General features: G+C 38.9%; 3 protein-coding genes, 1 non-coding gene and 1 pseudogene across 40 annotated transcripts; 2 read left to right on the top strand and 3 right to left on the bottom strand.

Moving 5' to 3' along the window:
* Positions 1 to 37,272: 37,272 nt before the first annotated feature.
* Positions 37,273 to 37,772, bottom strand: LOC133050115 (actin-related protein 3-like; annotated as a pseudogene).
* A 166,042-nt stretch (positions 37,773 to 203,814) lies between these two features.
* Positions 203,815 to 478,293, top strand: ABI3BP (ABI family member 3 binding protein). 33 transcript variants are annotated; one of them, XM_061133986.1, is made up of 65 exons: positions 203,815 to 203,997; positions 281,581 to 281,760; positions 304,156 to 304,224; positions 307,249 to 307,381; positions 320,822 to 321,003; positions 321,532 to 321,587; positions 330,818 to 330,866; positions 331,799 to 331,870; positions 332,484 to 332,576; positions 339,532 to 339,609; positions 341,498 to 341,572; positions 342,316 to 342,390; positions 343,230 to 343,301; positions 343,791 to 343,865; positions 351,637 to 351,702; positions 352,844 to 352,918; positions 353,476 to 353,550; positions 354,467 to 354,541; positions 355,666 to 355,737; positions 356,541 to 356,615; positions 361,031 to 361,072; positions 361,909 to 361,956; positions 362,622 to 362,702; positions 363,311 to 363,358; positions 364,584 to 364,652; positions 365,594 to 365,641; positions 367,129 to 367,188; positions 368,175 to 368,270; positions 369,598 to 369,630; positions 370,392 to 370,472; positions 371,447 to 371,506; positions 373,685 to 373,744; positions 376,290 to 376,349; positions 377,153 to 377,239; positions 378,546 to 378,605; positions 379,423 to 379,506; positions 382,508 to 382,567; positions 383,337 to 383,420; positions 384,992 to 385,048; positions 386,095 to 386,154; positions 386,822 to 386,902; positions 387,491 to 387,550; positions 389,758 to 389,832; positions 390,690 to 390,746; positions 391,416 to 391,487; positions 391,930 to 391,977; positions 394,793 to 394,867; positions 398,794 to 398,868; positions 405,477 to 405,536; positions 406,112 to 406,159; positions 406,962 to 407,042; positions 409,229 to 409,303; positions 417,489 to 417,554; positions 420,095 to 420,169; positions 431,802 to 431,879; positions 433,371 to 433,475; positions 436,847 to 436,975; positions 437,708 to 437,776; positions 446,404 to 446,613; positions 450,340 to 450,448; positions 472,249 to 472,328; positions 473,055 to 473,084; positions 473,855 to 474,013; positions 475,286 to 475,408; positions 477,059 to 478,293. In XM_061133986.1, exons 1-65 carry the CDS (start codon positions 203,919 to 203,921, stop codon positions 477,172 to 477,174), a joined length of 5,160 nt encoding a protein of 1,719 aa, XP_060989969.1. In that variant the 5' UTR covers positions 203,815 to 203,918; the 3' UTR covers positions 477,175 to 478,293. The 33 variants fall into 33 exon arrangements, with proteins under 33 accessions (XP_060989969.1, XP_060989967.1, XP_060989978.1 ...); XM_061133984.1 differs by having other exon boundaries at positions 473,852 to 474,013; XM_061133995.1 differs by lacking the exon at positions 342,316 to 342,390 and having other exon boundaries at positions 473,852 to 474,013.
* Positions 478,294 to 478,618: 325 nt separating this feature from the next.
* Positions 478,619 to 509,751, bottom strand: TFG (trafficking from ER to golgi regulator). 4 transcript variants are annotated; one of them, XM_061134022.1, is made up of 8 exons: positions 509,546 to 509,751; positions 505,266 to 505,492; positions 501,823 to 501,906; positions 495,218 to 495,364; positions 491,473 to 491,640; positions 487,457 to 487,597; positions 482,978 to 483,076; positions 478,619 to 479,432 (listed from the first exon to the last, which is right to left on the bottom strand). In XM_061134022.1, exons 2-8 carry the CDS (start codon positions 505,447 to 505,449, stop codon positions 479,053 to 479,055), a joined length of 1,203 nt encoding a protein of 400 aa, XP_060990005.1. In that variant the 5' UTR covers positions 505,450 to 505,492; positions 509,546 to 509,751; the 3' UTR covers positions 478,619 to 479,052. The 4 variants fall into 4 exon arrangements, with proteins under 4 accessions (XP_060990005.1, XP_060990004.1, XP_060990007.1 ...); XM_061134021.1 differs by having other exon boundaries at positions 478,619 to 479,435; positions 509,546 to 509,749; XM_061134024.1 differs by having other exon boundaries at positions 487,469 to 487,597; positions 509,546 to 509,749.
* Positions 509,752 to 515,524: 5,773 nt separating this feature from the next.
* Positions 515,525 to 575,461, bottom strand: ADGRG7 (adhesion G protein-coupled receptor G7). 2 transcript variants are annotated; one of them, XM_061134368.1, is made up of 16 exons: positions 575,104 to 575,461; positions 557,242 to 557,355; positions 556,100 to 556,204; positions 552,398 to 552,510; positions 549,551 to 549,700; positions 548,157 to 548,260; positions 543,806 to 543,945; positions 543,585 to 543,692; positions 540,058 to 540,221; positions 539,344 to 539,499; positions 536,387 to 536,499; positions 533,711 to 534,057; positions 532,904 to 533,000; positions 527,328 to 527,483; positions 525,097 to 525,253; positions 515,525 to 519,982 (listed from the first exon to the last, which is right to left on the bottom strand). In XM_061134368.1, exons 1-16 carry the CDS (start codon positions 575,216 to 575,218, stop codon positions 519,731 to 519,733), a joined length of 2,391 nt encoding a protein of 796 aa, XP_060990351.1. In that variant the 5' UTR covers positions 575,219 to 575,461; the 3' UTR covers positions 515,525 to 519,730. The 2 variants fall into 2 exon arrangements, with proteins under 2 accessions (XP_060990351.1, XP_060990352.1); XM_061134369.1 differs by lacking the exons at positions 543,585 to 543,692; positions 543,806 to 543,945; positions 549,551 to 549,700; ... (2 more) ...; positions 557,242 to 557,355; positions 575,104 to 575,461 and having other exon boundaries at positions 548,157 to 548,220.
* TRNAG-CCC (transfer RNA glycine (anticodon CCC)) lies at positions 560,564 to 560,636 on the top strand. Its single transcript has one exon. It is a non-coding gene; the product is annotated as a tRNA-Gly (tRNA).
* Positions 575,462 to 576,716: the final 1,255 nt, after the last annotated feature.

Raw genomic sequence — 576,716 nt, 5'->3', positions numbered from 1 at the left:
CACCCTCTGTTCATGGGACAGTGCTACTCTCCGTTCATGGGACGATGTTCCTGCGCTCTTGAACATAAAGAAAAAAAAAAAAGTTGTCCTGGTTGGTTAATTGGTTTATTTGATTATTTTGTCTGTAGAGTGTCACCTGCTAAAGCCAAGTAAGAGTCAGCCTTTAGGTTTCAGTTTTTATCGTCCAGATTTCTCACCTAGGATTAATTACATCCATTTCAGAAGGTTACTCATCAAACACTGGAGATGACACATAGCTCAAAGTATGCAATGTTGTATCGTGTGGCAGACACAGAGAGTTGACGCAGAAATCTCCAGGGGATCTTTATGGAATTTGGACTCAATATTAAATATATTACTGACATATGCTTTGTGTTATTTCATGCTTGTAATTATATGTAATTTGCAATACAATGTTTTGTTGCTGTTAACTCCGCAAGTTTTGGCTTATGGGGATTTGAGATGATGCAGAACTTTTATCTCCAAGTACTTAGATGTGAAACATGTCACTGATTTTAGGAAAGGTGACAGGACAAAGGCTCAAGGGTCTTTATCTATGGAATAGGAAGTGAGGCCTAGAGTTTAAAATTTTTTTTTTACTTTCATGACCATTTACATGAGCCTTACATAGGCTCCTAGTAATTAATAATGACTATTTCTTTTTATTTTCTTTGGAAATTAGGAAGTGATTTTCAAATGCTTTCAATCTGTATATTTATTATTCAAGTGAAAATATTTCTCTTTTTCTTTTTGCCTAGAGTATCCTAGCCCTTCTTTCTTTCTTGAACCCTCCACACCCTTGTTCTTAGAGACACATGCAGGATGGACAGAAAAGAACCCTATAACAGCATCTGCTTTCTGAGTTCACAGGTTTTATCATCAGGTATATGTGTGTGTGGATGCACACTCAATCATGTTTGACTCTTTGCGACCCCATGGACTGTAGCCCACCAGGCTTCTCTGTCCATGGAATTTTCCAGGCAAGAATACTGGAGTGGGTTGCCGTTTCCTTCTCCAGAGGAACTTCTTGACCGAGGGATCGAACTGTGTCTCTTGCGTCTCTTGCATTGGCAGGAATGTTCTTTACCAGCTGAGGCACTGGGGAAGCCCCATCATCAGGTGTAGATAGAGCAAAATCAAATGTCCTGGTGCTGTTTCTCTCACACTGTACCTGAACTCCAGGAGGAATACTGAGTCTCAGAATAAATACATCATCTCCTATTGGAGAATCAACTGTACTAAGATGTTTGGGAAATCGAATTTTTATATTAAAACATTCAGGTATATTATAGAGTAGAATATGTAATCTACATGACTTAAAACCCTAGTACACAATGGTGCCTGACTGCTTTTTTCAAGATATAAGCAATAAAATGTGATATATTTAGAGTAGAAATTCTGGATTCATGTGAACCACTCAAAGCCTTGCTAAACCTGGGACAAGATATTTAACCTCTTTGCATCTCAGTTTTCTTCTCTGTAAAATGGGGCTAATAGTCATATATAACTTACAGAGTAGGTAGAACATTAAAGGTGCTTAGCTTAATGTCTGGCACATGGTAAACACAGAAATTATAGCTGTGCTGCTGCTGGTGGTGATAGGGTCAGAGCCTTGGAGCTAAAACTTGATGCCTGTCAATCACTGCGGGTGGATATGCAGCACTGCTCTGGAGAAATTAAGCCCCCTTCTGCCATCTCCTTTGTGGGTCTGGGCATTCAGAACACCCTGAGAAATTAGCCCTCAGCACGACTAGGAAGGGACAATTGTTGCCCTTGAATTCAGAGCCAGTGGTGCTTGATGGATGATACACAGTCTCTGGACCACTGGGAGTTAAACATTATCACAAAGACAGAAGCTTGGACCAGATGGCCGGGGTGGTCAGTGAGTGGGGCAGGGATGAAGAGTCAAGAGTCTTTAGTTTGATGGTCTACAAATGGTGCTGCTTCCCTCCAGAACAGCATAAAGGGCTGAAGTCAAAGGAGTAGATAAGGATAAGAAATATGAGGCGTGGATCCTTCTACTGTCCTATTCTGGCCTTACAGACCTTACTAATGGATTACCACACTTTTTTGAATGGAGCTCAGGTATGACTTTAGAATCCTTCTCAATATGATGCTCCAGGTAGATCCCAGTAAGTGATTATCACTTGAGAAGTTTCTTTCCTAGCTCTTGAAAAGTTCTAGGAGTTTTGGACACTATTAGTAAGAAAAGTTAGCAACAGTAGTGGCTTCAAAGACTCATCTGCTTGAATGAGTGGCCTTCCATGACTCACCATATTTTAATCTCCCAAACAACTCTTTTAATTCAAGATGAAAATCAGTCAGATAAAACTAATGCATCTGGAAGCTGGAATGATAGATACCAGTGTCCTAACTTTCCCACTGTATTTGTATTTTAAGAAGAGGTTAATAAAAATGAGAGGATGTTATGCTGGAATTCTATCCCATGTGTTTTTTCATTCTGTCTAGTTGGTATTTTCTGTTCTCAGGTGGGGAGGGGTATGTACAGGCTACACCAATGCATAATCACTCTCACCAGTGCCAAGAGAGGCTCGGGGAGTAAAGTTCAGGTCATGAGTAAGAAGGGTAAGGCCATGTCCCCGTGGTCCGTGGGTGGAGCATGAACATGAGATATTTTTACTTTTTGCCCGTTATTTCCAGCAGCTTCGTTGAATTGAATCTCCCTTCCCTGCTGTGTAGTAAAGAATTCAACTTTGCTAGGGGAAAGGTCTGGCCTTTGCCCTCGACTCGTGGGAGGTAATCTCTAAGCCTTTGAAGTATTCTACCTAATAAAAGTGTCTTTGTTTATCTGGGCACCTTGGGATACACCAGAAAGTCTAACCATGTGGTCTGTGGTGGGGACTTTGGGTTATGTGGTGTCAAATCACTCTCAAGAGGGGCTGGAGGTGGAGGTGAGCCGTGTGATCCTGAGTAAAGACTCTGGATACCTACATCTGGGTGAACTTGCCTGTTGGTAACACTCTGTGTGTGTTGTCACACATCATTAATGGGAAAATTAACGCTGTCCATGGAGGTACTGAAAGAGATAACCGGAAGCTCTGTGTGTGGAACTTTCCAGGACTCTGCCCCATGCATCTCTTCCCTTGGCTTTTTTTTTTTCCCCCATTTATTTTTATTCTTTGGAGGCTAATTACTTTACAATATTGTAGTGGTTTTTGCCATACATTGACATGGATCAGCCATGGATTTATCTGCATTGTTTTACTGTGACGAAACAAAGCCATGTGTATAACAGCTTTCAGTGAGTTTGATGAATCCTTCTAGTGAATTATTGAATCTGAAGTAGTATTGGTGTCAATTAAGAAAGATGCACAACTTGAGAGTTGCGAGTTAAGTTTTATTTGGGGCAAAATGAGGACTGCAGCCCGGGAGGCAGCACCTCAGATAGCTCTGAGAGACTGCTCCAAAGGGGTAGTGGGGGAAGTTCAGTGTGTAAGGTTTCGGTGAATGGGGAGTTCAGTGCAATCAAGAACTTACTTAAAAGAAGTTTTCTCTTAGTCACAAGGATCTGATTTTACCATGAATGGATTTAGTGCTTTTCTAGATATGAGGAGATGAAAGTATGGGAGGCAGGGAAGGTGGTCTGGTATTCCCATCTCTTTAAGAATTTTTCAGTTTGTTGTGACCCACACAGTCAAATGCTTTGACCTAGTCAATAAAGCAGAAGTAGATGTTTTTTTTCTGGAACTCTCTTGCTTTTTCAATGATCCAACAGATATTTACAATTTGATCTCTGGTTCCTCTGCCTTTTCTAAATCCAGCTTGAACATTTGGAAGGTCTCAATTCACATGGTGTTGAACCCTCACTTGGAGACTTTTGAGCATGACTTTGCTAGCATGTGAGATGAGTGCAATTGTGAGTAATTTGAGCATTCTTTGGCATTGCCTTTCTTTGGGATTGGAATGAAAACTGACCTTTGCCAGTCCTGTGGCCACTGCTGAATTTTCCAAATTTGCTGGCATATTGAGTGCAGCACTTTAACAGCATCATCTTTTGGGATTTGAAATAGCTCAACTGGGATTCCATCACCTCCACTATCTTTGTTCCTAGTGATGCTTCTAAAGACCCACTTGATTTTGCACTCCAGGATGTCTGGCTCCAGGTGAGTGATCACACCACAGTGGTTATGTGGGTCATAAAGATCTTTTTTATATCATTCTTCTGTGTATTCTTGCCACCTCTTCTTAATATCTTCTGCTTCTGCTAGGTCCATACCATTTCTGTCCTTTATTATACCCATCTTTGCATGAAATATTCCCTTGGTACCTCTAATTTTCTTGAAGAGGTCTCTAGTCTTTCCCATTCTTTTGTTTTCCTTTGTTTCTTTGCATTGATCACCGAGGAAGGCTTTCTTCTCTTTCCTTGCTGTTCTTTGGAACTCTGCATTCTTACCTGCCTCCTGAGAAATCTGTATGCAGGTCAAGGAGCAATAGTTAGAACCAGACATAGAACAATGGACTGGTTCCAAATTGGGAAAGGAGTACGTCAAGGCTGTAAATTGTCACCCTGCTTATTTAACTTATATGCAGAGTACATCATGAGAAACACTGGGCTGGATGAAGCATAGGCTGGAATCAAGATTTCCAGGAGAAATATCAATAACCTCAGATATACAGATGATACCACCCTCAAGGCAGAAAGCGAAGAAGAACTAAAGAGCCTCTTGATGAAAGTCAAAGAGGAGAGTGAAAAAGCTGGCTTAAAACTCAACATTCAAAAAACAAAGATCACATGTAAGTCCATGGCTGATTCATGTCAATGTATGACAAAAACCACTACAATATTGTAAAGTAATTAGCCTCCAACTAATAAAAATAAATGGAAAAACAAACAAACAAACAAAAAAACAAAGATCATGGTATCTGGTCCCAATACTTCATGGCAAATAGATGGGGAAACAGTGAAAACAATGAGAGATTTTATTTTTGGGGGCTCCAAAATCACTGTAGGTGGTGACTGCAGCCATGAAATTAAAAGACGCTTGCTCCTTGGAAGAAAAGTTATGACCAACCTACATAGCATATTAAAAAGCAGAGACATTACTTTGCCAACAAAGGTCCATCTAGTCAAAGCTATGGTTTTTCCAGTAGTCATGTATGGATGTGAGAGTTGGACTATAAAGAAAGCTGAGCACCAAAGAATTGATGCTTTTGAACTGTGGTGTTGGAGAAGACTTTTGAGAGTCCCTTGGACTGCAAGGAGATCCAACCAGTTCATCCTAAAGGAAATCAGTCCTGAATATTCATTGGACGAATGATGCTGAAGCTGAAACTCCGCAACACTTTAGCCACCTGATGCGAAGAACTGACTCATTATAAAAGACCCTGATGCTGGGAAAGATTGAAGGCAGGAGGAGAAGGGGACAATAGGGGATGAGATGGTTGGATGGCATCACCAACTCAATGGCCATGAGTTTGAGTAAACTCCAGGAGTTGATGATGAACAGGGAGGCCTGGTGTGCTGCAGTCCATGGGGTCACAAAGAGTCAGACATGACTGAGCGACTGAACTGAACTGAGGGATTGGGATCATATAATCTGTACCTAACAATATCCAACTGTGTAAAGACCTGTCCGACCAGATTCCCTGGAGGACAGAGTGCCTCACTCTGCCCTGAACTCCCTCGGGGGGTGTTGAAGGTCAATAGCTGCAGCAGCATGGGCTTCAATCTCCGCAGAAGAAGATGGAAAATACCCTTGTTGCTATTGTTGTTTAGTCATGGGCAAATGCTCTTGGCAAGAACCAATTTGTAGTTGACATCAGGGATCTATGAACTTGTAATTGGTTCCTGAAGTGACAGTGGTCTTGAGGATGCTTGAACTCTGCTGCTGGTGTCAGAAGTGAGGGTGCTGCTGGGGGCAGTCTGCTCACCCACTGACTAACAGATTCCTTCCTGACATGTTGGATAGATGCATTAACCTCCAGACCCTTTGGTTGCTGAGAATCTGTCACATGCAAAGCTCTAATTTAAAGTTTCCATCTCTTCTATTACTGGTGGGGTTTTGTCTGCAGGAACTTGCCAGTGGGGTGGGTCTGGGTCTTCTCTTCTGGTCCTACAGCCTTCTCATTTTCATGGTGTGTGGGCTTCTTCTGGGATTCTCCCTCTTCTCCTTCTGATTCTCTAGCTCTCAGGTGGGTTGACACTCTGATGAAAGAGAAGGAAAGGGACAGATATCCCACAGTGTAAGTTGCCTTTGCCCTTCCAGCTCACCCTGGACCAGGGCTGATGCCATCTATGTGGCAGGGGTCACAGGTGCCGATGCCCACGTGGGGAACACGGCTGCATTCTCCCAGCATTTGGTGGGGGTAAGGGAACGCTTACTGCAGAGTGTCCACCTCTTCAGCCCCCTTCAGCTGCACTTGTGCTTGGCGGCCCTCTCCCTGGGGACGGGGCATTGAGAAGATGGTGCAAGTTGCATTTCTCAGGGTCACTTGAAATCATTGACTGGTGCCACTCTATCCTGCTCTTCACTTCTGTTTCCTACTCTGGTAGGCTTAGGGTAGGTTAGTGGTTGTCACCCCACTCCAGTACTCTTGCCTGGAGAACCCCATGGATGGAGGAGCCTGGTAGGCTGCAGTCCATGGGGTCGCTAAGAGTCGGACACGACGGAGCGACTTCACTTTCATTTTTCACTTTCATACACTGGAGAAGGAAATGGCAACCCACTCCAGTGTTCTTGCCTGGAGAATCCCAGGGACGGGGGAGCCTGGTGGGCTGCCGTCTATGGGGTTGCACAGAGTTGGGCAAGACTGAAACGATTCAGCAGCAGTGGTTGTCAAGTGATGTCAAGACCACTTTATTCTCTTAAAATTATTGAGGACTCTGAGTGTCTTTTGTTTATGTATATTAGAGCTCTCAATATTTACTGTGCTAGAAAATGCAACTGAGAAATTGAAAAATATTTATTAATTCATTGGAAAATAACAATGATAAACCCATTACATATCAACATAGTCAATTATTTTTAATGAAAAAAGCAACTGTATTTTCCCAAACAAATATCAGTAAGAAGAGTGGCACTGTTTTTCAGTTTTGCAGATATTTAGTGCCTGGATTACTAGAAGATACCTGGATTCTAATATCTCATTCTGCATTCAGTCTTTAATGTAGTGATCTTTTAAAAATTGAGATGTACAACAACAAAAAAATACCTGGCGTGACACAGATACACAGGTGGAGGAATATTTGGATAGCATCTTCAGGTAATTGTGAGTAGCCTTCTTTAATACTATATCAAAATTTGAAAGTTATAGTTTCTTAGAGGTTGGTCGCAATGGGGAATTTAAAACCGTATCAACAAACTTTTCATACTCTGTCACATTAAAATCCGTTGATGCCTCTTACACATTGAATATTTGTTTACCCATGCATGACTTCATTATATCATACAGTAAATCTTTGAAAAATGTTGGTTCATTTGGTTCAGGTCTTCCAAAATGTGGACATATTTCATTATTCATTATCCAAAATATCACACTACCAACCTCATTAGAAAAGTCCTTAAGTATTGGGAAGTGGTCAATTTCATTGTGGTAGACACAGGTTTTCTTAAATTTTAATTTTCACTTCAGAACTTGATTTTTGGTAATAAGTACCATAGGCTGTTTTCCTAGAAGTGACAGGCTTGTTTTGTTGATTTTGAGAAAGTATCTGCCAAATACCCAAATCTGAATGATCACAGTTTGGCTATTATTCATTCTTTCAAGTGAAAATAATGTTTGTGGAAAGCAGAATAATACCCACCCCCACCCCCAAAGATGTCTGTGATTAATCCCTGGAATCTGTAACTATGTTACTTTTGCTGGCCAAAGAGACACTGAAGATGTGATTCAGGTAAGAATCTGAAGATATATACACTGTCCTGGGTGAGGAGGCTGGGCCCAGTGTAACACAAGGGTCTTTATAAGTGAAAGAGGGAGGCAGGGGATTGGGAGATGCTATCCTGTCGGTTTTGAACTTAGAGAAAGAAGCCATGAGCTGTGGAATGCAGATAGACTCCACACTGGAAAAGGGGGGAATAAAAGAGGGATTTTTTTCCCCTAGAGCTTCCAGAAGGAATTTACTGCTGACACTTGGAGCCCAGTGAGACCTGCATCAGACCACTGACCTGCAGAAATGTAAGCTTGTAACTTTGTGTTGTTCTCAGATACTAAGTTTGCAGTTTTGTTTTGTTATAGCAGCTACCTCAGCTCATAACTTGGAGAAGGAAATAACCCACTGCAGTATTCTTGCCTAGAGGATCCCATGGACAGAGGAGCCTGGCAGGCTACAGTCCATGGGGTCTCAAACAGTTGGACATGACTGAGTGACTAAACAGACAACTTCACATAACACTTTTTTCTGAAGACAGCAGGGTCCTTCAGTATGCAGCTGAAGTGCTTTATGTGTATCTCATTTTCTCACAGGATATTAAAAACACTTGTAGCAAGTGATAGGATATAACAAAATGAATAACTTTTACTACTTCATCAAGGACATCTTTGTGGTATCATTTCCCCCTTCTTACTGTGAGTGTTGGAGGTAAAGGGTACAGTGATTAAATTTGGTGCCTTTGCCTTGATTCATGCTAAAGAACCAGTGGTTTTACTCTCCAGTGCTTTTGTACTAGCTGTGCAAAAATCAAGACAGTGAGAAGCCAAGCGATATCTTACGGTTCTTATGAAATGAATTTTGACCTTGTGAACCACTCAGAAATGTTTGGGAGACAGCCAGGGGCCCACAGTGGGAAAACTGCTGAGATAAATCCTCGTATTGTAAGACATTCACTTTTAGCAATACTGTTCCTTCCTCTCAAGGAAGGGTGGTAGAAGCCAAAATGCTCTACACAGACTTCTAGAAAATCCCATTCCTTCCCAAAAGTCTCTTTATACCTACCAGGAGGAGGGTGGTACTGGATTGGTGGCTGACAGTAGCCAGATTGGCTGTGGGCAGGTTATTTGTGCCCCAAAGGTATTGAATAGCTTTTCCCTCAAGTTTGAAGTCACTCAATAGTCAGTGCAAATGGCTCCAGATTTTGCACTGGGGCTTAAGTTACAAATGACAGTTCTATTTTCAAGAGAATTCCCAGTTCTGCTTTGCTGTTGTTATTGTTCAGTTGCTAAATCATGCCTCAGTCTTTGAGACCCCATGGACTGCAGCACACCAGGCTTCCCTGTCCTTCACCATCTCCCAGAGCTTGCTGAAACGCACATCCATTGAGTTGCTGATGCCATCCAATCATCTCATCCTCTGTCGTCCCCTTCTCCTCCTGCCTTCAGTCTTTTACAATATCAGTGTTTTTTCCAATGAGTCGGCTCCTCATATCAGGTGGCCAAAGTATTAGAGCTTCAGCTTCAGCATCAGTCCTTCCAGTGAATATTCAGGATTGATTTCCTTTAGGATTGACTGGTTTGATCTCCTTGCAGTCCAAGTTCTGCTTTTAGTATGAGTAAAATACTGTCCCAACACATGTTGTGCTTTAGAAACTGAATACAAACCAGGAAGTAATTTGGAAAAAGCTTTTTTGTAACCCAGTATTAACTCTGTTCAGAAGGCCAGATGTGCTTCTGCAGAAAAAGCCAAGGGGTACAAATGAAAAGTACTCTCAGCGGCCTGAGCTCCCGTGAGAGTAATTGTGGGCCTTTGTTTTAGTTCCTGTGTTTGGCCTTCTGAACACAGTGGGTGCCAAGTAAATGTCACTGACTGACTGGTGGAAGAACGAGGAGAGAAATTGGAGCTCTCTGATGGTGGCAGATTTCTAAGTAGGAAAAGCGGATCCAGCCCACTCGACCCTTCAGGGAGGCAGGAGGTTGTGTACCTGTTGTGTAGTTTGTGTCTGGCTCTTGTACTTCTTTGCTGCGTAATTTTTTTTAACTATTTTTTAAAAATACTTTTATTTATTTTTGGTTTCACTGGATCTTTGTTGCTGTGCAAGGGCTTTCTCTCATTGTGGAGAGTGGGGGCGTTGTTGTGGCTTCTCTTGTTGCAGAGCTCAGACTCTGAAGTGTGGGCTCAGTAGTTGCGGCGTCCGTGCTTAGTTGCTCCAAGGCATGTGGAATGTTCCCGGACCAGGAATCGAACCTGTGTCCCCTGCATTGGCCGACGGTTTCTTTTCCACTGAGCTCTCAGGGAGGTCCCAATAATTAACTAATAATTAATTATAGTTATTTATAGTTATTAATTATAATTAATTTATAGTTAATTAATAATAGTTAACTAATTTGAGTGTCATTTCAACCTCCTGTGAAATGAAGATACTAAAATTGCCTGATACTCATTAAGGGAGCCTAGTAAGCCAGGGGTGTATGTTGATGTATAATTTGCAGCGTGCCATTCAAATTTTAATTCTAGTGTCATTTTCACTTTGATGGTTTTCAGGGCGAGTGCAAGGGCAGCCTGATGGGGAGAAGCAGAGCAGAGCGTGGAGAGTCAGGCCCAAGGGCAAGGAAACCTTCCTTATCCCCGGTCAGCCCCCAGATTCTAAGCTGAGACTCTGCTGGTTTTGTTTTCCGTGACTCTGGGGCTGGTTTCAGTATCCTTTCAAAGTGCATTCTGGACACCACCTCCTACAGAATCACCTGGGTTGGGTTAAATATGTAGGTTATACCCTCCTGTTGGCGGGTCTCTGGTCCTCTCCTCCAGACCCACAGCAGCATCCTCTGATGCTGGAGTTGACACATCCCAGGAGATTCTGACACACATTCGGTCTGAGAGTTGCCGTCTTAAGCTCTTTGTGAGTCAAGGTCCTCATCTGTCATTACCATCTATAGATAATGTCAGGTCTCCTGCATAGCGCCAGAAGAGTCCATTTCACTTATTTTTTTCATGATTTCAGAACTGCCATACTTCTATATCTTGGTTAAGGATATCAGCTTATTTACTTTAAAAATTAAATGTATAGGTCCATGGTAGAGAGTAAGCAATGAATGGAAACAATGCTTAATTTTTGTAATGATTCTTTAAAGAAATGGAAAAATTCTCTATTTTTGCTCTGGCCAAAATGTTCATCTGCTGATGGATTAATTTGAGATGCAAAGCACAAAATGTAACTAACAGAATTGCAAACATGCAGAGAAGTCCATCTCATGGCTAGGTCTGTTGGAAAGAGACCTCAGACATCCGCGGAGCAGCACAAGGGTGCTTGGGATGGAGAGGAGCACGTCGGGGCCTGCTGACGGCAGATCAGGGACTGTCTGAATGCAGTCAAAGGAAACTGGATCCCAACACAGGCTTTGCTTCAGCCTGTGGAATCCTTCTTTTCTCATTATCGTCACCACATGAGAGTTAGGTCTTCCTTGGCACACGAGGCCGGGCTGGACCTTGCACTCACAGAGTGATCAATTTTCCGGAGGTAAGTTCCTCCACTGCCAGAAACTAGGGACAGTTTCCAAAGGACTGCTGCTCTCTCCTCTCCGAAGCCCAGTTTTCCTCGTGTGATGACCACATGTCCTGGATTTTCTTGCCGAGATGCAATTTCATGTAATTTAATTCTTTTCAGTAAAATGATTAAACCTCTAACTAAACCTGACACGTCGTTTATAACACTTTAAATACATATTTAGAGATATACTGCACAGATAAATTCACAAATCAGAAAAAAAGGACTCTGGTCATATCAGACTTTCTAGGTTGGTTTCAGACATCATGGTCATCTAAAAAGTCAGGCAAAAGCCAAAAATACTCAGTGGTGTGAAAATGGTAACACCACTGAACAATGAGCATATCAAATGAATACAGGCCAGTCCTGTCTACAAAGACAGCATCAATTTGTATAAGCATGTATGTCTGTTTTTGGTCGATGTTCCTCTAAAAGTGGTTTGGTTAGCAGAGTACATATTTTACAACTGTGGAGCCACTCTTGGTTAAGGTAATATCAGCAGGGAAATTTAAGAGAAACAGCAAGACATGCCCAGCTACCATTGGAATCCTTTCCACAGATCTTTCTTTGCTTCCCATCTGTTGCTTTCTCCTGCCCGATTCATTTTTTGTGGGCAAGACTTGACCAGCTCTTGTTGGTCTGAGTTCCTTTTATGCTCTTATATCCTAGACATGCCAAGTACTTTTTGTTTTTCCTTTAGATCTGAACTGAACAGTTGATAAAAGTCAAATCATTGGTTCCAGGTTTCAGCTCTAATCCAATTTTAGTTCCTGTCCTTCTCGATGCTCTTAGAACCAGTGAATAATTTTCTCTTTTGCCGAATTTTTTTGGTGACTGTGATCTCTGAACCCAAAATTGAAATGTGTGATCTGACAAAGGATGCATTTTTCTGATTAACGCATTTATTTTTTGCATATCTGACAAGTGGGGCACATTATGTCAGAGTTAGTTATTGGTTTAATGAATCACATTTCTTGTTGCTGTGTGTTGGGTAAGAGGCCCATTCAAGTCTTGGCTTTTATGGGTCTCTGTTGAGGTGCCCCTTGGCCATCCACATGGCCCTGGGCCCTCTGCTGATGCTGAGTCACACCTGGGGCAGAAATATCTGTGAGTCTGTCCGTGGTCTTTTCTGCTGCAGTTTTTCCCTCGCTGACCCTATCCCAACCCAAGCAGCTCTACCAGGAATCAGAAAGTAAGCTCCCTTTCTCTTTTTCTTCCATCCCAAGGAAAGAATCCCTTTTGAGGATGAAACTCTGCCTCCAAATTTTTGCCCAAGGTATTGTGGCTACACACATAATCTTCTTCTCACTCTGGAATATGAAACTCAGAGAGGCTCACTCTCTGCTGCTGTTTGCTGTGCTGCCAGAAGCTTCTCTTGAGGCAGCCAGCTGGCTGGATCCTGGGACAACAATGAGCCATAACATATCCGTATTTCAGAAATACCGCACTGAAGTGCTCTGCATCTCTCTGTTCATATCCAGAGTCCCCTTGTGTCATTTTTCACAAGTGTCTTCCCTCCCTCTGATACATGCTGTGGAAACTGAGAACAGATCTGTAGTCCTGACTGAGGATTTCCTGAGGAATCCCTCGGCATATAGAGCTGATTTACTGTTGACTGATGTGAACCCTTCAGACACCGTTTTCTTCATTTTGGTCCCTTTGCGGAACTTAAATTTTTGGAAGGAAAATTTAGAAGAAGAGTGTAAACTTTTATAGGTTGAATCATTTCCCTCCCAAGTGTATTATGTGTGTGCTTCAGTCGTGTCCGACTCTTTGTGACCCTATGGACTGTGTGGCCTGCCAGGCTCCTCTGTCCATGGGATTCTCCAGGCAAGAATACTGAAGAGGGTTGGCATGCCCGCCTCCAGGGGATCTTCCCAACCCAGAAATCGAACCCTTGTCTCCTGTATTGCAAATCCTTGTCTCCCGTATTGCAAGCAGATTGTCGGTAGATTCTTTACCCACTGAGCCACCTGGGAAGCCCTCCCAAGTGTATACTGAAGGTCTAACTCTCAGAACCTCATAATGTGACCTGATTTGAAAATAGGGCTGTTGCAAATGTAATTAATTGAGGTCAGATGGGAAGAGTGGGCCCCAAATTCAGTATGACTGGTGTCCTTTTAAGAATTTACATCCCTGTGATGGCAGAGACACAACGAGGACACCTTATGAAGACAGAGGCTTGGCATGATGCATCTGTAAGTCACGCAATGCCAGAGACTTCCCACCAACCACCAGATGCTAGGAAGAGGCAAGGAAGGAGTCTACCCTACAGGTTTTAGAGGGAGCCTGCCCCTGCTGACGTCTTGTTTTCAACTAGTGGCTTCCAGGACAGTGAGAGAATAAATTTCTGTTGTGTCAAGCTGCCGAGTTTGTGGTGCTTTCTTGTGACAGCCTTAGGAAACAAATATGTAGACCATTGACTTAGAATTTAGATTTTTTGGGGGGAGTTAAAAAAATCAAAGTACAACATACTACAGTAAAAGACAGAAAGTAAAAATGCACAAAATTTAAATGTATTGTTCAATTTTTTTTAAGTGCATTTCTTTTTTTTTCTTTTTTAAATTGAAATTGGAGGATAATTACAGTATTTTTGAGTTTTTTTTAATAGTTGCCTTTTTGAAAAGAATTTTTATTGGAGTATATTTGCTTTACAGTGTTGTTTCTGTTGCACAGCAAAATGAATCAGCTATTCGTATACACACATCCCCCATTTTTTGGATTTGCTTCCCATTTAGGTCACCACAGAGCATTGAGTAGAGTTCCTTATGCTCCACAGTACATTCTCATCAGTCATCTATTTTATAATAGTTTCAGTTCAGTTCAGTTCAGTCGCTCAGTCGTGTCCAACTCTTTGTGACCCCATGAATCGCAGCACACCAGGCCTCCCTGTCCATCACAAACTCCCAGAGTTTACTCAGACTCATGCCCATCGAGTCGGTGATGCCATCCAGCCATCTCATCCTCTGTCGTCCCCTTCTCCTCCTGCCCCCGATCCCTCCCAGCATCAGGATCTTTTCCAATGAGTCAGCTCTTCGAGTGAGGTGGCCAAAGTATTGGAGTTTCAACTTCAGCATCAGTCCTCCCAGTGAACACCCAGGACTGATCTCCTTCAGGATGGACTGGTTGGATCTCCTTATCAGCAGTATGTATATGTCAGACCCAGTCTCCCAATTCCTTGTGTGTGTTCTTTTCAATAGTTTCTTCCACATGCCTGTGCAACTGTCAGCCAGACCAATAGATAAAATATCTCCAAGAAGGCTCCCTTGGGCTGCTTCCCAGTCAATTCCAAGAGATGACCACTATTTTGATTTCCCTCCCTATTAGTTCTGCTTATTCTTGAACTTTACATAAACAGACTTAAAAATACATGCTCTTTTGTGTCTAGCTTATTCTGCTTAGCACAATGCCTATGTGATTTGTTCTTGTTGGTGTGTCTACTGGCAGTTCACTGACTTCAGATTTAACAATAATATAGTTCTTTATACTACTTTGGACAGAAATATGCTGCTTTTTAGTTTTACAAGGTTTAGCTGCTTTCATGAATTGATTTAATTTTGTAATACAGTGTAATGAACTGGAAATGACTGGAGCTGTCAGCATAAGAAAGTTGCAATAACTCTGATATTTTTTAAAAATTAAATAGACATGTGTTTAACATCTGCCACTTGGTAGAATGAAATTAGAAACTGTTAATGAATTATGCAAGAAGATATATGCATGTGAACTTCATACATCATCAAAATGTCCCATGTGGAAATCTTGCTTAATTCTAGAAAAATGCAGGAGAAAAGCAGAAACATTTGGTTCGGAAAGCATAGTAAATTTCCTTTGACCCAGCCGTTACACTTCTAGGAATTTATCTCAAGGAAATTACAAGATGTGTGATAAGCTTAGCTACAAGGATGTGATATTTACCTGCTTCTTGAAAAATCTGTATGCAGGTCAGGAAGCAACAGTTAGAACTGGACATGGAACAACAGACTGGTTCCAAATAAGAAAAGGAGTACGTCAAGGCTGTATATTGTCACCCTGCTTATTTAACTTATATGCAGAGTACATCATGAGAAATGCTGGGCTGGAGGAAGCACAAGCTAGAATGAAGATTGCCAGGAGAAATATCAATAACCTCAGATATGCAGATGACACCACCCTTATGGCAGAAAGTGAAGAAGAGCTAAAGAGCCTCTTGATGAAAGTGAAAGAGGAGAGTGAAAAAGTTGGCTTAAAGCTCGACATTCAGAAAACTAAGATCATGGCATCCGGTCCCATCACTTCATAGGAAATAGATGGGGAAACAGTGGAAACAATGGCAGATATTATTTTTCTGGGCTCCAAAATCACTGCAGATGGTGATTGCAGCCATGTAATTGAAAGACGCTTACTCCTTGGAAGGAATGTTATGACCAACCTAGATAACATATTAAAAAGCAGAGACTTTACTTTGTCAACAAAGGTCTGTCTAGTCAAGGCTATGGTTTTTCCAGTGGTCATGTATGGATGTGAGAGTTGGACTATAAAGAAAGCTGAGTGTCGAAAAATTGATGCTTCTGAACTGTGGTGTTGGAGAAGACTCTTGAGAGTCCCTTGGACTGCAAGGAGATCAACCAGTCCATCCTAAAGGAGATCAGTCCTGGGTGTTCATTGGAAGGGCTGATGTTGAAGCTGAAACTCCAATACTTTGGCCACCTGATGTGAAGAGCTGACTCATTGGAGAAGACTCTGATGCTGGGAAAGATTGAAGGCAGGAGGAGAAGGGGACGACAGAGGATGAGATGGTTGGATGGCATCACCGACTCGATGGACATGAGTTTGGGTGGACTCCAGGAGTTGGTGATGGACAGGGAGGCCTGGCGTGCTGTGGTTCATGGGGTTGCAAAGAGTCAGACACGACTGAGCAATGAACCGAACTGAACAGAATGGGGAGAGAAGAGAGTGTGAGTAAGAGCGAGGGAACTGCTAGTGGAGAATAAATAACAACTGGTTAAATAAATTAAGACACATCTGCAATTTATTGCTCTGTTCTCATCTTTCCTCAAATTTAGTGCATTGTTCACTTAAGGTCCACATGAGCTCTTTTACAGTACTTGGTTAACATATACACTGGAGAAGGAGATGGTAACCCACTCCAGTACTCTTGCCTGGAGAATCCCAGGGACAGAGGAGCCTGGTGGGCTGCCGTCTATGGGGTCGCACAGAGTTGGACATGATTGAAACAACTTAGCAGCAGCAGCAACATATACACATTATTACGTGTATAAAATAGATCAACAGCAAGGACCCCCTTGTTACGCTCCTATGCTATAGTATAGCACAGGGAACTATACTCAGTGACTTTTAATAACCTATGATGGAAGAGAAGCTGAGAAAGAATGTGTGTTGTGTTTAGTCGCTCAGTCGTGTCTGACTCTTTGCAACCCCCATGGACTGCTGCCCCCCCAGGCTCCTCCGTCCATGGGGATTCTCCAGGCAAGAATACTGGAGTGGGTTGCCATTTCCTTCCCCAGGGGATCTTTCCAACCCTGGGATCGAACATGGCAGGTCTCCCACATTGCAGGTGGTTCTTTACTGTCTGAGCCACCAGTCAAAAAGAATAGATACACGTATGTGTGTAACTGAATCACTGCTGTCTGTGTGTGTGTCGGGCGCAAAGTCATGTCTGACTCTTTGCAACCCCACAGGCTATAGCCTTCTAGGCTCCTCTGTTCGTGGGGTTTTTTTTTTCAGGCAAGAATGCTGGAGTCGGTTGCCACTGTCCTCCTGCAGGGGATCTTCCTGACCCAAGGATCAAAACTGAGTCCCCTGTGTCTCCTGCATTGCAGGAGGATTCTTTACCTGCTGAATCATCAGGGAAGCCCCACTTTTCTGTAAACCTGAAGCTAATACAGCATTTTAAGTCAACTGTACTTCAATTTAAAAACTTACCTACATGTTTTAAAAGAATATTTAATGATGCAAGCTTGTTGCCTGAACATATATTTATTGGTAAAGTTGTTCTTGTTCAGTTGCTCAGTCATGTCCGACTCTTTGCGACCCCATGGACTGTAGCACACCAGGCTTCACCATCTCCTGGAGCTTGCTCAAACTCATGTCCATTGAGTCAGTGATGCCATCCAACCATCTCATCCTCTGTCATCCCCTTCTCCTCCTGCCTTCAATCTTTCTCAGTATCAGGGTCTTTTCTAATGAGCCTGCTCTTTGCACCAGGTGGCCAAAATATTGGAGCTTTAGCTTCAGCGTGAGCCATTCCAATGAATATTCAGGACTGATTTCCTTTAGGATTGTCTGGTTTGATCTCCTTGCTGTCCCAGGGATTCTCAAGAGTCTTCTACAACACCACAGTTCAAAAGCATCAATTTTTCAGTACTAAGCCTTCTTTATGGTCCAGCTCTCACATCCATACATGACTACTGGAAAAACCATAGCTTTGACTATATGGACCTTTGTTGGCAAAGTAATGTCTCTCCTTTTTAATATGCTGTCTAGGTTGGTCATAGCTTTTCTTCCAAGGAGCAAGCGTCTTTTAATTTCATGGCTGCAGTCACCATCTGCAGTGATTCTGGAGCTCAAGAAAATAAAGTCTGTCACTGTTTCCATTGTTTCCCCATCTGTTTGCCATGAAATGATGGGACAGGATGCCATGATCTTTGTTTTCTGAATATTGAGTTTTAAGCCAGTTTTTTCACTCTCTCTTTCACTTTCATCAAGAGGCTCTTTAATTCCTCTTCGCTTCTGCCATAAGGGTGGTGTCATCTGCATGTTTGAGGTTATTGATATTTCTCCCGGCAATCTTGATTCCAGCTTGTGCTTCATCCAGCCCAGCGTTTTGCATGATGTACTCTGCATAGAATTTAAATAAGCAGGGTGGTGCAGCACTTAGGCAGCATCATCTTTTAGGTAAAGTTGTTACTAAACAATAAACACAGGATGATCTCATTTTTATAATAACTTTATGTAAATATAGAACAAAGACTAGGAGGCTGAATAGTAACATGTAAATTAACAGTGGTTACTTCCAAGTGGTAGAATTATGGGTGATTTAAATTTTATTCTCTGTTCTTTTGGTTTCCCAAACTTTTTTTTTTTTCATAGACAGCAGTAAATATTTTTTTTCCTAACAGTTTTATTGAGATGTAATTGACACACAGCACTGTATAAGTTTAAAATGTACAGCATAATGATTTGGCATAGATGCATCATGAAATGATTATTGCAGTAAGTTTAGTGAACATCCATCATCTCATATAGATATAAAAGTAAAGAAATAGAAACAAATTTTTTTCCTTGTGATGGAATTCTTAGGATTCACCCTCTTAACTTTTGTTTATAACACATAGCAGTGTTAATCACACTAATCAATATTGTACATTACATCCCTATTACTTACTTATCTTTTGAAATTTTTAATTAGAAGATACTTCGTATTATGATGGTTTTTGCCATACGTTGACATGAATCGGCCATAGGTATACATATGTCCCCTCCCTCTTGAATCTCCCCTCGCCCCGACATCCCTCCCCATCCTACCCCTCTAGGTTGTCACAGAGCACTGACTTTAGGTTCCTTGCAGCTTACATCATATTCCCACTGGCTCTCTGTTTTACATATGGTGATGTATATGTTTCAGTGCTATTCTCTCAAATTATCCCACCCTCGACACGACTGAAGAGACTTAGCAGCAGCAGCTCCTTCCCTCACTGTGTCCAAAAGTCTGCTCTTAAGTCTGTCTCTCCTTTGCTCCCCTGCTAATAGGACCATCAGTACCATCTTTCTAGAGTCCACATATATGCATTAATATACACTATTTGTCTTTCTCTTTCTGACTTACTTCCCTGTGTATAATAGGCTCTGTGTTCATCCAGCTCATTAACACTAACTCAAATGTATTCAATATTGTTTTGGAAATAAGAAAACTACTTCTTAAAAAAAGAAAGAACCGGAATTAAACACCTGTTTTTTTTTTTTTTTTTTCATTTATTTTTATTAGTTGGAGGCTAATTACTTTACAATATTGTACTGGTTTTTGTCATACATTGACATGAATCAGCCATGGATCCACATGTATTCCCCATCCCGATCCCCCCTCCCACCTCCCTCTCCACCTGATTCCTCTGGGTCTTCCCAGTGCACCAGCCCCGAGCACTTGTCTCATGCATCCAACCTGGGCTGGTGATCTGTTTCACCCTAGATAATATACATGTTTCGATGTTGTTTTCTCGAAGCATCCCACCCTCGCTTTCTCCCACAGAGTCCAAAAGTCTGTTCTGTACCTCTGTGTCTCTTTTTCTGTTTTGCATATAGGGTTATCGTTACTATCTTTCTAAATTCCATATATATGCGTTAGTATGCTATATTGGTCTTTATCTTTCTGGCTTACTTCACTCTGTATAATGGGCTCCAGTTTCATCCATCTCATTAGAACTGATACAAATGAATTCTTTTTAATGGCTGAGTAATATTCCATGGTGTATATGTACCACAGCTTCCTTATCCATTCATCTGCTGATGGGCATCTAGGTTGCTTCCATGTCCTGGCTATTATAAACAGTGCTGCGATGAACATTGGGGTGCACGTGTCTCTTTCAGATCTGGTTTCCTCGGTGTGTATGCCCAGAAGTGGGATTGCTGGGTCATATGGCAGTTCTATTTCCAGTTTTTTAAGGAATCTCCACACTGTTTTCCATAGCGGCTGTGCTAGTTTGCATTCCCACCAACAGTGTCAGAGGGTTCCCTTTTCTCCACACCCTCTCCAGCATTTATTGCTTGTAGACTTTTGGATAGCAGCCATCCTGACTGGCATGTAATGGTACCTCATTGTGGTTTTGATTTGCATTTCTCTGATAATGAGTGATGTTGAGCATCTTTTCATGTGTTTGTTAGCCATCTGCATATCTTCTTTGGAGAAATGTCTGTTTAGTTCTTTGACCCATTTTTTGATTGGGTCATTTATTTTTCTGGAATTGAGCTGCAGGAGTTGCTTGTATATTTTTGAGATTAATCCTTTGTTGCTTTGTTTGCTATTATTTTCTCCCAATCTGAGGGCTGTCTTTTCACCTTGCTTATAGTTTCCTTTGTTGTGCTAAAGCTTTTTAGTGTAACTAGGTCCCATTTGTTTATTTTTGCTTTTATTTCCAATATTCTGGGAGGTGGGTCATAGAGGATCCTGCTGTGATTTATGTCAGAGAGTGTTTTGCCTATGTTCTCCTCTAGGAGTTTTATAGTTTCTGGTCTTACATTTAGATCTTTAATCCATTTTGAGTTTATTTTTGTGTATGGTGTTAGAAAGTGTTCTAGTTTCATTCTTTTATAAGTGGTTGACAAGTTTTCCCAGCACCACTTGTTAAAGGTTGTCTTTTTTCCATTGTATATTCTTGCCTCCTTTGTCGAAGATAAGGTAAATACCTGTTTTAAGACTGTGTTTACTTTGCAATAAATGACTTAATGTCTGAAAGAACCATTTCATTTCTTTTTAATTCTTAATTTTATATTGGATTATAGTTGTCCTAGTACAGTATACCTATTTTTTTCAGATTTTTTTCCCATATAGGTTGTTACAGAATATTACATAGAAATTTTTCTGCTATATAGTATGTCCCTGTTGATTATCTATTCTATATATAATAGTGTGTGTATGTTAATCCTAAACTCCTGATTTATCTCTCCTCCCAACTGAAAACATGATTTCTAATGAAGCTTTGGCTCATTAGACCATCCATTAAAGGTAATTTTTAACATGACTCACTTCTATTGTATATTACTTAGACAAGCAAAGCTTAACTTTCCTTTTTCTTTATTATGTTTTTTAATGTCTCCCCGAAGTTTCTATGCTTTAATTATAAAAAATGTAATGTATATTCAAGTCTAGAGTATCATATGAACCTCTTGAATGAAAACTACTTTTTATTTTAACTTGATCTTAAGAACTGGGTGGGAAGATCAGCCTACATGGTTTGCTCGCTGCTCTGACTGCTTCAGGCGGTGTCTCTGTATTGAAACCTGGAACAAGTATACTTAGGTTTGCTTCCCTTGTGGCTCAGCTGGTAAAGATTCTGCCTGCAGTATGGGAGACCTGGGTTTGATCCCTGGGTTGAGAAGATCCCCTGGAGCAGGGAAAGGCTACCCACTCCAGTTTTCTGGCCTGGAGAATTCCATGGACTGTATTGTCCATGGGGTCTCAAAGAGTCAGACATGACTGAGTGACTTTCACTTTAATTTTCATACTTACGTTTAGGGCTTCCCTGGTAGCTCAGCTGATTGTGTACCTGACAAACAGTGAAGCCAAACAAGCTGAAATATAGATAAATCCAAGTCTGAAGCAGAGAATGGTTTATTGCAGGGCTGTGCAAGGAGATGGGTGGCCCATGCCCTAAAACGCCCTGAGCTCCCTGAAGGGTTTTGGCAAAGCCTTTTTTAAAAGTCTGGTTAGAGAGTGAGGTCGCAGGATATGTATTCAGCTGGTACACAATTCTCTGACTGGGTAATAGTGAGGGAACAAGGTGGTGTCACAGGGGTTAACTTTATCAGTCCTTAAACTCCTGGAACCCTGGGGTATGTGCTCATGGTCATCAAGTAGTGCATACCTTCCATTTGGTGGGGGGTTTCCATATCTGCGAAACAACTCAGAAAATGTGCATCAAATACTGTCATCTATTCAATAAGTCTTCCCTGGTAGCTCAGCTGGTAAAGAATCAGCCTGCAATGCAGGAGACCTGGTTTGATCCCAGGGTTGGGAAGATCCCCTGGAGAAGGGATAGGCTGCCCACTCCAGTATTCTGGCCTGGAAGAACAAGAATCCCATGAACAGAGGAGCCTGGAGGGCTACAGTCCATGGGGGTTGCAAAGAGTTGGACATGACTGAGTGACTCAACACAGTCACTTGAGGGAGGATGGATTGAAGGGGATAAGCAGTTGGAAGACAGATTTCTAAGTACTTCAGCTTTGAATAGTTTAAAGCTGGGCACTAGACCATAATTTCAGATTGGGATTGAATACTGAATATAAAGAACTGAAACTACCATGTCCTGGGGAAGCTGTAAGGTCTGGGACAGAAGCCTGGGGGGTAAGGCGTATATGGACAGAGCACCATGCGGGTGCCTCTCAATTTGAAACCTGGGGCTGTACCTGTGCACTTTGTCATCTCTGATGCTTCATTTTTTGTATCCTTTAAAAATATTTTGTCCATCTCTCTTGTCTGTTAGAGATAAAAGCAGATGTCTGGTTTGGTAAGACTATCAACATCTGGTGTTCGCTACAGTCTTATGAAATTTATTGGTTTTGTTCTCATCTGTCTTCAAGCTTAGTATATTTCCACTTAAGGTCAACAATTTATTCAAGCTGCAACAGAATAAAAATATTCCTTCTTCAGTCTTTCTCTCATGTCTGTCCGATTACTCAAGACCTCTCTGCCTCTGTCTGTCATACACACACGCACATACCCCTAAAGCCAGTCCAATGAGAGACCTTAAAAACTCAGATTTGCTACGTCTATCTATGAAAAATTATGACTTCACTTCTTCCCATTTAATTTCTTCATCAAACACTACTGTTATTCAGATCAAAACTAAGAAAGCAGAAAACCTTATTTTGCTATTTTATTCCTGATCTATTTTGTTTCCTGCTGCTTTAAACTTGTATTCTCCCAGTTGATGTGCTGATTCTCATCCATTTCTTTCTAGAGGTAGTGCCTATGTATTGGGACTGTACCATGAGACATGGGCTCAAGGCTGTATTATAATGAGCAGCCAGAAGACAAATACACATGCATGTAAATGTGCTTTCATCCATCACAATTCTTAAGAAGCATGATGTGGTCACTGCCTTGGCTGGGTGTGACCAAGAGGCCAAAGATGGTTGACCCTGCTGTTTGATGACTGCATTTGTCTCTTTTCTGTTGGCATCAGGTTCATTGGCTGGCCGACAGCTGCTAGTGAGTTGGGGACTCAGGGTTAGGGGTCCTTCCTCTGCAGTCCTCTCTTAGAAAGTGCGTCTGGCAGAGAATCCTCTATACACTATTGTAAGGCCTTCTTCATGGGTGTTAGTTGTTTAGAATTCAGACAAGAAAATTTGCTTGACTTACTGTAGTCCTTTTTTCTGTGAGCTGCATGCTTTTTATGTTTTTACCATTGATGTCTGCTTTTGTAATCTTATCTCTTCTTTTTCCAGTTGATCTTCCAGCAAATGTGACCAAGTTTGTGGTCACTTTCATGACCTACTGTTGCCAGATTTAGCAAATAAAAATACAGTACAGCCCGGTAAATTTGTATTCCAGATAAACAGCAAGTAATTTTTAGTATAAGTATATGTCATACAATATTTGAGACATATTCATACTAAAAATAATTGTTTTTAAATACTATAATCTGAAATTCAGATTTGTTTTTTATTTTTTTGGACATGGACCATTAAAAAAATCTTTTTTTGAATTTGTTGCAATATTGCTTCTGTTTTATGTTTTTTTTTTTTTTTTTTGACTGCAAGGCATGTGGGACCTTAGTTCCCCAACCAGGGATTGAACCAGTACCCCCTGCATTGGAAGGTGGAATCTCAACTACTGGATTGCTGGGGAGGTCCCTGAAATTCAGATTTAACTGAGGATTCTCTAGTTTCTCTGGCTTCCTTGGTGGCTCAGAGGATAAAGAGTCTGCCTGCAATGCAGGAGACCTGAGCTGGATCCCTGGGTCGGGAAGATCCTCTGGAGAAGGAAATGGCAACCCACTCCAGTACTCTTGCCTGGAAAATCCCACGGATTAAGGAGCCTGGTAGGAATACAATTCATGGGATTGCAAAGAGTTGGACACGACTGAGCAACTTCACTTCTGTAGCTTCTCTGGCAACTCTGCTTCCATCTGTCTGTAGAGCCTGTTCCTACTTAATTAACACCTTCTCAAAGAAAAACTCAGGAAAGCAAGCCCAATCAGTTGTTTTGTCCCCCTTCTGATGACACGTTATTGGTGTAGAAAGGTCAAACTTCTGGTGGAAGCCAGTCTTATGGGTTGTCTTTGGAATTTGAAATGTTCTACCTAACCTCTGAGACTTTGTGCATGATGCTAAAACATGTCTGGAGTTGCCCCTTCCTCATCCCACCTCCCAACACTCTCTCTCTCTCTGAGTGCTGGATCTTTCTCCACTTTGCCTGCCAAGCACCTACTCCTTCTTTTATTAAATCATTTATATTCCAAGGTCATTTCTTTCCTTTGAGAACTGTTCCTTGCTTACGCACATATGAAGAGCTCTAAGCATCCCCAAATTCCCCACCAGACAACTTGCTCATGGCCCTCAGTCTTCAGGGAAAGGACTATACCTGTCCAGGTCATTGTTATTCACAACAGTGTCTAACTGTTGAATGAATGAATGAATAATTTGGAGGACTAGGGGTGGGGAGGGATACATAGGTAAACTGAAGGGTCTCAATAAAAAATTTCATTGGAGAAAATGAAAACATAAAAGCTTGATTCTGGAAGAATGGTGCAAAGCCAAAGGGAAGGGATGATTTTAAATAGAGTAAATGCCTTTTGTCCATATTGTTCTTCAGCCTAGACTCCATGGAGTCATCCCAAGGTAAGGTTACCCTAAGAAGGAGCCAAAAGAGAAACAGCCCTTCTGCTAGAACCTCCACAGGTGTTGACTGCATCAGATGGCATCGGCTGTGTACTGGCAGCCACTCCAGGGATAAAGGTGGTGATGGTGTAGCTCTCAATTCTGGTGCTCTCCAAGACATGCACTTTAGCTTTACTGAGTTTGAGCAGGACAGAGGGAAAGAGCAGACATCCATAGCAAATACAAGCATCAGCTTCTATGGCCCCTGAAAACTCCCAGAATTCTTTGAGCATTATCTTGAGAGGACGAGAGTTTTGGCAGAGTAGATGGAGAACAAAATCAACAATTCCTGCTTATAACATATGGTGACCCTATTTTTACCCCCAGTTGGTGTGGCCTGGAAGACGTCGACTGTGTCCATATTTGCTAGCTTCTTTGTTTAGAATACTCATAAATAAAGATGATGGCTAATTCTTCCACAAGCACTCGGCAGGGTCATTTATAGTTTCTCCCTGCAATTAAATTGCAGGCTCTGAAAAGAGTGGAGAATTTAATGAAACAGAGGAAAATCTGATAAATTTGCCTTGTCCTCCCTTGGAGCAGGGTTATGACCATGTGTCTCATAAGGGTGTTATTTACTAATATTTTTAGGAGAAGTAACTTGCTTCCTGTAATAGAAGAAGAATCTTCAGATAATTATCTATGCTTGCTTCTAATTAAAATAGGCTATAGTTGCACAAAATAAGAAAACTATGACCGCTTTTCCGGCCTTGAATTTAGAGAAAAATGAGTGAATAGAAGAATGATTACATGATCGATACATTCTAATGTCCCTTGAAATGCTATCTTTTTACTGTAATAATGCAATGACAACAGTTACATCTTCCTACTGAGACAGTATCTGGAAGGAGAAACAGTGTTGTTTACCACAAAATTTTTTATATTTGCTTTCGACTGTAAGTGAAAAGGAAATAGCTGTAATTGGTGGGCAGAGAGAGTTAAGATGCTTATGGTGAGAGGAGTTAGCATCTCACTTTCCTCCCAAGTCTATTTGCAAATATGAATTTACAAAGAGACTGAGGGCCTTTGGAAAAAAGAGGCTGGAACTCTGACCTGCCCTCCCCAGTGCACCCCCTTCCCTGCCCCCCACCTCCGGGTTTACTTGACCTGGACTGTACATCATAACCTCCTGAAGAGTAATCCACGGATCCTAGAAAACCATTCCCAGTCAGTCAAACCAGAATCCCTAGAATGGGCAGGCATCACCTTTTAAATAAAACTTCTCAGGAGATTCTAATGTGCACCCAGGTTGAGGACCCACTGTTCTGAAAGGTACGGAATAATCTGTAGACCTGGAGATGACTCAGTGTAAAGGCCTGAAGGCCCGGCAGGACGGTGGCTGGTGGTTTTGGTGCCCATCAGCTATCTGGCCGGCTCTCTGTGTGTGTGTGCTGTAGCCACAGGCAGAGAAAGAGGGCTCTGCATATCGTAGTCATTGACACTCAAAGAGGTCAGTGCTTTTTTCCCAGTGTCTTATAAAATTTTTTGTTTGTTTTTTTAATGCTTGATAAACTATTAAATGAATGTGAGTTATGAAAAAAGGAAAAATATGCCAAACCAAGCCTCTCTAGTGTATGCATGCACGTGGGGGTAGGGGAGAAGGAAAGGGAAGGAGAAAGGGAGAAATTGTGAGAGTCTCTTGAGACTCAGTTTTGCTGGGAATTCGTGCTGACCAAATATAAAATAGGAGAAAGGGTAAACTCTTGCTGTGGCAGTTCTAGAACTCCAGTGGCTGTGGGCGGCATGTGGTGGGCAGGCCAGTGGGAGAGGGTTAATGAGCTGAGGAGTTCTCTCTATTGGACTCATGGGACTGATGTGAAATCTTTGCTCAGCTAGTCTTGAAGTAAGTGAAAGAGTTGTATCACCAGGATCTAGTAGCCATTCCCCTTTGGATTCTGGGATAATTTAGGGGAGGCAATGACTTCTTGGCTTGGAGAATCCCTAGGATTTTTTTTGATCATGTGGATTCTACTATATGATGGGAGACAGGCAATATTCTGGCCCAAGTCTGACTCAGAGAGGAAAATTTCCATGAAGATTTCATGTCTTGGTAATGTAACTTCCCAGTTCTGCTCACTTGGTACCATTACAACTCATATTGTACTAACAAGAGAAGCCAGAGGGGGACGTGTCTTGTGTGCATCTTGTCCTAACAGCATCTCCAACACTTGGTCCATAACTGCATTCTAGGTTCTTCCCTGCAACATGTTAGCTTTGCACTTGAAGACCTCAGGTTACCTACATTTTACAAAGAGCTGAGTCAAGGATTCTTACCGGAGACTCCTGAAAAAGGTATGGAAGGAATGCAGCTTACAGAGTTCATCTAAAGTCGTCGGTTGAGACCAAAGAAAGAAGAAAGGAAAGATAATTTGCAAATATCCATTCAAGGCCACTCCAATAAGAGAAAATATTTCCTTCATGCTTGGATCACAAAGGAAGATTGGAAGATTTTTCTTTTGCTATGAGTCTTCTTTTTGATTAATATTGAGCTCAGCAGCCTCAGACCTCTGCAACCCAAATTCATCAAAGATCTTCAATATCACTATCACTATAATGCTGTAGAAATTATAGCTTTGCTAGAGTTACTTCTCATAGGTCCCCTTTTTATTTCACAAAGCAATGACAAGGTGACTGTAATAGCTTTGGGGGTGGAAGTTTAGCGTTGAGCAGCACCACAGGGAATGACCTGCTCCCATTCATTCTATTCTAACTGGGCCATATAAGTTCAGCTTGTGACATATAGAAGGGGGGGAGTCTGCAGTAATGTCACTGAGATTTTTTTTTAAATTATTTTTAAATTGAAATGTAGCTGATTTACAATATTGTGCAAATCTCTGCTGTATAGTATTGGTGGTACTACAGCTGTGAGGCCCTTTCTCTTGGTTTATCTGATGCTATGCAGTAATTAAATATGATTTTGTCAAGTGCTTGCTAAATTTAAGGTTATATAGGTGTAACATAAGAATCTTTGTTATGAATCTTTGTTAAGAATCATGGAGCTTTCAATTTGTTTAGGGAAACAAGACATAGAGCCTTAAGTAGGAGGGGAAGACTGTATATAATACATGGTACAATGAACAGTTAAGAACGTAAGTGGATAGGAATAGCTGGAGAAGACTGATTGGAATAAGTAGGACTGAGAGAGCTCCCAGAGGCCAGGAAGGACAAGCGAAAAGGTGAAGGGTATGACATGTTGGGTGAAGGAATCATTAAGGAAAGGTGTTGAGGTGGGAAAGAGATTGATGAATTTCAGGGACAATGAGAGGAGTGTTAGTTAGAGTATTCTTCTCTAGGGCTGCTGTAACAAAGTACTACAAATTTGGTGGTTTAAAACCTCAGAAATGCCCTGTCTCACAGAGGCTAGATGTTTAGAGTCAAGGTGTTACAGAGCTGATTCCCTCTCAAGACGCTGAGGGAGAAACCATTCCATGCCTCTCTCCTAGCGCCTGGTGGTTGTCAGCAGTCTTTGGCTGCGTGGCTGGTAGGTGCATTATTCCAGTTTCTGCCTCTATCTTAAAATTCCTTCTCCTCTGTGTCTCTGTATCTTAAATTTTCTCTTTTTCTTATAAGGATACCAGTCATTGGATTTAGGGCTCACCCTGAATCCAAAGTAATCTCCAAAGATCGTTAACTTAATTACATCTGTAAAAACTCTATTTCCAAATAAGGTCACATTCATGGGTACCAGGGGTTAGGACTTAGACATATCTTTTGGGTAGACACAATCAACCCACTCCAGAGAGTAAAATGGATCAGGTTGGAGAGATGGAAGAGGTCTGATTGTGGAAATGGAAGGGGTCTGATTGTGGCAGGTCCTGAATTTTTTTTTTTTTTTTAATGTTGTAATGGGGATTCCAGTGTAAATATCTTGGTTATCAGTCAAAATGGAAGTGTTTGGGGAAAAGATTGTGGGTGGTCATTTGCATTTAGAACTAAGGACAAATCATTATGAAGGAAAGAAGAAGGTACATGTAATGGTTAATTTTATATGTCAACTTGATACCAGAGGGTGTTCAGATTAAGTGTTATTTCTGGATATGTCTTTGTGGGTGTTTCTGGGTGAGATTAGCATTTATTTTATTTTTTTTTAATTAAAAAAATTTTTTTTTCACCTATTTATATTAGTTGGAGGCTAATTACTTTACAATATTGTAGTGGTTTTTGCCATACATTGATATGAATCAGCCATGGGTGTACATGTGTTCCCCATCCTGATCCCCCCTCCCACCTCCCTCCCCATCCCATCCCTCTGGGTCATCCCAGTGCACCAGCCTGAGCACTTGTCTCATGCATCAAACCTGGACTGGCGATCTGTTTCACAGTTGATAATATACATGTTTCAATGCTATTCTCTCGGATCATCCCACCCTCGCCTTCTCCCACAGAGTCCAAAAGTCTGTTCTATACATCTGTGTCTCTTTTTCTGTCTTGCGTATAGGGTTATCGTTACCATCTTTCTAAATTCCATGTATATGCATCAGTATAGTGTATTGGTGTTTTTCTTTCTGGCTTACTTCACTCTGTATAATGGGCTCCAGTTTTAGCATTTGAATTGGTGACTCATTAAAGCAGTTCGCCCTTCCCAGTGAGGGTAGACGTCATCATTCAATCCATTGAGGATCTGAATATAACAAAAGGTAAAAGAAATAGGAATTCACCTCTTTTTTTTTTCCTGCCTGCTTGCTTGAGCTGGAACATTGATCTTCTGCTCTCAGACTGGAATTTATACCACTGGTTTTCTTGGGTCTTTAGGTTGCAGATAGCAGGCTGTGGACTTTTCAGCCTCCATAATCATGTGAGCTGATTCCTCATAATGACTCTCCTATTGGTCCTGCTTCTCTCTGAGAACCTTGACTAATACAGTGCATAAGCCTGGTCTAAAGACTGTAGGTCATTACCAGTGGTGAAGCATGATTTGAGTACCTCATGGAGTGATTTTCTCAGATGGGCCTTTAGCTTAACCCTTCTGGACACCTACCTGGGTCTAACCTAACAGGTGTGAGGTGGTATCTCGTTGTGGGTCTGATTTTCATTTCCCTGACGATGAGTGATGCTGAACACCTTTTTATGTACCTGTTGTTTGTCTGTATGTCTTCTTTGGAAAACTGTCCATTCATAGCCTCTATTTTTTAATCAGACTGACTTTTTTGCTTTTGAGTTGTATGAGTTCTTCACATATTTTGGATAGTATTCCCTTATCAGACATTTGATTTTGAAATATTTTCTCTCATTTGGTAAGTTGCCTTTTCATTTTGTTGATGATTTCCTTTGTTGTAAAGAGCAAAACCTCTCTGCTCTTTAATGATAGTATTAAACACCAAGATATCACAGTTTATGGACAAATCTTTTTCATGATAATTCTGAAAGTACCCTTTTTATTGCTCCAATGTTACAATAATATAAAATTTAATTTTGAGAAAGTTGTATGTAGGTTTTGGTGGTACTTGCATGAAAACATTAATTCTTAAAAAATTTTGCTATTTTTATTTTTTCCCAAGAAAAAGGTTATAACATTAAGTGAATCTGAACATTAAGGGGTCCCTGTGAAGCCTCATGCTAAGCCTCAGCTCTAGTGAACTTAAAGTCACATCTCACACATCCTCTAGCTACTTCTGAAAAGAATGAGAGCCCTTTAGTGAGTGAGTTTTGATATTCTCATTGGGTCTCACCATCATACACTGTCTCCTGACTCCATTAGATCAACCATAGTTTATGTGGTCAGTAGTCTGTGTGTCTGGAGAAGGTGACGGCAACCCACTCCAGTGCTCTTGCCTGGAAAATTCCATGGACGGAGGAGCCTGGTAGGCTGCAGTCCACGGGGTTGCTAAGAGTCAGACATGACTGAGCGACTTCATTTTCACTTTTCACTTTCATGCATTGGAGAAGGAAACGGCAACCCACTCCAGTGTTCTTGCCTGGAGAATCCCAGGGACGGGGGAGCCTGGTGGGCTGCCGTCTATGGGGTCGCACAGAGTCGGACACGACTGAAGTGACTTAGCAGCAGCAGCAGCAGCAGTCTCTGTGTCGAAGTCACTCGGTCTTGTGTGACTCTTTGTGACCCCATGGACTGTAGCCTGCCAGATCCCTCTGTCCATGGAATTCTTCAGGCAAGAATACTGGAGTGGGTTGCAATTTCCTTCTCCAGGGGATCTTCCCAATCCAGGGATTGAACCTGGGTCTCCTGCATTGCAGGCAGATTCTTTACCATCTGAGTAATTTATGCAGCAATAAAAAATTCCTACAGTGGCATGTCACTCTTCCACTTTAGAACAAAAACTCCATCATCATCATTGGTGTGCAGAGTTGAGATGTGTTTGTGTTTGTTTACAGTTCTGAAAAGAATGAGGAGGTTGGTAGATGACGTGGCAAACTGGTTATCTGTTTCTCAGTTACTAAGTGTGTATTTTGTGTCCAACATTGTACTAAAAGGCGAGAAATCTCGAATATGATAAGGTCCTCAAGGAGATTGCAACGCAGTTGGGGATTTAAGATATACACACAAGAACTTTTAGGCAGGAAGCAGCAGGCATCAGGTAGGGCATGGAATGGTGTCTCCTGGCTTAGCATATTGCGTAGCTGCATGCCTAGGTCTTAGCCAAACTTCTCCACCCCTGACTCTTGACTGCAGGTCCTCCATGATCCTGAATCTCCACTAACTGATGAGAAATCTTTATCCTTTTTGCTTCCAAAGCACCGTACTCCACTACTGGATGTTCTGAAAGCTGGAGAGGTCATTACTCCATCCACTCAGAATGGTTATTAGTAAGAAGACAACAAATAACAAGTATTGATGAGAATGTGAATAAAAGGGAATCCTTATGCACTGTTGGCAGGAATGCAAATTGGTGGAGCCAACATGGAAAATGATATGGAGATTGCTCAAAAATTGAAACATGGAACCACAATATGATCCAAGAATTCCACCTTTAGTATATATCTGAAGGAAATGAAAACACTAACTTGAAAAGATATAGGTGTACCCTCATGTTCATTGTAACATTATTTATAATAGCCAAGATATGGAAACAACTTGTATCCATCAATGAATGAATGGATAAAGAAAATGTGATTTATATATTGTTCAGCCATAAATCTGCCTGCAATGCAGGAGACCCTGGTTCAATTCCTGGGTTGGGAAGATCTGCTGGAGAAGGGATAGACTACCCACTCCAGTATTCTTGGGCTTCCCTTTTAGCTCAGCTGGTTAAGAATCTGCCTGCAATGTGGGAGATCTGGGTTCGATCCCCTGGAGAAGGGAAGGGCTACCCACTCCGGTATTCTGACCTGGAGAATTCCATGGACAGAGTAGTATATATGTATAGTCCATGGGGTCACAAAGAGTCGGACACCACTGAGTGACTTTCACTTTCACTTTTTCACTTTCAGCCATGAATATGAATGAAATATTGCCATTTGTGATAACACCAATGGAACCTGAGGGCATTATGCTAAGTGAAATAAGTCAGACAGAGAAAAACAGCGTATAATTTCACTTATATGTAGAATCTAAAAAATAATTAAAAACTGAACTCTTAGATACAGAGGACTTACTGGTGGGTGGCAGAGGCAGGAGGTAGAAGGAGTGCAAAATGAATGAAGGTGGTCAAAAGGTACAAACTTCCAGAATAAGTCCCATCAAAGTAATGTCTAACATGGTGACTATAATTAATAATACTATATTGTATATTTGAACATTGCTATGAGGGTAGATTTTAAGTTCTCATCACAAGAAAAAAATTTTTTGTAATTGTGTGTGGTAATAGATGTTAATTAGATATTGTGATGATCATTTAGAAATATATACAAATATTGAATCATTACATTGTATACCTGAAACTAATGTAATATTATATGTCTGTTAAAACAAAGAAGAAGGAAATGAACAGCTAAAAGTACACTGGAGAAGTATTTTAGCAGAAATGACTACAAGAGTGGTTCATGGTTGTTTCTGCCCATTTCCTTTCTTGAGGTAAGGAGAATTTATAAGCTGTGAACTTTGTATGCTCTGCATAAACTGTTATAAAAGTTTCAGATGTGTATTGAATTTAGTTTTTTTTTTTTTTCACTACCAAAGAGTCCAAAGGGAGTGGAGAAGTTAACCAGAAAGTTTTATTTCAAAAGCAACTTTTATTAATTAAAATGTCATTAGCAGTGGTTCAGTATATAAAGTTAATTTCTTTAATATAGCTATTTGTCATTTATAGATCCCTAGCTTTTAACCTGAGTAATCAACTCTGCTTTTCATTTAGTTCCACATAGTCAAGGTTAGAGGCAAGCATGGATTTTTTCCTCTCTGACTTGTGTTTATACAATAACTCCTTTCAATCTGCTTTATGTGCATTTACACATATGAAAAGAAGTAAAAATATATTACAGAGGCTCTAATCTTATATATTAACTGTGTGAAAATTCAATTTTCTGCTCATCAAAATATTTGCCCTTTGAATTATCATTAACCTTCTTGTTCTTCTTGTACTGTGCTCCTGAATTACCTTCCTACCTGCTATAAAATTCTATGAAAGTTTTCATAATGTGTTAAGAAAATATTACTCTGGATCCAGACATCCAAAGCTTTTTTAAAAAGCAATTTATCGTCAAAATTAAAAAAAAATTTTTTTGTGCTTCAAAGGACACTACTAAGAAGATAATCCAAGAGGGAAAAAAAATTTGCAAATCATATATCTGATAAGGGTCTTATATCTAAAATACAAAGAGCTCTTATACTCAATAAAAAAGAGGCAAAGAAGCCAATTAAAAATGGGCAGAGTTCAATAGACATTTCCCCAAAGAAGATATAAGCACAGGAAAGGTGTTCAACGTTGTTAGACACTAGGGAAATGCAAATCAAAAATCACAACCTACCACTAGGATGGAGGGTTTCCCTGATGGCTCGGCAAGTAAAGAATCTACCTGAAATGCAGGAGACATAGGAGATTCAGGTTTGATCCCTGGGTCGGGAAGATCCCCTGGAGGAGGAAATGCCTTCCTACTTCAGTGTTCTTGCCTGGGAAATTCCATGGACAGAGGAGCCTGGTGGGCTATAGTCCATGGGGTCACAAAGAGTCAGACTTGGCTGATCACTAGTGCTCACCACTAGGATGGATGGTTGTAATAAAAAAAGACAGACAATAGTGTTGGTGCTTATGAGATTGTAAAATGGTGCAGCCATTGGGAAATCAGACTGGCAGTTCCTTGAGTGGTTAAACATGGAGTCTCTATATGAACTAGCAATTCCTCTCCTGGGTATATACCCAAGAGAATTGAAAAATGTGGCCACATAAAACTTGTATACAAATGTTTGTAATAGCTTTATTCATAGTAGTAAAAAAGTGGAAATAACCCAAATGTCTATCAACTAATGAGTGGATTGAAAAAATGTAGTATTATGTATACAATGGAATATTATTGGGTCATGCTATGGAATGAATATTTCTGTCTCCCCTGATCCACCGTTGAAGCCATTACCCCCAATGTGATCATATGAAGAGGCGGAGAATTTGAGATGTAATTAGGTTTAGATGAACTCATGAGAGTAGACCCCCCATAATAGGATTGGCATCCTTATAAGAACAGGAAAAGACACTAGACGGTCTTCTCTCTGCATTGTGAGGATCCAGTGAAAAGTCTGCAAGTCAGCGAGAGGGCCCTCACTAAAGACCAAATCTTCAAATCTGCCAACACCCTATTCTTGGACTTGGCAGGCTTCATAGATATGAGAAATAAATGTTCTTTAAATCTAAATATTTTGTTATATCTATGTGAAACAACTAAGGTCAAGAAAAGGGATGAAGTACTGATATACACTGTTGTTGTTCAGTCGTTAGGTTGCGTCCAATTCTCTGAGACCCCGTGGACTGCAGCATGCCAGGCTCCTCTGTCCTCCTCTGTCTCCTGGAGTTTGTTCGAATTCCTGTCCATTAAGGTGGCGATGCTATCTAACCGTCTCATCCTCTGACGCACCCTTCTCCTTTTGCCATCAATCTTTCCCAACATCAGAGTCTTTTCCAGTCTTTGCTCATCTTCTCATCAGATGAGCAGAGTATTGGAACTTCAGCTTCAGCATCAGTCCTTTAATGAATATTTAGGGTTGATTTCCTTTAGAATTGACTGGTTTGATCTTCTTGCTGTCCAAGGGACACTCAAGTCTTCTCTTACACCACAACTTGAAAGCATCAGATCCTTGTACTCAGCCTTCTTTATGGTCTAACTCACAGTCTGTACGTGACTACTGAAAAAACGATAGCTTTGACTATACAGACCTTTGTCAGCAAAGTGATGTCTCTGCTTTTTAATATGCTGTCTAGGACTGTCATAGCTATCCTTCCAAGGAGCAGTATTAGTTGCTCAGCTGTGTCTGACTCTTTGCGATCCTATGGAATGTAGCCCGTCAGGCTCCTCTGTCCATGGAATTCTCCAGGCAAGAATACTGGAGTGGCTTGCTCTTCCCTTCTCCAGAGGATTTTCCTGACCCAGGTATAAAACCTGGGTTTCCTGCATGGCAGGCAGACTCTACTGTCTGAACCATCAGGGAAACTCAAGTGTCTTTTAATTTCATGGCTGCAGGTACCATGTGCAGCGATTTTGGAGCCCAGGAAAATAAAGTCTGTCACGGTTTCCATTTCTCCCCATCTATTTGCCATGAAATCATGGGACTGGATGCCATGATCTTAGTTTTTTGAATGCTGAATTTCAAGCCAGCTTTTTCACTCTCCTCTTTCACCCTAATCAAGAGGCTCTTTAGTTCCTCCTCGCTTTCTGCCATTAGGATGGTGTCATCTTCTTATGTGAGATTATTGATATTTCTCCCAGCAGTTTTGATTCCAGTTTGTGGTTCATTTAGTTCAGCATTTCACATGATGCATCCTGAATATAAGTTAAATAACCAGGGTAACAATATAGCCTCGTACTCCTTTCCCAATTTTTAACCAGTCAGTTGTTCCATGTCCAGTTCTAAGTGTTGCTTCTTGACTCACATGTAAGTTTCTCAGGAGACTAGTAAGGTTGTCTGGTATTCCCATCTCTTTAAGAATTTTCGTTTGTTGTGATTCACACAGTCAAAGGATTTAGCATAGTAAATGAAGCAGAACATTTTTCTGGAACTCCTTTGCTTACTGCATGATCCAATCAGTGTTGGAATTTGATCTCTGGTTCCTCTGAGTTTTCTAAACCCAGTTTGTAAATCTGGAAGTTCTTGGTTCACATATTGCTGAAGCCTGGCTTGAAGGATTTTGAGCATAACCTTGCTAGCAGATTCATGCTACAGGTGGAAAAACCTTGAAAACACTTTATTAAGTGAAAGAAGCCAGACACAAAGCCCAACAACCACCCCCCCCCAAAAAAAAAGGAAAAGAGAGAAAGAGAAAAGAAAAGAAGAGCAGAGAGGGAACAGATCCATTAGAGTCACCTCAAATCAGCTAATAGAGATGTAATTGGCTTTGCCAGTCTGCCCCATTTCTGCCATAGGAGAGGGTTAGAAAATTTGTCTGAGCAAACACTACGTGTCTGCCTCTCATAGGTTGGGTCAGTGGCATCTGCTTAAGACATGAACCAGAAAAAATTTCAGTAAACACAGGCTTAAACTGGTATGGTAATACCTGAATGTTGGAGTATTGCTTTAAAAAAAAGATCCAACAGGCTGTCTTTATTAATTAATTAATTAATTAATTTTTAGCAAGAAGGAGTCCAAGGAATTAGACTTAATCAAATACACGGTTGGTTCTTGGACAATATGGGGGTAGGGGTGTGGACCCTCTATTCACTCAAAAACATAAGTTATAGTGAGCGCTTTGTAGTTCCTTTATATATGTGGTTCCTCCACATATGTGATTGCATATCTACAAATTCAATCAACTACAGAATGTGTAGAACTGTAGCATTTACTGTTGAAAAAATCCATATATAAGTGGACCTGCACAGTTCAAACCCTTGTTGTTCAAGGGTCAGCTGTACTAGCTTCTCAGCTATAAAAACACTTGCAGCAAAAACCAATTTTCTTTCAGTGTGGTTGGTAGCATTTCCTAATTACTGGAATTCCTTGTCCCATGAATAAATAATGGCAAGTGTCATGAGGCCACTTAAATTAAAAAAATATATATATTTCTTTTACTGTGGTAACATATAGCATGAAATTTACATTTTAGCCATTTTAAGTGTTCTAATCAGTGGCATTAAATCCATTCACATTGTTGTGTATGAGGCTCCTTTCTGAAATATATCGTTTACTTGGTTATTTTTTCCTTCAAAATATAAAAGTGACTCTCAAAATCTCTGCAGGTCCAGTTAAGTGAGGTCAGTATTCTTACTCACTTAAGGGAACTCTGACATCAATAAGATAATGCTGAATTACCTCATCTACTACTTCTTAGGTAGGTAAAGTCTAAATTGGCGAAGTCTGGATGAAAAAAAGATTTCAGGTTCCAAGGATCTGTCATAACCAACATCAAGGGAAAAGTCTTTCTTTGAGATTTCGCCTTGATTCCATTGTACTTAGGCCTCTTTGTGTCATAGCTGTTAAATTCTTTTACTAAATCTGGGCAAATATAACTATAAACTCCTTTACTTCCATAGCTGTTTCCAGGGATTGCTCTAGAGGAATTCCTACTTCTTGGCCTCTCAGCAATCGCTGGATGAAATACAGTACAGCTTTCCTTGTGATTGGAATGTGCCTACTTCAGCTGCCAATCACATGTCCTATAGCCAGAGAAAGGGCGGGAGTGACTCCATCTCAATACCAGTCATGGTCAGTTTTCCTTCTTGTTTTGATGCTCAGCATGTTGTTAATGCAAGCATAGCCTGCATGGCTCTATATGAGCCATGAAGCACTCAAACAGTATTTTAGTAGTATATTTTATTTTCAGGAGCATTAAGTGGAGATTTAATCAGAAGAAAGTAATGACCTTCAAGTTATACTTTAAGTATTGAGACAATATTTTCTCCATAAGCCTTTCCACTAGGTAACAGTCTTAAACCATACCATGGTGGACTGGCCACTTTATGAAGCATGTGGCTTTTTCTTTTACTTCATTCTTTTTCACCTCTAATTTTGTTTATTTAGTCTCTCTTTTTTTCTTAGTAAGTCTGGCTGAAGGCTTATCAATGTTGTTTATATTTTCATAAAACCAGTTCTTAGTTTCACTGATATTTTTTATTGTGTGTTTTTTTGGGAGCTTTATTTTATTTATTTCTGCTCTGAATTATATTGTTTCCTTCCTTAAGTTTGGGCCTTTTCTAAATCTGTCAGATGGAAAGTTAGGTTGTTTATTTTAGGTTTTTCTTGTTTCTTGTAGTAGGCCTATATTGCTATAAACTTTCTTCTTAGAACTGCTTTTGCTGTATCCTATAGATTTTGAAAAGTTTAACTTCTGTTTTCATTCATCTCAAGGTATTTTTTGATTTCCTCTTTCATTTCTTTGTTGATTCATTTTATTAGTAACATGATTAATCTCTACATGTTTATGTTTTTTTCCATTTTTCTTCCTGTAATTGATTTCTAGTTTCTTACTGCTGTGGTTGAAAATGATATTTAATATAATTTCAATTTTTTAAACTTTTTGAGACCACCATGTTATCTATCCTGGAGAAAATTCCATGTGCACTTGAGAAAAGTGTGTATTCTGGGTTTTTGTTTGTTTGATGGCATGTTCTACATGCGTGCTCAGTTACTTTAGTCATGTCTGACTCTCTGTGACCCTATGGACTGTAGGCCTCCAGGCTCCTCTGTCCATGGGATTCTCTAGGCAAGAATACTGGAGTGGGTTGCCATGCTCTCCTCCTGGGGATCTTCCCAACCCAAGGATCAAACCCATAAGAGATCCCCATAAGAATCTCTTAAGTCTCCTGCATTGGAAGGCAGGTTCTTGACCACTAGCGATACTTGGGAAACTTCAGATATCTATTAAGTCTATGTGGTGTAATGTGTAATTAAAGCCACTACTTCCTTATTTTTTTTTCACTACTTCCTTATTAATGCCTTATTAAAGCCACTACTTCCTTCCTAATTAACAGACAGGCCATCTGTTTAGATGGCCTGTCCATTGATCTAAGTGGTATATGCAAGTATCCTACTATTATTGTATTACTATCAATTTCTTCCTTTATGTCTGCTAATATTTGCTTTACATATTTAGATGCTCTGATATTAAAGGGGTTAGACCTGGTAGACAGAGTACCTAAAGAACTATGGATGGAAATTTGTAATATTGTACAGGAGGCAATGACCAAAACTATCCTAAAGAAAAAGAAATGTAAGAAGGCAAAGTGGCTATCTGAAGAGGCTTTACAAATAGCTGAAAAAATAGAGAGAGCAAAAGATGTGGGAAGAAGGGAAAGATACACCCAACTGAGTGCAAAGAAAAGAGAGAGGAGAAGGCCTTCTTAAATGAACAATGCAAAGAAATAGAGGAAAACAATAGAATGGGAAAGACTAGAGATCTCTTTAAGAAAATTGGAGATATCATGGGAAATTTTCTTGTAAGGATGGGCACCATAAAAGACAGAAACAGTATGGACCTAACAGAAGCAGAAGAGATTAGGAAGAGGTGGCAAGAATACACAGAAGAACTATACAAAAAGGATCTTAATGACCTGGATAACCATGATGGTATGGTCACTCATCATGGTTTCATTGATCTTTTAGAACCAGATATCCTGGAGTGTGAAATCAAGTGGGCCTTAGGAAGCATCACTGTGAACAAAGCTAGTGAAAGTGATGGAATTCCAGCTGCTATTTCAAATCCTAAAAGATGATGCTGTTAAAGTGCTGCCCTCTATATGTCAGCAAATTTGGAAAACTCAGCAGTGTCCGCAGGACTGGAAAAGGTCAGTTTTCATTCCAATCCCAAAGAAGGACAATGCCATGGAATGTTGAAACTGCTGTACGGTTGCACTCATTTCACATGCTAGCAAGGTTATGCTCAAAATCTTTCAAGTTAGGCTTCAGCAGTACATGAACTGAGAACGTCTAGATATGCAAACTGGGTTTAGAAAAGGTAGAGGAACCAGAGATCAAATTGCCAACATTTTTTGGATCATGGAGAAAACAAAGGCGTTCCAGAAAAACATCTATTTCTGCTTCATTGACTATGCTAAAGCCTTTGACTGTGTGGATCACAGCAAACTGTGGAAAATTCTTCAAGAGATGGGAATACCAGACCACCTTACCTGTCTCCTGAGAAACCTGTATGTGGGTCAAGAAGCAATATTTAGATCTAGACATGGAACAACTGACTAGTTCAAATTGGGAAAGTAGTACAGCAAGGCTGTGTATTGTCTGCTTATTTAACTTATTTAACTTCTATTCAGAGTATTAACTTATTTAAATAAGTATTAACTTATTTAACTTCTATTCAGAGTATGCCATGTGAAATACTGGGCTGGGTGAATCACAAGCTGGAATCAAGATTGCCAGAAGAAATATCAGTAACCTCAGATATGCAGATGATACCACTCTAATGGTGGAAAGTGAAGGACTAAGGATCTTCTTGATGAGGGTAAAAGAGGAGAGTGAAAAAGCTGGCTTAAAACTCGACATTAAAAAGACCAAGATCATGGCATCTGATCCCATTTCTCCATGGCAGATAGAAAGGGAAAGAGTGGAAGAAGTGATAGATTTTATTTTCTTAGGCTTCAAAATTACTAAGGACAGTGACTGTAGCCATGAAATTAAAAGACCCTACTCCTTGGCAGGAAAGCTATGACAAACCTAGACAGTGACATCACTTTGCTGAGACATCAATTTGCTGACAAAGGTCCGTATAGTCAAAGCTATGGTTTTTCCAGTAGTCATGTACAGATGTGAGAGTTGAACCATAAAGAAGATTGAGGGTTGAAGAATTGATGCTTGCGAATTGTGATGCTGGGGAAGGCTCTTGACTTGGACTGAAGATTCCTTGGACTGCAAGGAGATAAAACCAGTCGATCCTAAAGAAAACCAACCTTGAATGTTCATCAGAAGGACTGATGCTGAAGCTCCATCACTTTTGCCACCTGATGTCAAGAGCCAACTCACTGGAAAGAACCTTAATGCTGGGAAAAATTGAAGGCAGAAGGAGAAGGGATTGCCAGAGGATGAGATGGTTAGATAGCATCATCCACTCAATGGACATGAATTTGAGCAAACTCTGGAGGACAGTTGAGGACAGAGGAGCCTAGTGTGCTACAGTCCGTGGGGTAGCAAAGAGTTGGACACGACTTAGCACCTAGACAGCAACAACAACATATTAAATGCATATATATTTATAAATGCTATATTCTTTTCTTGTATTGACCCTTTAATCATTATATAATTCTCATGTTTGTCTTTTGTACAGAATTGTTTTTTCTTGTATGAGTACTGCTATACCAGCTGTCTTTCCATTTCCATTTGCATGGGTTATTTTTTTTCTATCCCTTTACTTTCAGTCTTCTGTTCTTCCTTAATGAGAAGATGTCTTAATCCCTTGTTCCTCCCAGTTAAAGCTATAGTTCTCATAGCCTTCATTCACACTGAGTGAAAATGATGTCAATACTTTATGGTATTACTCTTCCAAGGGAATTTACATTTTCTAAATTGAAGGTGTAATGGCTTTGTATTGTAAGTGTATAATTATTTTCACAATGAGAAAAGATTTTTCAAAAATAAATAGTTTTTGTTTTGAAATTTTTATCAACATTCAAAGTTTTGAGAAATATTATGCAGTGATTTGATATACATTAGAACTTTAGAGAGAGACTAGAACTCTTGGGAGAAAAGAGAAGCTGTCTATTGGTTTACACAGGGTGGCATCTGACATTCTTCTTTCCTCTTTTTTTTTTTGGAAGTGGCAAAAAGTGGTTCCTTTTTCACTTTGGGTCTGAAGGATTTATTGTGTGTTGGTAAGTCTTCCGCCTGCTCATAAGGGAGTTATACTAATAGTAACCATAGCCTCATAATATTAGTGTTTGATTTGGTTCTGGGGAGAATTGACCAGGTCCCTTTCCACAATCAAACATCAAGCAATAGCATTTGAAGTAGTTACCCGTCTATGAGGGAAACTGGCCATAAATTCCATCTATTCCACAGACCACCCACCCAGATAACTCTGGTTGGGCACTTACGTACACAGGGAACCACCGCTGAGAGACGTGAACTCAGAATTAGGGAGGTCAGGGTCGTCAGCTGCTGGCAGGCTTTGGCAAAAGCATCAGTTGTCATTTCCCAACTATGAGCATTTGCCTTGTGTCCAGAGCCCACATCAAACACGTTGCTGCCATTGAGCAGATTGTCTGCCATAGTGTTTCCCTGAAATGTTTTGTTGCACTTCTCTGATGCATATAAGTAGAGTGAAAATCCTGCTTTTCTTTTTTCAGAGGTTGAAATGTAAAGATTATAAAGGGCAAGTGTGATCATAACAGCAGCTCTTAAAAAAAATTCTATAGCTTAAACCGAATAATTTTCTTCCCTTGAGTAAACTGCCTAGTGTTGTAAGTTTCTGAAAAGCCTGTATCACGAGAACACCAGAAATACCTGAACCCAGATGAATCCTGTCACCAAGCATGTTGAGACATATGCATCGTTATATGAGAGGGACACAAATAAAACTGATGTTGGAATTTGGTCTTAAGTTAGTTGTTTGTTTTCTTATTTATTCCCCTGTTATTTATCGATGAGTCAGAGTATCTTAATTCTTTCTTCTTCCCAGTTAAAGTTAATTCTCTCTTCTGTTATTCTTAATTGGAAATTGTGACACTTCCTGTCTTCCTTTCAAATGGGAAAATTGGTGAAAATATTTTGTAAACTGTGATGTGTTGTTATTTTTTAAACTTCCATGATTTATAAGGTTTTTAAAATTGTATTTGGCACTATTTACAGAAAGGATTTTTTCAGTGCTTAGTGACTATGTTTCTGGTAGTATTTCATCCAGAAGATGTCCCTGTCCAGGGCATATGTCTATAAGAAGCAAATTATTCCGTCTGCTTGCATTGCTGCATGCTTTGAAGGACGGGCTCTATAGCTACCAGCAGAAGTTAGAGCTCAATCTGCGATTCAAATAATGCCAAAGGCACTTCTGCTTAGATAATTATATGAAGCCAGGTGGGATTAATTAGGGGCACTATATACTCAAAACTGAAGCACCAGTTTTGGATCCAGCCCGGTGGCTCCCTGGCGCCACTATTAATCTCAGAATCTTAGGTAGCGATAGTAGAGTCCAGACTCACCACCACCAGAGAGGTTTGAGGAGAGTCTGAAGAGCCTTGCTTTCTCCCTGCTACTGTTTTTCTACCCACGTTTGCAAAGGAGTTGGCTCAGTGAGGAACAGAGCAGGGGGAAGCCCTGTCCTGAAGGCTGGCAATGTGAAAGGGCCAATTTTTCTGCATGGTGATCAGCTTGGGGTGGCAGCTGCTCCTACAACCAGTTGTGAAGCTTTGAGAGTTTTGCCCAGGTTTTTGCCCCAGATTTGTGGGAGACCTAGTCCTCTGATCCAGCCTGAGGTCTTGAGAGGTAGGACCTGTATGGAATGGGCTGAAGCCAAACCAGGAATCTGGGGAAAGAAGAAGTTTATGTTCTTGTTAAAGTCGAGGTTGACCTGGGATGCAAAGAAATGTCTGAATCCTGCAGTCCAAGCAGCAAAGTGATGTAAAAGGTTAACATCAGAGAATGGGAAAGAAGGAATAAGCTAAGCAGACCCCAGAAAGTCCTTCTGAAGCAATAATGCATCCCTCCCTTCAGTGCCTTTTGGCCTGAAAGGTGACTGATGTGAAAGCAGTGTTCCCTTTCCCTTAGGTTTTCCTTGCCTGTAGCTCCTTACATCTGGATCATTGGATCTGGGACCTTGTTGAGCTATGTGAGGACTTAGAAACCCCGTCTTTTCTTTTTCACTCTCACCAGGTGATACTTGATGCACCTGTCTGGGGAGTTTTCCTTATGTAAAGGTCTGAAATTAAAAGACGCTTGCTCCTTGGAAGAAAAGTTATGACCAACTTGGACAGCATATTAGAAAGCAGAGACATTACTTTGCTAACAAAGTCTGTCTGGTCAAAGCTATGGTTTTTCCAGTAGTCATGTATGGATGTGAGAGTTGGACTATAAAGAAAGCTGATCACTGAAGAATTGATGCTTTTGAACTGTGGTGTTGGAGAAGACTCTTGAGAGTCCCTTGGACTGCAAGGAGATCCAACCAGTCCACCCTAAAGGAAATCAGTCCTGAATATTCATTGGAAGGACTGATGCTAAAGCTGAAATTCTAATACTTTAGCCACCTGAAGTGAAGAACTGACTCATTGGAAAAGACCCTGATGCTGGGAAAGATTGAAGGTGGAAGGAGAAGGGCATGACAGAGGATGAGATGGTTGGATGGCATCACTGACTCAATGGCCATGAGTCTGAGTAAACTCTGGGAGTTGGTGATGAACAGGGAGGCCTGGCGTGCTGCAGTCCATGGGGTCGCAAAGAGTCGGACATGACTGAGCAACTGAACTGAAAGGTCTAGACATCAAGCTTTAGGAGTAGAAAACTCCCATGAAAATATCATACCAGATTTGTACCTTAAATAATTGTTTCTAAAGACAAATGCACACGTACTAGTTCACATGTGCAATCATAATAAATTAGTTAATGAGGAGGAAGAAGTTAATGTAGCTGGGCTGTAACCCAGTTTGCCCCAAGCTACCAAGGGTGCTCCACTTTGGACGAGGGGAGAGAAGGCAGGTTATCCAACTAATAGCCTAGACAATGTAATTCTGGACCTCCAGGTAAATAGGCTAATGACCTCTGCTAACAGGAGTGCTCTTAAGCAAGATATCCTTGAAAACTGATATGAAAGCTAGGGTATAAAACAGAGCTGTATCATGAATAAAATTTTCCCTTACTGTGTGAGATAACCCCATATATCCTCCATTGGCAAGCTCATCTATCATTCTGGGCCAGAAAGTGGGTACTCATCATAAGAATAAAGAGAAACCACCTCAGTGTTCCCAAATCCTCTCTGCTTTGTCTGAGCCCCTGGATTACCTGACTCTTTTACATGATTATGGAAACTTGATACTGGGTAGGATTTTGGTTTGTGTGAGTCTGATCCTTTGTAATAGCTGAAGCACTAAAAAAAATAGAGCAAAGAAAATGGTTCCAAGTACATGTGCCTGTCTTCTAAGATTCACTTTCTATACTTAGCTTTTGTTAAAAATTTTAATTTATGGGGAAGAATAAAAAAGGAAAGAAAAGAGAAAAAATTTCAATCAGGTTGTTTAAGTATTCAGTGGATTATTTTTTCTATTTTTATTGTGATAAATATATATAACTTAAAATTTACTATGTTAATTTTTTTCACTTAAAAATTTATTTAGTTTTAATTGAAGGATAAGTGCTTTACAATATCGGTTTCATCTCTGCCATACATCAACATGAATTAGCCATGTGAAGTCACTCAGTCGTGTCCGACTCTTTGTGACTCCATGGACTGTAGCCCACCAGGCTTCTTCATCCATGGTGTTTTCCAGGCAAGAATACTGGAGTGGGTTGCCATTTCCTTCTCCAGGGGATCTTCCCCACCCAGGGATTGAACCCAGGTCTCCTGCATTGAAGGCAGACACTTTACCCTCTGAGCCACCAGGGAAGTCCCAATTAGCCATAGGTGTATATAAATCCCCTCTCTCTTTTTTTTTAATTTTAAATTTATTTATTTTTGATTGAAGGCTAATTGCTTTGCAGAATTGTGTCGGTTTCTGCCAAACATCAACATGAATCAGCTATAAGTATATGTATGTTCTGTCCCTTTTACACCTCCCTCCCCACCCCATCCCTCTAGGCCGTTAACAGAGCCCCAGTTTGAGTTCCCTAAGTTATATGGCAAATTTTCTTTGGCTCTCTGTTCTACATATGGTAGTGTGTATGCTTCTAACCATGTTAGTTTTTAAGTGTACAATCCCGTGGCATTAAATACATTCATTCACACTGTTGTGCAACCATCATCACCATCCATTTTCAGAACTTTTTCATCACCCCTGACAGAAACTCTATTGCCATGAAGTAATTACTCCCCAACACTCCTCTCCTAGCATCTGGTAGCTCCTATTCTATGTATTGTCTCCATGAACTTACCTACTCTAGGTACCTCACATATGTGGGGTCGTCTTTGTCCTTTTGTATCCAACTTATTTCATTCAGCATAATATTTGCAAGGTTCCTCCATAGTATAATATGTATCAGGATTTCATTCCTTTTCTAAAGGTCAGTGTTGTTCCATTGTACAGATATACCTCACCTTTGTCTATCCGTTAACCTGTTGATCGACCTTTGGGTTGGTTCCTCATTTTGGCTATTGTGAATAATTCTGCTATAAACATTCAAGTATAATTATCTGTTTGAGTTCTTTTGGGTATATACCTGGGAGTGGAATTGCTGGATCCTATGGTAATTCTATACTTCACTTTTTGAGGAGCTGCCATGCTGTTTTCCACAGTGGCTATGCCAACATGGCAACTTTCTTCACATGACCCTCCTCTAGTGTGTCTTACTCAGCTTTGACTGTTCATTCAGGTGAAGAGGGATTTGACCTATCTGGCCATTGTTCTGTTTGTTATTCTGTTCGTTTTGGTATGGTTTACCCTCTAGAAAGTTAAAAAGATATATTTGTTTAAGGAAAGTGATTTCTATTTCCTAATAGAATGATTATTTGCATTTCAAATACAATATTCAGTATCATCGAGGAATTTATATCACTGATTGCTTAAGCCTTCATTGCCTTAAAAGTGCATGCAACATTCTGAATGTCAGAATTGTTTCCTTCATTATTGTTGTCTGTAAAAGCAGTATCTGTTCCTTTTAGGTTTTTAGGGCCTGTCTGCCTCTGTTACTGCTGAAGCCCAAACATTCAGACTGCAGTTGGCACTACAGGGAGGGGAAGCCAGGCTGGGGCCTGTTCTGCCTCCCGGTTGTTGATAAAGCTGTCAGCCAGGTTGCGGGGGCAGAATTCTGGCAAGACTAGTGTTCAGAATTTCTTAAGTTTAGCCAGCTGGCAGTGGATGTCATCCAGGAGATAAATATGACACCCTAACTCCCTGCTCCATAAAAATGCACACATACATCATAATATTTCATTTTGATTTTTCTATGATATACTGTGGGCTGCAAAAATCTCCAAGTAACATCAGTTAGGAGAAGCAGAGTACAATATGACATCTGCTTAACTCTTTTCTTTTTTGGTAGAAAATCTGTTAAATTAGGCCTGTCTCTCTGGCACTTGACATGGGTTGCCAGTTTTATAAAATAAATTTGATGGAATCGGAAATAAAAATTTAGAATGCTCACTTGAAAAAGTAGGACCTTGGGTTGAAGTAAAAGTTTCTAAAGACATTGGTGATTTTAAGAGACTCTAAGTTGGTTTGTCAGCTATTCAAAGTACCATTCAAAGTGTGGTCCAAGGACCATCAACATCACCATCACAGGGATCTTGTTCAAAAGGAAAAAAAGTCTTAGGCCCCTTCCCAGACCTGCAGGAAGTAGAATCTGCATTTTAAAAAGATCCCTAAATGATTTGTAAACACATTAAAATTTGAAAAGCGCTTGTCTAAAAGAGTAAGATTGATCCTGAAACAACACGGGGTATTAGAGTTGCTGAACTTCCGCACAGCTGAAAAGCCCCTTAGAGGCAATTCCAACGTATCCATGGTACTGTATTTGCTATTCAACCAATGGCAGATAGTGTAATATCGCAGTTTTCCTACTGTAAAAAATCCAAGTATAAGTAGACCTGCTCAGTTCAAGCCCTGTTGTTCAAAGTTCAAGAAACTGTTTCTACTGAAATTTAGAGGAAGATTTCCTTTTCAGTCACAAGCTGTTTAAAATGCACAAGATGTTCCTTCTCCTCTTCCTATGTAATTGAGTACAAGAATATCCTAAGATGAATTTTTAAATACTCTGTCTTCATTAAGTGACTGTTAATTAAATTTTGGCAGTATCTTAATTGAAATACTATTTCCAAGGTCTTCACAATTTCTCTGTAATATGCTCTACGTCAGTTGTAACCATAAAGTGAGTTTTCAGGGATATGATCCATTTTATGTCGGTTGGGGTAGATCATAAATGGATACACCTTTCTGGATTGTAGCCTGATTTCAGCTCTCACACAGCCTCTGGAGAGAGACTGAGGAAGATTATGCAACACGTTAATAGCTTATTGTAACATCTTCCTTCTTAACTAGTTTAACAAATACAAAGAGTTTCTTTTATTTAAAAATTTTAGGCTATATTATTTTTTAGGTTTCAATTTTAGATTTCCTGTATTCATTCATTTATGCACAAAACCTAGTGAATCCTAAAGGAAATCAACCCTGAATGTTCACTGGAAGGACTGATGCTGAAGCAGAAGCTCCAGTACTTTGGCCACCTGATGCAAAGAGCCAACTCACTGGAAAAGACCTTGATGCTGGGAAAGCTTGAAGGCAGAAGGAAGGGCAACATAGGATGTGATGGTTGGATGGCATCGCTGACTCGAGGGACTTTGCTCCAATGAGTTTGAGCAAACTCCTGGAAACAGTGAAAGACAAGGAAGCCTGGCATGCTGCAGTCCATGTGTTTGCAAAGGGTGGATGAGACTGAACGACTGAACAACATGGAACAAAATATTTATTAAGAGTTGGAAGACTTTCCCCCCCATTTTTAGATTTCAATACAAACACATTTGAGTGATATAAAAACGTAGCAAATTCACTGAGAATGAGACAATATATTTTATTTCTTGTCCTATTACTACTCAGTACTGGGTTTTCTATAGAAGTGCTGTATGAAACAATCATACATTAAAACACACATATCAAACAAGGTAGTTTTTAATTTATCTCTTTTAAATTTGGAATGGGAGTTTGCATTTCACAATATTTAGAATTTTCACCATTAGGTACATGTACATGATTCATTGTGTTTAATATGAAACATGTTTCATTTTTATTCCACAGCTTCAATAAATAGCTCTGACATGAGAAGAAAAGTTTAAGTCCACGTGTAAAGTTTGGCAATCGTGGGGCTTGACTTTTCCAACTATTTTTCCCACTAAAAGTGTCTAAATATGTTGAGTTATTGAAATATCTTTGCTACTTCACCTTGGTAAGTGTCTCATAGTATGCTTTGCAGAGGGCAATTGCCACATCTTTGGAAGAGATTATTATCTTATGAGGAAAGTATAGTTCTAATATGTACAGAGTTGCTTTGATGTTTAACTAGGAGACTGAAGGTGAAATTGAATACCATATTCTATCCTTTTTTTATAATGATCATCACATTTGTGCAAAATTAAGAAATCTCAGATTATTTCATGTGTTGGCAGTACTGTATTGTAGCCCTAAACATGCACATATACAAATGTCCTTTTTAGAAATGAGGTCATTTGTGATGAACATTCTGGTCCCAAATTATTTCAGTGTTTGCTGACACAATTCACACTAGAAAAAATCATTTGGCCACCATTACAGTTGTGTGTGAGCTGCTTGTTGTTAAGAAAATGTTCAGACATTAAGTTGTTACGGTTTTCAAGATGTTTTCATTGTTTTGTGCATTGGACAATCAGAGTCTGATGTGACTACAGTTCTTGTGTTTATAGAAGGGATTGTTCATAAATATCCCCAAGTAGAATACTGGGGTTTTGTTAGCTCTCACAACCTTTCCTAATATCTCTTTCCTGGAAAAAGTAAATCAATCAGACAAGCATAAGTAAATTGCTCAGTTTCATGTTGTTAGACATTATAAGTTAGAAAACAAATTAAGGAGCTTGTAGTTCTTGCTATTTGTAAACTACTTGATGTTTACCATGTTGAAAGAGCCTGGAATGTAGCTGCTTCTAACATAGCGGGGCTCAGTGTTGAGAATATGAGGAGGTCCCAAATATGAGGAGGCATGGAGAAAATCTGTGTCCCAGAACACACCTCGACACTTCTTGTGTCATCTCATTTTATATTTATGAGGATGAAATAAAATTCATAACCTTTTGGGTAATAATGAAATTACTGAGCACAAATTCCTTGTCTCTCCATAGTCTTGTGGTTTGCTGGGGTGGTTATAAAGGTGTGATGATGCATCAAACATGAGCTACCAGCTTTCAAGTGGTGTTCATCTCCATCTTGAGGTTGTTCAGCTCTACCCTTTGGCACATAAATATTGTCACCATGCCAAATTTTTGTATAAACACCCCAAAGTTTACTTTATTGTTCATTTCTCAGCAAAGGCACAATGTCAGCATGAGACACCTAGAGAATCAACAGGAATATTTTTGACTGTGTTTAAAAAATGGTTTCATAAGAGGATACACATTTCTGAATATGAATTCCAGAAGTGGAAAAACAACAGTTCTGGAAATCAAACACATAAAGACAGTCAATAAGATATATTAGTATATCTTGTCCCTTTAGGAACACTGCCACTTTCCCCTCAAGTCCAACTCTTTAAAGTTAATATAGTTTAAAAATTGAATTTTGGGAAGGACTAGTTGACATTTGATAATTAAATATATATATATATACACACACACACATATATACATATGTGTGTGTGTGTGTGTATGTATATATATATATATATATATATATATATATATATATAAAGTGAAGCAGGAAAAACCCCCAAGAAGGACAATCACATTGCTTTTTTTCATGGACTAACAGCTGGGATGTTCATTTACTGTCTTTTTTAGGCTAATAAAATTTATTCTAAAACAGCCTTCCAAATACCACTATGAAAGCCAAGAATATATAATTTTCTTCTGCTAGAAATCAAATGACTTCTTGCAATAATATTTTATGGAATCTGCTGATTATTTTACCATTTGGGCATAGAGATATAGTCTCAAGAGCTGTAGAAATTCAACCACACCAAATTAAAATCACTACTTCTTATGCTGTGTGGCTGAAAACATCTAACTTTAAATACATCTTCATTTTGTTGTTCACTAAAACCAAGGCACAATTATTTAGAAAGTGATCAGATGACAATTACCTGGTATTTTGCCTGGCTCTGGGTGTTCATCATTTGCCCATATTAAAAACAATCAAACTGATTGTTTTTGAGCTCCAATATTCCCCTCATACCTCTTCATTTTTTCCTTAAAAGACTATTGGTGGAATGAGGGGAACATGCCAGGCCAACCATTTATATCATATTAATTAGCCTGTCCAGAGTTTGATGGAGGATGAAAATACTAGATAAATTAAATGTGAAAGAGCTCTCCTTGGCGGTAACATGGAAATTGATATATTAACTTTTATGAATAAAGATATTTGGAATTTTTGTAAGATGAATCTGGTAAGTATAGATCTGGATTTTATTACTTTAATTTGAATTTTCATGATTACATGTGCAGATAGTCCCAATGAGAGTATCTGTCTGTCTTGATATTGTTGATTTTGGCATATGTCTTTTTATTAATTAAAACAATAACAATGATAATAATGAAAACTAATATTTATTTAGTGTGCTTACTATCATAGTAGCCAGTAACTATCATATTTTATGTAAATAAATTGAGTAATATCCTTAAGACACTTACAATAAGGGGGATAATGATGGTGGATATTATTATTATCCCCTTAGAAGAGGTGAGGAAACTGAGGCAAAGATAGGTTCAGTCATTCTCCCAAGGTTACACAACTAGTAAGGGATATAGTCAGAATTTAAATCTAGAACCTGTTCCCTTCACCATTACGTAATATAGCCATCCACTCATGGGCAGAGCATGAGGTGTTAGCCCTGGCTGGTGTGAGTATTGTCCACTAGCACACTATAGAGATGCACAGTGGGCATTGGCAGGGGGATGCTAATAAGTAAGATAAATTTCCTGCATGATATTCTTGGAATGTAGGTGATAGGAAATCATCAACACGGTCAATGGTGGCCTCAGCTTCCCTTGTCCGTCACACAGACTGTCAATTCATGACAGGTGAGTCATAGGTAGGCTCTCTGTGACTCACGGAATGAAAAGAAAGTGAATGTGTTAGTCACTCAGTCATGTCTGACTCTTTGTGACCCAGTGGACTGTAGCCCTCCAGGCTCCTCTGTTCATGGGATTCTCCAGGCAAGAATAATGGAATGGGTTGCCATTCCCTTCTCTAGGGTATCTTCCCAACCCGGGGATTGAACCCGGGTCTCCTGCATTGCAGGCAGAATCCTTACCCTCTGAGCCACCACTCATGGCATGTGCATAGATAATTCTGGTCCACACTGCCCTGGACAGTGTGCTAAAGATAAAGCACATGGACACCATGACACTGTTCCAGCCATTCTTCCCACTTTTGCTTGGCAAAGTCTCAGGAGGTTAGACCAAAGATTTTGAAATAAAAATTGTGAGAAGAATAGAATTGGTTTTGTCATTAACCATTTTGGCTCAGAGATTCACTTTTCTTTTGCCCACTTAGTAATTATTGGGTAGACTATGATATACATGAATTTAGAAACTTTCAAATTAAGAATGATGACCTTTCATTTAAGAACAATATTACTCCCCCACCCCAAACCCTTTTTTCTTGAGTTTGGCCTTCTTAGATTCAATTCAGCAAGTTATTGACCAAGATTCAGTAAAAGCAAAGCTCTGTGGAAAATGTCATGGGTATTTTGATAAGGATTGAATTAAATCTTTAAATTTCTTTGAGTTGTATGGCCACTTAAAAACATCAATTTTTTCAACCCAAGAGCATGGGACATCTTTTCATTCTAGTTGCTGCTTAAGGTCAGTTAAATATGAATATTTATTTTATGTTTACCAAGTCACATGTTTATATTTCTTTCTTGTCCAAGAAATCTATTAGTTAAAGCAAAATGACTGTTTCTAGGCTTAAGTGATTTCATTGTTGAAGTATATAGACTTATTGTTTAAATAAATCAGTAAAATTTTTTTGCACAATCTAAATACAGAATATTAAGGGTCTGAGATTTTTCACTTTTCAATTAATGTTGATATCTTCAATTCTGGGCTTCCTTTGTGGCTCAGCTGGTAAAGAATCTGCCTGCAATATGGAAGACCTGGGTTCGATCCCTGGGTTGGAAAGATCCCCTGGAGAAGGGAAAGGCTACCCATTCCAGTATTCTGGCTTGGAGAATTCATCTTCATTTCATGTCCTATATTATAAGTGGTATATTCTGATTGTAGAGCACATGTCATAAAATGGGCTACTACCAGTGATGTCTGGCTTTAGGTCTCTTTCATGTAGGAGAGTAAGTGGTCTAGAGTTCTGTTTCTACATTCCTGAGAAGTGACCCTTGTAGATCAGGTGGAGGAGCTGGTGTCCAAAGATGATCTCCCAGTGAGCTGTGTTTCCTGGTATGTGTTCATTCTGTGTTGGTTTCTTATTACTTATTCAATAGCAAATTGCCACAGATTTTGTGGGTTAATCAACACAAATCTATTATCTTACATTTCTATAGGTGATAAGCCCAACATGGGTCTCACTGAGCCGAAATCAAAGTGTCAGCAGGACGGTGCTCCTTTTTGGAGGCTCTAGGGTGGAATCTGTTTTCTTGCCTTTTCCAGCTTCTAGAGGTCACTTTGGCTCATGGCTCCCTCCCTCCATCTGCAGGTAAGCAACGACAGGCCAAGTCCTTCTCCTACTGCCATTTCTCTGGTTCTCTGGAGGTGAGAGAGTTTCTTGAGTTTGAAGCACTCACATTTTAGATTCGACACACCTGGATAATACAGGATAATCTCCTTATGTCAAGGCCCATATCCTTAATCACATCTGCAAAGTCCCTTGTGACATATTTACAGGTTCCAGGGATTAGAATATGGACACCGCTGAGGGCCATTTTCCTGTGTACCGTAATGACCTTATGTAAACCCCTTTCCTGAATCTTAGCTGTCCTTGGGACTCTGTCTTAAATAGGAATGATGCTATGTGACTTTTGAGCCCTTAACACTTCTACCTGAGCCTCTTGCAATTCTAGTTCTTGGATACTCCCTGTTGGAACACAGCTACTATGCTGTGAGAAGCTCAAACTGATGGAGATACCATGTGCATATGCTCTGGTTGACAGTCTGAGCTGAGCTCCCCTCGATACCCAGTAACAAATACCAGGTATGTAAGTGAGTCTTCTTAAACATCTAGCTCCGTCAAACCTTCATATGACTTCAGGTCCAGCTCATGGCTGGCTGCAAGTGCATGAGAGATGCCAAGTGACTTCCAGCTGAGCCCAGCAACTGTCCAAACATTGAGAGAGAATAAATTATTGTTTAAGGCCACTAGGTTTTGTTTTCAAGACTGTGTAACCAGAAAGTCAAGCTGGGATGAGGTTTCCATCCTTTGACAAATCAACTTTGGCCAGGGGTTAAGGTCATTGTATCTGTCAGGTATCTTAACTTCAAAGAGTAGAAATTAAATCTGGTTAATTTAAGCAGAGGAAACATTTCTCAGCTGCTTGCTTGGAAATTTCTGCGATTTGGTTTGGTTCTTCACTTTGGAATGTTTTGACAGTTATACTCTGGTGCTTTTCAATCTCTACTTCCAACTTAACAGCCCAATTTACAAATGAGATTGAGTGTCTTCTAGAATTGTTAATGAGGATTGGAAAACCAGGCTTGGAGTTATTGACCTAAATAAAGAGGTAAACTGGGACAAGATCAAAATTGTCAAAAAAAGATGAGTTTATTCAGGAATAGCAGGCAGAAATGTAATTCAGGACAGGCAAACCATAATCTATAGGTAACATACCTTGGCCTCAGAAATGAGATCCGAAGGGGATGACCGCTGAAGCAAAGTGACCCTTGGTATCAGGTGAGGTGCCCACAGCAAGTCCCTTGTGTTTATCACTCCTGTGCGTTACCATCTGCTCTTGGTTTGGGAAGTCTGTTCTCAGATTCTGAGCTCCCTTGCTTCCTCTCTCTTTTTTCAAAAACATTATGTATTTGGCTGTGTTGAGTCTTACAATGTGTGGGCTCTTTGTTGCTTTGGCTTTTGGGCTTCTCTAGTTGCATCTCGTGGACTCTGGAACTTGTAGGCTTAGTTGCCCCATGATGTGTGGGTCTTAGTTCCCTGACCAGGGATCGAACCTGCATCGGAAAGTAGATTTGTAACCACTGGACCACTAGGGAAGTCCCCTTGAACTCCTTTCCTTTGACTTGAGTTTTCTGACTTTATTTGGGGTCTGTTTGAAGGCTTTATCCTCTTTGGTGAGTACTCATTTGTTTTCTTATTGAAGCACACTGGAATTTCAGTATAATTCTTTGGAAATTCTTGACAGCAGCAATTAAAAACAGTATCAGTGGGTATGAGTGGACAAATAAATGCTATTAGAGCACTTTCACCTCATTATGAGAGACAAAGACTCCCATGAGAGGATAAGGCCAGATTGACATTAAGCTACCTCAACTGTTAAGACAATTTTCTTACAACAAGGGGCACAGGGTCATGGATCAGACAACCAGGGCAAAGGCCATCCCCAGGAAGAAAAATCAAGGGAATCTTGGGAAAGGCACACTCTAGAACGAAACACAACTCCCAGCTCTGAAAGCACACCCATCAGGCTATTTAGGAATTTTTCTTTTGCTCTCAAGAAAACCTATGACATGTGGGATCCCACTCATTTAAACACTCTAAGGGTGGCTGTCCTTCAGGAACTTCAGTCAGGTTTATGTTAAAGAATTGTAGCCTCTCTTCACATGCATTTTGGATTAAATGGGTCAACCTTAGTAAAGATAATTAGAAATTAAAGAGCTGTTATGAGGAATTCTCAATCTCCCCAAACTTGTTTTTCTCCCAGACTGAATTAGAAGACTGTGGCAATTAAACTAAACAAACTGAGATAGGTGTTTTAATTGGTACCTGGAGGCTTCTAAATGTTTTCAGGATTTTGAATTGCCTCTTTGCAAAATACTATTTCTGAGTTAACTGAAGCAAATAAACAACTGAAAAGAGAGAAAAAAATCTTTAGAGGTCTCTTCTTCCACAGCACCAGTGAGGTTTCCCTTCCCAACGGCTCCACCTCTATGTTCATCTTTGCCCTCTTCCGATCCCTTTCCTTTAATCTGAACTTTCCTTCTCTAGTGCTGAAGCTTTCCAACTCCCATTAAAAATTAAGTCTTCTGAGGATCCTGCTAAATCATTAATTTCTTAACATTCCATGGACCAAAGCTGAACCTCAAGCTATAGTAAAAGATTTTCCTAAGGTAACTGAGGATCCTTGTAGATGTGCAGAATTATTTAATATTGTATTTCAGACTTAACAACCTGGCTTCTCCAGGTTGCTTGTTGGAAAAGGTTAAACCCAGTATTGGATGAAAACTGCTAACTGAGAAAGCCACAAACAATCCTTGGAATTCCAAGTAAGTCAGCCAGTGGCTCTTTTATTTGACCAAGCTCATGGTTTACCCAAAAGGCAGCATCTTGCTATCCCAAGTGCTTTCTCTACCCCAGTGGAGTGGAACACAATTCAGACATGTACTCCAAAGCCTGCCAAATCTGTTTATGATTACTATTGCAGACTCCAAATTACCTTTAAAGAAAGTTTTGGATTCGTTATAGATGTTGAACCCAGCAGGGTGGCCTTTAAATCAATTTTTTATAAATGGTTTAAACAGGTCTATCTCTGTTAGTCAGGAGAACTTGCATAGAATGGGAAATAATGCCCACCTCCCTGATCTTGTCAATCTATCTAATCCGTTAGCCTGCACCCTAGAAGGTGATTCCAAAAGAAGGGCAACTAAAAATTTCAACTTCAACAAATGGAATCTCCCAAACAAACTCTCCCTACTAGGTTCTCATTATTGTGAAAGAAACTGGCCATTGGAAAAAGGACTTCTATAGATCAAAAAGGTCTAGATGATTACAACTTTTCAGGAACCAAGAATCAGACTCTTCCCAATGGTGGGACTCAGAGGAAACACAGGGACTGTTTCCCATTGCATCATTAAATAGGCTATAGGAAACTACTCTCTAGATTGGGGGACAGCATCCCTTACAACATGTAGCTGCCCTGTCTGTGCTACAACCCTGCTACAATGAACCGGTCTCTTTCTCAGAGTAGTACATTTATTCAAATAGAGGTGGTCTCAAATAAACTAAAACAAGTCCCTGTTTCTAAGCCTATACCCTTTTGCTTGGGATTTTTGAGAGATAACCATTCATTTATCCTCAGTGAATCATCTCCTGTCCCCTTACTAAGATGAGATTTCCTAGAGAAATATCGTGCTACTATTTCTTTCTCATGAAAGGAGAAATAACTCTTGAGTTCAAATCCCTTGAATCTCATTCCCGAGAAAATCCAAACCCTTTCTCTTTTATAAGTACTTTACAAACCAGGGAAGGTCAAACTTCAGACTAATCCCCATCATTAGATTTATTGTCCCCTACTATGTGGGCAAAATCTTCCACAGATATATTCAGAATTCATAGAGTCTCTCCCCCTCAACCCCATTTAGATCCAAATTCATTTCTTAAAACTTCTGCCCAGAATTGATACCCTATAAACAAAGAAGTTTTACAGGGCACAAGACCTATCATAGAAGACTAATAAAGTGCAGGAACTTACTGTGTCCTTTGCACCAGTCCTTGTAAAATCCCTATTTTACCTCTAAGAAAATCTAGTGGTGGAGGGTGGAGATTTGTCGAAGATCTCTGAGCGGTAAATATCATTGCTATTCTTCCCCATTCCATTGTTCTTAATTCCCACACAGTGTTATTAGCATCCATACCTACTGAAAACAGATTTTCCACTTTGATATATGCATGCATTCTTCAGTATTCCAGTGGATAAGGTCAGTCAGTATCCTTTTGCCTTTACTGGGGAAGAAAAACATACCTGGACAGTGATGCCCCAGAATTTTACTGAAAAGCCTTCTTACTTTTCACAAACTTTAAAAGCTGATCTGGATGATATAAAATTTTCTGGAGTCTCCACCTTCCTACAATATGTAGATAATTTATTTTTCTGCTCATTCTCTCAAGACTCCTCATAAGAAGATAGAATTCACTTTTAAAACTCTTAGCCACTCAGGGACACAGGATCTCAAAGGAAAAATAGCAATTTGTTGAAGCTCAGGTTGAACATTTAGGACATTGAATACAGGGAGGGTTATACCTAGATCCTGATAGGCTTCATACCATCTGGAGCTTCCCAAAACCTAAAACTGAAAGTCAGTTTCAGGGTTTTCTTGGGCTAGCTGGTTACTGTCACAGTTGGTTCCAAACCTCTCCTTAATTGCTATTGTAGGTCTTATTAAATACCGTAAATCTGATCCCATTATTGGGAAAACCAAGATGACCTGGCCTTTAAAACCTTGAAGGAAAGCTTAACAAATCCACCTGCTCTTAGCTATCCAAACTGTTCTTCTTTCCTTTCCGTATATGAAAAAGAGGGAGATGCCCTTGGAGTACTTGCTCTAAAACACAGGGACTATCACTGACCTCTAGGTCACAAATCCTAGATCCTATTGCCCAAGGTTAACCTCCACACCACAGGGCTGTCCCTGCATTACCCTTCTAGTAAAGGCCTTTGAAGAAATAGTCAGTGGATCCTCTTTGCCATCTTTCTACCTCATGCTATCTAAGCTATCTTGGACTCACATGACACTCAACATCTTCCAGTGAGGCATCTCACTTCTTATGAAATTCTCTTGCTAACTGTCCCCCCATCACTCTTGTTCATTGTAACAATCTGAACCCTGCTACCCTTCCTCCTTCTTCCATGGACAAAACTCCTTATGACTGTTTGACTTTGATAGATCACCTAGTAACACCTAGCTACAAGAAACCCCCTTTAACAACTGTTAATTTCCCATGGAATACTGATGGCCCTTACTTGAAAGATGAAAATGGTGAATACTCAGCTACACATGCAATATCAATTCCTTTTCAAATCACTGAGGCAAAGAACCTTAGGTTTGACTTTAGCCCAACAAACCAAATTATATTCTTTTACTTGAGCATGTATTCTAGCTAAAGGTAAAACTGCAAATCACTATACTGCTAGTTGGCATGCCTTTGGAGAAGTCTATGATTTTGGAATATTGTGGAAACAAGACTTCCTTACTTCCAGGGGAGACAAAATTAAAAGTGGCCGTTATGTCCCAAACTTATTAAATGCTATACTTCTGCCAGCAGCTCTGGCTATTATTTAAAGTTTTTGGGTATTCTAAGTCTGACTCTCTGGAAAACAAAGGAAATCACTTCACTGATTGTTGTTGTTGTTGCTCAGTGATGTCCAACTCTTTTCCATCCTGGGACTGCAACACACCAGGCTCCCCCGTCCTTCATTATCTCCCAGAGCTTGCTCAAACTCATGTCCATTGAGTCGGTGATGCCATCCAACCATCTCATCCTCTGTTGTCCCCTTCTCCTCCTGCCCACTGTCTTTCCCAGCACCAGGGTCTTTTTCCAGTGAGCTGGCTATGCGCATCAGGTGGCCAAAGTATTGGAGCTTCAGTTGTAGCATCCGTCCTTCCAATGAGTAGTCAGGGTTGATTTCCTTTACGATTGACTGCTTTGATTTCCTTGTGGCCCAAAAGACTCTCAAGAATCTTCTCCAGCACTACAGTTCGAAAGCATCAATTCTTCAGCGTTCAGCCTTCTTTATGGTTCAACTCTCACACCATACATGATTACTGGATACACCATAGCTTTGACTATACAGACCTTTGTGGGCAAAATGATGTCTCTGTTTTTTAATATGCTCTCTAGGTTTGTCATGGTTTTTCTTCCAAGGAGCAAACATCTTTTAATTTCATGGATGCAGTTTCCATCCACAGTGATTTCTGAGCCCAAGAAAATAAAGTCTGTCACTGTTTCCATTTTTTCCCCATCTATTTGCCATGAAGTGTTGGGACTGGATGCCATGATCTTAATTTTTCAAATGTTGAGTTTTAAGCCAGCTTTTTCACGCTCCTCTTTCACCTTCATCAAGAGGCTCTTTAGTTCCCCTTTGCTTTCTGCCTTTGGGGTGGTGTCATCTGCATATCTGAAGTTATTGATATTTCTCCCAGCAATCTTGATTCCAGCTTGTGCTTCAACCAGCCTGGCATTTCTCATGATGTACTCTGTATGTAATTAAATAAGTAGGATAACAATATACAGCCTTGATATACTCCTTTTCCAATTTGGAACCAATCCATTGTTCCATGTCCTATTCTAACTCTTGCTTCTTGACCTGCATACAGATTTCTTAGGAAGCAGGTCAGGTGGTCTGGTATTCCCATCTCTTGAAGAATTTTCTGCAGTTTGTTGTGATCCACACAGTCAAAGGCTTTAGCATAGTCCATGAAGCAGAAGTAGATGTTTTTCTGGAATTCCCTTGCTTTTTCTATGATCCAGCGAATGTTGGCAATTTGATCTCTGGTTCCTCTGCCTTTTCTAAACCCAGCTTCTACATCTGGAAGTTCTCAATTCATGTGCTACTGAAGCCTAGAATTTTGAGCCTTATTTTGATGCTTTTTAAGGCCCACTAGACTTCACACTCCGGGATGTCTGCCTCTAGGTAGAGTGATCACACCATCATGGTTATCTGGGTCATTAAGATCTTTTTTGCATAGTTCTTCCATGTATTTTTGCCACCTTTTCTTAATATCTTCTGCTTCTGTTAGGTCCATACCGTTTCTGTCCTTTATTGTGCCCATCTTTGCATGAAATGTTCAGCTTGGTGTCTCTAATTTTCTTGAAGAGATCTCTAGTCTTTCCCATTCTATTGTTTTACTATACTTCTTTGCACTGATCACTGAAGAAGCTTTCTTATCTTTCCTTGCTATTCTTTGGAACTCTGCATTCAGATGGGTATATCTTTCTTTTTCTCCTTTGCTTTTACCTTCTCTTCTTTTCTCAGCTATTTGTAAGGCCTCCTCAGAAAACCATTTTGCCTTTTTGCATTTCTTTTTCTTGGGGATGCTATCATACTTGAATTATCATTTGTCACCTGATAAATTGATAATTTTATGAATCAATGTTGGTAAGGTAATCAACATTGCAAACCTGTAAAAAGTACTTATCTTTTTTGTTCCATCTGTCCTGAATTTAACTCAAGGAAATCTGTTTGTACTGCCCCTGCATATTTTAAGTTACCATTTATTGGACCATTTGTGGTTTGGCAAATGGATTTCATACAGTCACCTCCATCTCATGAATATAACTATTTTAGTAATGGTTTTCATGTGTTTACATTGAACTGAAGGTTTCCATGTAAACAACTGACTGCATCTTCTGTAACTAAAATCCTATTCAAAAAATTATTCCCACTTGGAGAACCACCCCCTCCCAAACTTCCTAGTGACTGAGGAACCCATTTTGCTGATCAAAACTTGGCAAGTCTATGCTGTCTGCCATTCTGCAGCACTTACATTGTGCTTATCATCCTCAGTCCTTAGGATTGATCAAATGTTATAATTTTATAGCTTTTGAGCTTTTAGAGAACACACAGTATTAGGTATTTAATAACAGTTGAGCCTGAAGAAGAAATGATTCATTTCAATGGAAAGGTTTATGGTAATTTTCAAGGAGGAGATGATGTTTGGGCTGAATTGTAAAAGATGGGTAAAATTTCAATAATTGAAAAAGATAGGGAAGATAATAAGGGCATTCTAGTCAAGGGAACAACATAATCAGAGCATGCACCTGTAAAATTTCCTAACATGTTTGGATAATGCTGGGTAGCTGAATATGGCACAGCGTAGGTACCCAAAGAGACATGGTGGGAGACTGGGGCTAAGGGAGGTTTCAGGAATGTTATGTGGCAATCTGAAGTTGAGGCTGAGGAGTTTTCACTTTGGTTCATGACTGCAGGGAAGCACACAGAATGAGGCAGGAGGGCCCATTAAGGAGGGAATGTAAGCATATAACACAGGTGGCTATTTTAAAGTTGGAGTGGAAAGCAAGAGTCCAAGCTGGGGCCAGTTAGGAATCTTTAGCATCATACCAAGCAAAAGATTAACAGCTGGATTAGGGCATAGGGATATTCTGGGGAAAGGAGGAGATTGGCAGGTGGATGCAGGGGGAAAATATCACTGAAGCATAGTTGAAGAGCTTTGGCAACCAAATTGGTGTGGGTTGAGGAGAATTCCTTTAACTCCAATAGTTCAAGCCTGGGTGACTGTGAGGATACTAGTGCTGTTACTGAGAAAGGGACTCAAAGGGAAAGCATGTTTGGTCTGTCTTCAATTTTGCAAATTGAGCTTGAAGTCCAGAGGGCACAACTAAGTGTCAATAGCCATTGGGCAGTTGGAGATTAGAGTCTGGCCCTCTGGAGTGTGATATTATGGGCTGAAGCCTGAAAATTTCTGGTCTAAATTCAGAGTAATCAGATTATTTCTGAGTGGCAAAATTGCAAACATTACAAAGACTTTCTAAACAAGTAGTAAAATTTTAACGGGACATTATAACAGTCAGTATTTTTCTCTGATTCTTTTTTGTCATGCCATTTTAATCCTTTTCTTCTCTTCTTGGTCCTTCTCAAAGACCATTAACCAGAGAAGGAATGCTTTTCTTTCTGAGGTTCTTTCCCAATTTGGTGAGGTCCAGAGGAACAATATGTTAGGTACAGTTTGAAAAGTTTTGCTCTGTTCTTAAGCCGGATCTAAAGGTTCAGGACCATGTATCTTTGAGGTATATGCCTGTCTGTCTAGTGCGGCCTGGGAGGTGTTTACTACTGTCTGATATGTTTGTCAGGAATGGTGCCTCTAAACCAGGTCAACCACATAGCATTGCATGGTCAACTTCTGACAACAGTAAAATCTGAATATAAAACCCTGAATTTTAAAACATTCCTGGGCACTGTCCCTTCACTGCAGTCCCTGCCCCGAGTTGATATCTGTCCTAATCCTGTCTGTTTGGGGGTTTTGCTGTCCATTTTTGTCTTTACTGAATTTTTTTTTATCCATCAGTGTATTTAGCTTTCCTGTTTTGTTTTTCAACTGTGGTAAAGTAGATGTAAAATGTAATGCAAAATTTACCATCTTAACTATTTTTAGGGGTACCATTCATTCAGCAGTGCTAAGTACAGTCACAGTGCTGTGCAACTAATCTCCAGAACTCTTTTCATCTCGCAGAACTGAAATTCTACCCATTAAACAATAATAACTCCCTATTCCCTTCATTGCCTCAACCCTCTGACAATTTCTTCTATACTTCCTGTCTTTATGAATTTGACACCTCTAGGTACTTCATATAAGTGGAATCATATAGTATTTGTCTTTTTGTGATGCTTTCCTAGTTTTGGCCCAGGAAACTCCTTTGTTCCATCTCTTGGGATATGAACTCATCTTAGGCTTTGTCACTTTGTGTAACCATTGACATGATAAAGGCCTGGACCCCAGAACTCCACTCCCATTATGTTGGGCCTGTGCTGCTCCCCTGAGAGAAAATTCCATGTCGTGAGAGAATGTTTCAGCTGCAAGTAATTCCTCATATCCAGTCTGCTGTCATCCAGTCATGCAACTGAAAGGAATTCAGCATTCAGACCCCTGCTTTAGGGCAAGATGTGTCCCCCACCCCCAGCTCTGCAGTCGTATTAAATACTAATGGCAAGAATGCAGGATCTTGTAAGCAAAATAGCTTTTTAATGGCCACTCAGAGAGTTAGAATGTAGACAATGGAAAAAACCACACCAGGAGTTTGGTCTTTATGTGGTACTTTTCCTCTGAAGACGTAACACTCTTATCAGATACTTTCTTAACAGCAAAGCAAGTCATTCAGAAGACTGAGCTCTGACAAATTAAACTCCTCTAATAAGTGTCCCAACGGATGGCCTTATCTGACTTGGAACTGAAGCCGTCACCTTGAAAACTTGGAAAGGAGCCTCGGTCCGTTGATGCCGCACTTCGGTGTCACAGGAATCTCCCTAAGCCAGTGCTCTGGTGGATCTGGGCCTGTGGGGACTTCAAAGTCATGGCTTCAGCAAGAGTCTAAAAGGGTAGTATGTTTACTTAGCTCAGACCCATGCTGGGCATGGGAGAGTGTATCTTGTTTTTTGAGCTTTCCTGGGCAGCCCCTCGTGTCGGACTGGTTCTCGCTCATATCCCCAACTCTTGTTGCAATGCCTCACACACAGCATGGATTTGGTGAATATTTGTGAAATGATGAAAAAGAATACATATGAGGTCATCCTTCTTTATTTTTCAATCTCCAAATCTTTCATTTCTCCACCTGCAATTTGATCTCCTATTGACACTTAGGAAATTAGCTTAGTGCGCTTAAATAGTATTTTCAAGTTCCAAGGAGATTGAAAAGGTACAAATAGTGTCTGGGACCAGTATCTGCCTTCTGAGTAACTTAGGCTATTTGTTCCCTGGGATTTCTTGTGATCTCCCATCAATTGAACACTTTGTTCCCACTGCTCAATATTGGAAAAGATGGTGTAAATACTTTAGTTGTAGGAGAGAGAGAAAGAAGGGGAGGGTGCGGGAGGGAGATGTGGCCTCACTTGTCTGTTTTTTCTATTTAGTGGGAATACCGGGAACAGGAAGTACACTGGGGCTGGGTACACACTAGAGTCAAGGCCCTGGTTAAGATAGTTAACAATGCCTCTGCAGATAGCTGGGACCCACTTTCACTTCCAATTATGATACTCTCTGTACAATACAATCCCCCAAATGTGGGCAAAGCAATTCCCAACTAGGACTTGGAAACTCTGAAGAAAGAAGAAAAAATGTGACCTGGGGATTATGACATCCTGTAACAATGCAGTGAGGTTTTCATGCTTGGAGCAGAGGACAATAACGGGAAGTAGCCCTGGACTTTGAAAGTAGGTCAATTCATAAATGGAGAAGGCAACGGCACCCCACACCAGTACTCTTGCCTGGAAAATCCCATGGACGGAGCAGCATGGTAGACTGCAGTCCATGGGGTCTCGAAGAGTCGGACACGACTGAGCGACTTCCCTTTCACTTTTCACTTTCATGCATTGGAGAAGGAAATGGCAACCCACTCCAGTGTTCTTGCCTGGAGAATCCCAGGGACGGGGGAGCCTGGTGGGCTGCCGTCTATGGGGTCGCACAGAGTCAGACACGACTGAAGCAACTTAGCAGCAGCAGCAGCAATTCATAATAAGTCTGGGAGTCAGGCCTAGAAGTTTAGAGCCAGTGTCAAAATAGTGGGGGCTAGTGTAAGTTTGGAGAAGGCAATGGCACCCCACTCCAGTACTCTTGCCTGGAAAATCCCATGGACGGAGGAGCCTGGTAGGCTGTAGTCCATGGGGTTGCGAAGAGTCAGACCTGACTGAGTGACTTCACTTTCACTTTTCACTTTTATGCTTTGGAGAAGGAAATGGCAACCCACTCCAGTGTTCTTGCCTGGAGAATCCCAGGGATGGGGTCACACAGAGTCAGACATGACTGAAGTGACTTAGCAGCAGTAGCAGTGTAGGTTTGGATGCAGTATTGCATAGTTCTTCTTTCAGTTGACAGGATTTCCTTTTCATCACTCTTGGAAGTGTCTGAAATATGGAATAGACAGCCATCATAGATTTATGGGGCTTCTCCAATGGTTCAAGCAGTAAAGAATCCACCTGCGGTGCAGGAGACGTAGGGGTCACTGGTTCAATCCTTGGGTCAGGAAGATCCCCTGGAGAAGGAAATGGCAACCCACTCCAGTATTCTTGCCTGGAAAATTCCATAGACAGAGGAGTCTGGCTGGCTACAGTTCATGGGGTTTCAAAGAGTCGGACACGACTGAGTACCCATGCATGCATAAATTTATACTGATCAATCTAAGTATGACAAAATGAAATTAATTAGTGTTTCAACTAATTAAACACTGAAACACACAAGGCCACTATCTTTCTCGAAATGATCTTATATGAGTTATAGGCCTAGTTGATGTTATTTAAATATATAACTTAGGTGGGGGTTTCTTAATACCTAAGCCTGTTTCACGCTCAACCCTTCAGCTATTTTGTTTTCAAATGCATGGGTCCAGGAGCTTTCCTGTCATTGCAAGTAATTGCAGGGCAGGTTTGTTGAGGGCTGCTTTACTTATGTTGACTGCTGTGGATCACAGGCCCCCAAGAATGTTTTCTGATCCTTCCATTGATCATATGTGGTGAGCCAAGATTTATCTGTTTCTCTCTCTTTTTTTTTTAAATTTTAAATTTTTTTATTTTATTGAAGTATAGTTGATTTAGGGCTTCCTTGGTGGCTCAAATGGTAAAGAATCTGCCTGCAGCGTAGGAGATCTGGGTTTGATCCCTGGGTCAGGAAGATCCCCTGAAGTAGGAAATGGCAGCCCACTCCAGTATCCTTGCCTGGAGAATTCCATGGACAGAGGAGCCTGGCAGGTTACAGTCCATATGGTTGCAAAGAGTCAGACACAACTAATCGACTGACATGTTGACTTTCATCTAAAATGTTGTGTTAATTTCCGCTCTTTTCCAATCAATGATTTTTTTTTTTTTTTTTTTTTAAACTTTGCATTGTGGCAAATTTCAAACACATAGCCTTTTCCTGGGTATTTTCATGTTGGCCTAGCCTCAGCTTTGGTCAGTATTTTGAGTTCCTGATACCTTCATAGGAAGCCTTGGCTAGGTCTCAGAGGCCTCAGATTTATTTTATAGCTACTTGACACAGGCCTGGTCCCAGACCAGAGATTTATGCCAGTCCTGACAACGGGTGTTGAAAAAAATAGAGGTTCAGCATTGGTGTGCCTCCAAGAGAATTCCTGAAAGATGACTGAAAGAGGGAAATGTTGGTCTTACCTCTTTCTTAAGATACTACTTAGAAGGCTGATTTGGGGTTCAGATTAGATTCCCCAAAGTGAAGTTAATGCCTACATCTACTTTACATTTGCAGTTAACTGTCATCCAGCAAAGCAGCTGGGCTTATGCTAGGCCTTTCCAAGAAGGAGCTAATCCAGGGGAAGACAGTGGGAAGGGTAACGGAGGGTTACCAAGTGTGCTTGTGTCCCCTCTGTTTACAGAAGGGGCATGATGGTGTGGCCTCTTGCTGCACAGGGCTTTCCTGCATTAACTGAAGGACTCCGCTGAGGTTGGAGATGTGGAAGGCACAGCTGGCATCACACACATCCATGCCTTCTCCCACCCAATTTGGAGACAGTGCCGAACCTTTGTTTTTAGTGCTTCAGCTCCTGCTTCTGAGGAACACAGGTTCCTTTACTCGCCTCAGAATCATGTTCTTCGTCTGGGCTCTTTGTGCTCTGTGAGCGTAGTCACATAGGAATCAGTCTTATGCTGGCAACATCTCTTTCCTTTTTCATATTTCTGTAATTTAACCGAGTAGAGTATAGACAGTTTTGAAGCAACACAGGTATAACCTGATCTACATTTAAGTGACATGTGATCCAGCTCTCAGCCTCAGCTAGACTTCAACTCTTTTTTTCTCTTCTGGTAGCTTTTTATTGCAGGAGGCATTAACCATCAATCTGAATAATTTCTTATACCTGTCCATTAGGAAATGGATTTTTTTTTTTTTTGTCCTAAACCAGAGTTTCTAAAATAACACCAGCTCTTTCAGAAATAGCTGGGGAGTATGTAAACAAGTACATTCTCGGTCTCCAGCCCAACAAAGATACTGATTCAAAAGAGCTAGGATGGGACACTCCAGGTAGTTCTTAAGACACTCCAGAGCATCTGAAAACCTATGCCTTCAAGGGATTTAGGACTTGGCTAGGGTCAGGTTTGTCTTCAAATGGATGATTATGGTTGCAAAACATTTCAGGGAGATAGCGAAGCAGCTCAGAAGTGGGGGATGGCTTGACCTGCTGTCGTTGGGTGAGGTGAGTGATATTTATTTGTCAGCTGAGCTCCTTTTACCTAGTCATTCCCCACAGCTGAATATCTTTCAAGGCTTTCTGCATTGCTTCATGAAGACTCAGGGAACCATTCTGAGCCCACATGTTCCTGGTACTGATTGAGTCATCTCCGAAAGTCCTGATGTTGCCAATAACCTTGCTGGCAGAGTGTATCAAAGCCAAGAAGCAGGTAAGCAACTTACCTTCCTGTGCTGGTGAACACATATTGTGATAAAGCTATTGGCATGTTTCAGTTCTGTTCAGCCTCTCAGTCGTGTCCGACTCTTTGCGACCCCATGGACTGCAGCACGCCAGGCCTCCCTGTCCATCATCAGCTCTTGGACTTTACTGAAACTCATGTCCTTCGAGTCAGTGATGCCATCCAACCATCTCATCCGTGGCCATCTCCTTTTCCTCCCGCCTTCAGTATTTCCCAGCATCAGGGTCTATTCAAATGAATCGGTTCTCCAAGTCAGGTGGCCAAAGTATTGGAGTTTCAGCTTCAGCATCAGTCCTTCCAATGAATATTCAGGACTGATTTCCTTTAGGATGGACTGGTTGGATCTCTTTGCTATACAAGGGGCTCTCAAGAGTCTTCTCCAACACCACAGTTCAAAAGCATCAATTCTTCGGCACTCAGCTTTCTTTATAGTCCAACTCTCACATCCATACATGACTACTGGAAAAACCATAGCTTCGATTAGATGGACCTTTGTTGGCAAAGTAATGTCTCTGCTTTTTAATATGCTGTCTAGTTTGTTCATAGCTTTTCTTCCAAGGAGCAAGTGTCTTTGAATTTCATGGCTGCAGTCACCATCTGCAGTGATTTTGGAGCTCCCCCAAATAAAGTCTGTCACTGTTTCCCCATCTATTTGCTATGAAATGATGGAATGAGATGCCATGATCTTAGTTTTCTGAGTGTTGAGGGGTTTTTTTTGTGTGTGTGAATTAATTACTTTATTTTAATTGGTGGCTAATTACTTTACAATATTGTAGTGGTTTTTCTGCCATACATTGACATGAATCATCCATGGGTGTACATGTGTCCCTCATCCTGAACCTCCTTCCCACCTCCCTCCCCACCCCATCCCTCAGGGTCGTCCCAGTGCACTGGCCCTGAGTGCCCTGTTTCATGTATCGAACCTGGACTGGTGATCTATTTCACATATGGTAATATACATGTTTCAATGCTATCTCTCAAATCATCCCACCCTCACCTTCTACCACAGAGTCCAAAAGTCTGTTCTTTACATCTGTGTCTCTGTTGCTGTCTTGCATATAGAGTCATAATTACCATCTTTCTAAATTCCATATATATGGGTTTATATACTGTATTGGTGTTCTTCTTTTTGACTTACTTCACTTTGTATGATTGGCTCCAGTTTTATCCACTTCATTAGAGCTGATTCAAATACATTCTTTTTTTGAAAGCTGAGTAATATTCCATTGTGTATATGTACCACAGCTTTCTTATCCATTCACCTGTCGGTGGACATCTAGGTTGCTTTCATATCCTAGCTATTGTAAGCAGTGCTGCAATGAACATTGGCATATGTGTGTCTCTTTCAGTTCTGGTTTCCTTGGTGTGTATGCCCAGCAGTGGGATTGCTGGGTCATATGGCAGTTCTATTTCCAGTTTTTAAAGGAATCTCCACACTGTTCTCCATAGTGGCTGCACTAGTTTGCATTCCCACCAACAGTGTAAGAGGGTTCCCTTTTCTCCACACCCTCTCCAGCATTTATTGCTTGTAGACTTTTGGATAGCAGCCATTATTTTTTTTTTTTTAATTTAATTTTATTTTTTATTAGTTGGAGGCTAATTACTTCACAACATTTCAGTGGGTTTTGTCATACATTGACATGAATCAGCCATGGATCTACATGTATTCCTCATCCCGATCCCCCCTCCCACCTCCCTCTCCACCTGATTCCTCTGGGTCTTCCCAGTGCACCAGGCCCGAGTACTTGTCTCATGCATCCCACCTGGGCTGGTGATCTGTTTCACTATAGATAATATACATGCTGTTCTTTTGAAATATCCCACCCTCACCTTCTCCCACAGAGTTCAAAAGTCTGTTCTGTACTTCTGTGTCTCTTTTTCTGTTTTGCATATAGGGTTATCATTACCATCTTTCTAAATTCCAATTATATGTGTTAGTATGCTGTAATGTTCTTTATCTTTCTGGCTTACTTCACTCTGTATAATGGGCTCCAGTTTCATCCATCTCATTAGAACTGATTCAAATGAATTCTTTTTAACAGCTGAGTAATATTCCATGGTGTATATGTACCACAGCTTCCTTATCCATTCGTTTGCTGATGGGCATCTAGGTCGCTTCCGTGTCCTGGCTATTATAAACAGTGCTGCGATGAACATTGGGGTGCACGTGTCTCTTTCAGATCTGGTTTCCTCAGTGTGTATGCCCAAGAGTGGTATTGCTGGGTCATATGGCAGTTCTATTTCCAGTTTTTTAAGGAATCTCCACACTGTTCTCCATAGCGGCTGTGCTAGTTTGCATTCCCACCAACAGTGTAAGAGGGTTCCCTTTTCTCCACACCCTCTCCAGCATTTATTGCTTGTAGACTTTTGGATAGCAGCCATCCTGACTGGCGTGTAATGGTACCTCGTTGTGGTTTTGATTTGCATTTCTCTGATAATGAGTGATGTAGAGCATCTTTTCATGTGTTTGTTAGCCATCTGTATGTCTTCTTTGGAGAAATGTCTGTTTAGTTCTTTGGCCCATTTTTTGATTGGGTCATTTATTTTTCTGGAATTGAGCTTCAGGAGCTGCTTGTATATTTTTGAGATTAATCCTTTGTCTGTTGCTTCATTTGCTATTATTTTCTCCCATTCTGAAGGCTGTCTTTTCACCTTGCTTATAGTTTCCTTTGTTGTGCAAAAGCTTTTAAGTTTCATTAGGTCCCATTTGTTTATTTTTGCTTTTATTCCCAATATTCTGGGAGGTGGGTCATAGAGGATCTTGCTTGATTTATGTCGGAGAGTGTTTTGCCTATGTTCTCCTCTAGGAGTTTTATAGTTTCTGGTCTTATATTTAGATCTTTAATCCATTTTGAATTTATTTTTGTGTATGGTGTAAGAAAGTGTTCTAGTTTTATTCTTTTACAAGTGGTTGACCAGTTTTCCCAGCACCACTTGTTAAAGAGATTGTCTTTTCTCCATTGTATATTCTTGCCTCCTTTGTCAAAGATAAGGTGTCCATAGGTGTGCGGATTTATCTCTGGGCTTTCTGTTTTGTTCCACTGATCTACATTTCTGTCTTTGTGCCAGTACCATACTGTCTTGATAACTGTAGCTTTGTAGTGTAGTCTGAAGTCAGGCAGGTTGATTCCTCCAGTTCCATTCTTCTTTTTCACGACTGCTTTTTCTATTCGAGGTTTTTTGTATTTCCATACAAATTGTGAAATTATTTGTCCTAGTTCTCTGAAAAGTATCGTTGGTAGCTTAATAGGGATTGCATTGAATCTGTAGACTGCTTTGGATAGTATACTCATTTTCACTATATTGATTCTTCTGATCCATGAACATGATATATTTCTCCATCTATTTGTGTCCTCTTTGATTTCTTTTATCAGTGTTTTATAGTTTTCTATATATAGGTCTTTTGTTTCTTTAGGTAGCTTTATTCCTAGGTATTTTATTCTTTTCGTTGCAATGGTGAGTTTTAAGCTAACTTTTTCACTCTCCTCTTTCACTTTCATCAAGAAGCTCTTTAGTTCTTCACTTTCTGCCATAATGGAGGTGTCATCTGCATATCTGAGGTTATTGTTATTTCTCCCGGCAATCTTGATTCCAGCTTGTGCTTCCTCCAGCCCAGCATTTCTCATGATGTACTCTGCATATAAGTTAAATAAGCAGGGTGACAATATACAGCCTTGATGTACTCCTTTCCCGATTTGGAACCAGTGTGTTGTTCCATGTCCAGTTCTAACTGTTGCTTCCTGACCTGCATACAGGTTTCTCAAGAGGCAGGTCAGGTGGTCTGGTATTCCCATTTCTGAAGAACTTCCCACAGTTTGTTGTGATCCACACAGTCAAAGGCTTTGGCATAGTCAATGCAGCAAAAATAGATGTTTTTCTGGAACTCTCTTGCTTTTTCAATGATCCAGCGGTTGTTGGCAAATTGATCTCTGGTTCCTCTGCCTTTTCTAAATCCAGTTTGAACACCTGGAAGTTCACGGCTCACAAACTGTTGAAGCCCGGCTTGGAGAATTTTGAGCATTACTTTACTAGCATGTGAGATGAGTGCAATTGTGCCGTACTTTGAGAATTCTTTGATATTGCCTTTCTTTAGGGTTGGAATGGAAACTCACCTTTTCCAGTCCTGTGGCCACTGCTGAATTTTCCAGATTTGCTGGCATATTGAGTGCAGCACTTTCACGTCGTCATCTTTCAGGATTTGAAATAACTAAACTGGAATTCCATCACCTCCACTAGCTTTGTTCCTAAGGCCCACTTGACTTCACATTCCAGGATGTTTGACTTTACCTGAGTGATCACACCATTGTGATTATCTGGGTCATGAAGATCTTTTTTGTACAGTTCTGTGTATTCTTGCCACCTCTTCTTAATATCTTCTGCTTCTGTTAGGTCCATACCATTTCTGTCCTTTATTGAGCCCATCTTTCCATGAAATGTTCCCTTGGTATTTCTAACTTTCTTGAAACAATCTCTAGTCTTTCCCACTCTATTGTTTTCCTCTATTTCTTTCCATTGATCACCGAGTAAAGCTTTCTTTTTTCTCCTTGCTATTCTTTGGAACTCTGCATTCAAATGGGTATAATTTTCTTTTTCTACTTTGCCTTTCACTTCTCTTCCTTTCATAGCTATTTGTAAGGCCTCCTCAGACAACCATTTTGTCTTTTTGCATTTCTTTTTCTTGGGGATGGTCTTGATCACTGCCCTGTGTACAATGTCATGAACCTCCGTCCATGGTTCTTCAGGCACTCTGTCCATCAGATCTAATCCCTTGAATCTGTTTGCCACTTCCACTGTATAATCATAAGGGATTTGATTTAAGTCATACATGAATGGTCTAGTGGTTTTCCCTACTTTCTTCAATTTAAGTCTGAATTTGATAGTAAGAAGTTCATGATCTGAGCCATAGTCATCTCCTGGTCTTGTTTTTGCTGATTGTGTAGAGTGTCTCCATCTTTTGCTGCAAAGAATATAATCACTCTGATTTCAGTATTGACCATCTGCCAATGTCCATGTGTAGAGTCTTCTCTTGTGTTGTTGGAAGAGGGTGTTTGCTATGACCAGTGCATTCTCTTGCAAAACTCTGTTAGCCTTTGCCCTGCTTCATTCTGTACTCCAAGGCCAAATTTTCCTGTTACTCCAGGTGTTTCTTGACTTCCTACTTTTGCATTCTAAATAGAGTGTAATTAACTATTTAAACTCCATTTCACTCATTGGGACTTCAAAGTTAATATTAAAATGGTAAAGAGGTTTCTAGAGTTTTTCCTTGCCTTGAGCTTTGTTTGGGGTTGGTTTTAATAAAAGACTCTAGGAGTCAGCTGCTCTAGAAGGAAATCTGTGTCGTAGGAGTGAATTCACATTTGCTTAAAATGAATTCTGTTCAGGCGATTAGATTTAAAATATGACCATAAATTTAAGAATAATCTTTTAACATCAGAAGGAGTTGCTGTTTACTTAAAACTGTCAGATGTGAAGGGTATGATTTGGAATATGAAAAACTAAAACTCACTAATATGGATCGTTTTAAGAAGGACTCATGCCAGTCACATGGTGGGTACTCATAAATGATTATTGTTGAAGGAGGAGTGGGGTTTGAAGGATGAATTGAGTAACTATTCACTGAGAAGCAGCTTTGTGTTTTTTGAGAATAACAATTAATGTTTATGATGTAAAATATTTCCTGATAGTGCTTATGCAATAAATAATGGGTGTTTATTAGCTGGCCCATTTTAAGCACTTTATATTTTGTTTTGTTTTGGTAGTTGAATATAATAAACAGTATTGTTGACTGAACAGCAGCTGTGGTTTTATTACCCAAAAGGATGCTTCGTTTAGATTGCTATCTTGTGTAGCGTCCACTGGTGCTATTTGTGGATGACAAATACAAGCAATTCCTCTTTTAATGAGTTGGAAAGTATTATGAATTTGAGGCTGAAGGCTCTGAGTTGTTGATTAGGCAAATTAAGCTGTTGGACTTCTTTCTAACTGTTCTGTGTGGATGGCTGATTTTCCACAGGCTAATTTTCAACAAGGATTCTTAAAGCCATGAAGCTCTTTTATTTAAAAATAATAACAAATCCCTCTAATTTAAATAAACCAATGCTCAGGGGAGTATATTATTTGTGGTTTTAGGAAGCCAAAATGACAGACTTATCATAAATTAACTGTAGTCGTCTTTCTATAAAACTTTATAATTTCAACACAGTGAAGTCTGAATGAAACAATGTTTTCTACCCACTTGGAAAAAAAAGCAATGTGTTCATGAGAGGAAATGAGCTGAACACAACGTTACTTCAGCTAAGCCAGAGAAGTACATATTGTCATTGAGAGGTTCTGGGACCTCTTTAGGAGGTCCTAAGAGGAGTGTAAGCAAACTGCCCCAGACTGGGGTATGAAGAAGGCAGTGTTGGATCTCACAGGTCTTCTGTCCTTCTATATACCTTTGAGGACAACCTGACCTCCAGATATCCATTCTCTTTAGCTGATTTTATTGAGCTTGCAAGAACTGAGGTGTTGCCATACTCTTGTCATGCTGCAAACCAGTTGTGGACCAAGGGGAGAGAAATAGGAATTAGAAAGAGCCCACGTGAACAAGGTGTTCTTTGTTGTACGTAGGACAAGGACAACTACAATGTAAAGGGACTAGGGGAGGGATGGGCACATGCTCTTTTAGGCTATAGTTATTATGTTGATGGATTTTTCAGATGTTGAATACCCCTTCTATTCCCGGAATAAGTTCTATTTGGTCATAATATATCATTGTTTTCATTCATTGCTGGACTCTCTCTGGTAATATTTAATTTAGAAGACTGCATAAAATGGGTCAAAAATAAGTATTTCTAGAGGATCTATGTTAGAACCTCTTTGTCAGTTTTCCATGTAAACATGTAAATGTTTGAAGTTCTGCTTGCACCGGCTCGCCTTCCTGTCACCACTGGTGAAGTCTCATCCATGCCTCAAAGCTTATCTCAGGGCCATTTCATCTGTAAAGCCTTTTCTTTGTCTTGGTCCCTATTGTGTAAAAACACTTCCTATGCCAAAACTTCACAATGGGCTTTAGTGTCAAAGCATGGTTTTCCAAAACCTATCATGACACTTCTGTAAGACAAAGTGAGCACTTGTCAAAGATTTACTGAACTCATGAATGAGAGGACTGGCAGGATGATAACCTGGTCCAATAAATTCTTTGTTTGATGAACAGCAAATTATATAGTTTATTGGGCATGCCATGCTAAAATCAATTGGCTGAATAGAGACAAACTGGTTCATATCCTCAAGGACAATAAAATCATAATATTTGAGTTTTTGTTTTCTATTGAACAGGAATGATTTGCATCTCTTCTGGGCAAAAGTTAAGAAGTTTTTACATAATCTTGTAGAATCATATTAAATAGCCAGTCAGAGAACAGTATATTCTCACAGATAAAGAAAGAATCCTTAAGTGGGCCTGTTAGATGATGTTCAAGGATGGCATTGGAAAGATATGCAGGCTTCCTTTTGCCAAATTTTTATGTTTTGGATATTTTTTTCTTAAAAGTAGTAAATTCTGCAGAAGGTGCCCTCTACTTTATGTTTCATTTATTTGCACATCTGACCCACACAGGCGTAGTGTAGAGGAGAGCACATGGGTTTTGAATATCTCACACAACCTAAGGTTCAGCCTCAACTCCCCAAGCTCAACCCTTATTCACAAATGGCTTGTGCTGCTGGAGGAGGGGTCTGGGACAATAAAAATGGACAGAGGGTTTGGGAGCATCAGGTGAAAGGACGTGTGGAACATCTCTGGCATTCTCACATGGTAACAGCTCAGCACGATCACATTTCACCAGCATAGGGATACAAAGGGGAGCAAGGACACCAGTACACCCCCTTACTGTTTGTTCCTCCAAATGCTTATGTAGCACTCTGCACACCCATGATAAGAAGGGACCCTCTCCCCTGATATTTCTGGGTTTCCCCCAAAGGAATGCCCAGCTGACCACAGGTCAACATGAGAGCCACAGTCATCCAAACCTATTCTCCTTCTAGGCCTTGGGCTTCTCCCTTAGCAGTGTTTGTACTCTTGGTAGTCTCTGAAGTCCCCCAGGCAAGTGGAGAATGTTGGAAAATGGAGACGCCAAGGGAACTTTCTTCTGAGACCCTGAAGTCAAGAAGCTGTCTTTGCCACCACTTCCAGCTGCCTGTTCCCCTTTCTGCCCATAATTGAGTATCTTTTAAAAAGTTTTAGATTTATTTTTAATTGGAGGATAATTACTTTACAACATTGTGTTGGTTCTGCCATACATCAGCTTGAATCAGCCATAAGGATACATGTCTCCTCTCTCTTAAACCTGCTTCCCATCTCCCACCCCATTCTACCCCTCTCCATCACTGAGCATCTCAACAGCAGAGGTACCTCTGACAAATTGAATGTGGGCAGACTGCACTTCCTCGAGGATAGTAAATGAGGATACATATACATGTGAGCTCCTGCTTTAGGATAAAGAAGATTTTAGACAACTGTTATTTAGTGTTAACTGACAGCAGTTGTTTTAGGATAAAGATTTTTAAAAGGAATATTTCTGGCCCTTAAGAAACAACTCAAACTACATGGTATAACTACATACTAGCAGGTCAAATACTTATGCAGAACCCAAGAAACTGAGCAAAATGCCACAGGATGTAAACCCAGCCCAGTGCGTTTGCTTTGAGGCTTTCTGTGGCAATTAGGGATCACATTCCCTAATCAACAGGATAAAGCTGAAATCAAAGGGTGTGTTTTTCACCACAGAGAGAAATTGAGTAAGGTTTATTACTGAGTGTAAAGATGTCTGGGTGCTTATGTACAGAATGTTTAGGAATTCATGCTGAAGTCTCCTGTCTCCCTGACAGGTTTTTGTTGTTGTTTTTGCCCGGCAAATATATCGACTTGGAAAAAAATATATCGGCTTGGAAAAAAAAAACAAAAAAAACTCAAGAGCTCTGGTTGTGCCAACGTGAATGTGTGCCAAATGTCTTGTCTGATCTTGTAAGTCCTTTACATCAGTCTTCAAACATACAAATATGAAGCCTCTTTAGCAAATTCATCACTACATTGCACTCTCTCGCTATAGAGAACAGAAGATTTAAAATCACAATGATTAACTGTGAAGTTATAGACAGGAAAAGATGTTGATGGGTCAGAGGTTTCTAGGGTGCAGGGGGACTCATAATGGTAGAGTTTGAAATTATTTCTAAACCAGAAACCAGATCTGTCCCGAAGGAAGATGTATCTTTTTTTTAAGTTTTTATTTTATTTTAAACTGGAGGATAATCACTTTACAATACTGTAATGGTTTCTGCCATACATCAGTATGAATCAGTTATAGGTGTACCTATGTTCCCTCGCTCTTAACCTTCCCTCCCAGCTCCCTCCCTATCCCACCGCTCTAGGTTGTTACAGAGCGCCTGCTTTGGGTTCCCTGCATCATGCAGCAGATTCCCGCTGGCTAGCTATTTCACATATAGTAATGTATATGTGCCAATACTACCTTCTCAAGCCATCCCACCCTCTCCCTCCCCCACTGTGACCCTGAGTCTGTTTTTCATGTCTGTGTCTCCTTTGATGCCCTGCAGATAGGGTCATCAGTTCCATCTTTCTGGATTCTACATATATGTGTTAGTATACAGTATTTGTCTTTCTCTTTCTGACTTATTTCACTCTGTATAATAGGCTATAGGTCCATCCAACTCTTTAGAACTGATTCAAAAGTATTCCCTTTTATTTATTTATTTATTTTTTTGGTTTTTTTTTTTTTTTTTTTAGGTGTTCCCTTTTATAGCTGAGTAATATTCCACTGTGTATATGTACCACAATTTCTTTTATCGATTCATTTTTTTGATGGATATCTAGTTTGCTTCCAGCTCCTAGCTGTTGCAAATAGTGTTGCAATGAACACTGGGGGTACGTGCGTTGTTTTAAATTATGGTTTCCTGAGGATATATGCCCAGTAGTGGGATTGCTGGGTCATATGACAGTTTAGTTTTTAAAGAATTCTCCATATTGTTCTCTTTGGTGCCTTTTCTGTGCACCCTCTCCAGCTGGATTCCTTATTTCTTTTTCTTCTCTGATTGTTGTGGCTAGGATTTTCAAAGCTATGTTGCATAATAGTGGTGAGAGTGGGCACCCTTGTCTCAGTCCTGATTTTAGAGGAAATGCTTTCAGTTTTCAGAGTTGAGAATATTTGATGTGGGTTTGTCATTTGTGGGCTTTGTTATGTTCAGGTATGTTGCTTCTTGGGCTTCCCTGGTGGTTCAGAAGGTAAAGCATGTGCCCGCAATGCGGGAGACCCTGGTTCAATCCCTGGGTTGGGAAGATCCCCTGGAGAAGGAAATGGCAACCCACTGCAGTACTCTTGCCTGGAAAATCCCATGGATGGAGGAGCCTGGTAGGCTACAGTCCATGTGGTTGCAGAGAGTTGGACTCGACTGAGTGACTTCACTTCACATGTTGCTTCTGTACCTACTTTCTGGAGACTTTTAAAATCATAAATGGGTGTTAAATTTTGTCAAAAGCTTTCTCTGTGTCTACTGAGATGATCATATGGTTAGGAGGGTGTATCTTTACTTTCAGAATTATTGAGTAAGACCGTTCAGATTAAAGACTGCATATCTTTGATGAGAAGATAGCTCATTACTTTTTTAAAGGCCTTCTGTGCCACAGATTTGCTGCTGAGGAATAAATATGTCCATTTTGTTTTATGATGAAAGATTATGTAACTGGGAAGCTTAAAAAAAATATAGGCCCTTGGCCTCACTTCAAGTGAATTGGATTAGAATGTCTAGGGAAGGTCCTGCTCTTCCTCTATCAAATGTTTTAAAAGCCCTTCAGGTGATGTTCATGTGTAGCAAGGGTAGAGAATTATTGCCCTACGCCAACTACACCATGAATGACTCTCTGTTTATTTAATTGTTTGGGAAGTAATGAGGGCGTTGTGTTGCCAGCTCTTTATCACAGCATCTCATGCTTGTGCAACCCAGACACTCGTCCTTTATCAGAGGTGGGCAGGAGCAAAACACCCGGCCAGGTCCACGTGCAAATTCTGATGACTATTCAATCCTCTGCTTGGAGTGGTGTTCTGACATGGTCAGATTCTACCTGGTGGTAGAGAATAGGTCTAGTTTCCCTGTCCCTGGTTCTCTTTCATAAGAATGCCCCCTAATGGGCATTTGTTTATGGTAACATTGGCTGCATAGAAAAAAATTTCTACAGTCAAATATCTCTTTCTGTGTGTATGTGACTTGCTTTAAGTTTCATTTTTTCCTGTCATATTTTTTTTCCTTGATTTTTTTTTTATGGTTACTGGGAAAATGAGATTTTCATTTCAGGTTCTGTGTTATGAAATGCTGATGACTATACTTTCTGGCATGTGATCTGACTAAAATGCTGGTTGGACAACCTATTTTGGCTATCTGGCCAAACCATATTTTAAAAAGTTAACATTTTAGAGGCTAAAATCCTTATCTTCTGTCTAACTTTTCAAATTATTTAAATAGTGCTATCCTCCCTTAGTGGCTTAGATGGGAAAGAATTTGTCTGCAATGCAGGAGACTTGGGTTTGATCCCTGGGTCAGAAAGATCCCCTGGAGAGGGAAATGACTACCCATTCCAGTATTCTTTCCTGCAGAATTCCATGGACAGAGGAGCCTGGCAGGCTACAGGGCATGGGGTCATAGAGAGTCAGACCTGACTGAGTGACTAACACTTTTCACTGCTTTTCATTCTCCAAGTTCATATATCACAGCAAATCTGTTTCTTACAAAGTTGGGTATGAGAAGAGGAATAAGATATTATGAGCCTCCACTGAAGAATAGCTCATAATCTCTCAGAGTGGGTTTTTTAAAAATTTATTTATTTTTACCTGTACCTGTGTTGGTTGCTCAGTCGTGTCCAACTCTTTGCGACCCCATGTATGTAACCCATCAGGCTCCCATGCCAGTGGAATTCTCCAGGCAAGAATACTGGAGTAGGTTGCTATTCCTTTCTCCCGGGCATCTTCTGGGCCCAGGGATTGAATCCAGGTATCGTGCATTATGGGAAGACTCCTTACCATCTGACTCACCGGGGAAGCCCATTTATTTTTAGTTGAAGGATAATTGCTTTACAGTATCACATTGGTTTCTACCAAACATCAACATGACTCAGCCATAGGTTTACTCATGTCCCCTCCCACTTGGACATCCCTTCCACCCCCCCTCTCCATCCCACCCCTCTAGATTGTTACCAAGCCCTGGTTTGATTTCCCTGAGTCATATAGCAAATTCCCACTGGCTATGTATATTACATATGGTAAAGTATGTTTCCATGATTCCAGAGTGGTTTTTTTTTTTTGTATGAGTAGATGACTGAATGCAGGCGCCCCTGATGAATCAGCAATAAATAATCTACTTGTAGTGTAGGAGACATAAGAGACACAGGTTCGATCCCTGGGTTGGGAAGATCCCCTGGAGGAGAGCACGGCAAACCACTCCAGTGTCCTTGCCTGGGAAATCCCATGGAGAGAGGAGCCTGGTGGTCTACAGTCCATGGAGTTGCAGAGTCGGACACAACTGAGCAATTTAGTATACATGCACGCCAATGACTGTATAGATTAAATTTACTGCCAGATAAGAGTGTGTATTGACCTATATATTAGTTTCTTCTCACTGCTGTGACAAAGTACCACAACCCTGATAGTTTAAAGCAACACAATTTATTCTCTTACAGTTCTGGAGGCTCAGAAGCTGAAATGTTTCACTGTGCTGAAATCAAGGCGTCAGCAGGGCCACTCCCCCTCTGCACTCTCTACGTGAGAATCTGTCTCCTTGTCTTTTCCAGCTTTTGGAGCAGCCTTTCTTGCATCCCTTGTTGTTTGGCCTCTTCCTCCACTAGCAGAGCCTTCAGGAGCATAACATCTTAACTTCAGTTGTCTTCTTGCTTTCTAGTTCTGGTGTGTGAGGAATCCTTTATCTCCCTCTTTTAGGATTACCTGTAATTGCATTTAGGAGACACCTGGATAGTCCAGGTTAATCTCCTCCAGACCCTTAAATTAATCATATCTATGCAAACCCTTCTGCCTTGGAAGATAATATTCACAGGTTTCAGGGACGTTGTTCATTTGCTCAGTCATGTCTGACTTTTTGCACCCCCATGGTCTGCAGCACATCAGCCTTCCCTGTCCTTCACTGTCTCCCAGAGTTTGCTCAAACTCATTTCCATTGAGTCAATGATGCCATCCAACCATCTCCTCTTCTGTTGTCCCCTTCTCCTCCTGACCTCAATCTTTCCCAGAATCAGGGATGAGAGTGTGGATATCTTTTGAGGAACCAGTTTGCAGCCTACCACAACCTATTGATGACTCTTTGGAAATTTAAAATGAAAATGAAAAAGAAAGTTGTAAACATCATATGTGTCATTGAATCCTAGTTCCGTAAACAAAGTTTAAATCCAGCACAGTACTCCTGTTTTAACTGTGCCCACTGCCTTGCTTTTTCTTTTCCCATTTTGTTCTTAACCATCTGCAGTTTGGCTTCTGCTCCATGCTGCTGATACAGTGCTCTCAAAAGTTTGTCGGTGACTCTCAAGCTTAATCTTGGAGCATCTCTCTGGTTTTCATCTTCCTCATTCTCTCTGAGACACTCAGCAGAGACCACTCATTAATAAATATAACTCTCCCTTCTCTCAATGCCCACAACCCTCACTCATATATTGGCTCTTCTTCCATCATAATCATTGCAACTGGTCCATCTCCCTTGTTTGATGTGTTTTATGTTCCTAACCCACGATACTGAATTCTTTGAGGTTCTGTGCATAGCTCTGGTGTCTCCTCAGACCCCAGAGGCTTTATATGCTCTTGGGTTTAGCTCCTGTGTTGATGAGACTCACAAGTGCTTACCTTTAAACCTGAATTCTAACTCTGTGCCTGTGACAGCCGTCTATCTCCTGTCCTCTTACAGGTCATGGACATATAGATACCCCGTCATCTCTAATCCAGCATTTATAAAAACAAAATTTATCTTTCTCTTATACTCCTAATTGGTTTTCTTTTTTATCTCCAAGCAGGTCAGTAACTACCATTATTCTAGACATTTTGGTATCTTATTCCTCATAACTAGACATTGTTATTTCCTTTTGATTCTTAGTAAAAATAGCTTTTGGTTTTGTGTTTTTCCCCCATGTAGTCGAGAGCAGTGCTACTACTCAAAAGTGTGGTCTTGGACCAACATTATCATCACCTGAAAGCCTGTTAGAAATGCAGATCCTTAGTCCTATCCCAGACCTTTTGAATGACAATCTGTATTTTAACTGTGCTTTAGCAAGCTCTGCAGCTGAGTCTAATGATTAGCGGTGTCAGTAATGGCAATAACGACTAGAGCCGAGTGCGGACAGGCGTTGCTCCAGGCTTAGAATCATGCCTACAGCTTCTTAATAGGTGAGTCTCCCAGTTTCCAGTCAAATATCTTGTGGAGAGTTATTTTCTTTTTTAATTCCTATTCTCTTTGTCAACCTTATTTCATATTTTATGGTGTTATGTATTTCATATGTTTGGACTATCTGGAAACTGGCTGGGAGGACATTCTCAAGGGGAACAGACCTCTACAGTTAATTAATGCATTTCCAGGTTTCATTCCTGTTCCTAAAAAAAATGTTTATGTGTTTGGCTGTGCCAGCTCTTAGTTGCAGCATGCGGGATCTAGTTCTCTGACTAGGGATGGACCCCAGGCCCCCTGCACTGGTAGTCTTAGCCACTGAACTACCAGCAAAGTCCCTTCTTTCCTGTTTTGAGTGACAGGCTGTGGCAGTTTTTTTCCCCCTTTTCTTTTCTTTTTTTTTTTAATGCTCCCAGTTAACTGGACTTACCTCCTTCCATAGAAAACTTCAAAATATAATTCTTGTTCCAGCTAAGAAAGTTGGTGATGGGAAGGAGAATAAGAGAGGGAGAAGGAAAGAACAGCCACAAAAACTACATGTGGATTGCAAATATGAGGAGGCATTTTAGCATCGAATGCACTGCTGAGGTTTGTCATGTTATTAGTCTTTTTTTTTTTTTTAAGGAAACCAAAATTTCTAAGCCTTGTAAGCTCCTCCTAGTTTTCTTCATGCAGCTAGAATTCATGGTGGTGGTTTATTTGAAATAATCTCCTTTATTATTTTTCAACATTAGTTAAGGTCAAGGACAAAAGGAGGAGGTCCTTTTGTTAGATGATTGGCATTGGAAAAGAATTTGGAGAGAAGGGAGAAAATCTTCAAATAACTTAATTACACATTTGGTATCTGCCACATCACTCCTGAAGATATTGATTTAACTAAAATTTAGTATTCCACGAACACCTGTTACTTAAAAAGAAAAAGAATTAAACATTTTTCAGTGTTGAGATATATATTGGAAACAGATTACAATGTACAGAATATACAAGTCACATTGCTCACAGTTTAATATGAGAGATGGACTAGTAAATGGACACTTACAATGCCGCTAACATCCGTGTAAGTGGCCTAAGCCCTCTCTGCTTTTCAGACATCAGAAAAACTCTTAGCTCTGCCACTCAGGGTTGAGAGGTATAGCAGTGTAAAGACTGTCCTGGGAGTGGCTCGTCATCTCTTCTGCAGAAGCAGTGCAATAGAGCAAGAACTGCTGGGAAAACGGCAGTCAGAGGTCTGTGAGTTGGGTTTCAGTTATAAACTTTACTGACATCATGGAAGAAAGGAAAAATCAGAGCATGGCTCTTACCAATTCATGCCTATATAACTCCCCGTGATTGGAAGTTAAATTCAAGTGTCTTAGCAATGTGTCCAAGATAAGCGAGTTGAAATGATGCTCAACTTACTCATTTATGTAATAACTGAAGAGTCTGTCTAAACCAAGAAAAAATTGTTGAAGGATATGCTGAGGTGGCTTACATCTTTGGTCGTTTTGCTTTCAACAGCTATTTAAACTTGTGAATTTTCTTAGAGATTTCTTGATAAATTGATCATTTGTTCTTTTCCAAGAGGGTAGTAAGTTGTGATTGTGCTAATCTTATGTTTGACTCTTTGTGACCCCATGGACTGTAGCCTGCCAGGCTCCTCTGTACATGGCATTTCCCAGGCAAGAATACTAGAGTGGGTTGCCGTTTTCTTCTCTAGGAGATCTTCCTGACCCAGGGATTGCACCCGTGTCTCTTATGTCTCCTGCATTAGCAGGTGGGTTCTTTACAGCTAGCATCACCTGGGGAGCCCAGTAAGTTAATAAGAGCCACAGAAAATCATTTATTCAGAGGTTCCATTCTTAATAAATAAAACTATTGATTTCACATTGTCTAACAACAAATAAGAATTTTATAGTTTTCCATCTAGACATTATAAACCATTGAGAGCTATAAGGCAACAAAGTTGAAGACCTATGATCTAAAGAGATTACTAAATGCTCTTTAAATAGTGCAAAACTATTTTTTTCCCTTTCTTCCTTCCCTTCCTCCCTCTTGATTGTGAAAGTGGAGAAGCAAGGATCATCCTTTAAAAATATGTGAAAAATATAACTTGGTTAAGCATTATTCTACCTTAAATCTTTCTTGGCCACTTGTAGGAAAATATGATATGGAAGTAACTTATCTCACAGTTTGGCACTAATGCACTTAATCCAAGTGATAGGAATGAGGCTCCATTTTAAAAATTATTTCATGCATATACATTAGCAGAATCATATTTCAAGTGTATCTCCCATTGATTTTACTTACTACATTTATAAATCAAACTGCAACATTTATAGAAGATTGCTGAATATACAGAGCACAACATTAGCCACAGTTGACATGATTGGAGAATGGTCTTTCTTGTAAATTCATAATGTTTTTGAGAAACCTAAACTGATGTGCAAAACCATACAGAACGTGCATTGCTCCCTGAAAACAGAAACATTAAATGGGCATTCTACTAAATAAGTAGAAAGATGGACAAAGCTATGCTCAGTTGTGAAGGTTTGAGAGTAAAGTCCTTTGCCAGTTTGGTCTGCTGAGTATCTACCAACTCTGCACAGGTTGCTAGAGTCCCAGACTGATGTTTATAGAAAGTGGTGTTTATGTGACATTTAGGAACCACGGGCATGAATCTCTCTGAAGTTAATTGTAAGCAGCATAAATCAAATAAAAGTTTGTAACAAATTGTGGCAACTCTCAACTTCTGCTGGGACATTTTAAAGGCCCCACTTTTATTTTGGGGGGGACCTCATGTAGAACCTTTGGAAATCAGAGGATGGTAAGTGTTAGGGTATTGTTTCTTGCTTTTAACTCTATTTAATCCCACTTCATATCAATAGTCTGTTTTGTCATATCCTCTTAGAATTTTTTTCATGTACGTTAATCTTTGAAAAATGACTTTTTGCTAATATAGTGTTTTATAACCTCTCTTAAATTTTGTCCTATTGTGATAAACCTTGTGTCCTTTAATGTTATTAGAAATTTTAAAATAAAATACTGTGAAAGGCAGTGTTAATAATAACCAAACATTCTTGCACATTTCTATATTTCCCAGTCTCTGCAGTTACGGTGAGACCAGTGTGACTCCTTCAGGACACACACACACACACAAATGGTATCTTGGTCAGGGCAGTTAATGAGCAAGGTGCCTTCCCCACCTCTTTCTGTCTTTTATCTGTGTAACTGGAGGTGAAGAAATCCAAGATGCTAGAGTTGCATGACTGAAGAGCTAGAGCCCTGAGTCTCTGCTTGCTCAGCTGATTTGTGCTGGATTGATATATTAGTAAATAAAAAATAAACCCTTATTGTTCAACCACGTGGATTTCAGGATTTATTTGCTACTGAATCATAACCAAGAATTACTTAAATAGTACCAATATCCTAAATAAAATGTGAATCAGAGAAGTGGGATAAAAGACCATTTCATATGCCTGTTTCTCAAACACTGGTTGGGGTTTGGATTCAAAATCAGCAAGTTTCTAAGTGGCACATCAGGGCTGCTTCCAACTAATGAAGTATTTCCTGCCTGGTGATAAAGACTTAAACTGCCTAAGGAAGCCTGTCCCTACTGTTTTTTAAAATATATTGGGGACCGTATTATTGATAGCCAAAATGCTTTGTTGTTAAAAAAAAAAAATTACTACTGGTTTAAATGACTGGAAGTTATTCTTTCCAAAGCTTTCCTTTTTGTAATTTTTTCCTGGTTATAAAAGCAATATAGCCCATTATACAGAGTGAAGTAAGCCAGAAAGATAAAGAACATTACAGCATACTAACACATATATATGGAATTTAGAAAGATGGTAACGATAACCCTATATGCAAAACAGAAAAAGAGACACAGATGTACAGAACAGAATTTTGGCCTCTGTGGGAGAAGGCGAGGGTGGGATGTTTCAAGAGAACAGCATCGAAACATGTATATTATCTATAGTGAAACAGATCACCAGCCCAGGTTGGATGCATGAGACAAGTGCTCGGGCCTGGTGCACTGGGAAGACCCAGAGGAACTGGGTAGAGAGGGAGGTGGGAGGGGGGATCGGGATGGGGAATACATGTAAATCCATGGCTGATTCATGTCAATGTATGAGAAAACCCACTACAATATTGTAAAGTAATTAGCCTCCAACTAATAAAAATAAATGGGGGAAAAAAAAGCAATATAGGCTTATTGAGGGAGAAAAATTTTAAGAAATACAAAAGATGAATTTTAAAAGTCCCTCTGATCCCTCATAATCTTATACACCTAGAAACAAATGCTAGTATTCAGTTCATTTCAGTCGCTCAGTCGCGTCCCACTCTTTGCAACCCTATGGACTGCAGCATGCCAGGCTTCCTTGTCCATCACCAACTCCTGGCATTTGCTCAAACTCATGTCCATCCAGTCGGTGATGACATCTGACCATCTCATTCTCTGTCGTCCCCTTCTTTTCCCGCCTTCAACTTTTCCTAGTAGCAGGGTCTTTTCCAGTGAGTCAATTCTTTGCATCAGGTGGCCAAAGTATTGGAGTTTCAGCTTCAACATCAGTCCTTCCAATGAATATTCAGGACTGATTTCCCTTAGGGTGGACTGGTTTGATCTCCTTGCAGTCCAAGTGACTCTCAAGAGTCTCCTCCAACATCACAGTTCAAAAGCATCAGTTCTTCAGTGCTCAGCTTTCTTTATTGTCCAACTCTCACATCCATACAGGACTATTGGAAAAACCATAGCTTTGACTGTACACACCTTTGTTGGTAAAGTAATGTCTCTACTTTTTAATATGCTGTCTATAAAAGCTATATAATAGCTTTTCTTCCAAGGAGCAAAAGTCTTAATTTCATGGCTGCAGTCACCATCTGGAGTGATTTTTGGAGCTCACCAAAATAAAGTCTGTCACTGTTTCCATTGTTTCCCCATGTTGCCATGAAGTGATGAGACTGGATCCCATGATCTTAGTTTTCTGAATGTTGGGTTTTAAGCCAACATTTTCACTCTCCTCTTTCACTTTCATCAAGAGGATCTTTAGTTCTTCTTCACTTTCTGCCGTAAGGGTGGTGGCATCTGTATATCTGAGGTTATTGATATTTCTCCCAGCAATTTTGATTCTAGTTTGTGCTTCATCCAACCCGGCATTTCACATGACGTACTCTGCATTTAAGTTACATAAGCAGGGTGACAGTATACAGCCTTGATGTACTCCTTTCCTGATTTGGAACCAGTCTGTTGCTCCATGTCCAGTTCTAACTGTTGCTTCTTGATCTGCATACAGATTTCTCAGGAGGCAGGTCAGGTGGTCTGGTATTCCCATCTCTTGAAGAATTTTCCACAGTTTGTTGTTGTCAAAGGCTTTGGTGTAGTCAATAAAGCAAAAGTAGATGTTTTGAATGGTAGTATTACTAAGTAACATTTCCTTCCAATCTTTTTACTTTGTATATATAAGTAAATGGTTTCCTTCTGAAGACTTGAATTATTAGCTCCTCTTGGTTTTTCATGTAATTATGTCATAAACTCTTCATAAACTCTTCTCCATGTTATTTAAATACTTTTTGTAAATATTGTTTATTTATTTTGCATTTTAAGCAAAACAGATTTGAAATAGATTTCCTTCTGATTAAGACTTTGTGGGAATTTTCAGTCTGTTTATTTGTAGGCTTCATCTTGATAGCCACATGGAACTTCTGAGAAAAATATGAAGAATTAAGACTATGAGTGTGTGTGTGTACTTATAAATACACACATTTATACACCAAATAGATTTTCTGACAATTCTAGCTACCATCCATTTTTGAAAAGTTGACTTTATTTTAGGTATAGAAAAGCAGTCACTGTTTCAACTCAAGAAAACATATTTTGAACATCAACTTATGCAGGGTACTGTAAATTAAAGAAACAAAGATGATCATTCTTGCCCTGAGAGAACATACACTCTAGATTAATTCTTAAATAAATAGATCTTGAGTACATGTCTAGTAGGTTTGAGAAAATACCAGACAGTGACACTTGGATACATTACACAAGATGCACTTATCTGAGTGATAGAGGCAAAAGCTAGTAGACTTAGGTTACTTAGCAGAAATCCACAACATTTTCCCCAAAAGGCACAGATCTTTCTGTCCCATGGCAGAAAAAGCACCTGTGAACACAGAGTTGCAGATGGTGATGTCTGAATGTCTGAGGGTGTATTTTACTTTCTGGGAGTCTCACTCCTCCCCTTGTGTTCCAGCCTTCTTTATAATGTTAAATTAGGCTAGAGATTGTCTTACTTGGCAAGGCCAGCTTCATGGGTGTGTGATAAGTGCAGTGAGTTGCATGAGACCTATACTCGGAATGGGACTTTGCGCTTGGGATTTAATGCTTGGACTGCAAGGAGATCCAACCAGTCTATCCTAAAGTGGATCAGTCCTGGGTGTTTATTGGAAGGACTGATGCTGAAGCTGAAACTCCAATCCTTTGGCCACCTCATGCGAAGAGTTGACTCATTGGAAAGGCCCTGATGCTGGGAGGGATTGGGGGCAGGAGGAGAAGGGGACGACAGAGGATGAGATGGTTGGGTGGCATCACCAACTCGATGGACATGGGTTTGGGTAAACTCTGGGAGTTGGTGATGGACAGGGAGGCCTGGCGTGCTGCGATTCATGGGGTCGCAAAGAGTCGGACATGACTGAGCGACTGAACTGAACTGAGGCATCATCTTAAAATTCTTAATAATTTATTTGGAATCTGTGTTTTACAAGTAATGTCTGACAGGATGATGAAACATACACTGGGGACTTTGAGCTTTGGCTCATGTGAAGTCCCATCGTCTGGCAGCTTTCTGCCTCCCAGGGTTGGGTTCTCTGCTAGCTGTTCCCCTGATGTTGCCTTCCATCCCTGTTAAGGGTCTGGGCATGGAAAAGGTCAGTTTTGGGCACTTGTGACCACCTAGTCAGAAGGAAAGGACCCAGGCACTCATGATGCCCTGCAAGTGTGTTTGTGTTCAAGGGAGAGTAACATGCAATGGCAAAATAAAAACAACAAAAATCCACCATGACAGGTCAAATTGAGAGACAGCAGACAGAAAGAAAACATTTTTATCCTGTTTTCTGGACAAGTGGCCCTGAATTTTCATTTTGCACTGAGCCCTACAAATAGTGTTTCTGGCTCTGCAGCTTGGCCAGGGGTAGGTCATGAGTTTTGGAGTTACAGAACATTTGATTGCCAGACTAAAAGTTTATTTAAGTTGTAACAGACACTTCACCTTGGTTTCACCTTCAAATGCGTCTTTCCTTCAGAGTTTAGATTGTAACTTGAGACCTTTACCATAGTAAGCATTCTTTCCATGCTGACTCCATGATGCTCATGATTGTATGCCTGCCCTCTGGAGATCCAAGGTGAATGCTGCACAAAGTTTCACATAAAAATAAGCAAAATGTGAATATTTCAGTTTTTTTTTCATAGCAGTGCTGTCTGATGTAATTCCCAAAGGCTACATCACGGGGTTTGAAAGAAAATTGGTTTTAAGCTTTTTATGATTGCATGGATTTTTTTCTCCCCAATGGTATGCTTTTGGGGCTGATCACAGTGGATGAGTAAGATTTAGAATAGACTTGGCAGAATGGTTTTTAAAAATGTGCTATTGAAAGGTTGTTGCTGAGCCATGAAAAGACACTGGGATTCTTGGTCTCTGGAGGAAAAGAATTCAATCTGGGGCTAGTGATGAAGCTTGATTGCTCAGAGCTTTTTGTAACAAAGTTTTATTAAAGCATAAAAGATATAGAGAAAGCTTCTGACATAGATATTGGAAGGGGGCAGAAAGAGTGCCCCCAAGTAGTTTTTAGCCTGTTGTTCTATAGCTACTAGCAAGCTATATAGAAAGGAGATGTCTCAAAACTCAAGAGTGACACCAGGCCCCTTACCCACAACACGCATTTTGAAATAACACTAGCATCCCAGGCCAGAAAACGATTGACATGAATCTTTAAGAGAGGCAGGTTTCCAAGAAAATATATAGTTTAATTAATATAGATTAGGAGAACAATATATGAGTAAAACATACTGGTTTGTTGAGCCCTTATTGGTTCTGAGTCCAACTGACTTGAAGAGAATCTAGAGTAAATACATAGTTTATTAACATAGTTTAAGACAAATATTTCCGTAAGAAAAACACATTGATTAGCTCAAGGATTGAGAAAAGTTAAGTTCAGGTGGAACCAGGTATCATCATGGCAACACAGAATTTTAAAAGAAACCTCTTTCATAATTTGTTCAGTTCAGTTGCTCAGACATGTCTGACTTTGTGACCCCATGGACTGCAGCATGCCAGGCTTTTCTGTCCATCACCAACTCCCATGACAGAGCCTACTCAAACTCATGTCCATTGCGTTGGAGATACCATCCAACCATCTCATCCTCTGTCGTCCCCTTCTCCTCCCACCTTCAATCTTTCCCAGCATCATGGTCTTTTCCAATAAGTCAGTTTTTCCCATCAGGTGGCCAAAGTATTGGAGTTTCAGCTTCAGAATTAGGCCTTCCAATGAATATTCGGACTGATTTCCTTTAGGACGGACTGGTTGGATCTCTTTGCAGTCCAAGGGACTCTCGAGAGTCATCTCCAACATCACAGTTCAAAAGCATCAATTCTTCAGTGCTCAGCTTTCTTTATAGTCCAACTCTCACATCCATACATGACTACTGGAGAAACCATGACTTTGACTGTACACACCTTTGTTGGTAAAATATGTCTCTGTTTTTTAATATGCTGTCTAATTCTGTCATAGCTTTTCGTCCAAGGGGCAAGTGTCTTTTAATTTCATGGCTGCAGTCACCATCTGGAGTGATTTTGGAGCCCCCCAAAATTAAGGCTGTCACTGTTTCCATGGTTTCCCCATCTATTTGCCATGAAGTGATGGGACTGGATGTCATGATCTTAGTTTTCTGAATGTTGAGCTTTAAGCCAACTTTTTACTCTCCTCTTTCACTTTCATCAAGAGGCTCTTTAGTTCTTCTTCACTTTCTGTCATAAGGGTGGTATCATCTGCATATCTGAGGTTATTGATATTTCTCCCAGAAATCTTGATTCCAGCTTGTGGTTCTTCCAGCCCAGCGTTTCTCATGATGTACTCTGCATGTAAGTTAAATAAGCAGGGTGACAATATACAGCCTTGACGTACTCCTTTTCCTATTTGGAACCAGTCTGTTGCTCCATGTCCAGTTCTAACTGTTGCTTCCTGACCTGCATATAGGTTTCTCAAGAGAGAAACCCAAGTAAGATGGTAGGTGTTGCGAGAGGGCATCAGAGGGCAGACACACTAAAATCATGATCACAGAAAACTCGCCAATCTGATCACAGGACCCCAGCTTGTCTAACTCAATGAAACAAAGCCATGCCGTGTGGGGCCACCCAAGATGGTCAGGTCATGGTGGAGAGGTCTGACAGAATGTGGTCCACTGGAGAAGGGAATGGCAAACCATTTCAGTATTCTTGTCTTGAGAACCCCATGAACAGTATGAGAAGGCAAAATGATAGGATACTGAAAGAGGAACTTCCCAGGTCGGTAGGTGCCCAATATGCTACTGGAGATTAGAGGAGAAATAACTCCAGAAAGAATGAGGGGATGGAGCCAAAGCAAAAACAACACCCAGTTGTGGATGGGACTGGTGATAGGAGCAAGGTCTGATGCTGTAAAGAGCAATATTGCATAGGAACCTGGAATGTTAGGTCCATGAATCAAGGCAAATTGGAAGTGGTCAAACAGGAGATGGCAAGAGTGAATGTCGACATTCTAGGAATCAGCAAACTAAAATGGATTGGAATGGATGTATTTAACTCAGATGACCATTATATCTACTACTGTGGGCAGGAATCCTTTAGAAGAAATGGAGTAGCCATCATGGTCAACAAGAGAGTCCAAAATGCAGTACTTAGATGCAATCTCAAAAACTACAGAATGATCTCTGTTCGTTTCAAAGGCAAACCATTCAGTATCACAGTAATCCAAGCCTATGCCCCAACCAGTAACGCTGAAGAAGCTGAAATTGAACGGTTCTATGAAGACCTACAAGACCTTTTAGAACTAACACCCAAAAAAGATGTCCTTTTCATTATAGGGGACTGGAATGCAAAAGTAGGAAGTCAAGAAACACCTGGAGTAACAGGCAAATTTGGCCTTGGAGTACAGAGTGAAGCAGGCCAAAGGCTAATAGAGTTTTGCCAAGAGAACACAATGGTCATAGCAAACACCCTCGTCCAACAACACAAGAGAAGACTCTACACATGGACATCACCAGATGGTCAACACCGAAATCAGATTGATTATGTTCTGTGCAGCCAAAGATGGAGAAGCTCTATACAGTCAGCAAAAACAAGACCAGGAGCTGACTGTGGCTCAGATCATGAACTCCTTATTGCCAAATTTAGACTTAAACTGAAGAAAGTAGGGAAAACCACTAGACCATTCAGGTATGACCTAAATCAAATCCCTTATGACTATACAGTGGAAATAGTAAATAGATTTAAGGGACTAGATCTGATAGACAGAGAGCCTGATGAACTATGGATGGAGGTTCGTGACATTGTACAGGAGACAGGGATCAAGACCATCCCCAAGGAAAAGAAATGCAAAAATGCAAAATGGTTGTCTGAGGAGGCCTTACAAATAGCTGTGAAAAGAGAATCGAAAAGGAAAGATATTCCCATTTGAATGCAGAGTTCCAAAGAATAGCCAGGAGAGATAAGAAAGCGTTCCTCAGTGATCAATGCAAAGAAATAGAGGAAAACAACAGAATGGGAAAGACTAGAGATCTCTAGTGAGTTTAGGCTCTGGTCAAATAGTTTCCCCTGGGGGCAAACCTTATTAAGAAGAACAGTGTGTTCTGGTGTTTTTGAAATTGGTTTGTTTCCCTAATCCTTGCTGGAAGCATAAGGGGATTTCTCCCTGATATTTACTGTAAGAATCTGGTTGATATCCTAGAGATAAAAGCCATAAAAGAATGAATGAGGCTGTCTTTTTTTTTTTTTTTTTAATTTTTTTTAAAATTATTATTATTATTTTTTTCCAGTGGGTTTTGTCATACATTGATATGAATCAGCCATGGATTTACATGTATTCCCAATCCCGATCCCCCCTCCCACCTCCCGCTCCACCTGATTCCTCTGGGTCTTCCCAGTGCACCAGGCCGGAGCACTTGTCTCGTGCATCCCTCCTGGGCTGGTGATCTGTTTCACCATAGATAGTATACATGCTGTTCTTTTGAAATATCCCACCCTCACATTCTCCCACAAAGTTCAAAAGTCTGTTCTGTATTTCTGTGTCTCTTTTTCTGTTCTGCATATAGGGTTATCGTTATCACCTTTCTAAATTCCATATACATGTGTCAGTATGCTGTAATGTTCTTTATCTTTCTGGCTTACTTCACTCTGTATAATGGGCTCCAGTTTCATCCATCTCATTAGGACTGGTTCAAATGAATTCTTTTTAATGGCTGAGTAATATTCCATGGTGTATATGTACCACAGCTTCCTTATCCATTCATCTGCTGATGGGCATCTAGGTTGCTTCCATGTCCTGGCTATTATAAACAGTGCTGCGATGAACATTGGGGTGCACGTGTCTCTTTCAGATCTGGTTTCCTCAGTGTGTATGCCCAGAAGTGGGATTGCTGGGTCATATGGCAGTTCTATTTCCAGTTTTTTAAGAAATCTCCACACTGTTTTCCATAGCGGCTGTACTAGTTTGCATTCCCACCAACAGTGTAAGAGGGTTCCCTTTTCTCCACACCCTCTCCAGCATTTATTGCTTGTAGACTTTTGGATAGCAGCCATCCTGGCTGGCGTGTAATGGTACCTCATTGTGGTTTTGATTTGCATTTCTCCAATAATGAGTGATGTTGAGCATCTTTTCATGTGTTTGTTAGCCATCTGTATGTCTTCTTTGGAGAAGTGTCTGTTTAGTTCTTTGGCCCATTTTTTGATTGGGTCATTTATTCTTCTGGAATTGAGCTGCAGGAGTTGCTTGTATATTTTTGAGATTAATCCTTTGTCTGTTTCTTCATTTGCTATTATTTTCTCCCAATCTGAGGGCTGTCTTTTCACCTTACTTATAGTTTCCTTTGTAGTGCAAAAGCTTTTAAGCTTCATTAGGTCCCATTTGTTTAGTTTTGCTTTTATTTCCAATATTCTGGGAGGTGGGTCATAGAGGATCTTGCTTTGATTTATGTCGGAGAGTGTTTTGCCTATGTTCTCCTCTAGGAGTTTTATAGTTTCTGGTCTTACATTTAGATCTTTAATCCATTTTGAGTTTATTTTTGTGTATGGTGTTAGAAAGTGTTCTAGTTTCATTCTTTTACAAGTGGTTGACCAGTTTTCCCAGCACCACTTGTTAAAGAGGTTGTCTTTTTTCCATTGTATATCCTTGCCTCCTTTGTCAAAGATAAGGTGTCCATAGGTTCGTGGATTTATCTCTGGGCTTTCTATTCTGTTCCATTGATCTATATTTCTGTCTTTGTGCCAGTACCATACTGTCTTGATGACTGTGGCTTTGTAGTAGAGTCTGAAGTCAGGCAGGTTGATTCCTCCAGTTCCATTCTTCTTTCTAAAGATTACTTTGGCTATTCGAGGTTTTTTGTATTATCCGCAAATCAATCAATGTAATACACCACATTAACAAATTGAAAGATAAAAACCATATGATTATCTCAATAGATGCAGAGAAAGCCTTTGACAAAATTCAACACTCATTTATGATTAAAACTCTCCAAAAAGCAGGAATAGAAGGAACATACCTCAACATAATAAAAGCTATATATGACAAACCCACAGCAAGCATCACCCTCAATGGTGAAAAATTGAAGGCATTTCCCCTGAAATCAGGAACAAGACAAGGGTGCCCACTCTCACCACTACTATTCAACATAGTGTTGGAAGTGCTGGCCACAGCAATCAGAGCAGAAAAAGAAGTAAAAGGAATCCAGATAGGAAAAGAAGAAGTAAAACTCTCACTGTTTGCAGATGACATGATCCTCTACATAGAAAACCCTAAAGATTCTACCAGAAAATTACTAGAGCTAATCAATGAATATAGTAAAGTTGCAGGATATAAAATTAACACACAGAAATCCCTTGCATTCCTATATACTAACAATGAAAAAACAGACAGAGAAATTAAGGAAACAATACCATTCACCATTGCAACAAAAAGAATAAAATACTTAGGAGCATATCTACCTAAAGAAACAAAGGACCTATACATAGAAAACTATAAAACACTGATGAAAGAAATCAAAGAGGACACAAACAGATGGAGAAACATACCATGCTCATGGATTGGAAGAATCAATATTGTCAAAATGGCTATTCTACCCAAAGCAATCTATAGATTCAATGCAATCCCTATCAAGCTACCAACGGTATTTTTCACAGAACTAGAGGCTGTCTTATGACTAGGTTTTCCTGAAGTTTTTTCCACTGTCAGATGTGTTCAGTCTGAGCCTTCAGAAATTCATCAGTTGCCCTCCTGATTTTTCTACCATAGCACTAGTTCCTGTAGAAACTTCAGCTTGTGAGTTGAACCATAAGCTGTGATTGTTTGAATTCACTTGTCAGTCTCTCCAGTTTTGGGGGCACCAATTCGCCTCATGACTTTGCTTCTCTTGTACGTCTAAGACAAAATTTTAATACTTCAATTTGTTCTGCTTTTTGTTTATTGTTAGGATAGAGTGGTGGCTTCTAAACTCCTATGTTGTACCGGAAACCAGAAGTCTTGAATTCTTTTTTTATTGTACTCTACCAATTGCTTAATGTTATTTCCCCTTTCAATTTGCCACATATTTAGACTGTGACTTTTTGAAGAGATGGAACTTGGAGATTCTTATCCTCCACTATTTTTTAAAATCGAGCTTTAATTCATACACCATAAAATTTAACCTTTTAAAGTATGCAATTAAGTTGCTTTTAGTTCAAGACATTCACAAAGTTGTGCAACCATTACCACTATCTAATTTCGGAATAATTTATTATCCTAAATAAGAAACTTGTTTAGCACTTAAGCTAAAACTGTTTAGCAATCATTCCACATTCTTCTCTACCCCAGATGCTGGCAACCATTAATTTATTTTCCATCTTTGAATTTGTCTATTTTGAGCATTTCACATAAATGGAATCATAACACTATGTGAACTTTCATGTCTGGGATTCTTTGACTTAGCATAACAGTTTCATCCATGTTGTGACATGTTCATCCATAATATAGCATATCAGTATTTCATTCGTTTATGTAGCTAAATAATATTTCATTCTATGGATATGTTATATTTACTTATTCACTAGTTGATGGAAATTTGGATTATTTCCACTTTTTGTATACTATGAATATTGTTGCTGTGAATATTTGTATAAGTTCTGGTGTGAACTTAGGTTTTAATTTCTCTTGGGAATGGAATTGCTGACTCATGTGATAACTCTGTGTTAAACTTTTGAGTAATTGTAACTGTTTCCAAAGAAGCTGTATCCTTTTACATGTTTCTTTGAGGTTTCTGATTTTTCTACACTGTTACCCAAACTTGTCATTGTTTCTCTTTTTAATGCAGTCATCCTCATTGGTGTGAAGTGTTATCTCATGCTGGTTTTGACTGGCATTTGGCTAATGACTAATGACATTGAGTATCTTTTTGTGCACTTGGACATTTGTATACCCTCTTTGGAGACACATCTGTTCAGTTTCTTTGTGTATTTTTTAATGTGGTGTCTTAACGATAAGTTGCTAAGAATTTTTTTTTAAATTATTCTGAATTCTAGATTCTTATCAAATGTGTTATTTCCTATTCTCTGGATTGTCTTTTCACCTCGATAGTGTCTTTTGAAACACAGTTTCTAATTTTAATGAAGTCCAATTTATCTATTTTTTTTTTTTTTCTTGCAGTGCTTATGCTTCTGGTGTTGTATCTATGAAATCATTTTCTAATCTAAGATCACAGAAATTAAACCTATTTTCATCCAAGAATTGTATAGCTTTACCTCTTAGGTCTTTGACTCATTTTGAGTTAACTTTTGTATATTGTGTAAGATAAGATGTCCGATTTCATTTTTTCACATGTGAAGACATAATTGTCACACTGGGTGGGCTTTGGACTTCCCTGTTAGCTCAGATGATAAAGAATTCACCTGCAATGCAGGAGACCTGAGTTTGATGACTTGGTTGGAAAGATCCCCTGGAGAAAGGAATGGCTACTCACTCCAGTATTCTTGTCGGAAAAATCCTGGGGACAGAGGAGGCTGGTGGGCTACAGTCCATAGAGTTGCAAACAGTCAGACATGACTGACGGACTAACAGACTTTATGAGATTTGAAAGAAGATAAAAGCATCTTTGTGAGTGGGGTCTTCCAGGGCATGAGCATATAAGTCAAATAATAGTGTTCTGGGGAAGAGGCGCCCCATAGAGTGGCTGCTGGTTTTCACCACAATCATGGGTTATTATTATTTTTTTCCATTTATTTTTATTAGTTGGAGGTTAATTACTTTGCAATATTGTAGTGGATTTTTGCCATACATTGACATGAATCAGCCATGGATTTACATGTGTTCCCCATCCTGATTCCCCCTTCCACCTCCCCCCCATCCCATCCATTAAAAAGAATTCATTTGAACCAGTTCTAATGAGACGGATGAAACTGGAGCCCGTTATACAGAGTAAAGCCAGAAAGATAAAGACCAATACAGTATACTAACGATCATGGGTTATTGTTTTTCAAGCATACTGCAAAGTTACAGGATGAGAATTGGGCAAATTAAAATGCCACAAAACTCACTGTATTTACTAAGATTTGGTCACTTGTTTTGAACAAATGCTCCCTGGATTGCTACGAGTCTTTGGTTCATTTCCAGATTTCTCAAAAAGTTGGTTTTGGCAAATTTTACCAGTGTTCTTATTGCTTTTATGCAGGAGAGGCTTTTCAGATGTCCTTACTCTTCCATTTTCACTGATGTCACCCCTGCACTATTATTTCTTTATTGCATTATCACTACTTTCTGATCTCTCAGTCATATTTACTGTTTTACTGAGTCCATGCCCCTCACCCCACTTGGAGATAGAAACCTGTGTCCTCCTTAGCCAATCTTTTGATATTCTTGATATTCTCCCTGGGCCTAAAGCATGGCTTTTGTCCTGAAAATTCTGGATTGGATTCGCTGTTTTCTAGACACAGTGTCTTGTTCTGTCTTGCTTTGAATTTTTTCTGGAAAACATTTGTAAGTGATTTCTTAAGAAAGTGATACATGAAAAGCAATAGATATTTATTCTTGCATTTGTAAAATGTCTTGTTCTTGCCTTCACTCTTGATTGATAGTTTGACTAGGTATTGAATTTTAGGTTTAAAACTTTTCCTCAAATATTTGAGCACATTGGTCCTTTGTGTTTCTGTTATCTATTGCCGCAACAATGATGCATAACAAAATACCTTAAATGTGAAAGAGGCTCTGTCGTGTCTGACTCTTTGCAACCCCATGAACTATGCAGTCCATGGAGTTCTCCAGGCCAGAATACTGGAGTGGGTAGCCTATCCCTTCTCCAGGGGATCTTCTGGACCCAGGAATCGAACCGGGGTCTCCTGCATTGCAGACGGATTCTTTACCAACTGAGCTACCAGGGAAGCCACTTTAAATGTAGAAACTCAAATAAATCCAACCATTAAAAAAAAAACTATTTGTTTTTAATTGATTGATAATTGCTTTACAATATGGCAGAAATCAAACCAAACATTTATTATTGCTCCCAATTTTATGAATTGTCTGGGCAGTTATTTTAGTGTCAGTTGGGACACTTACAAGTCTGTGATCTCCTGGGGACAGCTGTATGACTGCTGATTTTCTTTTCATTTTGTTTTTTTGACTGCTGATTTTAAATGGAATCACATATTTGGGAATTGGCTAGTTGTAGGTTGGGCTAGGATGACTTCATCTGGAGTGACCGAGCTGCTTTCCATATCACTCTTTTATTTTCCTTCCAAGTTATCCTAATATGTTCTCATGATAGTGGTAGGGATCCAAGAGAAAGACCAAACATATGTAAACTCTTTTCACAACTCTTTTGCTAAAACTCAGTGGTCAATGTAAGCCATTTGGTTAAGCTAAGAGAAGACTACAAATTTATAAGGCAAAGAGTTTGATACAGTGAGATTATTATTTTGAGTCAGTAATGCACTTAATTTATGACAGCATTCTAGCTTCTAATGTGGCTGATAAGAAGTTTGGTGTCAGTATCAGTCATGTTTTTTTGTTTTTGTTTAGCATTTACTCTTTATCCTTCACCTAAAATTTCAGAACAGTCCATCAAGGTATATTTAAAAAATATTATTAAGAAATAATTTTAATGTATTCTTGGTGGGTCCTTTCAATCAGACAATTTATGTCTAGCTCTGAAATTGTCCCCTTTGATAACTTTTTCTCTCAATATTTTCTTTTCAATCCTTGAAGTTCCTGTTAATCGAATTTCCCGGATTGGTTCTGTGTGTCTCTTGTCTTTGATATAGTCCATGTCTTGGTCTTCAGGTTCTGGGAGATTACTAAAATTTTGTTCTCCAGTCATTATACCAAATATTTATCCTGGCTATTAAAAAATTCCTTAAAGTTCTTTCTTATTCTCTTCCTTTTTCATCACTTTCTGTTTTAGTGTTATGGATATAATGTCTAACCCCGAGTAAATTATAAGTTTTTTTTGTCTTAAAAGTTTTTTTCTTCTATACCTTGAATTGTTTCCACTAAGATCTGAAAATTGTTAGTTTTTGTTTTCTCTCTCTTTTGGGGGGTAGGGAGTCTTTCTCTTTTATAATGTTGGTTCTCTTCATATACATATACCTGATAGTCCTTGGTTTTCCATTTAAATTCATGAGTAAAGTATAGTATAACTGGCGTGGGCCTCCTTTATTATTTTACATATAGCTTTATTTTTTAGTTAAATATCTGTTCTGAATGGACATTCTTACTGAGTCTATGTGGAGTGAGTAATTTCCAACACCCGTCTTGCTTTATTATCAGGGATGGAGTTAAGGATAGTGCTGGAGGATGAAGTGATGTGCTTGTACTCAGTCATTTCTGAATCTTTTGTGACCCCATGGACTGTAACCTGCCAGGCTTCTCTGTCCATGGGATTTCCCAGGCAAGGACACTCACGTAGGTTTCCATTTCCATCTCCAGGAGATCTTCCTGACCCAGGGATCAAACCGGCGTCTGTCGTGTCTCATGCATTAGCAGGCAGATTCTTTACCACCGCACCACCTGGGGAGCATTTATAACCATAGTCTCCCTGTGGAGGATGGAGAAACCCTACTCAAGTGCACAGGAAACGTCATCTTTTCTGCCGCACACTGTTTTGTATATTTAAGTCTTCCTGTCTCTTAGATCTCTAACTAGGTTAAAGGGTAGCACCTCTATTATATACATACTTTACCTCCCCAAATTCTGCTTTGCATAAGACAATTGTGTAATTAAATTGATTAATTAACTTGTTCCCAGAAGACTTTAATACTTGAGCAAGTTTCCTTTTCTTGCTGGAAAATGTTAACTGATCTGACTTGGTTAAGAATAAAATAATCTCACTTCTAGTTTTACTCTAAATTGTTTTTCTTACTAGAATCCCTTAATTGGTTTAGGTATTTCCCATTCCAGTAACTAAATTTATTTTGCAACTTCAGATTTTCCTGGGATTTCCCATAGAGTCAGAGATATCTGCATAATAATCTGGGAAAAGTTTTGAAGTACATGAACATCTACTGAAATTCTAATTCACAGTGCTTAGAAATTAAACTTTATTAATTACAAAATCATTTCAAGGTGGTGCTAGTGGTAAAGAACCCACTTCCCAAAGCAGGAAACATAGGAGATGTGGGTTTGATCCCTGGGTCAGGAAGAGTCCCCCAGGAGAAGGGCGTGGCAGCTCACTCCAGTATTCTTATCTGCAGAATCCAAGGAACAGAGGAATCTGGAGGATTACAGTCCATAGGGTCGCACAGAGTCAGACACAACTGAAGCGACTTAGCACGCATCCCTGAAAATCTTCAAAATCAGTGTTTTCTAAGTTTTTATGTGTCTCTTTGTTTGTAAAGTTTATTTTGGAGAATGTCCGTAATGCAAATGTGGAGAGTATTATCATTAACTTCTACATCCATCATCCTGAATTATTAACAGTTCCCAATTTTATTTCATGTATCCCTGCTACTTTTTTTTTCTCCTGGAGTCATTTTAAAGCAAATTTTAGTCATCATTTAATTTCACCTGTATTTTTTTCTTCATAATCACTATGCCATTTTTGAACCAAAGAAAATTTAAATTTCTTAATGTCATCTAATACTACATAGTTGAACTTTCCTTATATGTCAAAAGTATCTTTTTTTTTATTTTTTAGAATTAAGATTCAAACAAGACACATTCACTACATTTGGTTATTACATGTAAGTTCCTCCCATCCAAGTACTAACCAGGCCCGACCCTGCTTAGCTTTATATGTAAGTTCCTATCTGTTCCTATCCAGGGCTTTTCCTGGTGGCTTAATTTGTAAAGAGCCTGCCTGCAATGCGGGGGACCTGGGTTCAATCCCTGTGTCAGGAAGTTTCCCTGGGGAAGGGAATGGCTACCCACTCCAGTATTCTTGCTTGGAGAATTCCACAGACAGAGGAGCCTGACAGGCTACAGGCTATGGGTTCCCAAAGAGTTGGACATGACTGAGTGACTAAAACTTTCCTGTCAGAGTTCTTCCTCCTTATTTTTTTTTCTTATCAGTGTTATATTAAGGCATTGGCTCTCAGTTTGTGTGAGAGCCTCAGGACTCTTTTACATTCTTAAAAATTATGGGGGACTCCAAAGAGCCTTAATTTATGTGAATTATTTAATAATTTAATTTGTTTTTAATTTATTGAGTTAATATTTAGCAATTAAAACAGAAAACAAATTTTAAACATTTATCAATTAAGTATTTTAAATGAATTCTTTTCATTAAAAATAATAATAGTAAGCCCATTGCATGTTAATATAAATAGTTTTATGAAAAACATTTTCCAAAACAAAACAGATTTAATGAGAAGTATAGCAGTGTTTCATATTTTTGCAAAGCTCTAATGTTTGGCTTACTAGAGGGCCACTAGATTCCATATCTGCTTCTACATTCAAACTACTGCATTATGCTGTTTTGATTGAAGAAATATATATGACTATATATATGAAGAGGTATATGTATATATTTATGAAGAAAATCTAGCTTTCATGTGAAGTCCTGTAGCTTTTGAAGAACTCCACAGTACTCTTGTCAAACAGTAAAAGTGCAAAAAGCAAATAATATCTTATTGTTATTCTAAAAATAATTTTAACCTGAAAGATCACAGAAGCAGGTCTCAGGGAGTGGGCTTCCACTACTTACAGTGAGACACTGTGGCTCCCCCATAACAGAAATGCTTGTCTTACTCTGGGCCATCTAATAGCTCTAGGACTAAGGTGTTTGGGAAGAAGAGCAGGACAGAAGAGAGATCTTAAAACTTCTATGTGTATCATATGAGAGAGTAAGTAAAAATATTGACATTGGGAAGAGTGGTTCTCACTGTAAGAAAAAGAGGCAGATATAGAATTGGAAAGGTGAGTCAGAATCTTGTGTTTTAATGAATTTGAATTGGAAATTCAAGTATCAACTAATCAATCTGAATCTGTAATGTTTAAAAACATAGTTCTTGATTCATCCATCTCATTAGGACAGACTGAAATGCGTTCTTTTTCATAGCTGAGTAATATTCCACTGTATATATGTACCACAGTTTCTGAATGCATTCATCTGTCGATGGACATCTAAGTTGCCTCCATGTCCAAGCTGTTGTAAAAATTGCTGCAGTGAACGTGGGGGTCCAGGTGTTTCAACCCAGTGCTCTGTGACAACCTAGAGGGGTGGGATGGGGAGGGAGATGGGAAGGGGGTTCAGGAGAGAGGGGGCATGCATACACCTGTGGCCGATTCATGCTGATGTATGGGAGAAACCAACAGAATATTGTAGGACAGTCATCCTCCAATAAAAAATGATAACAATATAGTTTCTAATTCTATTCAGTAGAAGGGTACAGAATAAATAGCCCCAGAGTAACAGTTAGTTTAGTTGGTGCCCAGATCTTGGCTACTGAATTCCTGCTTTGAAGAAATGTCTGATTACAGTGCTGGGAAAGGAGGGACAGGTGGGCCTGGAACACTTTGTGATACCAGCAGGCTGAGGTGTATACAGTGGCAGGTGGGACCCCCAAAGGATATTGACGCTGCTTGGATGGCCTTCTGCTGACTAACACTATCTGTTTTACTATTACTTAGTTATTGTACATTTGTACATGTGTATTACATGTGTATCAAGTCTTTGTATATATGACTCTTTACACAACTATGAAAGTAAAACAGATTTTCAAATAAGTAATATAAAATCAAATATAATTTAATGATGTATTTTAATATGCATGTTTTGCTGAAACAAAATTACCTCTTGTTAGGTGTGATATTTTTACCTTGTAGGTTTGAGCTTCAGTTCTACAAATGCAGAGAATGCCTGCTTATATAAGTGTTTTGAGTAGCATTAATAATTTCAAAGCTTTTAAAATTGTTCACCATAATCAGTTCACTCTTCTCCAACACTCGACCAATGAACAATCCTAAATGCCATTGTCAATAATATATCACTTTAAAACTTCCATGTTTATTCAAGACAAGATCATCAATGTTCTGTTATTGAATTCTGTATTCGGTTCAGTTCAGTTCAATCGCTCTTTGTGTCCGACTCTTTGCTGTGATCCACACAGTCAAAGGCTTTGGCATAGTCAATAAAACAGAAATAGATGTTTTTCTGGAACTCTCTTGCTTTTTTGATGATCCAGCAGATGTTGACAATTTGATCTCTGGTTCCTCTGCCTTTTCTAAAGCCAGCTTGAACCTCTGGAAGCTCACAGTTCACGTATTGCTGAAGCCTGGCTTGGAGAATTGCAATTGTATGGTAGTTTGAGCATTCTTTGGCATTGCCTTTCTTTGGGGTTGGAATGAAAACTGATCTTTTCCAGTCCTGTGGCCACTGCTGAGTTTTTCAATTGGGTGGTGTATTGAGTGCAGCGCTTTTACAGCATCATCTTTCAGGATTAGAAATAGCTCAACTGGAATTCCATCACCTCCACTAGCCTTGTTCATAGTGATGCTTTCTAAGGCCCACTTGACTTCACATTCCAGGATGTCTGGCTCTAGGTGAGTAATCACACCATCGTGATTATCTGGGTCATGAAGATCTTCTTTGTACAGTTCTTCTGTGTATTCTTGCCACCTCTTCTTAATATCTTCTACTTCTTTTATGTCCCTACACTCTCTGTTCTTTATTGAGCCCATCTTTGTATGAAATGTTGCCTTGGTATCTCTAATTTTCTTGAAGAGATCTCTAGTCTTTCCCATGCTATTGTTTTCCTCTAGTTCTTTGCATTGATCACTGAGGAAGGCCATCTTATCTCTCCTTGCTATTCTTTGGAACTCTGCATTCAAATAAGTATATCTTTCCTTTTCTCCTTTGTTTTTCACTTCCCTTCTTTTCTCAGCTATTTGTAAGGCCTCCTCAGACAGCCATTTTGCTTCTTTGCATTTCTTTTTCTTGGGAATGGTCTTGATTCCTGTCTCCTGTACAGTGTCATGAACCTCCGTCCATAGTTTATCAGGCACTCTATCAGATCTAGTCCCTTAAATATTTTTCCTCACTTCCACTGTATAATCATAAGGGATTTGATTTAGGTCATACCTGAATGGTCTAGTGGTTTTCCCCACTTTCTTCTATTTCAGTCTGAATTTGGCAATAAAGAATTCTTTTTTTTTTGTACTATAACATTTTATTTTTTTATTTTATTTTATTTTTGCCCACACATCAATAAAGAATTCATGATCTGAGCCACAGTCAGCTCCAAGTCTTGTTTTTGCTGACTGTATAGAGCTTCTCCATCTTTGGCTGCACAGAATATAATCAATCTGATTTCGGTGTCAACCATCTAGTGATGTCCATGTGTAGAGTCTTCTCTTGTGTTGTTGGAAGAGGGTGTTTGCTATGACCAGTGCGTTCTCATGGCAGAACTCCATTAGCCTTTGCCCTGCTTCATATACTCCTGTTACCTAATTTTCAGTCGTACATGAGAAATAAACACGGATGATTGTTACTCCATTTTTTCAGATAAACTGTCACAAGGAAGCACGACATGTCTTAGTGTTTGCTTTTTTTTTTTCCTTAAAGAAAATAGCATGTATCTATTTGGTCCCTGAGAAGTGAAAGAAAGAAGTTAGAAGTTAGAAAAGACTACTGTGGTTATCCAAAAATGTTATAGATATGTCATTGTTCTTTGCTTTAGTAGGTGAACAGGAAAGACTTGATTGGTTCCAAATGAGTTGAGCCAACATATTTGTTTTAAAATCTCAAAATGTTTAGGATGTCTACATAACTCTTTTTGAGGCTGGTTTTGAATATTTGTATTTCTGTCTCCTCATGTTTTCTGACTTGTGCTGAAGTGACCTGTCTGAACAGGGGACAATCTTGTTGTGTGCTTGTGGCTGAAAAGAGATGAAAGCTGCTCTTGGGTGAGGACATGGACTTGAAAGGAATGACTGTGTGATGTGTACAATTCCGTAAGCCCACTTGTGTCTTCCCTAGGACTGTGCCATTCTGACTAACAGCCATATAATTATTTGAAGATTATGGCTTATTCACTTAAGTAACAGAAAGGTTTGCAGACTTATAACTGAGACATTTAAATAATCCTAAAGAAATACTGGAGAGATTTTATCTCTGAAAAATAACTACTCATCATGTGAAAATGCAAGGTACTTCTCCTTCATGTTGGAATCAGTGGAGTTTCTCAACCCTAATTTGCTTTTCCTAGGCTATCATATCACAGTTTTGAGAATTTCCAATAAGCTGGATTATAGCACAGCTGCACAGTTTGGAAAGCAGCTGCCTAAATGGGTTGGATCTTGTCATGATTATTTGAAAGGATACTTGTGCTTATTTGACAAAAGGATGAGTTTAATCAAGGATAACACTTTAATTCTCTCTCCCTACTCTATATGCTGTCTAATATTTTTTATTAAATGACTTCTCTGATAATTACAAAGTCTTGGTTAATGTTAAAATATTTTAATACTTAGTCAGACAAGTTGACTTTTTGCCCTTTCTCTCCACCATTCCTCCCATGAGAGTGGTGGAGCAGCTACAAATATATCTTTTTGCCATCAACACAATTATTTTGTTGAGTGTATTTTCTGGTAAACCCATGCTCACTTTTGAAAAGAGACTTGAGTTAGAATTTTATTTAAACCCCCTTTGTGTAATGTAATTTTTACAAAACTAGACTTACTTTTTTAGAGCGATTTTAGATTCACTGCAAAATTGAGTGGGAAGGACAAGAGTTCCCATTTAACTTGTTCCCCTACACAAGTACTGTCTCCCCCAGTATCAATGTCCTGCACCAGATGGCTGCATTTGTTACAACCCATGAACCTATATCGACAAAAAATTAGCACCCAACTTTCATAGTCTTGGTGCTGTACATTCTGTGGTTTGGAAAATGTATAACGTCATGTATCCATCGTTACAGTATCATACGGTGCAGTTTCCCTACTAAAAATCCTGAAAACACTCTGTGCTCCATCTGGTCATCCCTCCGTCACCCTTCTTCCCAACAACCACCGATCTTTTAACTGTCTCCACAGCCTGTCTTTTCCAGAATGGCATATAGTTGGAATCATACAGTATGTCGCCTTTTCAGATTGGCTTCTTTTTTAAAAGATTTATTTTAATTGGAGGATACGTACTTTAGAGTGTTGTGATGGTTTTTGCCATCCATCAGTATGAATCGGCCACTGGCATACATGTGTCTCCTCCAGCCTGAGCGCCCCTCCCCACCCCATCCCTCCGGGTTGTCCGAGCGCGCTGTCTTTGGGTTTCCTGCTGCATACATCAAACTCCCACTGCCTATCTGTTTTATTTATGGCAGTGTGTACGTTTCAATGCTATTCTCTCAAATCATCCCACCCTCTCCTGTTCTACTGAGTCCAAAAGTCTGTTCTTTATGTCTGTGTCTACTTTGCTGCCTTGCACGTAGGTTCATCGGTACCCATCTTTCTAGATTCCATATATGTGCGTTAATATACATTATTTGTCTTTTTTCTGATTTACTTCACTTTATATAATAGGCTCTAGGCTCATCCACCTCATTGAACTGATTCAAATGCATTTCTTTTTATAGCTGAGTAACATTCCATTGTATATATGTACTACAATTTCCTTATCCATTCATCTGCCCATGGACATCTTGGTTGCTTCCATATTCTAGCTGTTGTAAATAGTGCTGCAATGAACACTGGGGTATATATGTCTTTTTTCAGCACTGTTTTCCTCAGAGTATATGCCCAATAGTGGGATTACTGGGTCATATGGTAGTTTTATTCTTAGTTTTTTTTTTTAAGGAATCTCCATTTTGTTCTCCGTAGTGGTTGCATCAGTTTGCATTCCCACTGGTAGTGTAGGAGGCTTCCCTTTTCTCCACACCCTCTCCAGCATTTATTTTTGTAGCCTTTCGATGATGGTCATTCAGATTGGCTTCTTTTACTTAGTAATAGGCATTTGTTTCCTCCATGTCTTTATGTGACTTGATAGCTCTTTTCTTTTTTAGTGCTGTATAATAGTCTGTTGTCTGGATGTGCCTCAGTTTATTTATCCATTAACCTACTGAAGGACATGTTGGTTGCTTCAAGTTTGGGCAACAATGAACAAGGTAGCTATACTCATTTGTGTGCAGGCTTTTAATCTGGATATAAATTTTCAACCCCTATGGATAAATACTAAGGAGTGAGATTGCTGGATCATATAGTAAAAAAGTGTTTAATTTATAAGAATCTGTTGTCTTCCAGATGTTCCAGCTGGATTTAGAAAAGGCAGAGGAACTAGAGATCAAATTGCCAACATCTGTTGGATCACTGGAAAAGTGAGAGAGTTCCAGAAAAAGATCTGCTGCTGCTACTAAGTCACTTCAGCCGTGTCTGACTCTGTGCGACCCCATGGACTGCAGCCCACCAGGCTCCTCCATCCCTGAGATTCTCCAGGCAAGAGTACTGGAGTGGATTGCCATTGCCTTCTCCAAGAAAAAGATCTACTTCTGTTTTATTGACTGTGCCAAAGCCTTTGACTGTGTGGATCACAACAAACTGTGGAAAATTCTAAAAGAGATGGGAATACCAGACCACCTGACCTGCCTCCTGAGAAATCTGTATGCAGGTCAGGAAGCAACAGTTAGAACTGGACATAGAACAGACTGGTTCCAGATCAGGAAAGAAGTACATCAAGGCTGCATATTGTCACCCTGCTTATTTAACTTATGTGCAGAGTCCATCATGAGAAATGCTGGACTTGATGAAGCACAAGCTGGAATCAAGATTTCTGGGAGAAATATCAATAACCTCAGATATGTAGATGCCACAATGGCAGAAAGTGAAGAACTAAAGAGCCTCTTGAGGAAAGTGAAAGAGGAGAGTGAAAAAGTTGGCTTAAAGCTCAACATTCAGAAAACCAAGATCATGGCATCCTGTCCCATTACTTCATAGCAATTAGATGGGGAAACAATGGAAACAGTGACATACTTTATTTTTGGGGGTTCCAAAATCACTGCAGATGGTGACTGCAGCCATGAAATTAAAAGATGCTTGCTCCTTGGAAGAAAAGTTATGACCAACTTAGACAGCGTATTAAAAAGCAGAGACATCATTTTGCCAACAAAGGTCCATCTAGTCAAAGCTGTGGTTTTTCCAGTAGTCATGTATGGATGTGAGAGTTGCACTATAAAGAAAGTTGAGTGCTGAAGAATTGATGCTTTTTGAACTGAGGTGTTGGAGAAGACTCTTGAGAGTCCGTTGGACAGCAAGGAGATCCAACCAGTCCATCCTAAAAGAGATCAGTCCTGAATATTCATTGGAAGGACTGATGCTGAAGTTGAAACTGCAATACTTTGGCCACCTGAAGCAAAGAATGACTCATTAGGAAAGACCCTGATGCTGGGAAATATTGAAGGTGGGAGGAGAAGGGGACGACAGAGGATGAGATGGTTGGATGACATCACGACTCAATGGACATGAGTTTGAGTAAGCTCCAGATGCTGGTGATGGACAGGGAAGCCTGGTGTGCTTCAGTCCACGGGGTTGCAGAGAATTGGACATGACTGAGCGACTGAACTGAATTGTTGTCTTTCAAAGTGGCTGTAGCAATTTATATTCCCTCCAGCAATGAATGAGAGTTACTAATGAGACATATTTTTAAGTATATTTATTTTAAATTTTCTAACAAAATTATAAGATGGATATTAATGAAGTACTATGCAAAAGTGATCAGGCTCAGGGAAACTGACTATTCTCAGGCTAAGTAACTACCCTGTAGTCTATTCTGGTTCTGGTTTACATCACTTCTTCTGTGCATGATTCCACTAAATATAAGCCATGAGGGACACATAAAGTATCTATAAATCCATTAAATTAAACAGTTTTTAAAAATGATCTTGAAATATTATAATCAGACATCCCATGCACTGCTCTATGTATGTTGAAATTGAGGTCTAGTTTGCTTAAGTGATGCAGTTACGGTGACTAAGCTAATTAGTGATAGAGTCGGTTTTGTTCAAGGTCTCTTGACCTTGGATTGTAGCACTGGTAAGATTGATCCGAAATATTGCTTATGAGATGTCTTGCTGCATTGTATTGGCTTTTACTTTTTTAAAGTTTTGTTCAATTTGATTTTTTAAAACAAAGTTTTGTTCTAAATGGTCATATATATTATTAGATTTAAAGGTAAATTCAGGTCTGAATAACTTGGAAAACTTGAGCATTTTAAAGTGAGAACTCACACAGAAAGGTGTATGGATCATGAAAGCAAAGAGATTTTATTCTAATTGCCAAAATAGATTGTTTCATTTACTTAGAACTCCTCTAGTATAGCTAGTGCTTAACTAACAACCAAACTTGTCTTCTTACTATTGCTTTTCTACTCCTCTCTGCTCTGCACATTCAGGTTCAACCAATATTTATTGGTCATCTACTTTGTGCCGTGTGAGTCAACGTATATGGCACAGTGCATATGTACTCAGCCCTTATGGCAAGCTGGCACAATGGATATTAAACTCATAGGAAGTAATATGGCTTCCTTTCTGTTCTTAACTATTAATTATTCCATGAATGTTTTCCTTCTTGCTAATGGTTCAATAGATTCTTACCTTAATTTTCAATACTTTCTTCCTTTAGTTTTCATTACTTTCTTACTTTAATTTCCATGATTTATATTCTCAACTAAATATGACATCATTTTCCTCCCATAAAATGTGTCTTACCGTGATTGAGCCCTTGGTTTACTGAACCTCAAAAAGATACATCTATTTCTTTTCACAATGCTTAGGCTTTAGCTCTGTATTCTCCAAGCCAGCACACTTCTACTGCATAGCATTTGATCAGCACATTAAGATTATGAATACATTATGGAAAAGAACTTTAGTAATGATGATTGTAAGCATTGCTTAAAAGTAACTTGTGGATAAAACTAAAAATAAAATGATTATTATGACATATTAAAGAATCATAAGTAAAAATGATGAATTTTCTTTCAAGAGAGTGAGCTAGAAAAGAAAGTTTAGTGCTCGTACCCACTCTATTCTCAAACCCAAATGAGGTGAGTTCCCCTCTAGACTGAGTGCTAGTTAGGAGGCAAGCGGTAGTGCTGGAAGCTCCTATCTTTTCTAACCTTACCTCCTTCATTGATGGCTTTTTTGTGTTCTCACATCAGCAGTCATGAGGCATTTTAATTTAAGGGGAAACAGAATCTGTGACCCACTTTTAAACAATTGAGACTGATTAACCTTTGTTCAGATTCATCTAATTTGAAATAAACAGTCTGGAAATAAGTTCTCAGACATTTTTTAGCAGGAAGTGGAGAAAGTGATCCCATAAATACAGAAGTGAGAGGAGATGCTGACCATGTCCCTGCTGGTGTGAACTGGGGGAAGAGTTTCGTTTTAAAAAGTTCTCTTGGCTCGTATCCCCGTATCACCTGGTTTTAGCAATAGATTATTTTTGCATGTGAAAGAAACCAAATAGAATCTTGACAAGTGTCTGAATTTTACGTATGATTAACTTCACAAGGAAAATACTTGTCTTTTCTTCATGGAAATTGAAGCTCTATTTTGCCTCCTTGTCCAAACCAAGGCCAGTCAGTCAGTGTTAAATACAAGACCCTTGGACAGAAGTAATCTGAGAGGATCTTTAACCTAAACCCCCAAATGCCTGAAATCTTACTGGGCATGGCATGAGAGTGTGTGGCATTCTCCATGGTATTCTGGTTTGCATAGTTTGGGTTATAGCAGAGAGTCGAGATCAGGAGTCGGGAGGCTTAACTGTGTTATCAGCTAGGTGAATGGTTTGAGCAAGTGTTTTAACCTCTATGTGCCTTAGTGTCTGTTGAAGAATAGAAAATAGAAGGGGAGCATGTCTTTCCTGAGGCAGAATCTCAGTATGAGCAAAATGTGTTTAAGTCATATATTTCTATAAACCTTCAAGAAGAATTAGGACATTAATCTTCAAGAGGTTGGCTTTGGTGATGATGTTATGAATTTCCATGGCAATGTAAACATACTAAGCTTTATCTTTAAAAATTATTGTTTCCATAAACTGAATGCCTTTACAGAAAAAACAATTATATATTTTGTTCATAGGCCATACGATACTTAGAATTATTTGAGAAATCTCTAAACTTTTGCAGTTGTTTATTTAGTCCTTGCACGCTTAGTCGCTCAGTTGTGGCCGACTCTGCAACTTCATGAGTGTAACCCAGCAGGCTCCTCTGCCCATGGGGATTCTCCAGGCAAGAATACTGGAGTGGGTAGCCATTCCCTTCTCCAGGGAATTGTCCTGACCCAGAGATCAGACCCAGGTCTCTTGCATTGCAGGCAGATTTTTTAACTGTCTGAATCACCAGGGAAGCACATATTTAGTGCTTACCAAGTATCAAATTAATCTATTCAATAGCATTTTATATCACTAATGTGATAGCTTTTTAGTTAGCCAAGAATAGTTTCAGTTTGGAACCAAGAACTCAGGCTGTTGTATATTGACGTCTCCTTCTCCTTCTTTTGCTTTAACTTACTTATTCTAACTTTCACTGAATGAATGTCATTTCACTGAGCCTTCTTAAGGCTTTTCTTCACAAATATTCCTAACTATAGCTTGTTTTAAATCTACTTGAAACTGATTATCAAAGACTTTCGAAGTCTAACTCAATAACATATAATTATTGGTAGTCTGTTGATAAAGGTAGTAGATTGATTTAATCTATTAGAGGGAAATATGCAATTTATATAAGAGAAAGTGGCAAAGAAGAAAAAATATGGATCCTTCGGAAACAACAGTTTTTTTCTTGGGCAAGATGTGGACGAGCTGATAGGAAGCAAAGAGATCTTTCTTTTCAGTTGCTCATGGATTCTCCAGAAGACTTTGAATGTTTCCCTCTAATAAGTTGCTCTGCATTCTGTCTATTAGTGCTCTTCATTAGCATCTCCTTCTTGGTTTTGCTAGGTGTGCAGATATTTTATTGAGCTTTTTTTTACATTCATGTTCATAAGGAATGTTGGCCTGCAGTTTTCTTTTCTTGGAATGCCTTCACTGGTTTTGGTATCAGGGTAGTGCAGGCCTTTTGAACTGAGTTCAGAAGTGTAAAACATAAAATATTATTTTATAGTTCTGTAGGTCAGAATTTGAAATGAGTCTGCAAGTCTGTGTTCCCTTCTGTAAGCTCTGGAGGGGATGGAGTGCAGCGATTCATTTCCTTGTCCTTCCTAGATCCTAGAGGTTGCCTGCATTCTTTGGCTCAAGGCTACATCACTTTGGCCTCTGCTTCTATCATTACAGAAGCAGAGCTTCCCTTGTGGCTCAGCTGGTGAAGAATCTGCCTGCAATGAGGGAGACCTGGGTTTGATCCCTGGGTTGGGAAGATCCCCTGGAGAAGGGAAAGGCCACCCACTCCAGTATTCTGGCCTGGAGAATTCCATGGAATGTGTAGTCCATGGGGTTGCAAAGAGTTGGACATGACTGAGTGACTCTATCACTCACTTTCTATCATTGTAGCTCTTTCTCTGACTCTGACACTCCTGCCTTCCTCTTATAAAGACCCTTGTGATTACACTGGGTTCACCCAGAAAATCCAAAGTAAACTTTTCATCTGAAGATCTTTGACTTAATTATATCTGCAAAGTCTCTTTTGTCACATTGTGATATATTCACAGGTTTTGCAATTTACAATAAGGATGTCTTTGAGAGGGTTCATTATTCTGCGTGTGTTAGCACATGACATGATCCATGGTAGATCCAAGGAGCTACAGTTTTTATAATGTGCCTAATTACCCAGGAGTGTAAAACAAAAGTTAATACTATTTGACATGTCAGTAATTGGTAATTATGCCTTTTATGATGACTAGTTCTCAGGCCTATTGACAAAATATAAATAGACTTTATAATACAGTTCCAAGGGGACCCATCAATGAGATCTTAATGTACTTTTACTTTTTCCATGAAATTCATTTATTCACATGTATATATATTTATTGGTTGATAATTAAAATTAACAAACTATGTGTCAGGTCATGCTGTCATAGAGAATTACAATACAAAGTAGAAAATAAGTATGGATGAAGTTATTACCTTTGGTGATTGATGTGATTACAGATAGCAGTGCTAGAAATGAGGGATGTAGAGGGCTTGATGAGAGTATAAACTGAGCTCCTCATCTGGTAGGTTTCAGAAGTCATTGAGACAAATGACCAAAATTTCTTGGAAAATAACAGGTTTACCTGTAGACATCAGTGTTCTCGGCAATTATACCATGAGAAAATCAGCTGTAAAAACTCTCTCTCATTATTCTATCCACACAGGGTATGTTCCATTGACAACTGTTGTTTTGAGTAAATTTTTCTTGGTTTTCAATAGTCCCGTGGTGCCATTTTTAGACAATGGTCTTATGACCACAAGGGAGGGAAGAACTGCTATCACTTCAGGGAGCATCAGGTGTCTAGTGAGACGATAGATGTAAAGTTGCAATTCTCATCTTCTCAGGTTACTGCCTCAGTGATGCTAGTCACTGCCTGAATATCCCATTTAAAAAAAAAAGATACTCAGTTTGTGTTATGCCTACTTGGACAGTGCAAGAAATTTTGGGCTTCCTGAGGCAAAGATTTCCTATGGAGTTTCTGCTACATTGAAAGCAGCTGTTGTCCAGCACCAGGGCACCTTCCTTAATGCCCAGGAGCTTTTGAACTGACCAGTGCTCCTGAGGGATATAGGCTACTCAGTACCGATGCTCTTTTATCTAATGATATTGAAATTGTCCTTGGGGAGGGGGTCGAAGAATGGCATTTAACTCTGGTACAACAATTATAATACAGCATATTACTTGCACATTTGTATATAAGTTCTTAAGTTCTGGTTGTTACTTGGAATCCTGACTATCTCCATGGTCATGTCTTAATAAACTGGGCTGATACCATACTTCTTTAAGAGCTGTTTTTCTCAGGGTGCATCTATGACTTTATTCTGCTCATTGGGCTACAGTTCTTGAAGCTTTTATTCCAGGCTTCTGTCCTGAGACATCAATTACAGGATTATAGATTTGGTGAAACTTGCCCAGGAAGTGTGACCATTTTAGAATCTATCTTAAGCGATTTTTCAGGATTATTACATGTATGGTGGATTACTTTCAGATTACTGGTTTGAAGAGACGAATGATAGATTACTAACCAGAAAGTTCCCAGAAGAATCTAAGCTTGCGTATCTTGTGCTTCCTCATAAAGATTACATTTTGTGGGGAAATGGACTTTATTTTCCCAAAGGTGGTTGCTGCATTGATCTTAGATGTTATTTACTTCCATAGGTTTTGTTTTTAAGTGTTTGTTTTTATCTATCTTTACTCTTTGCAGTCACATAGAGGATTTTGATTTACGTTATTCCAGAACAGATTTTTTAAATTGAGGAAGTACTGTTAAGGCAAATCTAGGTTTCATTTAAGCCTAATAACCCAGTTTTTTAATAGACTATTTTACTTTGTGAGGAAAATATGGCTTCTTTATTCTTTATTTATAGTGGTACTCATAGATATATATCTCCACGAAGCTAAAACAAATAGCAATTCCAGAGAGTCTAAAAGTTTCTTTAAAAAGGAGTCATTTAAGGTTTTGTGAACTTTCATACAAGTTACTTGCTATTAGATAAACATTCTAAGGGAGTATTTTTCTTAGATTATTTTGAGCTCTAACATGCTGCTTTCTGGAAATCCCTGGTGCTTATGAATTTGACATATCAGACCAAGTTATTAAGGAATTTAAAGTAGGTTTACCAGCCTGAATAAGTGGGAAAGTTAAGGAATTTCTCATGTAAAATGACAAACAACTTGATTATATTCTCTATAGTCTGGCTTTCTTACAATATAGTAGCTAACAAATGCAATTATAACCACAAGCTTATTTAGAGTAAATACAAGGAGTTAGTTGCTAGCTCTTTTTCAAACTAATTATTGCCTCTACAGTGTTATTAAGATTGACAAAGTTGTGTGTATTTAAACTGTATAACATGACAATTTGAAATACATGTCCATTGTGAAATGACTACCACAATCAAGTTAACACATTTATCACCTCACAGTTATTTTCTTTCTTTTAAATTTTAATTTTTAAAAGTTGTTTTTATGGAGGTCATATTGATTGATAACATTATATGCTTCATGTATTCAACATTATATTTCTACACCCTCCAAACCTGCTCACCACCAAAAGTTTAGTTTCCATCCATCACCAGTTAATTCCTATTACTCTCTTCTTTGTGTGTTTTATTTTTTATTGTTTGTTAGTTTTTTTACATTCCACATATGAGTGAAATTGTAAAGTATTTGACCTATCTGAAAGAGAGATCAGTACCAACAACCCCATTAATATTAGCATCAAAAAGAATAAAATACTAAGGAATAAGTTTAACCAAGGGGGTGAAAGATCTGTACTCTGAAAACTGGAAAACAGTGAAAAAAAGAATTAAAGAAGGCATAAATAAATGGAAAGATGTTTCATATTTATGAACTAGAAGTTTTATTATTGTTAAAATGTACCTACTACCTAAAGCAATATTCAGATTCAGTGCAATCTCTATCAAAATTTCAAAGGCATTTTTCACCGAAATAGAAAAAACAATTTTAAAATTCACATGGAACCAAAAAAGACCCCCTAATAGTCAAAGTAATCTTGATAAAGAACAAAGCTGGAGGCATCATGCTTCCTGATTTAAAACTCAACTACAAAGCTATAGTAATAAGTAAAGAAAGTGTGGTATTGGTATAAAACAGACACATAGACCAATGGAAATGAATAGAGAGTCCAGAAATAAGTGAGAGTTGGACCATAAAGAAGGCTGAGCACCGAAGTATTGATGTTTTCAAACTGTGGTGCTGGAGAAGACTCTTGAGAGTCCCTGGATGTGCAAGATCAACCCTAAAGGATTGATCCAGTCAGTCCTAAAGGGAATCAACCCTGAATATTCATTGGAAGGACTGATGCTGAAGCTGAAGCTCCAATACTTTGGCCACCTGATGTGAAGAGTCAACTCACTAGAAAAAGACCCAGATGCTGGGACAGATAGAAGGCAGAAGGAGAAGGGGGTGACAGAGGATGAGATGGTTGGATGGCATTACGGATTCAATGGACATGACTTTGAGCAAACTCCAGGAAATGGCGAAGGATAGGGAAGCCTGGCATGCTGCAGTCCTTGGGGTTGCAAAGAGTCGGACACAACGGAGTGTGAGCAATCTTTGACAAGGTTACTAAGGACACAAAATGAGGAAAAGAAAGTCTCTTCAATAAATGGCACTGGGAAAACTAGACAACTGTTTCATACCATACATAAAAATTAACTCAAAATGAATTAAAGACTTTAAATGTAAGACCTGAAACCATACAACTCCTAGAAGAAAACATAGGGATAAAGCTTCCTGACACCGGTTTTGACACAATTTTTTCAGATATGACACCAAAAGCATGGGCAACAAAATAAAATAAACTAGTCAGACTACCTCAAACTAAAAAGCTTCTGCATAGCAAAAGGAACAATCAGTAGAGTTGGAATGGATGAAAATATTTGCAAATCAGATACCTGATAAGGGATAAATTTCCAAAATATATAAGGAATCATACAACTCAATCACCCCAAATAATCCAATTAAGAAATGATCAAAGGACTTGCATAGACATTTTTCCAAAGACATATAAATGGGCAATAGGTACATGAAGAGGTGTTCATTATCACTAATTATCAGAGAAATGCAAATGAAAACCACAATGAGATATCACTTTATAGATGTTAGGATGTCTATAATAATAAAGTTATCAAAAGTAGGTAAAGATGTGGAGAAAAGGGACCCTTATACACTCTTGTGGGATTTTAAATCGGTGCAACCACTATGGAAAACATTCTGGTGATTCTTTAAAAAATTAAAAAAAATTTGCCATATTATCCAGCAATCTCATTTCTGAATGAAACAGAATCTCAAAGAGATATCTGTATCCCCATGTTCACTGTAGCACTTTTCTCAGTAACCATGACATTGTAACAACCTAAGTGTCCGTTGATGATTGAATGGATAAAGAAACTGTGATATTGATACCTATATCTATGTCTATAAATCTTTTGCTTTGATACAACATACAATAAACATGTGCCACTTTAAAGATTATTTTTTTCTTTCAAATAGAAGTATATGGTTATATCCAATTTGATTACTAGTACTGTCTCCTGGTTCTTACTTTCTAACCCTGCAGTGTTAAATAAAAAGAGATTCACGTATTGAACTTTAGAAGTCAAGTATTTACGTCCCAGTAAGAGTGAGAAGCAATATCCTGTTCTACCAACTAGGTTTTAGGCCCTAATGACACTAAGAACAACGATTCCTTTGGGTAGTGGTTGGTCACTTGGTTTTAGCACATTGTTTAGGATACTTATATGTACCAGGCTAAAGGTGTGAAGGTGGAGAGTCTGTCGGTTAAAATCACACAGGTAATTTAAGTGAATAATGTTTACAATTTGGAAGATACTTGTTTCATGTAAATGTGAGAAATTGCACCAGATAGTCTAAATCTTTCATAAGTAAAAGTCTGATCTTTTATATGATTTTTTTTTTGTCATTTAATACTGATAATGAACTAAACCAAAGCATTGCAGACCAAAGAAACTACTACTGCAAAACCAGCTGTCCAGTTGAAACCTTTGGAGTAAATGGTTTCTGGGTTCCTTCCAGCTGTGGAAAAAAAAGATATAATCAATAAATTAAACTCACCATTCCATTGCCCTGTCCTCCCTGGATCAACATAGAGTTTTAAAGTTTTATTTACTTATCGTTTGGCTGCACTGGATCTTTGTTGCTGCACAGAGGCCTTCTCTAGTTGCAGCGAGTGGGGGCGGCTCTATAGTTGCGGGGCACAGGCTGCTCATTGTGGTGGCCTCTCTTGTGGAGCACAGGTTGTAGGTAAGCGGGCTTCCGTAGTTGCTGCTCGTGGGCTCTAGATCACGGGCTCAGTAGTTGTGATGCATGGCCTTAGTTGCCTCAGGGCATGTAGAATATTCCCAGACCAGGCATCAAAACTGTGTCCCCTGCATTTCAGGTGGGTTCTTTACCACTGGACTGCCAGAGAAGTCCAACAGAGTCTTTTAAATTGAATAAGATACCAAGGCATGTTATATAGACAACTTGGTTATGTTTTTCTACACCACAAAGATGTAGTTTTGAATTTTAATTTAGTAGAATGTTGCTGATAAATGACTCTAGATTTTTGCCTAAGTGATGCTAATGGAAGTAATGGGGTTCCTTTTGTTAGAATATTTAATATCATTGTCAGAATAGGCACTACTCTGAGCATGAGGTTGTACTTTTAAGTAAACTATCGTGTCAAGTCAGGGATCAGGTTGTCAGCCGTCACAGGTCTAACTGATAGTTATCCAGAAAGCATAGTGACTTTTGTTCTAGGATTTTGGTTAAAGAAAACTTAGTATATAAAACTGTAACTGTAAAACTGCTTAATCATAGGGATTTTAACTCTTTGGGGGAAGTTTGTAATAAAATTGTAACTGCGGGAAAAAGTAAATCAGAATTTTTGCATTTAAAAATAGAATGAAGGGTTTTTTTTTGAGATATCTAGCATTAGCGTTTGACTCTTCTATTGGACTCCCTAATAGAAATAAGTTATAGAAATTGTATAACATAGTAAAAGAATATAAAAAGAAACAGCAGAGATTCTTGGTTAGTTCAGAGTCTTTACCCTTAGATGGAAGATGTTCAGTCACTAAGTCATGTCTGACTCTTTGTGACCCCATGGACTGCAGCACACCAGGCTTCCCTGTCTTCCACTGTCTCCTGGACCTTGCTCAAATTCATGTCCATTGAGTCAGTGATGCCATCCAACTATCTCCTCTCTCATCCTCTGCCACCCTCTTCTCCTTTTGCCTTCAATCTTTGGAAGATACTTTTCCGTGAATCCCTGAAACATCTGAGCAGAGCCCAAGGCTGTCCCTGGGTTACTGCATGAGGCAAAGTTTCGAGTCTTGACAGATTTATTTGAGTATCAGACATTCTAAAAGACTAGTTAAAGATTGAGTTCCAGATTCTTTCTGCGTATTAAGAAATACAGGGAAAACCCAGAGTACTGAATATGTGAGGAAGGCAGGTGGCGTGGGGGGCCTGGAGAGGGCCCAGGCATACTTCAGGTAGTTTCTGCTTCCTTTATAAAGTGGTAGCCTTTGTTTTAGGCGACTTCCCTGTCTGATAAATCTACTCACAGGTAACACTGTGGCACCTCAGAGCTGATACTCACAGAAGGAGAAACTGCTCAGAGGTCTGGGTAGCGATGGAGGACTCAAAGTACGCTAGACATGGCTCTTGGGCCTGCAAAGGAAACTCTTCTGGGACTAGATCACTCAGCTTTGCTGGCCCGCCTTGTTCAATTTGGAGTTCCCGGGGCCAAGGTGGAGGCATAGATGGGGAGGTGTTCTTAAGGACAGAAGCAGGAGTGTCCTGGGAGCGGCACCGGGGGTGGGGCTGCGGGAGGGGCTGTGTGTGCCCCTGGCTGGTCTGTGCTGGTCTCCGGTCGTGACCATGCCTGCAGAGCTTTCCTTTGCCTCTGCCTGTTCTGAATCTGATGTTTCCAGTCTCCCCCCAAATATGAAATGCTAATATCCTTTAGCATCATTTTTCTTTTCAGCTTACGTCAGATAGATTAGGTTTCCATTCTTTGCAACTGACTGTATAATACACAAGGGAACCACAGAAACATCTCCCACTCAGTTCCCTGAAGAAGAGAACTTGATGGTGTTTAGAAAGTTGGGAATTAAATTGAGCCTTTTCAACTACAGAACTTTTTAAGGAGAAGTACCACTCTGGGGGGTGGAGAGGGGGAGGGAAGGTGAGAGTATTGTTCTATGTGAAAACTCAAGAGATCCTAGCAGGACAAAAAGCAAAGGAATCTGACTGCCTAAGATTGCTTGGCAGCTTCTCTTTTCTTAGGAAGCTATTGCTGTCTTCTCTTACAGGCTTCCATTCTTACTTCTCTGGTGTTCCCTTGTAACCTCTGGTCCTAAGGTGATCCCTGGTAAAGAGTCGTTGTTGCAGGATTTAGAACCATTTTTTATGGCTCTGCAATTTCTTGACTCTTGGAAATAATTAGCCAAAATAATTTAAACAATAATGTATCTTTGGTTTGTTTCTTAATGAATGCTGTGAAATTTCTCCCTACTTAGAAAATAAACTGCTATTTCTCGTGGTGTCTTAAGGAATCCCTTCATGTGTCTTTTGCTTTGCAGAGAACTCTTTTCTACTGCAGACTCGTTCTTGCGGTTTGATCTTTGTGTAATTAAGTTGGGATAGGGAGACTTTCTGAAAGATTTACTTGTGAGTTTAGAACTATAGGAGAGTCCTAGAGGAAAATAAAACTTAGAAACTTGAGTGAAAAATGGCGAGACTTTGTTTTGTCCAGGGAGACAGAATCTTCATGGCATCATAATTCTAACCCAGAGCACTTGCCCTTGATTTTGGAGGCCAGCTGGCTGATATCTAAACATCCCAGCCTAAGACAGCCTCATAATCAAAGAGAAAAATAACTGAGAAACACTTTGGAAAGCCCCTAGTCTCTGTTTATGCTTAATCCTTTGCCCACCTGGTAATAAGAAAGACCTTTTACGTTTTTCCACAGTATTTGGTTTGGTCCTCTGAATGCTAACATTCATCCTTTGACCATACACATAATAGATAAATCTGGGAACATAAAGAAGTTTGTAAAGGATGAGTCTAATATTTTAAACAGCCCAATTCTTTGCTTTTAGGTAGTGACGCTAAGCTATGATCCTCGCGGCAGGGGTGGTTGGCAGTTATTTCACTGATGCTATACTCCTCAGAGCACCAAAAACATGGGACTCTTTTTCAGCTTCGCATGAATTATATTGAGGTTTGAAGCATGGAGTTAAATAATAGCTGAAATAAATATTAAGTAAAACAACTTGCTTCCTGTTTTCTTAAGATTATCTGAAATGGCCAGTTTTACATTGCAGCCACTTAACTCAGGATATGTGCCCACTCTGAACTTTTGGACTTGGTAATGAACTGCATTTTCTGAGACTAAGAAGACATATGAGTTAGAAGGTCTTGAAATGTTCAATATGATGGAAAATAGGCTTATAAGTTAATATGAAATAAATTTAAGCCACATAGAGTAAATTTGCCCCCAAATTAGAGATTCTCAACCTTGGCTGCACATTGGAACCACATGGGGACCTTTAAGAATCATTGACCCTTGGATCCCAACCCTAGTCTGACTTATCTGGTTTTTAGGTGTCTCCAAACTGTCAGGATTTTAAAAGCTGTAAAACTGCTTGATAGGCTGAAAAATATTAAAATCTATTGACTTTATCCAAGTGCTTTAGGGAGTCAAGTTAATAACAGATCAAATACGGTCATCAGGTGGTAAGAAGCAGTAAGGTGTCTAACTCTGCTTCTTCTCTTGAATTTAATTATGGATTGCATACTTTGTTTCATGTCCATCTCACTTTCTAGACTGTGTATTTTCTGAGTACAGGGGACATCCCTGCGTTATTCACTGTTGTGCATACCCGAATCTCAATAGCTCTATACAGTGTTGAGCATGTGGTTGACCCTCAGATATTGTAAAATAAATAAATACCTATATATAAGCTCTGGCTTATAAAGACTCGAAGAAGCATCAGATCATGTTAATGTCATGCCAAATTTCCCTTTATAGGTATAAATTGCTTTTAATTCTTTCAGTTCAAAGCTTTAATTCTCTATCCACTAAACTCCCCTTTAAGAAAACTTGCTAAGCTATTGATTTTTCACATTTCAGTGTCCAGTTAAGAATAAAAACTCTATGAGGGCAAGGACTTTGCCTTGTTCATTGGACTGTCTTCTATGCTCCCAATAATAAAATCTCAAATATTTGTGAAAAATAATGAAGTATGTATTGGTGTTTTTTAAACTGCATTCCATAGGTATCAGGGCTCTTAGATGTACCGCGAAGTTTGGAGATCAGAGTGGTATATAAAGGAGAGAGGTTAGACAATTGGGGCTAACCTCTGCTCCATGTTCACTGCAACTAGAACGAGCCTTGTACCTCTTGGGGCTCCTTTTATTTTTAAAAGTTTGAGTCACTAACTTGTTCTATTTCAGAAGAACATTTCCATAAAAAAATTAGTCCTTATAAGTTTATTTTAAAGACTGAAACAAACATTTTAACTTTATACAATTTAATACACATACATCAGTTCAGTTGCCCTGTTGCCTCCGACTCTTTGTGACCCCACGGACTGCAGCAGGCCAGGCTTTGCTACCAAATACACATACATAAAAGTGTACAAAACATATGCATTTATAACACAGAGAAAATACTCATGTAAACACCAAGGTCAAGAAGTAGAAGGTGGCTAACATCTCAGAGCCTCTTTCCTCTCCCTCTCAAACACTGCCTCCTCCCCAACAGAGGAAACCACTATCTTGACTTCTAACCCTCTGGTTTTGCTTGCTTTTAAAAAAATATTACTAAATGAAAAAATAAAACAAACCCATGCTGTACGTATCCTTTTGTGTATGCTTGCTTTTTCCTCCTTGTTGCTTTTGCTCCATATGCTTTTATTTGATTCATTTTCAGTGCTGTGTATCATTCTACTGTAATGAACATAGCAGTTTATCCATTCTACTAACTGCTGATCATTTGGGTTGTTTCTAATAATGGTTACTATAAATAATGTTGCTACAGTGAATATCTCAAACCTATTTTTGTTGTACATGTGTACATATTTCTGTTGGGTTCCACTAGGAGTGGAATTGCTTATTATAGGATGTGGATGGGTATACAAATAAATGGCTTTATATATTTTTATATATGCCGAAAATTTTTTCAAAGTGATTATTTCAATTTGCATTTTCACCAGCAATGTATGTGAGTATTTTTTTCCCATTATTCCCCCACCACCATTTTTTTTTTTAAATACCAGTACTTGGTATTTTCATTCTCTTTAATTTTAACCATCCTGTTGGATGTATAGTGATAGCTCATTATGGTTTTAATTTTCATTTTAATTTAATTTTCATTTAATTTTTGGTTACTGAAAACTAGGCTATTTGAACCACCTCTTTATGGACATTCTTTCCTATTTTACTATTGGGTTGTCTCTTTCCTGGTTTGTACAAGTTAATTGCATGTTTTGGGTATAAGCCCTTTACTAATTATTTGTATTACAAATATCTGTTCTCATCTGCAGCTTGCTTTTTCATTCTCTTAGTGGCATCTCAGTGAATGGAACTTTTTAGGTTTAATGTTGGCTAGTTGATCAGTTTTTTCCTTAATGGTTAAGTGTTTTTGTTGTTGTGTGGGTTCTGTTTTATTAATCTTTCCAATGCTGAGATCATAAAGATATTCTTTGTATATTCTAGAGCAACATTGCCCAGTAGAAGTTTCTAAAATGATGGAAATAATTCTGTGTCTGGGCTGTCAAACACTATTTTCAAGTGCGATTGAGCCTTTGAAATGTGGCTGGTAAGACTGGGGAACTGAATTTTAAATTTTATTTAATTTTATTTAATTTAGATAGCTACCTATGACTAGGAACTACTGTATCACAGAAAGAAGCTCTAGAAGGCTTATTGCCTTGTCTTTAACGTTTAGATGTACTGTCCAGCTGTGGTTGATTTTGTCTGTCTGTATGGTATGAAGTAAGGGTCAGGCTCAGTATTTTTTCCCACATCTATTTGCCCAGGATGATTTTGTTGAAAAGATTACTTTCTCCATTGCTCTGTAGTATCACTTTTGTGTTAAATTAGATGTATATACACACTTGGATGTGTTTTTGAACTCTTTATTCTTGACTATTTGTATATCTTTTTGTTGATTTCTTATGATCTTAATTATGTAGATATATTAATATTTATTGTTAGAGTGAGTTCTCCTAGTTTGCTTTTTTAGAGCATCTTGGTTATTGTTAGTCTTTTGTATTTCTACGTGAATTTTAGAATCAGCTTGTTAAGTCACACACACACACATGCATAATTCTATTGGGTTTTGATTAGCATTTTATCAATTTTATAGGCCAATTTGGAGAGGACTGACAACTTTGCATGATTGAGTGTTCTATCTAAGAAATGCCATACCTCTTATATGGTCTATTTTCAGTCAAACATGGTAGTGATTTTTTCACATATTTTATTAAATTTATTCCTGGGGATTGGATATTTTGACACTATTATAAATGACATGTCTAAATATTCCACTTTCTGTTTGCTGTTGGTACAAAAATGCAATAGATTTTTCTCATGTTGATCTTGTATTCAGCAACCTTGCAGAACTCATTTTTTATTCTAACAATTTATTGTAGATTATTTTGTATATTCTACAAGCAGACCTTAAATAAATAATGATGGTTTTATTTCTTCCTCATCTGAACTGCAACCCTCTGTCTTCTTTTTCTTGCTTTATTGAACTGGCTAGAATCTCCACTACAAAACTGAATAGTAATAGACAGTGAACATCCTTCAAGTGTTCCTGATCTATGGGAGAAGCTTTCAGTATTGTATCATTTTTGGTATGATATCTGCTGCATTCCCCTCCCCCCCTCCATTATCGTCTAAGAGATTTTATTCCTTATTTTCTAGAAGCTGTATATAGAAGTCTATCAAATGCACTTTTGCATCTATTGAAATGATCAAATAAGTTTTCTCCTTTATTTGACTAGTTTAAATATTAACATTAATAGCTAATTAATATTAAATAAACTTTGAATAAATCCAGTTTAGCTATAATATAGTATTTTTTAAATCAGCTAAATTTTTTAGAGATTTTTACAGCAATGGTTTTGAGCAAAATTGGCCTATATCAAGGTTATGCTGATCTCATATTAAGAAGAGAGTCATTCCTTCATTTTCTAATCTTTGGAAAAGTTTGTATAAAATAGATTATTTTGTTAAAATGGTTGATAGAATTTTGGGTCTGTAACTTGGGAGAAGGTGGGAAGATGTTTAAAACCACAAATTAAATTCACAAATTAAAGGATTCAGAATTTCTATTCTTGTCTCTTAATCTTCCATGGGAGAGGTAGCCCCAATTACTAGAAACAAAAGCAAAAACGTATTCAAACCATTACAATGACCTGAGCACCGAAGAATTGATGCTTTGGAACTGTGGTGTTGGAGAAGACTCTTGGGAGTCCCTTGGACTGCAAGGAGATCTAACCAGTCCATCCTAAAGGAAATCAGTCCTGAATATTCATTGGAAGGACTGATGCTGAAGCTGAAACTCCAATGCTTTGGCCACCTGATAGGAAGAATTGACTCCTTGGAAAAGACCCTGATGCTGGGAAAGATTGAAGGCAGGAGGAGAAGGGGACGACAGAGGATGCGATGGTTGGATGGCATCACTGACTCAATGGACATGAGTTTGAGCAAGCTCCGGGAGTTGGCGATGGACAGGGAAGCCTGGCGTGCTGCAGTCCATGGGGTTGCAAAGAGTCAAATGAACATGACTGAGGGACTGAACTGAACTGAACAGTGACCTTGTATGGTAGGCCATATCTCAGTTTTACCAGTGAAAGGAGTGATATATAGAGATTAAAATAAAATGGAATTTTAAGATACTCTTTGCTATTAGAGAAACAACATTTAGTAACTCTTAGCACTAAAACTGGGACAAATATTGAATGAGATAATTTACATATATCATAAATCCTGTATATGTCAGTGAGTGGTGGAAGAAAGAGGCATCTCACTAGTAGAGTAACCATGAGTTTTGAATAATATCTGCCTTGAAAGTTTTTGTTTGTTCAACAGCAGTCTCCCTTACCTTGTTGACATCTTTAGTACAGGTGATAAAGATGTAATCTGTGATGAAGTGCCCAGATGGTAATGGCGTACATTGTTAAAAGTGGTAGCTTCAATGAGGGAGACATAGGCAAGGACTTGGAGTAATTTCTGAAAGTGAAAATTTTATTTCCTTTTTGTGAGCTTATTGCAATAGCTTATTGCTAATTAGCCGACAAATTCTGTCTCACGGGTAGATAGGTACACACTTGTAGGATATTGCCAGTTCCTTCTTGCAGTTCTTAGAAGTTGAGAACACTCTGCTTTAGGCAATAATAAAGTGATGAAAACTAAAAAACAAAGAATATTATTGAACATGCTGACTTAAGAATAAACAAGTTCTATATGACTCAAATCATATCTTCTTTCATTTCCTTTCACAAGTTTTTGGCAATAACTAGTTTTGACGTGTTTATACAATTTAAGAAAGGTTAGTTTACTTTGCTTTACTTGTTTAAATATTTTTTTCTGATGATATGCTTATTGTGAAAAATGTCAAAGCATAAAGAAAGAAATAGTACGTCCTATATTCCTGCCACCCAGGAAAAAACCCCACATTTATTACTCACAGATATGTCTAACTAGCCTTTTCCATATATATACATTAAAAAAATAGTATACATTATAAAATGTTTTATTTTTCCAGCTTTAATATAATTGATATATAGCATTGTACAAATTTAAGGTATATGATATTTTGATTTAGTACATTTATATTTTGCAAAATTACCATTGTAGTGTTAGCTGACAACTCCATAATGTCACATAACTACCATTTCTTTTTCTGGTCAAAACATTTGATCTGTTCTCTTGGCAACTTTCAGGTACATAGTACAATATTGTCAACTACAGTCACCATGCTGTGAAATAGGTCCCAAGAACTTATTTATCTTGTAAATGAATGTTTGTACCCTTTGATTAATATCTCTCTCTTTCCCCCATTCCCTTAATCCTGGTAACTACCATTCTGCTTTCTGGTTCTATGAGTTAAACTATTTTAGAAGCCACATAAGATGAGATCATGTAGTATTTGTCCTTCTATGTCTGACTTATTTCACTTAGCATAGTGTCTTTCCAGGTTCATGCATGCTGTCACAAACATCAAAATTGTTTCCTTCCTTTTTATGGCTGGGAAATATTCCATTTTATACACATACTACATTTTCTTTACCCATATATGTCTATGGACCCTTCATTGTTGCCATAGGTTGATTTTTGTGATAATGCTACAAAGAACTTGGGAGTGCAGATATCTCTTTGATACACTGGTTTTATTTTATTTGGACATATACCCAGGAGTGGGATTGATGGGTCACATGGACATTCTCTTTTTATTTTTTGAGGATCCTCTACTAGTTTTTGTAACGGCTGCACCAATTTACATTCTCAACCACAGTATATAATAGTTCTTTTCTCCTACCCCGCCAGCACTTGTTATCTCTTGTCTTTTTGATAATAGCCATTCTAACAGGTGTGAGGTGGTATTTCATTGTGGTTTTGATTTACACTCCCCCGATGGTGAGTGATGCTGGGTACATTTTCATGATGGCTACCTGGATGTCTTCTATAGAGAAATGCCTATTCAGTTCTTCTAACCACTTTAAAATCAGATTATTATTATTTTTTGCTATTGAGTTGTATGAATTCTGTATCTATTTTAGATATTAGCTCCTTATCAGATGTCTGATTTGCAAATTTTTTTTTTCTGTTTAATAGGTTGCCTTTTCATTTTGCTGATGGATTTCTTTGGTTACCAGAAGCTTTTTAGTTTGATGTTGTCTTGTTTATCTTGCTTTTGTTGCCTTGTGCTTTTAGTGTCCTATAAAAAAATTACAGCCAAGATCAACATCATGGCGATTTGCCCCCATGTTTTCTTCCAGCGTTTTATGATATAGGTCTTAAAATTAAGTCTTTACTCTGCTTTTCTGAGTTAATTTTTGTAAATGGTATAGGATATGGGTTCAGTTTCATTGTTTTGTTTGTGTGGATATATAGTTTTCCCAGCACCATTTATTGAAGACACTAGCCTTTCCCCATTGTGTATTCTTGGCACCCTTGTTGAAGAGTAGTTGACTGTATATGTGTGAATTTATTCTGGTCTCTGTATTCTGTTACACTGTTTTATGTGTCTGTTTTTAATGTCAGTACCATAACATTTTGATTACTGTAGCTTTGTAATATAGTTTGAAATCAGACACATGCTATCTCCTTTTTTTTTTTCTCCTCAAAATTGTTTTGGTTAGTTTGGGACTTAAGTTGTTCCATAGCAATTTTAGAATTTTCCTATTCCTGTGAAGAGTCCCATTGGAATATTGATAGAGATTGCATTGAATCTGTAGATTGATTTGCATAGCATGGACATTTGAAACAATATTAATCCTTCTAATACATAAACTTGGGGTATTCTTCCATTTCTTTGTGTCTTCTTTAATTTCTTTCATCAATCTTTTATGGTTTACACTGTACTGATCTTTCACCTCCTTGGTTAAATTTATTCCTAAGTATTTTATTCTTTTTTGATACTATTATAAATGGTTTTTTTCTAATTAAATTGGTTTTCAGACATTTCTTTGTTAGTATTTAGAGGTGTGTGTGTGTGCTCAGTTGCTTAGTAGTGTCTGACTTCCTGTGACCCCGTGGACTATAGTCCGCCAGGCTCCTCTGTCCATGAAATTCTCCAGGCAAGAATACTGGAGTGGGTTGCCATTTCCTACTTCAATTAATTTTCATATTGACCATGTGCCCTGCAACTTTATTGAATTATTCTATTAGTTCTAACAGGTTTTTATTTGATGGAGTCTTTAGATTTTTCTATATATTAGATTGTCATTTGCAGAGAGAGACAATTTCACTTCTTCCTTTCTAATTTGGATGCTTTTGATTTCTTTTCCTTGCCTAACTGGCCAGGCTGGGACTTCCAATATGATGCTGAATAGAAGTGGTGAGTGTCGGCATCCTTGTTTTTTTCCTGATTTTAGGAAAAAAGCAAAATAAACTCATGAAACACTGCATACCAAAACTTTTGGAATGATGCACATGCAGCAAAAGTAGTCTAAAAGGGAAGCTTAAAGCAATAAATACCTACTTTAAGGGAAAAGAAAGATCTCAAATAAGCAACTTATCACCTCAAGGAGCTAGAAAAAGAACAATAAACTATGATTAAGTGAGAATCATCCTTGGAATGTAAGGATAATTCGACATACATAAATCAGTAAACATGATACACCTCATTAACAGAATTAAGGATAAAAATCATATGATCAATCTTAATAGATGCAGAAAAAGCATTTTATAAAATTCAGCATCCTTTTATGACTAAAAACTCTAATCAAATTAGGTAAAGAAAAGAATACCTCAACCTAATAAAGGCCATATATGACAAGGCCACAACTGACATCACACTGAATTGTGAAAAGAACAAATTCTTTAGTTTCATGTTATTGTTGCTCGGTCATGTCTGACTCTGCGACTCCATGGACTGCAGCACACCAGGCTTCCCTGTCCTCCACCATCTCCTGGAGCTTGCTCAAACACGTCCATTGAGTCAGTGATGCCATCCAACCATCTTGTCCTCCATCGCCCCCTTGTCTTCCTACCTTCAATCTTTCCCAGCATCAGGGTCTTTTCTAAAGATTTGGCTCTTCGCATCAGGTGGTCAAAGTATTGGAGCTTCAGCTTCAGCATCAGTCCTTCCAATGAATATTCAGGGTTGATTTCCTTTAGGATGGACTGGTGTGATCTCCTTGTGGTCCAAGGGATTCTCTAGAGTCTTCTCCAACATGTGTTAGATATACTTGTCAGTTATATTTGTTTTGGTAATTTCATTGCTTTCTCTTTTTATCTATCTTTGTTCTTTAAATAAATCAATATTTTTAATCTAGTTGTAATTTATAATTGAATATTTTATTCATCTATTCTCTTTCTTCATGATTATTATTTTTATTAAAAGCAGTTTTATAAGCTCTAGCTCATAGTTTTGTCATATAGGTAACTGAATTTTATTTTGCCTGACTAATCTTTTGCATGTTTGAGTTTTATAATGGATATTTTAAGTTAATGGGAAATTTTAAGATATAACTTTCTTCATTGTTGTGTATCAACTGAAAAGCAAGGATATGTGCTAATTCCACCCTCCCCCCTCCATCCCTGCTGATCTTGGTGGGTCATGATTTCCGACTTCTGTCTCTGTAGCGTTGATGAACTGCTGAAATCTTGGCTTCAGGCTCCAGTGGCTTTGCTGTATTCTTTGCTTGGTTTTTCCAAGTCTCTGCTTGGGAAGGGCTTAGGAATTGGCACATGGCTCAAGGGCAAATTACTGCCTCATTTTGGGCAATCCTCTTTGTTTTTCCTTCCTCCCTGTCATGCTTTGGCCTCTTTGGTCTACCCTCCCTGACCTGATGGAACTGCTCCAAGCCCCAGTCAACCACTTTGTGTTTAGGAATGATGGTCCAAATCACCAACACCTCCGAAGGAAAAACCAGTCACCAGTGTGTTCAGTGCAATCTGCCCCTCTTTTCTTTGGAACCTTTGCTCCTCAACTGCTGATTGTCTTGGTTGCTTTCTGATGCTTTCACTGATGCCTTCAAACATTTAAAACATCTTTTTTTCATCTTTCATGATTGTTTTTGGCAAGAGAATTGGTAATGAGAATGCAAGATTTTCCCCTTCTTAAAATGGTCAATTCCTTTAAAATTTTAATCTTGGCTTTTATTTCAGTTGATTCTATTTTATGGTCATCCCTTGATTTACATTTCAAAAAGTCTGTTTTCTTTAATTTATTTAAAAACACAAAGTGGATAGTTTCTAAAAATATCTTCAGTTAAAAAAAAATTTTTTTTTAACTGTAAATCAGTTTCTTACTATAAATCATTTTATGGGTATACCCTGTATCCCTAAAGGACTTTCTTTATGGTATTAATATTGCATTACCCCGTCTTGATAGAGAAGAAAACTGCCCATGTTCTATGTTTTAAAAGAAAAAAACAATTCTTGTAAGTTCCCTGTACTGTTCACTTGGGTGTGGAGTAAATCTCTTATATCTTAAACTGAAGGGAGTTGTTTTTATTGGATATCTACTAGGCAGATTTCAAAGGTCAGTGAATCATTGGTTTTGAATGATTCTGCTAGCTTTGCTCTTGTCTTTTGACTGAATTCACTGTCTCAGAAAGGACTTTATTCCTGAATCATTAGAGAACAACCAGGGTAGCATTTGAGAAGTAACAATCCCAAGTGCATTGGCTTCCTTGCCTCTTCCATTATTTCACCCCTGACTTTTAAACACCTCCCATCAAAGATGCAGTATACCCCTCACTTATTAGCCTCAGTTACCTTGGGTACAGAGAGTTACATAAAATGAGAGTTTTAGAAAGATAATGCCTTAAAAGTTAATCTCGTATTGTAGATGAGTGGATGCCAACTGTGGGATAAGGAAAAGAGCAGAACTTTTATATCAAGCAATCTTGGTTACTCCAACCCTCAAGCTTCTTAACAGTGAAAAGGTCATTTAAATTGTTCTCATTGTAAAACTGGTATGATAATGTACCCTCCTCAAAGGATTATTGTAAGGACAAACAACACAATCTGTACACTCTTGGGACAAAGAAAGTGCTCCAAATTCTAGCTATTATTATTACTTTTATTATTATTCTAATGATAATCATTCGTAACTTCATTTTGGGTACCAGAATCCTTTGTGAAATCTCTGTATTTTGTATATTAAGCAAGATTTTGTAACATTCTAATTTGGTGGGATAGGGAAAGGGGTCAAGGGGAACTAGGGTGTGGCAATGAAAAAAGGTCTCATGGGATGTTCTTTAGGCTAATCTTTGCAACATCAGTGATCCAGCTCAATCATTTGGGGGGCAGGTCTTCCACATCAGAGCCCCAGCCTTGTTATAATTATCTGTGCTATTTTCCCCAACATTTCGTTTTTGCTGCCATTTCTAGACCTCATTTTACTATGAAGGCCCACACAAGCTGACTTCAATTTAACATTTCAGTCAGAACTCCTGCCTCAGATACTAACTTACAACCATGCAGAGCAGCTGTGGTACTGAACCTGGTAACACTTCTCTTCTGTGCATTTTTTCAAACCATTTACCAGCCTGATGAGCTTTGATTGTGCCTTTCCATTTGTTGTTGTCAACACTAATTCTTAAGTGCTTCCTCCTTCATGATTCAGCCTAAGCATCTTCTTTGCAGTTCTCCTCCTTCTTCTTCCTCGTCTTCTTTTTCTTTTTTAGTGGGCTGTGCAGACTAAGACAGATGTAATATTTGATGTTATCCCCTGAGAATACTTGAGAAGGCTTTCTGTTCTCTTTTTAGATTTATATAACATATCTGTGTTAATTTTTTATTATATAATTTCAGGTCTGTTGTATGTATGTGTTAGTTGCTCGGTTGTGTCCGACTGTTTGCAATCCCGTAGTCTGCAGCCCACAGGCTCCTCTGTCCATGGAGTTCTCCAGGCAAGAATACTGGAGTGGGATCCATTTCCTTCTCCAGGGGATCTTCCTGACTCAGGGATCAAACCCAGATCTCCCACACTGCAGGCAGATTCTTTATCGTCTGAGACATCTGGAAAGCCTGAGATTCAGGTATACAATATATTAATAGTAATTTTTATTAGATTATACTGCATTTGAAATTATTATAAAGCCTTCCCAGGTGTCTCAGATGGTAAAGAATCTGTCTGCAATGCAAAAGAACCAGGTTTGATCTCTGGGTTGGGAAAAATGCCCTAGAGAAGGGAATGGCAATCCACTCCAGTATTCTCGCCTGGAGAATTCCATGGACAGAGGAGTCTGGCTGGTTATAGTCCATAGGCTTGCAAAGAGTCAGATATGACTGAGCAACTGACACTTTAACGTTAATAAAATATAAACTACATTCCTTGTTCTGTACAATATATCCTTGTAGCTTATTTATTTTATATACTGTAGTTTTACTTCTTAGTCCTCCACCCTATTTCATTCTTTCCCCTTTCCTCTCCCCACAGGTAACCACAGTTTGTTCCCTATATCTGTGAGTCTGTTCTATTAGATTCATTTGGTTGTTTCTTATCTTAGGTTTCACATATAAGTGATAATATAGAGTATTTATCTTTCTCTGTCTGACTGTTCCACTCAGCATAATACCCTCCAGGTCTGTCCATATTGTTGCAAATGGCAAACATTCATTCTTTTTAATGAATGAGTAATATTTCAATGTACATATATAGCACATCTTCTTTATGCATCTGTTGATGGACACTTAGATTGCTTCCATATTTTGGCTATTGTTAATAATGCTTCTATGAACATGGGTACATGTATCTTTTCAAATTAATGTTTTCATGTTTTTGGATATATATACAGGAGTGGAATTTCTGGATCATATGATAGTTCTAGTTTTAGAGTTTTGAGGAACGTCTATATTGTTTTGTATAGTGTCTCTATATTCTTTACCAGGAATTCTTCCCTTACTCCTCATAGCTTCTATAATATTTTATTCTGTATAGTGGAAACTTGTACTTGCTATTATTCAGCTTCCAGGTTATGAATTTCTTTTTAAATTTTTTCATTATTTTTAAAAATTTTTATTGGAGTATGTTGATTTACTTTGTTGTGTTACTTTCTGCTGTATGGTAAAGTGAATAAGTTATACATATATGTATATATATATCTCCATTCTTTTTTAGATTCTTTTTTCATTATAAAATATTAAACAGAGTTCTTGAGTTGTTTCTTATTTTGCTTTGCATTTTATGACAATGAGGTATAATTCTTTTTTTTAACTTTGTAGGCATTCAGTAAAGGCCATTAAAAGCAGAACTCAAAGAGAAAGCTCAACCCAGTGCTCTGTGACCACCTAGAGGGGCGGGATGGGGTGGAGGTGGGAGGGGGGTTGGGGGGGGGGGACATATGTATACCTGTGGCTGATTCTTGTTGATGTACGACAGAGACCAGCACAGTATTGTAAAGCAATTATCCTCCAATTAAAAGCAAAAGGAGGAGGACAGTTTGAGACCTCTGAAAGAGAAAAAAATGAAAACAAAAACAAAAACAGAACTCAAGTGTTTATTTAATGATAATGTTTTCCATTTAGGTGCCACTGGTGAACTAGACAAACACTAGGCAAACTAGAAATAACTATCCTCAAAATCTATTAGTTATGATTTTGCTTGCATGTATGGTTAATTGTGAGTAGATGGTTATTTAAACTCATGTTGCCTTAGTTTTTGTGGTCCCAACTGTAATTACTGAGCCAGAGAAGGACCCTGTTATTAATTATAAGATTGAGTAGTTTGCAGTGTACAGAATGCTTCCAAATTTCCTTCATGGGGGTCAAAAGGCTGTTTCTAGACCTTTATGCCCTGATTCCAGAGTCCTGAAACAAAGTTTTCATTCTCTTACTTTCAGAATTAACACCTTTTATTCACGATCTTGGTTAATGATTTTACTCAGTTTCCCAAGTCAGAAACCTATGTTCCCTCCACTCTCTCTCTTCCTTTATTCTGCTTATAATCCCTGCCTAACTCTATCAGTTTATTTAAGTTTAAAAATAAAACATGGTTCTTCTATTTTTTATAAATTATTATCTTTTCCTTCTTGGAAAGAGTAGAGACCTGTTACCTACTCATATCCCTTGTCCTAATCTCCTTCCCACTCTAGACTGTTTCTATTTATTTATTTTTTAATATAAATTTATTTAATTGGAGGCTAATTACTTTACAATATTGTAGTGGTTTTGCCATACATTGACATGAATCCGCCACAGGTGTACATGTGTTTTTAAAATACTTGAATATTTAAGCAATGCCAGTGAAAAAAATGATATACCATCTCTGCTATTTGAACATCTGTTAGATTCAGATGACTAAATTATGGAATTGAAACTCCTTAATTTTTACCTAACCTGTCTTCTCAACCTCATCTCCTACTCCTGTCTGTGCAGCTCAGTCCAGGAACACACTCGATCCTTTAGGGCTCCCTTGGGCTCTTTTCCTTACTGTCCTCTGTCCTTCTTTGCTATCAAGCTCCTACTTGCTTGTCGAGATGCGACAAAATATTGATTCCCAGGTAATAAGTTGCTCTCTCTATGGGGTTTCTCAGCCCTTTGCTAATGTACCGTCAGTAGTTACTGCCCTGGGTGGTGATATTACTGATCAGGGTTCTCAGACTTTTAATCAATAGAAGTTGATAAGAGGCCAGATGAGAAATTCAGGCAAGGCTGCTAAGGACTAGATGTTCTCTGGGGCTCCTCCTGTTCTAAATCATGACACTCCTTGGTGGATATTGATTTCAGCAGATCTGCCAATAGTAATGTTCTGAGGCACAGTCTTAATTTATAGGTTTCCATTTCCTTATCTTCTTTTCCATTCTTTCTAACCACCCACTCATTCTGATTTAATGAACTCTATCTCAGAATGAGACATTAGAGGCTCACAGATTTAGACATGTGACCTTGGACACATAAGAGGTTCTCGCTACACATAAGTCCACACAAAAGGCCTTTAATTAGACATGTGAAATGTATTAGTCACATGCTCTTGAGAAAACTAAAGAAAAGGACCCATCCCAGGCCCAGATGTGCCCTTGGAAAGTTTCGGGCCAACAGCAGGGAAGGGGAGGGGTTAGGGTTTCAGCCATGATTACTCCCATCTGTTGTTATTTAAAACAAAACCAAAAAAAGTTTCTCAAATGATCACTAGACATGGGAAAAATTATAAGAAGCTGATATCAGAGCTGGATTAAATATGTAGAATTAATAGCTTAACAGCCCTGAATTTTGAGATGGAATATTAGATTTCAAATTTTGTGAAAGCCTCGACTGCTTTTTGTTTCTTTTCTTCTTTGACTTTTCTGTTCTTGAGTTTGATACTTCTGTGATGAGTCTAGAACATATCAAATACTATAGCAAATAAATTCATTCTATTTAGCTTGGCTAGATCAGAATTTTTTCATACAAACTTTTGGACACTTACTACACTGACCCAATCAGGTATGGAGTGATACCAATTTTCCTTATGAATTTAAGGATCAGAGAATAACTGTAAGTGGCGGGGAGCTCAGCTGGAAGCATATTGATTTAACTTTACTAATTTAATAAGCCACCATTTTAACAAAGAGAGACATGTGACAATCCACAATAGATTTTATGTTATTAGCTAGTCTTACCTTTTGTGGACAAGAGAGTTTATGGTAGTATGGATCTTCCATGACTGTTGGTGTTATTAAACAAGTGAATGAACCAACTGAAGTCTCATAGATATGTTCATGATATGCTGATGTCTGGAAATTATGAATGATTGAGGTTCCAAGAACATTTTCATACTTTGATTTAAAATTTTAATTTGTTGCCATCCATTATAATTTGAGATCCAACTGTAAATGTATATGTCCTAAGAAGATAGTTTTATTTGTGTTTAACCTTGCTAATATATTTTCATTCAAGGCAGTCGATGAAGTGTTTTATTTGTTTTACAAAATTGGAAAAAAGCATTAAGCTTAAAAGCAAATAATTCTCCTGAGATACTTTAAACTGTAATTAAATGTGGAATCTTTGAATACTTTTTAAATGTGGAAAATAAAGGATGTAGTATTGAAATAGCAACTAAATATTGCTTTTTTCCTCATGCAATCACATTTGAAAAAACACACCTAATACAATATGTTGCTTTCAGTACTATTTCCACCAAAGAGTCAAATTGAGAGGCTTCATTCATTATAGCTACAGATAATCACAGTAAAGAGAAAAGCTATTTCATCAAGTTATGGGAAATGTGAACAATTTCAAGTGAATTGGTGGGATCTTTCTAAAGCTGGTTTATAGGAAGAATCAGGGTTGTAACTTAACCACTGAAAAAATTTTGTTTTTGTTTGTTTTTCCTTCCTATTTTAAATCTGAGGGAAATGTGACACAGGTTGGTTTTAACATGTTCAAATGTGTGCCTAGTGGATGTCTTAATCCAGGAGATAAACGTTTGTATTTCTGGGCATAAAAACTTAACACACCTGGCACCCACATAATATGCTAATTGGATCAGTAAATGAACCAATGATTGCAGTATTTCCTGCTCTGGGGGACCAAAATACCTTTCCAAATGTCATTTTAGAGACGTTTTTAAAGTTTGACAAACTGAACTAACACGAAATGTGCCTCTTCCAGCAGTCAACCACAGAATATATGGGAAAACTTGGAGGCAAAAGCAAATTTTAAATGAATAGCTTTTCTTTTTTTAAAACAGGACATCCCCAGGGAACAAACTGAAAACACCTTCAAATGAGAGCGATAAGCAAGGCTAAACCGGATGGTTCATGGGTGTGCCCTGACTTTGCTTTATTATTGTTTAGTCTCTAAGTCGTGTCCAACTCTTTTGCAACTCCTTGGACTACAGCCCACCAGGCTCCTCTGTCCATGGGATTTCCCAGGCAAGAATACTGGAGTGGGTTGCCATTTCCTTCTCCGGGGGATCTTCCTGACCCAAGGATCAAACCCACATCTCCTGCATTGGTAGGCAGGTTCTGTACTGCTGAGCTATGAGGGAAGCCCCACATCCTGCCTGGATGGACTACTATGGCTGGGGTTTGGCATGGCAGTTACAGCAAGCTTTAGGTCTTTAGGTACTATACGCAGGAGCTGGAAATGGGTTGCCCACATCAAGCAAGGAGTCTGAGATGACTGTGCTGTCCCTAAACCTGCTGCTAGAAAAACAGGCTAGGAGACTTAGGACAAGAATGACTACTGTGGACACTGGACAGAAGGTATCATCCTGGAGAACTCAATACATCAAGTCTATTTTGGGAGGTCACCATGGCATAAGAAAGAAGAGACAATAAACAACAACGTCCTACTGTGTGGCACAGGGAGCTCTTCAATATCCTGTAATAAACCACAATAGAAAAGAATATGAAAAAGAATAAATAAATAAATATATATATATATATATATATATATATATAACTGAATTACTTTTCTGTACAGCAGAAATTGACACAGTATTATAAATCAACTATGTTGTTCAGTTGGTACGTTGTGTCCAACTCTTTGTGACTACATGGACTGTAGCACCCCAGGCTTCTCTGTCCTTCACTAACTCTCTGAGTTTGCTCAAACTCGTGTCCATTGAGTCGGTGATGCCATCCAGCCATCTTGTCCTCTGTTGTTCCCTTCTCCTGCCTTTAATCTTTCCCAGCATCAGAGTCTTTTCTAATGAGTCAGCTCTTTGCATCAAGTGACCAAAGTATTGGAGCTTCAACTTTAGCATCCGTCCTTCCAATGAATATTCAGGATTGATTTCCTTTAGGATTGACTTGTTTGATCTCCTTGCAGTCCAAGTGACTCTCAAGTCTTCTGTAACACCACAGTTCAAAAGCATCAATTTTTTGACACTCAGCCTTCTTTATGGTCCAGCTCTCACATCCATACATCACTGCTGGAAAAACCATAGCTTTGACTACACAGACCTTTGTTAGCAAAGTGATGTCTCTGCTTTTTAATACACTGTCTAGTTTTGTCATAGCTTTTCTTCCAAGGAGCAAGCGTCTTTTAATTTCATGGCTGCAATCACCATCTGCAGTGATTTTGGAGCCCAAGAAAGTGAAATCTGACCCTATTTCCACTTTTTCACCATCTGTTTGCCATGAAGTGATGGGACTGGATGCCATGATGTTAGTTTTTCTGAATGCTGAGTTTTAAGCCAGCTTTTTCACTCTCTTCTTTCACCTTCATCAAGAGGTTCTTTAGTTCCTCTTCACTTTCAGCCATTAAAGTGGTATCATCTCCATATCTGATGTTGTTGATATTTTTTGGCAATCTTGATTCCAGCTTGTGAATCATAGAGTCTAGCATTTTGTATGATGTACTCTGCATATAAGTTAAATAAGTAGGGTGACAGTATACAGCCTTGACTTACTCCTTTCCCAATTTTGAACCAGTCCATTATTCCATATCCAGTTCTAATAGTTGATTCTTGTCCTGCATACAGGTTTCTCAGGAGGTAGGTAAGGTGGTCTGGTATTCCCATCTCTTCAAGAATAAATCAAGCAAACTTCAAAAAAATACATTTTTTAAAGCAGAATGAAGAGACAGTATTCACATCCATTTCCCTTTCTTCTCTGGAAAGGATCAGGAATTGGAATGGCATTGCATTTCTTACCAGTAGCCCTGGATCTAGAGAACAGCAGAGGACTTGTTTTAAAGTTCAAGGGAAAAGATTTACCCCTGGAATTCTATGCCTGTATACGTGTCAAATATCAGGATGAAAAAAAAAACAAACAAAACTCTAACAGGCAAGCTCTCAAATAAAATGAAAAAAAAAAAAAAAAAAAGAAAAGAGAGAGAGAAAAAAAAAAAGAAATAAAGAAATGAGAAGCCCAAACACTCAGTGAGAGGAGAATCTCACAGGAGAGAAAGAAAAGGAATTCCCAACTCAGTAACAAAAGGGTTTTTCCGAGGGTTAGGTCTTCCTAAAGAGCAAACAGTCTAGTTTTGGGCTAAGAGAACACAGGGATCCTGGTGGAATTTTTCCAGGAAAAACAAAATGCAGTGGACAGGTTGTCCAGTGTGTTGAGGGAAGTTTTGTGGCTCTTATGGAATACTGGGTCGAAACTGGTAATTGACACAAGAAAACTAGAGGAGAAAAGAGTCACTTATTAACTCAAGTATTAACATCCCTGAAAAAGAGTCATACAAGGAAGATGTTTCATTAAATCTTTAAGGAGTGAAGTACGTCTAACTTGTACTGTTTCACAGAATAAAAAGAGAAACTGTCTCAACTGCTTTTAAGGGTATTATATTTTTGATACCTATAGTAGACAGAATAACCATCTCCCAAAGATATCCTAATCACAGGGCCTGTGAATATGTGACATTACATGGCAATGGGCGATTATAGTAGCAGATGGAATGAAGGTTGCAAATCTGCTGAGTTTAAAATAGATTTCAAGGATTGTCCAGGTGGACCCTGTAGAATCACAAAGGTCCTGAAAAGTGGAAGAAGTCAGAAAAGAAGGTTAGAGTGCTGTAATACAAGAAAGGCTCAACCAGCGATCACTGGCTTTGAAAATGGAAAAGGACCATGAGCCAAAGTATGTGGAAGGCCTCTAGAAGCTGAAAAAGGCAAGGAGCCTCCAGAAAGGAGTGCCATCCTGCTGATACTTTGATTTGAGCCCATTGAGACCTGTTTTGGATTTTTAATCTCCAGAAATGTATGAGTTAATGAATGTACATTATTTTAAATCTCTAAATTCATTTGTTATTAAATAAATTTATTTAAACAAATAAATTTATTTGTGGTTATTTGTTACAGCAGCCATAGGAAACTAATACCATGCCCAAACTGTGACATTTTACAGTGCAGAAAGTATACAGACCAATTTCATTTATGAACATGAATATTAACATGCTAAATGAAGTACTAGCCAAAAATCCACCCAGCAGTATATGTTAGGGTTTCTCCAAGAACATACAGATAACTCTATTTCAGCATGTATTTATATAAGATATTAACAGATTAAAGGGAGTGTGTAAAACATATATTGTGTAAAAAATATATATATAGTTTATATCTGTAACATAAAGATAGTAAAAGTTATATATTATCTGAACTGATATAGAAAAAGCATTTGTGATGAATCAATACCTATCTATGATATAGTCTTAGAAAACTAAAAATGATTGGAAACATCCTTCTTATTCCTGTCATCTGAATCAAATGTCATGTGAATGTAAATGGAGAAATGTTAGAAATGTTCCCTTTAGTTTAATACGAATAGGATAAGGATCCCTGTCACTGCTTCTTGTCAAAGAAATGAAATGGGGGCTGTAACAATTGGAAAGAAAGAGGCAAACTTTTATCATTTGTAACAATGTGAGTATATGCATAGAAAATCCAGTGGAAATGAACTATGAAACTGAATATTTCAGCATAGTGGCTAAATAAAAAAAACTGGGATTCCTGGATTAGTAACGACCAATTTGAAAATATAAAAACCTCCATTTTATAGAATGCCTAGCAATTAAGCAACCCAAAGATGTAAAAGAAATCTTACACGAGAAATCTTTAAATGTAAAAGCAAACTTGAATAAGTTGGGAGCTGAACCATGGAAGGACTGGCTATGATGAAAATACTTCTTCTCTCCTGAATTGACTTATAAAGTCAGGGCAATCCCACTCAAAATGCCAGTAGAACTTTTCATGTAATGAGACAATTAGCTTCTAAAATTCAAATGGAAGAAATGGTTGACTCCAAGGAACACTGTTCATTTTATTCTGGGGAGAAGTCTACTTTAGCAGCACAGACAACAAAAACATCAAGAACTTGTAAAGAAACGCATGGTGGGTACATTCACCCTGCTAGACAGCTTGACTGTGGAACCGTGATTTGGACTGGTGCAGGGATGTACGATGGAGCAGAGGAGAGAGCCTAGAGAAGACCCGTGTGTATACACAACCCTTGGGATAGAGGTGGTGTTCACATCATTTGGGAAAGAATAGACTCTTCTGTAGATGGAGATGCCAGTTGGCTCTCCATATGGAAAATTATAAACTTGGATCTCTGTCTCAAATTGCATACCAGAATGTAAAAAAAGAAACTTTAAAACATTTAGAAGTAAACATGAAGAATATCTTTGTGAACTTGGGGTAGCGAAGAATTTCTTAAAGAGATAAATACCATAAGTCATAAAATAAAAGACAGATACTTTGTCTGAATTAAAACTAATACCTTTGACAAATCATGTTACAAACACATTTGAAAGTCAAGTAATAGATGGGAAGAAGAGATATACAACACAAATAGCAAAACATTAGGGATCAGAATACTGTATATGGCAAAATATAAGGCAATGTTTATTTCCCAAAAGTGATTGCTCAGAAAAGAGGACTTATCAGAATCTTTCAAGTTTCTGAAATGTGTGAGCAAGTTAAAACCACCCAGTCAGTACTACTTGTGCATGCTTGCAGAAGACCCAGGTTAACATTGGTCAAAACAGTAAAACAGGCAAACAAAAGGATATCAAGAAGGTTAATACAGATTATTTATTCCTGGAATGTGACCTCAGATTGCAAATATATTGCCATGTATTATTTTCATATTCATAAATGTAGTAAAAGTATAAAAGCTTGGACTGATACGGGTAGATGCCATGTTCCTATCGGTGGCTGCCTCAGGGTAGGAAGGGAGGGGAACTGGACTGGGAGAATGTCTGTAGAATGAAAGAGTACAAAGTCTGGTTGTGGAAAAAAAAAAAAAAAACCTTGTAAAGATTTTTTCCACTGAATAATTTTAACTATAAAAAACCCTCAAAGATTATTTTTAAAATATTAAGATCAGTTAGTTTTTCAAAGGGGAATTTTACTTAGGCACATTCAAGTTAGGACAATTCAAGAAGGATAATAAATCAAAAGGCTAATTATAAAGGTGTGGAGGGGTGTAGGGAAGTGCAAGGATCCCAGGACTGGCAGGATCAGAACTCTGATCACTCCTAGGTCTGCAGGGTAACACAGGGAAAGCAGAGATCTCTGGATGTCGAAGGATAGACTCATGAAGAAGCAGGGTGCTTGAGAGGAGCAATGACCTTCCGTCCAGTGATGCGGCCAAACTAAGGCAGTCTCTCAGAGAGGGAGCCAGAGGAGTAAGTGCTCCAACCTCACTCTCCTCCCAGCTCCTCTTCTCCAGCAGGAAGCCGAGAATAAGGGATCCAGGGCCTGTGGCTTCCACAGGTGAGTTTTCCAGGGCAGAAAGCAAGGTGGAGAAGGAAGTGATTGGAAGGGCCAAATGATGATAACTGGCACCAGAAACAACATAGTACATGATCAGATTGTGAAAATCATGAATAGTAAGTGGTATTTGGTAGTTTGGAGCAAAGTCTTGAGGGTGCATTAAACATAGATTTATAATGATTCATATTATAGAATTACATTTATATAAGTCAACCCCAGAGCTAGGCCATATATTGTTTTCATATTCATAAATGTAGTAAAAGTATAAAAGCTTGGGCTGGAAGGGACAGATGCTGTGTTCTTCTCAGTGATTGCCTCAGGGTAGGAAGGGAGGGGAACTGGACTGGGAGAATGTCTGTAGAATAAAAGGGTACAAAGTCTGGGCCTGAAATACCTGACTATTTGTTTGTTTACACTTGATCAGATTTAGATTCGGTTCCCTTTGCGTCCTGAAAGAATCTGAACACATTTCCAAGAATCTCAACTACAGTCAACAAGTTCTACTACGGGGAAGCCAACGTAAATTTTTTGTTTTTGTGCTTAGTCGCTCAGCTGTGTCCCGATTCTTTGTGACCCCGCGGACTGTAGCCTGCCAGGCTCCTCTGTCCATGGGGATTCTCCAGGCCCGAGTACTGGACAGGGTGGCTTCTTTACCATCTGAGCCACTAGGGAAGCCCTTTTTGTTTTCAGTGTTGTAATTTTCAGGGCAAGTTATAAAATGATTGATTAGTGCAATTGTAACCATTTTCTACAGTTTATCTCTTCACTAGCCTATCGTTCAGGAGGAGGACTTTTATTTTTTGTAATTAAAAATATTATCATTTATTTGGTTGTGTTGGATCTTAGTTGTGACATGCAGGCTTAGTTGCTCTGTGGCATGTGGGACCTTAGTTCCCTGATCAAGGATAGAACACGTATCTCCTGTATTGGAAGGCGGATTCTTAATTACTGGACCACCAGGGAAGTCCCAGTAGGAAGACCTTTAAATAGAAGAAATAGATCTCAGCTCAGGAAGTAGTGGGAAGGCAAACGCAGTCATGCATATGGCCACTTGAAGAGCAGATTGTTTAAAACTGGTGAGCTGCCTTTTCACCAGTTTAAGAGGTGACATGCTCCTAAGATGGAAACAGTGTGCAGTAAGTGGATGAAAGACATGAACAACTTTCTAATTCATGCTGTCAATTGTATTGTGACATCATTTTTTAAATTAAATATTTAACTTATTTGTAATTCAAATATAATTATCACCCACAAGCAGAAACTGAGCAAATTGCTTTTAAAATGTCCACCACTGTTCATTCTGTGGGCTGCTCATTCTTGTCTCAACTTCACATATATTTGTTTCCATCTGTTAAACTAGAGTGTCCTCTCCTAGATCAGCTAGTTCTCCAAGACCTCAGCTTGAATTGAATCTTTCCATTTCTCCTGCTCCTTTATAATTGCTTGGGGCACCCGCTGTGTGTGAATTTCTTGTGCCCTACTCCACATCTTTTCAGGTAGTTTTACTTTCTTACAAAGCTTTTACAAGTGAACCCCACCATCATTTCCCCCCTATTTGAATCCTTCCTGATCTCCTCCCTTATAAACTCCTGGTGTAATTATCACATTGCATTGGATATAGTCTATTTATACATACTGCCTTTTCTGCATTAACTACCAAAAAATTGTGGCAACTGACCAGGAATGCCTTACATTATCATGGGGACAGAATTAGTAAACCCTCTTCACTAATAGTCCACCAATTTCTGTCTTCATTTCTTACTTCTCCTCTGAGGTGCTGCCTATTCAGCAGACCACATGGATGTCTCTGAGCACCTCAAACCTAACATGTTGAAGACCAAACCGATGACGTCCCCTCAGACCTGCTCATCCCACTGCGTTTTCTGTTTAGTCAAGAGCACCCTCTTCCACCAGTGGGTGCAAGATGTGCTGTCGTCCTTGAGACAGATCTTTCCTTATTTCTCACATCCAATCTTCTTTCAGGATACCTCAATCTTTCTTTCTGTACACCCCATAAATCTGTCTGAATTTAAGCCATGTCCCTTGTTGGTCATCTGGACCATTGCAATAGACAGTTTACTCACCCCTCCATGCTTTCTCTTTTCATCCTTCGGCATCTTCTATATACTGTTGATCCCCTCCCCCCCACCCTTTTTTTTTTTTTTTTTTTCAGATTTCTCTTCCCTTGCCACTTCCTTAGAGAAGTTTTTCCTGACCTTCCTGAACTGGTCAACTTCTTCTGTTATCGATTATCAGAGTGCTCAGTCCTTCTTAGCAAATAGCACATAGTTTTAATATTATATTAATTTGATTCAAGTGTTTTTCCCACTAAACCTGCACTGTCCCTTACAGCAGCAACTAGCCACAAATGGCTGTTTGAACTTCAAGTAAAATTAAATGAAATTTAAAATTCAGTTTCTTAGTCACCTAGCTTTATTTCAGGTGCTCAAGAACCACCATTTTGGGCACTGATGGCTCTTATGTTGGGAAATGTAGGGTAAAGAATATTTCCATCACTGCAGGAAGTTTGGTAAGATAGCACACACCAGGCTGGAAGCTCTTCAAGGGCAGACTCTGGTTCTTTTCTAGTCTTTCCTGTTGTTAAACTTTCTGTCTTTTCATTGCATTCCCAAGGCCTAGCAACATGTCTGACCCACAGAAGGCTGTCCAAAACTGTTGTTAAGCAAATGAAAAAGTGAGTTAATGAATGGGCACCTCAGAGCTTTGTGGGGATAAAGTGAAGCAGTCCAGAATGTCCCAAATTGTGAGACTTTTCTCTGAGCCTGATATTTGTGAACCATTCATCTCCAAGGTTTCAGCACATCACGCTATTCTCCTGTTCCCTTGGCAATATGCCTGCACAAAACTGTTTAGCTGTCTCAAAGCTAGACTTGGCAAAACTCTGTCTGGAGATCCTTCATGAACATTTTGTAAGAGAAGGTTCTTTACGGAAATTAAGAAGTACCCAAGTGAGGTTGTGTATGTGCTAGCAGATGTTGATCAGTTTGATGCAGTGAATAATTGTCATGTCTGGGATGTGTCCTTTGGCCTAAAGGAATATGGCAAACGATGTGATGGATCGTGTTTCTCACTTTATTTTAGTTTAATTTTACTTTCAGTGGAGAGTTAATGAAGAATAGGTTAGTCTAACAAAAGCAGTAAGGAGGGACTCTGGTTTCAGAAACGCATATTAAAAGCTGGAAACATCATAAAGGTTTCTAGTGCTTTAATTGAGGGAGAAACAAATTATGACCCATGGGCCCAATCTATCCTAGTGCCTGTTTTTGTGAATAAAGATTTATTGACACGAAACCACACCCATTCATTTATTCACCCATTGCTGCTTCACCCTACAATGGCAGAGTTGAGTCGTTGGGACCGAGGCTGTGCAGCCTACAAAGTCTGCAAGAAATATTTTCTACCTGGCCATTTACAGAAAAAATGTGCCTGCCTCTGCTTTATTTATTTATTTATTTTTAAGGTTTATTTCTTTATTCACTCATCTGTTTTTGGCTGTGCTGGGTCTTTGTTGTGTGGGTGGGCTTTCTCTAGCGGTGGCTTCTCTTGCTGTGGAGGATGGGCTCTAGGCTCGCAAGCTGCAGCAGTTGTGGCACATGGGCTTAGTTGTCCCACGGCCTGTGGAATCCTCCCAGGCCAGGGCTCGAAACCATGCCCCCTGCATTGGCAGGCGGATCCCTAACCGCTGGACCACCCGGGAAGCCTGCCTGCTTTAGCTGCTACAGGATCAAATGGTACTTGGTTTGTTTGAGCACAGCTGACAAAATGGTTATTCTGCTCAGTGGCTTTATTTACTGACCACCCTCTTCCCCCCGGCCTTACTACCAGGGGAGCCCATCTTTTTGAGGCAGCTAGGTGAGATTCAGGCTATAGAGCTGAAATTATGGACAACAGGGTTGAGGTAAAATGCCCTTTGGTGGCTCAGATGATACAGCATCTGCCTGCACACTGTTGACAATAGCTAGGACATGGAAGCAACCTAGATGTCCATGGGCACACGAATGGATGAGAAAGTTGTGGTACATACACACAATGGAATATTACTCAGCTATGAAAAAGACCAGGTTTGGGTCAGTTCTAATGAGGTGGATGAAACTGGAGCCTATTATGCAGAGTGAAGTAAGTCAAAAATAAAAATACCAATATAGTATATTAACGCATATATTTTTATGCCAACAAAAGTCCATCTAGTCAAAGCTATGGTTTTTCCAGTGGTCATGTATGGATGTGAGAGTTGGACTATAAAGAAAGCTGAGCGCCGAAGAACTGATGCTTTTGAACTGTGGTGTTGGAGAAGACTCTTGAGAGTCCCTTGGACTGCAAAAAGATTCAACCAGTCCATCCTAAAGGAGATCAGTCCTGGGTGTTCATTGGAAGGATTGATGCTGAAGCTGAAACTCCAATACTTTGGCCACTTCATGCAAAGAGTTGACTCATTTGAAAAGACCCTGATGCTGGGAAAGATTGAAGGCAGGAGGAGAAGGGGACGACAGAGGATGAGATGGTTGGATGGCATCACCACCTCAATGGACATGAGTTTGAGTAAACTCCGGGAGTTGGTGATGGACAGGGAGGCCTGGCGTGCTGCAGTCCATGGGGTTGCAAATAATTGGACCCAACTGAGCAACTGAACTGACCTGATGGAATTTAGAAAGATGGTAATAACGACCCCATATGCAAGACAGCAAAAGAGACACAGATGTAAAGAACAGACGTTTGGACGCTGTGTGAAAAGGCAAGGGTTGGATGATTTGAGAGAATAGCATTTAAACATATATATTAACATATGTGAAACAGATGACAAGTCCAAGTTTGATGCATGAAACAGGGCACTCAAAGCCAGTGAACCCTGAGGGATGGGATGGGGAGGGAGGTGGAAGGGGGGTGGGTTCGGGATGGGGGACACATATACATCCGTGGCTGATTCATGTCAAAGTATGGCAAAAACCACCACAATACTGTAAAGTAATTAGCCTCCAATTAAAATAAATAAATTTTAAAAACATAAAAACAAAGAGAGAGAAAAAAAAAAAAAGAATCTGCCTTCAATGCAGGAGACCCATGTTCAATCCTTGGATCAAGAGGATTCCCTGGGGAAGGGGATGGCAGTCCACTCCAGTATTCTTGCCTGGAGAATTCCATGGACAGAGGAGCCTGGTGGGCTACAGTCTCTGGGGTCCCAAAGAGTTGGATGTGGCTGAGTGACTAACACTTCGCTTCAAAATGCCCTTTGCCATGCTGTGTGCATTGAGGATCTTCGGGTGTTTATGCCAGAAAAGAGGACGGTTGGCCTGAAAAGAGAAAGCAGCTCAGGAAATATGTACAGACCAGAGATGAGGCCATAGAACCAAGAGGAGATGAGGGGCTCTGGAGGTGAGGCTGTGAAAGGATGTAGGGCCTCAAAGACCCATGGACTCTGCACATACAGAAGGCTTTCAGATCAGGAGCGTTGCTGAGAGACTGAACCCGACAGTTATGCCCAGAGAGGGAGAAATAAGGCAGCACAACTCTATGGAGCTTCCTGGGAAGCCTGGTCAGGAGGCAGGTGGTAATAAAGAGGTTGGATGTGAACTAAAGCTGAGCGTCAACAGGGGTAGATGGAAGCAGAATCTACTAGAGAGAGGGTGGCAGAGAGAGCAGGAGAGCCGCTGGCTGGAGGCTCCCAAACTTGATGTGCTTTCCAAAAGAGCTTCTGTGTAAAGTCAGTGAGTAACATTGGCAGGTGTGAAAGAGACAATGAGGTTTAACCTTTTAAAAATTTTCTGACTGACTGTATGTGTATGCTTAATAGTTCAGTTCAGTTCAGTCGCTCAGTCATGTCCTACTCTTTGCGTTCCCATGAACCACAGCACGCCAGGCCTCCCTGTCCATCACCAACTCCCGGAGTTTACTCAAACTCATGTCCATCGAGTCGGTGATGACATCCAACCATCTCATCCTCTGTCGTCCCCTTCTCCTCCTGCCTTCAATCTTTCCGAGCATCAGGGTCTTTTCAAATAAGTCAGCTCTTTGCACGAGGTAGCCAAAGGATTGGAGTTTCAGCTTCAGCATCAGTCCTTCCAATGAACACCCAGGACTGATCTCCTTTAGGATGGACTGGTTGGATCTCCTTTCAGTCCAAGGGACTCTCAAGAGTCTTCTCCAACACCACAGTTCAAAAGCATCAATTTTTTGGCGCTCAGCTTTCTTCACAGTGCAACTCTCACATCCATACATGACCACTGGAAAAACCATAGCCTTGACTAGATGGACCTTTGTTGACAAAGTAATGTCTCTGCTTTTCAATATGCTGTCTAGGTTGGTCATAACTTTCCTTCCAAGGAGTAAGTGTCTTTTAATTTCATGACTACAATCACCATCTGCAGTGATTTTGGAGCCCAGAAAAATAAAGTCAGCCACCATTTCCACTGCTTCCCCATGGGGCCCACAAAAAATACAAATGACAGGCCATGTAGCATAAACTCGGCAGCCAGGCTGTTTTTGTTTAGGTTTTTGGCTCAGCTTTGTCCTAGCTGTGTGACTTTGGGCAAGTAACTTAACCTCTCTGTGTCCTGATCCGCTCACCTATAAAATGAAGATACTGCTGCTACTACTTAAGGTTGTTTTGAGGATGAAATAAGCTTACATTTGTGATGTGCTCACAGATGTGCCTGAGGCACAATGCGTGCTACAGAAGTTTGTTAAATACTGGTGGCCTCTTTCTCGCCCTTTGAGTTGGCCTGGCTGGAAGAACTAGACACAAACATTGGATATGACTTTAAAAATGTCACTTCATGTAGAAACCTGTCTCCTTTGGCCTATGTAAATGTTTTGAAGAATTTGTGTCCCTTCAGTAGGTGGCTGTTTTGTGTCCTGGATGTGTATCCATGTTTAAAAATTGCTTTTGTCCTTCGAACAGATTGTAAAATAGAGTGTCTGTGCAAAAGCATTATTTCATGAATCCCAATTCCTGCCTTGCCAAAATACATAATACTGGGCTGAAAAGGAAGTGAAAGGACTGGTGAAGGTGAGGGAAACACAACTTAGGCAGGGGTGTTTGTTTTAAAATCATAGTAAAACACATATAAACGTTGTCATCTTCACCATTTTAATACTGCAATCCTGTAGTTGTAAATACATTCACATTTGTTGCATCTATATGAGATGATGAATATTCACTAAGCTTGCTGTGATAATCATTTCATGATGTATGTAAATGAAATCATTATGCTGTAGAGCCTTACACTTATACAATGTGTTATGTCAGTTATACCTCAATAAAACTGGAAGGAAAGAAAAGATCTGTTCTAAGCAAAAGAAACTGGTGAAAGTGATATTAATAATATATATGACTTAACTCAGTATATCCAAAATAGTATCATTTTAACATGTAATAAATATAAACAGTTATTTATGCAGCAGCTTGTATCCTTTTTGTGTTATGGCCTTGTAAGGCAGAATGCAGTTTTCACTTATAACACATCTCAATTTGAATGCTATATTTTCATCAGAAATTGTTGATCTGAAATTGGATTTCATAAAATTTATAGTTGAAAATGTGTGCTGCAGTCCATGGGGTTGCAAAGAGTCAGACACAACCAAGCTACTGAACAACAAATAGTTGAAAAAGTAGATTCACATACCCAGTTTCTTCCAGACATGCTTAAAAGTTGTCTGGTAATTGAATCAAGTATCAACCTTAAATTTTAGTTAAAATTAGATTGAAAAGCCAGGTGCTACTCATAACCCAAGTCTAGTCATGAGCAAGTATCCAAAGGGCATTTTACAAAATACTTGACCAGCATTCTTCAAAACTGCCAAGACCATCAAAAACAAGGAAAATCTGAGAAACTGTTACAGACCAAAGGAGGCTGGGGAGACTTAGCATTTAAGTGTGATGCGGTGTCCTTTTTTGGATCCTGCAAGAGGAAAAGGGCATTCAAGGAAAAACTGGAGAAATGTGGATAAAGTCTAAAGTCTGGAGTTTAGTTAATGGTATTATACCAATGTCAATGTCTTAGTTTTGACAAATGTAGTGATTATATTGGGCTTCCCAGGTGGTACAACATTAAAAGAATCTGCCAGCCAACACAGGAGATACGGGTTTGACCCCTGGGTCAGGAAGATCCCCTGGAAAAGGGAACAGCAACCCACTCCAGTATTCTTGCCTGGAAAATTCCATGGACAGAGAAGCCTGGAAAGCTATAATCCATGGGGTTGCGGAGTCAAACGTAACTGAGCACGCACACAGTGATTATGTAGGTTTTTAACAGTAGGGGAACTCTGTATACCATGATTGCAACTTTTCTGTAAATATAAAGTTATTCCAAATTAGAAAACTTTAAAGTTAAATACATAAATACATTCCCATTGTTGTACAACCAAACTCCAGAACTCTTAATATCTTGCAAAACTGGAGCTCTACACTCATAACACCTCTCCATTCTCTCCTTCCTCATCACCCTCGGCAGCCACCATTCTACTGCACTTCCTTTTGCAGAGTTTCACTCCTCTAGATAGGAGCCTGGCAGGCTACAGTCCACGGGGTCGCAAGAGTCAGACATGACTTGGCGACTAATCACCGCCCCCACAGATACCGCATACAAGTGTAATCATACGGAGTTTGTCTTACTGTGACTGGCTTATCTCCACACAGTGTCCTCAAGTTTCATCCATGTTGCAGCATGTGTCATGTCTGAATCACCTTTTTTTTTTTGTTTTTCAAGACTGAAAAATATTCCATTGTATGTTTATACCCCATTTCATTTATCCAGCCATCAGGTGATGGACGCTGAGTTGCTTCTTTCCTTAGCTATTGTGAATATGCTGCTATAAACATGAGTGTGCAACAGGCCAATGGCTCTATGAAAATCTATGATTTGGCTCCCTGATCTCCTTGTTCCTGGGAATATTAAGGTAAGCTTGAGCTCTGAACCAGGTAGACCTGGATTACAAGCCCGTTTTACCCCTTACCAGCTGTGCATTTTGAGATGAGTTTTTAATACTTAAGTCCTATGATCTTGTTTAGTTCTCTGTGATAGAAGAACAGGGAAACTTAAAAACAAAGTTGTTTTAGGAGTTAAATAAGACCTTGCACAGTGTTGGATACATTGTGAGAATTCAATAAATTCATTTCTCCCTTGCCCTTCAAAGGTACCATCTCTTCTTCTGTGATCATCTCTGTGTATCTCCTTCCTTTATTCTTGCTTTATTACCAGGAGAAACACAAAGATTATCCATGAAGCCTGAGGTTGGATTATACTAACATTAAACAAAAAATTCCCCCAGGGTTCCAATAGGGTTGGTCGAACCTTGTTTAACTAAACAAATATTGTTAAGAGATTCAGGGTTCTTTGAAAGAGCATTGCCATATCCAAGATGACTTATGATCCAATCTTTAACTTGACTTTTTAAAAGCAGGAAATGGTATTTTTTTTTCAAAAGCAGTTTCAGATATTTGAATTCAGTTCAACACAAACTTTGAGGGAGTGCCAATTTTGACCCACATATGTTCTGTGATGCCTTACTCAATTAGGCCCACTTTCTTAACCTTGATCTGGTAAAGAAAACAGGACCTTTACTTGTTTATGTTGGCTGTGACTATTTGATTTCATTTCCCTTGGGGAATGTCATTGAGATAAACACCTCTTTGTGGTACATTCAAAGAATATCATAGTATAGTGCCTATACCAGTAATGGTCTGTTTATCTAAGCTCAGTTCACTGGTATAAATATTACTTTAAAATGTCAGCAAAAATATATCTCTAAATATTTGGAAAAGTGTACAGAGAGAATTTCTGAATTTAGATCTTGGCAAAAGCCTATAAAGAAATAAGGTGCCAGATTTGCTTTATCAGAAAAATTAAGTTTAACTATTATTTTGTTTTGAGAGAAAAAAACAGGAGTAACTTGAACTGTGGGGAAGAAAAATAATATAAATTAAAAGGAATTTTGGTAGGGGTGACATAAAAATGGGGCAGATAGAAATGATGCTTGTTCTTAAAATTCCACATGTCAGAGAATGCAAAACAGCATTTCCATATCATGATTCATTAGCGGGTACTGAATGATATAAATGAGTCTATTTTTGAGTTCTGACAAATACTACATCAGAAAATAGAATTATATTTATAAAATGTTTTGCTCTTGCAAAAGCAGCCCTCCTCCCCCAAATACAGATCATGGTTATCGCTGGAAATTCTTTTCCATTGTGTGTGAATATTTAGTGTACATGAGTGCGGAGCAAGCTGGGAAGCCCAAGAAGTGTGAAGATCCTTGGGGGTCTCAGTGTCATCTGATGAGAGAGAGGATTTCAGCCTAATTCTTAGGTTAGGAATGAAAACAGGGCTAAGTAACACATGGCCCCCAGTTCACTGAGTTGTGTGCAGTGTTGAAACAAGAGGATGTTGTAGAGTCAGTGAGTGTGTAATCACTGGAGCAGAGTCCATCACCTACCTTGACTTCGTGGGCTTTGAAACCAGGGAGTAGCTGAGGGTGTTTATTCCGGTCCTCTGGTGCCGATGTTCAGAGGCCATGTTGCTAAGCGTTGGAGTTGAGACCACTCGCAGAAGACTGGCAGCATTGCAATCCCTTTGTTGTGAGGAAGATCCAAGTGTTAGATCTTTACTTGCTTAGGTCCCAGGCAGGATTACAAAGTCATGCATGTGTCCTGCCAGCCTCCTCTGTCCCTGGGATTCTCCAGGCAAGAATACTGCAGTGGGTTGCCATGCCCTCCTCCAGGGGATCTTCCTGACCCAGGGGTTGAAACTGGGACTCTTAAGTCACCTTGATTAAAAGAAGGGACTATTACAAAGTCATTGTCCCTTCATTTACTCAAAATGAATGTTTTGAATGATTATTGTTTGCTGAGTATCATCTAAGACCTGGTTTCCAAAGATTAGTAAATACATAATTCTTGTCCTCAAGAAACTCACCTCAGGATGATATGCCTGTTCAATGGTATGTGCAATGTGTTTTCATTATTTATTTTTGCTGCTGTTTAGTCACTAAGTTGTGTCCAACTCTTTGGACTGTAGCTTGCCAGGCTCCTCTGTCTGTGGAATTTTCCAGGCAAAGTACTGAAGTGGATTGCCATTTCTTCTTCCAGGGGATCTTCCCAACCCAGAGATCAAACCTACGTCTTGTCTCCTGCTTTGGCAGGTGGAGTCTTTACCTCTGAGCCACCATGGGCTTCCCTTCTTATCATTTCTAGGTAGAAACCACAGTCAAAAGACCCACAGTTACTATGGAGTGGAAATTGAGGGGAGGGAAAGGAGAAGTTCAAGTTAGTGTGGGCTGCTACCATGAAGAGTGAGTCAGGATGAAGCACAGGATAGTGAGGAGTTAGTGGAACTAAAAGGAGGGAACTTAGGAATGAAAGAGGAGGGTGTCAGTGAAGCCAGAGGAGGTCTCCAGGACCTCCTAACTAGCTAGGAGGAGACTAGTCTCCAGGAGACTAACTAGCTTATAGTTAGTCTCAAGGATACAGTGTGTAACTACTTATATGGTATTGAGACAATCACTCCTGTGAGGACTGAACAGAACCTGATCTGTCATCTGAGCAACTTACTCTTCTTTCAGCTCAACAAAGTGGAGCTGAGGGGTGGCCTGACTTGCTTTAGTTAAAAAGAGCAATAAAGAAAGAAGCACTTTTTCTTGGTTGCAGAAATACACTTAAAACATCCCTATTGTATAGAATTAAAGATAGTCCATATGCTGGTGGCCTCAGAGATCTTTCCAACATCACATTGTGCTAAATCCACCCCATGCTTTTCAGAGATCTTGTCTGAATGATCTCCTAAGCATTTGACTCTGGTCACTCTTTTCTATTTGATACTTCAGGCTCCTTTGGTAACACTGATTTTTCTCCTCTTCTGGCCTGTCTTTCTCAGTCTCCTTTCCAGGTTCTCTTACTTTGCTAATCCTCTACATTCTGCTTCCTGGGGTTCTGTCCATCCTTTGTGCTCTTAGAATTGCCATGCTCTTTCTGAGCAATGGAATCTACTTTCTGTCTGAAAGTTAATAATTTCTAAACATACGTCTTAAGCTAAGTTCTGCCTCCTGGATTCCAGGCCCTCATTTCAATAACCTTCTACACACGTCTACTTGAATGCTCTTTATTAGCCTCAAACTCATTCATTAAACATAAAACTGAAGGCATCCTCACAAATTTGATCCTTGTGTTGGGAAGATCCCCTGGAGAAGGGAATGGTCACCCATCTCCAGCATTCTTGCCTGGAGAAACCCAGGGACAGAGGAGCCTGGTGGGCTACAGTCCATGGGGTTGCAAAAGAGTCAGATATGACTTCGCGACTAAACAACAACAACCTGACCAAAAAGATTCAAATTGCCTGGGTGCTTGTTAGAAATGCAGAATCTAGGCCCCACCTCTGACCTAATGAAACAACATTTGCTTTCTAACAATATTCCCAGGGTATTGCTCTGCATATTTAAGTTTGTGAAGCGCTGAGCTATATGACTCTTATAAGTCATAAGCAGTGACTCTCAAGGGTGGGAGAGGAGGGCAACAGTTTTGTCCCTGAAGACACATTTGACAATATCTGGTGGGATTTTGTGGTTGCTACTGGTATCTCATGGATAGAGGCCGGAGCTGCTGCCAACATCCTACAAGGCGTGGGACAGTCTCCTAGAACAAAGAATTACCTAGCCCCACATGTCAGAGGTTGAAAGACCTTGACATGAAGAAAAAAGTTTTGCCCAATTTCATATATGCATTTCTGGTTGTAAAAATGTTAAAAACCCACTAAATTCTGAATAGTTATTTCCTCTGGGAAGAAAAGGAGAAGAGTGAGGTTAGGGAACATACATGTAATAGTTTACCTAACATAAGCTACAGTTATAAGGCTAAATAGCTTTGCCAAATTATACCAATTAGCTAAACCTCTAGTAGTTAAAAGAAGCACAGGAATAGATAGCAAAAACTGAGACTGAAAGATTAAAAAATAAAAATGTGTTTTTGGAAGGGATAATGATCAAAATAAACTCAGTGCCTTATGTAATTGTGGGTGGGTACATAAACAGTTTTTGGTTTCGGCCAGTTCACAAAGGCCTGCCTTGATTCTGTCTGCTATCGGAGAAGTGTTGAAAACACCGTCCCCTCTCACTTCCTGGGTATGCCCTACTTTCGTGGTGCCATGTGAACAGGCAAACTGGCACTTTCAGGGGAGCTGTAATATGAAGACCGCATGGGATGGAAATTCTGTGTTCCCTTGCTAATCCGTTCCTTTTCTACCTGACTTTAACATGTTTTAGTTTGTCATGACTTCATCCTCTTAACACTTTATGATCTTTCCCTAAGCGAGTGCATCCATTTTCACTTTCAGATCTCACGTTCGGAGAGCTCTAGACCTCCAATAGCCAACTGCTCATTCAACAACCCCCTGGAAGTCCTTATGGACAATTCAGTACGGTGCTTACTTGCTCAGTCGTGTCCGGCTCTTTGCTGCCCCATGCACTGTAGCCCACCAGACTCCTCTGTCCATGGGGATTCTTCAGGCAAGAATATTGGAGTGGGTTGCTGTGCCCTCCTCCATGGGGTCTTCCCAACCCAGGGATCGAACCCAGGACTCCCGCATTGCACTTTACCACCTGAACCACCAGGAGAGCCCAAGAATACTGGATTGGGTAGCCTATCCCTTCTCCTGGGGACCTTCCTGACCCAGGAATCGAACCAGGGTCTCTTACATTGAAGGTGGATTCTTTACCAGCTGAGCAGGGGCAATTCAGAGTCCAAGTCTCATTCATTCTCTTTCCACCCACCTCCCCAAATCATACTCCTTCTGTGTATGGATACGCAGGATACAGTAACACCATCCAGCCAACAGCATGTGTAGAAACCTGGGAGTCATTTTTGACCTCTCCCTCTCCCTCATCCTTCACATCCAGTCTAGCTTTAAGTTCTACTGATTCTCCTTTATAAATATATCTCAAATATATTGGCATTTCTACAACTTTCTTACTACTCTTGTTTCGTCCTGGCCTTTGCACCCTCACTGGTCTTACATGTTTCAGCATCCATTCCCTCTACTCCCTCATCCACATTTGATCAACCTCCACTCACTAAGCCATTTTCCATTCAATATCTGAGTGATCTCTTCAGAATGCAAGTCTGAACATATCACCTCTGTTGAAAACATTTCCTTAGTTCCCCGTTGCTTTTGGGGTCCATCCTGGAATCCTCCAGAAGTTCTATGGGACTTGGTCTCTTTCCACCTTGGAAGCCTCATCTCATTGCAGTCATCATCTCTTTTCACTCTTCTCTAATCCACCTTCCAGCCACATTGCCACCCTTTCACGTCCTCAAATGCATCAAACTCTTTCCCAGTTCATAGCTTTGCCACATTCTGCTCCCTTTGCTGTTAAACTGACCCCAGCCACCACTTCCCAATTCCTCCATCCAAGGGATGCCTCTTCTTTCTTTAGTTCTCAGTTGAAATATTACTTTCTTAGGAAACTGCCTTAGAAGGGATTATTCCTAATACCCAGCTCTGTAGCTGTTGATAGCATTTAACCAGAAAGTAGTTAAATACTTAATTGCAAAATTGTGTGCTTGCCCCACTAGACTGTAAATTTCATAAGCAAAGGGCAGTCTTGCTGTTCTCTGCTGCATTCCCAGGACTAACCCTGTGAACCCCAAGCAGTGCCTGAGTGAAAGGCTGGGCTTCTAGAGTGGCTACAGAGAAGGAACTATAAGACACTACACAATAATTGGAATTCAGTTATTTGTATTACTTCAGAAAACTTCAGTTCAATTCAGTCAGTCAGTTGTGTCTGACTCTTTGCGACGCCATGAACTGCAGCACACCAGACCTCCCTGTCCATCACCAACTCCCACGTTCACCCAAACCCATGTCCATTGAGTCGGTGATGCCATCCAACCATCTCATCCTCTGTCGTCCCCTTCTCCTCCTGCCCTCAATCTTTCCCAGCATCAGGGACTTTTCAAATGAGCCAGCTCTTCACATCAGGTGGCCAAAGTATTGGAATTTCAGCTATAACATCAGTCCTTAAAATGAACACCCAGGACTGATCTCCTTTAGGATGGACTGGTTGGATCTCCTTGCAGTCCAAGGGACTCTCAAGAGTCTTCTCCAAATCCACAGTTCAAAAGCATCAATTCTTCAGTGCTTAGCTTTCTTAATAGCCCAAATCTCACATTCATACATGACTACTGGAAAAACCATAGCCTTGACTAGACGGACCTTTGTTGACAAAGTAATGTCTCTGCTTTTCAATATGCTGTCTAGGTTGGTCATAACTTTCCTTCCAAGGAGTAAGCATTTTCTAATTTTATGGCTGTAATCACCATCTGCAGTGATTTTGAAGCCACCAAAAATAAAGTCAGCCACTGTTTCCACTGTTTTCCCATCTATTTCCCAAGAAGTGATGGAACCGGATGCCATGATCTTAGTTTTCTGAATGTTGAGCTTTAAACCAACTTTTTCACTCTCCTCTTTCACTTTCATCAAGAGGCTCTTTAGTTCTTATTCACTTTCTGCCATAAGGGTGGTGTCATCTGTGTATCTGAGGTTATTGATATTTCTCCCAGCAATCTTGATTCCATCTTGTGCTTCCTCCAGCCCAGCCTTTCTCATGATGCACTCTGCATATAAGTTAAATAAGCAGGGTGACAATATACAGCCTTGACGTACTCCTTTTCCTATTTGGAACCAGTCTGTTGTTCCATGTCCAGTTCTAACTGTTGCTTCCTGACCTGTGTACCGGTTTCCCAAGAGGCAGGTCAGGTGGTCTGGTATTCCCATCTCCTTCAGAAGTTTCCACAGTTTATTGTGATCCACACAGTCAAAGGCTTTGGCATAGTCAATAAAACAGAAATAAATGTTTTTTAGGAACTCTCTTGCTTTTTTGATGATCCAGCAGATGTTGGCAATGAGATCTCTGGTTCCTCTGCCTTTTCTAAAACCAGCTTGAACATCTGGAAGTTCACGGTTCACACGTTTCTGAAGGCTGGCTTGGAGAATTTTGAGCATTACTTTACTAGAATGTGAGATGAGTGCAATTGTGTGGTAGTTTGTGCATTCTTGGCATTGCCTTTCTTTGGGATTGGAATGAAAACTGAGCTTTTCCAGTCCTGTGGCCACTGTTGAGTTTTCCAAATTTGCTGACATATTGAATGCAGCACTTTCACAGCATCATCTTTTAAGATTTGAAATAGCTCAACTGGAATTCCATCACCTCCACTAACTTTGTTCATAGTGATGCTTCCTAAGGCCCACTTGACTTCACATTCCAGGATGTCTGGCTCTAGGTGAGTGATTATACCATCGTGATTATCTGGGTCGTGAAGATCTTTTTTTGTACAGTTCTTCTGCATATTCTTGCCACCTCTTCTTAATATCTTCTGCTTCTGTTAGGTCCATACCATTTCTGTCCTTTATTGAGCGCATCTTTGCATGAAGTGTTCCCTTGGTATCTCTAATTTTCTTGAAGAAATCTCTAGTCTTTCCCATTCTATTGTTTTCCTCTATTTCTTTGCACTGATCACTGAGGAAGGCTTTCTTATCTCTCCTTGCTATTCTTAGGAACTCTGCATCCAGATACTTAATCTTTCCTTTTCTCCTTTTCTTTTTGCTTCTCTTCTTTTCACAGCTATTCGTAAGGCCTCCTCAGACAACCACTTTGCGTTTTTGCATTTCTTTTCCTTGGGGATGGTCTTGATCCCTGTCTCCCATGCAATGTCATGAACCTCTGTCCATAGTTCATCAGGCTCTCTGTCTATCAGATCTAGTCCCTTAAATCTATTTCTCACTTCTACTGTATAATCATAAGGGATTTGATTTAGGTCATACCTGAATGGTATAATAGTTTCCCCCACTTTCTTTAATTAAAGTCTGAATTTGGCAACAAGGAGTTCATGATCTGAGCCACAGTCAGCTCCTGGTCTTGTTTTTGCTGACTGTATAGAGCTTCTCCATCTTTGGCTGCACAGAACATAATCAATCTGATTTCGGTGTTGACCATCTGGTGATGTCCATGTGTAGAGTCTTCTCTTGTGTTGTTGGACGAGGGTGTTTGCTATGACCATTGTGTTCTCTTGGCAAAACTCTATTAGCCTTTGGCCTGCTTCACTCTGTACTCCAAGGCCAAATTTGCCTGTTACTCCAGGTGTTTCTTGACCTACTTTTGCATTCCAGTCCCCTATAATGAAAAGGACATCTTTTTTGGGTGTTAGTTCTAGTAGGTCTTGTAGGTCTTCATAGAACCGTTCAACTTCAACTTCTTCAGTGTTACTAGTTGGGGCATAGACTTGGATTACTGTGATATTGAATGGTTTGCCTTGGAAATGAACAGAGATCATTCTGTCATTTTTGAGATTGCATCCAAGTACTGCATTTTGGACTCTCTTGTTGACCATGATGGCTACTCCATTTCTTCTAAGGGATTCCTGCCCACAGTAGTAGATATAATGGTCATCTGAGTTAAATTCACCCATTCCAGTCCATTTTAGTTCACTGATTCCTAGAATGTCGACGTTCACTCTTGCCATCTCCTGTTTGACTACTTCCAACTTGCCTTGATTCATGTACCTTACAGTCCAGGTTCCTATACAGTATTGCTCTTTACAGCTTCGGACCTTGCTTCTATCACCAGTCACATCCACAAATGGGTGTTGTTTTTGTTTTTCAGAAAACTAGGCTGGGATAATAGTTTCAAATGTTTTAAACCTGATGTGAAATTAAATATGTAGCTACGATCTCAATCTGTGTTTTAGTGTTTTCCTAAGCTTGAAAAGTGATCAAATCCCAGTACAGGTTAGATAATCTTCATTTTAAAGGATGTAGAGTTTGTGTTTGGGAACAGCTCTTTAGAACACTTTCTAGGATGACCCCTCAAATAATCCTTAGTCAAATAGTATTAACTGTAGGCTGATGGGTCAGGGGAAGAGAAAGGACTAATTTTCCCCATGAATGGTGTGAATGTCTTGCCTTTAGTATCAAAAGAGAGTGGATTTTAAATTTAGATCTGCATCAGAATTTTAGTTCTTTTACTTAAATATTGGCTAAATTTTTTAACCGCCTTGGACTTCAGTTTCTTCATTTATGCAATGAATGTACACTTTCATGTGAACCTTTATGATACCATAAATTTATTGAGATAACATTTATTAAGCTGTTATCATAGTGCTGGCTCCTAGTAGAGATTTAGTGAATTCTGGTTCTTTTCATGTTTATTTCTATCTGTGTACATATAGTTCAGTTATCCTTGAATTGGGATCCAGGGCTCTAGATAATTGAAATCAGAGTTTTGACACATAAAATCCTCCCCTTCCTAAAGCTTTCTCTAAGAAACTATTTTGGTAGACCAAATGAAAGATTGATCATAGGACACATAGTTCTATGTACACATAGTACACATCAGTCAAAGTGCCTTTATGCATTTGGACCAAACCTAAGCAGTGCAAAGAGAAGAAATCTCATAACATACTAGAATGCATATACTACTGCTTCACCGTAAGAAGGGAATGAAGCAAAGCCCATCCTGCCAGGGCCAGATGCCATTCAGTCACGACTTTCCTTAAATGTGGTAGTAGATGTGTTCTGAAGAGCAGCTGAAAGAAGGACCAACATGTATCTTCCTGTGTTAGAGTGATTCATCCAGGCCTCAGTTCATTTGTCTCATAAATGTTTGAGTGCTTGGGATATGTCAGGCATTGTGCCAGCAGCACCCGTCCAACAGCAAAGACGACGCAGCTCTGCTCTGGTGAAAGGCGGGGAGGAAGGGGAGGAAGTGATAATAAGCTAATATAGATGGTGATAAGAGGATAGAGAGAGCGTGTGTTTTTGTGCTGGGGGTGTGTGGTCTTTTATACAAGGTGGTCTGCAAAAGCCTCTAAAAGACAGATTTGAGCAGGGCCCTGAATGTACAGAGGGAGCAAATCTTGTGGGTCCCCGAGGAAATGGGTTTCCAAGCAGAGGTGACAGTAGGCAAGAAGGTGCAGAGCAGCAGGCCTGGCGAATCTGAAGAACGGCGAGGAAGCTGGCGCAGTAGGGGCAGGGCAGGGGAGAGGCGGAGAGATCAGAGAGGGGGTGGGCCCACTCTGCCATTCTCAGATTTTGCCTTTGAGTCTTAGAGAGATGGGAAGCCACAGGGACATTGGAGCATGATCTTCTTTGCCTTTTAACAGAGTGGCTCTGGCTACTGTAGGATAATAGACTCTCAAGGGACCTGGACGGAATCAGAATGATTAGGCGGCTGTTACCAAAGTTAGATGAGGAATGTGTGCCCTGGGTACTAGTTGTTGTGTTAATATTAGTACACCTCTGTATGACAATCCTTCAGGAAAAAAGCATCCTTTCTGCTATCTACTGACTCCCACATTCAATCTAGCCTATTTTTCATTGCTTATTCTATTATTTCCCTCCATCTACTACGGCTCAAATGTAAATACTTAAACTAGAGTACTACCAATGAGGTTGCTGAAGAATAGCTGAATTTTGAATAGACTTCAAAGTTAGAGCTAATTGGATTTGCTCGTGAACTAATGGTTGGGTGGCATCACTGACTCTACGGACAGGAGCCCAAGCAGACTCCAGGAGATAGTGAGGGACAGGGAAGCCTGGCGTGCTGCAGTCCATGGGGTGGCAAGGAGTTGGGCATGACTTGGAGACTGAACAACAACAAGGAAAGAAAGAGCCGCCAAGGATGAGCCTAAGCAACTGAAAGGGTAGAAGAGATGAGAAGAACTAAGAGAGGCAGATACAGGGGGGTGGTTCAAGGTCTTCTTCATTTGCTAAGAAGATTCTATTCCAACACAGTATCTGGAAGGAATACTATTTTAGGCATATCAGCCATCATCTTTCTATGGTTCAGTTGACTGCTGAAGGCTGGACTCCATGTATACCAGATAATTGACTGGCATGAAAGTCATTCTGTAAGGGAAGTTGGGAGGAGTGTGAAACAAAATTTGTACCTATTTGGCTACTTAGCCAAGGGCTGGCCCTGTTTATTAAAACATTCCTGACTATCTCCCTAGAGGTCAAAGCTGGAGTAACAGCTGTAGGTGATTCCCAACTTGGAAGAGGTTGCAATAGTCATTAAGGCTCAAAAAAATAAATCTTGAACTTTTCCAAGTTTTAGTTAGTGAAAGCATAGAGCTGGAAGAGGAAGAACTCAAAGAAGGTCATAGTTGGAAGGAACCTTGGAGTCCAAATCAAGAGTCAGAGAAACACAAGACTCAGGTTACAAAGCTATTGCAGAGAAGTGAAGAGTAGTTTAGATAGAACTAGAACCTGGATCTCTGTCTCCCAGGGCAATGCTTTTCTGGTAGTACTAGGCTGAAGGGAAATGACAGTCCCAGGTATGCAGTGACTTAAAGCAAACTTCTTATACTCTTAGAAGGCTAGAGCTTATGAAACCTTCACTACACACTACTTTTAATCCATGTTCATGGGTCCCATGACTTTACCATGAGAAGGAAACTGGAGGTTGGATGAGTTTATTGGTCTAACAAGGATAGCAATAACAGTCCTTGCTTTCCTCTGGGGATAAAATAGTACTTTCACATTCATGTAAAATTTCATGTTCAGGAAATGATGGATTGTAGGTATAATGGTTGGAAAAAGACAGTGGTGTAATGAGTGAAGTTACTACCATGAGTGTGGGGAAAATTAAAATTTATCTAAGACAACTACTGTAAAAATAAGTTTTCAGTATTTCAATTTCTTTGCCTTATGAAACTGGCTTGGTCACTAAATCGTGTTCAACTCTTTGCAACCCCATGAATTGTAGCCCGCCAGGCTCCTCTGTCCATGGGATTTCCCAGGCATAAATACTAGAGTAGATTGCCATTTCCTTCTCCAGGGGATTTTCCTGACCCAGGGATCGAAACAGTGTCTCTTGCATTGGCAGGCAGATTCTTTACCACTGAACCACCAGGGAAGCCCAACAGGCAAAACGAGTTGATTTGAATTCCAGCCATCTTTTTCAGAACATTGAAGAAGGTGCCATGAAGTAGTAAAAGATTCAAGGTAGACTGCTGGGGAGGGAAGAGATGTGACACGGGTAGTCAGGCCCTGAAATATTAAAATTTGATTGCTTATTTCCACTGAGATATTTTGCAAACCTGGTGGAAGTTGGCCGGGGGGGGCCAAGATGATCTCTATTACTGGAGTTAGCACACCCACATGGCAACAATAGCTGTTGCTCACACAAACTGCCGTCATGACCATAGCTTCTATGTATGTATGTGTCTGCGAAATCAAGTAGAATGGGACAGCCCAGGCTTCTGGTGAAAGTTTGTCATTGTTTTAGTTGTTATTCAAGCATAATATTTAACCTGATTTCCAAGTTCATTGACTCTAGACCTTAGTAAGATTTAGGTACTCACCCTGTTCTATACTGGCTCATTGATATATGATGCTTTTTTTTTTTTTTAAGGGGAAAGGTGTTTTCCCAACTCTAGAGTTCTTATGCTGGTGTATTCTAAAATGGAATATTTCTTTGATTTCATCCTGATTCATTGCCCTGAAGTCTTCTGTCTTTGGTTTCTGAGATATGGATCCCCAAGGATTTAGGAAGAATATATCCTTCTTCTTTGGAAGTCAAATGCTCCATCTCTGATAATTAAAGACACTGAGATATTTTTCTAGCAAGTGATGTGACACTTTATTTTCCTCCTCCATCTGGCACCATCAATGGGGAGAGTCCAATGTGCTGCAGTAAAACAACTTAGCAGTTAAAATTTCAGTGATTTTCTTCCTTGTTAAATCTGGTTATACATCATTTTTTTTCTCTTTCCACATGTTTTTATTGTGTTAATTAATTTAGCTCCTACCTTCTGTCTGGGAGTATACCCCCACCATAAGCATGGCACATTTTTCCCAACATTTCAATTTAATTCTGCAATTTGGAGGGGTGGTACTGAGTTTTTACATTCCTAAAGATTTTGTAATCTACTGATGGAGGCACAATCATTGAATCCTGCCTTCCTATGGATATATAATTGACCAAATAGGAAAAAAAATCACTTAGATTTTTAAGATGAAATGAAGACTGGAAAATTCTTAGTATGTGGCAGGCTGATGAGGCCTGGCTTCCAGTTCATTATTCTGGGCTTTTGGGTATGTAAGTAAGTGGGTGACCTGCACTATTTACTCAATCATAAAATGATTTCTTTTAATGTAGTTTTAAAATGCTCTGTGTTCTAAGATCAACTGTTAGTAACCATGATGTTCAACAATTGATACAAGCAAATGTCAGTACTTTAAAAAAACTTTTTGGCTGTGCTGCATGGCATGTGGAATCTTAGTTCCCCAACCAAGAATGGAATCTGTGCCCCCTGCAGTGGAAGCATGGAAGCTTAACCACTGGACTGCCAGGGAAGTCCCCAGATATCAGTATTTTAAATTGCAGTGTTCATTTCAGCAGTGTTTTCTGTTACTGATGAAGACTAACTTTCTGGAAAAAAGAAAAAGAAAAAGGCCACACCAGGAGCACATCTCTAAGATCCATAGACTGGGTGATTTCATAAATGAAATTGATACTGTGCCACACCACATGCCTACAGATATAGAACTTGATAAGACTAAGGGATAATCTGAGAGCTGAAGCAAGCCAACCTCTGTGTCCAGATTGTACCATATCAAATCTGTATCTGTGGAAAAGCAGAGGGGAGAAGTTGCCTAGTCCAGTTATTCATCTGAAAGCAGCCTCCATGTCAGCTCTGTAGATGGCAGTTGCCTAGGACCTGTTCCCCTTGGTCAAGTAGGTTTCTTGATGCTGAACTGGATTCACTATCTGCACTCAGTTGCAGGGAAGCTTTAGATGGTCATCCCACTCAGCTCTCTGTAGGTCCTTTAGTCATTATGGCCTTGCCATGATTGCATGATCTGCTCAGCTCAGCTCAGGGGTGTTGGTGTCCAGAAACAGCAAGCTCTGCTGCTCAGACTCACACGGGACTGGCTTTCATCCCCAGAAAGTGGGTGTGATTTCAGCACACAGGCGATACACATACATAAATGAAGAGACTGACTTTGCTTCATAATTCTTTCACTCACCTAAGGGAACTTGGTAGAAAAGAACTATTATACCTGGAAAAAGAAAATAGAATTTCAATTAGAATAATTCATGATAAAGAAGGAATCTGAAGAGGATTGAGACCTTTGTGCTGAGCTAACTGGTGACACATCTTTCCCTGTCCTGGAGATCCCCTCTCCCCAGCCTTCAAGGGAATTCATCTGCATTTTGCTGTCAGGACAAGCATGCTGCCCCAAGGTAGCTCTCCAGATTCTCCTATTTTGATTGTGAGAATCTGAAAAAATGCTTTTGCTCTTCATGACTTGCTTCTTTCTCCTTTCCACCTGATGTTGTAAAAAGATCTCAAATTTGTTTCAAACACAATACAGTAGTGATTTGTATAAATATCTAAGGAAGCAACCTAATCTTATTGGTCTATAGTCTCCATACCAGGTATTATTTTGTTGCAGTGTTGTTTGTTGCTAAGTTGTATCCAACTCTTCTGCAACCCCATGAATTATAGCTAGCCAGGCTCCTCTGTGCATGGGACTTCCCAGGCAAGGACACTGGAGTGGGTTGCCACTTCTCCAGAGGCCCTTCCTGACCCAGGGATTGGACCTGCGTCTCCTGCATTGGCAGGCAAATTCTTTATCACTGAGCCACTGGGGAAGCCCAGACCAGGTTATGAGCTGGTGAGGATTTCAGGTGAGCCTGTTTGCTGTTATTGGTGGAAGCCATCTCATCTTTTGGCTTCGCAGTGGCTCAGTGGTAGAGAATCAGCATGCCAATGCAGGAAACACAGGTTCAATCCCTGCGTCAGGAAGATCCCCTGGAGAAGGAAATGGCAACCCACTCCAGTCTTCTTGCCTGGGAAATCCCATGCACAGAGAAGCCTGGTGGGCTGCAGTCACAGGGTCACGAAGAATTGGATGTGACTGAACACAAGCCTGAGAATCTTGTCTTTAGCTGATTAACTTTGAGTCTGCACAAGTGTTTTCTGCTAGGCTTAAGTTCCCTCACTTCTCTTTCTGAGCTTTCCCTACATCAATGGTTTTTGCATTAAAATATTTATTATACAACATTCTATTGTACAAAAGAATATGTAACATATATAAGTTTTGAAGCAAAATAATAATAAACATTTGTGAGTCCAAATTTAGAACTAGAAGATTATGTTCCATACACATGTGTCCTTTCTTTTGCCTCCAATAAGTGGTAACCACTATCCTAAAATTTATGCTTATTCATTCCATCCTTTTTTTCCCTCCACTTTTTGAGGCAGTTTTTGTATGTATGTAACCCTAAAAATATTTTGTTGAATTTTGTCATTTGAGTTTTACTAAAATGCTATCATTCTGAATATAGTCTTTTTCAACTTGCTTTTGTCTTTCAATTTTGTAATTTCTGGGTTTCCCTTGTGGCTCAGCTGGTAAAGAATCCTCCTGCAATGTGGGAGACCTGGGCTCGATCCCTGGGTTGGAAAGATCCCCTGGAGAAAGGAAAGGCTACCCACTCCAGGATTCTCTCCTAGAGAATTCCATGAACTGTATCGTCCATGGGGTCACAAAGAGTCAGACACGACTGAGCAACTTTCACTTTTGTAATTCCTCAGTGTTGTTATGAGTAATTACGAAGAGAAGTGAAGTGAAAGTCACTCAGTTGTGTCCGACTCTTTGTGACCCCATGGACTGTAGCCTGCCAGGCTCCTCTGCCCATGGCATCTCTAGGCAAGAATACTGGAGTGGGTATCCATTCCCTTCTCCAGAGGATCTTCCTAACCCAGGGATCAAATATGGGTCTCCTGCATTGCAGGCAGATTCTTCACCATCTGAGCCACAAGCAAAGCCCTATGTAATTAGAGTTAACTTGTATTTTCTGTTTTATAATATTCCTTTGTGAGACTATATAGAAGTGTATTTCCTGTTGATGAATTTTTGGATTGTTCTATTTTTTAAAATTATAAGCCTAGCTACCACAAACATACAAACATTCTTATATATGCCTTTGGAGATGAATGTGAAATTACTAGGTCACAGAATATGGTAATATTCAACTTTAGAAGATAATGTCCTTTTGTTTTCTAAAGTGATTGTGGAGTTTCCATATCGATCAGTACATATGTAGTGATTCCATTTGATCCATATTCTTGCCAATAACTTGTATTGCCAAGCTTTGAAAATTTTGCTAGTCTGATAGGTATAAAATGCCATTTTATTAGTAACCAAAAATGCAAATTAAGATGTAAAGAGTAAGATGCATTAATTATCAATTACTAATAATATTTATTATTAATTAAGATGCATTAGTCATTCATGTATTGACTATTTCTCTTTTCTCTTTGTGAATTAAATGTTCAAGTCTATTGCCCACTTTTCTAATGAGTTGTTTGTCTTTTTCTTACTGATATGTAAGAGTTTTCACATCACTTTGCTACTTAGCTTCATCATTTGTATGTGTTGCAGCTAACAGCTTCTAGTTTGTGATTTGCCTTTTTATTTTATTTACTCACTTTTGGTGACTAGAAGTTCTTAATTTTAACATGGGCGAATTTATTAATCTTTTTTTCATGACTAGTGCTTTTTATGTGTTAATATGACCTCCCATACCCTTCTAACATGGGAGGTTACAAAGATACTCTCCCATATTTTCTAAGTCTTAAAATTTTGCCACATACTGTGATGTGTTTAATCCATTAGGAATTGATTTTTTGTGTGTGATATGAGGTGAGAGATCCAAATTTATTTTGTTTCTCTACAGAGAAGCATTTCTCCCAATACTGTTTATTATGTAGTTCTTCCCTTTCCCAAATGGTCTGCAAAGTGACAAACCATTTCGAATATCTATGTTTGTGTCTGTTTGTCTCAGGATTCTTTGTTCTATTTTGAATAGATGTTTAAAAACCAACAAACAAAATCTCTTGTTAGGAATTGGTATTGAATTTTATCAAGTACTTTTTCCCTGTAAATTGAGATCATATGATTTTGGCCCAATAATCTGTTAATGTGGTAAACACATTTATAGACTCTATTAAACCACCCTTCAATTCCTAGGATAATCCCAACTTAGTCATGATGTTATTTATGTTTTTTCTTTTTTTTAAAACTGCTGCGTTTAGCTTGCTAATATTTTGTTTATAGTGTCTGCATCTGTGCTTCTGGGTAAATTTGTCTGTAATCTTTTTTTTTTTTTTGTGGTGAGGGGGCGTCCTTTTCAGGTTTTGGCATCAGTTATATTTGCCTCAGAATGCATTGGGGAATATTTCTCTTATTTTCTTCTCTGGAAGTGCTAGAGATGATGTTCTTTGGAAGTTTCATAGAATTCACCTTAAAAAAATTTTTTTTTTGACTAGAAAAGACTTTAACCTACTAGGTGAATTTCTTTGATGGCTATAGTATGTTTAGGTTTTCTATAATACTGTGAATTAATGTACTTTTGTTAATTTATTGTTTTTTCCCTAGGAAAAATTTTGCCTTTAGGATCTCTGGCTTAATATGGAATCACATTCAGTTTCCCAGCCTTGTTATTGCTCCAGGTTCTCATCTCTCATGCTTTCACAGCTACCTCCCCCATGGAAAGCATTTTTTAAAATAATTTTCGCAAAGGCACTAGTTGGGTCAGCATTGTCCTTGCAGATCACACTGCTGAGATAGGTATTTGACCTCAGGACAATCTCTCTTAGATTTTACAAACCTCAACTCTCTTAGCTTCTTGAACACATTATTTTTTAGAGATAATCTGGGAAGATCCTGATTTCTGGTTTGCCTGTTTTCTGGTTGTCCCCATCATGGGAGCAGCACACTCCCTACATCACCCGCCCAGGGAAAATATGTCCCACTTGGCTAGCCAGGGAAACTCATTTCCCTCTCTTGGGCTCCCATGCCTGCCTAAGAATAAATACCTCATGATGGGTATGAAGGAGGGTGTGGTACGTATGTGCATATGGATACTCAGTGGTTATGAGGAACTGGTTTCTATAAACACATTAATTGGTGTTTATTATATTAAAAAAGAATGTATGCATTGAATTAGCACTTTGTGTACATAAAATACGTCTTTGTTGTTCAGCTGCTGCATGTGTCAACAGGAGCCATAAAGGGAAACTCACACGGACATTTCAAGCGTCACAGATCTATCCCAGCTTCTGCATGATTTTCATTTTATTATTGTTGTTGTTCAGATGCCCAGTCGTGTCCATGGTGTCTGACTCTTTGTGACCCCGTAGCCTGCTGCACCCCAGGCCTCCCCGTCCCTCACCATCTCCCGGAGTTTCCCTGCAATCTGTTCAAGTTAAAGGAAGAGTCAACAATAAAACAAGTTCATGTTGTTGAGGAGCTAGGTGAGACTGCCATAGACTTGACTGATGAGCTTTTTTCCTCATAATAGTCATTTGCCTCACTGATCCTAACCACCTCTTCTTACAAATTAAAATCTGCCTGTGTCAAAAGGCATGACAGACTCTTTTTAGAAAATGCTGAGTGGAAAGACTTCTAGGGAGGAATTTTCTTACCCCACTCCACCTCTCCCATCATCACCTACTCCTTCCAAGCCCCGAATTCCTCTTTTTAGTGCTGTTTCACCAACAAAGCTCATTCTTGCTTTCCGTAGAAGACTAGATGGCCATTCAGTTATCCTGTATCTAAGTCTTTGGTCCTAAAATGGGAATACCATGCCAGTTGGGAAAAATATTTTCTTTCCTGTGTACAAGGCATAATTGTACACGACATATTCTTCAGTCTTAGGAGCAGGAGAACAGTAGGGTGTTTTACAACAGGAGTCAGCAGTTTTTTTCTATAGAAAGCCAGATAGAAAATATTTTTGAGTTTGTGGGCCAGATGGCCTTTGTTGCAACTATTTATCTCTGTTTCAAAAGCAGCCATAGACGAGATGACCATACATGAACAAATAGGTATGACTGTGTGCCAGTACAATTTTGCTTATGAAGATGGGCAGTGGACCAAATTTGACTCATGGGCATAGTTTGCAAACCTATTTCAGAGACATTCTCTTAAAGGAACTTTTCTCAGTTTTTTTTTTTTTTTTTGCTATCATTAATTTATCTAAAGCAGAGTTTCTCAACAAAGGCACTATTGACATCTAAGACTGGTTAATTCTTTGAAGTAAGGAGTTGTTTCATGTATTTCAGGGTGTTTAGCAACATCTCTGTTCTTTCTCTATCCAGTAGATGCCAGTAGCATCCCATGAGTTTAGGTAACCAACAATGTCTCCGGACAGTTAAATGTCCCCAGGGGCCAAACTGCTCTCCATAGAGAACCACTGTTAAAGTGATAAGGATGATGTCACAGTTGGGAGATGTCAATTGTTCAGTTGTCTGAACATTGAAAAAAGGAGAGAATGTCAGGGATTGAGGCCAAGAGGTTGTCAAGGCATAGATCATTCAGGGCCATTTAGACTTCTTTTCGAAGGCAATTGGATGCTATCTAAGGGTTTTATGAGGAGAGATGCAGGAGAATGTTTAATTTTATGTTTTAGAATGGTCTTTTTTTATTTATGTATTTTTGGTTGTCCTGGGTCTGCATTGCTGAGTGGGCTTTTCTCTAGTTGTGGCGAGTGGGGGCTATTCTCTAGTTGTGGAGTGCAGGCTTCTCATTGCAACGGCTTCTCTTATTGTGGATCATGGGCTCTAGGGCACATGGGCTTCAATAACTGCAGCTACTGGGCTCTAGAGCTCAGGCGCAATAATTGTGGCAACTAGACTTAGTTGCTCCGCAGCATGTGGGATCTTCCTAGATCAGGGATTGAACCTGCGTTTCCTGCATTGGTGGGCAGATTCTTTGTCACAGAGCCACCAGGGAAGCCCTAGTCATTCTTACATCAGAGAAGAAAATGGATTAGGCAGAAGACTAGAGGCAGGGAGGCCAATAAGAAAACTTAGCTCCTGACATTTTGACGGGTACCTCTCGAAAAATGTTTCTCTGATTCCTGGGGATTATCAAATCCTCATAGACTTTATTTAATACTAAGGAAATATACAAGAGAGATTAGTGCCATAGAGTCAACCTGTAATTTATTAAAGATATACCTGACTTTAAAATCAAGCTAAGTTATTTTTAGAACATTTATTTCCTTCTTGCTAGGAGAATTGTCTTAGAAACAAAACCAATAAGGAACCTTTTCAGCTGTGACTATAGAGTCAGAGCAAGGATGCTAACTATCATTATGGTTGGTGCTCAGCAAGTTGTTGTAGCCAAGTGATTAGACCAACCCCATTATAGGGATAAAGGTTTGACTCTCAATTTGGAAGGAACCTGAAAGTCCAAAGTTCAGTGCATCCATTTACAACATCATCTGCAATTAGTTATGTTACCTCTACTTAAATAAGTGACTGTGACTTGCCTCCCAAGAAAGCTCATGGTATTTTGCAGTCTGTAATTAATAGACTGTTCTTTTCTTTCTTTTTTATTTCCACAAGATATTTATTTCCACTGGATATTTGTTCCCAAAGACCTGGAATAGTTGTATTGAGAGAATGCCCTCTTCCCTGGGACAGTCTTGGGAATGCAAATTTTCATCTTCAAACTTTTCTTTGTTATATCGTGCCCTTAATTCCAGTTATTTTCATGATTGTGATAGCCAAGTATATTTATCAAAGGTTCAGATGGTAAAGAATCTGCCTGCAATGCAAGAGACCTGGGTTTGATCCCTGGGTAGGGAAGATCTCCTGGAGAAGAGAATGGCCACCCACTTCACTATTCTTGCCTGACTGAGCCTGGCAGGCTTCAGTCCAAAGGGTTGCAAAGAGTTGGACATGACTGAGCAACTACACTTCACTTCTCTCCACAAGGAGCTCACAGTTCCACTGGAGATGGGGGAGAGGATTCAGACATTAAAAGTGCAATTGAAATAATTCACACAATATGATACATCCTTCATCAGTATAGAGGGAGGAGCATAAGCACCACATGAACCAACTTAACTGTGCAAAGCTGAACTTTACTTTGAAGCAAATGATCTAATGAGGCTTTTTAATAACAAGACGTATCCTTTGGCTCTTTCATTCCTCTTTTTGGCTGACATTGAATTCCAGTGTATTCTTACTCAACTCCTTCTTTATTCTGACTACTTCTTAATAGCTATCCTCTTTGGCTAAGTTTATCTCTTCTTGGCCAGAGTTCAAATCTGACAAAACGCACAAGTTCCTGAGGAGCTCAAGGTGTTTCCTATAGGAGAGGTAACCGTTCCAACCATTAGCCATTACCAGAGAGACATCATTTTCCTGATAACTTAAATTCATGAAAACCCCTAAGTAGGAACCTCAGGGCCAAATAATTTCAGAATATACTGTTCCTATGCTAACAAACTAGGAGAAAAGCTTGAAAATTAAACAATAGCCTTGGCTGCACATAATAGTTTAATTCTTTCTGTAAGTGCTGACCATCATGCCCACCAGCCCCCATCACCCATAATTTGATAATTCAGTGAAGTAACAGAAACAGCCTCCTTTAGCGATGCATTCATGCACATTTGCTTAAACTCTGCTGTGTATCTTCCAGTAAAAACAGTGAACGAAGTTCTATGACCTGGAAAGCAGATAAGCGTTGTTAGGGTGTTTTGTTTGTTTCTTTTCTCTCACCATCCACCACACGCTTTGCTGCTAGTGTAATTTTTTGGATAAAATTCAGTAAATTTGGTAAACTTATGGAGATCAAGGTGAGAGCTTCCTCTTTGAAACTGCTGTATTTTTTCAGCAGTATAGAACCATTGTAACCAGTGTATAATAGAGGCATCCCTTTGCCTATAGTGGCACAGAAATGTAACGTTTAGTTTCCTGAGCTTAAGTTCTTTAGTTTTTGAAGTCTGAAAGGTGTCTTTCTTGACCTTAATGAAACAGAAGGCAAAGTATACATTGGAAAAATCAGTTAGTTTTTTGCATATAAACACACTCTTCACCTCTGCACTGAAAAATAGTATTTGTTACACTAAGAAAAAAAAAACCTGATATTTTTCCTAGTAAGAATTCCAGGAAAAGCAAAAAACTTGTTGAAACACTTAATCCTTCTTTTGTGTGTGACTCATGGTTTCCTTTTAGCTCCTGACACACATAAGTATCTTTGTATCTGTGCATTAGCCTGTGTAAATCTTCATCTCCTCTGTCACCCTAAGATAAACGCTTGGGCCATAGGGACCCTTCTAAGAGTCAGCTAAGGAGAATGCATACACTTAAACCCCACACCTGCTAATCCCCCATAATTTCCAAAAGGGTTTCTTATTCAGTTTTACACTGAGATCCTTTGTGGAGGAGTCCAGAGTATTTTTGCATTTCCTGCTTCATCGGCAACTCAGAGCCAAAAGTATAGCCCCAGCTTATTCCAAGATCTTTTATAAGCAAAGAATCATATGCTCTGTAGTCATTCTTAGCTAAAGATATCTCAGGTTTCATGCTTTGGGATAAGAAAAGAAAGTACACAGTCTCCTGACACTTCAGGTCCATGTGATATATATTTTGGAATGTTCTTTTTTTTTTTTTTCACCTGGATTGTGATTTCCTGAACACTAAATTGGGATGCCACATTAAAATGCACAAATTGATTGATAAATGACATGTTACTGTGGTTGCAAGTATATATAAGACAAGTTACAAGATAAAGGGTACAGTCCTGGCTTCTATTTCCTGTGCTACTTCTTATCGATGCAGCCCTCACATGGGCTTCCAAGATGTCATCCTGATATTTTTGTCTTTCTCTCCTATCAAAGTGTGTTATGAAGAAAGTACTAGTTGTCCACTCAAATTGACTAAAAGTAGCTAAAAACCTGCCTTTCCCAAGTAAACTCACATTTAAACAAGACCTCAGTCTAAGTGCCTCTGTTTGCCAGTAGATTGAAAAGATGACAGGGCTTTCCACTGAGGCAATGGTCTAACTCTGATCCTAATTATAGTTTTTATGGTCATCACTGGGCTGATTCCACATTAAACTTATTTTCCCTTTTTGACTCCATCCTTCCTTTTATTCATGGAGTAGAAGGGGACAAAAATAGTCTAATGGAAGTTATTCTTTATTACTCCCAAAGCTTCCCTTGAAGCTCATCTAGTAAAGAATCTGTCTGCAATGCAGGGGACATGGGTTCAATTCCTTGGTCAAGAAGAGCCCCCTGGAAAAGGAAATGGCATCCCACTCCAGTATTCTTGCCTGGAGAACCCCATGGACAGAGGAACCTGGCAGGCTACAGTCAATGGGGTCGCAAGAGTCGGACACGACTTAGAGACAAAACCACTATCACTTCCATTCTTTATTACTCCCAAAGCCATAAGTTACTTAAATATATCACATACCTATTATGCAAAATGAACCTGCAAAAATGAATCAGTTCAATCACCCAGTCATCTCTGACTCTTTGCAACCCCATGGACTGCAGCGCACCAGGCTTCCCTGTCCATCACCAACTCCTGGAATTTGCTCAGACTCATGTCCATCGAGTCAGTGATGCCATCCATCCATCTCATCCTCTGTCATCCCCTTCTCCTCCTGCCTTCAATCTTTCCCAGCATCACAGTCTTTTCCAAGGAGTCAGTTCTTCACATCAGGTGGCCAAAGTATTGGAGTTTCAGATTTAGCATCAGTCCTTCCAATGAATATCCAGGATTGATTTCCCTTAGGATTGACTGGTTTGATCTCCTTGCAGTCCAAGGGATTCTCAAGAGTTTTCTCCAACACCACAGTTCAAAAGCATCAATTTTTCAGTGCTCAGCTTTCTTTGTAGTCCAACTCTCACATCCATACATGAGTACTGGAAAAACCATAGCTTTGACTAGACGGATCTTTGTCTGCAATGTCTCTGCTTTTTAATATGCTGTCTAGGTTAGTCATAGCTTTTCTTCCAAGGAGCAAGCATCTTTTAACTTCATGGCTGCAGTTACCATCTGCAGTGACTTTGAAGTCCAAGAAAATAAAGTCTCTCACTGTTTCCATTGTTTCTCCATCTATTTGCCATGAAGTATTGGGACCGGATGCCATGATCTTTGTTTTTTGAATGTTGAGTTTTAAGCAGCTTTTTCCCAATTTGCAACCAGTCTGTTGTTCCATGTCCGGTTCTAACTGTTGCTTCTTGACCTGCATACAGAGGCAAAATTAAATAACATTTACTTAAAAGATAAACTGAAAATAAGTAGCAGGTATTCAGTGCTAGCAGGTAGAGCAGACAGCAAAAGGCAGGTCGGGGGAGGAAACAACAGGTAGGGCTGCAGGATCTATAGGATTTTTATTGGATTGGAAGTGGCAGAGACCAGGAAATGGGCCACAATTTAGAAAACAGCTGCAGTGGTCCAGGAGTGAGGGGAGGCTTCACACACCCTCTCCAGAAGTTCCTATACATGGAGGACAGTGCCTTGTGCATCTCTGTGCTCTTTTTCCATATGATATTTGAAACTTGGGAACCACTCCTATTTCTCTGCATTTGTATTGTGGGTGATGTTGCATAGCAAAGTTAGCTCTCTGTTCAAGAGATAATGATTCAGGGTCTGCAAAGCAATGGATGCTGGGCTTTCCCAGAATGACCACCATCAGCTGTGCTGTTCTGAGTGCAGTGTCTGGAGCAGACCACGCTTGCCCAGACATGGGGGCAGAACAGGCTTCCTGACTGTGCCTCAGCCTATGTGACTGATGTAGGCGCCATTACCGGCTGGTGCTTTTCTTTTATCTCGTGTTGAGTGCGTGAACTCCACTACATCTTGTGATATGGCCCATATGCTGTGAATAACTCACTAGGGTGAAAAGAGTGTGGACCCTGATTATTTACTGGGTTTGCATCTAGCCCTCCTGAATCCATCTACGGCTACCAGGTATTTATTGGGCTAGTTAGGAATGAGAAAAAAATTATTTCTAGAACATTTTGTCATTTTGTTAGTCTATTTGGTCTGCTGTAACCAAATACCAAAGACTGGGTAGCTTCTCAACAACAGGAATTTATTTCTCACAGTGCTGGAGGCTGGAAGTCTGAGATCCAGGTGCCAGCATCGTTAGATGAGGGCTTTCTTCTGGGTCATGGACTTGCTGTTTCCTCATGTGGAAGAAGGTGATTGGGCTCTCTCTGAAATATCTCTAATAATGATACTCATTTCATTTTTGAGGGCTCCACTCTCATGGCTTAACCATCTTCCAAAGTCCTTCATCTCTTAATACCATTCTCTTTGGAGGTTAGGGTTTCAAAATATGAATTCAGACCACAGTATTCATTGCACAAGCAGTGCTTGCTTATCACAAATATAGAAAAATAGAAGAAAAATATCACCATGCATTTACCATGTAGAGACAACTGATTGGGATTTATATCCTTCCAGTCTTTTTATGCTATACCTATTTTGAAAATCATTGTATCTATATAGTACACAGCACTTTATAAACTGCATGTTTTTTCCTCTGAGCATTTCAGATTTCTCCTGTAGCCAATGCCATGTGGTTTTTAGTGATTAAATTGTTTGCTGATTAGATTGTACCTCAATGTATATCATCAACCTGCTTTTTTGACGCCTTATGTTGTTTGGTACTGTTGTAAACCTTTACGTTTTCCTAAAGATGTTAAGATGATGTTTATATTTCCCAATATGAATGATTAAGTCAAAGGATGTGAACATTTTTAGGCTCTGATAGCTACTGGTAGTGAAGCATTAAGAACTACTGCTTCGTTTAAATGAGTTGATTTCTTTGATTTAGGTGAAACCCAGTGACACGGACATGGGAGAGGCCCCGTTCAAGAAGGGAAGAGTAATACAGTAGAGAGATCTTAACGTAGCTCATTCATTCACAAGGCTAGGTTTACGCTGTTTCCTCAGGTAGAATCAACAAGTTCAGTTCAGTTCAGTTCAGTCGCTCAGTCGTGTCCGACTCTTTGCAACCCCATGAATCGCAGCACGCCAGGCCTCCCTGTCCATCACCAACTCCCGGAGTTTACTCAAACTCATGCCCATCGAGTCGGTGATGCCATCCAGCCATCTCATCCTCTGTCGTCCCCTTCTCCTCCTGCCCCCGATCCCTCCCAGCATCAGGGTCTTTTCCAGTGAGTCAACTCTTCGCATGAGGTAGCCAAAGGATTGGAGTTTCAGCTTCAGCATCAGTCCTTCCAATGAACACCCAGGACTGATCTCCTTTAGGATGGACTGGTTGGATCTCCTTGCAGTCCAAGGGACTCTCAAGAGTCTTCTCCAACACCACAGTTCAAAAGCATCAATTTTTCGGCACTCAGCTTTCTTCACAATCCAACTCTCACATCCATGCATGACCACTGGAAAAACCATAGCCTTGACCAGATGGACCTTTGTTGGCCGAATCAACAAGTAATGGGTTTGAAAACAGTTCAACTAAAAGCCGTGCATATTTTCACTGCTTTGTTTTTTTAACTGTTTTAACTTCTCCAGGCTAAAGTATTTATATTTAACATTCACATATTCCTTATGTTCTCTGAATCATATTGTCATGGTGATTTTATTTTTCTTTTTAAATTTTTATTTTACACTGGGACATAGTTGATTAACAATGCTGTGTTAGTCTCAGGTGTACAAATGATTCAGTTATACATACACACGTATCCATTCCTTTTCAAATTCTTTTCCCCTTTAGGTGATCACAAAATATTGAGCCACATTCCCTGTGCTCTGTTTAAAAACTTTGTTGGTTATCTGTTCTGAATACAGTGGTGTATGTTTGTCAATCCCAAACTCCTAGAGTGGTTTCTGAGAAACTTGACTTCTTTGGGAAAATTTCACAAAGACATTCACATTGTAATTCCACAATCTGTGAATACGTTTGGGTACATGGAATTAAGATTGCAGATGGAAGTTTGTATCTAAGTTTGATTAAGTTTAAGTTTTAAGATTAATCTTAATTAAGGTTAAGTTTACTAGTCAATGGATCTCAAAATAGGGATATTACAAAACTACAATGAGGTCCCACTTTACATCAGTCAGAATGGCCATCATTAAAAAGTCTACAGATAGTAAATGCTGGAGAGGGTTTGAAGCAAAGGGAACCCTCTATCACTGTTGGTTGGAAGGTAAATTCATGCAACTACTATGGAAGACAGTGTGGATGTCCCTCAAAAAGCTAAAAATAGAGTTGCCATATGTTCCAGCAATCCCACTCTTGGGTATATATACAGGCACAACTATAATTTGAAAAGACACAAGTATCCCAACGTTCATAGCAGCAGTATTTACAATAGCCAATACATGAAAATAACCTAAATGTCCATTGAGAGATGACTAGATAAAGAAGATGTGGAATATAAATATAATGGAATATTAATCAGCTATAAAAATGAAACAATGCCATTTATAGCACATGGCTGGACCTAGAGATTATCATACCAAGCAAAATAAATCAGAAGAAGAAAGACAAACACTATATGATATCACATATGTGGAATCTAAAATATACAAATTAACATATCTACAAAAAAGAAACAGACTCACAGAGAGCAGATTTGTGGGTGCCAAGGCGGGAGAGAGGGAAAGATTGGGAGCCTGGGACTAGCAGATGCAAACAATCCTATATAGGATGAATAGACAACAAGGACCTAAGGTATAGTGCAAGGAACTAGAATCAGTATCCTGTGATAAGTCATAATGGAAAAGAATATGAAAAAGAGCATATGTACATGTACAACTGAATCACTTTACAGCAGAAATTAGCACAACACTGTAAATCAACTATGCTTCAACCAAATTTTAAAAATAGGGATATTATTCTTAATTATGAGCTTCCTTTGTGACTCAGCTGGTAAAGAATCTGCCTGCAATGTGGGAGACCTGGTTCAATGCCTGGGTTGGGAAAATCCCCTGGAGAAGGGAAAGGCTACCCACTCCAGTATTCTGGCCTGGAGAATTCCATGGACTCTATAGTCCATGGGATCACAGAGAGTCGGACACAACTGAGTGACTTTCACTTGTTCTTAATTATCCAGGTGGGCCCAAGGTAACCACAAAAGTACTTAAAAGTAGAAGAGCGAGACTAAGAAAAGTTAGAGAAAGAAATGTGGTGAGGGAGGTAAGGTCAGAGAGATGTTATGTTGTTGACTTTGAAGATGGAAGAAGGGGGCTGTGAGCCAAGGAATGCAAGCTTTGGAAGCTTGAAAATGCAAGGAAACAGATTTTCTCCTGGAACTTCCAAAAAAGTGTTCAGCCCTGTAAACACCTTGATTTTAGTCCAATGACACTAATGTCAGACTTCTAAATTCCAGAACTCCAAAATACTAAATTTGTGTTGCTTTTAGCCACTGAGCTTGTGACAAAGGAACGTAGTTTAACTCTATGTAAAAACTAACTGGTTTCACTTTCTGTGGCTCTAACTGGAGTTAAACTATGTTTCTTTGCCACTGAGTTTTCTGTTTTACATTATTTTCATTTCACCACCCACTTATTGATTGATCAAATTGCCATTATGAAGAAGTAAAAGTTTTTATTTTGTTAGAGCCTGAGACCTTGCTTGTCAATGTGTTTCAATAGGTGAATGGATAAATTAACTATGCTTTATGCAAACAGTGGAATATTATTCAGTGTTTAAAAATAAATGAACTGTCAAGCTATGAGGACTCATGGCTGAAACTTACGTGCATATTACCAAGTGAAAAAAAAAAACTCCTGAAGAGGTTTATCTACTATATGATGTTATGAAAAAGGCACAACTATAGAAATGATTAAAAAAAAAGTCAATGATTTTTGTAACTCCCACCCGCTATTTGAGACTGACCAGAATCAAGTCCCTTTAGAAGCCTTTCTTTCATCCAGCAGGATAGGTAGCAGTAAATGCCCTTATAGGACTTCTGCATGTTCTTATGTTCACCACTATTCATAAGACTAAGTGTATTATTTAGTAGCCACTGGATTGCTTTTCTTCATTCCTCTAGGGCAAGGAATGGTCTCTTCTCTGTGGTCCCAAAGAGTATCTGGCATACATTGGGTTCTTCATAAATATTAAACAAATAAATGACATACATTAGTCTACACAATTTATTGTTAGGGTGATTTCTCTTTTTAAATTGCAAAGGCTCTATATTTTATTTGTAATTAAAGCCGGATTTCTCGTTAAGACTTAATGAGGATTTCTCATTAAGATTTTTTAAGAGCAGTCTTAAAAATTATATATGTATATATATGCATATTTGTTATTTTTCATTATAGATATTACAAGATTGAATATAGTTCCCTGTGCTATTATAGTAGGTTCCTTGTTGTTTATGTATTTTATATATAGTAGTATGTATATGTTAATACCAAACTCCAAATTTATCTTTTTTATCTAATTTATCCTAATTTATCTTTTCCTCTGCCACTGCTATTGCCCTTGGTAACTATGTTTGTTTTCTATGTTTATGAGTTGATTTCTGTTTTGTAAATAAGTTCATTTGTATCATTTTATAGATTCCATATGATATCTATTTCTCTATGACTTACATAAATGGATCTCTAGGTCCATCCATGTGGCTGCAAATGGCATTCTTTCATTCTTTTTTATGATTGAGTAATATTCCATTGCATGTATGTACCACACCTTCTTCATCTGTTCTTCTGTTGATGGATATTTAGGTTGCTTCCATACCTTGACTATTGTAAATAGTGCTTCAGTGAACAGTGTGGTGCATGTATCCTTTCAAGTTGTGCTTTTGTCCACATATATGCCCAGGAGTGGGATTGCTGGATCATAGAGTAGTTATATTTTTAGTTTTTTAAGGACCCTCCACACTGTTCTCCCTAGTGGCTGCCCCAATTTACATTCCCCCCAATGGTGTAAGAGGTTCCTTTTTCTCCAGGAGCAGTCTTAAATAGAGGGAGAGAGGGGGAAATGTCAGGTTCCCCACATATCCCTGCCCCTATACACACATAGGGTCCCCTGTTACCAACATTCCCCACCAGAGTGGTACATAGGTTATAAATGATGAATGTACTTTGACACATTGTAATCCCCAAAGTCCATAGTGTACATTAGGGTTCACTCTTGGTGTTGTACATTTTATGGACTTAGTCATATGTCTAATGACTTAACTATCCATCATTATGATATCAAACAGTGCTTTCACTACCCTAAAAATCCTCTATGCTCCACCTGTCCCACAGAACTGATTTCATTTTTACTGTCTCCATAAGTTTTGCCTTTTTTAGAATGCCATGTAGCTGAAGTTACACAGTAGGTAGCCTTTTCAGATTGGTTTCTTTGACTTAGTAATATGCATTTAAGGTTTGTTCATGTCTTTTTGTAGCTTGATAGCTCATTTCATGTTTTGTAGCACTAAATAATATTTCATCAGGCTTCCCAGGTGGCTCAGTCGATAAAGAACCTGCCTGAAATGCAGGAGGCACTGGAGATATGGGTGCTATTCCTGGCTTGGGAAGATCCTCTGGAGGAGGGCACGGCAACCCACTCCAGTATTCTGGCCTGGAGAATCCCACGGACGGAGGAGCCTGGTGGGCTGCGGTCCACAGCATCATAAAGAGTCACACATGATTGACGCGACTGAGCATAGCTCAGCAATAGGTCAGCGTTTGAATGGACCACAAGTTTTCTTCCACCTACTTGGTTGCTTCCAAGTTTTGGCAGTTATGAATAAAGCTGTGATAAACATACAGGTACAGGTTTTTGTACGGTTATAAGTTTTCAACTGCTTTGGGTAATTTCCAAGGAGCTTGATTGCTGGATAATATGTTGTTGTTGTTGTTTAGTCACTCAATCGTGTCCAACTCTTTGTGACCCCATGGTCTGCAGCGTGCCAGGCTTCCCTGTCCTTCATCATCTCCTGGAGTTTGCTCAAACTCATGTTCATCAAGTTGGTGATGCCATCCAACCGTCTCATCATCTGTCATCCCCTTCTCCTCCTGCCTTCAATCTTTCTCAGCATCAGAGTCTTTTCTAATGAGTCAGCTCTTTGCATTAGGTGGCCAAAGTATTGGAGCTTCAGCTTCAGTATCTGTCCTTCCAATGAATATTCAGGATTTATTTCCTTTAGGATTGACTGGTTTGATCTCCCTGCAGTCCTAGAGACTCTCACGAGTCTTCTTCAGCACCACAGTTCAAAACCATCAATTCTTTGGTGCTCAGCCTTCTTTATGACTAATATGGTAAGATTATAATTAGTTTTATAAGAAATCACCAAACTATTTTCCAAAATATCTGTACTATTTTGCATTACCACCAGCAATGAATGAAAGTTCCTTTTGCTTCATATCCTAGCAGCATTTCATGGTATAAGCGTTTTGGATTTTAACCATTCTGATAGGTATGTAGAGGTACCTTGTCGGTGTTTTAATTTGCATTTCCCTGACAATATTGCATGTTATTTGGCCATCTTTTCACATGCTTATTTGCTATCTGTATATCCTTTTAGGTCAGGTGTCTGTTCGTTATGATTTTTGGGCTATTTTTAAAAATCAGATTCTTTTCTTGAGTTTTAAGAGTTCTTTGTATGTTTTGGGTAATATTCCTTTATCATATATGTCTTTGGTAAATATTTTCTCCCAGTCTATGATGTGTCTTTTCATTCTCTTGGCAATGTCTTTCACAGAGCAGAAGAGTTTTAATTTTAATGAAGCTGAGCTTATTAATCCTTCCTTTTATGAATGATGCCTTTGATGTTGTATATGAAAAGCCATCACTGTACCCAAGTCAACTAGATTTACTCTTAGGTTATCTTCTAGGAGTTTTGTTGTATTGTGTTTCGCAGTTTGGTATTTGATCCATTTTGAATTAATTTTTGTGATGGCTGTGTGCCTAGATTCATTTTTTCTTTTTTTGCCAGTAAGTATCCAGTTGTTCCAGCGTCATTTGTTGCAGAGATTATTTTTTCTTCATTGTATTGCCTTTGCTTCTTTGTCAAAGATCAGTTTTCTATATTTGTGTGGGTCTATTTCTGGGTCATCCTGTTTTATTGATCTATTTATCTACCCTTTTGCCAATTCCAATTAGTTACTGTAGCTTCATATTAAGTCTCAAGCCAAGTAGCATCACTCCTCCAACCTTGTTTTACTGTGTTGGCTATTTTGAGTCTTTTACTTCTCCATATACTGCTGCTAAGTCACTTCAGTCGTGTCCGACTCTGTGCGACCCCATAGACGGCAGCCCACCAGGCTCCCCCATCCCTGGGATTCTCCAGGCAAGAACACTGGAGTGGGTTGCCATTTCCTTCTCCAATGCATAAAAGTGAAAAGTGAAAGTGAAGTCTCTCAGTCGTGTCCGACTCTCAGCGACCCCATGGACTGTAGCCTACCAGGCTCCTCCGTCCATGGGATTTTCCAGGCAAAAGTACTGGAGTGGGGTGCCATTGCCTTCTCCATCTCCATATACTACGTAGATCCAATTTGTCAATATCCATAAAACAATTTGATGTGATTTTGATTGGGGTTGCATTGAATCTATAGATCAACTTAGGAAAGACTGACATCTTGACAACATCAGTTCTTCCTATTATAGACATGGAATATCTCTCCATTTATTTAGTTCTTTGATTTTGTTCATCACAATCTCATAGTTTTCCTCATGCAGATCTTATACATATTTTGTTAGATTTATACAAAAATATTTCTATTTTGGGAGTAAATTGTCTTGTGTTTTTAATTTCAAATTCCACTTATTTGTTGTTGGCATAAGGAAGGTGCTTGATTTTGTATGTTAACCTTGTATCCTGCAACCTTGATATAATTACTTATTAGCCACACGAATTTTTTGGGAATTCTTAGAGATTTTCTATATAGATCATCATGGTATCTGTGAATGAAGAGAGATGGGTCTGATGTTTCCTTCCCAGTATGTGTAACCTTTATTTCCTTTTCTTCTTGTATTTTTAAAAATTAATTTTTATTGGAGTATAGTTGCTTTAATATGTTGTGTTAGTTTCTACTGTACAGTAAAGTGAAGCAGACATATGTGTATATATATTCCCTCTTCTTTGGATTTCATTCCCATTTAGGCCACCAAAGAGCATTGAGCTATACAATAGGTTCTCAGTTCAGTTCAATTGCTCAGTCATGTCAGACTCTTTGCAACCCCATAAACTGCAGCACGCCAGGCTTCCCTGTCCATCACCAACTCCCAGAGTCCACCCAAACTCATGTCCATTGAGTCAGGGATGGCATCTAGCCATCTCATCCTCCGTCGTCCCCTTCTCCTCCTGCCCTCAATCTTTCCCAGCACCAGGGCCTTTTCAAATGAGTCAGCTCTTCACATCAGGTGGCCAAAGTATTGGAGTTTCAGTTTCAGCATCAGTCCTTCCAATGAACACCCAGGACTGATTTTCTTTAGGATGGACTGGTTGGATCTCCTTGCAGTCCAAGGGACTCTCAAGAGACTTCTCCAACACCACAGTTCAAAAGCATCAATTCTTCAGTGCTCAGCTTTCTTTATAGTCCAACTCTCACATCCATACATGACCACTGAAAAAACCATAGCCTTGACTAGACAGACCTTTGTTCACAAACTAATGTCTCTAGTTTTTAATATACTGTCTAGGTTGGTCATAACTTTCCTTCCAAGGAGTAAGCATTTTCTAATTTCGTGGCTGTAATCACCATCTGCAGTGATTTTGGAGCCCCCCAAAATAAAGTCAGCCACTGTTTCCATTGTTTCCCCATGTATTTGCCATGAACTGATGGGACCAGATGCCATGATCTTAGTTTTCTGAATGTTGAGCTTTAAGCCAACTTTTTCACTCTCCTCTTTCACTTTCATCAAGAGACTTTTTAGTTCCTCTTCACTTTCTGCCATAAGGGTGGTGTCATCTGCATATCTGAGGTTATTGATATTTCTCCCGGCAATCTTGATTCCAGCTTGTGCTTCCTCCAGCCCAGCGTTTCTCATGATGTACTCTGCATATAAGTTAAATAAGCAGGGTGACAGTATACAGCCTGACGTACTCCTTTTCCTATTTGGAACCAGTCTGTTGTTCCATGTCCAGTTCTAACTGTTGCTTCCTGACCTGCATACAGGTTTCTCAAGAGGCAGGTCAGGTGGTCTGGTATTCCCATCTCTTTCAGAATTTTCCACAGTTTATTGTGATCCACACAGTCAAAGGCTTTAGCATAGTCAATAAAACAGAAATAGATGTTTTTTCTGGAACTCTCTTGCTTTTTTGATGATCCAGTGGATGTTGGCAACTTGATCTCTGGTTCCTCTGCCTTTTCTAAAGCTAGCTTGAACATCTGGAAGTTCACAGTTCATGTATTGCTAAAGCCTGGCTTGGAGAATTGGTTATCTATTTTATACCTTGCATTAATAGTATCTAAGTGTAAATCCCAATCTCCCAATTCATTGCCTCCTTCCCCACCTTGATGTCCATATGTTTGTTCTCTGTGTCTGTGTCTGTATTTCTGCCTTACAAGTAAGATCATCTATACCATTTTTCTAGATTCCATAGGCATGCATTAATATACCATATTTGTTTCTCTCTTTCTGACTTACTTCACTCTGTAGACAGTTTCTGGGTCGATCCTCATGTCTACAAATGACCCAATTCCATTCCTTTTTATGGCTGAGTAATATTTTATTGTATATATGTACCACATCTTCATCTTATTGTATTGATTAGAACTTCTAATATTATACTGAAAAGGAATAGTAGAGAGGAAATCTTTGTACCTGTTTTTAATGGGAAAACTTTGAGTTTCTCAGCATTAAGAATGATGTGATTAGTGGGGAGTTTTGTAGATATTCTTTATTGAGTTGAAGAACTTCCTGTTTATTTGTAATATACTGTGAATTTTATACCATGAAGGATGTTGCATTTTTGTTAAATGCTTTTCTGCCTCTATTTATATGATCATGTGATTTTAAAAAAATCTATTGATGTGATGGATTACATTAATTGACTTTCAAATGTTGAACCAACCTTGTATCCCTAGGATAAATCCCACTTGGTTATGGTGTATTACTAGAATCATTTTTTATACATTGTTGGACTTGATTTGCTAGTTCTGTGTTGAGGATTTTGCATCTACATGATTAGAAATATTGACCTGTAGCTTTTTAAAAAATGTATTTGTCTGGTTTTAGTATTAGGGTAATGTTGACATCATAGAATGAGTTACAGATTGAGTAGGAAGTATTCCCTCTGTGAGATTATAGAGAATTGATTTAATTTCTTTTTAAAAATATTTGTTAAAATTTACTGGTGAACTCATCTGGGTCTCAAGCTTTCTGTTTTGAAAGGCTACTTATGACTGATTCAATTTCTGTAATAGGTATAGGCTTATTCATATTAATTTATCTCTTCTTATGTGAATTTTGGCAAATTCTGTATCTCAAGGCAATGGTTCATTTTACTTAGGTTATCAAATGTATAGACATAGAGTTCTTTTGAAGCATTCCTTGATTATCCTTTTAATGTCCATAGGGTTGAGTTATGTTCTTTACCTAAGAAGGACAAATCTGGATGCAAGAGAAAAACTCTAGATGGTTGGAGTCTGGTTTATGGCCTTTCAGATCCTAGCCTGGTGACCAGATTTGCCTGAGAGGGTTGGTTGATACAGCACACCCTTTGCTGGCAAATGAGTTGAGTCATTTGGAATGAGAAATCCCGGTCTTCTGTGAATAATTCAGAGCTCTATCAGCATCATCTCATGTGATTGGCATTCTCTAACCCAATTTAATATCTTCTCTGAGGAGTGGTGCTGGGAATAAGGCATTTCACAAATCAAAGGCCACCAATTTTCTGTTCAGGCAGTGACAGTTAATATTACATAGAGCAAGAAGTTGCTCCATTTCATCCCATGAACTCTCTATCAGCCTGCCCCTATTGCTTTCTCAGTGTCTTAATTTTGAGCCTTGTTCCTGGAATTAATGTCAGATGTTTGCAGTGAATCATATAATTTCAGGGAAGGCAATCTCTTTCACTTGAACAAGGAGAAGCAGGGGAAAATATTATGTTCTCAGTTTTTGTCTGGAATAGTAATTGAGAATAAATTCCCTGAAGGATTCTAGTCTCTTCTTGCAGTAGACCTGAGATCCTGCTTAGTGATGAGTGTGTGGTCTGCAGCCTCAAGGAAACTGATTTCACCATGTCAAATGGGATGATGAAAAGCTGAACCTTAGAAAGTGTGTTCTGGTCCACAAGTGGCCTTGAATTGGAGATAACTTAAGGACACATAGGTGGTTCTCTGTTTCTATTCTCTGTTCTTTTAAGGTCTGTGTTGAGGTTAGAGGAGGAATAAGAAACTAAATGGATAGTTAGATGAATGGTTAGTTATATGGATATTTAGATGAATGGTTAGATTTAAAAGAGAAGGGGATGTGAACATAGCTTCTCTATAGATTCTCACATCCATAAGGATTATTGTAGGCCTGGATTACACTCAAGTTCTTAGGATGATTGTAGTATCAGTTCCCTATATACCTTTCCATCTTCCTCCTACTTCTCTCAAAAGCCCAGTATTCCTGTTTTCCATTCTCCAATAAGTCCTGAATGTCCTCATGAATTCTAAGGTTTAATGGCTGTTAATATACTAGCTCACAATGTTACCATTCTAAGGGATATTTGCATCTTTTTTGCTTTTGAAATTATTTCCATTAGAAGTTATTATAAGATATTGACTATAGTTCCCTATGCTATACAGTAAACCTTTGTTGCCTATTGTATATATATTTTTAATTATAAATCTAGCATTCTATTCATACTAAGTCAAACAAATGGAATCAAAATGTCATAATTTTTTTGTTAGGCAAAAATTCATAAGTTTTCTAAAATATATATTATACTTATATATATGTATATAAAAGCTTTCCTACTATACTTCATAAAGGCTTGAGAGAGAACATCAAAAAAAAGAAGAGATGGAAAAATTGGAGACTATAAACTAAATGAAATAGGAGCACTGAATATGAAATAGAAAAAGTGAAACAAAGTAGATAAAAGTAAAAGATCATAGTATAGTCCAGTTGTTTTGAAACATGGTTGCTCATTAGAAACATATCTGGAGCTCTGGAGAAAAAAAGCAATACCTGAGCATTTGTATTTTTCAAAAAACTTCAAGATAATTATGATATGCATCAGGATTTTAAAGTGATTACAGGTTTTTCTATTGGATCCTAGTTTTGGTGATGTAGAGTTCTATTATTTTTCTTTTGACCAATCATGATACAATGGTATTAAGTGAATGATAGTTACATAATCACAATAGTAAAAGATGTTTATTAGTTTTCACAATCAATAGCCAGACAAAAAATAAAAGACAATTGCAACTGCAAGCCATAATGGTGCATGAGTAATTAACAATATAAAATAATTACATGCGATTGGGGGGGAGGTCAAGCAGAGTGATGCAGTAAGTGGAAGTGCATACATGCACATGTTTTCATCCACCCAGTCCATCTTCAGGCTGGTGCATTTAATCCATTTACATTTAAGGTAATTATTAATATGGACTTCCCTGGTGGCTCAGACGGTAAAGTGTCTGTCTACAATGCGGGAGACCTGGGTTCGATCCCTGGGTCGGGAAGATTCCCTGGAGAAGGAAATGGCAACCCACTCCAGTACTCTTGCCTAGAAAATCCCAAGGACAGAGGAGCCTGGTGTCCATGGGTTCGCAGAGTCGGACACGACTGAGCGAATTCACTTCACTTAACTTCAATGATCCTATTACTGTTTTCTTAATTGTTTTTGGTTTATTTTCTGTAGGTCTTTTCCTTCTTTTGTGTTTCCTGCCTAGAGAAGTTCCTTGAGCATTTGTTGTAAAGCTGGTTTGGTAATGCTGTATTCTCTTAACTTTGCTTGTCTGGAAAGCTTTTGATTTCTTCAAATCTGGAGAGTCTTGCTGGGTAGAGTATTCTTGGTTGTAGGTTCTTCTCTTTCATCACTTTAAATAGATCTTGCTATTCCCTTCTGGTTTGTAGAATTTCTGTTGAGAAACCAGCTGATAGTCTGATGGGAGTTCCCTTGTATGTCATTTGTCATTTTTCCCTTCTTGCTTTTAATATTTTATCTCTGTCTTTAATTTTTTTCAGTTTGATTACTATGTGTCTTGGTGTGTTTCTCCTTGGGTTTATCCTGCCTGGGACTTTCTGTGCTTCTTGGACTTAGTTGACTATTTCCTTTCCTGAGTTTGGGAAGTTTTAAGCTATTACCTCTTCAAATATTTCTCAGGTCCTTCCTCTCTTTTCCTTCTGGGACCCCTATAATGCAAATATTCATGCATTTCATGTTGTCCAGTCTCTTAGTCTGTCTTCATTTCTTTTCATTCTTTTTTTCTATATTCTGTTCTGTGGCAGCAATTTTCACCATTCCTATCCTCCAGGTCATTTATTCATTCTCCTCCTTCAGTTATTCTGCTCTTGATTCCATCTAGTGAATTATTCATGTCTGTTTGTTCTTTAGTTCTTCTAGGTCTTTGGTGAACATGTCTTGCATTTTCTCAATTTTTGCCTCCATTCTTTTTCTGAGACCCTGGATGATCTTCACTATCATTACTTTGAGTTCTTTTTCTGGAAGTTTGCCTATCTCCACCTCATTTAGTTGTTTTTCTGGGGTTTTATCTTGTCCCTTCATTTGGGGCATAACTTTCTGCTTTCTCATCGTGATTAACTTTCTGTAAAACAGCTTTTGTTCTAGCTACTGAAAGACTGTGCTCCTTCTTGCTTCTTCTGTCTGCCCTCTGATGGATGAGGCTAAGAGGTTTGTGTAAGCTTTTTGATGGGACGGACTGGCGAGGAAAAAACTGGGTCTTGCTCTGGTGGGCAGGGCCTTGTTCAGTAAAGCTTTCATCCAATCACCTGCTGGTGGGTGGGGTTGTACTCCCTCCCAGGTAGTTGTTTGGCCTGAGGCAACTCAGCCCTGGGGTCTATGGGGGCTGCTGCTGCTGCTAAGTCACTTCAGTCATGTCCAACTCTTTGAGACCCCATGGACTGCAGCCTATCAGGCTCCTCGTCTGTGGGATTTTCCAGGCAAGAGTACTGGAGTGGGTTGCCATTGCCTTCTCCGCTATGGGGTCTATGGTAGGGTTAATGGTGAACTCCAAGAGGCTTTATGCCAAGGGGGACCTTCTAGTGCCCCTGTCCCTGTGGTGGGCCCCTGCTGACCCACACTTCCACAGTAGGCTCTCCAACACTAGCAGGCAGTTTTGGTTCAGTCTCCTGTGGGATCTCTGCTCCTCTCTTCTTGGTGTGCACAAAATTTTGTTTGTGCTCTCCAAGACTGGAGTCTCCATTTCCCTCAGTCCTCTGGAAGGCCATCATCAAATCCCACTGGCCCTCTAGGCCAGATTCCCTGGGGATTCTCTGTTCCTTTGTTGGATCCCCAGGCTCAGAAGCCTGACATGGGGTTCAGAATGTTCACAACAGTGAGAGAACTTCTTTGGTATTATGGTTCTCCAGTTTGTGGGTCACCCACCCAGTGGGGATGGGATTTAATTTTATTGTGATTGTACCCCTCCTACTGTCTCACTGCAGCTTCTTCTTTGTCTTTGGACGTGGGATATCTTTTTTTGGTGGGTTCCAGTATCCTCCTGTCAATGGTTGTTCAACAGCTAGTTGCAATTTTGGTGTTTTCACAGGAGGAGATGAGCACATGTCCTTCTCCTCTGCCATCTTGAACTTGAACTGGATGTTTGCATTTTTATCAACCAGAAGAATTTTCTAAAATATAATTTTGGATATAAGACAGTGATTCAGAGAAGAAATTTTGTGTTTTAAAACCCTCTGGAGATTGTGATACACACTAAAGTTTGTAAACCACTGAGCTACACTATTGACTTGGGACAAGTCTCTTAAATTGTTTGACTTATGCCTTCTCCATCTCAAACCTTAATTTTGTTGTTAATGAGGATCAGGCTATGAAAATAGTTGTTAATGAGGATCAGACTATGAAAATGCATAGTTTGGGAAACAGTTAAAAGGTTGACTATTCTCAGGGGAAGGCTAGAGGAAAATCTAGATCATCTGGATTTTTTTTTTTTTCCTTATTGAGTTTTGTAAGTGGTGATAAAAGGAACACCAGCTGGTCTATAAAACGCTAAGTGGAAAAAAATTTTTTTAAAGTGTTGAACATTCAGGAAACAATGACTGCTATTTAACAAAATCACCATCACTATCAGCAACATCATTATCATCTTTACCTGATCATCAATCTAGTTAGATAACTAGACAGCTGCTAGATTACCTTTCATGGTTCTACTCTGGACCACATTTTCTTGTTAGTTTCTGACTTGAACTACAACAGAAATCCTACTGATATAGTATTCACTCAATGATATCAGAATATTTTAAAAATAATCTTCAATAAATATAAAATGATTTAAGTCATTTAAAATACTTGTAGCAGCCACTATGAAATTAAATTAGAATTAATGACAGATCCCTGGAAATCCTCCCCTCCCCTCCTACCTCTCCCACCCCTCCCACCCCACCCCTAGATATTGGAAACAGTCTTCTAAATAAACCATGAGCAAAGGAGAAACCAAAAGGGGAATTAGAAATATTTTTAACTGAATGAAAGTGAAAATGCAACATCGAAATTTTGGTTGAGCAGGGGTAGAAGAAAAAAGATACAAATCAATAAAAGGAATGAGACAGGCAAAATTATTGTAGATTCTACAGATATTAAAAGGATAATAAGAGAATATTATGAACAACTTTACATCAGCACATTTAACTACTTAAATAAAAGATCAAATTCCTCAAAAGACCGAGCTGACAAATTCACTCAAGAAGAAACAGATAATCTGTGTATCTATTAAATATTGAATTTTTCATGAAACAGACAAAACTAAAAACCCCAAACTAAAAAACCAGAACCTTCTCATAGAGAAAATTCTAGGCCTAGATGGCCTTGCAGGCAAATTAATACTTGATTTTAAGACTTATTGTAAAGGTGTAGTATTCAATAAAATGTGAATACTACATTATCAGCATTAAGAAAGGATGAATAGAGCAATGGAACAGAATAAGGATTCCAAAATAAACCTGTATAAATTTGGAAAAGTTGATTTTTGATGAAGGTGTAAGAACAATTCTGTAGAAAAAGAATAATCTTTTCAACAAATGGCCCCATAGCAAATGATGCTAAAAAAAGTGCCCGCAATGAATCCTGATTATTTTAAGCTACCTGTGGAAATGGTTTTCCTTGCCAATATTTGATTTAGGAGTAGGCATGTGACCGGCTTTTGATCAAAGAGACATCTGGGAAAATCCACTGGGGGACTTCTAGGAAAAACTTCCCCACTCTTGACACTCAAGGTTTCTCTTCTTCCTCTAGACAGGCACTCTCTAATATGGTAGCCACTAGGCATAGGTGGCTACTTAAAATTAAATTAATTAAAATTAAGTGAAATTAAAAATTCAGTTCCTTAGTCATACTAGTTTCACGTCAAGCACTCATGTTCACTGGGGCTAGTGGTTGCCATATGGGACAGTGCAGACACAGAGTATTTCCATCAATGCAGAAAGTTCTATTGGATAATGCTGTACCTGGATATTTTCAGTTTGAATTTGATGCTGAAACAGTAGTAGCCATCTGAAAAACACTGAAAGGGGCTAGGGATTACAAGTGAAAATGGAGATAACCTGAGGTTTTTAAAGGTTCAGTTCAGTTCAATAGCTCAGTCGTGTCTGACTCTTTGCAACCCCATGAACTGCAGCATGCCGGGTTTCCCTGTCTATTACCAAACTCCCGGGGCTTGCCCAAACTCCATAGCTTTCCTTCCAAGGAGCAAGCATCTTTTAATTTCATGGCTGCAGTCACCATCTGCAGTGATTTTGGAGCCCAAGAAAATAAAGTCAGGCTGTTTCTATTGTTTCCCCATCTACTTGCCATGAAGTATTGGGACTGGATGCCATGATCTTAGTTTTTTGAATGTTGAGTTTTTAAGCCAACTTTTTCACTCTCCTCTTTCACTTTCATCAAGAGGCTCTCTAGCTCCTCTTCACTTTCTGCTATAAGGGTGGCGTTATTTGCATATCTGAGGCTATTGATATTTCTCCCAGCAAACTTGATTCCAGCTTGTGCTTCACCCAGCCCAGCATTTTGCATGATGTACTCTGCATATAAGTTAAATAAGCAGGGTGACAATATATGACCCTGATGTACTCCTTTCCCAATTTGGAACTAGTCCATTGTTTCAGGTCTGGTTCTAACTTTCTTTTTGACCTGCATACAGGTTTCTCAGGACCCAAATTAAGGTGGTCTGGTATTACCATCTATTTAAGAATTTTCCAGTTTGTTGTGATCCACACAATCAAAAGCTTTAGTGTAGTCAATGAAGCAGAAATAGATGTTTTTCTGGAATCCTCTTGCTTTTTCCATGATCCAATGGATGTCGGCAATTTGATCTATGGTTCCTCTGCCTTTTCTAAATCCAGCTTGAACATCTGGAAGTTTTCAGTTCATGTACTGTTGAAGCCTAGCTTGGTGAATTTTCAGCATTACTTTGCTAGCTTGTGAAATGAGTGCAATTGTTCAGTATTCTGAACATTTTTTGGCATTGCCTTTCTTTGGGATTGGAATGAAAACTGACCTTTTCCAGTCCTGTGGCCACTGCTGAGCTTTCCAAATTTGCTGGCATATTGAGTGCAGCACTTTCACACCATCATCTTTTAGGATTTGAAATAGCTCAGCTGGACTTCTATCACCTCCACTAGCTTTGTTCATACTAATGCTTCCTAAGGGCCACTTGGCTTCACATTATGTTGTCTGGCTCTGGGTGAGTGATCACACCATTGTGTTTATCTGGGTCATGAAGATCTTTTTTGTATAGTTCTTCTGTGTATTCTTGCCATCTCTTCTTAATATCTTCTGGTTCTGTTACGTCCATACCGTTTTTGTCCTTTATTGTGACCATCTTTGCCTGAAATGTTCCCTTGGTATCTCTAATTTTCTTGTAGAGGTCTCTAGTCTTTCCCATTTTATTGTTTTCCTATTGCTTTACATTCATCACTGAAGAAGGCTTTCTTATTTCTCTTTGCTATTCTTTGGAACTCTGCATTTAGATGGGTAAATCTTTCCTTTAGGTAAATACCAATTAAAATACAAATGAAATCCTATTATATACCTGTTAGGCTAAAATTAAAAATTCTGACATGCAAATGTTGGTGAGGATATGGATAAACTGGAGCCCTCATACACTGTTGATGTGATTATACAATTAAACACCTACTTTGGGAAATAGCTTGATAGTTCTGAAAAATTTAAATGAACACCTGCCATCTGATCCAGCTATTCTACTCCTAGGTATTTATCCAAGAGAAATGAATTCATGTATCCATACAAAGACATGTTCATAGCAACAATATCTGAAAAAACCAAAATTGGTAGTAGTCCAAATGTCCATCAAAGGGTAAATGGGTAAGCAAATGTGGTATATGCATTCAATAGAATACTACTCAGCAATAAAAAGGGGGTGAATTATTGATGTATTTATAACATGGGTGAATCTCATTATACTTATGCTAAGTGAAAGAAGCCATCAAAATATGTGCTGTTTGATTCCACGTATGTTAAACTTTAGAAACTGCAGTTTAAAGTATTATAGTGGAAAGCAGATCAGTGGCTATGAGTGACTGGGTGAGAAGTATGGAGAGAAAGGAGTGTGGGGTTGAAAAGGACCACAAGAATTCTCCTAAAGGTCATGGATACGTTCTTTACCTTGACTGTGTTGAGGGCTCCCAGATGAAAACATTTGTTGAAATTCACCAAATTGGAGTAGGCTGGGGCTGGGGGTCAGAACATTGTGGCTGCAGGACCTGAGGTGGCTGCTCTGCTGCCTGAGATCTAGGCTTCCTCTGTGGCAGACTTACACCAGGACCTGTCTGGCCCAGACCTAGAAGGGAGCCGCGGTGTAGAGAGGATGGAGTCGAGGTGATCTCTATGGGAGATGATCTGCTGTGTACTCCTAAGGTTGACCCACCCAGACCACACCCCAGGCACACTAGACCCTCTGTGGTGCTGCGCTGTGTGGTGAGCAGGGTAGGTCTGTTTGTCCCTTTGGATTGGAAAGTATGGTGGGGCCATAGATGCCCATGCAAACTTCTCTCTGCCCTGATTGTCAGCAAAACTGCACACACAATCCTTGAGAGTAGAATCTAGGCTTCTCCAGCCCTGTCGTCTGACTTGGTGGGTTTTCCAGTCAGCAAGTGGGCCTGTCTTTCCACGCAGGACCCAAGGACTGGGATGCCAGAGACCTGCTTGCTCCCCAGGGTGAGGGGTCCACCCTTGCAGACCTTCTCCTCCTTACAGAGCTTTCCCAGGGCTGCAGGTCCCAACCCAATGCTTTTTTTCTCTGTCCACCTGATTACATGGAGATCTCTCTTGCAGCTTTGGTTGTACAAAAGTTTTTCTGCCAATTTCTAGTTGGTTTTCCATGAGAATTGTTCCACACATCAGTGTATTTTTGATGTGTTGTGCTGGAGGTAAACTCCGTGTCCTCCTACTCCACCATCTTTGTTCCCCTCCTCAGGTGTATTTTTCTAATTGGATTTAGAATGTGTCCTTCTCTTTAGAACATACTTCTTCATTCCAGTGGTAGCTTTGGCCAAAAGGACCCACAGATGCCTATTCTAGAAGGGAGATGTGCCCTCAAATTGGCTTCAAAGGGTTTCTGTTTTTCATTTCCTTCTTTCTGTTTATTCTCTCATTAGGACAACCTCAATTTTGCAGTATCTTTAAGCATTTAATTAACTCTGCTTGCAACCTGGTTGTCACACCCAAAAAAGTTGGAAATTGTTCCGAGTGCAACAAAGTTGGGAACTGTCCCAAGAAATGGCATTTCCATTAAGCAATAAATTAAAAAGATCTAGACTCTGTTGTCTAGGAGACCATGATCATGGCTGTCTCATCTCAGCCTTTATTTAATACACATAAGGCCTCCCATATACCACATGCAATGAAGTATAAAGTCAGCCTGCTGGCAAAAGCTCCGATCTAGGGTATGTTCCCAGGACCACCATGCTACTTGCCCTACCTCTTAACATTTCTCATGCTCTTGACCTCCCCAAGGACGCTGTAATCTGTTTTCTGGTGGGTCATGCCTCTGGTACTTCCTCCAGTTCAGAGTCCCTTTTCTGGTTTACTGACTTATATTTCCCACTCAGCGCTTGACTCCCTCAAGTGGGAGATATTTCCTTCACTTGCACAAGCCCAGCTCTGTACTCAGCACTTCCACAAAGAAAGCAGAATTTAGACAAAAAAGGGAAGACAAACTTCACAACTCAGAGATGTACAGTTTAGGTCTTAAGGAACCCTGTTTCCAGCTTAATAGAAAGAAAGAATTTTTTACAGTCTTTAATAAATACAAGTTGCTAATTTCTTCAGAGTTATGAAGCCAAAAGTCTAGAGTTAAAATTTAGACCAACTGAAGAAAGATCTGCAAACAGCACTTGGGCATTGAAAGGGCAGTTCTTCCCTGTGCTATTAAAAACATTATAGAAAAGAACGTCATCCTCTGGTCAAATGTACCCCCACTGGAGCAGGATATTCCTCCAATTGGATCATGAGTCTCATTCAGTAGAGTAATTACAGAAACATTGTCTGGGCTGAAACCATGGAATACTGGGTTTCCTGTTTCAAATATGATCAAATAAAAATTATTTGTATGAGCATCTCCTAGAAGCCTACAGCATATCTTGACATTTTATTAGTTGTAGATCTATACACCTTTAAAGATCTCCTAGCCTTGAGCATTATGTATGAAAGACTCAAAAGTGTGAATGGATGGGAAAAATGACCTCACAGATTTTATGTGCAAGATTTGAAAGATTGATGAGTTCTTGTGGAAGTCTCATTTGAAGTAATGGAATTAATGTCGAACACTTAAAAAGCCAAACAGAAAACGCCTGAAAACTACCACACTTGTTTAGAGTAGTGTTCTGGGCATCCTCCTGCCTTTTACCCACTTTCCCAAGAAGAAAATATAAATGAAGAACTGATGCTATACAATCATTGTACCAGAATTCCAGCAGGGCCCACTGTTGTGTAGAAAAGGAAAGCAGAGGACACATCCCCAGATTCCCACCTCACCTATTTTGACACACCTTTTTTTTTTCACATAACTCCTGTGTGTGGAGCTTGTTTATTACCTCACCTTGTGCCAGAAAAAAATGAAAACAACTTACAAAACCACGTAAATATTCTAACTAAAATAAGCAAGTAAAAAGGGTGTGGATAAAAAAATAAAGCCAGGGATGATGCCAAAATATGAGCACTGCAAAGACCTATATGTACGTGTATGGGTGGGGGACACATTTGGCTCTGGTTAACAGTCTACACAAAAAGAGAACAATGTCACAAAATAAATGCAGCTGCTCAGGAAAAAACCACATTTTCTTGACATAAAGAATAGAAGTTTTTCCCTAGGGTTTTCTGAAGAGGGTACTATATGATTTAATAAGCGGTGTCAGCAGCACTCTTCAGTTCAGTTCAGTTGCTCAGTCGCGTCCGGCTCTTTGCGACCCCATGAACCGCAGCACGCCAGACCTTCCTGTCCATCACCAACTCCCAGAGTCCACCCAAACTCATGTCCATTGAGTTGGTGACGCCATCCAACCATCTCATCCTTTGTCGTCCCCTTCTCCTCCTGCCCCCAATCTTTCCCAGCATCAGGGTCTTTTCAAATGAGTCAGCTCTTCGCATCAGGTGGCCAAAGGATTGGAGTTTCAGCTTCAGCATCAGTCCTTCCAATGAACACCCAGGACTGATCTCCTTTAGGATGGACTGGTTGGATCTCCTTGCAGTCCAAGGGACTCTCAAGAGTCTTCTCCAACACCACAGTTCAAAAGCATCAATTCTTTGATGCTCAAGTTTTCTTTATGGTCCAACTCTCACATCCATACATGACCACTGGAAAAACCATAGCCTTGACTAGATGAACCTTTGTTAACAAAGTAATGTCTCTGCTTTTCAATATGCTGTCTAGGTTGGTCATAACTTTCCTTTTCTTACTATGCACAGTAGTTTCACGGCTGATTCTTACTGGGAACCTCAATGAAGGTGATGGCCCTATACCAAAGATCACCTAATAAAATATGGAGTGGGTCAATGCTCAAGTCAAGACTTGGGAAGGGTTGGGATCTTACTGTAGGTGCAAGTTAACACACACAGTTCACAGAGGCTGGTAGGAGACACAAGGATGCTGGGTCAAAGACAAAGGACAACTTATTTCCTCCTAGCAATAATTGTAGATTGAATATCAGCATTTGTGCTCATTCTAGGAGCCCCAGCTCCCATAGGGCCATACAGGGAGATACAGGCATAACCTATATATGCCAGGTTGTATTTCAAGAAAGGAACTCCAAGCTTCAGGAAACTGAGTCTTTGATGATAGGCAATGAGCATACAGTCCTTTTGCACCAGAGAGCAACATTACCTTTATTCTATGGGTCAGTAAACAAACTTCTCTTTTCCAGAGCTCTTTGCTATACCAATGTCACTGGAAAGATGAGGCTATTGAAATATCTAGAGCACAGGGAAACAGTGCCTCTGCTCATAAGGCATCCAGAAATGTCAGGGACTCTTGGAGAATTACCCCCAACAACTGTATACTACATTCCAAGTCATAGTCTAACTTTCTCGGGCTTGATGCCTCTAAACTAAAGGGAGAAATTGATGGATTCTGCTTCATTGGATCCTTATGCATCTTAATGTGTGGCATTCTTATCAGATGCTAGTCACTGAGTACAATGCTAAACAAAATAGGTATGATCTCCTGTCTTTGTAGAACAGAGAGAAAATACAAATATAGTTTATGTGGTTTTCCAAAAGTTCTTCCTAAATGTTCTGTCAACAGGGATTTCTTGGTGATAAACTTGATTTGTTAGAGCACTTTTAGGTTCACAGTAAAACTGAGCAGAAGGTACTAGGATTTCCCAGATACCTACACCCGGCTTCTACACACGCAGAAACATACCACATACCCCTAGCCTACCCATTACCAACATCCCCCATCAGAGTTTGTTACCATTTGTTATAACTGATGAACCTCCAATAACATACTGTTCTCATTCAGAGCTCATATTTTACAGTAGGGTTCATTCTTGGTGTTGTATACTCTTTCAGGCTTTGAATAAATACGTAAAACAAAAATTTTCACAGGTATTGGTGATAATCAATTTGATAGTGTACATCTCACAGATAATAGATCTTCACATTTCTGTATTTCCAGAAAAATACAGACACAAGGGCTCATGACACCTGGGAGACCTAATGAGTGTGTACAAATTATTCAACACTCATCATCTCCAATCTACCCATGGGCAGAAGGTCCTTTTTCCTTAAAAAATGGTCTTACGTGAATAGAGATGCGGATGTAGAGAACAAACCTGTGGCCACAGCAGGGGAAGGAGAGGGTGGGATGAACTGAGAGAGTGACATGGAAACGCACGTTACCATATGTTAAAGAGATAGCTAGTGGGAAGTCGTGGGGCTTCCCTGGTGGCCCATTGGTAAAGAATCCGCCCGCCAGTGCAGGAGACGTGGGTTCAATCCCGGGTTGGGAAGATCCCCTGGAGAAGGAAATGGCAACTAACTCCAGTCTTCTCCCCTGGGAAATCGCATGGACAGAGGAGCCTGGTGGGCTACAATCCATGGGGTCGTGAAAGAGTCGGACGTGACTTAGCACCTAAACAACAAAGTGGAAAGTTGCTCTATGACACAGGGAGCTCAGCCTGGCGCTCAGTGACAACCTAGAGGGGTGGCGAGGGGTGGGGGTGGGAGGGAGGTCCAGGAGGGAACGTGTATACTTATGGCCACTTCACCTTGTTGTACGGCAGAAACCAGCACAACATTGTCAGGTAATTATTCTCCAGTTTTGAAAAAAGTAGCCTTAACTCCCCCAGTGGTTACATGACCACAGCCCTCATATTTTTTCTCCTTGAGCATGACACTTGCAACGCTACTGGAGGATTTGTCTACCTCGTGTTTGGGTTGGGACTCTGACACTTCGGAAAACTTTATGTTTGTTGAAAAGGTAAAATGGCTTCTCTGACACGGTTGGTTTCTTTAGGACCTGCCTCCTCCCAGACGTGAGGAGAGCTCTGCACTTCCTGTGTCTTCGCTGAATGTCCCCTGAACTGCCTGGGAGAGCCATGCTGCCAACTTTTTCTGACAAAATACTGATCGGAGACTGACCTTTGTTTAATTAGCCCCCAGTCAGTTCCAATCTGCAAATAACCATTGCTAATGTAGACCTGATTTAGCCTGCAGGCCAAGCAGACGCTGATGCTTGAATTCCATTACCTAACCCTCCAGGCCCGCCCCTCACAATGTTTTAAAGAACCAGCCTTCTTTTCAATATTTCTGCTCTTTTTTACCTCCCCCCCTCAAAAAAACCTGTCATTTTCTGCTAGTACAGTGGCCTCCCTGGCTTAACCCGATGGCAATGGATATAGAAGTAGAGTCAGCAATGCCAGCTGGGTGAATGTCTGAACTGGGGTTTGAGAGCGCTGCCTATTCAAGTAAAAAATTACAGACGAAAAAGACCTGTTAAATAATCCAATTCCCCCTCCCCCTGTAGCTGGTGCCAGAGCATTCTTGTGCTGAAAGCTTAGCCCAGGCCAGCTCTAAATGACTTTAACAATGTGGCTTCTCACGCTTTATTTGGAAGATGGGGCTGTCTCTTCAATTTTTCTTTTTTTATTTCACTAAGTTTTTTGACTGGAATTTCACTGGACCACCATTATTTCATTTTCCTTTTACTGTTTTGGTTCAGCTACTGCAAACTTGTGAAATAGGCTGTTTTCAAAGGTTGACATAAATGTACTGACAACATTTGAAGTCCTCTATCAGCCTGGTCACTCTAGCAATGCCTACATTCAGTGTCATGTGATATAGAGGGAGAGGACACACCTGGGCTTTGGAGGTTGATGTACCTGGGTTAGAACCAGAGTTCTGCTTATTGGGGGATGTACTATTGTCATTACTTTTGTTGTTTTCATTGATTATCATTTATTAAATACTTCCTGTGAACCAGGCACTCTGGTACACACGGTCCAAAAGTGCCGCTAGCAAACTTGTGAATTTGGTACTGTCATCTCCATTTTTTAATTTAAAGTTTAATAATGAAGAGTGGAAGTTCTGGGGTTAAATCATCTGTTTAAAGTGCCAGCTCTGGGACTTCTTCAGTGGTTCAGGGGTTAAGATGCTGTGTTTCCACTGCAGAGACTGCAGGTTTAATCCCTGATCAGGGAACTAAGTTCCCCCATGCCACAGGGCCAACAAGTAAAATAAATAAATAGGGCCACAATTTAAAAAATAAAATGCCAGTTTGATTGCTTGGGTGACCTTGGGCCTTTCACTTAACCTCTCTGAGTCCAGTTTCTCCGTCTGTAAAATGGGGGTAATGGTGGTGCCTGTCTCCTGGATTATTTTGAGGAATAAATATAAGTAAATGTGAATTGATCAGGTAAGTGCTGGGCAGGGAGCAAGCCCATTAATGTAACCAATGTCGATGAGAAATTAAGATGGAGACATTTGTTCGAAGGCACACATCATCCAAGTTTATACCCAGTCAGTTTCACTCCACCGCCCATCCAAATTGTTAACCATTAGAATACATGGATTTGGTCAGGATTCTTAACCTCTCTGGGACTGTTTTTCTCATAGGTGAAATATAACCGGGATAATATAAGATCTTTTGTGTAATCAGTGTGAGGACTAAAATGCAGTAACGTAGGTAAAGACACTGTTACAGAGCCTGTCCCAGAGCTGGGGATCAACTAATGATAGTTATTCCTCTGTGTCTCTGTATCTATAGACTAACCATTTGTATATATCTGTGTGTATATCTATGTATGCCCGTGTGTGTTATGAATACCTGTGTAGCCAATGACTGTCTCTTAAAAGTTTCTCATGATACTGGAACTTCAAAATGGTTCAGATTGAATTTTTGGAAGTTTACTTTCATTTGAAAGAAGAATTGGGGCTTCCCTGCTGGCTTATATGGTAAAAAAAAAAAATCTGCCTGCAGTGCAGGAGACCTGGGTTTAATCTCTGGGTCACAAAGATCTGCTGGAGAAGGGAATGGCTACCCACTCCACTATTCTTACCTGGAGAATCCCACTGACAGAGGAGCCTGTTGGGTTATAGTCTCTGGGGTCACAAAGAGTGGGGACACAGCTGAGCAACTAAGACTCTTTTCTCTCTACACTAGATAATTAAAAAGTTTTCTTCCTAATACAGTTTTATTTTATATTTTTAACATTCCACTGGTTTTAAGGATATCTTTTTTTGATATTTAAAAAATTTATCACATGTTTCAAAATTCCCCAAATATTTTTTCTTTCACAAATATGTATTGACCATTATTCCAAGTTTTATGTCATAGAGGGAAGAGAAGAGACAGACAGTTACAACCTAGCAGGAAATGTGATGATAGGTTTTTTGCTGTTATGCCTTTTTCTCTCTCTCTCTTTTTTTTTGGTGTGTGTGTGGGAAAGGGTGTGATGTCATTTTGTCTCCACCCCCTGTGAGTAAGCCCACGGCACAGCTAAGTGCAGCCGCCCGCCTCTGTCACCAGGAGACAGTCCACTTAAATGCAGCTCCAGGGTTGCGGGACCCCCACCAGAATCACTACCCGTGTGAGGTGGCAAATGCAACATGCCCTCCAGCTTGGGGTGTCTACTTCTCTGTGGAAGTATTGCACTAGCCCTGGGAAATGCACAGAAATTGCCAAAAGGCAAGTAGCTCTGATGTTTTGTGTTTTCAAAATGATGTTTGAGATACTAGCTTTTAAATGTTGAGATTAAATGTGATCTGCTTTGCCAGACAGGGGGATTTGAGTTCTTCTCGGAGAGTCACAATTCAAATGTATAAAGAAGTAGCTTAAACTTTTGCTTTTCTTTCCCCCCTTTTCTGCTATGTACTTTTCAGTTGCATCTCTTTATTGCAAAAAATGCAAACCAACTTCTTTCTGGGTTTAGCCGTGTTCACGGTAGCTTGAATGGTATAGTTTCCAATTACAGCACTTGTATATTGAATTGTATTATATAGATGGGTATTGTAGTCTGTTGAAAAGACTCATTTGATGTTTTTATCCCTCAGAGACTAAACCAGTGCTAGCTGAATGTTTGAAAGAAGCTAGTTGGAAACCTAGAATCATTTTGTGTAAACCTCACACATACCTGTTAGCTTGGAGGCTGAAGGGTTCTAGGCAGGGCACACCAATGAAGGATGGTCATGAGCTATGGTGTAGACACTTTCTCTGGTGGAGTTTGGAATAGGGTTTGATCTGTTGGACACGACATCCCCCCTTTCCCTGGCTCAATTGTTCTCATTTTAGTGTTGGTATTCTATTTACAAATGTCATCAGAAGAAAAGGAAAATGTCTTAAATAGACCCTAAAAACCACCTCTTGAGCCCATCACCACCAAAAGCAAAGGTTGCCTCTCTCCTGTCTTTGAACATAAATGTTGCTCTTTTTTTTTTTGTTCCTTTGCCGAGGCGCTTCTCTAAGCCAACTCCAAGTCTGTGAAAACTTTTTATGGTTGCAGACTGCTGTAGTCAGCAGGATTAGGAAAAACAGGCTGGAATTTATCATACAGTTATGATGGAAAATATCAGAGACAATGCAGCCACAGGCTTGTCAAAACCCTGCTGTGCTCAGAGTTGGAAAGAAAGGTTGTTCAGGTCAGAATAACCAAAGATCCTGCTAGGTCCTCCCTCTGGCTGGTTTGCTCCAAGATCATCTTGTCCCAAGTGAAAATCATTCTCTCCAGTGTGCTAAGTGAAACTTGAATCCAGAGTGTGACGGCTGAAGGGTTTGGCTCGTTGATATTTCACATGATGATGTAAAAAGCAAATAAAAAAGGCTGAGTAAACCTTCTTAACTCTAAGATAATTCTGCAAAAATAAATAAATAAATAAAAGAATTAAGATGAAAATATACACTATTAGATATTTTTCTTCTATCAAGTATTTTGTTTCTCGATCATTGTGAAAAGTGTTTAAATAAGTCAATCAGGAGCCTCAAGCATTCAGAATTAATTATTCCTACTGCTAAGATAGTTAACAAGGATTCACCATCTGAGAAAAGTCTGGAGATTTTCTCAGGCTTAATACTTACAGATGGTTTTATTTTACCTTGTATTTACTGTGTATGGGTGATAACCATGATTTTGTGACTGCAGACTTTCGCAAATTCCAAATGTTTTAATTATCATGTTGCAATCACTAGATACAAATCTCTTGACACAGTCTTCCTTTATTTGTTATGGTAAAAAGAAAATTGTTAAAAATAGCCACAAAATAAATGTCTTGTCCATTGTACTTTAATCTGAAGTATTTTCATCCAGGTTTCTTTCATAATTAAAAAAAAATGATAGACTCAGTAATTTGAAAAAAACTATCAAATTAATATAAAGTAAATGGCAAGTCTCCTTGTCACTAACGCTATATTTTGTCTTTATCACCGAAGCTGCTGAGGGTCTTTCTTTTAGAGGAAGTCACCTCTGTCAAACTGCATTCCCGGAATAGGAGTATTGTCCTCGGAAGGGGTTTGGGGCAGGCATCTGTTCCCCATCAGTAACTTGGGGACCATTCATGCTTTTCTGTTCTGGGAGAGTCACAGCAGATTTTAGAACCTGACAGGTTCTAAAAATTCTCAGTGAAGAAAACTGTCCCACTTTTTCAACTGATTGTTTCCCAAACTCATTTAACTAAGAATCTTTTTTTCTAGTGGAATAGTTATAATATCTTGCCAGGGGCTTAACTTTCACATTTGAGGAAGAACAGAACTAAATAAGAAAAAAGATAGTTTTTTTTCCTTTTCTTTTTGCCTTCCTATTTTAAAGTTAATTAAATATCATTTGTCGTTTATGAAGAGGATAGAATTTTGAAGCTAGAAAACATGATAGTGATCACCTAGGCTAGGGTTCCCAGATTTGTGGGATTCGTGGATTCGTGGACCTGTAAAAATAAATATATATTTTAAATATCAGGGTTTTATTGTAGAGGACATACTTGAAAGCTAGCCATTTTTAACAGATTTATAAAACAACTGATTTTATACAAATAAACCCATTGTTTTTATTTTTTCATTTCAGTGCAGACTGATGAAAGCTTCGTCATGGGCCAATAATTGGGAACCACTGACCAGTATAACCATTTTATAAATGAAGATCCCCAAAGGCAGGGAGATTTAGTAGTATTCCCACACCGATAGCAGAAACAGAACTGGATCCCAGCTTCCTGACTGAAAATCTGTGTTTGGCCCTGTTTCGATCCAGATTTTAGGAGCTATAGTCTGCAATGTAAATGTGAATGCTGTCCTTCCCTTGAGTAAGAGGGTTTCTTATAAAGATTTTAAGCATTATCTTAATCTTCACGTGTGTAGAACATGTCTGCTGGGTGTGTGTGGGGGGGGGCATATAGTTGATAAATATAGCTGGCTATTTATAGGAAAAAGAAATTATGTTTTAAATAAGAGATCACTTGTTACATGTCTTATGCTTATTTGCATACATAACCACATACTTTGTTATAGAAAATAAGATACTGGAAGAATGTTTCTTACTTTTTGAAAACTTAGAATAAACTTGGAGACTATTATTAATGGAGTAGGAAAATGGCAACCCACTCCAGTATTCTTTCCTGGAAAATTCTATGGGCAGAGGAGCCTGGCAGGCTACAGTCCATGGGGTTGCAAAAAGTCGGACACAGCTGAGCATACATACATACATACATTATTAGCAGACCTCTTCTCCTCTCTACCCCTTGATGACTATGTTCTTTGGCAAATCATTTATTAACCTTTGCTAAGCAGGTCGTATCATCTGTAAAATGGGATTAATGATAACTATCTTACAGTATTTTAGGAATCAATGAGCTAAGAGTTGCAAAACTTTCAGTAAAGGGTCTGACATATAACAGGCATTCAAAAAATTGTCTCTTGGGTTGCATAAAAGTAGATCAATACTGAAAAAAATATGCACACCAAATAATATGTGATCTGTGTCCAAAGTGACACACATCTGGAAGGGTAGCAAATGTTCTTGGTGAAAGGTGGGGCAAGGGGGTTGTGTTGCTCTGCAGGGCAATGAGAGAAGGATTCTACTGTTTTTCAGCCTGGACTTCCTCAACCCAGTGTTTGATTGTCAAGTTCAAACATTGCCTTTCTCTGTGGAAAGCTGCACCTTCACTTAGGATCAACTTTTCTGTGGGGACTGGGGACGCCTCACACGACCTCCGGGAAAGACCCTCCTGAACTTGTTTTTCAGGAGGAGGTTTAGACCATAACACCCAGGCCCTGAAGAAGAATTGCCACATTGTTTGACACCCTTGAAAGCCCCTGTGTTGCAGATACCTCTAGGATTCTTTATTCTTGGCACCATAGAGCTTTTCTTTTCCCCTGGCATACAGGCAAAAATCAAAACTGCAGAGAACAATATGCAGTGACAGGAGCCAAGAAAAGCTTATAATGGGACATGTGAGGCTTGACATACCTCTTTGCAGAAACTCCTGTGTTTGGAAGATTGCAATCAGTTGGAAGGCAAAGGCTACTATTTCTAGGTAACTTGATCAGTCCTCCTGACATAGGTGTGAGGAAAACCAGAGAGGAACATTTCAGATACACACATGTGATCAGATGGTCCAAGGGTGTGAGGCCATGACTTGGGTGTGACTCTTGGCTTGTGCAAAGGAAAGAAAGAGACAGCCCTTGGTCTTGGGTTCTTCCCTGACAAGGTAGAAATCTCTGACTCCAAGGTGAAAAAAATTAGGGCAGATGATGATCACAATAACTCTCACAGCTATCAACAACTCATCTCTGTTATTATAGATAACATTGTTTGAGCTCATATTGTTTGTGGTAATTTACGGCTAAGTTTTTTTAATGTGGAAAACTAACTAAAAGCTTGATGTTTCCCTATATAGCAGGTATTTTATTACTCTCAGTTTACAGAGCATGAAATTTTGCCTCAGAGTGTTTGCCCAAAGTCACTCGGCAAGCAAGTGGCAGACTGTGTCTTTAATTTCTATGTAACATCAGCTCCCTGTTCTGCATAAAGATGTGTCCATTTGTTCAAGTAACAGACTATATTCCATGTATAGGCAAAGCATTGAGGTGGGAAGACAGGGCTTGATACCTGCCTTCCTGATCAGTTGATGGAGAAGACAGGGATGTAAAAGAATAATTATGCTACAGAGAGAGAGTCCTCTGATTTGGCTGAAGCCCAAAGAAACTTGAGAACAGCCAGGAAGGACCCAGTCCAGACTGGAGGGCCAAACATTCTGAGAGGATAAGGCACCCAAGTAGAAGGCTGGGCGATAACATATGTTGGGGCAAGGAGGAGCGTAGAGAGGGGTAGCTGCATGGCCAGAGCCTAGGCCACCCCCAGGGGCCACGACTCAGCAGGGATTAATACTCAGAGGGGAAGCCAAGGCTGAGTTGACTTAGCACACGACTGTGTTTTCCTTCTCTCTGTCTGTCTTAACTCCCCAAGATCGATTACAAAGCAGAAGCAACAGGTTGTCTTTGGAGAAGAGGGTCTTATGTCTTACTCTGAATTTTCCCAACAACTCTCTTGAGGTAACAGCTCTCACTAAGGAGCCCTCCCAACCTCACTGTGACAAAACAAGAATGTGTCACTCCCATGACTCAGTCCATTTCTGCAGAGGGTCCTCGATACTTGCAAGGACCCAGGGAGGGTCTTTTCCATCTTAGAACTGGGAATTTGGGAGGAGAATAATGTGAGCGGGCAATTCCGGTGGATGGATTCTGCTTTTATCAGAGTAGTATACATTTATGTATTGGTGAGACTCTATTAAAGAGTACATTGGAAAAATATAATTCTACTGCTAGAAGAAAACAGATTTGAAAACCACAGGGGAATTATTTTAGCATCTTCTACAACTCTGAAATTTCTGGGCAGTTGTATTGATTTGTCTGTCTGTTCAAACACTGCCTACTAGGTAAAACAGATTGAGATCCAGCCCCTGCGATAAAAGAAACTTGTATTTGGAATGTGAAAATTGATCAAGTATAATTTTTATTTGATGGTAAGAGTATTATGTTGAGAATCCAATGCTTAAAAATAAGGTTCCTCTCTGCTTCAGGGCTTCCCAGGTGATGCAGTGGTATAGAATCTGCCTGCCAATGCAAGAGATGTGGGTTCGATCCCTGGGTTGGGAAGATCCCCTGGAGGAGGAAATGGCAACCCACTCCTATATTCTTGCTGGAGAATCCCATGGACAGAGGAGCCTGGCAGGCTACAGTCCATGGGGTCCCAAAGAGTTGGACACGACTGAGCACACATGCTATGCATGCTGCTAATTACACATTCACTAGTTTAGTTTTATAGACTGCTATATCAGGCTAAAAAATACTAACTATTAAGGAATTTTAGTCTCTCTCTGTCTCTCAAAAGTTAATGAGGTACAGGGTAGCACTTGAGAATAGACAAATTCATTAATAACTGTATTATAGAAAAGACAGTTAAATGCTTTTAAAGGTTAATGTGAGCTAAGACAAAAGTGAGGTGTCTAATGAAGGGAGGGCCATTAAGAAATGTGACGAACTCTTCTGTATTGCTATCCTCAGAAAGACTTCCCTTTTGCCTGATTTGCTGATTGTGATTTATAAAAGCAAGTATAAAAGAAAGGGAGACTATTGGAAGCAAACAGATGAACTTAATAAAAGTGATCCAAAAATACATGTAAAATTTAAAAATTAACAGGATACTCTAATGAGACATTACTAGAATAGTTAAAAAAAAGTATCAGCCAAAGAATGAGCATGTTAAAATAAAAAAATTGATTTAAATACATATTCTATTAGAATCCCATTTAAAGAATATAGTAACAACCGTGTTACTATGTATCAGGCATGCTGTTTAATGCTAAGTGTTTATATACACAATCTCATTTCGTCCTCACACCTATGAAATATATTATCCCCATTTCACAGATTAGGAACTAAACCTAAAGAGAATGTTAGTTATTGATTATTGCACAATAAATTACTACAAAGTTAGCAGCTTAAAACATCACACATTTGAAACAATTTTAAGTTTTTAATTTATTATGGCTGTGCTGGGGCTTCACTGCTGCATGGGCTTTTCTCTAGGCGTGGGGAGCAAGGCTTCCTCTCAAGTTGCAGTGCGTGGGGTTCTCATTGCAACGGCTCCTCTTGTTACAGAGGAGGGGCCCTAGGGCACGCGGGCCTCAGTAGCTGCTGCATGTGGGCTCAGTAATTGGGGCTCCCAAGCTTCAGAGCCCAGGCTTAGTCGCTCAGCTGCACATGGGATCTTCCCGGACCCGGGATCGAAGCCGTGTCTCCTGCATTGGCAGGCTGACTCTTTACCACTGAACCACCAGGGAAGCCCCCATCACACATTTTTTTTTGTTTCACAGTCTCTGGGTTAGGAGTCTGAGTCTGGCTTAGCTGGGTCCTCCCTTCAAAGTCTTTCACAGGACTGCAACATAGGTGTCAGCCAAGCTCAGGTCCCATCTAAAGGCTCAACTGCAAAAGGATCAACTTTCAAGTTCTTGTGGCAATTGGTAGAATTCAGCTCCCTGAGGATCCCTGGTTTGAGGACTTCATTTCCATGCTGGCTGTTGGCCACAGGTTACCTCTGACCTTTGCCACGTGGGCTTCTCTGTGATGGCTGTTGCTTCATCAAGGTGTACAATCCTAGATGTGTCTGCAGGCAGGCTGTAGGTTACAATCCTACGCAGCTTAATCATGGAGGTAGCAGCCCATCACCTTTGCTATATTCTATTGGATAGAGGCAGCTTCCTGGTGCTGTCACACAAGATGATTACACAGTAGCAGGAGATGGGAATTACTGGGGGTTATCTTAGAGTCTACCCATCACAAAAGAGCCAATGACTGCCTGAAGTCACACAGCTAGTAAATGATACAGTGGAACAGTGAGTATGCTCTTCTTAGTGGCTCAGTTGTGTCTGACTCTTTGCAACCCCATGGACTATAGCCCACCAGGCTCCTCTGCCAGTGGGGATTCTCGAGGCAAGAACACTGGAGTGGGTTGCCATGCCCTCCTTCAGGGGATCTTCCCAAGCCAGGGATAGAACCAGGGTCTTCTGCATTGCAGGCAGATTGTTTACCAGCTGAGCTACCAGGGAAGCCAATGAATAGAGGAAATCTAACTGCAGAAAACAACACTGGTTTGAGCATTAACACCCCATCTACTTTTCACAGAGTTCAGCCTTTAGTGGCAAAGGCCCAGCAGGCAAACTGCCAATTTGTCTGCCTCCCTGCTTGGAGTTGTAGGGAACCTCTGAGCACTGAGATAAATATCTTACTAGTCAAAGACTCAAGGTAACTATTCAGCACCCAGTGTGGACCATGTTTTCTATGTACAAGAGACCAGTCAAATGCCTAGATTCCTCAAGTGTGGCCAGTCCCATGAAACCAGTATGCAAAGTAAATGTCCCCCAAATAGAAGCTTTGCTTTCCTTATAAGCCTCAGATGCCATCATCTGTTAAAAAGAGAAAACATAAGACAAAATGAAAATGTTCTTTGACAAAGCGTACAGATATTCAGCAATTAACACTTAGGAAGTTGATACAGTCTCCATAAAATGTATTTCTGAAACATCACTGAGTGGTTTTTCTAGTAAATGGAAGGTCGAATGAAACTTATGTTTGGAGGATGAACGTATACCCTGGCAGTGGATGAGATGGAGACAACTGGATCAACTAAAAGAGCTTCTTTCAGATCCTTTATGGTATGAATAAAACAATTCTTCCATATGCGCCAGCAAACAAAACACAAAATGTAGCTTATGCACAAAATATATTCTTAGCATGGCACCCAGAACTATGTAGAATGTTAATACTAGAATACCCTGTCAAGTATTTTCCATAGTCCACAGTCTCTTCTTGTGGTGAGATGGTCCCAAAGTCCTGGGAGGTACATGATAAGACAGATAAACTTCAAGGTCTCAGACTACTTTGTAAAAGTTCTGTGGATAGCAAGACTAAGTCAGGACTTACTCCACTGCTCATAATTTTGGCTATTGTTCCCCACCAAGAACCTTCCACAGTGAGATTTTGATGCTCTATTGTACTTTCCCTGATCTAACAAAAGCCTGACTTACATTCTCAGTGATTTGGGTAGACATTTGGGAGCCTTAAAGCTAGCCTAAGCTTTTTAGCCCTACTCCATATAATAAGCTATGAAATCAGCTCATGTCCCTCCTTGAAGAATTCTGGAAAGGAGGTGGGAGATGTGATGCCTTCACAGAAGTTTCTTATTGTTCTCCAGTCAAGGACTATACATCTAAAGCCCATACACTAGAAAATCAGACCAAATCACCTACTCCAAGCATCTTTTTGTCAGATTAGAGGTAACTGAAGGGAAAAATGAGGTCTAATTTAAGCTTCACCTATGATACAGAAACTCAATATTTTCTTTTAAAATCTATTTAGCTATTAGTATAAATATGATAACAACTATCCTCAGCAGTTATAAACTTGCATATTAGAATAACTGAAGGTTTTAAAAAAATCAGTATTATTCTGCTCCCCTACTCAATTATGATTTAGTCGGCATGGGGTGGGAGAGAGAGAAAAAAGTTCTTCAGGTGATTTTAAAGTAGCCAGAGTTGAGGACCACTGTCTACAGGTTTTGAAAATCTGTATGTGTGAGTGATAAATCTTTCTGGATAAGTGCAGGATAATATTTAAAAGTTGTAAGTGAATTACTTTGTTATTTAAGTTGTAATTCCAACTTAAAGGCAATTTTTATCTTGTGCTACTTTGTTCCTGGATTTTGAAGTATTATTTGGAAAAATTTTAAAACTTCCTTTTCAGGCCAAATAGGAAAATGTTTAAAATTAAGGTCAACATTTGTTTTGGTGTTAGATCATAAGTTCAAACGTCTACTTTTACAAAATCTCAGGGGCTAGATCTGAGAAGCTATGGTTGATTACATTTTTCAGGACTGGACTTACATTTATTTATTCTGTCACTCAGTTAATTTAAAAAAATCATCATTTTAGGATTATTGGCATATACACACAGTGGAATACCACTCAGCCATAAACAGGATGAAATTTTGCCATCTGCAACAACATGGACCAACTTAGAGGACATTATACTAAGGGAAATAAGTCAGACAAAGACAAACAATAGATAATATCACTTATGTGTAGAATCTAAAAAAATACAACAAACTAGTGAATATCACAAAAAAGAAGCAGACTTATAAACACAGAGAACAGACTAGAGTTTACCAGTAGGAAGAGGGGGAGGAGCATATTTAAATATACAAGTGAATATTTAGAAAATAACATTTTAAAAAGGAAACAAAGTAATTATTATATTAGGATTATAAGAATGATTTAGACATTCCTGCCTTCAGGAGATTGAAATTAGTTCTAATTGAAAGTAATATAAGTTGGCCACACAAAGGTAACTTCCTTTTATGTGAACCTGTTAGTGTCTTAATTCTTTATCCTTACATAACAGCCAAACTTGCAGAAGTTAAGCTATCCCACTGTGTTGCCATGTACTTGCTTTAAGTGATATATAGGCATATAAAGAAGAAAAAATGAATTCATATAATATATGAAGAAGGACAAAGTACCCTATGATTCCAGTCAATGCAAAACATGAGTTAAGAAAACATTCAGTAAACTTCCTCTATGCAAAAGGTCCAGGTTATGTGGATTGCCTTTGGATATTGTTCCTTGAACTTTGCATGTAACCATGAGGTTCCCTGTGGCTCAGACAGTAAAGAATCTACCTGAAATGCAGGAGACCCAGGTTTGAGCTCTGGGATGGGACGATCCTCTGGAGAAGGGAATAGTTACCCACTTCATTAGGAGCCTGGACGGCTGCGGTCCATGGCGTCAGACATGACTGAGCCGCTAAAGCTTCCACCTTTCATATACATTCCAGCTCATCTTCTTCCTGCTGTTTATGTTAAGGATAATTTATGAGCACTTAGGATGACTTATAATCTGAAACACAAGTGTGTTACTCTGTGTCTCTAATAAAATGAGAGATCTCTCTGAGTGGAGAATGAACCCCTGCTAGCAGGAAGCAGGGGGTACATTGCTTCCGACAAGATGCCAAAGTGAAATTTCAGATTCCCTTCCTCCTTAAATGACATCCTTTGATTTTTTTTCCAATCTATTAGCGGATAAGAAAATGTTCTGGTTTTCCAAGGGTCCTGCTGAGAGTCCGCTGTGCACACGTGTGTGGGTGTGCAAGCCCTAACAGGCCTTTCTTCTCCGAGAGCGGCAGATTCTGTCACTGAAGGAGGGGGTTGGGGTGCCTGCCAAAGTCGTGCTGGCAGAGAGCTCTGGAATCCAGTCCTGTTACAGATACGCCGGCAAGGGATTCAGGGCAGAGTTTCCTTCTCCTTTCACTTTCCCAGATGGAGTTAAAGCATCTCGAGCCAGTGAATTTGGGATCAGGTATCAGATGATCTGAAGAATGGCCCCTCCCTTCCTCTCTTGGCTCATCCTCTTCAAACACCCCAATGATCCTGCTATCACAGAGTGATTTTCTAATTATGCTTACTCTTACTAGAATTAGGAGGAAAGCAACGCTGGCCATGTTCTGCCTTTGAGGTTTACCCTGAACTGTACTTTCATTATGAACTGGGAGGATTCATATTGGGAAATAGTGATAGGGTCTAGTGGGCAAAATCCGGGAGTCACTGTGGGCCTGGTGAGTGACCTGACCTTTCTGAACTTCAGAGCTGCTTCCCTGAAAAAAGGGAATAATAAGAATAACAGTTCTCTTTTTAGCGTCCACTACTAAATAATACTAGGGTGACTTTAATGGGTTTTTTGGAATATTAATTTTTTTATTGGAATATAATTGCTTTACAGTATTGTCCTAGTTTTTGCAGTACAAGACTGTGAATCAGCCCAATGTATACATATATCCCCTCCCTTCTGAGACCCCTCCCACCACCCCCACCCCACTCCTCTCGGTGGTCACAGAGCCCTGAGCTGAGTTCCCTGTGAGTAAAGGAGTTTCCTGCTAGCTAGCTATTTCACACTGGGTAGGGTGTATGTATCAATGCTACTTTCTCAATTCATCCCAGCCTCTCCCTCTCCCCGAGTCCACAGTCTGTTCTCTACATCTGCACTGCTATTCCTGCCCTGCAAATTAGGTTCATCAGTGCCATTTTTTTCTAGATCTTCGGTAGTAATTTTCTTAAGTAAGAGGGAACGTGGATGGCCAGCCACCATTTTGGAAACTCTTCACCTGCCCTGGCAGCCAGAGAAAGATCTCGATGCTCTTTTCTCCAGGACATTTCCTGCAAGTGGGCTGAGCCGAAAGAAGGCTTTGCTGCTGGAGGTCAGAGTATCATGTGTCAGCATGTCAGGTGTCAGCCTCACAGTGACACAGGGCCTGCGGACCGGAGTCGTGGTGCTGAGGATTTTTAAAATACAATTCTTGCCATCAGCAGCTCCAGTTCTCTTGTTCAGCTCTCCCACAGTGGGGTAGAAGCTTTTGCCCAGAAATTTACCTTTTATTGGGAAAGATTTGGGAGCATGGATCATGGTCTCTGGTCGTTTTTCCCTCCATGTATGCCTGGGATGTGGTTCTGGGTAATTTGACTTTGCCTGCTCTGTTTGGTTGATTTTTAGGTATGAGTTGGTCTGATGTGGTGACTGATCAGGCCCCTCAAGAGACTCTCTTTTTTTTCCTCCCCTCCCTCTTTTTGTTTCTAATCTTCCTTTCCGTTCAGCCTCCTTCTCCCTCTGTTCCCTCTGGAATTTCCTCCTTTCCTCTTTTCCCCTTCTCTCAACACCAGAAGAATCCTCAGAACATTCTCCTGGCTTCCACCCCCACCTTCCGCCACTGGCCACTTTGGCCCTAGTCCTTACCTCACAGCTGACTCTTCTGTTGGAATTCAGCAGGAATCGTCTCTTTGGAAGACAGTACACACTTTGTATTTTTTTTTTCAAGGCAGGAATGGGTGGTTCTGTGTCATACTAAATGTTCCACTTGATTGCAAATATCATGGTTTCCTGCTCACTTATCTTGGCAGCAGCAAACTTGCAAAAATCACAAATTTACATTAATTTGATAACCTCTATACATGCCAGACTGGACAAATCATATCGTGTCTTAACACCTTGTGTGTGTGTGCTAAGTCGCTTCAATCATATTCAACTCTTTGTGACCCCATGGACTGTAGCCCGCCAGGATCCTCTGTCCATGGGATTCTCCAGGCAAGAACACTGCAGTGGGTTGCCATGGCCTTCTGCAGGGGATCTTCCTGACCCAGGGATTGAACCCAGGGTTCTTTACCACTAGCACCTCCTGGGAAGCCCATATTAACACTATAGTTCATTCTTAAGTGGTTTCATTTATTTATTGACTGTTCTGGGTCATTGTTGCTGCGCGGGCTTTTCTCTAGTTGCAGCAAGCAGGGGCTACTCCCCAGTTGCAATGACCAGGCTTCTCATTGGGTTGGCTTATCTTATTGCTGAGCATGGACTCTAGGGCATTCAGGCTTCAGTAGTTGTGGCTCTTGGGCTCTAGAACACAGTCTCAATAGTTGTGGCACATGGGCTTCCTTGCTCTGCGGCATGTGAGATATTCCCAGCCCAGGGATTGAACTCATGTCTCCCGCACTGGCTGGAAGATTCTTTACCACCCAGCCACCAGTGAAGCCCTTAAATGGTTTTCATTATGGTATAAGTTAGTATGTCCCTTTATGTGTGGCAATAACATAGGCTTGATAAATGCCAGATATCATAGTGTTATTTTGTAAGGTAACTTTTTTATTTGTTCCTGGATTTTTGTTCCAGGGTAGCTGTTGGTATCTGATATTTTCAAGAACTTTGCAGAGAACTTTGCCTTTTCCAGGGGGTTGAGTTGGATCTTCAGTTCAGATGCCATCTTTCTCTTCATTTGACTGGTAGCCAGTATGGCCGTGAAACTGAGTTTCTCTGTCAACTGTTCCCATGAAATAGGATCCTCTAATTGACAACTGGACTACAGTTGTGGCATTTCATATCGTTTCAACATACCAGTCTCCCTCTTTGATCTCTATTTCTCTGTTCCTACTTTTCTTTGCTGTACTTAACGGATGACTTCCAAATTTTCATCTCACTCTTTATAGCCCTCCTATTTTCTGCTTTCGTGTCTTCTTCAATGTTCCCCTCCTTGTGCTTAGAAGACCTTCCACTATCTCTGCCATAGAAACTATATATTCACTTGGCTTTTAGACTTTTTTGGCCATGATCCACAGTAATAATGATCCACAATATAAAATTAGGTGTCGGTGCTTACACTGTTGTGCCCGTTCTCCTTGTAATACAAATCAAAAATAAATATGAAATAGGATGAGTCCTAGAATGGATTGTTTGGTGTGATCCACCATTGATTTTCTTGATTGATTGACATATTGGTATGTGTAGTTTATGGTTTTGCTCTTACGCCGAACAACCTTGTTGCAAAACTCTTTATAGACAGCATTTCACTGTTTTTACTATCCTGTTTGGGGAACAGTAACTTGAATTTAAAATACTGATTTTACAACTGAATCACCAGAATAACTAATAAAAATATCCTTGGATCACTTTAAAAAGTAACAGTATTTCATACTCTAGTCAAAATTCTTTCTCCACATACTCTTGGCAAGAGATCTCACTTTCAAAATTTTTCACCAATGTGTCAGCGCTTTCTCAAATACTTTCAGGTGCCTTTCTTAGCTCTTTACAAAGAAGACCATTTAGTTTTAGGAGACCCTAAATTTTTCAGGTGAATTGCATTATATAACACTTGCCCTTAATCATCCATTCAATCCAAGCATCTGTTTTCACTTATGTGAGAAAATTAAGACAACAAGTATTTACCGTAGTGTTTTCCAGAGTCATCATAACCCATGGCTCACATGTCATCTGTAAGGTTTTTGTGGTATCCCAGAAACATCCATTTCAAACATTCCTTTTCATGGCCAGAGGTTCACAGGCCACAGAGGAACCACAGCTATTAACACTAAGTAAACTTCCTGTAAGTTATGTTATCAAATAATTTCAATGGAATTCAGGGATAAGCATTGAGTGGAGTCAAGATCCTTTTAGGGATGTCTCTTTCTAGGGACTTTGTTATTATTTCTTTAATTAAACGTTTTTTATTTTGTCATTTTTGTCTGTGCTGGCCTTCACTGCTGCACCTGGGCTTTCTCTAGCTGGTGCACGGGCTTCTCCTTGCGGTGCTTCCCCGGTTGCAGGCCGCAGCCTCCAGGTGCGGAGGCTCAGTGGTTGTGGCTTCTGGGCTCTAAAGCAGCAGCTCTAGGGCACAGGCTTAGTCGCTCCGCGGCTTGTATGATATTCCCAGACCGGGGACTAGGTCCGTGTCCCCTGCATTAGCAGATGGAGTCTTCATCTCTGGACCACCAGGGAAGTCTGGGACTTGCTTATTTTGTGAGAATGTCTGTTGCTCTAAAGAAGGGAGAAACAGGTACCGCCATTTATCTGCTTTTATCTAAAGTCTCTCTCCCACCTATCCTTCTTCCTTATGGTACTTGCATCCTACATCCATCCACAAGGGCTGCTTGTGGAAGATGATTAGATGGGAATAGGAAAAGAAGCCTCTAAGTTTTGTTTGATTGAGTTAGAACTGTTAGGCAAACCTGGAGATGATCATTCTCAAACTCTACTGAGGAGCTAGGAATCACTGAGTAAGTGGTCCTTAAGTTTGAGCAAGCATCAGAATCATCTTGCTAAAGCTCAGCGTGCTGGGCCCGTCCTGAGTTTCTAATTCTAGACCTGAGGTCGGGTGGGTCCAGAGAACTTGCACTTCTCACAAGCTCCCAAGGATTTCGGTGCTATTGTTCCTGGGGCCACGTTTTACAAACCACCGGCTCAGTGAATCTGTTAAGTATGCAGAGTTCTACCTCCCCATCCCCACCCCTTGTTCCCTCCACCCTCACATAGTCATCCCAAATTCCAATTTAGTAATCTGCTGATCTGTATGTTAAATCCTATCACTGTTGATTCCAATGAGATTAACTGGGTAGGGAGAAATAATACTGATTGGTTTATATAACTAGTACCAAGCACTGGGGTACTAATCCAAAGAAAGTGGTTGAGAGGAAATTGGCTAACTTCCTATAATTCTATAAATTTGAAAAACCTGTGCTTTTTATTTGTTCCGCATATAAGAGATTCTGAGTTATAACTACCTAACCCAAATGTTCCCATATGATACGTGACTGTACAAAGTGTTTAGCTTGAGACAGTGAGAGCTCTAGTTATTGTGATGAGATTCTGTTTGTCTTTATGCTTGGAAACCATTCTTTGCATAGCTAGCTGGAGCATGAGCAGCATTCACTGTTAATTAAGCTTGTTTAGTGGTGAGTAATGTTTAAATCTGGGACTGGAAAGTTTGGGTGACATTATGAGATATTAGTGAGAGTCATTCTGTTTGTGTAAATGTATGTTAAAGTTAATGCCTAATATTAGGCTGAAGCGTCTGTTAAGTGTAACCCAAACTCAAAAAGCCCACTATAAAGTATGAACGGTTTACTTCACCAGGTCAATTAAGAAAAAGACAATCGTGAAACTAAAGGTGAATTTGATACTTTACGTAAAAGTCCTCTGTTATTCTGACTTACATAAACTGTTAAGCTGCCAGCCTTTCAGTCAGTATTGGGCATCGGCCTTTTGTTGAGCATAAGCTATGACATTTATATTTGGCAGCCAGCTGAAAACATTGTGTACATAGCTTGCAAGTTAGAGTTCTTTTTCTTAGCTCCAGGAGTCCTTAAAAGTCTTCAAGTTGTACATACAGTAGCACACTTGTGGATTTGGACGTTTTGGGAGGAGAGGTATTAGTTTTTAAATATTGAGATTCCAAAAAAAGCCTAAGAATCCATGAAAGTTCAGAACCATCTGTCTAGACAGATGTCTTTCACTGAGTTAGATTTAGGGTGCATCAAGTGAGTGGCTGGAAGGATCACCACTATATTGATAAAACATGCAAAAGGGTCTTTGAGATGGTCCATGAATTTCATAACTAAAGATGTTAACATACAATTTATTTTATGTAATTGATTTTGATATGTTGTTGTTCAGTTGCTAGGTCATGTCTGACTCTTTGCCACCCCATGAAGTGCAGCATGCCAGGCTTCCCTGTCCTCCACCATCTCCCAGAGCTTGCTCAAACTCATGTCCATTGAGTCAGTGATGCCACCCAACCATCTCATCCTCTATCATTTCCTTCTCCTCTTGCCCTCAATCTTCCCCAGCATCAGTGTCATTTCCAATGAGTCAGCTCTTCGCATCAGTTGACCAAAGTATTGGAGCTTCAGCTTCAGCATCAGTCCTTCCAATGAATATTCAGGGTTGATTTCCTGTAGGATGGACTGGTTTATATGGTACAAAAAAATATAAACAAAGAAGTATAGGATCCAAGATGACCTTTACCTTCTGTATTTGCCTCTTAACAGAATCCCCTCACACACAGAATCCTTGCTGGCCTGTGTATCCATAGAGTACAGAAGTGAAATGAGCATGTGTGACTTCTGAGGCTAGGTCTTTCATACCAAATCTGGAGAAAGCCAGGAACCATGTCATGAGAACACTTGAGCAGTCCTCTGAAAAGGCCCACATGGTGAGGGACTGGGGAACCCTGCCCATAGCCAGCACAAACCTGCTAGCCATATGAGTGAGCCAACTTGGAAGTGCATCCTCCAACCTCCGTCAAGCCTTCAGATGACTGCTTGTGTGTGCTAAGTCGTGTCCAACTCTGTGACCCTGTGTACTGTAGCCAGCCAGGCTCCTCAGACGGTGGGATGCTCCAGGCAAGAATACTGGGGATCTTCCTGACCAAGGGATAGAACTCACAGCCCTAGCCGATATCATGACTGCAACCTCATCAGAGGTTCTGGGTTGTAACTACCTAGCCCAGCTGTTCCCAAGTTCCTTCCAAATGCTATTGTTGTTTAAGCCACAGCACTTCGGATTAATTTATTATGCAACAGTAGGTAATTAATAAAGCGAGTGTATTTGCTGCCTTTTTCATTATACTATTTAAGTAGAGTTAAAAATAGAATGAGAAATACAGTCTTTATTGGCATATGACTTGGAAATGATAGTCTTGCCTATAGATAAGTGGAAATAAATTATGAAAGAGAATTTTTGGATCAATTACCTTTCCAGGACCACAAAAAGCTGTGCATAACTGCTGATCAAAGAGTAATTGGAAAAATATGTGAACAAATAACCTTTTAAAGTAATCACAGAAAATGTTTGGTAGTTTAGCATGGCTTAAGGACTACATTTTCTAAGGCCTTGATGGATAGCCTTGTCATTCATTCCAGAGGACTGATTTCAGGACTGGCCTCAGGCCAAGGGTGGGTCTGTATTGGTCCTGCTATCATTTAGGAGAGTCAACCTGTACCCAAGACAGCTTAAGGAGAACCAGATCCAAGATCCACTCTGTATTAACCTATTAGGTTGGCCCAAAAGTTCGTTTGGGATGGTATGGAAAAAACCCAAATGAACTTTTGGGCCAACCCAATATATCCCCAAATTCCCCAAGGAGCAAATGGGCCTCCTGGGACAAACCTGGGTCAGACCAGGCTCTCATCTCCTTACCTTTGATTTCATGCTGAAGTTTACACTGTGGCATTCTTGATGTAATTATATCTTCAGATTAGGCCTTTGTGAAATTTCATAACTCATACAGGAAAAAAATCATTTTATAAACACCTAATGTATAATAGGTGGAATAAAGATATAAAGAGAAAAACGGTTATAGTTGTTGAATTTATATGTTAGCAAAAGAAACAGATGAATTAAACAGGATAATACAATGTAATAAAGGCTGTAACAGAGGAATGAATACCACTGCATTGGGGCATAGCGGGAAATGGGATTCATTTTGCTTGGAAGAATTAGAGAGACTTTGAACAGGCTCTTCTCTGCCATTTGAAAATTTTTTTATGGCATTTCCAAAAGTGTTAATTTTTAAAAAAAATACTTCATGTGGGGAATTTCTTTACATGGGTTATCTGTGGAGGGGGAACAAATTTTCTAACCCCCCACCAGAATGCATGGTAAATATAAAGATATTTTTGAAGAAGCAGATGGTATAGTCACGAACTAGGACAATCCCAGAATATTCAAGATGTTCTAACTATATTTCACCTACAGTGTACTTCATTAATGGCTGCTGTTTAGGACTTTAAGGTGAATGCATTTGCTCCCTTGAAAAATACCATTGTTTATAAAATGATTACAAAGGAAAATTGCTGGCACTTATTGCCAGTTACTAAGACCTTATTAGCAAAGCATGTGACAAAAACACAAAATTGCATAGGCAGTTTCCATCCAGTTGGCTAATTCCTTGGTAATATCTGGGTCACTTGGGTTACTTGGATGATGCGGGTCACAGGGGACAGGCTCATCCCCTCATCCCAGACCAACCTCCTTTCTAGATTCAGAGTCTTTTTCTAATAAGTATCGTCATTCAGGGAATCACAAGGCCCCATGTGATCTCCTGCTTTCATGCATATTCAAGGCACCATGGACTTGACCTTCCCAAGAGCATTCATGATAGCTGCCTAGGAAGGGCTGTTTCAGTAGTAAAAACAGCTCATTTCCTATCACTCCTTTATCCACTCTCGATTAACACATCTAATTAAGCAAGAAAAGTATTCAGATTTTTGAAGCAAGTTCTATCTGTGGAGGATCCTGTGGACAAAGAAGAAAGTCAAGAGAAGGCAAAAAACTGAATTAGATCTCAAATTATCATCCAAACAGGCAGTGTCTACTAAAAATATCATGACTGTGAGTTGCTATAACCACTTCAGAATCCTTGTCCCAATTTGTCTGTAAAGTGTGGGACCCTTTCATCTTCACCAGCCCCTCTCCTCCAAGGAAGCTGTGGGGCTCCCTCCTTAAGTGAGTTTGCTTCTCAGACTTATTCATTACAAGTGGGAATGTATTGATTCTAGGTTCAATTTTATATTGTTTGCAAAAGTTTTGTTTTATTTCAGTTTAATAAAGTAAGGAAGTAACTTCCAATGATGAAAGGCCTTTATCTACATTCAAATGTAAACATTTTTGACTTTCTAAATATCCTTATTTCTCTTTTTCCCTAGGCAATGTAATGGCACCAATGTTCTTTAGGAAACTTCCTGTACTGTTATTAATATGCATAGTTATTAAATAATCTTTAGATCAATACATTAAAAATGACTAACTTATGAAACAGGAGAAATTTTTTGTCCAGACTGCAAACAAAATGCCCGTCATGTCTTTTGGGTCTCAAAACACATTTAGGACAGGTTTGACGTTCCAGAGTACCCCTCTCTCGGGATACCTGTTATTCCACTCGGCACCCTAAAGTTAAACGTTGCTAACTTTAGCATTGTGTTGCGTGTGGTAGTTTTCTATAGTTATAGCTTAATTTAGAGAAAAGCAGCAAATGCCTTTTTTTACCTTTCTAAATTTTAAACACAATGGTGTTGGTGTTTAGTTGCTAAGTCATGTCTGACTCTTTGTGACCCCGTGGACTGTAGCCTGCCAGACCCCTCTGTCCTTGGGGTCTGTCCTCTTGTCCTTCCCAGGCAAGAGTACTTGAGTGGTTAGCCATTTCCTACTCCAGGGAAATTCCAACTCCAGGGGATATTCCCAACGCGGGGATCGAAACTGCATCTCCTGCATTGGCAGGTGTATTCATTATCACTGAGCCACCTGGGAAACCCTTAAACACACCATAAAAAGATGTCATTTCTGTCTCCAGTTTGTCTACCCCATTGTTTCACCCAATCCTAGAAATATTTTGTCAGTTTTAATAAAGATATAAAATATTTCCATCACCCCAGAAAGTTCTGTGTTCCTTGGTAGGAACTTCACTTCCTTCCCCTAACCCCCAGTGGCTGGTAACCACTGATCTGATCGCTATATTTTCACCCTTTCCACACGTCCTATAACAGAAGCATATATTATGTGGCTTTTTTTGGTCTGGCATTTTTCATAATGCTCTATGATGTATCCATGTTGCTGCTGGTATTAGTAGTTTATTCTTTTTATTAGTAGAATAGTATTCTCTTGTATGGCTGGACCACAATTTGTTGACTCACTTACCAGTTGATGGACATTTGGGTTGTTTTTAGTTTGGGACAGTTATGAATAAAACTGCCATATTTACAGGGGTTTTGTGTGGACATACATTTTCATTCCTTTTGAGTGGGATTGCTTTGTCAAATATTAAGTATATCAGTCAGTTCAGTTCAGTTCAGTCGCTCAGTCGTGTCTGACTCTTTGCGACCCCATGAATTGCAGCATGCCAGGCCTCCCTGTCTATCACCAACTCCCGGAGTTTACTCAAACTCATGCCCATCGAGTTGGTGATGCCATCCAGCCATCTTATCCTCTGTCGTCCCCTTCTCCTCCTGCCCCCAATCCCTCCCAGCATTCACCTTAAAAATGCCAAACTGTTTTTAAAGTGGCTATAGTACTCTTTATCAAAAAGTATGAAGTTTTCAGTTACTCCACATACTTGCTGTTACATGATATTATCAGGTTTTGTTTTTAATTTTAGCTATATAGTAGGAATGGGACAGATAAGTTTTGAATCTATACCTTTACACCTTGGATATTGACCCACACTTGATAGGTATCGTTCTTTAAAAAATTATGAGATCAATTTTCTTTTTTTTTTTTTCATTTATTTTTATTAGTTGGAGGCTAATTACTTCACAACATTTCAGTGGGTTTTGTCATACATTGATATGAATCAGCCATGGATTTACATGTATTCCCCATCCCGATCCCCCCTCCCACCTCCCTCTCTACCCGATCCCTCTGAGTCTTCCCAGTGCACCAGGCCCGAGCACTTGTCTCATGCATCCAACCTGGGCTGGTGATCTGTTTCACCCTAGATGATATACATGTTTCGATGCTGTTCTCTCAAAACATCCCACCCTCACCTTCTCCCACAGAGTCCAAAGTCTGTTCTGTATATCTGTGTCTCTTTTTCTGTTTTGCATATAGGGTTATCATTACCATCTTTCTAAATTCCATATATATGTGTTAGCATGCTGTAATGTTCTTTATCTTTCTGGCTTACTTCACTCTGTATAATGGGCTCCAGTTTCATCCATCTCATTAGAGCTGATTCAAATGAATTCTTTTTAACGGCTGAGTAATATTCCATTGTGTATATGTACCACAGCTTCCTTATCCATTTGTCTGCTGATGGGCATCTAGGTTGCTTCCATGTCCTGGCTATTATAAACAGTGCTGCGATGAACATTGGGGTGCACGTGTGAGATCAATTTTCTTAGAAATCACTATCTTTTCTAAAAGGTCAGTTTATGGAAATTCATAGTAATTTCTTATAAGATAAAATTTGGAACTAGGCTACATTTGTCTGGTACCTAATCAATAAGTCTTATCTCTCTCCTTTCCTATATCTTGTATTCAAGAGTCATCATAGCCCAACCATTAAAGTTATACAATCTAAATTGAATTGTCACATAGGGTTTCTTTTTCTTTTTTGTTCTTTCAGCTTTAAGTCTCAGTGTAAGCCTGATTTCACACTTGAAAAGACACACCTTGGGGGGATTTTTTGTTTGCTTTAGTTTTTTAAAAGCATTTATTTTATGATGGAGTTTAGTTGATTTGCAATTTTGTGTTACTTTCAGGTATACAGCAAAGTGGTCCAGTTATACATATACATATACCTATTCTTTTTAAAAAGACGCTTTGAATGAAAGTCCTCTCAATAGGAAAATGCTAAGTAAATCTATGCATCTCGTGTAATGAAGAAATGAGATCCCTTTTCTTTGTTCATAACCAAGGTATAATTGGAGAAAGGAGGCATAAGGCAGACAGCCACTGGACTTGAGAGAAAAACACCTCGGTTTTAGTCTTTACTCTTTTTCCAATAGGATGGGAGACACTGAGGTAAATTAGTCCCTTTGGGTCTTAGTTTTCTCACCTAAAAACACAGAGCATATTACAGTCAATTTTCATCACTTGTAGTAGTTACATTCTATAAAGTTGCTGCAAATACCAAATTAACAATCACCAACCAAACCATTATTTCTAGGAGAAACACAAGGTTAGTTTCTTGCAAGCCTCTGGTCACAACATTTTGTTAATCAATCGCTACATAACTTTGCTTTTTCTAAATTTCTGTTTAAAGACACCATATTTAATCTATGCTGTTGATTTATTTAACACCAGATCGACAGCCAACAGCACCGTGGTTCATGCCTCCTGAACAGAGCTGATCTAATACACATATATTTCCTTTGTAAGGTACAATACAGCCTTCTTGTGCTTGTAGCATAAACAGCACTTCAGCAGTACACTCGGGGGCCATTTTAAACAGTGAAATCACCTCCTCCGAAAAAGCACAAAAATGGGAAAAGTGTGGCACTAAATAGACTCTGCACAGCGCACTTGTCTGAGAACTGAAATAAGGAAGTGGATTGCTACCCTATTTGCCTCAGCTGGGGAAATGCACATTGGAGGACTCACATTTTTTGCCACTTTCTGCACATTCACAAATGACTGTGAAAGTGCTGTGAATATTGATTTTGGAATTACAAATGAATCTTAGTGAGTAGGCTAATTTACAAATACAAATTCTGCTAATAATGAGGATTGATTGACTGCATTTGCTACATGGATCGTGTGTGCTGTTTATGTGAATGGACATGACGATGCTTTTATTATTGCTTAGCATGGGTGTTTTCTCTAGCCAGGAGCTAAGAAATCTAACATTTATTAGGAAAAAAAAGAAATCTCAATACTTAAATATCTCACTCAAACATTTTAAGTAGATTAGGGAATCCAGACAGCTGAATGGAACTGTTTATTTACCTTAAAAAAAAAAATACGTGTTACTCTATGAAGATAGCATCCTGTTGAAGAGTCTTGACTGGCAAAAACAATAGCTCCGTTGTTTGATTTCTTTAAGGTGGGTGAGGGCTTGTTGGAACCTGACTTCTTTTATGAACATTTGCAGCTGTCTTCTAGGCTCCTTTATAAATGAAGTGGTCATTCATCACTTCTATTCTTGGCCCAGAGAGTAGTTATCACATCTCAAAGGTGCTTTATAAACATTTGCAATCATCAGTTTATCTGTAGACTCCTTTCAGTACAGATAGATTTTTTTACATAAAAATTTGATTTTGCTTACTTTAATTTCTACGGTATAAGTTTCATTTTCTAAAATGTAATACAGATGTTTTAATGGCACTGTTAGCCTTATTAAATCAAGGAAACTCTGATACATCAATGCCTTGAGCTGATCAGGTTGCAGATATGATCTCATGGGAATCTAGTGCTTCTGGGAAGGATGAGATTCCATTCCTGGTTACCTTTTTTTCTGCCCCCTTTCTGAAAGGCACACCCTTCTCATCCCACATTTCTTTGATTCTTTCACTGACAAAGTGCAAATTGATTTGACTGGCAAGAACCCTCACACCTCCTTTCTGTTTTAATTTTCACTAAAAAAATCTATATTTAATGACCTCATTCTTGATCCATTCAGTTTTTTGTTTTTAAAGAAACCAGTGGTTTTGCTGGGACAAAGAAAGAGAGATACCTTGATAAGTAGGTGAATGGAATTCAACTTCCACCAACATCTGTTAAACATCTATCAAGCTCTTGCAGATTATTTTCATTTCTATAGTGTGATTCAATCTTAGGTAAGGTATTTTTTATAATTCGGGCAGGGGGGAAATCTAGAATGTGTGGTATGTATAGACATGAAAGTGGAAGCACATTTTATCCATGGGGCCCACCCACATTCTCAGGGTTGTCCTCTCTGGAGCCCAGTATCTGAAGACTTCTAATGCCTCACTCTAGACTTGCCTTCTCCTTGTAATTATCCATATTTCCCCATAACTACTCCTTGTCAAAATCTCCCTAGTCGGTGCCCCATAACCTACTCTTTGAAAATAATCTGATAGTCTTATTCATTGTCAAGTGTTAATGGCTCATGATAGCTAAATGTCTTGTTTCTCTGAGACATCTGCATTTTATCTGAATATGCTTATATAAAGAAAATCTTAATGCAAAACAATCAGGTCTATTTTCTTGAACAGGAAGATTTCAACCAAGTAGGTTTAGAGGAGAATTCATTTCTTCAAGAGAGTCCTCCTCCTGTCTCTCAAATCACATCCAAAGAAGTGACTACCTATTCTGTTTATATGTCCGATGGGTCCTGGAAAAGTGACAAAGTAATGTCTTCACTGCAAAAAGTCCTGACTGTAAGATATATATTTGCAGGGGACTTTGCAAGGCTTGTTGGGAGCAGTTTGTATATTTAATCTAGAAAATGGTATCAGTAGCTTCCAAAATTTCTTGAAGCAGTTATAATGACCAAAAAAGCAATTTCAAGAGCTCTTAGCTGGATACATTCCTTGGAGTAACTCAGTTTAAGTGACGATTTAAAGAAAAAACTCTTGGCATGGGGTGTGTGACAGGAATACCTGTGGTGGGCTACTCAGCAGTCATCACATTTGGTTCTGAGATGGAGCCACAGCCTCCGTGGACCACCTTTGCCCACTTGGGCTTCTACGTCCCTCATGCTACAGGGAGGGAGAACAATCATGTGGGCAGGGAGGAAAGCTTTCAGCACAAACTGAAAAGCTGCCCTTCTCAGGACACAGCTGCAGGAGGCAGAGTAACAAGCCAAGAGCTCTTGGGCTTTCAGCCCTGAGAAGGGGGAGACGGGAAGGGCAAGAACAGCACCTGGATGGCACAGAGGAGGGGCTGGCTCAGGGGAGAGTCTGGGGTCTCTCTCTGGAGCGAGTGAGAACAATTGCATTCAACACATGTTGCTGGAATCCTAACTCCTTGTTAGGTTCTTAGGAATATTTGAGAGGGGAAAGTGAAAGTCACTCAGTTGTGCCGAACTCTTTGTGACCCCATGGACTATACAATCCATGGAATTCTCCAGGCCAGAATACTGGAGTGGGTAACCTTTCCCTTCTCCAGGGGATCTTCCCAACCCAGGGATCGAACCCAGGTCTCCTGCATTGCAGACGGATTCTTGACCAGCTGAGCCACAGGGAAGCCGAAGAATACTGGAGTGGGTAGCCTATCCCTTCTCCAGGGGATCTTCCCAACCCAGGAATTGAACCAGGGTCTCCTGCATTGCAGGCGGATTCTTTACCAGCTGAGCTATCAGGGAAGCGAATAAGACTCAAATCCCAGTTTGGGTGCCTGTGTCTCTCAATGTGACAATACACTGCAACTGGATACCTGGGAGGCGGGCCTCACGTGCTTTGTCATCATTTTTAGTGTGCTCACTTTGGGAGGACCTGTCGCAACATCCTGGGCTTCCCAGTGGCTCTGTGGTCAAGAATCTGCCTGCAATGCAGGAGACACAGGAGACACAGGTTTAATCCCTAGGTCAGGAAGATTCCTGGAGGAGGGCACGGCAACCCACTCCAGTATTCTTGCCTGGAGAATCCCATGGACAGAGGCGCCTGGCGGGCTACAGTCCATGGAGTCACAAAGAGTTGGACATGACTCAAGAGGCTGAGCATGAACAGAGCAACTTCCCAGATATCCAACTGGACACAGGATTTTGACAGAAGAGAAATCATGTTTCAAAGGTAAATTGATGCTTCTGATTTTGTCACTATTATTATAAAATAAGATGCCTAATTTCTGCTTCAAATCAATAGGATTTCATTTTAAAATATACTTATCAATTTCCTTCTATAGTTCAGTACCATAGGAGAGTGGGTATGGATAAAAATACCCTCTGCCTTTTTTATCATATATATCTGAACAGTTACCTAGGCTGTCAGGCATCCAGGCATGTAAGGGAATTGTGGCTGCACCAAGACTTTAGGGGGATGGCCAAGGTTCAGTGAAACCTGTATTTGTGTTTGTGGGAATCCATAGGGGCAGTCTATTGAAAGAAATGCTGTAACTCCTTATGTAATATGAATTCTGTAAGTAAAGATCATTTAATAATGATTTCCTGTAATGGATGGACAGAAAAGCAAATCTGTGTCATCCAGAAGATTTTTAAAAGTATTCTTTTTTTGAAAAATAAGAATGGATTTTGCTAGAATACTGGAATGGGTTGCTATGCCCTTCTCCAGGGGATCTTCCCAACCCAGGGATTGAACCAGCATTTCTTGTGTCTCCTAAGTGGTAGGTGGATTCTTCACCATTGGCACCACTTGGGAAGCCCCCTTCCTACAAAGAAATCATAGCTTTTTATTTGAGATCAACCTTACATTAGCAGGAAGAAAAGAAGCACAGAATGCGTTTTTCTTTAAATCTTAAAAAAAAAAAAAAAAAAAAAAAAACCCAAAAACTTTCCTCTGCTGAATTATTGAGGATTTCCTCTGACTCTTGGCAGATGAGTCACAAAACTGAGTTAACACCCTCAGATGTGGACTCTTCCTACTCCACCCTGACTCTATTCCAGCAAAATCCATTCTTATTTTTCAAAAAGGCACATTTTTTTAACCTTCTTGATGACACACATTTGCTTTTCTGCTCTAAGCTATGCCTGGAGATTTGAAGATACTACAGTTTGTCTACCTGTCTTTTCAAAGGCACAGTTTTGGGACAAGATGCTGGTCTGAGTGTGACATTTATTCAATATGTGCTTGATGGAAAAGTTTTTCAAGCTCACGATAAAATTCAGTCAAAGACCCAGTGCTGGCCATGTTTACTGGATGCACGCATCTGTTAACTCTTGGCTCTCACTCTTTTTGCACCGGGCAGCGTGGGGTCTGTGGAATGGGGCTTATTGGTAGACAGGAGGATCTCAATTCTGGTGTTGCCACTAGCTAGCACTAGAACTCTACAAGAGTCACCTCACCTCCCTTGGCCTCAGTTACCTCTGCTTTAAATTGAAGAGCATGTTCTACAGCCTCTAAGCTACATTCTGTCTCTGAGATCCAGGGTGGTGCCCTCTGGAAGTAAGAACATGCTGAAAATTGCCTTTGCAGCTGATTGAGGCTGCGTGTGTGGAAGGCTTGGCTCTCACTCAGGTCTGTGATTTTCTTGCTTCATAGTTTGCATCACTTAGATCGTGTCTGTGCCACCCCGCCCTTTGTGTCAAACACTGGACCAGAATAAAATGAGGCAACGGTGACCCTGTGGGTGAACTGAGAATAAATAGCTCACTCCTCCACTGGGTTTGGAAAAGCTCAGCAAATCTCAAGGGGAATTATCTATGAATCCACGTCTGCAGGAGAGACCCACATTCAAAGCATAACCTGTGTTTACTTTAGGACAGCAAATTATATTTAAAATCTGTGAAATGTATATTTCTTAACAGGATTCTAAGATTTGAAGCTGTGGAGTGTACTATTAGAATCATAGGCCAGAAGTAACTTCAATCATATTCAGAATCTGAGTCATGTTTGGCCAGATTGTTCTATAGAGCTCCCCAAGGTCACCATCCTTGCTTGTGTCCTCCAACACCACAAAAGCCCTATTTTGATGCCAGTTTCAACCACCTGGTAATTAGCCTCTTCCTAATCTCATTTATCTTAGTAGATTTTAGAAAGTTGCTACTGCTAAGTCACTTCAGTCATGTCCGACCCTGTGCGACCCCATAGCTATATGTTACTAACCTAGATCAGTTCAGTCACTCAGTTGTATCTGACTCTTTGCAACCCCAAAGGCTCTCAACCTAGATAGCTGCAGTTTTTTTTTTTTAAATGTGTATGAATGTATATTTTTAGGAAGACTAGGCTGAACTGAAAACTATTGACTAACTGCAGATTAAAATTTGAGGCATTTTTATTCCTAGACTAATATAATAAAAATTAAATGTCAGGCTAATTGCAATCATTCTACCTATTGAACTGTTTCTGCGTGGATTGAAATCAGAAAATTGCATAGAGACATGTGTACATCACCACAAAATTGGAATTAGTTACTTTTATTGCATATTTTCAGGATAAATTGCCCTTTGTTATATTGGTGCTCCATAAGATTGAGAGACCCAACATATAAGGCAGCATTCATTTCAAATAATATTTGATTTACCAAAATTCTAATACAACAAGAACTTGATCTGTCCCTAGAAATTGATAGATGTCTAATGGGATTTGCCTTTAGAGTTTAGAACCAAAAATCCTAGAAGGTATACAGTTCAAGCTTTTCTTTTTACAGATAATAACATTGAGGTTTGGGAATGTTATACCAATTAACATGATAACATTGCTAGTCAAAGACAAAACTAGGTCTGCTAAAGTAACTTTCTGATACCCGAATAACCTTCAGTATTGTTAAAAGAAAAAAAGAAAAGAGAAGCTTGCAAATTTTAGAGATTTAGAATTTATTGCACATACAACAGCATTGAGTTCCTTAATGTAAGATTCTGTGCTCATTATGGCAGCCCGCGGGGGCAACAGGAAGAAACACACATGTGGTCTTCTGGGGAAGTAACCATAAATACAAGGTCACCAAGCCTGACATTAAAAATAACAGCTGATGTCTGTCTTAAAAGTAAAAGAACAACCAGTTCTCAGACCAGTCATTTCAATATGTGATAGATCAAAGGAGGTATATTTGAGTCTTTATGTTTATGAAATTCCTATTTAACAAGCCATCTCAACTTTTCATTTGAAGCCCACCTTTGTGATAATGAAGAATTTGCTTAAGTTTTTGTTATTCCTTCATTATTAATGTTTTACTTTTGATCAGGAGTCAGCAAATTTTTTTCACTAAGAGACCAGATAGGAAATGTTTTAGACTTTGTGAGCCATACAGTACTTGTTAAATTCAACTCTGCTATTTTTACAAGAACAGGTGGCAGATTGGATTTGGTCCATGAGCCACAGTTTGCCCTTTAGAGCATGCATTTAAGAGATAACATTGCTTAATGTTATCTTAATTGCTTAATTTCACCCGAGAGAGGTTGGCAAAAGTTAGGCCTATGGATAAAGGTCTTACCCAGTTTTCTAGATGATCAGGTTTGAGAGACTGGGATTATTGACAGCAGATCTCTTGCCCACACTCATAGTCCACACATGAAATCATTGTACTCTATTTGTGATATAACAGCTGTGTCAATGGAAACAATGAGAATTGTAAGTCCATTGTGACCACTTAAGGATGGAGAACAGAGGCATACTCCGGATGGTGAAGCTGATAGTGCTTTCATGTCACTTTGGGGGGATTAAATTAAGAAGAAAGCTAAGCTAGTCACAAAACTAAACCTGGTGCGTGGCCTCCTTCTTGCCCATCTTTGGCCTTGGGCAAAGTCCTTCCTTACATGACAGATGCATGGATTTATGTGTTTCAGACACCTCTTCAGTAATGGTAGTATTTATCACTTGTAAAGATGACTTGGAACAAGAAATTGAGCATGTTGAGAACACAGACTTTGTTTTATTTTCAGCTGTGATATTTTGGAAAAATAACTAGACCAGTCTGGATCTCTGTTGACCTCATTTGTTAGGTCTGCCACTAACATGTCGTGATTCCACTCCCTAGAGCACCCAGAATAATGCCTAGTGCACAGAAGTTACTCAATAAATAATGATGCATGAACTCAGTCCTTTCCTCACTAAACCCCATTCTTCTGATGGCAAATCAAATATTTTAATTTCATTCAAAGAGTAAAGACGTCCCATGTTTTCATGTCATTACTATAGCAAGTCTACTAGGATGTACTTTGGCCTCGCAATAATTGACCATTTTGCAAAACACTTGCTAAAACTGTACAGTTGTATTTCTTTCATGAACCCTGCTATTAAAAGAAACTGGAGGGCTTAGTTGCTGAGTTGCCCATATTCTGTCACCATAACCAATAAGGTTTCTGAATTGTCTTAGGCCTCGAAGCAGGAGAGATTGGTAGAACTTGAGAAAGAACTTGAATTAGGATCATGGATCCTTAAAGATGATTTATCTTAGATACCTGAAGTTTGGCTTTATATTCATATTTTAAAAGGGTTGGCTTGTGTGTGGAAGAGGAGGTGAGCATGGGAAACAAGCTATGAATGGCCAGTGAGAAGTCTTCACCCCCCAGGTTATCTGTTATCCCTGCACTCTCACTACTAGAAGTTAGATAATGTGAATTGGTTTCCCTCACTCATAGAATATGGGCTTTCCCTGTGGCTCAGACAGTGAAGAGTCTGTTTGCAATGCAGGAGACGTGGGTTTGATCCCTGGGATGGGAAGATCCTCTGGAGAAGAGAATGGCACCCTATTCCAGTATTCTTGCCTGGAGAATTCCATGGACAGAGGCGCTTAGAAGGCTACAGTTCATGGGGTCGCAAAGAGCTGGACATGATTGAATGACTAACAGGCAACATGTGAGTGTGTGTACGTGTGTGTGTGCACGCACGTGTGCACACACACACACACACACACTGATACAAACATTTACCATGAGACTAGAAATTCCTTATTTCTTTATCAGTCTTTCCACCTTACCAGGAATTGGCTCTTTAGATCTTTTCCAGTTAACAATTAGCCAACCAGAGCTTTAAGGAAGGGAGGCCTCTACCCATGAGGGTATAGGAGCTGACAGAAGCCAGGAGTTGGGATAAATGTGCTAAAACTGGAGGCAAGAAGATGCTTAAATTTTTGACTACAGACGGTCTAGCACCAATAAAATAGAAGCTTGCTACAAAATATAATTCTTTTAAAATGATTTAAATGTTGCAAGTCCTTTCTAATTAAAGATAAATCAATAAGAAAAAAAGGAAAGAGAGAGAAGATGAAGGAGGAGGAAAAGAAAGAGAAAGCAAGCAAGCTTGAGGGGACAGTACCTGGTTAACTGACATGTCTGAGTTACTGATTGCTTCTTGTGAGCCAGTTCTCAGGCATTGGGGATACTAAAGTGAACAAGAAAAAGACAATTGTGCTTGCTTTCATATAGCTTACATTCTAGAGGAAAGAAAGATGTTAATTATTTAATAGAATTCTAAACAACTAATACAGAGATCACTATTCTTCACTAATTAGAGCCTTCCAAGGAGAAACCAAATCTAGGCTGGGATGTCAGGGAAGGCGTCCATGGGAAGGAACTCTGAAGCCAAGTCAGAAGGATGGGAAAGAGTTTGCCAGGTTAGCAGAGGAGTGAGACTCAGATCCTCCTTGAGAGAAGAACTAGCTCTGAGCAGACATCCTGCTGTGGATGGAGCAAGTAAGGTGGAGGAAGGAAAGGTTGGCCGGTGTGACTGGAATGTAACAAGCAAGTGGAAAGTGCTGACAGATAAGACTGGAGACAGAGTTGCAGGGACATCTCACACATTGGGGTTCAGCCACATTGAAACTACTGGTTGTCATGAATTAATTAATAAAATTACCATGAAGAAGCTTCATAGTGAGGCTTAGGCTGTCAAATATTTAATTGGGCTTCCCAGGTGGCACTAGTGGTAAAGAACCCACCCTCCAACGCAGGAGACATAAGAGATATGGGTTCAATCCCTGGATCGGGAAGATCCCCTGGAGGAGGGCATGGCAACCCACTCCAGTATTCTTGTCTGGAGAACCTTCATGGACAGAGGAGCTTGGCAGGCTACAGTCCATAGCGTTGCAAAGAGTTGGACATGACTGAAGTGACTTAGCACATCCACAGTATTTAACTGCCAGGTAGAGGAGTTTGAGATTACAAAGACACAAAAAGGAACAGTCATAGACCTAGGAGAATGGTTGAAGGGAGACAGTGGTCAACTGTGTGTGATACAGCCACAGTTCTGGTAAGATAAGGTGTGTCTACAGAATCTAGTGACCTAGAAAATGCAGTCACTGCTGACCTTACAGGGAGCAGTTTCAGCTGTGTAATGGACACAGGAGCTATTCATCGTGGGCGAAGGGCGAGGGAAATAGAAAGGAAAATCAATGTTGGGAAGCTTGGCTATGAAGAGGAGGGGAGGGAGCAGAACTGGAAGATGATGCGAGGTCAGCTGAGAACAATGTTTGTTACTATTACATTTTTTTCTCAGAGTAGTTGTAGATTCACAGCAAAACTGCGAGGAAAGCACAGAGATTTCCCATATGTTCCTTGCCCCTACATATGCATAGCCTCCCCCATAATCAACAGTCCCCACCAGAGTGGTACATTTGTTCCAGTTGATGAACCTGCTTTAACACTTCGTAATCACCCAAAATGTATAATTTACATTACAATTCACTCTTGGTGTTGTATATTCCATGTGTTTAGACAAATGGATAATGAGAAATATCCATCATTATACTGGTATGGAGTAGTTTCACTGTCTTAAATATCATCTGTGCTCCACCTATCCATATTTCTCCCTCATTCTCCTAACCTCAGGCAAGCACTGATGTTTTTATTGTCTTCATAGTTTTGCCTTTTCCAAAATGTCATATAATTGGTGTAATAAATACTCCTTTCAGATAGGTTTGTCCATGTTTTTTCAAGGCTTGATAGCTCACTTCTTTTTAGCACTAAATAATATTGATATTCTAGGAATCAATGAACTAAAATGGACTGGAATGGGTGAATTTAACTCAGATGACCATTATATCTACTACTGTGGGCAGGAATCCCTTAGAAGAAATGGAGTAGCCATCATGGTCAACAAGAGTCCTAAATGCAGTACTTGGATGCAAGCTCAAAAACAACAGAATGATCTCTGTTCATTTCCAAGGCAAGCCATTCAATATCGCAGTAATCCAAGTCTATGCCCCAACCAGTAATGCTGAGGAAGCTGAAGTCAAACAGTTCTATGAAGACCTACAAGACCTTTTAGAACTGACACCAAAAAAGATGTCCTTTTCATTATAGAGGACTGGAATGCAAAAGTAGGAAGTCAAAAAACACCTGGAGTAACAGGAAAATTTAGCCTTAGAGTACAGAATGAAGCAGGGCAAAGGCTAAGAGAGTTTTGCCAAGAGAACACACTGGTCTTAGCAAACATCCTCTTCCAACAACACAAGAGAAGACTCTACACATGGACATCACCAGATGGTCAACACCGAAATCAGATTGATTATATTCTTTGCAGCCAAAGATGGAGAAGCTCTATATAGTCAGCAAAAACAAAACTGGGAGTTGACTGTGGCTCAGATCATGAACTCCTTGTTGCCAAATTCAGACTTAAATTGAAGAAACTGGGGGAAACCATTAGACCATTCAGGTATGACCTAAATCAAATCCCGTATGACTATACAGTGGAAGTGAGAAATAGATTTAAGGGACTAGATCTGATAGACAGAGTGCCTGAAGAACTATGGATGGAGGTTCGTGACATTGTACAGGAGGCAGGAATCAAGACCATCCCCAAGAAAAAGAAATGCAAAAAGGCAAAATGGCTGTCTGAGAAGGTCTTACAAATAGCTGTGAAAAGAAGAGAAGTGAAAAGCAAAGGAGAAGAGGAAAGATATTCCCATCTGAATGCAGAGTTCCAAAGAATAGCAAGGAGAGATAAGAAAGCCTTCCTCAGTGATCAATGCAAAGAAATAGAGGAAAACAACAGAATGGGAAAGAATAGAGCTCTCTTCAAGAAAATTAGAGATACCAAGGCAACATTTCATGCAAAGATGGGCTCAATAAAGGATAGAGATGGTATGGACCTAACAGAAGCAGAAAATATTAAGAAGACGTGGCAAAAATCACAGAAGAACTGTACAAAAAAGATCTCAACGACCCAGATAATCACAATGGTGTCATCACTCACATAGTGCTAGACATCCTGGAATGTGAAGTCAAGTGGGCCTTAGGAAGCATCACTACAAGCAAAGCTAGTGGAGGTGATGCAATTCCAGTTGAGCTATTTCAAATCCTAAAAGAGGATGGTGTGAAAGTGCTACACTCAATATGCCAGCAAATTTGGAAAACTCAGCAGTGGCCACAGGACTGGAAAAGGTCAGTTTTCATTCCAATCCCAAAGAAAGGCAATGCCATAGAATGCTCAAACTACCGCACAACTGCACTCATCTCACATGCTAGTAAAGTAATGCTCAAAATTCTCCAAACCAGGCTTCAGCAAGACGTGAACCATGAACTTCCAGATGTTCAAGCTGGATTTAGAAAAGGCAGAGGAGCCAGAGATCACATTGCCAATATCCTCTGGATTATCGAAAAAGCAAGAGAGTTCCTGAAAAACATCTGTTTCTGCTTTATTGACTATGCCAATGCCTTTGACTGTGTGGATCACAATAAACTGGAAAATTCTGAAGGAGATGGGACTACCAGACCATCTGACCTGCTTCTTGAGAAACATGTATGCAGGTCAGGAAGCAACAGTTAGAACTGGACATGGAACAACAGACTGGTTCCAAACAGGAAAAGAAGTACGTCAAGGCTGTATATTGTCACCCTGCTTATTTAACTTTTATGCAGAGTACATCATGAGAAATGCTGGGTTGGAAGAATCACAAGCTGGAATCAAGATTGCTGGGAGAAATAGCAATAACCTCAGATATGCAGATGACACTACCTTTGTGGCAGAAAGTGAAGAAGAACTAAAGAGACTCTTTGTGAAAGTGAAAGAAGAGAGTGAAAAGTTGACTTAAAGCTCAACATTCAGAAAACTAAGATCATGGCATCTGGTCCCATCACTTCACGGCAGATAGATGGGGAGACAGTGGAAACAGTGGCTGACTTTATTTTGGGGGGCTCTAAAATCACTGCAGATGGTGACTGCAGCCATGAAATTAAAAGACGCTTACTCCTTGGAAGGAAAGTTATGACCAGTCTAGACAGCATATTAAAAAGCAGAGACATTACTTTGTCAACATAGGTCCTTCTAGTCAAGGCTATGGTTTTTCCAGTAGTCATGTATGGATGTGAGAGTTGGAATATAAAGAAAGCTGAGCACTGAAGAACTGATGCTTTTGAGCTGTGGTGTTGGAGAAGACTCTTGAGCGTCCCTTGGACTGCAAGGAGATCCAACCAGTTCATCCTTAAGGAAATCAGTCCTGAATATTCATTGGAAGGCCTGATGCTGAAGCTGAAACTCCAATACTTTGGCCACCTGATGCAAAGAACTGACTCATTTGAAAGAGATCCTGATGCTGGGAAAGATTGAAGGCAGGAGGAGAAGGGGATGACAGAGGATGAGATGGTTGGATGGCATCACCGACTCAGTGGATATGAGTTTGGGTGAACTCCCAGTTGGTGATGGACAGGGAGGCCTGGCGTGCTGTAGTTCATGGGGCTGCAGAGTCAGACATGACTGAGCAACTGAACTGAACTGAACTGAATATTTCACTGTCTGGATATACCACAGTTTATACATCCATTCTACTTAAGCTATCTACTTAAGCACATCTTGATTGGCTTCCAGGCTTTGGCAAACATGAATAAAGATGTGAATAGCATCCAAGTATAGATTTTTGTGTGAATGTAAATTTTCAATTTCTTCAGGTAAATCCAAAGGAGCATGATTACTGGATCACAGATAAAAGTATATTTAGTTTTATAAGAAACTACCAAATTTTGTTCCAAAGTCACCTTACCATTTTGCATTCCTACTAGCAATGAATGAAAACTATTGTTTCTCCATTCCTCCCAGTATTTCACGGTATCACTGTTCTAGTCACTGGCTATTTTGATAGTTATGTACTGGTATGTCACTGTTTTTCTAATTTGCATTTCCCTGATGTTGTATGATGTGGAGTATCTTTTCATATGCTTATTTTCTATCTGCATATCTTCTTTGGACAAGTATTTCTCTGCTAAGGTCTTTGGTCCATTTTTAATCAAGTTTTTTTTTTTCTTATTGTTGAGTTTTAACAGTTCTTTCTGTATTTTGGATAAGAGACTTTATCAGATGTGTTTGCATATATTTTCTCTTTAGTCTGTGACTTGTCTTTTCCTTTTTTGATATTGTCTTTCTCCTAATAGAAGGTTTTCCTTTTCATGAAGTCCAGCTTATCACTTCTTCCTTTGATGGATTGTGCCTCTGGTACTGTGTCTAAGTAGTCACCACCATACTCAACGTCATCAAGCTTTTCTCCTCTGTCATCTTCTAGGAGTTTTATAGTTTTTCATTTTACATTTAGACCTGTGATCCATTTTGAGTTATTTTGGGGGAATGATGTAAAGTAAACGTCGTCTTCTTGTTGTTGCTCAGTTGCTAAGTCATGTCTGACTCTTTGAGACCCCACGGACTGCAGCATACCAGGCTCCCTTGCCCTCCACTATCTCCGGGAGTTTGCTCAAATTCATGTTCATTGAATTGGTGATGCTATCTAATCATTTCATCCTCTTCCATCCCCTTCTCCTTTTGCCCTCAATTTTTCGCAGCATCAGGGTCTTTTCCAATGAGTTGGCTCTTTGAATCAGATGGCCAAAGTACTGGAGCTATAGCAACAATCTTTCCAATTAATATTCAGAGTTGATATTCTTTAGGATTGACTGGTTTGATGTCCTTGCAGTCCAAGAGACTCTCAAGAGTCTTCTCTAGCACCAAAATTTGAAAGTATCAGTTATTTGGCACTTAGCCTTCCTCATGGTCCTACTCTCACATCCATACATGACTACTGGAAAAACCATAGCTTTGACTACATGGACCTTTGTTGGCAAAGTGATGTCTCTGTTTTTTAACATGCTGTCTAGATTTGTCATAGATTTCCTTCCAAGGAGCAAGCACCTTTTAATTTCATGACTGCAGTCACCATCTGCAGTGATTTTTGGAATCCAAGAAGATAAAATCTGTCACTGTTCCCACTTTTCCCCCTCCTATTGTCCATGAAGTGATGGAACCAGATGCCATGATCTTAGTTTTTTGAATGTTGAATTTCAAGTCAGCCTTTTTATTCTCTTCTTTCACCTTCATCAAGAGGCTCTTTAGTTCTTCACTTTCTGCCATTAGAATGGTATCATCCACATATCTCAGATTGTTGATATTTCTGCTGGCAATCATAATTCCAGCTTGTGAGTCAGCCAGCCCAGTATTTCACAAGATGTACTCTGCATATAAGTTAAATAAACGGGGTGAGAATATGCAGCCTTGTTGTGCTCCTTTCCCAGTTTTGAACCAGTCAGTTCTTCCATGTCCAGTTCTACCTGTTGCTTCTTGATCCACATACAGGTTTCTCAGGAGACAAGTAAGGTAGTCTGATATTCCTATCTCTTGAAGGATTTTCCACAGTTTGTTGTGATCCACATAGTCAAAGGCTTTAGCATAGTCAATGAAGCAGAAGTAGATGTTTATCTGAAATTCCCTTGCTTTCTCTATGATCCAGCAACTGTTGGCAATTTGATCTCTAGTTCCTCTGCCTTTTCTAAACCTAGCTTGTACATCTGAAAGTTCTTGGTTCACGTACTGCTGAAGCCTAGCTTGAATGATTTTGACCATAACCTTGCTAACATGTGAAATGAGTACAGTTGTACTGTAGTTTGAACATTCTTTGGCATTGCCCTTCTTTGGGATTGGAATGAAAACTGACCTTTTTAGTCCTGTGGCCACTGCTCAATGAATATCTAGATTCATTTTTGCATCTGGATGTCTAGTCGTTCCAGCACTATTTGTTGAAAAGACTATTTTTCTCCATTGTATTGCCTTTGTTTCTTTGTCAAAGATCAGTTGACTTTATATTGGTCTCTTTCTGGGCTCTCTATTCTGTTAGATTGATCTATTTGTCTGTTCTTTTGCTAGTACCATACTCTTGATTACTGTAACTTCATAATAAGTCTTAAAGTTGGGTAGCATGAGTCTTACAAGATTGCTCTAGTTCAGTCTTGGGTTGACTATTCTGAGTCTTTTGTTTCTCCATGCAAACTTTAGAATTGGTTTGTCAATATCCAAAAATAACTTGCTGGAATTTATATTTGAATCACATTGAATCTATAAATAACATTTGGGAGAACTGACATCTTGCCAATATTGAGTCTTCTTCTCCATGAACATGGATATCTCTCTTTTTATTTAGTTCTCTTATTTTATTCATCAGAATTTTCTCATTTTTCTCATAATATACATATTGTGTTAATTTATATACAAATATTTCATTTTGCAGGTGCTAATGTAAATGGCATTGTGTTTTTAAATATCACTTGTTCATTGCTTGGCTATAGGAAAGGGATTGACTTTTGCATATTAATCTTGTATCCTGCAAACTTGTTATAATTGCTTATTAGTTTTAGGAATGTTTTAGTTGATTCTTTCAGATTTTCTACCTTGACAATTATGTCATCTGCAAAGAAAGACAGTTTTATGTCTTCCTTCCCAATATGTATGCTTTTTTTTTTTTTTTTTTTTTTTTATCTTACTATATTAGCTAGGACTTCCAATATAGGGTTGAAAAGGAGTGGTGAGGGGGCCATCCTTGTCTTGTTCCTGATGTTAGTGGGAAAACTTCAAGTTTCTCATCATTAAATATGACATGAGCTGTATGTATTTCATAGATATTTTTTATAGAAGTTGAGGAATTTTGTTGTTTTCTAATTTATTGAGTTTTTTTAAAATAGTAAGTGATAATCTCTGTCTTTTAATTGGTTCATTTAGACTTTAGATAAAAAGTATTTAGATGTTCAAATACTTTTTATATAGTTGGAGTTTTATCTACTGTTACTTTTTTCTGCTTCTTGCTCTTTCTCCTGGTTCCAAGTTTGTCTTGGTTTGAAGTTGTCTTGAATTCTTTTTCTGCCTTTTGTAGTTGTAATTGAGTTGTAATTGTAATTTATGTGATTCCATTTCCTCTCCTTTCTTAGCATATTATTTATGCTTTTTTACAAAATGGCTACCCTGGAGTTTGAAATATACATTTACAACTGATCTGAGCCCTGAGAGAGACCATGTCTTACTCGTCTTCTATTTCTTTTTAATATAGGTAACTTCTATCTCTAGGATTGACTCTGTGATTCAAAATTGGAAATTCAGATGTGACGGTGGGTATTGGGGTGAGGTATATTTCATGAGGTAGAGCCTTTTAATGCCTTAAATTGGGCCCCAGATGATCCCTCCTTTGCTTCCTTGTGCAAGTTGCTCAGTTGTGCCCGACTCTTTGCAACCCTATGGACTATATAGTCCATGAAATTCTCCAACCTCTCTGGAGTGGGTAGCCGTTCCCTTTTCCAGGGGATCTTCCCAACCCAGGGATCAAACCTAGGTCTCCCATATTGCAGGTGGATTCTTTACCAGCTGAGCCCCCAGGGAAGCCCTTTACTTCGTTATTGCATTGAATAGTTGGTGCTAGAGCTGCCTTTGTTAAGCCTTTCTGTTAATAAGACTGCCTTTGAGTGGACTGATGTAAAGACACTATACTAGTTTTCCATTGCTGCCATAACAAGTTACCAGAAATTTATTAAAGAACAGAAATTTATTATCTTATAGCTCTGTAGGTCAGAAGTCTGGGTGGGCATATGTGGCTTCTCTGTTCCAGGTCTCAGGTGACATTAAGGTATTGGCTGGGGTGGGCTTGTTAGCTGAAGGCTCTGAGGGAGAATTTACTTCCAGGCTCATTCAGGCACTTGATGGAATTAAGTTCCATGTGGAAGCAGGACAAAGGTCCATGTTTCCTCTCTGGGTGTTGACTGAGTCAACCTCAGCTTCTGGAGGACATCCATACTTCACGTCATGTGACTCCCTTTCATCATCTTCAAAGTCAGCAACCATGGATTAAATCCTTCACGTGCTTTGAATCTCTCTGACTTCTCCTTCTGTCTCATCTATCCTGCTCCCAGCCAGAGAAAGTCCTCTGCTTTAAAGAGGTCATGTGATTAGATTGGGCCAAACCAGATAATCCTTGACAATCTCTTTACTTTATGAAAGTGAAAGTGAAAGCGAAATCGCTCAGTCGCGTCCTACTCTTTGCCACCCCATGGACTGTAAGCTACCAGGTTCCTCCATCCATAGGATTCTCCAGGCAAGAATGCTGGAGCAGGTTGCCATTTCCTTCTCCAGGGGATCTTCCCAACCTAGGGATCGAATCCCAATCTCCTGCATTGCAGGCAGATGCTTTACCATCTGAGCTACTCCAGTTTGAAGCCCCCAACTTAATCACACCTGCAGACTACCTGACCTGCCTCTTGAGAAACCTGTATGTAGGTCAGGAAGCAACAGTTATAACTGGACATGGAACAACAGACTGGCTCCAAATAGGAAAAGGAGTACATCTAGGCTGTATATTGTCACCCTGCTTGTTTAACTTATACGCAGAGTACATCATGAGAAATGGGCTGGAGGAACCACAAGCTGGAATCAAGATTGCCGGGAGAAATATCAATAACCTCATAAATGCAGATGACACCACCCTTATGGCAGAAAGTAAAGAAGAATTAAAGAGCCTCTTGATGAAAGTGAAAGAGGAGAGTGAAAAAGTTGGCTTAAAGCTCAAAATTCAGACAACAAAGATCATGGCATCTGGTCTCATCACTTCATGGCAAACAAATGGGGAAACAGTGGCTAACTTTATTTTTCTGGGCTCCAAAATCACTGCAGATGGTTATTGCAGCCATGAAATTAAAAGACACTTACTCCTTGGAAGGAAAGTTTGACCAGTCTAGACAGCATATTAAAAAGCAGAGACATTACTTTGTCAACAAAGGTCCGTCTAGTCAAGGCTATGGTTTTTCCATTGGTCATGTATGGATGTGAGAGTTGGACTATAAAGAAAGCTGAGCACTGAAAAATTGATGCTTTTGAACTGTGGTGTTGGAGAAGACTCTTGAGAATCTCTTGGACTGCAAGGAGATCTAACCAGTCCTTCCTAAAGGAGATCAGTGTTGGGTGTGCATTGGTGGGGCTGATTTTGAAGCTGAAACTCCAATACTTTGGCCATCTGATGTGAAGAGCTGACTCATTTGAAAAGACCCTGATGCTGGGAAAAATTGAGGGCAGGAGAAGGGGACGACAGAGGATGAGATGGTTGGATGGCATCACTGACTTGATGGACATGGGTTTGGGTGGACTCTGTGAGTTGGTGATGGACAGGGAGGCCTGGTGTGCTGCAGTCCATGGGGCTGCAAAGAGTTGGACATGACTGAGCGACTGAACTGAACTGAATAATAAACAACACTGAGCATCTTTTCATGTGTTTGTTAGCCATCTGTATGTCTTCTTTGAAGAAATGTCTGTCAAGGTCTTTTTCCCACTTTTTGATTGGGTTGTTTGTTTTTCTGGTATTGAGTTCTATGAGCTGCTTGTATATTTTGGAAATTAATCCTTTGTCAGTTGTTTCATTTGCTATTATATTCTCCCTTTCTGAGGGTTGTCTTTTCACCTTGCTTATAGTTTCCTTTGCTGTGCAAAAGTTTTTAAGTTTAATCAGGTTCCACTTGTTTACTTTGTTTTTATTTCCATTTCTGTAGGAGGTGGGTCATAGAGGATCTTGTTTTGATGTATGTCATTGAGTGTTCTGCCTCTGTTTTCCTCTAAGAGTTTTATAATTTCTGGCCTTATATTTAAGTCTTTAATCCATTTTGAGTTTATCTTTGTGTATGGTGTTAAGAAGTGTTCTAATTTCATTCTTTTACTTATAGCTGTCCAGTTTTCCCAGCACCATTTATTGAAGAGGCTGTCTTTGCCCCGTTGCATATTCTTGCCTCCTTTGTCAAAAATAAAGTACCCATAGGTGCATGGGTTTATTTCTGGGCTTTCTATCTTGTTCCATTGGTCTATATTTCTGTTTTTGTGCCAGTACCATACTCTCTTGATGACTGTGGCTTTGTAGTATAACCTGAAGCCAGAAGGTTGATTCCTCCAGCTCCATTCTTCTTTCTCAAGACTGCTTTGGCTATTCAGGGTCTTTTGTGTTTCCATATGACTTGTGAAATGTTTTGTTCTAGTTCTGTGAAAAATGTCATTGGTAATTTGATGGGGATCACATTGAATCTGTAGATTGCATTTGGTAGTATAGTCATTTTCACAATATTGATTCTTCCTACCCAGGAACATGGAATATCTCTCCATCTGTTTATGTCACCTTTGATTTCTTTCATTAGTGTCTTATAATTTTCTGTGTACAGTTCTTTTGTCTCCTTAGGTAAGTTCATCCCTATATATTTAATTCTTTTTGTTGCAATGGTGAATGGGGTTGACTCCTTAATTTCTCTTTCTGATTTTTCATTGTTAGTATATAGAAATGCAAGTGATTTCTGTGTATTGATTTTGTATCCTGCAACTTTGCTAAATTCACTGATTAGCTCTAGTAATTTTCTGATACTATCTTTAGGGTGTTCTGTGTACAGTATCATGTCATCTGCAAACAATGAGAGCTTTATTTCTTCTTTTCTGATCTGGGTTCCTTTTATTTCTTTTTCTTCTCTGATTGTAGCTAGGACTTCCAGAACTATAGTTGAATAATAGTGGTGAAAGTGGACGCCCTTGTCTTGTTCCTGATCTTAGGGGCAGTGCTTTGAATTTTTCACCATTGAGAATAATGTTTCCTATGGGCTTATCATATATAGACTTTACTGTGTTGAGGTAGGTTCCTTTTATTCCCATTTTTGGAAGAGCTTTGATTATAAATGGGTGCTGAATTTTGTCATAGGCTTTTTCTGCATCTGTTGAGATTATCATATGGTTTTTATCTTTCAGTTTGTTAATAAGGTGTATCACATTGATTGATTTGCATATATTGAAGAATCCTTGCATTTCTGGAATAAACCCAACTTGATCATGGTGTATGAGCTTTTTGATGTGTTGCTTAATTCTGTTTGCTAAAATTTTGTTGAGGATTTTTGCATCTATGTTCATCAGTGATATTGTCCTGTGGTTTTCTTTTTTTGTGTTATCTTTGTCTAGTTTTGGTACCAGGGTGATGGTGGCCTTGCAGAATGAGTTTGGAAGTTTTCCTTCCTCTGCAATTTTTGAAAGAATTTTAGAAGGATAGGCATTAGCTTTGCTCTAAATGTTTGATAGAATTCTCCTGTGAAGCCATCTGGGTCCTGGGATTTTGTTTTTTGGGAGATTTTTGATCACAGCTTCAATTTCAGTGCTTATAATGGGTTGTTCATAATTTCTATTTCTTCCTGGTTCAGTCTTGGCAATTAAACTTTTCTAAGAATCTGTCTATTTCTTCCAGGTTATCCATTTTATTGCCATATAGTTGTTCATAATAGTCTCATAATCCTTTTTATTTCTGCATTGTCTGTTGTAATCTCTCCTTTTTCATTTCTAGTTTTGTTGATTTGATTCTTCTCTCTTTTCTTGATGAGTCTGGCTAAAGATTTGTCAATTTTGTTTATCTTCTCAAAGAACCAGCTTTTAGTTTTATTAATCTTTACATTGTTTCATTCATTTCTTTTTCATTTATTTCTGCTTGGGTATTTATGATTTCTTTCCTACTAATTTTGGTGTGTGTGTGTTTTTGTTGTTGTTGTTGTTGTTATTCTTTGAAAAAGAAGTTGTCTTAGGTGTGAAGTTAGGTTGTCTATTTGGTGTTTTTCTTGTTTTTTGAGGTAGGATTGTATTGCTATAAACTTCCCTCTTAGAACTGCTTTTGCTGCATCCCATAGGTTTTGAGTTGCCCTGTTTTCATTGTCATTTGTTTCTAGAAACTTTTTGATTTCTCTTTCGATTTCTTCAGTAACCTGTTGGTTATTTAGAAATGTGTTGTTTAATATCCATGTGTTTGTGTTTCTTACAGTTTTTTTTTCTTGTAATTGATATCTAGTCTCATAGTGTTGTGGTTGGAGAAGATGCTTGATACAATTTCAATTTTCTTAAATTTACTGAAGTTTGATTTGTGACCCAAGATGTGGTCTATTCTGGAGAATGTTCCATGTGCACTTGAGAAGAAGGTGTATTCTTCTGAATTTGGATGGAATGTCCTGAAGATATCATTGAGATTCATCTCATCTAATGTATCATTTAAGACTTGTGTTTTCTTATTAATTATGTTTTGATAATCTGTCCATTGGTGTGAATGGCGTGTTAAAGTCTCCTATTATTGTTGTGTTACTGTCATATTCTCCTTTTACATCGGTTAGTGTTTGTCTTATGTATTGAGGTGATCCTATGTTGGGTGCGTAGATATTTACAATTGTTACATCTTCCTCTTGGACTGATCCCTTGATCATTATGTAGTGTCCTTCCTGATCTCTTGTAATCTTCTTTATTTTAAGATCTATTTTGTCTGATATGAGGATTGCTACTCCAGCTTTCTTTTGCTTTCCATTTGCATGGAATATATTTTTCCATCCTCTCATTTTCGGTCTATATGTGTCTTTAGGTCTGAAGTGGCTTTCTCATAGACAGCGTATATATAGGTCTCATTTTTGTATCCATTCAGTCAGTCTGTGTCTTTTGGTTGGAGCATTTAATCCATTTACATTTGAAGTAATTATTGATATATATGTTCCTATTGCCATTTTCTTAATTGTTTGGGGTTGATTTTGTAGGTCTTTTTTCTTCACTTGTACTTCTTGGCTATATACGTCACTTTAATATTTGTTGTAAAGCTGGTTCAGTGGTACTGAATTCTCTTAACTTCTGCTTGTCTGAAAAGCTTTTTATTTCTCCATCAATCTTGAATGAGATCCTTGCTGGGTACATTAGTCTTGGTTGTATATTTTTCCTTTTCAGTACTTTAAATATATCATGCCATTCCCTTCTGGCCTGCAGAGTTTCTGCTGAAAGATCAGCTGTTAAGTGCATGGGGTTTCCCTTGTATGTTACTTGTTGCTTTTCCCTTGCTGCTTTTAGTATTCTTTCTCTGTATTTAATCTTTGTTAGTTTGATTAGTATGTGTCTTGGCGTGTTTCTCCTTGGGTTTATCCTGTATGGGATTCTTTGTGCATCTTGAACTTGATTGACTATTTCCTTTTCCATATTGGGGAAATTTTCAACTATAATCTCTTCAAAATTTTCTTATACTCTTTCTTTTTCTCTTCTTCTTCTGTAATCCCTATAATTTGAATGTTGGTGCATTTGATATTGTCCCAGAGGTCTCTGAGACTATCCTCAGTTCTTTTTATTCTTTTAACTTTATTTTGCTCTTCAGAAGTTATTTCCACCATTTTATCTTCCAGCTTACTGATTCATTCTTCTGCTTCAGATATTCTGCTATTGATTACTTCTAGAGTGTTTTTAATTTCAGTAATTGTGTTGTCTGTCTCTGTATGTTTATTCTTTAATTCTTCTGGGTCTTTGTTAACTGATTCTTTCATCTCCTCCCTTTTGTTTTCAAGATTTTTGATCATCTTTACTATCATTATTCTGAATTTCTTTTCAGGTAGTTTGCCTATTTCCTCTTCATTTATTTGGACTTCTGTGTTTCTAGTTTGTTTTTTCATTTGTGTAGTATTTATCTGCCTTCTCTCTCTCTTTTTTAAAATTTATTGTGTTTGAGATCTCCTTTTCCCAGGCTTTAAGGTTGAATTCTTTCTTCCTTTTGGTTTCTGCCCTCCTAAGGTTGGTCCAGTGGGTCCAGTGGTTTGTGTAAGCTTCATAGAGGTTGAGATTTGTGCTGAGATTTTTTGGTTTGTTTTTCCTTAAAAAAGTAGAGACATTTTTAACCCCCCTTTTTTCTCATGAATATCACATTTGATTCACCAGCAAATCTTTTCAATTCTACTTTCACATTTATCCTGAATTTTATTTCTCTATTTTTCTCACATTTTCTCCCATCCTGATTCACAGTACCATCATCTCTCACTTGCATTATCGCTGTAGTGCCCTAACTAGTCTCCCTGCTTTTGCCTATCAGGATATGCTCAATACACCACTCACTCAGAGTCAATCAGTTAAAACATAAAACATATCCTATCCTTCTGCTCAAAACCCAAATAACTTACCGTCTCAGAGTACAGGTCCAAATCCTCCCTAGAAGGCTATATTTGTGTGGCCCCATTACCTCTTTCTGTTTCCCTCTTGCTTAGCTTCTTATCACCATGATAGCCAGACAAATCTTCCTTTCTCTAGGCCTTTGCTCTTGGTATGATGTTCTTCCCCCATATATCTGAATGACTCACCTTCTCTTTTTCTTCAAGTCTTTATCCTTAAACATGTACTCTTAAACAAAGTCTTCTCTGTTCTAAGAGTGTATTTCCTCCCCACCCTGAGCCTTCCTAACTGCCTCCCTGATTTGCTTTCTCTCATAGCATCCATCTCCATCTACACGAGTCAGGATGGGCTAGATTATGCCTCAACAACAAAAACAACAACAACAAAACCCCAAATCTCAAAGGCCTTAAAGTGACAAAAATATACTTCTGGCTCAATCTCATGTCCACTGATAATGGCCATGGCCTCTGCTCTGTGCAGTCATTCAGGGCCCAGGCCCCACCTGGTTAACTGCTTCCCTGCAGCAGGGGAGGAATGGTGGTAAGCCTGGCCCCAGCATTTCAACATGTTGGCCTAGAAGTGGCAAACAGTCCTCTTTGCTCACAACGTGTTGTGTGTGTTAGTTACTAAGTCACGTCTGACTCTTTGTGACTCTGTGGACTGTAGCCTGCCAGGCTCTTCGGTCCATGGAATTCTCCAGGCCAGAATACTGGAGTGGGTAGCCATTCCCTTCTCCAGGGGATCTTCCCGACCCAGGGATCAAGCCCGGGTCTCCCAAATTGCAGGCACATTCTTCACCAACTGAGTCACCAGGGAAGCCCTGGTGGTTTTCTCATCAACAGCTCATTTCAAAGATCTGGAAATTTCAAAGATATTTGAAGTGGCTGACTTCAAAGTTATGGAAACATATGCTGTCTTCTTGTGCTCGGGGCAGCAACTTATTTCTTTCTGGGCCCTATTTGTTGTTCTCCTGGGCAGACAGCAAGAACTTTGAGTTAGAAATATACACCAGGGGTGTTCAGCATCACACCTGCCACACACGTATTGATTGCTCTCTGTGTGGTTACACAGGCTTTTGCTGAGTTTTTGAGGGGAGACAGGTCCCAGTTTCCCTTCCCAGCCCCTTGTCAAACAAGCTCTATGATTCTGTGGGAAAAAAAAAGAATAAAACCCACCAGAGTTAAAAAATGAAAGAAATTACAAACATATTTTGCTTTTGCCTGAGGCTTGGTGGAAATGTGCCGTTTCTGATAACAGGGCTGCTGATAGGTGTTTCCAGTATGCTTCTGTATCTTAGGGGTTTATGTGACACTTTATCTACAGCTTTGATCAGGGTCCAGAATTGTGGAGGAAAAGGGTTCACCATCCCTTGAATACTAATGCAGATTAATATCTTGCCTCCTTTAAAAGGATAACATTTCCATGCTAAATTAGTGCAGATTATCTACTCAAGGCCATCTACATATAATATAAAGGACTGTGAAACTGTTTAGAACTTTTTTGGTCTCATGTCACATGTTATTGATGGGAGTGGCTGACAAGGTAACTGTGATTCCTTACCAGTGTCAATTTATTGCTACTCCATTTATTTCATGTTTCAATGTAACACTGAAGGACAGAGGAAAGGAATAAGAGAGAGAAATTCTCAGGGAATGATCATTCTAAAAATAAATGTCATGAAGGGAATTTAGGGAAAGCACGCAAGTGAAAATGATCCCTAAGTTAGGACTAGAAGTGATTCTGTGACTAATGGCCAGCCAGTTAAATTCTATCCAAAGGGCAATTCCAAGATTTCATGAATCCCAGCCTTCTTCAGCTTTTTTATGATTTTGCCAAAAAATCAGACCTGTTGCCTTTTTCGCCTGAAATTAATGCTTCCTGTTTGTGTTGCTGATTCCAAGTTTTGGTTTATTATGCCACATTCGAAAGTAACAGTTTTTCAGATAACCACTTCATTATTTTTAAAAGACAAGTATCTCACATATATCTGTAAATACCATGTTTGAGAGGAAAATATTCTGATGAAAACCAGAGACGCAGTGACTAGGACTGCTGTGTCTGGCCCTTTGTTAGACGAATTAGTGTTTCAGAGAGAAGAGGTTTCTTGGTTCATCCTAAGAACAAATCTACCGTCTGGTTCCAGTGTATCTGTCCAGTGTCACGTGAGAGAGAGAGAGAACCAGCGCAGTCACTTTAAGGTCTTCCAACTCTGAGATTCCAAGTACCTCTGTGCATGAAATTTCCATTTCAATGAAACTGGCCTGTTTGCTTTCCATAGCTGTGTGCAGGGTTTAGAATTTGACATAACAGTCTCCTAACCATTTTCTGACTGAAACACTCTTCCAAGTCCTGCCTGTCATTTGACTCTTATTTTCAAGGCTCTGCTGAAGTCCCACTTTCCCCACAAACCTTTCCCTGGAGAGGAATCTCTATATCCTCTAACTTCAATAAATGGAAAACATTGCTTAATATACCAGTAATCTCTCCAGCTGTCTGGTAACCTCCACAGGGCAAAAATAGTATTACTTCCTTTGAGAAGTGTTCCTGAAAGTATCTTCCTTTCATGCCTCAGAAAACTCCTGTTCTTCCATTGTAGATGCTAATTCTCTGGGTATAGCCCTTACCACGTGGTGTTAAGAGTTAAAACCTAGTGGTCAGTTAACATAGAGCTAGCACCTAGAGGTGAATTATGAGATTAGCCTTATTTTGACATGTATGCTGTGAGCATTCAGGAGTCATCTACTCTCCTGGTGCTAGAAGTGGAAGGGGGAAGAGGTAACACAACATAACATAACATGGCAGCAGATTTAAATGATTATTAACCTGGAAATATTAAGGGGGATAGATTGGAGATGTGATAACTTTGGTGATTATAAAATTGAGGGAGAGTGAATGGTCTCTTCAGGTTAAATCTATGGGTGTTATTTAGACCCAGAAGACACAATGGCCCCATTCCCTAAAGAGGGATGAGGCCACCTTATCTGGGGCTATGGGAGAACTGTATTTGAAGTGTGGAGAAAAAAAAAATGACATCAGGGGAATGCAGGGTGAGGTTGTGGAAACAGAAATGGAAAGAGGAAAACAGAGAGAAGAAAAGTTAGAGCAAGTAAGCAGCTTAGGGGAACTAAGTAAGGTTTTCAGAAATAAAAGGAGAGGTAGTATGGAAAATTTATCTAGATTGTATATAGAAGAAACTAAGAATTCAAGGTTGAAGTGGTCTTGTCTTTATGTCCCCAGTGTGTGGTATATAGCATCCTGTTCATGAGAAACTCCCTAAAAATAAGTTTTTGAAATGAATTGAACTGCAAGGGGCAATTTTGACCAAAATTTAAAGAATTAGTTTGTAGACGAAGATAAAAATGACTTTTCCCCTCAGACATCACCATGCCAATAGGAAGAACTGGGGTTTTATTCAGTAGCATACAGAGGGGTTGAATGAGAAACAAGAAGCCATGATCTTACAGAAAAGGGTTAGGAAAAGGTAAAATGGAATTGCTGGGAAACACTGATTCACTTGCAACCCATTTCAAGTGATTTAAATGATATCAAACCATAATTTACATGCGGTTTGCCCTTGGGAGTCTCTTCCATTATAATAAAAGTATTGGATGATGAAACAACCTATACTGAAGTGGGCAAGGCTGAGTAGGGTGAGAAAAGAGGGAAAGTCACTTTTTCCCTCAAGCTAAGCTTTTCAGAAGAGAACCACTGCTCCAAAACCCCAGAATGATAGTGAAGCCCAGCCATAGGCAACTTTATATTGAATTTCTCCATGTTTGATGTCAATTTTACAACAAGGGATAAAAGATGACTGCAAGGGTGACCCAGGTGTCTGGAACTGTGGCCAAAGTAGGCAAGGCAGAGATTAAATCGGTTTTTGAGGAAGACTGTGATGGTTGGGATTTGGTGTCATGAATGACAATGTCAGTGCTTCAAAAAGTTGGGAAGACTGGACCTGAATATGCAGAACTAGGGGTGCAGATTTCAGAGTAAGCCAAGTATTTAGTAGCTATCAGCTAAGTTATTGTTGCATCCTGAGTGTAAAAGCATTCCCTGAAGGACTTAAAAGACTGAATCTTAATGAATAGCCAAGCTTACAGGGCCAAAAGAGGAGGAAAAGTAAGGGAGAAACATGGAGAAATATTCTTAGAAAAAACTTCTAGGATACCATTGAGTTACAGACTAAAACCAAGGTGGGTGTGGTTGCATGTGGGGTGCACATGTGGAAATGCATGCATTAAGGTGGTCAGAGGTGTTAAATGCTATAGAGAAATTATGGAGAATGGGCACTTAAATGCCTGAAGCATGGAATTCTCCAATCTGCACCAAACTTGTCTCAGACATTCTAGAATCATTAAAGCCATTGGAATTGTTCTAATAGTAGTGTGGAAGATAATGGATTTTCAGTGGCTCTCCCGTGAACAGTAGATGAATGCTAAGAATTAGTCTAGTACTGCTCATTAGGGGGCACCAAGATATAAGATGGGATTGAGTAGGCAGGGCTTAGCATCATGGCTCTTGGCCATGCTGTCCCAGCTTCATAAAGCTGACCATTGTGTTTCCATGAATGACTAGGATGAGATGTCTGGAATGGGAAAAACACCACAGAAATTAAGTATGTGCATTTTTTGATGTTTGGAAACTCCTCTTAGAAAACTTCACACTCAGAAGAAAGGTTTCCATTTGTGTATGATATCAAATGGTGTCAGATGCTTATGGTCATATATTAATTGTAAGTTAAAGAGTAAATGGAAAGACTTTTGAACAAGAGATTTTAATAGCACATGGCTTATACAATGTCTTGTAGGATAGATTATCCTAGGCATCACACCTACCCATCCTTACTATTCCTTGGTTTGAAATTCCCTTCCTCCTGTTCTCTGGAAAAGTCCTTTTTGACATTCAAGACCCAACTCAGATGCTTCTTCTATGCCATTCCTGATTGAATTGTTTCTAATTAGCCAATGTTCTTTTGAATTACCTCAGCTTGCAGCTTACTCCTTTATATAGAATTTATTATGTGTTTTGAGTAATAACTCATACACTTCTGTACCCTCTAATATAATCCATTTTCTTTGAAGAGACTTGTTTATCTGAGTATTAACTTCTATTTAATAAAAATGTAGTATGTCTTTGGTCAATCATTTGAAAACTATTCACTGACTATTTTCTCTGCACTGGAAACACTGTCCTTGTGTAACTTCCAATCACATATAAGCTGTACCTTCATTTACAGAATGAATATCTGGCTGAAATGCAAGGAACTTTAAAAATTCAAAGTACACCCAAATGGAAAGAATCCATTAATAAGGTCTTATTGATAACAACTAAATATGACTGAGCTGTACTGTTTAGAAGCTGCTTTCCAAAACTATTTCATTTAATCCTACCAGCAACTCTGAGAGGGTAGCTATGTATGACTAATCCTAATTTAGATGGAAGAATGTGACAGTCAGACCTTAAGTTAATTATTCATATAACAAGGGCAATTGTGGGGTTTAACCTGGGACTTAAATACAGGTTTTCTGGCTCCAAACCTCATATCTTCCCACCATTCTGTCCTCCATCCCTAATGCACCTCACATTACAGTACAGACAGAGAGTCTCAAGGACATGGGAATATTCGCATTTACATGGCCAAAAATGTTAGCAGCAATCTCACAAACAATATGAGTTTATCCATTTCTCATATGGGTTCCATATGATAGCTCTCAAATGTAATGAAAACTTAGGCTCACACTAACTGTACAAACTTTAAAAGATCAAGTCCTTATCTCTAAAATGGATACCAAATTTCACCAAAATAAATTCAATTGTGAAATTACTGAGATGACTGTTAAACTGTTAACATGCTGAGGTGTTAGGGAATCAGTTTATCTACTATCAAAGATTACTGTGATATTGAATGGTTTGCCTTGGAAATGAACAGAGATCATTCTGGCGTTTTTGAGATTGCACACAAGTACTGCATTTTGGACTCTATTGTTGACTATGAGGGCTACTCCATTTCTTCTTCCTCCTTGGAAGAAAAGCTATGACCAGCCTAGACAGCATATTAAAAAGCAGAGACATTACTTTACCAACAAAGGTCCATCTAGTCAAAGCTATGGTTTTTCCAGTAGTCATGTATGGATGTGAGAGTTGGACTATAAAGAAAGCTGAGTGCCGAAGAATTGATGCTTTGAACTGTGGTGTTGGAGAAGACTCTTGAGAGTCCCCTGGACTGCAAGGAGATTCAAGCAGTCAATCCTAAAGGAAATCAGTCCTGAATATTCATTGGAAGGACTGATGCTGAAGCTGAAGCTCTGATACTTTGGGCACCTGATGCAAAGAACTGACTCATTGGAAAAGACCCTGATGCTGGGAAAGATTGAAGGCAGGAGAAGGGGATGACAGAACATGAGACGGTTGGATGGCACCACTGACTCCACAGACATGAGTTTGAATAAACTCCGGGAGTTGGTAATGAACAGGGAAGCCTGGCGTGCTGCAGTCCATGGGGTCGCAAAGAGTTGGACACGACTGAGTGACTGAACTGACTATCAAAGAAAGGTCTCCATGAATTAGCTAAAAGATACTGCAGTCATTAAAAATGAGGATACAGATATTTATGTTAAAGAAAGTACAGGTTATAAAATAGTACTTAGAACAGACTCCTCTTTTTGTGTAATATGTATATCAAACCAGTCAATCCCAAAGGAAACCAACCCTGAATATTCATTGAAAGGACTGTTGGTGAAGCTGAAGCTACAATACTTTGGCCACCTGATGTGAAGAGCCAACCCAATGAAAATGACCCCGATGCCGGAAAAGATTGAAGGCAAAAGAAGAAAGGCGTGGCAGAGAATAGCTTAACTGACTCAATGGACATGAATTTGAGCACACTCCAGGAGATAGTGGAGGACAGAGAAGGCTTTCGTGCTGCAATCCATGGGGTAGCAGAGTCAGACATAACAATGGAACAACAACAGCACCATGTATATCATGTTTGGGAAAAACTATCCAGAAAGATATTTCTTTATGGAAGAATCCTCTGCGTATTAGATAATGAATAATTTTTAAAATAAATTTTATCTCATTTGCAACACTTCTGCAAAGTTTTAGTATTTTAATTGAAATAAATGTGTAGTATTTGTATTATTTTTAAGTAAAAAAGTTAATGCAGGGACTGTTGTTAGGGTGGGGTAGAAAGGGATATGAAAATGTGCAAGGAAAGGGAATAGGAAATGTGCTGGCAGACTGGGCGGAAAGTGCAATACAAGAGTAGTTTTGGGAAGACAATTACTTGACATTGTCAGCAGCTTAACTCTCTGTCTGTCCCTGTCAAGAGTCCATTGCTTTATTTTCGTTTAGATTTTGGAAGGCATGGCAATACACTCCAGTATTCATCACTGGAGCCTCCCCATGGACAGAGGAGCCTGGCAGGCTATAGTCCATGGGGTCTCAAAGAGTGGGACATGCCTCAGCAAACTACACACAGCACAGTGCAAAAATTAAATTAATAGCAATTGATTTTATTGCCTTTTTTTTTTTTTAAAAGAAGTAAGCCTTTATTTCCTTGTTTAACAACTAAAACTGGCTGAATTGGTTGCCATAACACATCTGAAGTTCACAGAAGGACCTGTATTAATTGAATTTTATCAATCTGTAATCTATTTGTAAAATATCTTTTGTGTTTTTTTAAATTAAAATATAGCATACTTTTTTATTGCCAAATCTTGCTGCTTTTTGCTAAGGGCATGTGAAGCAAGGTTTTTACCATGTGGATACCTTTTATAACTATACATTTATATTTTGTATTATCATTTCTCAGAAAACTTGTGCATATATGTAGCTTAGTAGAAGGAAATAGTTTAGTTTGCCTTTAATACACGTATAGATCTTTTAAGGTGTCCTACAGGGCCCTTACTTACCCTCTGAAGCTTCATTGGCATCTCCTTGCCCAGTCACATCCCAGTCACGCAGATGTTCTTTAGGGTGTGTGTGTGTGTGTGCATGTGCTCGGTCATGTCCAACACTGCAACCCCATGGACTGTAGCCCACCAGGCTCCTCTGTCCATGGAATTCTCCAGGCAAGAGTGCTGGATCCTCTTCCAGGGGATCTTTCCGACCCAGGGATCGAAGCCGTGTCTCTTTCATCTCCTGCATTGGGAGGCAGAGTCTTTACCATTTAAGCCACCTGGGAAGACCCTTAAATGCACCACTTACTTCTTCCCTCAGCACCTCTGCTCCTCCTCTTCTGGCTGCTGAGAATGCTGCTCTGCCCTGGGTCCTCACCCACATGCGCTCGCACCCTGACTAACTGATTGCTCCCCATCCTTTGAAACTGTTGCCTCCTCAGGTCATAACCGTCATGGAGTTATGGAAGGTGTGGGCCCCTCAGCAGTGAACCTGGATGTTTCCTCCAGTCTTCCTTTGTGTCTGTTTCCTGCTGGCAATAAGCTGCCTGGCTCTGTATTCTTTATCTTTGTCCTCAGCCTCATAGCTTCTGTTACTTAACAGCTTACTATCCCAACTTCAACTTACTTTGGCCCCTTTTAATATCCCCTCACCTCTTTTCTTCCCTTACAACTTTGATTCACCCCACACCAGGGAATGGCGTGACCAGTAGGAATTTTTATACATCTTCAGTATTTAAGGAAAAATTTTCCATGAATAGTGCTTGGAATACTCAAAGGACAATCTCATTTCTTTATTTTATAGTTTAGAATTTGGAAAAGATAGGGGACAATTCATCAGTTCAATAGCTCCTAAATTCTAAATACAAAAAAAGAGAGAAAAATGCCTCTAATTTTGTCTCATAAAAGAGTTGTGAGGAAGGCATCCTTCTTATTTCTTCAAATTTGGAGGCAAGAAGACATTTTTCCTCCAAGTAGTTCATTCAGGTAGATGTTCCTAACACTTTATAAATGTTATAAAATTCTATTTTAAGAACCTAGTCTTAAGCTTGAGTCAAATTCACCATGCAGGCTGAGAAATTTTAATAGTGTTAGACCAGTAGGCAATGAACCAAGCTATTTTGGCTTTCTTTTCCTCACCTAGAAAAGTTCAAATGCTACATTAGTCACAAAACATCTGAGAAGTTAATAATGAGATACATACACATGAGAAATTTCAATATCCTCAATATTGAAAAATATTTTAGGCATTCAAAAATGTTTAATTCTGTTTGAATTTTAATTCATTGAAAAAGAAACAATGAAAAATATTATTAAAATAGCAATAATTCCCAAGTCTCTATAGATAGCTATTTGTTTTGTTTACACAGAAGAACCCAACTAAATCATTTGGCTCACAAGGCCAAAGTTTGTATCAAATTTGAGTTTAATTTTTGGTATGCTGGGTTGTGCTTAGGTGCTCAGTCATGTGTGACTCTTTGGGACCCCATGGACTGCAGCCCACCAGGCTCCTCTGTCCATGGGGATTCTCCAGGCAAGAATACTGGAGTGGGTTGCCATGCCCTCCTCCAGGGGATCTTCCCGACCCAGAGTTCAAACCCAGGTCTCCCGCATTGCAGGCAGATTCTCTACCCTGTGAGCCACAAGGGAAGACCAAGAATACTGGAGTGGGTCAGCTCAGTTAAGTCGCTCAGTCGTGTCCGACTCTCTGCGACCCCATGAATCACAGCACGCCAGGCCTCCCTGTCCATCACCAACTCCCGGAGTTTACGCAAACTCATGTCCGTGGAGTCGGTGATGCCATCCAGCCATCTCATCCTCTGTCGTCCCCTTCTCCTCCTGCCCCCGATCCCTCCCAGCATCAGGGTCTTTTCCAATGAGTCAGTTCTTTGCATCAGGTGCCTGAAATATTAGAGTTTCAGCTTCAGCATCATTCCTTCCAATGAATATTCAGGACTGATTTCCTGTAGAATTGGCTGGTTGGATCTCCTTGCAGTCCAAGGGACTCTCAAGAGTCTTCTTCAACACCACAGTTCAAAAGCATCAATTCTTTGGTGCTCAGCTTTCTTTATAGTCCAACTCTCACATCCATACATGACTATTGGCAAAACCATAGCTTTGACTATATGGACCTTTGTTGGTAATGACTCTGCTTTTTAATATGCTGTCTAGGTCGGTCATAGCTTTTCTTCCAAGAAGCAAGCATCTTTTAATTTCATGGCTAAAGTCACCATCTGCAGCGATTTTGGAGCCCCCAAGAATAAAGTCTCTAATTGTTTCCAATGTTTCCCCATCTATTTTCCATGAAGTCATGGAACCAGATGCCATGATCTTAGTTTTCTGAATGTTGAGTTTTAAGTCAACTTTTTCACTCTCCTCTTTAACTTTCATCAAGAGTCTCTTTAGTTCTTCTTCACTTTCTGCCACAAGGGTGGTATCATCTGCATATCTGAGGTTATTTATATTTCTCTCAACAATCTTGATTCCAGGTTGTACTTCATTCAGCCTTGTATTTTGCATTATGTACTCTGCATATAAGTTAAATAAGCATGGTAACAATATACAGCCTTGACATACTCCTTTCCCAATTTGGAACCAGTCTGTTGTTCCATGTCCAGTTCTAACTATTGCTTCCTGGCCTGCAATTCAGATTTCTCAGGAGGCAGGTCAGGTGGTCTGGTAGTCCCATCTCTTGAAGAATTTTCCACAGTTTGTTGTGATCTATACAGTCAAAGGCTTTGGCACAGTCAATAAGGCAAAAGTAGATGTTTTTCTGGAACTCTCTTGCTTTTTCAATGATCCAACGGATGTTGGCAATTTGATCTCTGGTTCCTCTGCCTTTTCTAAATCCAACTTGAACATCTGGAAGTTCACGGTTCATGTACTATTGAAGCCTGGCTTGGAGAATTTTGAGAATTACTTTGCTAGTGTCTGAGATGAGTGCAATTGTGTGGTAGTTTGAGCATTCTTTGGCATTGCCTTTCTTTGGAACTGAAATGAAAACTGAGCCTTTCCAGTCCTGTGGCCACTGCTGAGTTTTCCAAATTTGCTGGCATAATAGTAATTGGAGTTACTATATTTTAAGCTAATCATTGTAACAAGATGAGTGGTCTTCACTAATGACTAAATAAGAATCTCAGGATTTAAAATTATTAATTTTATTCTTGTACTTCAGTTGGTAAAGAATCCGCAAGCAATACAGGAGACCTGGATTCGATTCCTGGGTTGGGAAGATTCCCCTGGAGAAGGAAATGGCAATTCACTCCAATATTCTTGCCTGGAGAATCCCATGGACAGAGGGGCCTGGTGGGCTACAGTCCATGGGGTCTCAATGAGTTGGACAAAGCTTAGTGACTAAACCACCACCAATGTATATTTAGTGGTAGTGATAAAACAGTATAGCTCATTTTCTGGATATTTTCAGTTTGGCATTGTCCTCAAGTAACATTAATATTCATAATCTTGAAAATTAATATAATAATGAAAAACAAGCAGACTCACAGATATAGAGAATAAACTGGTAATTACCAGTTGGGAGAGGGATGCGAGGAAAGGCAATATGGGGTAGAGGATTAAGAGATACAAGTTACAATGTATAAAATAAGCTATGAGAATGGTTTGTACAACACAGGGAATATAGCCTATATCTTAAAATAATTATAAATGGAGTATAACTTAAAAATTGTGGATCATTATGTTGTTCACATATAACGTATAATATTGTGCATCAACTGTACTTCAATTAAAAGAAAGCTGAAAAAAAAAAAAAGAAAAAATTTGGCAGTTTCTTAAAAAGTTAAAGATCACATTACCATATTACCCAGCTATTTTACTCCTAGGTATTCACCCGAGAAAAATAAAAACATATGTCCATACAAGGACTTGTAGCATTATCCGAATGGCAGCATTATTCATAATAATCAAAACTGGAAACAATTCAAATATTCATCAACTGAAGAAGTGCATAAATGAAATGTGATCCATAAAATGAAATTCCATCCAACAATTAAAAGGAAAGAACCAGTGATACAACACGGATGGCTGAATCTCACAAACATTATGCTGAGTGAAAGAAGCCAGACACCAAAAATCACATTTATATTCACTTACCAGAAAAGCAGAAAGCAGATCAGTGATTGCCTGGAGCAAAGGGAGGAAGCAGGAATTGGCTACAAATGAATACAGGAAAATATTTTAGAGGGATGAAAATGTTCTCAGGCTCGATCATGATAGATTCACTAAATTCCAGAAGTTTAAATGCAAGCTTATAAACTATGTTCTTATAATAGGTGAATTTTATGGTGTGTGATTATGCCTCACAAAAGCTGTTAAAATTGTATATAACATTCACACACATTCTTTGCATATGCCTATGAAAATATTTATTCTCTATTTAAAATTTGAGGTACAATTTTGGAGTTGTGAAAAAGAAATAGTATCTGGAAATTGTTAGGATAGCATTTTTATAAATTAGTTTATTTTCTCATTTATGTTCCTGTATTTTAATAGGAAGATGGTATCTGGTCTAGATGAGGTGTTAGAAATATCCTTGAATGTGAGATTGAGAATGAATTTGGAATTTTCCAATTCATCCTACAGTGGAGAAAAATGAGCCTCCTAGAGGAAGGTAACCTAGGTCAAATACGCTGAAAGGCAAAGTTGATGCCAGAACCCCTTCAGTTTCTTCCACAACATATTAAAATGGAATGTCCCACTATGGTATTGTCAGTAAACGGGCCTTCCTAGAGCCTCATGGCTCACTGTGCCTTAGTACATGGTACCACTGACCACACTCTCATAATGGTTTAGTCTTTTTCCTCTAGTCGATAGAAGACGTTTGATGCTGTGAGATCTGAAAATAAGCAGCTAATGATCAGCATTGGGTATTTATTCAGTTCAGTTCAGCTCAGTTGCACAGTCGTGTCCAGCTCTTTGTGACCCCATGGACTGCCCCACACTTCCCTGTCCATCACCAACTCCTGGGGCTTGTGCAAACTCAAGTCCATTGAGTCAGTGGTGCCAGCCAACCATCTCATCCTCTGCCGTCCCCTTCTTCTCCTGCCTTCAGCCTTCCCAGCATAAGGGTCTTTTCTAATGAATCAGTTCTTCTCATCAGGTGGCCAAAGTATTGGAGCTTCAGCTTCATCACATCAGTCCTTTCAGTGAAAACTCAGGGCTGATTTCCTTTAGGACTGACTGGTTGGGTCTCCCTGCAGTCCAGGGGACTCTCAAGAGTCTTCTCCAACACTGCAATTCAGGAGTATCAATTCTTTGGCGCTCAGCTTTCTCTATGGTCCAACTCTCACATCCATACATGACTACTAGAAAAACCATAGCTTTGACTATACAGACCTTTGTTGGCAAAGTAATATTTCTGCTTTTTAAAATGCTGTGTAGGTTGGTTATAGCTTTCCTTCCAAGGAGCAAGCATCTTTTAATTTCATGGCTGCAGTCACCTCTGCGGTAACAATTCATGTAGATTCTAAATGTCTAAACAGAGATGGCAGGTGAAACCATTTGTTCCAAGTCCATCTTATGTTTTTATTTGTGATATTTTGCATAAGTGAATGAATGCCAGAAATACATAAGAAAGTTTTCTTACTGCTTTCTGGTATTTTATGAGATGACAAAATTTTAATTTTCATGAAAACTATTTCTTATTTGCTCCCTCAAGCAATGTTTTAACTAGAGCTATATAATCTTGTGTGTGCTGTATTTCTTATACCACTGGTAGAATTATGCATTTTTGCTTTGTCCTATAAAGAAGCCCTTTGATTCCATTATTCTTCTCCTTAGTCAGTAGAATTCACTGTGTGCTCCTATTGGAGTTATTGAAAAACAAAAAGAATAAGAAATATTGGTCCTTTTGGAAAAATAGACCAAATAGAATGATATTAATTAGAATGACAGGTTTTCTATTTTTTTCTATTTTTGATACTCAATTATTTTGAGATCGTCAGGACAAGCACTTAATTTTTCCTTATGACACCTGTTTAAATTTATCTAGTTTCTTCTAGGTGAAAATACCTCTTAGACATAAGAAAGCCAATATTGTCAAAAGTGGCTCACTTGGCCTGGTGCTCTATACACTCCACGGAATTCTCCAGGCCAGAATAGTGGAGTGGGTAGCCTTTCCCTTCTCCAGGGGGTCTTCCCAACCCAGGGATCAAATCCAGGTCTCCCACACTGCAGGTGGATTCTTTACCAGCTGAGCCACAGGGAAACCCAAGAATACTGGCGTGGGAAGCCTATCCTTCTCCAGGGGATCTTCCCAATCCAGGAATATAACCAGGGTCTCCTGCATTGCAGGTGGATTCTTTACCAACTGAACTATCAGGGAAGCCCTAAGTCATATGATTGGATGTCTATTGTAAATAGAGATTATAGTGTTTTTTTTTTTAACCTGGTAAATAGCATAATAGAAATATCTGGAAAGGAAAAAAAAAATATATATATATAAGTTACCTTTGTTCTCAGAGAAAATTGTATTACAATATAACCATCTTTTAAAAAAATCAGTAAATCAAGAGAGGTTCATACTTTGTGAAGACACTAGAAAATATAAAAATGTTGATTTTAATAATTATCTGAATACTACTCAGTGGAAATAACAGCAACAAAAATTACTGATGCAGGAAACAAAACTGATAAATCTCCAAAATATTTCATTGAGTGCAACGAGCCTTAAATGAAAGAGTACATATTGTATGATTCTATTTAACTGAAGTCTAGAATAGGCAGAACTAATCTGTGGAGTAAAAATCGGAACACTAATTGTTTCTAGGCAGATGGCGTGGGAATGGGCTGACAAGGGATGTGAAGAAACTTTCTGGGTTGAATATTCTAAATCTCAATACAGGTTTGGCTTATATATATGTGTGTGTGTGTGTGTATATATATATATATATATGATGGCATTTGGAAAGAAATCTTATACACAGTTAAGATTTATGTATTTCATTTGCATGTAAATTTTATCTCAAAAGAAAAATATAAATATCAAATTGTAGTTAATGATATGCATATTGAAGTGTTTAGGAGAAGCATATTAAAGTGATGCTTACTTTGACATTCATTGAAAAGTTAGATGGATGGATGGATGGAAGTATGGAGAGATGGAAAAACTAGTAAGGTCTGGTATGATGTTTATAATAAAATGCAGCTTCAAAATGAAAAAAAAATGAGTACAGTAGGACTTTGGTCCTTGACTCTTAGTGGTGGCTCTATGGATGTGAACTGCACAATTCTTAACAGTTTTTCTTATGTTTGAAATTTTTATCATAGAAGCAAAGATGAGTTAACATTTTAAGTCTCTATATATTGGTAAGATTTAAAGACATGTAATTGATGTTTTTTCTTAACATTTAAAAGTATTTTACCTTTTGTATATTAGAAATTATAATCCCAGAAAACTATACTTTGAAGAGTTTTCTCAAAGACCAAAATATACATACAATTCTCATGATAGGAAATGTAACTTTGTGGGTGAGGTCCTTTTTCCTCCATACTGTACTGCATGTCTGCTATCTCTTTCAAAAGACATTGAGCCCATTAACTTTCATTTTGATGTGCAGAATTTGCAAAGAATAACGAATAGTGAAGGAAATGGCAACCCACTCCAGTGTTCTTGCCTGGGAAAACCTGTGGACAGAGGAGCCTGGCAGGCTACAGTCCATGGAGTTGCAAGAGTCAGACACGACTTAGAGACTAAACAACAACATAAACAATGCTTCTCAAACTTGAGTATGCATCAGAACTACCCAAACAGCTTGTTGAGATACAGGTTACTTCCCTGGTCCCGAGTTTCTGATTCAAGAGGTGTGCAATGGAGTCTGAGAATTCATACTTAGAACAAGTCCCCTCATGATACTGATGCTCTAATTGAGGGCCCCTCTTAAAGAACCCTACCATGGAGCTTATCCTTTTTACCACCAGACAACCTATTGTTATCACTCATAATTTTAGATAGCAAGAAAATCACCTCCAGGATTTTCATGAAAATCAAGCAGAGAAAGAACAAAAAGTAAGGAATGAGTTTCATTAAGTCCCTTGACCTGTTCAATTTCTTTTTTTTTTTTTAACATGTATTAAAAATAATGATTAAGATTCTACCAGTTGTTTAAAGCAGGACAGAAAAAATATTACAAAATAGGTTTTGAGATTTACTTTCTTTTTTTTTTTTCAATTATTTTTATTAGTTGGAGGCTAATTACTTCACAACATTGCAGTGGGTTTTGTCATACATTGACATGAATCAGCCATGGAGTTACATGTATTCCCCATCCCGATCCCCCCTCCCACCTCCCTCTCCACCCGATTCCCCTGGGTCCTCCCAGTGCACCAGGCCCGAGCACCTGTCTCATGCATCCCACCTGGGCCGGTGGTCTTTTTCACCATAGATAATATACATGCTGTTCTCTCGAAACATCCCACACTCGCCTTCTCCCACAGAGTCCAAAAGTCTGTTCTGTACTTCTGTGTCTCTTTTTCTGTTTTGCATATAGGGTTATCGTTACCATCTTTCTAAATTCCATATATATGTGCTAGTGTGCTGTAATGATCTTTATCTTTCTGGCTTACTTCACTCTGTATAATGGGCTCCAGCTTCATCCATCTCATTAGGACTGGTTCAAATGAATTCTTTTTAATGGCTGAGTAATATTCCATGGTGTATATGTACCACAGCTTCCTTATCCATTCGTCTGCTGATGGGCATCTAGGTTGCTTCCATGTCCTGGTTATTATAAATAGTGCTGCGATGAACATTGGGGTGCACATGTCTCTTTCAGATCTGGTTTCCTCAGTGTGTATGCCCAAGAGTGGGATTGCTGGGTCATATGGCAGTTCTATTTCCAGTTTTTTAAGAAATCTCCACACTGTTTTCCATAGTGGCTGCACTAGTTTGCATTCCCACCAACAGTGTAAGAGGGTTCCCTTTTCTCCACACCCTCTCCAGCATTTATTGCTTATAGACTTTTGGATAGCAGCCATCCTGACTGGCGTGTAATGGTACCTCATTGTGGTTTTGATTTGCATGTCTCTGATAATGAGTGATGTTGAGCATCTTTTCATGTGTTTGTTAGCCATCTGTATGTCTTCTTTGGAGAAATAAGATTTACTTTCTTACCTGCATTTCGCATATCCTCATGGCATGAAAGATCCATATAGTCAAACTATGGTTTTTCCAGTAGGCATGTACAGATGTGAGAGCTGGACCATAAAGAAGGCTGAGCACTAAAGAATTGATGCTTTCAGATTGTGGTCCTGGAGAAGACTCACGAAGAGTCCCTTGGACTGCAAAGAGATGAAACTTGTCAATCTTCAAGGAAATCAGTCCTGAATATACATTGGAAGGACTGAGGCTGAAGCAAAAGCTCCAACACTTTGGCTACCTGATGGCAAAGAGCCAATTCATTGGAAAAGCCCCTGATGCTGGGAAAGACTGAAGGCAAGAGAAGGGGATGATATAGGATGAGACAATTAGATAGCATCACCAACTCAATGGATATGAGTTTCAGCAAACTCTGGGAGGTAGTGAAGGACAGAGGAGCCTGGTGTGCTGCAGTCCATGGCGTCACAGAGAGTCAGTTACGACTTAGTAACTGATCAGCAACAACATGGCATAAAAACTATTTTTGTAACAAGTTTAACAAAACTAAAGGAACACTTCTGTTATATATCCTCTCCGTCCACCCCTTCCAGTGTATCTAGAGCCTCTGTACTGTAGCTGCATTGAACAAATTGTTCTAATCATATTGCACTGAAATAGTTGATTTATTTATGTGCCTAATTTACTAGAATGCACGATTTTTGTGATCAGACAAGTCATGTTTGAATTGGTGTCACTAATGCCTAGTACCTTGTCATAAGTGAATGGATAAAATGAAAAGCAGATAAGTGAAAATACTTATTTCCCCAGATTCCCCAAAGCAAATATTGATTTTATTTAGAATTTGTAGTTGTTTGAAATGAACCTTGTCACTGCCATCCTTCCCATATAGCAAATACATGGCCATTGATTGCTTATAGTTGCTACTCCCATGCACCCCCTGAAAAAGAGAAAATTCAGCATGCTTCAGACTTTAAAGACTAATTTTGGGAGAATTAGATCAAGGGATTGTGTGCAAGTGACAACTGTCTATGTCTCAGGATAAGATTTCTTCTTAAGTATGAGAGGTTCTTGAATTAGATGGTAGTCTATGAAAAGTAGTTTTCCTGCTGGGTTGTTGGTTGGGTTACAAAGTAGGTAATGAAATTCTTGCTCCTTTGGTAAAACTATTAGCCCTGCCAAGTGGTGCTGAAATGTCAACATTGGCAGGTTCAGTCTGTCTCATTTAGTCATCCAAAGTCACCAGACGGTGAAGTACTGGCCCGAGGAATCAGTGCCCTGGGAATTCTGACCGAGGTGGAAACTGTGGTTGTTTTAGCTGAAATGGAAATCACTTACACAGACAGCTGGGCAAACAGACACCAGGTGCCCCACTGGGAAGAAAACCTTTTCCCTTCTGATTTGGCAAAATGGCATTTCTTTCTGAATTCAATAGGAAACATCCTCTGTGTCCTTGATGACCATGATGCCTAATAAAAAGTTAACTAGCTTCCACCTGGGGAGGGTTAGCTGTCTGGGAATCCTTTGAGAATGGCTTAGCAGGGGAGCTTTCCAGGTGAGCTGGACTTTTTATTTCCCGAACTCTGAGGGCAGCTGTTGCCTGTGGGCACATGTCCTCCAGCCTGCAGCCTCCCCTCGGCGCACAGGACAGCGGACAGGCTGCTCTGCTAGAGCTGGAGCAGAGATCACGGGATCCCTGCTGCAAGGTTCTCGCTAACATTGACACTGTACGTGTAAAGTCAAATCGTGACTTTATCTAAAGCCCCTCAGTCTCTGGCCAAAGCCAGAACAGCTCTCCTTGTGGCTTATGGGACTTTAACCACAATTTTTTCCCTGCACTTTTAAAAAAATGCCATTTTTCCTTAGATTTCTAAAAATCTTGCTTTATATATGCATATAAACCAGGATTTTTCCAGATGTTTTCTTATATATTCTTATACTTTTTATACATGTTTTTTATTGAAATACAGTTGGTGCACAACCTTATATAAGTTACAGGTGTATGATGTAGTGATTCACAGCTTTCAAAGGTTATACTCCATCTATGGTTATTATACAGTATTTCCTATATCCTCTGTGTTATACAATGTGTCCTTGTAGCTTATTTTACATCTAATGCTTTGTACCTCTCAATTCCCCGCCCATCTATTGCCCCTCCCTGCTTTCCTCCCCTCACTTGTAACCACTAATTTGTCCCCTATATCTGTGAGTCTACTGCTTTTTTGTTATATTCACTAGTTTGTTGTGCTTTTAAGATTTCACGTAGTACATATACACAATGGAAGAATACGTTTGAATCAGTTCTAATGAGATGGATGAAACTGGAGCCCATTATACAGAGTGAAGTAAGCCAGAAAGATAAACACCAATACAGTTTACTAACGCATATATATGGGATTTAGAAAGATGGTAACAATAACCCTATATGCAAGACAGAAAAAGAGACACAGATGTATAGAACAGACTTTTGGACTCTGTGGGAGAAGGCGAGGGTGGGATGATCTGAGAGAATAGCATTGAAACATGTATATTATCAAGTGTGAAACAGATCACCAGCACAGGTTGGATGCATGAGACAAGTGCTCAGGCTGGTGCACTGGGAAGACCCAGAGGGATGGGATGGGGAGGGAGGCAGGAGGGGGGATCAGGATGGGGAACACATGTAAATCCATGGCTGATTCATGTCAATGTATGGCAAAAACCACTACAATATTGTAAAGTAATTAGCCTCCAACTAATAAAAATAAATGAAAAAAAAAGATTTCACATATAAGTGATATCATCTAGTATTTGTCTTTCTGACTTATTTAACTTAGCATAATGCACTCCAACTGTATCTATGTTTCTGCAAATAACATTATTTCATTCTTTTTTGTCTGAGTAGTATTCCAATGTATATATGTGCTACATCTTTAAACTTCCATCTGTTGATGGACACAGGGTGCTTCCATATGTATTTTTTCTTATATTGTAAAATACACAAGAAGGGATGCCTTCTGTTCATCTCTAAAGCTGTGTGCTATTAATTTATTGTTGCTTCCCTGGTGGTTCGGAAGTAAAGAATCCACTTGTCAATGCAGGAGACATGGGTTCAATCCCTTGCTCGGGACGATCTGCTGGAGAAGAAAATGGTGACCTAGTCCGGTATCCTTGCCTGAGAAATCTCAGGGACAGAGGTGCCTGGTGGGCTATAGTCCATGGGGCTACAAAGAGTCAGACACAACTTAGAGACTTTCAAGTTAGAGACTAAACAACATTAGCTCATGATTTCCTAAATGCCCCAAATCTCTTTTCCTCTAGTGTTCTCATTTAGATCCCTGATGCATCATCTGAATTATACATATTTGGTGACCTAATTTCATTTGTAAATTAGGGAACACATGTTCAAAGTGTTTGTAGTTGAGTCCCTGTCCTCCTTACACCAGGTAACCCACTACTCAAAGCCCTTTGGAAGGCAGGGAGGGTAGAAACCAAAGGCATGAAGTAGATAGAAGTCTGAGGTGGGTGAGAGCAGCTTGATGCAAATGGGAAGAGATTAGAGAATTTCAACCTGTTACCCTTATCAAATCGCCCATTTCTGTAAATCACAATTGTTTTTGCACGACCTTTGTGAATGTGGCTGCTATGAAAGTGAAAGTGTTAGTTGCTCATCGTGTCCAACTCCTTGTGACCCTGTGGACTGTAGCCTGCCCGGCTCCTCTGTCTATGGAATTCTCCAGTGAGAATACTGGAGTGGGGAGCCATTTCCTTCTCCAGGGGATCTTCCAGACCCAGGGACTGATACAGGGCCATAAATAACGATGGTTTGAATGGTGCCATTTAGACTTTCGCAAAGCACAACCTAGACAGCCGTCAGTGGCATCCCTGTTTCTGGAACACATGCTGGAGAGTCGCTCTGTGTTTACTGCATACTAGCTGTTTGCAAGTTCTCAAAAAGGCTTTATTGGGCCTTGCTAAAGAATTGGGAAGGGAGTAATAGAAAACCTGTGGGATTTTGAGGAAGAATTCCAATCTGGAGATCCAGAGAGCCAGGATACCATGAGATATACAGGGTTAATAGTAGAAAGATAAGAATCTAAAAATTTAAAAGGATTTGTCTAGTACTGTTCTGTGAGTGCTTTTCATTATAATTCTGCACACGCATACCACTACCACCACCATCATCACCAAAGCAATTTAATTCCTTCTAACTATCTTGCCTGGCATGCCGTCATGCACTGCAGAAGAGGCCTGGGTTTTCCTGATCTCAATAGTCACCTTGCACAGATTCTTTTTTTTCTCATGGAAGGTTTTTCAAGTGTCTATTACAGTACTTGTAGAAGTAGTTTTTAAAGTACCTAATATTATTTGAATAATGTATGTGTGTTCAGTCACATCTGACTCTTTGCAACCCCATGGACTATAGCCCACCAGGCTCCTCTGTGCATGGAATTTTCCAGGCAAGAATTCTGGAGTGGAGTGCCATTTCCTACTCAAGGGGATCTTCCTGACCCAGGGATCGAACCTGAGTCTCCTGCGTTGCCATCAGATTCTTTACCACTGCACCACCTGGGAAGTCCATTTGATTAATAGCAACATTAATCTTCATTATCCTTAAAACATTTAACTGAAGTTGCCATGCTTTTCTTGCCAACATTTCTAGTCAGATCACTGGCTTTCAGATGGTTGTGGTTATTGGTAAGAAAAAGCCAGGTTATAGACTACAGACCACTCATTTCTATGGAAGATCAGAAACAACTGAAGACAACCAATTGCTTTGGCTACTCCTTTTACCTTGTGGCTATCACAGGAAAATTAATGTAATTCCATATGGTTTTCTTTCTTCTTCTAACATCTTTCCTTTGATCATGGTACCAAGATAGATAGAGTCATTTGAGCACCATTTTTATGTAATACCTTTTACACTGCCTAAGAATTAAAGCAAATATTCAATTATTGGGCTTCCCCAGTGACTCAGACAGTAAAAAGTCTACCTGTAAAGCAGGAGACCTGGGTTTGATCCCTGGGTTAGGAAGATCCCCTGGAGAAGAGAATGGCTACCCACTCCAGTATTCTTGCCTGGAAAATTCCATGGACAGAAGAGCCTGGTGGGCCACAGTCCATGGGGTCACAAAGAGTTACAACACCAAGTCCCATGTTAAAATTATGGTTTGTATAAGTTAGCATTGTAGTTCAATTAAACACAAATTATGCCATCAGCTATGACTTGGGGGGAATCTTTTGAATATGTTATCAGATAGTAACTTTCCCTGTTTAACACATAAACTTGAGATGTGACATCTTGATTGCTCCTTAAGGAGCTAATTAATTAGCTGCTCTGACCATCAGTTCAATTCAGTTCAGTTCAGTTGCTTACTCATGTCTGACTCTTTGCGACCCCATGAATCGCAGCACGCCAGGCCTCCCGGTCCATCACCAACTCCCGGAGTTTACTCAAACACATGTCCATGGAGTCGGTGATGCTATCCAGTCATCTCATCCTCTGTCATCCCCTTCTCCTCCTGCCCCGAATCCCTCCCAGCATCAGGGTCTTTTCCAATGAGTCAGCTCTTCACATGAGGTGGCCAAAGTATTGGAGTTTCATCTTCAGCATCAGTCCTTCCAATGAACACCTAGGACTGATCTGCTTTAGGATGGATTGGTTGGATCTCCTTGCAGTCCAAGGGACTCTCAATCTTCTCCAACACCACAGTTCAAAAGCATCAATTCTTCAGCACTCAGCCTTCTTCACGGTCCAACTCTCACATCCATACATGACCACTGGAAAAACCATAGCCCTGACTAGACGGAATTTTGTTGGCAAAATAATGTCTCTGCTTCTTAATATGCTATCTAGGTTGGTCATAACTTTCCTTCCAAGGAGTAAGTGTCTTTTAATTTAATGACTATAAAGGCATTGAAATGTTTCACTTGCAAGCTAACTAAGAAGAACATTGAATACATCTGAAACTTATAATTTTCAGTTCTTGGAACATAGTAATGCCTGAAAAGGACTTGCTGATATTATATATGTACCATTTGTTGAATGGTGGATAATTATATTAAGTACCATTAAAAGTACTTTCATCAGTTCTGTAAATGGCAAGATGCTTGAAGGACCTCCCATCAGGAGAGTCTGTATAAGGTGGTTACAGAGGTGAGGAAGATCTGGCTCACTCTACAGTGACATAATGGTAGGCCAGAGAGACTCAATCATCTTGAAATGCTATTCTATTGCCCATTCATATCCTATTGTATGAATAAGCTATAACTTGTTTATCCATTCAATGGGTGATGGACATTTGGTTTGTTTCCATTTTGGTGTTGCTTTGAATATCTGCACACAAGTCTTTGCATAAACTTATATTTTCATTCCTCCTGGTAAATACCTAGGAATGAAATTGATGGGTTATTTGGTAACCAACCAAGAGCTTTCACAAACAGTGAAACTGTATGAAATGTTTAATGTTCACACTCGGAATGTTGCTCAGACAATTCCAGTTGCTCCAAACTCTGCATAACACTTATTATCGCAGTCTTCATTTTTGCCATTTTTACATATATGGTATCTCACCATGGTTTTAACTTGAATTTCCCTGAAGATTAAGGGTGTTGACCAGGAGTTGGTAAACTATGACCAAGGGGTCAAATCCAGCCAACTGCCTATTTTTTTACAAATACAATTTAATTGGAACACAAGTATGTCTATTTGTTTCCATAACATCTATAGGTGCTCTAGTAGTACAATGGTAGAGTTGAATAGCTACAGTAGAGAATATCTAGCCTGCAAATCCTAGAATGTTTACTATTTGACCCCTTTCTGAAAACATCAGGCAACCCTGATGTTATCTTCTCATGTGCTTGTTGGTTATCATATATCTCCTTTAGTGAGGGATGTATTCAAACCTTCTGCCATTTATTCTTAAATGCTCTGTTTTCTTATTGAGTAGAAAGAATTCTTCTAAATATTCTGGATACAAGTCCTTTATTAGGTAAATGTATTGCAAATATTTTCTGCCAATCTGCACTTAGCTTTTTCTTTTTCTTGTTAGTCCTTTTAAAGTTCAAAACTAAAATTTGGCCAAGTCCATCTTATCAGTTTTTTAAATCTATATGTCATATCTGAACTGCTGAGAATTGACTTAAGGATTTTGATGTCTTAGAAAATTTGGGCTTGTACAACAAAGTAAGTGACTGAGCAAGTATACAGGTTGGCAGTGTCAATAGAATGTGTGCAAAGAAAGAACATGCTATGAGTAAGAAATACGGCTTATTCTTTTAATCCAGAAACAATTTAGTCATTATTTTACTGACATCATTACTATAGCTATTCTTTTACTTAATATCTTGCAGAAATAAATTCTAACTGATTGTTCCCAAACTTGTTATTTAATGCTTTACAACATTGAGAGCTGGGGGCTGTGGCATTTATTGCTGCTACACTAATAGGTACTTTTTGGATGAGAAGATAACTTTCCTATTTTGAAGTTTTTCTCTTGAAATGATTTTATCAACTTGACCAACTTCATATAAACAATTTACACCACATTCTAAAATATTTTTGAAAGTGTTAAGATAACATGAAGAGAGATTAGACATGAAAGAATTCCTGCTACTGAACAGGTTGTGATGGTAACTCCTTTCTCACAGATCAGCGACTGGATGTCCATCGTACTTTAGCTGGCTTACCTAAGCATGTTAAGTTTGGGCTATGTTTCTTTACAGAGTTTTATTGAAATGGGCCACAGTTTAGTTTAGTCGCTCAGTCGTATCCGACTCTTTGAAACCCCATGTACAGCAGCACGCCAGGCCTCCCTGTCCATCACCAGCTCCTGGAGCCTACTCAAACTCACGTCCATTGCGTTGGTGAGGCCATGCAACTATCTCATCCTCTGTCGTCCCCTTCTCCTCCTGCTCCCGATCCCTCCCAGCATCAGGGTCTTTTCCAATGAGTCAGTTCTTTGCATCAGGTGCCCAAAGTATTGACGTTTCAGCTTCAGCATCATTCCTTCCAATGAATATTCAGGACAGATTTCCTGTAGAATTGACTGGCTGGATCTCCTTGCAATCCAAGGGACTCTCAAGAGTCTTCTTCAACACCACAGTTCAAAAGTATCAATTCTTCGACACTCAGCTTTCTTTCTTTATAGTCCAACTCTCATTTCCATACATGACTATTGGCAAAACCATAGCTTTGACTATATGGACCTTTGTTGGTAAAGTAATGACTCTGCTTTTTAATATGCTGTCCAGTTTAGTCATAGCTTTTTTATCAAAGAGCAAGCATCTTTTAATTTCATAGCTGAAGTCGCCATCTGCAGTGATTTTGGAGCCCCCCAAAATAAAGTGTCTCACTGTTTCCGTTGTTTCCCCATCTATTTGCCATGAAGTGATGGGACTGGATGCCATAATCTTGGTTTTCTGAATGTTGAATTTTAAGCCAACTTTTTCACTCTCCTCTTTCACTTTGATCAAGAGGCTCTTTAGTTCTTCTCTTTCTCTCACAAGGGTGGTGTCATCTGCATGTCTGAGGTTATTGATATTTCTCCCAGCAATCTTGATTTCAGCTTGTGCTTCATCCAGCCCGGCATTTTGCATATATGTTATATATGCATATAAGTTAAATAAACAGGGTGACTATATACAGCCTTGACTGCGATTTGGAATCAGTCTATTGTTCCATGTCCAGTTCTAACTGTTGCTTTTTGACCTGCATACAGATATCTCAGAAGGCAGGTCAGGTGGCCTGGTATTCCCATCTCTTGTAGAATTTTCCACAGTTTGTTGTGATCCACACAGTCAAAGGCTTTGGTGTAGTTAATAAAGCAAAGTAGATGTTCTTCTGAAACTCTCTTGCTTTTTTGATGATCCAACAGATGTTGGCAATTTGATCTCTGGTTCCTCCACCTTTTCTAAATCCAGCCTTGAACATCTGGAAGTTCACCGTTCACATACTGTCGAAGCCTGGCTTGGAGAATTTTGAACATTACTTTGCTAGCATGTGAGATGAGTACAATTGTGCAGTAGTTTGAATATTCTTTGGCATTGCCTTTCTTTGGGATTGGAATGAAAACTGATCTTTTCCAGTCCTGTGGCCACTGCTGAGTTTTCCAGATTTGCTGGCATATTGAGTGCCACACTTTCATAGCATCATCTTTTAGGATTTAAAATAGCTCAACTGGAATTCCATCACCTCCCCTAGCTTTGTTTGTAGTGATGCCTCCTAATGCCCACTTGACTTTGCATTCCAGGATGTCTGGCTCTAGGTGAGTGATCACACGCTCGTGGTTATCTGGGTCATGAAGTTCTTTTTTGAAAAGTTCTTCTCTGTATTCTTGCCACTTCTTCTTAACATCTTCTGCTTCTGTTAGGTCCATACCATTTCTGTTCTTTATTGTGCCCATCTCTACATGAAATGTTCCCTTGGTATCTCTAATTTTCTTGAAGAGATCTCTATTCTTTCCCATTCTATTGTTTTCCTCTATTTCTTTGCACTGATCACTGAGGAAGGCTTTCTTTCTCTCCTTGCTATTCTTTGGAACTCTGCATTCAAATGGGTATATCTTTCCTTTTCTCCTTTGCCTTTAGCTTCTCTTCTTTTCTCAGCTATTTGTAAGGCCTCCTCAGACAGCCATTTTGCCTTTCTGCATTTCTTTTTCTTGGGGATGGTCTTGATCACTGCCTCCTGTACAATGTTAGGAACCTCAGTTCATAGCTCTTCAGGCTCTCTGTCTATGAGATCCAATCCCTTGAATCTATTTCTCATTTCCACTGTATAATTGTAAGGGATTTGATTTAGGTCATACCCGAATGGTCTAGCAGTTTTCCCTACTTTTTTCAATTTAAGTCTGAATTTTGCAATAGGATTTCATGATCTGAGCCACAGTCAGCTCCTGGTCTTTCTTTTGCTGACTGTATAGAGCTTCTCCATCTTTGGCTGCAAGGAATATATCAGTCTGATTTTGGTATTGACTATCTGGTGATGTCCATGTGCATAAACTGGCCATGGTCAGTCAGAATCCTGGGATCAACATTAAATGTCTGCTCAGCATCTATGCCTACAGCAATAGCAACCTGTCTCCTCTGGTTGATCCAGAGGGTTCTATGAACTTGTAGCGCTCTATCTTTTTTCTGATTTTCTCATTTCACTACCTTCCTGTTTTTAATGCCATAGGGCATGTATTTTCTTTTAAAAACTAAAAGGGGATTAATTCTAATTTTGTTTTGAAAGGCATTCTTTTTCTTTTAGAATTTCACAACCCCATTTGGAATACTTAGAGATACCCTAGAGTGTTGTAGAGGATTAGAAACAGCTGTCATAGATCCAAAGTTCTACTTTGCCAACATTCAATCTTTTTCTTTTCCAGCCATTCTAGTATTGCTTTCCTGAAATGCTCACATGCTTCATTTTATCTCACTCTTAATTAGTATATGTTTTGTTTCTCATTTAAGATGCAATAAAATGTTCTTTCAGTTCCCATTTCTCTGTATTTCTAGGCTTTCCTGGGCAATATATATGCCACTTATGAATGTTTTCTTAGTTAAGCTTGTATCATGTTGTACTTTTTAAAAATTATCTCTATTTAAATCATTCACCTGAACTTTTTGTGCTAATTGTTGAAAGATAAAAGTTATCACATGACTAGTGTTTCAGACCTTTAAGCCAGAATTACCCAGAGTGAAGATAAATTTATCAAAGGTTAAAAATTATTATAGGATGCACTGAGAATTACCCTAAAATACCGGGGAAATTTTTTAAGCATGTAAACTCAAATACTAGTCCAAACATTCATTTGAAGGGACACTTGAAAAACTTATTCAGATGAAAAGGACAAAATATTGCTTAACCATTTTGCTGAGCTCTAAAAGGGTCAATGGGGTCATAAATGAGTAAGAAAATGGGGTGTTGAGGGAATCCATGCTGGGTGACAATGTGAGCATACTGTAGGGCCAGGGTCTTGTATGCATTGAAGAATATGAGGAGATTTATACTAGCCAAAGACAAATGAGAGATTCTGAGAAGTAACCAGATAATAATGACCTACTCAATTCTACTCAATACACTGTAATGACCTATATGGAAAAATAATCTAAAAAGTGTGTACACATCTATATGGATAACTGATTCACTTTGCTGTGTATTTGAAACTAACACAACATTGTAAATCAACTATACTTGAACAAAATTTTTTTAAAAAAAGAGGATTCATACATAGCAAGATAATGAAGGGATTTGAGTTCCTAATTCCCATAAGGAACTGAGAAGAGAATCTCAAAATATGAAGTTTGTGGTGCTGTTTTCAGGACAGGCTTATTTGTGTGCTGTTTTTCTCAGGAGCTTTAGAGGTTTAGCTCTAGAGAGTAGTATGAGTTGGAATTTTGGAGAAAGTAGGTTAGATAAATGCCAATTAGCTTAGAAAGTTACATGATGTTGATGTATTTATTGACATGAATTATTAGCAAAAGGGAGAAAGACTGGAGTTATGAAAATGCTGGGCAGAGGAAGCAATAACATTTCCACTTCTGTTAGTAGTTCTGTTTACAGCCTTCCTTTTTCTCATTGGGACAGTCATTCTTCCCACTTCCCAAGGGGAGGAATAACATGGTACATCTGTGAGCAAAGGTCTAATGTGATGATGTCGTGACTCTTGGCTCTCTGCCCAAGAAGAGTGCAGCCAAAGTCCATAAAGATTCCTAATCACGTCTTCCCAAACAAGGTGTTGGAAACAGGCCAACTGTTTTTTTTTTTAATTTATTTATCATGAGACATGATAACCTTACAAGGTAGCAGAATATGTGCTTGATTTAGATTTGTTCCATTCCACTGAGCAAGATGGATAACTGTTGAGTTCATCTAGGCATTTAACTAAGAATGGGAAAATTGGCTTGGCCAAAATCTGTGTTACATATGTGAGATTATCTATCTATAACACCTTATCAAAATCTTGTGAAGTTAGGACAAAACATTAGCAGTTAGCATCAATTTGAACATTACAGTATGGGGATTAGCTACTCTGTACTCAATTGAGTCAGGACAAAATTCTCAGCAAAATTAAGAGCATGGAAGCATACGTTACCATATGTAAAATAGATAGCCATTGGGAATTTGTTGTGTGACTCACGGAACTCGAACTGGGGCTCTGTAACAACCCAGAGGGGTGGGATGGGGAGGGGATGGGAGGGAGGTTCAAGAGGGAGGGGACAGGTGAATACCTGTGGCTGATTCATGTTGATGTTTGGCAGAAACCAACATCATACTATAAAGCAAGTTTTCTTCAATTAAAAATAAATTTAATAAAAAGCAAAACTGAGCAGAAAATCCAGCCTGGTGAGAACTTAAGATGCGGTGTTGACCCTGCACTTAACCAGCCGAGTGACGGAGGTGTGGCCACCCTGTCACTTGTGTGGTAAGAGAACTGGATGAGGTGAGCTGGGGATGAAGCTTCCTCAGACCTTGGATAAGCCACTCAGTATCTCTGGGTTTCAGTGTTGCTGCAAATGTAGGAATAGCAATCAGAGAACCAAGAATTATAGAAATTTTATCAAATTTTGGTGAAGTACATGCCTGGATATAGTAGTACCAGCTACTGAAGTAAGAGTGGTTCCCACAGCCTGGTCTCCAAGATGGGGCTGTTTTTATTTCTTCAAAGGCCTGATGGAAGGCTTCTGTGTGGCTATATTGAGGTGGCCCAGGATGAATTTTGAGTGGACTAATGTAAATTTAGTGTGATGGATTCAGGACATCCACGGTATTTAGAGTGCAGACTGGTATACATACAAGTCTTTGATTAATGAGAAATGGACTGTGAATTATTAGGTAAGTAAATACAGTCTTCCCAATAGGTAAAGTATTTAAAATATGTAAAATCCCAGGGAAATAATGAAAGAAAATAATTGAGGTCCACAATCTTTTATCTAAAACTCTCAGAGTCAGACATGCTTTGGAATTCAGAAAAATCTTTGGATTTTGGAATTGTACTAGGGTGCCTAGACCATGTATTAAGTAACCTCTTCGGTGGGGTCTTGATCAGCACCCTTTAATTGAGCACATTTAATTATAGGATTAAAATTTCTACAATTAAAATCTAGAAAGATAGTACAGGTGAACTTATTTGCAAAGCAGAAGCAGAGACACAGATGTGGAAAACAAGCGTATAGTTGCCAAGAGGGAAAGGGAGGGGGGGATGCATTGGGAGACTGGAATTGATGTATAGACACTACTATGTATAAAATAGTTAACTAATGAGAACCTACTGTATAGCACAAGGAACTCTGCTGAATGCTCTGCGGTGACCTACGTGGGAAGGGAATCTACAAAGAGTGGGTACGTCTGTGTATAACTGACTCACATGGTGGAACAGCAGAAACTAATGTATGGCTGTAAAACATCAGTGTTGTTTTACATTACCCTGGCTGTTCAGTGAGATTAAAGGACTATGTGGCTCCATAATAGTTCAGATTGAGTTTTGTTGCCAAATTCTTTTGACATGAACTTATAAAAACCTAAGAAAGCCTTTCTTTGGATTTCTAAACTGTGGCTAAAGGGTGTTGGATGGACCTGATTAAGTAACCAATTATTGACCTATTACTATGTGTCCGCTTTAAGATGGTGCCATTTGCACTAACCTTTGTCAGCAATCTGTCCAAGTAGACATCATTATCCATTATCTGTAATTTACAAATCAGGAAACAACACAAGGACAGGTTAGTGATCAGTCAGAGGCACCATGGTCAGTATGTGGCCAAAGTGGTTTGAACTTAGCTTCTTCTGGCCCCAAAGAAAAAAACACAGTGCTGTTTCCTTACTGCTTGGTCAAGACTTTTTGTTAGTACGACTGTCTGTCCCTGTTGCTTCATAGTTAAAAAATAATAATAATACTGTCGTGAAAACACAGGGTTTCTCTCCTTCCTCTGCAGTCTCTCTAGGGAAGTTCATCCAGTGATCATTTATAAACTAATGACCCTCAGATGGATCTGGGCCCCCTTTCTGAGCATCACGCTTAGTCCCCTTACTGTTGGACATTTCCATGTAGTTGTCTCACTGACCCAGCAATCTCCAAACAGAACGAATCATCTGTTCTCTCTACCCTGCTCCTTTTAGAAAATCTAATCCACCATCTCAGTTACTCCTAAACCTAAACATATGCACCTCCCTCGCTTTCCAACCCTATAAATAATCACTAAATCCTATGGGGTTATGGCTGGAGACCGGCACCGAGGGGGCTGGGGGTTTCAAAGTGTGGTAATTCAATTTGCCAATAAGAAATTTCAGATCCTTTTTACCAGACAGTGCTTGGCATTCTCGTGGTGGGGGTTTAGTCAGTCATGTATGACTCTTGCGACCCCATGGACTGTAGCCCGTCAGGTTCCTCTGTCCGTAAGATTCTCCAGGCAAGAACACTGGAGGGGGTTGCCATTTCCTCCTCCAGGGAATCTTCCCAACCCAGGGATTGAACCCTGGTCTCCTGCATTGCAGGCAGATTCTTTACCAACTGAGCCACCAAGGAAGCCCTTTTGGTGCTCTAGACTACTTTATATGTTATTGTCTGTTTATTTTGGTCTCAAAATTACCTGTGTTTTAGCTATTTAGGTGGGTGCGCCATCATCCTTAGTAGCTAGATACCACGCTTCCCAGTAAGTTGGCCTCTCGCCACTAACCTTTGCTCCAAATTTGTCTTGGGATGCTAAGGAGGTAAAGTAACAGCCACCGATATTTTCATTCCCATCTCTAGGTAAAAGGCCAAACCTGAAGGTCCACATCAATACCACAAGTGACTCCATCCTCTTGAAGTTCCTGCGTCCGAGTCCTAATGTAAAACTGGAAGGTTTTCTCCTGGGATATGGCAGTAACTTGTCACCAAACCAGTACTTCCCTCTTCCTGCCGAAGGGAAATACACTGAGGCCATAGTCGGTAAGATTTTTGGGTTTCAGGCATAGGAAGAAGAGGTAACAGGTAACGCGTGTTACATGATACATGAATCCTGAAGCATCATTTTTTTTCTACGTCCTCAGCTGAACCAAATGCCATAAATACAAAACATCAAAATTCTTGTAACCCATAGCACAATTCTTTACATCAAAAAGTATATAATACTGCAGAAATAATCATTGCCATTATACCTACAATTCCTGACCATATAACTAAACTTGCATAGGGAAAAAATAGTTAAAATAACTGGGCTTAAATCTCTGTAACATAGCTTGTTTATGTGGATTAATTTTCCTACCTGCTGTGTCTTTACTTTCTTCTGGTAGAAAATATCAACTTCAGCTTTATGGGTGTGTCTGCATGACAAGCTACCTTTAAAAATAAAAGACAAAGCATTAATATTACATTAAACTTTTTAGAGTATTTCAGACAAAAGATTAAAGCTTGTATTTGTGTTATAAAATTTTACATCTTTAAAAATATTTTAATCACATTAAATGTAATTTGAGGATGTGAGCACTGTCAAACCTTCTCCAGAAATATTATTTGCAAATAAAACATTTTAAAGGATAACTTTTTTTTTAAAAAAAGGAATCCTTGACTTAAAATGCTGTCAAAGTCTTCCTGAACAGGCTAAGACTAGGTTTGTATTTTGCTCATTGCTACACTTATTGCTAAATAGCTTTTCCATAAACTTTGAAGTTTAATCCTGTAATATGAACTACTATATACAAGATCTAATATTTGTGCATATATGCAGCAAAGTTAAAGATGAATCAGTTTTGCCCTACAGCTCTTTCTCACAGAGAGGTTCTCATAGATAAGTCTCTCTTGTACTTTAAAATTAGGCAAGAGAGTAACATTATTAGTTATAAATGCCTAGGTTAAATTTTACACAAGATAAGCATGTTAAAAGCAAACACATCAGTTTGTTATCCCCCAAAATTTGAGAACTAGGCACTTTGACAAATGTAGAAACATTAACCTTGATCACATAAACCATAAGGAATTTGAAAATTTGCAAATATTCCTTCAACATATTCACTCTTTACTATTAATATAAAAAGTGGCTGGGAGCTATACATGTACCCCTACACAAACAGAAACAGATATACTATCCCTTTATTTATTGAGCATTAGAAGTAACATTTTACTTATGACAATTTTTATCCTTGGTTATATGGATTGAAAATATGGTTAATAATAAACATCCTTTCCTTATGAGGCAGAAGGCATCCTATCTTAAAGTGACCGAAGTTAGATTGCTAATGAAAAATATATGTAGAAAACTATAAAGAAAATTTCTAGCACAGATATATCAAGCTTTTGTTTATTCAGTAATGAGGGATGGTCAAGTGGAATAGGTACCCTTTTATTTGTTTCAACTCTTAAAACTCTATTATGAAAAAATTCAAACATATGAGAAGAATGAAACCTATAATGACTCTTGTGTATAATCTTGCAACTTGAATATTGTCACTCTTTTGCTCATCTCTTTCCATGTATTCCTTATATTTGCTCATATGGGTATTTTAAAGCATAGCTAGATATTATATTTGTATAGTCTTTAAGCACTTCAGTATGCATCTCTAACAGATAAAAATATTTTTAATAATGTCTTACTTTTATCTTATTATAACAATAATCCCATTATATTGTTTTATGCCTAGTCCATATTTAAATTTCTCTGGTCATCTTTAAAAATGCCCTCTTTGAGCTGTTTCTTTTTTGAATGAGGATCCTATATGGTCTACATGTTAGGTTTGACTGTTACATATCATAAGTCTCTTTATTATATAAGAGTCCTCTCTCCCTTCTCTCTTTAAATGTCATTGATTTGCTAAAGAAATTTGATTATATATTCTGGTCCACAATCTGTATTTACCTGGCTGCTTCCCTGTATTTTTCAACTGGTTCCTCTATCCTGATATTTCCTATGAAAGCTATTTTGATTTGGAGGCTTTGTTAGATTTGGGTTAAGCATTTTCAGGAAAGAATACTTTATAGGTGGTATTATTTCCTAACAACTCACAAAAGAGGTACATAAATGGCTGGTGTCATACTTAGTAATGTTAATACTGTTTGCTATGTTTAGGTGACCTCAGCCTGACCCTGCCATTATAAAATTCATCATCAAATTTTCACTTAATGGTTTTTAGCATCTATTGATGGTCATGGCCCAGATCCATTATTTTATACAGTGGTTGTAAAACGGCAACTTTTACATTTTAGAAAGAATCTAATTCTATCATTCCTTTTGCATTTTTCAATTGAAATTCTATATTAAAGAATTTTCTTTTATTTACTTTTAAACTTTCCTTATACAGTGTTTAGGAAATACAAGATAAATTCTCATTGTAATAAATTGATGCCTGGAAATCTGCAGTGTAGACCAATGGTATTGTTTATTTTATAATCAGTAAGAATGCATTGGTTATTTTTATTGATTTGTAAGATATTTAATGATTTTTAATCATTATATCACTATCCATCCCTTACAATTATTCTCACTGTCCTTTAAATATGGTTGATTGTTTAACCTTGGTTCACTATTAAACTGTGAACTTTTAAAGTTAAAGTTTATGTCTTTTTCTTTGGTTATTCATACCAGAATGACCTACATTGAGTAGACAGGCAATAAATATTTGTGGCACTGAAATCTGAACAGAGTCAAGTCTGTGTAGAATATTTAGGCTGGAGGAGGCTATGAGAGACTGTCTAGTCTAAGCTCTTGTCATCAGGCTAGTATATAACTAAGCCATCCAGGTATATAAAACATCACTGTGTATCTTAAAGATCTTAAAGCACAATGATTCCCAAACTTCTCCTGGAAGGCTATTCTAGGCAGCATTTTTAAAACTCTTAATTTATCCTTTAGATTGATATGTTCTTTTTGTTTATTTTCTTTCTTTTCTAGTATGCTGGTGGAAGATGAAAAACATTCTTCTTAGATATTTACTTTTCCATCTTTCTTTATGCCAAGGAATCTGTGTGCTTCTGTTTTTATTACTTTGAAACAGACTTGCATTTCCAAATTAAATGTTATTATCTGGTTGCTTAAATTGATTATAGTCTTTTTTAAATTATTATGGTTGTATTAATGGCTCAAAAATGGTTAAGCATCTGAATATTAGTTTTCAACTGCCACTGTAACAAATTACCACAAACTTGGGTGGCTTAAAACATCACAAATCAATTACCTTACATTTATGTAAGGTACATCTACCTGGGAGTAGTGACTTCGGATGTGAAGCGCTGTTGGGACACTCTTTAGAGATTTTTTTTGTCTCTTTCTACAGCTCGCAAATGAATTCTTTCCCATCCTATTAGTAGTAGTGTTGTGTCAGTCATGTCTGACTCTTTGCGACCCCATGGATGTAGCCCGCCAGGCTCCTCTGTCCATGAAATTCTCCAGGCAAGAATACTGGAGTGGGTTACCATTCCCTTCTCCAGGGGATCTTCTCGACCCAGGGATCAAACCTGGCTCTCCCGCATTACAGGCAGATTCTTTACCATCTGAGCCACCAGGGAAGCCTTTTCCCACCCTAAGTTTTGCTAATTCCTTGAAGCCCGACAGTTGGCAGAAGAGGTTGCTGGCACCGTGTGGCAGGTCAATGGTGGATTCGCACATTTTGTGGACAGTTAAGGAACATCTGGGCTTCCCAAGTGGCACTAGTGGTAAAGAACCCACTTGCCAAAGCAGGAGATGTAAGAGACTCGGGTTTGATCCCTGGGTTGGGAGGATCCCCTGGGGGAGGACATGGCACCCCACTCCAGTGTTCTTGCCTGGAGAATCCCATGGACAGAGCAGCCTGGTGGACTACAGTCCACGGGGCCGCAGAGAGTCGGACAGAGCACATGCTCAGCTCTGTACGTGAGAAGCCCAAGGTGGGTCTCTCTTGGCTAAAGTCAAGGTTGTGGCCAGGGCTGCATTCCCTTCTGGAGGCTCTGAAGGGAAAATCTGTTTCTGTTTTTGCAGTTTCTAGAGGGGCCCACCTTCCTTTTCTACCTTTAAATCTAAAAATATGATACAAATGAATACATAAACAAAACAGAAACAGACTCACAGATACAGAGAACAAACTAGCCGTTTGTTCCCTATTAGTGGTTACCAATAGGGAAAGGGGATGGGGAAGGGGCAAGGAATTAGGAGATACTATGTATAAAATAGAAAAGCAACAAATATATATTATACAGCAACGGAAGTATAACCATTATTTTATAATAACTTTTAGTGGAGTATAATCTTTAAAAATACTGAATTACTCTGCTGTACACTTGAAACTAATATAATATTCTAAATCCACTACAATTAAAAAAAAATCCAGCAACACTCGGTCAAGCATTGCTCACACCACATCCGGCCTCCTTCCACATTTAAGGATCCTTATGATTATGTTGAGCCCACCTGGATAATCTAGGTTACTCTCCGTATTTTAAATTGGTCTACATTCTTCATTGTACCTGCAACCCAAATTCTCCCTTATCATGTAACCTAAGATATTCACAGGTTCTGGAGAGGAGGATGTGGGCAATCCTGGAGGGCCATTATTCTCCGTGGCACAAACTGTATGTTTGAAATTTGTGTCTCTATTCCCTTTCTGCTACCAGTTTAGAGTATCATCATTCTCAATTCTGCTCATCTGTAAAACAGTAATTAAGTCTATTTTAGACAGATGTGCTGTGGGCGTGTTAGTGAATTCATGATCATAAAGAGATGAGTTAAAATCCCTTGGGTGCAAGTTGGACGAGCAAAGAATTTTTATTTCTTTGTGTAAAAAAAGCACCACTTACATCCCCTCTTCTTACTTTATTCTGTAAGAGGATAGTAGTATTTCTTCAGTTGCACCAAACTATACCTAAACATTGTAACTTACTTTTGTTTTCAAACAAATATTACATGCCATTTTGTCTGCCCCATTCCACTTCTTTAAGTGTTTAAGATCCCACCACTGAAATGAGAAACGGTTGATTATTCAGAAATATTAAAGTTAACATTTAATGATATGTGGACTAAATAATCATCTTGAAGCATTTCTACTTTTATTTTAATATGTATCTAGTATTGACAGAGGTATTTTAAAAGTCATGTTCTGGTCTTATATGTAAAACTAAAAAACATAAGAAATATTCCCTTTTGCTATTTATGAAACTTCTGTAAAACTTTTACTTTTGTAGAATCTTCTAAGATTTTTGTAGACTAATCGGAGCAGAAGAAAAAGGAGTATTTTCCCAGATGAATATTAATAACTATTACTGGCTTTGAGTCTTGCAGTGATGTGATAAAACATGATTCTCATATAATAGATCTGAGGTTCCCATATCCTTTTTTCCCACATAATCAATGCTCTCATTCTGGCTTACATATCCAGTTTTCGCTTTGTTACTTTTGTGTTCAGCTGTTGGTAATTTTGCAAATGTCCAAAAATGTAAAAATGAGAATTTTTTGACATTGAATCTTTATAGACTCATACTTTATGGTGTTCTCTTGACCTCTGAAAATATGTTAATCAGTGTCACCTGGCAAGGAAAAAGTTACATTCCATCAATCTTGTAGAGCAGGTTAAGGAGCTATTTTAGTATCCTTGCTGCAAAAAATAAAAATCTTAAATTGGAAAAAAAAAACCACATATTTATCACTACTAGGAATTCTGATTAAAGGATTTCTTTCAACTAGGTGTTAGGACTCCAAAGGGATTTGAGGGAAAATTTCTTCACCGCTCCCTATTCTCACAGCTGCTAACCCTTACGTTAACTGCCCTAAAGAGAACGGGTTTTTCATGCTCAGACAAGCAGTCTTGCCTGTAGCCCCTAAGAGTGGTTCCTGCCCAGGGAGGATGCGCTTAGACACTCTGCCTTGGAAGGAGCCTGCACCAAAATGCTAACATCTGCATTTAAGAAAAGATCCTCCTCTGCCTGGAGAAGCAGCATGATGTGGAGAAAGAATATGTATGTTTTCAGTGAGACAGACCTGAGTCCAAACTCAACCCAGTTACTTACGATGGAGTAGTTCTGGGTAAGCCACTTAACTTGTCTCAGTCAGTCCATTTTTTTCATCCATAAAATATGTTATGAATACTTCAGAATTGTTGTGAAGACTATAAATTATTTAAGTAAGACTAACATAAAGAGGAGGTATGTTTTATAATTGTTTATAATTGTCAGTTGCTATTATAACAAATTGAGTGGTCTTGGATAATCTACCTAACCTTTCTGAGCTTTGTGTAAGATCTCTGGGGTAGATTGCTTTAGCAGACTGTCAGTGACTTAAAAGAAGTAACCATACTCATCTGTTTAACTGCAACTAAGAGTTTCCTTGGAAGGGATAAATCCCCAAACAGATTAAGAAGCACAATAGGCAGCAAAATCTAAGACTGTGATACACAGCCCTTGGAGTGCACAGGACTGTCTTCCACAGTCAGGTCATCTTTTAGTCATTACTGGGGGGAGTTCCTATTCAGTGACTTTGAATAGTCCTTAGGTAACTCTCAAGAGTCTCACAGCTGTGGCCTCTTAAGGAGAAGGGGAATCCTCACAAGATACAGTTGAAAGGGTTTGGTATTCCAAGATTTCAATTTTTTAATCTGTCTTGCTCTAAGAAAGCAATTTTAAGCAGGAAAGTGGAAAGAATTTTGACCCGTCTTACTTAATATAGATCAAATTAAGAGCCTAACCCTGTTTCATTTACTTTAACTGATGGTAGTTTTATCTTAAGTTCAGGTCAAAATTTAATCAGCAGTTCCTTATTTTGATATTTCTTTCTTGCTTTTGTTTCACTGGGGAAATTTTTGTTTAAATTTTTGAATAAAATTTATTTACAGTGGCTCAGACATGAATATCAATTATATGTGTACAAGTGTAATTTATATTCCTGTAGATATTAACACCCCTCACAAGTTTTACCCTTAATTTTTACATCTGTATAGAAAGCAAGAGCAAAAGCACAATTTTTTGTCATCATTGCAACCCTTAGAGCTTCAGTTGTCTTTTTCTCTCTGTATAAAACTATTTACGTGTGGTCTAGTCATTTTTATGGAAGTGGGGTGAAATACAAAATAATAGAGATTGCTACTATTCATTATATGGGAGGATAAATACCACCTAATGACAAAAAAGAAGTGAATGTTTATTGTGGAAAGTGCCACCAGAAAGTTGATGCTGGATTCACTGAAGAAAAATAGCTAGAGGTTGAAAATTATTGAAGGAACTATTTAAGGACTTAAGCTGAAAAATAGCTAGTGAAAGGAGCAAGGGAAACTCACAGGAGGAAAAGATACACTGCCTGTCTTCTCTGGCAAAATCTTAGGGAATTAGCAAGAAGCTTGCGCAGAGAGCACGGTCTAGCAACAGCAGTGAATACAAGATAGTCCCAAAATGCAGATGACGGATATGATAGTTGTGGAGGCATAGGTCTTGGTATTAGGGTCCTTTTACACATAAGGAAACGGAACCTCTAAGAGCTTCAAGTCAACTCCCAAATGCATCAAAGCTGGTAAATGGCACCTGTGTTTGAACTCAGGAAGTCTGGTTTGAGAACCTGAGCTATGAAGCACTGTAATTTTATCTGTTGTTCTACAATGGAAAGTCTACATAAGAACCTGATTTGTTTCTTCTATAATGCCCTTTATTTCTTAGAATGTTCTTTAAACAGTAAGGGCTTTCCTGGTGGCTCGGACCGTAAAGAATCTGCCTGCAATGCAGGAGATGGGGGTTCGATCCTTGGGGCAGGAAGATCCCCTGTAGAAGGAGATGGCAACCCACTGCAGTATTCTTGCCTGGAGAATTTCACGGACAGAGGAGCCTGGCAGGCTACAGTCCATGCGGTTGCAAAGAGTTGGACACAACTGATCAGCTAACACTGTAAATAGTAAGCAGAAAGGTCTTGTATCATGGAAGGAGCCATGAGATGCTTTCGGCTTCCCTGGTGGCTCAGAGGGTAAAGCGTCTGCCTACAATGCGGGAGACCTGGGTTCGATCCCTGGGTTGGGAAGATCCCCTGGAGAAGGCAATGGCACCCCCCCTCCAGTACTCCTGCCTGGAAAATCCCATGGACTGAGAAGTCTGGTAGACTACAGTCCATGGGATCACAAAGAGTTGGACACAACTGAGCGACTTCACTTCACTTCATTAAGATTTAAATGAATTAAAATCTGTGAAGTAGTTGCTATATCCACAAAACTTGTTCTTTTCTACCCATTCCACCGCCACCATCACCACCTTTATTTTGAGTTGCCCATCTGTGAAGCCCTACTGCCCTCTACTCTCCTCAAGGCCATATTTGCCCAAGAAAGTCAATATTTTTGTCTTTCTCCATGAATATCCTAGAGGCTAAGCATTTTCTTTGACCGTCATTCTTAATAAACTGCTATTTGTTTTTATTTTGGGGAGTCTTGTCCATTCCCAGACTCTTCCCAAATAGAAAATTCTGAAGAGGTAAGGACACTGGAAGCCTCAGATTTCTTTTTCACATCTAATGTTGTCGTAATTTAGAAACACAGTGAATGAATGAATGGGTGAGAGGAAAGGGAGAGACCCAGGAATCTGAAATAGCTATGGGTGACATTTAGATGGATTTTTCTCTTTTGTTTAAACTGTTTTCAAAATGTCATCTAATTCTCATTTGGTTCTTTCTCTGGAAATGATTTTTTACCACTGAGAAGTATTTGGCTTTAAATCGTCAAGATTAACCCAGATTTCTCATTAAACAATAGGAATCTCAGAATCACTTGATTTTCCTCCAAGGTGCAAAATTGAGCAGAACTTGAGTAAGCTTCAAAGGGGAAGTTTTTAAAGAGGTTGGCCTAGTAGGAACCAATTTCTTAATAAATTTTATGGCACCACTGAAATAATTCACCATGAATTCATACCAGAAAAGCCTTGTTTGATAATAGATGCCCATTTCACCTGTTTTGATAAAGATAACATATTTTCAAGGTTCTGTTTTTTCTATTGGATTCAGTGTTTCCATGGTCTTCCTGGCCTTACCAAACAATAGATAAACTGTCTCCAAATTTATCTTTTCTTGGAAATACAATAAAAGAAACTCAGTATTCCAATATAAAGTGCAATTTTTTCCCAATGTATTGCATAATGCACTGAGACCAAAATCTAACTTTTACTTATTTTATTCTTAATTATATCTAGAAGGGTTCTGCAAAATAGCTTATGGCCCTTTGGCATGAGTCAAAGGTATGCACTATCCCAGATTTATTGCAAAAGGTTTGTTGATGAGAAGTGGATTTAATTAGAAAGACAGCTGCTAATAGGGTAAATTAGCAGGTTACCTGGAACAGATACAAGATAATATTTAGATACAATACAATACAAGATAATATTTAAAACTTTATAATTTATTTTTCATAAATTTCCATATTTTCCATTATAATTTCCATCTCAAAACCAAAGACTACCATCAAATCCTAATTTCCTAACTACTCCTGTTATTTCTTTAACATTTTACTTTTCCAGGACACAACACTCTCTGTCACATACCTGTCTTGTCTGAAGCGCTATGCTGTGAATACCAGCATTTAGTCACATTCAGGTCTAGGTTGTTCCATTTTCATTTTTTTGCTTTTGTTTGCACTAGTCATATTTTAGCAGCTAACTAGTGAATTGCTCAGGGTGAGAGCTGACTCTCACCATCCCCCATGTACTCCATGATCAGGGTCAGTAGATCCGTGGGTGTAACAGCTGACTGCCCAGAGTCTGCTGGGAGTTTTCTGGGCAAATCTCCGAGTCAACACTGTAAACTCTCTTTGCCTAGGGTGGAAATCTCTAGGAGAAAAAAGAAATTATTCAACTGGCTTACAGTGTTGACTCTACCCTATTTCTCAGACTAGGTTATGGCTTACATCTGCTGTTGTGGCTTAATTATTAATAGTGCTCCCATTTCTTTCAAAAGTGTCCCAGTTTAGTTGAAAAGTTATAGCGTAATACACATGTGGGTGAAAGCCTTGAACTCATAGCATCATCCCCCAGTCTTTCATCGCCTGATTTCAAGCTAATAGTTTAGCCTTTTCTCTACCACTGGGGATACTCCTCAAGAAGAAGATATTCCCCCAGGCTGGCATTCATTTCATTTATCAGGTTGAGTGCACAGTAGCTGCCCACCAAATGCTGGATTGGAAGTTTTCACCAACCCATGAGCTTATACTTTGATATCATTGGGGAGCTACAACGTGTTGGGCCAAGGGCTTTACAGAAAGGGTCATTGACTCCTCACGGCAGGCCCTTGACGCTGGTACTATTAGCATCCTCTTCTTCCCATTGAAGAGTAAATCCCTGAGAAGTGAAGAAAGCTACATGTGGCAGGCTGGCTCCAGAGCCCCTGCATTTGACTACCATGCCATACTTCCTTCCCCCAAGGCATTTAAGTATTCTGTGACCTTTGAACTCTAGGTACAAACTCATCTCCTGGGAATTATTTCTGACCCCTCACCCCCCACATGATGATGCAGACTAGAGCATTTGAAAAGAAAGACATCTTGCTGATTTGATGGCCCTGGCTTCCATCTGATAGTGAATGCGACCAAGCTTTGTTACTTGAAAGGACAATATCCAAGTAAAGTTGTGATTATTCAGTCATATTTCCTGTAGAGATGATATTAGCAAAGTGATGAATTCACTGGAAAATGTGCGTGTGCGTGTGTGCAGGCTCTCCATCAAGGGCAAGTCCTTGCCAAAAGTTAAATGAGTTCATAGACAACACCCTACACTAAATTTCTCTGTGGGGTGCACCTATAAAGCACAGGCAAGGAAAAAACTGTGGGCAATGAAGTCAGCAACGTTAATGTCTAACAGGTCTCTAAACTGGGAAAGGATGCATGCTGGCTGCAGAGGCAAACGGTACGAGAAATGGTTTACGTATTTGTTTCCAGTGTCAGGGTGAGAATTTGTCAGAGCTTGCAAGTGAGGCAGTGTTAGCCTGGGACAGGGGCTGAATGAGCAGCTCCAGGCTGCAAGCTGTGATAACAGGAAGTGCAGGACTGCCTGGTCCATCCAGGCTGTGGTGAGAACTGGGGACGGAGGGGGAGGGGAGACCTGGCTTTCGGGCCATGTGACCAGTGGACTCAGAAGAGCCCTGCATTGAAGTTTAGTGCTTTGCTGTCATGGAAATTTTAGTAGGTTTACCTTTCGTCTTACTTTGTCAGTCGGGTGGGATGGGACGGTGGACTGTATGCTGAGGGCTTGGTGCCTGGGCTCGTCTCTTGGCCTCCCACTCCCTCCCCTAATTTGGTTCTCAGCTGCCCGGTCCCCCTGCAGCCCTGCCTCTTCCCAGCTCCACTTAGCAACTACTGCTGCCTCCGCCTTCTTCAGGCACTTGGGTGTGGATGTGGGGCCTGGGGGACACCCTCTCCTGGTGACATCTGGCAGGACGGGCTAGCTACAGTCCTGCCTGGCAAGTGCCACGGCACATCAGCGGGTGCTTTCACTTCCCTCAGCTTCTTTCCCACCCCCATTCGGGTGCATGGTCTGCCCCAGGGCTGAGGTCACTGTTCCCTGGGGTCTGTGGATTCCAATGGCAGCCCTTCAGGAAAGGGAGATTGGCTCTCTTGCCCTGGGGGCTGAGGGGTGGGGGCAGTAAGGTGCTCTGATGCCGGAGGCTGCCTCTGGTTGGAAAGGATCCCAGGCAGTTAGGGGAGATCAGGGTCTGCACTCCTTTGCAGAGGAACATTAAATAACCAATAAATACCATGACTGGTCGAGGCAGAGTCTATGAAAGAAAGGAAATGTTTTATATTTCAGTGTGTTTAATGTTTTATATTTCGGTGTGCTTAATGTCTTTAACAGGGAGTCCCACCTTTTGATTTTGCATTGAATGGGGCCATAAAGTGTACAGTCAACCCTGGGCAAAGTGTGTATTATCAATAGCTTTGCATCCCCAAACTCATAGGAAAACTCTCAGGAAAAGTTTCCAGGAATGTCTTCCACGTTGAAGTGTGTCTTTGAAATGCTCCTCTGTTTGGAAAAAGGGTGCATCTTTACATTCAGACAAAAAACTGAAGGGTGAAGGAGCGTGGCGCAGCCTTTGGGGTCCACATTTCAGCGTTTAGGAAAAGCTCTCTTTCTCCCTCGAACCTCTCCCTCCCACCTACTCCTGCTCCACATCCTCTCTTCCCATCAAAGCTGAGCTCCTCTCTTATCTAGAGGCTTCACTCTGCAGCAGAGGGATGAGGGGCTGCTGCTTACTGATGCTGTCATTCCTGAATAACTCCTCTTGTAACACACACATCGACATGAGCTGCCAGCTCCCTTCTGTCGTCTTTGACTGAACATTATAGAATCCCACGAGTGGTGGATGTTCCTGGCTGTCTTGCCTTGGCAGTTGCTCTGTGGTCCAGAGTGGCTGAGCCTTTTTGGACCATTTAACCATCACCATTGAGCCCCCTGCTTGGGTGCCGAGGTCCTCAGATTGCCTCTTCAGGGTCAAAAGAAGCCAGAGCTACCTTGGAGCCATAGCAGAATGTTTTGTCAAAATGGGTAGTGGTTCATTTTCCAGCTGATTCCCAACATTTAACAGGAATGATGACTGAACGGTTATTAGTAGAATTTGCTTTAAAATTTGGCTTAGATTGTTTTTCAGGTGAAAGAAAGATAAGGATTATTATTACACACAAAACCATCTGCTTTTTATAGCAAAGAACTTCAAAGGAAAAAGGTCAGTTCTACAGATAGGTTCATCAAAGACAAATTCGGCACTTGAAGTTTACCAGCTTTTCAAAAGATGATTTGCTTTTGCTAATAGCTATTCCCCAGACTTATAATTGCTTTTCCTTTCTTCCCCCAAAGCAGAGACTTCCATCTTTACTCTAGCCCCAGGCAATAAAGGGATAGAGAAATAGATTCATTCATTTGCTCAGAAAATGTTTGCTGTGCAATTGCTGTTTCCAGGTACAGAAATGAACAAAGTATAAACTGAGTCTGGGCCAGATTCCATGTGATCCTCAGCCCACATCTTCTTACAGAGGCTTTGTGGCCGTGATGGTTTAGCCGCTGTCATGTCTGACTCTTAATAGAGACTTAGAAATACTCTAAAAGATGGATGACTTCTGTCTGTGATGGTTCATATTTCTATAGATGTTCATTTTTATGGGCTTCTCTGGTGGCTCAGAGAGTAAAGAATCTGCCTGCAGTGCAAGAGACACAGGTTCAATTCCTGGGTTGAGAAGATCCCCTGGAGAAGGGAATGGTAACCCACTCCAGTATTCTTGCCTGGGAAATCCCATGGACAGAGGAGCCTGGTGGGCTACAGTCCGTGGGGTCCCAGAGAGTCGGACACAACTGAGCAACTAACACACACAAGGGCAAGGTGCTAGTAATCTCCTTAGTGATTTATTAAAAATAGCTAAACTCAGTAAGCATAGCAGTACTGACATTTAACTTATAACTGCTGTCTTCTATGTGGATTTCTGGTTTCCATGAGGCTTTACAAAGCTGTGATTTAGTGTGTGCCCAAGAAGACACCATGTTAAGTAGCTTCAGACAGAAATTCAGTGCCAGGGCCACCCTGAAGCCCAGTTTGCCTCCTCCCAGCATGAGCACACTTAAGATTGCTTTGTTTCAGATCTGCCTAGTGCTTGAGTGGAACGCTCTGCCTGAACTTAAAACACAGGGAGGCTTTTCAAGGGCATTTTCAAATAGACATTACTCAGTGTTGATGAAAGAAGGCATGGGAGTTGTCTGCCAAATGTTAAAAGCTAAAGGGAATACTTAAATTTGGGTTGTACCCACCCAGGTCAGATTACAGCTAAGTGTGGCATGTAGACGCTTGCAGATGTGGAGAAAAACTGATAATATTTCTTTATGGAGAGTTCCATGACTGTAGATTTTTTTCCCCCAGGTTTTGTGGGTGATGTTATTCTTAAAAGGAATCTTAGGATGTGCCACATTAATTTCTAATAAAATAGTTACTTTATTTCATCAAATTCTAAATTACTTTTAAACATAAATGATAGCACTATTTTATATAAATTTAGTAAAGAATGAAGCTGCTGATTCATGACACTGCTTTTGCATCCCTTGAGGCTTATGAAGGAGCTTCCTTTTACCCAGGATACATAAATGTTACATGATTTACTTTTTGTAAAAAGAGATGATTTTGTTTTTTTAATAAATTCTTTGTTAAAATAGCTTTAAACTTAAGAAAAGTTACAAATGTAATAGAATTTCTGTGTACTTGATATCCAATTTCTCCTATACTTCACATATTGTATTAGCATGATGCATTTGTCACAGCTTATCACCCAATATTGATACATTATTAGTGTTAAGTCCGCACATGATCTGATCTCCTTTGTTTCAACCAATGATCTTGCTCCGTTCCAAGGTCTTATGCAGGATATCACACTACCGTCTAGTCGTGTCTCTCATAGGCTCAGTCTCCCAGGCTTTCCTTGGTTTTGATGACCTTAATTTTTTGAAGGAGTTGTGGTTAGGTGTTTTGTAGAATATCTTTCAATTTAGTTTTGTCTAATGTTTTTTCTCATGTTTAGACTGGGTCTTGGGGGAGAAAGATCTATTAATTTAAAAAAAAAAAAGGAAAATAAGCAAGAGAAAAGTTAAATTCCTTCTAAATGTCTTCACCTTGGGAGTCCAACTCTTTGCCTCACCCTTCAACTCAAGAGTTATCTGTAGCCTTGTTTTTCCACTACACAACTGCATGCCAGCATCAATAGTGATAAGACTGTGTTTTGTGATCACTGCTCCCCTGACTTTCCTTATGAATTACTGACCCTCTTTGCCATTTTGGAAGCTGTCACTTTCTTGACTTTCCTGGAATGTGTCAGGCAGTGACTGCAAGGACCCAACTGTTCCTGGTCAATGTCCCATGCCACTGACTGGAAAACGCATTTGAGAGATGTTCAAAGCAGAGGAGTGGAGGAGAGGATTATGTCTTAGAACGAATGAAATATGGTGTTCTGAACTTTTAATATGCCTGCAAAAACTGTTGCATATTGAATATGGTCAAATTGCCATTTGGGGTTCAGACACGACTATGTTGATGTTATGTCTCCAGATCAAATTTAAACCAGTCAACTCCCACTTGCTAGGTTAGGAAGAAATGGAATCTGTTTTCCTCAGGACTCTACTGCTGCCCCCACAGTTTTCAGAATCTCAAGGAGAGGGTACATCTCTGGTGGCCCATCTATCATTCACATGCCACGTGGCTTCATTCCCTTCCTGGCCACCTCGCCTGTAGGAAGCCCTGCTGGGGCTGCTCTCCCACTGACATATCAGGCGTCTGCTAGGCAAAACCCCCACATGGGCGGGCACAGCTGCTCCGAGCAGACCCCTCTGGGAACACGCCTCTGGCTCGGTGCCTCGGATACTCCTTGGTGGGTTTCCAGGGCAGCAGCTCAAGGGTCTCATTCTCCATGCAGAAGCATTCCTAAGACTCCATCTCCCTCAGGGGAGCAAGAGAAGATTTCAGCCTCCACTGGGGGCGCAGGGGAAGTTGTCTCTCCCCATCTCTGGGGATGAGATGAGGATGAAGCCTTAGTGTTCTTTTCACACCTCCAAATCCCATTAGAAACAACCTGCCTTTCTTTGATTTGCGAATCAAAAAATTTAGTTACTGACAAAAGGTATTTATGGACTGTCTCTAACAGCCTCAGAGTTGGGAATTCATTTTGATCTTGAAACTTCTCTCTGGGCCTTGAAGAATGCCTGAGATGATGTCTACCTTCCCTGAGTGGGTCCAAAGGGACCCAGATCTTTAAAGCACAGTAGTGACAGCAGCAGGGACCTGGTCCTCTCCTGCCAAAGTAAAGCCTGCTTGCCCTCCACGGATCAGGACGCTCACTGGAGGCTTGCCAGCCAGCTGCCACTAGCTTAGAGAGAAGGTGGCTCTCTGTGCCTTATGATTTTGGGGACAGAGGAAAGGAGTTAGGAAGGGCACTGGGCTGAAAATTCCCCCCACTGGTTGTTGACGCCCTGTGTATATTTAGTAGAGGACATACATGTGTCTTTTATGTAATTAAAACAGAACAGGTCATGAGGGGGGTACTGTGTTAATATGAATTCACTCATGCTAAGTTGTAAATAGTTGCTTTGTGATCCTCTCTAAGAACAAACGAAAATAAGATGAGGACAAGCATATTCCCTAAAGACAGCTTGAAGCGAGACATGGACATAGAAGTTTGTGTCTAGGGTCTTCATGGGCAAGTTTGTTCTAACTCACAATTCTCGTAAGGTTGTTTTTAGGTGTAAATATGCCAGTAATCCTTCTAATCCACTGACTCATTTTGTATATTCCTGCATCACTGGAGTAAAAGAACATGAAATATAGTTGGTTACATCATTCTTTGTTGACTTACTAATCCATGTCTCAGGTACTCAGTAAAAATACTGAAGCAGGTTATAAAAATAAAATCATGGTGTAATACTTAAAAATATTTCATAATAAAAGGGACAATAATGAGGGTTGAATGTTCTGATAAGGTTCAGGAGAGTTAATCAACAGAAATGTATGTTTAGGGTCCTGTGTATTTTTAAAAAATGTGGTTCAGATATTTTATTATAATTTATCATATTGAAGAGGTATTCCATTGAATCCATATTAATCAAGAATTGATGTCAAATTTTGTCAGATGTCTTTTCAGCAGTTGTGGAAATTGATGCTTTTTTTTCTCTTTATATTACAGTCCTGGAATAAACTACACTTGGCTGTAATGTATTATTGTATTCTATGCTGCCAGCTTCAGCTTGTCAACATATTTTATAGGATTTTTTTGCATTGATATTTGTGAGCAAGTATTGTTAAAGAAAAACTATTCGGTGACACTTGTTAAAGATGTTAAGGAAGACTTTATTGACAGGGGAGGGGGCTCTCATGATAGGTGTAGGGACCACCACAGTGGAGTTTTGTAGTGAGGGAGAGAGGTTGGACTCAACCCCAAATATAACAAGGGCAGCATGGGAATTCTAACTACGGAGCTTCCCAGGTGGGACTAGTGGTAAAGAACCTGCCTGCCAATGAAGGAGACGTAAAGAGACCTAGATTCGATCCCTGGGCCAGGAAGATCCCCTGGAGGAGGGCGTGGCAATTCACTCCAGTATTATTGCCTGAAAAATCCCAGGGACGGAGGGAACCTGGCGGGCTACAGTCTATAGGATCACAAGGAGTCAGACACAAGTGAAGTAACTTAGCCTATACACATTCTAGCTACTAAGCAGAGTGGGAGGAAATGGATGGAAAGTTAATAAAAGGAAACATGAGCAGTCAGGAAGGATTCTGGCTCAACTGACCTACCAGGGTTCTTGATGAAGGGAGGCCAGGGTGACCAGATATCATCTGTAAGATGGTGGAGGATGAGGAATTTGGATACCAAGTGTGATCAACCACGGAAGATGGGGCATTCTGGCTAAACCTTTTCAGGATTCCTGCTCAAATCGGACAATGTAGAAATGAACACAGAAGCCCAAAAGTCAGCGCCTAGTAGAGCAAGAGCTCACAAGAGCCTGATTAGAGTTTGATTGAGCAAGAGAATCTTTGCCAGGATAGTGTGTAGTTTTATTTTTTGTGAAATTTTTGCATTTTAAAACTTTTACTTGTTTTAAAAACTTAGGTTTGAACTTCTTCCTTTTAAAATATGTTCTCAGGACTCTTTGGACACAAAATTCACCTTTTAAGAAATCATCATCATGATTTGTTTTTGTTTAGTCGCTAAGTCATGTCTGACTCTTTTGTGACCCCATGGATTATAGCACGCCAGGCTTCTCTGACCATGGAATTTTCCAGGCAAGAATACTGGAGTGGTTGCCATTTCCTTCTCCAGGGGATCGTCCCAGACCAGGGGTCGAACCTGTGTCTCTTGCATTGGCAGGCAGATTCTTTGCCACTGAGCCACCTGGAAAGCCCACCATCATCATAATGGCTAACATTAAGTTAGGACTTTGTGTGCATAAACATAACTAAAAACCCTATGAGCCCAGGTATTATGATTTTTCCCATTTTGCACATGATGAACTGGGTGCACTGATGTTAAATATTTTTCCTTGTGCTAGCAACTAGCTGAGCAGGATTTGATTGCAGGCTCCAAGGTCCATGCTGTTATGCTCAAAAATTTAGTTTGTCACAAAACTGAATTGTTTACCCCCCCCCCTCCAAAAAAAGGCAAGGGTAAATACACTATTCTGTTCATGTCTGTTACCTTTAGGATCATCCTGGTTTATTTTATGTTTCTTCTGTGGAAACTTGCATGGCAGGGAAAAATTCACTACAACAGCCTTCTAAAGCAGTGTGGCTTGCAGTGCAGATGTCCCTAAATAAACATGTGAGAATTAGGATGTTTTAAGTAGAGTGATTATGAAAGGGGTATTTGCATTACCAAAAAATCTAGGACTTTATAAAAGATTTCAATAATAGATTTCCTTAAACAGGAAGCTCTCCTTATCCTCTACCACAAGGCATTCAAAATATGAAGCAAATTAGGTTTAATTAGTCTGCAGCATGGTATAGGCTTAAAAATCATCAGGAATGGGAAGTTTGTCAGGTTAACTGCATTCTATACAAATTAAAATTTCTTAATAATGTGTATTCTCTCAATAAGGAAGTAGTTGATTTGGGGCATGTGTTGCCAGCATTTCTGATCAGGGTACAGAGTATGTATTTCCAGACTGCTGCAGATCCATAAAGAACTTCATAGGGCAGAACAGAAATAGAAATCTTGTTTTCCAGTTGTTCTGTTTCTCCATGTCTGTGTTCCCAACTGAGTGCAAAGACTGCTGAAATACATGGATTTGGAAGTTTCTTATGAGCAGCGAGAGCCAGCCTATGCACCCAAGTCCCAACATCTGTTCCAATTTGTAATTGGCTGTGACAGGCTATGCTGTATGCAGAATGACTGTGATCATAACCAAAATCACTTTTAAATTGCTCATGTAACCGTATGGCTTCTCTGCGTGTTGTTTTTCTAGTATTTCAGGTCTTTTTTTATAAAATGACCAAGGCATAGTTGAATTAACATGTATCGAGGAAGGAAATTAAAGGCTAACTCTAACAGACTCTGCCACATTGAGAACAATTTAAGAAAAATGGGATTTAGCTTTTTTTTCCTAGAAGTGAGTTCAGAGACTTATTAAAAGGACATTTTGTGGACAAGATCAAGGGAGCTACATAATTTGCAGGGCCAAGTACAAAGTAAAAACACAGGGTCCATGGTTCAAAAGTCAGAAAAAAATATCATTAAAGGTACTAAAGTATAAAGTTTTTTTCCTTCCTTCCACAGCTTCTCTCTCCACTTTTATGGTGCTATTTTATTTGCTACTGCAGGTCATTTAAGTCAAGAAAAATTAAGAGTTTAAATTATTAGCCTTTCTTTAAATAATGTAAAGCTAGTTTTAAAGGCAGATATAAGAGCCTTTAGGCTTCCCAGGTGGCGTTAGTGGTAAGGAACCTGTCTGCCAATGCAAAAGTCATAAGAGACACAAGTTCAAGCCCTGGGTCAGGAAGGTCCCCTGGAGGAGGGCATGGCAACCCTTTCCAATATTCTTGCCTGGAGAATCCCATGGACAGAGGAGTCTGGCAGGCTACAGTCCATGGGGTCGCAAAGAGTCAGACACGACTGAAGTGACCTAGCATGCGCGCATGTGAGAACCTTTAGCTCCTAAGCAGAATCATGAAGTGACACAATATGTATTTTGCAGTTCCTTTATGCATGTGTACTTTTTCTTGCCACACTAGTGGAGAGGCACAGAGCTCAACTTTTGATACATGCACATTTTACTAATACTTTCTGCCTTCCACTTACTGCTGAATGAAGAACTGAGAAGAAGAGGAAGCAGAGGTTTCTCTAGCTTTCTCTTTCCCTCTGTGTTCTAACTTTCATTGTCAGTGGCTGGTTAATGCAGGGAAGGAACATGAATAAGTGAGCACATGATAGGATTCTTTGGTCATTTTTGTTTTTTAAAATGTTGTTCCCTTCTTTCTGTACTTGAAGCAAGTTCTGGTTCAGATGGACAGTGTAGCCTCACAAGGATGTGAGTGTCCCTTCCACAGTCCCTTACTGAGTCATAGATGTAATACGTTTACCTTATTTGGCCTTTGACTCTCAATGGACTTCCACATGGGCCCTTTGGAATGCTAATGGTCACCTAGAATGCTCTATGTGGATAGAAAGAAGTGCAGACAGGCGTTATTGTTTCTGTTGTCCCTGCTCATGCTCCATTATCCCATTGGATGACTTACAAAAGATGAATTCAAAGATAAAAGTGCTAAGGATTTCAAGAGGGTGAAAGCAGGATATTAAACTAAGCATGGGACTCTTCTGAGCTTGGTTCCCGATGTGAGTGTACATGTTGCCCATGAGGCTGACCCAGCCCCAGTGACCTCATCTACAAACTGGGATGAGAATGGTACTTGTTCAGTTAGCATTGCCATGAGGAGTGATTAAATTATGAATATAACAGCACATAGAAAGTACTCAATACTCAGTAGTTCCTTAATACTCATATTGTGCACCATAGACCATAGCCCGCCAGGCTCCTCTGTTCATGGGTTTCTCCAGGCAAGAATACTGGAGCAGGTCGCCATGCCCTCCTCCGGGGGACCTTCCTGACCCAGGGATCAAACCCACATCTCTTATGTCTCCTGCATTGGCAGGTGGGTTCTTTACCACTAGTGGGCCTGGGAAGACCACTTATATTGTTGTATGTCACAAATAAAAATCAGGAAATGGTTATTACATTCCTACTAGAAACCTTGACTTAGGTTGAGCTTTCTTTATATAAGTTCCACTAAGCAAGCTATTCTTTCAAACACATGAGACTCTGAAACCCTGCTTCATCTGTGAATGCTCGTTTATCTGTGTTGCAGTCTTTAGGCACCAATGTGATCAATGGGCAAAACTCTGAGGTCAGTTCAAGAGGTTGTCTGGTTAACCTCTTTGCAGTGGTAATTACTGCAGCAGGTTATAGCAAAGGGAGACGTGTGAGGTGTCCAGGAAAAAGACAAAGGCTTGAGTTACTGAACATGATTGAATGCCAGGTTGTCTCTGGCTGAAAACGAGGTCAGCCCTGTAAAGCCTTGGGCAGAGAAGGCCTTTGTTCCAAACACATGGAGAGGAGACATTTGAATGAAAACAAACCAAGATGTGAGCTCTGTCTGAGCAAGCAGGAGTGAACTGTGATTGACGATAGCATCCAGATGAAGTTCAGTGTAGAATGAGTTCCAGGGTCCAAAGTTACTGAAGAACTGTTGTAGATAATACCCATCAACCAGTCAATTAATCCAATAGAGCTGCTTATAAAATGCTATTTTTTTCATGCCTGAAGTGTATTTGGCTTATGTATACACTGGATAAACCAACCATTCATCTTGGAAACATTAATTTAAAAAATTATTTGATAAATTTTCAGCCCTTGATTAAGTTAGCACTTATTTATTGTCTAAATATCATTTTACTTCAAACCTAAATTTTTAAATTTTTTTTTACTGTTCACATTTTTCAGTGTTTAAAAAAAATTGTTCAAATGCAGTTGATTCACAGTTGTGTTTAATTTCTGCTGTATAGCAAAGTGACCTACATATATATTCATATATATTCTTTTTCAGTTATGCATGTATATTCTTTTTCATATTCTTTTCCATTATGGTTTATCATAGGATATTGAATATAGTTCCCTGTACTATCTGGTAGGACCCTTTTGTTACTGTTCAATACGTTTCAACAAATACACCCGTGTAACCTAAACTTATCAAGATATCAGCCCACAAATTTCCTGCAACAAAACCTAAATATTTTAAAGAGATTCTCTGTTTTCCATCAGTATATTTATGTGGAAATTACGCCAACTTAAATTGTGACTTTGTTTTAAAATTTTTCATGAAAATGATTGGATGTGATAACAGGTTGAAAAATTATGCAAACAGGATAGAAAAAATAGGATATTATGGAGAATATTCAGATACCCAGGAAATGAGCAGTTTCAGGTCCTTCAGCAGTTGAGACGCATGTGTCCTGTGCAAGTATGATTTTCCTTCTCTGATTTTGAAGCACCATTCTGATCCCCTGTGAGGAATAGGATTACAAATGAGACATGATCTGATTTAAAAAAAAAAAAGATCTTTACAGAGAAAAGGACTATCAAAAATGTGCAATGAAATCTGTGTCCCTAGCATGATTCTTTTAAGACTTCTCCCCCATATCTGTCCATGAGGTTTTGAAAATCTGGATTTAATTTTCACTTTAAAAACTTAATGGCCTGAACTATCACAGGAAGTATGAACTCTCCGAATGCCTGAGTGCTCTCACCCGCCGGTTCTGTGGTTACAGTGACTAAGACTGGGGAACATTGAGTCAGGAATGGGTGTGCTGTCATGAAGGCTGCTTGTTCACAGAGAATCTTACTGATAAATAATGTTACCATTTCCAGATGCCGAGCCTAAATATCTGATCGTCGTACGGCCCGCTCCTCCCCCCAGTCAAAAGAAGTCATGCTCAGGTATTTTTGTTGATTCATTATTATTGTTAACTTTAAACCATGCCTTTTCATCTCTTTTCCACCCATGGAGACCACACGCCTTGGGGATGCCTCAGGAAGGTAGGTTAGAAGATGTACGATGCCGAGCAGTCCCCAGAAAACAGATAACCCTGCTTGGGCAGTAGTGTAGCCTGGTTGGGAGAGGCTCCTTGGGTCTTATCCACCCCACCACATACAAACAGCAGGGGGTTGAGGCAAATTCTTGAACCTCTCTACGCCTCTGTCCTGCTGCATGGTAGGATCTGGGCGAGGATGAGATGAGTTCACGGCTACAGAGGACAGACTTGGCCCAGAGTAAGCGCTTGTTTAGAGTTTAGCTTCTGTTGGCTCCCTCTCTGTTGCAATGTGTGAACTAAAGCCTGCTCTTGTGTCTTTCAGATTTTTAGGGCAAAATGTGAGATCTAAACTTTGCTGAAGGAAACTTGACATTTCAAAAGCATAACTCATTTACATGTGTATTAAATGAGTTGGGACTTGGATTTTATTTATGCCTCCAAACCACTAGTATTTAGTCAGACACAGAAAACAAGACTTCTTTCATAAAACAGCAGTGTGACACCCATCTTCCCAGGGCTAGGGAGATGTAAAACAGGCAACTAGATACCATGTGTATAAAAAAGCAGTAATATTTCTATATGACTAAGGAAGATGTCCCAATTTCACTGCTAAAATTTCTTCTCAGATCAAATAAGCAAGCCCTTGCTATTAGGAAGGACTAATAAAGCTGTGAATATGCTTTTAATATCTTAGGTCACATCTTCCTAGTCTATAGATAGAGTTGATCATGGTGCTTTTCTTTTTCATGTTCTAATGTGAACTGTTCTCAAAATAATTATTCCCTAATCATATTTGCCTTTTATGGTACACGGGATGCCGCACAGAAAGAAGGATCTTTCTCAAAGGGATAAGACGTGTTGGGGAAGGTGCAGAGACTGAGCAAATGGGCCTTGGCAGCTATGTATTCTGTATCCTCAGTGGATCCAAGCCAAGCCTGGTCACCAAAAACCAGTTGCTGCAATCCTCTCCCCTTGAGGCTTCTGTTGTTTTCCTCTTTTTTTTTTTTTAAGAGAAGCGATAAATGGTTAATTATTTTGAGAACTACAGATCCTTTTACTTGACCTCTTATAATATCCCAAAGCACAAGGGAGATTTCAATCAGTACTTAAAACTTACTAGTGATCATTGTCCAAGAAGCTTTCCATACACTTGCAAAGAAAAGTACTCCAGTATTTGAAGACTCTATTTCAAAATATTTAACAATAAAGTCGGGAAGCATGAGTGTGGTTCTATGGATTCTGGCTTCATAGTCACTGAATGTTTTCTGAATATGGTCATAAAACAAATATGCAAAAATGAGTAAGTCAAGAGAGTGATTATACCTTAATAGCAGTTTATAACTTCATTTGTGGGCTCCTTAGATTATTTTTCTCTATGTGATGACCAACTCAGGAAATAGTTTCATCCTGATCAGGCTATAATACCCCACCTTTCCTTTCAGGCAATGGATATAATTTTTGCTTTTGTAATCTGCATTGAAGAGTGATGTAATGAGTAATGGATTAGCTTCCATTCATTTTATATTTGTATCTGCCACATAATTTAAAAATGATTAAATAATTAAAATTGAAGATCCAAACAGTGAATTTAGTCATATAAACTTTAGACTCCTTGAGGAAAGAAAAATGTAGTTTTTCTAAATGGCATTCCCTTCATACATTGTGATCTAAACTAGTGATGTAATAAAAAGAAAACTAGAAAACTAGATTACGATTCAGGAGACCCGGATTTGAGTCTTAACTGTGCTCTCATTGTGACCTTGGACAACCTTGAAATTACTCCAGGCCTTCCTTATTTTTCATCTATAAAATGAGACAATTATATTATATGAGTGAAAATCAACTGAGGGATAGAAAAGACAGCTTATCAGAATCACATTATCTCAGATTCTAACCTGCCTTCTTTGGGGGCCAGACCTGAACCCTTTGAATCATAGGTACTATTACAGGTAAACTGGAAAAATTTGTAGAGAAGTATAATTGCATGTTTGCAACCAACTAAATAATAAACATCCTTGAAAATTATTTAAGATATCTTTAAAAAAATGCATCTATGTCACAGTGAAGTAACTGACCACCACTAGATCATGTATATTCTGGTCTCAGGGGGCTTTTCTGCCAGAATAACCATGAATACAACTCAAACTTAACAGAAGTAACAGGCACTCCTCCTTTTCACTGTCCTCCTGTTCCTAAAGTTTCAAATATTTTTGAAAAAGCAAATATATACCCCTCACGTATACTTGAGAAGAATTTAGAGTGATTTATTAGAATCACACTTGGCATTGCCCAAATCCAATTAGTCTTGTCAGAATAACTGCTTCCTATATTATTCCTACTCTTCCAGCAATATTAAGAATGCATGCACCTTTTCTGTTTCAATACTTACTGTAAAAGAAAAAGAGAGACAGGTCATTGAAATGCTCTGACAAGAGATTTTACACTTCCAAATAGTTAAAAAAAAAAAAAAAAGAATATAGCCTTCAACCTAGATGGTAAGTTTTCTGAGATGTTTCTAAGTGTGAAACTAATTCACAGTTTCAGGGAAAAAAATAAGCATACATTTTATCTTGTCTGTAAAAGAAAAATAAGTGTATATATACCTATATGTGTATGTGTGTGTGTTTATTTCACTGGTAATAGCCAAGACCTCCATGTTGATCCTTGGCCCACAAGAAAATAAAAACTAGGAATGGATATAGTTTATATGCATAGACACATACATGTAAATCTCAAAAGGGTATTTCATTTGATTCTTGCTTAAATTCATGGGCAAAGCATTATTAATATTTGTGCAGTATATAAAAAGAAAAGGAACTTAATGCTTTCACATTCTCCATCATCTTACTAAATTGTCTTTGTATATTTTACCCAAATCATGAAAATATGCTAAATGCTACAAGAATTAACCTGTCTGTTCCCTTTGTAGGTAAAAAACGATCTCGCAAACCTCTCCAGCTGGTGGTTGGCACTCTGTCACCAAGCTCAGTCTTCCTGTCCTGGGGCTTCCTCATTAACCCTCACCATGATTGGACATTGCCAAGTCAGTGTCCCAATGACAGGTAATTCACCATTATGGAAAATTTTATTTTTCACCTGAAAAGGATGTGTAAATATCAGGGGCATCAGTATCTGCAGATCAGCTATTTGCTGGAGAGTTTGTTCTAGGTTTGAGGAGAATGAAGACACACTCATCAGAGCCCCTACCCTTCAGGAATTACCATCTACCTGAATAGAAAACACATACACATATTTTTTTCTTTCCAAAGAAAAAAACAGAAGGAAAAATAAGCCAAATAGTAAGTGGGGTTATCAGTAATAAGTGTAATAAAAACTCAGAGGATAAGGTTGAAAGCAATTAGGAGAGACTGTTAAAAGTTGCAACACTCGATCCTTGGTTTGAAAAGGATGGATCTTTGGTCTGCCAATTGATAAAGTGCTAAAAACACTAGTTCTCTCACTTTGGTCCCTAAACCAAGCAGTATCAGCACCAGCATCATTTGGGAGCTTATCAAAAATGGAAATTCTCAGATACCCAGACTTACTGAATCAGAAACTTCAAGGGTGGGGCAAGTAATTTGTGTTTTAACAAGCCCTCCAGTAGATTCTGGTCCCCACCTAAGTTTAGTGATCACTGGCTTAGAAAACTGGGGAGAGGGACACATGGAGAAACGCAGGTCAAGGAAAAGCACCTTTGGAAATGAAGCCACCATCTGCTTTGGTAGAACAAAATAAGAAAAACCCAAGTTTATTTTTAAATCACTGCCATTTATCCATTCAACACATAGAGTTGGCATTGTCTATGTATTGGGCACTGTACTAAATGCTGAACCATGATTCTAAATTGGGTATAAGGTGATATTCACTTGTCATAAATATTCACTACAGTAGCTTCAAAATTCAAAATTTTGCATCTGACAATCAAAATTTTCAAACTTCAACCAAAAGGAACATTTATTTTACAAGGTATTTTATTTTAAATACTCAAAGTGACTTTAAGATTTTTAAAATTTGTTTCATCCCTTCTCTAAAATAAAAGACTTCATTATGAAAATATAATTTAAACCCAGTAAAATGCACAGATCTTACGTGTATAGTTTAGTCAGTTACAGAAAAAGTATGTAACCATGTACTGTACAATCCATTAAAAAATTTTCTTTCATCACCCTAGAAAGTATTAGAGAGTTGATCTGCTCTAAAATTCCATGTAAACAAAATCATAAGTTCTTCTCTTTTTGTGTATATCTTATTTATTCAGCATGTTTTTGAGATTCATTCATGATATTGTAAGTTCATGAATAGTTCATTCCTTTTTTATTTCTGAGTATTATTCCATGATGTGAGTATTTCAGAATTTTTTGATCCATTTTTCTTGCTGGTAGACACCTGAATTGTGTCTTGTTTTTGGTTATTTTGAAGATAAATTTTATAAACATTTTTGTATAAGATTCTTGTAGACATACCTTTTAATTTATCTTAGATAAATATCTCTGAAGAAGGAAGTGGCAATCCACTCCAGTATGCTTGCCTGGAGAATCCCATGGACAGAGGAGGCTGGTGGGCTACAACCCAGGGGTTCACAAAGAGTCGGACACGACTAAGTGACTATCATTACACTACTAACACTAGATAAATACCTAAAAGTAGAATTGCTATGTCACAGGGAAGATGTATTTTTTTTTGGCCTAATTTTTCGCTTAAATTCCCACAGGCAGTGTATGAGAGTTCTGGCTGCTCCACATCCTCACCAGCATTTCACGTCATCAACATTTTTCAATTTAGGTATCCTAGTGTAGTTATATCTCATTACCATTTTAATATGTATTTTTCCCTTGTACTAAATATATTGAAAACTTTTTAATATACTTTTTGGCCAAATGTCTATTTTTTGTATTGCGTTACTTCTTTTTATTTGCCTAAATTAGACAGAAAATAAAGAGTTTTAAAATGTTTAAGTTCTCAAAACTACCATTCATATGACTTTGATTAGGAAATCTAAACTAAGAAGGAAATTTTCTTTCACATGCCCATAGCTCTGAAGGAAGAAGTTCTTTGAAAAAAGCATGTAGAAGATAATGCCAGAGCTAAAGTTTCTAAAAAATAATTTTGAACTGTTTCGAAGAATCTGAAATATTCCTTATTTTACCCACTGCTAAACCCGAAACTTAACTTTATTTGGAAATGGACTCCTAAAAGAACTTACTTTCTTGAGGTAACTTTGGTTTCTAATGAGTTGGTACAGGGTGCTAATGCTGAGAAAACAAACATCTGTGGGTCAGTTTCTTTTTCCTTTTCCTTTTTTTAGTCTCTTGTTAAGAAAGAAGGAAAAAAAAGGAGGGAGGGGAGGATTGGGCAAGAAGAAAGGAAGAGGGAAGAAAGATTTGATACTCTTGTAACAAAACATAGCTGATTTTAACGGTTACTCAACTTGCTTGATAAATCCATAAGGTTCAGTAAATTGCCAATTCCTAGAACAGGATTTGATATGATTTCCTCCTGTCCTCAAGCCTCCCCGTCTTCAATTTCACTTGGTTCTCCTGACCCCTCCACAAAACAACTTATCTGATGATTGATTCTAATTGACACATGTTGTCATGGTATGACAGCAAAAGTTGATAATAAATATGGAGAAGACAGAGGAACAGATACCCGATGGAGCTAGAATTTTTATCCAAAGTAGTTGACTTGAAGGCCCCAAGCTATTGAGACCACACGTGCACCTCACCCTGTCACTTCCTCATCCAGGCACCCTGGCTCTGGTCTTCTCATCAAATAGGTGGAGTCATGCCCGTCAAATCACAATATTTAAAATAAATATTTCTGCCTAGAATGAAGTTTCATAAAAGATTCAGTAATGACATGTCAAGATGTTTGCCAGCTTTCAAACCTGAGTGGGAGGATCGAAGTATCCTTGACAGAAATAGGAAATTGTTAGGACATGACTAAGAATTAAGAGCGAAGAATTAAATCTAATGACAAAAAGAAGCATTTGGAGTACTTGTGAATTTTATTTACCCATGCCTCCTTTCTCCCGAGTTAGAACAGTTAATAAAGACTTGACATTTTAAAGTCTTTGTAACTATTTGAGAAAAAATAATAGTCCTTATTTAAAAGCTCTGGAATTACAATACATATTATAAACACCCAAATAAATCCACCAGAACAACTCAGTTAGTATAATTAGAAGCAGATTTGGAGAAATCCACCCTCATATGATTATGTAGATTCTTTTTTTTTTTTTAGACTTTTAGACTAATCCAGTAGGTTAAAATAAGCAATAATAGCTATAGGGAATGATTCCTTCTTGAAAATCAGATTAAGACAGGTCAAGTTTTCCTTCAAGAGTGTATTTTGACAAAGTCATTGGAACCTGAATTCCCTCAGCTTGCTATAGGAACATCAACTGGTGTCATTTTAATCCACTGACTCTAATATTTGGCATCATGTGTAAAGTTTCTGAGTTTTTAGAAACAATCATTTCACATTGATTTGTGTCACTTCATTTATCCTATGCAAGGGCAAATAATTTGTTGGAAAATTTTTTTTATTATACTTTGATTTTTGACTTTACATATCAAAGCTCTATTATGGTGAGTTTCCAATGAGAAAATCCCTGTTTTTTTGTTTTAAGCTTGGAAATATTAATGCAATGTCACTTTATTCTTGGTGGTATGTTTCCACTCCCATTCCCATAGGGTCCATTTGGGGCTCCCATATTTTTAGAGCCTTTTCTGAGTTCACATTCATTGAAGAGTAGATATGCTTAATTTACATGTTTTATTCTTAATGGGCTTTGAAAGGAAGAATGCACACATTTGTCCTTAATATATCTGAGGTCAAAAGAAATCTTTCCAATTGGCCCAGATGAGACTTTAAAACCACAATTTATTTCACCATGAATAGCATATTCTTTCCTTCCCATATTTCCAGCTTGTTAAAGTGTTTAAGATTGCCTTAGTTCTCACTCCTTTGCCAATTTGTTAAAGCTTTATGATTTTTTAGAAATCATTTTCACATTTTCTAACGCTTTCATGTTGTACTTTCTTGCTCTGAATATAGAATGAGGGTCCTCCTTGTTGGCTGGTTCAGAGCTGACTCTTGCCTCTTTTTTCCTTATCCCAAGTTGTTAAGTGAATATTTTTGAGGTCTAAGAATTCTCACTTGATTGAGCCCCGTGCCTCATTGCCCATTCATCTTGCCATGTAAATTTTAAGCTCAGTGAGGACTGGGACCATAGGTATCATAACTATCATTGCTTTCCCAGCACCCAAGCCAGCCTCGGGTGCATATTAGGCCCTCGGTAAATATATACTGACTGAATAAATAGTGAAATCTCAGCATTTTCACTTCTATGCCTTACTATTACTTCAAACATAGGACAAAATTGAATTTGTACTTTTCTCGTGAAATATCAATTCCCTTGTCTTTTTATTTTCTGAAGTATCATAATTTTTTTCACTCTCCCTAATATGATACTTCATAAATTTTAAAATTCTTCATTTCCTATAGGTATTGAGGCCCTGAGTTACACTGGTTTTGCCTTTGAGAAGTACCCACATTAGTATCTTTATCTTCTACTTTTCTATTTCTATTTCCATGTCAACAATATCAGTCTAGGCACCTTACCCTGAATCCTGGGAATAGCATCTTGGCTACTGACTCTGACTCTTTTCATGTCCCAGTCCATCCTGGTTTCTGTAATACTGAAGAAAATTTAGGCAGTCTGCCATTGGCTCACTTTTTCTTCATCCTAGATTTAGCTTTATATCTCTTCTGTTTTTACCAAGGAGCAAGTTTCTGCCTTCAGGCAGTGTTCATCATTCTGTTCCTTTCATATTCTTTGCTCTTCTGCATTTTCCTCTTCAGTGACATTTGTGCCCTGCCTCTTGCTTACAAACATGCTCAAGATTTCCCTACCCCCAAACAACATATTTTCTGTTGACCCTGTTATAGCTTTCAGGCTACTTTTCAGTCTCTCTTCTTAATTCCAGAATTTCTTAGATTAATGTGCTCTCCTATTCTTGATTTCCTGACCACATTTACAGTCTTTATTCCTTTTCACTGGCTCCCACCCTCTTTCCGTTCCACTGAAACTTCTCTCGGTGATCATCAGTGATCAATTAATTGCTAGATAGATATTTTATCAGTTCTTATTCTTTTAAATCTCTCTGTGGAATTTTTGGCCATCCTCCCATTATTGAACGCTTTCTTCCTTTGAAATTTTATTTAGATTTTACTCTTACTCCCTTTCTCTTCTCATTTGCTTACTTGTTATCCTGACTCTCAAATACGGATTAGAGATCTATCCTTGGATATCTCACCTATATATCCTCCTTATCTCAGCTGTAAGCCATGTCTTTAATTATCATGTCTATAGAGAACAGTGTTACTCAAACTTTGATATACTTCCAAATCATGTGGTTCAGTTCAGTTTAGTCACTCAGTCGTGTCCAACTCTGCAACCCCATGGACGGCAGCACTCCAGGCTTCCCTGTCCCTTCCCTGTCACCAACTCCCAGAGCTTGCTCAAACTCATGTCCATCGAGTCAGTGATGCCATCCAACCATCTCATCCTCTGTTGTCCCCTTCTCCTCCCACCTTCAATCTTTCCCAGCATCAGGGTCTTTTCCAATGAGGTGGTTCTTCACATCAGGTGGCCAAAGTATTGGAGTTTCAGCTTCAGCATCAGTCCTTCCAATGAATATTCAGGACTGATTTCCTTTAGGATGGACTAGTTGGATCTCCTTGCAGTCCAAGGTACTCGCAAGAGTCTTCTCCAACACCACAGTTCAAAAGCATCAATTCTTCAGCACTCAGGTTTCTTTATAGTGCAACTCTCACATCCATACATGACTACTGGGAAAACCATAGCTTTGACTATATGACCTTTGTCGGCAAAGTTATATCTCTTGCTTTTTAATATGCTGTCTAGGTTGGTCATAGCTTTTCTTCCAAGGAGCAAGCATCTTTTAATTTCATGGCTGCAGTCACTATCTGCAGTGATTTTGGAGCCTCCCCAAAATAAAGTCTGTCATTGTTTCCATTGTTTTCCCACCTATTTGCTATGAACTCATGGGACCAGATGCCATGATCTTAGTCTTTTGAATACTGAGTTTTAAGCCAACTTTTTCACTCTCCTCTTTCACTTTGATAAAGAGGCTCTTCAGTTCTTCACTAAGAGTGGTTTCATCTTCATGTCTGAAGTTATTGATATTTCTCCCGGCTATCTTGATTCTAGCTTGTGCTTTATCCAGTCCAGCATTTCGCATGAGGTACTCTGCATATAAGTTAAATAAGCAGGGTGACAATATACAGCATTGACATATTCAGTTATGTGGAAGATATTGTTAAAATGCAGGTTCTGATTCCATAGACCGGAGGAAGAGCCTGAGATTGTTCATTTTCAAAAGCTCCCAGGACTTTCTGATGGTGCTGTTCTACGAGGAATAGTAGGAGTGGTGCAAGGATGTAAATGACCTCCAATGCTGAACCTCTGATTTTGGCCCAGTTTTAAGAGTGTATTTTTCATTGTGCATTGAATACTTTCATTAGGATGACCAGGTAACAGTATTCAGCACCTCAACTCAAACTAAATTAATGTTGTCTATACCACTAAAAAAAATTTCCTCTCCTATCACTTTAACTTCCCTCTTCTTAAGTTTGAAGATTGAGTTTTGAATTTTATTTGCACTTTCCTTGGTACCCATATCCTATAAGGAGTCTAGTCTCATCAATTGTTTTGTAGAAATATAATTTTGATCTGTTTCTTTTCCCCTGCTCCATTGTATTTCTTCCATGATTCACTCCTTTGTTATCTCATCTGCTGCTGCTAAGTAGCTCAGTCATGTCTGACTCTTTGTGACCGCATGGACTGTAGCCCACCAAGCTCCTTTGTCCGTGGGATTCTCCTGCATTGGCAGGCAGATTCTTCACCACTAGCACCGCCTAGGAAGCTGGATTATCTCATCTGGATGATAACAAATTGAGATTCTTCCTTCCAGTTTTTCTCTAATTCTTCCACTGCTGATAAATATAGCTTCCTTCATTACTGCTCAACTTTATTTTCCTGTCGAAAAATCTCCCCCAGGTTCTCACTATCTGGTTAAAGAAAAAAATCACAAAATTTCCCTAAGAATCTGTCTCAAGGAATCTGTGAGTCATTCTCCTGACATGAGGCTTAGATTTGGTCTTGTCCTTTCCATGGATCTGGGTAGGATGTCATGCTTTCAGTCTACCACTGGGATGAGATTTGCAATGTAACCATTTTTTAAGTTCAGGCTGCAGAGGGCCATACCCAATCACCCTCAGCTGCTCTGCTTTTCATCCTGCCTCCTTTAGTTGTGTTCAGATGTGCATCTACTGCCCTCCCTGCTCTGTGAGCTCATATTTGAATTAATGCCTGGTGTCATACTTGTCTCCTATCACACACACAACATAGAGTCACACTTTACAGAGGTAATCCTCAACAAATGTACAAACGAATAGGCAAGTGGAATGTCTAAAACTAGCTTTAAAAGTCATCTATCTAGCCAGTCCCTTCAGTCCTTGAACTTTTTCTGAAATCAGTAAAATGGGAGTAATAACAGTAATCTCTCATAGAGATGTCAGAATTAAATGAGATGACATATGTAAAATGTGTGGAGGGGGCCAGGGGAGGCACAGGCTGTGGGTCAGAGTCAGAGATGAGGGTCCTTGTCCACATAGTAGGGGGACTGTCCAGACATCAAGGGCGAGGACCTCGGAGAGAGGAGGCTACAGGCAGATCAAGGTGGGGGGCAGTGGGGGGTACAGAAACACAACTTTTAGAAAGATGCTCTCCGTTGGGCCATACCAAAACCTACCCTAGAAGGCATGGATAGAATCAGGTAAAAATTCTTGCATAGAGGTTGCAAAAAATGATACTGATACTGAATTTGCTGCTAATCTTCCTGTGTGTGCTTTTTTTGGGTTACCTTGTATTATGGGATAAGTACCACTTCAGATAAACTGTTCCATTTCAGATAGCACTCAAATCACTAGAGATGTCTTTCTTTTGTTGAACTTACATCAGGTAGCAGTAAGTGATAAAGAGGTTTTGGAAATGGTTTCCAGTTTGAAAATTATTCCAAGAGTCCAGAGATAGTAAGGACCTGGACTGGGCCTGTAAGTGCTATTCAGGAGTAGAGACAAGATAAGTGTTAGAGGTATCGCTATTCAGGAGTAGAGACAAGATAAGTGTGAGAGGTATCACGCAGGGAAACATAGCTGGACTTGAAAACAGAGTGGACACAGGGGAGAAGGAACGTGAAGACAACAGGAATAGGAGCACATTTGAGAATGATGAGGAGATTTTAAGGTAGTTGTGAAGCTCGTAGATGATTGAATCATTGGATTTGATCATGAGGTTTTACTACACTCACAGGTCAGACACAAGATTGCAAAGAGATTTGGGCATTATGAGCAGTAAGAAAACAGGAAAAAAATAGGTTACTTTGGAGAAATTTGTGTTAAAAGGTAATGACAGGAATAAGAAGTAAATATTAGTTTTAGTCTAGCTTTGATATAATGGAAAATAGTTGAACAACTTTTTGACTCAGAGAAAGTCTCGAAGAATCAGGAGAAAGGATGCAGAGTGGATGGAATAATAAAATGGAATAAAATTACCAAGACAGTTATTTTTAGAAGGGAGAACCCTAAAATTGGAGAGGGATAAGTAGAGAGTGAAGGAGGAAAGAGAGATTTTGAGAGAAAGAGGGAGAGGGCAGATTTTGTATCAGCAGTCACAGTCTAAGACTGGCAGTAAGGATGTTGACAATGGGGCATCAATAGTGTCCTTTGGTGTGAAGAGAGCAAAAAAAAAAAAAAAAAAAGTGATGTGTGGAATAGATGTTGTAGGAAATATAGTGATTAATCACATAGAGATAAAAAATTGCTAAAAAAAAAAAAGTATAGAAAGTCCCCAAATGACCAACCATGTGCATCAATCCAGGCTAGTCTGTAAAAGGACTAGACTTATTCTGACGTTATTCAGTTTCTTCATTTAGTAGAACTCAATGCCAGTTACATTGTAAACTTTATTTATGATATTTCTACCTCTGGGGTTTCTAGCCTGAGTTCTGCCTCTGAATTTCACTAGAAGAGAATGTCTTATTTGTAGCTAGAATAAAATTTTAGAAACAGAAAGGATTCAGTGATTGTCTAATCCAACCCCCATTCTTCAAAGTAGAAAATTGATGTGTAAGTGGGCAAAGAGACTCTCCTGAGGGCATGCTATTATCTTGCAGATGAAAGAGATCCAAGCCAAGCCACTATCTGCCTTCTCCATTACACTTGAAGGAATTATGGTATTTTTTAAGTTATAATAATGACTATTGTCAGTTTTGGTTTCTTGGAGAGAGCCAAGCACAGAATATTTGCAGCTGAATCAAACACTACCCTCAACAGTTCCTAACCACTTAATTGGGATGTGAGAGGTCTTTATTTCTAATGTCCAGTTGCTGGTCAGGCTTTCCAGAGGTCTGCTCTGATGACATTCACTGACTGCTACCTCTGTCTTTAATAGACTTGCTGCCTCTCCAAGCACTTGTGCCCAAATTTGATTAACCACAGAAAAAAAGTGCAGTCAATGTTTGATCCTGGATATCCTCAGACAATAATGGGAAGTCTCTGATTATATGGAAGCCTTAAGTAATGCTAAAAGAACTTCTGATTCCTTTTAATTCTCTTCCATTCGGATTCTTTTTACCTTCTCTTTGCATCTCCTTTTGCAAGCCCTGCAGCAGAAAGATAGTCCAATGTCGTACACATGGTGTTAGTTAATGGTCAGGAAACAACCCTTTTCCTGGCTCTGCCACTCATTCTCAGGCTTTAGACACTTCCCAGCCCCTCTTTTTCTTCTCTAATAATTCTTGCTCTGCTAATTTCAGAATGTATTGTACAGAAACATGGAAATAAATTTAAAAATATCTGTAAGCCCTTTGCAAATGTACCACATAGACATTTCTTGAACTTGCCTTCCATTTGCATTGACTCTATGAGAATGCTGAGATCTGGTAAGTGAAGCCTTGTACAATGATATATTACAAAATACAACTATAGATATAATGGCTTAAATCAGTATTTTTTGGTGATTGAGTCATTGGCCACTTACAGCAACTATATTCTAATTATAGAATGACTCTATGAGTACCAAAGTATCCATTCTATTTGTTTTGTCACATCAATTTATTTCCCTCCCTCAGCTCTTGTCTCAATGTAACAAAGATTTGGAATGACAGACTGCAGCTCAAGCAGGCAGGATTTCTTAGCTCCTGTCTCATGGAAGCAGGGATTCGAAACAACAGACTGGTTACAGCTCAAGCAGACAGATAGTTTATTAAACAGCAGATAGTACACTCCCAAGACATGAGAGTGGGTTGACCCTGAAGGAGTGGCCATGATCCCGCTTGGCTTCCCTTTTTAACTCCGTCTTCTCCTCTTGGTTCTGCCCTGTGCAAAATGCAAATGGGCATACACTTAAGGCCAATCAGGGAAGGGGGCATGTCTGGGCACATGCAAGATGTGGCTGTCACATATTCATCTACATGAGAGTTTTGATTGGCAGTTGCAAGTTACGTAACAACAGGGTCTATTGCGCATGTCTTTCCCATAATTCAGTCTGTTATCATCAGATGTCTGTATGTATAGAATATTTATGAACACTTAATAGGCTCCTGGCTGCCTAAGGTTACTTCAGGACACAGCTGTGCATCAAGGGGGCATGTGCCAGAGTTGGAGAAGCCCCTGAGGTTAATTTGTATCCACTGTGCCTAGGGTCGGAGAAGGCAATGGCAACCCACTCCAGTACTCTTGCCTGGAGAATCCCATGGATGGAGGAGCCTGGTAGGCTGCAGTCCATGGGGTCGCTAAGAGTCAGACACGACTGAGTGACTTCACTTTCACTTTACACTTTCATGCATTGGAGAAGGAAATGGCAGCCCACCCCAGTGTTCTTGCCTGGAGAATCCCAGGGACGGCGGGGGAGCCTGGTGGGCTGCCGTCTATGGGGTCACACAGAGTCGGACATGACTGAAGCGACTTAGCAGCAGCAACAGCGCCTAGGGTGCATCTGCAGGAGTTGGAAAAGTCTCTGTGGGTTTTTTTGTAGCATATCTCAGCTCTCCTGGGTGTGTCTGGGGTGGGGTTTAGGGATCAGCTTGCATCCTTTTCTGCCAGGCCGCCGCTGGCTGCTCATGCCTAACTTCTGGCTTTGCAGTTCCATAACATATACGGAGTACCTACTCTGTGCTAGGTTGTGCAGTATATTTATCATAAGGCCTATATTTTGCTTTAAAATCAAGAAACTATGCTTTACCACTTTATAGCTAAGTAGCCTTGTTTATGATCTTTTAAAATGTAGAACTTGCCTATATTATACAATTATCAATCAAGCCAGTATTGATGAGGGAACCTAACTGAAGCCAAGGAGAAGGCCTAGCTGCCTGCACTTTTATTTTTTCTACCAAACTTGGTACAAGAGAGATTATTTAGAATGCTTTGTGATCAAAATAGAAAAAAATGTACAGGCTAGATTTTTTTTTTTTTTAACATAGTCTTAGAATATTTCTACCTGATTTTATTCCTAGGAAGAGGATATAAAATCAAATTTACTGGGAACCCTGGACTCCCCAGATTATCTTTGGTAATTCTGTAAGCATTGCCCTCTGCCTCCACCAGATCTTGCAAGCAGCTGAGAAATGTATCCAAACTCGAGATGCAAAGCTGTGGAGGCCCATCTGCTCTAATTTTAGTTTTCTCTGCACTTCTCTGGAGTCTTGTAATAGCCAAGGCGGGGGGAAAAAGCAACAGAAATTCCATATGACATACTTGTCAACAAATATGTTTCATAACTTGCTGTTGATGGTTCAACTCACAGGACGCAGAGCACTAGTATGCTATAACGTTTGTTCCCAGTAGCAGTTAGCGTTTTGGCTGGAACTGCCTCCTCCTCTTGTTTTGTCTTCTTGACTTTGGAATGGGGTATGGAGTCCACAGAGCTGCTTTTACTAGGGAGACGCAAGCTAGTGAATGATTCCAAGCATTTCAGTAGTGTGAAACTAGTACTTTGCCAACAGAAGTCATCTAGTCAAGGCTATGGTTTTTCCAGTAGTCATGTATGGATGTGAGAGTTGGACTATAAAGAAAGCGGAGTGCAGAAGAATTGATGCTTTTGAATTGTGGTGTTGAAGAAGATGCTTGAGAGTCCCTTGGTCTACAAGGAGATCCAACCAGTCCATCCTAAAGGAGATCAGTCCTGGGTGTTCATTGGTAGGACTGATGTTGAAGCTGAAACTCCAATACTTTGGCCACCTGATATGAAGAGCTGACTCATTTGAAAAGACCCTGATGTTGGGAAAGATTGAAAACAAGAGGAGAAGGGGACAACAGAGGATGAGATGGTTGGATGGCATCACTGACTCGATGGACATGGGTTTGGGTGGACTCTGGGAGTTGGTGATGGACAGGGAGGCCTGGCGTGCTGCGGTTCATGGGGTCGCAAAGAGTCAGACATGACTGAGCGACTGAACTGAAATGAAGTTAAGTGATCTTTCTGAAACATCGTTTTCACATGGGATTAATGATTCCTACTACTTAAGATGTTTTTGTGACAATTAAATGTATTGCCTGGTGAGTCATTAAATGAGATAATATATGCAAAGCCTATTATGTGATAAAGATGAAAAAAAAAAAAAAACAGTAGTGAGGACTATTATCACTTTGCCATACATGTTTCTGAATATTATGAAGCCCAAAGCAAATATGTAACAGTGATCTTGAATTTGCATTGTTTGGTCTTTCTCACTGTGTTCTCCACTTGACTATTGGCGTTTTTTTTTTTTTCTTTTTACTAATGAGAAAATTTCCCCCTGAAATGCAGTCCTGGATGTATTAGAGTCTGAGGTTCCTCTTTTACAAAATTGAACAATATTACCTTTAACAAAACTTCATGGAATTAAAAGGCTTAAACTCATACAGTTATAAAGCTATAATATTAAATATTTATAAAAATATGTCTGTATTCTTCTCTGCTCATTTCCAAACAGATGAATGTTTAGTGTTCTCAGACTTCCACTTTGCAAAATAGCAAATAATAGAACTGTGTGTGCGGTGTGCTAGGTTGCTTCAGCCTTGTCCGACTCTGTGACCCCATGGACTGTAGCCTGTCAGGCTCCTCTGTCCATTTGATTCTTCAGGCAAGAATGCTGGAGTGGGTTGCCATTTCCTTCTCCAAATAGAAATGAGAGAGCTGGAATTCTGTCAGACCATGATTGTGCTCCTTCCTGGTGCCTGAACTCACTATTAGAAATTAAAAGCTCAAGCATACATTAAGCAATTTTTTTTTTCATGTTCTTTGTAAATTAAAAATCTTAACAGAAGCCAATATTAAATCTTAAGAGTAGTTCGGGGTCTGTGATATATTAAGAAACTTGAAATACATTCTGAATCTCCCTGTGGTTTTACAGCATATGTTGGTTATTTGACAGATACTACACAATTCGCTACAGAGAAAAGGATAAGGAAAAGAAATGGATTTTTCAACTCTGTCCAGCCACTGAAACAATCGTGGAAAATCTAAAGCCTGACACAGTTTATGAATTCGGAGTGAAAGACAATGTAGAAGGTGGAATTTGGAGTAAGATTTTTAATCACAAGACTATTGTCGGAAGTAAGTACTAGAACTTTTCAGCGAGCTTTCTGTACTATTTTTTTTCCAATTATAAATTTTTATTTTATTAGTTGTGTAATATGAGCTAATTCTAACTTTCTGTATTTATGAAAATATAAAAGTAAACAATTTGAGCATTAATGATTCAGTATCTTCTATAGTGAGTGTTTCTTTGAAAAATGATTAACATTTGACAGTAACAAACCATTCAAAATTTATTTGGCCATTAGTCTTGTTTTAAATCAATCTCTGAACACTAACTGAGCCAAAAAACAATACTGTGTGTGAATATTCAGTGAAACAGCTGGGCCAGTGGAAATGAACATGCAAAGACTTTATGGGGCCTGAGGCTTGTTTCCTACCGTCCTTTGTTTCAAACATCATTAGGATCAGTGTTGAAATGATAGCAAATAAAATAATATGCCCAAGTTACAGCAGTAGTTGTAGTTGTCTTCATAATGACTAGTAAGAATTGATTTAGGATAAAGAAGAATGAAATGAATGTTATTTTCTTTTTGTTTTTGTCAGGTAAAAGCAAAGTAAATGGGAAAATCCAAAGTACCTATGACCAAGTCCACTCTGTGGTATGTACCGTGTTATTTTCAAGAACGGCCTTTAAAAAATGCCTGTATTACACTTTTATTTAAATAGGGAAGTGGTCCTTTTATGAGGTACTGAAACTGGATTACCTGCCTAGCTATTGAGTATTGGTATGTGACATTTTAGGAATTAGTTTCTTTCTCAGAAAATGGAGGTAGAAGCTTGAGACCAAATTATCTCTAATTTGTTTAAAGCTCTAAAATTCTGATATTCAACATAGTTAACCCAGTATTTCAGTATTCCATTTATTTTGAGATTATTCTTACTATCTTCTGTCCCATGGGTTGTTTTCCACCATAAGATGTTTCAAGAGTGAATTAGTAGATGCTCTCGTTACCCTGCCATTGTTCAAATCTTTCCTCTATTTTCTAACATTTCCTACTTAAAGGTTCAGTTCAGTTCAGTCACTCAGTTGTGTCCGACTCTTTGCGACCCCATGAACCGCAGCACGCCAGTCCTCCCTGTCCATCACCAACTCCCAGAGTCCACCCAAACCCATGTCCATTGAATCGGTGATGCCATCCAACCATCTCATCCTCTGTTGTCCCCTTCTCCTCCTGCCTTCAATCCCTCCCAGCATCAGGGTCTTTTCAAATGAGTCAGCTCTTCAACATCAGGTGGCCAAAGTATTGGAGTTTCAGCTTCAACATCAGTCCTTCCAATGAACATCGAGGACTGATTTCCTTTAGGATGGACTGGTTGGATCTCCTTGTAGTCCACGGGACTCTCAAGAGTCTTCTACAACACCACAGCTCAAAAGCATCAATTCTTCAGCGCTAAGCTTTCTTTATAGTCCAACTCTCACATCCATACATGACTACTGGAAAAACCATAGCCTTGACTAGATGACTTCTGTTGGCAAAGTAATGTCTCTGCTTTTTAATATGCTGTCTAGGTTGGTCATAACTTTCCTTCCAAGGAGTAAGCGTCTTTTAATTTTGTGACTGCAATCACCATCTGCAGTGATTTTGGAGCCCCCCAAAATAAAGTCAGCCACTGTTTCCACTGTTTCCCCATCTATTTGCCATGAAGTGATGGGACCAGATGCCATGATCTTAGTTTTCTGAATGTTGAGCTTTAAGCCAACTTTTTCACTCTCCTCTTTCACTTTCATCAAGAGGCTCTTGAGTTCTTCTTCACTTTCTGCCATAAGGGTGGTGTCATCTGCATATCCGAGGTTATTGATATTTCTCTCGGCAGTCTTGATTCTAGCTTTTGCTTCCTCCAGCCCAGCGTTTCTCATGATGTACTCTGCATATAAGTTAAATAAGCAGGGTGACAATATACAGCCTTGACATACTCCTTTTCCTATTTGGAACCAGTCTGTTGTTCCATGTCCAGTTCTAAGTGTTGCTTCCTGACCTGCATACAGCTTTCTCAGGAGGCAGGTCAGGTCAATCCTTTTCAAAATGAAGCAGCAGCTGGTTTGGTTTGTAACATGCCCAGCCTCTGTTCAGTGCAGTTGGTGTGTGTCTATTTCATGTGCCTGCCATTTTCTCATCTAGAATCTTGTTCACATTTCTGATTTCTTCCTTAAAGTAGATCTGTAGATACTTAGACTAGGAATTAGTTGTTTAGATTTTTAACAATTTTTAAATTTTCTAATATGTCTGGTCAACTTTTTCTTTTTACCAATTTGCAATCTTGCTGGCAATGGATCAGAGTTATCTTGATATAGTACCCTGATTCTCAACATTATGTATTTCCATCACTAAATTTTTGGCTAGTGTAATAATGTAAAATGGTTTGTAAACTTCTATTTCTGATTGCTGATGAAGCAGTACTTAGTTCACTCATTTATTAGTCATTTGTATTTTCCATTTAATGACCTTTAGTTTCAGTTTTTTGTTTATTGGGCATTTTGTGGGTTTTTTATTGAATTGTTTAAAGACACTAAAGAACAAAGATTCTTTGTGATATCATCTAGAAACGTTATTGTCACATTTGTTATCAATTTTGTTTATGGGAATTTGTGAAATAGCCAAGTCTTAATTTGCTTAATGAAGTTATTTGTCTTTCCATTGTCATATCTTCAATTGCCTAATATTTTAGTAAGCTCTTCCTTATCCAGAGATCAGATAAATAATTCTCTCTTTTTTTTTTTTTTTAGTTTTAGTGGTTTGATTTTGAAATAATTTAAACTATGTGGGTTTTATCTTGCTATCTTATATGCAGTAAGGTCCTGCATATTTGAGGGTATGTACTTTTCCCAAATACTTAAGTAATCAGCTTAGTACCAAGTATTGAATTCTGCCATTCAAGGGACCATTGTTAATGTTCCTTCCCTGGTGGCTCAATGGTAAAAAATCCACCTGCAATGCAGGAGACCTGGGTTCGATCCCTGGCTTGGGAAGATCCCCTGGAGAAGGGAATGGCAACCCACTCCAGTATTCTTGCCTGAGAAATCCCAGGGATAGAGGAGCCTGGTGGGCTACAGTCCATGGGGTCACAAAGAGTTGGATAAGACTGAGTGACTAACTCTTTCACTTCACTCCAAGGTCCCTTTGGCTTTGGCTTTCAAATCCAGTCACGAGGAATAGAGCCTCTCTTCCATTCCCTTCTAGAACAATCCTCTCTGTTGTGAATGGTTTCCTAGGAAGCACATCTTATCTACCACCCTCTTGGATGTCGTACTTTAGCTTACATGTGACTCAGTGTTGTTTCTTTCATTTCTTCTTCACAGCAATCATATCCCAATAATTTATGTTTCTTTTGGCAGAATATTTCATTTAGGGTTAGTTACTCAGCAAGATTGGGAAAGATGATTGACATTTTATTCCCAAGAAATTTTATATCTTTTCCACATCATAAATAGCCATGACGAGAAGGTCCAGGAAGAAATTTCCTGCATCTATGACACAGAGCCAGATATTTGATCAATTCAAGCTGTGAGGCGGAGTACCCCCAACTCTAGCCAGCTTTAATGAGCTGTGGTTTGAAACTCTTGGGTATTTCCAAAGGAAAACCCAAACTAATTAAAAAGATATTTTAAGGATTCTCTGTGAGGCTTTCTTCATTGTTACAGTCTGGATAGTAGAAAAAATGTTTCACAAACTTCCCTCTGTGCCTTTGGGTAGCTCCAGAACATGGGAAAGTTGTAAAAGAACCACTTGGGATAGCCTTTGACCATCTCATGTGACCACTTAGAATTGATTCTGAAAGTTGATTTGATACTTTATAGAGGTATATATTTTGGGGCTTCCCAGGTGGCACTGGTGGTGAAGAACCCCCCTGCCAGTGCAGAAGATGTAAGAGAGAAGGGTTCAGTCCCTGGGTCGGGAAGATCCCCTGCAGGAGGGCATGACAAGCCACTCCGTATTCTTGCCTAGAGAATCCCATGGACAGAGCAGCCTGGAGGGCTTCAGTCCATAGGGTTGCAGAAGGCAGTATTTCAAGAGAGATGAAATTAATTCCGGAGTTTTAAGACATGTTGAAAAATGTTTTTATTCATATATGCATGCTTACACCTAAAACTTAAGCACAGCAGAAACTTCTTCACACCTTCTGAAAAGAGATTGGTAATGGAAAAAACAATGTGAACTTGAGGCTATCCATTTTAACAGATAAATGATATTCAGATTAAGATTTGAATATTAAATGCAGCCCTGTCTTAACTTCTGCCCTCCCAGCTGTGACATGTGGCTTGTAGGCTCTCAGTCCTCCAACCAGAGATGGAACCTGGGGCCACGCCGTGAAAGCACCATGCCCTAACTTCTGTACCACCAGGGAACTCCCAAACACAGCCCCACCTTAAACGTCTTGCTACATTATATACCGTAACTCCTGTATCTAAGCCTGTGATCTGCAGGCAACTCTCGGGACATTTGTGCCAGAGGACACTGAGCAGGGGTCTCTTCTCATTGGTTAGTGCTTTTGTTACGCTGCTTGTTAATTACTTTCAATATCACCCCTGCCTCCATCTCTAGAAAAATGAGAGAAAAGATGTATGCACAAACAAAGCCCTGATTCTCCCTATGTAAGTTGCACCACTTGAGATCCATGTACAAAAAACAGATGATAATTGGGCTATTTTCTTCATATTGGGAAGCCAGAACCCTGTTTTTATCAAGGTTAAATCTAATGTCTACTATCTGTCTTTTTAAAAAATTTTATTGGATTATTGTCAATTTACAATGCTGTGCTGTTAATAGTTTCAGATGTACAGCAAAGTGATTCAGTTATACATATACGCTCACTCATTCTTTTTCAGATTCTTTTCTCATGTAAGTTATTACAAATATTGAATAGAGTTCCCCGTGCTATACAGTAGGACCTTGATTATCTACATTATATACAATAGTGTGTGTGTGTTAATCCAAAGCTCCCGATTTATCCCTCCCCCTCGTGTTTCCTCTTTGGTAGCCATGAGATTTTTTTTCCATATCTGTAAGACTGTTTGTAAATAAGTTCATTAAGCTTTATTATTTAAAAAATATAAAGGAATGATGGCTAACTTTAATATATTATTAAATAAGTTTTAAAAAACTTAGTCATCCGACTAGTTCACTAACCAAACAATGAATTTCTGAAATACGTAGCATTTATTAACAGGTGTTTTAAAATTTAAGTTTAATTACTGAATTAATCCAAATCTCCTGAGAATCAAAATTCCCCTAAATTCCCCTAGAATAGACATCTATTTTCACCCTTCCATTTTTTTTCCATCAGAGGTCCACCTGTCTTTTAAAATGGCCATGTCTATCACTGACAAAAAGAGAGGTAGTATCAGTTCTTAAAGTGTAAGTTAGCAGATGAGTATATAAGGAGAAAGACAGTCTGGTCTCTCCCCCAAACACCCGAAGACGGTGTGCAGTGAATACATAGATGTCCTTTCATTCTTAGCAATCATTGAGCTAAGCAGAAACTTAAAAACTTTATATCTATACCACCAATATCACCAAAGGTGGATAACTGATTCCTCCCTGGCTGACCAGAAATACAGCAATTATCACAAGAAGGATGTTAGAGTCACCTTTAGTCAGCTGTTAGATTGAATCAGTATCTTTCGTAACTTTCATCAGGACATCCTAAAAATGAATTAAAACCAGGATATAACAGGCCCAAATTCTTCTCATGTGGTTTAGATCTTGAGTCATTGAAATTTGATTTTGAGCAACCCTTAGCCGCTCCCCGGGGCCTAATGAAAAAGTTAAATCAACAGTGGATGTGCTGATGTCACAAAAAATACCAAATGGACAAACCTGTGAAGGGTAACTTACAAAGAATAGCATCCTTGTGTTATCATTACTTTTCTTAAATTTAATTTTTTAAAAACAATATCGGGGGAAAGGCAGTGCAATGCAGAGTGAATCTAAAGTCCCTCACAGTGTTTGGTTACTGCTGCTGTGGTCATTGCTAGATTTGAGTGGGTTTTCCCTATCCAGGACTGAAAAGGAAGCTGGGTAGGCCATCAGGGACATTGCCTTTTACCACTTAAGCATCCTCTTCCCATTGAGTCTCACCAACTGGATACTCAGCTACAGTGTCCCCTGAAAAGTGGTAAAAGTGAATTTCCTTAGGGCTTTCCTGGTGTCTCAGATGGTAAAGAATCGGCCTGCAATGCAAGAGATCCAGGTGCATTCCTGGGTTGGGAAAAGCCCCTGGGGAAGGGAATGGCAACCCACTCCAGTCTTCTTGCCAGGAAAATTCGAGGAGCCTGGCAGGCTGCAGTCCATAGGGTTGCAAAGAGTTAGACATGACTTGAGCACACACACATGTGAAGTGCAATAAGCCAGACAAATATCATCTGATATCACTTATATGTGAAATCTAAAAAAAATGATACAAATGAAATGATACACAAAACAGAAATAGACCTACAGACATAGAACACACATTTATGGTTACCAAAGGGGAGAAGGAGAGGGGAGAGAGAAATTAGAGAGAGTTTGCCATTAACATATATGTGCCACTATATAAAACAGATAACCAACAAGAACCTGTCTAGCACAGGGAAATATATTAATAATTCCTATTCCTCTAGCACAGGAAATATATTATATATAGTAATATATAATAATCAATAAAGGAAAAGAACCTGAAAAAGAGTATATATGTGTGTTTATATATATATTCTTATAATGTGAATCACTTTCCCGTACACTTGAAACTAATGCAACAACACTGTAAAATTAACTACATTTCAATTAAAAAAAACCTTCTTACAGAGAGGGAGTTACTACTTGCTCATTAGTCTTGGTGCATCTTTGAATTGCTAATTAGACAAGAGAATAATTATAAGGTCTAAAAAGAATTGGATTCTGCAACCAAATGATTTCCTTATTCTCTGGCAGCACAGATATAGTCTTGTCATCATCTTAATAGAAGACTAGTCTGTACTCAGATAAGAACCCGAACAGAAACTGTGTTCCATTATGTCAAGAATGAAATATTTTCTATCTCTTTTTGTCAAAAACTTCCTTGAAATAAATCATCCACAGCAGAGGAAATACAAATTGGGATAATGCCATCGACACAGCAACACATAGGTGTTTCTGCGGTAATGTGATGTGTCTCTGGACACTTCACACTCTGCAAAACATACACTAAAGGACAAGACACATGGGGCAAAAAGAGGACCAGCCATTCAAAAATCTTTGGCACTGTAGGCACAACTCTATCAAAAGAAATTAGTAGCACCAGGAACGATACTGTGGCTCCCCTGGCAAACCTCTCCCATGGAACTGGAGTTTGCCACATCAAAGATTTAAATGCTCAGGAATGATAGAGACTATGGATGGCAACCCTTTCACTGAAGCAGGACAGGTGGAGGTAAGGTGGACATACCAAGACAGGGTCACGGGCCTGAGAAGAAGGATCCTGTGGGCAAGTGCACTTATTTAATTTTCTTATGAGAAAGCCAAGAGGTTCTCTGCCAGTATGACATCAAAGTTGAACTTTTTTTTTTTTTTTCTTTCCTACTGATGGCTATACTTGTATTCCTGCTGTTCCTCCCCACTTGTTTGGGCAAAGTTGTGTATAAATTATATTTACATCATTTCTCTGTTGACCAATAGTGTATGAGCCATGCACTATAGAAGCTTAACAGACTACTGGTTATAATAGCTTCTCCTAGTTGTAAGTGTAATTCACTCCGTAAGGAACTTGGAAAATATAGAAAGGTACATAAAATAAAGTATCAGATTATAAGGAATGACTACCGTTTAAAAAATGACTATGATATATTTCCTTTTGGTCTTTTGTCTATACACATATTGTTATACAATTAGGTTATAATATAAATATAAATTTGTATCCTTTACATTTATACTATACATACTTCCCACTTTGTTAAATAAATGTCAGAAATTTTAACCATAATTTATTTAACGAAACCTCTGCCTTGGAATGATGAGATTGTTTCACATTGTGGTAATAAACACTCTTACACAAAATGATAACTCTATCTTCTACTACTTCCTTAGGCTAGATTGCTAGGTAGGAAATTACTAGATGTCTTAGTCCATCAGGGCTGCTATAACAAAAATATTGCAGACTGGATGGATGGCTTAAACTATACGTTATTTTTCACAGTTATGGGGCCTGGGAAGTCAGTGTTAAGGCACTGGCAGATTTAATGTCTGGGGAGAGCTCACTTCTGGCTCACAACTGTCTCACATGACAGGAGGGTGGAGGGAGTTCTCTGGCTTTTCTTTCACAAGAGCACTAATCCCATTCATCGGGGCTCCACCCACATGAGTTATTTACTTCCAAAGGCCCCACCTCCAAATGCCATCACACTAGGGATTAAGTTTTAATATACAAATTTGTGGGGCAAGCATTTGGCCTACAGCACTGGATCCAAATACAATGCAAGAAATACAGATACTTCTTTTTAAAATAGTTCGTTAAGAGTAAACTTTTATTTTCTGTGTTTTTTAAAAGTAAGGACTTTAATACAAGAAGAAAAATAGCCAACAGTAAGCGTGGTATTGTGGCCCTTCTTTGTTATGGGCATATTGTTTATTAGAATGGGAGCATGTTAACAAATCTTCTTTGCTCACAACTTTAAACACCTGTGTGGTTAAGTATCTCATTCACTACATCCTGGATTGTCAGGAGGTCAAGTACCAGGAACATCTATACCATGCATCCAGGTTAAACCAAGCTTCAAAAAATCAATGTCGTGCTTGCTTACCCCTTTACCTCAGTCTGATTCTGCTCTAGATGTTTCCTGCTGTTCTTTTGTCCTGTTCCATGCCTCTTCCTTGGCTGTCTTATCCTTGGCTCACTATCCCCAGTGAGGACTCCACTCTAAGGTTAACACTAAACATGCTCCTGGTTCAAGTTGCTCTCTCCGTGACATCCAAACTTACCGTGGGACACCTGAGGGAATTTGGAAGAAGGGAGAAGTCACAGTCCTCTGAGACCTGCCCTTCCAATTTTGAGGTCCACTGGGCATAAATACATACACAATTGTTAAAACTACAGGCTTTAGAAGTAGAAATGTCTGGATCTGAGTCCCAGCTCTGCCTTCCCGGGCAAGGAAAAGCTTCGCATCAGGAGTTCACAGTGGTTGTGTGTCTGAAGCAGCAGGGGGACACCCTGTAACAATTGTAGGGTTGGTTGATTGGTTTTTAAATTTTATTTACTTGTTTAATTGGAAGATAATTACTTTACAATGCGGTGATGGTTTTTGCCATACGTGGCATGAATCTACTGCAGGTATACATGTGTCTCCCCCATCCTGAGGCCCTTCGCACCTCCCTCCCCACCCCATCCCTCTGGGTTGTCCCAGAGCACTGGCTTTGGGTGCCTGGCTTTATGCATGGAACCTGCACTGGTCATCTAGTTTACATATGATAATATACATGTCTTAATGCTATTCTGATTGGTTTTAAAAGAATGTGTAGCTTAAAATCCTTTTTTGAGAGGGAATATAAAGACAGAATTTGAGGTTCACTGGTTCAAATTAAGTGAAAATACACTAGGATTCAACCCAGAGGATTTCAGTTCTTTCCATTGCAGTTTCTAAGTAAACTAAACTAATGGGAATTTTGAAGGTACTGCTTCTGTCAAATCTTTGGACATTTACGGGAAAAAACAAGTGAATGCAATAAAACAGAGGCAGATATATGTACTAAAGATCTTTCCAGCAACCGTTAAACCAGTGTCATGGATAGCTTCACGGAAGGCAAGAAAGGACTACTTCCAGTTTTTAAATTATTTTTTGTTAACCATAACTCAAAAGCTGTGTCTCTTCCTCCCTTTTCAGCCAGCGTATGTCCCAAGAAAGCTAATCCCAGTAACAATCATCAAGCAAGGTAATTTGCATGTCTGCTCTGGATATATGCTTAGAGCTATTTTAATATGCTTTTTAAACTGAGATAATTAAACAGCACATATTTTTTAAAAATATGTATGCTTATTTTTTTGAAAAATAATTGCAGTAGTAAATTAGAAGTTAACAGATAATTTTGACTCTACAAATAGGCCAAGTCTTGGCAAGGCATGTTGGTTGGACATCTGGAGAAAGAACAACCCTAACAAGTATTAAATTTTATAAAACCAATTAAACATATGTGGCTTTCTTCAGGATTAAGATCATTTAGATGTAGGAAGTCATTAATAGGATATTTTGGATTAATGAAATGATAACTATGATTTAGAGCTCATTTTAAGGACTGTAAAGAAATCCAGGTTTCAAGAGTTATGTCTTATTTTAGCATCTAGTCATTTGTGTTTTGACTTTCAGTTTTTCAAATTATTTAAAAGACTCAATTATTTCCAGAAAGTTTTGTGGTGGAAAAGATTGGGCACTTAAAATACGAATTCATTTTAAGAAAACACAGTGCCTCAAGTGTATTTTCAAAATGGGGTCAGTTAGTATTGGACTTATCCATAGAATCTTGGCTTTGAGGATATACATTTTCTAATTCATTTTATTTACTGAGTGTGTCATTGCCTCATTTTGTGCAAGTTATTTAACTTGGGTAGGCTTCAGGGAGTGGAGCTGAGAAAGGAAATTTTAAGCTAATTAGAATGGAACACTTTCTCTACTTAAAGGCATAGGTGTTAGGATGTGCCTTCTAGCCCTTTTGTTGATTGTGTAGCCAGCCCAGTGAGTTCCTTTCTGTTAATTAAAAAAGCATCAGATTTCTCCAGTGCAGATGGCTTTATGTTATTAGCTTCATTCTGCTTCTTGACTGTGATTTTTTTTTCCCATTCACACTATTATCTTTTGGTCTTTCAACAGTGATTCAGAATGTTACACACAGGGCCTCAACTAAATCTCCAGATAAGACTCCCTATGGAGGAACAATACTGGGTGAGTCTGTCTTGAAATCTACACCTACGTTAAGCAAATCAGGCTCTTTTTTTTTCCTTTTTTTTTTTTCTTTTTGGGTTTTGTCATACATTGATATGAATCAGCCATAGATTTACACGCTCTTATTTTGATAACAAGGCTGTTATAGAATTTTGCTCTGTGTGCAGGTCTGTTAAATTGATGTTGGTTCATTTCCTTTCATTGTTTAGCAGCCTGGCTTGTGTCCATTCCAGATTAGGATCTGACAGTGTTAGGGAAGCAACTCTAGCCTGCACCTATTGGCTCCCCTCCTACCTGCCTACCTGTTGCTATTGTAAGACAGTCTTTGTCATATCGAATAACTCTTTTAAAAGTTACTATTAGTAATGGTGTTTTTAATCTTAAGGAGCCATTCTACAATTCTTGAGTCTGTGGATTAAGTCACAATATTTTGGTTGTTCAGTTCTAAATATGAAAAAAGATTATGTTTAAAATTTACTGTCATATTTTTTCCCAGATTTTTAAAGTTTGGGTTGAAATTGACTAAGCAAAATAAGCTCTAAGCATCATGGTTCCAATGCTCTGAGCTTTGTTTCAGGATGCATTTTCTTTTATTACATCTGTTTTCTTGCAGTCCACCTTGTTATCCCAGGACTTAATGAAACCACCGTAAAACTTCCTACTTCGATTATGTTCGAGATTTCAGAGGCAATCAAGACACAGTTAGGTAAGCGGCCAACATTTATATGTGAACTTTGCAGTGACTATACCAGCACTGATATTCATAGTATGTCCAAGGTATCTAGCAAATGAGCTCTTTGGAGATCTTGAAGGGAAAAGTAAGGGACAAGCATGTGCATGTGGATGGGAATAAAAGACTGTACAACTGCTGTGGAAAACAGTATGTCCATTCCTCAAAAAATTACAAATAAAATTACCATGAAAGAAAGTGAAAGTGTTAGTCGTTCAGTTGTGTCTGACTCTTTGAGACCCCATGGACAGTAACCCGCCAGGCTTCTCTCTCCACAGAATTCTCCAGGCAAGAATAGTGGAGTGGGTAGTCATTCCCTTCTCCAGGGGATCTTTCTGATCCAGGGATCAAACATGAACCTGGCTCTCCCACTTTGCAGGCTCTACCATCTGAGCATCAAGGATCAAACTACCTGACCCAGCAATTTCACTTCTGGTTATACAACCAAAAGGATTGGGAGCAATCTTAAAGAGATATTGGTACATGCATATTCACAGCAGCATTATTCACAATAGCTAAAATGTGGAAACAACTCAAGTGTCCCTCAACAGATGAATGGATAAGCAAAATGTGGTGTGTATATGTATGTGTGTGTGTGTGTGTATATACACACACATGCACACCATGGATAATTATTCAGTCTTAAAAGGGAAGGAAATTCTGACATTTACTATAGTATAAATAGACCTTGAGAACATGATGCTAAGTGATAAGAAGTCACAAAAGACAAAAGACTGTTACTCCACTTATTTGAGATACTTAGAGTAGACAGATTCATAGAGACAGAGAGTAGAATGGTGGCTTCCAGAGACTGAGGAAAAGAATGAGGAATTAATGTTTAATGGTGCAGAGTTTCAGTGTTACAAGATAAGGAGAGTTCTGGACATGGATGGTGGTGATGGTTGTACAACATTGGAAATGTATTCAATACTTTTGATCTGTATACTTGAAAATGATTAAGATTTTTATGTATCTTTTATCATAAAAAATTGGAAAAAGAAGTAAAGAGTAAACAGGATGGAGTGTTGGAGGTATTCAAATAAATCACATTCTATAGGGAAATAGTTACTTTATATTTTTGAAAGAAGAGTGAATATTGATCAAATTATCCAAAATATACACATTTATATAGTAAATTATACTTATCATACTGTACTATCAAGGGACCGCTAGATATTTTCAGTGGGGACTGAGGTAAAGGTCAGGTTTGTTTGAATTATTATTTACTTGAGATTATACTGTTTCCTGCTTTTAGAAAGAACCTCAGGGTTTCCCAGGTGGCACTATTGGTAAAGAACCTGCCTGTCAATGGGAGGTTTTACAGTCCTAAAATCTGTAAACAAGTGGCAGGAGATGTAAAAATGCAGGTTCGATCCCTGGGTTGGGAAGATCCCCTGGTGAAGGGCATGGCAACTCACTCCAATATATTTGCCTGGAGAATCCCAAGGACAGACGAGCCCCGTAGATGGGCTACAGTCCATAGGACTGCAAAGAGTTGGACACGACTCATACGACTTAACACACACACACAGAAAAAACCTGATATGATTTTAGTGTTTAAAAAACATAAAACAACAACAACAAAAAACAAAACATAAAACAACAATTTGGGGAAATAAACACCAAAACTCCTTTAAAGGGCACCCAGGAAATAATTGGAGCAGCCAGTGGGCTAAGCTAGTTGCTGCATTTGAGTATCACATTGGTCTGAATTCTCTCTATAGCAGAGGATCTCAACCCTGATGAAACATGAGAAGCTCTGATGGATTTGTTACACTGCTGGGATTCACCATACTTCATCAAGGTTGAGATCCTCTGCTATAGAGAGAATTCAGACCAATGATTCAGTTGTTTCTGGGGTGACGCCTGAGAATTTGCATTTCTGCCTGGTACCCAGGTGACGTTGATGCTGTTGGTCTGGAAACCACAATTTGAGAACCTCTAAAGTCTCTGGAAAATGTGTCTCTGGTAAATGTCCTGGGCCACTGATGAATATGGAGGAAGATGGCATGATGTAGTAGAAACTGAAAAAGACTTTATTTTTTTTTTTTTTTTGAAAAAGACTTTAAAATGTAGAATATTCTCCTTGAACTAGCTAAGAACTTTAGCACTTGTTATAATTGAATCTTCACATATTACGAGTTTGAAACAGGTCCAAGCCCCTGTTAAGCAACGTTTCTTCAACAAATATTTAGTAAAGACAACTCGATACCAGAACTACAAGTGGCAGGGGAAGAGACATGATGGTGATTTACACAGACATGGTACCTACACACGCAGGGACCTCAGACTTAATTTCTCCTCCCTCACTAGAAGTTTGACCTATTCACTTATTTGATGTGAGGCAATCAGAATGTAACAGTTTTAAAAGGCAGACTCTTAAGTTCTCCTTAGCTGTAATTTGAGAATTTCCTGGCAGAAAGAGGATCAAAGCCTTAAGTGAGTAGAGAGGATTAATCAGAGGACTATTACTCTTATAATTTTAGAAAATTTTTCAGAATCGATGCATCACCATTTTATTAAGATGTAAATACATTTGCCAATAGATCTTTGTGATTTTGTGCAGTCCTTACATTTTTACTGTAAAAATATTCATATCTGTTAGTCTTATGGTGAGTTACAAGAATGTAGATGAGCGATTCTAGGCTTCCTTTCTTTAATTTGTACATCAGAGTTGATCACCTCCTGATTAGCTATAAAACATGAGACTCAACTCCACATCCTCTAAATGTTGTGCTAAAGCCAAGAGGATTCCAAAATAAATTCCCTCAGTGAAGCTGTGTTTAGAACCGGAGCTCAGAACTCTTGCACTCACCAGTTCTCTGCCCAGAGCCTATGGACTTAGCCCTGTGCCTGGGAAAGATTTGTTTAGAAGGAAAAGAAAAGGAAGGAACTGACTGATTCAGCCCCTAATCTGTTCATCAAAATACAAAAATCAGGATTTGTGAAGGAGACTGAAAATGAACAGAATTTTTTCCCAGACTCCTGCTGTCATTTTTGAACTGGGAGGTGTTTTAATTCTTAGTTTTGATGATATCTATCTCCTAATTTTTTTGTTTCGTTTTTGCAAACTTCCACCTGCTACCTTAATATCAATTCAGTCTTTTGTTTTCTCTAACTTAGAGAATTAAACATTTGATTTTTTTGTTTGCTTTATTGTTTGCTTTTTTTATTCTGATACAAATCACCAAGGCTTCAGGAGTACGTGTGATTTTAGTGGAGAAAATTCTATGCAAATAGAAGATGCCTTTTAAAACTTATTTCTAAGGAAACGCCTATCTTTAATGCATGGCAAATTTTTGACACATTGAAGAGACTGACAGGCAATATGTTTGAAAATGTCCAATAAATCCATCAAATGTATGATCTTAGACTATGTTCACAAATAACATTTTAGATTTACTGTTTTTTTAAATGAAGAGTGAGCATAAACTTTTCTTTATACCAGTGAGGGAGAAATAAGCTTTTCTGAAGTTATTTATCACTGTCATTCAGAAAAAATCGTACTGTGTGAGAGGCAAATACTAAAAATAATATCCTCAATCTAGCAGATCCCAACATGGGACATCAAGAAATTAATAGCTTTTGTTCTGGGAATACATGATGTGAATAATGAGAGAAATAAAAACTAGTGATATACACACTTCCCAGGGATATAGAAACAGTTTGCCAAAGCCAAGACTTAGCTTGCCAAGGATGAAAGGAAACGACTGTTTTGAAAAAAGATACAGAAGGATCAGAGAGGAAAAGGAGTTTCCTGGGTTTTAGGCCACACTCTCACGGCATTTTTACTCTGCTGTTGCCAAGACTGGTTGTACATGCATAGTGTGGGTGAATACTCATGGCTTGATAGGAGTCATAAAGAGTCTCCACTCAAGCATCCTTCCCTTCAGCCAGTTTCTCTTATGTCTGAAGTCCCATATTTAGAAATACGATATTCCCAGGTGGTGCAATGGGTAAAGAATCTATCTGCCCATGCAGTAGATGCAAGAGACATGAGTTCGTTCCCTGGGTTGGGAAAATCCCCTGGAGTAGGAAATGGCAGCCCACTCTGGTATTTTTGCCTGGAAAATTCCATGGACAGAGGAGCCTGGCGGGCTACAGTCTATGGGGTAGCAAAGAGTAGGAGATGGCTGAACACATGCACACATGTCTCTGTAAGGAATTAGTGATGTATAGAGAATACAAATACCTCTTGGGAAGGTAGTTAACCATTTTTCTTCATTAACAGCCTAATTTTAGTTTCATGTAATTGCCCTGTAAGGGCATGAATAAAGAGCTAAAACAAAGCAGTTCAGAGCATTGCCTGAAAATCTAGGATCTGGAGGTTAAAATAAATAATTTTTTTAATAAATAAATGCATAGTCCTAGTTAGCCAAGGAATCACCAAGAGCATAGGAAATTACACAAGAAGGAAGGGATTAGCAAAAATCATCCTGAAGGAGAAGATGACACTGAAAAAGAAGAACATTGAAGATAAACCTTATAATCTTACATTAAAAAAAAACCCTTCCTTTGTTACATGCTGAAAATAACAAAACTAGAGCTCATCAATGTTTGGACTCAAGAGGGAGGGGATATATGTGTAGTTATAGCTGATTTGCATCATTGTACAGCAGAAAACACAGCATTGAAAAGCAATTTTCCTTCAATTAAAAAATAAATTTTAAAAATTGTAATCTGAAGGTTTTTTCCCTGTGCCAACAATCACAGTGGTTCTAAACCAAAGTTCTGACTACAAAAGAAGCAGGAAAGACATGTTGGTGAAATTTAGAAAGCTAAAAAGGATTTATCATAAAATTATGCTAAATCTGTTTAGTTTTCTAGTTATTCTAGCAAAAGTCCCTTCTCGTTATGCCCTGCTACATTAATTGAACAGTGGCATAAAACATTTCTGTTGTATAAATATTGTGCAGCTTCATGTGCACAAAAATAGAGAATGTACACTTGACGGATAGCCAAGGCGAGGACACGAGCACTTGTGACGCCTGTTTCTATCAGTTTAAACCACTCCTGAGAATCATTAACTCTAGGAATCTATTGTACGCTTCAGTGATACAGACTGAAAATTGATTTGCTTCCATGGTCTTTGTGAAAGGGATGACTGTGTAATTGTCTTTAAGATCATCAAAAAATAAGTATTTTGTGCCCATGTTAACTGAAAAGAAAATGATCTTTATGGCAGTGATGTAAACTGCAGGAGGAAGTTACAAAATTTGCATCCTTAAAGAACTTTGAAAGCACAGATTAGATCAGTAGTTTTCAACAGAGGGAGATTTTATCTCCTCCCTCCCCTTCGTCTGGCACCCCACTCCAGTACCCTCGCCTGGAGAATCCCACGGACAGAGGAGCCTGGTAGGCTACAGTCCATGGGGTCGCAAAGAGTCGGACACGACTGAGCGACTTCATTTTCACTTTTTCCCCTTCTTCCCCCTCTGGGATATTTGGCAGTGTCCAGGGACGGGGGAGCCTGGTGGGCTGCCGTCTGTGGGGTCGCACAGAGTCGGACACGACTGAAGCGGCTTAGCAGCAGCAGCAAAGACATTTTGGGGGTAACTCAGATGGAAAAGAATCCTCCTGCAGTGCAGGAGACCCTGGTTGGATTCCTGGGTCAGGAAGTTCCCCTGGAGAAGGGATGGGCTACCCACTCCAGTATTTTTGGACTTCCCCGGTGGCACAGATGGTAGAGAATATGCCTGCAATGCAGGAGACCTGGGTTCAATCCCTGGGTTGGGTTGGGCAGATCCCCTGGAGGAGGGCATAGTACCCCACTCCAGTACTCTTTCCTGGAGAATCCCTGCGGACAGAGGAGCCTGGTGGGCTGCAGTCCTTGGGGTTGCAGAGTCAGAATCTGAGCGGCTAAGCATAGTAGAGACATTTTGGTTGTCACAGCTGTGGAATCCAGGGCATAAAGCCCAGAAATACTGTTGAATATCCTACATTTCACATAAGGCCCCCATAATTAAAAAAAAAGAAAATATACAGTCACAAATGTCAATAGTGCCAAAGTTGAGAAACCCAAGGAGTTCCTTATGGCCTTAAGACTTAAAATCCCATCTGATTACTGATTATAATCAGTTCAAGGTGACATGATCAGCGTATCTCAAAGAAAAATGAATTCTTTCATGCCACTAGACTTTCAAAATATTATAAGTAGGTCACTGACTCCGTGTGCCAAATTGATGAATCGAGTTAATCCTACATGCATTTTTTGAAATGGAGAATATCTTAATCATTGGGCAACTCTGGCACAGAAATGTACTTTCGTTGAAGAATACCTGGATTTTAGAAGTTTCCTGAACAGTTGTCAGAAGAGAAAAAAAAACAAACAAAAAAACAGATTTCATTTTTTTACATCGAATTCCCACACAGACCCAAAGAAAAGATCTATGTTAATATGTGACTCAAATAAATAACCATTTGTAATTTTTTAACCACAAATATCTTCAAATATCTTCATTTCCTATGTACATTATTTATGTTTTTCTAAAACTTTATTGCCGTAATGTACTACATTTTTACCATATATAAAAATGGATAATTTCTTTTCATTGATTTTTTAAAAAAATTAGGAGTAATTGAGTATAAAATTCCAGGGAGCATTTTGCTATACAGCCTATGTCTTCAAGCAACTCTGTTTATGAATCAGAATGACTTGACAGCTAGCCAAATACTGGGTTGTCATTTTTTTCTTCCTTCCAGTGCCAACTTAGATCTTAAAGTATTACCTAGGGTTAATGAGAAGGAATTCTGAAGACTGTCACTACTAATACTAATCACTGGTAGAAATGCACAGTAATTGTATTGACTGCCTGGTGGGAAGGGATATGAGCAGAATAGTCTTGAAATAGTCTGTTGGTTGTTTTGAGGGAATTATATTTGGACACTATTATGAGGAAGTGAGGTAAATTGTTTTTCTCTGATTTTTTAGCTAAGAATGAAACCTTGGCATTGCCTGCTGAATCTAAAACACCAGAGGTAGAAAAAATTCCAGCACTGCCCATAACAGGTAATGAGATCTCTATGTTTATTAACTTTGAGAAAATACATAATATATTTTTTCAAATATTAAGTGATTGATAAGCCTGTATTTTTTTTTCAGTGAAGAGCCAGTAGGAAGTTCATTTTGATCATAAGCACACAATAGGAGACTCTGGGTCTTTAATGTTCGGGGAAACAACAGATGCAAAATGAGCAATTGAATTATATAAGTGATCTGTAACAATAGAACCTGCATTATTCACTCCAGGTGAAAACTGTTACCTCAACATCCTGAAATATTTTTATACTGCGATGTAATACCATAGTTTTGGTGCTTTGCATTTATAAGAAGACATGAGAGCATTTTTCAGTTCTTCACTTTCACAAGTGATTGGTTTAAAAAAATACCGTTATCCATACTTTGATATCTATGAAAGTGCCCTGGAATAATTTAGTAAATGGCTCTTGAAGATTAACAACCTTCATGAAGAAAATACATAATAATTCATTAAAAAAATCCTTTAAAGAATAAATTCAGTGTGCATTTTCCCCAGTTTATCAACCATTACTAACAAACAAACATTCAGCATTTTTTCTGTGGACAAACTGCCCAAGTCCAGCCCATCAGGGACACATTATTCTCTGAACTACAGAGTATTTGCCAGAGCAATACCACCTCATTCAGGACTCTGTGAAACAAATACCTAGCAAGGATTCCCCTAAATCTTCATTTAGCAAAGTAACTCCAATCTAAAGTGAGTTTTTAATCCATAAAATTGCTGTAAATTGAAAAATCAGTTATATTTACCTTGTACTAAACTCTGACTCAAGACTTGTCCAGAGAAGATAAAGATTGGCAGGGAAATAAAATGACCTGATTTCAATAAACCTATTCAAGTAAAAATATTTCTGACAGAGTAAGAAGTATTTGGTCCTGACTGAAGGTGAGAGATGGGCCTTCCATCCCCTCCCTACCTTCATAGAAATTGAAGAAAAGGTATAATCTGATGCTGGAGTAATCTATTTGAATGAAATTCCTAGGTAGTTTTCTGACTTCAGTCTAATTGGTAAATACCAAAAATGCATAGGCATGACCCAGTGGAGATTCTATCGACTTTTCCCAATTATACTTGTTCTCTTGGCATAGTATATGATGAGGGCGTCTATAGATTTCTTAGTTCTCTGCCAAAACTTCCTTGAGACTTTCCACTTCAGAAATGCTTAGACAAACTTCGTAATTTATTATTCACTGTTATTGTGTTTATTTCATACCCTTACCCTACAAAATTCTGGAATTGTGTAGCTCACAATTCATGCCAGATTTCAGTGATCCTGGTTCTTATTTCTCAAAAACGATTTACCTGAGGGTCATCTTTACCTTTGATCTAGTACTTGAAAGTGTTCTGTGACTGAGCACTTGAATCCTTATAATTTCAACCCTCTTCTAATCTTGGCATGTTCACTGCAGTTTGGAAAAGAGAATTCTTATAATGTAATAGTTCTAAATAAATCTTTTTGCCCTGGGTCATTCTTTTAGCTGCCCATTTATTAACTCATTTAATAAATATTTATCATGTGCTTGCTTACTATTCTCCAGAGTTTGTGCTAAGCTCTGGAGATAAAGAGGAAAATAGGCACACAAGAAATTATGAATAATCTGTTAAGTGCTTCCATGAGGGTCAATTCCATGTGCTTTTTGAAATACCTGGAGGGTGGACAAACCCAGAAGGGAATGGTTGGAAGGAGGTGTCAGTTCAGACACTGGGCCAAGCCAGGGAGCCCTTACCGTAATTAACTTGAAAAGAATTGGTCTTTATACATGTCAGTTCTAATTCTAAAGGGCAACAACAGAAACTTACGGTCCTGAGTTGTTTCATTTTATCTTAATTCATAAAGTCGTCTTTTTTCCCTTCCAGTGACTCCTGAATCAGTTCCAAGAACCACTAAGCCCACTGTGTCTAGTGCATTAGACATTTCAGAAACAACACTGGGTAATTCTAAGAACTTTTTTTTCCTTTAAAAACAAAAACCACCCCAACCCTCATAGAAAAATAACCTCAGTGCCTTGGCTTCCCATCCTCCCCACTTTCTTTCCTCCCTTACAGGCAGTAGTTCATCTTCCTATTTCTTGGATCAGTTCCCTTAAAGAGTTAACAACATGCCTTGATCCTGGTGACTAATATTTTAGGCAGCTCTGGATGTTAGATGCTAACTGCACACCCTTTTTACCAGCCTCTTGGGAGGCATAGAAAACCAGAATGCCAGCCCTCTAGTCTACAAAGCTTGGAGCAGTGAGAGTCGTGACTGTGTCTATGCTTCCCATTTCCGCTGGCTTTTCCTAGGCTTATGTGTAGTAAACTTAAGGGGACTACTCAAAAGTGTAATGCTTTTTACTAAGAATTTCATGCCATGCAAGTTGGCTGTTTATTGGTCTGAGAGGATCTAAGTTGCTTTATTCTCTTCTCCTAAAAAAAATTTAAAAAGGAGCAGCATGTACATATATTGTTCTGTCCTTGTGATGTTGATCTTCCATGTCACACCATGGCCATTCAAAGGTAGACCTTCAGATTAATACAACTGTGTAAAAACTTTCCAGGGTAAACCAGCTATTTCCATGAAAGGTATCAGCTGCCCAATGTACCCTCCATTATGAGCATGCCTCACACGATACGATTAAGTCACAATGTCAAATCCTGACTCGGGGTGTTTCTAACTGAATTCTTCTTTATTGCAGTTCTCAGGGGAAGGACCCCCGGAACATCACAAACTATTTTAATACCTAGGTTTGAATTGCCACTGAGCACTCTAGGTAAAAATTATTAAACACTATAGCTTATTATTTCCTTGGAAATTTTATGCATGCCTGAAAGAAACCCTGAGGCTAACTCATTCAAATTTATCTTCTCACAGAAAAGAAGGGACACATGGCTTTTAGAACAATAAATGCCTGAATGCCAAACCCTTCGATGCTATCAATTCTTTATTTTATAATTTAGGGTACTAACTAGTCGTTCTCTATATAAATCCTTTGGCTGTTTTCCTAGGGAGTAGTCATATTTTGATATTATATTTGACTCTTTTAATTCAAAATCATTGTGACTGAATAAATTATTTTCTGTATTTTTCCAAAATAGCTTTTTACTCAACTGTTTCTCTTGAAAGAGAAGATATATTTATGATATTTCTATAGACTGCTTCTTAGAATTCTTAGAATTTGAATGTGATATCAAGGAAGTTTGGGGGGAAACTTAAGTATAGACATGTAATTACTGCAATTCTGTTTTTAAAAGCTATTGGAGGAATGTTGTCTAGTTTAGACGTGCTTGACTTGAATTGAAACAAAATATATCTGAGAGCACACATACGTATTGCTGAAAAAATTAGAACACTAGTTTAATAAAGGTGAGAAAAAGAACCCAAACCCCTTAAATTTAGTGGCTTGATTATAAAAATTAGAAAGAAGACGCTGTCTGATATCATCCATCATTGAAACACAGGAGAAAAATTATGTACTACTAACAGTCCCTTACCTTTCCTGAGTCATTTGCATTTTTGTGTTTGTTTTTTTGTTTCTGCAAGCTTGAGATTTAAAACCTTTTCTCTTACTTGCACTTCAAGTCATAACATCTCTTGTGTATTTTGTTGCAGCTCCGAAAAGGCTTCCAGAATTTCCTCAGGCAAAAACACCTTTCCCTTTTGAGAAAGCTGGGGGCACCTTGGGTAATAACAGTACCTTGAATCTGCTGTTAAGTTGTGGGTGGTGACTGTTTAATCCTGTAGGACACGTTTACTGGATCCTAGCTGTGCAAACCTCAATGAGCTGATGATTTCAGTCTGACTCAGCCAAACAAGTGGTTGACTTGATTTAAAACATTTTTTTCTCTGATTGAGTTTTCTACAAATTCAAGAACAGTTATTAGTCTGTTAATTCCAGAGAGCCAATTTTGTTAGTTTTCTGTCCTCAGAAACATTAAGAGTATGACACCAAACTCTGGTCACCGTCTAGACCGTGTTCAAATGCTCTCTGAATGAGTGTAGTGTATTGATTGCTTCTTGGTATATAATGATGTTTAGTTGGATCAGTGTGTGTTTTTTATTTCAGGCTACTGGTAGCCATTTAATGACACGCGCAATCTATTTCTGTCTCTCTATCCTCTCAAAAAAAAAAAAAAAAATTCTCAGTGAATTCCATTTCTTTTTTTGCTGTAGCTTCAAGTGAAAAGCCAGGAATTGTGCCTACAAGTAAAATATCTGAAGATTCCAAAATTCTACTGCCTCAAACTGGTAATTACATTCTTTTAAAAAAAAAATAGATTGGAGCCACAGTATTGAATAACTTCCCTTATTTTTATTTCTATAGGTTCTTTAATTGATTATCCATATATTTGTAGTAAATGGTAAAGCTATAATCTATTCTTGGTACTTGGATTAATTTCATTTTTCTCAATACAAAAGCAAAATGTTTTTGCATTTGTTCTAAAGATCTGTGTTTTAATGTCTGCATATATAGTTAGAAGTCTGGCTAGAAGATGAACTGCAAGTTGGCTCACTGAATTTCTAGACATCTCTTTTGTGACAGGAGAACAGTAACAAAAATAAGCTCTATGGTAGTCTTATTTAATAATATGAATTTAATATTTCCCTTGCAGGTAGACATTTGCTTCTTTTTTCAATAAAATATTCAGTGAACATTTGAGACTTTACTACATGCAAGATATTATTACTGAGTCCTAAAATCTGTAAACATATTATAATTTAGAGGAGAGACCACAGGTCTTAGCACTAATACTGGACCTTGGTTCCAGTTCTGGCTTTACTACCAACCACATATTTTAGCTATTTTTCTCTACTTTTCTGGATCTTAGTTTGCTCTTTTGTAAACTGTAGCAATCAGCTTTTTTCTCCTGAGAATTCTTGTGTTCTAATACTAAAACTGATTGAGGGAAATAGCATTCCTCTTCAAAAAACAGATTTTTTTTTTCTCAAAAAGTTTTTACCTTTACATCTTTTCTTTGATGTCTAGCAGTCAACGAAAGAAATTATTTAGCATGTGAGAATTATAAGAAAACCTCACAAACCACTTTGTGTGATTACTTCCATGATTTTTGTTTCACTTATTTTTAATTTTGTGAACCTTCTAGTTGTGATTCTTTTAGCACATATAATTAGCATGTAATGTAGTTAGACATTCATGTAATGACATTAAACACACCACCATTCTGTGATATTCTTCAGAAAGGAGTTCAGTGTATGACTGGTTTGAGAAAGGATGAGCATGGGCTTATGGACACATAGATTTTAGTCAAATTATCTTTCTCTGGTGAGTGTAATGCATTCAGATCTTAGCAAAAGACACAAAGATGGCATCAAATGAACTGAGTGTGTCTGTTACGGTCTCCCCTAGTTTTCTCAAGTGGGAAAACATCTCTAAGTGGGCTGTGGTTGTCAGCCAATCTAGAGAAGCTTTAAATTGGGTCTTTCTAAGCCTTAAGTCCCCATGTCCCTGCCCTTAAAATTCTACTGCAATTACTAACTGTTGGCGCAAGACTACCTTCAGAACCTGAGTCACTTGAGTATAAAATCGGGTGGAGTTTCACACTCCACCACGGCACTGACTCTGGATCAAGGCTCATCTGTGGGCGTGCGTGCTGGTTTATCTGCTCCATTACGGCAGAGCTTACCTGACCCCCCTCCAAGCCCCCAGCCTATACAAGCATCACAGCTACCAAACCGAGGACTGTTAGGGCCCACTGAACTAATACACCACAAGCTGCCGCTGCTGCTGCTAAGTCGCTTCAGTCGTGGCAGACTCTGTGCGACCCCATAGACGGCAGCCCACCAGGCTCCCCCGTCCCTGGGATTCTCCAGGCAAGAACACTGGAGTGGGTTGCCATTTCCTTCTCCAGTGCATGAAAGGGAAAAGTGAAAGAGAAGTCGCTCAGTCGTGTCCGACTCTTAGCGACCCCATGGACTGCAGCCACTTAGGTCCGTTTTATCTCTTAACTTTTAGGCTATAAACATAGGGACATAGATTTTCCTGGGCTTCTCTTGACCAACCTCTAGATTTTTGGTGTCTATGATTATATAAGAGCAAACAGACCAAAACCTCCAGGAAACCCTTTCTGTGATTTTAATGCCTAGGATATGAATTATATATAAAGCCTGAATTGAAGTGAGCTTTGGGGAATAGGGAGAATATGCTGGGAAGTGAAGATTGTGAAGTTACAAAAAGGATACAGATAGATGAGACTGGAAATCCCAATAAAAGAAAGGTTCCTTTAATTCTGGTTTTGCCCTGAATAGAGGCTAATGCAGCAGGAAGCAGTTTATTATTCAGCTGCCTCACTCCTGCCAGGTCCACCTTAGGATGCCAGAGAACTTTCAAAATCTGTCAACTGCCAGCCATGTCTAGATGAAGTGCTGGAGCTTGTTATGGGCTCTAAGAGTTCAGTAGATATGGTTGCAGGCATAAGAAAAAGCCATAGACACTCCCTAGTCTGCCCTTGGAATATTGAATTGTTATGCCTGGGCTACTTGGTATGATGTTTGGACGGGCAGTATTAGCATCACCAGGGAACTTGTTAGAAAGGCTGAGTCTTGGGCTCTACTTCAAATCTAATGAATTGAGATCTGCTGTTTAACAAGATCTCCAGGTGATTTGTACGAGCATTAAAGTTGAAGAAGCACTACCTTTTCGCTGTAGTCTGTAATATTTCACATGGTGCAGATAAGAAGCATCAAATGTGGTCAATTACAGGACAGTGGGCGGAGAAATCAATGTAAACTTGATTTCTCAAAGTGGGTGGTTAAGTATTTGTTGTTTCTGCTAAGGCTTTTCACGCTCACATCTACCTCTTATTTAAGTGTTCCATGGGATCTTCCTAACATGTTCGATTTCAGATTATAATATGTGTTATTTGTGATTTAAAAAGTTGATATAGTCACACAATCCTTTCATTTCAGTCTTTGTTTCTTGATTGATTTTGTGAATTTATACATGCACTAAGTTTCTATTTCCTGTTTAGTTTCAACATATATGATTATTGTATTTTCCAGTTACTCACATGGCTTCCTAATGCAATTAGTTGAGAATTAAGAAGAGAGAGAGAGAGGCAGAGATAGTTCTTGAATGATGGTCCATAAAAAACATTTGTCTTGTTTTTAGTTGTTATATCTTTTGAAAAAATTATATAGTTCAGCTGGTATTAATCATATTATTACAGTGAAATTAACACATTTTGTTTTCTATGTTGAAATACAATGCATCTGTATTTACTCTGTCAGTTACCTTCAGCTATATTTGAACAAAGTTAAGTTTATTTACTTATTGTAACAATGAGACGGTAGACCATGAGGAACTGTGGATCTCTTAGTAAGAGGATGTTGGGAAGGATGTCTTATGGGATTTAGTCTTGTGTTAGGTAATTCTGGGGAGGGTTTAAGAAAGTGAAGCTTTGCTCTGAACTGGATATTGTCTGAAAATGGGAAGAATCTGATAGAAAGTTTTAATGATTCTTAACTAGAAGGCAAGAAAGGAGTGAGACTATAGTTGTGATTGATAAAGATAACCAGGATATGAGGACAGTAATTTTTGTGTTCTTGCATTTGTGTTCCACACAATCACAGAATGGTCTTGTTTTTGCCTTGGTCCATCTTGGTCATAGGTGAACTTGTCTGATATTGGTGTTCTCAACTGTTGATGTCCAGTAGGCAAACGCCGCAGCCAAGCTATGAGTGCCTGACCGGCACTTGGGTGCCAGAGGCTGCTTGTCTCTTCATCAACCATTAAACATTTATCAATACCATTTGTGAAATTCATTTTGCTTCAGAATTTGCTAGATTTGTTTTCCACATTTACTTCATACTCTGTATCAAGTGATCCAAGTGCATGCTCTCATAAAGATTTCTATATTACTTTTGGCTATAAAAACCTATATGGAAATTCTAACTTGCATGTTGAATATTGAAATCATTTCAATAGTTGATGGCAAGAGTGGGACAGGGTATTTGGAATTTGGACTGTCCTAGGAAATCTGAGAAGTGTAGTCATCAAACATATTCTTCGCCACTTTGAGCCTATTGGCCCCAGTGCTTCATTAGCACAGCATTTTGTGATCTCATTATTTGGAATTTTATTTTGTTTAAACCTCCTCTAAAGTATGTTGAAGTAGGGTTGATTGATTTTGACTTCCTTGGCAAAATCCAACTTTTCTTAAAATACAAAAAGGAAATTATAAAGATCTGCTCTTTCTCTATACGCCAAAATGTAAACTTATGTATAAATTCTGTATTATAAAAAAGTTGGCCACATTTTAGAAATACTTAAGTGCTTGTAACAATCATTTAGAAAAGTCAGTCTCTCTGATGATGCAATAGAATTGGTCTTATGTTCTATTGGAAAGTGGCCAGTTGACTATGATTTCTATTACTATAGAGTGAGTTCTGGGAAAGCTCTCAGTACCTCCCCCTCCCTCGCCAATGAGTTGTGCATCTGCATGCATGTGTACATGCTTGTTGGAGTACTTCTTCACTGGAATAATATGATTTTGTATTTGCATAACAGTCTTATGTTAAGAGATTCAAAGGGTTGTACATACACCAGCATATCAATCTTCCAGAAGTCCCTGGAAGCAAAGGGAGTTTTATTCAGTTCCTCAGTCATGTCTGACTCTTTGCAACCACATGGTCTGCAGCACGCCATGCTTCCCTGTACTTCACCATCTCCTAGAGCTCGCTCAAACTCATGTCCACTGAGTCAGTGATGCCATCCAACTGTCTCATCCTCTGTTGTCCTCTTCTCCTGCCTTCAATCTTTCCCAGCATCAAGGTGAGTCAGTTCTTCACATCAGGTGGCCAAAGTATTGGAGCTTCAGCTTCAGCATCAGTTCTTCCAGTGAATATTCAGGACTGGTTTCCTTTAGGACTGATTGGTGTGATCTCCTTGCAGTCCAAAGGGTTCTCAAGAGTCTTCTCCAATACCACACTTCAAAAGCATCAGTTCTTCAGCATTCAGCCACCTTTATGGTCCAACATCACCATTTTCTTTTTTTGTATTTTTGTTTGCTTTTTTTTTTTTTTGCATTTTATTGAAGTGTAGTTAATTTGCACCATTGTGTTAGTTTCAAGTGTACAGCAATTGATTCAGTTATGCATACATATTCAGTTATATATATGTAATATATGTTCTTTTTCAGATTCTTTTCCATTATAGGTCAGTATAAGATACTGAGTGTAGTTCCCTGTGCTATGCAGTAGATCCTTGATTACCTGTTTTATATACAGTAGTGTGTATCTGTTAATCCTAGACTCCCAATTTAATTAATAAAAAGAAAGAAAAGGAGCAACAAAGAATGGAAGTATGCCCAATGATTCTTGGGTCTTCATTTCACTTGTCTAAAAATGTCTAAGGAGAATCAGTTCAGTCGCTCAGTCATGTTCAACTCTTTGTCGACACACGTCTAAGGAGAATAGACCCGGACATATACAGTGTACTTGGAAGAGATCCTGCAACCCCACGGAAATGGCCTGATGTCCTATTAACCCCATGGCACTGATGGTAGATATCACATGACCACACTGATCGGGTTGAGTGGGAAGCCTGAATCATGCTATTAACTGGGCTTCCAGCCCCTGTCTAGGGCAGAGAGTAAAAGGACACCATGACCAATGTGATGTGTTTTCCATGGGCATCAGAAGTGGGAGAGATAGATAGATAGATACACAGATGGGCAGGCAGATAGATAGATATCTTATCCTACAGATGGAGCAGATGCTTGACTTCTAAAGCCCATATATGGTTGGAGAAGGAGGATAGAAGTCAATGTCTTGTTTCTGGCTTGCTAATGCTCTCAGTGTTAAGCCTCCTTAATTTACTTGGTCATCCCCTTAAAAGACCATCATTTAGGACCAGGTGGGATTTGAAACCTTAATCAAATAATGAAAATGGCTTTTCTATATAACCCAAGATGATCCAATGTGTTTATTTGCATCCTTAGAAAATTCTCCTGCCTGTTCTTCCCCCAATATGTCCTGACAAACTGACTTTTCCCTTTAACTGTTCTGTAGCTTATTACTAAGATGACCATTCCTTCTGGCCTAATTATTTCCACTTGAGCAGTAAACAATTCTCTTTAGAGACTTCCCTTGACAACACTGAGAACAGTCTACCTCAGTCTTCATTAGAATCCACTTTGGGAACTCCCTTTAGGAGTTTACTACTATATTCAGTGTTTTGCTCTTTCAGTACATTATAGAGCTTTAGCAAATTGCTGTCTGCAGTTAAGCTCTAAAAATTATTTAAAGACTTGAAAGCTGAAGTGATCAGCATGTTCGAGGAGTGGTATACTGGTTGGGAAGTTTGGGCCACAGGTGGTTTACTCACAGTGGTTGAAGAGAGGCTGAACTCTACTTTTGGACCTTATTGTCTGCCTGTGGGATATTGATTAGTGTAAATCTGGCCCACCTGACTGGATTAAACCCTAGAGAAGAGAAAACATAGGAATAAATGGTGGTGTTGATGCTTTGTGATCAGGAAAATAAAATTTAAGTGTAGTGAATGGTTTATAGATTTACAGTGGCCTCTTAGAGATTTACAGCCACAGCCATTGGTTTGGCTCCATGAGAATTTACTTGTAGGCAATATTTTCACAAATTTCAAGGCCAACTAGAAAGGTATTTTATTTTTCTAAGAAATGTAAGAGAGTTTTATGTCCTTATTTAAATGGTACTCAGAACGCTGCATGTGGTGTTTATAGATGCTTTTCTCATCCAGCTACGTATTGCTGGCCTGTTGTATTTTCTCCTTGCGTCTTCCTATATATGTTAAGGGTTCTATTTCCATGGCAGGGTATGACCACACAAACATATGAAAGGTAATTGTAGAGGAAGAGATTTGTGTGCACATATATGTATACTCTAAGAATAAAGAATCTGTTCATTTATTCTTGTGTATCCTTACTAAAAGCATAAACCACCCAGTTGTTAAACTCATTGCTATTTGTTCACAGTAATGGAAATCTTGCAGATTAATTTCATTGAGTCTTCCTGCGTACAAGGCTCTGGAAGCACAACCTTGAAGTATATAAAGAGTGTAACAAGCACAATTTCTGTCCTAATGAGGTTGTGAGGTTTTTCATATACGAACTTATGTTTAAAAAGAAGTCTTAATATATATGAATGGAATAGCCCTCAGTCATAAAAAGAATGAAATAGTGTCATTTGTGGCAACATAGATAGATCTGGAGATTATCATACTAAGTGAAGTAGATCAGACAAAGAAAGACAAATATCATATGATATCCTTATATGTGGACTATAAAAAATGATACAAATGGATTTATTTACAAAACATAAATAGACTCACAGAGATCAAAAAGAAACCAATGGTTACCAAAGGAGAAAGAAGGTGGGCCCATGCTCAATAGAGTTAGAAACAGGTAGAATTTGACCACTAACAAATGTCTTCACCCCAGTGAATCTCAATTTTAATATCTAGAAAATGGAGTTACTACCCCATTGACTATAACATGGGGTTAATGTCTACCTCACCTATTTCTCAAGGATATTAAGAGAGTTAAACAAGCTGATATGTGAGAAAGTGCTGTCAAACTATAAAGTACTACGCAAACTGTAAAGTACTATCCAGACATCATGATGGTAACTTTTACTCAATAGAAAAGCCAAGCTGTAGTCTTTGTGCAAATTACCTCAGTGTGACTGTTCTTCTTTGGAAATGTCTCCTAAAATTGCCATCTGACTTCATTTATGTATGTACTCTTTGAAACTCTGTGATTTATAGCTGGCACTGCTTCATTGTAAACAAATAGCACTAAGCTCACATCACCCTGGGGGCCAGTCCTTCAGTTCAGAGCAAGGACTAGAGGCCAGTCTTTTAGTGATTGCTTCAGTCTTACCGACAAGACCAGTAGCCCACGGCCCAAGCTCTAGCACCTACATCAACTGTCCTCCTTCAGCCAGCATTAAAATATGTCATGAAGTCTTTTAAAATTAACCCAAATTAACATCTTCTCTTTTGTTTTACCTTTTCTTTTAAAAGCCACTTATGATGTTTTCTCAAGCCCTACAACATCAGATGAGCCTGAGATATCAGAGCCCCACACAGGTACACCCAGCCTCTCAATTCTATTTTTTTTTTTTTTTTTTTGGATGCCAGGTATTGTGACAATTTTTGCAGAGTGAAGAAGTATACTCTCTAGAGTTCCACAGGAGAAATGTGGCAGTCTCTGTCAGGGAGATGAATTCTGCCCCCTTCTCCCACCGATAATGTCTCCACGTCCTCCAGTAAATAAACTCTGCACATGTGAGACATGCAGAAAGATTAGGTTGCCTCTCAGGAGCACTAAATAACAGCCTAGTGCTCTAGTGATAAGAATCATTCTGAAAAGGTTTTAGAACTCGGAGTTTTCCCTGGAGTAGTGGTTCTCCAGTAGGGGGTGATTTTGTTCTTTTCCCACTGAGGAACTATTCAGCCATGGCAAGAGGTATTTTCGGTTGTCACCAGTGGGGAACGTGTTGCTGACATCTAGTGGATTGAGTCCACGGATGCTGCTAAACCCCTGCGAGGTACAGGAAAATCCCCACAATAAAGAATTATCCAGCCCTAGAAGGCAGTAGTGCCAAGGTGACAAATCCTGCTCCAGATCAATCACGTCACTCATGTGTCTACAGACGTTCAGTTGGGTCTAACTTTGGCATTCACTTACTGCTCTACCTATGTGTTTAACTTAGTCTGATGGTTTCTTTTAGCATGTATTTTATTATACACTTACTAAATTAGGTACTGCAGGAAATTCAAAGTAAATAACACTGGTTTCTGCCACACAAGGACATATGTCTGGTATTTGGGGGGGGGGGTGTGTAGCCATATTTGGGCACCATGATAAATACAGGCAAATAATTTTAAAAAGCAGCAGAAATTTTTAAAAGATGAAACAGAATGTTATGAGCAGATTCAGCTAGCAATTCAGAAACAGAGGGAAGGAACCAGAAAAAACAGTTGAAAACAGTTGAATGTGTGAAGCACCATTTTATCATGGTTTCTAATGTTTGAAGTGTGTATGTTTTTAAGCATGAGCTCATCTTCAATTCCTAATGAATCACTAGTTTTAAAATGTTGGTCAGCCATCTCTCAAGTGTTCTTGATATTTTTCCCCATCTGAGGCATAATTTATTACTCAGGAATTTTGTATTTTATTCCTGGGGCCTTCTACTGCTTTTATAAATGTTGACATTTATTCCAACAGCAACAAGCCATCCACTTCTGGACTCTGTCCCACCTAAAACTTCTAGAACTCTTGAACAGCCAAGGGCAACACTGGGTAATGTTTTTAACAGAAAAATTCTACTTTGTTTTCCATCAAAAGAAAATCCATGTGAATGCCTTTCTTCCAAATGACCATTTCATTCCATCACATCTAATCATTTATTTCTTTCCTCTTTCTGAATGTAATATATATTTTTCCCTACAATGCAGGCATCTTATGTTCCATTTGGGCTCTCTCTTTCTCTCTCTCATTTTTGAACTGTAATGAATGATATTTTTTTCCATCATTAAAGGAATGAAAAGCTTTGAAAATTGCATGGACATCTTCATCATCATTTCATCCCATCCATCTCATGTTTGTGGCCTGTATCACCTCTCTTCCATGTGCTCGGTCTGCCTGGAGTCAGCTACTGAACGGTTTCATCCTGACCTCTTCCCCACTTTAAATTACCATTTCATCCAGTAGCTTTCCAAGACAACGTGCATTTTTCATCCTTCATCATGTCCTTTTAGCATGTGCTTTGTGTCACCATCTAAAAGCATGTTGAAGCTCTTAAAATACCTCATTTTAACTGAAGTTACTTGGTGGGATGGGGTTGTTTGTGTTTTCAGCTCCGAGTGAAACACCATTTATTTCTCAAAAACTGGAAATCTTTACCAGTCCTGAATTGCAGCCTACAACACCTGGTAATTAATGACCTCTGTATAGTTATGTACTTTGAAAGAACAGATGAAGAGACAAAAAGCAGAAGTCACGCTGGCCTTCTCAGAATATTTTCAGTAGTAAACATTTCCCTTCATTCTCTATGATGAAACTCTTCAAAGAACTTGGTTATCTGTCATTCTTAGTTTTGTGATAATCCTTGAAGAATTTCTATAATCTTGACATCTATTTTTTAACTGAGGTAAAATTAATATATAACATTATGTTAGTTTCAGGTGTATGATGTAACAGTTCTGTCTTTGTATATGTTATTTTGAAGGATAACTCCCTTTCTATGGTTCTTTCAAATTTACCAACCAGAAAATAGCAGCAAAATTAAAAATATGTTCCCTTCAATTAGCATTTTAGATACCACTTGATCAGACTATTTTTCTCAAAATAGTCTAAGGAGCACCAAGTGGACTCTACAATCCTGGATATGATGAAGAAAGATGAGTAAAAGAGAGTAAAATAGCTTTCAGTCTATAATAGAAAATTACTGAAATGATGAAGTTCATTAACTTCTGGTGATGTTAGTAGTGAGCTATAGAATTAAAAAGTTCTGAATGTTCTATTCTGTAAATCTGAAATATCTGTGCTTCTCCCATGCTGTTGGATAAATCATCTTTTGAGTAATTAACTGTACCTTGTGTTTGTAAATCCTTCAAGGGTCCTCCCTTTCCAGTACACTTAACTGAAAAATGTATCTTCTCAAACAGACATTTAATTTCTTTTGGCTCAATCAGTATTTACTTATTGAACACCTATGCTGGGCATTCTCGGGCTACAAAGAAATAGAAAGCAGTTCTTGCCCTCAAGAAGTTTGTAAGTGTACGGTTACAATCTCATTGACCCCCTGGGAAATATCATTTACCAAAGCTATATTAACTCTTCTTTCAGCTCCCCTGCAAACTACATCTGTCCCTTCTACACCTAAACGACGCCTCAGGCCCAAACCACCAAGAACTAAGCCTGGTAAATAACTGTCTATTTAACCTTTCAGGATATTTAATTCCAAGTAGATGATATCCATGTACTTATTAGAAAGAGAAACGATTCTGTAGATTAAAGATGCTCTATAAAATTTGGAACTAACTGAAGATGAATAATTAAAAATAACAAAAGTCAAACATTTTCAGTAAGATTTTACTGAAAATTATGTGAATGATATTCTTTTTTCTGGGAAACAGTCTTTTTAAATCAAAATAATACATAGAGTTTTTTTTAGGTACTTCAAGTCTTAGACTGAAAAAGAGAATCTACTGCCCACCTTCTTCTACCCCTGAGACCCATTCTCCAATTCTTTAATGTTTCTTTTGTATTTAACTCCACATTTCTAAGTAATAATGCTTATGCTGCTATTTCTTTTTAGATCAGTTTTAGTGAATTATGTTTTTACATGTGAATTTTGATATAAATATAGAAACAGTCATATATAGTGATTTATATGGTCACAGTGATACATAATGTCATTTATTTTCCTGGCAAGCATCTATATTTAAGTGTTTATCAGGCTGACAGTTCCCATATTTGTTGCCTACTATGTTTTCAGTTTTGCACGAGGGCGGTGGCTGAGATGCAGAGAATGTGACTCTGGCTATCCAATTGCTCATAATCTTAAAAAGATAATACATCATGAATGATGAGAGCAACATAAGATGATATAACCTGCTTGTAAGACTCTATTGGAGTAGAAGCTCAGAAAAGTGAAGTAAGAGTCGAGGATATAAATATCAGAATATGTGTCAGTTTTAGGCAGAGGAAAAGGAAAAGGGAACAGCATATATTATGGCACAGAGTTGGAGGTGGAGGTAATTTATCAATCTGGAGGTGCTAGCCTTCATTGTTAAAGGGTACACTCAGACTCATGCTCAATAACCAGGCTTTGATTATTACATTGCTTATTCCAGTTTTTTTTATAGCCTATACTATTATGACTGAATTTTGAAATTCTTTCCCCAAACTTTTACTCACTGCATGCTTTGTAAACACTGACTAAATATGACAGGATTTTAAAAGGGTCATTCAGTTCCTCTTTGGAGGATTCTTTTTTATTGTTTCTAGAATATGTTAATTTTTTTTTTCCTTTCCATCACCAGAAAGAACCACAAGTCCTGGAACAATTACATCTAAAATTTCTAAAAGCCCTGAACCTAGACGGACAACAATGGGTAACGATATGTCCTTAGTAGATGGGTTAGTTCATTTCACCACAGGAAGTCCAGTATGCCAGCTTTTATGTACCGTCTCAATCACTGTTCTAACTGGATCATTTCAACAGTACTCAATATCTCATAGAGTATATCAACTCCATGACTTGCATAATTTTGGATAGCTGGCACTGTGGTTGGTGGATGTGAACTCAGCATTTGTACCTTGGAAAGCTGTTAGATCACTGATGCTTTTCCATCTTCTACACAATCATTGTTTTTTAAAGTTGTGTCTCATATACACTTCTCCATTTTGGGGGGTAAGGCCTTCAAGTTCAGTTTCAAACTTCATTTAGAAAAACAGCTTTCTGCTATGGTGTTAGTAACATTTCTTTACGCCACAGATCACAACATTATACATATCAGTGAATATTACTTTTAAAACATTTCTTTTTTTGAGTGCTTAGAAACTTAGACATGGCTGAGAAATGTGAAATAAGGTGCAAAATCATTACACTAATTTACATTTTTTAATCCTGGGTTAAAATCACTGTCATACTTTGTATAGTAATGGTGACTGATGGCAATGCCTTTTTTCTTGAAATGCTTTTTCAAAAAGATGAAAATTTATTAGTATATTTTCATTAAATACTGCTCTGTGAAATATTATTTTTTTTAAAGTTTATTTTCTAATGGAATGTTTCCAAAATCATCCAAGATGATGGGTTTATAGCACTTGAAGTATAGGTTTTCCTTTTGTAGTTTCAGACATTGAAATGTCTAAATACTGATTTGATGATTATTTTGTTTCTTTATTTTTCCAGCTCCCAGTAAAACACAATTTATTTCTTTGAAACCTAAAATCCCTCTCAGTCCAGAAGTGACAGACAGCAAACCTGGTAATTACCCGAGCTTTGTTTTGATATTTCACATGTAGGGTTGAAAAATTGTTTTATGCCACTCTTTGGAGCAAAACCTTCTGATTCACACTTTGGTATTTGATTCATCTTTCCATGAAAAGAGCAAAAATGTGATGACATGATGTCATTAGAGCCAGCTCCTCTGATATTATCATAGCATCTCTTTGAGCTGTGTGGGGTTTCATTATGTGCATGACCACCCCAGAGAAAGCACAGAGGGAGAGTGGAGGGAATGATCGAGAACTCCTTTGTCTAGGACGATGAAATAGTTTCCAATACCAACATTGCTTGGAGTTCAGATCAGCAGCCTTCCAGCTGAGAAGTGGAGAAGTCTTTCCATCCCCTCAGAACTCTGCCTTGTTTGGGGCCCCAGTTCTCAGGGTGCTTGACTAGTAAGGGTTGTAGTCTCCTAATGTTCCATGACTTCTTTGTAAACTGGGGCTGATTTCTGAATACTGACTTTTGTTTACTTCTCAGGAGACATTAATTTGCTGAAGAAAAGTAGGTGTTTTGTTTTGTTTTGTTTTCAGTGAGGGGTTATTCTGTGTATATAATCAAAAACAGATAATATCTTGCATAAGGATTGCAGGACATGTTAAATAATTAAATCTTTGTTTTTCTCTATACAGAACCTATACAACAGTCTGAAATGTTGATTTATGAGATTATATAAGGGGAACTTTGTCACAACTCATTATTGTCATAAAAAAATTTCATGCCTTAGCTTTGGGAAGAATATATTTCTCACTGTAATATGGATTTTTCATTAATGTGTATTTACAGAGTAGGATTATTAAAGCAAAAGATTGCTTAAGTGGGCATGATTTGTCTTTTTGCAAAGACATGGGTAAGGAAGAAAAATAGAACTACTTAGAAAGAGAATTCTCATGACTCCTTTAAAAGAGGCAGAGAGATTTCCAGGTATTGTAGGCATCAGAAGAAAAGAAATTAGGGATTAGGCAAAGGGAATATGGTTGATGCCATGACCATGAGTGAGGTTTCCAAGTCAGAGAAATTGAATGAAGTACTCTTACTAAAAGAGGTTGTTAGGAGAAAGAAGCATAGCTAATAAACTCAAGAGTTCTAGTGGTTTGACTCAAAGAACTCTGACAGCTGAGAGAAGGGTTTCCTGTACATTTATTTAAAAATTATGCCCAGAGGACTTTGGAATAAGGTAGTAACTGTTACATTTAGGCTGTATTTTGAATAGGGTCCTCTCACCAGGCAGACCAAGAAATATTACGTTATGTTTGGGTCACCAACTTTAAATATTTCTCTAATTATTTCTGTTGTTACAAGATAAAAGTTGAAAACATTGAAAAAATGTCTCCAAATGTTAATTATCATTTGCTCATGATAAGTTATATTATCAATGTTAGTGGTTTCTGGAAATAAAAGCATTTCTGAGAGGAAATTCATTAATTCAAATTAGGGTGGGAGAATGTTCTTATCACTCTAACGTATTTGAACAAAAAGATTTCTTAATTTGACATTTCCTTTTAAAAATGTGAGAAATTATTTGGAAGCTAACAGACTTATATTGCTTTGATTTCTACCTTCTAATCACCTAAAAATATTCACTCTTTTCCCCTAACAGCAAGTATCATTACTTCATAATTTGTGCCTAAATTTAAGCGAGCTCAAGTTGACTTTGAGTGGCCTGAGGCAACACAGAGTAATGACTAGTTCTCCATAAACCATCGTTTGGATGTTAGTTTTTAAAAATGTATTCATTTTATGGCAACCACCTTTATAGCTCTGTTAGAGATTTCTTTTGTAAGGTTCAGGAGAGCAAATAAACCACCGAAAGCTTTTTGGTTTGAGCCACTCCTTGACTTTCCCAGTCCTCTCATCACACTCGTATTTTTCCTTTTTCACTTTCCATGAAGGCTGCTTTTCCTTTGGCTTTCCTTTGTGGTTAAGTTAATGAGTAAAAACCCACATTGGTTTTGGCTTGCAAGCCAAATCCAACGCTTTCTTAAAAATCTCAGCCATCTACTATGTCCCAGCTTGTCTGCCTCATCCAATAAGAATTCTTTCCTTCATAGTTAATCATTATGATTGTAATGACATTTGGCTCTTCAAGCTTTTAAAGATCTGAAGAAAGGGAGAGACCTCCAGTCATGGGTGTTTATTGTACTCAGAGCTGACAGCGGACGGAACAGTAAATGGTACTCTAGCCGCAAATCCATCAGCGACTTTTTATTTGTTTCGGGCTGAGCTGATTGGTGTAGTTATTTGCATGTCACTCAACTTTTTTATGGAACATTTTTGTATCTTTATCCATAACATGTTAAGGCTGAGATAGAGGAAATCTTATTAGAAGATAGATTTCTTAATAACCACTGACTATAATATTTTCTTATGGAGGTGAATTGGATACTTAGTTGATGGGATGCCATACCTATTTGACCTCAGTCTCAGGAACTGAAAAATGCTGATTTTTCTTTATAAAATTAAAAGAGCAGCATTCTTTCATCTTTGTTAAATCTAAAGATGCTAAAAGTAGCAAATCTTACTTTTTCGTACTTTTAGAAGGCAACTTTGTGGAAATTAAAGCATTCATTATAACCTTGAAGTTTCAAGAGAGTTTTTGGTTTTTCCTATTTCCAGATGTGGATGTCTTTGTGATATTTATCATATTTGATTACTGATATTTCCTATTTCTTTTCCTTTTTTCCTGTAGAATCTGAGGCATTCAACTGCCACTGCCCCCCGCCTCCCACACACATACCTTTTACTTTTGCTTAGTGTCCTTCCATCTGATACAGCACTACAGCTTTGCCACTCATCTGTTATATTCTATTTATGACAAGTTCATGAGAAATCAGAATTCTTTTTTTGGCCACAGACATTCTGATGAATGATGCTACATTTCAGTAACACCTTGTGCTATTATGCCTTGCTTTCAGATAAATGAATATTCTCTATCCAAATTGTTTATTATTATATTTTCCTTTTAGTCGCTAAAACATCACTACTTGCTTCTACCAAACTTCCCACACCCAGAAATATCAGAGATAATTCCTGGTAAATGTAATTTAAGAAATATCTAAGTACACAGTGATTTAAGTTCTGTTAAGTTGTTCAGTAGGGACTCGATTAATTAATTTCTTTCTGTAAGGAAAAAAATGTCAAAGAATCTTTACGTTGTTTTCTACTTCAAAAATTGATTTCCTTTTTATTTTCTTCTTGAAAGAAATCAACTCTTTTTGTTCTATAGAATAGGAAAGCTATTGGATCATCTTCTTTGAAAAAAAAAAAAAAATAGTCTTTGTACCAAACTATATTTAACATTTCAGTTCAGTTCAGTCACTCAGTTGTGTCTGACTCTTTGCCACCCCATGGACTGCAGCACGCCAGGCCTCCCTGTCCATCACCAACTCCTGGAGCTTACTCAAATTCATGTCCATTGAGTCAGTGATGCCATCCAACCATCTCATCCTCTGTTGTCCCCTTCTCCTCCCGCCTTCAATCTTTCCCAGCATCAGGGTCTTTCCAAATGAGTCAGTTCTTCACGTGAGGTGGCCAAAGTATTGTAGTTTCAGCTTCAGCATCAGTCCTTCCAGTGAATATTCAGGACTGATTTTCTTTAGGAGGGACTGGTTGGCTCTCCTTGCAGTCCCAGGAACTCTCAAGAGTCTTCTCAAACGCCACAGTTCAAAAGCATCATTTCTTCAGCGTTCAGCTTTTTTTATATTCAGCATTTACTTACTGCCAACCTGAATGGCCTTGGAGAGTTTATCTGTCAGAATATTTAGATAATATTATTAATGAATTTATTCAGCATTTCATGAAATGCGGAGACTACTTTCTAACTTCTGCTGATTTGCTAATTTAAATGGAATAAGTTTCATGTGTAAAACAATTTGTTCACCAGCAATAAGTAGTAGTAAATATGATGAATACCATATGAACACCTGTGGCCTTTTTAGACTGTAAGTTCAATTCCTGGTTTTATTTATTTATTTTTTTTGTGAACCAATATCAGCTCCAATCAGGCTGAAAATGATCCAAAACTAACAGAGCTCAGACATGGTTACAGGTCCAATGGATCTGTTGCCATTTTCCATCTGACTGTCCTGAAGGAAATAAAATGGCAGGTGAATGACCTCTGAAAGGCTGCACTGACCTCCTTTTAAAGTAATATCTCCTCGGGCACTAGGAGTTGTAGTGGGGAAAATAGCTAAAGATCAGCAAGAAAAATTAGACTCATTCTTTCTTCTGTTGTAGTCTGTGTAGAGGCTGTGGGGTGATGGAGCTTTATTTTGTAAGCCAATAGCACCTGATGGCTTTCCACTGAGAGGACACTTGTTATGGTAAAGGACCTTTCATTTCTACCTTAGATGGTGCTGTCAGCATCTCCCTTGATATAATACTTGCTTTTATTGCAGCCCCAGAACCTGAGATTCTCCTACCGTCACAGTCACCAATAGGTAATGAAGTTTCCTCTAGTGAGTGAAAAAGAATTCACTTATTTTCACACTTACTTTGTTCAAGTTTGTCCTTAGCTTTGGACTTTTAGAAAAATTGTTTCTTCATTGTCCTTCAGATCTTGATTTCAGCTGTTTCTGCCGGAAGATAAGCTCTCTGCTGCCTTGACTAAGCGGAAGCTCTGAGACAGCCATACTGATTTTGATTTGCCACATTCCTTTTTGTCCCTTCTTATATCTGAGGACTGTGTCCTGAGCTTGTTTTAACCTGGTTATTCCCCACAGAGGACCATGGCTTCCCCAGGACATATTTATGCTTTCATTTTTAGAGGTGGTTTTTTATTGCTTTCAAAACTTTAACATTTGTAGATTTTCTTTAAAAGCATTATGGTCTTTTCAGCTCTCAATATCTTGATATTTCACTAGGAAATTTATTAAATAAGAGAAAGAGAAAAACTCACCCACAATCTTTATAGCTTTTTTTCTTCAAGAGAGCAAAACTATTCTGCTGGTGCCATCTTACCGAATTACCCACATTTTCCTTCATAATATGAGCTGTTCGTTACTTTATTGCATTCACATCTTCCAAATGAGAGTCATGCTTTTTTTTTTCCACTTCTCTTTCCAAACTTAAGTGACCAGCTGTATTTTTGTTCATTTTGTCTAAAAACACAGTAATCTATTTACATAAAAAAAGCAATTTCTTATATGAATAAAAGTTTCACCATTTATGTTTGCTCAACTTAGTACTTAAAAATTAAGCATTTAATTTTTAGCATTTAATAAAGTTCATCATTTTTCCTTTGATTTTGATTCCTTCTTGGTCATTTTTCATGCAGTCTTAGAACCTGGAACGCTGGAAACTAAATCTTCAACAACAACATTAGGTAATGCAGTGAGTGACCTACCTTGGTTTCCTCTCTTCCTGACTGCTGGCGTCTTTATTAAACAGGCTCACAGTAATAGATTTGTTCATTAATGTTCATTTGTGTGTGAGAGTTCCTGATTCTTTTGGGGGGAAATTTTAATTCTTGTAGTTCAAAAACTATATCTTGTTCTTAAAAACTTGCCTAACTTGAAATAATTTCTGAATTCAAATCCATTTTACACATGTTACTGATTTGCAGATTTTTAAATGCTAAGTGAAAAAGCTTTGTTTTGAATCTTAGGCCAAATAAATTTTAGTTTTTACCCCTAGCAGCTTCTATTAATAAAAGTAAAATTTCTCTTATTCCTGTTGAACATAATATATCTTCAAAAACTTTATGAGACTGTCTTCTCCAAGCTGTATAAAGTTCTTAGTTTTTCAAGTCAAAATAGAAAAATAGAGAGCTCTCTTAAAGAGTTATTTATTAATATTTGGAAAAAAAAAAGAAATCCCACAACTCCATTTTTCAAGACCTCATTCAACTGGGTAGATAATGAAAAACAGAAGGATACATGTCTGCAATAAATCAGAGGGCTTAAATATGCTTCTAAGATGCACATAGTATTGACGGTCAGTTTGTAGGGTCACTGTTCATATATTAACCAGCTGATTTTCTTTCTTCAGCTCCACCAAAGACCAAACGGCCAGGTCGTCGTCCCCGCCCTAAAACTACACCTAGTCCAGATGTGCCCAAGTCCAAACCTGGTAAATGTGCCATTCAGGATTCCAGTTAACACAAAAGATGGAATATGGTGGTTTCTGACATAGTAGCTACCTACCGCCTAAATGGAGAAGGAAATGGCAGCCCATCCCATTATTCTTGCCTGGAGAATTCCATGGACAGAGGAGCCTGGCAGGCTATATAGTCCATGGAATATAGTCCAGGCTATAAAGTCCATGGGGTTGCAGAGTCAGACATGACTGAGCAACCATCATTCACTCACCACCTAAATAGCTGGGCTGCAGGAATCAGTGTAGTTTATTTTTATATTTAAGCATCTGTGCTTTCTACATTCACATTTTATGAATACATTTATATTTTTATTTGTAGTTATTGAGTATACAGAGCAATAAGTTGGGCTTCTAAGTGGATCATTAACGTAGGGCACCAGAAAAATATTATATGAGATGTATATTCACGGCAGATGAGGTGAGGGAAAGCAATAGGGAGAAGAGGGGCAAATGGGAGAAATCGAAAGGAAAATGACACTTAGGAAAAGTACACAGTTTAAGTAAAGATGGAAGAGTCATGTTTCCTTCTCAAGATGCTGCTTCATGACATAATTAGTATTTTTGGTTTTTTGCCTCTGTAGCTCTGGAACCTGCAACGGTACCACCAGAACCCTTGGTGCCCACGATTGGTAATTCTGCTCTCCCCCAACTCCTTTCCTGGGTTGTCACTTTTGCTTTTCCTGCTCTCCACCCAGGCATGACTGAAGTTCTACATGTGTCACAGTTTTGTTCCATGCATTCCCTCCCCTTTCCTCTCTGGGTCTGAAGAGCCTGAAGAAAGGAGACTTCTAAAAGAATTCTGTGTGCTTTTTCAGGGAAGGTCTGTGGTTTTGGTCGCAACTTCCTGGTTTTCCACAAACCCTCTGTCCTTCCATCACGTGTCCTTGTGTTGAGAAAACCATCTACTCTTTCTCAGGGACGTCTGCGCTCATACTGGACTTAACAAATGGCAATGTTTTATTCCAGTGTCGTGATTACCATTTCATTGCTTTATTTGTTCAACTTGTAAGACTTTATCCCTTTCCGAAAGCTGCATGAAATAATGGCTTCTTCAGCTTTTCTATTTCTTTGAAGAATTTTTTTGAGTATGTTTTGGTAACCAAAGGCACATGCATTCTTCTTGGTGTCGGGTCCAAAATAAAAGTAGCATAGTCTTTGTAACTTGAGAATATTAGAAGTCTCAAGTTGATTTTACTGTTTTCAGTCCTAATGTTGATTATAATTATTATAATTTCTCAGCAGTCACAATAAATTTGTCACTGACTTACTTTGGAAAATTCCAGAAATCAATAACCATGTAACACTATGTATAATTTCAAGTATTTATGGATTATTTTCCTGATTTCCTACTAAGCAAGTTTCTACCTTACTGTTTTTATACTGAAAAAAAAAAAGAAACATAACTATTATACTTGTCATTTTAAAAATTACTTATACAAAAAAAGTAATTGTAGTTCTCCTTACTTTTGCTGAAAGACATATTTTGAACATTTCCTGAAGACTTTTTGGTTTCAGAAAAATCAGTAAGAATGGACACATTTCTCACCCTCTCCACCCCAGGAATTAATTTTATTGTATAGTAACTAAATTTATATAATCTCTCTGCTCGAGCATGTGTCCTTAATTATGACAGTTACAGCCATAACCATTATGCTAATTTTTAATACCTTTCTCTTAAGCATCGAAATGACCCAAAAGGCCTAAAACTACACGTAGACCAGATGTACCTCAAATCCAGCCTGGGTAACCCCTACTTTCAGTACTTTGATCTATCACTAGGAAAACAATGTGTAAGTAACACTGATCACACTCACAGCTCTGCCATGACTCTAATTATAGCCCTTTTTTCTTCAGATTCAAAACCAGCAAAGCAATTACTTTCTAAACCCACAGCAAAACCAGATACGCCACCACCTACATCCGGTAAACATAATTTCCAATGCTTTGACTAAAGATGCTTTCTCTTTGGGGATGTTGCTGAGAATGCTCACAATTTGTCATGTCGTAAAGCATAGCAACCTAAATACCATGATTTCTTTGTTCATTCTTCTCAAAGTAGCCACACTGATGTGGCTACTTTATTCATTTCATATGTTAAATGAACAAATCAATGTTTGGGAAATTAGTAGATTTTATAACAGATTGTCTGGGCTTCCCCCGTGGCTCAGTGGTAAAGAATCCACTTGCCAAGCAAGAGACTTGGGTTCAATCCCTGAGTTGGGAAGATCCCCTGGAAAAGGAAATGGCAACCCACTCCAGTATTCTTGCCTGGGAAATCCTCTGGACAGAGGAGCCTGGCAGGCTACCGTCTATGAGGTTGCAAAAGGATAGGACTCTATGACTTAGTGACTAAACAACAGACAAAATTTTATATCTGATTATCTAACAGATTGCATTTTTCTTAAAGCATTTTCAGGCTTTATTTTTTTAGTTTGTATTTGTAATGAAAACTTGCTTTTCTTTATGTGGAACGTTTTTGAGAGTGGTTTCAGCAGTAACCACTAGGGAGGCTGATCCTCTGTTCTTCCTTTATAGTCACATGGAGATTGACTTTCTCTAAAATAACTTAACATTTTAAATGGTACCTACTAGTTGATTTTCTACCAAATAAAAAGATACTATATAACAGTTCTGAAAATTCAATTGTTTTTCAATTGAAGTTTTCTCCTAAGATTCCAGTTAGTAGAAAATTCTAATTTCCTAAGAGAACATCTCTCATAATACATAAGTCTATCAAGAAGGCAATTTACATCAACTTAGAATAAACCAGTTTCTGTATCCTATGAATTAAGCATCAGTGAGAATCTAAAAGTCTAGCCTTCCTTACTTTTGTTACTTATATCTGTTTATTTTTTATGGTGCAGTTTTTGAGCCTGTTACACCTGCGACCGAAGCGCCGTCCACAAGCATAGGTAACGATGGATGTCTTCCCTTTTGGTCATCGTTTCTCTGAACTCACCCCTCTCATCTCTGTCACTATCTGTAGTGTCTTGTGTAAACAGTGGTCATTCATCCCCATTTTCATTCAGTCCCTAAAACTGTTTGCTATTTTCAACAGGAACCTTTTTCATATCATTACGTATTATATCTGCAGCTCAGCTCGTTACTCCTGAATGTGAATCGTTCTTTGATCACCTTCAGAGATAGACTGCTTGCAGCACTTGATGTTGGCAAGAGTCACAGATGCTCTTCCTGTGCATCCTTCAAACCAGGACATTGTTGAAATCTCTGCTTTTATATGTGTATCATTTATGATGTGGGAGGGAAGCAATGAAAAAGTTGATTGGGGCTTGAAAAAGAATACGTAATCATCTCTTTCTTGCAGAAGTTCTTTCTTTCATGATTTCATACTGTTCCATTGTAACTGGACCTTTCTCTTGATAAGTTCATCTTGTGGTGTTGAATTCCAAACAAAACAGGGATTTTCCTTTTTTGTTTGAGGGCTGTCAGCTTTGAATATTGTTTTGCCTTGTAGTCCTCCCTTTCCTTCACTTCTGGATACCGTGTTTTCCGTTAGTTCAGAAGATGTTTTCAAATGTGGCTTACAATTACTCTATGCTGTGTTACAGAGATTTGGTGATAAGATATTTCTAATTTTACATTTAATTTTCTGGACTTAATTAAAAATAGAGACAGTAATTTAAAACCAAGGAGTCATAAATATAAATTTTGTTTCCATGCATAATTCAATCATTACAGAATATTGTAGAATTATAGGAATCCTGTTTATTCAGACAAAAAATTGAGTTATTACTTTTCAGACTTTTTTCTTAATCATCTCTGTTCCTCACTTGAATAGTTATCTCCCAAGTATCCATTTGAAATAAAAGAGTAAATAAGGACAAGTTGCAAGAAAGAGTATCACCTTTATTGTGGAGAAAAGGCATAAGCTTATCTTTTGCCTGTGTGTCATGAATATCCAATAAACAGACTGGTTATGAACATTTTTAAAAATTCTCACTGCTGCCACTGTTTCTCAAAAAAAAATTAGTAATGGTGGTGAAAACTATCGAATACTAACACAAGTTTTCATAATGATTTTTAATAGTAATTTGAAAATACGTAATTTAAAAATTTAAAAATAAGTAATTTAAAAATTTTGTGTCAGACAAAAGAATTTTTGGAGCCAAGTTTCCAGTATAGCTGTAATCATATAATTAAACCTCCCACAAAAAAAAACACTTTTCATTGACCTCATAGAGAAGCAAAGTGCAAGGGGGTACAGCTATTTGTGAGATAAATGGGTACCAGAGTATAGCTAGTTATTACAGAAAAAATACTGTTTTTCATAAATCCTTTTTAAACATTATAGGATTCAAAGGATTCATTTTCAAGATAATTTTCTTTCTTTTCCCACATTTCCTAAATCTCCATTGTTTATTGAATTGCTTTTGGTCAGTTCCTGCCACAGACATTGAACCTGTAACTCTGAGAACTGAGGCTCCTCCGACAACATTAGGTAATGATCTTTTGTGTCTTTTAAGCAAGAACATTTTCTGCTCATTGTCCACTCTATTCCATTATCATCTTAGTCAAAGCGTTTTCTCTTTTACAAGTTTCTTTCATCATCCTTTTTTGTCACTCAACTATATTCTTCATTTTGAAGGTACTGAAGATGTTTAAAATTGATCACTTGGTTAGAATATAAGCCTGTATGAAGCTAGTGCAAAATATCTATCACCGATATTATCCAGCTTTCCTAAAACTTTACAGAGCCTGTGGTTCTGCTGGATTCCAAATACAGTTAGGAGTCTCTTCCCTATAAACAGGGCTTCCCAGGTGGCTCAGTGGTAAAGAATTTGCCTGCCAATGCAGGGGATGCAGGATACACGGGTTTGATCCCTGGGTCGGGAAGATCCCCTGGAGAAGGAAATGGCACCCACTCCAATATTCTTGCCTGGGGAATTACATGGACAGAGGAGCCTGGCAGGCTTCAGTTCATGGTGTCACAAAGAGTTGAACATGACTGAGCATGCATGCCTTATTAACATCAGATACAATTCTATGGCCAGCAATGAAAAGTTGTCTTAAGATATGATATATATGCCTAAACCAAGTAATTTCTAAGTATAATCCAAATTAATTTCTAAACCAGCTAATTTCTAAATATAACACAAAGCAGGAGAGTCTGGACCCCTCTCTAATGTGATGTAGAATGTTATACTTCTGATTTCCCTTGGATCAGGGTCCTTTTTGAAAATTTGGTACTAGCAATAATAGTAAAGTTTTCAGATAATTAAAATAAGGTTATATGTTCTTTCTCAAATGAACTGTCAGCAGACACCCCCACAAATTTTTTTGCCTGTAGATGAAAAAATTTCAAACCAGAGAGACAAATTTCTCAAGACCCAAGAAAATCTAGCACAATTTTAGAAAACCTGCAGCCATGAATAATCCTTTTCCTCTCAAGTCATAAGACAGCATTAACCAGTTTCTTCTCTTCAGCTCCAAAAACATCACAAAGAACAAGGACACGTCGCCCACGTCCACGTCCCAAACATAAAACCACACCAAGACCCGAGACACCTCAGACCAAACTAGGTAAATATGTGGTTCCTGGTGCCTATGGACCTCTGTTAGATGTGATGCTGTGGTAGGAGTGTAATTACTCAATGCCTAGTAACCCTGTGATCCTTCAGGATGGTGCCCAAGTTGCAAATGCTTTAGTCAGGATGAGTGACTTGCTCATGCTTCTTAGGACCTTCTTGGTACCTTGTATTTTATTTGCTTCTCTCACCATTCGATTATGTTTTCTCTTTGACTCTGGCTCAGCAAAAACTTAGCTAGTTGAGTAACCTATTTAGTCCAGTTAATCTCTTATTTGATGAACTGCTGCATTAGCAACGTGAGGAATAGTTTAGAAAAAAACAAATGACTTGGCTTCATTGAGTGAGGATGCGGCTCTTGTGTGAAATTGTTCATAAATGGGTAGAAAGGAATATGGGCAACTTACTTACTTACTGCGTTTTACCAACTGTTAGACACATAGTTTATTCTTAGAGAAGTGAAAGATCCATGGGCCGGTGAGTGTAATGTGGACCTTGAAATGTGTGTAGTTTGTAGATTTGTTGGAGGAATGAGGAGGAATACCATAAAGACAAGAAAGAAGGTGCCATATGTGTGGGTGACAGAAGAAAGATAGGACTTAAAGGAGAACTTGATTGTGAGAAAGGAGGAAAGCAATGTTTACTTGGCTGGTGCTCAGAAACTGTGGACAGTGATGCTACTTTTTAGTGGGTCCATGAAGACGACCTTGAATGCCTGACTTCAGTGATTGCATTTGAGCTGCTTAGCTGCAGGATACTCCCCTATCCTCCCTGGGTCAGCTCTTTTCTGTCCTGATAGCAGAGTTGCATTGACATGTTTTTCAGACTGAATGACCCTTTGTATCTTGCTCTTTTATAGACCTCTGTTTGGACAGAGGTCTTGGCCTTTTTCCAAAGTGGACTCTCAACAAACAAGAGCCTTGCCTATTTTGGTTATTCATTACCAATATATCCACAATTGGATCTATCATGACATAGATTCTAATTGTTTTCCAATATATAGTGTTTAAAATTATACTTTCACATTATTTTCTCATAATTGTTAACCATAATGTTATTAGACAGATACCTAAAGATTTCTCTAAGCAGAGTCTTCTACTGTATTATAAGGTAATATAAAAGCAACACTTGTAGGTAACTATATGGAGGTTTTATAACATCGTGTACCTTTGTACCCTCACCTCAGAACTTTAAAAATTTTGCTTTCTGGAAGTAGAACCAATGTTACTCTGGTAAAGTTCATTTTCAAGAGAGCTTGGTGACTTTTCTTATGCATTTAACATTTCTTTTTTAATTATTATTTTGATCATTTCTTGCTACAGACTTTGAACCTATTACTCCTGGGACATCTTTAGGTAATGATCCTTTATACCCTTCAGGATGTGTTTTCTCTACTCGTTTTCACACTTATCTGTGGTGCTATAGAGATGATGATGTCGTAATTTGTTGTCATCCTAAGGCCTTCTTTCCAATATTAATGTGTATAAACTTTGAGACAGCTATTGACTCCATCTCCCAGCTTGTAATTGCACCACATCTATCTGAGTCTGTGTTTACACTGTCTGATTGTTAGAACTGGGGTCCAAATGTGATTTTCCATGTATCCTTTATTTAGACCACCAACAGAGTGTCAATTATTATACCATGAAGTTTCTTTAAGCATTTTACTTTCTATAGTTCAATATTTACATGACTTTTGTTTTGTTAATGTTTCATCTAATTTTGTGTCATTATTCTAGTAAATTATCAAGTGGAAAACTTGCCCAAACCTAATTGTTTTAAATTATAAGAGGACAATACAGGATGGTTTGAACTTCTTGCATACCATCACAGTTTAGCCTGATTTCTCATTAGAGATGGTTTCAAGGAAATGATAATTCCTCATCTTCATTTCTTAAACATAACTGTAATATAATTTTTAATCTCTAGAGAATTCTTAGTCATAAAAGGAAACCTGCTAATCTGTTAAAGGAGAAAATTTCAAACTAAGGTAACAAAGTTGTCTCCACTCAAAGAAACGGATAAATTTTAGAAAGCATAGAGTCTGGTTATATCATTCTATTCAGAGTTAATGGAGCCATCAGAACTATATTAATCCTAGATTTTCTTCCTTCAGCTCCAACAACTAAGAGACCCCGTCGTCCGCGTCCCAAACCTAAAACCACGCCCCATCCAGAAGTACCTCAGACTAAACTGGGTAAATATGTGATTTCTGGCTTAAGGAGTCCAAACATTCTACCCCAGTTGGAACCCTGAATTCTGTGCACATAATTAGTACATGTCTTACATATCTCTTAAGAGTGAAAGCTACTCTTATTATTAATCCCTTCCACATCCCTGTAACTGTATTAGCAACTGTGAGACACATCAGAAGTAGTAATTCTGTTTTATTTCCCAATTATTTTGTAAACAAAAGCTGTTTGTATATATGTAAACAAAAGCTGTTCCTGTGTAAAAAGATAGAAAATAACATAAGGCAGTGTGTATACAAATGTAAAATAATTTCTCAAATAGTACAAATGCTATGTGCTGGAAATGTAAATATTTGGAACAGAAAGAAATCCAGGATAATTAGGAGAAATATCAGAACAGAATTTGGATGAGTGGAAGGTTGAGGAGACAAAGGCTGAAAACAGGAAATGTGCTGAATGAAGCTGGTGACGAGATAGAAGATGACTTATTCACACATTCCCTTGACTGTACCCATAGAATGAACTAAAGGGGACTAGAATGTCTACTCGAGAGCTGAAATTTGATTCAGTGGGCTTCAGTGATCCCTATTTCTACACAGGACCATGCTTTTTCTGTTCTTAGAACTGAAGATAACCTAATTTAATATGATATCACAAGCTGAGAGGTTGATCCTTTGTTTATTAAAAGCCACTGTTTTCATTAAGGACTTAGTCTCTTAGGGGATATGGTCTCAGCTTCTTTTTGGCTGTCTGTTCTGTGTGTGGTGGAGAGACCCTGGTGTGACCCCCTACTCCACATTGCCTCCACCTCTCACGTCCCATCCCTATAATTCCTGCCTTTTATGTTAACTTTCTGTGTAATCCATCCTTTCCCTCCCTCTCCCCCCTTCAAAGCATTATTTTTACTGGTAAGATGAACTTTCTGACATTTCATGCATTCACAAAAATCTCTTTGATTTCTTTTATTACTTTTGATCAGTTCCTGCCACAATCCCTGAACCAGTCAGTCTTAGGACCGAAGCTCCAGAAACAACAGTAGGTAATAATCCACCATGTCCATCAGCATCTGCTTCTGCTCATTTGAAGCCCATTTCATCACCATCATAACCTCAGCTTCTCCTGCTTCACAAGACTCTTGTCATTCTCTATTGTCATTCAATTATTTCTTAATATATTGGAGTCTTAAAACAAGTCATTTGTTACTGAGACAGTCAAGTATGAACTTAGATTAGTATATATATGCTTAAGGCAATGGGTTTGAATTTGTAGCATCTCATCCCCATGTAACCTTTTAATCACATTCTGTGTTACTGAGTTTCAAACACAATCAGTGGGGTTGCAAGTGGGGTGTCTGTCCTTGATCCAAGCAAGTACATTGTCACAACTGTTATGGCGTGATGTAATTCTTGCCCAGACCTAAATTTTTACATTTTTACAACCTGTGTGATTTTATGTTGTCATTTTAGGCAATGATATGGTCTTTTGTTCAGTAAGGAGTGAAATAGAAAATATGCCCAAGGCCAGTAAATTGAAATTATGTGTCCCATCATTAGTATAAAGTCACCCTACCCCTCTCCCACCATCACCATAACACTGTAGGTTTTTGGAACTTTTTTTCATTTAGAAATCACTTTTGAGGATCTCCTTGATATATCAACTAATATTTCTATGTGATTTTTGTTTTTCATAGTAATGTAATTGATAAATAGAGGCGATAATCAAAAACAGTGACAAATATTTCAAAGTCAAAAGAAAAATTTCCTGAAACTCAAGAAATTATAGCAGGTATAATCCTATCCACAGCTTCTGGAATTCAAACCACTCTATTAACCTGAAGTTTGCTTCCTTTAGCTCCCAAAGTGCCTCAATGAATTCATCATCCCCATCCCAAATCTAAAACCACACTGAGTCCTGAAGGAATCCTGGAGCCCATCCCTGTGGAGTCTAGAGAAAGTGAAGGGGCAAGTCGGGATCAGCAGCCGCTTTCACCCCACAGTAGGCAGGCAGAGCATAGTTGGATGAGTCTTAGGTGGTATCTGAATCCCTTCCTTTTTGTGAATTAGAATCTTCTCTCTGAATGTCTGTTTCATTGGCTTATCATTCGATGCTATTCATCCTTTATATATTGAATGTGTGTAGTAGACTGAAACAGCAGTGCCACAAACATATACTTGGGCAAATAGATTATTTCTTGGTAACTGTCTAGCTTGTATAAGTCATAGTACAGATCCAGGTAGGAGTTGGTAGTATTTTCTATAAAGAACAATTTAGTAAATACTGGGGGCTTTGTGGCCCCGGTAGTCTCTGATATCTATTTCCCTTTTTCTTACAACCATTTAAAAATGGAAACAGGCTGTATGAAAGCAAGCTATGGGCAAGATTTGGCCTCTGGGCCATAGTTTGTCAACGTGTAATTTAAAGAAACAATCAGAGTGGGCCAGAGTAGTTAAGAAGGGCTTGAGCATTCAAACTGTGATAGATTTGGATGGCTAGGGAGCAGGGAACGAAGAAGTTCAGAAAGGCAGAATGTCTACAGACCAGTGAGAGGAGACAGAGGCTCCTCTGTCAGGCTTCCAAGTGCTGATCAGAACATTATACTGAAGCTGCTGTTATACTGAATGGGCTCATAGGGCCAGTTGAAAAGGGTTTTTCACCGCTGGGCTTAGGAGTTTGAGTTTCATGTGAAATCCGTATGGCAGGCTTTCCCCAGGCATGTGACAGAGGATACAGCTAAACCACAGACTGAATGGCTGCCCTTTATCTTGCTCTCTGAAGTACTCCAGTTGGGCAAAGCTTGCGGTTTCTTTCCAAAGATCAGTTTTAGCAAGGTGGGCACAGTCTACTTTGATACCTAGACTAGGATCATCACAGAATGAGAAATTTCACAGGCACTTTTCAGGGACAGTTATCTGATTACAAAGACAATCCTTCCTGAGTGATAAACTGGTACCTGAGTGCTGGGAAAGATTGAAGGCAGGAGGAGAAGGGGACAACAGAGGATGAGATGGTTGGATGGCATCACCGACTCGATGGACATGAGTTTGAGCAGGCTGTGGGAGTTGGTGATGGACAGGGAGGCCCGGCGTGCTGCAGTCCATGGGGTCGCAAAGAGTCAGACTCGACAGAGCGACTGAACTGAACTGAGTGCAGATAAATCATACCCCTCTGAGACTGTATAAAGGTTTAACATTTCTTTTTTATTGTTATTTTTGGTCAGTTCCTGCTATAGTCTTTGAACCAGTTACTCCTATAAAAGAGGCTCCGGAGACAGCATTCGGTAATGTCACTTTCTGACCTTTAGCAAGAGCTGTTTTTACTCACTGTCCAACTTCTGCTCATTCTACTCTGTTGCCATTTAGTTACATTCTTTATCTTGTGAGAAAAACATACATAAAACAAGTTACCTCTGGTTCTAAAGAGAGCCACACCTGGATCTAGTTTGGGATATCTTCCTATCCTGTAACATATTTAAAAATTTTTTTCATGCCAGTTTATGTTTTTAGCTCAACCAGAGTTCTCTGTTTAGGTAAATTTCATGTATTTATTAGAGCGCCTGATCCTGATCTTTGCTAACCAGGCTGTGACACTGAAGTTCCTTTATACATCCTTTGTACACCTGCCTTTTTTATCTGCCTGTTTTGTTGTTGTTGTTATTATTTTAACATTTCTGTGCTATGTTTGTAGTGAATTGTCTACCAGGTAATGTGATCAAGGCTAATAAGTTTAAATAGTAAGCCTCATCCTTAAGTTGAATCTGACACCCCCTTACTCTCCACCATAGTTTAGAAATGACTCAAATCTTTTTAATGCAGTCTAGGAGAATGTGATAAAAATACATATCTTGACCATCTGAATTGTTACCTTCATTTTATGTATCAGCTTTTTCCCCAAAGTATCATCAATAACAAAGGAAGATATAATCACATAGTCAGGGCAAAATTTTCACCCTAGACAGATCCATCTCTTGAAACTGAAGAAAATCTATCAAGCTTTGGAAAGCTTGAAGGTTTTTTCAAAAACCTGTGATTTTCAGAAGCATAAGCTTTAAAGTAACAAGTTTATCTTTTTCTACTTCCCAAAACATCCCAATAGACATGTCATTCACAATACGAACTTAAAACTGCTTCATGTCCAGATGCAGTGGAGGTTATACCAGACAAAAAGCAAAACAAAAGGGTTCTTGACTTAAGGAGCATGGTAGCCTGCCACTGGTTGAAAACGGAAACCTATTTACCTCCTAGTGAGGAAACTATGAAGAATCCTTGTGCCTTCAGAGCTGGCAAGGAGTTCTTGTTTGGAAGATACATAATCTTCTCTCCAAGTCTGGGTAGTAAGAGACAGGCTTGCTTCTCAGTCTGCAGACTAGTTGAGCACATTTTTCCTATGTGAACCTCCTAGAGAATGAGAACAGTGCAGAGTGTTTTTGCAAATTCAAGATTTTTCTTAGGTACACAAACGTTAAGTATAGATTTGTTATAGAGAGGCTTTTTTAATGGGCAGTGTGTAATCCAAAATGGGTACTTTGGATCTATAGTTCTTCCCTAGTTGTTGGTGGAGGGAACCCAAATTCTTTCATCTCATACTTGTATGGCAGATCTTTAAAAAGTTGAAAATCAGTGGGCTTCAGTAGAGCAGAGAAGAAGTTTGGGTCTTGATGTCACATTAGAATTTGCACAAGTGGGTAAGTGAGAGTGAACAAAGATAAGTTCTTTGTGTGGAGGCAACCAGAGGGAGCAGAGATCCTGCTTTTACTATGTGATAAAGAAAGCATTTGTGTTGGGGATGATGCATTTGAACAACACCATGCGAGGTTGGATAAAACTAGTATTCTTCTTAATGAGCATCATAATATCTCTTCTTCTCACACTGGGATAGTTTTCCCTGTGCTGAGAGTGGACAGGTGCTTTACTGGATCCATGGATTAAGTGGCTGCCCCTTATCCAGTCTTCTTTGGAGAGAAATCACAAGATCTTTCCAGAACTGAGTTCTCAGCAATATTATCAGAGCCGTTTTGGGCCATTTGTGTAATGGTTGCTTCGTTATTTAGGAACTTTTTCTGCAACCATAATTTGATAACTTAGTGGACAGTTTCTTTATTCAGCATCCACAAAAGTACAGGTTAGTTTTTCACATGCTTTTTGAAGGTTGTTAGAAACATATTTACTAAATACCTAAGAACGTCCTAAAGTCTACCAGCGCAGATGCAGATAATCAAGCACTAATTACAAGAACTGTTTCCCTCTTGGGCAGCTAAACAGAGACCAAAGGTAATGGCTATCTCATGAGATGAAGAAGTCCCTAACTCCAGTTTGGCCAAGTGTGAGCACAACAATTGGTTTCCCTTTCTGTTAGTCTTCCGGGGCTGCCATAACAAAATACCACGGACTGGGTGGCTTAGACAAAAGCTCTTGAGGCTGGAAGTCTAAGGTCAAGGCATCAGCGGGTTTAATATGTCCTGGAGCCTTCCTCCTTGGCTTGTGTCTTCATATGGGCTTCTCTGTGTGTGAAAGCTTCCCTATGTCTCTCCCTCTTCTTATAAGGACAGCAGTCCTACTGGCTTCTGGTCCCATTCTTATGACCTCATTTAAGCTTAACTGCATCTTTAAAGGCCCTAGCTCCAAACACAGTCACACTGGGACTTAGGACCTCAACATATGAATTTTGAGAGGATGCAATTCAGTCCATAACATCCTTCATTCAGAAATTTTAAAAAGTATTCTAGAGGTAGTATTACACTGACAAGATTCATTTTGACATGAATGTTGTAGCTATTCATACTTTGTTTAAAAAAAAAAAAAAAAACCTCTCTCTTGTTTATTCAGTTCCTGTTACAGACCTTGAACCCGTCACTTTTCCACCTGAGACATCTGGGACCACACTAGGTAATGACTCTGTGCCTCTCTCCTAGCGCTTTTGTTGCTCCTGGTGCAGTCCATTCAGTCTCCATCCTCATCATGTGCTTTTCTTCTTTCACAAAACGACATCATCATCCTTTATTGAGATTCAATCACTTCCTGCATCTGAAGAGTGCTGAGGCCTCTTTAAAAAAGTGTCCTGTTGTTTTTATGAGAGCAGGCATGTGCTTACTTCAAAAGATTTACCTGCCACGTGGTGCATTTGAAATTATCACATTGATTTGTGCTTTGTTGAACAGTGTTCCGTGTTAAAGTTGAGTTGAAAACAAATTTGGATCTCTTTTTTTCTCCAGGCTGATGAGCAATAACAGCTACTCTTAAGTTCCTTTGCACATCTTCTACATTTCTAGATTTAAAAAAACAAAAAACAAAAAACTATTTGCATGGTATGTTTGCTTCTTTGCTGATGTTTTAAGTAATGATGTGTTTTATTACCAATTTGACAAATAGGAAGTTTTTCAAATCTGAAATTTTAATTGTAAACCTTTTCCTTAGTATGACCCTAACCTCCCCTTCCCTTGCACCAGAATTGAGTCTTCCTTCTCATTTCTCCCTCAGAGAGGGACTTCTGTGAGTATCGGATTACAAGTGCTAATTTTCATGCCTTGAATAAGTAACTTGACCCTCAATGATGCGTTGGCATAAAAAGAGTGAAAATTTTAGACTACAGTTTCACAGAACTTTTAAAAAACTAACAGGTTTTAGAAAAACCTCTCCTCAGTACCCAGAGCCATAAGATATAGAATAACATAAGTCTTTTCTTTCTTTAGCTACTACCAAAACATCAAAAAGACCTCGTCGTCCACGTCCCAGACCTAAAACCACACGAGGCCCTCAAGTACCTCAGACAAAACTGGGTAAATGTGCAATTTGTTGGTTTAAGGGTGAGCCCTAGTAGCCTGTCCCAGTGGGGACCCAAAACTCTTACTCTTTCTAGGTATGAAGTTATGAGACAGCATTAGTAATATCTCCTCTACCTGGTGTCGAGGAGAACAGGACTGTGTAACATACAGTTGGTGCCAGCATCCCTAGTTCTTTCTATGTGAGAGTCATCTTTGATATACATTTAGTAAGTTTTTTACTGTAAAATTCCACTCAGATCTTAAAACTTCTTTAGCAGAGCCAATATACTCCATTCAAGTAAATAAACAAATTGAAAGTCTCTTGCAAATTCCTGGATCAATATTAGCATCTGTGGGTGATATGCCAGTTGTGGGAAACTTATTTTACTTGTAAAACAGTAAAGTCGAGCATATGTTTTCATGAGACAAAGAGAAAAATCAAGGTAGGCTGGACTTGGCCCTTGGCCCTTGAGGTTTGGGCCCACTACGGGACTTGCATACGTGGAGGGAACCATGAACCAAGGCAGAAGGACCAGGCGTGTGGTGGTGGAGGCAAAGGTGGGGCGGGGAGTCGCCTAGGACAGACTGTCCTACTTCTAGTGGTCAAAACAGGGCGACTGGTGATGCTACATTAGCATGGGTCCATCCAGCCAATTGAAAGAGGATTGTGAGACCTTGATTCAGGAAGTTAGATTCGAAAGATGTCAACAGTCTTTGATTTCCATTGTTTCCAGGCTTAGGCCAGAAAGATGCTCTGCTGAATATTACAGACTGAGTGACCACTTTATCCTGCTCTTTTATGTGTCATGATTTGAACAGAGATCTCTGACTCTCTTTCCATAGCTGAGCTCTTGGCAGGACCAACACCATCCACTTCCATGGTTAATTTTAATATCTACTTCAAACGTACACACTATTATATCCATGTTAACCTAAACGTCGTACATGCTCCTTTTCAGCTTCTGTGGAAGTACAGGTTGATCAGATTACTTTAAAGACAGGTTTTTTGTTTTTTTTTTTTCCTCATTGTATATTAGGTAAATGCCTGAAGATATTTTCCAGTGCAGAGTTTTCCATATTGGTTAGAATCTATTAGTTAAAATCTAGGAGCATTTCATGTTGACTCAAGATAGTTCAAGGCCCAGCCTAAGACTGACCATAACTATTGCTTGGCCAAAGAACAGTCATCTGCTCTTTCTCTGTTATTTTTTGTTTGTTTGTGGAAGGAATGATATACAAGCAAATCTTGTTGGGGTGCAAATGTTCTAACTTTTCATATATTTTTAAATCTCTTTGCTTTACTGTATTATTTTTTGGTCAGTTCCTGCTACAACCCTTGAACCTGTCACTCTTAGAACAGAGGCCCCTGGAACAACATTAGGTAATGAAAAATTGCGTTTTCAACAAGCCTTATCCTGCTTATTATTAGACTCAGAGTTTCATCTTGCTCCATGTGACAGTAGTTTTATTCTTTATCTACATTCTTCTTAAAATTATTGAAAACTCTTAAATTATCAGTTGTTTTTAATAGAATTAGCCCTAGGTGAGCCTGCTTTAAGATATTTGCTGGGTAACCTGTTTGAAATTGTATCATTTTGTGTTTTGTTCAAGCGGTGCTTGTGGTAAAAACTGGTTTGCAAACACATCACAGATCTGTTTCTTGTCTAGACAGATAAAGCCATCAACAACGACTCTCACAGGGCCAAGAGGATCCATTCTTTGCACATCTACATTTCTACCCTTTCTCTATTTGCATAGTATTTTGTTGTTTTGTTTCTATTTAGGTAGTAATGTGTTCTTTTTTTAATAGTTACATAGAACATGTACCAGAGATTAAAAAATTAAATTATAAACCTGATATTTAGTTTGACTGTCCTTCATAATCTATTAAAATTGAGCAACAGTCCTTAACCTTTTTGTTGCCCAACCACACTGCTCTAGGAGAGTTTGATTATAATTACTAATCTTTATTTCCTATATTAAAATTGATTTTTGTCTTCAAAAAATCTTCTATGATAAAAGAAGATACAAAAGGAATTTATGTATGTGACAAAAATCTCAAACTAAAAAGGTAAATATCTAATGATATCTAATATCTGATAAGATGTAGAAAATCTAGAGTCATGTTTTTGCTTCCCATAGGTTCCAGAACCCTGGGTAATGTTGTTATGTAATAACCCAAGAATTTCTTCCTTCAGCTTCTAAAACATCACAACAGACAATTCATCCACATCCCAGACCAAAAACCACACCAAGTACTGAAGCTCCTGAGTCCAAACCAGGTAAAAGTTTTGCTGGCTTAGAGTTCCAACAACCTAACCCAACAGGGTGCCGAGTAATCTCAGTTGTTGGGAGTAACCGGTATGCCCCCAGAGAGTAAAGACACAGCTCGTGTTGATTTGCAGTTCCTACTGCAGAGCTGCTGAGAAGAGCACAGTAGGGGGAGATTTGTCAGGAGCCGAATGCCTCATACTCCCTCTGTAAAAATCTCTGTTGCTGTACACTTTGTTAACTTCCACTTATCTTTGGAAAAGAAAGCTTCTCTAGAAAAATTAGGCATATTCAGTTCAAACTAATAAACATTAACTGCCTTCAGTAGCCTCCAAAGGTGCTGTTGTACCAGATGTGGAAGATGTGTTTTCATCCTAAAACCTGCAAGACAGTTAAGAACAAAAGCCTTTCCTTGGTAAATAAAATAGAAGTTGGCAATATACACATCTATGAAAATATAAGCTTGATATTTGGGTGCTATCAACAAGATGTGCTAGGTACATAAATCTTCGGGGCAGAGAAAGATAAATTTAGAAAGAATGAAGCCTTACTTATTTGACTAAAAATGAACATAATGCTAGATTTCTGATTTATATTCACTTAAAACTTTGATATAGCTCCATTTACTCTCGAATCTAGTATTACTACTAGGTTACTGCTTAAAGTCTAGAGCACTTATTGTTTTAGTGATTTAAAAAAATGTGAGGCTTGAAACTCCTAATCCAATTCTGAGAATATAAAGAAATACTATGATACTGTTGTTAAAAAAATGGAAATTAATATGTGATGCAATATTACAAAGGACAGATTTTGTTCCAGTTTCACAGAATTTTATGCTAGTGTCTAATATTTGTTTTCATACCTTATTCAACTTTCCACATTGTATTTAGTTGCATTGAGCAGCTTCAGCTGCATGCAACAAATTCTGATAAATTCTCTTTTCATTTTTATTCTGTTAAAAATGTTTTCTACTTTTCCTTGTTATGGCTTCTTAGATACAGCCATCATTTTTAAGTGGACCTTTAATTTCCAAATATTTGGAGTTTTTAAACTGTGTTTGATATAAATTTCTCATTTTGATATTAATTTCTTATTTAAATGCATCCTTCTCTGCAAAAAAATAAAAAGTGGTGATACTTGTTGCCTTGAGCTTAACATATATTGATATATATGTATATACATTAGCAATCATTATATGTATATATTATGAAAGAAAGAAAGTGAAGTCACTCAGTCGTGTCCAACTCTTTGTGACCCCATGGGCTGTAGCCCACCAGGCTCCTCCATCCATGGGATTTTCCAGGCAAGAGTACTGGAGTGGGTTGCCATTTCCTTCTCCAAGGGATATTCCTGACCCAGGGATCGAAACCGGGTCTCCAGCATAATACGTATATATTATAAATAATTTAAAATATGTATGTAGTCAATGTTATAAAGTTTTTCATGTCAGTTATTACCATTTATATTATCCATATTATATTTGTTTATATATATTATATATTATCTATAAATATTTTTCTCACTGTTCTTTTTATTATGAAAATAGCAAATGTAGGGAAAAAAATGCATGAATCATATACACTTACTAATGATTATAAAAGTTATATGTAAAATTTAATAAATAATTAAAATATAAAAAAACCAAGAGGTAACCTTTGAAAAAAGGAGGTAACTTAAGAAAGCATTCATTAGGAAAAAAGAGAGCAGCAGAAAGGAGGGTCAAAGACAAGAAAGTAAAAAAGTACATGATGGGAAAATTCAAATGTCTATAATGACCAAGTGTATATTGTAAATGAGAAAAAAGGACTAAAAATGAGACAGTGTAGAGGAGTAGAGACTGGGGCAAACAAGAAAATTCCCTCCTCATCCACAGAGTTCAGCTGTGACTTAGTTTTGCTAATTATTGCCATGCAGACTATTTCTAGACCTTCCAATTTTTTTAGGGTGTTTCCAAAGTTTTAGTTTTTTCAGTAAAATATCCCAATTTTCAAACACCAAATAGGTCAGGCAAAGCCCTTTTACTCATCAGATTTAGACTGTACGCTGTTGATGTATAACTATCTCATTCTTGTTACAGATGAAATTTAGGAACTTGTGATTGTGGAAAACAGTGATTACACCATGAGCTGAAGGTTGAAATCTGATTGTGGGGAACTTCGTATTAAAAGCCTTAACTATTTCCCTCTGCAGTTTACAGAGAGGTTAATAAAAGATTTACGTGGATTGAAAAATTATATAAAAATTTATTTTAGTTATTCCAAAATTTACCCTGGTTTTGAAAGTTTCCAAGCAGTCACTGTTTCTTCTTTATTGGGAAAAGAAACAGTTTTCTCAGTATTGCTGATTCTGTAGGATAACATTATAGCTCAGGGGCATTGACAATGAAAGCTGGAATGTGCCCAAATTAAATAAAGTGGAGCCTTGACATCATCGTGGGACATAGATGAGTAGAAAGATGGAAAAGAATAAAATCAGAAAGAGTGGATATAAGTAGAGACCAATCAAAGGAGAAAGTCTAACTGTAATATAATACAAAGGATATCTGATTTCAAGGTGTTACTCAAAGCTTTTCTAGATCTTGCTTGGTCCACGTCAGACTCCCAAGGTGCAGATCTTTAGGCACCCGATGAAGCCATTGAGATTCGATCAAGTATTTATCAAAGTTCCTCTTTGTTCATGAAGACATGTTCTTTCTTTGCGTAATATGGAGATGTACCCAATCTGATTCATCATGCTGAGGCCTCAGTCTCTTTCCCAAGATAGGTCCTTACCAATACCCAAACATCCTACTTTGGCTTATTAATTTAGAATCAGATAATAAAAGGAGGACTAAGGGAATAGGTACCTGACTTAGGTATGGCCAATTTTTAGAAAACCAATTGTTTACCCTTCTAGTTTAAGAGTTTTTAAAACTTGCAATGTTACACTAGTCAGATCCTTTTTGCAGTCAATGTCTTAAGTTTTCTTTTATTTAAAACAATCATTTGTTTTATTTTTAAAACTTTTGGTCAGTTCCTACTGCAGACTTTGAACCTGTTACATTCAGAACTGATGCTTGGGTAACAACAAAAGGTAATAACATGTGATCTTCAGTAAGTGCTTTTGCTTCTCATTGTCAAACTCATTCCATCAACATCACAGCTACAGGTTCTTTTGCTTCATAAAGCTATATCATCATCCTCTATTATCACTCCATGATATTCTTCATCCTGAAAGTTCAGAAGACTCTGACTCTTAAAACAAGTTATCCCTTGTTTCTAAGAGAGCTTATGCATGAAGCTAACTCAGATCAATTGTTATACATGTAACCATCTGAAATTGTTCTTGCCATTGCATATGTTTTTAACCAATGTTTTGTTTAAGTTGAGTTTAAAAAGCAATTCTTGTAATCCTAACAAAAGTTAGAAAAGGGGGTTTTTTGTGGATCTAAAGTTCTTTTTTTTTTTTTTTTAGCTGTCTATATGATATTTGTTCTTTAACTGAAAAGTTGATGACATGGTCTTATTTTAGTAAACCATCGAAGAGTTTGTACCATCACCACCATCATAATATTTTAGCAATGGTTCTTGTCCTTTTTAATTCAAAAAAGAGTTCTTTGAATGATTCTTCTTTTTAAATGAATAACTTACTTTCATATATGACTTATTCCCAGTAAACTTCCACATGTGAAAAAAATACTATTATAATAAGGGTGAAAGCTTCAAATTAAAAAGTTTAAAAGACACACTTCCTGAAATATGAGGAAATCTAGTAAGTTGTAGGAAATCTGAAGACATGTGTTCTGCTACCCATAGCTGCTGAACTACGAACTCTGAAGTAACTGAAGGTTTTCTTTCTTCAGCTCCTAAAACATCAAAACGGACCCGTCGTCCGCGTCCCAAACTTAAAACTACAACAACTCCTGAGGCACCTCAAACCAAACCGGGTAAATGTGGGTTTCTCATTAAAGGACTGAGTCCTTGCATCTCCGGGGAGTCTTGGATTGATCCAGTAGTGGGAGTGGTTGCCCACGTGAGCCCTGTGTGGGTAAAGGCACGAAATGACCGGTCGCTGCTTCCCACTGTTGAGTTAGCGAAGGAAAATGTGATGAGGGGGTGGGAGGGACTCTGCGATAGCTGAATTCTCTGTGCCTTCTGCATAAGGATCTACTCTTTGATGTACTGTGTACTTTATTTGCGTTTTCTCATTCCACTCCATTCTGCACTTAAAGACAAAATGTCTTAAACCAATCATTTTTATTTCAAGAAACACACATGAAGTAACTTACCTGTCCTCAGAGCCCGTCAACAGCTGTGAGGATATCAGAGAAGGCAGCGACTTCTTACTTCTCAGTCTGGAGTAGAGGCAAATTCAGAACCCGCCTCAGTGTGAAACATTAAAAGGTTGAACCTAGGCAGTATGTCTCTGCAAACAGAGTTCTTTTATGCAGGGGTTCTAAACATCTCTCAGCTGAAAGGGAGAAAAGTCTGTGAAGGACAGAAGTAAGAAGTCTTAAAATCATGGAGACTGAGACAAAAAGAAAGGTGAAGAGACCAACCCACGAGCACAGAAGGGGGTTCTGCTGCTCAGCGGTAATGAAGAGTGCTGTGTTTGGAAGGGTCCATAAGAGCAGTTGAAGAAAGTCCTTGAAAGTATGACTCAGAAGTCTGGATCTGACCCAAAAGCATCAGCAGTCTCTCCTGCAATGGTCTCTTCCCCCTATACAGGGTACAACATTTTTATGATTAGAACAGAGCACGTTAAGTGCTCTGCTGGGCCCCACACACTATTCGTTCTTATATCCTGATTTATTGAGTGCTTTTGCCTCAAACAAGGTCTCAGCCTACTTCCAAATAGCTGTTCTCAACAAGATCTGTATGCTTCACTTGGCTTAATTCTTGTCCATGTCTATAAACACAAAATCTACTTATTGTATACATGCTTATATACACACGCTATTTTCTTCCAATTTTATTGAGAGAAAATTGACATGCAGCACTGTATAAGTTTAAGGCATACAGCATAATGATTTGACTTGCGTGTTTCATGAGATGATTCCCACAGTAGCTTTAGTTGTTTAGTTTAATCCATCACCTCATATAGATAGATGAAAGCAGTAGAAAAATATTTTTCCTGGTGATGAGAACTTAGACATGTTGTTTTTCTTAAAGCTTCCACAGAAAAGTCAACAGTTGTCAGAACAGTTACATAAGTACATATTTGGTAAAATGTTTAGATAATTTTCCTAGATCAGTGTTCTACAATGATTGGAATTAGGTACTTAGATACCTAGGAGAAACTCATGTTGGCTTTATGAAGATATTTACCAGATTGTGTATGCTATGACTGTCTCATATAAGAATATCTACCTGGCTTTAGCTGACCAAATCATTAAATAACAAGTATGTGATTTCAAAAAAAATTTCAAATTGTTATGTACCTTCTGAAGCAATATTATACTGGTAAGATTTAATTTGCTGACTTTTCACAAGTGTTTGTTTCATTGTTTTTGACTAGTTCCCACTACAGATCTTGAACCTGGTACTCTTAGAACTGAAGCTCCAGAAATCGTGGGTAATGAGCATGTGTGTCCTTCAAATGGCACTCTTCCTGTTCATTGTCATACCATTATAGCCATACCATGATAGTATAAGATACAGGTTCTCCTGTATCTTAAAGCCATTTCTAACCCCTCTATTGTCATTCTATTACAATCTTTACCTTGTAATTATGCTAAGCTCTATGTCATCTGTTGACTCCAAGAGAACTGTGTATATACTAATTGCTGTGTATCTACTCATCGTTGTCATGTGATCATGTACATTTGTTTAAACAGTGTTGACTATTAAGCCTTCTTTCAGATGTGAATTCCCATTTATCACTTATTCTTCTCACTTGCTTTTTCCTCATCATTTGTAGAAATGCCGTGTTTTTTATTGTGTTACTTTTTATTGAATTAGGATCTGTGTGATTGGACTGGTGAATCTGTTGTTTCAAGGAATAATGCTTTTAGATAATGGTCAAATTTTTGAACGTGCCTAAATCTTACAAGCTTAAATGATGGGCTTTTATGACAGAATAGGCTGATTCTTTCTCCTTCTTTAACAGGGTTTAAGAGTTTCTTGTCTTTTACTGAATGAAGAACCACTTTGAAATTTTGATGAGCATGCCCCATTTTATACATTGATCCTTATACTTTTGAACATGTGAATTCATTATTATACCCATGATTATTGAAATAGTGAACAAAATAGTAGACATTTATATGTCAACTTGTATAGAAGTGCAAATAGATTGATAAGTGCTATTTCCAGTAGTTAGAAAAGTCTAACATGTTTATATTCATATATGTGTAAAAAGCTCATCTAGCAAAGTCTTCCATACTAGCAAGGGTCAGATAACCAAACATCTAGAACTTCTTGTTGACCACAGTGATATTGAACAGAGTGCATAACCTGACTTATGAGGTTGATGGATATTGGCCATAATTTGGTCAGATCTGCAAAGAACAAGTATGTGTCTCTTTTCTCTCTGTCCTGAAGCTTAAAAACTAGCTTCTGAATTTAGTCTTCAAGTACATTTTTGAAATCTCTTTGGTTTGTTTTATTGTCTTTGGCTAGTTCTTCCTACAGTCATTGAACCTGTCACTCGTACAACCAAGGCTCCAGAAACAACATTAGGTAATGATATTCTGTGTTCCACAACATTTTTTTCCTGCCCATTATCAATGCATTCTAGCATTATCATCCTCATCGTCATCACATTATCACTAGCTTCTTAAGGCTATCTTGTCATCCTCTGCTGTTCTGCAACTTGCTTATTCTTCTCAATAAGAGTATTAAAGACTCTAAAAGAAGTTGCCTATTGTTTTAAAAGATATGCATGGGATTAGGTCAGGGTATTTTTCTGCTGTGTAATCTTAATTGAATTTGTATCATGTACTACTTTTGTCTAAATGGGGCTCATTTTTAAAGCTGAGCTTCAAATGCAGTCAGGAATGTCTGTATCTTCTCTAGATGAGCTAAAATATAACAATGTGTAGTTCCATGGCTTGGGGGAATATTTAAATTTCTTACTGTGAACTACCTATGGTTTGATGATAGTCCTTACCTTTTTTAACGTTAGAAATTTATAAGACTCCTATTCTTGACTTAATTTTATGTGTAATTTTCACCTCAAGACTCTGTGATAAAATAATGAACAAAATAGGCAAAAATATTTGGATCTTAAAAATATATGCCTTAAATTTCAAGGAAACGTATTTTAGAAAATCTAGAACCTTATTTCCAATACCACCTTCACTAGAATAATAATAATCCAGTATTAATCCAATATTTCTTCCTTCAGCTTATAAAACAACACGAGTTCGACGTCCACGTCCCAGACCTAAAACCACATCAAGCCCTGAAGCACCTCAGACCAAATTGGGTAAACGTGTTGTTCCATGGTTTGAGGGGTAAACCCTAGCAATGTGTCCATGTGGGCTCCCAAAGCAGTGCCTTTGATGGAAAGCAACAGACTTCCTGTTCCCTAAGAGTTGAGGCATTGTAGTATGGTTAGCAGTTGCTTCTTGGATGAAGTTCTTGGTCACTTTTATTTGTAGCAATACTCACATAGTTACTCATGATACATCTACAGTTAAACACATATGATCTATTATAGTATATAACCATAGGTTTTTTTCCAACTTCTAAGAAATGCAACAAATTCCTTTCACATATTTTTAACGTATATTGCCTAAACAGATTTTCCAATGCAAGCTTCCATATTAGAATCAGAAAATCAAACACCTAGGCCAGTCTCCTGTTGACTATACTAAGATTCATAGCAGAGTTCAAAGGTTGTACCTACTTTCCGCGAGGAATTGCTCCTAGCCTCGGAGACTATTTGCTTTCTCGGAATTTATAAAAGTTAAAAAAAATGTTGTCATTCGAAACTACTGTTTTGAAAGAAAAATTAAGACTTTCTATGTGTGTGTTTAAACTTTCTTATGTTCCCCTTGTTGCTTTTGGTTAGTTTCTGCTACAAGCTTTGAACCTGTTATTCATAGCTCTGAAGCTCCAGAAGCAACATCAGGTAATGACTTTTGTGACCTCATTAAAAACCCAACCCATCACTATCATGGCCAGAGTTGCTCCTGCTTCCTTTGACGGCTGTTGTAATTCTGTCTCATGTTTCATCTTATAAGTAGTCAGGATTCTTAATTCAAGGGCAACCTGTTATTTGTAACAGATGTCCCTGGATCCAGGTGAGGAAATCTATCTGCCATGAAATCCCCTTTAGCATTTCATTATGTGATTCCGTGAAGAGTCTGAAGCCCAAATTGTTCCCCTTCTATTTGGTATGTAGATCCATAAAATGGTGATAATTCAGTACCATGAAATTTCTCTGAACCACTCTCTAAGATTTTTTTGTGATATTCTCATTATTCTCTTCCTATTTCAAGGAATGATTTCCCTATTAAATTATTTTTAAAAGGTTGCTTCTTGGAAGAGACAGTTCTAGTGAATGTAATTCACAGGCTTACCCCTACATTAATGAACTTGACTATTCCTTATTCTCCACCACAGTTTAGCATTGATTCTTAATCATTAAGTAGGAATCTCTCTGAGTATCTAATTATATATAGTAATATCTATATCTTTAACAAATTTTGTTATTGATCTCTGAAAGACCCTCAGTGATAAGGAACAAATTGGACAGTAAAGTAAAATTTTCAAACTTAGGCAGTAAAGCCAAGAAAATCTAATATTTTAGAAAACATTTGTCCACATTCAATGTTGATGGTTTTTAGACCTACAAATACAATAGCAACTCAACATTTTCTTCCTTTAGTTTCAAAACATGGGGTGGGGGGAACATCCTTCTTACAAACTTTAAACTTCTCAAAGCTCCACAGTTGAAACCAAGAAAATCTATGGATTTTAGTTCAAGAAGTCCTTCCAGCCCATTGCAGTTGGGTCCCAAGAGTGACAGTGATATGGCTTGCTAACTTGCTTTTCCCACCTCTGTGCAGTCTAAGAGAGAAAGTAGCATTTCTACCATTGCACATGGACCAGAATGCTCATGGTTGGAGGAGATCTATATGGTAGCCAAATGCATAAGAATTGTCTCTAACAAAAGATGCATCTTACTCAACTCTCTTAGCATTCTGTTTCATTAATTCCTTTTTAAAATAGCATTGCTTCTTTGTCTTAGGTAAACAACCATTTCCTTGCCCCCTGTGGTCCCAGCACCATGTTAGTAGTTGAGCAGAGTGGGGTGTGGAACAGAGATAGAGATAACAATGTAAGGACATGTTTTACCTCTTAAAGTACAATATAATTGTGAAGAATTGAGCCTTGAATTTTTCTTAGATGAAAGATAATTTGCTTATACAAAAGTATAAGCTTGTTTGATTAAAAATATAGAAAGAAAACATTTAAAGGAATCAAGGTTCTCTGTGGTCTTACAGGGAATAGTTGAGATTTGAAATAACTAAGACTTAAATTGATGGTTGGAATGGTGAAAACAAGAAAATAAAACATTTTGACATATATTGATGGTTCCTGAGGGGGTGGTCAAACTGGAACATAGAACAAAATACTCCTAGATGATACTGAATATTTTGTTGATAATATTGTCTTGAAATCAGCTGTAAGAAATTCTTAGAAAGCCCTTGTGGAAATATAGATTCAGACACAATAGTCTTTAAGACCCTTACTTTTTCAAATAGGCTGTTGCTTTTTCTAAAAGGATAATTAACATCAGGGATCAGTAAATCAGTGATTTCTTTTTTTTTAATGTGAACAGTTAGATAGTGAACATTTTAGGCTTTGGAGGCCATTCAGTCTCTATTATATCTTCTCAATTCTGCTGTTGTAGCTTGAAGCCACTGAAGTTTTGTTGAAACACAGCCACACATACAAACTAAGATGATTCAAGGCATATTTGTATATCACTTACATCTTGGCCTTGAGTCATTTTAGTTTGTACGTGTGGCTGTGTTTCAACAAAACTTTCTTTGAATTTCATACCATTTTTTACATGTCATAGATTATCACGCTTCTTTTAATTTTTTTCAATCATTTAAAAATGTAAAAATCACTTAGTTCACTCGTCAGGAAGAGGGCTGGCTTGGGCGGGGGGGCATAATTTGCCAATCTCTGGTTTAAATAATGCAAACTCTGCATGCCTATTCATAACACTGTGATTCTGAAGGTCTTTGTATTGTTACCTTTGTCTAAATTCTGTGACATAAATTATCCATAATTAGTTTGACAACTTAGACCCTCTTCTTTCAGCTCCCCCTGAACTGCGAACTCTTATTTTGAAGCCAGTGACATCACCAAGCCTAGAAATGACCCAAAGTCAGCCTGGTAAATAGATTATTTAATCTGTCTGGACACCATTGAGCTTCAGGGAACACACCCCGAGTATTGTATTTCCACACATTGAAAAATGCAAACGAATACACATTTAACAACCCTATATATGGTACATGCTCTTTCCATGATTGCAAATAAGTGCAAATTAGTAATACATTCTTTTCATATTAATTGTTATTCAACTGTATAGAAATACTTACCTTCATTTCATTGGGTTTACTCTATAACAGAATAATCACATATCTGATTAAGTAGTCAACAAAACCACTTAGAAGAAATGATTCTATTCTTTACCTTTATTTTTCACAAAGTTACAAACTTGTGATTCTCTTTAGTAGTAAGCTAAATTTGTGTTCTGCTATGTGAAGAGAATGCTCATTCAGTTGTGACCCTTAAGAAAGAAGAAAGCTCTCACTTCAGTGAAGATAACAAAATTCACCTTACATAGTATGAACCTACACATTATTGCCCTTCAAAATTAAAAACAAATTTTTAAGATTATGCTTATTAATGCTGTGGCAACCCTCTGACATTTATTTTGAAAGACCAGATCTTTATTTTTTCCTAACGGGATTATAATTTCTTTTCATCCCCTTTGTGTATCTCTTAATTAGCTAAATGGCATTTGGATGCTTATGTTGATGGAACAAGGTATGGTTGTTAATGATAACCTGCAGTACTTACAGAATTATGATTCAGTTATTAGGGTTAATAGTACTCTTGTTATTATAGTCACTGCTCACATTGACTAAAGTACAAGTCACGTGTCTAAATACTTTGTGTGAATTTATTCAATGCTTGCAGCAAGTCATCCTTGATAAATTGTACCATTTTGTGTTTTTTGCTAGTTTCTGAAGTCCTGGAATTGCTTACATTTAGCACTGAGTCATCAAAGGAAGCTATAGGTAATAATGTTCCCCAAGGGGAAGTCAGGTGTATGTGCTTTTCCATCACATTGCAAAAGTCATCTTGGGATGTCCTCACGCTTCGTGGCATTTCATAGCTTCTCACATCTTGCCTGTGCTCCTCCAGTGGATCTTGACAGTTAAATGTTATCTACAGCACACTATGCAAGTGCCCGCTATGTTGCCTTGCAAGTTTCACAATCTCCTCACCTAGTTCCCTCTGACTCTGAATGCAAAAGTTCATTTTTTAATATTCTGAGCACTCTTTTAATGCAAATATGCACATCCTATTTTTCATGTTCATTTTAGGATGCATCCTCTTGCTTTCAAAGAACTCACTCTATGTCTTTTTCTCACTGGAATCCTTAAACAAAAATATGTAAGGAGATGAAGTTATCTGCTTTGCTCCAGGTGGAAATTGCTGTAGATCATGCTAGTTCGTGTGTGCGTTGGTGTGTGTGTTCCACACTGCACCCTGCCTTCGTTTCCGCCCTCTTAAATTGTAGTCATCTTCATATTCTCTCTAAATGTTATTTATCCTCACAAATCTATCTAGGATAGATTATCTAATTAGGATAATTAACCTCTGTTTTCAAATTAAACAGTGTTCCATGATAGTGGGTACTATGGGTTGCCCACTGCTAACCCACCATTTGGTTTCTTCTCTAGCACCAACTGAAATAGATTATGTCTATTCCACCACCAAAGCACCACTCAGGCCAGAGGAGCCAGAGACAGAAGGTGGTAAAGGTTTTCATGCTTTGATTCTTTTATTCAAAATATTTTAATCAGTATCTATTACTTTTCAAAGAAAATGAAAGTCCAAGCTGGGGTACTTGTTCTACAGTTCACTAGCTTTGAAGAGCCATAGCTTCTAAAATCCTTGAATTCCTAAAATTAAAATGATAATTGACTCTGAATACAGAAATAAATTTCAGTTTCTCTGTGGTGTCTATGTATTGAGGCATAATAACATTTGACAGTTAATGAAAGTTGGAGGTTTAGGATTATAGAATAGGACATCCCTCTCAGATTGCTTTTTTCTTATCCTAACCCATTGTCCTATCTGTAAAAATGTGATGCAGATTCCCAAGAGACTGTGGTTGATATTCAAGAAAGAAATACTTGACTGCAGCTTAACATCTTACAGTTTTTAAAATTGTTCTCCTTTGTTTTGATACAGTTGTGGAATCTATTACACATGTGTCTGAACCACCTGAGACCACGCTAGGTAATGATACACCCCGGCAGCTTTTGTCCTCACTGTCACCATCACCAGAAAACCCAGGTTCTTCTTCATTGTGAATCCATGTTGCAACATCATTCTTCCTCATCACAGTTAATTTTCTTTCTAGATGCTTCTCTTCATAACCATTGTCCAAAAAAGCGTCTTCTCTCATTGAGCTTTGTATCTAGATCTTGGCCTCTCGCTATTTCAGTCACTGAAGCTGTCAAATCTAAAGCATCTTTTTCCTAAGGTTGAACATTCTGCCAGTTTGGTATTATGTTGAATATTTCAGATAATATATTTTTGTACGATGAGCCACTTATACCTTCTGACCTAGCAACACACTTCATTAGCAGTCATTATTTCATCACATTGATTTACTTGTTTGATTTTTTCCTTTGTTAAACAAAATTCAGTGGTGCTGAATGGCTTAGGCTTTAACAGTTTTTATTACTTTGTTTTATGGTTATTCTTGATTTTCTAGCATTATTGCGGGAGGTACTAGTGTGGAGTGATGATTTAAAAAGTAAGGATATTGCTTACCTTGAAAGTATTTTATAACCTGGCATCTCTAAGCAGTTTTTAAACTAAATACATTATTAAGAAGTAAGAGTAGTATTTACTGCAATTTTCTTTTTTTCTGTAAAATCTACTTGTTACCATCCTTTCTGTACTAAAGGTGCATGAAGCACTATAGTAACCCTGAGTACGTTCCTTCAATTACTGTAGAAACATCACCTCTGCCTCCCCAAACTGTAATTCTACACAACCCAGATGAGCCTCAGACCACACTGGGTAAATGTATTGTTTTGTATTTCATGTAGAAGGTGAATGTTCACAGAACTTAAAGAACAGGAAGATGATAGTTGGGCACTATGACTAGCTGTTGGAAGCCATCATTGCTGCTCCCAGTCTTTGATGGGCGATCCTACCTTTCTGATGCCCCATTCCTCTTTCTATCCATAATCTGTAACCAGTCCCATAGTAGCGTTGTGAATATCATTTAGGATTAACTGAAACACACCTCTCAGCTATTCCACAAGTCTTTCATATAGGAAATAGAAATATTTCTGGAGAAGAACATTTATATTCTATCCCAATTTTAAATGCTATCACCTTACTACTTTCTTCTGCTCCTTCCCGTGGCAGCTTGGCCACTTCACTGGATACAAATAAGAGAAACTGAAATCACACCAGTTGGTTGGCAAGTCATAAGGGTTTCCTTGGTAGAATTTGAAATGTAGGAAAACAAAGCATCAATGCAGACAGCTAAATGTACTTCTTCTTACAAGGAAAAAAGTCTTTCAGTGTCTACAGGCTCCCTCAGAACAGCAGTTTATCATATATAAGCTCAAACTTGTATTTTGATGGCCATGAAACTATTTTATATGGCTCTATTTCCAAAGGAGATATGGATATTAATTTTATTCATTGTCCTCAGAATACCCCATTAAACTTTGACTATTAAACTCTACAGTTTAATTTTACCAAAATTCCACACTGACTGTATTAACTGAATCTGTGTCTATTATCGCTAACGTATTCAAGTTTTTTTAATAGCTGTGGTTATTAATATGATTGAAATATTTAATTGCAGATACTACCAGTGATACCAATCTCATTCTGAATTATTTTTTATAGAATTGCTTCATAACACACCTTTACCTACAGATGGTCTCTTATACCCCAAGGATGCAAATAACCCATCAGTATGAACCTCAGCAAGCAAAGCAATTCAGAGTCACAGTATCATAAGACTAAGAAAACTGTAAAAGTATAGAATTGTAGGGTTGGAAGGGTTCTTAAAAACCCTTTTACCTTTGATGAAGAATCCGAGGTTGTAGACCAAGTGATCAGCAAAGTGAGTTCTTAATTTCTGGCTCCTAAACCAGTATAATCTCCGACATATCTTGTTCCTCTTTCTACAGGCGAGAAGATTCCCCTGAAACCATTGCATGCTTTGTATATTTAAATTATCAGGAAGAAGTCTCTACAGACTCAACTTCTTTTCTCTAATAACTCTTACTTTCAGCAAGCTTTTCTTAAGGGTCTGAAACTCCATGACCTTGGAAACCATCTGTTTTTCTTATTTCTCTTTATCTCAGACACACTTCATCCAACCAAACAGGTGTTTCCACAAGCTGTGACCTTGCATTTGATCATTATTTTCCTCCAGCAGGATAAACCTTTAATTTTTTTTAGTGAAGAAACTGACTTTTACACTGAATGTCCTAGAACTCTTTTGAGAATTTCCCAGCAAAGGGATAACTTCCTTCAATAATACATCCTTTCAATTTCTGTTCAATTTTTCTTCCCCAACATGACCAATAAAAATTATGTTTTCTTTAACAAGATTAATTTTTTCCATAACTTTCTTATTAAGACATATTCACCTTCTAGGTATATGTGGAATGTAACGTGCTTTTTATTTAGAAGAAATTGTTTCTTTTTGTACTTAAAATATTATTCTGGGATACTCTGATACTGCGATGTGAACTTATAATAAGGATGAATTATTTTATTGTGAAATTTATTTTTAGCCTATTTAATAGGTATTTGAAGAAGATAATCCCAAAATTTCAACAGTTTCATTTGCCAGCTGAGTATCTTAGATATTAATGTGCCTTCTTGTTTTGTTTTCTATTATAATAAGAAAATTACCTTCTTATATTCTATTGCTCTTTGCCAGCTTTAATTATGTTAATTGCTGTATATTTACGTCTTCAGTCACTCAACAAACGTCTTTGAGCTCCTAGAAGGTTAGGTACTGTTATTCTTGAGAAGCTCAAGAGCTCCGAACCTGTATCCTTTCTTTTAGCTTCCAAGCAGATACCACGAACTCCTCCCAAACCAAAAACATCTCCACGTCCAAGAATCCCACAAACACAATCAGGTAAATGTTTATTTTATATTCTGGCCTGAAAAGTTTGATGTTTGCAGAGTTACTCTGTTAAATTATATAGCAAGTTAGGTTTTTAACCCTTATATAATAAGTCTTCCTTTGAAACCTAATAAATATTTATATTTAGACTTTATCAAAAAGTATAGTATTAAAGTGGTTCATTCCAAAAAGCTTCTCTACTCTTATGTTATTTGAGAAGGGGATAGAGAAATATGGAATTTCTTAAAAAAATAACCTGTCTACTCCCTTTGCTTCTCCTAGTTTGAGAAACCCTTCCATGGTCCTTGAATGTCCTCCCGCCACCAGTCCCCTAATTATTTTTTGGCCTTTCAGTCAATTTTATTTAACATTAGGTCATGAAGATTTTTAATATGTATCTTCTCCTATAAAATATTTACATAATATGGCTTTGGTTGTTTTGCTATGAGTTTTGGAAAGGAGCTAAACAAGAGTCATCGTAAACTATTTTTTTTTTTAATAGTATGGAAGTTCTCACTTGAGTGATTAACCCTGACTTCTAACCAAGATCTTGTTCGTTTCCTGTGACGGCCTTGGCAGATCTCCGTTTCAGGCTACCATAAACCTCACATATCTCAAAGAAAGCTCATATTTCCCTGCTTTTGGTTTCTCATTTATATCAGTTGCAGATTCTCAGCATTTTACATCAATTTTTATTCTCCTCCTCATCCAGCCTCTGGACTCCGTCGGTTTTTCCAGACATTTCCCCAGTGACGCCCACTCTAAGCACACAGCCAGTCATGCCTGGTCTCTGCCATTCATCCTCCTGTCACTCTCCCCTCCTCATTTAAAACTGTCTCACCTTGATCCTTAAGTGGCTGATTAACTAGTTCATCAGTTAGCCACTCAACAAATACTTACTGCATGCTGACTACGTGCCAAGCAATGGGCTACACACTGGGAATGTGAAACAAAATTTCGGCCTTCTGTGGTCAAGGTACTTACAGTCTAGGCCAATCATCTATATTTAAATTTGTTTACACATGGCCCATTTCCAAAAAGTATATGAAGTGCACCTACCCAGTGTCCTGGAAAAGAACCCTAGCTATCACCAATGATCTGGGGAAAGGAAAATATTAGCAGCATCAAAATTATGCTTGATCCAGGTAATAGAATTACCACCACAGAGTCTTTAGCACATCTCAGTATCCCTACTGAAAGAACAAAAAAAGAACTGTTAGATTTGGGAATGATCCTGAATACCTGAGAGATATTAACATTTTCCATTATATTTTTGAGAGAAATTTTCCCCATTATTTTTTCTTTAAAGGAAAACTCCTTAAAAGAAAGTCCTGGGTACCACATCTAGCTAAAGATTTTCAATCTGCTTTAATGTATTTTAAAATGTGTTTTTATTTAATGACTAAAACTTTGCTAAAAAATAATATGGGTGTGATACATAAGTATATGAAGGTATCAAGGCAACAATCATCTGAAAGAATAGGAAATTTTAAAATAACAGGAAATAAATTTGAAATATTAATATATAAGAAATGCTGGGGTAATTAATTGGAATTAGTGAATAAGTAAAAATAAATAGAATAAGAATTTTTAAAGAAAGTATATTAAATTTGTGGATAGGAAACTAAAGTCTAATTTTAAGAAATCAACAGATAAAGTCATGAAAGGAAGTTCTCAACCTTTTATGTGAATATAAAGAATAGAATAAATGTAGTAGGAAAAGGAGAAATGGAAAGAGATGAGAAAGCATAAAACAATGAATGTTGGAAAGTAAGAGAAGAGATGAAAAATAAGATGTGTGGGAAGTTAAAACATTGAGGCTATAAAGCCCTGGTTAGCAACATTATAAAAAGTAAAGGAGATAAGAACTAAGAAGGAAGGCATTCATTATTTTATCTTTTTGAGCTGTCCTCTGTACTTACAAAAATCGATGTAGTAAGTCAGGACCTTGCTCTAGTTTCCAATTATGACACTCTAAGTCTCAACCTTGTTTGATTTTGATTTAGACCTTTAGCTAACCTTTCTTGACAAGATAAGCAACTTCAGAATGGATAGATGCATACACTCAGTAGTTCCATTCAAACTCTGAAACCCTGGAGTGGCTGCAGACTGTAAGAGAGCATCCTGATTCTGTCCCAACCGAGCAAACTCCAGTCCATCAGCATCTCCCCTGGAAAGTAGCTGCCATCCAAATACTTCCAACTTTGTCAGGGTGGCCTAATATAAGGGATGGTTTGGAAAATTGTTCATTCTACATATTCCTCTTAAAAGTGGGTGAAATTAGGATCTTTCTTACCCAGGAGAATATGAGCTTTACTTAATAGATCCCAACAATACCCTAGGTTTTTATAGTCTTTCAAGGATGTTTCATATGTGTATATGTGTATCACTCAATAGTTGAACGACAAATGTTTAAACTCTCATAGTACTTTCCCCCTTACATCTGGCTAGCTGTTGCAAAAGGCCATTTGAATGAGAGAATGTTCTGTTCATATGTGCAACACCAAATGCAAATTATTATTGTTGGGCTATAAGGCCATCATCCAGCATAGCATGTACAGCCTAAAGAGCAATGCAGTTGTTTATCTATCACGATTTTCAGAATGAAATTCTGTAATTGGGCATGCTGCCTTATTTATATTTAAATTATGCTGATAAATTAGATAGCAAAATTTAAGTTTACTATATTTGGCATTTGAAGACATAGTGGGATCAAAAACTTGGAAGAAATCATCAAGAATATTTTATCATTAAATTTAGGTTTGATTTTTAGATTCCTGTGTTCATAAGTAATAGTGAACAATCCTGTTATTAATAATTTTATATCTAGAAATCTTATAACCATCAAAATTGCTCCTAATTTTTGAGGGGGCAAACAATGTGAAAAGCAAAATATACTCAGATCTTTCAATGTCAAATCTGTAAAGTTTCTCCAAAAGTGGAAAGAAATGTTTATAGGAGTATAGCTTTCACATCATTTTGACATTCACACTTAATTCTCACAGTCACCCTTTGAGTTAGGACAGGTTTATTATGTCCACCTAAAAAATGAGCAAGTTAAAAATGTGACCTGAAGAGCTGGGATATAGGAAACCCAAGAGCTGGGACCTAGCGATCATGTCTGAACCTTGGGGTTCAGTTCAAGTCCTGGCTGGTGCTTAATGACCATGTGACCCCAGGCAATAGTCTCCAGCCTGGCTTCAAAGTGAAGCTGATCATTCCTTCCTCTCAGCATTATGGTGAGAATCAAAGGGCATAGTCTTTATGGAAGCATTTTTGAAGTTGTAAAATGAACTATATAAATAAAGTAGGCCTTTTTTCCCCCGCTCCCCCAGGACTAAAACAAAACAAAACAAAAATCTATTACATTCGCACCTTGTTACTCCAAAAGAACAGCTGTGGAAAGACAGTTTGAGTTTGTAAACATGTCATTTAAAGGTTTATTTAGAGCCTAAGAATTACGGGAGGCACAGAACGTGAGCCCAGCCATTCCGTTCTGTTGCCCATTCTCTCTCTGCTGTTGCTGACCTGACTTTAAGTTGCTTTCATTCATGCTTTTTGGGGTCCCACTTTGACTTTACAGAACTCATTCTTCACAGAAAGGCATGAAGATGGGTTTAAGAAGTCAAGCAAACATCCAAGAGAAGAAGAGTACTCTCAGATTAATTGCTATCTCTACTGAAAGATTTCCAAAATTTCTTCATCCTACCATTATGCTTATTCACATTTTGCTGTTTCTCAGATTTCATTTTTCTTAAAGTATTTGAAATTCTAACTGATTTACTTTTAGAGCTTAAGGTTTATTTTTCCATATAACTCCTATTTCAATCCTTTTTTAAAAGCAATAATCAGGTTTATGCTTTGTTAGATCTTATGTGCTAAGCATGACTGGGAGATGCTGAAACCAAATGACTCATGGTCCAAGCTCTCTCTTTCAGCTCCTAAGGTATTCCAGCATGTTACTCTGAAGCCAAAGACATCACCAAGTCCAGAAGTGTCCTATACGCCACCTGGTAATTGCTTTATTTCATGTTTAAGTCAAATGCATTCTACTGTCACATTCTGCTGCAATGAAACATGAGGAAGGATGGATATGAAGTCCATATTTCATTTATGTTCAGATACTGTGTTGTGTCGTGCATGATATAATCATTTCAAAGTGTTCATAAGAGTTACATATGTGCTCCATTATTTATGTAAACATTGATATAATCCAAAGGCAGAGAATTATGCTAAGGGTAGAAGACTTCTCTTTTTTTCTGACTTATAAAAAATAACCTTCTAGAATTAAGGGTAGAATGCTTCTTTTTTTTTCTGACTTCTAAAATATAACCTACTAATGTTAACTATGCGATGCTCACATTTCACCAAAATAAGATAAAGAATTAGGATTTTTCCACAAAAATGATAAAATGATGTTTTGCAAATGGAGAAAATGATGTTTAGCCATTTTCTTGGGTTCAGAAATTTTACACTATTCAGCATTGAGGACTTTATTTCCTTTGTTTGAGATTTTTTTTGTCTGTTTTTAATTCTACTTTCCCAGTTCATGGAGCAGTTTCTTAAGAAATTTGTTTCACACACATGCTAAATGATTTCTTTAGCTACAGATCTATTTATTGCCTATCATTTGAGAAGGCTTTTTTGCCTGTTTAGGGGGGAATTATCTTGCATTTGTGGGAGAAGTCAAGATGGGGACTGCAAGGACCCAGACATTTCTCTAGATCCCCAAGTGATCATAAGAAGCCACTGTTAGCTTCACTAAGTAGTTCATTGTTGGTTTACTAATAAGCCAAGCCAAATTTTTAGCCTGAGTATCTGAGAAATACTACAGGTTTTGCCCCCTTTTAAAAAAAATATAAAGTTCAATTATTATAAATTCTTAGGTGGTCCTAGAAGCGTATAGAACATTCCTAGAACCAAAGCTTTCTGAGCCGTAGCTTGGACTGATGGCATTTTGGAAGCAAGTGAATTCACTTGCTTTCTTGGTTTCCTGGTTATGTAAGTGGAGAATGTTTCTGCTGCTGTGGGATGGTTAGGTGGTTGCGAGTAGTGATAGTCCACAAAGAGACTTTTTGCCCTGAAGTCCAGAATGTAAATTTGTACTGCTAAAAGCAAAAGTCATATTATAAACACCAATAAGAAAAAAGCTTATCTTCCCACTGGCAAAAGGCCAACTCCTTGTTTTCAACTGTGGAAAAAATATGTTAATGGAGATGGAGTCATTAGAGAGAACAACAGTATATGTGAGTGATTTTATTACTTTTCCTCTTCATTAGAAAAAGTAATACTATTGGTTCTGACATGACATAATCTCATTAAAGTAATATATCTAATAGTTAAACTTTTCTTCTTTTTAAATAATATTTACCTTACTTTCATCAATACCTTATTTTTCACAGACACTCTAACTCGTAAGTTTGAGCCTTGGAATAGCGGCACAAACGCTCCCCATGGAGCCTTCCTTAGGCTTATTTTATTGACTCCAGTTCCAAGTGTCTCCAAACCTGAGTGTGACTTGTGTCTCTAAACCTGGTGTTGGTCTTGCCACTGTGTCCCTCAGGGGTTCCCCTGTTAGTCCATGGCTGTGATGCCACCGGAGGAAACATAAGGCAGTCATTACTACTTTTCAGTTTTCTCCCAAGTGTTTAAAAGACTGGATTCAAACAGTTTGGGGGTTGTATCTAGTCTCAGGTTTGCTTCCTAATGAGCCCATGACTTTTTTTACTGGCTCCTCAGAAAACAGGGTAAGTTACATGTAAACGTAATGTGTGCTGGTATATCCTAGAGAGACAGTTCAGTTCAGTTCAATTCAGTTGCTCAGTCGTATCTGACTCTTTACAACCCCATGAACCTCAGCACGCCAGGCCTCCCTGTCCATCACCAACTCCTGGAGTTCACCGAAACCCATGTCCATCGAGTTGGTGATGCCATCCAACTATCTCATCCTCTGTCATCCCCTTCTCCTCCTGCCCTCAATCTTTCCCAGCATCAGGGTCTTTTCAAATGAGTCAGCTCTTCACATCAGATGGCCAAAGTTTTGGAGTTTCAGCTTCAAGATCAGTCCTTTCAATGAACACCCAGGACTGATCTCTTTTGGGAAGGACTGGTTGGACCTCCTTGCAGTCCAAGAGAGACAGATGCTCTGTAAAAATGTAAAATGTAGTACTGAAATCGGGGCATAGTTATGTTTTAACATGATGTTTGTCTCAATTTATTCTAAGTGATGTCAGAAGTGACAAACTGAATTTTTAGACTTGTATCAAATAAGTCAGTCTTGGATTCTCTGTACAGCTCTTCTATTCCGTAGGTGCCTAAGCGTAACACAGCTTTCATCCAGCTAGCCCTTTAGAGAATATCCAGTCACTCAGTCAAATTAACTACAGTATTTAATAAGGAATCTAGACACATTGAGCCCACACAGCATGTCCAGAGCCAGAACAGTACTGGCTTTTCTTTTGATCTGTCTTGGAGAAATGCTTTCAAATTCAGGGCAGAGGACTCACTCTGATGCCTGGTTCAGCGGAGCTGTGCCTTCTTTATAGATTTCTTTCTGTACCAAGGGCTGTCTTGGCTATGTGGCAACTTCTGTCACCGCAGAAATATTTGGATAGACTTCAGTCATTGGAAGCAAGCCAGGGGGGAAAAAAATATCTAGATTTCAGCAAGCTATCCAACCCTGCAAATGCTCTTGGCAGACTCTACTTTGCAGCATTTTTTCATTTAGGAAAGAAGGGATGAATGCTAAAATGTCTTTTGGAGATGGAATTGCTAGAATGTGGACAATGACTGAATGGGTCATGGAGAGAAGGAGGACACTGTGATTTCCAGCTTAGGCAGGTGGTGGTGGTTTAGTCGCTAAGTCGTGTCTGACTCTTGGCAACCCTGTGGAATGTAGACTTCCAGGCTCCTCTGTCCATGGGGATTCTCCTGGCAAGATTACTGGAGTGGGTTGCCATTTCCTTCTCCAGATCATCCCCACCCAGGAATCAAACCTGGGTCTCCTGCATCGCAGATGGATTCTTAACCAACTGAGCTACCAGGGAAGCTAGCTTACGTAGGTGGTAGATGCTAATACCATTAACTAAGGCAGGGAACACAGAGGGAGGAATAAGGTGCTAGGTTTGGAGGGCCAGTTGGATTGGTGGTTGAAATGAATTTTTGGCTTTCTAAACAGAAGTCAATATTTAAGACGTAGATTTGGGAGCCATGTGTCTTATGTGTCTACTATGTATAGAAGGTTCTTAAATTTTGAGGGAATGATATCATCCAGGAGAAGGTACAGACTGAGAAAATAAGAGATCAGAGATCAAAGTCTTAGAGGACATGGTTACGTTTAAATAGTGGATAGAGGAAGGAGGAGCCAGCAGAAGTTTCTCTCAAACGACCAGAGAGTACCAGGAAGGAGGAACTCAGGAGGCCAGGCAGGGAAGGATGGCCATGAGTAACAGTGAGGAGGAGGCGGTCAGAAGGTCCACTGGACTTGACAGTGCAGGTCTAGAAGCCTGCACCTGAAACCTGTGGGCCGGTGCTTCAGAATTCAGCAATTTTCAGACTTTGGAAAGGTGAAACAGCACAGATACCATAGATTACAAGCATATTCATAAGTCTGCAGTGAGAAGTATGAGCAGTCGCACTACCTTGGATAAATAAAAACCGTAAATTGACTTAGATCAGTTCTAGTCAGGCGTTGCTGTCAAAGAGGCTAAGCAAAAAAACAATAAAAAATAAAAGCTTTTTGGTCTTCAGAACACTGTGATATTCAGAACTATGGATGAGGCCTCATGGATCCATGGGTGCAGGAGATCTGTGAAAGGGAAGGCCATCGACAGTGGATGGAGAAGATGCAGTTAAGAAACCAGAAAGCAGAGGCAGAGTTCTTAGTTGAGAGGAATGAGACCGAGAAAGGGATTGTTTGAAGGGGAAGCCATGTCAAGGAACTGGTTATTGATTTTAGGATGTTGGAAGACTTGAGTTGTTTTATGGGTGGAGAGGGAAGAATTCATAGATAAATGAAAAGATGGACTAATGGAGAAAAATAGAAGAAAATAGGAATGATAGAAAGCGAAATGTCCCAGAGGAGACCCGAGGGAAGGTGACCCAGGAGCACAAGTGAAGCCCTGAAAGCGGTCTCTGGGAGGCAGGACACCTGCCGCCCCTCAGACTGCGCCTCCGGGTACAAGGTTAGAGTAAAGAAAGTGGGAATCTGGACATGAAGGAGGTGTGTGGTCTATGTGTATCACTTATCTATGGGAATATCCTTGTAGGCTGTTGCAAGGGCAAACCTTACTGAAGATTCCTTAGTGCACCATCTCCATCAGAGAGCAACGCCTGCATTCTCCCATCTACTCTGGCAGAACACTCTTGCATGTTCATTCACCTTTGTCCATATCAGACACATCCACTCACAGTTGTTTTCTGGTAGTTGAATTTTTCTTTGAAGAGATGCCCTTTATTCAAATAGGTAGTTAATACATATAACTGGTAAGTTAATTTGTTTGTTATTGTAAATGATAATTTGGCTCAAACAAATGGGTCTAAAATATAATATTGGTAAATATTTTAATAAGGAAATCAAAACTGCCTTCTCAGTTAAACTGTCATGAAGTACACTTGTAAGTTTCCCCCAGCATGGAAGATTTAGGTTTTTAGAATCATGCTCTTATTCAATTTAATATAAAGCATAACGCCACATAGGGAAAAAAACAACAACAACAACGTTGCATTTCTTGGAGCTGCCATTGACCAAATAAGAGAGTGATTCCCATCCCTTTCCTGTGAATATTTCTGGTTCTTTCCTTTCCACTGATTTCACCTGCTTTAGAACGCCTGGTAGGGCAGTTATTAAATCATCACTTCGTGGTTAAAAAGCGCCAGGGGCAGCGGCAGGAATCCACATTATGCTTGTCTGAATTCCTCAGGAAACTAAAGCAGGCAGCAGGTAATGTGTTTACAATATGGTGGATTTATTGGTAGCACATTTCTTCCCAGCTTTTCCCTTCCTTAATCCCACCTCCTCTCTGTGCAGTCTAGCACTGGAGCCAGTTAGGATATTTATAAACCACAGGCTGCTTTGTATGGCCATGACCTTCTCAGAGCCACATCAGAGTGCCTTCTCCCTCACCCTATGGATAAACAGTTAGTTTGATTTACGGCTGGAAATTCTTCATGTTTTACTCCTTGAATCTTTAAAAAGACTAGCAGTGGTGAAATGTTCACCATTATGACAGGTTTTCTCTAACTTTGTCCATCACTTATCTTTTCTGAAGTGAACCTTTTAAAAACAAACAAAAATCCACATTTCAAGTTCTCCTGGTCGTTATCTTTTAGCTCATAGAAGTTCTAATAGAGTCACATTCTTTCCAATGGACCAAATTCCACAACTGTGATTTCACCGGTACTTACTCAGTGGCCTAGACTAAGAACAGATGTGACATTCACATTAAATGTAATCTCCAAGAGCCATAAAAGAAAATGAATGTCCATTTTATATGATCTTTTTTTCTGCACAAATGGCAATGTTGTGCTTGTCCACTTTGTGATGCAAAAGGTTTTTCTTCCTCTTTCTCAGAGGGAGAATTCTAGCCTCAATCCTACTTTTTTCCCCTCCAGCACTATATAAGATGCAAGAAAGTTACACTGCATAGCTAAGGGTATTTATGAATTTAGTGTGGTAGGAAAACTTTTCAGTGAGTGAGTAGGGTTGACACGGACTTCCTTGTGGGGAAACTGAGTCAAAGAAATACATTATATTGTTCCTGAAAGGAGATTTGCCATAGAAATCTGGTATTAACAATAGGCAAGTCAACCTGATATTTTCCCCAATGAGAGATAAGGCATCAATTCCCAGCCTACCATTTTATTTTTCCAAAGTAGAACTGGACACAGGTATTAAAAACATACTGTAGATCAGAACTGAATATGAGTAGGCTTGTAGTTTAGCGTACATTTGTCTCCCTTGTTTTCATGCCAGGAGCCCCTAATACTTATACTAGAAGCCACATCACTAAGAATGACAGAAATGGCAAAATTTATCTAACATTTACTACTTAACAAGCACTCATCACCTTTACATGTGGTGTCTTCTAACAAGTGGCTGATTCCTTTTGCTCTATTTTTCTCCCCATAACTATCATGCCTTTTAGAATAAAGTTTTGTTCTCTTTTTAGATCCTCAAGAGTTTTGCTTTTCTTGCCGTTTCCCCCAATTTTCAGCCCATTTCTTTAAAATAACGTTTCCTATTTCTGTTGGTGGAATTTTAGCAGGAATATCAAATGGCAGCTAGCCACTTCAGACAAAAGCTGACTTCTTATTTTGAAGATAACTTAGGGAGATAACCTTCTTATGTTTAATTAAATCAGTTTTTTCTTCCTTTTTTTTCCCCTCCATAGAATCTTCAAAATGAACCATGACCAACTTTGTTTTACTGCTGCTAGAACCTTCCCGAATACACTGACGTCTTCCATTTTGGAAAGACAGTTCTTTTCTTGCCTTAGTATTTTAGCCATTGTGAAATATCTTTACTTCATTCATGCTTCCCAGGGTTTTATGTCTGTGGGTTGAGTTTCACTCCAGGTATGGCATTTAGAATGCACAGTGATTTATAATCTTTTTCTTTCAGTTCCAAGAGATGTGCTCCTTCCCCATAAACCAGTCCCCGAAGTCTCTCAGAGCGAACCTGGTAAATGCACTGTTTTATTCTCCCAGTTAGGAAGTGTATTTTTCGAAAAACATACTTGAGGCAAATATATTTTTGTAATGAGGGTGATATGTAGAAGAAGCTCAGAGAAAATTTTAGATAGAAAATGTGTATTTCTTTAGAGAAAGATTTACTCATACAATCTGCTTGACATATTTCCCCCATGAGGGAATAGGGTCTAATTAGTTTATTTTCCCTGAAAGTGTTTTTATTGAATAGGAAATCATGCTAAAGTTATAAGATATAATTATTAACTGAGTCAACCATTTTCACCTTTTTTCAGGATGTAAATATAACTACATCCAAATGTGGGTGTACTTTTAAATTAAAAATATGGGTGCCTACCCAAATTTTCGTCATAGTGACAGTGAATGAAAACTTTAAAGTTTTAGCTAAACTAAGTTCCCTGGGTGTCACCTGAATTTTCTTATATTTTTTCTGATTCTCTAAGAGAATGTTTAAATGTTCAGATGGGTGCATTGTAGAGACACAGAAACTAGATTTACTCCAGGTAGTAATTCTCATAAATATATTTCTTTGGTTTGCTTTTGGCCTAGTTCTGCAACCTGTTACCTTTAGAATCCATCTGCCAGAGACAACTCTAGGTAATGGCTTTTCCATTTGACCCACTCTAATTATTTTCCTGGCTGCCATCAAGATTGCAGGCCTTTCTCAAACAATCACATTGAAACATCCTCCCTTCTCAATCCTCCTCATTGTTTCATTCTCATTATTTTTTACCCTTTTCAGAATAGAAAGGCAGTGGTTTCACTGTTTTAAAGGTTTGCTCTGAAGACCAACTTAAGACAACTCATTACCACCTTCATCCTCACCTACCTCATTTATCTGTGTTCAAAACGATCCCACCTTACTCATGCCCATATAATTAACATTTCTGCCGGCTTAATGGTTCTCAGCTGTGGCCTTAACAATACACTAGCATGATGTGGAAGGCTCTGGCCAGTAATTATTATATAGGTCAAAATACTAAAATTTGCCACTGGTTTATTTTTAAAAATAAATTTGAACGGACTCCAGATGGTTGCTACAGTGATGGTATCCTCTCCTCTGGGTGATCCCGTGTGCTCTCTTGGAGGGGAGAGACGCAGCTGACGGACCTAGAACTGTGTCTAACCCATACCCATCCTAACCAGGCAGGGTCATGGAGTGTGTCAAGCACTGAATGTTGTTTATTATCTATCCGGGTGGGGGGAAAAAAAAAACAGTTGAGAACCATTATTCTGATATTCCACAGGTTCCATGCACACTTAACTTTCTTTTCCATGACCCACTTAGTGTTTTCCTTTTTGTATTGCAAGTAACAGAATCTCATGTAATATTATTTTGGCTGGTTGCTGGCTTTTGAATCTAAAGATTGACAGCCTTGGTACTTACTTGTCTTTTCAGCTCCTTTAGAGACACGAGGCAGCCCTTTGATTCCTATGATTTCACCAAGTACTAGTCAAGAGGAACTACAAACCACTCTTGGTAAATTTTGCTTTGATATTCAGTCCATTGAGGACTTTACATTTTAGGAATTGCCCTTAAAGTAGCTGTATGTACGTTGTGTTCATGGTATTCCAAACAATAGAGGGTCTCTTTTTTATCACTGTAAAAGATATCCATTTCACTTGACTCTTTTACATTAATTGTGTATTTGTCCTTCTCATATTTATGCTGATTTCCAATACAAGATGAGAATGTTTTAAAACATCTTAACAAAATCTCAGTTACTTTTTTGGAAAAAGAATCTTCCCGATATATGTATAATTATGGCTGGTTTGCGTTGTTGTGTGGCAGAAACCAGTACAAACTTGTAAAGCAATTTCCCTCCAATTAAAGAATAAATTAAAAAAAATCTTCCCAGTGTATATCAATGCTATATTTTCTTGTTGCTTTTTCCATATTTGAAACTGTATTTGGGAAGAAAATTTTTATTTTTGAAATCTGAATATCTTATAGTGTTAAGTGCAATGCTAAGCAATGGGAATCCCAAAATACAACCGCTTTAAAGGTAAGTCCTTACCTTGGAGAGATCGCCATCTAATACAAAGACAGGATTTAGCAATAATTGTGCTTCCTCTGTGCTACCCAGTGTTCCACACATATTTTTTATTTTAAGACACATTACAAGTTTGTGATGTAGATTCTACTGTCCCATTTTACAGATTAGAAAATTGAGGCATAGAAAGAGCTCACATCAGAGCCAAACTGGAACCCACGTTCTCAGTTGTCAGAGCTCCTGGAATTCACTCTCATATTATACATTACAGTGAGATCATAGAGAAATCAGCGGGACACTGAACAAGAAAACTACCTGGGGGTATCAGGGAAGGCTTCACAGAGGAAGTGACATGTATGCTAGGTCTTCCAGTTGGAATGAGAGTTAAAGGTATGAAGGGCTCTTCAGGTTAAAGAGAGATGGGGAAGAGGCACATACAGAGAATGGTAGCCAGACTCATCTGATGAACATGTGGGTGGCCTAAAGAAACACAGGTGAATGGATGAGTCAGGAAGACTGGTTGGGATGAGCTGGCCATGCTTTTGAGGAGTTCAGCATCAATGTCTTCACTGTGTGGGAAACCCTAGTTTGCCCGCGACTTGGCTGAATGTGAACAGGAAAGCAAGAATTCCCAGCTTGTGTTTGCTGGTTCCTCCGCCTGTCACCACATCCCACATGGCTATGTTTAAATCAGTGGCTTTTCTTTCCTCCCTTCATCCCTTTTCAGGTAAACCCATTCTTTGTGAGTGAAATAAAGTTACTGATCCCATTTTTAAAAGGAATCCTTTTTGAAGGAAAATACTCAAAACTGAATGAGTGAATATATCCTAATTACCAAATATTTATCTATTATAGCATCGGCCCTCAAAGTCAGCATTACCCATGAGAGGAAGTCAAAAGTACTTATCAAGAACCACTGCTGAATATGTTAATTATCTAAATTCCACTTCTGGGTTTTTTGCTTTTTTTTTTTTTTTTAACTATATCTTAGTTTATTGGGCCAACTACCACAATTATGTATGAGCAGAATCTAGATTATAAAACAGGCAGAAAATAAGATGACAGCATATTATTTTCACCAAATATTTCCTTGGATCCAGTATGTGGCAGAGTGAACAGTATAATTTGCTCTGTCAGTATGATGTTGTAATTATTGCAAGATAACATAGGGGTGTTTATTTTGTTAGGAGTAATGTGTCTTTATGTCAATAAACTTTGCTTTTCATGTAAGATAAATAGAATATTTATTCTTATGTGGTATAAATGCACATTATTTTCTATGATCTATTTTTTTCCAGCTCACCTAAATGTGACGCTCGTGAAATAGAAGGAAACATGAATGCAATGATACATAAGACAGGAGGCATATCCAAGACTATAGCCAAGTCCAATATCATTAAACTGATCCTGAACTAAAAGCTTTTGGAGATCCTTATAATAATCATTAATATAATAGTGCAAGGAGACAGTAAATATAAGAAATCAGAGTTATTAAAATGTACCAGTAACTTTAAAATAAGATGATCACTGGGCATAGTTATAAATTCAATTTACCCTTTTATCATTGCATGGGGAAGAAAAGAGTGTGGAGTTTTTTGTTATTTTTTTTTTTAACTTGTTCATTAATGATATTTATTTAAAGTCATTTATCTTACTGTGTTATCCCCGGCAGAAACAGACCAGTCTACCCAAGAACTCTTCACAATGAAAGTTCCACGAACGACTGAATTGGCAAAGACAACTCAGGGTAAAGCTATTTCCCTACCTCTGGATAGTAGCTTTTCCTTCTTTGTTTAAGCAGGAAGAAAATTTTCCTTTAAGAAACATAATTTTCATCACGGTGAGTTAGATTAAATTTTTTTCACTTCATAGGTACAGGACATCAGCCAAGTAGTAATATTTATATGATTACCAGTTGAATGTAAGAAAGACAGTCTCTTTAGTTAGAGCTTTGCTTTGAATGCTAATGTTCTTTGCAGTTGATGATAATGACTAAGAATGTAAGCTCCTATTTTTTTTTTCCTTGCCTTACCTTCTTTCCCCTCATTTTCCAGATCTGATAAATTACAATCTGTGTTACCTTCCTCCTTCTCCTCCTACTTTTCTCTACCTCTTTTCCTCTTTGTCCTATCTCCAGAACCTGATGAGCTCATTGATACTGCAGCCTGAGAAAGGAAACTAGTAACAAGAAAATCATTTTTAATGATGAATTAATATTAAAACATCCAGGAAGGTTTGCTCTGGGGTTTCCTTATATTATTTCTTCTTTCTGCTTGTTGGGAAGTCAACTCGCCTACACAAAGCTTTTTCTCACATCTTCATGGTCTCAGACATCTTTCCCTTTTATATACTTCTTTCTTACTTGGATTGTAACCAGTTGCAGATTTCAAATAGTTTTGTGTTTTTTTCTTTTCCTTTTTTTTTCTTAATAACCCTCTTTTGCCCATTTCTACCTCTAGCATGTGGAAGGAAGCCCCCCAAAATGAGAGCAAATAAATTTTAAAGAGTTGCAAGACAAATTTATTTTTCTCAATTGTCAGTTATACTGGAGGGAGGGATTGGTAGAAAAAAAAAACATAGCAATAAGAGGAAATGATAATAAAAGATATCTACCTTTAAGGGATATATTTTATAACAGGTAGAGCAGTACTTATTCTAAATGAACATGACTGAGAATACTCGTTATGGTATAGGGCAGTTCTTGTAAAATTTCTAAGTCTTTTGTTTCATTTTTATAATGGCTTAAATGTTAATTTTATTATTTATTTTATTACCTTTCTGTTTGTTAACTTTTATTTATTTAAAAAATATACACAGAAGTAAGGAGCCTAGTGTAATAGCAGTTTTCCCACACCCTCATTATCAGTTTCAGATATTAACAGCAGATGTTCAATCCTATTGCAACCATATCCCATACTGATCTTTATATTTATTTTTTAATGGTTTTGCAAACTTCTTTAATGTCTGGCTTAATAGAAGATAGCTGGATTCTCATAATCAAACACATTGATGTTTTTACAGCAAAATATGTATTGACAATAAGCAGGATAAATATTCTTCAGGTTGTATTGCCAAATGAGAAAAAGATTTCAGCTTTTAGAGCCTTGTAAATTTCAGAATTGAGAATAAAAGATAATAGGCATGTTCTTTTCTTATTTTTGCTTCCTCTTACGTTAATGGGAATATCAATATTTTTATCAAATTGCTTCTAGAACTTGGCTTTATATATATATATATATATATAGATATATAGATGAATTTCACAGTTGATTGGATGTATATTCAAGATCTGATATCATTCAATGAATTATCTTAACATATTTATATTACATACTGCATTTTAATCATTTTCTTGTGTTCTGAGGATGCTTAGCCTAACCTATGCGACTCTGGGATCCACACTTTTCTAGACTTGTGCCAAGGCCCTTTAAAGGGGGCTCACCAGGAATGCATTTCCAACATGGCCCAGGCCAGTACCCCTGCTTGGGGGTAGAGGGTGAGCTTTAGCAACAGCACCCTCCTGTATGTCCTAGATCACCCTTTGACCCAACCCTGACCCAACCCTCATAAACGCGTGCCTGAGGATTGTGAACGAGGAGGTTGGTCCATCGTATTGTTTTTGGCGTGTTGTGTTTCTAACAGTAGGCATGAGATGCACAAGACGGCCCACAGCAACTTGAGAGATGCTGTGAGAATGAAATCGTTCCTCTTGATCTTCACACTCCACCCATTCGTGTACCCGTACCTTGTGCTTTTTGGTCTCCAGGCCCTCAGCAGTGAGGCCCCAGTGCTCCAGAGAAACTTAAAGCCTAAAACCTACAGCATGAATGTGCTAGGAGGCTCTCCAGCACCATCCCTCTCTGCCATTCTTGCTTCTTTGTCTGCTGAGACAATTTCCTGCAGCTCTATTTGAAACCCTGACATATTCAAGCTTCTCTCCTCTGCTCCACTTATCTCAAGCCATGGTAGAAATCCATTGGCCAGAGGCATCCTGTGGACATTTTTTTTTTTAACCCTTACTTTATTTGGCTGCGCTGGGTCTTAGTTGCGGCATGTGGGATCTAGTTCCTGGACCAGGGATAGAACCTGGGCCCCCTGCTCTGGGATCACAAAATCCTAGCCACTCGACCACCAGGGAAGTCCCTCTGGGGGCATTTTGATTTTCTATTTCAGCCCCCTGATCTTTATGCCACCCAGAGAAATTTGTACCCTTCTTTCCCTCCCCCAATACTGGGCAAAACAAAGGTCCTTAAAAATATTTCTCCTATAATTCCTGTTTCTCTATTTTTTATGTTATCTTTGTCAAGTATTTTTAGTATTCTTTTTAAACAATTTTATAAAACTCTTTAGATATGAAGCTATCTTTTAAAAGTATTTTTATTATCAGTCACCAAAAGCTATGTGGAGATGATATTTACAATATTACATCCTCACAATGTGTCTTAGTCTTTTTTTTTTTTTAATTTAAAATTGAAACCCTCAAGCAGTTTTCTCAAGGCCCTGTATTATCTGGTGACGAGATATGTAATTCACAGCCTAAACTTGTTATATTTCAACTCCTTTATGAAAAGTTCTTTCAAAATATAAGTAAAGACTACAGAAAAAGAAAAAAACAAATTCTGATCCTGTGGCTTAGAAATAATGAATGTAGTACTGATTATTTCTGTGTTCTGCTCAAAGTTTCTTTCTAAAGTTTTAAAATTTATATATATTCTAGAAAGATACTGATAGGGCCATGATTTTTTATATTTCTTAAAGCAAAGACACTCTAACATTGAAGAAATTAACAAGAGAGCTGAAGTATGTTCAACAGACAGGGAACCCTACCACTCTCAAAGAAAATTGAAGAAAAACATTTGCAAGTCGTCACCACATATTTTAGGGTGTGTGAGAACTGATTTTTTTTTTAAATAACATCAGTTCCTCTGTTCACTCTAGCTATTACATGTTGAAAGTCCCACATTAAACCTACAGAGAATTTCAGTACATGTCTGCTGTTTTTGGCCTGAAGTTTGGCAAAATTCTGCTCATCAGTCTTCATACTGGAAGTTTATAAATGAGCTACATTATAATCTGTTTTGCAGGTGTATTTTTTTTAATGTGGTAGGCAAGGCATTTGCTGATTTATGGTTACATAAATACCCACTCAAGATGTGAACAAAATCACTGAAACAGTGTAATCTACTTACAAAGTTTGCACAAAAATTTTTTCCAGTCTTAGCTAAAGCATTACCAAGAAAGTTGGTGGCAGGAGGCAATGTGGTGTGTTGAGGCAGGTAGAGGAGGAAAGATGAGGATAGACACATTCCAGGATGGATGCACACTTTAAAAGCTTATAGAGGAACTTCCCTGGTGGTTCAGTGGTTAAGATTCCACCCTTCCACTGCAGGGAACTAGTGTTCAATCCCTGGTTGAGGAACTAAAATCCTGCATGCTACGTGGCCAAAAATATAAAGAAAGAAGAAAGAAAGAAAAGCACACATTTACAGAGTACTGGTTTGTGTCAGAAATGGAAATAAAAAACATAACCTTTGTTAAAAAAAAAAAAAGAAGGAAAGGAAGGGAAAAAAGATAGGGAGCAAAAATATTTCAGCTGAGTTTCTCATGAATTTGCCTGCTTACAATGGTTACTCATTTTTCAAATGTGTTTGACAAGTCATCATTAATGGTTCACACTGTGTCAGGCCCTGGATAACAGGAGCAGAAAGTAACAAGGTGGCATGTTGGTCCCTGGGAGTTATGAATACTTGATCTTTTCTCACCCTCCCTTGATGAGCAGGACCCCAGAGGTCATTTTCGTTCATCCCTAAAGCTTTACTGGAAAAGGAAGTAGAACCCACTCCAGTATTCTGGCCTGGAGAATTCCATAGACAGAGGAGCCCGGCAGGCTATAGTCTCAGTTCAGTTACTCAGGGATGCCCGACTCTTTGTGACCCCATGGACTGAAACACAGCAGTCTTCCCTGTCCATCACCGGCTCCTGGAGCTTACTCAAACTCATGTCCATCGAGTCAGTGATGGCATCCAACCATCTCATCCTCTGTCGTCCCCTTCTCCCACCTTCAAACTTTCCCAGCATCAGGGTCTTTGCCAATGAGTCAATTCTTCACATCAGGTGGCCAAGGTATTGGAGTTTAAGCTTCAGCATCAGTCCTTCCAATGAATATTCAGGACTGATTTCCTTTAGGATGGACTGGTTGGATCTCCTTGCTGTCCAAGGGACTCTCAAGAGTCTTCTCCAACACCTCAGTTCAAAAGCATCAATTCTTCAACACTCAGCTTTCTTTATAGTCCAACTCTCACATCCACACATGACTACTGGAAAAACTATAGCTTTGACTAGATGGACCTTTGTTGGCAAAGTAATGTCTCTGCTTTTTAATATGCTATTTAGGTTGGTCATAGTTTTTCTTTTAAGGAGCAAGCATCTTTTAATTTCATGGCTGAAGTCCATCTGCAGTGATTTTGGAGCCCCAAAAAATAAAGTCTGACACTGTTTCTTTTGATTTCCCATCTATTTGCCATGAAGTGATGGGACCGGATGCCATGATCTTAGTTTTTTGAATGTTGAGTTTTAAGCCAACTTTTTCACTCTCCTCTATCATTTCATCAAGATGCTCTTTAGTTCTTTGTTTTCTACCATAAAGGTGATGTCATCTGCATATCTGAGGTTATTTATATTTCTCCTGGCAATCTTGATTCCAGCTTGTGCTTCATCCAGCCTGGCATTTTTCATGATGTACTCTGCATATAAGTTAAATAAGCAGGGTGACAATATACAGCCTTGACGTACTCCTTTCCTGATTTGGAACCAGTCTGTTGTTCCATGTCTAGTACTAACTGTTGCTTCTTGACCTGCATACAGATTTCTCAGGAGGCAGGTAAGGTGGTCTGATATTCCCATCTATTGAAGAATTTTCCACAGTTTATTGTGATCCACACAGTCAAAGGCTTTGTGTAGCATATAAAGTAGAAGTAGATGTTTTTCTTGCTTTTTTGATGCTCTAACAGATGTTGGCAATTTGATTTCTGGTTCCTCTGCCTTTTCTAAAACCAGCTTGAATGTCTGGAAGTTCAGTGTTTACATATTGTTGAAGCCTGGCTTGGAGGATGTTGAATATTACTTTGCTAGTATGTGAGACGAGTGCAATTGTGCAGTAGTTTGAGCATTCTTTGCCATTGTGTTTCTTTGGGATTGGAATAAAAACTGAACTTTTCCAGTCCTGTGGCCACTGCTGAGTTTTCCAAATTTGCTGGCATATTGAGTGCAGCACTTTCACACCATCCTCTTTTAGGATTTGAAATAGCTCAACTGGAATTGCATCACCTCCACTAGTTTTGTTCGTAGTGATGCTTCCTAAGGCCCACTTGACTTTGCATTCCAGGATGTCTGGCTCTAGGTGAGTGAACACACATTCGTGATTATCTGGGTCATGAAGATCTTTTTTGTACAGTTCTTCTGTGTATCCTTGCCACCTCTTCTTAATATCTTCTGCTTCTGTTAGGTCCATAACACTTCTGTACTTTATTGTGCCCATCTCTGCATGAAATGTTCCCTTAGTATCTCTGATTTTCTTGAAGAGATCTCTAGTCTTTCCCATTCTACTGTTTTCCTGTATTTCTTTGCACTGATCACTGAGGAAGGCTTTCTTATCTCTCCTTGGTACCTCTTTGGAACTCTGCATTCAAATGGGTATATCTTTCCTTTTCTCCTTTGCCTTTAGCCTCTCTTCTTTTCTCAGCTATGTATAAGGCCTCCTCAGACAAGCATTTTGCCTTTTTGCATTTCTTTTTCTTAAGGATGGTTTTGATCACTGCCTCTTGTACAATGTCACAAACCTCCATCCATAGTTCTTCAGACACTCTATCAGATCTAATCCCTAAAATCTATTTCTCACTTCCATTGTATAATTTTAAGAGGTTTGATTTAGGTCATACCTGAATGGTCTAGTGGTTTTCCCTACTTTCTTCAATTTAAGTCTGAATTTCACAGTAAGGAGTTCATGATCTGAGCCACAGTCAGCTTCTGGTCTTGTTTTTGCTGACTGTATAGAGCTTCTCCATCTTTGGCTGCAAAGAATATAATCAGTCTGCTTTCAATATTGACCATCTCCTGATGTCCATGTGCAGAGTCTTCTCCGGTGTTGTTGGAATAGGGTGTTTGCTATGACCAGTGTGTTCTCTTGGCAAAATTCTATTAGCTTTTGGCCTGCTTCATTTTATACTCCAAGGCCAAATTTGCCTGTTACTCCAGCTATTTCTTGACTGCCTACTTTCGCATTCCAGTGCCCTATAATGAAAAGGTGTTAGTTTTTTTGGTGTTAGTTTTAGAAGGTCTTGTAGGTCTTCATAGAACCATTCAACTTCAGCTTTTTTCAGCATTCCTGGTCGGGGCATAGACTTGGATTACTGTGATACTGAATGGTTTGCCTTGGAAATGAACAGAGATCATTCTGTCGTTTTTGAGATTGCATCCAAGTACTGCATTTTGGACTCTTTTGATGACTAGGATGGCTACTCCATTTCTTCTAAGGAATTCTTGCCCACAGTAGTAGATATAATGATAATCTGAGTTAAATTCACCCATCCTAGTCCATTTTAGTTTGCAGATTCCTAAAATGTCGATGCTCACTCTTGTCATCTCCTGTGTGACCACTTCCAATTTTCCTTGATTCATGGACCTAAGATGAATTTAGGTCCTATGCAATATTGTTCTTTATAGCATTGGACTTTACTTCCATTACCAATCACATCCACAACTGGGTGTTGTTTTTGCTTTGGCTCCATCTCTTCATTCTTTTTGGAGTTATTTCTCCACTGTTTTCCAGTAGCATACTGGACACCTACCAACCTGCGGAGTTCATCTTTCAGTGTCCTGTCTCTTTGCCTTTTCATACAGCCTATAAACTCCAGTACTTTGGCCACCTCATGCGAAGAGTTGACTCACTGGAAAAGACCCTGATGCTTGGAGGGATGGGGGCAGGAGGAGAAGGGGACGACAGAGGATGAGATGGTTGGATGGCATCACTGACTCAGTGGACATGGGTTTGAGTAGACTCTGGGAGTTGGTGATGGACAGGGAGGCCTGGCGTGCTGTGATTCATGGGGTCTCAAATAGTCAGACACAACTGAGTAACTAACATGCAAAGCTTTAATGGTTGGCGCTAAGTGAGTATTTATTCACTTCAGGGTTCACGAGCTAAGACAATTTGATAGAGACCATGTGTTTCTACCCTTTTATTCTTACATACCTAAAAATATTTTTCTTTTTGCCATTATGATTACTTGTCTTCTTTGGCAAAATATTGTTCCACAACAACTCCCTGGTTGAGAAATGTGAATAGACAGATGGATGGGTTGATGGACAGATGGACAGATACATGGATGGATGAAGGGGTAGATGATTGACTTCTACATTTACCATATTAAGCAACCATGTAGTGAAATTAATGCCCTTGAAAACGTGGACTAATTGGTGACTAATCCTCAACACATGTTACCTAAGGCCTGCCTTACTTTGACTGTGCACATCTTTAATTTCCAGTCATGAATATTTTCACTTGCTTTATTTTCCTTTAGAGGGCTTTCCTGGTGGTTCAGACAGTAAAGAATCTGCCTGCAATGTAGGAGACCGAGATTCCATCCCTGGGTCAGGAATATCCCCTGAAGAAGGAAATGGCCACCCTCTCCAGTATTTGTCTGGAGAATTCCATGAACAGAGGAGCCTAGAGGACTGTAGTCCATGGGGTCACAAAGAGGGGGACACAACTGAGCAACTAAACACGCATTTTCCCTTAGCATCAATGCTCTAATGCATACTTGCAGATTTAAAAATGTTCTTTATGCTTCCATGCAAAGTGTGCAAGTTGTTGGTCTGTAGAGTTTGGGGGCTTGGGAGTATTGGTTATTAAATCTGAGTTTCCTCTGTTTCAGCACCACACAGATTGTATACTACTACTATGAGGCCCAGAACACCTGACAAACCACACATCAGACCTGGTAAGTTGTTTCTCTTTCTGATGATCTAAATAATCAACATACCTAGGAAGATATGCTTCCCTGGTATTTCAGACGAGAAAGAGTCTGCCTGAAATGTAGGAGACCCAGATCGATCCCTGGGTCGGGAAGATCCGCCGGAGGGGGAAATGGCAACCTACTCCAGTAATTTTGCCTGGAAAATCCCATGGATGGAGGAACCTGTCAGGCTATGGTCCATGGGGTTGCAAAGAGTCAGACACGACTGAGTGATTAACACTTAACTGAAAAAAAGAAGATATAAAATGTATTGAGGAATTCCCTGGTGGTCCAGTGGTTAGGACTCCAAGCTTCCGCTGCAAGGGGTGCAGACTTGATACCTGATCAGGGAACTAGGATCCTGCATACTGTGAAGCATGACCAAAAAAAGAATGTATTGAAACAGCCAAATGACCAAATGAGGGCTATATATCCTGAAACTGAAATAAATTACATACAAAATTCTGATCCTTCTGGGTAAGTGGAGAGGTAATCATGAATCCATGGAAGCGACAAGACTTGACTGAAATTTTTTAAGGACAAGCAGATTCAGAGACCACTATGGAAATTTAACAATATAAAATCATTTTGAAAATAGTAGTTTTGCCTAAATCACACACACTCTCTCTCCCTCCTTCAGTTTTCCATGGCAGTTATAGAGATAACATTAGCAATAGCTATGATGTATTTTGTTTCAAATGTTATCTTTTAAGGAAAGATGATCTCTTCCAGTATGAAAGGCTCTTGTTCTACAAGAATACTTTTACCTGGGTTGGGAAGGTCCCCTGGAGAAGAGAAAGGCTACCCACTCCAGTACTCTGGCCTAGAGAATTCGATGGTCTGTAGTCTATGGGGTCACAAAGAGTCAGACACAACGAGTGACTTTCACTTCATATAAAAACAAGCAAACACATGTTTTACAGGTCATATACATCAACAGTAAAATGATAGTTAAACTGGAAAAAAAACTTCTTTTTTGGCCACTCTGCAGTCTTGCAGGATCTTAGTTTCCCAACCAGGGATGGAACCCAGGCCCCAGCAATGAAAGTGGTGAACCCTAACCACTGGACCATCAGGGAGTTCCCAGAAAATGCTTTGAAACGACCAAAGTCGTCAAAAGATCGAGGCTCTCCCTCACTGAACCTTGTTAGGGAAAGTTAACTTGGGGGTTAATTTGACCCATGTAAATCACTCCTAGTCTAACATACAAGTTGGACCAGAGACTCTGATGTTTTCTGTCCTTTTTCTCCTCTGTGATTCTAAGAAGTTTTAAAGTTCTAAGTGTCAAAAATGGCTTATAAGCTACCATTCCTGATGAATATCTCTTTGGGCACATGGAAGAAATAGCAAATACATATATATCTTTTGGTTTATGGAGGAACCCATATATATATATATATATATATATATATATATATTTTTTTTTTTTTTTTTTTGAGTAATCCTGCAACTCCTAAAGGTAACAGGTGCAGAAATCTTTGTTAAAAAAAAAAAAAAAATACACCTCCATGTGACTTTTGTATCATGATAACTGTTGAGAACTTAATGTGTGGTTGGTTATATTAAACCTTTCTACAAAATAAGGAGGAAACAGTAACAGTAACGCCTAATGGTGAGTGGGTGCTTACCATGTGTCCTGTGAGGCTAGGTTGAAGAAGCTAAGGCTTAAAGAGGGCTAGGAAGTGGAGTCAAAGGCAAGCAGTCTGGCTCTAGAACTCATTCTCTTAATTGCAATATACTTAGTGCTTTTCCTTTAAAAAGCTGCTAAATGGAGAATAAGACAGATGACTTCAATGTTTTAGTAATATTATGACTCTCAACAGAGAAGGAGAGAAATATCAATAGTTTTACCATATCATGTGTTTAAGGAGACTTACACCAGCATTATGAGGAAGGATGTGTACCTAGAGACCCCTCCACAAGGACTACCAACTTACGTGTTAGGAATTAAGGCCTTAAAAATAAATGCACACCAAGTTTTGGGTTTTCATTGGGCACATGTGGTCCTGATCCTTCTTCAGTCCCAGTCTGGAATGTGAAAGTAGTGAAAGTTTATTCACTCAGTTGTGTCCAACTCTTTGCAACCACATGGACTGTAGTCACCATTTGCCTCTGACCATGGACTTCTCCTGGCAAGAATACTGGAGTGGCTTGCCATTTCCTTCTCCAGGGGTTCTTCCCAACCCAGGGATCAATCCCGGGTCTCCTGCATTGCAAGCAGATTCTTTATTGTCTGAGTCACTAGGGAAGCCCATTTTGAAATGTATCTAGTGCTAATAAGTGAAGCAAGCTATTTCCCACTTAGACCAGATCACCGCAGAGTATATACTCAGGTCTCAAATTCAACTCTCTGATTTTCGTACCAAAACTGTGACTTCTATATTGTGAACATTAGCTTTTGGTAAGTCGCCATGTTTGTTGCCAATTACATGAGTTCCAGTTCTCTGGGAAGCTTTATTTTCCTTGACTGCAAATGTTCAACTAAAAAAATATGTCTAAACTGTTTATTTCCCACTTTATTATAGTTCTGAATAAGACAACTACAAGACCGAGCAGACCCAGACCCAGTGGGACACCCAGAGGGAATGGAATAGGAGCAGGTAATGATCACAAACTTATTTCCTTTTGATCCTATCAAACTCTAAATGTTTGCATTCAATTTTTAAAATTTTGTTAAATTCACATTTCAATTTCTTTCTTACTAGTTTTGAGTTAGTATAACTAGTTTTAAAAGTTCATAGAACTGAAAATTGTAAATCATTCCAAAATCAAAATTTCAAATGTCCCTGTAAACGTAAAAAAAATAGTTTCCTACTTTTCTCAACCCAGTCCACTAAATCAACTACAATATATAGTGTTAATTCTTAAAAAGATCCTGATTAAGTATGAATTAAGATATCAAAATAGCTTTTTCCCTAATTTCAAAATTAGGGAAGACTTCACATTTCCATATATAGGTTTGGTCTTTGAGACAATGATCAATTGGTTTTCAAGTTTATAATTTCATAAGTGCCATTATAATATTTTTAAAAGATCCACATCTGTTAACAACCTGGAATATGATATTTAAATGAGAAGAGCAATTAGCAAATGATCACCCTGGTTACAAGCATATTAATGTTTCCAATTCATTCAGTTTGATTAAATGATATTGCCCTGCTCCAGTCTCGTCCATGGGACATCATATAGATAACTAGGACAAATAACTGATAAAAGTTCATTCAACTCACTCAGTAGGTAAATGGTAGTTATTAAATGCCTTGATATGGGATTGCATTGTTTCCTTGAAATATTTTTTAAATAGTGCAGATCTTGTGCCTGCTTATGTAAAAATGCATAAACATTATAGTTTGTTTAATGCATATATATGTATATATAATCAACCCATAATTAATTGTTCCTTAATGAGAAAGACGTGAATACTATCTGAAGACATTTAGTCTAAAAATGATTTAGATTTTTTTTTAGTATGTGTTTTTGTACTAGGTTATTACAATGCCTGAAGTTCTAGGAATTCACTTTCCTTCAATGAGACAGATACTATAAATTCCTGATTCATGAAAAGCAAGAAAGCATTCCAGTATTTATTTGTGCTCAGCTGTTCCTTTTATTCTTCCCAAGTGGGACTAGGCAGTACATACTGTCTCATATTGACGTAAACAGTCTGGCTGTGATCACAGCCACCTTCTGAATATTCAAAATAATTCCCCAGAGTTTGTCCAAGTAAAAATAGAAGAAAGCATTCATGTCAGCAGAGCAAATGAAAGAACAAGCAGCTATGATGAACTTGAAAGCCATTAACCTTCAGTATGAGCAAGCAGTGATTCTCGCTAGGAAAACGTTAATTGTCTTTTGGGGAGAAAACAGAGCATGATTATGCTTTAGTTTATCAGTAGTATAAAAATTTTTCCAGAGTTACTTGTGATACAAATTGACATCTGTTACCCTCTTGTGTAGATAAAGTCAGCTTTGTAGTAACTCACCTAACTTAGCTTTGGAAGGATGACCTTTTACCAGCAAGCCTTCAGGTTAATCTGTTGGTTGCTGATAGAAAAAGGTTGGTGGGCACGGATAAACAAAGCTGAGCTTGCTGTTTCGTCTTTCCTTGTTCCACTAACATCCCCAATCCAAATGTGCTGCACATGTTCCATGTTTAATGTTTCTCTATTGAGATCCCCCTCAGGGAAGAACAGGCTGGCCCCCTGCTAGGAGTAAAGTCAGCAGACAGCATCCCATTGTCAGCGCCTTCAGGGTCAGCCTCAGCTGAGGAGAGCCTTGATTGGAGATATGGGTGGAACATCTTTTTGTCATAGAGCAACCAAATGATATTCACCTCTGGAAAGGATGTTTGTCTTAACATTCAAACAAATTGGTGCAATTTCCACTTCAGTATTCTTGCCTTGAGAACCCCATGAACAGTAAGAAAAGGCAAAAAGACAGGACACTGAAAGATGAACTCTGCAGGTCGGTAGGTACCCAGTATGCTACTGGAGATCAGCGGAGAAGTAACTGCAGAAAGAATGAACAGATGGAGCCAAAGCAAAAACAACACCCAGTTGTGGATGTGATTGGTGATGGAAGTAAAGTTCAATGCTATAAAGAACAATATTGCATAGGACCTAAATTCATCTTAGGTCCATGAATCAAGGCAAATTGGAAGTGGTCACACAGGAGATGACAAGAGTGAGCATCGACATTTTAGGAATCTGCAAACTAAAATGGACTAGGATGGGTGAATTTAACTCAGATTATCATTACATCTACTACTGCGGGCAAGAATTCCTTAGAAGAAATGGAGTAGCCATCCTAGTCATCAAAAGAGTCCAAAATGCAGTACTTGGATGCAATCTCAAAAACGACAGAATGATCTCTGTTCATTTCCAAGGCAAACCATTCAGTATCACAGTAATCCAAGTCTATGCCCCGACCAGGAATGCTGAAGAAGCTGAAGTTGGATGGTTCTGTGAAGACCTACAAGACCTGCTAGAACTAACACCAAAAAAAGATATCCTTTTCATTATAGGGGACTGGAATGCAAAAGTAGGAAGTCAAGAAATAGCTGGAGTAACAGGCAAATTTGGCCTTGGAGTACAAAATGAAGCACAGCAAAAAGAGTTTTGCCCGAGAACTTATTTCATGCATCCAGCCTGGGCTGGTGATCTGCCTCACCCTAGATAATATACATGTTTCGATTCTATTCTCTCGAAACATCTTAAGTGCTCGGGCCTGGTGCACTGGGAAGACCCAGAAGGATCGGGTGGAGAGGGAGATGGGAGTGGGGATCGGGATGGGGAATACATGTAAATCCATGGCTGATTCATGTCAATGTATGACAAAAACCACTACAATATTGTAAAGTAATTAGCCTCCAACTAATAAAAATAAATGAAAATAATAATAATAATAAAAAATGTAAAAAAAAAAAAAAAAGAGTTTTGCCAAGAGAATGCACTGGTCATGGTAAACACCCTCTTCCAACAACACAAGAGAAGACTCTGCACATGGACATCAGCAGATGGCCAACACCAAAATAAGATTGATTATATTCTTTGCAGCCAAAGAAGGAGAAGCTCTATACAGTCAGCAAAAACAAGACCAGAAACTGACTGTGGCTTGGATCATGAACTCCTTACTGTGAAATTCAGACTTAAATTGAAGAAAGTAGGGAAAACTGCTAGACCATTCAGGTATGACCTAAATCCAGTCCCTTACAATTATACAATGGAAGTGAGAAATAGATTCAAGGGACTAGCTCTGATAGACAGTGTCTGAAGAACTATGGATGGAGGTTCATGACATTGTACAGGACACAGTGATCAAGACATCCCCAAGAAAAAGAAATGCAAAAAGGCAAAATGGTTGTCTGAGGGGGCCTTATACATAGCTGAGAAAAGAAGAGAAGCAGAAGACAAAGGAGAAAAGGAAAGATATACCCATTTGAATGCAGAGTTCCAAAGAGTAGCAAGGAGAGATAAGAAAGCCTTCCTCAGTGATCAGTGCAAAGAAATACAGGAAAACAGTAGAATGGGAAAGACTAGAGATCTCTTCAAGAAAATTAGAGATACCAAGGGAACATTTCATGCAGAGATGGGCACAATAAAGGACAGAAGTGTTATGGACCTAACAGAAGAAGAAGATATTAAGAAGAGGTGGCAAGAATACACAGAAGAACTATACAAAAAAGATCTTCACAACCCCGATAACCACGAGCGTGTGCTCACTCACCTAGAGCCAGACATCCTGGAATGCAAAGTCAAGTGGGCCTTAGGAAGCATCACTACGAACAAAACTAGTGGAGGTGATGCAATTCCAGTTGAGCTATTTCAAATCCTAAAAGAGGTGTGAAAGTGCTGCACTCAATATGCCAGCAGTGGCCACAGGACTGGTCAGCTTTTATTCCAATCCCAAAGAAACACAACGCCAAAGAATGCTCGAACTACCACGCAATTGCACCCATCTCACACACTAACAAAGTGATGCTCAAAATTCTCCAAGCCAGGCTTGAACAGTATGTGAACCGTGAACTTCCAGATGTACAAGCTGGATTTAGAAAAGGCAGAGGAACCGGAGATCAAATTGCCAACATCCATTAGAGCATCAAAAAAGCAAGAGAGTTCCAGAAAAACATCTACTTCTGCTTTATTGACTATTTAAAAGCCTTTGACTGTGTGGATCACAACATACCATGGAAAATTCTTAAAAAGATGGAATACCAGACTTCCTGACCTGCCTCCTGAGAAATCTGTATGCAGGTCAAGAAGCAACAGTTAAAACTAGACATGGAGCAACAGACTGGTTCCAAATCAGGAAAGGAGTACATCAAGGCTGTATATTGTCACCCTGCTTATTTAACTTATATGCAGAGTACATCATGAGAAAAGCTGGGATGAATGAAGCACAAGCTGGAATCAAGATTTCTGGGATAAATATCAATAAACTCATATTCTGATGACACCACCCTTATGGCAGAAAGTGAAGAAGAATTAAAGAGCCTCTTGATGAAAGTGAAAGAGGAGAATGAAAAAGTTGGCTTAAAACTTAACATTCAGAAAACTAAGATCATGGCATCTGGTCCCATCACTTCATGGCAAATAGATGGAGAAGCAATGGAAACAGTGACAGACTTTTATTTTTCTGGGCTCCAAAATCACTGCAGATGGTGATTGCAGCCATGAAATTAAAAGATGCTTGCTCCTTGGAAGGAAAGTTATGACCAACCTAGACAGCATATTAAAAAGCAGAGACATTACTTTGCCAACATAGGTCCATCTAGTCAAAGCTATAGTTTTTCCAGTAGTCATGTATGGATGTGAGAGTTGGACTATAAAGAAAGCTGAGTGCAGGAGAATTGATGCTTTTGAAGTGTGGTGTTGGAGAAGACTCTTGAGGGTCTCTTGGACAGCAAAGAGATCCAACCAGTCCATTCTAAAGAGATCAGTCCTGAATATTCATTGGACGGACTGATGCTGAATTGAAACTCCAATATTTCGACCACCTGATATGAAGAACTGACTCATTGGCAAAGACCCTGATGCTGGGAAAGATTGAAGGTGGAAAGAGAAGGGGATGACAGAGGATGAGATGGTTGGATGGCATCACCAACTCAAAGGACATGAGTTTGAATAAACTCCAGGAGTTGATAATGGACAGGGAGGCCTGGTGTGTTGCAATCCATGGGGTTGCAAAGAGTCAGACACGACTGAGCAACTGAACTTAACCACATTAACAGAACAAAGGGGAAAAAAATCACATGATCACAAATTAAAAATCAGCCATGAGACAAAATTCAAAAACCATTCATGATGAAAACGCTCATAAAACTAGAAATTGAAGGAATTTTCCTCCCTCTGATAAAGGACATCTGAGAAAAACCTACAGCTAACATTTTGTTTCCCAGTCTGAATATTTTTCTTCTCACATCAAGAATATAAGTAAGGATTCCTGTTTTTACCCCTTCCATTGAAAATAGATATGGAGTGTTAAGCCAATACAGTAAGACCAGAAAAGAAAGTAAATGAAATATGAATCACAGATGACATTACATAGCATATTATGAAAGGAAATTTTAACAGCTTTCAAATTATTTGCCTGGGGAATAATGTTTTGAGAAATGGGTGAGAAAAAGAAGTTTTTAAATCTGTTCTCTTCAGGTTATAGACAGGAGTCTGCCTTACTTTGTGCATGGTTTTGATCTGACTTCTTTATAGAAATGCAGGTATTCACATCAGATTTCTTTTCTTCTCTGACCCAGTCCTATTGTCTCATTCACACTCACTTCTAGCCTCAATTGTGTATTAATGAGAACAATATCTCCATGTTAACTGATTTTTCATCCAACTTTGACATTTTGCCTAGAATATGTATGATTCTTATCCACCTCACATATATTTTACTATAATTTTTCTTGCTGAAATTTTCAGTACATATATTTTGCATTTTAAAAAAATCAGCTGATAAAAGGATGTGTTTAGAGTGCTCAGAGCTGGTGCACTGGGAAGACCCAGAGAGATCGGGTGGAGAGGGAGGTGGGAGGGGGGATTGGGATGGGGAATACATGTAACTCCATGGCTGATTCATATCAATGTATGGCAAAAATCACTACAATATTGTAAAGTAATTAGCCTCCAACTAATAAAAATAAATGGAAAAAAAAATAGAACATTAAAAAAAATTTTTTTAAAGGATGTGTTTAGGATTTATAGGGCATATTCTTCATAGTCTTAGGCATAAAAATATTTACTGTTGGTCCTTTGGAAAACTAAAAGAGAAAGATTCTGAGGACTTAAAACTATGCACCTTTGAGGTCTCTATACAAATCTTGCAATGACTCCATTAACACCCTGCAATCTTTAAACTATCTTGACCCAAGTTTCTTAGTTTATAACATCATTATAGATATTTACCCTGCTTTATGTTCATTTCACATGTACATGTATAATATTTCTCCACCTTAAAGTTAGAAAGTAACCTTTAGAGAGTGAAGTTTAGGTTGGGCATTTTTCCAGCACTCTGCTTTTTCAGGGTTTCCAGAGTTACATCTAAGCTTAATTGATATGTTCTACATGCTTATGACCAACTTGAGATGCAAAAGCATGCCTAGACCAGGGGATTGCACAAAGTACAAATGTGTGTGCTAAGGCATGTCCGACTCTTTGCATCCCCATGGACTGTAACCTGCCAGGCTCCTCTGTCCATGGGATTTCCCAGGCAGGAATACTGGAGTGGGTTGCCATTTCCTTCTCCAGGGGATCTTCCTGACCTGGGAATCAAACCCGTATCTCTTGGGTTTCCTGCATTGGCAGGCAGATTCTTTACTACTGAACCACCAGGGAAGCCTTTTACCACTGAGTCACCGGGAGGCCCACAAAAAGTACAATCCCACAGACCAGATCCAGTTCACTGCCTTTTTTTGTAAACAAGGTTTTGTAGAAACTTTCTCAACACAGTGGCAGAACAGAGGAGTTGTGACAGAGACAGTATGGCCCTCAGAGCTGAAAATAGTTCCTCTCTGACCTTTGCCAGAAAAAATCACCCATCCTTTGCCAGACAATCTCCACTTTTCTCACCGTGGAAGAAAGCTGCTAAGTTGTGCAACTGTTCTTTCATTCAACTAACATTCCTTGAAGGCCCACATGTGCCAGGCAAAGTGTAGTTTGGAAGCCCCCTTGGCCCATGTGGTTTGGCAGCTGTGTTAACACCTGAATCCCAGACTCCTTTCTCTGCTCCGTGCTCTCCTAATGAGGAATCCACACTTCACTGGACCCACTTGGAGTGTGCTTGACAACCAGAACCCAGATGCCTCCCAGGTGAGGAATGTGTTTGTCTGAGCTGCCGCTAAATCTTCCAGTCTGCTGGCCCTTCGCCCCTGACCTTGCAGCCAGGTGCTGAGATCTTGAGACATGGGTGAGGAGACCAATCATCCATAAACACCACTCCTTTTCGGTCATGAGGAACCGTCTCGAATACATTCGGAAATCAATTCCCAGTGTGCTGTGTTTGTTTGCAAAGTTTCTGTTACCATGGTTAAAAATACCGAAATCATTACTTCATTTCTGACAATAAATTGCTAAGGGATGAACTATGTAAATCAAGAGATTTTTGGAGAATTTCCATTTGACATTTGGGGGCTTACACTGAAGTTCAAGTCTTGGTGCTTTCAGAGCCAATGCTGCCCTTGAGAAAATAGTGGATTAATCCTGCTTGAGGGAGAAAGAATTCATGTTGCAGCCTGAGCCACACTGGCTAATCAGATGTCAGTTCCTGAGGATTCTTTGTCCGCACTCTCTCTCTCTGGCTTCCTCCTTTGCCCTCCCATTGCCTCTCTGCTTGCGCTGGCCTTTATTGGCTTTCCTCAATTCAGGGCCACAGAAGTTCACTGGCCTCCAGGGCCTGAGCTCACATGCTACTGGCTGACATGCAAACCACGGCCAGGTGGAGCCAAGCCCAGAACCGGACTTCACTCTCCTGTCCCCAGTTCAGTGCTTTTTCCCTGAGTCCCACGGCTGCCTTCTGCCGGACTCTTCCCAGCGTTCTCATCTACTGCTGGCTTTTCTTTGTTTCTGAAGGCTGGACAAAATCCAGTTTAGCAACTGACACTATTGACTTGGGTACTTAACCTACAAGGATCATAAGAGTATGATGCTTCCATCTCTACCTATACAGAAAATGGCTGATTTCTCCCTTAATTGGAAAAGAGGCCAGGGATGATTCTATTTTTTCTCTTATCCATAAAGTAATCCTGCAGAGCTTTAGATTCTCTCTCAGTTCTCCGTTTTACCAGCCTGTGACTTGGTGGATCTGCACATGAGTGGTTGGAAAACCATGTCATCCTTGCATTTCTCTCTGACTTCCACATATCAGTGGCATGACTGCATGGCACCTGCTTGCCAGCCATGGTTGTTTAGCCCTCACCCAGTGAGGTGACACCTCACTGGTGTATTTCAGACACCTGAAATACAGAGTATAGGACCTGAGAGCTAAAGTCAGTTAGACTCATTGTGAGGGCAAAAGAGAAGCATTGAAAAAAAAAAAATTCAGCCAAGTAAATTTGAAGATTTAATTGGCTTTATTGGGCTTCCCAGGTGGTGCTAGTGGTAAAGAACCTGCCTGCCTGTGCCAGAGATGGTAAGAGACCAGGGTTCGATCCCTGGGTGGGGCAGATCCCCTGGAGGGGGGCAAGGCAACCCACTCCAGTATTCTGGCCTGGAGAATTCCCTGGACAGAGGAGCCTGGTGGATTACACTCCATAGGGTCACAAAGAGTTGGACAGGACTGAAGTGACTTATCACAGCATGCATTCAGCAATTTATGAATCAAGCAGCATCCTATGTAGTGACTAGAATGGCACTCCAAAGACTTGTGCGCAATGGAAGTTTTGTTTTTTTATCAGAGGACAGTTGCTTTACAATTTGTGTTAGTTTCTACTGTCCAACAAAGGGTACATGTTTGTACATGTGTACATATGTGTGAGTGTACACGTGTGTGTGTCTCTATATGTGTATATATACACCCCGTCCCTCTTGGACCTCCGTCTCACCCCCATCCCAGCCACTAGGTCATCACAGAGCACTGGGCTGAGCTCCCTCTGCTAGGCAGCAGCTTCCCACCGGCTGTCTCTTTTATGCACGGGAGTGTGTGTGTGTTAATCCTACTCTCCCCGTTTGCCCCACCCTCCCCTTCCGCTGCAGCAACCACATGTATAGGGTTGTGTGGGGCAAGGGAACCATCACCCAAAGAAAATACTATGCTGAAGCCAGGACACCTTTGGAGCTGGAAGGGATTTGTGTGGGTTTTACCATTGTAGATCACCTCTTCTTCTGGAGGATGAAGAGGGCACCTGTGACAGATTCCCTCACAGGGGCTGACCAGAAATTTCCAGGCTGGTTGATTGAGATTACATTTCTGGGGAAGGTCAAAACTGCAGTTAAGTCAGGTTTTTAAGTCTAGGCTTGGTAGCATGGGCTTTAGCACCAGCGATGCCACTTCCGGCCTTCTCTTTATCGGAGGGAAGATGATGACAGAAAAAGGCACCCTGTACTATCCCAATTAGTGCTCAAGAAATGGGCTTGGGAACTGGGCATATGTGGGTGTAAATGCGTCCACTTTAACTGTGAGTCCCTGGACAAGTACTTAATCTCCCCTTGCCTCGGGTTTCCTCCTCTGTGAGACCCCAGTGGTATCTCCCACCCAGAAGGGGTGTATGGATCAAATAAGGTCTTGAATATCTAAGGTGCTTGTGCAGTATTGGATCAACATACTTTGTTGATTTGGAAAAAGAGTGTGAAGAAGTGTCTACTGAAGACACACATAGCCTGCTGGCGTGCTAGAGGATATAATGTGATTTTACCCTTGAAAAATGGTGGTAAATCAGATCTCAGCAAACCAGGTTATCCTGCTGACAAATGAATTGCATTCCCCTAAGCCACAGACAGAGTAACCCCCCAGTGAGTCATTTCCCACTCCCATTGCCACTCAGAGGAGGGCACAGGAAGAAGACCCATGAGCTTTTGTTCCCACAGTGCCTGTGGGATGAGCCACAAAATAGTCATTGACTGCAGAAACACTTTATTCCCACCACAGATAAACAGAATTTGATCCCTGGCTCCATACAAACATTCACCATGAGGTTATATATTATCTCTTTTTCAAACAGCAGAGGCTGTGGAATTGCAATATTAGGTTTCATAAATTAATGTTAATCATAATTATTATTATAGTTAATAATAACATTAGTAATATATTAATGAGTTTCTTGGGTAGCTCAGATGGTAAAGACTCTGTCTGCAATGTGGGAGGCCTGGGTTCGATCCCTGGGCTAATTAATGTTCATTACAATACAGTCATGATTAATAATTTCATAAATTAATGCAAAAATATCATCTAATTTTTGGCAAGCAAAGCTTCTGTTGTATACTTAATATCTCTGCCTACATATTACATGAGGCTGAGTATGTAATGTCCCTACAGAGTCCTGGAACATCACTCCAAACAGGGCTGTGACCGTGCTTGTTCTTGTTAATGTACTAGCTAGTATATAAACTCAGTGTTTATTCTTATCTTTAATACATATTATAGTGAGCACACACACACACACATGTCCTCAGAGTACGGGTTCATATTTTAGGATGAGCCATTGTGTGTGTGTGTGTGTGCGTGTGTATGCACACACGTTCAGTCATATCCACCTCTTTGCAATCCTGTGGACTATAGCCCACCAGGCTCCTCCGTCCATGGCATTTTCCAGGCAAGAATACTGGAGTGGGTTGCCATTTCCTTCTCTAGGGGGTCTTCTGACCCAGGGATCGAACCCATGTCTCTTGTGTCCCCTGCACTGGCAAGCAGGTTTTGTGGGTTTTTTTTGGCAAGCAGGTTCTTTACCGCTGCACCACCTGGAAAGTTCAGGATGAGCCACTATATCTAACTAAGGATAATATTCACTCTTGAGATTCTAAATGTCTGTTCCTATTATTCCTTAATGGAGACTGCCAGCCATGTCAGGGAAGACTATTTTATAGTGTAAAAGAATAATAATTCCTAGCATGGGTATTTAGGTGAATGACTTAGTAATAACCAACAGATTATGTCTGAGAGACTTAGGAGATAAAATAGCATGCCGGGTAATTTTCAGATCAGTTTCTTCCAAACAGCAACTTGGAGTTTAAGGCCTACCCAGGCCTGATTTACAAATCTTAAGAGTGCAGATACAGTCTGTGGCCTAACCAGCCTGCTAACCAAGGCTTCTCAAAATATATTTTAAAGTCAATTCATTAGGTAGAAACCCAAACATGTTGAAATTATAAGGGTTTTTATTGGGGTAGAGGAGTTAGAGAAAAATATTTTTAAAAACCACAGAATTTATGCATGAATATTGGCAAAAAAAGAAAAATAGTCAATCACTGTAGATGAAATCTTTCTGGCAAGACAATACGACCCAGGCAGGCAGTGCAGGGTGGGCAGCATAGAAAATTAATACAAAGCCACAATCAAAAAATCAAACACTAAATCTTCATAGAAAAAAACATAACCAATGAATGCAATAGGGCTTTAGATATTTTTTTCTGTATGCAGACGGGAGAAGCCAATCAAAATGTCTAGGCACAAAAACACCAGTATCCTTGTTCTAAAAGAAAAAAAAAAAAAGCACATTATCACTAACAATTCTATGAAGTTTCCGTAAAGAATGTTTATCACATTTTAGCTATCTATTTATTCTGTCATTATCTCTGCTCACAGGGGTCAAGCAAGTCCCACTGCCATCTGGTGCTGGTAGAAATATATCAGTGGATTCTTCTCACCCCACAAAAAAACCAGGTAAGGAATAAGAGGCTGACTTCCTCACTCAGTTCTGCTCTGAAACTCGTAGCTGCAAGTTATATGTGCTGCCGCAAAACAAGTAGCATGCTCACAGTCCCCAAAGCATCAGATCCATGCTAACAATACCTGGGTATTGCTAGATAAACATACTAAACTATTTGGGAAAATGAAAAGTGCTTTGTGCACAAATTCTAATGAGGAACTGATTTAATAATTACTTCACATAATGTCCCGAGGGGCCACAATGGATCAAATGCTGAAAAGTAACTAGATTCTAGTTTTCATCATATACAAGTTTCCCTCTTATGTAGTTTATTATAATATCCTTTTGCCAGAAATGATTCATATTTCTACTTGGAGACTGTTCTGTATATATAGGCCAAAATTATGAAGTGGTAATATCTTTGCATTGAATAAGAGCTCTGTGCTTTGTAGAAGGATGCTGTGAAACCTACTCTGATGTATTAATGTCTGGGTGAGACATCTCTATTCTATCATCACGACTCACTCCTCCCTACCCCCAGCATATGCACATTCATGCATGCACATGCACAATTCCTGATAGCCCAGGAAGTACTTAAAGTCACAGGGCATTTTCTTGGATTGTCAATTTTGCTTGAAGATTATTAAACCAATACTTTATGCAAAGAAAGAGATGCATTTTTAAGCTTATAACACGGGACTTCAAAGAAAATTTGGGTTAAGGTGGACTGCTTCAGGTAACTTTAGCCTTGTCAGCCTTTGTGCAGATTATAAAAAGATTTCTCTCCTCTCTGCCCTTCAGGCAAACCATTTAGAAAAACGTGCCTTTCCTCTGGGCTGGCGTCCTTGTGTGAAGGCTCGTGGGTGGGTGAGAGAGCAGAGTGGGTGGGAAATTTTGGCTCCCACTTACAGCTCCCGGGCCAGGTGCCCTTGTGTGGTGACTCTGACCTGCATGGGGCACAGGCTTATTGCATCTGCCATTAGCACTACTTTGTGGTAATCATTTGAGAAGTTCTAAAAGTGTTGGTTTAGTTATAATTACGTGATATAGTTGGAGGATGGAGTGGAACACCTACTAAGGGAGAAATTATATGCTTTACCAGCTCAAAGCGAAAATGGTGTAAGAATTGTAGTCTGCAAAGCAGACTTCATTGGAGACAATGAAGCTCAGAAATGCTCCTGTTAAATCTATATGAGAAGCAAAAGATGTTAAATTCTGTGCATTCGTACAGCCTTTCAAAGGGCAGGTTTACTGATATATTTTTATCCATAATTAGAGAATATTTTCCCCATTAACTCATCTGCTTTATTATCCCTGGGTACATTATAAGCACTAATTTAGAAGAACATCAGAAAGTATTACTCACAGGCACTTTTCTGTAGAATCTATTCTCTGTCATCCAACTGCCACTTGTCAAATATTGTATTTAAAAAAAAAAAAAAAAAAACTTGTGATTTTGTCGAGTGAATTCTTATGACCACTTTATCTGTAATATTATCTCTTAGCCATAATCCCAGGTACTCGTCGCCCACCCCTGCCACCCAGACCCATGCCCCCACGAAGAAAGCCTTTACCACCCAACAATGTCACCGGAAAGCCAGGAAGTGCAGGTATGTCAGCCACACACCTTCCCTATCCCTCCTTGAATTCCATTTTACTGGTCAACCACCAGCCCTTGGTGTGCTAGCTCAAGCAACAGACAGCTCTCAGCATGTGGGACGTGTGGCTGTGTTGGCCCCTAAGACCAGACACTGTCCATTACAACTTTAAGGACTCCTGCCCTGACTCTGGGTGGGTGGGGTGACAGCCACCATCCTTGTCCATCTAGGTCAGTTTGCTTCTTAGATGCTGGGTGCTTGGTGCTGAGATGGAAGCTCTCACAAGCTCTTCAACAAATGGATTATTTTGCACAAGACGTTTTGTGCTGCCAACCCACCAGGGGTAATGGAAAATGTCCTCCACTTAACATTCTGTCTCTTGAGATGAAATCCTTTACCTTTCCTTGATAGCTCCCCTGTCCACCAGCCTTCATGCTGACCTCAGTATTATGGTTCCAGGGGAAAGACTGGAGACTGGAATACTCAGGGTGACTGAGCAGGTCTAGTCTATGCAACAAGGCAGACTGCCTCTCACCTCTAGACTGTGGCATGCGTTGTCTTCTTCGCATAGAATGACCTCTCCCCGTCACCTGGGACACTCGTACTCCATCCTTGTCTTAAAGAAGCCTCCTATAACTCCCCAAAGTAGACTTAACACTGCTTATCTGTCCTATTTGTCCTTGAAACATACCTCTGTTAGAGCAAACCTCTGTTTTAGACCTACTTGTTCATGTCCTTGTATTCCCCTACTAGATCATGAGCTCTGTGATGACAGATGACACTTTCTCTGAATTCCCAGAACCAAATCCAGTCCTTACTGAGTGAATCCAGTAATCATTGAGTGAAACTATGAGTGAAATTAAGAATCAGCCCAGTTCAGAGCAAAGCTTCATCTCACTCCTCTTAAAGGCTGTTCCACTGGACCTGCCAGCTGATCACAGCATGTTCTCCATCTTTTCCCCCCTCTTCCCTCATGTCTATCTCCTAAATATTCTGTAGTGGAAATCAGGATAACATTGTTAAGTACAACTGTGGAAGATGAAACTGATAAGGATTTATGAGAAAGGGCATGGATGTCACTCTTTTCACAGGATGAAAGGAGGATGTGGTGGAGAAGCTTCCATGATATACTAGGGGACAGTGGCCTCTAGGTTGTTTTCCCATCAGCTAAAGGAGGGATCAGCCTATCATCCGTGTTGGTGGTGCCTGCCTGAGTCAAGGTCTAGGGACATGGCCCCAGTGAGGAGACCAGGTTTTCTTCATTAATTGTAACCTGGGGCAGCTGAGACTTGAACTTCTGTAGCTTTCGGGTCAGACTGAAAGTGATGCTCCAGGGTCCTCCATGGAAGAGTTAGGGGACCCTCCCCCCACAGAGCTCTCCTGCAAGGCTGTGTGTCTCCAGATGCACCTGTATGGCCCTGGTTCCTGCCACGTAAAAACTTGTTCACTCCCATCAATAAGCGTAGTTTGGTATAACTCATCCAGCCAGTGGGATGGTATAAACACATCCCACTTCTGAGATTAACTCTGGTGCCCTCCCCACCCTTTGCTATCCATCTCTAATTCAAAAGAAATGTCTACATTGAGGAAAGAAAGTGAAAATGTTAGTGGCTCATTCGTGTCCTACTCTTTGCGATCCTATGGACTGTAGCCGGCCAGGCTCCCCTGTCCGTGGAATTCTCCAGGCAAGAATCCTGGAGTGGGTTGCCATTCCCTTCTCCAGGGGATCTTCCTGACCCAGGAATTGAACCCAGGTCTCCCACATTGCAGGCAGGTTCTTTACAACACATCTGGCCTGATGACCATCACAGAAAGTGCATATGGAATTCAAGAAATCAGTTCAGTGTTCTGGGAGTTCTCTGAAAACATGCCTTCTCGCACATGTGCCACTGAGCACAGTTTTAGGCTCCCCCGAGTCATCTCTACCTGTCCCCCATCTCCAGATCTACTGAGGCCTCTCAGTCCTGCTCTCCTTGCCAGGATGAAAATACCATCCCACCATTTCCTGCTGGCTCTTCCCACTCAAAACATCTCCTGCTGGCTGCAGCGCAGCATCTCATGGCTTTCACTCATCCTCTCTCTGGGGCCCACTCCCACCAGGACCAGGAGCCCATCATCCATGATTTCATGCTGGGCCTCAGTCCTTACATCAGTCCTTACTCTTTGACTCTCTATCATCTGAGAACAATTCCTTTTCCCATGAAGACTATAAAAGCTAATCTAGCTTCCACTCTACGACAGATTGTAGCTCAGACGATAAAGAATCTGCCTGCGATGTAGGAGACCTGGGTTCAATCCCTGGGTCAGGAAGATCCCCTGGAGTAGGGAATGGCTACCCACTCCAATATTCTTGCCTGGAGAATCCCTTGGACAGAGGAGTGGTGGGCTGCAGCCCATAAAGTAACAGAGAGTTGGACACAACTAGGCAACTAACACTACTACCAGCCTCCACTCTATTCTACCCATATTTGCATAGACCTTGGGATGGATCCTATTTGGGAGACCTACATGTGTTTTTAGAGCAGAGGAGACATTGTTGAATACAACATCTCAGAGTAACACTGGTCTGGCCACTAGGCCAGAATCAGTCATTACCTTATAAACCTTTTACTTCTTCCCCCGCCATCTCCCATGCCTGTCATTTAATCTGTAGTCTGCCCACCCCATCCTCTTGACATCTTTCATGTAAAACCCCTTCCATCCAGTCTCACTGCTTCTTACATAGTTCTCCTTTGTCCTTGCCTACACAACTGCTTTAGTTCTTAATTTCTGTCTGCCACCAGCCTTGCAGCCTAACTTGCTCACTCTCTCCTTATCTGATCATGTTACTTCCCTAGTGAAAAATTTTTAATGGGCCCTTGTCATCTAAAAATAATATCTAAATCCATGGTATGCAAGGCCCTCCATGAACTGCCCTTCCCTGCCTGCCCCCCATTCTGCTCTCATTGCCTCCAGGCACTCTTGGCTCTCACGCCTTCAACATGCCACATGACTTTATGCTTCCCTGATTGTGTTCTTCCTGTAAACTCCACCTAGAATACAGCTCTCATGCCTACCTTACTGATCACTTTTCCTCTTTATTGGTACGCCCTCTAGGAAGGCATTCCTAACTTCGCCCCAGCATCCATCCATCATTTTTCCCCATAGACTTGTCTTCTCTGAGACCTTGTCTTATGCTTTTGCAATATTTATAATGCTTCAGTATAATTTGGCTCACATATATCTCCCAATCAATCAAGGACAGCAGGTCTTATTTTCTCTCTAATCCTGGCATATAGTGCCAAGTCACATGGTAAGTGCTTAATAAATATTTGTTGAATCAGTAAAGGCGGAACTCGGCAGGGCTCCCTACAAAACCTGACTCCTTTGGCTCTGCATTATAGGAATCATTTCATCAGGCCGAGTAACTTCCCCACCCTTGAGGGCAACACTCAGACCTACAGAAGCTCCCTTGGAGACAATGGAGACAGATAAAAAGCCACCGACAGTTCCTGCCTCAGAAGAAGATCTTGGTGAGTATGTCAGTCAAGTCCCACTGGATGCTCAGCCACAAAGTACCAGAAGATTTCAAATTCGGGAGAAAAGAGTCCCAGTTTTGGATCAGTACATTTTACTCAATTTTATGATTGATAGGGACATTTTAATTTACAATTACATTTACTTCTAATGACTTACTGTGGAATGTGCTCCTTTCCTTTGCAGACATAGAAGGAAGTGTCAATATCTTTAATAAAGTCTTCCTCAAAAGACCTAGATTTCCCAGTCCTTATTCCTAAATCATATGTCATTCCTAATCACACATAACTTAATATATGAATGCGTATTAGCTACTCGGTTGTAATCTTTGGTGGCAGTGGTTTGGTCGCTAAGTCATATCTGACTCTTGCGACCCCATGGACTGTAGCCTGCCAGGCTCATCTGTCCATGGGTTTCTCCAGTCAAGAATGCTGGAGTTGGTTGCTATTTCCTTCTCCAGGGGATCTTCCTGACCTGGGAATCGAACCCTGTGTCTCCTGCATTGTAGGCAGATTCTTTACAAACTGACCTACAAGGGAAGCCCAGTTGTAATCTTTAAATCATTTATTACTCTGCAGAACAGCTGCAGCAGGACACAGTTAAAGGCCTTGAAATGTGAATAATATGGATTATAATAATATGGAAATCAAAGTTGCGAGCAATTGACCAGGAGACATTATAAATATTTATAGCCTTTACTACTTTTTCATTGTGTCATCCATCCTCAGATAACATGACTGACTTTAGCTCAAGTCCAACAAGAGAAACTGATCCTCTTGGGAAGCCCAGATTCAAAGGTACGTATGATCGGCTACAAATCTTACTTTTAAGAGAGCTATCTTTGGTGGGTATATTAGTCAACTGTTGCTGTGTAGGAACTACAAAATCTTAGTGGCATATTCTTTTTTTCAATTTTTTTTTTTTTTTTTACTTATTTTTGGCTGTGTTGGGTATTCTTTGCTGCACGAGCTTTCCTCTAGTTGAAGCAAGCAGAGGCTCCTCTCTAGTTGCAGTGAAAGAGCTTCTCATTGCAGGGGCTTCACTTGTTGCAGAGAATGGGCTCTAAAGGCACACGGGCTTCAGTGGCTGTGGCTCCTGGGCACTTTAGCACAGGCTCAGGAGTCGTGCATGAGCTTAGCTGCCCAGTGGCGTGGGGGTATCTTCCTGGATCAGGGTTTGAACCTGTGTCCCCTACACTGGCAGGCAGATTCTTTACCACTAAGCCATCAGGAAAGCCTAGTAGCATACCCTAAAGAGGATTTATTTCTCATGTGTCTACAAGTCACATGGGGTCAGCTGATTTAGGATGTGCTTAGCTGGGTGATTCTGTTTCTAGCAGCAGGTACATCTGGGTCTCTTACGGGTTAGGCTGAGGTCTGCTCCACATCTGTTCATTTTGGTACCCAAGATGAAAGACTAACAGTGACCCAGGAGAAGCGGTTCTCCTAAAAATACAAAGTAAAGAGAGAAGGAGTCCAGATATAAAACATTTCAACCTCCTTGTGTTATACCTGCCAATATCAACGGCAAAAGAAAGTCACAGAGCTAAGCTCAAATCAAAGATAGGGGAAATATACTCTTTCCATGAATATAGAGGATATTTTTGAACAGTAATTTAATCTACCAAAGTAAAAGATATTATATGATATAGACCAGTGTTTCCTTTTGTGATCTGTTTTCTGAAGTATAAAATTTGATAAATTTTAATATATGTATATATTCATGCAACCATCGTCACAATCAAGATAATGAGTACATCAGTTCAGTTCAGTCACTCAGTTGTGTCCGACTCTTTGCGACCCCATGAACCGCAGCATGCCAGGCCTCCCTGTTCATCACCAACTCCCGGAGTTTACTCAAACCCAAGTCCATCGAGTTGGTGATGCCATCCAGCCATCTCATCCTCTGTCGTCCCCTTCTTCTCCTGCCTTCAATCCCTCCCAGCATCAGGGTCTTTTCCAATGAGTCAGGTCTTCACATGAGGAGGCCAAAGTACTGGAGTTTCAGCTTCAGCATCAGTCCTTCCAATGAACACCCAGGACTGATCTCCTTTCAGATGAACTGGTTGGATCTCCTTGCAATCCAAGGGACTCTCAAGAGTCTTCTCCAACACCACAGTTCAAAAGCATCAATTTTTCAGTGCTCAGCTTTCATCACAGTTCAATTCTCACATCCATACATGACCACTGGAAACACCATAGCCTTGACCAGATGGACCTTCGTTGGCAAAGTAATGTCTCTGCTTTTTAATATGCTGCCTAGGTTGGTCATAACTTCCTTCCAAGGAGTAAGCATCTTTTAATTTCGTGGCTGCAATCACCATGTGCAGTGATTTTGGAGCCCCCCAAAATAAAGTCTGACACTGTTTCCACTGTCTCCCCATCTATTTCCCATGAGGTGATGGGACCGGATGCCATGGTCTTAGTTTTCTGAATGTTGAGCTTTAAGCCAACTTTTTCACTCTCCTCTTTCACTTTCATCAAGAGGCTTTTTAGTTCCTCTTCACTTTCTGCCGTAAGGGTAATGTCATCTGCATATCTGAGGTTAAAATGAGTACATGCAGCACCTCAGAAAGTTTCATCGTGTACCTTATAATCCGCCCTCTTCACTTCCCCCACCTAACCCCTAGTCTCAAGGTAACCATATTACAGATTGTTGCTGTTGTTTTTCAGCCACCAAGTCGTGTCCAGCTCTTTGCGACCCCGTGGACTGCAGCACGCCAGGCTTCCCTGTCCTTCACTATCTCCTGGAGCTCGCTCAAACTCATGTCCATCGAGTCAGTGATGCCATCCAGCCATCTCATCCTCTGTCACCCCCTTCTCTTCCTGCCCTCAATCTTTCCCAGCATCAAGGTATCTTCTAGTGAGTTGGCTTTTCACATCAGGTGACCAAAACATTGGGGCTTCAGCATCAGCCCTTCCAATTCAAGGTTGATTTCCTTTAGGATTGACTAGTTTGATCTCCTTGCTGTCCAAGGGACTCTCAAAATTCTTCTCCAGGACCATAATTCGAAAGCATCAATTCTTTGGCACTCAGCCTTCTTTATAGCCAACTCTAACATCCATACATGATTACTGGAAAAACCATAGCTTTAACTAAATGGACCTTTGTCAGCAAAGTAGTGCCTCTGCTTTTTAATATGCTGTCTAGGTTTGTCATAACTTTTCTCCCAAGGAGCAAGCATCTTTTAATTTCATGGCTGTAATCACTGTCTACAGTGATTTTGGAGCCCAAGAAAAGAAAATCTGTCACTGTTTCCACCTTTCCCCCATCTATTTGCCATGAAGTGGTAGGACCCAAAGTCATGATCTTAGTTTTTTGAATGTTGAGTTTTAAGCCAGCTTTTTCACTCTCTTCTTTCACTTTCATTAAGAGATTCTTTAGTTCCTCTTTGCTTTTTGCCATTAGAGTGGTATCATCTGCATATCTGAGGTTGTTGATATTTCTTCCAGCAATCTTGATCCCAGCTTGAGATTCAGACAGCCTAACATTTCCCATAATGTACTCTGCATATGAGTTAAATAACAGAGGGACAATATATGGCCTTGATGTACTGTTTTCTCAATTTTGAACCATTCCATTGTTCCATGTCCAGTTCTAACTGTTGCTTCCTGACCTGCATACAGATTTCTCAGGAGGCAGGTAAGGTGGTTTGGTATTCCCATCTGTTGAAGAATTTTCTACAGTTTGTTGTGATCCACACAGTCAAAGGCTTTAGTGGTCAATGAAGCAGAAGTAGATTTTTTTTCTAGAATTTTCTTGTTTTTTCTGTGATCCAAAGGGTGATGGCAGTTTGATCACTTTTTCCTCTTCCTTTTCTAAACCCAACTTATACATCTGGAAGTTCTTGGTTCACCTCCTGTTGAAATCTAGTTTGGAGGATTCTGAGCATTACCTTGCTAGCATGTGAAATGAGCACAGTTGTATGGTAGTTTGAAAATTCTTCAGCATTGCCTTTCTTTGGGATTGGAATGAAAACTGACCTTTTCCAGTCCTGTGGCCACTGCTGAGTTTTCCAGATTTGCTGGCATATTGTGTGCAGCACTTTAACTGCATCATCTTTATAGGCTAGTATGCATTTTTGGAATTTCACATAATAGAAAATAATATATTATGAACTTCCTTTCTGATTTCTTTTACTTTTCATAACTATTTAGTGATGCATCCATGTTGGTATATGTATCAACAGTCTATTCCTTTTTATTGCTTAGATATATAATAATTTATTAAAACTTCATGACATTTGGGTTGTTTCCAGCATTTTTACATTACCAGTAAAGTATGCTATTCTATGACCATTCAGGTGCAAGTCTTTGTGTGTGCTTTCATTCTTTTTGGACAAATTGCTATAAGGGGAATGGCTAGATCGTATGTAAGTTTATATTTAACGTTTTAAGGAACTGTCAAACTGTTTTTCACAGCAGTTGTACTATTTTGCCTTTCTGTCAGCAGTGTATGAGGGTTCCAGTTCCTCCACATCTTTTCCAACACTTAGTATGGTCAGCCTTTTTCATTTAAACCCTTTTAAAAAGTATGTAGTAGTACCTGTGATTTTATTTTGCATATCCCTAATGACTAAGGATGCTGAACATCTTTTCACATCCTTATTTGCCATCTGTATATCCTTTTTGATATGTCTCTTTCAATTTTTTCTATATTTTTATTGTGTTGCTTATTTTCTTATTGTTGAGTTTTAAGAGTCTTTATATTTTCTGGGTTGAAGTTCTTTTTCAGGTACATGTTTTACAAACATTTTCTCCCTGTGTATCTTCTTTTTTAATTTTAATGAAGCTTAGTTTATTGATTTGGTTTTTTATAGATTGCCTCTTTGGTGTTACATTTAAGAAATCATTGACTAATCAGAGCTCACAAAGAGCTTCTCTGTTTCCTTCTAGAAATTTCTCCTCTGTTTCCTTGTAGAAGGTTTCTACTTTTACATTTAAGTCTATGATCCATTTTGAGTCAAATGGTGTATATGATACAAGATATGAATGCAAGTTTATTTTCTTAAGGATATCAAATTGTTCCACCATATTTGTTGAAAAATTATTGTTCCTCCACTGAATTTAATTTGTACCTTTGTCAAAAACCAGTTGTCCACATATACATGGAACTATTTAGGGGTTCTCTAGTTGTTCCATTGATCTATTTAGCTACCTTTCCATCAATACCACAGTGTCTGGATCACTGTGGTTTTATGATAAGTGCTGCAACCAGGCTGTGTTAGTTCTCCAACATTGTTTTTATTTCTCTAAAGTTGTTTTGGTGGTTCTAGGTCCTTTTGTATTCCTAGCTAAATTTTAGGATGAATTTATCAATGTCTAAAGAAAAATAGCCTGCTCATATTTTTATTAGAATGTCATTGAATCCGCAGGTCAATTAGAAGGCGTTGACAGCTGTACACTATTGTCCTCCTACTTATGAACACGGTATATCTCACCATTTATTTAGGTATTATTCATTTCTCCTACCAATGATTTTTAGTTTCAGTGAAATAAAACGTAAGAGTAGCATTTTAAGTTTCAGTTTCCTCTTGTTCATTGCTAGTATATAGAAAAACAACTGATTTTTTAGTACAGTGATCTTATATTCTACAATCTTGCAAAGCTCTGTAGATTTTTTTGTAGATATGCTGGGTTTTATATACAGAACTATGTCATCTAAGAGGAAGGTTTTACTTCCTCCTTTCCAACCTGAGTACCTTTTTTCTTGCTTTTCTATACTGACTAGAACCTCTAGAAAAACACCGAATTGAAAGTGAGGATTGATATCTTTCTCTTATTCTTTATCTTATAGAAAAACCATTTGGTCTTTCACCATTAAGTATGTTGTTACCTGTGGTTTTCTCATAGATGTTCTTATTGAGTTAAGAAAGTTCTCTTCTATTCCTGCTCCAGTGAGAATTGTTATCAGAAATGAATGCTAGATTATGTCTAATGATTTTTCTAGCTTTATTGAGATAATTATAAGGTTTTTCTTTCTTTTTTTTTTTTTAGTGTGTTAATATGATAATGTAATTGTCCTTGAATTATACATTAATTTTGCATTCCAGGGACAAATTCTCCTTGGTTATAGTGTATTCTCATTTTAATATATCATTGATTTAATTCCCTAAAATTTTGTTTAGAATTGTATTCAGTGAGGGATATTGGGCTGCTATTTTCTTTTCTTGTAAAATCTACTCAAGTTTTAGCGTCAAAATAATACTGAACTTTTCAATTTTCTGAAAGGTTTTGGAATTAGTATTGCTTCTTCCCTAAATATTTGGCAGTATTCACCAGTAAAGTCATCTGAGCCTCACATTCTTTGTGAGAAGTGTTTTACTTGTAATTCATTTTAATTGGAGAAGGAAATGGCAACCCACGCCAGTACTCTTGCCTGAAAAATTCCATGGACGAAGGAGCCTAGTAGGTTACAGTCCATGGGGTTGCAAGGAATCGGACACAACTGAGCTACTTCACTTTCTTTTCTTTAATAGGTATAGGACTATTCAGTATACTTTCCTGCATAGTGAGCTTTCATAATTTTTGTCTTTCAAATTATTGGTCTATATCATCTAAGTTGTCAGATTTATTTCACTTTCTTTTATTTTGATATCTGAATAATCTGTAATGATGTCACATCTCTTTTTCCTGTTATTGATAATATGTGCCTTTTTTCTCTTTCACCTAATCAGCCACACTGTAGGTTTGTCAGTTCTTTTGATCTTTTAAAAAGTTCAATTTTGGATTTCATTTATCTTGTATATTATTTTTCTGTTTTCCATTTCACTCATTTTTACTTTGATCTTTATTATTTCTTTTTTCTGCTTAATTTGACTTTAATTTGCTCTTCTAATTTCTTAAGGTTCAAGATGATTTGAGACCTCTCTTCTTTTTAAATATGAAATCCAGTGCTACATTTTCCCTAGGTATTATTTAAGCGGCAACTAAAAATGTTTGATATACTGTGTATTCAGTTTTACCCTATTCAAAATACTTTTAAATTTCCTCTTGGTTTCTTCTTTGGCTTATTAGAAGTAGGCTACTTAATTTCCAAATATTTCAAGATTTTCAAGAGATCATTCTGTTACTGATTTTTATTAATAACTTCATTGTTGTGATATACTCTGTTTTTCCTGAGTCATTTTAAATTTATTGAGACTTTTTTATGGCCCAGAATATAGTAGATCTTGGTGTGTATGTTTTGTGTATACTTTAAAAGAATGTGTATCTTCCTAGTCTTAAGTGGAATATTATATTAGTTTACTAGGCCTGCCAAAACAAAATACTATAGACTTTGGCTTAAGTAACCAAAATTTATTCTTTCACAGTTCTAGAGGCCAGAAGCCTTATTTCAAGGCATTATCAGGTTTGATTTCTCATATTGGAAGTTAAATCTTCAACACAGGAATTTTAGGAAAACATAATTCAGTCCACAACAAGTGTTTTATAAAAATGTCAATTAAGTCAATTTGCTTGGTTATATTGTGCAATTATTTTATATCCTTTGTGATTTTCTTTCTTTCTTTTCTTTTTTTTTTTTTTTATTAGTTGGAGGCTAATTACTTCACAACATTTCAGTGGGTTTTGTCATACATTGATATGAATCAGCCATAGATTTACACGTATTCCCCATCCCGATCCCCACTCCCACCTCCCTCTCCACCCGATTCCTCTGGGTCTTCCCAGTGCACCAGGCCCGAGCACTTGTCTCATGCATCCCCCTTTGTGATTTTCTATCAACTTGTTCTATCAGTTAATGATAGAATACCAAAATCTTTAGCTCTAATGTAGATTTATTTCTACTTTCTTCTTCTGTCATTTTTTTTTTTTTTTCCGCTCCCTGTATACTAAAGGTCTGTATTCAGATATAGACCTCAATTACTTAGGATAGTAATAAGCTCATGAATTGATTCTTTATCATTATAAAGTGACCTTTTTTAATGGTAATATTCTTTGATGATATGGTTAGGTTTAAATCTATTATCATCTTGCTATTGTTTTTAGTTTGTTCCATCTATTCTTTTTTCCCCTCTTTCTTTCTTTTTCAGCCTTCTTTTGGGCTGAATATTTTTATGATTCCATTTTACCTTTTTTGTTGTCCTCTTAGCTATACCTTTGTTTTGTTATTTTAGTGAATAATTCGGTGTTCATAGAATGTGTCCTTAACTTCACAGTCTACCTTCCAATGATATTCCACAACTTCATAAACAGTTGACTGTGAAGTATGAGAACTTCACATCAGTATAGCAGCTTCTCTTTCCTGGCTGTTGGGCTATTACTTTACTTTTGCATGTTATATAGATCACACTAAATTGTAATTATTTTTGTTTAAACAATAAGCTATCTTTTAGAAAGAATTAAATGATAAGATAAATGTTATGTATATTTACCTATATAGTTACCATTTCCAGTGCTCATCATTCCTTTGTGTGCAGCCATATTTCCATCTGGCATCATTTTCCTTCTGCCTAGAGGACTTCATGAATCTTCCTTGTAGGTTGGGTGTGCTAGTCATGAATTCTTTCAGTTTTTGTATGTCTAAAAAATATTTTGCTTGTTTTTTTAAAGATATTTTCACTAGTTATAGAATTCTAGATGATAAGTTTTTTTTGTTGTTTTGGTTTTTGCTGTTTAATATATAAGGACATCTCTCTGTTGCCTTCTCACTTGCTTTCTTTACAATGAGAAATCTTTAAGATCCTTCTTTGTTGTCCTAACATGTCTTTTCTTCTCTGCTCTCTTTGAAGATCTCTAGAAATTTAATTTAGGTTTTTTCTTTTTTTTTTTTTTTTTAGGTCTTTTTTTATATCTTCCATTTCTTAACTTTTTGACCATGTGAATTATAGTGATAGTAATTGTTTTATTGTCCTTGTCTGATGATTCTAACATCTATGCAAGTTACAGTTTGACTACAAATGATTTATTTTTCTCACTATGGGTAATATCTTCCTGTAAGGAATTTATCCAGTTGGGTGCTGTATATGTTTGTTATTCCTAAAATATTGTTGGATTTTATTCTGGGGTGCAATTAAATAACTTAAAACCACTTGATCTTTCTGAGCCTGGCTTTTAAGGTGTATTGGTAGGACCAGAACTGTATTTTAATGTAAGGCAAATCATTCCCCACTACTTAACCAAGATCCTTTTGAGTACTCTTTTCAATACCCCATAAATTATGCAGTTTAAACCGAATTACTTTTGGATATTAGCATAAGCTAAACCTATTTAGAAAATTAACTCAATAGTAACATCCATATCATGTATCCCAAAGAGAGGATTTTGGATTTTCACAAATTCAAACCATCCACATCACAGCTTTCATCCATCTGCTTACAGTATTAGATCAAATATCCTCAAACAGATTGTTATTTATGAGTTCTCCTCCACCTTTTTTACAAGCTCACAAAAAACCAAAATGCTCAATGTCCTCTCTCTCTTAGGGCCTCACGTGCGGTATATCCAAAAGCCTGACAACAGCCCCTGCTCCATCACCGACTCTGTCAAGAGATTCCCCAAAGAGGAGGCCACAGAGGGGAATGCCACCAGCCCACCGCAGAACCCACCCACCAACCTCACTGTGGTCACTGTGGAAGGGTGTCCGTCCTTCGTCATCCTGGACTGGGATAAGCCGCTCAATGACACTGTCACAGGTAAGAGCGTGGCATGCGGACTATTGCTACGGTGGGAAGCATTGATAATATGATGCTCTGGGAACGTGGTACCTTAAGTCAGACTGTGACCCTGGGTGATGTATCTCAGGAGCAGCAGGTCCCTGCAGAGTTCTGCTGTCTCTGTCGCAGATGATTTTCAAAAGTGCCGTAAGATGGGAAAGATAGTCTTTGTCCTGGTTATGGTCTCTCTGTTAACCTAGCAGATCTCTTTAAGTTATAAATCTTCTTTCTCCTCTCAGGACTTTTTCTCAATGGGAAGGTATATCTAGTCTTTTCATTACCAGAAAATTACAAATGACATATGAGAAGTTGCCACTGCTAATAGTATTTAAATCAATTTTCCTTTCACCATCCCAATTTCTAGATTGACCTAGAACTGTGAAGCAGGCTAAACATTATTTCAGTCATTTTATGAGAGTTTTTTTTACTTTAAATTTATTTTTAATTGGAAGATAATGGCTTTACAATGTTGTGTTGATTTCTGCCATACATCAGCATGAATCAGCCACAGGTATGGTTTTTAAAACTTCTGTTCCTGGTCAATTTTCTGCTCATCTCAGAGAATTTTGGTTCTGCTACTCCTCATAAAAATGATGATGAAAAATAAGAAACTCTGAGTCGCTCTTTTTGTTTTGTGGGATTTTAATTTTCCATAATGAACAAGAGAGTCAGAGTAGAGAGAAGAGGGGAGGGTGGGATGACTAACCACCCAGATCAGCTAGAGGGTGAAGCAAATATTGTGAGTGCAGGCAGGTGGAACGGGGGGGCCACTGAGAGTCTGTCAACGGGAGGACAGAGCAGTCCGCAGGGCAGGGTGAGGAGTGGGGAGACACAGAAGCTGCCAGAAAGTTTTCTTTAAATAAAGGAGAAAATAGCAGCTATTTCTCCTCAGACAAAACCATTTAGTCTGGGCAGCTTCCAGCATAAGCAGCTGCTTGCTGTTCGGTCGCTAAATCATGTCCAGCTTTTTGCGATCCCATGGACTGCAGCACACCAGGCTTCCCTGTCCTTCACTATCTCCCAGAGTTTGCGCAAATTCAGCAGCTTATCTTTGCTTAACTGGCCTTTTTTAAAAAGGAAAAAAAAAACATATTTTGTCAATTTCCTTTCTCAGTTTTGACTAGTCTTCTTTACTTGGGATTAGGCCAGTAGGTACTATCATCCCAATATCTAAAAATCAATCAATTTCTAAGTGTTGATTATATGTATTAAAAGATTCAAAATTCTCAATCCATATGCAGTGCTAATAAGGAGTTCCTGTAATAATCTTGAGACTTAGTTCTTACAAGACCAACCGATTTATAAAAATTTCACTTCCCTTAAAGATACAGAACATCACATTGGCATTGGTTAATCTAATATGTCTAATAATCTAATACACATTCATTTAGCTATGATTTAACTTCTGAAAACAGCAGGATTTTCCTTTCTGTATTTTCCTTTTATCATGTAGCTTTTTAAAATGACATAAATCTGTAATCTCAAAGTATCATAAATAGGATATACTTTATCTAACCAATTAGTTTTAACATTATTATTAACATTATTAAATGTTAATGAGCTGTTGAGATCTTTCACTAGATACTGGATTTACGATAACAATTTTCATGGATAAGGACCATACCTATAATAATAATATTTTATACATAGAAATAAGTCAGTATTTAGTCATTATTTACTTAGTTTATGTTTAAACATTGAACCATATGCCCTGATGATCTATTTTTTCCATTACATGCCACTTGATTTCAAATATAATCTTTTATAAACCAGTAGCTCAGATAATAGATTAATTCTTGTATCATTAGGAATGGTTTTTCAGGAAAGGATTAAGAAAGGTAACAAAAGAGAGGGAACATATTCTTCATTTCCCTAGTTGACTTCTGTCAGTAATCTTTCTTCTAATTGATAGGCATGTATTCACCTCTAGTAAATACATCCAAATTCTGATGCTTCTCCATGACCCTTCTACACTAAAGTAGAAGTAGGTACACCATAGAGATTGGCCATAGCCTAGATCCTTGGACAACTTAAAGTTAAGTTAGTCATAAGTTGTCATTTTGTGATATGTCAAGAGCATGCGGACATAGATTTCAATCCCAGACCGGGTGTGTTCTAAATAATGCAACTTGAATCTATAATTAGCCTCTTTGAACTTCTAGTTTTTTATTTGTAATAATAGTAATTCCCATTGTTATCAATTCATTGTGAGTATAAAACTTAACAGAGAATTCATGTTTCTTTCCATTAAGTCATGCAGTTTCCACTTTTTACAACTATCTGTTTTGCTTCCATGCTAATTACTCCCTTCTTTTTCTAGTAACTGCCCCTTTAAGGCTGAGGGAAAAGTATAATTTGAATATCTGAATTCCGGATGCTCCCTCTCCCTCTGTGTCCATGCTCTGTTAGAACAGAAAGTCAGCTGACACATAGATTGGGAGCAGAGAGTCTGCGGAAGACATACTAAATATCAGCCATTAGTCTTTTAAAAGCTGCACTCCTGTGTCCAGACACATTGGCCATTGCCTTCTAGTCTAATTTAAAATTTTCAGAAGGATGGTTATAGGAAGTTATTCTGAAAAGGTGGTCCTCCATCTTGGATGTTTTAAATTTACCATTAAAGATCCTTCCCAAATTAAAATTGGTGATTATAAGTCTCCATGAGTTATCCTATAATTTCAGCTTTATTTCCAGTATTATCTCCTATCTTTGGTCTCAGCGCTAACAGCTTGAATCCCAATAACTCACAGCCTTCCCACTTTCCCCGAAGCCCACCATTTGTGTATTTCTTCATATTGACAGCACCGTTTTTGAGTGGGCTTTTGTGGTGGTTTGCTGTTTTTTTGTTTGATTTTTGTAATCCTCTTTGTGATCTCATCACATGTATTAAACTAAATCCCAAGTGACAGCAGGGAAAACAAATCAGTAAATTATATTCTCTTATTCTGAAAGTCTTTCTCTTTTGATTAGCCCTGTAAGTTCATAGAAAGCTATCCTTTAGGTAAGTGTATACAGATCTCTCTGCAGACTTTAAGGGCAAAGTTTCATTTTGTTTTAATTCAAGGATAATTATCAAGGGGGCATATATAAGCAGTATGTACAAGACTTATGTAACTTACATAAGCAGTAGGTACCAAAATCTTGTAATTCTATAGTTCAAAATAATAGACTCTGGGAAAGTGTAGTTCATTATTTGGTTAAATGTTTTTTGCTGCTGTGGTTTTAACTGTTCTTTGCAGCAGTACCACGTCATCAGTGACCATTTCCCAGCTATGTTATAAAGCCTGATGAGCAGGAAATGGGCTTCTGCTGAAGCACCACTCCTCATAGACTGTTTCTTACAAAACTGCACTGGATTTTCCAGCAATGGCAGATGATCTGACTTACATATCAGAATGATAGGTTACCCATATACAGTGCTACCACCGGAGTGTCATCACTTTATACGGTTACCAGGCAGCCTTTCCTGCTCCGGTAGAGAGAAAACCAAAATGGTCCATGAGCAGCTCCCCAGATGCTTTGGGACCTTCCCCATCAAGTGATAATCTCCATCTAGAAGTTGCTAACGTGTATGGTCAATAGGTCTCAGACCTGCAATCTCAGTTGCTCACTTTTATGAGAGTGACTTTTTAGGTTGATAGCTTCAAGAACATCCAGTTTGCCAGAGCATATAGACAAGTGTCTGCTGGCCTTTTTGCTTTTCAGAATATGAAGTTATATCCAGAGAAAATGGATCATTCAGTGGGAAGAACAAGTCCATCCAAACAACAAATCAAACCTTCTCCACAGTAGAAAATCTGAAACCAGACACAAGGTAAGCCACCAGTGCTATTCCAGGTGAATTCCAAGAGTGTAAAAATCATAACAAAGGCGGGAAATGACATCCTCCTTCTCCATCCGAGGGAGGGTCTAGTCTGCATTTCATTCTTTGGCTTTCTGTACACAGCACTAGAGACTCCTAGAGTCATGGTTTGCAAATATGCAACTGACTGGTGGGGATACAAGAACTGACAAGTCGGTCTTGTAAGTTGACATTAGAGCTGGGGACACGGAGAGGTGGAAGGCCATTAATATCAAACATTGATATTAAATACCAAAGTTTTAAAAAAAATTAAATAAATAAATACCAAAGTTTAGAGGAAGAAAAGTCTACAGACCAGAGAAAACTGGAGTGTGGACGGTATAAACTAGATTGGAAGCACGTAAAGTTGGCTGGCGTGCCGGAAGAGGAGGGCAGGGAAACAAAAGCCACGTGACAAATGTAGATTAACATTTGTAAGAGTTGATGCTTAAAATAGTTACAGACTAGTCTCAGACACAGCGTTCCTTTGCTTTGGGGTCTTCTTATTACAGACCAATGAGAATAGATTTTGTTTAAATGGGCATATATTAATTGTTCAATAATAACTTTTGTTGGCATCCCTTATTACACATTGATACCAGGTTGTTTATCTTGCTGTATAGTTTTGTGACTCCTTTTTAAATCTAAAATATGTAATAATTTATCAGTTTATTTTATTGTTGCAAGAAAAATAAGACATTTCTAAAAATGTAGTAGGGAAGCGGGTTTTGGTCTTGTGTTTGTTTTATACGGCTAAATCATCAGATGTATTACTCGAGCAGACGCTCAAATGGATATAGCCAAGTACTGCCTAGGCCAAAGTGCTAAACTTATGTCTGGACTAAATTTCGCTCTGTGGGAAATCACTTTCTTCCCTCCGACTCCAAAACACCATTTGATAAACTGTCCCTGCTTTCCGTATAAAACAACAACAAAAAAGAAATCCTGACATCTTAAGTTATAGTACACCAGGCAAACAGATCAATTTTCCAGACTGAGGAGTTTTTCAAGAATGAGTATTTCATAACCTGATGAAGATCCTCCATGTTGAAAAAGATAAGCGATGGTGAAACCTGAAACTTCAGCATCAGAGCTTTTTTTTTGGTCATATTTTACTTCTCGTATCTCTCATTGTCATCCGACTGAATTGAATTGGGTGTTAGCGTGACACCAGAAGAGCCTGTTTGACAGCAGGAAGACTCCTAATCTTTTCAGGGGAAAAGGAAGCATCTAATTCATTAGAGATATTCTGCTGTATATTAACTATAGTCCTATAGTGCAAGAGTAACATCTTTCCACAAGTGTGGGGTTTTTTTCCCTTAAAGTTCTCTATTTTGACTCATAATATGGAAAATTTTGTAAATGTTAATTTTCTTAAAGAGATTGAAAGTGAAGTCACTCAGTCGTGTCCGACTCTTTGTGACCCCACGGACTGACTATACCCTACCAGGCTCCTCCATCCATGGGATTTTCCAGGCAAGAATACTGGAGTGGGTTGCCATTTTGGTTGGCCAAAATTAGCATGTATCTCAGTAGAAGCCCACTTGATGATCTTGGTTCTGCTTCCTTAGCCAGATTAACAGGGAGAAGGCCTATTTTTTACCATAATGCGTTTTAAGGAAACAGTAAAAGAGTAAAGGTCATTTAATTTGGACTTTTTAATAGGTGGACTTGGACTTACAGAACTTGCTTTTTATTCCACTTTAAAAAAGTGAGCCATGTAGTACACAGAAGGGCATCCAATTTCTAAGTGTTCATTGTGTTCTGTTTCTGAATCAGGCTGTTCCCAGGTTTCATGGTGCACCTATTAGCTCATGAGCAGAGGTAGAACACAGTTATGCCAGGGACATTTGAAACAGAACTTGTTTGTGAAAGGTTTGCGTCTGCATTCAGCTAACATTTACCTGGTGCCAGTGACGTGGTCAGCCCTGTGCCTGGTATTGTGCCCACACACAGGGGTAAACACCCGGCCTGCCTTTGAGGAGCTCCAGGCCAGCGGGGCAGATCGCTGCCGGCCGATTATTGCACACACAGTGCCCAGAGTTCAGGTGGAAGTCTGCACCAGAGGCGGTGGGAGCCCAAAGTGGGTGGCGTGTCACAAAGCCTGGGGAATCAAAGGAAAGACAAACTTCCTGGAGACGGTGACACCTGGACTGAGGCGTGATGAACAGACAGGAGCCAGTCAGGTGACTGTGGCAAGAGAAAGGAAGGTCAGAGAGAAGAGCGCGTGTCAGCACAGGGGCCGGACATGGTGTGGTTGTGCATGGTGAAAAGCAGGCTGTTTTCACCAGTGTGAGGGGCGAAACGTGGAGAGAAGTGGAAGCAACGAGAAGCAGAAGCCAAGTTAGGGAGGGCCTTCCATTGCCAGATCTTGGCTCAGATGGTAAAGAATCTGCCTGGGATGTGAGAGACCCAGGTTCAATCCCTGGGTCTGGAAGATCCCCTGGAGAAGGGAGTGGCAGCCCACTCCAGTATTCTTGCCTGGAGAATCCTGTGGACGGAGGAGCCTGGCGGGCCACAGTCCACGGGATCGCAAAGAGCTGCCCATGACTGATGACTCAGCACCCTCACTTTTCGATGCCAGATCGGGGAATGTGGTCAAGTGGTGGGGAGACCTTGAAGCATGGGAACTGGGGAGTACCTTGCTCTGATTTTCATTTTAGCTTGCCTTCTGATTTTTCTTTATTTAGAATAATCAATCCTGATACTAACGCTACTTGTATTGAGTAGTTGGTAGAACACATCTAACTACAAAGAACTTTTTGTTCATTTCTTGCATGAGTACCATAGTGGCATCTGATCGAATTAGTCAGATGGGGACATAAGAGATAAGTGCCTTAGGGCTGAGCTGGATTTCAGTCTGGAATCACAGGACCTGTCAAGTCATGAGGTTCATGTCTAGTTCCCAGCTATAATTGGTGTGGGACTCATGCTGCTTGTTCTTGGAGTTTGCCTTGGACTCAGATGCCACCTCTCACCTTTATCCCACTGTTGTCGCCTGTGTCTTGCTTGTCTCCTGTCCACCATCAATATGCCTTCTAAGGAGGACCCCTGCGACCTCCATGTGCCCAACTTAGGTAAAATACACGCAATCCTCAAAGTCACCACTGGTAGTGAGGCTGCAGCAGGCATAATAAAATTACAAGTTCCCCAATTTGGGCTTGTTGGGTCTTTTGTTACAAACTTTTTTCATATTGTCTTACATGGTAAAGGCAAGGTTCCTTACCACTGTATCTTCTCTGCCCCAATCATGACCCAAGATCGATGCAAGTAAGAGACACCCTGTAAAATAAAGAGGAAGTATGTACAGGATGCAGTTAATAGGTGGTTTTTATTAGCTATAAAGAATGGCTTTAATCACATTTCATCCCTTGTGGAAAATTCTGAGTCAAAATATACAGTAAATTCCTCACATAGGCCAACTCTGAATGATAGCTGTTAAAATTCATCCATGAGCTTCTGGAATTCCCTATTTGAAAAGCTGGAAGATAATAACTTCTGAAAGAATATCAATAGCTTTGTTCCTATTCTAGGAGACACATGTAAAGAACTGGTTTTTAGTCACCTTTTCCATCATTTGTCCTGACTAAATAACAGGAGCTTTAAAAACATGTCATAAATACTGGCTAATCGTTAAACAGTGACATGGGTGGGGTAAAGGTTGGTGTTAAAACATTTAACCTGCATAATCAAGGCAGAGAAAAGAGATCTACAGAGGCTCTGGGGTTAAAAATTCTAAATGTTCACACACTACTCTAGAACCAAAAAGACAGTGGACGATGCTACCTTCTCCCGCCTGTGTTTAATGATGTAGCCAGGTTGTTATTTACTCTGGAGAAGCTTGAAAACTAACCCACAGTAAGAGACTTCAGTCTAGGCATTAAAGTGGAATACAGGTAGCAATGTCTTGTAAACTGTAAATCTGATGGAATGGCCATTACGGCTGGATCCACCAGCCACTCTCCTGCCCCTGGCAGAGTTGGGCGGCTCAGCCGGCGTGCGGTGTTGCTGTCTCTGGACCGCAGGGCTGCCGGGCGGCCCTGGGGAACCCGGCGCAGCGCCCAAGCATCACAGCGTGGACAGGCCCAGCCTCGCTGGCGGCTGCTCGCAGTGGGGGTGACCGGTGTACGGAGGGCAGAGGCGCTGCTTGCGGGAAGCCAGGAGCGCAAAGTCAAGTGACAGGATCTATGAACAGAGATGAACAGCGGGAGCACAACTCTAGCTCTTTCTCTGGAGGATCCCCCTCTTCCACCCTCCACCCCTAAAATACAAAGACAATGTAGAGATGCTGGTGTCCACTGAAACAGTACCCATCTGGCCCACTCTCCAATATTGATTTTCCCCATGAAGCTTCATTGTTTGCCTCTCGTTGAACTAAAAGAAAGGATTAAGAGGAGCCTTTCCTGTCTGTAGCCAACTACTTTGTTTGCAAAGACCACTAGGATTATGTTTAGTTCCATGAACAGAAGAAATGATAAAGTATGTGATTAAAAAAATGCTGCACCACTGCTTAAAGGGACAAGAACTGTGGGCTAATTGACCTTAAAGTCTCTCCCACATCTAAAATAACCTAATCTTAATGCTATCTGAAACCATCACAGAATAAAAGGGAAATAAAAATGAACTGAAAATAAAACCAAAACCTGGGTCTGTCTTACAGTGAGCAGGTGTGTCCTGATAAACCATTTTTGTTTTGAATCTATGCCTGTGGTCTGCAATTTCTTTTCAGACAAGTTATTTTCAGCACACATTTTGGTAACCCATTGATGGGCCAGGCTCTTCCTGATGAGCTGGGAATGTGGATTTACACACAATCACTGTCCACTGACAGAGCCCTTGCATCTCACTCTTCTCTTCGTATAAGCCCATGTCTCTCCCCGCTTGGCTAAGAAATTGAAGAATTCTCTGTGTGTGCCAGACATACATGTGGTCCAGCAATTTCCTATGGAAAATGCACTCTGTCTGGTAATTAAGATAAATCAAGTTTACTTAACTGGCTCAAGCACTTCTACTGTCGTCTGTGGCTTGGGAGGATCCTGGAGAATAGTTCTGCCTCCAAGATTAAAACCTACCAAAGTTTCCTGTAACTGACAGCAAAGATAGTTTGGGGCTGTTGTTTATGTTATATGACTTAAATCTTGGCATTGAAAATAAACTGGAATAGAGGCAGCAAGTTCTTGTAAACTGTAAATCTGATAGAACAAAGCAGGCATGTGGAATGGCCATTATGACCTTATTCATCAGGTTTTTGTGAAATTCTAGTCTCTGCAGTCTGTATCAACTTTTCAGTATCTCTTCTCATCGGCTTTATAGAAAGGAATAAAATAAGCTACCAGAGCATGAGGCTTTTTTTGTTTTTAGTTTTACTGTAGGTCTGAGCAGCCGCAGAACAATTGCTTCCTCATTAAAGAAAGAAGAAATTGAGTTGATTGCTCGGGTTTGCAACAGCAAAGAGCATGGAACTCCACTAGTCTATAAAGAGAGCAATTCTTCTTTTCACATCACTGGATTATTTTTATTACTTTGCACTTCAAATTCCTTAGTATTTAGGGAGGGGGTGTGAGATACACTTAGCAACACTTCAGTATTAGAGAGCAACCCAGATCTGAAATGCGTGTGTCCCCCTACAGAAATGCGAGATAAAAGAACTGTCCTCACGGACCTCCTGGGCAGCTGGTTAATGACCCCCAACCCCTGAGCCACTCTCTTCTGTCAGACCTCGGCTTATTTCGTCCTCGCAGCATCCCCGCAGCTCTGCCCTTTATTTCTCCACTGTATTCCCAGGCAGCAGCTGCCTGCATGTGGCAGGTATCCAGAAATCCTGTCCACAGTCCTGCAGTCCTTGAAGAGCTGGTGGGTTTGATCACCCTTTCCCCTTTCCTTTCTTTCCCTCTGACTGAAACCCAACCTGAATGGGGCCCAGATATTTCAAAATGACACAAGGGGTCAAATCAGCTAACAAAACATTTCAAACCAGCAAAGAGCTACCGGGTGGCCTTTCTATATAAAAAGTGGTTGCTTGAGGTTTATGAGCTTTTGTTAAGTTTACCAAATAGTGAAAATTATCATTCAGCTCTACGTTATGGGTAAAAATCGGGGAAAATCATTGTAGAGAGGAGCAAAGGAAGAGAAGGCAGGAAGATGACAGAAAGATGTGTCCGCCCTAACCGGACCTGGAGGTTAGCCTCAGGCTAGATCCTGAAGGTTGGCGCTTCCTCATCTCTGACAGTTTTGCCTGTAAACCACAGATGCCCTTCTTATCCCCTTTACAAACACAAGTTTGTGGACACAGTTCTGCCTTGAGAGTTCTATGGTAGGGTTTCTCAAATTCCCCAAGAATAGAAGCACCTTTAAAAAAAATTCTTTAGGGATATAAATATAATATTAGAGAACATTAATAATGACTTACTATATGCATGGTACCTTAAATTTACATGCATCATTTCATTTAAGCCTCTTAAGAATCTCACAGGCACTTTTATACACTTAGGAGGTTATAATTACTGTATTTAATAGTATCCTCACAAATTCCATTATGCTCACTTTTATAGACGAGGCTCAGAGCGGTTAAGTTACTTACCTTAAGGGTACACATTAGTGCAGCTGTGAACCCAAGTCTTTCTGGCCCCTGACCTCATGACCTTCACCGCAGCACCATGCTGCCTCCTGATGGGCAACTGGGAAGATGGTTTCTGTCTGAATCCATCACCGTCTGGGGAAGATCAGACATGGCTTCTGCCAGGGCTGTTCTTCATTTGGCCTGTCCTCCGTGAGGCCCCAAAGCTTGACTGCCACCTAGACCGTACTCCACTTAGATACTCATTTTGATGAAGCAGGTCTTAGAAATATCTTTCAAGTTTAATTTTCACTTTTGTCAGAAGCAGATGTACTTGGTTTTAAAACTCAAATACTACAAAGCAGTTCATTCCTATTCCTAAGTTCTACTTGCCAGAAGCAACCATTTTCAATAATTTTGTTCATTTCTCAACTTTTTCAAGGTATTATAATTGACAAAATTGTAAGACATTTAAAGTATACAACATGCCGATTTGATATACATATACATTATGAAAGGCTTACCCTGAATTAGTTAATAGATCTATTACCTCATATATTTACTATTTTTTATAGCTGGTAAGAACATTTAAATTATAATCTTTGGGCAAACTTCAGTTACACAATACAGTATTTCAACCATCATTATACTTTTGATCCTCATATCCTGTTCATCTCACAGCTGGTTTGAACCCTTTTACCAACATCTATTTCCCCAGACTCTGCAGTCACTTCTCTACTGTTTCTATAAGTCTAAATTTTTTTTTTTAAAGATCCACATATAAGTGATACCATGCATGATTTGTCTTTCTCACATGGCTTATTTCACATAAAATAATGCCCTCTGGGTTCATTCATGTTGTCACAAATGACAGGATTTACTTATTTTTAAAGGCTGAATGATATTCCATTGTGTGCGTGTATGTGTGTGTATACACGTACATAGATACAGGTCACCCTTGAACAACATGAGTTTGAACTGCGAAAGTCCACTGAGATGTGGATTTTTTTCAACAAATACAGTACTTGCATTTTCACTTTACAAATCTTTAAAGTTTTTTTGATTAGAGGTCACAGTAGGTGGAACCAAAAGAATTAGGGTTTGAGTCCCGACTCTATGCAAACTGTTTGAGTTTTCTTCCCTTGGGTGAATCATTTATCAATTCCTTCATTTTTGAGGCAGAGATACCAATAACTCAGATTTTTACCTGACTGGGGGCTTGGCACCTATAATCCCTACACTGTCCAAGGGTTAGCTGTGTATCTCACAATTTTTTTATCCATCCTTCTATCAATGGACACTTGTTTCAGCATCTTGGCTAGAATGAACAACGCTCCTGTTAACATGGGAGTACAGACATGTTTTTAAAGTAATGATTTCATTTCCTTGGATATACACTCAGTGGTGAGATTACTGCATCATTCAGTTCAGTTCAGATCACTCTCAGTCATGTCTGACTCTTTGTGACCCCATGGACTGAAGCACACCAGGCTTCCCTATCCATCACCAACTCCCAGAGCCTACTCAAACTTAAGTCTATCATGTCGGTGATGCCATCCAACCATCTCATCCTCTGTCATCCCCTTCCCCTCCTGCCTTCAATCTTTCCCAGTGATAGGGTCATTACCAAGTAGTCAGTTCTTCGCATCAGGTAGCCAAAGTATTGGAGTTTCACCTTGAGCATCAGTCCTTCCAACGAATATTCAGAACTGATTTCCTTTAGGATGGACTGGTTGGATCTCCTTGCAGTCCAAGGGACTCTCAAGAGTCTTCTCCAACACCACAGTTCAAAAGCATTGATTCTTCAGCACTAAGCTTTCTTTATAGTCCAGCTCTCACGTCCATACATGACTACTGGAAAAACCAAAGCTTTGACTAGATGGACATTTGTTGGCAAAGTAATGTTTCTGCTTTTTAATATGCTGTCTAGGTTGGAAATATTTTTTTTCCAAGGAGCAAGCGTCTTTTAATTGCATGGCTGCGGTCACTATCTGCAGTGATTTTGAAGTCCAGAAAAAATAAAGTCTCTCACTGTTTCCATTGTTTCCCCATCTATTTGCCATGAAGTGATTATGCCATCATCTTCATTTTTTGAATGTTGAGTTTTAAGCCAACTTTTCACTCTCCTCTTTCACTTTCATCAAGAGGCTCTTTAGTACATCTTTGCTTTCCGCCATAGGGGTGGTATCACCTGTGTATCTGAGATTAGTGATATTTATCACAACAATCTTGATTCCAGCTTGTGCTTCATCCAGCCGAGCATTTTGCATGATGTACTCTGCATATAAGTTAAATAAGCAGGGTGACAATATACAGCCTTAACACGCTCCTTTCCCAATTTGGAACCAGTCTGTTGTTCCATGTCTGGTTCTAACTGTTGCTTCTTGACCTGCATACAGATTTCTCAGGAGGCAGGTAACGTGGTCTGGTATTCTCATCACTTGAAGAATTTTCTACAGTTTGTTGTGATCTACAGAGTCAAAGGCTTTTGAGTAATCAATAAAACAGAAGTAGATGTTTTTCTGGAACTCTTGCTTTTTCAATGATCCAATGGATATTGGCAATTTGATCTCTGGTTGCTCTGCCTTTTCTAAATCCATCTTGAACATCTGGAAGTTCTCGGTTTGTGTACTTTTGAAGCCTAGCTTGGAGAATTTTGAGCATTACTTTGCTATCGTGTGAAATGAGTGCAATTGTGGGTAGTTTGAACATTCTTTGGCATTGCCTTTCTTCAGGATTGGAATGAAAATTGGCCTTTTCCAGTCTTGTGGCCACTGCTGAGTTTTCCAAATTTGCTGGCATATTGAGTGCAGCACTTGAACACCATAATTTTTAGGATTTGAAATAGCTCAACTGAAATTCTATCATCTCCACTAGTTTTGTTTGTAGTGATGCTTCCTAAGGCCCACTTGACTTCACATTCCCGGATGTCTGGCTCTAGGTGAGTGGTCATCTGAGTCATGAAGATCTTTCTTTGTATAGTTCTTCTGTGTATTCTTGCCACCTCTTCTTTTTTTTTTTTTTTTTTTTATTTTTATTAGTTGGAGGCTAATTACTTTACAATATCGTAGTGGTTTCATACATTGACTTGAATTAGCCATAGATTTACATGTATTTCCCCATCCCGATCCCCCCTCTCACCTCCCTCTCCACCCAATCCCCCTGGGTCTTCCCAGTGCACCAGCCCTGAGCACTTGTCTCATGCATCTAACCTGGGCTGGTGATCTGTTTCACCCTAGATAATATACATGTTTTGATGCTGTTCTCTTGAAACATCCCACCCTCGCCTTCTCCCACAGAGTCCAAAAGTCTGTTCTGTACATCTGTGTCTCTTTTTCTGTTTTGCATATACGGTTATTGTTACCATCTTTCTAAATTCCATACATATGCATTAGTATACTGTATTGGTCTTTATCTTTCTGGCTTACTTCAATCTGTATAATGGGCTCCAGTTTCATCCATCTCATTAGGACTGATTCAAATGAATTCTTTTTAATGGCTGAGTAATATTCCATGGTGTATATGTCCCACAGCTTCCTTATCCATTCGTCTGCTGATGGGCATCTAGGTTGCTTCCATGTCCTGGCTATTATAAACAGTGCTGCGATGAACATTGGGGTGCACGTGTCTCTTTCAGATCTGGTTTCCTTGGTATGTATGCCCAGGAGTGGGAGTGCTGGGTCATATGTCAGTTCTATTTCCAGTTTTTTAAGGAATCTCCACACTGTTCTCCATAGTGGCTGCACTAGTTTGCATTCCCATCAACAGTGTAAGAGGGTTCCCTTTTCTCCACACCCTCTCCAGCATTTATTGCTTGTAGACTTTTGGATAGCAGCCATCCTGACTGGCGTGTAATGGTACCTCATTGTGGTTTTGATTTGCATTTCTCTGATAATGAGTGATGTTGAGCATCTTTTCATGTGTTTGTTAGCCATCTGTATGTCTTCCTTGGAGAAATGTCTGTTTAGTTCTTTGGCCCATTTTTTGATTGGGTCATTTATTTTTCTGGAGTTGAGCTGCAGGAGTTGCTTGTATATTTTTGAGATTAATCCTTTGTCTGTTGCTTCATTTGCTATTATTTTCTCCCAATCTGAGGGCTGTCTTTTCACCTTGCTTATAGTTTCCTTTGTTGTGCAAAAGCTTTTAAGTTTCATTAGGTCCCATTTGTTTATTTTTGCTTTTATTCCCAATATTCTGGGAGGTGGGTCATAGAGGATCCTGCTGTGATTCATGTCGGAGAGTGTTTTGCCTATGTTCTCCTCTAGGAGTTTTATAGTTTCTGGTCTTACATTTAGATCTTTTATTCATTTGGAGTTTATTTTTGTGTATGGTGTTAGAAAGTGTTCTAGTTTCATTCTTTTACAAGTGGTTGACCAGGTTTCCCAGCACCACTTGTTAAAGAGGTTGTCTTTTTTCCATTGTATATCCTTGCCTCCTTTGTCGAAGATAAGGTGTCCATAGGTTCGTGGATTTATCTCTGGGCTTTCTATTCTGTTCCATTGATCTATATTTCTGTCTTTGTGCCAGCACCATACTGTCTTGATGACTGTATGCCACCTCTTCTTAATATCTTCTGCTTCCTTCAGGTCCATAACATTTCTGTCCTTTATTGAGCCCATCTTTGCACGAAATGTTCCCTTGGTATCTCTAATTTTCTTGAAGCGATCTGTAGTCTTTCCCATTCTACTGTTTTCCTCTATTTCTTTGCATTGATCACTGAAGAAGGCTTTCTTATCTCTCCTTGCTATTCTTTGGAACTCTGCATTCAAATGGGCATATCTTCCTTTTCTCCTTTGCCTTCTGCTTCTCTTCTTTTCACAGTTATTGATAGGGCCTCTTCAGACAACCATCTTGTCTTTTTGCATTTCTTTTTCTTGGGGATGGTCTTGATCACTGTCTCCTGTACAATGTCACAAGCCTCTGTCCATAGTTCTCCAGGCATTCTGTCTATCAGATATAATCCCTTGAATCTATTTCTCACTTCCACTGTATCATTGTAAGTGATTTGATTTAGGTCATACCTGAATGGTCTAGCAGTTTTCCCTACTTTCTTCCATTTAAGTCTGAACTTTGCAATAAGGAGTTCATGATCCATGCCACAGTCAGCTCCTGGTCTTGTTTTTGCTCACTGTACAGAACTTCTCCATCTTTGGCTGCAAAGAATATAATCAATCATATGGTACTTCTATTTTTCATCTCTTGATGAACCTCCATACTGTTCTCCAGAGTGACTGTACTGGTTGACATTCCCATCAATAGTGCACAAGGGTTCCCTTTACTCCATATCCTCACCAGCTTTTGCTATCTCTTGTCTTTTAGATAATAGACATCCTAACAGATAACATCTCACTGGGGTTTTGATTTGCATTTCTCTGATGATTAGTGATGTCTTTAGCATTATTTCATGTGCCTATTGGCTATTTGTATATCTTCTTTTGAAAGGGGTCTTTTCAGGTCCTTTGCACATTTTTCCGTTGGGTCATTGACTTTTTTGCTGTTGAGTTCTGTGAGTTTCTTATGTGTTTTGGATATTAACCACTTACCAGATGTATGATTTGCATATATTTTCTCCCATTCCATAGGTTGCCTTTTCATTTGTTGATGGTTCCCTTTGCTGTACAGATTTTCAGTTTGATGTAGTTTCACTTGTTTATTTTTGCTTTTGTTGCTTTTGCTTTTGGTGTCAGATTCAAAAATTACTACCAAGACTAATATAAAGGAGCTTGTTGTTGCTCTCAATCACCTAGTTGTGTTTGATTCTTTGCAACCCCATGGACTGCAGTATGCCAGGCCTCCCTGCCCCTCACCCTCTCCCAAAGTTTGCCCAAGTTCATGTTCATTGCATCAGTGATGCCGTCCAGCCTCTCATCCTCTGATGCCCTCTTCTCCTTCTGCCTTCGATCTTTCCCAGCTTCAGGGACTTTTCCAATGAGTCATAGGTACACATCAGATGACTAAAATATTAGAGCTTCAGCTTCAGCATCAGTCCTTCCAGTGAATATTCAAGATTGATCTCCCTTAAGATTGACTGGTTTGATCTCCTTGATGTCCAAGGGTCTTTTAGGAGTCTTCTCCAGCACCACAGTTCAAAGGCATTAATTCTTTGGTGTTCTGCCTTCTTTATGGTCCAGCTCTCATAACCATAAGTGACCACTAGGAAGACCATAGCCCTGACTATACAGACCCTTGTCAGCAGAGTAATGTCTCTGCTTTTCAACACACTGTCTAGGTTTGCCATCATTTTCCTGCCAAGAAACAATTGTCTTCTGATTTCATGGCTGCAGTCACCATCTGCAGTGATTTGGGAGCCCAAGAAGAGGAAATCTGTTACTACTTCCACCTTTTCCCCTTCTATTTGCCATGCAGTAATGGGGCCAGATGCCATGATCTTAGATTTTTAATATTTAGTCTTGAGTCAACCCTCCTCCTTCACCCTCATTGAGGTGCTTTAGTTCCTCTTCACTTTCTGCCATTAGAGTGGTATCATCTGCATATCTGAGGTGGTTGTTGTTTCTCCCGCCTATCTTGATTCCAACTTTTGTAATTCATCCAGCCTGGCATTTCTCACAATGTGGTCAGCGTATAGATTAAACAAATGGGGTGACAGCAGACAGCCCTGTCGTACTCCTCTCTCGATCTTGAATCAGTCAGTTGTTCCACACAGGGTTCTAACTGTTGCTTCTTGACCTGCAAACAGGTTTCTCAGGAGACAGGTAAGATGGTCTGGTATTCCCATCTCTCTAAGGGCTTTCCACAGTTACGATCCACAGGGTCAAAAGCTTTAGCCTAGTTGAAGAAACAGAGATAGATGTTTTTTTTCCTGGAATGTCCTTGCTTTCTCTATAATCCAGCAAATGCTGGCAATGTGATCTCTAATTCCTCTTCTTTGTCTATACCCAGCTTGGACATCTGGAAGTTTTTGGTTTGCATAATGCTGAAGCCTAGCATGAAAGATTTTAAGCATGACCTTACCAGCATGGGAGATGAGTGCAACTGTCTGATGGTTAGCACATTCTTTGGTACTACCCTTCTTGGGAACTGGGATGAGGATTAACCTTTTCCAGTCCTGTGGTCACTGATGGATCTTTCAGATTCATTTACATAATGAATGCAAAACCTTGATAGCATCCTCCTTTAGGGATTTGAATAGTTCTGAGGAGTTTTATGATTTCAGGTTTTGTGTTCAAGTCTTTAAACCATTTTGACCTGACTTGTATGTATGGTATAAAATAAGGGATGTGGAATAGCTTTCATTTTATTGGTATCTTCTTCAATATCTTTCACCAGTGTCTTAAAGTTTTCAGTGTACAGATCTTTCATTTACTTAAATAAAATTATTCCTAAATATTTTATTATTTTTCAGGCTATGGTAAATTTTGAGGCTAAATTGTTTGTAAATTGTTTCCTTAATTTCTCTCTATGATAATTTTTGGTATATAGACAATCCAACAGATTTCTACATATTAATACAGGATCCTACAACTTTACCAAATGTATTAGTTCTAGCAGCTTTTTGAGTGTTTAGGGTTTTCTACATATAATACCATGTCATCATCTGCAAATAGAAAAAAAATTTACTTCTTCCTTTCCAATTTGGGTGTTTTTTATTTCCTTCTCTTGACTGATTGCTCTAGCCAGGACTTCCAGTGCTATGTTGAATAAAAGTGGTGAGAATAGGGATTCTTGTCTTGTTCCTGAGAGAGGAAAAGCTTTCAGCATTTCATCATTAAGTATGATGTTAGCTGTGGGCTTATCATACAAGCCTTTATTATCTTGAGGTATTTTCCCTGTATACCAAGTTTGTTGAGAGTTTTTATCAAGAAAGAATGTTGAATTTTGTCAAATGCTTTTTCTGCATCTATTGAGGTCATATAAATCATAGTTTTTTTAATCCCTCTTTTTGTTAATATGGTATATCACATTGATTTGTGAATGTTGAACCATCTTTGCATTCTTGGAATGAATCCCACTAGATCATGTTTATGATCATTCTAATGTATTGATGAACTTGGATTTGCTAATATTTTGTTGAGGATTTTTGCATCTATATTTCATCAAGAATATTGGATTATAATTTTCTTTTCTTGTAGTGTCCTTATCTGACAGGGTAATGCTGGCCTCATAAAATGAATTTGGGAGTTTCCCTCTCCCCTTCACTTTATTGGAAAAGTTTGAGAAAGGCTGGTGTTAATTACTGAATCCACCAGTAAAAACATCTGGTCCTGGGCTCTTGTTTCTTGGGAAGTTTTTGGTTACTGACTCAATCTCCTTCCTAGTAATTAGTCTACTCAAATGATCTATTCTTTCCTGCTTTAGTCTTGATAGGTTTTATGTTTCTAAGAATTTATATGTTTCCTCTAGGTTATTCAATCTGTTGGTGTATAATTGTTCATAATTATTCATTGATCTCCTACAATCCCTTGTATTTCTGTAGCGCCAGTTTAATGTCTCCTCTTTCATTTCTGATTTCCTGATTTTACTTGAGCTCTCCCTTTTTTTCCATTACTCCAGCTAAAGGTTTGTTAGTTCTGGAAAAGCCAGCCCTTAGTTTTACTGGTCTTCTGTACTGTTTTTCTGATCCCTATTTCTTTTACGTCTGCTCTGCTATTTGTTATCTCCTTCCTTCTACTGATTTTGGGCTTAGCTTGTTCTCTTTCTTGTTCCTTGCGGTATAAAGTTAGGTTGTCTGATATCTTTTTTTCTTAATATAGATATTTGTTAAATTTATTTACTATAAATTTCCCCCATAGAATTGCTTTTTTTTCCCCCATAGAATTGCTTTTGAGGCACTCCATAAATTTCGTTATGTTGTCTTTCCATTTTCCTTTGGCTCAAGATATATGTTGATTGCTCTCGATTTTTTCCTTTGACTCATTGGTTTTTCATTCATATGTTTGTTGTTTAATCTCCATATATCTGTGAATTTTCCAATTCCTTCTTTTAAATCAAATTCTATTTACCATTCTGGTTAGAAAATATACTGTATATGATACTAATTTTCTTAAATTTATTAATACTTATCTTGCATCCTGACATTTGACCTATCTTGAAGTATTAAAGAGTTTGGTCCATTTACATTTACGGTAATTATTGTTAGATATGGACATACCATTGCTATTTTGTTTTGTAATTCTTTGGTTCCTTTCTCCATCTCTCCTTCTCTTCTTTTGTGATCTGATGACTTTCTGTAGGGCTATGCTGTGACTCTGTTCTTTTTGTGTATATATCTATTACTGGTTATTACTTTGTAGTTACCATGAGATTTACATAAAATATCATAAGTCTATTTTACATAAAGTCTATTTAAGTTAATGACAACTTCAAACACACACCAGCTCTATTTTTTTATACTCTTCCCTACACATTTTGTTTTTATGTCATAATTTACATTTTTACACTGTATATCCATTAATAAGTTATTGCAATTATAGTTATCATAGCATTTTTTTTGTTTTTTAACTCTCACATTAGAGTTATAAGTGATTTACCCCCCACAATTTTAACATTAGACTACTCTAAATGTAACTGCATATTTACTTTTAGCACTGAGTTTTATACTTTTATGTTTCCCTGTTACTAATTAGCATCCTTCCATTTCTATTTGAAGAACTCTCTTTAACATTCTTGTAAGGCTGATGTAGTGGTGATGAACAGTTTTGGCCTTTATTTGTCTGGGAAACTCTATTTTCCCTTCAATTCTGAAGACCAACTTTGCTGATTTTTTTTTTTTTTTTTTAAATTTAGCACTTTTGACTGTATCATGCTGCTCCCTTCTGGCCTGAAAGTTTTTGCTGAAAAATCTGCTGATATTGTTATGGGACCTCCATTGTACGTAACAAGTTGCTTTTCCCCTGCTGCTTTTAAGATTCTTTCCTTATTTTTAGCTTTTGAAAATGTAATCATCATTAATGCAGGTCTGTTAATGTTGGGATGGAGCTCTTTGGATTCCATTGGAACTCTCTAGCTTTCCTGGGTCTGAATGTTTCTTTACCCTGGTTAGGGAAGTTTTCAGCTGTTATTTCTTTGAAATAAGCTTTCTGCCCCTTTTCTTTCCCTCTCCCCACTCCCCTCTGGGACTCATGTAATGCATACACTGGTGCATTTGGTGATGTCCCATACATCCCTTAAGTTCTCTTTTTAGGTGCTCCTCCGACTGGATGAATTTCAGAGCCCCATCTTCACACCCACTCACCCTTTCTTCCCCTCAGTCCATGCTGCTGTTGAACTCCTCTGAAGTTTTCAGGTCAAGTGTTATACTCTTAACTTTGTGTTTTCCAGTTTGGCACTTTCAAATATTTTCTGTTACTTTGTTCTCCTGACCTTGGTAGGCGTGTTAATGACTATTACTTTGAACTCTTTATGAGGTGTTTGCTTTGTAGACATTAGATAAAACAGCCACCTCTCCCAGTCATGATAGAATGGTCTCAGGTAGGAAATAAACCTTTTGAATCAGCCCAACCTGAGCTCCTACTTGTGTCTCAAACCTCTGAGATTGTCCAAGCAAATTTCTTTATCTTTAGTGGCTCACAGTATTTGGGGGTGTGCCAAAACTCGTCAGTGTCCCAAAGGGGAGAATCACAGTCAGCATCTAGATGCAGGCTGATTATGAGCTGAACAGTAGGTAGCAGTTGGGAAATTAAGTAGTTAAGCCCCTTCTAGGGAAACACTAGGAGACAGCTGTTTTTTGCCTGCTGAACCCAGGATATAGTTGGGGCGCGGCGTGGGGTGGGGTAGGGAAGTGTGCTCTGTGTACATTAAAAACCGGTTCTTTATTTGCTAGCCCTGTGTATTTGTGAACACAAACTGCCTCTCAGAGCAGGCAACATGGAGACCTATCCCTTGGGCAGTAGCTGTGAAAGCTGAGACTCAGCCATTTGTACAAGTGCCTTCCAGGGAAATGCTAGTGATTTATTTTTATTGTTGGAGCAGGCTGGAGGGAGAAGGCAGGGAAGGTGTCTGCCAACTCCCCTGTCTCTGGAGAGGATCACAGCCAGTCTCTAAATATGTGCTAAAACTAGAAGCCTCACCCTCAGGTGTCAGCTTTTAAAGTATGCAGTTAAACCTCTTTCAGGGAAAAACTGGAAGATGGGCGTTTTTGCCTGCTCGCTCTGTGCTGAGCCCTGGGGGACTAGCTAGTTAAAAATTGCTTCTTTGCCACAGTCCTGTGGGACTCATGAATGCAAGGCCCCATTGGCTATCAGAGTCAAGTGATCCAAGGATTCATCCCTTTGGATGGAAGCTATAAACTTCGGGCACAAACATGTTCCAACCTCCTTCCAGGGAGAAGAAACTTCCCAATGGCTTCCCTGGTCTCCAGGGAGGATCATAGCCCTCAGATACGTGCTAAATTAAAATCCTGGTCATTTAAAAAAAAAAAAAAAAAAAATCCTGGCCCTCGGGCACTGTCTTTTAACACTGGCAGAAAAATAGGAGATTTTGCCCTTTTGCTCTCCACTAGAGGCATAGCCATCGTGACTGCTCATGCACTTGTAAGAACGGCTTATTTGCTATATCCTTATGGTTTTCATAAACACAAGCCCTGCTGGCTTTCAGAGCCAGGTGCTTAGGGGACCCATCCCTCAGGTGAGAGTCTTAAAAGTCGAGATGTTAGATGTGGGTTATAAACCCTTGGCTCCTCAGGAAGAAGCTGGGAGCTCCCGCTTGATTACATGGTGCTGTGTCAGGGGTGGGATTTATGGCAGTGTGTCCAGCCCTTGCCACCCATCTCGATACGGGTATTCTCTCATTTCCCCAGTGCGGAGGGGACGCTCCGCTCCTTTCTGGGTCTTTCAGACGGGACTGCTCTGAGTGCAGATGTACACTCAATGTGTCTGTGGGGGGAGGAGAGCTCGGGGCCTCCTATTACATCTTAGCACACCCTCTCCCATTTTCAATTATTTTAGGTGTTTCTTCTGTTAATTAAATCCGTTCTGTCTAGATTATTTCTCCAAATGGTCAAATATTCGAGGCACCTATTTGTTACATGTGTTTGTTCATGGCAACATCTCCTGGGACCCCTCACCATCATCTTTTGTCTCTCTCCTGTGTTGAGGATAATTCCTATATCCATGGCTTCCCTGTCTACTCCCTTGCTTCCTGGCATTTTTTGAGAAACACACCTTCAAGAGAGGTTATATAACGAAGACATTTTTGGGTCTGATGTGTCTGAGAATGTCCGTGCTTTACTCTGATACTGTTTAGCTAAACACAGATTGTAGGATAACATGAACCCTTGAAAAGTATTGTTCCATTGCTTTTTAACTTCTGGAGTTGCTGTCACATGTCATTCTGATTCTGGATTCTTTGAATGTGACCAATTTTCTTTTCAGAAACATTTAAGATCTAGTCTTTATCCTAGTACTCTAAAATTTTGCAATTTCTATGCATTAGTCTTTTTTTTTCTTATTGCTTGGCAAGTATTAGGCCTTTTAAACCTAGAAACCCATGTCTTTCAGTTCTGGGAAATTACTTAAAACCTTGTAGGGTAATTTCCTACCTTCGTTTCCCCGCCTCTCTCTTCTAGAATCTACTAGTTTTATATTCCCTGAAATAATCTGCTCGTTCCCATATTTTCTCACATTTTTCATCTTTTTTCCCTAATATTTGTGTTTCTTATCTTCCAAATATTCTATTTGAAATTTTATTCTGTACTTTCTATTTCAAATAACTTTCTTCTCCATGCATTTTTGCATAGCTAAAATGCTATGCTTATTTCCTATGTGCAATCAATATTCTCTAAGACATTACTTTTTAAAAAATTTTTTATTGAAGGATAATTGCTTTACAGAATTGTGTTGTTTTCTGTCAAACCTCAACGTGAATCAGCCGTAGGTACACATATATCCCCTCCCTTTTGATCCTCCCTCCCATCTCCAGCCCCATCGCAGCCCCTAGGTTGATACAGAGCCCCTGTTTGAGTTTCCTGAGCCTCACAGCAAATTCCCCTTGGCTCTCTATTTTACACATGGTGATGTTAAGTCTCCATGTTACTCTTTCCACACAGCTCACCCTCTCCCCATGTCCATTAGTCTATTCTCTCTGTAAGACATTACTCTTATGCCTACAGTGTCATAAATCTTATGACAACATGTGCTTCTTGGGAAAAACTTTGCCTTTTAAAATATACTGTTTTTATATTTTGTTTAATCAACCGAAAACATGTGCCTTTTAGTTCCCATGCTAGCTATTAAACTCAGTTTAAAATGATTTCTTCAAAACTTGTCAAGTGTCATAAAATGGTGGCCAAACCCCCGCCCCCAAACTAGCTTATCAATATTTGCAGCCATACTACAAATATGGCTGAAGTGTAAATAACTGTGAAATGAAAAAGGCACTGAAATAACTCCATCAGACTTGGCCAAAGCAGAGATTTGTGGCCATGGCCTAGTGTGGAATGCACTGCCCACTTGAATCAAAGTCTAGATGCCTGTGGTTTCTTTTTCCCACTTTCAGTTCTCCCTAGTGTGATGATTTTTTTCTTTCTTTTTTATAAATTCATGAGGCCTCTGAGCTAGAATTTAATCTGTGGAAAATATTCTATGCCAAAGCACCTGAGGTATGTGCAATTTATTTAAGTGAGTGAGATGGGTGGCTTTATATCAGCAGTCTCTTATGCAAAGGATAATGGCACTTTCTGCCAGCTGATTAGTTTGCAAAAATTCTTTTATGTGCAGTCTCTCACTGTAAAAACTCTGCATATTTTAATCCCTGTATCACAAAGTTTGGACGTTTAAGAAAGCAAAGACAATAAGAGTGTAATGGTTAAGAGCCTGATTGTTCTTAACTGATAAATAGGGTTAATACTTATTTCTTGGGGTTTGTGTGTACTGTATTACGTTTTATATGTACTTTTTGAGTACATAGGAAGCACTCAAAAAGTAGTTGACATTGTAATACTAGAATCTGTCTTCCTTATAGATTGCATCAGTGTTTTAATACAATGCCTCAGTAGCCAAAAATCTGACTCCTTGAGCCCCAGGAAGTTTTCCTGTTATTGCTCACTTGGTAATCCTCTGTACCAAACTGACGGCTGTCATCCTTCTGTTTTTCACTTTTTTTATAAATTTTTTTTGTGTTCTGCACTTAGTCAATTATAAACTGTTCAAAAAGGGGAATTATCTCCCAAAGTCTTTCAAAATTTTGAAACTCACAATTCTCAGCTGACTCAAGCTGGTTTTACATTTGAAACTACTTTCCTACCAAGTCTGCTACTAAAAGGAACTCTTAGTTTCAGAAAAACAGCAAATAGCTTTACTGTTTGAATTTAAAAGGATTTGCTCTGCTTGAGTATTGTATGGGTGAAATTTGTCAAATATTGCCTAGCAATTTAGTGCATAATTCTTAAGGATAGAAATCAAACTTTTCACTATTAGGGATATGGGCTTATTTTGTCTTTTGTTTTTAACATAAAGGGTTAAGGATCTGGCCTATATGAGTCCGGTTTATGGGGGAGAGGGGGCGTCTTTATGCCTGTGTTTATCCTGAGGTGACACTGCCTTGCCATTACTCAGGATATATCGTGACTTCGTATGATCCACATAAGATGCAAATTCCAGGTGATATAATCACAACTTGCTGCAACTTAGTATTTTCATATGCATCTGTTCCCGTAGTTTACATTGCTCTCATATGTCAGCGGCCACAGGGTTCCCCTCAGAAACTTACTATAAATACCTCTCTGGAAGCCCTCAAAAATGGATTCAGTAGCTACAATGGAGCAAAAAAAATCTGCATTTTAAATAAACTTTCTCCACTACAACTCTAACATGTTATTCTCACATAGATAGTTCAAACCCCATGGTGAGGAATACTGATTAAGTCTAAGGCAACAACCAAAGTTGGGATTTTTGCAATCTTTGCTCCCAGGAACTAGCTAATCATTTGAAGAAAACTGAGATTCCTAATTACTGGAATCAGCCTGGGTCCGCTGAAGACTGCTTTCCTGCATGTCTATTAACAACCTGCTCAGCCATTTCTATTCTGTTAATTTGGAGATTTTGAAAGAGAACAGTCTTTTTTTTTATTAACCCCTTTCTTTTAGAAAACAGACAAGCTGTTTGAACAGTAAAGAAATTTTTCTTTTCCTGAAGCTGCTTCTAGAACATAAGTCCATTCAACATCATGATGATTTCAAAACAGAATTGGGAGGAACGTTAAGTATGGCCAGATGTTGTTTCCTACTTCTGAAGAATGTTGTTCTCTTTTTCTCCCCCTTCAGCTATGAATTCCAGGTGAAACCCAAAAACCCACTTGGTGAAGGGCCACCCAGCAACACAGTGGCGTTCAGTACTGAGTCAGGTAATTACATCCGCCGGATTCCCAACAAGGATATAAAGGGTCAGAGTGTGTGCATAGCTTGTCTGAAACAAGCTAAATGAGGTAAAGCATTTCTTGATTTCAAAAACCCATCTATTTGAAAAATCAAGCCAATGAAGGTAGGTACCTTTTAAAGAAGCAACACCTGGGTTTTTCCTCATTTATTTTCATGTCAGAAAAATGGTAGGCTTATCAGTGTAAAAGAGAGGAAGTATGAGGTCAGGCTATACTCAGTAGTGAATGAATGCTCCTCTCTATGCCTAGAATCAGAATGTCAGACTTAGAGAGCCAGTTGTATCCAGAAAGGGAATTCATGTGACAGCTTTTTATGATGAACAGCTGTGAAATGTTCTGATCTGGCCTAAGTTCCAGTTCCTTAACGAGATACATCTGCACAACTGCAGTTCATGGCATCCTGGTGATTTTGTCAATATTTTTATGAAGCTAAAAAGAGGAAGATTTGAAAATGGAAGTAAAATCTAGTACAGCAAAAAAGACTCCTAACTGCTTAAAGGACATAAAAAAGACATAGCTGAGTTTCTCCAACGCAGAACCATCCCCAAAACAAAGCTCACAATTTTCAAGTTTGGACTTTAGTAAGAGTGTATGTTGTCCAAGACTCTGTAACATCTGTTAAGCCCCCATCTTCTTTGCCACGTCACTGGAATACTGGGACTTACCTAATAACTGTCTGCTGTTTCTCCTCAGCTGACCCAAGAGTGAGCGAGCCAGTTTCTGGTGAGTACCTACCTCAATGAGAACACAACTGCATGCTTTTCTACAGTGATTCAGCTAAATGGGCGTGGTAGAATTTTAGTCATGATTTCACTTTAGTCCATTTAGTCGTCTTCTTCAATTACCTGTGAATGCTTACCTAAAATGTTCAGAGACACTGACAGCCTATGATGTTTCAGGAACAAATTGAGTATTCTGAAACCTGTTTTTCATTCATATAACAGACCGGCTCAAATCTTCTGTTTAAGATATAGCACCCTCACTTCCACTTTTGTTTGTGACTTTAGTTTATTTTCACTGCTGTTATATTCCAGTGTGTAGGGTTAGGGTTATTCATTCTTTTTTTCTTAATTTTTTTATTGAAGGACAATTGCTTTACAGAATTTTGTTGTTTTCTGTCAAACTCATCTCCACTTTTAATAACAAGTCACATTAAAGCAACTATTTACACTGAAACAGTTTCTCTCAGAAAAAGAAACCTAATTTTGTTCCTGAAGTGATGCTATGTTGAGCATAACGTAACTATGCAGAAGTAATCAACTTCGACACACACTGCTCCAAGATTCACCTCACTATTGACAGAAAATCAATGGGGAGCTTACGTGTTTAAACGCCTGTACTTTTTCGCTCCAATATTTAGCACTGGAGAAAACCATGTATCAGCAGGTTGACAATGAACTTTGCAAACTGCTTTTTTAAAAGCTTTTGAGACAGCTCTTGAGGACCCAAAGTGAGATACTACACCCAAACCATGCGCTTTCTTTATGCAGCAGGAAGAGATGCCATATGGACCGAAAGGCCGTTTAACTCGGACTCTTACTCCGAGTGTAAGGGCAAACAGTACGTCAAAAGGACTTGGTATAAGAAGTTCGTGGGGGTGCAACTATGCAACTCGCTCAGATACAAGATTTACCTCAGTGACTCCCTCACAGGTGAGCAGCGGAGACGCTCTGCAGCATTCCGCCACGTAGGGCTTTCCCATGGACTCCGCCAGACACGGCAGAGAGATGGGTTTGAGCAAGGTGTTACTGGAATCTTAGGATCAGAGAAATGCGGTAAGAAGGTAAATAATGAAAATGCAATTTCAAACAGTGCCATCATGGCAAAGTTGAATGTAGAGAAACTAGTCGCATCCAAGCTCAATTATGTTACAGCCAACCCAGAATGAAAAGCTTACTGGGAGTAAAATGAGTGTATCTAACAATAATCATGGAAGGAGTATGACCTATTTAAGATTTTAAGTCTGTCAGAGACAAGAGCAAGGTTAAGACAATCAGCCAGAAAGGCTATAACCCCTTGCTCCAGACTCAGTGGGTTCTTTTCTCTTCTGTATTCATACAGTAAAAATTTTAAACCCCAACAAAGAAAGGTAGACACTTGTTCCATCATTTAACAAATAGTATCTGTTTTGTTCTGACATTGCCCAGGACAACGCAGGACTGTTTCTGCCCCCCTTTTATAAGTCTGTGAATCCCTTACCTACATATTAACACATGACTTTTTACAAAGTCATTTTCTTTGCATTCCCAACCATTTGTTCCTGCTGTTTGAAGCTTACAATCTAGTGGGGAGAGACAGAAAACAAATATGTAAATAAGAATTTCATATAGTACTTTGAAGGAAAAAAGAGGGAAGAAAAGAAAATGGTGGAATGGAATGAAAGCTCCTTTAGTTAAAATGTTTAGGAAAAGCTTTCCTCAAAAGAGAACACTTGTGCTGAGAAGAAAACTGAGAAGGAACCAAGAAAGACCCAGGGATAAAGCAGCAGAGGTAGAGGGAAGATATCATGAAGACCTGGAGCAGAAATCCCTCTCCGGTTTACTAGCATGGCTGAGGCTTAGTACGGGGAAGATCAGGCAGGCGTGCAATCACGGGGAGCTTGGAAACCGGGTAAGGACTCTGGGTTTTATTCTGAGTGTAACAGAAGACTGCTGGAGAGACTGATGGAGGCAAGTAACATTATCTGAGTTGCATATTTAAAAGATGACTAATCTGTGAGAGAAGGAGAGGAAGAACAGGGAAAGGCAAGAGTAACAGCAGGGATGCAGCTGGGAGAGTCTGTCGTTCCATTAAAGAACAGCGAGACTTGAACTAGAATGAACAGGTGGGGAAGTACAAGAACATGGAAGAGGGATTATTTGAAACAATTTATTTCAGAGTTCTCCCAGATCAAAGAAATACTTCATGATCCTTTTAATTTCCAGGAAAATTCTATAACATAGGCGATCAGAGAGGCCATGGGGAAGATCACTGCCAGTTCGTGGACTCATTTTTAGATGGACGCACAGGACAGCAACTCTCTTCTGACCAGTTACCCACCAAAGAAGGTAGGTTTTCGGAGCTTGCTCAAAAGCAAGAGGCTTTTACAAATGAACCCAAAAAACATTCAGGCTGAGCAAAAAGTTAAAGTGTCAGCTGCTCAGTCGTGTCTGACCTTCGCAACCCCATGGACTGTAGTCCACCAAGCTCCTCCGCCCATGGGATTCTCCAGGCAAGAATACTAGAGTGGGTTGTCATTTCCTCCAGGGGATCGTCTGGACTCAGGCATCACACCCAGATCTCCTGCATTGGCAGGTGGATTCTCTCCTGTCTGAGCCATCAGGGAAGCCGGCAGGCTGAACAAAGCAATCACTTTAAAAATCATCTTTAGTCTTCCTACTCTACCTGCCAACGAAAAAGACTGTCTACATGAGACCTTAACGTGAAGACTTTAATAGAAGTGTCTCAACTTTCGTCCCATTCCTTAAGACTCTGTTGCTTAGAGCCAATACATACACATAAATTCTACTTTAAGAAAACCTGAATTTGCAAAAGCAGCTATTGAAAGAAACTTTAAGCATTTCCCAAACTTAAATCATTCATGTACTACCTTTATAATTTGTCATACTCAGCACACAGGCAGGTTTTAATTCCTTCCTAAAAAAAATTAAAGAAAGCTTTACTACTATCATGGAGAAGGACATGGCAACCCACTCCAGTATTCCTGCCTGGAGAATCCCATGGACAGAGGAATCTGGAGGGTTACAGTCCATGGGGTTGCAGAGAGTTGGACACAACTGAGCAACTCAGACTTTCACTTTCCTGCTATCATAAAAGGAAAAATATTATTTGCCTTATAAATAATTATATACACAATTAAAATAGAAGAATTCTGCTGAGAAGTGACTAACCCCTGAAACTTTCTAAAGACACTTTAGCACCAAGCTGTGTAATGAGGACTGAAAAGATTGACAATCAATCCCTGTCCAGGTAGGGTAGGAGAGGGGTAAATTATAAATCCATTATTACTCAGGAGCTACCAAGAGAGACTTGTTAAATACTTAAAATCATTTGGTCTTTTTAGCTACATATTTTGGTCAATGGCATTAAAAATAGCAACCATAGTAAAAGATGACTGAATAAGATCTGTGAACTCAACAGAAAATTGAAACTATAGCCACACAGGAACTAGATAGAAAATAAAAGTTCTATTTCCATAACATTTTACATTCTCAGCAAAACTTTAAGTCATTTAGCGTAGGGTCCTTGAAGGATGATTTCACCAAAGTTTAATTCTTAGACACTTAGCAACCTTACAACTACCCCCCTGTTGTTTCCTGACATTTTAGCGCAACACACCTCTACCCAGGTCACCTCAGACTACCTCCAGGCTATGCTGTGCACAAAGTGCTTTCAGGTACAACAGGGTGTGCTGAACTTGGTCAGTGACGCTCAAACAAACATAAAACCCTTCCAACTCCTGACCCTTTTCATTTCACTTTTTCTCTCAAGTATCAATAGTACCAACCCATCCTAAGTGTCCCTACGTTTAGCCCACCATTACCACCTCAGGAAAGACGCTGGGGCCTCTGTTGCTATCCACTGTCTAAAACACTCTACTCCACTACAGTACCCTTCAAGCATTCGATGGCACCCTTCAATCTATGAGGACAAAAATGTAACACAGCAGCTATTAATTTTAACTATTTCCCTCTCAGGCTATTTCAGAGCAGTTCGTCAGGAACCAGTCCAATTTGGAGAAATCGGTGGTCACACTCAGATCAACTATGTCCAGTGGTATGAATGTGGGACCACAATTCCCGGAAAATGGTAGATGCTGCAGTCACATTCAAAAGTGCTTCCTGTTTCATCGTTTCAAAAAAATAATTGGAAACAGTATGGTATTTGTCACATACATTTAAAGCTCTTTTGTTTACTATGTATAAAAGTCTAAAATCTAATAGCAATATTAGATGTTTATTAGAAAGATTGCTAAGAATATTTATCAGGTTTTACAAAGTCATTTTAAGAAAGCAAGATATTGATATTAACAGAATAACATTTTTGGGGAAGCTGGCTCCCTGTTCATGGTATTTTAAGAGATCATTTGTATATTATTTATCACACTGTTGTAATGATGTTCTGAGATACTTTTATAACAAAATTAACATCAAAAAACTAATATACTTTAAAAAAATATTTACATTTATTGTGTATTCTTCCTATTGTTAATTCCATAAATCTCTACTTGGCTTAACTTATTAGATCAAATTATCATCAGCATATTATATCTGGGGAGAAAAGGTCCTAATATTCACATGTTTATTTAAACTGCAACCTTTTAGCAATAGCTGAGTAACTTTTGAAGCATTTAAACAGTTAGCCATTCGTGCTAATATACATTTCATTAATTATCTACAAATGATTGCAAAGGTTGTTTGAATCAGTAAATTTCAGTTGAAAATGGAATTGAGAATTTGATATATCATTTCAAAAATAAGTATTCTGTTCTTTCTCTACCCATAAACATGCTACAATGTCTGAATGTTCTTTGTCAAACTATCCCTTTAAGCAGTTGTGTCGGTGCTGTTTTGAATTCTAATCAAGCTGTGTCCGAAGACTGCGGTGAAGTCTAAGCATGAAAGGAAAAGCCGTGATGAGAGGCCTACCGTTTTATGACATTTACTCTATTTTTAACACAGACGATCTCTAGGGAATGAATGTATCAGAGGCTGTTTTCTTAATTCTAACCACCTGTAATGCAAATCCGACATTTCTTTCAAACAGTATTTCTTCCTCCACTGGGGAGGAGACAGGAACGCCGCACTGGTGCCCTCATTCTTAAAGGACCTTTCTGCGCTTACCTTTCAACAGGCTTCAGTTTTATCAATACTTCATTTTATATTTTTCAAACAGTATAAACTCTGCAATAAAGAGATGTAGTTTTTTTTAAGACTGAGTTCTTCATTTCTGAATGGTTGATTTCTATAAGGAAAATCGCAGGTTGTTTAGGATCTACCGAGCCCCCTTGCATCTTTTAATATTGTATCTACTGTGTTTATATATAATGCTAATAATCATCTTGATCTATTTTAAAGTTTCATCATTTAAAACCAAAATCAGGACAAAAGGCAACAGCATTGTGTCTCTCTGAATAGAAAGGCCTAAGATAGATAAAATGTCTGTATTTCAAGACCAAAACATCAATAAGGATCTTTCTTATATATACACATATATAGAATATCAAAGACTAAATTAACTTACAAGACCACAACTAATGGATTCAATCATCTTTATTAACCTATCAATGTTACATTTTATACATAATAGCTAGTCCTCTCAAAGGAATCTACTTTAGTACATCATGTTAATAATAAAAAGCCAAGTAAGAGGGCTGAACTTCAACCTAGCATTTTAATATCCTCTGGACAAGGCAAGCTAGAAAATCAATCACTTTGCACACATGTAAGAGTAGTGTTCCAAAATAAGTAGGAAGCTGCTATACTTTTAAGCAGGGGAGGGAAAAAACTTCCATTTTGGTCTTTTATCTTCCAGCAAATTATACTTTCAATTAACAGCAATAATGGTATCATAAAAAAATGCTCTCTGCTTTTTAAATTCCTGAACTTCAATACAAATTAAAATAGTAGTATTGGAGTCTTTTGGGAGGCAAACAGCTAGCAGCTACGCTCATCAGTGTAACTGAGCCTCTCTATCGATAACCTGGTCCAGGCTGGGTGTAGCCCTGACCAAAGGGAGGACGGCTACGTGCGTATGGGTTAGACCCACTTGGAAGAGGGCTCATGGTACTTCCAGGGGGTGGGGTGAAACCTGGTCGTGGCTGGTAGGCCCCGGGCTGGCTCGGAGCCATTCCCGGTTGCGAGGCAGGGGCCACAGTGTAACTAGTGGGCTGAGACGTCTGGGTAGTGTAGGTTTGTGGAGGGTAACTGCTCGCCTGGTACTGCTGCGGAGGCTGAGCAGGCAGCTGCTGAGGCTGACCAGAAAAGGCAGGTGCCGGCGCCTGGGAAGTGGGTTGCTGGCCGTATCCTGGGAACTGCTGAGGTTGTTGGGGTCCAGTCTGCTGACTATAGCCTGCTGAAAAGGCAAAACATACACCTCTTTCTTTCGGTGAACATTTTCCAGAGAATTAGTCTTACTGTTATGGACAAAAAAATGAGAAATTTAACAAACTTAATCCTAAGTATCTATGTAGCAAGTAGAGTAGTGGATTTTATATTTCAAGACCATATAGTAACAAAGAAGCATTTTCTAGACAATTTTGTAAAGCCTCTAAAATGAAAACCACTATATATATAGATCTCTTCTACTTCAACTCCTTCTAGACTGTATAATCCCTGAGAGTAAACTCCTGTTCTAGCATAACTCCCAGTAGAGAGTATATGCTCAAATGATAAACGTGGGAATTAATGCAAAAGCTAGTCATTGACCTGGTTTTGAGGGGCCTGTTTAATAACAGTACCAAATAAACACATTGTAGAGAATGGATGTTTTTAAATGAAACAGTGCTCCGACAAATACAACTGACTATGTTAGTGAGATGTTTTTTAGGCTTATTCATCCTATAAAAATTAAAACATTTAAGAATAAACATTAAGTGCTCATTTTCACAATCCTTAAAATCTTTTAGATTTGGTATCATGGTTTTACCTATACAATAGCAGCAACAACATAACAGAAAGCATATCATACTGCCCCAGAAAAATGAACATCTATATTCATTAGTTACTAGGATGTAAAGCTTTTTTAAAAGAAAAGGTCTGCTTCACTAAAAACTTTTATCTCTACCATGAAACACACCTGCAGCTACTTGCAATGAAACCTCTCCATTGACTGGAATCCTGTCAGCATTAAATACCAGATACATAAGAAAATTATTAAAATATGTACAACCCTGCATTAAAAAATAAATAAATAAAAAGGATTGAATGAACTGAGTATATTCTGAACTCACCTTGAACCTGGGTTCAAAATTTACTCATGAAAGAAAGCTTTTGACACAGTCCATGAATAAAACCGGAAAAGGTCACAGAGGAAAACTGCCAAACCAGCAGAGCGCCCAAGATGGTCCAACGTTACCACCACCACTAACAGTCTCCAGGCAGAGTACTTAGGTGACTATTTCCGTACCTCCCAATTTCAAGTTAATAGGACTAGCAGGATCAGAGATACAAAGATAATACTTTGAAAAGAACTAAACTTTACTCAGTGAAGATCCTAACTAAAATCATTAACAGCAAGCTTAATTTTTAACAAGTAAATCAAATACCTAATGCATTTTACTCATGGAAGTACCTAAATACCAAACTAAATTCATGAAAAAACCTTGATGTCATACAATTTCTCCTATCCTCTACATAAAAATTTTTTTACTCTAAGTTTTTGAAGAAACAGAAAGTTTTATACTGAAAATGTCTATTCAATTTAAGATTGTGAGCAAAAAAAAAAAAAAAGCTGTGTTTTCATCCTGCCAATTGATATCTAAACTGGCTTTTCAACAGACGGTGGGGACAACTAAATCTTTATTTTTCGAGAGAGAGGATAATGCCTAAGAGCCTAAATTGCTGTTTCATTAGCGATCTACTGTCTTTGACCATAATATAAAATACCTCTGTGTATATAAACCCTTCCTTCCACCACCATCCCCTCCCTTGAAAAACAAAATAACTTTGGTGAAAATCACCATAAATGGCAAGAAATGGAAATTCTGTGGTTGTCTGAATAAAGTAAAATTAAAGGACAAAAAGTCACGTGGTCCATGAAGCCTAAAGTATTTACTATCTCGTTTTTTACGGCAGAAAAGTCTGCCAAGCTCTGGCTGGGGCTGAGAGAGTGCAGAATGATGTAGGGAAGTCATTAACTGCAAAGTCAAGTGTACCGGGTTCTGGTCTAGCTCCCCAACTAAAGGGCTGCTTGTCCTTCGATGCATCACAACTCTTTGGACCCTAGTTGCCTCATTTACAAAATGAGTGGGTAAGACAAGATCAGTGGCTCCCAATTCTCACTACACTTTAGAATGACCTGCAAAGCATTTAAGATACCAATGCCTGAACCCCACCCTCGACCAAATAAAACAAGATCTCTGGGAGTAGTGCTCAGGCACCTGTAAGTTTCAAGAAACACCTCTCCAGGTGATTCTGAAGCATAGTGAAGATGGAAATTGCCAGGATTAGACAATAGAGTGAAAAAAACTTATTTCTACAAATTGCCAATATGTAATTTTTAATAGATTTTCCCTAAAAGACTGCATTCTGAAAATAACCTTCCCCCAATATTATAGTCCAAGTTTAAATTCATTCCACCTAGTTTACATAAAAACTAGCAGCTACAGGTTAAGTCACTCTACAGCAAATCCAATCCAAATAAAAATCGCTTTGTGTTAAAATATGTCAAACTACAATGGTAGAATTTTATGGTCTAATTCAGGGAGTCAGCAAATGTTTTTCTGTAAAGGACCAGATAATAAATATTCTAGGCTTTGGGGACCACAGGGTCTGTAAAACTTTTAACTAAAGCGGTGACGTTTTCACAATGAGTTTCAAGTAGATTAGAAAAATAAAAAATAACAGAGTGATGTACTGGCTTTAAGCATAGTTGTGCCCTGTCATTCTCTATTGAGGAACATGGTTTTAGACTTTTTTGGGTGGGAGTTCCTTTGGCTCACTGACAAAGTCTACTATGTGGAGCTTTAATCTCAGACTTTTCAATGATACCTAAGTTAATATTTATATTAAATGAGAACGTGTACACAACTCCTTTTAAACTAATGCTCTAGAGTTATGCCTGGCTTCCAATGACGGTTCCTACTAGCTGTGATGTACTGACCCAAGGTAAGTTGCTTAATCTTTCTGTACCTGAAATAGGGACTGATAATGAGGCTAACTTCCCCCCATGTAATTTATTGTGTGTTCATAGCTCATTTTTGTACTGTAATCTAATTTTTTAAAATTACAGTTGAAACGGATACTTAAATATTTTACTATAAAACAAGATTGAACATAAATTCTCATATAACAAAAGTAAAAATTACCCAAATTATAATTATTTGAATTATAATATTCCAAGCTATGCTGAGAGATTTTTATGTTCTTAGTTGTCTGAGTTACATTTCAAACCACTCTACTTTCATGGATTTGTTTTTAGTATTGCTACATACTTCTGGGAGATTTAAAAACCTATGCAGCTTAATTTGGCTCTTGTTTAATAAGATCACCTCTTTTTACATACGAGGCAACTGTTAAATAGTGTTTTTCCAGGTACTGGAGTACACTGGGATAATGTGTTGCAAAAAAGAGGAAAAAACTGTGCATTTTTGTAGCTCCACATCACCAAGCAGGTAAGCTGATCACATGAGCAGGAGATAATTTTGTATTAAAAACTTTTTATAGTACAGGTCATTACTGAATCATCTACTGTGACTGTGTTTTACCCGCCCACTGGAACTGAAATGGTGATTTACAGTTAAAATTTCTGTGTAAAATATTTATAAATAAATGACACAAATGTTTTCCCCCCCTAAAAAATAAATACTTCATACTTACTCTAACAAGCAAGGAAACGGGAGGAAGGGACTTAAGTTTCGTGAACAGAGACACAGCTCTCCCTGGGCGCGCGCTCACCTGAATACTGAACGCCGTACTGCTGCGGCGCCTGGGGGGCCGCCTGGGGCTGCTGGGCGCCGTAGGCCGGCTGCGGCGGGTACTGCTGGTACATCTGGCCTGCGGGGGGACGGCAGAGAGGCGGGTTCACTCGGCAGAAGAGAAACCTCTTTAAGGCGCCTTTAATTCCCTCCCCATTCACACACACAAACGAAGACACAGAACGTGTCTGCTCCTCGCTAACTGTCTATGAAGAGAACAAGGAACAACTGAACAAGTGTGGCGACTCTGCTGTGGATGAACTGTGGAGAACTCTGACTGACATCAAATAACGAGTGGTTACTTCAGAAACTGCAGAAAAACAAAGGTTTTCAAACTCAACTGCCAAAAGATATGTACTACTAATGTTCAGTAAAAATCAATAAAGAAAAATGTGAAAAAAGGGACAAATAGCATGAATAGCTGCTGTGATTTCCAAACATGTAAGGATTTACTGGTTCACATCTTTATCCTCTCTACCATTTTACAGTTGTTCCAATGGTGGATTTAGCTAGATCTAATGCCTTGAGCAGCAATAAAACTTAATGTAATATCTAACTAGCACTTAAAATTTTTTAAAAACCTTGCTAGTATTTAAATCTTTAAAACAACTTTATGTTGCTGATACTTTAAAAATATTCAAATTACCTGCTGTTAATCAAAAGACTACAGGTAAATAGTATACTTTGAGCAGAAAAAGACAGCGACTAAAAGTCAATGCATTATCCGGTGCTATTCACACTGAGGCGCAGGAAACAGCTAGTTCTCACGGGCTGAAATCTCCAGACGGAACCCACTTTAGCGGACTGGGTGCCCAGTCTTATGTACTGCTGCACTAAGTACGTTATGCCCCTGTTGACAGCTGGCTTATTTCCTAGCAAGCAGTGCTATGCTTTCACGACAGGAATAAAACGGAAAGAGCAGTGCATACACTGACACACGTGCCCCACCACGAGCAGCGCTGCTGGTGGGAAGCTGGGCAGGACCCGGGGAGCCCAGGGCAGCGCTGCGATGACCTGGAGGCCGGGATGGGCGGGGGCAGTGGGGGGCTTATAGGGAGGGGTGCACACATGCGCACAGCTGACTGACACAGCCCTCCAACAGAAACTACCACAGCACTGTGAAGCAACTCTCCTCCAAACAAAAGTTTTCCAGAAAAAGAAAAATTTGCTTATTTTTAAGCTATTAATGCTCTTCCCAAATACAGAAACCGACAAGAAGTTTGTTAAACACTTTAACACTTCAAGATTTATAGACTACATAAAAAATACTACAGACGTTAACCACCTTTTAGAAGATACTGCCTTAATCCTAGATTGTATCTCAAAACTAAATTTTGGAACAGAAGTGACAAGGATCTGATACAGAAATAAGATAAAGGGGGGGAAATACATGTAGCATTTGACGATGGGTTCTAATTCTTACAAAATAGAAGGATTAACTCTACAATACAAAAATGAGCAAAGATCATACAATGACTATATGAAGGGGAAAAAGTCAACCTCATTAGCAGTCCCTATTTCAGGTACAAAAAAGAATAAGCAACTTACCTGGGGTCTATGCATCATAGCTAGTAAGGACCATCACCAAAACCCAGGCGTAAGTCTAGATGGCTATTTAAGGAGTTTTATACATGCTATCTCATTTAATACAAACATTAACTTACGTATCATCAAAAAGTCTGAGATTAAAGCTTCACGTAGTAGACTGCTGCCAAGGAGCCCAAGAAACTCCCAACTCAAAATTTTAAGTCAAATTGTTTTCCTCAATGAAAAATGACAGGTACTACAACTCTTCCTGAAGCCAGTGCTCCATTTTTTCTTCATTTTGTGAAGAAAGCCACCCCTGGGATTAAACTCCGTGTGAAAATGCCACCCCTGGGATTAAACACTATCTCAACAAAGTATTTCTCTTACTTATTTTAAACACACTTCTTTCAAGTCCAAAACGGGACTCTCATGCTCTGTCACAGTATTCTGAAAATTAAGAATTCTGTGTTCAGTTGTAAATGAGGAGGAATAACTTGACCTAATTGAAGGAGAGAGCTACAGAGTATAGTAAGTGAAAAAGCAAGGTGCCAACATAGTTCACAGTAAGCTATGATTTGAGGGAATTTTTTTGCATTGTTTTTCAGAATCGATGGTAGAAAAAAGTAAAAGCAATAAAACATATTACCTAGGAGAAAGAGAATAGGATGAAGCAAAGAGTAATGGTGAGGCTTCTGGGACTATATTTGTGACAAAGATTGGTAGTCAGCCTCTGTGATGACCCTCAATGACTCCTGCACAGGCATAGTATAAGATAATGGGTTGGCATCCTCATATTTTTAGAAATTAGAAAGATTAACTCCATAATACAAAAAATTAGCAAACAACAAGCAATAAATACATGTGTATTCATTCTCAAGTGTAGTCCCCTCACACTGAATCGGGCTGACCTATATACCATTAGTACCTGGCATGCTGAAGTTCATGGGGTCACAAAGAGTCGGACATGACTGGGCAACAGAACAACACATGCCATTAGAGTATAAAAAATGATGTTGACATTTCTGAGGACAGTAGTGAAAGACAGCCATCTCCTTTTACTCTGTCTTGACCACTGGCTCTGGTGGAAGTTCCCATGTCATGAAGTCACCTAGGCAGCCCATGAGATCCATTTGGTGAGGAAATGGAAGTCTCTTGCCAACAACCATATGAAGGAGTCTTCTTAAGATATGAATTCTTCAGTTCAAATTAAGCCTCAGATGACTGTAACCTCACAAGAAACCCTTAACCAAAACCTTCAAGTTAAGCTTCTCCCTGGACTGTGAAGAAAGCTGAGCACCGAAAAATTGATGGTTTTGAACTGTGGCGTTGGAGAAGACTCTTGAGAGTCCCTTGGACTGCAAGGAGATCCAACCAGTCCATCCTAAAGGAGATCAGTCCTGGGTGTTCATTGGAAGGACTGATGCTGAAGCTGAAACTCCAATACTCTGGCCACCTGATATGAAGAGCTGACTCATTTGAAAAGACCCTGATGCTGGGAGGGAGTGGGGGCAGGAGGAAAAGGGGACGACAGAGGATGAGATGGCTGGATGGCATCACCGACTCCATGGACATGTGTTTGAGTAAACTCCGGGAGTTGGTGATGGACAGGGAGGCCTGGCGTGCTGCGATTCACGGGGTCGCAAAGAGTCGGACATGACTGAGCAACTGAACTGAACTGAACTGAGGCTTCTCCCAGATCCTTGATTCTGAAACTGTGAGATAATAATTTTTTGCCATTTTAAGTATCTATGTTTTAGCATAACCTGTTATACAGCATGTTCACATACATAGTTTTGATTTTAGAAACATGTAGGGTTGACAGCTATTTAAAAAAATAAAAGACTTAAGACACATAATTAAATGAAAAATTTAAATGAAATTCATTTAATTAAATGAAAAATGAACCTTGGGAGACCCCTAACTTGAAAAAGTCCCCACTACCATTCGTCCAACAGGAAAAATCTAAAAGTACCCAGAATAATTAGGTATCTATTACAAAAGTGCCCCTTCATTTAAGGCTGTTTGGGGAGACTTATGTAACTTGACTGGTAAACTTAGTCACTTGCTTCTGGTGCTGAAATACATCCTGTCACACTACCTGACCCCTTTATACAGATACAGCACCACCTGGTGACTTTTAAAGTAAAATATGGGGCTTTAAAAGGCCTTACATGCAGAAGCAATTGAAAGACTATCTGAACATTTAGAAGGAACCCTAAATGAGTAAGCCTGAGGGCGTGTTCTGCAGCGCTCCAAGGGTTTCAATGAGGCCTGCTGTTCTGAGCTTGCAATCTCCTTCAACAACAGCAATGACCCCCTTACTTGTTTAACGACTGAGCTTTTTTTTTTTTTTTTAACATTCTGTTTCATTTAGGACTAAAGACATTCTCTGAAAACCACTGATTCGGTCCACTTTTCACAATTTACAGTGTGGGAGAGTATCAAAACCCAGAGAGATTAAACTGCTCATCTGAGGACATGAGATTTAGAGAGGAAAAAGTCTGATTTAAAATATACTGCTTTTTCTATAAAAGGCTTCTTATTGCTAACTGCATAAAAATATAAAAGGCTATTTATCTTTCAAAAAAAAAAACTAAAGTTATGCTTAACCTTTGCTTTTTAAATCTTCTTAAATTACAAAAATAATACACAGTTGCAAGAGGGGAAGGGAGAAGGAAATAAAATAGAACCTAAAAATTATGCCTTATACTTTTTTAGGGTTTTTTTTTTCTTTTTAACATTCAGAAGCATACCTGACATTGTTTACTCAGTTTTTTAACCCGAAAGCATACTATGTCAGTAGGTCAAAAATATCACCAATTGTGTTCACAGCATGAACGAACATGTAAGCTTTTCACCATTACCAGAAATGCCCTAATAAACATTTCTGCACGTGTACCTTTCCACGCGTGTGCTCTAAGCTCTATTTTACCTTCACTCTGACCTGCTTGAGCCTGAGCTCCTGTATACGGCGGCTGCTGCGGCTGAACTCCCGGCGGGTGAGCTGCGGAGGAGGAGGAAGCAATGCTGTCGGGCGTTCCTGACCGGTCTTCTGCAGGAGCACTGGGAGGCCCTGGGTGGTCATGAAAGGTCAGCTCAGTCTCTCATACAAGATCTGTCCCCAACAAGCTCAGTTAGTAAGCTTGGTTAAGAGACTAAAAGTAAAGTGCCACAGAAGAAGCGTAGCCCAAAGGCAGCCTTCTACACTGATGTGTGTGTATATACTTTCTTCCTTTGCTCCGATCCCACAAGATCCAAAGATCTCCAAAGCTACGACTGGAAATCCTTCCCTAGAGAGTGCAGTGCGACATTCCTGAGTCTAAACGCACCTCTGCACTACAAAATATCCGCCTCTTTGTACAATCTATTTGTAGATCAACCAAAAGTATCATTTCATCCTTCAGTGGGTCTCCACTGCCCCTAAATGAAGTTCAACCCTCTAGTTTGATCTTTAAGGCTCCAAACATTTCTCACAATTCCTTTTCTCATAGGCTCCTATTCATTCCCCCAAGTGATCATTAATTGCCATTCCCTCCACAGTTCCAGTTTTACATTATCTAAAACATTCCTTAAATAGTCCTCCACACTTCTAGTGAGCCTTCTTCACTCATAAATACTTTTCTCCACTTGTGAACTTCTATAGAGTATACTTCTATTAGGACTTGACTGCATTTCTAAACAGAAAAGTCTTCCCTCTTAGACTAGGAGTTCTTTTGGCCAGGCACCTTTCTGATTCTGTCTCACAAAGTCTACCTCTTAATATATACATGGAACCACTCAAAATTCTTTAAAGAAGTAAATGGAGAGAATCTGCTGTAGTTCTAATACTATAATGAGCAAAAAAGACATTCTGAAGACATAAATCTGCTTCTCTAAGTTCTTTTTGTTTGTGCAACACAGAACAGTGTGGTTGGAAGCACTGGTTTGGGAGCCAGACTGCCTAGGTTCAAATCCCAATGTCGCCACTTAGCAGCTCTAAATCCAGGCTTGCTACCTGATCTCTTTCTGTGCTTCATCTATAACCAAAGCAATACTAATTCCTACTTCATAAGGTTACATAAGGGTTATGAGTTAATAAGAGCTTATAGCAAGTGCTTATAAAAGTAATTTTATGGGGAGGGTCAAGACGCATAGGGGAATTACGAGGTCTAAACTACTATATATACAATAAGTAAGCTATAAGAATATATTATACATCACAGAAAATATAGCCAATATTCTATAATAACTATAGATGAAACATAACCTTTAAAAATTGTAAATCACTATGTTGAACATCTGAAACTTTATATAATATCGTAGCATCAGCTATACCTCAACAAAAATATATATTAAAAATAAACATTAAAACATTATTAAAACATGTTAAATATATCAATATGGCTAATATAAAGTATATTTTAAATGGAAATCTAAAAGTGATTATATAGCAAGAACTTATAAAAGTGATTACCACCTAAAAAACTCTACGTAAGTACTTGTTATTAGTAGCAGACTAATTTCCCTGAGGCCAAACCTCTATCCTTTGCACTGGTCTATCCCAAGACTTCCTAGCACTGTGTTAGGCATACAGTTGGAAGCTGACAGTTCAGGTATTCATGAGAACCTAAACTAGGATAATGGTAGTGGCCATGCAAGAGAAACCGATGAGTGCCAGAGTGAGATGTGTGGTCACTCCTGTGCACCGCCATTTCACTGATGTTTACCTACATGTAGACAAATACACACACGTTCCTCAGAAGGGTAACACAGATAACAAAAAGACTATGTTATTATTCTAAAAAACATTACTTCAATTCCTCTTTTCTCCCTGCAGGTAAGCTATTACTGTTGCTTATCCTATCGTTATCGCTTTATCCCTCCTTCCTAAGTCTACATTCACTACTGCTGCTAGGTTTTTCACATAACCCAAGTAACTACAAAGTATCCTGGCATTTTCTATGTGTGCGGTTTTTCCTACTTCAATTCAACATACAAAGCTACCAGAAAAATGGTCTTCAAATACAATATAAATCATAGTGATCATATTATTCTGGTCTATACTATATTCTTCATTAAACTTTTAAGCCTAACCTCGTATATAACTATTTACTCCCTCTACCTGGCATATCTTGAAGTCTTATATATTAAGAAGCTGTAATATTAACTTGTGTTTCAGTTAATCTACAAAAGTTTCTGTTTTTCAGACAGACCACTTATCTGATGTCTTCTTTTGCCAACAACATACATGATATACAAGTATTTGTCTTTTCCAGAATGTTACACAATTCTCTTTGATAAATAACCCCATAAAAATCTCAAAGAAAAAGAAAGTTAATAGAAAAATCCTATCTTTCCAGTTACTGATAATGACAAAGTAAAGTGATCAGGTAAAACCTCCCAAAAATAACAATTTAAAACCCTGGTCAAAAAAGAAGAAAACAAGTACTTCAAATTATTGGAAGTCAGCCAAATGTTGGCAAACACCAGGAAAGAGTTTACCCTCCATGGAATTACAGTGGGTAAGAACAGCAAACCGTGATCTCCGCAGCTTCAGCTGCAGAAAACCAGTGTTACTTTCATGGTCGGCTACATAGCTAGAAATCTGAGGAAAAGCCACTGAGGAAGGAATGAGAAGAAATGAGATCTAAAATCTGAATATAAGCTCCAAAGCCCCAGCTGACCATAGAATTAGGTGGGGAGAGGGTGACACCAAGAGGGCACAGAATAAAAAGCAGCATCTGGAGCTGAAAGCGCTGAGCAGAGCTGCCAGGGGCTTCACTATCGGTGAAAAAGGAGTGGTGTGTGTGTGTGTTAGAGCAACAGTAACAAAAACCCTCACAAGACTCTAAGACAAAAATACCTTAATAAATGGAACAGAAATACAATCTTAACCACCTGACTAAGGGCCTCCTTGCTGTCTCAGACGGTAAAGATCTGCCTGCAATGCAGGAGACCCAGGTTTGATCCCTGGGTCAGGAAGATCCCCTGGAGAAGAGAATGCCCACCCAGTTCACTATTCTTGCCTGGGGAATTCCATGGACAGAGGAGCCCGGTGGGTTCGCAGAGTCAGATACGACTGAGCGATTGACTGACACAATATTAATGAATGAAAAGGCAAGGGATCTTAACAGAAAAAAAATTAAAACTATAAAAAGAACCAAATGGAAATTCTAAGCTGAAAGCACAATAAATGAAAGGGGAAACTCACTAGAAAGGTTTAACAGCAGATTGACAATGGAAGGAAAAACACTAGTGAACTTGAAGAGAGATCAACAGGAATCATTCAATCAGAAGAACACAGAGAAAAAAGAGTGAAGAAAAGGAACCTCAGAAACCAATGGGATAGTATCACGCTCCCCAGTGGATGTGTAATAGGAATCCCAAAAGAGAAAAAGCAGAAAAAAAGTTGAATAAATGATGCCCCCCCCCCCAAAAAAGAGAAAGAAATGATGCCCAAAATATACAAAGAAAGCACAGTAAAGACACTGTTTGAAGGTTAAAAACATTCAAATAAAAGCACTTTCTACACTAAACTGTCCAGAACTCTACATTTAAAATTAAATTTCCCTAATTTAAGATCAGAAGAGAGACTAAGCCATCAAACATAATCTAAGTCCAACAAGAAATCTGAAATAAGATTCTAAAATGATTCATATTTTTAAAAAAGTAAACCCTCTGAATTCTACTTTTGATAAAATTTACTTGAACCAATCAGGGGTTATTCATTAAAAAGGAGCATTCTACTGACTGGGAGAGGGCATGAGAAAGCTTTGCAGGGAGCTGGAAATCATCTGCCTCTTGATCTTGTTGGTGTTTTACATAGGTGTATATATACGTAAAGACTAACTAAGATGAGCCCTTAAGATTTGAGCACTTCACCATTTGCAAGTTATCTTCTATTAAAGAAGGAAGGGGAAGAATGGAAGGAGAGGGAGAATAAGGGATTCGAGGAAGGCACTAACTTACCTGAAACCTGATCATCTGTTAAGCCAAACGCCGACATGACATTTTTATTGATTTCATCTTGGTTTTTTAAAGGATCAAAAGCTGACATACTTGCTGCCATAACCTGAGTAGACTGTTTACCAGAAGAATCAGCAGCAGCAGGCTTTTCTTCCCTACCATCCACAGTATCTATAAAAGAAATAAGCAAAAACTTGTTTCTATTTTATCTATATTCAATAAGGCATAAAAAATATATGATAGCGAAATACATATGTGCATAAAGTCTGGAATGGTGAGGGTATCTCTGAGTACAGGATTATAATTTTCCTTTCTTCTTTGTTCCTATTTACACTTTTTATTTTTGTAAAATAGGGGGCGAGGTCAAAAAGAAATGCAAGATAAGTAATACCTTTTATAAAAAATTATATCTATGTACTTCCCTAAGAATTATCAGATAAGAAAAAAAAATACAAGCATCTTTACACAGAGAAATATTTTACCCTTCTTTCTGGAGTCCTATGACATATATCCTAGTATCAAACACATATTGTGCACTAATGCTTTATTTTCTAAAAGGATAAAAAGCTTTTTAACTAAAGTTATGATTATCAACTTTTATGCTTTACTTCTACTTATCTATTGGTACATGGAAACCTCAAGCCAACACATATTTTAATTTACTATGTCTTTCTTTAAAATTCTTATTACAGATAAAAGATGTGTGTATGAAATTTGCTCGAAACAACATGGGAGGGGTGGAAATGTGTGAGTATAGATGGCATGATGCTGTGAGTTGATAACTGGTGAAGCTGTGAGGGTTCATGGGATTCATTATACTATTATGCCTACTTTCGTACATATTAAAATTTTTCCATAATAAAATATTTTGAAAAGTAGAATTTTAAACATTGTGAGCAGGAAAAACTTTAAACCACCCACTTTTCTTCTCAGGATACTAAGGTTCTAAACACACATTTATACTACTACCTTGCGAAAGAAAAGACTGAAGAATAACGTACATTTTATAAATAGAAACTTGTAATATTAAAAAAAAATTACAAACAAAACAAACTAAACAAGTAAACAAAAAGAAAACTGCTAACCATTTACTGAAGTAACTGATGTTATCAATTCCTTTCTGTTACCAACCAAGTAAATGAGCATTAGATCATCTCTGTGATCACGACCAAAGTTGATCTTGTGAAAAAATGTTATGAACCAAGTGGGCTGTAAGCACACACGGGCTTGCAGCTCTTTTATTCTTATCATTCCTCTAGTTAGAACAGTATCTGCTAAATCTCCGTAGGAAAACTTTTATAAGTACTCCTTTAAAATGCCTGCCAGTCATCCATCTTCCTCACCAACTTCCCTCCTTCAATTCTAAGACCATATCCCAAGAGCATATCACACCAATTTTAGGATTATTTCCCTTCACACTGCTATCTTTCAATACCTATGAATCCTTCCACTTATGGCAAACTAAATTCATCAGGGAACACAATGTATATCCACTAGCCTACTATCTGCTCCAGTAGCTACTGCGGAGATACTTCAACAGGTCAGTCCAGTATTTAAGGTGACCCACACATCATCTGACTCACGGAGGAAAGCAACTGTCCAAGTCCACTACAGAAGTAGACGGTGAAGGACATAGGTAGCTGCATGTTCTGGGTGAGGGCAAGCCACAGGATTCTAAAGAGCTCTGACAGCTGACTGGTAGTCGTTTTTTCTGGTGAGCTAGACTTCTGATGTTTCTGAAAGTTTCTGATGCAGCTTATTTTATGTTTTTGTTTCTTTTCTCCCCCCTTGAGAAGATTATTAAATCAGAATATGTTCTAACAGCTTAGAAGCTTAGGAAACTTCATAAAAGAAAGGAGGGTCAAGAGTTAAGCAATCTTTCTAAGTACAGGAGAGCAATCAAAAAAATAAGCTACAACTGTCTATAAGAATAAAACACAGAATGTCATATTCAGTTCATTAGGCAACTCACAACACAATGACTAGAAGGATGGCCACATAAAGAAACAACATATGATATAATTCCCAACATGCAGAGGAGAAGCCAATTTTTAACATCTCTTTCATTAACACAGGTGAGAGGTGAACAATAAAACATATAAACGCATGGAAATAAACTCATAAAGAAAAGCAGTATGTAGCAAGAAGTAATGAACAGAAAGGCTGTTTCACCAAAACCAAAAAGCTTGTAAATCTATAGGTAATTTCTACACAGTACTGGCTCTACTTATTGAATTTTGATCTAAGTTTCATAATACTCTACAGATGCTTCAAGCCCCTAAAATTATATGCAAGTGTTGTTATATCGACATCTATGATTTCTTCTGGGAAAATGGCCAAGGTTTTGATTTTTGTGTGGAGAGACAGGTCAAGAAAAGGCAATGTGCTTTGACCTGAATACAAAGGGTTTATCATAAAGAGGCTGGAAAGATTTCATTGTACCTCAGCAAATCTTTTTAGTATGTTCTGAAATCTAGAGGTGGAACTAGAAATTACTAATCAATCACCCAATATTTATCAGGTCATCTACCATTAACACAATTCCATATGGCTGGAGAAAGCAGAAAATGATTGAGAAAGGCATCTTTATTTAAACTATAACTATAAATTAAACTCCAAAATTTAGAGTATTTCAGAATCTAAAGGTTGCAAGAGATTGTACAATGTTACTTTCCCACAAAATCATCTTCTATTAAGCCCTTTATAACCAGTAATCCAAAATCTATAAAATACTATTTCACTATACAGACACTTTTAAACCTATGAAACTAACACGCAAACACAAAAGTGATTTTTAAAAAGTGTATATTTTTAAAGTGCAACATCTAAGAATATTAAATTTGAGAAGGCAAATTTTTTAAAATCTACTTTCAAGCCATATTTAAATTTCAGTCTACATTTAATATTTGGTCCCCAAACTACTTTCAGTTCCAAATTTGTCATAATATAACATAAACAGTATGTCATATTTATTATAACTAAATAGTAGTCATCTGTAAATGGGAAAAAAAATTTTTTTGCATATTATGAACACTGTGCTTAAGATAAACATTTCAACATTTGAATGTACTAATCTAAAATTACTTTTACTTGAAACTACTTCATATATCACATAAAACTCAAGAAATGATTTCCATTCCTAAGGTTCATTAATTAACTATAACACTGAAAAGAGTTCAAACGTCAAAGGGATTTGAAAACTGACCTATGTCATAACCCAGGAGTCTAAGACTACCTGTAAAACAATCACCCAGACAGCACAATGGGATTAACAATGGGATTCCCAGCCCTGCCCTCCAGGAGGTCTGTGATGAGATCCAGGATTGGTGTAATAAAATCTCCCTGTAATCTTCATGAACAAGGTTCCCCGGGTAGCTCAGACATTAAAGAATCTGCTTGTAATGTGGGAGACCTGGGTTCGATCCTGGGTCAGGAAGATCCCCTGGAGAAGGGCGTGGCAACCCACTCCAGTATTCTTGCCTGGAGAACTCCACAGACAGAGGAGGCTGGTGGGCTCCAGTCCATGGGGTCGCAAAGAGTCAGACACGACTGACTGACTAACACGACAACAATCTTGATGAACAGCCAGGTTTGGGAAACCAGATACTGAATAACTGAATATTAGCACAGACACAGAAACAAGAAAGGATGACAACGGACGTGCCATTTTACTCCTGCTGAAGAATTTTTTTTTTAATCTGCAAAAAGTCTTAAGGATAAATCAGAATAAAATGACTTCATGGTCTACCGTTTTCAGGAATGCTGGAGGATGGGCCTGGTTCTCCAGGTGGTTCCAAGCTGTCCAGTAAGCGATTCACTTTATTTCGAAGTTCTATCAGTTCTCGACGAAGGTGTTTCACCTGACTTGATTCGAGGGGTCTTGGCTGGCCATTAACTGGAATAAAAGCATTCATATTCTTAAACTTAAGAAATATTCCTGAATAAATATATAAGTAGAATTATATGTAACAAGGAAAAATCAAAACAACTTTTTAAAAAGTTGAACTCAAACAAGATACCTATTGATATCATTCAAATAACTTTTTAAGGAAAGGATTTTCATTGCTAATTTATTTTTGGAAGAAGTAAATATTCACCAGTCTTTGCTGATGACCTATGGCTTATGACCTATAAGCCCCACCAAAAAAAAGAAAAGAAAAAATATCATTAAAAGAACTACAGTGAAATAAAGTAAAATTACAGAAGCTTTAATATACTATATTTTAATAGAAATTATGTACCTTCAAAGGCTCATTTTACTTCACACAATTCTTTTATAGCTTGAAATAATACAATAAGTACCTTATTAAACATATAATATGACTGTAGGTCTGTTATACTTCTTGCCTACTTCTGACCCAATAAAAAATTAGCTACCTAAAATAACTGCCCTAAATAAAAAAGTAACCTCTTTTAAAAACATGCAGAATTTACAAATTCACATCACCACTGTCCTTCAAAGCAGTTATTTTAAAAGAAGCACACAAGCCAGGAAAAGTCAAAGATTATTCAATAATCACTGGGCTTTTTTTTTTAAAGGGTAATATTACCTCATTTAATTACCCATTTTATCCAAATGACTTTCAGCTAACTAAAAAAAAAACAGGATCCTTCTTCCAGCAACAAACACTGTCACCACTCAGATTATTAATTTATAAAAAAGTGACACAAAGTTCTGAATGAAAACCTCAAAGTAAGAGTTCAAAACTTAAACTAAAGTATTTTATGCATTTTATATACTGACAATTTATATGTGTATGTGTGTGTGTATATCTTACCTATTTACAAATTCCTAAGGCATCAAATTAGAAAAGGACATCTACTTGAAAATAAAGGTTCAGGGAGATTTTTTGTAGAACATGTTTCAAACATCAAACCAATAAAAGCTTTTAAAAGCTAATCCACCAGTATTTTACATACTACCTATGTATTTATGAGAAAGTTCAATATAATTTCTTACCTGTATCAATTATTGGCTTTTACTGGGTATTACTGTTTTCTCTTTAATAGCTGAAAAGAAAAGGAGCTCCTGAAAGCTAAGAACTGGCCCTGTACTGTAAGACAGGCTTTTGTGTTGCTCTAAGCTGGCATGGTATTCACATGTAGGTTGTTGAACATAAACAATTTCAGAACACACCAACAGTACATCAACTGCATTTTAATACATTTTTTTTTTAAAGCAAGATTGCAGCCATGAAATTAAAAGACCCTTGCTCCTTGGAAGGAAAGTTATGACCAACCTAGACAGCATATTGAAAAGCAGAGACATTACTTTGCCAACAAAGGTCCGTCTAGTCAAGGCTATGGTTTTTCCAGTGGTCATGTATGGATGTGAGAGTTGGACTGTAAAGAAAGCTGAGCGCAGCAGAATTGATGCTTTTGAACTGTGGTGTTGGAGAAGACTCTTGAGAGTCCCTTGAACTGCAAGGAGATCCAACCAGTCCATCCTAAATGAGATCAGTCCTGGGTGTTCATTGGAAGGACTGATGTTGAAGCTGAAACTCTAATACTTGGGCCATCTGATGCAAAGGGCTAACTCGTTTGAAAAGACCCTGATGCTGGGAAAGATTGAGGGCAGGAGGAGAAGGGGACGGCAGAGGATGAGATGGTTGGATGGCATCACCGACTCAATGGACATGGGTTTGGGGTGGGCACCGGGAGTTGGTAATGGACAGGGAGGCCTGGCGTGCTGCGGTTCATGGGGTCACAAAGAGTCTGACATGACTGAGCGACTGAACTGAACTGAAAGACCACCACCAGCTATCATTAAAGATCACTTTGGGACTGATGTAGCTCAAAACAAAAAAGAAAGCCAGTCCATAATCATGTGAGAACTCAGACATAAAAACATGGACCAGACAACAAAAATGACCAAACATCCCTGGCTAATTATGAGTGACACTATTTTACCAATTGCAAGCTTTAGCCTCAGTTCACCCCCCATATCTTTTGGATAAGATTTAGTAAGATAAATCATAGGACTACTACCTAATAGGTAAATCATAAATCATTGGATTACTACCTATCAGAGGACTACCCCCACTTCCTGACAACAGCCAATCTAGAGCAAAGCCCCATTCCTTCAACCCTATGCAAAGCCATCTAACACAAGCTCAAGCCCTATGAAAAATCCTTTCTAACACATTTTTACTGACATCCTGTTGTTCTCTAAGGTGCTCATTCTCCTTCACAGCAATGTATTAATCTTTGAGGTTAAACTCCCTTTCATTCCTAATATTGCTTCCTTGTGCCTTTTTTTTAAAAAAGCAAACTTAATAGAGGTTTGCTAGTTATATATTTTGCTAGTTATATATTTTCAAAATATATAACTGATCCCATCAATTCCCCCAACTTCTAGTTCATTTCTGCTTTTTATTATTTTCTTTTTTCTAAGTTATCTGGACTTACACTATCCTTTTTGTATTTAGCTTTAGCATACTCTAAAAACTTTGTCATGTAAAAATCATCACTAATTAGAAATCTAATTCTTAATATGACTTCTTCTATGGTATGTTACTTAAAAGCATATTTTTATCTGCAAAAATATGGGAGTTTGGGTTATCTTTTTTGCCCAACAGTTTCTAATGAAACCACAGAAAATGATCTTTAACATATTCCTTATCTGATATTTACTGAGACTCACTGGAAAACCTAATAGATGGTCAACTTTTATAAATGTCCAAATGCACTAAAGCAAAACTGAATCCTGTCCTGATTGCTAGATGCACATGATCAAGCTGGTATCTGTTTTGCTTAAATTTTGAGGCTGCTTGATCTATCAGTTTTGAAGAGAAGAGTATTAACAGTTCTCTGATGATTACAAATTTTTCCTTTTTCTGTCAATTTTTCCTTGAAGAAAAATCTAAGGCTATAATGTATAAATGTTCCGAATTGTTACATCTTCCCAGAGAATTATTTTTTATCACAATGAAGTGACTATTACTAATAAAATTTTCACTTAATAATTAGTCAATTCTGTTAATATTACTCACTAGCTTTGAGTTTGTTTTGTTTACAAACTTACCTAGCCTTTTACTTTCAAACTCTGCACAATAATCTTCTGGTATCTCTCTTATAATCAGCATGTAACAAAATTCTGTTTAGCCAATACAAGAGTCTGTCTTTTAACTCTGTTTGTTTAGTCCGTTTATGTGTACTGTGGCTAGTATTTTGTGCTACTTTCTATTTATGAAGTTTTCTCTGTTTCTTTTCCTCCTTCCTCCCCATTCAGCTAACCAAGTACCCTTTGTTTCCTTCTTTTCCCTGTACTGGCTATTTCCAGACTTTCAATAATCACGCTTACATTTTAGAAATGCATACTTCAATTTAAAAAACCTAAGTTAATTACTACCCCCCTCCCAAATAATCCAGGTCTTTACAATATTTTAATTCCTATCATCCTCTCCATTCTTACATATAATTATTTCTCAGTACTTTGTCCCATCTTGTTTCTATATTTCTAAAGCTATTATTTTTAAATAATCAGTGCTCATTTAAATTTACACATGCCAACCAGTTTATCTGCTCACAACTTCTTGCATCTTTCACCATTTTTCTGGACTCAAATTTCATTCTTGCTGACTAACCATTTAAAAAATTCTTTTAACAAGGATCCAAGACTGGTAAATCCTTAGTCAATGTTTGAAAATGATTTTATTTCTCCTTATTCCTTAAGTTTAACAGACCAAAGAATGCTACTTTTCGATCCATCTTTTTCTGAAGAGTGTAAGATGTTATTCTACTGTCATCTATTTTCTATTATTATTAATATGAAGAAGTCTATTAGCAGTCTGATAAATTTGTAGGTGATCAGTATAATTCACACAGACTACTTTGAAAATTATCTGTCTTATATATTCTCCAGTTTCATGACAATACATCCAATGGAGATTTATTTTTACTTACCCTGCCCAGGATCCACCATGCCTCCTATAACTGAAGGTATCTATAATGTATATAATTCTGAAAAATTCTTTATTCATTTCTTCCTCATATATTTCCACTCCCCTAATCTCTCCGTGTTTAGAGTCTTAATTGAAATAGGCTGCTGCTGCTAAGTCACTTCAGTCGTGTCCGACTCTGTGCGACCCCACAGATGGTAGCCCACCAAGCTCCTCTGTCCCTGGGATTCTCCAGCCAAGAATACTGGAGTGGGTTACCATTTCCTTCTCCAATGCATGCATGCACGCTAAGTCACTTCAGTCATGACTCCGTGTGACACTATGGACAGCAACCCACCAGGCTCCTCCATCCACAGCATTCTCTAGGCAAGAATACTGGAGTGGGTTGCCATTTCCTTCCCCAGGAAATAGGCTAGACTTTCTCAAATCCTCTCTCATTATTCTCCAACCCTGTGCTTTTGTGCTCTATTCTCTCATTTCTTTAGACTACCTTGCACTTTACTAAATCCCTCATCAGCTGTCACTTATCTGTTGCTCTCTCCATTTAGTATTTAATGTCAACGATTATATTTTTCATTTCCAAAAGTTATCTTAAGTTCTTTTCTAAGGGATTTGTTTTTTGACATACAGTTGATTTACAATGTTAAGTTTCCGGGGTGCAGCAAAATGATTCAGTTATACGTACACATATATATGTATATATGTGTGTGTGTGTATTCTTTTTTCAGATTCTTTCCCATTATAGGTTATTACAAGATATTGAATATAATTCCCTATACTATACAACAGATTCTGTTTATCTACCTTAAGTTTTTTTAATGTTTTTCCATAATGCCTAGTTCTTATATTATTTCTTCTTTTATGTCTAATAACAATACATATTTTATTAACACGTCTACTAAGTTCTTGGAAATCTAACTCTCCTACTAGTTGTGCCCGCTGTTTCTTGTTCACGTGGCTGTTTCATGTGTCCTGCAGTTTTGAACTCTAAGTTCATCAACAGGATTTTATCTGTAGAAGCCTATGTTATTTGGATTGAGAACATATACCCTCCAGAGAAGATTTTTGCCTTTGTTTCTTGAACTTTTCATGGTGGTATCTGGGTGTGGGAGTTTCCAAAGGGTCATGGTTATACATTCTTAAGAGAGCTTTCACAAACCTCTGACAGCTCGGGATAGATGAGAGTTTCCTTATCAGTTTCTTGACTTTTCCTCTACCAATGAAGAGATATTTTTCTTCTACAATCTGCTTTTTGACAGTAAAGTCACTGAGGGTCTAGGACCATGTAGACAGCAAGTGACAAATCCTTAGATCATGCAGGCTAAAACCTTCAGCATCACCACCAAAAAGCGTCCTAAGCCTCAGCTTTTGGTACTTCAGGCCCTGGTTTTTCATTTCAGTTATATTTTGGTCCCTGACATCTTCCTCACATTCCTGAGCAACCTTAGGTGTGTAATTCAAAAAATATATTCAGTGTTGTTTATCCAGTACATTCTCAGTGTTTCTGAGATGAAGATTTTCAGTTTGCCTAGTGCCTGGTAGCTGGCCAATAGTGGTTAGGTATTTTAAGACTCAATACTGTAAAGAGATACCTTTTATTTTTTAAAAAAGTTTAGTAGTTTTTGTTACTAGCATTTTAAAGTGATTCATATTCACCTTCTTAGATGGAGATGAAATAAACACAAATTAAACCAGCTGGCCGTTGATCCTACTTCATGGAACTGTGCGAGTCAGTGCTACAGAATTTTTAAAAGTGCCAACCAACATATTCAGGAAAAAAGTCCACATTTTTTTTCACATAACCATGCTACTACTTTAACTTTGCAATCATTTCTATCTTTTCCCTTAAGTGTTCTGCCTTGCCAATCTGTCATGATCTGTAAGAAAATAAAATCTGTAAGATTAAATTTAGTCTTATGTTTTTGTTTTTTATCAGAACTATCTCAGATCTTGAAATACTCCTTAAAAAATAATGTCTAAAAATAGTATCAGTTCAGTCGCTTAGTCGTGTCCGAGTCTTTGTGACCCCATGGACTGCAGCACATCAAGTCTCCCTGTCCATCTCACCAAGTCCTGGGGCTTGCTCAAACTCATGTAGCTATCAGTCCTATACATTAAACCTGAGAATAAGTAGAAACATACTACATTAGAAAACAATTATGTATTCTTAAAGAATTAAACTAAATTGCAGTTTTAACCCTGAAAATTATTTTCGACCCTGGAAACACTTATACAAGTGGCATACATTATTATTTAGGGTAACAGCAGATGGGTTATTTAAAATATGTCTACTTTCTATTAATCTTCAAAGAATATAGTTAAGCCTTAAAATTTAAAAATTCTGATATAGCAGAAAAAATTATCACTTAATTTTGAATCTTTAAAAGGAAAAAAGCTAAAAAGTATTTTATAAAAATACAAAGAAGAGTAAATATATTAGTTTAGCACTTACCAAATAATGTCAGTTTCAGTATCCTACTACACTGAATTGCAAAGGAAAGGTCAGAACTATCAAAAATTGTTATAAGATCTCCATCTGAAACAAATAAAAATTTCAGATTTGCATCAGTAGTAAGCTAGGATATATATCCATTAAAATGCAAAATGTGGATCACAGAGCATAGAGAATCTTCCATAAAACCTTAAAGCATAAAGGATCTAGGGAAGATGTATTTATCCAAAAGGATACTAAATAAATTTTATTTCTTTCGTGGCAAGATATTTATATTATTCTTATAAGAAGAGCCAACACATAGCTAAGATTAATGTAATTTTTACTAATCACCTGAAGGAAATAACAGTTTAGAATAAAATCCTTTCTAAGATATTTAAATATATTTATCAGAAACTTCTCAAGGTTCAAATTTTAATTCTAAGCACAGTAAAACACCACTGACACAAAGGGAGGGGAAGCCATATGTAACAGTAACTAAAAAGGCTGCAAACTTTTTTCCTGCAAAATTGTTCTAATAAATGGGTAGACAGTTGAGTCTTTCAGGTCCCCAGTCATCTCAACACTAAGATGAAAACCATCAATTCTTCTCAGGAAAAATACTCATGTACACAAATTTCTGAAATCCCCTAGATCCCAAGGATAACGAATACTATAATCAGCGTATCAATTGCCTGTTCAAAAGCTTTCAAAGGGCTAGGGAAAAAAGGTTAGGGAAAGAACAGAAGAGAAGCCATTGCAAGATATCCTCAGACACAGCTCGGGGAGCCGGGCTGTCATGGGGAGGCTGAGAGGCTGCTCCAGCCACGCTCTGCACACCAGTTTTAACACTGATTAGGCTGCTTATTTTGGATAAAGATGGCAATTAAAGCCATAACTGAGAGTTTTATCATCTCTCTACAGCAGACCAGTGTTTTGTTTTTTTTTTAAAACATACACATCTAATGCTCAACTTTAGGGATTCTACTCATAAACATATTTTTAAGTACATATGTAAAAGAAGTAAATTTCTATAACTGTTTTTTTCTTTTCTGATCTCCCCAACAGAAATAGAGTATCTATGACATCAGGAATTCTTTACCTAAGTCAGCTCTCCAAACTAGTGCCCAATACAATTTATAGAACACAAATCTGTATAATTTAAAAAAGCACTCAAAAACACGATGAAAAATAAATTAAATGTGATAACCAGATGTAGAAAACAGTTTCAACAACGAGGATACCCTAAGCTAGGGAGTCACAAATTACAATCAATGGATAAATTCTGGCTTAAAGAATTCAAACTAAGGATAGTTTTTATAATTTTAAAAGGTTCTAGAAAAAAGATTAGCAAAGCCTTATAGGACCCACAATTCTAAACTACTATGTGATCCTTTAAAGGAGTTGGCTGACCCTTCCATAAATAAAGATGAGTTAAGAGAAAGGCAGTAAAACAGTAAAGGTGGTTTAAGATATGCCAACTCTGAGGTAAGAGCAAATCATCTCAGGTTTTGCTGCTCAGTCGCTAAGTCATGTCCAGCTCTTTATAACTCCATGGACTGCGGCACACCAGGCCTCCCTGTCCCCCACTATCTCCCGGAGTTTGCCCAAGTTCATTGTCAGCTTTGAGGTAAGAGCAAATCATCTCAGGTAAAACCATTAAAAACTTGAGGTGTAAAGTCAAACAAACAAAAAAACAAACGGATCACATTTACGCACACATTTGGAAGTCAAACGGGATAATCAATGTATTGTAAAGAGATGAGGTTATTAGGGAAGAGAATAAGAAGAAAACTCTCTCCTTTTTTGTTCCTTAACATGGATGACCCTCAAAAATTAGTTTTGGGTAACATTAGATGAAGGGGCTTCCCCTATGACTCAGCTGGTAAAGAATCTGCCTGCCAATGCAGGAGACACAAGAGATGTGAGTTTGATCCCTGGGTCAGGAAGATCCCCAGGAAGAGGGCATAACTATCCACTCCAGTATTCTTACCTGGAGAATCCCATAAACAGAGCAGCCTGCAGGCTATTGTCCATGGGGTTGCGTAGAGTGGGACACGACTGAGCACCTAACACTTTCACTTTTCAACATTATATGAAATATTGAAAAAATGAAAGGCATATTATACCTCCAGTGAAATAATTGGCTTAGTTGGCCATCAGTGATTTATACTACCCTTCCACAGGGTAAGTTGTTAGAAAGTGGCTATCTAACCAGGGACAGTTCCCACCCAACCCACAGTCATGTGACTGGGGTCTGGTCAATGTGATGTGAGCTGAAATGACACACACCACCTCCAGGCCTAGAGAGTACAATCTCCCATGTAATGCTCTACACTCCGTCTTCATGCATCTGCTTGCTAAATGCCAATGCTCAAGGTGAGCTTGTAAGCCATGTATTGAAGATATCAGAGCTTCTGTCAACCTGGGCCCCTGAATGATTTCTTGAGTGTTAAACCACTGAGATTTTAAGATTTTTATGCTAACAGCTAACATTACTTTAAACCGACACACAGAGAGAAATAAAGAAGCTATTAGGGATAAGATAACTGAGACAGCACAGCGTCAGAGAAATAAGAGCATTCATAAAATGATGCTGTGGATAGCAGTGCCAAGTGCTGAGATCAAGATGAAACAGACTGGAAGTAAATTCAGCAGTAATAAAGATACCAATAACCACCTAAAGCCCAATTTCACTAGAGATGTTAACAAAGATGACAGGTTAAAAGAAAAAGAAATAAAGAGAGTCTATTGAGGCAGGTGTGAAATCCTGCAGTCGGAACAGCAGAGAACAAACTGTAAATGCAGGAAAAATGATTCTGATTATATTTCCATTATCAAGACCACTTGTTTTAAGAGATTTTGCCTTGATTATAGAAATAATAAACAAATGCTTTATGTTTCCAAAAAAAAAGATAGTCTACTAATATAATTCCACTATGTCGTTGATGATGTATTCGTCCGGTAAAATTCATCTCCATAAAAAATTTTGTAGTCAAATCAGCCTAGGATCACTGCATAAACTGAGAAAGTACATCAGAATATTATGTGCTCTGAAAACTCCTGCAAAAAAACAGCTTTTCCATACTTAGCTGACCACGAAGCCTTTCTCATACAAAATGTACTAACATCCCTTTCACTTTGGGAAATATGAGTGAAAGTTTGGTTTTAAAGCAAAAAGGAAGCCAGAATTGTACAGGCATAAAAGAAAAACATATGGCTTGTAAAAATGTGCAACAGTATCCTAACATATCCCCTTCTAATAGCATCCCCTTCTAATAATAAATCACTTGGCAAATTTTTAACTTATAAGTATAATTAACTACATAGGCATTCCCTTAAATAAAAGAAAGTGGTACTCAATTATCAAGGAGGAAACAATTTTTATTCAGAGTTCAATGAAAAATGGGCAAAAGAATACATGTAATACTTAAGATTTTTAAAAACTTGAGAAACACTCTTACCTTCATCTTTATATTTTATTGTAACTTCATCATTACTCAGAAGTTTTCCTCTGAAGACTCGCTGCATCATTAGCACTAATTCATCATAAGTAATATCTTCATTATGAATGGGAATTCGTCGAATATCCTCCCCAAGTTGAGCTTTGATGATTAGCTTCCCACTCAGATCCAACTGCCCATTCATGGTGGACTCCAGGATGTTCTATGTATGTAACTCTACAGAAAGACTGACAAAATGGTCTTGATGATTAAATAGCTATAAAACATATTTTAAATGCTAAAAAGCAAAGCTACTACTAAAATCTAAGAAATTCTCAGTTTCAAAGGAAATTCACTGTTCCCATGTTACCATATTTATGGTAAAATGGTCTGGAACTGGTTTTATTATGTGCATAAGAAAATAAGTTTTATTATTTTATGTCTGTTATTATTTTACCCATATTGTTAACTGCTCATCTGATTTAGATTTCTTACTTAACATGTCTAGAACAAAATCCTGATCTTCCCCTCAAAATGTGCTTCTCTTGTTTTCTCCATCTCTATTAATGACAATTCTCCTAAGATATTCAAGATAAACAATAAAAAAAAAACTTAGTTCCTCTCTTTCCCGCACACCTCACATATACCAAATTGCCAATGAATCTAGTTGCCACAACTTTCAAAACATCTCTAGAGTCCAACCCTTCACCTCTATCAACTTAATCCAAGCCACCATCATCTCTTGCCAACAAAGGTACCCTCAACACATCAGAGTTATCCTGTTAAATAAAATCTAGTGTAACTACTTTAAAATCTTCCAAGAGTCTCATCTCACTCTTGCTAAAAGCCAGAACTACAAGGTTATGACCTGATTTAACCTCACTTCCCACCTCTCTCCCGGGCAACTCTGCTACGCTCAGACTACAATCTCGTTCTCAAGACTTGGCACTTGCTACTTCCTTAACCTTGAGCCCTTTTCACACCCCTCACATGACGTAGATCTCTGATCAAATGTTAACTTCTCAGACGTTTATCCTGGCCATCTAATTTAAAATGGCTTTACTGTCACTTTCTTATTCAGCTTCATTTTCTGCAAAGCACTAATCAGTACCAAACATTTAAAAAGTATTAATTTTTATTCTTTTCCACTAGAAAATAGGGAAATAAATGGTTTTGTTCACTGTTATTTCTGGAGCCTAGAACAGTGCCTAGCACAGTTAATTATTCTACAGTCATTAAAGGAAGGACAATCATTAAATACTAGCTTCCAAACCCTACTAGCCTGTGTGTATTAAATGCTAACCCTGAAGAGGAAAGTATGTGTGAACACTAAAATAGTCTCAAATTTTTCTCGCTAAAATAAGAAAGACCTCATGAGCATTTTCTCCAATTTTCCGATTTTCAGAACTTGAGGACATCCTCCTGAGCTTTCTAACAAGACTGTCCACTATTGTTTCTCCATCTTCCGTTAACGCTCCCATCCCCAAACCTGAGTATGTGTGATTAGACAGCACCCTTAAAAATAAGACAGTGTCAGAGAACTAAATACTAACTTGCTATTGAATTCTGCCTTCTTGGTCTTATTTTAATCTTAGGTTATTCAGCATGCTTCTCCTATAATGACTTTGCAATCCTAAATTCAAAATAATGCCTGCGGTCTCTAGTAATTTAATACCATTATCGTATACGATAATACCATTATAATAACAGAAAATACACTTTCGCTTAACTAATATGTTAATATCTCTTCTTCTCAAGGCCTATCTCTTCTTTCCAAGACCAAGATGTTCATGAACATGTTATTTGTAACCACAGAGCATTTCCTACCGGTCACATTCTGGTTTCAAAACTATGCTTCTCTACTAGCAGCATTCTGCTTTCTTCTCTTAAAAGTGTTATTTAATTAACATATTTAGTTTTCCTAGTTCTCTACATCTGCTCCTTTATGCGTGTGTGAAAGCACTCAACCTGGCCCCCAACACACCAACACTTCAAATATTTGAAGAAAGTTTTCATGAATCCTAATTCATTTAATCAATAGTATACATAAATGCCCTAGCATCCTCATATAAATGCCACATGTCCTTCCAATTAAATACTTATCAAATAATTGTCTCTAGACTCCCTTGCCACCCTCTGAACAAATTAATTTTATGAATGAATCTTTAATGCCCATCTTAAAATGGTGCATCAAATACAGAATCTAACACTCTAAGGTCAGTTAAGAACAGAGTGGACTATGTTCTACCATCCAGATGCTACGCTTGTCTTAACATAAAAAGAGAATACAGTCAGTGTCTCATCTGCCAATTCTGACAATGGACTTTTCCTGAAGACTTTGATTACCTGAAACCTCCATACAACCCCTTCACCTGTGAGCCAAACCAGCCCTCTTCATTTGGCAAACACTTAAATACCTGCTACGTGCCAAATTCCGAATATAATTACTTCAGTAAGATGGTTAAGATTTCACTTTGTTTGCCTTGCAGCCTGAGAGCAATAAAGAACTTCAGCAAATCAATCTATGTAATCTTCTCTTCCCTACAGGATGTGTAAACCATCAATAATGTAGTTGAAGGACCAGGGCTTAGCTTCAGCAGGATAGTTCTACCTATTCTCAGTAGCTTCTAGAATAGCGCCTGACATACAGTAAGTAAAGATTTTTAATACTTTTTGTTCCCTAAACAAAACATGAATGACAAGTGATAAAGTTCTGATAAAGAGATTAAAAGAAGGCAGTACTATCAGGTCAGTTCCTAAGTCAAGCCCTCACACTAGCTAGAGGTGACCCCCTACAACTGACATAACCCTAATTAGAGACATTTTCAACAATGAATATAATTGATATAATCCTTTTGATCATAAAGGAATTGTTGCCCAGTTCCAATGAATCTGAAAATATGAGCCTCTTTTTAAATACTTGACACCTGCCATGTTTGCCTGCAAATTCACTTACTGGTTAGTACTTCCCCTAGACTGTAAACTACCTGTGGCCAGGAACCAGCTCTTCTTTCCTAAGGCCGTCTCCATTTTGTACAGTCATCTCCATAAGGCATGGTATAAAACAAGTTATCACAAAAACAAAAGCACCACGAAACTCTCTCCCTTCCAGGGAAAATCCTTCCCCCTATTTTTTATGTAACCGTAGAATCCACGTCCTCTTTTTCTCTAGCCTCAATCACAAAGTAGAGACTACTATGAACTACTAGTTCCCAGGGCTGCTGGTGACATCCTCACAGCTTTTTCTGCTCCCCATTTCTCCTTTCATCGTGTCTCTGCCCTACTCCCTCTGAAGTCCAGAAATGACTCGGCCACTAACTTATGAAATCTTCCAACAGGAACACTGTTCTCAGAACTGGAGAGTAAAGTGACATGCCCAAGGAAACATGTTAAAAGCCTGCCTCTTTGAACCAGGATCCAGGTTCAGGGACCAAACCTCCACCAGCCCTGTGGTGAGGGCCCCGTTCAGTAAATTTGCTTAGGCAACTCCAGAGGGTAGAAAAAGAAACCCTAAGCAAAACCAACCCTCGAGTACTCCAAAGAATGCAAGGGGGCTCAAATCATGCCTGACCAGGGCCAGCGTTGATGGTAAAGATTTCTCCCACTAGCTGTGTGACCTCAGGCAAACACTTCTCCAAATCTCACTTTCGCCGACTGCAAAATGGAAATATCTAAATTTGGAAGAATCCTTGTGACGATGAAATGAGATTGTGAACCTAAACTACTAAGCATATTGCCTGGCAAAGTAAACTCTTGAAAAGTTAGTTGTCATCACCACTACTAGACTGGGTTTGGCCTCCAGACGGCGCCTGATGAAGCACTAACACAGTCAAGGAACAAGGCTTCCCCAGGTGACCCCCAATCAACTAATTCCCACAGGCGCCATTCTCCCCACTTCTCACCCTTCCAAACCCCTCTGAGAATTAGGCACTGGACCACCCTAGATCTCCAAAAGTCCCTCTCCGCTCCCTCCGGCTGTCCCAATCCTTGGAGGCAGGCGGGATCGACACAAGCGCCCTTGCTGGCTCAAACACGTCCTAAAGCCCCCCCATAGGTCCGCGTCGTTGCCACGGTGGCCTGTGGCGCCCCCCCCCCCCCGGCCTCCCCTCCCCCGCCGTGGCCTCTCCTCGAGGCGAGGCCCGGCCCAGCCTCAGTCCTCGGCCTCCAGGGCCTTCCCACGACCCCTCCGACCCCACCCGCCCCGCGCTCGCCGGTTCGAACGAGGCCCTCGCAGCGTTTCCACGTCTGCCGGCCCGCCTGGCCCGAGAAATCGGCCGCGCCCCCGTCTCCAGCGGCCATACCGTTTTTCCGAGGCCGCCACTGCCGCCCCTCCGCGGGTCTCCGCTGATCAGACCCGTGCGAGGCCGCCACCGTCGGGCTCTGGGGCGTTGGGGGAAGGCTGCGGTCACAGCCCACTCGGTTGCCCTCCGGGGCCGCCGCACCTCGCTGGCAGACTCGCGCGGGCCCCGGCCAATCGCACGGACCCACCAAGCCTAGCGAGAGCTCGGGCCCAGTACGTGGCAGGTGGGGAGCGAAGAGGGGCGGGAATAAGAAGAAAATCAGCCCTTTCGCTCCGCCTCCGAGCGCGCGAACCGACCCAGGACGCATGCGCAACGTCGGTAGGGCGGGGACTAACGACGCCGGGGTCTGCAGGGGTCTGAGTCTCTGCTTTCTCACTGGATGACTGGATAAGTGTAGGAAGTGCACGCAGAACGGATGCACGCATGCGCGGGGCGTGACCAGGCACTTCCGGTTTTCCTGAACGGTAGTAGTTCCCGTTTCTCGCCCGTGGGCGGGACGTAATTTGGTCTTCTGGACTCTGAGAGTCAAGAGTAGGCGTTTGTCCAAGTTTGGGTTTTTTTGTTGTTTTGTAGCCATTGTAGTTCTCCTAGTCCTATCTCGGAAAAACTAAACTTTTCCCCGCCTTCCTTCTACAAACTCATTCATTCATTATTGGGCGCCTACGCTTTATCAAGCGCTGTGCGGGGAATGGGAATGAATCAGTTTGTGAACAAGGAGTTCCCAACAGCGTTTACGAGACAGGACAGATTTTATGGGTGTGTAAAAGGTAAAGGCTAGGAAATTAAGACTGATTAAGGATCCCAGAGCTATTTTGGAAATAAGATATTTGAGCGTGCCTTATATACTCTTTCCATTTATCTAAAGCATTTGTTTTGAATATGCGTCTTTATGTAAGAACTATGCTGGCTTTAGACTGAAGCCTGATATTTGGGAAGAGGGGGAAATAGGTGATGGAATCTGGGCATGGGGAGGGGAGTGCTATTTTAAAAGTTGCTGGAAACTTTTGCTTTCTAAGATTCAGTTCAGTTCAGTCGCTCAGTCATGTGCGACTCTTTGCGACCCCATGAATCGCAGCACGCACCCTGTCCATCACCAGCTCCCGGAGTTTACTCAAATTCACATCCATCGAGTCGGTGATGCCATCCAGCCATCTCATCCTCTGTCGTCCCCATCTCCTCCTGCCCTCAGTCTTTCCCAGCATCAGGGTCTTTTCCAGTGAGTCCAGCTCTTCACAAGAGGTGGCCAAAGTACTGGAGTTTCAGCTTCAACAACAGTCCTTCCAGTGAACACCCAGGACTGATTTCCTTTAGGAAGGACTGGTTGGATCTCCTTGCAGTTCAAGGGATTCTCAAGAGCCTTCTCCAACACCACAGTTCAAAAGCATCAATTTTTCGGTGCTCAGCTTTCTTCACAGTCCAACTCTCACATCCATACATGACCACTGGAAAAACCATAGACTTGACTAGATGGACCTTTGCTGGCAAAGTAATGTCTCTGCTTTTTAATATGCTGTCTAGGTTGGTCATAACTTTCCTTCCAAGGAATAAGTGTCTTTTAATTTCATGGCTGCAATCACCATCTGCAGTGATTTTGGAGCCCAAGAAAATAAAGTCTGACACTGTTTCCCCATCTATTTTTCATGAAGTGATGGGACCAGATGCCAAGATCTTAGTTTTCTGAATGTTGAGCTTTAAGTCAACTTTTTCACTCTCTTTCACTTTCATCAAGAGGCTCTTTATTTCTTTTTCACTTTCTGCCATAAGGGTGGTGTCATCTGCATACCTGATGTTATTGATATTTCTCCCAGCAATCTTGATTCCAGCTTGTGCTTCTTCCAGCCCAGCATTTCTCATGATGTACTCTGCATATAAGACTCAGCAAAAATCAATTTGAACTTACTTGGTCCTCAGTTGTTCACCAGATAGGCAAAGTGAATTTAAGGTGAGAAGTTACGTACTTAAGTGGAGTGACATTTTTGCAGTTCTAAGTCTGAAAAATTATGTTTGAGAATGAAATATATGATTTTAGAATTCTTTGCCTCCAACATTTGTTGGAAAAATGTATTTTCCAACATTCTATGTATTATTCTTTGAGCAATTGCTTGGCAGCATTTGGGGAGCAAAAGACTGTAGTAAGAATGAAAAAAGTTCCAGATTTTCTCCGAAGACTTGTTCTTCTTTGCTTGTAATTTAGCACTGAATGATGCAGATTTGGGGAAACTAACTTCTGTTGGTAATGGTATTCTGATGTATTTGAGATGGTTTGAGATTGGATTAAACCACACAAATACAGACAGAGATAAAATTCCAGCAAACAGTGAATAACACCACTGTCAGTATCCCTAAAGAGAAGTCCGAGCCTGGGGCAGAGGATAAGGAGATGAACCTTAGCCTGGCATGAGGGGAAAGCATTTCCTCTCTCTAGGCTCCTGGACAAAGGGCTTGCCATTGAGAAGAAATAAATGGATCCCTGCTACACTGGGGCCAGCTGGAAGCTGGTAAGAAAGGCACCCGTACATTTGCCTTCAGAGGGACTAGGGCTTGTGGACTCTGAAAGCAGCTTAAAGTTCTTTATGTTGTAATTCCCTTGTGCTTCATCCTCAAGTAATCAGTGAAGTCTCATTTAATGTTAAACCTGTCCCTGACTCATTTGAAAAGACCCTGATGCTGGGAAAGATCGAAGGCAGGAGGAAGAGGGGCCGACAGGATGAGATGGTTGGATGGCATCACCGACTCAGTGGACATGGGTTTGAGTAAACTCCAGGAGTTGATGATGGACAGGGAGGCCTGGTGTGCTGCAGTCCATGGGGTTGCAGAAAGCTGGACACGACTGAGCAACTGAACTGACTGACTATCCCTAGGTACTGAGGAAACTGAGAGATTCAGTAGTGATGATTCCTCTGGTCAAAGCAGAAGCAAGAGCTGCCTGGGGCAAGAAGTGAGACGTCAGATTAGTAAAGCATCATTTTGAAGCCAGATCAGAGGCTAAGGTGACCTGAGACAAGAAAGACTTCCATGCCACATTAAAGCATTTCCCCAGGATTCTCCAGAAATACACATTTGGAAATATTCAATGGAAAACTTTGTAAAAGATTTTGCTTCTTGCTATGCAGTGGGATGTAGGCTTACAGTATTGTGATTGGGCATGAAACCAAGGATATTTACGTTTAGTAATATGTTATATGAGAGCATGAAATTATACTAGGAGTTTGTCAAATTTCCCCCTTTAGGTTATAGACACCTTTGTAACCAAAACCATATCCTGCCCATTTTCTTCTTTTAACTAAATTACTAAACTGTTCACAAAAACATCAATGACCTTTTGTGTTCCTGATCCTATATAAAAATTACATTTAAAAAATTAATTTAAGAGCCTCATGAACAGCTGGAGCTCAATACCCAACCCAAAGGTAAGAACATTACCCATAAATCACATTTCCCTTTTTGCTCCTCTCGTGTGGCATTCAGTGAATATCTGTTGAGTCAGTGAAATAGTTATTGCTCTTCTGTAATGTACCACAGTTGCTGATAATATAGGCCTCTGTACTTAGGCTCCCAATAAATGCTGGTGATAATTGGCCACAGAACAATAGACTGAATTGAGCCACTTACCCCTCTTACCAAGAACATGCTTTCTCCCACTCCATGTGTAGACACTGATTTTAGTTACTGCTGCCTTTCATTAGAGAAACCAGAAAAGATAAGTTATACAATTGCCACTTCCTAAGCACTTAGGGTCACATTTATTGGGATAAGCATCAAACAAACCACCAAGAAGATTGTTCTGGAAACTCCATAAGCACACACACCTTTAAAGTGCTGTTAGTTAAAAACACCATCTATTTTTGTGTGTGTGGCATTTGGAAAGTACTGACAGAGTAAATTGAACTTCAAGGTCACCTGGTCCTCTGCCCTATGTCCAGGTGAATTTGGTTTGAAAGGAACACATAGAATAACCCTGAATCAGAAATGTGAAAGGTGGAAGCATGTGAAAAAAGGAGAAACAGTATAAGACATTTAGCTTAGCCTATATCAAGGGGAGAAATGAGAACTCTACATTTGAAGGTTACTGCCCAAGTTTCACAGATATCTGAAGAAGGATTATAGCTGTACTGTGGTTTTGAGAAATGTAGTCAACTCACTTACCTATCACCTGATCTTTCTCTTCATAAGTCAGTGTGGCTCACATTTAATAGAAAAGAAAAAATCCTAAGGGTGAAAAGGGGAGATTCTTTGACTGATAGGAAGTGGGACCAAGATTAGGAGCCTTGTAAACAAGTTGGATGAAACATCTGTTTCATCGTGTTCTCTTTTAGTAGTTAGTGTAAATAATTTTGAAAATTTCAATCATCTCCGATACCCTCAGAGGAACCAAAGAAATGACGTAAGTTCCTTCCAGGGTGAGAATTTCATAGGAGAAGTTAGATCCCTCCCTGAGAGTCAGCTGTGTGTGGCAGCAGTTGGCTAAATAAGAGAACTCCAAACACAAGGGGAAACTCATGAGGACCGGATAGGGGCCAGTTTGCCAGGTGAGCCTCCCCACCGCTGGCCAAACATAAAGATCTAATTTGTGTAAACACCGGAAGCTGCTACCCCATGTAGAAATAACAAGGGAGAAAATTATATTCTTACTGTATACCTCTGAGTTAGTCATTCTTAGCAAAATACTTAGTCTGTCCTACCAGCTGCACATCCACTGAGACCCCAAAAATGTTTCTGCCCTACCATGAGGGCGCTACGTCCACTTCTCTAGAGAAACTGCTCCTTGAAGGCTGTTCTGTATAGATGAAGGGGCTGGAACTTTGGCTTTATCTGGCATGCTCTAGTTTCTTTTTTAAAGGAATATACTCATGTAATATGTAGGTGAAAAAATAATTTTAAAATAATTTCATCCTGTATTTAGAGTCACAAAATTCTAGAGCTGGTACAGAGTTTAGAATTTACCTAGTAGTAGTAGTAATGTTAATTGCTCAGTTGTGTCCAACTCTTTGCAACCCCATGGACTGTGGCCCACCAAGCTCCTCTGTCCATGGAATTCTCCAGGCAAGAATACTGGGATGGGTAGCTATTCCCTTTCTCCAGGGGATCTTCTTGACCCAGGGATCAAATCTGAGTCTCCTGAACTGCAGGGGGATTCTTTGCCATCTGAGCCACCAGTCCTGCCTATTACAAAGGTAGATTGTGCCTAGGCTTATGCCCAGAGAGGCAAATGTCTTGCTTTAAGTCACATAACTTGTAGCTGAAACCACAACCACCAGTCCAGAATGCTGCCCTAGTCTGCTATTACTTGGTAGGTACCATGGCAGAAAAATCAAATTTTTTGTCATTGCAAAGGTCCAAGAGGTCTCAATATGTCATGATTTCATAGCAGATTATATCAAAGTTCAGCAAATTATCAGTGTGATACTTCCACGTGTAACGAAACTCTACCAGAAGAAGATAAGAATTGGACTATAGTTCCCTGGGAAATACAGCTTTTAAGAGATAACAGCATAAGATCATACCACTCTGCTTTGCTTTTATTTTTTTCTTCTTTTTTAAAATAAAGGGCTTACATATCAAGCAATGGGAACTTTCAGAAACATGGTCAACCACTTGCAAAAAGAATTTATTACCTTTTCCCACTTTTTGAAACAATTCAAAAATCAGGACTTTACTAATTCCCGTATATTGCTACTGAGAGTATAAAATGGCAAAACTACTTTGCAAAACTGGAAGTTTCCTGAATAGTTAAATATACACATACTCTATGACTCAGTATTACACTATACTAGATATTTCAAGAGAAAACATATCTACACAAAGACTTACAGAAGATTGGTTGTATCAGTTTTATTCATGGTTTTCAAAACCTGGAAATGACCAAATGTCCCTCAGCTAGTAAATACATGAACAAAACATGATCTATCCAAACTGAATTTTACTCAGCAATAAAAAAGCAAGCCAATTATATATATATATATATATATAAAACATGGATGAATCTCAAAGACCCTCTGCTGAATGAAAGAAGCCAGACTCAAAAGAGGATATGGTCCTATTTACATGGCATTCTGGAACAGGCAAAATTAACAAATGGTGGCAGAAAGCAGACAAGTGGTTGCCTGGAGCTGGGAAGGGTGAAGTAAGCTTTAACTAGGGCAGAGTAGGTTACAGGGTGAGGGAAATGTTCTTAATCTTGTTTCACAGGTGTACACATTTGTTAAACCTCATCTAATTATACACTTAAAATGGGTGCATTTTATTGCATGTAAATTATATGACAATGAAGTTCATTTTAAAAGTTTAAAAAAAAAAGCAAAACAAAATTAACTCCAATAGCCAAAATTAAGGAAAACCACTTAAACCAAACAAATACAGTCTTCAGTGACCCACTTGAGAGACTGAAGATTCCTAAGGTGCACTGTCTTTGTATTGTGTAACTTTCATATTGTATGCGTGTGTGCTAAGGTGTTTCTGTCATGTCTGACTCTGCAACACCTTGGACTGTAGCCCTCCAGGCTCCTCTGTCCATGGAATTCTCCAGGCAAGAACACTGGAGTGGGTAGCCATTCACTTCTCCAGGGATCTCCCCGACCCAGGGATTGAACTCAGGTCTCCCACACTTTTTATAGCAAAAATATAAGCTCACCAGACATGTTCCTTGGGTACTGATCTTGTCCTTCTCTTCTTACTTATTGCTCCTATGATTATTTTCTCTTCCTCCTGATTTTCTTACTCTATTTTTCAGCAGCTTTTATATATATTTTTTCAAATAGACATTTTAATGTAAGCGAAGTAATACAGATGATGCATGTGTAACATTTGAATCTCCCTGAGGTTTTTGTGTGTGTTAACAAATAGTTGCTAATCTTCTCCAAGATTTAGTGTTTTATTTTAAGAAATGGTGGACAGATGCAAAAAGAAAGCATGTTGGAAGGGAAAAAATAACTTTGTCATGGAACTCCACCCAACTGTTACACGATATAATGAAGGGTGAGAGATGGCCTGTGTCTGTAATACATGATTCCTTTGGCCATGGTTGGCATATTTATACCCCTGTTATTCATTTTAGAAGTTTTTACATAATCCCTAACCTACTCCTTAATACAAAATCATTCCTTAATACAGAAAACTCTGCCTGAATGAAGACATTTAAACTCAAGAAATGCTAAATGCTCCCATAAATCTTTTGGATATTTTGTATCAAATGCAGAGTGAGCATTTTATTATATTATAAAGAGAGGAAACAAACTGGGGGAAAATATTGTCACTAAATGTAATAAAGGGCTAATAGCCATAATAGAAAAGAATTCATACAAATTTATGAGAAAAAATAACAGTTCAATTGATAAATGGACTACATACACCTATGAATAATTTAAAAAATTAAACACCACCAAAGTAAACAGTATACAAAAAACTGTTTATGGTACTCCATGACGTTGGTCACATTTTTGTCGAGACAATAGTATACACAAGGAACTTAAATGTTCATCCCTTTGACATGTTTATCATCATCCTGAGAATTTATCTTCAGGAAATAATTTAAAAGAAAGGAAAAAATATATACCAGTTTATTAGTCATATGTCACTATAATATTAAAAATTGAAATGATCTAGACTTTGTGGCGCTAGTGGTAAAGAACCTGCCTGCCAACTCAGGAGATGTAAGGGGGTTTGATCCCTGGGTTGGGAAGATCCCCTGGAGGAGGAAATGGCAACCCACTCCAGTATTCTTGCCTGGAGAATCCTGTGGAAGGAGGAGCCTGGTGGGCCGAAGGGTGGGACATGACTGAAACAATGTAGCACACAGACATTCAGTAACAGAACCACTTGGTAACTTATGCTATATTATGCAGTTATTGCAACAAGTGGGCAACTGTCAGGACAAATCAGAATACATTTCATTTGCTATAATTACAGCTGTTTAAATTCTTATGTATTCACACAAAGAGTAAAAGGGAACATTAAAAAAAAAGACATTATTGATAGGTCAGGGAATTACTGATTTTGCTTTTTTGAAAAAGATAATTTATACAGATCTAAAATTGCCATAATATGGTTAGCACAAGGTTTTTAAAAATGTCAACAGGAAGCTCCTTCCTCTCTTAGTAACTGGCCCCTCCCCCTCTAGCCCTATGTTCCCCACCGCACCCCCCGCCCCTGGGGTTGGAACCAATCCTGGTGGCTCTACTTGGGCCTCATCTGAGGAGCCAGGTCCCGAAGATCCCAGGGTCACAGTAAGGGGATCCCACAGGGCTAGAGAGCCCCAGTGGTTGACTGGCTGGTATGATACAGTCAGCACTTCTGGCCCAGGTTTTCCAAGCATTGGCCAAGAATGCCAAGCTCTTCTGAAGGAGGCAATGACAGTGGGCTTGAGAATGATCTCCTTTTGTTGGTAACAGGGAAAAAAAAAAAAAGGCAACATGAACTTCAAAATGGAAAGGGTAAGAGAAAAAATAATTCAGACTGACGAACAGTAATCTCTGAATTGTTAAGATCCAGGAAAGGAAACCCCAAAGTCAGGATGGTTGTTCCCCTCAAGCTGGATCACTAAACTAAAAAAAGATTCCCAACCAGTGCAGGCTTAAATCAATAGAATTATTTCCAAGAGGCAGAATTTCAGGGAAGGTAGGGGAACATCAGTGTTCGCCTGACTTAGCCTCCACAACACGCACAGTATGTGGTTCTTTCGCATTTGTGGTAGAGCCTTCCCAGGAATGGTATATGGAATTTCAGTTTGCTGCACCTCCCATAATGCTGGAAAAAGTACATAGAAAACTAAAACCACCAAGGGAACACATGTTTCACCCTCAGGCTAAATGTCACTCTTTGGTGATTTTTTTCAACATTTAAAGTGGCCTCCACTTAAGGTTTATTTTCATCTGAATATAAACTCCAGGACGTCAAGTAGGTCAACCGCATCTTGTAATTTTCCCAACGTCCAGCCCCTGTCTAGGGATGTGACTATAACACCACTAAAAACACTGCCCTCAGAGAATTGCTTTACTTATTCTCTTACATTTTCCATTATCCTTTAAGGTCTCAATTATACTACAGATGGAGTAGGCTCTTGGCTCACCTAGAAATCTGACAGTCATTTACAACCATTTCTATAGAAAACACATGTTCTTTGAGGCGTGGGGAGAATGGTATGCCACGGCTTACTTGACATTTGTTAGTCCCTTAGCTCAGGGCACTCACAGCAGGTGCCTCGTTTATGACAAAACAGAACATAGCATTTCAAAGACTCTCTCTCTGAAGTCCAGTGGGAGTACTCTTTCCAACCCAGGGGAGGTCATTTTTTATTTAGGAAGCCATTCATAATTCAAGTGTTTGAAACCTCATGAGCAGCTGGATCTTTTAGAAGTCATAAGGGACCCATGTAAATCCATGGCTGATTCATGTCAATGTATGGCAAAAACCACTACAATATTGTAAAGTAATTAGCCTTCAACTAATAAAAATAAATGAAAAAAAAAAAGAAGTCATAAAGGGTGATAATGACTAACTTTTCATTTTCTGAGCCTCACTGTCATTTCATCAATAAAAGGATAGATGTATCAAGAACTGGAAGGAAATAGAGGCTTTAGCAACCAGCTCATTTTTCTGTGTCTCACTTCCCAATTCTCATGGACTCAATTCCTCTGGGCATAAAATATGCTTTTTGTTTTAACAGGAAAAAAGAAAAAAACCTTTCCAGAGGTTAAATAAGTGCAAAGTTCTTGACTGGAAATAAAAGTATAAGCACATACAAATTTAAAATATTCAAAGATCAGAAGTATGATGCATACAAGCAACTCCTTGTAGTGTTGACCAGAAACCATTTTGTTCTGTTTTTTTTCAAAATTTTTCAAATTTTTCTCTTTGTGTCCTTTTTGGTAAATTGTAAAAGAATTTGTTTTAGGTTCTATATTTTTATCAAACTTTGTCACACAGACTTTATGATGTAGGGAGCAATGATAATTGACTTATCTTGAAAGCTGAGTGGAATTCTTCACTTCATTGGGGTAAGACTCTATTAAATAATAGAAAAACTACCAAATCCACCATTCCTGATGATAATAAACAACAAGTTTTATCTAAGTCTTAACTTTAAGCAAAATATACTGAGGGAGATTTTATGAGAAGACTGGATAATAAAGGAAGGAAATAGAAAAAGCTGAATAAAAAGAGGGCCACAAAAGGGAACAGTTTTACTGTCTAGATGCTTGGGTTTACTTGATCACTCTCAGACATCTCCTCGCTAAGTGTAGATGGCTCCAGCAGCCTGAAACGTTCGTGTAGGGCTGGAAACGACCTGATCATGTTATACATCCTCACACGCAGCCTCAGTGGCATTGACGGCAGCACCTTCACTCTCCCAGTGGTGGACGACAACGACTTCAACACTTCGGAAGCTTTGCTCTGGAAGATTTTTGTTCTCACAGTGTAGAGGATAAAAATTTGCAATCCCTGGCAGACAGAATAAAAGTTTAATATTAGGTAAGTATTGAGACACAGAATCAGGGAAGGAATTGTATTTCACCCTGCCACCCCACCCTTCTTTGTGGCTGAGAACCGGAGTTTACCAGTCAGCAACCACTACGTACATTTTTTCTATGAAGGCTGAGGCAACGTTCTTGTCCTATTTGAAGAGCTGTATGTAAGTAATAGACTTAAGAGACCTGAGTTCAGGTCCCCATTTGCCACATGTTGGCTGTGCAAAGGACAGGCTTGTTTTCCTCCGGACACCAACCAATTCTGATACCAACTGGGTGTCCTACAATTCAATTCTGACACTAACTACTCAGAGTCTGCGTCAGACCCTACAGGCAAAGGGCTCAGTCCCACAGGAATGCCCTCATAATGGTGCCAGTCATGGGTATTAGGTCCCCAGGCGATCCACTCTTCTGTTCAACTTGACTACTGCCTCCCCACTTCAGGTTGGATAATTTGCTAGAAGGACTCACAGAACTCACGACAGAGCTTTACTTACTATTTTTATTATAAAGGATACAAGTCAGGAACAACCAGTCGGAAGAGATTACAGGGCAAGAGCATGGAGCTTCCATGGTCCCTCTGAGTGTATCACCCTCCCAGCACTTCAATCTGTTCACCAACTTGCAGGCTCTCCAAACCCCTTCATTTAGGGGCTTTTATAAAGGTTTCATTACACAGATGTGATCAATTAAATCATTAGCTGTTGGTGAATGACTCAATATCCAACCCTCCTCCCATCCCTGGAGGTTGGGGACTGGGCTGGAAGTTCCAAACTTCTAATCAAGCCTTGGTCTTTCTGGTGACCAGCTTCCATCCTGAAGCTATCTAGGGACCTCAGTCACTGGTCATCTTATTAGCATGCAGAAAACACTCATCACTCAGGGAGCCCAAAGATTAAAGGACCTGTGTGCCAGGAACTGAAGACAAAGACCAAATATTAATTTTAGTATACCACAGTAACTTTGTTCTTTTTTCTAATGTCTGTGATCTTCAGTTTCCTAACATGGGTAGATTGACCATGGGTTCCCTAATTCTTCTTACAGTTCTAATATTCTATGATTCTACATTTCTTGGATTTTTGGTAAAATAACTAGAAATTTGGTACATTTAAGGACAAAAAAAAATTTAAGCCACTTATATTCACTGCTTTTCTGTACTTTACATAAGAAGACCAAATATGCACAAGGAATTAAACCACAGAAGACTGAACACTATTTCCTATACATTTTCAAAATGTTTAGATCCACTTTTTGCATTCTTATTTATGAGACACATGCTTTTCATTCAATATTCATCATTTAATCCTTCTCATTTAGTCCTAATATCAACCCTATAAAATAAGGTTTATTACTCTATGTTACAGATAAGGAAACTACAGTTTAGATAAATTAAGTAACTTGCCTAAAATGAACACAACCAGTAATCAGTAGAGTCTGGGACTAACTATATGTTTGGCTCCAAAACTCCAATATCTCATACACTACTCTGCCTCTTGCTTGTAATATAAAGGTCATATAAAGTACATTATAGCATCTAAAAGACCCCTGATAATTCCTCATTAACATCCTTTGTGGAAAATAAATAACATCCATAGTTGAGTTGAGAGTATTGTACCAATGTTCATTTCTTGATTTTAACAATGTTATATAAGACATTATCATTGGGAAAAGCTAGGCAAAGAGTATAGGGGAACTCTGTACTGTCTTTGCAATTTCTTGTGTAAGACTATTTCAAAATATTAAAGCTATTTTAAAAAACCCATGGATGTCTCCCAGATTGATATCTACTAGGCCCCAAGACTTAAAAAGATTATTTCTAGAATCATATCATATGAATACCATTACAGGAGACTCCTGGTGCTATGGTTAGATAACTCCAAGAGTTTGACTAATAGGATCAATACATATTGGCAAGGGATACTATAGATTATTCTAAACCTAGAAGGAGCCTTCCAGGTGAACTAAGCTAGTTGTTCCTACTCCTTAGTATCCATAACAATCACTTGGGGCCCTTATTTAGCACGAAGATTTCTAGCTCTTACCTCACAGATTCTGACTGAGTAGGTAAGGGGTGAGGCTCAGGAATCAGCATTCTAACACATCATGTAAATTCTGATGTAGGCAATATTCAGGCCCACTTTGTAAAACACTGTGTTAATGTTAACAGCCCCACTTCATTTTATATTTTACATGCCTCACTCAGAAAGGTTGTGTGACTTTCCTAAAATCATATGAATCATTAATTGTAAAGCTGAAAGATAGCTTAAATCTCCTTGTAGTTCAATGCTCTTGCCAAATGACCGCCTTCAATTTTACCATAAAGTATTAACATTTTGTAATGAGTCTCTATTTTGTAATATGTCTCTCCTGTGCATAGAGGAGAAAATATCCTTGCCTAGACCTTCTTTTAGATACTTCTCTAAATTACCAGTCACTTTAGGTGACAATTCCATGATTCGGCTGGCAATCCCAGACTAAGCTTACACTACTTATTGTCCTTCTGGGGAGTTTCCTTTGGGTGTTGCAACCAGTAAAGGTCTGCCTCCTTATAGCCATTCAAATTTGGTGGCAGGCACACATCTACTGTTTTGTTTTGTTTTTTTGTTTGTTTTTTTTTAATTGAAAGATAATTGCTTTAGAAAATTTTGTTGTTTTCTGTCAAACCTCAACATGAATCAGCCATCAGTTCAGTTCAATTCAGTCACTCAGTCCTGTCCGACTCTTTGCGACCCCATGAATCGCAGCACACCAGGCCTCCCTGTCCATCACCAACTCCCAGAGTTTACTCAAACCCATGTCCATAAAGTCAGTGATGCCATCCAACCATCTCATCCTCTGTCATCCCCTTCTCCTCCTGCCCCCAATAGGTATACATATATCCCCTCCCTTTTGAAACATCTCTTGTTTAATGGAATTATTCTCAAAAAATGCCTGAGAGGGCTGCCTGGGATAGAGGGCGAGGTCCTACAAACATTAAACGTGGTGGCAGCAATTCAGACAGCCAAGCAGCTCCCCACACTGCACACAGCTCCCCACACTGCACACAGCTCCCCACACTTGAAGCTTGTAAGTAAATAATCCATGTGGATTGTATCAATGTCACTTTCCTGGGTGTTATCATATATATTATAGTCATATAAGACACTATCACTGGAGCTGGGTGAAGGCTACATAGGAACTCTCTGTACCATTTTTATAACTTCTTATGAGTTCAAAATTATTTCAAGAAATATTCTAAGGGGTGATATAAGAGTGAGAAGAACAAAAAATTCTGACCTGTCTCAGCTTTTTTTCCACAACATAAAATCTCAGTAAAGTCTGTACAATGTCAATGAAAAAAAAAAACAATTATTGCTAAGAATTAAATGCCAAGCTAATCTGGAATCCATGTGCCATGGTACCTAAAGAAAAATTATCAGCTAGAAAAGTCCTCATTAGTATTTACTAACTATCCATTAAACAATTACTCCAAAAACATACTATCATTAATGAGAAATTCATTAAAATTAAAAAGTCAAAATAACATGACATGCCAATATAGAAGGACTGGCAAAAGGCATTGGCGGTAATGTAAGCTGATGCAGCCACTGTGGTACACAGTATGGAGGTTCCTCAAAAAAACTAAATATAGAATGACCATACGATCAAGCAAGTTTCACTCCTGAGCATATAGCCAAAGGAAACAAAAACAATAATTCAAAAAGATATGTGCACCCGAATGTTCATTAACAACATTTACAATAGCCAAGATATGGAACAACCTAAAAAGAAGAGTACTTTAATTATACTGAAATATAAATTCACTCTGCCAGCTCAGAAAAGATGAAACTCCGTGTACTGATGGAAAAGCCCTTGTAATATATTTCATCAGAGCAAAAGGCAATGTTCACTACAGGAAGAGGCGCAGAATAAGAAGCACAGAGAGAAATTCCTGATCTTAAGGTAAGTCTTTCGATAATGCCTCCTTGTTTTATCTTAAACTTTTGACATTCCCCCCACATAATACATGGGCTTCCTGGTGGCTCAGTGGTAAAGACTGCACCTGCTAATGCAGGAGATGCGGATTCGATTGCTGGGGTAGGAAGATCCCCTGGAGAAGGAAACGGCAACCCACTCCAGTTCCAGTATTCTTGCCTGGGAAGTCCCATGGGCAGAGTAACCTGGCAGGCTACAGTCCACAGGATAACAAAGGAGTCAGACACAACTTAGGAGCTAAACAACAATAATACATAATACACAAATACGAATGAATAAAAACAAAAATGTTCTGAAGTCAAATGAAATTTTTTATTTTCAGTTACCATTTGGATTCATCTATATGATTATTTTTTCATGATGAAAATTAGAAGGTGACCATAATTCTTAATCTAAATTTTGAGCTTCTCACAGTGGATACTCACAAAATGTTAAGAGAATGGTTTCCAAAGAAGGAAAGAATATAAATTTTCAATTCAGATATTTTAAGCAAGTATGAATGACATTTTTAGAAGATTTATTATTTTAAATATATTCTTGAGATAAGACTCAAGAATAAAAGCATCTTCAGTCCTACACGTGACATCCTACGTATGTCACAAAAACAACTTCATAAGGTTCTGTTCCTTTCAAAGCAATTATTGCCAATTATTCTTCAATAAAGTTTTTTAAAAGTTAAATATTCATAAAATTTCAAAAAAGAGAGAAAGAAAAAATTCAGCCAACCCCACAGGGGTCCAGGCTCCAGGGACCAGAGCCACACTGACCATACTAGCCACGGTGAGGCTCCTTGGACCTGCTTCATGGGAGAGAAGGAAAGGAGGTGCTCGCCAGGCTAGCTGCTCAACAGAACCTCCTCTGCTTGGAGAAGGACTAACATGGTCCAGCTCTATTGCAATTATATTCCATGAACTCCAACTCAGGACAGGATGTAGTAGATAAGTTATAAAAACATTTTTCTTCCCCTTTCCTCAAAGTGCATTAAAAATAGAGTCACCTAGAGTTAACTAAGCAGTGACCTTCAGAGAGTTTTAAGATAAGAAAAGTTTGATCCAGGGTGGTACCATCTCTGCCACTGCATGTCTGTGACCTTCAGACTAATCCATACCATACCTGAGTTGTGTTTAAAAGGCAGAATATGTAGCTGAAGATCACCCTGATGTCATCATTATCAGTTAGCATTAAGTATGCCAGAATCCAGGTAATTCCAAAGACAACTGCAACGGATAATGTGCTAAGAATCTTCTTTAGGGATGAAACCTTCTTTGTGCTAAATAAGAGAAAGCAAGAAAGAAAATAGGGTTCAATTCAGGTTCTTACTTTTTAATATCATTGTTAACCTCCTATTGAAAATACATGTTCAGCTCCACATATACACTGTTCATTAAACAACATTATGCTTCAGGTAGAAAAACCTATGCCACCCTGGATAAAATATATGTATATGAAAAGAAAGAAAGAGACAGAAAGAAAGGAAGGAAGGAAGAGAAGGAAAGAAGACAAAACAATGATATCTGCTTAAAAGCTCAAGCATAAACACTTCCTTAAATACAGGCAAATTTCACAAAGAATCAACTTTTCCTTGGAATGAAATTTTATTTTAGTGATTATCACTACTGGATCAGTAATTCCTTTTTGGGGGATCTGGGACCTTTGCATGCTATAGGTTGATAAGCCTTTAAAGTGTAGCCTTTCCTGTCAGGCTGTCTATATTCCTGGTATCTGAGCTGGGCCTTATGACTTACTTTGATCAGTGGGACATCATCAGCATTTGTTTGGCAAACAGAGGCTTGAAAGCATTCTGCTCATCAGAGTATGCCTTTTCTTATTGCTCTTTAAAACCCTGAGAGTACTATGTTAAGAAACCTGGACTGGTTTTTAATGGACAGTGAGGCCACACGGAGCAGAGATAAGCTTCCCTAACCAAGTAGTTCCCACTCAATACCAATCAGCTACCAACATCAGCATGAAAGTGATGTCCTGGATTATCCACCAGCATTCAGACTGGCCCAGACCAAAACAACCACCTGACCAACACTCAAACGTACGACAAACAAACATCTGTCATGCTAAACTGCTAAGTTTGGGTATAATTTGTTATACAGCAAAACTGAACTGATACATAGAAGATAACTTGTTAAAAATTAAACTGTAACCCACTCTTCATTGTAATAAGTCAATTTAAGAACCATGGGCTGTCAGTCAAAATTTTGAAATGAATCTGTTTGATGGCTATGGCCTAAATGATACTGCTCTGTATAAAGGAAATTTAAGAATTCACAGTTAGGCTAACAAGACTTTACCAAAGCTTTCTTCACTGCTAAGAAACATGTTTGAATAAATGTAAGTGATAGTCTTTTCCCCATAGTTCCCCTCAATATAGGCTATCATCCATATAGGAAATATGATAATTACTCCTGACTGGTAAAGTACACATTGAAGATTACATTCATACTAATTATGATTGTTTTTCACCCATCTGTTCATACAAAATAGATCTATTTAGTGACCAACAAAGTTCACAGATATACTTACAGTAAGTCTACTTGGATTAAGCAGTCTTATAGAATTAAGCCTGAACTCATAGCTTCATTAGCACTGTGTTCTAACCAATTCATTCTGTAGGATATGGAAGTGGGAGGACTGTATGTGTTTAATAGTTTCTGTTCTTTGTCTCTCCAATCAAAGCTCTTTCTGGATATCAGTGATGACAATGAAAATACTTATTGAGGTCATAAAGGTTACAGAGTGGAATAATTAGTTCACAGGAAGTAATAAACCAGACAGTGCACACCCTATCTGCAGGGAATGTGGGCCCAATGTGGGTTCTAATTTTTTCCAAGAGGAAATATAATTTTTAAGTGAAATCTTTCAGCTTTTATGTTTGCAACTAATTTTCAAAAATTTAAAGTCATTATGTGATTCAGGCAATACATGTAAAATATAACCTACAGTTACCAGTTTGTGAAATGAAAATACAGTCACTGGCATCTCCTCACAACCCTCTCATATTTTTAATTATTCAAGTCTGATCTCATGAATATTTGGGACTGGGAGATAAAATTTTTTCCTTGATGCCTCTGGGTTTAGTTTTTAGTTAGGTTTATATAGCACAAAAGTAACTTAAGTAATGCAGTAGACTCACATTATAGTATCAATGCTGGAAGATGAGACGATCCACTTTCTGAGACAAAGTGTAAGAAAAAAATCTGTGCTGCAAACCACATATTCTTGCATTTTCCTGGAGTCTGAAATCTCTTCCAGGAGCAGTGAATGTATTACTGTGCTATATTAGGTACTATATGAACCATGCCTGACAACTTCTCATTCACTGGGAATCTTACCTTGTCAGATTCTGATTATTCTTCCACAGTACTTTGATTACAATGATAATAAACATAACAATGTTGCTGATGAGGATAAGGGTCACAGGTACAATGAATGACCACAACAATGGACTTGCTATCAAACCACTGCTTCCTTGAGTTGCCAGCCAGCAGCTGTGGAGAGAAAAGAAATGATTTCAGCAAACTAAAAAAAGTATACAAACTCTTTTCTATGTTGTTCACACTACTGACATTCACTTGGCTGAAAGATCTGCTAAAAGTCAGTAACCCTTTGCCTTATATATATATATTGGAGATGATTTTCAAGAATTCAACTGACTATAAAAATGAAATCCATTGATTCTGCCAAATTTCTCTGTGAGACTGTATGGTCTAGTGGAAAGAAAGTGGACTTCTGAGTCAGGCAGTCCTAAATTTAAATGTCCCTCTCTGTCACTTACAAGCTGTTTGATGTTAAGTAAATTATTATTTTATTTTATATTTGAATATGTAACACACTCAGATGGCTCAAAATTTTAAAGGTACAAATTATCACAGAGAGACAAGACCCTTCCTACAACTATCTCTGGTCACCTAGTTTTTATCTCTGGTGGTATTCACTGTTTCTTATGTATTCTTCTAGAGTTAGGCTATGCATACACTGGCAAAGGTGTACATTTTCCTGATTCTGAAGCAGATGATAACATATGATACTTCTTACTTTACTTAAAAACATATCTTGGAGATTATTCCATATCAGAATATAAAAGATTATCCTCATGATTTTCACAGCTGCATATTATTCCATTATTTCATTATACCATAAATTATTTAAACTGTCTCATGCATAGACATTTTTTAGAGTTTAATGATTAAAGTTATTTGATTAGCTCTTTCATCTTACTGCATCTGTTTTTGTGTTGTTATTTTTTTATTTCTGACTGTGCTGACTGCTGGGTCTCGGTTGCTATGTGGGCTTTTTCTCGATACAGAGGGCAGGGCTGCTCTCCTGCTGCCATATGTGGGCCCCTCACTGTGGTGGGTCCTCCTGTCTCAGAGCACGTACTCCGGGCACGCGGGCTTCAGCGGTTGCAGCCACGGGCTCAGCGGTTGCAGCCACGGGCTCAGCAGTTGCTGCTCCCGGGCTCTGGAGCACAGGCTCTATAGATGTGGTGCACAGATGTAGTTGCTCTGCAATATGTGGGGTTCTCCAGACAAGGGATTGAACCCATGTCTCCTGCCTTGGGAGACAGATTCTTTACCAAGTGACAGATTCTTTACCACTGAGTCACCAGGGAAGCCCTCATCGCATCTGTTTTTGTCTTTTCGTTATTGTTGGTGGCAGGTTTGGTGGCATATTTTTCCTAATTTATGAAATGCAGTAATCATCTCCTGGCATTGTTTTAAGAATAAATTCATTCATTTAATAAGTGTTTATACAGTACATGCTATGTGCCACCTTGTTCTAGATACCAAGATATTAACAGTGAATGAAATACCAAAATTCCTTTCTTCAGTGAAGTTATTCTGGTACAGGAAAAATAAATAAAACTGATGCATTAATAAAATATATACTATATATCAGATGTTAACAAGTGCTGTGGAGAAAAATAAAACAGGTCGTGAGGGTAGTTACTACCATGTATATGTGTATCTGTGTGTGTTGCATAGGGGAATTGGGAAGGAAGAGTTTCATTTTAAATAGAGTGATCAGGAAAACCCTTATGGAAAAAAAATATTTGAGTAAAAATCTGAAGTAGATGAAGGGGAAGGGTGCTCTCGGCAAAGGGAACAGCAAGTACAAAGGCTCTGAGCTGAGAGCTTAAGGAACAGGTAAGCGGCCAGCGTGGCCGGAATAGAGTAATGTAAGCAGATGGGATTAGTAAAAAGACGCAAATTATGTCTGGGCTTTATAGGTGACTGAATGTACTCTTGGCGACAAAGAGAAACTTGACATGATCTGTCTCTAGTGTTTAAAGTGTTATTTTAGATGCAGGGATAACAGAAGAGCGCACCCAAAAGGAGGAAGTTGGCCAGGAGTCCACTGCAGCAGTCTGATGGCCTAGACCCAGGAAGAGGAGATGCCAAGAAGTAGTCTGATTCCAGATATAGTTAAAAGCAAAGCAAAAGGATCTAGCGATAGGTTAGAAGAGAGACATAGGAGAGTTACAAGTGACTCCAAAGCTTTTGGCTGGAGTACCTGGAAGATGGAGTTACCCCCAACTGAGCAGGGGAAGATGATGGATGGGAAGAGCAAGTTTGGGAAGGAAACCCAGGAGATGCACCACCCACTTCTCCCAGTCATGGGAAAGTGTCAGGAAGAAAATGGGGTATTAATGAAGTAATGTGAGAAGCCCTGGCACATATTTGGCAATCAGTTAATTTATGTTTTCTGCAGGTAAAACACCATTATTATACATGTTAAAGTATTTCTAAGTTGTTTTGCACTGGAATGTTGCTACAATTTAAATTATTAGAAATTATTTGTTTTTCAGTTTACTTTCATTTTATTAATTTTTATTGAAGTAAGTTTATTATTTTTTATTCTTTTTTGGGGGTATAGTTGCTTTACAATATTGTGTTGGCTTCTGCTGTACAATGAAGTGAATCAGCTATATGTTTATATCTTCCCTTCCCTCTTGGACCTCCCTCCCATCCCCCATCCCACCCATCTAGGTCAGAAATCATTATTTCTAAGAATGACTTAAGAGGAAATTGTGATGATATTCAGATCTCTGTCATGAATTTTAAAAGTGAAAAGGAGTGCTTACAGTCCATTAGTAGATAAATTTGGTCCAACCTTAAGTAAAATGGTGAGAAAGAGCAAAACTTATCTTCAGGGTTTTTGGCTTTCCTGTCCTTTCATCTGTAACCAAAGGACAACCCCCCTCCCCCACCCCCCCATCCCCAACCTCACAATCCCCTACACAGAAGAAACAGAAGGGCACTAGGCTAAGAATTTAATAAAATCCTACTGAGAGGTACTGTAAAATCTCAAGATACTTCTTTGGTGACTAAACAAGTGGCCATCAAAGTTTTAAATTAAAAAGATGGACAGATTTCTGACCCAAGCAGCCTAGAGAAACACAGTTTAAAAGAGGATAGGCTAGAGAAAGAAAATGAACATCCAGCTCTATTGGATAAAGACAGACTTGTGAGTTACGAAACCATTAAGACAAAGATTTATCTTTGTCTCTTTGAGTCTTGAGTTGTTTAAACTTTAGATAACATGATTTCTAAGAATCACTGTTTGTACTTTTATTGTGTGTGTGTGTCTGTGGGTGGGGGTGTGTGTGTGTGTGTGTATGCATACAAATGTCTATGAGGGCCTCAGTTACCTCACAGAGATTGGGAGACCTGGGCGGGGAATAGGCTGGGACGCCCGAGGCCGTGAAGAGGTGTGCCTGAGGAAGAGGTACCTCCTCCCCTCCCGCATCTTCCATGTTACTTGGAGAGATAGTCATTATCGATTTGTTCTCACGAGCCTCTCTTTAGTTATTCTGAAACTAGTAACTCAGATTTTGAGACTGCTGAGAAGACAGGTGGATTCTACATGGAGACTAATCCTTGTAGGAATGGGATTTCTAGAATTAAGATTAGGGTCACAAGCTCCAAGGTGAATCTGACGAACGGCTATGAACCTGAGGTCTGAAGAGCATTATAGGTGAACCTCAAATGAAGCATTTAACTCCCTGGTGATTCTGTCATGAAACATGGGGAAAGAGAGCTATAGCAGATAGAGCATAGCTTCCAGAAAATTCTCCCTCAAGCATCATAATGTCCCAATGGTTACTATAACCCTTCAGGAAAGTCTGAAACAGCCTACATGGTGGGACAGAGATCTGGGGGATAGAGCGTTAAGCAGGAGCATGGCCTGTCCTGCAGTCACCCCTTGGTTGGGTCCTGGCAGAAGTAGCAGTACGTCAAGGGAACTGGGGTAGGGATTTCAGACATGACTGGTACAACTGGGAGCCACGGTTGGGGGACAGGGAGTACGGTATATTGAGAAGCAACTTCTGGGAGCATGACTCAAGAAAACCCAAAAAAGTCCTTCCTCTTTCTAAATATATCCTGAAGAAATGTGAACCTCGATGCATGTGTACCGGGTAGAAAGGGAGGATAAGGGTCCAAGATGACGCTGATATTCATGTTACACATCCTTTCCTTTCCTCCCAACTCTTATTTTCAGTTGCCAGCATCTTGCCTAACATCTAATACTGTACTCGGGAAAGAATCTGCTCCCAGTTCTTTACAGCTCAGTGTGAATAAATTTAAGACAGCAGGCCTCTTTCTACTGAAGACTTCTATAGGCGTGGGTCTAACTCTGTGGCTCAGTTAGGGTGGGAAATTAATAATAATGCAATTTGAGTGAATTACCTCTCCCATAAGATATCTGCATCTTACGCTTGATCTTCAATTGTGGAATTAAAAATTTAAAATTCATCAAAGGATATTTAATCTCAATTAAATGGAAAAAAAATAGTGTCTGGGGCATGTGGCTGCTAAAGTCAAGCCAGGCAGTTAGCTCCCTATTTTACACTTGGTCATGGTCAGACCTAGAAATAGGTGAGCGCCCTGACACCACAGCCTTCCCTTGTGTATACCAGCACATTTCCGAGAGTTCTGTTCTGATCTAAGTTGGTCTGAGAATTAAAGCAGAATCCAAGGATAAGAATGACTGCATTTATAAAGTAAGAAGGAAAAATAAATTAAAAAGCCGTTACCATTTGGCAGCAGAACTACACACAGAGTTCACCCTAGCTTTCTTCTCAATCTCCTCATACAAATACCATCTCCTCAAGCAAATAGCATGCATTCAGGTACTCCCACTGTTTTTTTCCCCAAACTTTAAACTTTTTATGTTGTATTGGAGTATAGCCGACTAACAAAGTTGTGGTAGTTTCAGGTGAATAGCAAAGGGACTCAGTCATACATGTACACGTATCCATTCTCCCCCCAAACTCCCCCCCCCATCCAGCCTGGCACATAACATTGAGCAGAATTCCATGTGCGATAACAATAGGTCCCTGTTGTTATCTGTTTTAAATATAGCAATGTGTACATGCAGGGACTCCCATTATTGACAGTTAATTATTCATGCTGGAGTCACAGAGAGAATTTATGCATGATAAATCATCATGAAACACTCACTATAATCGTATCAACACAGAATTGGTTCATAAGGATGGAGAGTGCTCAAGTTATAAACTGTTTTCACACTTGCTTGATCCCTCAAAGTAACCCCAGAGCAGGTATTACTATTATTGTTATTCCCATTTTCTAGATAAGAGACTAAGATAAGGGGTTACTAAGGATCACACTTCTTGTTCCCAATAATTTTCAGAGGTAATGAAAGAAGACAAATTTAATATTAAAAAGTTCACATTTATAAATTTAGAAGGAAGGTAATTACTTCTTCTATAAATGGATTTATCATAGGAAATTTTCACGTCATCACATTTAAAATATAATGTGCTCTTTGGGAATTTAAAATACACAGTTATAATATGACAATTATAAAGTGAGATGCATATTACAAGGACCTTTGGACTCGATGTCATTGAATAGCTACACTCAAAAAAATGAAAACTTACATTTCCTCTTGCCGGTAGTCTAACTCCCACTGTGAATTATTTCCATTCTGAGAACAAATAATTCCCACTGTCACAGCCACCACTACAGCCGGGACTCCTATGTGATAAAGACAATCGCAGAATAAATAATTTACCCAAGCCTGGGATTAATTATAAAAGACTATGAATGAACTATACATCTGACCTTTTTCAGGATATATTGTTCTTTCCACTATAGACAATGTACTAAGTGATCTACAGATGCAGTTCAACAGTGGACATAGTTTTTCAGTGTTTTCTTTTCCCCTTTCAATGTTGGCTATGCGTACCAATCCTATACCATTTCCAATCTTTTTGTAACTGTTAACACAATGTCCACTCTGAAATGGCTCAATTCCTCTTTCATTTGAATAAATTTAAATTTAGATAACACTAAAACAACTCTCCTTTGCAGGAACCCATTAAATTTTTCAAATTATTTTTCTTGAAAGAGACCCTCTGACTGTCTTGAAATTTTTTTTTTTTTTTAAGTAGCCAGAAGGTTGATTACCTGTGGTCTAAATTTCAAGTCTAATTAACAGAGATGTTAAAGGAAATGAACATTTTGAAGTTAGCGTAGGATGTGTTTAGGATAGCTGCCTTGATCATACCTGCCTTCTTCCCAGAAGACACTCCCTCAGTAGACAGAAGGCACTCTCAGTGATTGCTAGGTTTTCCATCTCCCCTATCTGAAGGCCTGGTACTACTAGGTCTTCCATAGGGGTTTGTTTAAATTAAATGCTTTCAACAAAATTAAATTTCTGAGCAAGTGGAGAAGCAAACTCTTACCCCATCCAATTAAAGAGGTAAAGAGGATGAAATGCTGAGGAAGCGGCTTCATGGTCCTGATCAGCAGGAAGCAGAGCTGGGCCGCACTGAGTCCCATCCAGACAAAGGTCGCTAACCCAAAGTAGTGCAGCAAGACAGCCACCGCAGTGCACTTGGGATTCGCGACGACAACAGTGTCCTGTCTGAGCATTTCATTCTCACTCAGGTTAGCACCACTGGTCTCACCACTGCTTGTCTCTACGTTCTTATTGGAGTTTTCAATGCCAAACACGAAGAAGAGGTTGAAGATCAACATGGACACACACAGACTAACCAACACCCAGGTGACTGAGGTTTTTCTGACTTTCCTGAAAATGAAAAATACAATTAAATAAACAAAGCAGCTACAAAAAAGAAACTCTAGTGAAATCGTGAGGTGACAAAAGGATATTATTACCCATGTGAACCTAGCTCATAGCCCAGTTGGGCCAGCTGGTAGATAGACCTTCCCAACTACATCAGAGAAACAATCTCTCCTCATCTGATTCCCACAAAGAAGTGAGTTCAAGAAAACAGGTTGATACCTCCTTTCTTGAAACTGTGTTCTAATCAAAGGTGATAGCTGTTCTCCAGAAATGCCCTTTTGTGAACTCTATTTCCAGGAATTTCCAGGTCCTGTGTATCCCCCTCCAAGTGACCTGATACAACTAAAGGAATGCAGCAGATGGCCTGGCAGCCTGGACCAAATTATCCGTCGGCAAAGTGGTGCTTAGTCCACAATATGTTTATATTTCTATGGCCCACAACAAGGTCTTCTAATGTAAAACAGAGCTTCTAATGTATGCAGGTCAGGAAGGAACAGTTAGAACTGGTCATGGAACAACAGACTGGTTCCAAATAGGAAAAGGAGTACATCAAGGCTGTATATTGTCACCCTGCTTATTTAACTTATATGCACAGTACATCATGAGAAATGCTGGGCTGGATGAAGCATAAGCTGGAATCAAGATTGCCAGGAGAAATATCAATATCAATAACCTCAGATATGCAGATGACACCACCCTTATGGCAGAAAGTGAAGAAGAACTAAAGAGCCTCTTGATGAAAGTGAAAGAGGAGAGTGAAAAAGTTGGCTTAAAGCTCAACATTCAGAAAACTAAGATCATGGCATCCAGTCCCATCACTTCATGGCAAACAGTGGAAACAGGGGAAACAGTGGAAACAGTGGCTGGCTTTATTTTTCTGGGCTCCAAAAATCACTGCAGATGACGATTGCAGCCACGAAATTAAAAGACGCTTACTCCTTGGAAGGAAAGTTATGACCAACCTAGACAGCATATTAAAAAGCAGAGACATTACTTTGCCAACAAAGGTTCGTCTAATCAAGGCTATGGTTTTTTCAGTAGTCATGTATGGATGTGAGAGTTGGACTATAAAGAAAGCTGAGTGCCAAAGAATTGATGCTTTTGAACTGTGGTATTGGAGAAGACTCTTGAGATTCCCTTGGACTACAAGGAGATCCAACCAGTCCATCCTAAAGGAAATCAGTCCTGGGTGTTCACTGGAAGGACTGATGTTGAAGCTGAAACTCCAGTACTTTGGCCACCTGATGTGAAGAGCTGACTCATTGGAAAAGACCCTGATGCTGGGAAAGATTGAGGGCAGGAGGAGAAGGGGATGACAGAGGATGAGATGGCTGGATGGCATCACCGACTTGATGGACATGGGTTTGAGTAAATGCCAGGAGTTGGTGATGAACAGAGATGCCTGGCAGGCTGCGGTTCATGGGGTCGCAAAGAGTCAGACACGACTGAGTGACTGGGCTGAACCGAACTGAGTGTAAAAGAGGGCTTCCCAGGTGGCTCAGACAGTAAAGAATCTATCTGCAATGCAGGAGACCTGGGTTTGATCCCTGGTCAGGAAGATCTCCTGGAGGAGGGCGTGGCAACCCACTCCAGTATTCTTGCCTGGAGTATCCCCACGGACAGAGGAGCCTGACGGGCTGCAGTACATGGGTTGCAGAGAGTTGGACATGACTGAGCAACTAAACACAATGTAAAACATGCCAGAGGACTGTTCCTTCATCTGAAGATATAATTTGAGGGTGTAAAACCAAGTACTCTTTAAAACTCATGACATTATGGTTCTCTGTATATTATGGTATGAAAGTGAAAGTGAAAGTGTTCAATACTAAGGAACTATGGCATTAATGAGTTAGTGTTATTTAGTCATATCTGACTCTTTTGTGACCCCATGGGGTCTGGGGACTGGAGCCCACCAGACTCTTCTGTCCATGAAATTTTCCAGGCAAGAATATTTGAGTGGGTTGCCATTTCCTTCTCCAGGGGATCTTCCTTACCCAGGGATCAAATCTATGTCTCCTGCTTGACAGGCAGATTCTATACCACTGAGCCACTAGGGAAGCCCATTAATGAGCTATAGGACCACATTAATTTTACTTGATAAACATGGTATGTAATTTTCCTTCAAGTCACTTAACAAATTTTGTAGTTATATATTTATTTATGAATATTTCTTAGCCTCTCCGGGGCTGAGTATCCTATAAAATGAAAATGATGAACTAAATCTCATTTCCTTTCTAGTTCCAAGAGGCTGTATTCTAATGGAAATATGCTGAGAGGAAATAATATCAGGGTAACAATTTCTCTCAAGAGATGAGATTGCTTCTCTTCTTACCTGGTGCCGATCTGAAATATAATTGTGAGAGCCAGACCAGCAATGGACAGTGCACATCCAAATGTGGAAAATACATCTAGTGATTCAGGATATTTATATTCCTTTTTGAAACTCTGGAAAATAAGTTAAGATTTATTATTTTAAAATAGCTACCCTCAAGTATCTATGAAAGTCAACATCACAAAGAGTTACATTGGTTAAAACAGTCAAATATGTTGGTCAAAATATCCAGATATGTCTTTTTATATAAAGATATATTTTAAAAGGAAATAAATCAACCCCTTCATCTCTAAGCAGTATTCAGGAAATAGCAGCTTGAGAACAGTTATCTAATTCAGTGAGGGAAGACATAAACACTATTCCTCAATGTCTAAAATCAAAGTTGTTTGTGTTATCTAAATTGGCTAGAGTTGTGTTATTTACGTGTTACATTATTTGTATGCACAACTGTAATCCAAGGGGAAACCTGCACATCTAAGCTCATGTAATGAAGTTGCAGAAATATTTTTCTGGATATGAAAAGATATTCACAAGATCCTGTTCATTTTTGCTTTTGGAAAGGGGGACCTAACCTTTGTGATATATATCTATATCTACCCCAGTATTTTAGTTTATAGTCTCAGAAAAGTATGTTCCATATGAATATGTACTCTTAGAAATGTGGAGAGGTAATAATGGTGGTCACTGGGTGAATAAAGACATATGTACAGAATTATTTTTGCCTGCCTGTACTTTTTAATTTTTCAAATTGTTATTATTAGAAAAGCTGTATATGCTTATTTATAAAACATGAAACTTAAACATAGAGATATAATTTTAAAACACACAAGTTCCTCTTTACTGCTATTACCCCACATCAAACTCTACCATCTCTTCTCCAGAGGTGTATTTTTATTTTTGGCTCTGCCAGGTGGCCTGTGGTGTCTTAGTTCCCCAACCAGGGATCAAACCCGTGCCCTGTGCAGTGGAAAAGCACACCGTAACAACTGGGCCACCAGGGAATTCCCCAGAGGTGACCTTTTCTAACGTGTTTACAAATATTATCTACGTCTCTTGCACAAATATACAGGGTTTTGCTAACATAATCAGATTATTTTCAAATTGCTATTTTAATGTTTAAATATCATAAACATTTTTCCACATCAGTATATTTCTGCTTAATAAGTAGACTTTCACTCTATATGCATTGAGTATGTATTGCTTTAGTAGGAAAAAAATAAAAATAAACTTCATTTTAAAAATAATCATAAGGGCTTTCCTGAGGGCTTTACCTCAGTGGTAACGAATCTGCTTTGCAGATTCAATGCAAGGGACCAATGCAAGGGACACAGGTTTGATCCCTGATCTGGGAAGATCCCACACGCCATGGGGCAACTAGGCCCATGCACCAGCTACGAGCCCAAGTACCACAGCCACTGAAACCCTCGCACCCTCAAGCCTGCGCTCCTCAGCAACAGAAGCCAGCACAGCGAGAGGCCTGTGTACCGCAACTAGAGAAAAGCCCGGGCAGCAACAAAGACCCAGCATGGCTAAAAACAAATAAATACAAACAAAATTATGTTAAAACAATAAAAAAATTATAAGGCAAAAACGTCACATTACTTCCTACATGTAGTATACTAAGTAGATGACAAAGAATCATAGAATATATAGATCTTTAGATCTTAGAAATCATCTGTTCACTCAGAGCCTATCTGCTCTTAAACTTTATATATTAATACAATTCTAATCACCTTTTAAAAAATTCTGCAACTCAAAAGTAATGATAAATATTAATATGTGGGCATTGAGGCAGATTCAGATATTAGTAAGAACAGTTGAAAGTCTGACCTCAAAACAGGAGGAAAAAAACTATGAACATATAACCTGTATCATTTAATATGTAAAGCAATCTGAGTTTTACACAGCTATTCAGTAATACTAATGATCTTAAGATATCAAAAACATTAGAATTTTATCTTTACCATTTTCTGATTGAGAAAGCAGATCTCTCTATAATGCAAGTTATAAAATAATCAAAATGAATTTTAAATATTTGGTAATTAAAATAAGAAAATGATAATTACTTCAAAAATATTTTAAAAGCAAGACTCTTTAATTTGATATTTTATGCTATACCAGTATGTTGTGATCCCCATTAGCTTCCCAAATACGAGTTTTTCTTAGCTAACAGAAAATTAAAACATCCACTTCTTTGGAAGATTTATAGTGTTAAGAGCCCCTTAATAAGGAGAAGACAGTCTGCATCCCTCCCCATTCCACTGCAGTATAAAAACATTCCATCTAGCATGAAAAATAAATATTTTTCCTTTTGCCAGAATAATAGGTTTCTGGAAATGCAATAAATGAAGCTCCTCTTCCTAAAAAGGTCGGTTCAAGAACTCTCAAGAGGTGTGTAAACACCTGCATACCAAAGCCGTGACCAGTTGCTCACACAGGGTAGCACCAGAGTGAAAAGAACACATAGAGTAACTACAGGACAAGTAAGCTCTTCCTCTCCCACCTTCTGGCATACACTTAGTAACGTAGATGATTATAATGGAAAAAGCTTGGGTAACTTATTCAAACTCACCCACAGCTATGTACATACTGACACATCTTTAGCACTCAGCTCTGGCTGTAGCAACTTCATGCTTCAGACATGCAAGTTACACATGCAAGTTAGCTGAATGGAGTCTGCCAGCTCCTCTTTTGCACATGGGCTCCATTCTCATTATTAAATACACAGTACTGACTTCATCTATCTTGAGACTATTTTGCAAAAAGCTCTATTCTAACTGCCTTTACCAGCACTTTTTTCTCCCATTCTCTAACTTCATTCCTTGTTTTCCCATTTAATCTAAGTTGAGTTGAGTGTCTATGGAAACTAATCCCCAAGTTATCTCCAATCAGCACACAACAGAATCATGTATAAGTAAAACTCTTGCCCAGAAAGAGATTACCATGTAAACCCTTACCATTAATACTGCAAAGTTAGTAGTATGGTTGCAGTAGCAGTATAGAAATCCATTAGTGGCCCCCCGTTTGTGACAGCCGTGTGTGTCCCAATCCTTCATGGAAAAATTCCAATAGACACAGGCATAGGAATGAAGCTGGAATTCTGTTCGGTTGTACTGTGAATTAATAAAACAATGGGAAGTGATTTTTCAAGATGCTTAACTGTGTGGAAAAAATCATTAGGCTAAGATAAGCCTGAAGTGAAAGTTTTAGTCACTCAGTCATGTCTGACTCTTTGCAACCCAATGAACTGTAGAGCCCACTAGACTCCTCTGTCCGTGGGATTTCCCAGGTCAGAACACTGGAATGGGTTGCCATTCCCTTCTCCAGGGTATCTTCCCGAGCCAAGGATTGAATGCAGGTCTCCTGCATTGCAAGCAGATTCTTTACCATCTGAGCTACCCGTATGAGAAATCAATTGTATGATTATGTATGATATGTACTGATACAAAGCATAACATCTTTATTACAGATTAAGGAGAAGAAAGAGGATATAGAATTCAAAGCAATTAATTTTGCACTTAGCTAGTGTGATAAAAATATGGATGGGGGATAAGTTAAAGTCAGTCCTATCATACAAACTTTCAAAGAGGTATTCTGTGGATTTCTCTTGCCCAAACTGTCCCTGCTTTTCAAGAGTGGGCTGAATTATTTCTGTTAATGGGAAAACTCACCCTTGGATTAAAGACCATTTCAACAGAAGCACTCTGATCTTCCACGTTTTCATCTGTTTTGCTTGAGACAATTTTTTGACTAAAGTCTGATTTAGTTATAAAAGTTTTTGATTGGAAAAGCTTGTTGTTTTGATACACTACAAAGCCACATGCCTTGACATTAACTGTGAGGGGGGAAAAAGACACTAAAATCAATAAGGGAAACCTAGGGTAAGTAAGAAAGTCTCATGCCATCACTAAGCTGCCTGACTGCTTAACACTCAAGTGAAATACAGAAAATAAAGGTCTGCTGGCTGCCTTTATTTAACAGTAGCATCTAATTAACACATATAACATATGGTTGGCCATTCCACCCACATTCATTTTTTTCCTAAGATTCCTTATGTTCTAAATAGAAACCATAATTTCTGCCTAATCCACCTAAAAAAAAAATACCAAAAGGATCTCATGTATAAAGTAAACATTCTTGCTTTCTATGCAGTGAGACAGTGAACACAATGTGCAGGTAGCTCAAGACCATGTTGCTTCCCCCACTGACAGTCATCGAATAAGAAACAGCAGGGAGTGAGCATCAGGACAGCAGTGCCTAGAGGACTGCTCTGGGAGGTCTGGCTGCTATTCCGAGGGGCTGAGCAGAGACCAGTGTATTAAATCACAGAGCCGGCAGCTCAAGTTACGCATAGCAGGGATTCTTTCAACGGAGTAAATACTTTCCATCAGCTCTTGAACGACTGGTCTCCGCTATTTCAGGACAATAACAGGCTTTTTCCCAAGGCTGGATGATGACTGGGACACATTCCTTCAGGACACTGGAAAAAGTGGTCCGCTGCTTCTCAGAGACCCTACCAGAGCATGGCTGCAGCAGGGGGCTGCTGGCCATGGCAATGGTCAAACAGAGCCCCCTTTGAGCTGCCTCCTGACACTTCACAGACCTCTGGGCCAGATTTAAAACAACAGAAGCAACAACAATGAAGATACATTTTAGCTGAATAAATTCCCTAAACTCTGATATCTTTTACAAGTGAAAAGCTTGCATGTATTTGTGTGTGCACGCATGTGTCTCTGTGTGTATACACACACACACATATATATTATATACATTACAAGTACAGAGAAAACTAGAATGGTGCTGGTGGGACCAGCATAATCAGTCTTGTGCTTTGAGAGATTGGTAGGTAAGGCCCTGAGAGCCCCCCACACATCCTCCACAGCCCCCACTTTGCTCTGTCCTCTTCTGGGAAATAAAGACATTGGCTTCTGAAGAGCTCTCACGTCACACTGAGCCCGCCAAATTGTTCCTTCTCTGTCACACTAAGTGACAAAGTTAACCGTAATGTAGTATGGCTGCTTTTTAATCTTATTTTTATAAAAGAATGACATGCTTGATGTAAAATCCAAATCCATATAAGTATATACATTTAAAAAATGAAATTCCCTACTCACCCCTCTCCTCATTCCTACAGTATTCTGGTTGTTTATTAGAAAATTATCTTTTCATCTAGATAATTAGATTCACTAGAACAAATTATGCTTACCATTATCTTATAATTTTAAAAGAATCTCCATATTTCAAGATATAATCCTCCTTGATGTTTATTTATATTTTCTCTCTCTTTTCTTGATCAAATTTATCAGAAGCTTGTGTATATTTCATTAGCCTTTCATGGAATCAATATTTTGTTGATCCATCTAGCATTTGTTAATTATGTCCCATTTTTATTAATTTATGCCATTTTATTAATTCCTCTTTTCTAGATTTGCTAGCAATTTATTTTACTTTTTATGCCTCTTTAGGTGAATGCTTATTTTTTAACAATTTCTCTTATTATCGAATAGATTTATTAAGGGAAATACACGTTCCTTTAATTACATCTTTGTCCATATTCCATAGGGTTCCATCTATGGAGTTCTCATTGCTACTAATTTTCAAGTAATCTGTAATCTGTCCTTTAATTTCCTTTCTAACAATGGTATTTTAAAATTTTTAATTGGATAAAATTTTGGCTATTCTTAATGGTACGTTTATAGTTTCATTGAATTGTGGTCAGGAACTATGTCCTGTATAGCTTTATTTTTTAATTAACTTATTTTTAATTGAGGGATAATTGCTTTACAATATTCTGTTGGTTTCTGCCACACATCAACATGAATCAGCCATAGGTAAAATGTGTAAGTTTTTCTATTTGGCCTAATAGTTTTTGAAGCACTCCATAGATATTTGAAAATAATTCTTATTATCTATTTTCTGTCTATAAAACTACATACACACACAAATGTATACAAAGGTCAAGTTTATTAGCTATATTTTGTCTACTTGATCTTCACTTTCTAGAGTAACTTTGTATTTCTCCCTATAACACAAGGTTGTTGATGTGACCTTGTATTTCCAATAAGTTTTGCTTATACACTTCAATCTTGAAGTCTTTTTTAAAAACTTAATATAAAAACATGCTCCTTTTAGTCCAACCTGAGTCTTTGACTCTAGACAGTGTTACTTCAACCCATTTGATTCTAATGATAGTTTATATGAAATTAAAAATTATATCTACCTTTCACCAAACACAAACACAAATTCCAGATTCGTTAAAGACTTAGATGTAAAATTAAACACTAAAAATATTCAGAAGACAATATAGAAGACTATAATTGTGACTTTAGTAGAGCAATGGATTTAAATACCAGTTATAGAAGAAAAGATTGATGCACTGGACTGCATTATAAAGTAAAATTTGTGTATGATAAATGACATGAAAAACCAAGTAAAAGATAGCTACTATTTACTTTTACCAAGTAAAAGACTGGAGGGAAGATATTTGTAAGAATCAGTTAGCCAATTAGAATTATATAACCAATGAGAATTATGAATTTAGTCTTTCTAAAATATGTACTTTTTGGCACTGGATTTTTTATTTGGAAAGAAAATAAAAGTAAATGTGTGCATTCAGTCTGTTTTATTGCAGTCAAATTGTCAGTTTTAGACTTTGAATAGTACAGCCATGACAAATTAGACACAAGAATTTCTAAAAGGTTATATGCAAGATGATAAGGAGCTCATGATGGGCACCATACTAGGAGATAACTGAAAATCAGTACTGCTACATGATGACTGTCAATTACATAAAGTATCCCAAGGACAAGTCAATAGGATGAATTTAAGCCTGTGAGTACCATTCCACTAGTAAACATGGGCAAAGTTTATGACTGAGTACTTTTTAAGTGTATTTTTAAGTATAAAACTGAGCCATTTGGCTACATTTTTGGTGGAAAACAGACTGTGTTCATAAGCCAGAGCATTTCAATTCTGTCACCCTCCAGTGTTTTTGAAAAGAAAGACGGGGGAAAAAATCATCTCTGTGGCCTAGAATAATAGACTTGAGATTACCAAAATTTGTCAGAGCTCAAACATATTCACATGCAAATTATTCAGTATGTAACTCAAGTAAACATAATTTCTTGCTCAATGGACTTTAAGCTGTTAATTCCATGAATTTGAGTGCATTTTTCAAGTAACGTAATTTGAGACCTACTTTTCGAGGTGTTCAGCAAGATCTGAAGTTCAGCCTGTTCATCGGGATTCAGTTTGTCTACGTCTACCTTTACAGATGTGGAACCAAAAGTCAGAGAATCGCTAGCTCCTATGAGAAGGAAAAAAAGCAGAATTTTATAAAAGTCTACACTTTCATGAATAGAGCATTATTGGTAGCAGAATATTCTCTGCTATTACAAGAACATGAAACAAACAGCTCACCTTTCAGTACAGTGAACAGAACACCTGTAGACCCCTCATTGCCTCCTGAAGAGAAATTAACTGACTGTATTGCTATATTAGGTTCTATCAATGGCTGGGTGCCCAAAGACAAGGAATATGTCTCCATTTGCTCAATAAGCCTGCATAGAAAAAAAAAATGTAACAACACACTATTATTGAGACTTGTTATAAAATCAGTTGTGTGTGTCCCACATTCCAGTAGCAAGGGATGCCCACAGAACTCAAGCAATCACAATATTGGCACAATCCTGTAACAAGATTGATTTTCTTTTTAATCAGAGTCTTATTTTGTTACATATACTTTCTTTTTTTTTTAACTGATTCATGTCGATGTATGGCAGAAACCAACACAATATTGTAAAGCAACTATCCTTCAATTAAAAATACATTAAAAAATAAAGTTATACAGGACATGATTCCTGACCACGATGCAATGAAACTACAAACGCACCATTAAGAACAGCCAAAATTTTTCTGGTAAACTCCTCCTACTGTAGGGTACCTTGGATATAGATGCCAGAAAGCTGGAATTCAAGGAGGACAGATTTCCCAGTAGAAACAGTCTTTGTTATATTGATCTTCTCATAAAAGGATAGCACTGCCACGCCCTCCCATTGACCAGTCACATGATTCTTGTTTCTCCAGTGTTGAGACTCAATATCCACGTATTTAACTCTCTCCTCTTACCCAAAGCCCACGGATTTCAAACCATTTAAGTGCTGACTCCTGAGGTGACAGTTCATAGGGAATTATGGAGGAGCAGGACACCGAGCTCATTGCCTCAGCTATTAACTAAGCATTGCAGCTTTTCACAATGCTTGTTTCTGCTCTGGATAAGTTCACAGATAGATCAGATGGACAATGGGAGGGAGCTGAGGGCATCTGTTAATTTGGTGTTCTCCAAAGATAAACTGGCTTAGGCAGTAAAGAATCTGCCTGCAATGTGGGAGACCTGGGTTCAACCCCTGTGTCTGGAAGATCCCCTGAAGTAGCAAGTGGCAACCCACTCCAGTTTTCTTGCCTGGAGAATCCCATGGACAGAGGAGCCTGGTGGGCTACAGTCCACGGGGTCACAAATAGCTGGACATGACTGAGTGACTTTGACTTTCAAAGATAAGTCATAAGATTGTTTCTTTTTCCTGTTTCCCATAAAAATATTTGCACTTTTTCTGTTCTTGACAAAACAAAATGTCTATGTTTAAGACAACAGGTTCAATCTAATTTTCCCAGAAATGAAAGAATTTCATTAAAATGTAATTATTCTTCATTCTGAAACTTTATTCCTGCCATTAATATATCTTTTCCCTTCCCCAAGTAACATTAAAAAAAGAAAATTTTAAATAATTAAAGAAATTTCATAAAGAGAATGTGGTAACCATTCATAAGGAAACAAGTAAAGTCACTGTTGTGAAAGTTTTCCTTTCATAATACTATTTTCTGTAATTTTCAGCGATTCACACTACATATTTCCCACTTAATGAATAACAATGAAACCCCAGAGCTGCTTTCAACAGGAGGAACACCTAACAAGGCTCCAGCCTGCTAGGAACATAATTCATTCCACCAACAGCATCTGCTGAGCATCCACCAAAAGCTCAGTACCTGTGAAACACTGGGGACACTAAGAGAAGCTTCTTCAGGCGTTGAAGACTAACATGGAAAATGTGCTAGATGCGTGGGAGTGTTTGCCGTTTTTAAGGGTTGCTCTAGCCTTGGCCACATGTAAGGCGTTTAATCCTCCCATATTAGTCTTTCCTCCTCTTGTCATTATGATCGGATGATAGGTGGGTTGCCGGTCAGGAGACTGGCCACCAACCTGGTACAAATGACTAGAAGAAGCAATCAGACCCCCTTTCACTCAGGAATCTTCCATTAGGGCAGCAATTATATCAGAAAAGCCTGGCTTTAACAGGGCCCGGAGAGGTCATTATGTCTGGCCCTCCTTATCTCAGGTTTCACATCCGTGGTTGGTTGAATCTGCCAATGCGGAGCCTCCTGATGATACAAAGAGCCAACTACACCATTTTATATAAGGGACTTGAGCATCTGGGAATTCTGGTATCTGTCGGGAGCAGATGAGGTAAGAGAGAGTGTGGTCCTGGAACCAACCTCCAGTGTATACTGGGGAAAGACAGCATATCATTGTAAGGACAAATACAAATTTGAAATGAGAGGCTTAATTATTCCTGTTGAAAATAAGGGAAGCTATTTCCCTCCCCTGGGAATGAAAGAATGGAAAATTAGAGTGAGATACACCATGAAGGTTGGTGTCTATCAGGAGAATTTGCACCCTGGTCTCAGGTCAGTGGAAGAGTTGCCTCAAGGAACAATCTCCTTCCAAGGGAGAGAGGAGAGAGAGTACCTCTGCTGGCAGGTCACCAAGATTTTTCTAAAGGGTTGGTGACCTGATCTTAGAGCTAGAAGCTGAAGATAGAAGTCTTATCTATATGAATAAAGACCTGAGTCCACAGCAGTTTACGCAAAAGATCACCTGGGACAGGGTAAACTGATAGCCCATCATTAGAAAAATAAGTAGATTAGAAATTCAGAACGGGAGGAAGGAGGGTCTAATTGTGGTTTTATCAATTCATATTTCAACACGTCCTATATTTAAATGTTTCATTTATTCCTTTACACACCTTCTTTGATGCCATTTGGAATTAACACATAAATCACACAGCCTTTTTTTTTTTCCTTCCATGCCAGAAGACAATAAAAATCATAAATGTTTATTGTTGGGACAGTGTTTTCATCTGTCTCATGATCTGTGACTTTCTCAGCTGAATCCCACAGTGGCTCTTTCCTCAGCCTTCTCACCAAAAACATCCACTCTTCCCCTCTGACTCCAGCAAGACTGCAAACACAGAGCCTCCAGCTCTGGAGGGAGTTCACTGAACACAGACTCTGGATCTCACGGGTGCTTCCTTCTCCAGCTTCAAGAAAAATGGCAGCATCTACACTGCCAGTGAGAAGGGTCCAGACTCCCAGTGAAATCTGAAGTCATGAAATCTACCAGTTCAATTGTTTACACCGCTACCGCCATCTCTCAGAAGTATAATCTTGTGAATGTTCTGCTTCCTGCTTTTGTGCTTCTTCCACTTTGGAGACTCAACACTAAATAAGTACTGGTCATAATTATTAAAGAACTGAGAACTACTTCTAGGAAATAATAGGTCATGCAAACAAAGATTGTGTACAAGAATGTTGATTGCTCAAAATATCAAAAGACCTGAAGCTATCTAAATGTTCAGCAGCAGAGAACTGCTTAAATAACAGTTCACTCATATTATGCAGTAATCTAAACTATGATGTAGATGCATAGGTATTTATATTCAGAAGATGTTTATAAGGTATTATAAAGTGACAAAAACAAGTTCTAAATTAAAAAAATATGTAGTAGAAACCTCCCTGGTGGTCCAGCGGTCATGATTTCACTTTCCAATGCAGGAATGTGGGTTCAATTCCTGGTCGGGAAGCTAAGATCCCACATGCCATGTGGCCAAAAAACAAACCATAAAACAAAATCAGTACTGTAACAAATTCAACAAAAGACTTTAAAAAATAGTCCACATCAAAAAAATCTTAAAATAAAAAAAAGAGTATGTAGTAGGATATACACACACAGAGGAAAAAATCTTGAAGAATATATACCAACAGGTTAAGGTGAGACGATGTTTAAATTTTCATTCCTCTACATAGTTTCTTTTTCTATAATGAGTATGCATATTTAATTAAATTTTTAAAGAGTTAAGAAAACTGTATAGAAGATAAAAACACATTGAATCCTAGTGAGAGACCTCTATGAACAAAGTACACAAGTTTTAGTATAAATGCGCAACCAGACATAATCCGTGACATAGGAATCCGAAAGAGAGAAAGCAGGCAGAGTTGGATCCTCTTTTTTTTTTTTCAGTGTAGCTTTGGGAAAGCTAAAGAAAGCTTAATCAAACTACACTAGGATCTCGGGAAGAGCTGAACTAGGGTGGGGTTGGGGGTGCAGGGGAGCTGGAAATGTGTCTTGCAAAGCTATACTGTTATTTGCAGTTCTGGGCACTGAGGAAGGAGCTGGAAGAATTATGCACGCAGTGGCCATGCCAAACTCAGGCTGGGAAAACAAGTCCTGATCTGAATCATCCCAGTTACTCTACACCCCAGCCCATGGCCACTCCTGCAATGAGGAGTTAGAAAGCTACGGCTTTAGTCTGCACTCCAGAGAATTCGCCGTTTAGTGTATCCGCGAGAGAAAGACAGACACCTCTGTTAATGCTGTAACCTAGGAAAGTAAGCAGCACTGCATTAGGTTTTCCTTCCAAACTGGGATTGTGCTTACGTTGCAAAGGCATCATCACTATCAGCAGCAGTAGCAGTTCTTTGAAAAACATCTTCACTGGCATCTAGAAGTTGACTCACTGTTGTCACAGCAACTTTTTTCGCCTGCGAAGAAGAAGGCATTGATTATCACAGAAGACACCCTGCACAGTATCATCATCATTAGAGTTACCATGAATGATCACAGCATCAAGTGGCACCGTTGGTATGGTAATCTAGAGATGTTTTTCAAAACTAAAGCTTTGGTTTTTAATCTACCTAAGAAGGCAGAGAGAATAAAGGCAAGGCACAGTGAAGATATAAACTGAGTTGATTAGGAGGCTCACGTCTCTGAATCTGACCTCAAGGTGTTTCACAGAACCTCCACCCTCACCCCCAAGAGCACAAAAGCAGGCGCTTGGATACAGAGGCAGAAACAAAATAAGAAGAGTACAGGGCTCTTCCAAACATCACCGTCCGTAATACTTAATATAAGACCTTAATTATACTTACTCTGACTGCTAGTAACTATTAGGCTTAGTGAAATTATTTCCAGTTTTCTTAAAATTAAAAACTCAGAAATATGTCAGACACAATGTCTCCACACCTGATTACATTTTAACTGCCTTCTTTACGAATAGTGACACCATTCTGTCTTTATGGGCTAATCCTGTCATAAATTCTATGTTTGGTGGTCATTATATCTCTTTCAATTCCATATTTATTAACTTGCAATTTGAATCCCATTTTCTTTCCAAAGGACCTAGGATAACAAAAAACATTTTTTTAAAAATAAACTATTTAAAAAGAATAGAATAAAACAGATGCTTTCAGGCCATGCTGATATCCAACTAGCAGACACTGGGTCCTTCCATACTGGTGGTTTATAAACCCTGCTAGGCCAGTACCTAAACTGTGCCAATTGGGGAATGCTGCCTGCAGTTATCATTTTCAGGTACCAGAGTTTAACAGGTTATGATATAAGAAATGTAAACTAGGCTCAATTTTTTGGAAATCAAAGACTAAAATTCAAATATGCACAACACAAAGGGATCACAGTTTAAAACAGCATGATCCAAAGTGAGTTTCTTGGAACTCTAGTTATTTGGAACTGAACAGAGGTGAAAGGTCAAACGCGATTGAGAAACATATTAATACAGTGAAACAGACTTGTTCATTCCAGGACTTTCCAGAAGATTTACCATGATAATCATTTGTGACTATCCCAAAAGAGAATATTTGGACAAGAAGCCCTTTTTTATCGATATTCCTTTGAACATCTCTCAGAAAGAGTGCTCTGCAAAATGGTTTTGAGCAACTTAAACCCTGCCCAAGTCCATACCTTGTAGTAAGGAGTAGAGTTTGAGATGTCTTTCTTTGTTCCCCTCCCTTTTTTAAAAACCATATGAGTTTTACCTCAGATGAAGCATTCCTGGATGTGTTAAAAATCTGTCCAACCACTTTAGTAGCAGACATGATGTTCTCAGGAGTTAATTTACTGGCATTTGATGTTAAAATCTGGACTTCATTAGAAATACTTTGAGACTGTGTTGAGATATTGACAATCTGTTAAAAAAAAAAAAAAGCCCTAACTTTATAAACTACACCTGAACACTTTGCAAGCAACACAGTTGAATAAGCTGGAACTGAATTGACCCCCAACCTCATGAACATCACATCCACTCCATTTTTCAGTTCTGCTTTTTCCCTTGCATAAAGGACACAGTTCATGTAGGCCAGAGGCTTTCCCATCCATTACTATTAATACTTGCCAGGATTAATTAACTATGCCAGATCAGGGGTCCTCAAAGTATAACCCACGGACCAGTGGTGGTTCACTGATTGCTACAGGGTCCATAGGGAGGTAAAAACGGAAACTGAAAGCGGTCAGAAACATAACAATTCTACACTGTTGAATCTAGTAATTTGTAAAATGGATTTTTATCCTATAAGCCTTTTTTGCTTTACTTTCCTAGTAATTCATTAGTATTTTACAAAATTATAGCCTGCAATGGGCTGGAAATTTTTTAAGCTGGCTTTGCAGCACATAGTGTTAGGGAAGTTAGGAAACCTCTCCAGGCACCAGTGAACCTCCAGGCTCTAGGTTGTGAGGCTAAACATATTAATCCGTATTATCTTTAGTGGAGCCAAATGTTAAAACCTATGTGTCTGTGTGGCTTAGTTTTTCACTAGATGGCAGCATCGTTGCAAAAATCAAACCAAGGTCACAGACTATTTACTCTTACAGAAGAGTCAGAAACAATGTCTAATCAGTAGAAACAAGCTTCTCATTCAATGGCCAGGTCTCTGTTAGGTGTTAGGCATTTAACTAGATGCTTTATAGGTGTTATCATATTTAATATGCAAAACAATATTGCGAGTTGAGCACCCTCATTTGTATTTAAAGGCTTGGAGAGGTTATGGAGCTCACACGAAGTTCATGCAGCTTACAAATGACAGAAATGACAATCAAAAACTGGCTTATCAAACTCCAGAACATGAAGCCTTTCCCCCAGCTGTGTGAAAGTGCAAGTGTTAAGTCATTCAGTCATGTCTCACTCTGTGTGACCCCATGGACTATAGCCCGCCAGGTTCCTCTGTCCATGGAATTTGCCAGGCAAGAATACTGGAGTGGGTTGCCATTCCCTTCTCCAAGGGATCTTCCCAACCCAGGGATCGAACCCGGGTCTTTTTTATTGCAGGCAGATTCCTTACTGTCTGAGCCACACAACCTATGTGGTTGGCAGCCATTTCCACACTCTACCCTCATCCTCACCCACTCCCTTGCCCAACTGAGATTAGGGAGCCAGTGTGGTACAGTGTGGACTTTAAAGACTGTCTCCGTCACTTTTTGGCTGTGGTTCACTGAGCAAAATAGGACACTCTCAGAGACAGTTTCCTCATCTATAGAATGAGCACATCAATGCTGATCTATACAGTTGCTTTTAAAATTAAAATAACACATATAAAAAGTTCAGCACAGTATTTAGCACACAGTAGTACTCAATAGCATGTAAGTGTGGTTAGCTAGAATAATCTATAAGAATGAAAATATAACTCACAGAGGTTGTGTGTGTGTTAGTCGTTCAGTCATGTCCAACTCTTTGCGACCCCATGGACTGTAGCCACCAGGCTTTTCTGTCCCTGGAATTCTCCAGGCAAGAATACTGGAGTGGAATGCCATTCCCTTCTCCAGAGGAACTTCCCAACCCAGGGATCGAACCCTGGTCTCCTGCATTGCAAGCAGGTTCTTTACCGTTTGAGCTACAGGTTATGTAAGGACTAAATGAGATAACACACGTAACATGCCTAGTGCCAAGAGGAACACATAAAAATAAACTTCTTCTCCGCCCCCCCTTGCTCGATCCCAGGTATTACAATTCCTTGCATTTGCATTTGAGTATATCCTTAGTCAAAATAATCTAATTTGCATTAAAGAATAGTTAATTATATTTCCCACTTCACCTGCTCATGAATACAGCTCTGAGACCAGTATCAGGTTCTGAACTTCCTGTTTCAACGGGGTTTTGATCATAGTTCGTTTACACTCTTTATTCTGATCCAAGAGACCATAAACTACCTTCCTTTTGGTATCAAATGTTAGGTATCTATTTTCAGTCAAAACTTCAGTGGTCAAACATGTTGGGCCATTTAAAAAATAGTTAAGGACCTAGGGAATGTCATGTACACACTGCTATAGTTAAAATGGATAATCAAAAAGGACCTACTGTATAGCACATGGAACTCTGCTCAATGTTATGTGCCAGCCTGGATGGTAACGGGGTTTGGGGGAGAATGGATACATGTATATGTATGGCTGAGTCCCTTCACAGTTGACCTGAAACTACCACAACATTGTTAATTGGCTAAGCCCCAATACAAAATGCTTTTGGTGCTAAAAAATAAAATTTTATTAAAAAATGTACCATACCGAAACTAGAGTGAGAAAATACATGTTTTCATTTTCTTTATAATATATATCAAATGTAAAATGCAGCTATTAAAAACACTGAAATAGTTCTAAAAAATAAAATTAGCTATAAATTATCATTTGCCGACCTTTGCCAAACCAACATGTGCAACTGTCCGTTTTCACAAATGGATATCAACTTTAAAATATAAGGATGGTTTTAGTTACTAGTCTTTGCTATTTCTAGTCAGAGTATTGAAAGCATTGGTTTGGCATCAAGTATCTGAAGAACAGAGAGTATGTACAGTCTGAACTTTTTTCCCATTGCCCATCTCATGGAACATATAGCCTACCTGCTTTTCCAGGGTTTCCAGATTTTGATTACAATTTCCTATCGTCACATTTTGTAATTTTATTTCTCCATTTTCATTAAAACTGCACTGCCGAATTGCCAATGGATTGCCCGCTTTAATAAAAAGAAACAGTAGGGAGGGATAAATTATGATTATGGGATAACAAGTACATACTCCCATATGTAAAATAGATTTTAAAAAACACAGGTTTATTGTTTAGCGCTGGAAACTATATTCAATGTCTTGTAATAACCTACAATGGAAAAGAAACAAACAAAAAAAGAACACACACACACATATTCTTAGTCGCTCAGTCGTGTCCGACTCTTTGCGACCCCATGGACTGCAGCACGCAGGCTCCTCTGTCCTTGGGGATTCTCCAAGCAAGAATACTAGAGTGGGTTGCCCTGCCCTCCTCCAGGGGATCTTCCCAACCCAGGGATTGAACCCAGTTCTCCCTCATTGCAGATGGATTCTTTACCATCTAAGCCACCACAGGAGCCCCTCTGCCCACATATATATATCTGAATCACTTTGCTATATATCTGAAACTAACACATTATTGTTCATCAACTATACTTCATTTTTAAAGAAAAGAAGAAATAAAGAATACTTGGAAAAATGGAAGCAACCACCTGCTCCAGTACACATAACCCCTTCGCAATATGATTTTACTGCTCCTCCCACAAGAAGTGAAGTCTGTTCCTCCATTTCCTGAATCTTGCTTTGACCAACAAAATGTAGTAGAAATAACATTGTTTGATTTCCAAAACCCAGATCATCAGGAAGACTTGAACTTTAGGTCTTCGCCCTCCTGGAACGCTGTCCTAAGACCATCATATAAAGAAGCAGGTCTAATCTACTAGAGGGTGAAATGTGGAAGAGACCTTAAGCCCTCCAGCTAACAGGCAGCACCAAAGCCTCATGTGAATAAGATCATCTTAAACCTTACAACACAATCCAGCTGCCACAGTCAACCCACAGGACTATGAGGAGCTTCTATCTTTATTGCTGTCAGCCAGAAAGTTTGGGCTATTTTGATACGTAGCAAGGGAAAAGTGAATCAGACAGTCACTGCATGAATATTTCAGGCAGATACCACTTGTCTAGATTTTTAAATCTGGAATTCAAAAGATCAGTCAACTATTTTCTTCCTTTGAAGTCTGCAAAGAAGGTTTGCCTTCCAAAAATGAGGGACATAAGGGCATTGAATTGGATGTGACAGAGAATACTAGTCTGAGAGACCAGAAACAATGTGAAAAATTCCTCCTAGAGACTGAATTATATGGGCTTTCTTGATAGCTCAGTTGGTAATGAATCCACCTGCAACGCAGGAGACCCCGGTTCGATTCCTGGCTTGGGAAGATCTGCTGGAGAAGGGATAGGCTACCCACTCCAGTATTGTTGGGCTTCCCTTGTGGTTCAGCTGGTAAAGAATCCGCCTGCAATGTGAGAGACCTGGATTTGATCCCTGGGTAGGAAGGTCCCCTGGAGAAGGGAAAGGATACCCACTATAGTATTCTGGCCTGGAGAATTCCATGGACTGTATAGATACTGAGTTCTATAGTGATCTTTCCTTCTTTACCCAAATCTGGGTAACACATGAAAGGCAAAGAGTTCTATAGTTTTTGCAGCATCTAGAGTATGTTACTGGCTCTCAATAAATCATCAGGTTTATTTCCTAGGATTATCACCTGAGCCTCAGCATCTCGATGTCCTCCGCTGACTAGTCCTTAAGAGCCTGTAAATAGATAAAATCACTACCAGTTGTCATCAGTGGGACAGCTGATCAGTAGGTGAACTCTTCTCAGGACAGCTTTGGGTAGCTGCTTAAGGGGCAACAACTAGAAACACTAAAACGAGAGGTTGCCCCTACAACACTTAAAGCAGAAGGTTAAATTCACTCTTACATGATCACTCCACTTCTACTCTATGGCATAATGAAAATTTTAAACATTTATGTAGGATATTATTTTTTATGTGGCCACAGTTCAAATGCATCTTTTCCTCTATATTACTTACAAGTATGAACCTATCCACTCAAAATCATTAAAAGTATTTTGGTTATTTGCTATATAAAGCCAAATTAATTAGAAGTAATTATTAATATAATACTAAAAGCAATTTTACCAATTGTTGACATCTATATCATTTTTCAAATTTATTTATTTTTAATTGAAGGATAATTGCTTGACAATATTTTATCAGTTTCTGCCATACATAAACAGGAATCAGCCATAGGTATACATATGTCCCCTCCCTCTTGAACCTCCCTTCCTAGAAATCTATACAAACATTTTCATACTGATTACTAAGAAAAGAAAAATACATAACCAAGTGAAAGGTAGTGATTCTCTTGTTCCAAAAATGTAATATATTTCAAGCAATTGTGATATCCCTTGATAGGTATATATCTGATATTTTTACTCTTCCCAACGCAATAGCACAGTTATTTTTTGTAGCCACATCTCTTTTATAAATTATAATGAAATATTTAAGACATAAAAAACATAAAAATTAAGACAGTATGTATCTATTGACATATCATCAGAAGTAAGTACCAATATAGCTGAAGCTCCTCTTTTACCTCTGAGCTCTTATTAAGAAGCTAGAAGGAACTATGTAAAGAACAGAATAATGAATACTTGAGTAAGTGTGATATATGTGGGCAGAGGCAATTTAGATTCAGCAAATGGGATGCTGCTCTCAATAATCTCTTAGAATAAAGCAAAGAAAGGCATCGGAAGGAGCAGCACATGTAATTTATTCAGTGCTTCAAAGAGTACCTGACACACACAGAAATAAATATCTAAATAAAATGTGAAAATTTTCTCAGGTTCATTATTGGCAGAAGTTCAATCAAACACTTGCATAAACAAGCTAGAGTTAGTTACTGAGATATCCGGTTCTGCAGGAAGTGGATGGTGAGCCCCAGGAAGGTGTGAGAGGCAGGAGGACTAGTCAGATGAAAATCAATGCAAACTAAGAGCTGTTTAAACATTTAGGGAAATCACATGGCACAATGGGCTCTCTCTAAGCTATCAGGAAAGGAGTCCATGAATTTAAAGGGCTACTCTTGGAAGATATTACCCAATCTGGCATTAAAATCACATATGTCATCAAAAGCCTGGATCTCATCAGAAAGCATATTAGAAACAGAAAATATCATTTGCTCCTTTATTCTCGGAAAGCCTTTGTGCAAAAAACATTGTCACACTTCAGGAAAGGTATGCTGAAGCTAGAGAATGTTCCAAGATGAAAACCTAAAATGTTCAAACAGGTGAAGGACTGGACAGACGCAACTGCATTTCTACCTAGAAAGATGAAGTCTCAAAGTAGATATGGCATAAATCCACAGTCTAGCTAATCTTTAAAATTGAGATAAATTATGTAACTGAGAGAACAGATCTCAACTTGATCAAACTCCAGGAGATGGAGGGGGCCTCAAGAATAAATCAATTGAAGAAGAATTAAAAGGAATTTACTACTGATCTATATTTTAGTTTTTAGGAAAATCGGAATTATGTGAGTTAACACCCAAAACTCTGAACACTGGCATCATGACAGGGAGCCAATTCCTTCAACAAAATCTTCCCTAATGCCTCTTTCAGAGATCTAAAACTAGTTGGAGAGATGATAGGTATGACCCCGCATAGCAATTCATATGCCTAGACAGAGGAGATGCTTGGGAAAGCAACATACCATTTAGAGTGTTCTTGTCACATACTTGCAAGGATGATCCATATCTTCCCACGGGAATTCTGTTAAAAGTAAAATTCCCATAGGTACTGTTTTCACAGAAATTAACTGTAATGGAAAGAAAAAATATTTTTCAATCATAAATTCATCATTATCAAAATTTTTTCATTATTAATTTTCATCATTTTTCTTTCTGAATTTCAAACCAAATTAAAGCCAAAGTTCAAAACCTATAGAGTGTAATTTGAAGGGTAACAGAAGGCTTATAGGCCTCACTGACCACCCAGCAACTACATATTTTCTTATCTACCTAAGTTACTACCATTACAGTAACTAGTACATTACATAACAGGTTCAGTTAAAATGTGCACAATCTATAACTCAGTATAGGCAGGATGTCATCACTAACACATCAGAAAGGATAGTGTATTACATTAGTTGGAATCTTGAAAATCAAAGATATAGAGCCTACAGTGGCAAAGGGATCGAGGGTGGAGGTTAAAGCAAACAGCCAAAGGCATGGGTTTCTGTGGGGGTACCCTGGCTATTCAGAATGTTGGAAATTATAGGAGTGAGTTTCTAAGGCTTTGAATCCTAAGCAGGCAGCATGAAGTGTGTAGAGTGTTACGAAGCACACTGCAGATCAAGACGTGCTTTTAACTTTGAACCTGGGATACCATTGAGTGAAGTCAAGCCACTGATTTAATAACATCTCTCCAAGAGAAAGGTAGAAAAAACAAAAACTTCACCTAAGTAGATATTTGGACAAGGAGACGCATCTTGACTTCAGAAAAGTTAAATATGTTAGAATTATGATATTTGAAATGGTGTACCATGGCATATTACCATTTGAAAGGACCTGGGAAAACCATATTACCCATTGCCCTACAGTAGATGCCACAGTCAGAAAGAGAAGCAACCATTAGTTTTACAGAGAAACTTTACAGTTGGAAAAGAAAGGCAGTGTACTGAACATGCAGGTAAATAGCACAAGAAAACTCAGTTTTTACTCTTCAGCTAATAAACAATCTTAAATTCGTGATCATTATGTCCACTGTTACTGTAGCAATTAAGCTTTGCTGCTGTCCTTAGAAACAGAAGATTCACCTAAATCTCACACCCTAGTATTATCCCAAGTAACTTACTGATTGTACATCTCAGTCCTTTCCACTCTTCTGGACAAATGCATCTGCCATTTTGCCAGGTTCCACCATTCTTGCAGAACTCTATAGGGGTGCTTGATGAAGGCGTAACTGTTCCTAAAGAAACAATAAATAACAGAATAGTATATGAACTGACTGATTCGTTTCTTTTTTTGGGGTCTGTGTCCTTTGATTTCTCTATGTAAAATCACTATTTTTGAAGACCACTGCTGAAAAATATTATTTGTAATATGATCAAAAAAAACACAGAATTTACACAGGATATACAATGCTTACTAAATGCTATGAATACAAAAAAAAAAAAAAAAAAACCCACCATATTTCAAAGATACAACACCCTGTCCAAGGAGATTTGAATCTACTGAAGGAAACAGGAAGTTATGTCAATAGATTAGATAGATACAGTCGAACCATGTCAATGCAGATTTACAAGTGCTATAAGAACTCAGAAGAGAGATGAAGACAGAGACAGGCCATCCAGGAAAGACTGGTAACTATTCCAGAGAAGAGGGGATGTTAGCATCAGGTTTTAAGACTAAATCTAGAAAAGTCAGATAAAATGTAGGCAGGATACAAAGAGCAAAAAATTCAAAAACATGGAAAGTTCTGATGTGTTCAAGTACAGAGAAAAGCCTAACACCTCGGGAGCACTGGTTGTTTGTGGGCCAACAGCAGAACATAAGTGGCACCGTGAGCAGCTTTACAGACCAAGACTTAATCCTGCAGGAGCCTGGGGCGGGGGGGGTCTTAAAACAAGGGAGTAACATCATAAGGAATGTTTTTTAGGAAGACTCCTCAAGCAGAATGGGAAGCGACTGAGACTGGGAGGCAAATGAGACCAGGCAAAGGCTAAATGAGAACCTGACCTAAAACAGTGGCTCTAAGGAAGTTAGGGATCAACCAACTCAGGAGCACTCCTGAGACAAGATTTGGATCTAGTGACTGGTTATTTTGAGCTGGGGACACTGGGACTCTAAACCAAAAGACAGGGTGGATGGTGAACAAATTAACCAAGCTTAAGAATACAGGAGGCAGAGTTCTGGTCCAATCTCCAATGATGGAGTAGATGGTACCATATTAATCATCCCATAGGTGACAGTTTAAACTCTGGAGAAAGATTTTAAAATAACTAATTGAGGACATTGGACAGCAATAAGAAGCAGAGAGAAACTGAAGTCTATCGCAAGTTTATAGAGTTCCCCTGCTAAGGGCACTACGCAGTCTGTATAGCAGGAGTGGCTGAAACACCAGCAGAAAGCTACAAACGTAATGGGTGAAAGTTTGAAGATCTGGGGTTACCACACAACTGGAAATCGAAGGGAGAGCCCAGAAAGGAAGGAGCTATATAGAAGGGAGACACAAAGTCTGGCTCTAAATTCCCCTCAAAGCTGAAGAAAACATGTATTTTAAAAAATAAACAGACTTTCTAGGACATGTGGGAAAATATCAAGAAGTCTAACCTATAAGCAAGTAGAGTCCCAGAAAGGGAGATGAGAAGGAATAGAGCAGATAAATATCTGAAGGAATAATGGTCAAAACTTCTTAAACTTGATTCAAGAAATTCAGTAAAGCCACAAGCAAAATAAACACGGGGTAAACCACATTTAGACACATCATGGTAAAACTGCTAAAACCAAAAATAAGGAGAAAATCCTGAAAGCAACCAACTACCAATCCAGACAGTTTTACTGCTGAGTTAGGGTAGAAATAATACCCATCTTATATAAATTCTTTTGGAAAACAGAGAAAGGGAGAAACTTCCCAAATGATATTATAAAGTCAGGATAACCCTGATACCAAAATCTGACAAAAACATCATAAGGGAAAAAAAATTACAGACCAATAAACTTCATTTATACAGATGCCAAAACCTTTTTGAAATAGTAGCAAATCAAATCCAGCAGTATATAAAAGTGACAATCCATCATGACAAAGTGAGATTTATACCATGAGTGCAAAGGTGGTTTAACAGTAGAAAATCAATTATTTAATTCACTATGTGATAGAACAGAGGGGGAAGACCATATAGTGATTTCACTAATCATAAATTCAAAAATCATTTCAATAAAGGGGGCAAAAAAACACCTGACTTTTTTTAAACTCTCAGCAAATAAGGAATAAAAGGGAACTTCTTCAAACTGATAAAAAATCATCTATGAAGAACCTACCTCTAATAACATATTTAATAGTGTAATATTAGATACTTTTTGGACTTTCTGGGTGGACCAATGGTAAAGAATCTGCCTAGCAATGCAGGAGATGAGGGTTTGATTCCTGGGTCAGGAAGACCCCTTGGAGTAGGAAATAAGTAACAATCCCCTCTAGTATTCTTGCCTAGAAAATTCCCTGGACAGAAGAGCCTGGAGGGCTACAGTCCTTAGGGTCGCAACATGACACAACTGAGCATGCACACACATTGAATACTTTCACCCCTGAGATTGACAGAAAATGGTTTAATATAACTGCTATAACCACTTTTATTCAACATTCTGCTGAAGATGCTGACCAGTGATATGAGTATGAAAAAGAAATAAAAACCATAAAGAAAGGGAGAAGTAGAACTATCTTCTGTTGCAGATGACATCATCAAATACATAGAACATCCTAAGCTGTCTCAAAAAAAAAAAAAAAAACCACTACTAGAATAATAAGCAAACTTAGCAAGGTTTCATGATAAAAAATAAATGAAGTTATAGTTATTCCCACATGATAGCATTAAATAATTGGAAAATAAAATGATTAAATCATTTTCATTCAAGTTAGCTTAAAACTCATACAATTTTTGGAAATAAATTTAACAAAATGTGGGCAAGACATCATTACTGAAAGAAATTTTAAAGGGTCTAAATAAGGGGCTTCCCTGGTGGCTTAACAGTAAAGAATCTGCCTGCCGATGTAGGAGACATGGGTTCCACCCCAGGTCTGGGAAGATCCCACATGCTAGGAAGCTAGGCCAAAGGGCCACAACTACTGAGCCCACACTCTAGACTCATGCTCAGCAACAAGAGCAGCCACCACAATGAGAAGCCCACGCATCACAACAAGAGCGTAGCCCCAGCTCACTGCAACTAGAGTGCAACGTGAGTGCTGCTCATGCAGCAACAAAGACCCAGAGAAGCCAAGAAACAAATAAATAAAATTGTACTTTAAAAATATCTAAATAAGTGGAAATATATACCATGTATGTATGAAATACTCATAGTCATTCAAGAGTCTATTGTCCGCAAATTGATAAAGCCAAAATCTAAAACAAAAGAACCATTTTTGTAGAAATTGACAAACTCAAGATGTTATGGAGGGCTGGTCCCTGGTGGTCCAATAGTTAAGACTCTGCACTCCCAATGCAGGGGGCCTGGGTTCGATCCCTGGTCAGGGAACTTAGATCCCACCTGTAGCAAGTAAGATCCAGTGCAGTCAAATAAAATTTTTTTAATATTATAGAAATGTAAAAGACCTGGAAAAGCCAAAAGAAACAGGGAACTGTACTCAATACTCTGTAATGGCCTATATGGGAAAAGAATCTTTAAAAAAAAAGTGGTTATCTGTATGTAACTGATTCACTTGGCTGTATATCTGAAACTAACACAACACTGTAAATCAACTAAACTCTAAAAAAAACTAAAACAACAAAAACAAAGAGTTGGGTCATTACTCATTTTATGACTTACTATACAGCTATAGCAATCAAAACATTATGAGATCATCATAAAAACAGCCAAACACACCACCGAAATAGAATAAACAGTTTAGAAATAGATAAGATATATAGTTGGTTGATTCTTTGAAAAGATTTCAAGGCAATCTGGTTGGAAAAGGAAAAACGTTTCAACAAATAGTGCTAGACTAACTGGATAATATACCACGCTCAAAACACAATGTCAGGGCTTCCCTGGTGGTTTGGTGGGAAACAATTCGCCTGCCAATGCAGGAGACACAAGTTCCATCCCTGATCCAGGAAGATCCCACATGCTGCAGAGCAACTAAGCCCAGGCACCACAGCTACTGAGCTTGTTTTCTAGAGTCAGGGAACCACAACGATTGAAGCCTGCGAGCTCTAGAACCTGTGCTCTGCAATGAGGGAAGCTACCACAACGTGAAGCCCACCCATCACAACTAGAGAGCAGCCCAGCTCGCTGCAACTAGGGAAAAGCCTGAACAGCAATGAAGATCCAGCACCGCCGAAAATAAATAAAAATTAATATTTTTTAAAAAACACAATATGAGATGGACCTGAGACATAAAGGCTAAAACTACAAAGCTTCATTGAGAAAATAGGAGATGAATATCTTTACAACTTTAGGACAAAGATATTTATTTAAAGAGGACATAACAAGCACTAAACATAGAAGAAAAAAAAAATATTGATAAACTGTACTTAAAACAAAATACTGCTCATCAAAATACACCATTAAGATAATAAAAACAGAAACTACAGGCTGGGAAAAAAATATTTGCAGTACTTCTCTGTCAAAGAAAGTGTTGCTATAACTATAAATTAGGACTGTAAATTGTAGACAGTACACATTATTACTAACACAAACAACCCACTTTCTTAAGTGGGTAAAAGGCTTGAATACATACTTCATAAAAGAAGATATACGGAAGGGCACTAATCACATGAAAGTGATCAGCATATTAGTCATCAGAGAAATGCAAGTTAAAACCGCAGTGAAATATCATTTCACACCCCACTAGAATGGCCAAAATTACAAAAGGATGATGCCAAATATTGTTAAGGATGTGAAACAACTGGAACTTTAGCAAACTGCTGCTAAGAATTTCAAATGGTATGACCATTTTGGAAAACTGTTTGGTACTAACATAAAGCTAAATAAAGACACACATACATATGATGAGAAATTCAATGCCTACATAAATATGCAAAATAAACGGAAACATATGTCCACAAAGAGACTAAAATGTTTTTAATACCTGCAGTTAAATGCGATCAATCGTATGCCACCTTTAGGACTGAAGCACTCACTCCTCCAGCTTTGAGTAAGTAAGTAACCAAGTGTTAGTCCTCAGTCATGCCCTACTCTTTGCGACCCCAGGGACTGCAGCCCACCAGGCTCCTCTGTCCATGAGATTTTCCAGGCAAGGATACTGGAGTAGGTTGTCATTTCCTTCTCCAAGGCATCTTCCCAACCTAGGGATCGAACTCGGGTCTCTTGCACTGCAGGCAGATTCTTTACCGACTGAGCTACCCCCAGCTTTGAGGGATGTTGGCAACTTAGAAAATAGCTGAATCCTTTTCTAGGAATTGCCCTCAACTGAAGAGAATCAGCTCATACAAGAGCCTTGTGACACACGCCATGACTAGTCAATGCTAGGGAATGAAGTCTCATTCCCCAGCCTCAATGCCTCAAAGAAAGTATTTTCCAAAGACAGCTGTACTACATATTCCATCTCATTCACTCTTCTTGTAGTGATGACACTTCTCCATTGAGAAGCAGGTATGTGTTCTCTCCTTGGATCCAGTGAAATTTTGTGTCGGTCTTGACTAATACAGTGGGAGAAATGTGCTGTGTGACTTCCAGGTGGGATCATAAAAAGTGGTTTGGCCTCCACCTAGCTCCTTCTCACTCAGAGGGATATGTTTTAGAAGCCTTGAGACTACAAGAGACGTGTAAGAAGCCTGGCTACTCTGAAGCCTCCATGCTGGAGATATCAAGTGGGGAACTACAAGAGACAGGGACGCTGGAGGAGCTTCAGCTTTTTCAACTTTCTGAGTCTTCCCAGCCCAGGCACTGCACGTGGGTGAAGAAGCATTTAGGTGACCCCAAAGCCAGCCACCATCTGAGGGCAACTTTATGAGACATCCTAACCCAGAACTATGCAGGCAGGCTGCTTCCAAATTCTGAATTCTGACAGATAATAAATAATTGTGGTTTTAAGCCACTAGGTTTTGGAGTAATTTCTTCTACAGCAAGATAACTAATACACAGAGGACAACTCTGAAGGGCCAGATCAACTTCAGCTGTGTTGCAGTTCAATTTCTCCTTTCACCCAATCCTGCCTGTCATTCCCCATGCGTCCTGATCCCTACAACACCTGCTGAAAATTTTAATACAGTAAAACTAAAACCTTCAACTCAGAATTTGTTTCCCAGGGAACCCAGTCTCGGATGTTTGCAGGTTTTAAAAATTTTTTTTATTTTTTGGCCGCACTGTGGCTTGCAGGATTTTAGTTGCCTGACCAAGGATCAACCCAAGTCCCATGCAGTCCTAACCACCAGACTGCCAGGGAAATCACTCAGAAGTTTTATTTATTGTAGTCAAAAGGAAAAAAAAAAAAAAAAAAGGAAACCACCATCAATAGCAGACTGAATAAATGAATTATAGTATATCCATACAATAGACTATTAGTTGTTTAGTAATAAAAAGATACACAACATCAATGAATCTTAAAAACATGTTAACAAAAGTATTCAGACATAAAAGAGTAAATCTTATATGGTTCTTTTTATGACGTTCAAGGGTAACAACTAATCTACGCTGATACAATCAGAACAGTGTTTGCCTAAAGGGTGGGAAGTAGGGGTGGGATGACTGACGGGCAAGGAACACCTACAGCTACCATAAATAGAAAACACAGCCTAACATAAAACCTCAACTAAAGGCACCTCAATTTCTTTTACCTAATACATCATGTCTGATTCTCAACTAAAAATTACAGGGCGTGCTGATAGGCAAAAAACGACAAGTCAACCATCAGAACCAGATTTATAGATAGCAGAGATTCTGGAATTATCAGACCAGGAATTAAAGATAATCATGATTAATATACTAAGAGCTTTAACGAAAAAATGGACAATCTTTAAGAACAAGGGGGTAATATAAGCAGATAAATGGAAACTCTAAGCAAGAGTCAAAAAGAAATGCTGTAATCAAAAAACACTAACAGAAATGAAGAATTCCTTTCCTGGGTTCATCAGCAGACTGATAAGAATCAGTGAGCTTGAAGAATTCAGTAGACGCTTCCCAAACTAAAAAGAGAAAAGAAAAACTGTTAAAAATAGAATATCTAAGAACTGTGGGACAAAAGGTATAACATATACATAATGGGAATAGGAGAAGGAGTGGTGGTGGTTTAGTCGCTAAGTCATGTCTGACTTTGCAACCCCACGGACCGTAGCCTGCCAGGCTGCTCTGTTCATGGGGTTCTCCAGGCAAGAATACTGGAGTGGGTTGCCATTTCCTTTTCCGGGGAATCTTCCCAACTCAAGAATCGAACCCAGGTCTCCTGCATTGCAAACAGATTTTTACCGACTGAGCTGTGAGGGAAACCCAACAGAGAGAGAGGAAAAGGCAAAAAGAACTGAGAAGACATTTTAAGTTTTGATGGCTGAGAATATTCCAAAATAAATGACAGACACCAAATCACAGAATCAGCAATCTCAGAGTGAGAGAACACACTCACTCAGATAAAACTTAAAAATAAAACAAAACCCTACACTTAGGCACCTCCTATTCAAACAGCAAAAAGTCAAAGACAAAAAGATCATTTCAGAAGAAGTCAAAAGGGAGAAAAATACCTATAAAGCAATAAGTATAAAAATTATCCTGGAACTCTCCTCAGAAATTATGCAAGCAAAAAAGAGTAGAGTTAAATATTTAGTGCTGAACGAAAACAACAAAGAATTTTGCATCCAAATAATTATCCTTTAAAAGTAAAGTAGAAAGACATTCTCAGACAGAAAAATTTAGGGAGTTTGTCACCAGAAGACTTGCCTTGCAAGAAATATTAAAGGAAATTTATTCAGAAAGAAGGAAATGATACAGGTCAGAAACTCAGATCTACATCAGAAGAGAATTAGAGAAGGAATAAATGAAGGTAAACTAGTTTTTTTTTATTCTTAATCGATCTGGTAGCAGTTTGTTCAAAGTAATAGTAGTAATGATATATGAGATGATTAAAGCTTATGGATAAATGAAATGAATGACAAATGTTATAAAGAAAGAGAATGAGGAATTGGGAAGATCTGCTATAAAGTGCTGGCATTACCCATGGGACTATATTTTATTACTAGAAAGTGAATTTAGATTAATCCTAAATGTATATTGCAAACTTTAGGATGCTCCCAGGCATTCACCCAAATAAGTGAAAACTTGCCCCCACACATAAAGCTGTACTTGAACGTTTATAACAGCGGTATATATAATCACCTAAAACTGGAAGCAAACTAGATGACCTTCATGAATAGATTAAAAAGAAAACACCTGTAGCATATCCATACAATGGCATATTATTCAGCCATAAAAAGAAATGATCTATGAAGCCCACAAAAGATATGGAGGAATCTTAAATACATTTAGCTAAGTGAAAGGAGCCAGTCTACATACAGTATGATTCCAAATATATCATTCTGGAAAAGCCAAAACTATAGAGCCAGTAAAGAAATCAGGGGTTGGGGAAGGGAGGGTAGGATGAATAGGTGAAGTGAACTGGATTTTCAGGACAGTGCACTATGCTGTATGATCCTGTAACAGTGACTATATGTCATCATGTATTTGTGAAAATCCACACAACACTACAACAGGAAGAGTGAACCATAATGTAACCTATATATTAATAATCATGTATCAACATTGGCTTGTATATTGTAACAAAAGCAACACTTCAGTGTAAGGTATTAATGAGGGAAACTATAGAGGGGGAGGGGTGATGAGAGAGAGAGACAGTAAATGGGAATTCTCTGTACTTTCTGCCTAATTTTTCTGTAAACCTAAAACTGCTCTAAAAACCACTACAATATTGTAAAGTAATTAGCCTCCAATTAAAATAAATAAATTAAAAAATAATAAAAATAAAAATAGTCAATTAGTTTTTTTTTTTAAAGAGATATGGATTCTAATCTCAAACAGCTTACAATCTAGCAAGAGAAATTTAACTGTAACTGTTGTGTGACAAACTTCTCTGTGTAACCAAGGAAATGTGAAAATTTTTTTAAATTATAAAATATTTAAAATATGCAAGGTACAGAAAATAACAAGACATCTCTAACTACCATATCCTGGTTTAAAAGAATAACTTTCTCTCAGATTTGCTTCAGACATTAGGGCTTCCCTGATAGTTCAGTTGGTAAAGAATCCACCTACAATGCAGGAGACCCTGGTTTGATTCCTGGGTCAGGAAGATCCCCTGGAGAAGGGGTAGGCTTCCCACTCCAGTACTCTTGGGCTTCCCTGTGGTTCAGCTGGTAAAAAATCCGCCTGCAATGTGGGAGGCCTGGGTTTGATCCCTGGGTTGGGAAGATCTCCTGGAGAAAGGAAAGGCTACCCACTCCAGTATTCTGGCCTGGAGAATTCCATAGACTGTGTATGAGCAATAAAACTTTCCAGAAAGAGCTGAAACCCTTTGAATTCCTTTATATTAATATTTCTTCACCCCCTACCTACACAAAACATTATTCTGAAACCATCTTCCCCATCACAGTTTATAATTATATCTAAGATAGTCAGTGTGTAGCATTTGCATGTAGTTCCTTAATGTTAAAAAAACCTAATAATTTTCAATGGTTACAGTTCTATTCTGGTTTTGTCTCTTCATTTTGGAGTACATTTCTTTAAGAAAACTGCCACATGACCAAAGTATCCTACCAAAGTAGGATAAAGTTTTCCATGGTATTTGCTTATGAGTTTCCTTACTAGTTCCTGTGGTCTTTTTTTTCTTTCAAAGCACTGTCTTATTTTAATAGCTAATATTTCAGAGTTGAAATATAAAAATAACACTTATCCTCATCCACAAATATACACAAGTAACAATTTCTACTCATTTTTTCCAATCTTTCTTTTCACAAGGATAAGCAAATATGAACCTATAGTCTTATTTTTTCCCCCGTTTTCTGTAGCTTGCTCTTACACTTAATGAACGTCAAAAATCTTTTCACGTGATTCAGAGAACTTCCCCATCTTCCTTTGCAGCTGCATTATATTCCATTATCTGATTGTGCCCTAACTTACTTAACCCCTTATCGATGACACTTTTGTTGTTTTCAGTTGTTGCTTCAAAATTGCATTCTACACATTGTACTTTGCCCGTTGTACAAATCCATTTGTAGAATAAATTTCCAGACTTGAAATTTCTAAGCCAAAGAGTACACCTTCCCATCCTGACAGTTATTACCATCTCGCCACAGGGGTGGTACTAATTTGTATTTTCGCCAGCAACACAACCCTAGGCGAGGTCTGGGACAAGGTATGATGAAGACCTACCTACCATTTATATAAAAGTAAACAAAAAATGCTATTCGAATGCCGTGATAAACATACCTTCACGAGGACTGAGGACCCAGGTCTGAATTTAGAAACCATGGGTCCCTCGGGGCCCCACCTCAGAGGGCCGGTGGCTGGAAGTTACCCCTTCTCGCCTCATGTCCGTCCGGCCCCACATTCAGGGGGCCTTGCGCTCACACAGGCGGACACTCCAGGCCACTCCCGCATCCTCTTCTCACCCCACACTGAGAACAGCCTCCCCTCACAGCAGGGAAGCCGGAGCAGCATGGCCGGCCCCAGAGTGCGTGAGGAGACACGGAGCCTCAGGCCCAGGCGGCGGGGCGGGGCTTCTGAGGACCCGGAAGCAGAGAGGCGCGCGAGGCTTAGAACTGCTCTGAAGGAATCTCGCTGGAAATGTATCTTTTTTTTTTTAAATTCATCTTTCCAGAAAACTAGCTTCTGGTTTTGTTCATCTCAGCTCTTGTTTCTTTGATTTCCCTTCTATTAATTTGTCCTTATTTTCATTACTGCCACACATAGTTTTAGAATTTACTCTTTTCTTAACTTCTAAAGTTAGAATGCTTATTATTAAACTGTCTTCATTTTTCATATATGCCTAAAGCTATGTCATTGTAACTGTATTTTTATTTTATTGGAATATGATTGCTTTACAGGGTTGTTTCTGCGGTAGAACAATGTGAATCAGCTGTATACATACATCCATTGCCCTCCATTTTGAGGCTCCCTCCCTTCCCTCCCCATCCTATCCCTCTAGGGCACCACAGAGCACCAAGCCCAGCTCACCTGGGTGTGTTATGCGGCAGCTTCCCACTAGCTGTTTTACACATGGTGGTGTACGTGTCAACGCTACTCTCTCAATGGGGCCCACCCTCTCCTACATCCCATGTGTCTTCATCAGTTCAGTTCAGTTCAGTCACTCAGTCGTGTCCGACTCTTGGCGACCCCATGAACCGCAGCACGCCAGACCTCCCGGTCCTTTGCCAACTCCCAGGGTCTATCCAAACTCATGTCCACTAAGTCGGTGATGCCATCCAACCATCTCATCCTCTGTCACCCCCTTCTCCTCCTGCCTTCAATCTTTCCCAACATCAGGGTCTTTTCCAATGAGTCAGCTCTTCGCATCAGGTGGCCAAAATATTGGACTTGCAGCTTCAGCATCAGTCCTTCCAGTGAACACCCAGGACTGATCTCCTTTAGGATGGACTGGTTGGATCTCCTTGCAGTCCAAGAGACTCTCAAGACTCTTCTCCAACACCACAGTTCAAAAGCATCAATTCTTCGGTGCTCAGCTTTCTTTTTGGTCCAACTCTCACATCCATACATGACTACTGGAAAAACCATAGCCTTGACTAGACAGACCTTTGTTGACAAAGTAATGCCTCTGCTTTTTAATATGCTGTCTAGGTTGGTCATAACTTTCCTTCCAAGGAGTAAGCATCTTTTAATGTGTGTTCTATAGTCTGCCTCTCTATTCTTGCCCTGTTAACAGGTTCATCTATACCATCTTTCTAGATGGCTCACATATTAATTAATATTTAATGTTTGATTCCAGCTATATTTTTAGCTGTGCACACAGTTGTTATAGAGAGTGCCTCCACTGAATTTTTGAGTATTTTGTAATTTTCATTTGATTTCTTCTTTGAATTATTTAAAACAGTTTTTTCAACATTTATTTGAATTTTCTTGGTTAGTTTATATGTTACCTTCTAATTGTATTGCGTTGTAGTCACAGAACATAATCTATGAGATTGATTCTTTGGTACTCAGTAAGACTTTCTTCTGAAAATAATAAATTGACATTTTTTCTGGCAATTCAAATATGTAAAATCTACTGTCCAGTTTGTTAGATATAGTTTTCAAATTTATGAACCTTTATTGATCGTCTCTGCTTGATCTATCAGTTTCTAACAGGAAAGCATTACTTTCAACCAACCCAGTTGTAAATTTATCTGAATAAGCTTGCCTGTTTTGTTTTATATATTATGAGTCTGTGTTATTTGATATAGGCACAGGGTTGGGCTTCCCAGGTGCTCAGCAGTAAAGAATCCACCTGCAATGCAGGAGACACAGGTTTGACCCCTGGTCCAGGAAAGACCCATATACTACCGGGCAACTAAGCCCGTATGCCACAATTTTTGAGATTGTGCTCTAGAGCCCAGGACCCATGACTACTGAGTCCAAGCGCTGCGTCTACTAAACCTGCCTGCCCTAGAGCCCGCGCTCCACAAGAGAGAAGCCAATGCACTGAGAAACCCAAGCGTTGCCACTAGAGAAACACCACCCAGCAATGAAGACCCTGCACGGCCAAAACTAAAATAGATAAAATTGTGAAATAAAAAAGAATGCTACTTAATAGTAGTACTTTTCTTCTATAATTTTCTTCAATAACTCCAGTGAGATAGTAATATTTCCTCACATTCTTTTAAGTTGTAATAAGTAATACTTCCAGAAATTCTAGCCCTATTTTTAATGCCTTTACTGCACATCAGGGAAAATTAAATACTGGACATATGTGACATTCAACATTTCATGCTGCTTGAAGAAGTAGCAAAAAAATACTTAAAATTCCAAAGGGAAAATATGAAGTCAATTTCTTCTCCTAAACTAGACAAAGTTAGAATCTATTTTGAAAAGTCTAGTTTGAGTAAGTGGGGGAATAAAAATATCTTTTGTTAGTCAAAGAAATTCCAGCAGGAAACTCTAGTGTCTAGCTCAGAGTCTTTAGGGATTTAAAAATCCACGGATCTGTCATTTGTCCCACACCAGGAATTTGAAATATTTGGGTGAAGATAAAGTCTGTTCTTAAATGAGAGGACAATGTTTATGAAAGCTTACTCCACAGTGGGGGGAAAAAACCAAAAAACTTAAATAATATACAAAAAGTATAACCTTTAAGGTGAAATTTGTTCAACATTAACTACCTAGTTACATATTCTAATAAACTAGTTAAATGATTGAATAAAAATTTCCCCTATGGTCTAGTGAAGTATAAATATTGAAAAACAAGTGCAGGGAACTATGGCAGTTCTTAGAACTGTTTCTGTTTCTATTTTGAGCTAGCCAGTTGAAATTTACAATTAAATTCACTGCAGCTCCAGCTTGATAAGCTGAGTTTCAGTCCAAAGGTCCAAACTAGATCAAGGGCACCTATTCAAGGTACATATCAGGGAGTGGAGAAAACTGCACTAAGTTATCTAAAAATATATACGTGAAAAATTTGAGTGCCTATAGTGTACTAGATATCATCTTTAACTTGCAAATGTATTAACTAATCCTCATAACAGCCCTGTAAGGTGGGGTTTATATGTTTATTATATTTATAATATAATTAATAGGAGAATGGAGGTACAGAAATGTTGAAACTTGCTCCAGTTTACTTAGCAAGAACCAGGCAGTCTGGCTGCACAACTTTTTTCCCCCGACTCATGTAATTTTTCCACAGCTATTATGTACACACTCTTATTCACCATGTTATACAACAGATGTTCTTCAATAATATGTGTCATCAAAGACCCATGGGTGGAGTTAAATTTAGAATTCAAAAATCAAGGAAAAATTCACTAAACCAAGGTTCTGGTCTCTTAATTTTAGAAAGTGACTTGTAAAATGGGATCAGCAATTTAAACATCACTAATCCTGATGTTAAAACAATGCATGCCCATCAGCCAATTACATAAGAAAATTTCTTCCTCAAAAAAATTTCTTCCCTCCCTTTCATAGGAATTATTTTCTTGATTTAAAAAGTGATTATATGAGGAAGCAAGAAGGGAGATTGGGAAAGGAGCAGAACAGAGGTGTACAACAGCAGGATTAAAACCAGATGACAGTATAGTTGCCTAAAAACCAATTTCCTCCATACTGAAAACACTTCTCTGGACTTTTTTTTTAACCACAAAATGGAGTCTGTCCTCTACAAACAGTCACCTGAGTTTGATTTATTATCAAGTATTATTATTTATTATCATTGCCTCTTGAGCAAATATGTACTTGAGTGAAATGAAAGCCAGGGCTTTCCAGGTGGCTCCATGGTAAAGAATCCACCTGCCAAGCAGGAGACTCAGGTTTGATCCCGGGGCTGGGAAAATCCTCTGGAGAAGGAGATGGCTACCTACTCTAGTATTCTTCCCTGGGAAATTCCATGGACAGAGGAGCCTGGTGGATTACAGTCCATGTGGTTGCAAAAGAGTTGGACATGGCTTAGCAACGAAACAACAGCAAAATGAAAGCCAAGTATCTTTAACATGGATATTAAAAAAAAAAAAAAAACTCCCTCAAAGATACTTGTCAGAATTAAATGAGAGAAGGTATGTGAAGTTTTTGGCATACTGCAGTAAAAAAATTTAACTGTAAGTTTTATAATAGTGAAATACATACATTAAAGTTCATTCTGTAACCAAGCAACAGCAACTCCTAATTGAAATTTACTTACAGCAGAATTTAAATTTTTTTCTACTTTTTCACAGAGGCCATTACTTTTTCATGAAAAATAAAAATGAAAGAGACATAATTGCTTAAACATTATATTAAACAAAAACCATGGAAACATATTCTGTTTATATTGAAAATAAATTTTGAATGTGATAAAATTAATATACCCCAAATTGTATGTATATGTTTATTTTTTCTAGGTAAGACATTCATAGTTTTCATCAGTTTCTCAGAGATATCCAAGACATTCCCCTTAAAAAAATAAGTTTAAAAACAATTCATCTTGGGATTTCCCTGGTGGTCCAGTGGTTAAGAATCCACCTTCCAATGCAGGATTCGTTAGTTCAATCCCTGGCCAGGGAAATAAGATCCCACATGCTGCAAGGTAACTAAGCCCACATGTCACAATGACAATCAAACGCAGCCAAAAATTTAAAATAACAAAAACAACAATTCATCTCTATACCCAGTAAAGGAACTAAAGTGAGAGCATTCGATACTTCCATGAGATGGAATGGGACAGGATAGAAAGAGGTGGTGGAGAAGTGGAGAGGAAAGGAGTGAAGTGGAGGAACCAGAACTTCCTAACTAAGGCAATGTCCAAATATCGTGTACAAGGCAAAACAGTAACAGCAAACAGTACCAGTATTTCAGTCTTTCTCTTTAGATGATAACCCCCTTCTTTTCCACTGGGTTTACCCAAAACTGAGGGATGTCCCTTACATAAAAAGCCACCTTAAAAAAAAAATCTGCTAGAGCAAGGAAATGTTTGTCTTTTCTGAAGAGCTGGTATGTTTTTATTGGTAAACATGGGTTCTCTGTTATTATGTTACTTGGATCTTTGTTACTTATTATCATGCATTTTTGGTCTTCAATTCAGTCGCTCAGTGGTGTCCGACTCCTTGCGACCTCATGGATCGAACCACCAGGCCCTCCTGTCCATCACCAGCTCCTAGAATTTACTCAGACTCATGTCCATCGAGTCGGTGATGCCATCCAGCCATCTCATCCTCTGTCGTCCCCTTCTCCTCCTGCCCCCAATCCCTCCCAACATCAGGGTCTTTTCCAATGAGTCAACTCTCCACATGAGGTGGCCAAAGTACTGGAGTTTCAGCTTCAGCATCAGTCCTTCCAATGAACACCCAGGACTGATCTCCTTTAGGATGGACTGGTTGGATCTCCTTGAAGTCCAAGGGACTCTCAAAAGTCTTCTCCAATACCACAGTTCAAAAGCATCAATTTTTCGGCTCTCAGCTTTCTTCACAGTCCAACTCTCACATCCATACATGACCACTGGAAAAACCATAGCCTTGACCAGACGGACCTTTGTTGGCAAAGTAATGTCTCTGCTTTTTAATATGCTGTCTAGGTTGGTCATAACTTTCCTTCCAAGGAGTAAGTGTCTTTTCATTTCATGGCTGCAGTCACCATTTGCAGTGATTTTGGAGCCCCCAAAAATAAAGTCTGACACTGTTTCCACTGTCTCCCCATCTATTTCCCATGAGGTGATGGGACCAGATGCCATGATCTTAGTTTTCTGAATGTTGGGCTTTAAGCCAACTTTTTCACTCTTAGCCCTCAGGAAATACAGGGATATGTTTTGTATTTGTTTTTAGCAACTCATTTGATTTTCATTTACTTTCTATCCCCAGTCTTGTTCTCTTCTTTGTAGTGTTTTTGTACTTTGGTCCTTGTTTTAATGGTTCTATTGTAGCTGTGGTCTTTATAAATTACCACAAATTTCCCTTTAAAAGTAGATATCTTATAAAGGAAGAAAAGAAGGGAAGGAGGAAGGAAGGGAGGTAGGAGGGAAGGAAGGGAGGCAGTTCTTAAAAGTATATCCTTTAGATAAGGTCTTATAAATTTAGTAGCCTTAATAGGATAAAACCTGCAGTTCATTTTTTTTTTAAAACCTCAAATTATTTTACAAACCTTAAATAAACAAATCTTCATCAAGTTTAAATTTTACTGTCTTTGTTCTGATAAATTTTCTCTTGCTTGTTCTCTAAACCGTACCAATACTGTGTTCTCTAAATATGGTCTTTGGGGGAGAAACACCAAATCTATCCCCAGCTATCACTCCATAAGCAGCCAACATTCACAGCTCCTTTTGCTCTGAACAGTGGATCTTTGCAGGGATGCCCTGTGTTCCTGGTGGGTCCCCCAACCTTCTCCCTGAAATCTTCTGTCCTCACCCACCGTTTCGTTAGAAACCACCTCTGTCTCTCTATCTCATTTTAAATAAAAGGGAATGCTCAGAACATCCAGCTTTGAATCCCTTTATGGAAAAGGACTAGCATTAGGATTACGGAAAGTCTCTGTTATGAGGTTCTAGGGCTTTCCTTTAACATCATTCTTTGCTTAACACTGCTGCCCTTCACCTCCCTCTCTCAGGGTCAGCTCTACCGTGTAACAGGTGACTAACAAATATCTATTGACTAAACAGGAAAATTGTTTTCTAAATGACCTTAATTTCTAAGTAGCTTTCAACACCTGAAAAGTGGGAACTTTGTGTGAAAAAATGGTCATTTTATTTACAGTCCTAGGGAGAACATTCCTAAACTTTCTTCTTGAAATGAACTTTCATTCTGCATATATTTAATTATGTGCATATGTGTGTGTCCAAAACTATTTTTCTTCCTTGGAAGAAAATGAAAGTGAAAAGTCACTCAGTCCTATCTGACTCTTTGCAACATGGACTGTAGCCACCAGATTCTTCTGCCCAGTGAATTCTCCATGCAGTTCTACTGGAGTGGGTAGCCGTTCCTTTCTCCAGGGGATCTTCCCAGGGATCGAACCTAGGTCACCCGCATTGTAGGCAGATTCTTTACCAGCTGAGCTAGCAGGGAAGTCCATTTTCCTTCCTTGGATTTAGCATAACAAATCTAAACATGTGCTACTAATGATCTTAATTATTACTCTCCTATTCATTTAATCAGGTTAAAGGAGCATGAAGAGGCCAATTCAACTGTGTTGTTCATCGCTTGCACACTTACACACACACACACACACACGCACTCACATATTCAAGTATCTACAACCGTATGCTAGCCATAAATTGACCCTTGTCTTTTATATTTCATAAACGGCGGGCAGCCTAGTACTGGTATGTCAGGTGGCAGCACAGAGGCTCAAAGCCTTCTCTTGCTCTGAGTTAAAAACATCAGGACAACATTACCTCTCTGGATCCTGATCACCAGCCTCCAGATGCCCAATCCCAAAACAACGGCAGTCAGCAGGCCACACACGACGGCCACCAGCACCCTGAGGTTACAAGCGTGGCTGGAAGCCATGGGGAATCCAAACCACAAACCAACGTCTGGGTGAAAGACAACTTGCTTCTTTTCTTCTTCAGCCAAGAACTTTAATCAAAAACTCTTCTAAAAAAACCACAATTCCTTCTCCCAAGGTTCTGTTAGATATCCTCAATTTTTTAAGGATTTTTGAGGTTAATCAGGCAGGAAACAGTTTGAATCACCTAATAAAAGGAACACAGTCTGCTTGCTATTTCCTCATCCTTCACTGAATGGGATCATGCAAAAAATGATTGGTGTTATGAGGAAGAGAGATAACTCAGGGCAATAAAGGAGAAAGGGAGGGGATAGCTAACAGAGTCAAAGTGCAAATGTCCTGACAAGCAAAAAGTAGGGAAGGGGAAAAAAAAGAAAAAAACAAAAACCAGAAAAGTCAGGAAGGCAGTGGACCTGGAGGGTCACCTATCGCTTAGCTTCCTCTTTTTGTTAGGAGCCTGTAGCAGAGGTAGAATCACAAACTGGACTCAAGATTGCCAGGAGAAATACCCACAACCTCAGAGAGGCAGATGATACCACTCTAATGGCAGAAAGTAAAGAGAAACTAAAGAGCCTCTTGATGAAGGTGAAAGAGGAGAGTGAAAAAGCTAGCTTGAAGTTCAACATTCAAAAAACTAAAACCATGGCATCTGGTCCCATCACTTCATGGCAAATCAGTTCAGTTCAGTCCCTCAGTCATGTCCAACACTTTGCGACCCCATGGACTGCAGCACACCAGGGTTCCCTGTCTATCACCAACTCCCGGAGCTTACTCAAACTCACATCCATTGAGTCAGTGATGCCATCCAACCATCTCATCTTCTGTCATCCCCTTTTCCTTCTTCCTTCAATCTTTCCCAGCATCAGGGTCTTTTCCAATGAGTTAGCTCTTCGCATCAGGTGGCCAAAGTATTGGAGTTTTAGCTTCAGCATCAATCCTTCCAATGAATATTCAGGACTGATTTCCTTTAGGATTGACTGGTTGGATCTCCTTGCAGTCCAAGGGACTCTCAAAAGTCTTCTCCAATACCACAGTTCAAAAGCATCAATTCTTCTGTGCTCAGCTTTCTTTATAGTCCAACTCTCATATCCATACATGACTAATGGAAAAACTATAGCTTTGACTAGACGGACCTTTTTTGGCAAAGTAATGTCTCTGCTTTTTAATATGCTGTCTAGGTTGGTCATAACTTTTCTTCCAAAGAGTAAGCATCTTTTAATTTTATGGCTGCAGTCACCATCTGCAGTGATTTGGAGCCCAGAAATAAAGTCTGTCACTGTTTCCATTGTTTCCCCATCTATTTGCCATGAAGTGATGGGACCAGATGCCATGATCTTAGTTTACTGAATGTTGAGTTTTTAGCCAGCTTTTTCACTCTCCTCTTTCACTTTCATCAAGAGGCTCTTTAGTTCTTCTTCGCTTTCTGCCATAAGTGTGGCATCATCTGCATATCTGAGGTTATTGATGTTTCTCCCGGCAATTTTGATTCCAGCTTGTGCT

This window comes from Dama dama, chromosome 31 (assembly GCF_033118175.1).
Source record: "Dama dama isolate Ldn47 chromosome 31, ASM3311817v1, whole genome shotgun sequence".
In the NCBI taxonomy this organism is placed as follows: Eukaryota; Metazoa; Chordata; class Mammalia; order Artiodactyla; family Cervidae; genus Dama; species Dama dama.
The sequence above is the reverse complement of the archived record's forward strand: the minus strand, read 5'-3'. Positions and strand labels throughout refer to the sequence as shown.

Excerpts from the sequence above, each read along its gene's own strand:
- ABI3BP (XM_061133984.1), top strand. The coding sequence starts at position 203,919 with ATGCCCTCCAGCTTGGGGTGTCTACTTCTCTGTGGAAGTATTGCACTA. Across the intron at positions 417,555-420,094 it reads CAAACCACACATCAGACCTG|TTCTGAATAAGACAACTACA; the intron begins GTAAGTTGTTTC and ends ACTTTATTATAG. Across the intron at positions 431,880-433,370 it reads TCACCCCACAAAAAAACCAG|CCATAATCCCAGGTACTCGT; the intron begins GTAAGGAATAAG and ends ATTATCTCTTAG.
- TFG (XM_061134021.1), bottom strand. The coding sequence starts at position 505,449 with ATGAATGGGCAGTTGGATCTGAGTGGGAAGCTAATCATCAAAGCTCAA. Across the intron at positions 483,077-487,456 it reads TCAAGCAGGTCAGAGTGAAG|GCCAGATGTACCAGCAGTAC; the intron begins GTAAAATAGAGC and ends GTCCCCCCGCAG. Across the intron at positions 479,436-482,977 it reads GTACGGCGTTCAGTATTCAG|CAGGCTATAGTCAGCAGACT; the intron begins GTGAGCGCGCGC and ends TTGCCTTTTCAG.
- ADGRG7 (XM_061134368.1), bottom strand. The coding sequence starts at position 575,218 with ATGGCTTCCAGCCACGCTTGTAACCTCAGGGTGCTGGTGGCCGTCGTG. Across the intron at positions 557,356-575,103 it reads GGTGATCAGGATCCAGAGAG|GAACAGTTACGCCTTCATCA; the intron begins GTAATGTTGTCC and ends TTGTTTCTTTAG. Across the intron at positions 527,484-532,903 it reads GACTACCGGCAAGAGGAAAT|CTGCTGGCTGGCAACTCAAG; the intron begins GTAAGTTTTCAT and ends TTCTCTCCACAG.